At 44.2% G+C, this 576716-nt stretch overlaps 7 protein-coding genes and 1 long non-coding RNA gene across 32 annotated transcripts; 4 read left to right on the plus strand and 4 right to left on the minus strand.

Moving 5' to 3' along the window:
- Window positions 1–1292: 1292 nt before the first annotated feature.
- Window positions 1293–185658, plus strand: BAIAP2 (BAR/IMD domain containing adaptor protein 2). Of its 4 annotated transcripts, none has more exons than XM_077328236.1 (15): window positions 1293–1556; window positions 56259–56334; window positions 66372–66458; window positions 103806–103867; window positions 104395–104466; window positions 106673–106810; window positions 147842–147994; window positions 155350–155577; window positions 157701–157902; window positions 159769–159970; window positions 163074–163142; window positions 163703–163853; window positions 164957–165055; window positions 166843–166877; window positions 185174–185658. In XM_077328236.1, the coding sequence occupies exons 1-15, from the start codon at window positions 1479–1481 to the stop codon at window positions 185241–185243; spliced, it is 1722 nt and encodes a 573-aa protein (XP_077184351.1). In that variant the 5' UTR covers window positions 1293–1478; the 3' UTR covers window positions 185244–185658. The 4 variants fall into 4 exon arrangements, with proteins under 4 accessions (XP_077184351.1, XP_077184350.1, XP_077184348.1 ...); XM_077328235.1 differs by lacking the exon at window positions 164957–165055 and adding an exon at window positions 171567–171619 and having other exon boundaries at window positions 1295–1556; XM_077328233.1 differs by lacking the exon at window positions 164957–165055 and having other exon boundaries at window positions 1295–1556.
- A 4637-nt stretch (window positions 185659–190295) lies between these two features.
- AATK (apoptosis associated tyrosine kinase) lies at window positions 190296–273443 on the minus strand. Of its 10 annotated transcripts, none has more exons than XR_013229475.1 (16): window positions 272242–273275; window positions 225448–225581; window positions 223296–223439; window positions 221900–222041; window positions 217248–217327; window positions 216062–216180; window positions 212968–213055; window positions 212063–212196; window positions 209164–209248; window positions 208557–208678; window positions 207864–208013; window positions 204310–207247; window positions 203584–203746; window positions 202545–202778; window positions 197024–198511; window positions 190296–196130 (listed from the first exon to the last, which is right to left on the minus strand). XR_013229475.1 is itself a non-coding variant. In XM_077328225.1 (16 exons), the coding sequence occupies exons 2-16, from the start codon at window positions 272327–272329 to the stop codon at window positions 198483–198485; spliced, it is 4650 nt and encodes a 1549-aa protein (XP_077184340.1). In that variant the 5' UTR covers window positions 272330–273085; window positions 273426–273443; the 3' UTR covers window positions 190296–198482. The 10 variants fall into 10 exon arrangements, 8 of the variants coding, with proteins under 8 accessions (XP_077184340.1, XP_077184342.1, XP_077184341.1 ...); XR_013229476.1 differs by having other exon boundaries at window positions 190296–193996; window positions 195971–198511; XM_077328225.1 differs by adding an exon at window positions 273426–273443 and having other exon boundaries at window positions 190296–198511; window positions 272242–273085.
- A 24828-nt stretch (window positions 273444–298271) lies between these two features.
- On the plus strand, window positions 298272–323843 carry PVALEF (parvalbumin like EF-hand containing). The gene is made up of 5 exons (XM_077324355.1): window positions 298272–298297; window positions 306854–306966; window positions 309710–309845; window positions 311971–312086; window positions 323090–323843. The coding sequence occupies exons 2-5, from the start codon at window positions 306861–306863 to the stop codon at window positions 323134–323136; spliced, it is 405 nt and encodes a 134-aa protein (XP_077180470.1). The 5' UTR covers window positions 298272–298297; window positions 306854–306860; the 3' UTR covers window positions 323137–323843.
- A 17502-nt stretch (window positions 323844–341345) lies between these two features.
- CEP131 (centrosomal protein 131) lies at window positions 341346–421210 on the minus strand. 10 transcript variants are annotated; one of them, XM_077328240.1, is made up of 29 exons: window positions 421004–421208; window positions 420629–420649; window positions 412101–412301; window positions 407826–407920; window positions 407457–407574; window positions 402797–402909; window positions 401459–401572; window positions 399348–399506; window positions 396356–396473; window positions 393576–393695; window positions 393276–393444; window positions 391947–392047; window positions 391529–391711; window positions 390739–390930; window positions 390128–390265; window positions 389635–389760; window positions 369763–369879; window positions 367559–367588; window positions 362814–362916; window positions 362013–362214; window positions 360119–360226; window positions 358330–358447; window positions 352970–353170; window positions 350785–350859; window positions 350561–350703; window positions 347696–347873; window positions 344461–344657; window positions 342882–342942; window positions 341346–341696 (listed from the first exon to the last, which is right to left on the minus strand). In XM_077328240.1, the coding sequence occupies exons 3-29, from the start codon at window positions 412278–412280 to the stop codon at window positions 341622–341624; spliced, it is 3534 nt and encodes a 1177-aa protein (XP_077184355.1). In that variant the 5' UTR covers window positions 412281–412301; window positions 420629–420649; window positions 421004–421208; the 3' UTR covers window positions 341346–341621. The 10 variants fall into 10 exon arrangements, with proteins under 10 accessions (XP_077184355.1, XP_077184354.1, XP_077184357.1 ...); XM_077328239.1 differs by having other exon boundaries at window positions 420843–421208; XM_077328242.1 differs by having other exon boundaries at window positions 401459–401569; window positions 420629–421209.
- A 7289-nt stretch (window positions 421211–428499) lies between these two features.
- TEPSIN (TEPSIN adaptor related protein complex 4 accessory protein) lies at window positions 428500–446597 on the minus strand. 2 transcript variants are annotated; one of them, XM_077328250.1, is made up of 13 exons: window positions 446287–446597; window positions 444936–445008; window positions 444098–444189; window positions 443876–443969; window positions 441441–441508; window positions 441265–441343; window positions 438654–438719; window positions 436992–437195; window positions 434684–434855; window positions 433804–433917; window positions 432998–433076; window positions 432590–432724; window positions 428500–431615 (listed from the first exon to the last, which is right to left on the minus strand). In XM_077328250.1, the coding sequence occupies exons 1-13, from the start codon at window positions 446329–446331 to the stop codon at window positions 431088–431090; spliced, it is 1749 nt and encodes a 582-aa protein (XP_077184365.1). In that variant the 5' UTR covers window positions 446332–446597; the 3' UTR covers window positions 428500–431087. The 2 variants fall into 2 exon arrangements, with proteins under 2 accessions (XP_077184365.1, XP_077184367.1); XM_077328252.1 differs by lacking the exon at window positions 446287–446597 and adding an exon at window positions 446097–446278.
- Window positions 446551–485166, plus strand: NDUFAF8 (NADH:ubiquinone oxidoreductase complex assembly factor 8). Of its 2 annotated transcripts, none has more exons than XM_077328253.1 (3): window positions 446551–446778; window positions 448525–448635; window positions 484165–485166. In XM_077328253.1, exons 1-3 carry the CDS (start codon window positions 446698–446700, stop codon window positions 484258–484260), a joined length of 288 nt encoding a protein of 95 aa, XP_077184368.1. In that variant the 5' UTR covers window positions 446551–446697; the 3' UTR covers window positions 484261–485166. The 2 variants fall into 2 exon arrangements, with proteins under 2 accessions (XP_077184368.1, XP_077184369.1); XM_077328254.1 differs by lacking the exon at window positions 484165–485166 and adding an exon at window positions 450680–452404 and having other exon boundaries at window positions 446562–446778.
- Window positions 452557–542699, minus strand: SLC38A10 (solute carrier family 38 member 10). 2 transcript variants are annotated; one of them, XM_077328249.1, is made up of 16 exons: window positions 542401–542699; window positions 524818–524935; window positions 517864–517909; window positions 514660–514753; window positions 513194–513337; window positions 509481–509605; window positions 504264–504366; window positions 502510–502692; window positions 497680–497791; window positions 493186–493292; window positions 476718–476874; window positions 466638–466805; window positions 466030–466428; window positions 464782–464883; window positions 456054–456233; window positions 452557–455564 (listed from the first exon to the last, which is right to left on the minus strand). In XM_077328249.1, the coding sequence occupies exons 1-16, from the start codon at window positions 542503–542505 to the stop codon at window positions 454456–454458; spliced, it is 3252 nt and encodes a 1083-aa protein (XP_077184364.1). In that variant the 5' UTR covers window positions 542506–542699; the 3' UTR covers window positions 452557–454455. The 2 variants fall into 2 exon arrangements, with proteins under 2 accessions (XP_077184364.1, XP_077184363.1); XM_077328248.1 differs by having other exon boundaries at window positions 452557–455567; window positions 542401–542698.
- LOC143832995 (uncharacterized) lies at window positions 542684–551008 on the plus strand. Its single transcript, XR_013229477.1, has 3 exons — window positions 542684–543091; window positions 548645–548881; window positions 550724–551008. It is a non-coding gene; the product is annotated as an uncharacterized LOC143832995 (long non-coding RNA).
- The last annotated feature ends 25708 nt before the right edge of the window (window positions 551009–576716 follow it).

Below are 576716 nucleotides of genomic sequence, written 5' to 3' on the forward strand. Positions count from 1 at the left end.
TCCAAATTAGCAGCAAAATTTCTTTAATCTTGAATGCTGAAGTTGAGGCTTTCAGTTGTGTGAATGAATGTGAAACAGGCTTTTAATGTTTGTGTGGGCTCAAGTTCAGGTGTAAGTATGATGCTGAGGTTAACACAGCATATTGTTTTTTTCCCCCATGTGTCTTTTAATATTATATATACGTGTATGTTGATGAATTGGTTTTGAAGAAAATCCACATGCCCCAAAATAGTTGCAGAATTTCTGGTATTTGTATCAGAGCTTAATTTCTAAAAGAGGAGATGCCAAGGCTGAAGTTTGTGCATAAGTTATGCTTATGATTTGAATATCCCCCTCTCTCCCTCCCTCCCTCCCTCCCTCTGAAGCATGGAGAGGTAGTTTGCATTGCTCATTAATGAGGGGGAAGCTCTCTGCATAAGTGGAGAGCTACTGTCCTCTGTACTATGACTTCACATTCCCTGGGGGAGTCTAGCACTGGAAACAGTTTCCAGAACTAAGCCCTGCTGAGCTTTGATTCATGTGTAGGCTGTGGTATGGGTAAGCGATGGAGGCAAAGTGACTTTTGTGTGTGAACAATCGGTTTAATCTTGTGTTGCCTGGGTGAGAGAGCTGCTTCAAGCAAGGTATTGTGGCCTGTAAGACTGCAATGGGCTTTTGTTCTTTGTGCCTCCCTTAAGAGGGGTGTCTCATCTTTGAAAGGTATTCTGGTGTCCTGCTTTTCATGCCTGTATTATGCTTTGCGAACTTTAGGAATTCAGCATCCATAAGCTCTGCTGCATATTTGGAGGCCAAGGTTGGCTTAAGACAATGGTTGCCAGGGGCTGAAACAGTCCAGAGACTAGGCTACGGGGTAACAGTGAATGATTCAAGTGGTCATTGGGTTAAAAAGTTGCCTTTGTGTGTGTGATACCAAGCATTCACCTCTATCTTTCCCTGTTCTCTGTGAGAGGGACTTCTTGTGAGTGTGCGTGGGTGTGAGTGAGTGAGTGGGCGGCAGGAGGACACTGTTCTGCCCCTCAGTGTGAAGGCAGAATTGTTTTGTTGCTGGTGTGCGGTGGCTGGCTACGTGAGGTGAGTCTGCCACTGGACGCCTGTTGCCTCGGTGTAGGAAGAAGTGTGCGGCTCGCTGTAGCTTTGTTTGAACACTTCCACCGTGCGCCGAGCCCATTCAATAGGCGTGACTTCCGCGCCCCCCCCCCTCCCCTTTCCCTGCCCCTTCGGTGACTCCTGCCTCCTCGCCTGAGTATTCCCCGCCCTTTCCAGCCTGCGCTCTTAGAGGCGACCACCAGGGCACAGCAAAGCAGAGCAGGCGGAGTCGGGGGCGGTGGCGGCGGCGGCTGTGGGATGAGCCCGGCCCTGGCAGGCGGTATAAAAACGTCGCGCCTTTCCCCGCCGCGTTGCAACGTATTCGGATCTTTAGCTGCAGGCTTCGCTTCTGCTCCCGCACTCTCAGTCGAGTTCTGCGCTCTGCCCGGTCTATGGTGCTGCCCGGAGCTCCCGGCATCGTGATGTCGCGCTCAGAGGAGGTGCACCGGATCACTGAGAATGTCTACAAGGTGAGAGCCGATCGGGGGGGGGGGGTCGGTCGGTCGGTCGGCCGGCAGGGAATTGCGCCCGCTGCCTCTGGAGCGGCCACCGCCTTCGGGGCCGTTTCCTGCCCGTAGGAATGGTTGCTGTTGCATCGGGGTTCATCTGGCCACTGCGCCTTCTTGCGTGCTCGCCTGCCCTGTGTGCCTGCTTTCCTGAGTGGCAGTCACCTGTTGCAAGATTTCCCCGCTTGCCTCGGCTTTCTCTCAGTCTAGACTTCCACTGCTCCCCTCCGCGGACAGCCAACGTGTCGGGTTTCCATTCTCTTTGGCGTCGGTCGATCAGGGCTTTACAAAATATGTTCTTTTACCTTGGGGGAGGGGAGGGGAGGGGAGGGCGGCGGCGAGGCTTCCCAAACAACCTGCCTTGCTTCACCGACCGCGTTCTTTGGCTCCTGCTGGCTTGCCGTGTGCCCAGCGCAGAACCAGTCCTCCTTGTCCCGGGCAGGGTCCACGTCCTCTCCTTGATGATTGTTTTCCGACATGATTGTTGTATTGTGAAGTTTTGATACAGAACTGTGATTTATAGGGGTTTAAAGAGACGCTGTTTGGCAAGGGTGTGTGTGGTGTGTGTGTGTGTGTATACATTCGTGAATATATATGATATATGATATATATGGCTCTGCCTCCCAGAGGCACAAATAGAGATGTCCTTGGCTACATATGCTAGGAAGCAGTCTTTAACTCACCTTTTCAAAAACAGCTTTTAAAAAATTGGTTTGTTTCAAAAGGATCCCAGTTGGCAGGTAGATAATAGCATTTCAGCTTGTTGGTTCCTCTTATTTACTAATATATGGGTTCAATTCGTCTGAAGCAGTAAATTGATGCTGTCAGACAGATTAGGCAAGTGTAGTGTCTTAATTTTTGAACAATGTGTCTATCACTGTTGTCCCCCCTCCCATTTCTTTTTCTAAGTAAGAGAAACAAGTTGGTTCTGTTCTAAAATGGGTGTAGAGAGATGTCTTATGTAAGATTAGAGTTGACAGGTGACTTTTGTGTGTAGGAGTACCTTTTTGTGAAAAAAAGCTGAACTTTTCTTCTTGTCTTGTACAAAAAGTGAGAATTGCCCTCTTGGTTCTTAATAGACATGATCTGAGAACCAATTTTTGTTGAGGGATAAATTCAGAAATGTGCTTAAGAGGGAACAAGAAAACAAGATTTTCTCTCCCTACCATCCCCATGCAGGTGTGGTTTGTGGTTGGATCTTCATCCCGTTTCCTGGAATGGCTCTATAGTTCCACAGTATATAACTAAAAAAGATTTCCCCATTAATTCCAGACAGTGCCATCGAAGTCTCAGATTACAAACTGGATACACACACACACATATATTCTGGATGTTCACATACTAGCTAAACTGTTTCACAGCTACGTCAAATCACAGCTTTGCCATGGTATGTTTTATGGTGGTGTATGGCACATATGAGTGCTGTTCTTAATAGTGGCATATTCTACTTCTTAAACTAAGATGTAGATTTGTCAGTTCATTTACCGTCTTTGGAATTTAGGCCAATAAATATCAAGAATAACGAAGGGAATAAGAAACACTCCAGTTTAATGAGCTGTATGTTTCAAAAGGCCTTTAACTGGAAGGTGTTTTCAGACTGTGTGATAGAAAAAATGGCCTATGTTAAACTCTGCATTTATGATGGAATAATTGTGACATCTGATTCTATGGCATTTAAAAGCACTTGTTCCACTGTAAACACAGGAGCTGGCAGATCATCCTTGGGCAAACTTGTTTTCCTGAAGTCAGACTGAATTGTGATTTGTGTGTGTGTGTTTTTTTTAAACAAGGCTGGGGCACAACCATCCCCCAAAGCCTCACACCACAAGTAAATAAGTCTGTACTTATCCACCACCTGCACATATGTCGGATGCAGGAATTATAGCTTGGTACAGGAATTATAGCCTGTGTGCACAGATGGTGCTGTCTGTTTAGGAGACAAGGAGATACAAAATCCCAGCACTATCCTACCTAGGAGAACAAGTCCACCTTCTGCCCCATGAATCTGTGTCATGTGAAGCAGAGATCATTAGAATCTCCCCCTTCTCCCATCTATGACAGTTTTCTGGTACAATGTAACAACTTGCATTTTCATAGAGCAAATGTGGGTTTTTTTAGTTGAAATTTACCCGTATTGGTTCATTTTGCAGTGAATAATTTAATGTGGGTCACCTTTAGTATATTTTGAAGTACCCTTTGCCTTCAATTAGTTGATTTCTGTAGGAAACATTACTGTTGAGCCAGTAATTAATTCCGTAGCAGGGGCTTTGTTTTTGTTTTTTTGATATTGACAAATCTTTTGAAAAGGCTTCTCTGTCCACCTTTGAATTTGACAGCTAACATACAATATTCCTCTGCCGTGGGAATGTGGGTAAATGAAACAGTTGTGCTTCACTGGATTCTGTGAGAGACTATTAATAAAATCGTGCTAACTTAAGAACGCGGTACAGTCTGTCATGCATTAAACTAGAGCTGGTTGCACTATTGTCTGGGGTCAGCCGCTGTAAATGGTAGCAACATTAAGTTATCGGTGAAAAAATTATTAGGTCCTCTCTTTAATCCTGCATCAGCTTAAAGCTGCCTCTCTCAGCTTTGTGATTTTTGCATTTTCTTATTGTTTTCTTAAAAAAATGAATACCATGTTTAAAAATATTTTTGCCAAGGTCCAAAGAACCATAAAAGTTGCTTCAAGCTGCCTTGGGAGGGCAGTGGGATACTCCCCTCCTAGGCTGCATGGCTAGCTGCTTTTGAAAACGAGGAGTACTTGGTGGTATGGTAGTTGTTCAAAGGAAAAAAAGGTTCAAAGAAAAAAACTAACTGTTGCATGAGCCTAAGTAGTATCTTGGTTATGATTGCACAGGGTTTCATTTGACTGTTTTTATAGCTATAAATACATTCTTCCATAAGAAGTCTGATCAAAATACCAGAACACCATTTTGTTCTGTGGTGTGCTTTTATATCATAATCTTAGAAGAGGAGTTGGTTTTCATTACCCAAGGGTGTGTCAAGGCACCTTACAATTGTCTTCCATTCCTCTCCCCACAACAGATCCCTGTGAGGTAGCTGGGACTGAGAGAGCACTGACAGAACTGATCTTTGAGAACAGCTCTAACAGGACTGTGACTGACCCAAGGTCACCCAATCTGGCTGCATGTGGAGGGTCAAACCCGGCTGTCCAAATTAGAGGCCATTGCTCTTAACCACTATACCAAGCTGGCTCTTAAATACATTCTTTTGAAATAAATCTATTTATGGCAATTTTGACCATTTTTGACTGTTTCTTACGGTTGATCCCAGTTGTGGATATTGACCATTTTATTCACAGAAATGTGTTTATTTAGGACTATTCTAATATGAAATGGCCCTTTAAGAGGCAATGGGCTTCAGAATTCAGCACAAGGGTCCCAGAGCAAACTTGAGCTTTTCAATTAGTTCACATCCTGTGTAGAATCGATTGCTATGTTGCTGTACCAATGCTTACTTCCTCTGTGCAGGAGTCACAAAAGAACGTTCCCTGTCTCTACTGGGGTTAGTAATGCGCTCTATACTGTGGATGTTTTCTTGTATTAGAAGCTGAGAACAGCAACACAATTGCATGTCGCTGATTCCCACTTAATAAATGAATGTATTTGGCATATGAGGTCAAGAACGATGTCTTTGTCTCCTTTACCAAGGACCAGGTATTGTGTTTACTCCTAAATCAAACCTGTATAATATTAGGCTGTGACAATCCAGATGTCTTGAAGGTGGAAAAGCAAGTTCCTTCTATAATTGCAAGGGGAAAATGAGCCGGAAATAATCACAGTAGTCCTCAAAAGCTAATTATGCTGCTATCACAAATGCTAGAAATCTTCATCCTCATTCTGTGATTAAGGCTGGCAGCCAAACTAAGCCAATATTAAGTGTTCTCCAGAATAGTTCAGAGAGAGAAACAAGTCAGATTTGGGCTACTCCTCTCATACCCTGGCTATAGTGGCTGAGTTGTTGCTTATTAAACAGATGTGAGCTTATTGTCTAATACCACCAGCATTAGGTTGTGTGACTCAATGGGCAGAGTTTGGCTTGGGCCTAAGAGACAAAGTTGTAAAATCTAGCTTTATCTTAGGGAAACTGAAATGTTCTTTAGTTTGAGTTTTTAGAAAAATTTCAGGGAAAAGGTATAACATGATGGCTATTTTTTCTTATGTTTCAACTAGTAAGCAAGCCCGCTATAATCTAAATACAGCGGGCGCAAGACCAGGGAGCGCGGAGCACGGCTGCCGGGGGCTGCCTTTGTCGGAGGCCTGTCGCGGCGAGAGGTGCTTCGCCATCAGGCCGCCATCAGGCCGCCATCCGCGCGGCTCGCAGTTGCTTCCTTGTGAGGAGGCTGGGGATTGGCCCGGCTGATGGTCTGTCCGGAGGAAGGGGCCAATCAGGCCCCTTCCTCATCACAGACAAAGCCCTCCCCCCAAGGGCTTAACGAATTATTTAGTCGTGTTAAGGCGTGTTAAAGATGAGCATGCAGACAAGGGTTCCATATATTTTGAATGAATTACTGGGTAGGGAGAATAGCCGCTTGCTTGGTTTGATTCTTTGAATGCTGTTTTAATGGAAAGAAATAGTTGTGGAAGTTTGCTATCCCAGGTTATGGCTTAAGGCATTAGTGAAGCATGTGGATGTTGACATGATGCATAGCAGAAGGTGGAAAGATTAGATATATGCCTTCTGACTGTAACAAAATGGGGTCTAGGCTAATGCATTATTAAGCCCATTTTAAAAATGGGCTTTGAAAGGCTTCCCTTTGGGTAGGAAAGCCCTCTCACCGGCTCTGCAAGGCGGCAAGAGGGCTTTGCAGCCCAAAGGGAAGGAAATCCCCCCCCCACAGCCACTTTCCTTTGGCTACCAAAGCCCTCTCGCCGCGTCTCCAAGGTAGCGAGAAGGCTTTGGGGGCCGAAGAGAAGGGAATCCTCCCACTCGCCCCATGGCCGCTTCTCTTTGGCTCCCACTGGCAGTCTTCAAGCAAAGGTTGGATACACACTTTTCTTGGATGCTTTAGGCTGATCCTGTATTGAGCAGGGGGTTGGACTAGATGGCCTGTATGGCCCCTTCCAACTCTATGATTCTACGATTCTAAAGCCCTCTAGTGTCAAAGGCAAGCCACCCCGGGATAGAATGACCTGGGAGCCATGAATGCGCCCTCCTCACCAGCCAGGAAGTTTCTGGCAGTGAGGCTGGGCGTGCAGCTCAAGGAGGCAGGCGCTCCAGGGGTCGGCCCAATCTGGGCGCGTCCTGATTGGCCTGCTGGATGGGAAGTGCTGGCCGAATAGGAGGTTCCTGTCCGAGACAGCATCCGGACAGGAGGTTCCTATCCGGGACAGTACCCAGACAGCACCCGGACTAGACCGTCCAGATAGCCATTTCCATAATATATAGAGGAACTATGGTAAGGATACTGAAGATGCCACAAGACACTTAGTTATGGTTAGACTAATTTAGTTGCCTGTCTGGAATTGTTGTATGGTATATGAATACCACATTTACTTATTCCCTAGTAGTGCATGTGCCCAGTTTTTAGTAGTATACAAAAAAGGATACACAGAATCAAGCCATGGAAAAAACACTATCTGCGTCTTGCTGGCTATATACAATATACAATAATATAAAGGTGTCTTGAAGAAAACTTCATACAGTTATCAGCTTGAATAAGCTTTATTTCATTAACTTCAGCTTTGATATTCTTCAATATCTTCAATAACAAGCAGTTAGTTCAGCTTGTTTCATTAATACTTCTGACCCTACAACAAATCATAAATTTACTAAAAATACATTATGATACACTGACATAATTAGCAATAATACATTCCTAGGACACTCACCAGATATCCTTATCCATCGTTTTTCCTCTATATATTTATGGAACAGCCTAGGGGGTGGGACGTGTCCGGCTGTCGAAGTTGGAACAGGGCCAATCAGTGTGCAGCCAGCTTTGCCCTGATTGGCCCTGCCCCTGCAGCTCCTGCCCTCCGTCCCTGGACTCTAGCCTCTTTGCTCTCAGACGCCTCAGTGCCTGGAGCCAGCCCTGGGCAAAGGATCATGTTGAAGGGCCTCCTAATGAGGGCCTCTTGGCCTGCTAGGCTGGGCCTGCTGATGAGGGCCTCCTGGCCTGCTGACTGCTCGTTAAGGACAGCTAAAGAGCTGACTAGGTGACTGCTAAGGAGCTCTGGAGCTTGGTCAGCCCAGCTAACGAGCTGCCCAGCTAACGAGCTGCCCAGCCCCCACCCGCCCCACTTGATCTGGCTGTGAGCTGCCACCCAAGGCCACCTTAAGCTGCCTGGCCAGGGGAGGGAACCCTTTCAAGGCCCGTTCTTAGGAAACGGGCTTTGAAGCTAGTCTTTATATAAAGGCACTGCCCTTCGTTCAATCTTCTAATAATTAAGGTCTATCCAATGCAAAAATATATAGGAGTCATGACATTTCATGTAGTAACAATTCAGCAAGGAAAAACGGAGGCTCTGCTGAAGATAAGAAAATTACCGCTGACATCCAGATCTAACTATGAAGGTAGTTTTCTGACATGCTCCAAGTCCGTTAGAAAGCTTTAGCATCCACTTCATTATAAAAGGACTCTCCAATGCGCTTGTTAATTATTAACGCCTGTTGTTGGTTATCTTAAAGTAGTGGTTATATTTCATCTCCTCTCAAGGTGGCATAAAAAGTACTAATACAAATTTATTTCTCATGTTAGTGTTATTTACACTGTTAACCAAAATATTAAAGTATTTACATTTTCATAGAATCTTCCAGTATCCTAAATATTATCACACTAGTAAGGAAAGCCCGCTTTAAAAGCAAGCTAGAGATGCTCCCTCTGGCTGCCACAGGGGTGTGGATAGCACTTCCTGTTGATGTGCCAGGTACCCTGAGTGGCCTATCAGAGGGCTGGCCCTCTCCCTGGGGACCAATTAGTGGCCCGGCGGTGGTGTCTGACAGCATGCTGGCTTCTCTGAGTGGCCCTTGGGGGGGGCCTCCTCTCTGAGGGCCAATCAGAGGCTAGCACATTGTGAGAAGTACCCTACATGTATAAGATGTTATGCACTACTTCTATATTGCAACCCAATAAAAATAATTATAGACATAATACAAAGCCTAATAGTTACATATAGAGTTCCATTTACTGCTTTTCTTACATACATATTCTTCTTAATTATTGTAACCCTGTACCAAACACCATTACTGATTTAACATAGATACCCTAATACAAGGATACAAGCTCTCTAAGTCATTTAAACATATTAATAAATACATTAAATAAAGCAGGCTAATTCTAAGAATGAATTCAGTCCATATGGAAACCATGATTTCAAAGTAAAAAATAAATTTAGCCTCTTTTTGCAAGAGTGTCTTTTCTACTTTTAGTTGAATTAACCTATATTGTTTTACAATCTCTATTGTAATCTTCAATTGTATGTTGTTTCTCTTTAAAATGGGAAATTAATGGAGTATCTTCCCTACTTTTTTTCCTGTATTCACTCATTCTAAGTTTTACAGGTCTCATGATTGGTCCTACATAAATCAGTTGACATGGACATAATAGGATGTATACTGCACATTTAGTATTGTAATTAGAAAAATGGTGCATTTCTTTACTAAAATTAATTTCTGGTTTTTCAAACTTCTTGATGTCTAAAGAATATTTACACATGATGTAATTCCCGCATTTATAGTGCCTTCTTCATAAGGTTTCAGGTTCTTTGGGTAGGAAATCAGATGTGATCAACATCTCACTTAAACTCTTAGTTTTTTTCATCCTGACTAAAGGTTTACCTTTGCAACCTGGTATGTTGAATAATAAATACCAATGTCTATCTACAATATTCTTGATGCCAGAAGATAAAGCATTGTATTGTAGGCCATATATAATTATATGAGTCTTAATATATGTCTTTTGTTTAAGCAATTCCTTTCTAGGAATTTCTTCCACGCCTTTAGCGTGTTTACGTTTAATTAAAGCAATACTCATGCTGCTGCTTCTTTTTCAGATATGCTTAATTCCCAGTGCATAAAATGCCTTTGAAAATGTATTGATATACTCTTTACTGGTGGTCTGAATGTTTTCTTGTTGAAGGTTGTGTTATAAGTTAGTTGGGGCAAGCTAGGTGACTAAAAATGGTGCATGGCTAAGCTGAGCAAACAGGAAGAGAAATGTGGCTGCAAAAGTAAACTGGATTCACCAGCTATCCAAAATAATACAAATTAGTGTGCATGGGCCTTTACATTTGGATACTACTTGTGGCTGTTGCTGTTTGGAATGCCATGTATTAATGATATATTTGCAGCAAAATTACCAACTTCCCAGAGCTGATGAGACTTTGCCACATGGTATAACTTACAGACACAAGCTTCTAATGCTTGCTTGCCCCCTACTCAGAATTCCTTGAAGAAATTTTGGTTTGGCGATGATGGGATGGATAAATTGCTTTTTTTTTCACCTCAAGAAAACAACAACAAATGTGGACATATTTGTCTTGTCTTATAAAGAGTTGGGCAGGTAAGCATGTTTCATTACACAAACCTCCTTCCTCACAGGAGTATTCAGACATTTTGAGTTGTTTATTTAAATCTGCTGGTGTCTTAATTTTATTTGTTTATTATTTGATTTATAGACTGCCCCTCTCCACAAGTGGGCTCCGGGTGATTTAAAACACAGATTTAAACATACATAGATAAATTTAAAGTATCCTAAAAAGAATGACTTATTAGTAGGAACAATATAGCAGTACCATTTGACAATAGCTAGTCCTTGTTACAAAATGGAGAGTGGTTCTGGTTTTTTTTCGGGGGGTGAGGGGAGAAACAAGGAGAGGAGTCTGATGTATGCCTCAAGGATACATTTTATCCAGACTTCTCTTGAAGTTTACATTAAATATCTGTCTGTAATCTAGAGTTTTCAAGTAGGTTGCTACCAATATGTAGATTACATATATGTAATGTATCCATAATGTTCCATGTATCCCTCATGTTGTATGTAAACCGCCCTGAGCCATATGGAAGGGCGGTATAGAAATGAAATCAAATAAATCAAATAAACATTTACATGTTTATAATCCTTTGGGAGCAGCTGTGAAATTCCTGGGCCAGTGCTGGCGACTGGAGACAACTGGCTGAAAACAAACAGAAGTTTAATTTGGACAAGTTGGAATTGATGCTGGTTGGAAAGGTAGAATATTATAGTTTGGTGGTGATTTACCAGCCTTAAATTGGATCAGGCTTTCTTTAGAATGTCAAGCAAAGAGGTTGGGGAGTGCTTCTGGACCCAGCTTTGTTGATGGATATACAGATCAACACAATTGGTCAAATTGCCTTCTTTCAGTCACATCTCGCTTATTAGACAGCCTCTTATTTAGGCTCTACTGACCTAACTAAGCTAATTCACACTACTGTAACCTCCAGATTGAGCTATGGTTATATAGTCTATGTGAAGATGTCTCAGAAGCTTCAATTGCTACAATTGCTACAAAATGTGGCAGTAAGATTCCTGTTTTGGATCAGCCTCTTGGAGCATATCACACCAGTGTCACATCAATTGCATAGATTCAGATGGGTAGCCGTGTTGGTCTGAAGTAGCATAATAAAATCAGAGTCCAGCAGCACCTTTAAGACCAACACAGATTTATTCAAGGCGTGAGCTTTCGAAGAAGAGTGCTTGCACTCGGAAGCTCACGCCTTGAATAAATCTTTGTTGGTCTGAAAGGTGCTACTGGACTCTGATTTTAACAGTTGCATAGATTATCTTTTGGCTTCTAGGCTCCATTCAAAGCCCTTTTATAACCTGTCATGGCCTAGGGTTCTCATGTATTAAATTGTATCTTCAGTATGCTCTCTCATGCCAGCTGTACTCTTCAGAGAACTTTTCCACTGTAGCACTCTCTCAGGTTTGTCCATCTGACAAAAGTCAAGTAATGTGGTTTTTCAGTAGCAGTACTTTCAAATAGCTTACTAGAATGTAGAGGGCACCTTCGCCCTCTATACTCAGGAATGTGTTTTAAACAGTTCTATTTAACAGGAAGTTTGGTAGAAAGTTGTTCAGGAAATTTTGCTGCTGTCCCTTGTCTTTTGTGTGTATTTGCAGCCTGGTTTTGCATTGTTGGCTAACTCAAGTCTAAGGTGCTATTTAAATATTTTATTTTTACATCATTAAAAAATAAGTTATAGTAAAAACCAGCCACGTCCAAAATTCTAATCAAGACTTATCAGTGGGTGATGGCTTGCTACTCAGCCATCACTGCTATACAAGAGTTAATACTTCAGTAATGAAAAAATATGATCAAATCCATCAAAAGAGAGGCATCCTATTGGTGGCTGTAGATTACTTCCCCAGAAGGAAGGCAGAGCTTTCCAAACTGATTTACATTACAAATTCTGTCATCTTAAGATCGTTCTGTTAAGTCCCATTGAGTTCAGCATGAGTTATTTCAGAGTAAACATGTCTACACAAGACATGATCTACAATCCCCAGTGCATTAATCATAACTATGAGAAGGAGGTAACAAGCACTGCTATTTCACAAAGCAAACAAGAAAGCAAAACTATCCAGTGCATCCATGGCTAAACTGAAATCATGCTGGTTTTAAGAACAGCCCCTGTTCTGCTGATATGGAACAGTTGCATCTCGTTTTCTGTGCCTCCACATTGTCCCAGTAGGGAGACCTATAAGCTGTGGGAACAACATGGGGGAAAATATGAAAGCTCTATTTTGGACATTATGATAGCGTGAAGGAATGGTAGTGGGAGGCTCTTAATGCTTGCTGGCAGTTTCAGAGTGTTGTTTGTTCCGAAAACATGTACTTCCCTCTTATCTTTGAGCTATTTAATGTATACTAAAAATGTCAACTAAATAGAGTTATGAAAGTCTATTACATATTTTTCTGAAACTCTGTTGTACTCCAGAGCCAGTCATTCTAGCACACCTTCAACAATGGCTAAATACACCCTGTTGGGCAAATTAGTTCCTTTGCAGTTCAGTGCAAAGGTAAACAAATGCTACTAGTTTACAAACAGAATTCAAAGCATTTAGAAAACCTGTTTGGGTACAATGTCTTTTGCATTATTGATTTTACTTTGTAAGTAGGGATTTTCTTTCAAACAACAAACTTTGTTAGCATAAAATCAGATATCCACTATATTTTGGAGGGAAGCTTTTGATTAAAAGTTGGATCAATTTGCATCAGCAGCTTAACTGTAGCATTTTTCCCCATAGTGGTAAAAATTGGTTTTCATTCTGCTCAGAGTCCTAAAATTTATGATTCCGCCAACTACTACCCCAAAGCCATTTTAATGCACTGTTAATTGAACTATGAACCTATGAAATTGACAGTAAATAGCCCAAGAAAGTATATTCTCTTAAAAATGTGTTTGTAAAGAATTCACACACACACACACAAATCAGAATTTTAATACAACTTCTTTCCAGCTTGGTGTAGTGGCTAGGAGTGCGGACTTCTAATCTGGGAAGCCAGGTTTGATACCATGCTCCCTCACATGCAGCCAGCTGGGTGACTTTAGTCTTGGCACAGCACTGATAAAGCTGTTCTGATCAAGCAGTAATATTCAGGGCTCTCAGCCTCATCCACCTCACAGAGTGTCTGTTGCAGGGAGAGAAAAAGTAAGGCAACTGTAAGACATTTTGAGAGTCCTTCAGGTAGAGAAAAGAGGCATATAAGAACCAACTCTTCTTCCTAAAGAAATTCTGGAAAATGTCAGGCATGGTTTCTATTATATTCTTTTACCATCTAAAAGACATGTCAGGGTTGGGTGAAAGAGGCAGACATTAAAGTCTTCCAGTTACAAATCAGATCTTGCAGACCTGTTAGAGTAGGTGACCTGTCCAATGTGTGAAGGTACCTTTTCCACCCATTTCCCACTATAGTTTGGCCTTTATAACTTTCAGTTGCCCAAATTCAGATACATGTAAGCAGAAGAGGCAGTTAAGGATGCAGCGTATACAGGAGTTCAAGAAAAAATTCCAACAGAAGTGTTCATCTGACAAAATGGGTTCTGGCCACTTCATTATACTATAATAAATCCATTTTGTCTTTAAAGATGCCACAAGACTTTTATTTTGCCCAGTTTCCACAATGGCAGGGTACAGCAGAGCAAGCCAGGAAGTCAACCAGGATGCTGGTGAGAGAGGCAATAGGCAATAGAAGAAATCAGGAAAGGAATATGGAAACAGAGGAATATGGAAACATTCTTGGGACTTCCCAAGGATTGCAGCACGCATAGGCATTAGTTGTCAGTTGCTTAGGACTGGTTCCTTCAGTTCAACTAATTATCAGGTTGCGCGGGCGCGGCCCTGATTCCCTCTCCCCCCCCTCCCGCAGTAAGAAGCTTCCCGGGCCGCAAGCTTGCAGCCTGGGAAGTTTTTTACTGCCGGGGGGGGGGGGAGGGAGCCGCAGCCCGCGGGTTGGGGACCACTGGTCCAGGCAATGGACCTGGCTTCCAGCAGTACTCACCCCGCTCCCATCAGGAGGAACAGCTACCAACAGCCCTCCTATGATAGAGAAGAATGGCCAGACTGGGTGGTGGGTGCTTACCAGGTGAAGAGGAACAGCTGGGTTGGGCTCTGCAGGGGCAGACACACAGCTGAAGCCAGTGTCCCAGGATTCGGGCAACTCCACGGTAGAAACCGCTGCCCTGCTCTGCCCCCGGGAGGATGCCAGTCCTCGTGGCAGAGAAGTACAGATGGAGTGTCACATGAAAGGCCCAGCTGGCTCGGCAGGCAGGGTGTGGCTGTGCTTCCAGGCCATGTCAACATAGATGCTAGAGATGTGGGTGTGGGATCATTTGTGCACTTAGGTGGGGGCGGGCTTTGGAATAAGGGGGTGGTTAAAAGAGTGACAGTTCAGGAACACAGGGTCAGATGTAAGATAGAAGAGTAGGAGGGCAGATGGCCAGAGTGGAGGAGCAAGAGATGGAGAGAAAGAGGAGTACAGAAGGCATGGCAGAGCAGAGATGGAGGGCAAAGGGAGGGCCAGCATAGAGAAGATGTGCAATGGGAGAGCACAGAGAAGATTGGTGAGGGGAGTCAGCCAGAGTTGGAGGCTTCAGTTAGGTCACCTGAGTCCAGTGAAGAGGGGGAGAGCTCAAGGGACAACAGCCCATCTCTAACCCCCATCTGGGGGCTGGCAGCAGGGGCAGCTTTCTCGAACTCCAGGGCGGGACCCAGAGGAGCTCTTTAGTGGTCAGGTCAGATGTTCCTCACAATGCTTTAAACACCAGAACTGGTTCATCCTGATTCAGAACTCTGCCTCAGTATATAGATTAATATTTATTGCTCAAACGTAGTTCCTATTTACATCTCAGTCACTCCCACTGTTTGGATTAAGAACACAACATCATAGTTTCGGAAGAGTGAAGAGGAGTTTTGACCCCTCCTCCCCAAAAAATAATTGCTAGATCCATTTGGGGTAGAAGACAGGCTTTATAAATACCCTTTATTTCTGCCTGTAGTGACATATACATTTAGAAGGCTCTAAATAGTTACATAACTCTGAAGAATGATGGTATCTCTGTGTTGCAAGTATTACAGTCTGGTACAGTTATTATATAAGGCTTAATCTTAGCTTGTTGACTGAGAGCCTAAACACACAGTCCCTACCACAGCTCAGATGTACATTACTTGAAGCATCCCACCATGAAAATCAGTGCTTTAATTTTATCTGCTGCCATCACATTTGATCCAACAATACCATTGTGATAAAGATCATATGAAGAAGGCCCAAAGTAAAGTCAATATACAATTTTTATTTGAACAGAAGTAATGAACTAAACAGTATCATAATTCTTTGGTAAGAAATGAATCAGAGGGCTAGAACCCACCTTGAGGACACTAACCTGATCCCCTCACACAGTCAGTGATTAAGTACACAGATTTCTGTACCACACAGAAGAAAACCGAAGAGCAGTTCTATAATCTCCCATATTCTTGTCCCAGTTCTAGGCTTTACCCAAAGAAAATTATAGTTAGCTAGTCATAAGAAATTGCACCAGGATACACAAGTAGTTCTGATGTCTCCCATTTTGGAAGTCACATGCATGATGATGTAACCTTCCCAATTCAAGCAACATACTCTTAACTTATTATCTCTATTGGGGGCTTTTGTTTTTGCCATGGCTTGTGCTGGTAAAAATCTACTACTACTACTGTACTGGGAACAAATATGCCAGTACTTTGTTTTGCCATACACATGGGACTTATATGGGCGGGAGACGCACACAAAGAAATCTAGGGAGCAACCAACAGGTAATTTTTTTAATGTAGAGAAATCTCACAGTCCTGTACCTTGGCACTTTTTTTTACTTAAGCATCACAAGGTGAATGCAGCCATCTCCCCAAAATCATTTACTCGAAGATTTCTACTTTTGCTGGGGGGTTTTTGTCTTGCATGCTGGTATAAACAACTGATCTGGAATAAATATTCACCAGCAAGCAGATGATTAACTTAGATCCATCAAGAATACATTCCAAAACAAACAGGGAGTGTCTGCTCCAATGATGCCATGCTTAGTCATCATTAATTGTATTTGCATAGTAGTTGCTGAAATGCACACAGTTTCAGCCCAAGGCATACATGGTGATCAAAAGGCTTAATGTATCAAAGGTGGCCTAACGGAGCCTGTGAGGCAAAGGATCCCCTTTGTCAACCTGTATATCGCCATCCAGCTGTTGAGATGATAGCCTCCTACAATTCTAATTTGGCTTCACTTGAACAAGAAACTCTCTGCTTTCCCTCTGGATTTAGGATGACATTTACTATATCTTATGTGCAGCAAGTCATGATCAGGAACCCTGGCTACACTCAGCACAGGCAAGTAAAACAGCACCAAAGAAGACTAAATTTTCTTCTAGTCTCTTCATAAATGCTTGACTAGTACAACCCACCACACATTTAAAATGTCTTTTGAAATTTCCTACAAATATCCTTTGGGTACTGCCTAGCTTTTCAGAGAAAAGGGAAGAATGAAGCCTCCCTGCACAAATAAGTTTTCCACACAGAGACGGCTTGCATGGTTTCCTTGTTGCTGCAGTCTGCCAAAAGAGCTAGCAGCGCTGGGGCCTCCACATGGCAGATGTCCTTGCCCAGGCCTGTGCCAGCAGCTATTCCCCCTCCACACAACACTGGGGCTTTTTCAGTTATTAATTTAATTATCTACTGCATATTACAACTATTAGCTTGTCAGGTTCAGTGAATTCCCAGCTTTTTAAAGAAAGTAAGCCTGGCCTCATTTGTTATTGAGATATAAGGGAAAAGGCATATCTCTGCAACAAAAGGGGCTCGAGACTTTTCAAAATGAAGGCTGCAGATTCAGAAAAGCCGCTACACAGATTGTTAAGTGCCCATTGTGTATGAAGGGGAATGGCCATAACAGGGACAGAAGCAGGGAGAATGACTGTGTGGACTGGAAAAATCCAAAGTTCCGCCCTGGTTCCAGGAGTACGTCTGTAATGGGTGGTTCTTGCTGCTGTTGCTAGGGAGGCAGGACAAACTTCTTCCTCTTTCTGTCTCCCTTGCTGGAACTGCCCCTCTTCCTCCAGTTTTTCTCCTGCCTCTTAGGGATTGTAGTTGATTAACAAGCTCTGTGCCATTCAACCTGATTTTCTTCTTCTGTATTTTTAAACCTTCTTTTTTAATTCTTCTGTCTCCCTTCCCCCTTCCTCTTTGCTTATACTTATTGCTATTGGGGCAGGAAGAAAATGTCTATTTTTGGCCATCGGACTATCAGCTCACCAGCTGATCAGCTAATTATGGTGGTAGATCTAGCTATATTCCTCTCCAAGACTAATTTGGAGGCAAATACAGCATCTATGGGAGAGGTGACGGGCCTGGTGGACAGCTCTCAATCTCGCATCCAGGACAAGCACACAGCTCCAAAATAGGCTGGGAAAAGCAGCATCCTATGAAGCTGCAAATGGCATCTGATTTGCCCTGGTGGCCATTTTGAGACCACACAGGCAGTACATCTGGGTGATCCCCAAACCCGTTGTAGCTATCTGAGGCAGCTTCCATTGACTTTATCTGGCTTGGGAGAGGTGCATGGTCGCATAAGTGTAGGGCTGCTAGCTGGCATGTCTCCTGGGATGTTTATATTTATTAGACATATATTTGAGAGATGAGACAGCTGTCTTTTTTAGTGGAAGGGGGTGGGATGGCAATGCCTCAAAATATGTCATATTAACTACCTTCCCAATCTAGTCATTGTTGGGAATTCAGGTCATCATGGTCCATTTAAGCAGCTAGGAAATGGAAACGATGCTGCTGTGTACCTATTGCTATGGATTCCTCTGATAGTAATGTTGAAGAAGGTAAATTCCTAACTGATGATCAGGTAGTAGAAGAGGTACAGGTCCCTGAGCAGGCTCCTAGATTTTTTTTAAGCCTCAGGTCAAGATTTGGTACAAAAATGCATTATAGTATTAAGATCCAGCCGGAGGCAGTGGAGGTTCCTGCTGAGAAAAGGGGCAAGCCTACAGTCATTGGTAAAAAGGAATTTTCTCTTCAAGATGAGATAGTCCAGAAAGTCTTCCCAATGCCAGAGTCATTTGAAAAGAAGATAAAAGCAGAATGGATGAAGTCTGTGTCTGATAAGCAATTTTTGGCATGAGGAAAATGTATAAACTCTCTGATCATGCTGAGGATTTTTTTTTCAAACTTCTTGGTTGTTGCTCCTGTGGCAGCATTACAATCCCAGAGGTTGGTTTCTGAAGGCGGGGAAGGTAACATCAGAGATGGCATGGACAGAAGGGGTGGATTTTGCACTGAGAAAGACCCACAAGCAGTTGCTATGTCCATTAGAGTGTTCACCACAGCTTCTATTGTTTCTAGAGCTTCTATAGTATGGACTCACAAAATAGTTTGTTTACTACCTGAGAACAGTAAAAAATTGGCAGAAGGGGTCTCTAGGATGCGGTGGCTGTTTCTTATTTGGTGGATGCCACTTTAGATTCATTAATTTTCGCATTGTGTGGACTAATGTCAGCAGCAACAACCAGAAGAATCCACTGGTTGAAGGCTTGATCAGCTGACAATCACTCTAAAACAATTGTGATTTCCTATCTCTTTCAGGGGAATAGGTTATTTGGAAAGACCCTGAATATAATTTTGGTTGAGATCAGGGATAGGAAACAAGTCCTACCTACATTTGCTAGGCATAGTGAAGACTGTAGATCTCAAGGTTTTTTGTTTAGGAATCAGAATACTCTGTCCAGGTTTAGAGACGCCATGAGGGGACCTTAGGGGAGGGCAGAGCATATTCAGGGGATTGTGAATGTTCAAACTGACTTGCTCAGATTGAGCTGAAATCAGATTGGTCTCTCAACCAGTGAGTGTGGGATGATTTGTGATCATTTTGGGACACCTATAGTGGACCTTTTTGCCAGTTTGGAAAATGACCTCCTTCCCTGCTTCTTTATCAGGTATTACCATCCCACGGTGGAACAGATGCATGCACTAACGTGCACTTGGCCAGATGGCCTCTTGGATTTCTCCCTTTCCCATTCTTCCTAAGGTTATCAGAAAGGTACAATAGCAGAGAGGTAATCCTGGTGGCTCCTTTTTGGCCCAGGAGGCCTTGGTTAATGATCGTTCTGTGTCCGGTGAGGGGTTGATGTCTAACCCTGCTGGTTTCGGAGGACTTGATCCATCAGAGTCTCATTTTGCATCAGAATCTGGAGTGGCTTTGTTTGACCACATGGGGGTTGAACAGGCAACATTGTTGAGCTTAGTCCAGAAAGTCTTAGTGCCCAGTTGACTGATACTATGTTGGCTTCCAGACATCCTGCCACAACGTGGATTTACAGTTGTTCGTGGAAGGCCTTCATCAGGTGGTATAGAATGAAGAAGGTTGATCCTTTTAGTCCTAATACCAGAATTATTCTCGAGTTTCTTCAAGAGAGTTTAGAACCACCTACCTTATATAGACAAATAGTGACTTTGGTGATAGTTGTCCCCTTCTTAGAGTGGGTTCCTTCGACCAGACAAGATGTGAGTAATGTTTTGAGGGAAGCTTCAGCTATTTCCCTGCTGCAGGTGCACAGGTTTCCTACTTGGAGCCTTCACATGGTGTTATCAGCATTGTTGCAAAGCCGATTTGAGCCGATCATAGAGATTTCCCTTAGTTACCTAAGGATGAAAGTTGTGTTCTTAGTGGCCGTAACTTTGAATATTCTAAGTTTGGAATTCTAAGTTTCACTAGGCTTAGGAGATTAATTTGCTTTCATTCTGTCCTTCTCCTAAACATCTGAAGGAGGTCTTGTGGCATAAGCTCGATGTGTTTGGAACGCTTAAACCTTTTACGATTAGGATGGCCCCATTTAGGAAGATAGAGTGCTTACATACTTGTTGCAGTATCACTGCCTAAAATAGGTGAAAAGGTGGCTTTGGCAGTGATCAGTAAATGTTTGAAGCCTTGTATTATAGAGGCGTATAAGGCCATGGGCCAGATGATTCTTTCAGAATCACGGCATATTTGGTAAGTAGTGTGGTGCCTAATGCTGCCTTGCACAAGGCTGTTTCTCTGGAAGAAATTTGTCAAGTAGCCATGTGGTCCTGTCAAAATCATGTTATGTTTTTGTCATGTTATACCTGTGAGAGGTGTTCGCCTTGCTACATTTGTCATGTTATACTTGTGCCATGGTTTTATCATGCTACCTGCCACCATGTTGTACATTGTGCATATCTGCTCTGTGATTTGACTTGTCAATGGTTGTGCCTACAGCAGCACCTTTGCCTACATTCCATTGGGGCTATTCCATTGGAGCCTTTTGATCTTCAGCATCACAATCTCTGTTTTGATCTTTTGTTATTGGCTAGAGTAGGTGTGAATGTATTTGGCCCCAGACATCAAGCTTCTTGCCTTTCTACTGTGATGCACCTAAAAACTGTCATCCTTCTCAGGACTTTAAATGTCAGTAGGTGCCTTAACACAGGGACAGTCTTTGTGCCCAAACCATTTGGCGCAGAGAGGGGCTGGGGCAAAGGGTAGATAAAGAAGTTGTTTGATTAGAATCCTTAGTCTTAGCAAAGTTCCCGTGATGTCTAGTTTGTTATTCTTTCAATAAAGAGCGTTCTTTTCATAAATGAAGCCTGCTTATAGGGAGTAATTGGAGATCTTCACAGGTCCACAGTTTTTACCTTTGTTAAGCATTATAAACTGAACATTTTCAGTTCTGTGGACACATTTGGGAGATGTCTTTTACAGCATGTGGTGGACTCAGTAATTCTGTTATGTCCCATTACAGATGGACACCCGAAGCTAGGAAGAATGATTATTGAGTACTCACTGTGTAGGGTTCTTCTCCTTAGGCTCCAGGAATCCATTTTGCCCTGCCCAGGAAGTTGTCTGCAGATATCACTCTCAGTTAGTTTCAGTATTTTAAAAATTTATATGCATTCTTCTCTCTGACCATTTCTGCACTGGGAACTTTGCCGCCCTGGCTCCCATGTGGGAGCACAAACCCAGGTCCGATGAGGAGCACTGGGCCAAATGCTCCCCTGTGTAGGAGCAGGAAGAGGTGGGACAACTTGCCCCAACTCAAACTCCAGCCTGCAGCCTGGCATGAAGCCTCTGGTGTGGAAAGTCTGTCTGTCTGTCTCTCTGTACACACACACACACGTTCAAATAGATATGTGTCTTTGGAATTCTGCAGATTGCCTAAATAATGCATCCTTACTTGTTGCAAAACATTGAGTTTATTTGAAGCAAGCAAGGAAACCAAATCAATACGCTGCCAGAACTGGCCTGTAGCCATAGAACAACAGCTTTTATCCCCAAGCTTCTCAACCCCTCTCATTGGAATCCAGGATTCAGCGGGAGAACATCAAAGCCAAAACAAACACGACAGTAGGGTGGTGTGTGGCGGCGTCCGAAATGGCTGTTCCAGCCTGACACAGCTAGCTCCACAACATGGGGTGGGGGAGGGGAGGTGCAAGCACCGGTGCATAACTTGGTGCGTAACTCGGCGCATGCAGGTGCGGTGCTCTGTGCCTGCATGTGTGTGCTGACTGACGCACCAGTGCCTACGCCTTCTGTCCCCCCGCCCGCTGCGCGGCACTGGCTGCATCAGCTTGGAATGGCTGATTTGGACACCACTGTGCACAGCCCTACAGGACAGTGTGTAATTAACAGATGTTTATCAAGGACACTAGTCTGTTCTTCTCAGAACATGTGGAAGATAGATGGGGAGGGGGAATGGTGTGAAAGCAGAGGAAATAGACCAAGTAATAAAATGGATAAGTTGACTAGCATTCCTACATCTTTGCTGTTGTTGTTAGGTGTGAAGTGGTGTCCTTGGTGTCGCGACCCCATGGACAATGATCCTCCAGGCCTTCCTGTCCTCTACCATTCCCTGGAGTCCATTTAAGCTCACACCAACTGCTTCAGTGACTCCATCCACCCACCTCATTCTCTCTTGTCCCCTTCTTATTTTGCCCTCGATCGCTCCCAGCATTGACTCTTCTCCAAGAAGTCCTTCCTTCTCATGAGGTGGCCAAAGTATTTGAGTTTCACCTTCAGGATTTGGCCTTCTAAAGAGCAATCAGGGCTGATCTCCTCTAGGACTGACCGGTTTGTTCGCCTTTCAGTCCAAGACTCTTGCAAGAGTCTTCTCCAGCACCAGAGTTCAAAAGCCTCAATTCTTTGATGCTCGGCCTTCCTTATGGTCCAACTTTCACAGCCATACATTGCAACTGTGAATACCATAGCCTTGACTAAATGCACTTTTGTTGGCAGGGTGATATCTGCTTTTTAGGATGCTGTCTAGATTTGCCATAGCTTTCCTCCCCAGGAACAAGCATCTTAATTTCTTTGCTGCAGTCCCCATCTGCAGTGACCTTGGAGCCCAAGAAAATAAAATCTGTTACTACTTCCATTTCTTACCCATCTATTTGCCAGGAATTGAGAAGGCTGGATGCCATAATCTTAGTTTTCCTGATGTTGAGTTTCAAGCCAGCTTTTGCACTCTCCTCCTTCACCCGCATCAATAGACTCTTTAGTTTCTCTTCGCTTTCTGCCATTAGAGTGGTATCATGTGCATATCTGAGGTTGTTGATATTTCTCCCTGCAATCTTGATCCCAATTTGTGACTCCTCTAACCCTGCCTTTCTCATGATGTGCTCTGCATACAAGTTAAATAGGCAAAGTGACAGTATACAACCTTGCCGAACTCCTTTCTCAATTTTGAACCAATCAGTGATTCCATGTTCAGTTCTCACTGTTGCTTCTTGACCTTTATATAGGTTTCTCAAGAGACAGATAAGATGTTCTGGTATTCCCATCTCTTTAAGAACTTGCCACAATTGGTTGTGCTCCACACAATCAAAATCTTTAGCATAGTCAATGAAGCAGAAGTTGATGTTTTTTGGAACTCCCTAGCTTTCTCCATGATTCAGCGTATGTTGGCAATTTGATCTCTAGTTCCTTTGCCTCTTCAAAATCCTGCCTGTACTTCTGGAAGTTCTCGGTCCACATATTGCTGGAGCCTAGCTTGTAGGATTTTGAGCATAACTTTGCTAGCATGAGAAATGAGTGCAATGGTGCAATTTGAACATTTTTTGGGATTGGAATGTAAACTGACCTTTTCCAATCCTGTGGCCACTGTTGAGTTTGCTGGCATATTGAATGTAGCACTTTTACTGCATCGTCTTTTAAGATTTTGAATAGCACGTCCAGCTTGCCTTGATTCATGGATCTGATGTTCCAGGTTCCTATGGAAGAAAAGTCTTTACAGCATTGGGCTGTCTTTTCACCACCAGTTCTATTCACAACTGAGCATCCTTTTGGCTTTGGCCCAGTTGCTTAATTCATTCTGGTGATACTCGTACTAGCTACTGCTCATCCCCAGTAGCATATTGGACACCTTCTGACCTGAGGGGCTCATCTTCCGGCATCATATCGTTTTGCCTTTTGGAACTGTCCATAGAGTTTTCATGGCAAAGATACTGGAGTGGTTTGCCATTTCCTTTTCCAGTGGGTCACCTTTTGTCAGAGCTCTCTGTTATGACCTGTCCGTCTTGGGTGGCCCTGCATGGCATAGCTCATAGCTTCACTGAGCTACACAAGCCCCTTCGCCATGACAAGGCAGCGATCCTTGAAGGGGTCCTACATCTATAATGCTCACTAACTACTTAATATGTGGCATTCTTCCCCTCCAACATCAACTGCTTCCCGCCATGCCCACCGACCCAGGAGAAGGTTTCCCAGGGTAAACATCATGGAAGTCCTGTACCAGCCTGGGAGCTGTATCCACCCACTCATGCTCCCCCATAGGGAATTTCTTCAAGTCCCCCAGGTACTGCATTATCCCCCAGCGTAACCAGGAGGCCAAAATCATGTTGATTTCAAAGTGGGTGTGTTTGTCCACACAAATGGGAATGGGCATGCCAAGGGTTGGGTCCCAGTGATCAGGAGGTGGGGCGCATCTGAGGAGGCTGCTGTGGAAGACAGGATGCACATTTTTAGTCATTTTTAGTTATAAAGGGGAGTTGCATTTTTCTTTAGGCAATTTTAGTTCCTCATCTGTTTCTCTTATTTGATCTATTTTCCATTGATATACCTTAATTTATGCTTAGAAGTTCAGTTTGTAATGCAATGGTTCTCAACCTTCCTTGAGAACCTTTAATACAGTTCCTTATGTTGTGGTGACCCCCAACCATAAAATTATGCACATGCTCTTTCACAGAAATTAAACTGAAAGGGACCCATGTCATGAAGATCCATTGTTCATGATTGTATATAAATTATTTTTCCCCCAGTGTTTCTCAGATTAGTTCTGCCTCTTGTCCCTCTTGTTCTGCCGATTTCACTCTTTTCCACTGGTCCAGACAGATGAATGCTCTATCTCGATTTACCCTGCAAGGCTGTTGTGTGGATGGCAATCCCCCCCCCCCCCGCCGCCAGCCAAGCTTCTTGCCTTGCTGTGACCCATGTGAAAGAGTTGTTCGACCCCCAAAGGTGTCCTGACCCCCAGGTTGAGAACCCCTCATCTAGTGAATAGCTATGGAAGTTTCAAAACTAGAGGAAGAGGGGCAGTTCTGGCAAGGGAGACAGGAACAGGAAGAAGCTTGTCCTATCATACTAGCAATCGCAGTGAGAGACACCTATTACAGATGGACTCCTGGAGTCCAGGGCCTAGTCTGCACACAATAGATAATGCACTTTCAATGTGCTTTGGCAGCTGGATTTTCCTGTGCAGAACAGGAAAATCTACTTCTAAAGTGCATTGAAAGTGCATTATCTATTGTGTGCAGTCTAGGCCCAGGAAGAAGGACCCTTCACAGTTAGTACTGAGTGTTTTTTTTCTTATTCATAAAGGCAGCTGTCAAGGCTTTGCTGCAGTCTTTCCTAACATTTCACATCAAACCATGTGTCAGAAAGATTGGAGCAAATCTGGGGAAAACCCTCTGGGGGAAAGCATAAATGTACTATAGTGCTGCTCGGAAATGAGAAAAAATGTGCTACCTAACAGCATGAAAAGTAGGCGAAATAAATAATGTGTGTGTGTGTGTATCTGTTGATATATTTCTTATACATGTTTGACCAGTGAAGTCTAGGCCGGTGAATTTCATTTTGCTTGTGTGCACAGTTGCAGCTATGCAGATTTAAATGTTCACAAATCACTGAAGAGGTGATAAGAATCCTATCAGCAACACCATGAGAGCTGTTCTGTTATAAAGAAGTCCATCAGGATGAGTCATAGGAGAGGGGAAGTGGGATTACGTTGGCGGTAGGTGCCAAGCTTTCTCCATTTCCCCCTGTAATTATTCCACATGTGTAGGCAAGACGATTGTAGTGGCAGCAGTGGTGAGGAGGAGGCTGACAGTTCCTTCCACTATCTCATTAAGTGTAATCATACTGAGGGTGAGTGCTGAAATTCGTAATTCTTTAGAAGCAAGAAATTTTAAGCAGGGTAGTTTGGGAAAGGCTACCATGTGGAAGCTGAGTACTTAGGTTCATTTGCTGTATATAATGAAATGTGCTGCAGAAGGAATGACAACGATGTATTGCTTTTGATTCTTCTGAAAGGCCAATAGGAACAAGGTGGGTATTTGAGACTATCAAACCATAGGCCACCATGTTACTTTGTCATATTTGGAATATACAGAAAACTATGACAAAGGCAGGAATGAGTATCTTGCATGCTATCTCCAAAACCATTCATGAGACCTCTTAGTAATTTCTGCAGCTGATTAGTGGCACACAAGGGGTGGAAGCTGGGAGGATCAGAGTCTTGTTGTGAAGTGCTGGGTTGACCATCTTAACCCAAATACTCAGGATATGTGAGCAAAACAATAGTCACTGCTGATAATAAATTAAAAAATAAAATGGAAAGTCAGAAGATCTAGCATGCTCTTCACTTCAGCACTCCAAATTCTGCATGCTCCCAATATAAAAGTAACACGCTGATGTACTCTTAGACAATAATGGGTTCATAGGAAGAGAACCAGCCAGTGGCTTTTGAGGGTGGGAGGGACATAGAGATCATTGTTGTCATCAAGCATTCTTACAAGATTCATGGGCTTCAGAGCAGTTGGTTAACTGGGTATAGAATTCCAGTTTTAAGAGAACATCCTTCTCCTCCAGACTGAAAAGCTATTGTTGAGAATCCAGCTGGTGTTTCTGAGAGCAGAGGTCTTCAATACACAAAACTAATATTGTGCCTATGAGTTCATTAGAGAAACTACACAACAGCGCCCCCTCGCCCCCCAAAATGGATTCAACAGAACTTCTAGAAAAAGAAAACAAACCTTAATGTTGTCTTACAAACTTGGTAGAAAACCTTCCATTTGGCAAGCTGAACATTCTCTTTCCAATTCCAGTGGAAGTTAGGTTCACTCTTGTGGTTGACATACTTTCTTTCGAGCTACTTTGATCTAATGATCTTGAGCAGCAAATAAGGAGCTTTTATTTCTTTAAGGAAACTATAGTGGAGAGATACTTATTCTCTGCCAATATAATACTTGGGTCTCTATCCACCAACAGATTGGGAACTGTATTATTGTGGTTGATGGTAATTTAGTTAAAATAGGGGCAATCCACAAGTCATGACAGGAGTTATAGCGAGGGCATTCTTGTATTAGATGAGATAGGGAGTCAGCTTCTTAAAATCACACTGCTGAAGCCTATCTGAATAAGGCAGGTTTCAATCTCCCATATAAGAGTGCCAAGGAGACAGTGTTTAGCTGTGCAAGCATAAATGTTCTACAGTAGTGAGGACCTGTATGATTTCAGGCTATGAGAGTAGCACAGCTGGTATTTTACCACCTGTGCCAAGCCAAAAGACTAGGACCCTACTTAGCCTCGAAACACCTCGACATGTGACTGTCATCTCTAGACTGGATTTCTGCAACTCGCTTTACACAGGCCTCCCCTTAACCTTGACCCAGAAACTGCAGCTGGTCCAGAATGCAGCAGCCAGAATCCTCATGGGAACACCGTGGAGGTCCCACATCTAGCCCGCTCTCCAACAACTGCACTGGCTACCAGCTGAATTCCAGATCAGACTTCAGGTTTTGGTAATCACCTTTAAAGCCATACGCAGTCTGGACCCAGTGTACCTGAGGGACTGTTGCACTGCCTATACCCCCCAAAGAGCTCTGTGCTCAGCCACTTCCATATGGCTGGTGGTCCCCCCTAAAGAATCATGTCTGATCTCAACCAGGACCAAAGCCTTCTCAGTTCTGTCCCCCATCTGGTGGAACGAGCTCTCGCAGTTTTGCAGGGCCTGCAAAACAGAGCTCTTTCACCAGGCATTTGTCTGAGGTCGACCAAACCACCATCTTCTGCAGGGCCCCCCAGAAACTCCCTCATAATGAATGGAACTCGACTCAGCTAAAATTTGGGATTAGACAAAAGATATGAAGCTACCATCTTCATCCCATTTACATTAGATGAACTGGAGTTTTGATCTTCCTAATTAATATTGGTTAGCTAATTAATGCATTTACCATGTTACAGAATAGCTTTTGTTGACATCTATTCCAATTGATATAAATTGCATCAGGAGTAAGAAAACAGGAGCTTTGACATAACAAACCGAAAACAAGCATTTGAATGCCTCATCATTGGAGATAATGAAGGGGGTAGGGCAGCAAGCATTTTAAGATATGGAATGCATAGATCTTATACCACACTAATACGAACATAAGAAGAAAGCTGGCCAGTGGATGCTTCAGACACTACTTCATTCTCATTTTGTCAAGCTTTTGGCTTAGCCTCTTAATTGGTATCCTCAGGGAGCCCAAGTGTTTGCAATTTCATTTACTCACAATAATCTCTTATTACCTTTGCTTCCCTCTCTTCCCTCCATCTAAATTTGGACTGTAAGCTTCAGGAGGCCTTCTGCTCATATGGATCTGTAAAATACCATGTGTGCTGATGACACAAAACCTACTACTATGGCTACTACCACAATTATTAATAAAAAGGACTGTGATGTTCCTATCTGACAGTTTTTAGAGTGCTAAGAATTATCAGGAGAATATGCATTTTATCCCAAATATCAGTTGTAGCTAATCCACAAAAACATCATGGTTGACAGTATCAGATGCTGTTAATAGATTTAGCAGTATCCACAGTGAGGATTGCCCTTATCTAATTGTAGCCAGAAATCATTAGCCAAGGCTGCTGGTATTTTTCAGTTCCACATTGAAATCTGAAGCCAGATGAATGTGGGTTGAAGGCAGATGTTGCAACCAGAAATGCCTGTAGTTGCTCTGCTGTAACCTACTTTGATCACCTTGTCTCCAAGGGGAGTTTGGACACAGGTCAATAATTACTTGCATCCCTCTTATCCCCTAATTGCAGCTTCTTTCAGCTGTGAAGGAAGCATTCTTTGTAAGAGAACCATATTAATAAACTTCCCCAGAGGCGTTTCCACTTTCTCCCTGCATGACTTTAATAGCCATGGTGGGCAGGGATCCAGTTTGCAGTAAGTGTCCTTCATAACCTCAAGCACTGTTGACATCAGTCAGAGAGGCCAATCTAAAACGATCCATAGAGCTCTGCCAGAAGGTTGCCTCTGATGTCTCCTGCTCAAGATCTCCCTTCAAACTCACATCTAATGAGGGCATTATTGTACTCACAGCCCCTGAAACTTTTTGGGCTCCGACCATGATCCAGAAAATGACAGAATAAAGAAGGTGCTACTGAACATGTTCAGAGTGCCTTTTTATTGTGTTGAGGAAGAAAAGTCAAATGGAAAATAAGGAGCCAAATTTCTTGGTCAAATGATATTATTTCCACTAAACCGCTTGAGCCCTCTTGTATTTTGACTTTTAAAAAACAATCCCTACATACTGTGTACATTAATTTCCTTTCCAACCTGTCTCTTTAGTTTTTGGGGGGTTATTTACTATGTGGTGGCGGTAGTTTTGAATCAGTGGTATAAATGTCTGTTGCTTATTCATCAAGTGACATGTGTGTGACAGTGACAGCCCTCAGCAAGGCAGAGAATGAGTTCTGCAACACTCTGTAAACACTGGTGTCTGTTTTCTTTTATGAAGAGACCCCAGTCTTCTTGCTTTTCTTTGACAGGTGATCCTCTCTTCTGCTCAATAAGAGCTTTTGGGGAGGGGGAAACAGTTTAAGTGTCATAATCAAACAATTGTTATGCTATTTTCATTTGTCATTTGTCATTTGTCATTTGTCATTTGTCATTTGTCATTTGTCATTATCCTTTAATTTATATCCCGCCTCCCCCCGGAGGCTCGAGGCGGGTCACATAAAATCAATCCCCTAAAAACAGTAATAAGAACAATAAAACATAGTACATTAATCAACAAGGCAAGACAAGAATGGCAGCCAGATCCTGTCTTCAAGGCAGTGTTCTTGTTATGATTAATGTTTCCGTTTCCTGTCACATAATCGGACATATTTGTCACTGGAACCTTAATGCTTTTGCATTGCATAGGCAGTTCAGCCCCTGTTTCATCTTGTTTGCCAATCAGTTCTGCTCCATGGTATGCTTTAGCAATTGGGACTCTTGTACCATATCCAAAGAGCCAGTTTGGTGTAGTGGTTAGGAGTGCGGACTTCTGATCTGGAGAGCCGGGTTAGATTTTGCACTCCCCCACATGCAGCCAGTTGGGTGACCTTGGGCTCACCACAGCGCTGATGTCGAGCAGTGATATCAGGGCTCTCTCAGCTTCAACCACCTCACAGTTATGGGGAGAGGAAGGGAAGGCGATTGTAAGCCGCTTTGAGACTCCTTTGGGTAGAGAAAAGCAGCATATAAGAACCAACTCTTCTTCTTCAAAGAGAGAAGGAAAGGCAGATTATGTATTAATTTAGATATTTATATCCTCTATTTCTTCATGGCTCAAGGCAGCTTAAAAGTCATAATATAACTTTCTAAATTTCAAACCAACAAAATAATACCCCAGATAGCAACCCTCTCTCCAGCATACTTGTAGCTTATTCACCATTGAAAGCACTGGAGGACCTTGAAAATTATACATGGCAGCGGCTGCACTGGGCACTGCTGATGCCTTGCAGCAGGGTAGCATGGCCTGCTGCTTCCCACTTTTTGGTGGTTCCAGATGTCTAGTGCATTGGCTATCAAACGTCCCATTTTGTTGATTGTATTGATTTATCATATGTAATCCGCCTTGAGTCCCTGTGAGAAAGGCATGCTATAAATAACATAAATAATATAATGAGGTTTATCCACGTTCTCCACAGCATGCAGAATTTTATTAAGAATTTTATAAAGACACTTTTGAAACAGAAAGAAAAAAATATTAGAAGTAGAATGCACCGCATTATGGGCAGTAGATTGAGGACAATTAAAAGTATTTTGAAGCTCTTGGGTGGGTCTATTCAAATTAAAATTTAAAAAGAAGAAGAGTTGGTTCTTATATGCCACTTTCTTATATGGTTCTTATATGCCACTCCTGAAGGAGCCTCAAAGCAGCTTACAGTCGCCTTCCCATTCCTCTCCCCACAACAGACACCCTGTGAGGTGGGTGAGGTTGAGAGAGCCCTGATATTACTGCTCAGTCAGAACAGGTCACCTAGCTGGCTTCATGTGGGGAACTGCAGAATCGAACCTAGCATGCCAGATTAGAAGTCCACATTCCGAACCACTACACCGAACTGGCTCTCAGACAATGGTTGAGCATGTCTATTAATTATACTTACAATAAATCAAAAGGGATAATAATTGCCCATGTGCACTGAAGTTTCTTGTATAGAGAGATGTCTTTACAAGAGTCTAAATGGATTCTGTCATACTGAACGAGAAATGACCTGCACGATTTGTAGGGGGAAAGGTCATTTTTGCTAAACTGCATAATTTGAAGCAAAATTGCAGAGATGAAACCCCAGCTAAGTCAAATTGGCGTACCACTACCACATTTTGGTGGATCTGACTATTACGAATCTGGGAGTGACGTTAGATTCTATCTTTGCAACAGGAAAACCGCTCCTCGTGGAGCGGATAAAATAAAACAGTAAGGGCTCCGTCGGCGGGCCCTGTCCAGGATGAGGAAGGGTGACGGTAGGGTGTCGGAGGGCCCAGTTGGCAGGTGCGATTGTCTGGCGGCGAGGGTCCAATTGCGAGCCGCAAATTGGTCCCTTGCCGCTGGACTGATGAATTGGGAGGCGCGAAGCCCCCCTCCGAGTTCCGATGCAGCCGGCCGACTGCCGCCATTACCTCCCAGAGTTGTGAGACGGCAGGTCGCCGCCACCGCCAACACATTGCCCCCCGGCCCAGCCAGCCAGCAGCGGCCGCCGGAGGAAGCTTGGGGACTGCCAGCGGCGGCGATGCGTCCCACCACAGAGCGCTAGTTGCCCAGCTCCAGCGACGCCACCTGCAGCAGCTCATGCCTGCCGCACACGCGCCGGACGCCCTGCCTCCGCCCCCAACACGTCGCCTGCTGGCCCAGCCAGCCAGCAGCGCCCGCCGGCAGAAGCTTCGGGGCTCCCGGCAGCGGCACCGCACCTGCTGCCACTCCCGCCTGCCACGCAAGTGTCGGCCACACCGGCGCCCACGGGACATCGGCTGAACGCCCAGCCAGCCAGTGGCGGCTGAAGCTCAGGGAGCCAGCACGAGCCACCACCGACCGCAAGCCGACTGCTAAGGACACATCCCGTTGACTTCCTCCTGCCCTCAAGCTTGCCTGCCGCTCGCCCCCAAAACACCTGGTAGGCTGCGAGCCGGGGGGCCACAGGACGACGCTGGACTTCCCCAGCCAGGCCCCAGAGCCCGCCACCCTCATGGTGCGCCCCCCTAGCGCCTACTGTATTTTGATTGCAGCAGGCTTATTTTCTAGTTAGACATAAATAGGAAAACATGAAATGATAACTCAGAAACAAAGTATTACCTATAAGCACTTAGAAGTCTAATATCTACAAGGCTGACTCTCCCCATTTTCTCCTAGATAACACTTTGGTTTTTCAGATCAAGGCCTGTTTAAGGTATGAAGGCAGATGGTTCTTGTCTGTTCAGACAAGAGCTTTTCTTCAGAAGCTCCTGTATTGTTCAGTGGTCTTCCTGAGAGTGTTAGGAAGTACCTTCCACTGTAAGTTGGAGATATTAAAACACCTTCCCATATTAATAGCTATTCTTATGCATATTTTATATGATCTCTTATTATGAATTTGAGTTGTGCTGACTTTAATTTCATTTAACATTCCCTTTTAGATAATATTGTAACTCTTCTGTAGCCCATTATAGAGAAAGGCAGGTTGAAAATACTTTCTTTAGATAAGAACTGAGGGAATAGTGAGATTATGCGAGTGGAGTGAAGACAAACAAATGCATCCTTAAAGAGCAGGCATGAATCAACTTTGTAAGTGGGAAGTGCTGACATACAACCAAATAACTATCAAATCCCCTAAGCCATAAGGCAGGGCACAGATATCAGTCCTAGAGGAAACAAAAGAGCCACCAACCAATGAAGACCCCTCAGAGGAAAGTCAAGCTGCAAAAAGAATTATTAACACCTGACATGGATGGCCTGCAAAAACTGGGCAAGAATGAGGAAGAAACAACAGTGGGAAGCTGAAGGGGGCCAGGGGTACCAATAATAAGGGGATGAGGCAGAGATGGTGGTGGGAAGAGGTGGGACATGAAAAGAGATTTGGACATGCTCAACCCCCTGCTGTTATAGGAACAGGAGAAGTAAAAGGAGAGGACTCGGTTCAACTGTATCAGATGCTGCTACGCCAGAACCATGTGGCTCCGTTTGAAGAACACATAAAGAAGAAAGAAGGGGTCTCTTGGTATTTCATCGACCAAGCGGCTCAGGGGGGAAAGAAACAGTGGTTCAAAGAGAAGGGCTAGGAGTCTGCCATGGACTACCACACGGATCATAAACCTGGTGGTAGTGTTACACCTTACACTTCTTAGGTTTCAACAAATGAAAGGCATGAAAACAGGGACGGTAGACTGGACAGTGGAGAACATAATACACTGGTTAAAAAGCATGTCTGCATATGATAAAGAACGAAAACCAGTACAAGTTTGGTGCAGATGGTGGCTGTGGCTGGAGGGCTGCCAAATGCTGATCACATAAGGAGGTGCGGGATAGTATCTATAAGTTATTGCTGGGGGAAAAATTAACCGTTGGATTGTTGTTTTTGTGGTTGGTGTAACTTTAAATCTTGTAATTTATAATTTTCCAAGTTGCTAATGTTGAGTTGCGTAATTTGTTAGCTGGAGTTATTATTATTATTATTATTATTATTATTATTATTATTATTATTATTATTATTATTATTATATTTATATTTATACCCCGCCTCCCCCCGAAGGCTCGAGGCGGCTTACATAAACCCGTCCCCTAAAACCATAAAATGACAATAAAAACCAATGATTTACAATAATTGTAACAGCGATGGCGTAGCCTACTCATTTGCTCTCCGCATCCTCATCTACGGTGGGGGGTGACGCTCTCTACCACCAGTTTGTGAGGGGGGGGCTGATCTTCTTTCCGCCCGGCCTCAGTTATAAGCCTGGCGGAAGAGCTCCGTCTTACAGACCCTGCGGAATTCTGGTAATTCCCGCAGGGCCCTCAGCTCTTCCGGGAGCTCATTCCACCAGGTTGGGGCCAGGACCGAAAAGGCCCTGGCCCTAGTCGAGGCCAGGCGGGCTTCCTTGGGGCCGGGAACGACCAGTAGGTTAGCCCCCGCAGAGCGTAAAGCCCTGCGGGGGATATAGGGCAAAAGGCGGTCCCTCATATATGCTGGGCCTAGACCACGGATGGCCTTGAAGGTCAAAACCAAAACCTTGAACCTGATCCGGAAGGCGACCGGTAACCAATGCAGCTGCCTCAGAACTGGCTGGATGTGAGCCCTCCATGGTGTAGCTGTGAGGACTCTAGCAGCCGCATTTTGGACGAGTTGCAGTTTCCGGATCAAGCCCAGAGGCAGGCCGGTGTAGAGCGAGTTACAGAAATCTAGTCTAGAGGTGACCGTCGCATGGATCACTGTGGCCAGGTGTTCAGAGGACAGATAGGGCGCTAGTAGCCGAGCCTGGCGAAGATGGAAAAATGCCCGGCTAGCTACCTGTTTAACCTGTGCCTCGAGTGTTAGTGAGGCATCGATGGTCACCCCTAAATTCCTGGCCTGAGATGCGATATTAAGTTGCGTCCCGGCCAGAAAGGGTAAGCGCGCTTCCTGATCTGCCCCCTACGGCCCAACCACAGAACCTCCGTCTTGGAGGGGTTGAGTTTCAGGCGACTCTGCTCGAGCCATCCAGCTACGGCTTCCAAACATCTGGCAAATGGATCTGGGGGGGAGTCCGGGTGGCCATCCATGAGGAGAAAGAGCTGGGTGTCATCAGCGTACTGGTGGCAACCCAGCCCATAGCTCCGTACCAGTTGAGCCAGAGGGTGCATAAAGATGTTAAATAATGTAGGAGAGAGCACCGAGCCCTGTGGGACCCCACAAGGGAGCCGGTAAGGGCCCGATACTTCCTCTCCCACGGCTACCCTCTGTGTCCGGTTTTGGAGGAAGGAGCGTATCCAGCGTAATGCTGTACCCCTTATCCCCGTACCGGCAAGGCGGCTCGCTAGCAGCTCGTGATCGACCACGTCAAACGCGGCCGACAGATCTAAAAGAACTAGCACAGCAGAGCCACCTCGGTCAAGCTGGCGACGAAGGTCATCCAACAAGGAGACCAACACAGTCTCCACCCCATGACCAGGGCGGAAGCCAGACTGGTATGGATCGAGTGCCGAAGTATCTTCCAGGAACGCTAGGAGCTGGTCCGCCGCAGCCCTTTCCACCACCTTACCCAGGAACGCTAGATGCGCTACTGGGCGGTAGCTTGCAGGGTCATGTGGGTCCAGGGATGGCTTCTTGAGGAGAGGGCACACCATCGCCTCCTTCAGCACCTCAGGAAACTCCCCCAACTGGAGAGAGCAGTTAACAATATCCCTGAGCTGCTCACCTATCCGTCCATCCCTCCCCTTAAGGAGCCAAGACGGACAGGGATCAAGTTAGTTACTTGAAAGATTTGTACATAAAAGAGTTATATATATTTTGAAAAATCAGCTGTATATATGGTGTTTTGTAGAATTGAGATAATTTAATAAATATTTAAGCCCCCCCCCCAAAAAAATATTTTACCCCTTATAACCTCTATCCCATCCCTTGGGTCACTATGGTGGAGGCTAAGGTTAAAAACCTGACTCTGACACTGATGCTATGCAATCTCCAGCAACAAAGCTTCAGCGGTAGAAGGCTTGGCCTCTGGCTGGACGAGAAGAGTGGGATAACTAGAGGATTCATTTATCTCCTGCTGCCTTAGCTGCTGGTTGTAGTAACGGAAGTTTTATGGAGCTTTTATTGTGTTTTACTCTTTTAATATTATAAACTGCTGTGGTGGTATATAAATTGAAATATAAATAAATAAATAAATAAATAAATAAAAACTCTGCCAGCATACTCTGCAGAGCATAGAGTGAAGGAAGGTGAAACAGCTGCCCTCAAGGAACTAGCTCCTGCCAGTTTTTCCGCCCTCTATCAGTCATGGACTGCGGGGTGGGAAGGAGGGATGGCAATCTGAATCTGGGAGGATTTCTCCTTCAAAGCACTCCCCATGCCATCAATCCTAGAACTGATTGTGTTGGCCTCGGGTGAGGCACAACCAAGAGCTACCTGGGTACCATGCACCCAATGCACCACCAGATGCCCTGCCAGCTCTTTGGAGGTGGTGGCAACCTAGTCATTGCAGTTCCCCAGATTGTTAATCCTGGGGGATTTTAATGCTCATGCCAAGTCACCCTTCTCTGAAAATGGGCTGGAGCTAGTGCCAGCCATGGCAACACAATTTGTCTCTGGCCCTACCTATCAGGCAGGTCACACCTTGGATATCATTTCCGGTGCAGGGCTAGATGTGGAACTGATAGCAGCAAATGCCATGCGATGGTCAAGCCACTACACTCTGAAGGTCCTGTTACGACTGCCACCTCCCTCTCAGTTGGGCGCTGAGCAGATTTTAGCTTGCCTTCAAAGACTTATGTATCCCAATAGATTTCTGAATGCTTTGTGGGATCCAGTGCCTCCCAGCACTTCTCTAAATGGTTTGGTCAGTGAGTGGCATGGCCAAGTGCTGTCCACAATTAATGAGATTGGTCCCTGATATCATCTCTACCCACAGGCCCCCTGGAGCTCTGCTTTCTACATTGAGGAAATGTATGTATTTATTTTGTATACCCCGTGGACCGGATTGGGGCTGTTACAGCATAAAAACAAACATCAGTAAAAATTATCATCAAAACAACAGCTCAGACTAACTTTAGTTTTAGCAAAGAATCTCATGTACCTGTTTGTTGCATTCTTTAATTAAGAGATTTTTCAAAAGTCTGTTTATTGGGAATTCTACTGGGCACTGACATGATAAAACCACTATAAAACATGTATTGTGATAGAGAAACATAAATGACGCAGCCTATCAGTTTATTTATTGTTTGCCCTAGAAAACATGCCCCCCCCACCGACCACTTAAAATTCGGAAAATGGCACAGAGGAAGCCTTAAGCCCCTTCTGCCTATGTGCTATGTTTCTAATACAAGTTTTGCTTGGAAATTAGAAGTTCTTATATATATATAGAAGAACTTAGAACTTAGAAGTTCCAGATGTTTGACTGATAGAGCAGATGAGCAGGAGACACAAAGACTTTGTCATTTATACTTGGACTTCTAGTGACTGGTCCACAATCTCTGAGTGAGGTTTATAGCTGTTTGAACCTGTATCTCCCCAGGTGCGGTCTGAAAGTCTAACTACAACACCACTCTGTCTTCTGATATAATTGTGAATGACAGCTCAGTCGGGCTTGAAGTCATGTTGATGCAACAATGGCTGTGTCACAGTGTACGCTAGCAGAACATTAGCAGATAATACAGTAATACTTGCAAATAAAAAGAGAAGCCTTGATGACTGTGTGGAAATATTTTTCCTGTCACCTTACATTGCTGACAGGGTGACTAGAGTGGTTGAACTGAAAAGGTCTGGGAGATGTGGAGAGTAGTACTGACAAGCAAGTTCAGAGTGAAGCTGACAGAGCATGCAGTGGATCCCACTGGAAGGTCTATGAGATGGCAATGATAACAGTATATGCATGTACATAACAGTACACAGCAGGCTTAGTTGTTCTGGGTATTTGGTATCCATTGACTTTTATATGAGCCTTCGGGGAGGGCGGTATATACATCTAAATAAATAAATAAATAAATAAATAATTTCTTAAGCCCTTAAGGATTGAAAATTTGTCATGACACTTTTGTGATGCTTTTTTGGGTTGAAAAGGTCTCTCAAATTCACATGGATGCTGGCAGTGATTGAATTGAGGCACTGGTCCATTTATAGATAAATGGGTCTTTTGGTGCTATGTTATGAAGGATGCCACTTGAACTCTTGACTGTAATAGCTACTGAAATCCTGTAGCAAGTATACTGGAAAGTCCCTTATGTCTACTTTAAATCAGTTGTTGACTCAGGACATTTTTTTCACCTGTTGAAGGGATTTTTCAGCCAATACTGAAAAGAAAAATTGCTGGAGAAGAATGTTGTAACCAGTCTCTAATCCAGGCTGTAATCTGCCTTCTTTGGGCATTATGATGATAATGATGTCAATAATTAAGCAAAGCAACTCTAGGTTTTCCTGGATAACAAATCTGCTCTAGATTCCTTTTGGTCAGGTCCTGGGTTGGAGGTCACATTGAAGGCTTTAGTTGATGATCTCCAATTTTAGACAAGGTTTTTCCTTAATTTTTATTTTTATTGGATCTATCAGCAGCCTCTGATGCGGTACACAGTGCCATCTTGCTGAGGCATATGGAGGTGGAAGTATGTATCATGGATGTGCTTTGGTATCTTTTAATTTGTTACTGTTGGATGAGACTCAGAGGGTTGTTGTGGGTGACTAGTTCTCATCACTATGAAGTTATGCTGTAAGGTTCCAAAAATCAACGTTTTATCTCCCATACTTTATGTAAACTCATTGAAAGATTTGTACTTCTGGAGATGAATATCATCAATGTGCCAATAACATCCTGTTTTGTTTTACTTTGTTCAGGTGGACTGATGCTGCTGAGCTGTCCTGAGCCTGGCTGAGGTGGCTAAATTATTAAAAGTGAATAGAGCTAGTTAGAGTATGCATATTATGCCTATTCTGCAGTCAATTTGTTACTGATTAATTTTGAGGTTCAATTCAAGGGCCTGGTTATTACTTACAAAGCTCTTTATAGCCTAGGATCCATATTTGCATAAATGCTTCTGTTTAGATGCTCCACTATGACCGTTTATGCACTGGGAACTTCACTGCCCCAGCTTCCATGCAAGAACACAAATCAGGGGCGTATGAAGTACACCAGGCCAAATGCTCCCCCATGTGGGTGCAGGAAGAGGTGGGGCAACCTGCCATGACTAAATCTCCAGCCTGCAGCCCGGCATGAAACCTCCAGTGCGTAAACGGTCTATGACCGTTTTACAGATCTGAGCGAAACATTCTGAAGGTGCTACCTTGTAAATGGCTAAAACCAATAACTGTCCATACAAAAATTTTCTGTGTTGTGGCACCCACATTTTGGATTGGCCTGCCTGATAAGGTCAGGAAGGTTCCCACACATCTATTATTTCTGTAGGACGTATATAACAATTGTTGAGACCATTTTTTTTGGTAATGTGAATGATATTCTGACAATGTGTGAAAAATTTAGGCAGTTCTCTTTTGTTCTTGCATTGTTTTCTGTATTCACTTAATTTGTTGCCTGCATTTCCTAGGCAGATTACAGAAAGTTTTTAAAAATCCAGATTTGTCAGATAGCATAAGATATGCAGTAAACAGTGCGATAGGACTGGGATAACAGAACTAGGAAACAGTAGAGACAGAAAGTTTTCTAAGGTAGCGATCCCCAACCTGTGGGCTGCGGACCACATGTGGTCCTTCGACTAATTGGAGGTGGGCCCCGAAGGACGCCTTCTCTCTCCCCCCCCCGGCCCTTTACTTCATCCCCCCCAGCCCTTTACAACACACTTCATTGTTGTGGCATGCCTGTATCTTAATTTGAAGAGATGTTTAAACATTACCATAGTGATCAGAGAGTGCTAGGGCAGTGGTTGAGAGTAGAGGAGTAAACTACCCCCCCCCCCCGGGCCTCAGTAAAAGGCGTTGAGTGGTCCCCGGCGTTGAGTGGTCCCCGGTGATAAAAAGGTTGGGAACCACTGGTCTAAGGCATGTCATACCAGAGACAATGTGAAGAGTGGGTTACAAAGGTTTAAAAAAGTGCAGTAAAATCAACATGATACATACAGTGGACATTACAATCCTGTTCCCTCATAAAGGTACCCTTCTGAACTGTCCATTGTAATGCAGTTCTAATCTCTAGAATGCTCTATTTTTAACATTTCTGTTTTGTGCTTTACTTGGAATGATACACATACTGGAGTTTTCCTTACCATGAGCTGTTCCCCAAGGTGGAAACCACCAGAGAGCATACACATAAGCAGATATTTGCCAATCTTATCCCTTTTCAGGGTGACACCCTGAGAAGTCTTTGCTTGGCTAGTGGAGCACAGCAGGAGAGGTGGAGCTTAGTAGGAGAAGCAGTCTTGCAGGAATGTGTGCCCAAGGGTTTTGTGGATGATAAGTAATACCTTGAACTGAACATGATAACTGATCAGTGACCAATGGTTTGAGTTTGATTTAAGAACAAACTCATATAGTCTAGCCTCGAAGTTACTTTGCCATGGATATGTATGGCCAGATCGCCTGGGTCAAGGTAGGAAGCCATCTTCCAGGTTAAATGAAGGTGGAAGAAAAGCATTTTCATGTGAACCTGCATTAACTTGCTTCTCCTGCCGTAATGTTGTGTCCAGTATAACCCCTAGGCTCTTGACTGAGTCAGCAAATATTTATTGCTTTATTTTCTTATGCTGAAATCCACCTTGAGTCTCAGTGAGAAAGGTGGCATGTTAGCAGGGCCAGTGCTGCCATTAGGCCAACTAGGTGGCTGCCTAAGTTGCAGACCTCAGAGCGGTGCAGAACTGATCTGTGGCCAGGGCACATTTTCTGGAAAGAAAATGAATCTGACAGTTCATATTTTTGAAGATAAACACGAGAACAGTGCTATGGAACATAATCAATTGAAAAATCTTATAGAAATGTTTCTGATATACTGTGCCCACTGCCCCCTCCCACTTTCAAGAGTGCCAAAGGCACCAGCCTCTGGGGTTGGCCTCCTGGGGTTATAAGAAAACAGGGCTAATAGGCAGGCCTCAGGCAGCACCTGGAGAGAAAGCCTATTGAGCACCCCCCAAATAGGGCAGGGAAATGACTCTCTCAACAGATGATCTAGCAGCTCAAAAGCTCACCCTAAAAATGTTAACAAGGCATTTCCCGGTAGGTAAAACAAACACTACAAAAACTGTACCATAAATAGGCTAGTTGGAGTGATTATTAAACTGAAAATGATGCTTACAATTTGTTGATGTTTCCCTGTTAAGTTACAGCAGTATGGTATGGCTTTGGTTAGGCAATATGAAATTGTTAACTCTCAAAAAATCTTATGAATTATATCATCATGCTTTGAGACAATGTTGCCAGACATTGCTGCATCTCAAAATAGCCTAGGAGCCTCAAAGCTATCCTAGAAAACTTAATCAACTTGAGAGTCACAAGCCTCACTGAAACCACTCTTTTAGATATTTAGAAATAACCACTCTATTTAGAAATACTGTCCATTTAGAAATGGTAAGAGTTTGAATTGTGCTTATCTAAATGATAAACAATAGATGGTATTAACCAGCAGAAGATCAGGCAAGAAGAACAATACCTTGGAAGATTTTATTGCTTTGATCAGAGTTCTTGGCATGTTCTTGGTAGTATATGACCCATTATACACGGGGGTTTTAGCGCACATTCGGGGTGGAATGGTGGCAACTAAAATCACCGATAACGCACGGTGCTGGCTGCAGATTTGACGCACGCCGCAGAAAAAGTCGCGCTAGCGGAACATGGGAGAAACCGCAGCCTCCTTGACAACCAGGGCTCAATCAGACGCGGCGCCGAAGTCGCCACGTGCATAATTGGGGAGTTCGGGTTCAACGGCAGAGGCAAAATCGAAGCGGCTGGTGGAACGCCGCAGCAGGCGGGAGGGCACCAAAGGGAACGGGGACAGAAAGGCTTCCGGAGATCCCAAAGGGGAGTGGAAGCAGGGGAGCCTCGGAGGCAACGGGGTGCTGAGCACCAGCGGGGAAGAGGGGGCAGCATGTCCCTATGAGGGACGGCACAGAGGCCACCGCAGCGACCACCCACCAATCCCCGAACCCTCCCCCAACCACAAACGACAGCAGAGGCGAGGGGATGTGTCAAAACAGACAAACTGTATAAAATATTAAAACAGTGTACAAAACTGCAAATAGTAAGAAACAGTACAAACAAGGGAGAACAGCAAACACAATACGCGAGGGGGAAACAGTAAGAAAGGGGATGACCTAGGGGTCAGATGGAACAGGGCAGCAAACAAGGGGAGGGGCAAACCGGGAGGCAACTAAGGGGATGGGAACACGGCAGCACCCGAACCCCACCAAAGTCCAGCTTAAGGGAGGCGGTAGGTCCACGACCGCAGCTCATGTGAGCAGCGAGGAGGGTCTGGCAGCACTGGAGTTCGTCGAGGCATCCCCTGCAAGGGGGCAAGAAAGGGACCCGATGAGGGTGTCGGCAGTCCCAGCGGTCCCTAGAGGGCTATGACGGCAAGGCGCCGCAGAACGGCCAGGCAAGTGGCCTGGGTTCGCGCAGCCGCCCGTTGCCGCCATACACACCTTCCTGCTGACGCAACATCCATGTGGGCACTCCAGCCTCTGCCCACATGAGGTCCAGCAAGTCCGCATGGGGAGGAGGTGGCCCTGGAGTCTCAGCGGCAATGGCCCGGAGCGCTTCGAAAAAGGCTGCCCGCAGCCTCTCAAACTTCTCCCGGCATTGCCGGGGCGTCCGGGAGTATCCGGCGACCTCCAAATACGTGGAGGCCCCACGAAAAATGTTGTGGCAATTGACCAGCTGGCTGGTCATGAGCCGGCGTGCGTGGCCCAGGGACAGGCAGTGGAGCAAGAACAGCTCCACTACCCTGCATTGCCACCGGGCCCCGTCGCGCCGCTCCCGCCAGCTCCGCAGCATGGTCGCAAGTGACCCATTCCTACCACGCCCCGTGGCGTCCGGGCCAGACTCTCACGAGGGGCACCGGGACCGCCCCCCATGTCCCCAGAGAAGCCAGCAGCCCCCGGACCCCTCGCTTCCTCTTGGCTCCGCATCGACGCCTCGACACCCGCCGCTCCTGGTTTTGCCGCCACCGTGCCCCATCCCATGCATAACAGGTTTGCTTCGTATCTTCCCCCTCCGCGTTTTCCATGTGACCCAAAGTCGCCGTTTCGGCGGCCGTGCATAATGGGCCTATATGATGCTTTAATACAGATCTTTGATGACACAGCCTAACGAGTTTATCTAGAAATACTTCCTGGATTGAATTTTATAAGATCAATCAGTTTGTAAGTTCAAGTTCACGATGTCTCTTGTTATCTGCGACTTCCTTTTTGAAATTAAATCTTACAAGCAAGCTACAACAAAATAAGGAAGCTAATTCAAATTCTGCTACAAGCAAGTGACCAAGAATTACCTTGTGATCTACAGGTGTAATGAAGGTTTTGAAAGATGTTACTGAGATTACAAAGGAGTTAGAAATGCTACCAAACTTTGAGACGGAACAAGTTAGGGAAAAGAGCAACAGAGGTTTGAATATGAGGCCCAAGAAGAGGCAGTGTAAGATCCAAACAGAAATTCAAAGTAGGTTTCTTTTATGCTGTCTTGGGCATAGCCATGCAGTCTGTTGAAGAGCGATTCCAACAACTTCAACAACATAATTCCCTATTTGGCTTCCTATGTGATATATACCGTATCAACCAAAAAATCTACTGAAGATGTCCTTAGGGCCTGCAAGAATTTGGAAAAATCATTGATGCACAATGGCAACAAAGATATTGATGCTGAACTTACAGCAATAGCTCAAAGGCTTCCGAAGTCTATGCCATCACAAGAAATGCTTCTTTTCAGACAGCAATAAAAACTCCTGGATTGTGTGTCTAATATTTCTATTGTGCTAAGGATCCTCCTTACACTTCCAGTGTCAGTGGTAAGTGATGATTGCAGTTTCTCAAAGGTCATAAAAACATGCATATATTCAACAATACTACAAGGGGGACTAGTTGCTTTGGCACCTATTTCAAGTTCATGCCCAATATCAGCACTTGACCTAAAGGAACTGGTGACAAAATTTGCAAAGGAAAAGGCACTCGGAATGAGATTTTGATGTGCCTGAAATTAAAACATTCAAGACACTTAAATTTTAACATCACAATTCACAGGATTGTTCAAAATTATTTAATATGACTTGTATGTTAAAGCTGTTTTGAATTGGGGAGAGGAAGTCCAATACTGCTATATTACGTTTTTTCACAATAATAATTAAAAAAAAACTATTTCAAATTTTGTGCTTTTAATTTTTCCCCACAAGACATTTATTTTTGAAAATTGGTAAGCAGTTGGGGAGATACAAGTAGTTAGTATTTCCAAGGGTGCAAAAACCCTGGTACTAGCCCTGCCTATAAATAAATAAATAAATAAATAAATAAATAGGCAGGCAGGCAGGCAGGCAGGCAGGCAGCTGCAAAGGCCAGAGCTGCTGGCAAACTGGGATTTCTGACTTAAAATGTATGAGAAACCACTGTCAGTAAACCAGCAAAAAAATGTGATTAAGTTTACAAAACTAGCAAATTGGTTATAACTGGTGAGAAAGAAAAATTTAGGTGTGGAGGGTTAGCGAGAGCTTTCAGAAAGAGTGTCTGACAGTTGTGAAGAAACTCTTAACGAACTGAAGACCAGGATAATATAGAAATGGGAGTTGTATGATAGGATAAAATTATCTTAGTCTGGAGGCAACAGATAGTTCTTCAGTGCCCTGCCACCTAAGCAGCTTGGAAGAGGGTGGGATGATAAAATGGTGGGTGTGCCTTAGTCTGTTGTATATCTGTGCCTGAATTGCCCTCCGTTTCTAATGGGCCAGACTGCACAGTTACTACTTCCTCGTGGCTGTAGTTTCCACAGTTTTCAGAAGATGTCTGTGTTGCTTCTTATTTTTTGTGCATATGCTGTAACATTATGTAATAAAGTTAAAAAAATAAAGCTTGATTGGTAATGAGGGGAGGCTGTTGAGCAGGAGGACTGAGTGACGAAAAATCAGTAGGCAGGAAAGAAATGGTGGGGAGGACCTCCCAGAAAAGATTAGACACGAGTGGCAGATGGACAAGCCTCACACTTATGCTAACTGCCTCCCTCCTGGTTGAACTTGCTTCCCAAGTAAAGTGGCTCCTTCAGGCTCCACCAGGCATGGTGAGCACAAATTCCGGAACTCAAAAGTTAAGCTATAAAACAATATAAAAATTATTACAAATATTTATTTGTAATAATATTTATTTGTAATAGTGCACCAATATAATGTTAAAAACAAAGTAAAAACTATAGTGATCTAACTGCATAGATAGATAGGAGTGCATTGTATAATAATATTGACCACTGAGGGAAGACCCATGACAGTCGAAACACGACTGTCTTTTCTTCAAGACAGAGGACAAAGAATAGTGATTAGGGAGAACCAGTCGCACCATTGTCAACTTAAATGTGGAGTCCCACAGGGAGCAATATTCTCCATGACCCTATTCAACATCTTCATGTGTCCTCTTGCCCAGCTGGTCCAAAGCGATGGCTTGGGTTGTCCCCAATATGCTGATGACATCCAGCTCTATCTCTTAATGGATGGTCAGCCTGATAACTCCCTTGATTCCTTAGCCAGATGGCTGGAGGCTGTAGCAGAATAGTTTCAGCGTACCCCTTAAACTGAACCCCTAGAAGACTGAGGCCCTTTGGATAGGTAGGAAAGGGTCAGACCAGGAAGCATGTCTCCCCAGCCTGAACGGAGCTCAACTGACAACAATGAAATCAGTCAGGAATCTGGGAGTGCTCCTCGATTCTTCCCTGACAATGGAAGATCAGATCATGAGAGTAGCTCAGCTGGCTTTCTTCCATCTCTGCCAAGCTAAGCTACTAGTGCCCTATTTGACCCCAGAATACCTCTTCTCAGTGAGCAATGCAACAGTTACTTCTAGACTGGATTACTGCAACTTACTCTATGCAGGTTTTCCCTTATTCCCTGCTCCAGAAACTACAATTGGTCCAAAACACAGCTGCTCACATGTTCTCCCAAACACCATAGAGAGCCCACATCACCCCTACCCTCCAGCAGCTGCACTGGTTACCAATTGAATACCAGATCAGGTTTAAGGTGCTGGTCCTTACCTTCAAGGCCTTATAGGGTCTGGGTCCTGCATACCTCAAGGACCGTCAGATGGCTTATACCCCTTATACGGGGGCTTATACGACTCGCTCCATGTATGCTAACAATTTAGTAATTCCTGGTCCCAAAGACATGGCCTCGACTAGAGCTAGAGCTTTTTCCTCTGTGGCCCCAACCTGGTGGAATGAGCTCCTCAATAAGATCAAGACCCTAATGGAACTTGAAACAGTTCCATAGGGAGCTCTTCTATCAGGCTTTTGGATAAGACCAGCAATGAGGACCCTATCACTGACTTCATCCCCAGGAAACAAACTCTGCTGGGAAACAAACTCTGCAAAGTGTCCTCAGTCATGCAACTTTCTGACCTGCCTGGCTAACAATTTCATTTATCAAATGGTAGATTAACCCACAAGAGGTTCAGCCATACTGGACGTAATACTCACCAACAGGCAAGAGTTGGTGGATGAGGTGAAGGAGGTGGGAACCCTAGGGGGAAGTGACCATGTCCTCATAGAATTCCTTTTGAGATGGGGAGGCAAGGAAGCTTGTAGCCAGACGCGGATGTTGGATTTTCGTAGGGCAAACTTTAATAAACTCAGGGACATGATGAGTGTCATACCATGGACGAGAATGCTAGAAGGGAAGGGAGCATGTGAAGGGTGGGCACTACTCAAACAAGAGCTATTGCATGCTCTATCAATGACTATCCCAGAAAGACGAAAACACCGCAGCAGCTCTAAGAAGCCTATTTGGATGAACAGAGAACTTCAAGAGAAACTAAGAAAGAAAAGCGAAATGTTCAGGAAATGGAGAAAGGACAAAGCTCTAAAGAAGAGTACCTACAGGTTACTAGGCACTGTAGATCTATCATCAGAAAGGCCAAAGCTGAGGGTGAGCCAAGATTGGCCAGGGAAGCCCACTGTAACAAGAAAAGATTTTTCAGTTATGTGAGGAGCAAACATAAAGTAAAGGAGGCAATAGGCCCACTTTTGGGTGCGGATGAACAAACGCTAACGGAGGATGCAGAGAAAGCAGAAAGGCTCAGTGCATATTTTACATCTGTTTTTTCCTACAGGTCAAAGGGTTTAGGCACATCTAGAGATGGCAGTAGCCAAGTGTCTGGGTGGCAGGTTGACATGGACAGAGAGGTTGTTGAGAGGCATTTAGCTGCACTGGATGAGTTCAAATCCCCTTGGCTGGATGAAATGCACCCGAGAGTGCTCAAAGAACTTTCCGAAGAACTTGCACAACCCTTGTTCATCATCTTCGGGACCTCTTTAAGGACTGGAGATGTCCTGGAGGACTGGAAGAGAGCAAATGTTATTCCGATCTTCAAAAAAGGGAGGAAGGATGACCCGGGAAACTACAAACCAGTGAGTCTGACCTCTGTTGTGGGTAAGATAATGGAGCAGATATTAAATGAAGCGGTCTGCAAATATCTGGAGGACAATTTGGTGATCCAAGGAAGTCAGCATGGATTTGTCTCCAACAGGTCCTGTCAGACCAACCTGGTTTCCTTTTTTGACCAAGTAACATGTTTGCTGGATCGTGGAAATTCGGTTGATGTTGTTTACTTGGATTTTAGTAAAGCTTTTGATAAGGTTCCCCGTGATGTTCTGATGGATAAATTGAAGGACTGCAATCTGGATTTTCAGATAGTTAGGTAGATAGGGAATTGGTTAGAGAAACGCACTCAAAGAGTTGTTGTCATTGGTGTTTCATCAGACTGGAGGGAGGTGAGTAGCGGGGTACCTCAGGGCTCTGTGCTCGGTCCGGTACTTTTTAACATATTTATTAACTAGATATTAAGCCCACTGTGGGCAAAATACAGCGGGCCCTAGCATGATGGGTGGGTGGAGGGATGGGGCGAAGGAAGGGGGAAAAGGAGAGAGACAGAAAGACAGAAAGAAAGGGAGGAAGATAGAGACAGAAGAAGAGGGAGAGAAACAGGTAGCCAGAAAGAGGCAGATGGAAGAGAGGGAGGAAGGGAAAAAGGGAAAAACAAAGGGAATGCTGGGAGGAAGGGAAGGAGAAAGGGAATGCTGGGAGGAAGGGAGGAACAGAGTAAGGTAGGTGGCCTTGGGACCTTCTGCTGGGCCCAGGGGCAGTCTCGGCTGCTCCGGGGCCCGGCAGAAGGCTCGGGAAGGCGGCGGCAGGCTTTGAGGCCTACTGCTGGGCCTAGGAGCAGTCTCGGCTGCCCCAGGGCCCGGCAGAACGCTCCGGACGGGGGCGGTGGGCTCCGCGGCCTACTGCCAGGCCTAGGAGCAGTCTCGGCTGCTCCAGGGCCCGGCAGAAGGCTCGGGACGGGGGCGGTGGGCTCCGCGGCCTACTGCCAGGCCTAGGAGCAGTCTCGGCTGCTCCAGGGCCCGGCAGAAGGCTCGGGACGGGGGCGGTGGGCTCCGCGGCCTACTGCCAGGCCTAGGAGCAGCTGAGCCTGCTCCAGGGCCTGGCAGAAGGCTCGGGACTTCGGGAGTGGGCTTTGTGGCCTTCTGGCGGGCCCAAGGGCAGGTGAGCCTGCCCCAGGGCCCAGCAGAAGGCTCCCTGGGCGAGGGGAAGCCGGCCGGAGGACTTACCGCTGGGGAAGGCTTCTTCCTCTGAGCGGCAACTCCCCGGCCGGCCCAGGCAAGGCTGGGCCAACCAGCCAATGGGGAGCGGCGCTTTGCGCGGCTCCCCATTGGCTGCTTGGCCCTCGAGTGACACTCGGAGGGCCCAATCAGGAGCCGCTTCGTGGCTCCTCATTGGGCCCTCCGAGTTTTTATCCCGGACCGGGCCCGCCCTAACTCCTCCCCACTTGCCCTTACTCCTTTATTCCTCCCGCTCCTCCGGAGCAGGGGGAGGGTTAAAGATGATCTAGATGAGGGGGTGGAGGGACTACTCATCAAGTTTGCAGATGACACCAAATTGGGAGGACTGGCAAATACTCCAGAAGATAGAGACAGAGTTCAACGAGATCTGAACACAATGGAAAAATGGGCAAATGAGAACAAGATGCAATTTAATAAAGATAAGTGTAAAGTTCTGCATCTGCGTCAGAAAAATGAAAAGCATATCTACTGGATGCGGGATATGCTTCTAGGTAACATTGTGTGTGAACGATACCTTGGGGTACTTGTGGATTGTAAACTAACTATGAGCAGGCAGTGTGATGCAGCGGTAAAAAGGCAAATGCCATTTTGGGCTGTATCAACAGGGGCATCACATCAAAATCACAAGATGTCATAGTCCCATTGTATACGGCACTGGTCAGACCACATCTGGAGTACTGTGTGCAGTTCTGGAGGCCTCACTTCAAGAAGGACGTAGATAAAATTGAAAGGGTACAGAGGAGAGTGACGAGGCTGATCTGGGGCCAAGGGACCAAGCCCTATGAAGATAGGTTGAGGGACTTGGGAATGTTCAGCCTGGAGAAAAGGAGGTTGAGATGGGACATGATAGCCCTCTTTAAGTATTTGAAAAGTTGTCATTTGGAGAAGGGCAGGATGCTGTTCCCATTGGCTGCAGAGGAAAGGACACGCAGTAATGGGTTTAAACTACAAGTACAACGATATAGGCTAGATATCAGGAAAAAGTTTTTTCACAGTCATAGTAGTTCAGCGGTGGAATAGGCTGCCTAAGGAGGTGGTGAGCTCCCCCTCACTGGCAGTCTTCAAGCAAAGGTTGGATATGCACTTTTCTTGGATGCTTTAGGACAGTGGTCCCCAACCTTTTTTTCACCGGGGACCACTCAACGCCGGGGACCACTCACCGGGGACCACTCAACGCCTTTTACTGAGGCCCGGTGGGGGGGGTAGTTTACTCCTCTACTCTCAACCACTGCCCTAACGCTCTTTGATCGCTATGGTAATGTTTAAACATCCCTTCAAAATAAGATACAGACACGTCACAACAATGAAGTGTGTTGTAAAGGGCTGGGGGGGGGGATGAAGTAAAGGGCCGGGGGGGGGGGGGAGAAGGCGTCCTTCGGGGCCCTCCTTCAATTAGTCGAAGGACCACATGTGGTCTGCAGCCCACAGGTTGGGGATCGCTACTTTAGGATGCTTTGGGCTGATCCTGCGTTGAGCAGGGGGTTGGGCTAGATGCCCTGTATGGACCCTTCCAACTCTATGATTCTATGAAATGTAACATAACTCCTAATACATCCCTTTCATATGTTTTACTGTTCCTGTTAATTTGCAATATACTCGTTACCTGCAATTATCTTATTTCCATGTCTGAAATTGTTATGAATGTTCACAGTAAGGGGCAGTATACAAGCTGAATGAATGAATAAATAAAATTTGCTATATTCCAAAGCAAAGAATGTCTAGGGGCTTGTTGCTTTTCAACCCTTTTCAGGTACACTAAGAATACCAAAAATGAGAATTTTGTTGCAGGACCAGTTGAAGTGACTGGAATAGCAGCTTTCATAAACATTTGTGGTGTGTCTCTTTCCTACCTCAGTATCGTTAATAAAACAGCACTTGAATGTACTGGAGGTTGAGTTATGTTTTTTTTAATTAGTTCCTGAATGCTTGAGTCCTCATGCAAAGTTGAGATTGGTTGTGCTCAAATCCTTCTCCCTTAAACGAGTCAATTTTTTTTCAAATAGATGGTCCCAAACCAGTAGTCTGCTTATTCCTTAGGGGTATGGAGAAACATATTTTTATTCATTGTTGCTTTTCAACTCTTCTCTTTCAGCATAAAACTTTTTTTGTCCCTGTCCTGAAGACCTTGTTTTGCATTGGTTTCAATTTTTGGTAGCTGAATTAAAGCTATAACAATCTGAATGAGTTGAGTAGCAGTACCAGAGGAATTTAGAGCAGTGGAATAAAACCACAAAGCCCTTTCAACCTTTTTTTTTTTTACTGGGTTTTGTGTTGCATTTAGACCTCTCTCTCTTTTCCCAAGCAATGCATAGACAGGACATCGAAAGCAAACAACTTCTTGCTGATGCTGATGAGGCAGAAATTAAGCTAGAAAGCTGTTTGCTTTTATTAACCCGGGCTTTTACTGAGTATAAAGCTCTGCTAAAACTTCCCCTCCATCTGGATGCAGTTTGATTTGGGCCAGTGTAGCTACCTGAACCTATGTCTTGTTTGCCTTTATAACTGACCAGACCTCTATCCATTATGTATCTTATGTATGACAAATTAGTGATTTTCTGAGCTCCTTGAAGCAGCTGACCATAATCCAAAGAAATTACCTGTCAGACCAAATAAATAGAGGCAGATATCAAATTGATGACCCGCTGTAGTTGCAGAACATGCTCTATATGTCGCAGGGGTAGTCAAACTGCAGCCCTCCAAATGCCCATGGGAGGAGTAGTGAGCACCACAGAAGATAGAGTTCATTGAGATCTGAATGTGCTAGAAAAGCGGTCAAATGACAACAAGGTGGAATTCAATAAGGTGAAGTGCAGAGTTCTACATCTGAGTCACAAAAATGAGAAGCATGCATTCTGGATGGGAGCTATATTCCTGGGTAGCTGTGTGTGTAAATTGAGATCTTGGGGTACTTATGGACTGTAAGCTAAATTTGAGCAGACAGTGTGATGTGTTGATAAAGAAGGTGAATGCAATTTTGGGCAGCGTCAACAGAGGCATCACATCAAAATCTCAAAATGTCATAGTTCTCCTGTATGCCGCATTAGTCAAACACACAAGTAAATTTCAAAATGGATGTGGACAAAATTGAGAGGATGCAGAGGACAGTGATGATCAGCAAGGTTTGAGCCCCCAGTTGGATAGCTAGCCAGCAAGGAAGATCCGTCTTCACCCCTCTGTCAGTGCATCTAGGGCTGTAAATACCTGTGAAATCAGAAGTAATATCACAGGGAAATCAAGCTGGACTCTTCAGAAGTCAGATGTTCCCTATAAAGAAAGCACTATCTCAGTGATGCAGCAGTGGAATGGAAATGCAGGCTTGGGCGCATCAACAGAGCTAGAGGAGGGCAGGGAATGGTTCCTGTTGGCAGCAGAGTATAGGATCCACAGTAATGGGCTTAAACTACTTGTAGAACGATATCAGATTTCCCTTACTGACAGTCTTTAAGCAGCGGCTGGATAGATATTTATCATGGATGCTTTAGGCTGATCCTGCACTGAGGAGTGGGTTAGTCTAGACTGCCTGTATGGCCCCTTTCAACTCTATGATTCTATTACTTCTGTGACAGGAATGTTTGGCCCATGCTTTTAAAGGACTGGCTTATGTCTTCCATGCTTGTACTGTAATAGCAAGGTGGTGTGATTTCTTGAGTGGAGATGTAGCACACCTGAGCTACAGACTTTCACAGCTGGGTATACTGGATTTAAATTAGTATTTACATATTGAGTCTGTCTATTAAAGTCATATGATTTTCTTATGACCTCTTGGTACATGCGTTGTTGTCCAGGATAAACTTGTATCATTGCTTAACCAAATGTTCAAAAACTACTGTTAAAGGAAGTCTACAAAGTCAAGAAATGAACTGAAGTCATTGCCAAACCGGGAATAGAAAGGGAGCATGACGCACTTGACTGTAGTGCAATATTTAGGCTCCAAAATTGTGGCCTACTTTGATCTTTATAAAATGGCTTTGAATAAAGTAAAATTCCTGGGAAGAACTTGTTACTCATTAACCTCATGTGAATGTTGGCTGAATTAAGGAGAGCAGTAAGGAGCAGGCTTTTCTTCAAGGAATTTCTCATTTACTTTTTCTGTATTAAACAGCAATTGAATGGAACTACTCAGCTGCTCTTGTTTTCCTTTAACAAAACAATGCAGTCCTGTATTTTACCCTTTTTTTGCAATGACCTCACAAGCCATGTGATATTAGAAATATAAAATCACTGTTTTTACAGTTTATGTGGAAGAAACTATTCACATAAGGATGGAAAACCTAAGACAGTTGAGATTGTTAGCTGTTAAAATTTGTTTTGAAAAACAGCTATATAAGTATTTCTTATGCAGAGCCAATTGATAACATTTTTGTAGCTTGAGAAGAATTGCAGCATTATCTTGTTTTTCTTGTGTAGTTCCCATTGAAAACTGAAGTTATAAAATGCAGGTTCAGTACATGCCATTTGCAAGTGAAAGGATCTCTGGTAGACCAAGCAGATGGCGGTGGCCTAGAGGAAGCAGCTGACTTAATGTAAAGCAGCTTCTTTTTTAAAAGAGTTCTATGAAATCCCTGAAACAGTGTCAGAAAAATGACAAGGTATACATACAGATTCCTGCAATATTCACTCTACACTGGCCTGCCTTTGGGCTTGATCTGGAAACTGCAGCTGGTCCAAAATGCGGCTGCTAGGGTCCTCACGGCTACACCTTGGAGGGCACATATCCAGCCAGTGCTGAGGCAGCTGCATTGGCTACTGGTTATCTTCCGGATCAGGTTCAAGGTTTTGGTTTTGACCTTCAAGGCCATCCGTGGTCTGGGCCCAGTATATATGAGGGACCGCCTATCGCCCTATGCCCCCCGCAGGGCCTTACGCTCTGTGGGGGCTAACCTATTGGTAATTCCCAGTCCCAAGGAAGCTCGCCTGGTCTCGACCAGGGCCAGGGCCTTTTTGGTCCTGGTGGAATGAGCTCCCGGAAGAGCTGCGGGCCCTGCGGGAATTGTCATCATTCCACAGGGCCTGCAAGACGGAGCTCTTCTGCCAGGCTTTCGGTTGAGGCCGGGCAGCAAGAAGATCTAGCCCCCCTCACAAATGTGACGGTTGCGTCTGTCATCTGCCCCCTCCCTTTCCCTTCTTAGTGGCAGTGGAATTGGGTTAGTTATATTGAATTTTGCCGCCATCCTTGTCTTAACTCTTGTATTAATTGTATTATTATTATTATTATTATTATTATTATTATTATTATTATTATTATTATTATTAGATTTATAGCCCGCCACTCCCTGGCGGGCTATAAATCCCTTATGTTTTATTGTGCTTTTATTGTTTTAGGGGATTGGTTTTTATGTGACTCACCTCGAGCCTCCGGGGGGAGGCGAGATAAATTTAATAATAATAATAATAATAATAATAATAATAATAATAATAATAATAATAATAATAATAATAATAATAATATTTTCCTAGCAGTAAAGACCTTCGTTTACTGGAGAAATTCTAGCTCTGTGCCTTCTAGCTTTGTACCTTCTAAATGTTCTTAGGAATTCTGGGCAATTCTTGAAGATTTCTTTGAAATGCAATAATTGCTACATCTCTGATAAAGGTTATCACAGTGGTTGAAGGAGTACGGTCCCCAATCAAGCAAGCTAAATGGCTTTTGTTAAGATGTGTCTTTGAGTTGCTTTCTCTGGAAATGCCAGTATAGTTGTGATGCTATGACACATTCAAATTCTGCCTTTAGTATTTCATGTCCATCCTATCCACATTTGTCTGAGTTTGAGAAAGGGTTCTGGTGAATTATTTCCCCTTTCAAAATCCAAATCAATATAGGTATATATTAACGTGACCAGATATCCCGCCATTGGCGGGACTGTCCCAACTTTTAAGGGATTTATGCCACGTCCCGTGGCATTTTTCAAATGTCCTGCCTGCCCTGGCCTTTCCCCCTGCCCCCCATGTGCACCCGAGTGAGGCCGAGCTGGATGAGCAAAATTCGTCCTTGTGCGGAATGGCCCTCGGTTGTATTTTCAAACTGAAGGAAAAGGTATGAACGAGAAGATGTTTGTTCCAATATGAAGTAGGTCTTTTAATTATGGAAAAGTCAAGATGATAAAGCAGCTCATGGAAAGAAATTTGAAATTTTCTGGAGCAAGATGAGTCAGTATTTCTTTAGAGTTTTTCTGTTTTGCTGTGTTGACACATTCCTCTAAATATAATTCTTTTTTTCTTTTTTTAAAGAGAGGATCATGGTGGTTTTTGCCATCACTTGGTGTCTGCTCACTTAGTAGCCTGCCAGGAAAAAACTGCTGGAGTGAAGCCCTTGCTCACAACTAATCTGAGAATTTAAAAGGAAATTCCTGAGCTAACCAACATATTTAAAAGTCTGAACATCGTTACCTCAAGACACAGTGTACTATTTTGACATATTCAGATTTGATTGCATTGCCTTGAAGAAACTGGGGCCTGTTTTAAAATCAAATTCCAGAAAGGCAGGTGCTCTTCTGCCACTCTTCAGAGTTGGTAGTGGATTGAATTTGCAGAACTAAATGTCAGTGGTCAGTCTCAAAAACAAGCTGTGGGAATGAGGGATAAAAACACTTCAGGCAGAAAATGAGCTTTATTGTTTCACGGCTGGCTTCAATGGAGGTAGCAGATGCTGAATTGGCTTATTCAACAGAAGCATCCTATCTGTGTTTTTTTGCCTCTCTACCCTTGGAGCATAGAACCAGTCCTGCAGTAATGTGGAAGTCAATTGGTAAAGAAGTCATTGAGGAATATAGCAGCCTTACCCGTTTTTGCAACTTAGATGTCATTGGTTCATTAGGAGGCAAATTACTAAATTTGCTTTCTGTTGTACTTGCCACCAGATTGAGGTTCTCCTGTAGCAGTTCTTCTTTTCCCTGGGGAATCAGATGGCTCTGGAACTCTTTCTCACTGTAGGTAGATTACTAGAAGCTCAAAGTAAAACCAAGAACAACCTTTGCAATAAGATGTTCTTGCAGCCCTGTCATGACTCCCCACTCGCACTAGCTGTCTCATTTCCCTCTTCCAAATTGTTAGCTCCTTGGAAAGCCAAGGAGCCAGCTTCTGGGAATTGTGGAGAGGGCACTGGGGAGCAATCTCTTCGATGGTGGTGGATAAGCGGACTTGCCAGTCTTCCACCAAGTCGGGAGGCGTTGGGGTGATAGTGATGGCCACTATAAGACCCATTATACACGGGGGGAATAACGCACATTCGGGGTGGAATGGCAGCGACTAAAATCACTGATAACGCATGGAGCCGGCTGCAACCGGCCGCAGCTTCGGTGCATGCCGCCTAAAAAGCCGCGTTAGCGAAACGCGGAAGAAAGCGCAGCTTCTGGGTGACCGGGGCGCAACCAGAAGCGGCGCCGGGATCGCCGCGTGCATAATCGGTTACTCTGGGTTTTGCCGCCGTCACGCCCCGTCCCGTGCATAACCGGTGTGCTTCGCGTCTTCCCCCTCCACGTTTTCCATGTGACCCGAAATCGCCATTTCGGCGGCCGTGCATAATGGGCCTAAAAGAGGATGAGGGTTCCTTTTTTCCTTTTCTTTATCTTGAGCTGCTGAATGCTTTTGGAATACAAAGTCTCAGTCATCAGGGCTCATCTGGTAGGGCAGCTGGTAGGCATGACTTTATGCAAAGTTTTGGAGTTCTTTGCATGGTATTTTGTAGAAAGGGGAAAATAGGGGGAAAATGTGCTTGAGCCAGTTTTTACTGTGTCTGGTGAGTTCAGTTTGCTGTTCTTGTCAACATTGTTGTTGTACCCCATTGCCAGATGTTCTAATGTTACATGCTCTGATCTCTCTCTCTCTCTCTCTCTCTCTCTCTCTCTCACTCTCTCTGGTATTTGTGCTTCATATTGCCAATCCTGGTAGAATAAATAGTCACACAGAGTTCTATGGTGTCTAGAATTACTCATCTCCTGTAGTGATATGCTTAACTCCTGGACTGGGTTGTAAAAAGGTATCATTGTTTTGTAAAATGTCATTGGCTTTTGAGTTGTCTTTTCTGTGTGACACTGTGTTTGTGTGTGTAGGATAAGCATTCTGTTTCCAAGGCTTTATTCTGAGTGGTGGTGTGACTCAGCCTCTTACATAGTCTTATGTGGGTACACAAAGAATGCAAAACTGCTTTAGCTGTCTCTGTACAGTATCCTTAAATTGCTAATGTCTTGTTTGTTTATTTCATAGACTATCATGGAACAGTTTAATCCGAGTCTCCGGAACTTCATTTCTATGGGGAAGAACTATGAAAAAGCCCTGGCAGGTAAGCAAAATGATATTGTGCACACTGCTATGGCTGTAACATGACAACTGTGGGAACAGTAGTCCTCTGACATTTGGGGGGTGGGGGTGGGGAAGACCCACTTCTAGGTATAGTTTGTCAGCATTGTTCCGGAAGTTAGAAAACGTGTCAGGCATGCTCTTGTCTACTGAAGACAAACTATGAAGCTTTTTGAATTAAGATGTGAATATATTATCATTTATGGCATATGAGGAATGAATGGTTGTCACAGGGCTGACTGTGTGAGGAGTATGACATGAAATCTTCCTTAAAATAATGAGCCAGAAACAGGCTGCTGGTTTAATGACAACTAAATGATAGACACAATTTCTTCTTAAATAGCCTTGTGAAGGTTTTTTTCTTTCATATGTTACTATTAAAAATAGATATTAAAAATTACAGCTGCAGAACGCAGCTTTGAATCTGGTAATATATAAGAATGTTCTAAACTGGTTAATCCTTAGGATAAAGGAGTAAAATTGCTTTTCTTAAATAAACACTGCAAACCCTCTTTTAGTAAACACAAACTTAAGAGTTTAAATTGTATTTTTATAGACTGAGGCCTTGATCTAGCTTAATATAATCATGTCTAAGTTCCATTGAAACCTGTGCAACTAGTTATTTGTAATATTATTAATGGAAAATATGTTTGTTTCCATTTCAATGGAATATAGGTTGCACCAGAATGTAGTTCCATTGAATATAGTGAAATTTACTTCTCTTTCAACTCTGCATTTGCTTAATATTTAGAAACCAACATGAATAGAGCTGGGCCCTAATACTGTGATCTTGTGAATAAATAAACTATTTAAATCCCAGTTCACTATGATTTAAGTGTTCTTTCTGGGGATGGGATTGCAGTCTAACAAACTGAATTCTTGTACAAAGTTTTGTGTTGCTCTTTACAAAGGGATCAACTTTAAGAAAGTCTGTTAAAAAGGAAGTCACATTTTAGTCATTTGGACTTACAAGTTACTGCTCTTAGGATTGCCCTGAAATGCTCTTACCTTGGACACTCATGTCATAAGTAATAGCAATACAGTTAAGTTGTGGTTATTTCACACATTAACACAGCAAAAATACGATTGAGTTACAAAGGGGGCGTCAAAGCCCTGTGCTGAGTCAACCTATGAAAGTTGCTTGCTTCATCACATCTCTTGTTGTATTTACTCTCTGCAATTTAAAGCATGATTGAAAACAACAGAAACCCCTACCATGTCTTGACCCTGATCAGTACAGTAAATGTTTTACTAATTAGACTGTAATAGATCTTGTGATGCTTCTAGATCAGGTTTTCTGAATTTGCTGTATGAATTTTGTGTGTGTAATACAGCTAGGTTATGGCAATCCCAGCAAGGGGCTTTCAAGACAAGTGAGAGGCAGAGCTGGTTTGCCATTGCCTTGCTCTACAGAGTCTTCTTTGATGGTCTCAAGTACTGACCCTGCTTAGCTTCTGAGATGAGATGGGGCTATACCAGGCTACCTTCCCTCCTACTGGCAGCTTTACTTGGTTGTAAATTGAAAACATGACGTTTTAGGCTACTGTTTTGCTCTGATGAAATAAGAGGTCACTTATGGACGTTCTTGTTACGACTATAATTTGCTGTTCTTCTGCTGGTGCAAGAAGGCTGTTTTGGATCCACCAGCTTCCATGGATTTGAGCAAGGGAATAAATTTTAACGTGTTCTTCCTTTGTGCTTGCTGGCAGATGAAGCTAGATGAAGTCCTTGGGGGAAGTATTCGTCTAATATTTCTCTTTTTAGATGGCTTGAGCATTGCTTAGGAAGCTTCATAGATTGTTTCTGCCTTTCTATTGAAGCACAACTTTTGTTAACACCTGGATTTCTTCTTAAAGGTAAATCTGAGCTTACTGTACATACCAAATGCAAGTGAATCTAAAAAGGTTATGCTAAACAGTATCAAGTGAAAACTTAAACATCTACCGTCAAGGATTCTTGCCCCTTATGTGTAACATCCACATAAGGGGTGAGAATCCTTATCCCATGCCCACTCCCCGCTTACCTATCGCTTCCCTGACCTTGTCCCTGGTCCCTCCCCCTCTCAGACACACACACCAGACTCCCTTCCCCTCCACTCCCCACTTCCTTTTCCTACTTACCTTTGGGGCTCCTGTGGTGCCATGGCTGGGCCAGCTTCCACAAGCAGTGCCTCCATGGCTGGCCCGGCCGCTGCGGGTGCCACCTCTGTGGCTTGGCTGGCCTGTGCCTCTGTGTCTGCCCCGGCTTCTGTGGTTGGGGCCTGCACTGAGGGTCACTTGCTGCTGCCACCTCTGCCAGTCTTCTGAGGATGCTGCTGCTCTCTGGGGGGCAAGAGTGGCCTCAGAAGACAGGCAGCAGTGCCAGAGCAACAAACAGGCCTTATTGCTGGGCCTCGCTGCTGCAGGCCATCTACTGGCACACTCCCTGAGGGGGGACAACAGACGTCAGTTGTCATTTCTGTTCTCGGGACCAGGCCAGTAGATGTTCTGCATAAAAAACAACAACTGGTACTGGGTTGAAGCCCACTTGGAAGCAGGCAGACTGAGGCAAATAACTGAAGAGAGAACTCAGTACATGCACATACAACCGCTTCCTTTGTTGCGGCTTTCATTCCATTGAACCCTTGCAATCTCTTCCTTGGGGAGGAAGGAAAGTAATGTAATCATTCTGTAAATCTTTAAATGTATTTTAAGCACCTCAGTTTTGACAATTCTACCTTCCTAAAAGAGATCAGAAAGCTACCTGCAGAGAGAGACCATAATTTAAAATATGATAGTGTTCAAGGGGAGAAGTGGTACAGTAATACAGGTTTTAGAAGAAGAAGAGTTGGTTCTTATATGCTGCTTTTGCCTACCCGAAAGAGGCTCAAAGCGGCTTACAGTTGCCTTCCCATTCCTCTCCCCACAACAGACACCCTGTGGGGTGGTTGAGGCTGAGATAGCCCTGATATTACTGCTCGGTCAGAACAGTTTTATCAGTGCTGTGGCGAGTCCAAGGTCACCCAGCTGGCTGCATGTGGGGGAGCGCAGAATCAAACCCGGCATGCCAGATTAGAAGTCTGCACTCCTAACCATTACACCAAACTGGCTCTTACGCCATTACACCAAACTTTGCCAGTATAAAATACTTATAACCTGTTTGAGGAAGCTGGGTCATAAATTCTCAGACATGATGAATAATGAGTAAAGTCACAAAAATAAGGTATATGTTCTATAATGTATTCTATAATTATTCTTTCAATCTGAGGATCCTTTATCCAACTTAAGTATCTTTTCTTTTAAGTTGAAGAAATCCTTTTTAGGCTTCAAACAGTATCCAGTGGAATAGTAGGATACATGATAATATCTCAGATAATGTGGAAATAGCATTGGCTTATTATAGATGGAGTATAACTTAATTTAAGAACACTATGGTGACTGTTAAATAGACAGCAGATGAAAAAAGCATAGGCAAGATATGTGTGCCCCAAATCAACTCAATACTGAGGTTATAGTGTTTGTCACCAGAGAGGCCGTTTTTAAAATGTGCAGCATTCCGAGTTCTGCTTCCTCCCATGCATTGTTATGCTGCAGTCCATCAGAGTTGGACTTGACTGACAAATCTATATTAAAAAAAAAACTTTTGTGACAGTAGAGAGGACTGGGGAGTAAAACAGATTGACCCACCTTCCATTCCCCTGCTCTTGGTTGCAAAAAACAGAGGTATCACACCAGGCAGCCATCACCAGCTGTTGCCTAAGGTGACAGGAAGGGATGGCTAGATAAAGCTCTGATCCATCTCTTTCACAAACACCCCCCCCCCCAGTCTTAAGTTACCAAGCTGCAACTATACCAGGAAATCAAAAGCATTTATCAATTCTTGCTTCCCAAGGAAATTTGTGGGGGAAGCACATATGCATAGATGCAAGGAGTTAAAAGGAACAAAGAAATACAAATCCTAACTAGACTTTCCCTGGCCATTTGATCAGAGCTTCTCACACTCATCCCTGATTGTGACAGGTTTCTTGGGTGTTGAGTGGGCTAAAGTGCCACCTCGCATCTTAAGTTGAATAGCTATTTTCATGGTCAGTTTTTAATTCCGGCTGTTGGAGAAAATGGCCAGTGGGGAATTTGCCTTGGAGAAGAAGGTGGGTAAGGTTTCACACATTTGCAAAAACAATGAATGCAGACTGTGTTGGAAGGGTATTAACTCAGCATCTTGAGAAGCTTCTTCCTATACACATAGAGGTGGGAAGCTGCTTTACAAGTGTTTCTGGCTCCTTCTGATAGATTCCAAAAGGTACTTCTGTTCTTCTCCACAGGACTTTTCCTGGGGAACAGTTTGGAGCTCAATCTTGTCTTTCCATGCCATTTAAAGTCTACTAGAAGATGTTGGGAGTCATCATCCATAGATTTGGAGTGGTGCATCATACTTTAGTTCATTTTTCCCCTTGTATCAGACCTGGATGAAACTGCTGCTGTGGAGTTGTTAATGAGTTGGAATTATGGTGCATAGTTGTAGCTCAATTTTACCTTCAGTTGCCAAGGTTAGCAAGGAAAATACCTCTTTAGGATGTGTTTACATTCTCCCTGAAAGTCCAGGCTTGCAGATAGAAGTTCTTCTGGACCTCACTTTGCTTCTGGAATTTCAGATAGTGGTTACACACCAGAGGTGCCATTTACCAACTTATACTGAGCCATCAACAGCACTTACTAGTGGAACAAAAGGCTATTAATAGTGATATTGATATCTTTATTGGTATACAATAAGCTGATACAATCAAACAAAGTGAATATAAAATTAATTTATAACATTTTAGATCTGTCTCAAAATATTACCATTAAAAATCTGGCCACACACAAACTGGTCTCTGCAAATTGATCATTGAGAAGAAACTGGAGTGTAACTTCATTGTTTACCGAGGCCTCGGTACCGAGCTGTGGCGGGGGGGGGGGGGAGGGAGGGAGGTGCGGGTAAAGGTGTGCCAGTAGGCGCGCCTCCCCCCCCACGGCGATCAAAATATAAAGTGCTAGACTAGATATGACATATGCACACCAATTTCAGAAAAATATTAAACATAATCTTTGCTTATTGTTGTTGTTAGGTACGAAGTCGTGTCCAACCCATCGCGACCCCATGGACAATGATCCTCCAGGCCTTACTGTCCTCTACCATTCCCCGGAGTCCATTTACATTTGCACCTACTGCGACTCCATCCAGCCACCTCATTCTCTGTAATCCCCTTCTTCTTTTGCCCTCAATCACTCCCAGCATTAGGCTCTTCTCCAGGGAGTCCTTCCTTCTCATGAGGTGGCCAAAGTATTTGAGTTTCATCTTCAGGATCTGGCCTTCTAAGAAGCAGGCAGGGCTGATCTCCTCTAGGATTGACCAGTTTGTTCGCCTTGCAGTCCAAGGGACTCGCAAGAGTCTTCTCCAGCACCAGCAGTCCAAGAGACTCGCAAAAGTCTTCTCTAGCACCAGAGTTCAAAAGCCTCAATTCTTTGACACTCCTTATGGTGTCCTTCTTTGACACTCCAACTTTCACAGCCATACATTGCAACTGGGAATACCATAGCCTTGACTAAACGCACTTTTGTTGGCAGGGTGATGTCTCTGCTTTTTAGGATGCTGTCTAGATTTGCCATAGCTTTCGTCCCCAGGAGCAAGCGTCTTTTAATTTCTTTGCTGTAGTCCCCATCTGCAGTGACCTTGGAGCCCAGGAAAATAAATTTTGTCACTATCTCGATTTCTTCCCCATCTATTTGCCAGGAATTGAGAGGGCCGGATGCCATGATCTTTGTTTTCTTGATGTTGAGTTTCAAGCCAACTTTTGCACTCTCCTCCTTCACCCGCATCAACAGGCTCTTTAGTTCCTCTTCACTTTCTGCCATTATCATCTGCATATCTGAGGTTGTTGATATTTCTCCCTGCAGTCTTGATCCCAATTTGTGACTCCTCTAATCCCGCCTTTCTCATTATGTGCTCCGCATACAAGTTAAATAGGCAAGGCGAACTCCTTTCTCAATTTTGAACCAATCAGTGATTCCATGTTCAATTCTCACTGTTGCTTCTTGACCTGCATATAAATTTCTCAAGAGACAAATAAGATGCTCTGGTATTCCCATCTCTTTAAGAACTTGCCACAATTTGTTGTGCTCCACACAATCAAAGGCTTTAGCATAGTCAATCAAGCAGAAGCAGATGTTCTTCTGGAACTCCTTAGCTTTCTCCATGATCCAGCGTCTGTTGGCAATTTGATCTCTAGTTCCTCTGCCTCTTCGAAATCCTGCCTGTACTTCTGGAAGTTCTTGGTCCACATATTGCTGGAGCCTAGCTTGTAGGATTTAGAGCATAACTTTTCTTATAACAGTAGACAAAAAGAACAAATATTTAGCAGTGCAGGAATTGACCCACAGCATCTAAATAAGGAAAATAGAACGAAGCATGAAACACAGTCTCCTTTTTCTAAGTCTTAAACTTTCCCTTAATAGGCAGAAACTTTTCAGGTTTCCTGTTCAGACTCTGTTCATATTTTTACCTTATGTTGGTCTTCTCCTTACCTCTTACTTCTTGTTGGGTTTCCCCATTCTGCCCATGTGCTCTGATATCTCTGTTTATGTACATGTGTGCAAGCATGTCTGTGTCTTTCTCAAAGGGGAAACATTTTCCTGAATATTGTGGTCCTGTATATCCCATGGTCCCTAGTGGGAAATTGACTGGTAATTAGAAAAAGAACCCTAGAGGGGTCTTGCTGCTTCCTTTGAATACATGCTGTTTCCCCCAGGCCTCAGAAACAGGTCAGTTGTTTTCTACCTAACTCTGTCAACTGACATGCTACCTTTGTAAATTGGAAGTTACTGGAGGAAAAAAATACTTCTGTTGTCTCTAGAGTTCTACTTCTAGTTTCATCACTGAGTTCGGAGTGCAAATTCAAAATTAACTTTGCAGAGTTGTAAATTTTTACACATACATCTGGTGTAAAGAATCATGTCCCCACAGCATCTTGGATAGTTCCAGTAGTTATTGGTGACAGTTACCACTTTGTAGCTTAGATGTTAGTTCCATCTACTTCAAGTTTTGTTAGGCATGCATCTCTTACATGATGTTTCAGTGCAATCCTATGCAGAGTAATTCCAGTCTAAACTCATTGAAACCTTAACCTGCATAAGATTGTTCTGTCAGACTCTTATCTTTTGATTTGGAACCTTTATAAAGGGTCCCCCCCCAAAAAAAATCTTGCATTTTTATCAATGGCACTTTCTAGAAAATAGAACATGTAGCTTGGTGTGTTAAGTCACATCTGTGCAGCATTTTATTTTGATAAAAAGGAACCTTTTGGTTTATCTGGCTAAAGTGGTTGTGTATGTGCACAGCTGGAATGTTAGCAAACTAGCTGTAAGTATGAGCCACAATGAAAGTCAGTGATAACTGGCTATGTAGTAATGTTTACTAGCACCTTGACGAACCAGTATTATCAGAAATATGTTCATTTTTGTGGGTCTCCTCCCAAATGAATAATCCAGATTCTTTTTAGAGGTAAATGAATTACTTATAGTTGGAATAACCTAAGCAGGCATAATAGATTTCCATATATTTTGTGCATAATTTTGCTTTCAGTGCTCAACTTTTCAGGGAATTATTTTAACAAAGCCTGGCTAAAAGCAGAAGGTTCATACCTTTTCTGGATCATGAGATTTGTGGTTGACGCAGCCCACTCTTTCATGCTTTTCTGTGTTCTCCCATCTGCTACCAAAGGAGAAAGCTAAGAAATGTCAAATCCTGTGTTAGATAACAACATACTGTTGTATGCAACCTTGAAGAAGTACATAATACCTGTTGTTCTCGTTATCACTATGATGACGTTTTTCTAAAAATGTACCTTTCACCATTCATATGTCTTGGCCACATTTCCTGCAATTTTGTATATGTAATAATTTTTGAGATTAGAAGTGGTCAAAGAGAACTTTATCTGAATCTCAGGAGAATTGATTGCTTGTAGCTGTTTTGAAAACCAAAAGCCTAAGAGTGGTTAGATAGTACATGGGCCACAAGCAGGCCCTGAGTGCTGCTTTGTGGTCCACAAACTGTTCTGCAAATTCGTTCAGGATTCTACCTCATTTTCTAAAGTGAAAATGTCTGTGCCTTTCCCCCCTTAAAGGCATGGTACATACAAGGTATGAGGGGCCAGCTCTTCTTCTTAGCAGGTGCCATAGTTTTCTGAAAGCAGAGAAAACTATTATTTATCAATAGAACCTATGGTGTGGTATGTATTTTTTGCCACACAAGTAAATTTCAAAAAGGATGTGGACAAAATGGAGAGGGTGCAGGGGAGATTGATGGGGACTAATCCCTATGAGGAGAGGCTGAGGGACTTGGGAAGAGGAGGTTGAGAGAGGACATGATTGCTCTCTCTAAGTATCTGAAAGGTTGTCACTTAGAGGAGGGCAGGGAAAAGTTTTAGTTGGCAGCAGAGGATATGACCTGCAGTAATGAGTTTAAACTACATGTATCAGCTAGATATCAGGAAATAGGTTTTCACAGTCCAACTAGTTCAGTCATGGAATCGTATGCTTAAGGAAGTGGTGAGCTCCCCCTCACTGGTGGGCTTTCAGCAGCTGCCGGACAGATATTTATCATGGATGCTTTAGGCTGATTCTGCATTGAGCAGGGGGTTGGACTAGATGGCCTGTATGGCCCCTTCCAACTCTGGGTCTCTATGATTCTATGATATAGTAATACAACAGACCTTGAAACTCAGGCTCAATAGATCTTTTTTCAGTGGACCCAATCTGGCATCCCCAAATATTTCATTGCATGTTATTTTTGAAAAAGAGACATGTCGAAACCACATTTTCATAGCAACTTCCACAGTGGTGTGATTTCAAAGACTGCAGTTATTTCCCATGGCTGTCGTTGTTGGCAGTTACTGCTATACCTTTCTTTAACTCATTTCTGTAGCCTTAGATTTCTTAAGAAGTGAGCAGTGACTCACAAAAGCTCATACCCTGCCACAAATTTTGTTGGCCTTTAAAGTCCTACTGGACTCTTGCTCTTTTCTAGTTCCGTATACTTCAGCAACCTCCCTCCTGTCTCTCTCCCTCTTCTCTTTAATGATTGTTGTTCTTTTCATACACTTGCATTCTCCTTTCTCTTTTTGGAAGAGAAGATGGATTAGATAAGTAAAATGTATGCATGGAATTCCAATGTGAACTCTGCTTGCCTTATCCAGGGCCATGGATTACCATGGAAAATCTGCCTAGTCGCTCAGTTTAATTGATTTTGTTTTTGCTGCCATGCTTGCTATACTGAATATTATATAGGGTCATGATGCGAACATCAAACATAGCAAGCAAAATAGCATAAATAGGACCAACAGAATGTAAATGACATTATCAAGTGTCTACTGTTTTTCTAATTCTTGCATTACTTTTAAAATAGAAAATGTATATGACAGCTCTTCAGGAACCAGCTTAGGAGACTGCAAAGAAAAGAAAACAAAACCCAAAGTCAAGAAACCCCAATAAAATCATAACACAACTACTATAATGCAGAAGTGATCCCCCCCAAAAAGAAACCAAAGAAAACAGCTTCAGCTTTTCAACACTGACATAAGTCCCAGGATCTACCTGCAAGTTATATAACAGGGACATGTTGCTGTGTTTCTGGCACCATGTGCTGTGACTAATAAGCAATATTAAGAATCAGTGCAGTACTAGGAATAACTATGACTGTATGAACTATATTACTGAGTATCTCCAAATATGGGCTTGTCAACCTCAAGGTGGGCCTGGCAATTACTTGATTCACACCATGGGAAAAATGGATGCTCTGGAGAATGGATTCAATGGTATTATATCCTTCTTTGGTATTATATTCTTCTGAGCTCCCTCCCTTCCCCAGTCTTAGCTCTCCCAAGTTCTACTTGCAAATTTCCCAACGAACTTGGCAGCCCTACAAATAAAGGAAATATTTCTATTGTGGAACTCTCAAAGGAGCTATTAGCATGAAAATTTACATGACCAAGTGTTTTTCATTTTTTAGGTGTGACATATGCAGCAAAAGGGTACTTTGATGCTCTGGTTAAAATGGGGGAATTGGCCAGTGAAAGCCAAGGATCTAAGGAACTAGGTAAGTCATAAAACCTATTGCTGTCAATATATGGGTCAAAGTAGGAAGTTCACAGGATGCCGGGATCCCACCACAAAAAAGTTGTATTTGTACTGTAGATGGTATCTTCTTATTTGTGAGGCTGTCTAGGTTTTAAGATCACCAAGCAATTCAGTTTCCATAAAGGTCCCTTTGGGGTTTGGCCTCCTGATTTCAACCAAAGCACCTGTTGGTTTGTCTTCTGTCCTCTATGCTCTCCTTATGGTGGATTTTGATCTTTAGAAATATGTGGGGTAATGCCAGCTGGCTGCCACAAGACAGAGGAACAAATATTGAACACTTCGTACTGTGTGAAAGTCAATACTCTGCTTTTGGTTAATAGATCTATAATTTAAAAAAAAATTAACTCTAAGCTGTGCCCCTGAGTTGATTCATTGACTGACCACTTGCATGAAATACTTATAACTCTGGAATCTGTGCCTACCTACACACAGTGCATTTGTGAAGTTAATTTTGTTATTCTTAATAGATGGCCTGTTATCATCCAGGCAGTGGATTGACATTTCATATTTCCTGCTGAAAGCTTGAAAATGTTGGGGTTTAGCTCATGATACATAAACACATGTACGCCAACATCTAAATAAAATATCAAGGATGGTGACTGCCAAAAGGGGTCTGTGATGTCAAACACAGCCTCCCAATGGAAGATAAGCATTCATATAGAGAGAGTGGAATTCTAAACTTGCCTAGTATACATGTTCATTATCCCTTGCCATAGATGTGCCAGTCCTTTTCTCAATCACGATTAAAAGGTATAGCATGGAGTCTACTTCAAGTGTCTGTGGGCACTGATATTCTATGCTGACTTTTTTATTTGTTAAAACTTACAAATACCAAAATATTTGTCACAAGGTGGCTTGTAAAAGTTAAAGACAAATGCAGAAACAAAGCGATAGTCACAAAGTAACAACTTGCCGTAGTGAATTTATTAGATACAGCATAATGCCAGTCATTTCTTAGATAACACAAATACAAACTATGTAATAGAAAACATTTAAAAAATAATATTAAAATTCCTGATCCTCTGTCAGATAAAGTAGCATTTATGTGCTTCCATATGTTATTTCTGTAGTCTAATGGCCATTGAGCAAAACTTAGCTGTCTGCTTATATATTCCCTTCCCATAAGAAAAACTTGACTTTTCTTTGGTTAGGTTATTTAAGTTGATTGTTCACTGTCAATTAATTTGTTCTAGTGAACAATGTTAAATCTGGTCTAATAAAACACCCAGTTTTAATTTCATTATGTTATAGAAAGTGTATAAACTGTGCTTCCTTGGAAAATAAAAACATCAAGCACTATGGAGTGGGACGCTGCTGTGGGAGGGGAAAGAATGCTTGAGATGCTCAGCAAATGGTTTCTGAAGCTTGGCCTTGGCTAGTATTGTAATATAATTCAGAGGCAGTGTATCTGGTAGGAAAAAGAAATATAGATAGGCATTTAAACACATACATATGTGTATTAAATTTTCTTTTACTGTTTTTTTTAATTGTTTGCCACTTTGGGGAACCTAAGTTGGGTGGAAATGTGATTTCAAAATGTTTACAAGAAAAAAGTGCTGTACTCACACACTTGGGATGTTTGCTGAGAAAACAGGTAGTATGCAAGAGGGGCCCCTTGAAACTTGTGTGGGTGTGGGTGAAATCTAACCTCCCCATTGCTGAGCTGGCATGTCCAGGCTTACCCACTCATTTTGCAGCCCGCCTGTGGCAGCAGCAGAGTGTGGGAGCTGCTTCAAGCTTAGAGTGACTCCCAGTGCGTGCAGCCCCAACAGCATGACCTGGAACAGCTCCCAGTGTATGCCGCCACTTCTTTTAGAACCGGAGTGGCTTTTGGGGTGGACCACCACCATTTGCAGGTTCAGCTCCAAATCACTGCAGTAGAAGCAAAGTAAGTACGTTCTCTGCAAGTGTACAGACAATACTTTTAATGTTTTGAATAATTTGTTTTATGTTGGGGAAAATGTATACATTTCATATTTTTATGCAAACCCAGTAATATCTGTTTAGTGTTTGTACTGCCCCAGTCCGTGGATTTAGATATCCATAGGTGGGTTACACACATTACTAATAGTATATACTCTTTTTGGCAGATTTAATACACATGTGTCCATTGTAAGTGGTCCAGATCATAGGACCTGCACCATGCTAGGCTGGCAAAAATATTTGGTAATTACTGTGAGAGATGGTAATCTAATGCTCAAGAGTTGTTGACTTCAGTTGCAACATTTCTAGAAAGCTGATGTTGCTTTAAGAAGCAAATATAACTAGCATTTAATTGTGGTAGCTTGTCTCAGAGGAAATTGGATTTGTGTAGAATAATTGCTAATAGACTAGAGCCATGTAAAACTTTACATCAGTCATAAATTTGCCTCTCATCTGTTCATTCAAGACATCCAGCAATGTGTCAAAATGACCTTCTGGCTGTGGTCTACATACTTTTACTGGGTACACAAGATGTCCTGCTTTTGTACAGCTGTACAATGAAATTCTTCTGAACTTTCCATTCCTCCTGAGAGTAATGTATGAAAGCAATTGTTTTTCTTTTATACAGCTTATTTATTTACCTACTTATTTTATTTATACCTCTCCTTTCTCCCAATGCAAACTCAGTGTTGTTCTCCTTCCTTCCATTTTATTCTCACAACAACCCTGTGAGATAGATTAGGCTGAGAATATACGACTGACACAAAGTCATCTAGCACACTCCCACTGCTGCACAACACTGACTCTCCAAAGGCTAGATCAGGGATAGTCAACCTGTGGTCCTCCGGATGTTCATGGACTACAATCCCCATGAGCCCCTGCCAGCATTTGCATTTGCTGGCAGGGGCTCGTGGGAATTGTAGTCCATGAACATCCGGAGGACCACAGGTTGACTACCCCTGGGCTAGATGACAGGATAGCACTGTGAAAACACAATCCAGTAGCATGGCAGTTTTCAGACTGGTAAACAGAACAGTAGTGAGCACCCACATCCAGATTAAAAACTTAAATCGCTGCTTGAAGTTGTCATATACATGATCACATTGATTAGAATGGCTTCCAGTCATCTTGAATAGTAAAATATGGTATGTGTGGAGGGGTATAGATTGATTTCCTTGGACTTTTTATTTGGGCTAAAATATATTTATCCTTTCTCGTTGTGGAAGTACATCTGTCAGTCAGTCAGTCAGTCAGTCAGTCAGTCAGTCAGTCAGTCAGTCAGTCAGTCAGTCAGTCAGTCAGTCAGTCAGTCAGTCAGTCAGTCAGTCAACATGTGTCTTAACCCTCACAAATTCGGGGCTGTGGCTAACAAAATAAGGGTTTACAACAACCTGCAAATGGAGTAAAAATATAAAGTAAGAAGATAAAATACCCATACAGCTCCTCCGTAAAACCCACAGTCCAGTCCACTTCATTGGTCTCAGCGTGGGTGAACTGGGTGACCTGGGAGGAACAGGACAAATTCTACCCTGGAAATAAGCCCAGTAATATCTGTTATATGCAGTAGGTGCGCACTGGTCTCAACCAAAGACTTAGTGGAAGAGTTCCATTTTACAGGCCCTGGTGTCACTTTGGAGCTCATTCCACTAAGCTGGGGCCAGGGCAAAAAAGACCATGGTTGAGGCCAGGTGCGCCTCTTTGAGGCCAGGGACCACCAGCCTGGTGGCATTGGTCGAGCATAATGCTTGTTGGGGGGCATACTCAAGCGATTCCTTAGATACACTGGACCCAGACCATGGATGGCATGAAAGGTCAGTACCAACACCTTAAATATAATCCGGAATTCCACAGGAAGCCATTGTAATTGCGGAAAAATTGGTGTTATATGGGTCCTCCAATATGTCTGAGTGAGGACCTGGGCAGCTGCATTTTGCACCAGTTGTAGTTCCTGAAGAAGGTATAAGGGAAAACCCGTGTAAAGTGATACACAGTAATTCATCCTAGAGATGACAGTTGCATGGATCTTGGTAGTAGTGACCATGTGATTTTGGAATTTTAAATTGTGGGAAAGAGAAAACCTTTATGTAGTTGGACATATAGACTGGACTTCAGGAAAGCAGATTTTAACAGACTAAAAGGTATGTTGGGTAGAATCCCGTGGTCAGAAAGACTTAAAGAGATGGAAGTCCAAGAGGGCTGGGAGTTTCTTAAAAGTTAATTACTGAAGGCTACATCACAAACAATTCCCTTGAGAAGAAAAGATGGAAGGAGCCTAAGAAAGCCAAGGTGGCTCCATGAGCAGCTGTCAAATGATTTGAGGAATAAAAAATAGCCGCTTGCTTCATTGAACTTAGATCAGTGAGTATAAACAAAAAAAATATGTTCAGTATAAAGAGAATGACAGTACTAGTTATGAGATACTAAGGGTCTTGCTGTTTTATTCTTTTTTTAAAAATGTAGAATGCTGCTGATTAAAACTACTCCGGTGAGCTTGAAGTCATCCAAGGTGGTTAGTTCATACCTCTGCTCCCTGTGTTAGCTAGAGCTCTTTATGCATTATTTTTGTGTGTGTAGCCATCTAGTGAGTGACCAGTGATTGACCTTACAGTTCGGATGGCCCTATTGCTTGGGCAGAAGACCAGAGCCCTGCTCTTAGTCTAGGTAATTATTAAAAATAAATAAATAAAACAGAAAGAACAAGGAAGACTCTTGGAAGTCAAAGGGGGAACTACAGGGGCTGCTACAAAAAAGAAAACTGTTCCAATAAGAGCAAAGACCCCCCCAATGAAAGAGCTGCCTCTGGTGCCCAACTCGTTCAGGGTGTGGGGAAGGAAGATGGGAGAAGAGATCGAGGCAGTGACCAAGACAACTGAGCAGTGGTCTGACTCCTCCAATAGATATGCCACTACGGTCCCAGAGGAGACGGCAGAGCATCCCCACCACCATACAAAAGATGGGGAGAAAGGTGAAACAGACCAGTGCCACAAGGCTGCAGCTCCCCCAGCAATCCCCCCCCCCGGGAGAAGCCAAAGATGCAGCAGAAGGGGACGAATGGAATTTTGCTGCCAGGGGCAAGATGTATTTGGAGTCCCAGAATGCTAGCTGCAAGCTGATCTTGACCTTAAAGGGGATTTATCGATCCACGGATGGAGTAACATCCAGCTGGACACTGCAGGAGGGACAAAGAGTTGGAGAGCCTTCATGGTAAACATCATTCACTGGTACCCAGTCACAGATCCCTATCCCCCATATGTCAATCAAGGGGAGGTGGGTGGGGCATCCCAGAACCTTGGGAACAAGGCCCTTACTATCAAGCCTGTCCGAGCAGATCCTGGATGCCCAAGATAGCACTAAACATGCTGCCAGAAAGAATTGTGACTAGGCCATTCCCAATGCCTGGCAGAACAGACTCTGAATGGAGCCACTCAGAGTGGGACACCTGGGACTGCTGCCATGGAGGATACAGGAAGCTTGGGACCTGGAGGTGGGGAGCACAGCTGCCATACCATTGGGAATCCAGGTTTTGGGAGGAAGAAGGGATAAATCTCTTCCTCAAGTTCCAGTACTGGAGGAAATATCGAGCCTATGGGGCCAGGTCCCCCCAGGACTACAATGAGGACTAATTTATCTGGGACCCCCCCCCCCACACACACACTGCCACCCAGAAAGCACAATCTACCTGAACCTGAGCCCAACTACCAAAGTTTTGTTCAAATGAATTGATCTCTTTTATTTGGAGATCAGTTGTAAACAAAACTCCAGCCCCAACCTGTACCGTAGGAGCCCTAACCATTACCCTCATCTTAATGAACTGCTACAGCAGCATTGCTGAGATCTATTGAATGTGTAGCTGATGGAGGGAAGTACATATCTGATTTGGTATGGATGTTGCTTTTGATCCAGGATTCCTAGAAAAATATGTCCATGAAAAATTTCAGTGTCTGCTACTGGAAAATATTTCAGTGATAATACTAGAACGTACCAAGACATTACAAGCTTTCATGCATGCTCTGAAAAATTAGACTTTTGGCATATGTTGCTGTTTCAAGTAAATTCTTGTTGGTGTAATGACTGATTGTTTGGGTTTCATTGAAATCTTTATGCAGCCTTTCTAATCCATATCAAACAGCCACCCACGTTTAATTCCTTCCTTGTGTAAAAATCTCTTCCCTCAGCATCCTAAGTAAATGCTCACATACAGTATGCTTTGTGCAGTAATACAATTTTCTTACTGCAATACATTCTCAGTGCATTTAGGAAATCATCCAGACATGAAGGCTATTAAGACTGAAAAGTCTTTCTAGGCCCTTAGCTAATCAGGTATTCAAATCATCATGTTCTTGGAACTAAGTTATTGATGACACTGTAGATAGAAACCCTGTGGATTTACAGGGAATGGCACATATGCAGGGGACCATTAACTTACAGGTAAATTCGAAAACTAAAACCCTGGGGCGCACAAATGAAGGTTTACAATGTACACTAATCGACAGAGAATGGAAAACAAGCAGGAAGAACTAGAAGTCCTAATAGAGGAAGAGAATTATGATCTAACTAGGGGCAAAGCCCATTGTATTCTTAAATACAATGGGCGCTAGCATGGGTGACGGTGGGGCGGGGGGGCTCACAGGGCTGCTTGTGGGCCCCCCTGCCGCAGCGTCCCAGCCGGCTCCTCTCCCCCCATCTGCTGGCCTCAGCATGGTGACAGGAGCAGGCCCGATGCGTCCCTGCCCCCCCTCACGCCCTTCCCTGCCCCCCCCTGGCCGGGCGCGGCGCAGTGCAAGGAGCAAGCCCGACCCATCTCCGATGCATCGGGCCTGCTGTTCTCGTCACGACGTTGGCTTTTCCCCTCTCCCCGGAGGTCTCCGATGCGGCAGGCCTGCTCTTCAGGGCGCATCGAAGCCTTCCCGCCATCCCCCTCCCCGTCCATGGTCCTGGCGGCGAAGTCTCTTCCTCTGGACAACTCACTGGGCAGTCCAGGACAGGCCAAGTGGCCAATGGGGAGCCACGCTGTGCACAGCTCCCTATTGGCCACATGGCCCTGGAGTGACACTCGAACGGGCCAATCAGGAGCCGCTTAGCGGAGAGAAATAAAGAGAAATAAAGAAGGGGGGAGGTAGCAGTATATGTTAAGAATGTGTATACTTGTGAGGAAGTACCTGTATCTGAGAATGGAAGATGAGGTCTGGAAAGCCCGTTTCCCCTAAAAGGTCATTTAACAAGGACTCAAGCTTCCTCAGTAGCCTTTGATGCAACCTCAACATCAGAGAGATTTACAGAGCAGAAACAGAGCACTCATTACACAATATTCCCTTGATGTGGATTCCAGGAGAGAGGCAACTGTTGGAAAAATGTTGTTACAATCTCTATTTCATTAACCAGCCTGCAGCCACCTCTGTGGTGATTTTGCTAATGTCCCGTTCACAGAAGACAAGAAAATGAAAACATGGTTGCACTTACCTATAACTGATCTTCATTGAGCGTCTTCTGTGCAGGCGCCCATGCCTCCCTCCTTCATTGCTGTGGGCCATATACCTCATTCTCAATCTCCATGGTGACAGAAAGAAGACTGAGAGTAAAGTGCTCCCTACACCTCTTGTCACATGATCATTTCGGAATGGAGCTTGAAGCTTGGCTGTGCTGTGGGGGAGCGAAGCACTCTACTATAGATTCTAGAAGGTTGTAGAAAATTCATTGGCAGGCCTGTTCTAAAGTAGCCACATGTGGGCTTGCACAAATAACTTGATGAACATCAGTAGATATTAATTTGATTAGGGTCCCAGGTCCCCGGGAGGCACACCTGGGCCAGGGTCTTTTCAGTCCTGGCCTCTACCTGGTGGAATGAGCTCCCAGACAAGCTGCAGGCCTTGATGGGACTCTCTGAGTTCTGCAGGGGCTGCAATATGGTGGTCTTCCACCAGGCATTTGGTTGAGGCCGGGTGGGAGGACCCAGGGGTATGAGATCTGGTGTCCCCCCCCCTGAGTTTAGATGCAGCATTAGAGCTGTTGATGGCTGCCCCTGGTTGCCACCCTGGTTCTTGGCCATAAACCACTGGTCGCTATCTGGACCAATTCTGGAGAGCCGAAGTATGGGAGGAGTTTTTAATTTGAATTGTATACTGCCATTTTTATGCTAGAGTTTTGGGATGTTAATACTGGGGTGTTTTATGGGGCATATATTTTTATGTTTTTATATTAATTTTGTGAGCTGCTACGATCTAGCTTTCTGGGAGCGGCAGTCTATAAATCTAATAAACCAACCAACAAATAACTAAATAAATAAATAAAGGAAGAGGATAAACAGTCTGCGATGGATTATAAAGGTTTCTAATTTTTCCCACAGTCTGGGTCAAGATATACTGTCAAATGACATCTTGCAGTCAACAAAGGCTACATATAATGCCCTATTTTGTTTTGTAGTATATTTCTCTGCCAGATTGTGTAGTATCAGGCACTGATCTATTATATTTGTTAGTTTCCTGCATTGTTCAAGGGTTGGAGAAGATGACCATGGAGGTCCCTTTCATCTCTATGATTCTGTGATTCTGAATCCAGCTAGTTCATCTGCAGTTGTGTTTTCCCTGTCTAGCCAGTCTGAGAACTTTGAACATGGATGTTTAGCATAGAGTTTGCTTACCACGTTCAAGTGGCTAATTGGTCTATAGTTCATAGAAGAATCATAGAATCATAGAATCATAGAGTTGGAAGGGGCCATACAGGCCATCTAGTCCAACCCCCTGCTCAACGCAGGATTAGCCCTAAGCATCCTAAAGCATCCAAGAAAAGTGTGTATCCAACCTTTGCTTGAAGACTGCCAGTGAGGGGGAGCTCACCACCTCCTTAGGCAGCCTATTCCACTGCTGAACTACTCTGACTGTGAAAATGTTTTTCCTGATATCTAGCCTATATCGTTGTACTTGAAGTTTAAACCCATTACTGCGTGTCCTCTCCTCTGCAGCCAACAGAAACAGCATCCTGCCCTCCTCCAAGTGACTACCTTTCAAATACTTAAAGGCTATCATGTCCCCTCTCAACCTCCTTTTCTCCAGGCTGAACATTCCCAAGTCCCTCAACCTATCTTCATAGGGCTTGGTCCCTTGGCCCCAGATCATCCTTGTCGCTCTCCTCTGTACCCTTTCAATTTTATCTACGTCCTTCTTGAAGTGCGGCCTCCAGAACTGCACACAGTACTCCAAGTGTGGTCTGACCAGTGCCGTATACAATGGGACTATGACATCTTGTGATTTTGATGTGATGCCTCTGTTGATACAGCCCAAAATGGCATTTGCCTTTTTTACCGCTGCATCACACTGCCTGCTCATGTTTAGTTTACAATCCACAAGTACCCCAAGGTTTCGTTCACACACAGTGTTACCTAGAAGCGTATCCCCCATCCAGTAGGCATGCTTTTCATTTTTCTCACCCAGATGCAGAACTTTACACTTATCTTTATTAAATTGCATCTTGTTCTCATTTGCCCATTTTTCCATTGTGTTCAGATCTCGTTGAACTCTGTCTCTATCTTCCGGAGTATTTGCCAGTCCTCCCAATTTGGTGTCATCTGCAAACTTGATGAGTAGTCCCTCCACCCCCTCATCTAGATCATTAATAAATATGTTAAAAAGTACCGGGCCAAGCACCGAGCCCTGAGGTACCCCGCTACTCACCTCTCTTTGAAGGGTCCAATATTAGCCCTTTCTTCTTTATTGAAATAATGATAGCCAATCCCCAATCCCTTGGGATCTGTCCGGTCTGATCAATATAGGCGAAAACCATAGCAAGAACTGGAACCCACTATTCTGGGTCCTCTTTAAGCACTTCTGAAGAAATGAAATAATTCCCTGAAGCCTTTCTCCCTTTCATTTGGATAATGAATCTCTGTGGTTGTAACTGGCGGGCAAGGAGAGTAAAGTTTCCAGATTCAAGATCAAATGGGCTCCTGAGTAAATTCAATGGCATACAATATAGAAAAGTATTTTTCCCATATTGGTGGAGCAATATCACAATGTGATGTAGCTGTTGGTTGGAGGCCACCGGAAACAATTCTCCAGAAAAGTGAGGGTTTTTAAAGTCTGGCAGCCAGCTTATGTTGTTGCCTGAATGCTATTAAAGCTTCTGTCTTTTTCTTTTTAACTAATCTTTTATGCTATTGATTTAAAATCTAAAGAACTTGAGGGATCCAATTCAAATTGGATGAATTTAGAACACGCTATTGTAAAAGGAGTACCAGGGGGAAGGTCATTGGTTCGCAAGCAGCTATTCTTCCAGGGGTGCACAAGGCAGTACATTGTCCCCATGGTGACTCAGTGCTGAGCAGCAAAGCCTCAAACCTGGGAAGAGAAGCTGGGAGTCCTGACCCTCCCCGTAGGCAATTCCTTAAAAAGTCCGGTGGTGACAGCGAGTACCCCTGAGAGAGAGAAAAAAACCTCTCCAGGTGTTGAGAAAATCTTGGAGGGCAGGGTGGAACAGGGACTGCAGGCCACAGCATACCCATTCTGCTACAGTAGCAGTGCTTCTACTATGCTTCTACTATAGAGACATATCATATTCTGAGTACTTTGGGTAAAATTTGGTATCTGAAAAAATGTAGTTGAACACATGAAACTACTTTATACAGGGTCAGAACGCTGACCCATCTATCTCACAGACTTCTTGATCTCTTCTGGGTCTTAGGCAGGGACCAACAAATCAGTCTATTCTAGAAATCAGTCTTTCTGAAAGAACAGGTGCATAGGTTGAGGGTGCTGCTAAATCTAGGGCTGAAAATGTCCTTTGGGACATTTATTTTTAATGCACATTTTTATACTATCTTTGTAGCCAATTACTTCCCTTTTTTTACCAGCATCAGTTGATATGCCGACTGCATACATTATTGGAGAAACAAGACTCAGCCTGCGTAATCCATCATATCCAGCACAGTATCAGGATTAGAATAATAGAATCAAAGAGTTGGAAGGTACCTCCAGGGTCATCGATTCCAACCCCCTGCAGAATGCAGGAAATTCGCAACTACCTGCCTACCATAGTGACCCCAATTCCATGCCCAGATGATGCCCCCCCCCCGCACTGAAAAAACAACATAGTCCCTGGCCAGTCTGGCCTGGAGGAAATTTGCCTCTTGACCCCAAAGTGGCAATCAGCATTTCCCTGGGCATGCAAGAAACGGCCACAAGTGTCAAAACAATCCTTTCTGCCCACCCTCTTACAATCTGCCTAAGTTCACAGCATTTCTGTCTGATGGCTACCTAGCCTCTGCTTAAAAACTTCCAAAGAAGGAAAACCTATCACCTCCCGAGAAAGCATGTTCCACTGAGGAAGCACTCTATCAAGCACGTCTTCCAGATGTTTAACTGAAAATTCCTTTGAATTCTTTTCATCCCATTGGTTCTGGTCCCTACCCTCTGGGCCAACAGAAAACAACTCTGTTTCATCCTCTATGTTACAGCCCTTCTAGTACTTGAAGATGGCTATCATATCACCTCTTAGTTGTCTTCTCTCCAGGCTAAACAGACCAAGCTCCCTCAGCCATTCCTCATATGTCTTGGTCTTCAAACCCCTCACCATATTCTTTGCCCTCGTCTGGGTGTGCTCCAGTTTGTCTACATCCTTCTTCAATTGTGGGGCCCAAAACTGAACATAGGTTTAACCAGAGCGGTGTAAAGTGGTACCATCACCTTGTGCGATCTGGACATTATACATCTTTTGATACAGCCCAACATCCCATTTGCTTTTTTAGCTACCGAGTCACACTGCTGACTCTTGTTTAGTGTATGGTCCACTAAGACCACAAGATCCTTTTTGCAACTACTTTTGCCAAGACAGGTCTCCCCCCTCTTATAATGATGCATTTGATTTTTCCTACTGAAATTCATTTTAGCCCAGCTTTGCAATCAATCAGGATTATCCTGTATCCTGATTCTGTCTTCTGCTGTGTAGAGGCGAAACTGCTGCATATTGATCGATCCAGCAGTTTGAATTCTGCCCCCAAACAAAATAGTAGCCAGCAATGATCTCTTTACAATTGGATAGAGCATAACTGCACCTACCATTGTAACAGGAAACTTACATGAAAACTTTACTCCAGCAAGATATCTAAATCTTTTGGATAATCCAAAACATCGTAGATCATTCACCCTAGCTCATCTCAACACCCTCCCTTCAGCTCTTATTGAAGGAAGATATGCCTAAACCATCTATGCGCTACACCAGGGGTAGTCAACCTGTGGTCCTCCAGATGTTCATGGACTACAGTTCCCATGAGCCCCTGCCAGCAAATGCTGGCAGGGGCTCATGGGAATTGTAGTCCATGGACATCTGGAGGACCACGGGTTGACTACCCCTGCTCTACACTTATGCCTATGCCAGGCAGGAGCAGTAGAAACTATAGAACATGTGCTTTTACAGTGTAATTTTAATGAAGACATTTGAACTCAATATATAGCACCAATATTGGACAGACATCAAGGCAGAACAAATAACTACTATGTATGTATGTTCCTTGCTAATAGATGCAAATATATCGCTAGCGTCTAATCCAACCCCCTGCTTAATGCAGGATCATTACTATCCAGATGTCAATAAAAGGACAGGGATTTTATATAGAAATCCTGGTATACACATTGTAAGGTTTGTGTTGAATGTGTTTTGGCCATTGTTGGAAAATGATCATGTACATTGTACAATCTTAAGCCTTAGACCCTCTTATACCCTCACTGGTTCTTCCTCAGAGGTCTAATTTTGACATACATACAATGATAAAATATAAAATACATAAAGCAGCCATTAAAATAAATTAGGATAACTTATTTTTTAGGGTGACAAAATCAATGGATCTGATGGGAAATGTCCATTTATCAGTTAATAGTTAATAGTTCCCTTCTTGCAGCCTGCCAAGAAATTCTGCTGTGTACTCATGAAAATCAGTGCATGTACAAAGGCAGGTGAGGTGGTTAAAATTTGTGGTACCCTGACACGGAAGCATATCTACTTGTTTTAATCCAGTAAAGCATCTTCAGTAAAATAATTGCTTCTCTGGATAAAAAACATTGTTCTTTAAGAATCTGCATGACTCCTACTAATGGATGGGTAGTTAAAGCTCTTCTTTTTGGATGGATGGGAAAGAAACTAGTGTAGGAACATAAGGCATGGCTAAAGGAGTAAATTTATGATTTTACAAAGCCTAGTTTCTGACTCTGAGATTTAATTGGCAGGCTCTTACTAGATTTGCATTTCTGAGTAGGCCTAATGACTTGTTTAGATCTGCGATGACTGTTTTCCTGTGACACTGTCTGAATAATATAATGTTAACTGCATTTGGGGTGGGATGGGAGAGGGAGAAAGGGACAACTTTCAAATTAAACACAGCAGCGTACCATTACTTTGTTATTCAAATGCTGCAGTGAGCCCAAGTTACTAGTGGCAAATGGGCTGGATCTCAGCTACTTCAGACTGTTCATCATGCTAAATGTAATATAAAGGTAAAAACTGTTAAAGGTAATTTTGTAATCAATATGATATATATCATATGGCATAAACTCTTTTTTATGTCTTAATTTTTGTAGCCTCATTTTTTGGCACAGATATACAATAAAGATTCTTAATAGTTGGCCAAAAATGGAACTTACTGTGTATGAATCTGTTTCCCTTTCTCTCTGCACTTTTCTTCTGCTTTCCTATGTAAGTGGAGGCAGAGGTTTCTTGGTGTTTTCCTAGCTAGACTAGACATTGTTGAAAAGCAACATGTTTATAATGGGCCTGGAAGGAGGTAGGCCTTGCCATTCTTTGCCTGACGATTTACTATAAGGCAGCAAAACTCTGTGCCACAATTTATTATGCAAATTAAAACAAATCATGGATCCACTTAGAGGTTTCAGAATTAAATCATAAAAATCCCAAATTATACATATGGGGAACTAAATGCATAATACAGACAATATCAAAAATCCATATTTGGGGTGCAAAATTAAAATATGGGATTCACCTTGGAGAACTCTGCTGCAGCAGCATTTCTAATTCAGGTGATTTTTCCAACAGGAAAGCGAACAAATATAATCTCTGAGTGGTTATTATACACTAGTAGTAAAGCCTGCGGTATGCTGTAATGCAGCGGGTGCTAGGTAATGGTTTGGTGTGGGTTTAGTGCCTCACTTGGAAGATGGCAACCCTAAGGTCACTTTGTACACAGCAGTCCTGACCCAAGTCAGGTTCATGCACACCTAGGAAATGTGGAATTCCAGAACATGAACCTACACCTATCTGGTAACCTTATCTCCTCTCTACAATGTTTTCTTCAACCGAAAAGGCCAGGGGGTACTATGTGGCTGGTTGGGTTGCTGCGGAGGCAATATACTCTTTTGAGGTTCCACCTCTAAACCTCAAGGAATATTTACAGACCAGGTGGAACCTGGAGATTTCCTGGAATTACAGCTCATTTGCAGAGTGTAAAGATCAGCTCCCCAAGCAAAAACAGGTGCTTTGGAGGGTGGTCAGGGCTGTTGTACAGAAGAAACATTTAAGGCCTCCCACATAGGTTGTTGTGGAGATGAAACACTTGAGGCCTACTGCACAGGGTTGTTGTGCAGATGAAACAGGAAGTAAAAGAACCCTTGCAATAGCATCCAGTGGTGGAGAAGACGGGTGTGTGTGGGGAATCCTGAACAACATTGGTCCTGAGTGGGGGACATTCCACCAATAAAGTACGCAACACATTTTATTATATTAGATTAGATAGATGCCAAGATTTACAATCTTAAGGTAATTTCTAAGGAAAAGCTGCCTGGGGAGAAAAAAAACTTCCCAGGACTGAAAATTCCTTGATTCTTTTATTTCCAGCTTATTGCCAAAATCAACAATAGGGCAGGTATTGGATTTGAAACATTGATATTTGCCCCAGCTCTAGCAGATAAAGGCATTATCTGAAAACTGTACTCTGTTAACCAAAACCATATTAACGAATTGAGTAATAGTTACGAATATGTGGCAAGATGTATTGGCAGTGGCACATTTGTGTGTTGTAACAAACTGGAAGAAATATGAATTTCCATCTTTAATACTGTGGAAGGTTAAAACTTGGGATCTTATGGTTATGAAGATTTTTTAAATAATTAACCTTACAGATTCAGATTCTATCAACTTTTGGACATGTGGATACCTCTTATTTCTTACTTGGAGGAAATGAAATGTAAAGTCAAGAAGATCTCTAAGTATAGGTTCCTTTGTGATGATAGTTAAATCTAAATCTCATGTAATAGTTATTGCATTTTAGTTGTTTGTTTTATAATTAAATTGAATTAAAGTTTTAGGAAAATGTATGTGGAACCCTGCAGAATGAGTCTGTGAGGACAAAGCTTGAGAGACAACTTGAAATAGAGGCATGAAATAGATTATTTTTATCTACTCCTCCCCACTTCTGCTGATAGCTAGGGCAGGAAGCAAATGGTGTAAAATCTGATGATGGTGCACAATGAAGAACAAGAGAGTTTCATCATAATTTCATATGGAAAGATAATACATGGGTTGGAGGGCCAAACTACATATGACACTAGACTTCTATGAATTCTTTGTGCTATCCCATTTAACAGCTTTCCGTGTTTTAAGTCCTGATGGAGAACTGGCAGAATATAGGTAGATGTCTTCTCCCTCCCTTATTTGGAAGGCATTCTGAATTAGGAAAATAAGCCTTCCATCTGCAGCTTCACAGAGGCAGGGGCTGCAGTGGCCTTGTAGGACCATATTACATGTATGCATTCCAACAATGCACCTCCATTATCATGTATAGATTGGTTTTGATAATTTTTTTCATACATCCTCCTCCAGGAATGGGAGCTAGTATGATGTAGTGGTTCGAACATTGGTTTGGAAAAGGAAGGTCTGGGTCAAAATCTGCCTCCCCTATTAACCTTGAAGCTCATAGGGTGACTTTGGTGCAATCACACACTGTTTAACTTCTCCCACAGAGGGTTTTGTGAAGATAAAATGGAGGTGACAAAATTTTACATGTCATCCTAAATTCCTTAGGGAAATTATTGTATAGAATTCTGTAAATTTAAATGAATTGCAGTTAGGAATGCCAACTTTGGGTTATGAAATTCCTAGATATTTGGGGGTAGAGTCTGGGTATGACAGGGTTTGAAGCAGCAAAGGTCCTTAATGGAATATAATACTATAGAGTCCACCCTCCCTGTGTCTGAAAATCAGTTGTAATTCCAGGAGATTTCTATGCCCCACCAGGAGGCTGGCAACCCTGCTTGCAATATGCATATGTATGAAGCTGGCTTTCTCCCTATTTTGTGATTAGGGTGAACATTCTCTAGAAGCACTCCTGAGGAAAGTGTGAGTGACTCACTTCCTTTCCCTGTGCTTCAGGGGCATGACCAAAGAGGTATGATAATCATATCCTCTGCTAGGAGAGACAAGATTGTACATGTTCCAGGAGAATCTTGTAGAGCTTCCCTTACTGTAAACCAAAATGAAGGTACTTTTTGACAATGGTGTTGAATTAAAAGGAAAAAAGCCTGTATTTGAACAGAGCTGTAAAGAATGGGCGGTATAAAAATCCAAATAAATAAATTATTTGAACATGCAAAATAATTTGATGCTGTATTTAAGGGAAGTGCAAGTATGCTTTTTTTCCTTGAAAGAATTCAGTTTAAGTGATAAATACATAAAGTCCACTCCTAACGTAGCACTTGTTGCTGTGTAAGTGCCTGACAAAGAGAGAGTGATCTGTTGTGTATCATTCACCACATCAGCTACTCAGGTTAACAATTAATATCTGAACCACAGGTGCCCTTGATTTCCCCCTGATTCTCATAGCAGCAGCTTGCTCCACTTGGTGACCTGATTTACAGATTCCTGGAAACTGAGAGTACTCGGTCTTTGGGTTATTGCAGTGCTGTCAAACCTGTATTTGTAATGCCAGTCCTAGATCAATAAGTGTTAAAATGTAACAGATAAAGCATTTTCTTTTATGTATATAATAATGTAAGGAAAGCTTTCTTGGCCTGCTCAGTTTCTGCATGTTAAAGACACAGGAATTTGGCATAGTAGAGAGTTTGGCTGTTCATTAACTGTCCATTCCACTTATGAAAAAGAAATGTAATACGATTTCTTCTAAATCTGGAGGGGCACATTGATTTTTCAGTAGTGATACAAATGCCTAATAACACCAACAGAAACCATTAGAGAACTGTATCCAGAAGGTAATATAAAGGCTGTCTTGATATATAGAATATATTTCCTTATGCAGGAAATCTAAATGCATCTGTGACAAATACCAATAAGTGGTTAAGAGTTTGCAGAATGGGTTTTACTTCAGAGATCCTACCTTTTCTTCTTGCTGGGGTGCCTTTCCCCAGGCCATCAAGCTTGCTGGTGTGCCTTTCCCCAGGCCATCAGTCTTATTTTCTGCCTATATAAGGCAAAATACTGTTTACCTCAGCAGGTGGAATGGAAGGGGGCCAGCTGGAACATGGTGGAAAAAGTCTTGGCTGCATCCTGTTTCAGGGTTACAGAGCTGTTACAGGTGGGTTGTTGCAACATGGAAATTCAAGTTGGAAGAGAATTGGTGATATTATCATAAAACCATAGAGTTGGAAGTGACCATACAGGTCATCTGGACCAACTCCTTGCTTGATGCAGGATCAGCCTAAAGCAACCTTGATAAGTATCTGTCCAGACACTGCTTGAAGTGTGCCACTGTGGGGGAGCTCACCACCTCCCTGTCCCTTGTGGCTTATGAAGATGGGCAATGAAAAGCCTCTTTGGGAAACTGTAAATCTGTTCCTGTCCTCAGGGACATTCCCAGGTAGTAATCCCACCTTTCCTGAAGAAACCATCAGTTGATCCACGGGATCCAGTCAACTACCAGCCAGTCTCATATTTACCGTTTCTGGGTAAGGTTGTTGAGTGGGCAGCCGCGGATCCACTTCAAACATCCCTAGAGGAAGCTTTAGTCCTGGATCCGTTCCATTCCAATTTCTGGCCTGGCCGTAGGGTAGAAACAGCATTGGTCATCCTCATCATGAGCTTTTACTTTGCCAGTGTGGGAACACGGAGGTCAACCTTAGTGGCTGATCTTTATCCAAGGTTGCAGATAAAGTGCAGCTATCAGGGAGGAACAGTTGCACCATTTCCCACTCTCATTTGGGGTACTGCAGGGCACAATTCTTTCTTCAGTGCTGTTCAATATGTGCTCTCTTGCATAGTTGGGCTGGGGTTATGGGGTACAGTTCCACCAGTATGCTGATGAATCCAGATTTCTCTGTTGATGGGTGGTCAACTGGATACAGCCCCAGATTTGTTGGCCAGATGTCTGAAGGCTGTGGAGCTCCCTGAAACTCAACCCCTTGAAGACAGAAGTCCTAGGGAAGAAGGGGCAGAGAGAGGAAGCATTACTCCCCTATCTAGATGTAATGTAACTCATGGGTCCCCAACCCCCGGTCCACGGCCCGGTAGCGGGCCGCAAAGGCCATCGTACCGGGCCGCCAGCGGCCGCGCCTGCCTCCCCCCCTGCAGCGAGAGGGGGGGAAAGAGGCCGGCACGGCAGCCGGCATGCCAGCGACACTAACGCGCATGCGTGGAACTGCCGCACATGCGCATTTGCGCCCCCTGGTGGCCAAAACGCGCATTCGCGGCAACTCTGTGCATGTGTGTTGGCGCCACCTGGTGGCCAAAATGCGCACACACGTTTATGAGCAACTGCGGCAGCCGGGCCGCTGGCTCTCCCGCACCCCCGGAGGCGGTCCCCGACCAGATGAAAGTTGGGGACCACTGATGTAGCTAACAACTTTGTGCACTATCAGGAATCTGGGGATGACCTTTGATGCCTCCCATTCAATGGAGGCACAAGTCATGAATGTTCATTTCAAATACCTTTATTGGAGTAATTCAGTTGTCAACCTTATAAAATGTTAGCAAATAAGGCACCAATATTATGAACAATCCCTTTTCCAAACTAGGTTTCCATTTTTAAGATACTGCCACGAACAAGATCGCCACTTTTTCTGTAACCTTGGAGCCTTGGTCAGTTAATGTAGCTAACCAGGCATTTCAGCAACAACAAATATTAATTTCAGTCTTCAACCAGATAAAATCACACAACAGATAAATAAAATCTTGTATGTTTAAGAACTATCTCAATCAATGTAGAGCCAGCGAGGGGGCTTTGGGAGCCGAGGCAGAGAGGGGCAGAGGAGGGGAGCATTCCCTTCTCTTTGGCCTGCAAAGCCCTCTCACCGGCTCACAAAGCTGACAACAAGGCTTTGCTGCCCAAAGCAGCAAATGGGCTTTGATACTAGTAGAATCATAAAGTTGGAAGGGGCCATATAGGCTATCTAGCCCAACCCCCTGATCAATGCAGGATCAGTCTCAAGGATAAGTATCTGTCCAGCTGCTGTTTGAAGACTGTTCGCAAGGGGGAGCCCTAGGTAGTCAATTCCACCACTGAACTACTCAGACTATGAAACATTTTTCCTGATATCTAACCAATATTGTTCTCCACAAGGTTTAAACCCATTACTGCGAGTCCTATCCTCTGCTGCCAACAGGAACTACTCCCTGCCCTCCTCTAAGTGACAACCTTTCAAATACTTAAAGGCAGCAATTATGTCCCCTCTGAGCCTTCTCTTCTCCAGGCTGAACATTCCCAAGTCCCTCAGCCTTTCCTCATAGAGCTTAGTGCCCAGGCCCGGGATCATTCTTGTCCTCCTCTGCACCTTCCAATTTTTTGCATGTCCTTTTTGAAGTGAGGCCTCCAGAACTGCACACAGTACTCCCTGTTGATAAATCATTATATGCTAGGTAAGGGACCTGTCCATTTATTGTTGGAAACCTAGAATTGTCATTTATTAGACTGTCTAAATATTGTAAATGCTGGATTCCTAATAGCACAAATGGTTTGCCAACAGGATGTTTATATCTTAAGTGGGGCGGTACCAGGTGACCACCCAGGAGAATATACTTATTGGTCTGGTAGTAGGATGAGTATCATTGATTATATAGTAATGTAAAAAAAAATTCTCCGATATGTAAACTAATTTGAAGTCTCTTCATATTGCGACAGTGATCATTTACCAATTACCTTAAAATTTAGTCTTCATTGTATTTATCCACGTGTGATACGTAGTACCATTCTTGAGGTTGTAACCCATAAGAGGCCTGCTTGAAACACTAAACTGAAATCTTGTTTGGTAGAAACATAAAAGGAGTGATATGCAAAATAAGGTTAAGAGGTTTTAGTCTGCTAAGATTCTGGATTTGTGTTATGAAGGTTATGAGTTGTTGCTTAAAGAAATTCAAGATGTCCTTGAGAGTGCAACTAATTCTCAAAACAGAATACTACAATATAGGCCCAGTTATTCCAAATCATGTTTTGATACTGACTGTAGGGTCGTGATGGCACAATATGTCAGCTATAGAAGTAACCGAAATGCACAAGCATGGTTAGACTTGAAAGCAAAGCAACAATATAAATTAATAATTCTTCATAAAAAGAAGGAGGATATGTTTAAGGCCAGTGACTCTTCTTAGAAATGACTTCCAGTTTTGGAGGTTGGTGTCTGGTTGTACAAAAAGATTTCACTCTTATTCAACCATTCCTCCAGGAATATGGGAGAAACATTTTAACCTTCTTTATGCATCTATAAACATTGAAGATTCAGTTTTGGACAGTGAGGACAATATAACCAACTTCCCAATTTGGTAATCTGTCAGATGCTCAGGTTAAAAAATCTAACTGGGACTCTAAGATTGGGGAAAGCCCCAGGTCCAGATTTAGTATCATCAGATTTAATTAAGAACAATACTGATTGGTGGGTTCCAGTATTGACAGAGTTATTCACTAATGTGGATAAAACTGGTAGGATTCCAAAAGGTTGGGAAACATCTGTTGTGCCCCTATATATAAAAAAGGCAACAAGGATGACCCAGCCACTTATAGACCTATAAGCTTATTAGGCACAATAAATAAATTGTATGTGAAGCATCTGTAGTAGAAACTAAAGGACTGGTTAGATCAAAATAATTACTTAGCTGAAGAACAAGGAGGGTTCAGAGAAGGAAGCGCCATAGACCAGTGTTTAATTTTGGACCATCTAATAATGAGATATTCCTCCAGTTCCACCACATCTTTGTATACTGCTTTTGTTGACTTTAAATCAGTATTTGATTCAGCCTCAAGAATACAATTGTGGAAGAAACAAGATAAATCCTCTCCCTGGCTACAGGGGAGTTCCTGGAAGTGCAGAGGAAGGCAGTAGTTTGTCCCTTGCTAAAAAACAAACAAAACACACACACACACACAACATTGCTGACCCTGCAAGACCCATCCAGCTACCACCCAGTCTGCCATCCTGCGTTTCTGGTTAAGGCAGTTGAAAGGGCCATGGCAGACCAGCTCCTGGCATTACTTGGAGGAAACTTCAGTGCTCAATCCATACCAGTCAGGCTTCCGTCCTGGCCATGGGGTGGAGATGGTGATGGTCACCTTGTTGGATGACCTCTGACCAGCTGGATTTGGACGGGTCAGCAGTAGTCATGTTACTCAATCTGTCTGCTGCATTTTATGCTGTTGACCATGAGTTATTGACCCACCGCTTCGCTGGGGCTGGGATTCAGTGAACAGCCCTTCAATGGCTGTGTTCCTTTTTCTGGGACTGGACATACAGGGTGGCAGTGGCAGAGATGTTATTGAGCCCTTATAGACTCCAATGCAGGATACCACATGGTGCAGTACTGTCCTCCATGTTATTTAGCATCTTCATGTGCCCTCTAGGACAGCTGGTACAGAGTTACAGGCTGGGTTGTCATCAATATGCAGATGACACCCAGCTCTATCTCCTCATGGATGGCCACCTGAACTCCCTCCCGGATACATTTGCCAGATGTTTGGAAGCCATGGCTAGATGGTTAGAGCAGAGCCATCTGAAACTCAGTGCCTCCAAGACAGAGTTCCTGTGGCTGAGCAGGACAGGCACAGGACAGGAAGCATGCCTCCCTGCCTTTGCGGGGGTGCAATTTAACATCTCGCCCACAGCAAGGAATTTGATTGTGATCCTGGATGCCTCCCTTATGATGGAGGCACAGGACTCAGGGGTAGCACATACGACATTTTACCATCTTTGCCAAGCGAGGTTATTAGCGCCCTACCTGCCTCTGGACTGTCTCGCTACAGTGATCCATGCAACGGTCTAGACTGGACTTCTGTAACTCACTCTTTGCTGGCCTGCCCTTGTCCTTGACCTGGAAACTCCAGCTGGTACAGAACACAGCGGCTAGGGTCCTAGCTACATTGGTTACCAGTTCTGGCCTGGATCAAGTTCAAGGTTTTGTTTTTTACTTTTAAGGCTCAGGCCCAGTCTATCTGAGGGACAGCTTGACTGCTTATGACCCCCCACAGGGCACTTCGCTCTGCAGGTATTAATGTGTTGATGGTCCCTGGATCTTGCCATCACAGTATCTTTTAGATATGTGGTGTTTTTTAGGATGGGGTTTTATGGGGATTTTATATATAACCTATCTTGAGTCCAAGGAGGAAGGTGGGCTAGAAATCTAATAAACAAACAAACAAACAAAATCAACATAAGACAAATTACTTATCTTCCTGATTCAGGCCTTTTACAAAAAAAGATCACTAAGGGTCATATGTAACCCTCAGGGACATTTAACAGATCCCATAAGAATGGTGAATGGAGTCAAACACGGCTGCATATTAGCACCACAACTATGTAGCATCTATATTAATGACACTGTCACCCATTTAGGGAATTTGGACTTCCATCCATCAAAACTAGCTAATAGTTTGTCTTTATTATTTTATGCGAATGATATTGTCCTTTTATCAAGGACCCCTGTTGGGCTAAAATGGGCATTGTGAACCCTTATGAGTTACTGTAATGAAAACTGTCTTGAAATAAATCATCCAAGACAAAGAAACCTTTTCAAAGAAACCTAAGAAATACTTGTGGTGTCTAAATGCTACTAGTATTGAACATGTTCGGCTATATAAATATCTATGTGTCCTATTTCAAGCTTTAGGATCTATGGACTCTCATGTAGCTCATATAGCCCTGAATGCCCAAAACAAGTGCAGGTGCTATACTAAAACTCTATTGGAATAAAGGTAGTAGGAATGTCCCTACAGCACTTAAAATATATAAGGCAAATGTTATATGGGGCACCATTGAAAATTACTGCTAATACAATTTGCTTGGAGAGAATACAAACCAAATTTTTGAGAAATCTTCTGCAGCACCCCAGGATTGTTTCTAATGCTGTACTGTGTGTGGAGCCATGTTTGACCATGGTCCCAGCAGGTTTATGGTACTGGCTAAGGTTGATCTTCTTTCCCAGGGATCTATCCTATTTAATATTATTTGACTCATTTATCACTCCATGAATACAGGCCATCAACAGGAAGTTCTCTCTTTGGGTTTTGACCATATCGAGGAATTGGTAAAACTAAGAATACAGGAGATAGAAAGATAGCATGATTGGAATAGAATCAATAATCAATTGTATGACATCCCTCTTCTAAACAGATTATCTCTTATGCCTCATCTTTCTAATATAGAGAGATACAAAGATACAAAAAGCCTTTATTGGCGTAATATAGATAACTCTTATAGATAATTCTGAATTTAGAAGGGCTTTAATGCTCTCCCTTGAGCATGGGTAGAGGGAAAATTTAATAAGCCTTCACCCCAGGAACATACCTGTATATGTCAGGATGGTAACATTGAGAACACTGAACATGTGATTTTTGATTGCTGTATTACAGTCAATTATGTCAGGAACTGCTGTATTCAATCTTAAGGGCTACTTCAAGACAAGCCAAATTAAAGGATTTCCTTTTGGATATTAATAAGAATTTATCATATATTATTGCCAAACATGCAAGATTAGCAATTAAATGTAGAAGTGCCTAGCTGAGTATGTACAAGGGATAGGGTGGATCTATTGGATTTATGAAGTATTCTGGAATTTTAAATCTTATAATGTATTCTACTGTTGCGTGTTTTGTACTGGTTGCCGACCAAAATATATGTACCTGTCCGGGAGCCCAAGTTTTATATACACCAGATATGTGCAAATGTTGGTATTTGGGGGGTAACTCTGACATGTATTTCCACTGCAAGATTTTTTCTCTCTTATGTGGCTATAACTGTTATACATTTTCTTCTAAACCAAAAATTACATGAAACTGATGAACCTTTTATATTATCACACCATTCTGCTTGCCACTTAGATTTTTAAATTTACACATAAATGAAGTAGGAATTCTGTGACAGAAAAGTTGCCTCCAATCATTCTGTTGACAAAAAGTATGTTGCAGTTTTGTCTGATTTAGATTTAATATAAGATACATCCTGTCACATGGTTAATGTGCAGATAGTGAGTTGATTGAGGGGTTGATCCTGATATAGTTGTAAAGGAAGCTGGGATTAGATTGATTCTGAGGATCTTTTTAGCCATTTTAAGTATGTATGTGCTCTCTCTCTCTCTCTCTCCCCCTCCCCACACACACTCAGTGGGGAACTGCTGCTCTGACACAGCAGTCTCTTGCAGACTGCCACCAAACCTCCAGTTATGTCCTCCTGTACCTGTTAATTAGCTCTCTACTCTAAAAAGAGTCACTGCCTTTCCCTTGTGTATGTTGTCTTGGTAATTGGGCTTTAGAGATTTGCTGATACAGGTAGTTTTCCTCTTACATCTCTCTCTTTACAGAAGAAAAGATACGAATCCAAAGTCCCGTTCCTTGATGCATAGACCTTAAAACATTTAGCTGGTAAAATGTAGTCCAGGGTTTTTTTTTTTGCTTTTTATAATATACTTTTAAGTGTGCAAGGAATAATGCACATAATATAGCTTACCTTGATCGTTCTTCAAGAAAAGCGGGGAAATATTCAATCTCTTTAACAGCTGCCTTTTATTTTAGGACCTGGGCTTGTTAAACCTTTGATTGAAAGTTGCTTGGTAGAATTTGGCATAACTAAAAAACATGCAGCAGACGTTTCCCTCTCTTTCTCCCTAATTTTCAGCACAAGATCAGGCAATCATCCTGGGGATTTCTGCAATTCTACTGATGCCGGTTTTGATAAAGCATTGATAATTCGGTATGTCTCCCAAAGAAAGGTGTATTTGGATGCATAGACCCATAGCCCACAAACATGGTGCTCTTAAATTGGGGGAAGGTCATTTTCAGGGAGATACCCAGTATTGCAACCCCCTCCCAGTTCATCCCCCTCACCTCCCCTTTTGGGTCTGCTCAGTGGACTCATGCATCCCTGCCAGATGTATGGTCCAGCCTGGAAACCAATCACCAGCCCATGCAGCTTCCTTCCTTTTCTGCAGTCAAAATCTAAGGAAGGGAAGCGTGGCTATACATGGGACATGCACATGCACAGTGCTGGGAGTAGGATGGCTGGAGCTACCTCACCACTGCCCAGCCCAGCAGGCACCAGTTCTGCACTCCTGCCCAGCCCTCCGAGGCTGGAAAGGCTTTTTTTTTGGGGGGGGGGTCCTCTAACTCCCCTCAGCCCTTCCTTCCAAAAGGGGCAGTATCTGCAAAGAGTCTCTTTCTTCTGCAAGGTGCCAAGAATCCCCAAGAGGTGGACTGCACTGCCGGCTCATCTGGTAATGTTTGCAGCATGGAGCTGAATGGGACTGTAGAAAAGAGATATAATTGTGTCTACCAATTTCTGCTCCTCCTACAACAGGAGACAAGCTAATTGGGGCAGGGCATATTTGGGGGGCATTGCCCCTGTCAGCAACCCAGCCCCCCGTGGCTACAGGCCTGCTCTAGATTATATAATGCATATTAAATTGTACTTTGGGAATTGTATTTACTGTGCTGCCTGTCTTTGTCCTCTATGCGGGAGGGGCACACTTCTAATAGATGACACTTAAGTCCTGCAAATGTTTGGTTTTCAGATTAAGGCAAGCAGCTTCCTGGCAAAATTGCAGCTAGCAGCTAGTAGGGAATAGTAAATACATCCATATTCCATGTTTGTTCTCAAAATGTGAATGATCTGTTAAATCTGCTGCTTCCTTCTGTAAGTTTATAAGCCCCAGCTTCCCCCACCTTATATAAAAGATGAGAGATGGCATCATCAAATCCAAGCATGAAAATAGGTTTGTAGGCTTTAATTGCTAGCTTAAACCTCTAGTTCACTGATAAAGCCAAGTTTGGTCAGTGGAAATGTGCTAAGACCAGGTTCCATGCTTATTTTAAAACAGTGACAATTACAAAAACAACATATGATACTAAAATAATGTAACACAATAAATATACATCTATCAGTCTCTCGTAAATTCATCCAAACCTACAGTAGTACTTACTTGAATAATCATCTGTACTTAGATGTCAATTAATATTTTCCACATAAACAAATATTAGAATTCAATAAATTTCCCAACCTTTAATTTTCTTATTAATAATACAATAAATCTAATCAACTTCACCTCCCCCCCAAAAAAGTCAAGTGTCCCCAAAAGGATGCCATGGAGCCTGCAGACTCCTTTCCCAGTGCCCTCCAACTATGCTGAGAAAATGGGCAGGGCCAGCTTCTGATAGGCCAGCTTGTGATTACTGGAGATTTTTTAAAAAATTGCTTTGGGAGCAGCTGCCACTACAGCACAAGTATTAAATAATATATTCATTTGACAAGCCATCCTGTTAATCAGAGCTCCTGCCAGAAAGAGATTTCTGATCGCGCTCCCTGACATTTTGTGGTTGGGGGAGTCATTATGTGGTTTCTCTCAGAATTCCAAAAATACCCTCAGGTTGGGGACCTTTGGGCTAAAATACAGCCCAAGTTAGTTTTGAGACATTTGAATTTTGTTGTGTGTGAGGGAGATACAGAAAGTATTCTAAAATGCCTTCCCTTTCAACAGTTACTTAGTTGAACTGAATTGGATATTAGGTCAAACTTCCCTCCATATCTCTCTGCTCATCAGCACGCTAAATAAGGATGCATATGGCCAAATTCTCAGTTCAGTTAGTTGTTTGCAAAAAAATTTTTTAGGTTGTGGGGTAGATTACCGAATTTTAATTTATTTGGCACTTGATACATTTCAGTTTTTATTTCCTATGGTAGAGACAGAGCTGGATTTCATCTGTTTGGAGACTAATAGGTTCTGTTTATGGGCATCTTTGTGAATAACGTGTTTCAGTTTGGAGACAAATCCTAAACTGTCCAATTCATATCCATCAGGGGATGAATTCTCCCCTTGCATATGGGCTTTGTGTGTACAGATCAACATTATCAGTAAGGGGGTTGTTATTACCCAGCCCACTCCCCTCCATGAAATGCTTGTGAAAACTGCAGTTTAATTTTTACATAACTGCCCTTATCTCTCCAAGGAAATAAAAGTCACTGAACACTATCTACTGCTTCTTGGTTACTAAAGGACTCCCTGCAATCTCCTGTATGTTTTGTGTTCTCTCATAACAATTTTTTGTGCCATACAAGAAGAGGGGGAATGTACTCAGATCCCATGAATCCCATAAATTAGCATTGTTAGTACTATTGTACTGTCTAGTTTTCTTATATAAAACTGTAAGTCCCATTAACAATGATTGCATCTTTTATCTTTTATATACAATACATTATGAGTAGCTTGGGGTATATATGTATACCTTCAGACTTTGCATACTATGAAAAAGTGCTCTTAATAAGTTTGTAGAGTGCTGATTAAAATGTCAGCTGCATATATGCAGTGGTATGTTCCCTTTTGGAGCCTGTCCTAATTTTAAAAACTTAAATAGCACACTGGTTGATATTCTCCATGGAGATCAGGTAGGTGTAGTTTGCAAGCGATCAGACAAAAATGAAAAACTCTTGCTTCTTTATCTCTCCTTCATTTCTAAAGACCAGAACAAACTTCTTAAAATGGTTGCAGATAAAACTGAGTGGGTTTAGGATAATGTAATCCTGCTTTAAATGGCCCTGAGAGATACACATGCTTTATTTGCTTTCATGAATATCTGGTTTTGATTGTATACATCTTGAGAATTGGTCCAAAGGCTTTCTTCTGCTCATTGTGGGTTGCAAAAAACCCAGCATGGTATGGTGGTTAAAGTTTTGGATTAGGATCTGGGAATTCCCACTTGTGCCATGGAGCTTCCAATGTGATATTAGGCCAGTCACACACTCTCAGCCTAACCTCCCACACACGGTCTTGGGGAGGATAAAATAGAGGAGAATGGAAAGAATTGTACCCTAACTTTGTTACATTTTGTTTCCTTCTAATGAATAGTTAGTAGTTTTCCAGTTTTTTATTTGTGCCTATCAGTTCCACTCCCAGCATCAGTGAGCATATAAAGACATTCTTTACCTATTTAATTGTCTTTGGTCCACCCTGACCTCACTTTTGAGTGAGTAAGTATGAGAAACAGTAGTGTACGTAACAAGGAAAATAGGGAAGTAATTTCTTATGTTATATATTACAAACGTTGTGGAATAAAAAATGACCCAGAGATATTGATAACGATAAAATTATACATATTACCTTGATTATATAGATGAAAGTATCTAGAATTTCAGTGTTTCTTGCAGGTTATTGGCCACTAATCTCCAAATTCTCCAAACTACTGTCTTCACAACTCCAGGAATTTCTCAACTTGGCACTGATAACCTTGTGGACACCTTTGGAATTCTGTCAGGGGGTGGTGGGTGCAACCATAAAATGGCTGCCACATGAGGTGGAGCCAGCCATGAAATAGCTGCTGAAGGAGGTGGAGCAAATCAATGAGTGAGGTTAAGTTTAACTTTAATAGTAACTCTTCAATATTTCTAGCAGAATCTCTGCTTGGAAGGATGCCTTTCTAAATGAAAACATGATTTAAATGCCTTTCTAAATGAACACATGTTTGACCCCTGCTGTAGCAGACATATAGGGGTGGACTTCAGGAAAGCAAATTTTAACAAAGTAATGCTGGCTAGAATCCAGTGGTCAGAAAAACTTAAGGAAATGGTAGTTCAACATTATTGGGAATTTCTTAAAAGTGAAATACTGAAGGCAGAGTCACAAACAATTCCCTTGAGAAGAAAAAATGGGAGAAGCCTAAGGTGGTGCCATAAACAGCTTTCAGAATATTTGAGTAATAAAAAAGACTCATTCAGGAAATGGAAGGAGGGCCTTATAACCAAGGATGAATATAAACAAATAACTAATGCTTGTAAGAGAGGGTATTAGAAAAGCTAAAGCTCAGAGTGAGCTTAGGCTAGTGAGAAATGCTAAACACAACAAAAAGGGGTTCTTTAGTTATGTTCAAAGCAAGAAAAAGAGAAAGGACATGGTAGGACCATCGTTTTGACAAGAAAGTGAAATTGTAGCAGGTGATGATGAGCAGGCTCAAATGGCTCAAGTCCTACTTCTCCTCAGTCTTCTCTTGCAAGGAAAATGGTGCTCAATGTGACAAAATCATATCATGTGAAGAGGGATGGGAGTTGCAGCCTAGGATAACTGTAGGGGTAGTCTATAAACATCTAGTTTTGCTGGGTGCATCCTGATTGGCCTGCGAAGCGTGTCTGGCCAGAAGTGGAGTCTGGACATTCTCAGCCCACCATGGCTCTGCGCAAATGTTTTATTGTGAACTGCTGTGAGACTTCCTGGCGAACGGCGATATATAAGTTTAAATAATGAATGAATGAGAGCCTCTAAGTGTTAAGGATACTGTACATTCTCCCAGAGTTATGATAAAACCTTTTAAGGGCGTAAAGGAAAGCCAAACCCTTGCTTTGAAAAGCATCTCATTAATCCTTCTAAAAGGATTGGTAGTTTTCCGTTAAAAAAAATAAAATCAACATGGTCTGGCCCTTATTTCAATTTTGAGTATAGAAGTTATCTTTGAGTACTATCTGCTACCTTGCTGTCCTTGAGTATAATCTGTTGTCTTGTTATTTGTCATTAACTTCAGTAGTGCATATGGGAGGGAGAAAGGCTGATATATCATTGCTTGCTTCTCACTTCCTCAAGGTTAGCATGGATGGTTTGGTTTATTTTTGGATAACTGAGAATATGGTGCCTTTTATGTCAATAGATTTGTTTACAAGTATACGTGTTGAACATAGAAGAGCAGACCAGCATACAGACAGATTGTGGTTGTCTTTAAAGCATCAGCCCCTTTGCAGATGATTTGGGCATCCCTTGTAAGCCTTCTTGTTCCAGCCAGTTGCAATAGTCAGATCATGCTAAAGAGGCTTGTTTTGTATATTAGCAATGGAAATACAGACTCTTTAGAAAGTTCAAGGAAAGAATGCTCTTTTTTGAAGTAAATAGTACAACTATTAAATCTCTTCTTGGATCTTTTCTGTCTTTCTCATTAGTTTGCTGAAGTCTTTTACGCATCCTAATACTGCACTGAGGAAAACATGATTCAGCAGTCACATACACAGTTCAGTGCAATTATTTTGAGACCAGGATTTTCCATTTCCTCTTGCTGATATATGCTGAAACTATCCATTTTATAGGCATTTTAACCAATCTTTTTCCCAGACTAAAAGTGAAAATCTTCAGGAAATGGCTACAGATGAGAATTTCTGATTTTCTTTAAACTCACATGCCCAAAACGCAGTGAGCCTTAAAAAGTTCCAGATCGACTCTGAATGATCTATGCCCAAGTTGCTGCAGGGCATCCAGGCATAATACTTGATTGAAACTGTTTTCTGTCTTAGAAAAAAACTTCCTTTTAAAAGTTTGTATACTGATATGGTCAAATAGTGAGACTGGTGTTTTTGTTGCCCTTAATGGCATCACTAGACATTCACATTTAGTTTTAGGAGAAGACTGGGCCCATTAAAAAGAGCATTTCTATTAGCTCACCTAAACAACTTCCTTTCAAACTTAATTTGGGATAGATTTTTGCAGATTCCTTCTCAGGAGAGATATTATTTGCATGGGTGTAATGCCCCTGACAGGCTATACCACTTAATCTTGGAATGTCCTAAGTTTGTTCTACACTCTCCTCCTTTAGCTGAATATTTGAAGCAATTGAGGAAAAATAATAATTGATTTTCATATGCTGCTTTTCTCTCCCCGAAGGAGTCTCAAAGTGGCTCATATTTGCCTTCCCTTTCCTCTCCCCACAGCAGACAACTTGTGAGGTAGGTGAGGCTGAGAGAGCCCTGATATTACTGAACAGTCAGAACAGCTTTATCAGTGCTGTGATGAGCCCAAGGTCACCCAGCTGGCTGCATGTGGAAGAGGAGCGCGGAATAAAACCCGGCTCACCAGATTAGAAGGCTGCACTCCTAACCACTAAACTAAACTGGCTAGATAGATTGAGATCTATCTGTGTTGACAAGAAACATTGGATAAAAGCTATACTAGTGAAGCAGCAATAATTGTAAAATTGGCTACGTTTTTGTTGGAATTTGTTACTGTAATTGTTTAAAATGTTAATTTCTATGCCTTTCTATTCTTATGCCAATAAGGGACTCTGACTCTAGGAGAATACTGTTAATGGGGAGAGAAGCTGAAAATTGCACCTTCTTCCACTACTTTGGTCATCTGTGGAGAATGTGTTGATATACACTAGTGCTCTCTAGTAAGAGTACACACAGCTAGATGTGTGTAATATTTTCTAAATGGCAAAATGTTTATTAAGAGGTTAAAATATCTTCCTCCCCCTGGGATTTGTCTTTTAAATTATAACCATTTTGCAAAATAAACAGGGTCCTAAAAACTATATTGGTTCTACTCTTTTATGCTGGTATATACCAAGTTGCAATGGGTCATATGGTTTTTGAGGCGGTCTCAATATACAATTCTCACCCACCCCACCACGCATCTCAGTAACCTGAGTTGGGGATGCTTGTTCTGGGCTGTAAATATTTAATTTTTCAAAGAAACAATTAACACTCCCCCCTCCCCCTTACACACACAAACCACAGGTTAAAAATGTTTAGAGTTGTTTTATGTTAGACAGGAATATTCCTGATCACTGTTCATTTTCTGAGATTACCTTGAAACACTTTGGAGCAGGGATATACTGTCTCTTAGCTAGGTCCGTAAAAGGCCAATAATCACAGTCCTCTAATGAGTACAGACTGCCACAAGAGCTCCATACACATTTCAAGTTTTTACATAGGCTAAAGCTCTTGAGAAAAATAAAATTGGAGCCCTTCTAGCCTGTTAGATAATAGGGGAGTTGATTTGAATTCAAATCCAAGCTAAGCCATTGATTTAATGCCTCTGGATTAATTTGCTACATCTCATTCTGTGTCCAGCTATGGAATAATGATCAGTTGGTATAACTGGGCTGTAGAAAGAAGAATCTGAATAAATTATGCAGAACATGACTGTGGAAAATATAGCTTTTTAAAAACTATCTAGTCTATGTGGTTTAAGAGGCTTTAAATTTTTCCAGGCAAATATTCTGCCTTTGTTTTGAGAATTGCTTGCCAACAAAGGCAGAGTATTTCTGCATACTGAACACAAAAGGAATTACACATTGACATGTGCTCTGTTGAAGAAATCTCAGGTGAATTTGTAATATTACATAACTTCTGACTAGAAGAATTGGGAACTTCCCATTATTTAGCATCTGCAGCTCAACCAGAGCAATTTCCTGTAGGTTTTGTGACTTCAACCGTATGGTCATACCTTCCGTTTCATGCACGTAACCATATATTGTGGAAACTACATGCATGTGGCTGGCAGAGTTCAGAATGGCTTTTATTTTATTCAGGGCCATACTGAGCACCTGCAAGACTTGCATCTTCAGTGCCTAGAAACTCCTTCTGTTTCCATTATATTATGCCTTATAACAGAATACGAAAGTAACCCAGGAATTATAGGCACTGCTTTGACCAGCTTCTCATTCAAAAGGGCAATATCATTGAGCTTTATGGGCAACTTCAATAGCAGGAGGAATCAAGATTTGCAAATGTAGGGACATAGTGATTTGTGGTTTCTAAAGGATAGGAATATGATTGGGGTGTCTGCCATCTTGCAGTTGGGATATGTACACATGAAACTGCCTATGAGCTGGAGATCATTGCTTTCTTTATTAAAGCAAGAAATAACAGTGTATTGTTTCTTTTCACTTAATATTATTCTAGCTGAACATTTCAGTGATTGAATCTGAGTACGTGAATGCAAAACTCATGTTCTGCCCCTGAGTATATAACTCATCTCCATTTTATTGTGTCATATCTATTCTGAAGAGAAGAGCTAATGCTGGTGCCATAGATTGCAGAATCTAAGCGCTGGAATTTTTCAGAAGGAGGGTCAACAAGCATTTGTGAGAGATGCTTTAAATATGAAATACTCTTCCTTAATGAAATGGCTTTTCATAAAGTTTCTCTAAACCTTATAATCAGAAGAAAGTGCAGGTTAAACTGATTGCCTTGGAGATAGATCCCTATATCTCAGTATCTCAATAAAATATCTCTTACTCTCAAGTGGAGAATTCTTGGAGGGGCTGAAGGAGGCAGCGGTACAGCCATTATTAAAGAAACCGTCTCTGAACCTGCAGGAATCTGCCAACTACCACCCTGTCCTGCATCTAGTGTTTCTAGGGAAGGTGGTGGAAATGAATGAAGCTTCAGTCTTGGACCCAGCCCAAATGGGCTTCTGGCCTGGCCATGGGGTTGAAACAGCGCTGGTCGCCCTGATGGATGACCTCCACCACAAGCTGGATTGAGGTGAATTAGCGTTGCGTTTATTGCTTGAACTCACAGCAGCATTTGACACAATCACAAACTGCTAGCTTGCCACCTCATCAACGTCAGGATATGCAGGACAGCCCTTCAATGGCTGATGTCCTTTCTTTGGGGTTGTGAACAAAGGGTACTAATTGGAGAGTACCAATCTTATCACTGCCAATTCCCATGCGGGGTGCCACAGGGAGTGGTTCTCCCCCCAATTTTATTCAGTATCTTTATGTGCCTTCTTGCCCAGCTGGTGTGGAGGTTCAGACTGGAATGTCATCAGTACACCAAAGACACCTAGCTCTTCTATGCCTAGACTAATTAGCCAGATGTCTGGAAGCAATGATGGGATGGCTCAAGAAGAGCCATCTGAAGCTCAGTTCTTCAAAGAGCTAGCCCCCACCTCACCATGGCGGTGAGCTAATGGCTCATGATCTACCAAGTCGAGCACTGCTATAAGATGAGCAGTGCTGACCCACCTTGATCTAGTTGCCATTGGAGATCATCTGTCAGAGTGACCAAAGCCATCCCTTCCCCATAGCCAGGCTGGAAGCTGGACTGGAATGGGTCCAAAATTGAAACTTCATCCAGGTATGTTTGCAAATAGCCTGCTACGTCCTACCCAACCACATTCCCAAATGCAGGACGGGATGGTAGTTGGTAGGGTCTTTCGGATCCAGTGATTGTTTCTTCAACAAAGGCTGGAGCGCTGCCTCCTTAAGCCTCCCTGGGAATGTCCCTGAGGACAAAGATAGATTTATTATATCCTGAAGGGACCTCCCAACCTTCTCATTTTTAAAAGCCTCAAGAGGCAGGGGTCTAGAAGGCAAGTCGTCAGCCTCATTGAAAACCTGTCCACCTTGGTTTGTGAGAGCCCCCTGAAGCTATCAAATACCTCCCCTGAAGGTGGCTAAGGGGCCTTCACTTCCTTTTTGGTATTAAAGGTTGGTGGAAGATAATGGCAGAGGGACAAGATCTTATCCACCAGCTAGCTCGTGAAAGCCTCACAGTTAATAGCCAATTCACTATTATTTGGGTGTTCATCCTCCAGGGTGGTAAGAGACCAAATTGCACTAAACAGTTGTGCTAGCAGATGCAATGGGAAGCACACAGAATTCTCTCTTTACAGTTTTCACTGTCATCTCATAGGTTTTCATAAGATGTTCTTTCTGCTTTGTTGTGAATTTTCCTCCAAACCAGTGCTTCTTCCTAATTTCTTGTTATGAGACATATGAAGTTGTTGCTGCTGCTGATTCTGCCCCCCCCCCATTTTTCAGAGTTCCTGGTTTATGTGAGGTTCTTTGCATAGATTATTTATATGGGAGTTTAAATAAACACTTTCTACTTATATAGAGTCTCAGTTATACCTACAATATCTCTGCCTCTATAAGAGGACAGTCTTTCCTTCCTGTATTAAGTATTGGGGGGGGGAAAGGAAATTATGGCTGGTTGACAGACTAGTGAATTTGTGGTGTAGGTGAAGTTCAAACAGGGGACTTGCCAGCTGGCATGGTTCTCACTAGATGTAGTATACTGCAAATGTTGCCCATCCATTTCAGGATGGTTCTTGGAATCCCCTAGAGTAGAGAATCGGGAAGTGGAAAGTCCTTGTATCTGATGGTGTACTTTCACTGTGGCTACAGAATAACCTAATTCTTGTAATTATACATTATAGAAAAATCCTTCTACCTTTGACCAGTGCAAAAAATGTCTTTTTAAAGTTTGGGGTTTTCAATAGCAATTGATCTTATGTCACCCCCCAAAGTCTAATACATTCAGCTTCACTGCATTATCACAGTACCGAGGCATTAATTCTGCAGTGACCTATCTCTTACTGGATCACCTGGCCCTCCCCTACCAAATGGTGACCATGTCTGACCCAGATTACCTTTATTAGCTCTGACAAGAGCACAGTCAGAGCTGGAATAACTTCAACCTCTAAGGCTAGAATAATTCCACTACCCAAATTGCTTCATGTATTGTCTGTGAACAAAAGCAACACTACCTTAATGAAAAAGTGCCTGTATCCTAACTGAACATATAATATAGTGCCTGTCAAGTAAAATGTTTGAAATCCCTGTGTATCAAATGTAATAAAAATTTATCATTTTAAAAAGAAATAAAACTTTAATGTTTTTTCTGTCAAGAGATCTTCCATCTATTTATTTAGTTCTCTTGTTTTTCTACCTTTTGCTATTCTTCGTAGCTCTGTGTTTTTGTGTGAATGTGTGCATGCATACAGGGCAGGAAAATAGAGTCCCCTCTCTGTATTTCTTTGTTCTTGCTGTCTGGTCTCAGTGACTGAGAGCTCTGTGGTGTGGAAATCTGTTGTCTCTCTGCTCTTGCTTTGAAATGTAAACAAATTGTGTAGAGGCTAGCGGTGGCTTTGCCACCTGACCAATATCTAGACTGCCTGGCTCAAAGTTTCACACTCTTCCAAATGGTTCCTTCATGGAAATGGGCTTTGCCGCGCAACTTGGAGGGTGGGGTCTGGGTCTATAATGATCTTGATCCCCTTGGTAACATGTCTTTGACAGTCCCTTTGTCTGTCCTGATTATGCCTTCAATAAAGACTAACCTCAGTTTGGTCTGATGCTTGGGACTCCTGCCTGTTGGTTCTGAGGGTGAATTGAGGACTGCATTCCATGGGTCATGACAGAGATGCCATTTGCCGTTACCTGCCTCTTTGTAGTGACCCTGGAATTCTTTGGTGATCTCCCATCCAAGTACTAACCACAGTTAACCCTGCAAAGCTTCCAAGATCTGATGAGATCAGGCTAGCCTGGGCTATCCACGTGAGTTTACCCCATTAAGTCCACACAAACCTTATAAAACAATTTCTGTATCATTGGTGCACTTGGATTTTATCATGTTTTTTTTTTACTTTTCCTCCCCCGCTTCCCCCCTTTCAACTTAATACATTGCCTGAGAAGGAGAGTTTTGGTGAACTTGAAAACTTGCTTGTTTGCTAGTTTATGACTTTTTCATTTTTCATTTGCTAGTTTATGACTTTTTCATTCAGTTGAACACGATAAAAGCATTACACCTTTATTGCATTTGGGATTTTTGCCAAGCAGTAACTACGAAAGTCAGTGTGCTTTGGCTTTGGAAGGTCTGGATGACAGATGTGATCTGTTTGAAAGGAGTCCACCACAGCTGAGCAGACTGTTGGTGGGAAATATGCCTCCATCATACTATACTTGCAGTTGCAGGGTGGCAGTTGTCCATCATTTAAGAAACTGTAACTTTCAAAATGCTGCACAGGTGCATTTTGTTTTCTAAAGAACTGAGAGCACAGTGTATTCATTGTCCCCTCTCAAGGAAGTCACCTGCTTTAACTTCTCTGAATAAAACGTCCTAGGAAATTTGCTGGAAATCTGATATTGAGCTCAAAGCGTGGCATACTGGGCCTTTACTATTGTACTGATTGGTTAGGAAGAGAAGGAGTCTCAAGAAATGCATTGGAAGGATCAAGGAATGGTTTGTGTATCCTATGTCCAACATAGTGCTGTTTGAAACCACCAGATGTATGGCCTGTGCAGGCAACGTTATTCTTAAATAAGTAACTGAATAAACCCTTATTCATTAGAACTCACCAAAACTGAATTGTTTGTCCTCGACCATGACTGCGGCTTGTGTGTGTGGAAAAGGACCAATGCAAACACTCTCTAAAATTTCTCCACTAGTCTTCCTTCCACTACTTCTACCTTCAATTTCTTTCTTTCTAGGAGATGTACTTTTCCAGATGGCTGAAGTCCACAGACAGATTCAGAATCAGTTAGAAGAGATGGTAAGTGCTTTACTTTCTAGTGTATACATCTAGATGCAAAATGCACCTGTTATGAAATAGTCATCAAGGCCTCAAATAAAAGCTAAGGCCCAGGCTTAACCTACATGCCTGCACAATCATAAGTCTCATAGTGGCTTTAGGAATGTAGGTAACTTAATTGTATGAAAGATTATATAATGTTTTCTGTCTGATTGACTACTTGGTTTCATACACTGTGAGGCCTGAGAGAATTTCCCATACTTTACCCAGGTAAAGATACAGTCTTTCTGAATGATTTGTGGTTACAACTTTTGCCTAATAACTGTCCATTGCTTGTTTAATTTTCCTTGTTTTCCCTGAGGTGATTTGGCTTCTTCCTATCATTTTTACTTGTCCTTGAGCATCCTGTTTTCTGGTCCTCTACCTCATGAGGTAGAATAAACAAAGATCTCTTGGGCATCCTCTTAAATATGGGCATAAGAAGGTAGCAAGTCTTAATATAGCCAAAAGTTAACATCATGCCCTTTTCTTTCCTGTGTGATTCTTAGCTGAAGTCCTTCCATAATGAGTTATTAACACAGCTGGAGCAAAAAGTAGAACTGGACTCACGGTACCTAAGTGTAAGTAAGATATCACTTCTTGACTTGGACTGCATTTATCTGTGCATTTAATTGGAAGGTCTGCCTTCCACTGCTCTTCTTAGGCAAGGATAGGCGGGAGGTTAAATGTGCTCTTCTGGTGAATCATCAAGTGACTGGTGGTTGCTGGGATTCTTGCAAAGAATGCTGGATTAAGTAGGCCTTGATGTGATCCTGCAAGCCTGTTTTATCAGTTAAGAGGTGGCTTATCTATAACTAGCTACCCCAAATATGTGTTTTTGTTTAAGAATTTAAGAGACGATGGGAGTGCACTTAAGAAAGAGGATGTACCAACTGAAAAAAATGGTTTTGCCTGTTTAACAGAGGCTTAATGTGTGGAAATGGGCAGAGGAAGCTTTTCAGGTGGTGGTGGTTAATAACTTGATTTGTAAATAGCATCACATTAAACCTCTGTTAACAGGGCAGGACATTTTTCTCTAGGCAGCTGCAACCTTAGATGCACTCATGTTCCATAAATTTAAAATATAATACATAGGCATGGGGATTCTAATAAAACAAAAAATAGATTGTGAACGCTTGATGTTAGCTTGCCTCTGCTTTAAGGTATGTTCTATAGTTTAACATGCACCAGTACAGAATAATAGTGGGTAACGTGGCAGGAAGGGGATAGTACAGTTGACCTTAAAATCCTGACATCTTCCCATTGGCTAAGAGTGCCCTAGCTGAGCCTCCCCCCTCTGTTTCTGGCCACTTCTGAAATGGCTTTAAGGTATTATAAATCATGGAGAGTTCCCGATGTTCAGAGTATCTGGGTTTCAAAGGAACAGTGCAGACTGCTCCTGAATGAAAAATAAATGGTTCTGTTCTGTTGACCTGAACAGAGCTAGATAAAATGCTTGCTTGCTCAAAATTCCACATTTTTCCTATTCCCTTTCCCACTGTGTGGGAGTGGAAGATAGCAATATCTCCAGGTATTTTAATGGAGAAAAAATATAGGCAGATAACATTTTAAAACAGCACTATTCACCCCCTCCTTTTTTTGCGATGGAGAAAAATGAGTATCTTTTCAGAGCTGGATTTATCTATTCCAGTGTGGTGGTAGTGGTTAGAGTTGGGCACAAACCTGGTTTTGGAACCTCCAAAGCAAACTAGAAGCCCTGAGATGTACCTGCCGGTTCAGGCAGGTCCATTTTGCTTCTCCCTGCTTTGAAGTGGGTCAAGCAAGATGGACCACTAAATGCTGCCAGTCATTTAAACCTTAAAGCTCCAAAGCAAAGGGTAGCTGAACAGACAATTTAAATAGTTCTCAGCTGTTTAAACCTAATAGTTGACAGTTACACCACTACTTGGCTGCTAGGTTTAAATGGCCTGAACCCCTGAACTATACAAAAGTCCAGAAATGTTCAGGGGAAGAGCCTCTCTTGAACCCCTGTTAATTCATGACAAATTTTGACTTGTGAACTGGCTTCTGCCTACCCCTAGTAGTGATGCTTGTTTCTTTTTAAAGCATCTCCCACATTACTACCTTTTATAAATGTGTAAATAAATAAATAGTTCTGCAAGGCCTATAAGACTGGTAAGATGGCACTCCTTCACCAGGCCTATGGCTGAGGCCAGGGTGGCTTAACATCATGTGAGGCTCCCACCACTCATTTCTAACCCCCCCCTTTTTTCTTGACTGGGCATATGTTCCTGGCCAACAGCCAATCTTGCAGGCCAGGTTTGAAGATGGTTGGGATGGATGGGGGGGCTTGGGCGGGCATTTTAATTAGGATGTTTTGAAAAAATTATTATGAATGTTTTAATCTATGTTATAAACCACCCAGAACCCTCTAGCAGAGAGGGGCTGTCTATAAATGTAATAGTAATAATATTGATGATAATTCCCAGAAAAGAAAGGGGGGAAACAGTTTGCAAAGTCAAACATGACCCTAATAGACATTTAACACTATGTTAAGGTTTTAACTTTATGTCCTGCCAATAAAGCTCCCATGGTTAGCATACTGAGGACAATAGGGATGTATTTTTCTCTACTTTGCCTAGATGAAGTCAACTCTGGTCTATAAACATTCAAAACATGCTCTCTACAGCTGGTATAAAGTTAGGACCTTTTGGCTGCAGAGAGGGTGTAAGCAGTGTTCATTAGTAGAAAAGGCAACCTGTGCCGATCTCTTCAGCCTTTCCTTTATGCAGCTATTCAGCAATCCCACATCTCTTCCATATTTAGGCTGCACTGAAGAAATACCAGACTGAGCAAAGAAATAAGGGGGACTCACTAGAAAAGTGCCAGGCAGAACTAAAGAAGCTTCGGAAGAAGAGCCAAGGGAGCAAGAACCCTCAGAAGTACTCTGACAAGGAGCTGCAGGTAGGGTTTGTTTGCCTGGAAGTCTTCTGGGTTGAAGAGTCAGTTCTTGTTATCTTCACTGGGGCTGATTGCAGAGTGACTTGTGTATTACCTTTATAAGCACATATAGCTATTTTCGCGTTATGCCACACAGCTATGTCAGCTTCTTCCTGGTACCTTGACCAGCTGTGGATTGTATTGTACATGCCACTTTGAGCAACTGTTTTGTGTTTTCTACTGTGGAAAAATACAGCAATTTTGTGATAGAGGACTCTGCATTCAATAGAGTTTAAAGCTGTGATCTAGTGCAGATTTACCTGGGAATAAATTCTGCTGAACAGTTTTGCTTCCATGTAAACCTACATGGAATTGAGATGCAGTTCTGGTTGCCTGAAATAAGTAACATCTCTTCTTTGTGATACTGTAAGTTGCCTGGATATGTTTTCCTTTTGGATGATAGTAGAACAGTGTTCTAGTTCTTCTTCAGGCACATAACTAGAGCTGTAGTCAGATGCTTACAAAAAAGTTTTGATTTGTCTGAATGCTGTTTTTTTAAATTAATGAATGGATTGTGAAAACAGGGTCTCCCACCTTTTCACTGTCACTAATTTTGTATTGTTCTATATATACACATAAATTGGATCTCATTTTGCTAACAACATTCCCCAGGCCTCTTAATTTTCAATTCGGCTTCTTTTTTCCACACCCCACTTCAACAAATAAGAAATGTCTATTAGCATATGCCAGAGGCATTTTTATTAGGAAAGATAACTTATCTAGACAGTGACTTCTGATTTCAAGCATACTTGAAAACCTCAAGCTGTTTTCTAATCAGATTTTGATCATGTCCCCTGGGGACTGAGGCATGAGAGTCTCAAGGCAGATGCAGTATCTGTTGTCTGACATGAACAACCAAGTACAGTTGCATAAATCTCAGTGAAAGGAAATTTCATTCTTCAAAAACTATGCAATGTTTTGAAGAAGTAAAAGACTGCATGACGGGTGGAAGCAAATATGAACTGATGCCATGCAATAAGAAGGAGTATCAATCTAGAGCTTAACACATTCAGAACAAATGGTGGCATTCTCTGGGTTAATGGGTGTAGTTGTTTGGTTATCTCTCACCACTTGATCCCCAGGTCAGTGGCTTCTCAACCAGCATCCTACCTGTTGCAGATCTGCAAATACAGCAAGTCATAACAAGAAACTAATAATGTTCTTATAAACAGATTGTAGCCTACCGAAAGCTGTGTTATTGTGTTGGCTGCGATTTTTCCTTGTCAAATCAAAATTCCTCAATTTGATATTTGGTGCTGGGGTAAAGCTGGTGGCAGTTAATACTGTCCCATAGTTGGACCATCGTGCTCTGGAGGTCCGGACCCGAGTGCCACCCCCTCCCTGTTTGGGCGGCAGACGTATGAATCCTAATGGATTCCTGAATGCTCTATGGCAGTGGTCCCCAACCCCTGGGCCGGGGACCGGTACTGGTCCGTGGATCAGTCGGTACCGGGCCGTGGCTCCTCCTCGTCCTCCTCCCTGGTTGCTGCCTCGGAGGCTGCCCTTCCACTCTGCCGCAGGCTCACCTTTGGTGCTCTCCAATGGCCGCCATGGCTGGAGCTCTCCCTTGGCATGGCAGCTGCTGCTGGCTGCGCCCTCCCCAGCGGGCGGTGGGAGGTCAGGAGCGCTGGCAGTAAAGCAAGTGGAGCAGGGGCTCAGGCGGCGGCCTCAGTAAAATTGCCAAGCATAGACCGGTCCCCGGAGATAAAAAGGTTGGGGATCACTGCTCTATGGCAGTGGACCCCAACCTTTTTCAGGCTGGGGACCGGGGGGGGGGAGGGAGACATGGGCGTGGGTGTGCCAGCAGGCGCAAACGTACAGGTGCGGAGCCGCGCCTGCGCGTTTGCGCCTGCCTGCGTGCTGGCACCTGCGCCTCCTCCCCTTCCCACAGCACGGCGCTTGCTGTGCCGGGAGTGATCGTGAGTGCTTTTTGCATGCACGGGTTCCTTTTAAAGCAAACATGTTTGCCTTTCCAAGTGCGTGATAAGCTAACTAGGCTGCGAATGGTCAACATTGGAATGTCTCTTGATGTTTTCCAATCAGACCATTTCCATCCTTATCTTGGGTGAGAGTGCACAAGTCAAACAAAGGGAAGGCATTTCCACATCAAAAGAGGCGGGCCAACAGGAGCAGGGCTTTTCTAATTGCTCTTTGATGGGATGTCTAGAGGCTAGGCGAGAGACGGGCATTTTGTTAATTGCAAAGTGCAACAGGGACAAGTTGTGCAGGGGGAAAGGCACTCCTCCAAACCTACGTGCGCCGCTTCCTGCTCGGGTTTTCCAAGCACCCAATCACTGGGGATTATGCAGGAGCTTCTATTAAAGAGTACCCAGGAGCAAGGCGCAGAATTATCTCCCTCCCAGCCCCCCTCAGACCACAGCCGCTTGATGAGGTCAGGTTGATTATCAGTCCTCTGAGCGGCGGCTCCTTTGGCGGCCCAGGGAGCTGCTAATTGTTCTGGCCCTTGCGCCCAGATCTGACGTGTGATGTCAAAGGAGAGCAGCTGTAATTGGAGCTCTCCCAACCAGCCACAAACCAGACGTCAAACCTGTTTGCCCCTCAACACGTGTACACGTATCCAAAATGGAGTCCTGAGGTTAACATGGGCTCTGAGGAAGCGCTTTTGCGCTCGTCCACCGGTGCACAGGAAGCCCGCGCCTCCCTCCCCCCTGTGGCCCGGTACCAAAGGCTCCATGGTCTGGTACCGGTTTACAGCCCGGGGGTTGGGGAAGACTGCGCTATGGGACCCGATACCTCCTGGCAATTCATTGGCAGATCTGGTGGAGGACTGGCAAGTTTGTCTTTCTGCTGCCATTGATGAAATTGCTTCTTTCTGCCTTCACCTCAAACTGGCTCCTTATAATTCCGAGGATCTTATTGTATGCTTACGAGGGCATATGAGATGGTGATGAAGACGTTTTTAGCTGCCTCCATTGCATCCGTGAGCTCATACCCTACTCAACTGTTTAGGGTAGTTTGGTTTCTTACCACCCTTGATGGAAGATGCGGGTTCAATGCAGGCAACTACCTACTCCCTAGGTCCCTGTCCCTCCTAGCTTCTGAAATCAGGGGGCAGGACGATAGGAAGACCTCAACCTTTTCCTTACATCAGGGGAGTTCCCAGAGGGTCTTAAGGATGTGGTGGTTTGCCCACCACTGAAGAAATCATTACTTGATCCCTGGGACCCAGTCAATTACTGCCTCATTTAACACCTAGGGTTTCTGGGGGAAGTGATTGAAAGGGCCATGGTGGATTAGCTTTGGGCATACTGGGAAGATACATTGGCCTTGATCCACTACAGTCTGGCTTCTGTCCTGGCCATGGGGTGGAGATGGTGTTGATTGCCCAGACAGATGATCTCAGGCGACAGTTGAATAGAGGTGGGTCATCTCTTTTTGTGTTATCAGATCAGTTGGCAGTGTTTGACATTGTTGACCACAAGTTGTTAGTTCACTGCCCCACCAGGTCAGCGTACTGATGGCAACCCAGCCCAAAACTCCATACCAGCTGGGCCAGAGGGCGCATGAAGATGTTGAACAATGTGGGGGAGAGGACCGCACCCTGAGGGACCCCACAAGGGAGTCTAAAGGGTTGCGAGAACTCCTCCCCCCACCGCAACCCTCTGGATCCAGTTTTGGAGGAAGGAGCGTACCCATCACAAGTCTGTGCCCCTTATCCCTGTGCCGGCAAGGTGGTGGACCAATAACTCATGATCCACAGTTTCAAAGGCCACCAACAGGTCTAAGAGAACCAGCACAGCTGACCTGCCTCTATCCAGCTGGCGATGGAGGTCATCCAAAAGGGAGACCAACAGTCTCCATCCCGTGGCCAGGACGAAAGCCAGACTGGTATGGATCAAGTGCCGAAATTTCATCCAAGAACGCCAGGAGCTGGTCTGTTACAGCCCTTTCCACCACCTTGCCCAGGAGCACTAGATGTGACACTGGGAGGTCCTGCAGGGTCCTGCAGGTCCAGTGTTGATTTTTTCAGGAGAGAGCGAACCACTGTGTCCTTCAGCCGTTCAGGGAACTCCCTGGAGCTCAGGGAGAAGTTGATAATGTTCTGAGCTGTCCTCCTATCCTCTGGCTACCTCCTTTGAGGAGCCAAGAAGAACAGGGGTCAAGGGGGCAAGTGGTCGCCCTCACCAACCCCAGCAACTTGTCCACTTCGGAAGAAGAGAGCCGTCTGAAGCCATCAAACCTCACTACCAAAGGCGGCCAACAGGTCTCCAGTTCATTTACTGTATTAATTGTGGCAGGAAGGGCACGGCGGAGCAACAAGACTTTATCCGCAAAATTGACTAATATTTTGGCGTCACTCAAGGGCGGTGAGAGATCTAACTACCCTAAATAATTGGGCTGGGCGAGAGCTTGCGGACGTGATTTCCGTGCCAAAAAACTCCTGTTTCGCCACTTTCACCACCATCTCATACACCCTCATAAGCATGCAATAAGAAGTTCTTGCAGCTTTGTCACAAGTCTTCCACCACACTCGCTCCAGTCGTCTCACTTCCATTTTTTTCTCCCGGAGCACCCCCGTGTACCAGGGGGCTCATTTGAGTCGAGAGCAGAGAAGACGTTTAGGGGCAATCTCATCTATAGCGGCCATCAGGCAGGACTGATTTCAAGGGTGATGGTGGATCTTCTTCTTTCCCCACACAGGAGTTTTACTTTTTACTTTTTGAAAAAGTAAAAAAAAAATGGTCAAAAGTTAAAAGCGATGCATTTTTAAAACATTTGCTGTTCAAAAGATAAACAAACAAATAAATAAAAACTTTGCTATTGTAATTTTATGTATGTTGTTAGCCATCACGAGCTAGCTGGCTAGGAGTGGCATCATAAAAATTAAATGCATGCATGCATGCATGCATGCATGCATACATACATACATACATACATACATACATACATACATACAATGATGGAGTATGTCATATACTAGATTAACAGGTGGAATTAAGACAGTGAAATGTATAGGCCTCCCCTGCCATTGCAAGTACAGCCTCCCAGAATTTTCTTTCATTCTTAGGCCTTTCCCCCAGTCCTTTTTGTTCTTCAGTGCTGGACTAAAAGCGGTTCACATCTTTTTTGTGTATACATATTCTTTTATATTTGTGCCACCAGCTTTGTTGGTTGGTTGCATTTTTCACTTCACTAATACAGCCTGTATAAAGTTATCTTGTTAGTTTCCTCACCTGCAGCATCTCTTGGGTAAGATACAAGCCAGTACATCAAATTAAGTGTGAGACTTGCTTGCACAATAACAGTTGTGGACAAGTAAGTTCACTTTTAGTCATGAAATCTAATGGTTTCCTGGTTAGATTCATGAGAAATGACCTTGCCCCATCAGATCCTAGTTCAAACCCTCATAATTGTAGAACAACACTATACTTCTCTTCATTGCTGAATTAAGCATGGAGGACAACTCAGGTCTTTTCCACTAAACAGGGGTGCAGGTGGAGAGAAATAATCGCCAGGGGATTAGCAAGGCTATGCTGGTGTTTTAATTGCATGTAAAAGCATTGTGTTACTAATTATTTATTGGCTGTGTGATTTGAAAAGAGGTGCTAAAGGGAAATTGTTTATCTCTTAGACTTCTTACAGCTATCTGATGCAGTATTGAAAGTTAAAATAAGAACGTTTGTTTGTTTTGGTTTTTAAAAAAATATTACATGTAACTTCATGGCCCAGTAACCTCCTAAGTTTATTCTGAAGTGCTATCAGTAGAAAGGAAGTTGCATTTCCTGTTTTTGTAAAATGTCTGTGACATGCATAGTTACCTGAATGATTTTTTAAAAATTAAACTTGGCATGTATCCGAGCCTTTAAACTCCATCTGAATGGGAGTGAATCCTTACGGAAGAGACATCTTGGATGCCTTTTAAAGCAAGTTTGTTAGAGAATGCAGTAGTCCTGACTGGCAGCTGTACAGCTAATATTTTTGCGGGGTGTTATAGAGGCTTGGATGGGTTCTGTTTGTAGCACTTGTTTGAGCTAAAATGGATCAACCTTCCAGGTGTTTCAATTCCATTCGCTAAAATGTAGGAATGCCCCATGCCTAATATATAGGTTTTCTTCCTTCCAGCATTGTTTCTTTGGAGTAAATAAATAATGTTCTGAGTCTATTAATTTATTTCTCTACACTGTATCTTGATATTGGTATTGTAGCAGTGTTTGCTGCCCACTCTTTAAATGCTTGCAGTAGATTTGAAAAGTTGAGGTGCATCTAGGCAGACAGATCACTTCTAAAAGTTTTATTAGTTTTCAGGGAAAGGCAAATGAACAGATATGTAATGTTGCAAATGAAATTTTTATATAAGTGCTTTTCTTTGACTGTATTGTGACTATAGCCTGTGGCCCAGCTGTGTGATCGATGTCAGGGGTAGTCAACCTGTGGTCCTCCAGATGTCCATGGACTACATTTCCCATGAGCCCCTGCCAGCATTTGCTGGCAGGGGCTCATGGGAATTGTAGTCCATGGACATCTGGAGGACCACAGGTTGACTACCCCTGACTATGTCATCTGGCATCAACTGCAGCCCACCGTGGTTGATCTCAGGTGGCAAACAGCAAGCAGCTCATGACTGCAATTCTCTCCTGGCAACTGATTGGGTTTCTTGGATGGTAAAATGGCTCTGAAGATGACAAGGAGGAATTTCAGGAGGGGTGCCCTAGTTAAAATGTGGTACAAATGTTTTGATTTAGAAGTTTCTACAGAAACTATTGTTGGAAATAGAAAGTGTCAGTTCTGTAGTTTCTAGCTGTTGCAGGGGACCATTGCAGATATAATTCTTACTAGTTTCATTTCTATGGAAGTGAGAGTAAACTGCCAGGTCCACTGTTGGTGCAGTCTGCTATTTCCTGATCCAGCATTAGATTTAGACTACTGTGATTATAGAAATTGCACAGAAAGAGATGTTTACATGTGTTTTGCCTCCCGGTAGTATCACAGGAGCAATGTGATGAAGAAACCGACATGTGAAAATTCCCCATGCTTTAATAGAATCTGAATTTCTCATGACTACCGTTGATTTGCATCATGGCTCCTGGGCTTAGAGTGAGGAGCTAGTGAAGGACCCCAAGGGTTTTTGAGGCATATTGAAGGAGACATGGGGGGAGGGGGGATATTTGTTTGCATAGAGAATCTAGTTTCTTTTCTATAGAAATATCTTGATAGACAAGGTTAAGATTATAAGATTCTGGAGCCAGTGGGATTTTGGGGATTCTGCTTCTTTTATTTATTGTTTATTTATTTGTTAGGCTTTTTGGTTGCTATTCCTAGCACAACTCACCCATATGGTGGCTTACAACAAGATTAAAACAGTAAAATCAGCAACAATAAAAATCCCCTACTACCCACCGCAACTTTGTCACCAAAACCCTCCCCCCTTACCAAGATTCCAGAATACTGCCATGTGCCCAGAGGATATAAATCAGGAGGTAGGAGCACCAGGCACTGGAGGAGCATCAGGCACTGGCCTCAACTGACTGCTTGGTGGAAGAGCCCCCATCTTGCAGGCCCCACAGAACTCCTCTTCCAGGAGCTCATTCCACCAGGCAAGGGCCAGGACTGAAAATGCCCTGGCCCTGGATGAGGCCAGGTGAATCTCTGAAGGGCTAGGGATCACCAACCTATTTGTACCCACAGAGTGCAAGGCCCTGCAGGGGACATAGGAGTTAAACATCCTGCAGCCAACCTGCTGGGGGAAAACCTGGGAGTGCCAAATATGAGTGAAATTATAAGTCGGGCTGCTGCTGAGTTGTACCATTTGACACAGAGTAAGCTTGGACACAGCCCCTGAGCTGGGCATGCCAAATGGTGGCTCAGCCCCCCCCCCCAAACCCTGTATCAGAGTCTCCCCAAAGGGGGGAAGTGGTCATACAGGCCCATCCTCCTCAAAAGGATCCGCTCTGATGCACAAAAACTCCTAGAACCAGTCAGTGCAGTACCCTGAGGCTCCTGTCTTTGCCTTCCTTTTTTGCAAAGAACAGGAAACTTCCACCAGCCCTCTTCAGCCCATTTTTACAATCCTGGTCCTTTAGATGAGTCGTGACCATATTTACAGAGCAACAAAACATGGCTATGCTATGTAGTCTTCAAATTTCCTGGTTGCAGAAGAAGAAGAAGAAGAAGAGTTGGTTCTTATATGCCACTTTTCTCAACCTGAAGGAGGCTCAAAGCGGCTTACAGTCGCCTTCCCTTTCCTCTCCCCACAACAGACACCCTGTGAGGTGGGTGAGGCTGAGAGAGCCCTGATATCACTGCTCGGTCAGAACAGCTTTATCAGTGCTGTGGCGAGCCCAAGGTCACCCAGCTGGCTGCATGTGGGGGAGTGCAGAATCGAACCCAGCATGCCAGATTAGAAGTCCGTACTCCTAACCACTACACCAAACTGGCTCTTTGTTCTTTAGGTGTGCAATGATGTTAACAGTGGTTACTTTAAAAACAGAGTACCACTCCTGGCAGAATATTTAATGTTTGGTCCAGATGCTGTTGGCTTGTGAAATTCTTTACCCTGCCTTGTCAAAACACTGGTATAGGAACATTTCTGTGACCACATTGCTGGGATGTATGTGGGAGGCAGAATGCAGTTGCTGATGCTGGAAGCAGAAGATACTATACTCTGTGCTTGACTTCTGAAGGCTTTTTTTTCCTTTTAGAAAACATGTTATATCCTCCCTCCTACATTTTTTTTTTAGTTAAAGAAAAACAGCTGGAATAGGATCTATTACTATGAGGAAGAGACCTAGACTTGACTTTGATGGGTAAGGTTTATTTAACTGGCTGTTAAACATCCAGAACTCAGACACTCTGTAATCTCTTGTTTTCATATTTTAGAACAGCAGGAACTTCAAAAGCCTCTTTTGTGTGTAGCCATTGTTTGCTGAATTGCAGCATTTTTTTTCATTACCAAAGGTTTGGGCAGGCGGGGACAGCTCAAGGATATAGGACAGTTGGCTGTACTGGAGATAAGGCTGAATAAATATCCAAATCTCAGTCTGTACCATGCAGGTCCAGGTTGCGAGGAGTGAACGGAACAGGCTTCTCTGTTTGCTTTACTACATGGCAAATGTAAATTTTAGCAAACCAAACTGTTACATAGGAGCAGTCTTCCCACAAAATAGGTTTGGTATCCACATGGTGGGCAGGAATACCTTTGCAAAAAGTCAGAATGCATATTATGATGCAAGAGGATATAGTGGGAAATGAAATGCTTTTTAAAAATGGAACTGAGAAGCATATGAAAAGTGCCATCATGTTGTAGCTAACACACACTCAACTGCACTATTCTTTTTGTTTTGTATATTTAAAATATTTGTTTGCTATTTTTGCACCGAATTAGGGCCCTCAAGGTGGCAAGCTTTCAAGAAGACATTAAAAACAGATTTGAAATGCCATTTATGTGTAAGATTATATATAATCAGCAATTAAAAGTACAAACTAGAAGTAGGACTGATAGAAGACAGTGTTCAAGAGGAATAATAGTTGAATCTCCTTTTAGTTTGTGCAATTCCTTTGTAGATTAGCACTGCAGGTTCTGGGTGGGTAACTGAATTTAGTATTCGAACTTCACTCAGAATAGATAACTGTTCTTGGGTAACTTGACCAACTCAATATAACTTGAAATCTTGTGTGGTGATCTTGTGACTTCAGTAGCTGTATAGAAGAAGACATTTTGCATGAGACTCATCCCCTATCACTGAAGCAGGATGTTGGGATAAGTGATACTTTCTAAATTCTCCCTTTGAAAACTATTAAATACTTAGGAAAAACATAGTATTTTCCACATTAGTGGAGCAACCGCCAGTTCCTTGTCCATGTTGCTGTGGAACTAACGTAGTTACTTGGCCATACTAATTTGAGAGCTAGCTTGGTAGCAAGTATACCTGTAAATGAGTAGTATTAGTGACAAGTGTTAAAGATTAAGATGAGTATTCAAGAACTCTTTCAAGCATGGCCAGAGGCTTGTTTACAATGTGGACACTGCACAAATGCCAGTATTTACTAGTTTTTCTCAAATAATCGGACTGGCTATTAAAGAACAATCCAGTAACACCAAGATATGCGCGTGTTCTTTACTCTTAATCACTTCAGAGTTGCATGCATACAGGAGCTTCACGTTCTGCTGTAAAAGAATAAATTTGAAGAATGCTTGAAACCCCTTGTATCTGAGAAACTTAGATTCTAGGGAAAGTGTTGTTTCATTGAATGGCTTAATCTTTAGAGGTCTTCCTTATCCATAGAATGACTTCACAATGTGCTCTTTCACAGGGGCTGCCTATCAAATTACTTACCATGTATAAGTAAGGTGGATTCCTTCAGATTGGTCAGGGAAGATAATTTGTTATAGTGTAATAGCATATATGTTGGCCAAAATGGATCCCTTGAGGGGAGTTATAGGAAATTATAATCAATTTAATATATTAGCAAGAGGCTAGGTAACTGCAGGATCTATTTGCCAGTGTTTATGGAGTCCTTTTCCCAGATTGAAACCATTTTAGATAAAGCATACCATCTTAATTTTCACTGAAGGAGATTTATTGGGGAAGATATTAGGATACACACTCAAAGCACACGAGAGCAAACATACAAGTTAATAAGAAATAAAATGGAGGAAAATGGGTAGATTCAAATTAGGATTGTGTGATATTTCCCAATTCCAGAAGCATTGCAGATCACAGGGGAGACTCATGTGACAGTGGATGGTGATGTCAGGAGTCAGGAAAGAGTACAGTTGTACAGATTACTAAAGTCACCATAATGGATGTGAGAACCTTCTTTTATTGCAAAAATATATATCCAGAGGCTAAGAGCTATGTGCTAGAACTGAAACAATAGCTTGATGAAGCATACATCCATATCTCCATTCACCCTGCATGTAGACATCTGAAGCTCACATGGTTCCGCAATTTGAACATGGTCTCTGCCATTATTATTAATATAATACCCTTCGCTAACTAGATGACTGGCTGCTGGTGACACAGCCTTTTCACATCACATTTCCCTGACTATTAAGACACTGGAGTCTTTGGGATTTATAATTTTGAGAAGTTTGGTATCTATGACTCATTTTCTAACCAGAACAGGAGGTCTCCCATACCCCTGAGGCGCTGGGTGGGTGGTCATCAGTTGAGGAGGGGTCATTAGTTCACTACCAGGTTATAGTGGGTTTTTAACTTTCGAATTTTAACTTTGGAATTTGGAATAAAATTAATTAATAAGAAATTACGAGAAGTTATGAGAAATTATGAGAAATTATGAGAAAATTATTATGGTTCCGGTGCATTCCTTGCATTGTTTTGGGCCATGCTTAGATTCCTCAGTAGCTAGGGTGTTCCTCCCAAGTGCTACGGGAGCTAAGCTAAAGTCCCTGGTAAACCTGGTCAGAGGGCAAACATTTAGATCAGTTAAACCTATTCAGATACTGCATATGGTTGCCACAACAGCAGTTGTATAATAAGCCTTGTTTGCACATGCGGGCATCGCAAAATTGGTTTCTTAGAAATTTCGATTCCAGGAAACATTCAGCCTGGCATAATTTGTCAGTTCCCAGATCTATAGTCAGAGGATTACCGTGGTGGACACTGGATAAGAATTTGTTTCAAGATGCACCTTTGGGGATTTTACTCCTTGAACTAGAAATCTTCACAAATGTGTCTCCATTGGGTTGGGGTTCTTACTCTGGTGAGGGTTTAGCATAAGGATGATGGCTGCCTAATGAAAGAATGGCACATATTAATTTGTTAAGATTAAGAGCTATTAGGTGTGCTCATTTCTTTTTCAGAGCTCAGCAAAGATCACTTGGACCTCATTGCCACGGACAACACCACAGCCATATTTTATTTACAAACAAGAGGGGAACAGGATCTATACGTCTCTGCCAAGAGGCCATAGATATTTGAACCTGGGCTACAGCACAAAACACACATCTGGAAGCCATCCACATTACAGGGGTGTCCAATGTTACCTTAGACACTCTAAGCAGACATCTCCTGAGAGATCAGGAGTGGGTCCTAAGAGACAAGTATTTACAGCCTATTTTCAAACAGTGGGGTTTCCCTCAAATAGACTTGTTTGCTTCCCACACAAATGCAAAATGCCCCTTGTTTTGCTCCAGAGTGGCAGGGGACCCCACATCTATGGGAGATGCTTTTCAATTCTGGTGGTCTGGGCACCTATGTTATGCCTTCCCACCCATCGCCATTATAAGTGTCAAAGTTAATGTGTGACAACACCAGTTGCATCCTAATCACCCTGTACTGGCCTAGAAGAGTTCCCCACCCTTTGAAGATTCTTGCAGGGCTGATATTGGAGATTCCCCAAGGAATCTCCTTCACATAAGTCCATCCAGGGGTCAGCATGTTGAAGCTCGCATGGTTGATCCACCCAGGCAATGTTTAGGACAGGAGGTTTCAGGGGTTATTTCAGCCACAAGGAAGTCCTCAACTAGGAGGTCCTACCGGCTAAAATGGCAAAAATTCTTGGCATGGGCGTCAGATAGAGGTATTAACCCTATCTGCTGTGAGGTGAGGAAGTCTAAAACTTCCCTTGCCAACCACAACAAAGTAGGATAGGTCAGCCAACTGATCAGTGCTAAATTAACAGGCCAGTCCTAGGAGACAGTGCACTGACCCAAGGCTCATAAGAGGAAGTGTCAGCAACCAGTCCAATTGGTGACCCTGGAACAGCAATTGCCACTTGTTTCACAGTGTCAGTGTGCTGTTCCCTTGTACTGCATAAGCACTTCTTTTTGATATGAAGTAGGGCTAACTACTCTGGGCTGAAAAATTCCTGGAGATTTGGGGGTAGAGCCTGGGGAGCGGAGGGAGATCACCTTGGTATACAGCCACCCTCCAAAGCAGCCTTTTTCTTCAGGGGAACTGTTTTCTGGAGATCACTTGTAATTCTGTGAGAGATCCAGGTACCACTTGGCAGTTGTCAGCCCTAAAATGAAGATAGGAAAGATGCAGGTGATGGCTGTGATTTCCCTGTCATGCAGTCTGATCTGCTCTAGAAGTTAGTGCATTGCTATTTGTTTCAATGTTGGTTCAATGTTGGGACAATTTTAATGGAAAATTAGGCAGAGCCAGGCAATGCGATTAGGACTGTTGCTGCACTAGCAATATCGTTTGGATTTTAGTTTTTAAAGGGATGGCTTTTCTGTCCATTTTCACATTAAAATTAGCCCATCCAGGTGCATTTACTGATTTATTGTGCATTTTGTGAATTACCGGTTACAGCATTTTCATTAGTCAAGGCAGAGCGATTGTAGTTTTCCCTTCATTTAGGCATGCCTCATTTCTTATCATCGTCTTCCCTCCCCCTCCCTCCATTCCAAAAAACTGCTTTTTTAAAAAAAAGGAGTGAGCATGTTACAACACTATTTCGAAGTTTTAAAAGCAGTCTTGCAAAGCTGCCTTATAGCATTATAACACAGGATTTCTGCATTACGACACTTTAGGGGTAATGGAGGAAGGCAATCAAGGATGCATAATAGTGGGATTAAGAGTGCAACAGGGGGAAAACGTGTAAGCAGGTACCATTTTGCAAAAAAAACACAGGTTTTGAAAAGGGAAAAGGAGAAAAGCATCATGGGAGGCTGTCGGACTCATCATATTGTGAATTTCAGTCTGGGAAATAAGGGGAGGAAAGCCCAAATACAGAAAGGCTAGAGTCAACTCGCAGCATCTAAAAGAAATCCAAAACAAGGCTAAAAGGAGGTATGTCTCCTAATGTGGAAACAGTCTAGATTGTTAATTCTGAAGAATTTAATCTTCATCCCTTGTTTGATTAGGCATGTCTGGGTATGAGGGGATCTTAAAGCTTACTCTCAAAATGTTCAGTGTCTGGGCATTCAGGTTAGTTAGGACTGAACAGAATCTAACTTGGGGCTAAGTATCTAGGTGTCTTCCAAGAGCCATGGGAACTCTTGCCTCTTCTTCTTGAACATTTTAATGCTTAAATAGTATTTGTTCAAATAGCCCGGAGTGCTTATAAAATTTCCATAATTGAAGCCTCATTTCAGTATTCCCAGAAGGAGAAATAATTTTAGTTATAGGTCAGGGAAGTCTAATGAAGGGGAGTTAGACTTGAACCAGGCCATTTGTGTATAAGTGGCATGGGCAAGGAAATTACATAAAAAGCCCAGAGGTACTTAAAGTTAAAAAGGGGATCAGTTTTTGTTCTCATAGAACTGGAGACTGCTCATTCACTAGGGAGGATGGAGTGAGAAGTAGCCCACAGTCGCCTTCTAAAGGCTGGATTTAAGCATTTGTCAATGGCCTTGTTTCAGCTTTCAGACTTCATTCCCCGCATAAATTCTTGGTCTATGGAGACTAAAGCCTAATGCAGTTTGGACCCTCTATGTCCCTCACACAGAACTGTTTGTATTGTATTTTTAAAATCCTTTTATAGAGTCCCTGAAAAATGCCAGAAAGAAAACCAAGACAATGATTTCTTGCAGGCTTAGAACTTAATTAAATGAAATCTTGCATCACCCCATACCTGAATTACTCAGTTTCATTTCTACTTCCTAATTAGAACAAGATGCATCAAGTCCTGTGCTGCTGTACACTCACCCACTCACTCTCTCACCCACCCTGAGATGTGTGAAATTAAACAGAAAGAGGTAATAGGTATTTGAATCCAGCCAGTGCAAGTTCTGTTTATCACATGTAAATTTTATTGATTTTCTTGTGTTACCCAATGCGTAAACCACCCCGAGGTGGCATGTCCAAGATGGGTGGTATGTAAATTGCTAAATAAATAAATAAATAATTAAATAATGCCTTTCGTTAGGATCTACCAAAATGACACAGAACAGTGTACAAGCATTTGAGTGCTCCAAAACTGTTTATCAGGCTAGATGTCTTTTTAAAAAGGGAGGTAAAGAAAACAATAAGCATTGTCCTGTAAGCATCCTGTGTGAAATGCTAAGCAGTTGTCCAGGCTTAAAATGAAGTTAGTTTGCACCCTTGTCCTTTCTACAGGAAGAAACAAAAAAATGGAGCATCCCTCAGAAAATGCAAAAAACAGCTGTTGTTTAAATGTGCCTCTAATACTAGATGGGTAGATCCTTTCTGTCAAGCTCTGATTCTAGTATCAGGAATTAGTAGTGCAGCATATATTACAACTAAATGTACCACTCTACTTTTTCACTGTAGTTTTGCCTGTGGTGGATGCAAAGTAAGATACTAGAATTCTTTGCAGAGCCAGCATGGTACAGTGGTTAAAACTGGGCATATTGGGGTTTTACTGTTTTTAGAATTTTATGATGTAAACTGCCACAAGACCTATCGGGGAGCAGCGGTATAGAAATCTAAAAACAAACAAACAAACAAATAAATAAAAAGCAGAGTATTCTCATCTCAATTTGATTCCCCACTCCTCCACATGCAGCCACCTGGGTGATCTTAGGCTAGTTACAGTTTTCTAATAGCTCTCTCAGCTCCACCTACCTCACAGGGTGCCTGTTGTAAGGGAGAGATTCAAATGAGACTCACGCCTTGAATAAATCTTTGTTGGTCTTAAAGGTGCTACTGGACTCTGATTTTATTGTTGTAGGGAGAGAAAGGGAAAGGCAACTGTAACCCGCTTTGGGACTTCTTCAGCTAGTGAAAAGCAGGGTATAAAAACCAACTCTTCTTTTCAGCTCCTCTCCTAGGGCATTTAGAAGTCAAAATCTTAAATAGGTTAGCATTAGATACATGTTTTCACTAGTGTAAAGCTATATAAATTCCTTTATATGAACATTATGTGACTGTTAAGGCACCATTTTAATGTATTTGAGTTGTCATGGAACATGTATCTGAGTATGATCTAATGGGCATGATGCAGCCATTTTGCAGAAGCCAAACAGGAATAAGTTTAGTGCCTGGGGTGGTTGACCCACTCAGGAACCTGTGGATACAGAAGCCTTGAACAAGACCATTTTTTTGAACTGTTGAAGGACTGTTTTTTAGCAGACCACCATCTTGAGAGAGAGATGTGGTTGTGCTTCCCTTAAGACTCAGGAGTACAGCATGGAATGCTCCTGGAATGTTCTGAGTTAGTGAATCAGCCACATCCTTGTTTAGATGAAACTAAACTAGTTACAGTTATCCAAGCTGAGCATAATCTAGAATAAAGTCTATGAAGGGCTGCCTTTGAAAATAGTTTACACATTGGGGGGGGGGGTTCCATCAGCTATGAGCAGCAAACAAGAAATGTTGGCTGACTGCATCTTCATCCTGTTTTAGCAATGGTACAAATTAGACCCTTGCTGAGTTGCTGAATGTCAAGCAATTCTACAACCTGCTCCTTTCAGTTTGAGCTGCTGCAAGAGACAAGACTGCAGCCCATAGGTCTGTGTACCCCACCCATTGAGGCAGTAGTGCTTGGTGTAGTGGTTAAGGCCCCTAGCCAGAAATATTTTGTTAGAGGGGCAAATGTTTTGTTAAGGGGGCAATAAGAGGACCACAAGCCACCTGGGTTTGCCAGAGGAAGTAAGTAATTAGTTTATTAAGTCATTTGACCAATATTTCAGATGTTTTGCTTTACTTCTCCTCTCTTTAAGGACAGAAATGCAAGCATTCACAACTTCAGCAGCTCTTCCTAAATATGTGTCTTTGTCATGCAGTGCTCTGTTAAAGGTAAAGGTAAAGGTATCCCCTGTGCAAGCACTGGGTCATGTCTGACCCTTGGGGTGACGCCCTCTAGCGTTTTCATGGCAGACTCAATACGGGGTGGTTTGCCAGTGCCTTCCCCAGTCATTACCGTTTACCCCCCAGCAAGCAAGCTGGGTACTCATTTTACCGACCTCAGAAGGATGGAAGGCTGAGTCAACCTTGAGCCGGCTGCTGGGATCGAACTCCCAGCCTCATGGGCAAAGCTTTCAGACGGCTGCCTTACCACTCTGCGCCACAAGAGGCTCATGCAGTGCTCTGTTACCTAGCTCAAATACCGACAGTACACATCATTCATTAGGAGTGCTAAAAATGCAAACCTCAGTGCTGTGTAGACCTCACTGCTCACCAAAGGGGAACTGATCTCTTTAGCCTGGAGATGAGCTATAATTCCAGGGCATCCTCATCTTAGCCCACCTGGAGGCTGGCATTCCTAATTCTGATTCAGGAACTAGAAAAACTCCCATTTATGAAAGATACAGGGCAGCACAAGTTATATAAGCTTTTTGAGAGAGAGAGAGAGAGAGAGAGAGAGAGAGAGAGAGAGAGAGAGAGAGAGAGAGAGAGAGAGAGAGAGAGAGAGGGGTCCAGGGGTTTCGAGCGCATGCATGTGTGGATGAGAGAGGGGGAGAGAGAAAGCAACAGTGCATCCTAGTTTTTTAAGAATATCGCCTTTTCACTTCTACATCACTCACCAATGACTCCTTAGTGCTTCTAAATGCATCTTCTGTCAGTTTCCTAGGTCTAATTGAGACCACCACAGGCCCTCCCACTTTCAGGAGCCACTACTGTACTACTGTAATGTACTCCGGGGAATGGTAGAGGACAGGAAGGCCTGGAGGATCATTGTCCATGGGGTTGCGATGGGTCGGACACGACTTCGCAACTAACAACAACAACAACTACTGTACTGCTGGAAGGAGGGAAATTAGAAGTCTTCTGTGAAAAGGAGAACTTGTAAATATAAAGAAGGCAGGCAGGCTGGGAAGAGAAGCCAGGTTAGTCAGTGCTGCTGACAAGCCTTGTAAAAGTCAGATGGAGGTGATGCAGGATGGCAAATGCAAATTGCCTCCATATTCATCAGTCTCCCACCAATAGCTCCATAAAAATCAAACATTATTGGGAGAGGGTGGGCAGATGGGAGGTAGAAACTGTATCTGAAGCCTATTAGATGGGCAGCAGCTGTTGAGACAAACGAAGACTCCAGATAAGCCAAAAGGAAGGGTTTGGGGTAGATCTAAAATAGCTTTAAAAGGCTTTCTAGAGTGTGTGATAAAACATACATTTTAGAAAATAAAATTTTAAAGAAGAGCTTGAGAGGAAGAGTGGTGGCATTCTGAGGGGAAGGGAGGTCGAGGGCATGGATTACATTTCCAAAGAGTTTCCAAAAAGTACTGCAGAAGAGGGAGGTTCATGCAGCATTCCCACTTAGGATGGAATGAAAAGCCAAGGGCTGAAGTGGAGGAGGCAGGCTTTGTGTCTGAAGTGAATGCCCATTGGTCCACCTAAACGTCGATCGAAATAAAAGATCTCTGTCTTTTCCACTGATGTTTATGTTTCTCCCTCTCCTTTCCATGGCCACATCTCCAAACTGAACAGTGATTGGTTGCTCATTATGGCATCAAAGAAGAGCATGCTGTCTAGTCTCCGCCTCACAGACAATCAAACCCTGCAGATGGGAGGTGGCAGCAGGAGTGCTTGGTTTAAGTGGGATTGCTTCTGGGAGGTGGTCAGTAGGCATGGGGCCACAGGGAAGGGGCCCCCGGGTGACTGGGTGCCTATCCGTTGTGTCTCTCTTGTGATGCTTCACCTTCCCTCCCTCTCTACTCTGGGCTGCGGCAGCCATCCAGGCTGCCTCCTGGGCAGCCACCCAGCTCCCAAACCTCTCTGGAGAGGGGCCCCAGCCAAGGACGTGTGGTAGTAAAGGCTAGGTGGTTGGGATATGGGAAGAGCCCCCATCCTTCCTTCACCTCAGAATGCCACCACTCCTCCTCACTACCTCCTTTGCTTCAGAACATCACATAATGTCCATTATCACTTCTGTTGCATTTCTTGCCCTAGGGTGCGGCATATTATGTTCCATATCAAAAAGACAGGGGAAACAGGGAGGGGAGAGAAGAAGATGAAGGCGAACTCCAGCATGCTCCCCTTCATCCATCCAGAGCAGGTCTTCATACAAGCCTTGGAGCAGAGGCATTCAGAACTGCTGTGGTGATGAAGGTGGAAGGAGGGAAAGCCTTGACACAGCTGCCCATGACTGCATGTGTTTGATCCAGCTAGCCTCATGGCAGCATAGAATCATAGAATCATAGAGTTGGAAGGGGCCATACAGGCCATCTAGTCCAACCCCCTGCTCAACGCAGGATTAGCCCTAAGCATCCTAAAGCATCCAAGAAAAGTGTGTATCCAACCTTTGCTTGAAGACTTCCAGTGAGGGGGCGCTCACCACCTCCTTAGGCAGCCTATTCCACTGCTGAACTACTCTGACTGAGAAAAACTTTTTCCTGATATCTAGCCTATATCGTTGTACTTGAAGTTTAAACCCATTACTGCGTGTCCTTTCCTCTGCAGCCAGCAGAAACAGCATCCTGCCCTCCTCCAAGTGACAACCTTTCAAATACTTAAAGAGGGCTATCATGTCCCCTCTCAACCTCCTTTTCTCCAGGCTGAACATTCCCAAGTCCCTCAACCTATCTTCATAGGGCTTGGTCCCTTGGCCCCAGATCATCTTCGTCGCTCTCCTCTGTACCCTTTCAATTTTATCGATGTCCTTCTTGAAGTGAGGCCTCCAGAACTGCACACAGTACTCCAGGTGTGGTCTGACCAGTGCCGTATACAATGGGACTATGACATCTTGTGATTTTGATGTGATGCCTCTGTTGATACAGCCCAAAATGGCATTTGCCTTTTTTACCGCTGCATCACACTGCCTGCTCATGTTTAGTTTACAATCCACAAGTACCCCAAGGTCTCGTTCACACACAGTGCTACCTAGAAGCGTATCCCCCATCCAGTAGGCATGCTTTTCATTTTTCTGACCCAGATGCAGAACTTTACACTTATCTTTATTAAATTGCATCTTGTTCTCATTTGCCCATTTTTCCATTGTGTTCAGATCTCGTTGAACTCTGTCTCTATCTTCCGGAGTATTTGCCAGTCCTCCCAATTTGGTGTCATCTGCAAACTTGATGAGTAGTCCCTCCACCCCCTAGATCATTAATAAATATGTTAAAAAGTACCGGCCGAGCACCGAACCCTGAGGTACCCCGCTACTCACCTCTCTCCAGTCTGATGAAACACCATTGACAACAACTCTTTGAGTGCGGTTCTCTAACCAATTCCCTATCCACCTAACGATCTCAAAATTGCACCAAAGGAGGCCAGCATCCCCACCACCACTTGTGCTCTTTCCCTCTCTTCCCCCCTCCCTCTCCAAGATCTACTGTCACAAGCACTCTGCTTACAAGTCAATGAGGTCAGGTGTGGCACAGAAGCTTAACAAGGGCTGCCTGTTGCATTCCCAAAGGAAGCGTTTTCTAGTGCATACGTATAAAAACTTGCTTGTACTCTGCAATTCAAAACGTGTACTGGCAGACAGGCAGGCATGCTCCTTCTAGTTCCTGCCATTGCAGGTCTCTAGGTTCCACCTCCATAGGATTGTGCCTGCGCAGCATGGCTACCTTGCTTCCTAGGGTTTTGCCCAGCCGGGGTCCTGGAGGGAGGGCAATATTGATTTTAAGGAGGGCTAAGCCCCGCCTTGCCCATTTATAGGTATGGCGCTGGGCTCACCCCTGAAGAGAGGGCACTAGGGGCTTCTGGGGTTGAGACCAGCTCAGGGATAGCTAGACCACTCTCAGGACACCCTGAGGGAGCTGACAGGAGTGAGAAAGGGAGCAGCCCCCTCCGTCACCCTAAAACTGAGGCTGTTCTTGGACATGGCCTGAGAAAAGGTGAACTCTGGAGGGCACTACAGTTCCTGACTCTATCCCTGCACTGGTAGAGACTGACACTTTATCATGCAAAGCAATTGTTGTTTTGATTCTCTGAAGAAGAATAAACTCCAAAGCGGTTTTCCAGACAGGGGTGAGGTGAGTCTCTACTTACTAGCATGAAGCAAAATACCCTTCCTTTTCTCAAGTTCTCTCCAGTAGAACATGGCAGAAAGAGAGAGGCTCATGTTTAGGTTAGGCAGGTGGTTGACAGGAAGTCATCTAGGTTGCCATTGGCAACTGGCATACATCATTTGTCACATCTTGTTTCTCAAGCACTCTGTCCTTGGTGTTTAGTGCCGATTTATTCTGTCATCAGCCCATTTTGGTAACGACCTTCGGGAAACTGCCAATAGTTCTGGAGCAGGGAATATAGACTGGGAAAAACCAAGTGCTTTTCCTTTTAACAAGTGATGGTTCACTAGGAGGCAGTGTGTTTTGCACCCATATGGCATCAGAAACTCAGTTGCTTTGGGGAGAGCTTGACTGAACTTCTGCTGGTTGATCTATTGAGATGCATTAGAAGAAACAGTTTCTTTACTGAAGCAAGGAGGAAGGTATTATGTTTATTTTCACAATGGGAATTCAGACTTTCAGCTTTTAGTGCACTAAATGCCATTTTAATACATTAAACCTTGAACCCAGGTGCTTTTTAAGAATTTATTAAAATAAAGTTAAATATTCAGGAGAACACGGCCAATTTCTTAACTTCAGACGATACAAATATTGTAATGCCTACATGCTGAACTTTTCAGCACAGCAGTACTCTATAGCAAGGGTAGTCAACCTGTAGTCCTCCAGTTGTTCATAGACTACAATTCCAGCAAACGCTGGCAGGGGCTCATGGGAATTGTAGTCCATGAACATCTGGAGGACCACAGGTTGACTACCCCTGCTATAGAGTATACAGACTTGGTAAATAATAATAATTATATAATAGTTATATAATCTATGATTTCAAATGGTTGATTGTGAAATATGAACTCAGACAAATCATTTGGGAATCATTTCAGTGTCACATTACCATGTGTGCCTTCAGATCTGATGATCTAGTCATTGCGGGGCGGGGGGGGGCATTAAGACATCTTGTCAAAATGTTGTACCCTGACATGTTCTGTAACATGATTCAGCTGGCCATTATTTTTAGATGTGGTTGCAGTAATAGTAATTAGGACAAAAAAATACGCCAAAAGGCAAAGGTAAATAGAAACCTCTCAGTGAGTAAAGTCTCATTAGGCCTAGGGAAAGAAATCCACAATTATGGTGTCAAAATAACTGATCTTAGCTGATTGGTAAATTTGTATGAAAGAAAGTGATCCTCTGCCTATCAAGATTTTGGGGGGCTTTGGGTGCACTTTGAATTCTGTGCAAAAGCAAATTGGCAGCTGGTGTGCAAATATGGATTCCTAGGAAGTCATTGTGAGGTTTCATCCAACTGGTTTCAATAAGAAAACTCCATTTGCAAAAAAGTTTCTGTAATGGAAAGTACAGTGATGCTACCGGAAAGCTTTCATAAGACTAATGTTTGCCCTGCTTTAACTTCCAAGTCCCCTCTTCTCCCCCGGCCAGTCTATTTACTCATGAAGATTTCAGGATACCATCTTTCAGTTAGCTGGAGAGACACAACTGCCCTTCAAGGCCAGAGATAGGGGTGGCAGAGCAACTAACAAAATGTCCGGAAAATTTTTCACAGTCAGAGTAGTTCAGCAGTGGAATAGGCTGCCTAAGGAGGTGGTGAGCTCCCCCTCACTGGCAGTCTTCAAGCAAAGGTTGGATACACACTTTTCTTGGATGCTTTAGGATGCTTTGGGCTGATCCTGCGTTGAGCAGGGGGTTGGACTAGATGGCCTGTATGGCCCCTTCCAACTCTATGATTCTATGATTCTATAAACTAGACAGAAAAGGAGATCCCCCCATCAACTCCGTGGAGCCTCCTGGGAGGTAGGTATATAAATTCAATACAATACAATACAATACAATACAATACAATACAATACAATACAATACAATATATAAACCACTACTGCAATAATTCACACCTAAGACATCCAACGTGATCAATTACATAGATAAAGAACAGAGCAAGACAATAAAGGAGCAAATTGCAAAATTAGGTGTGGTTCTGACCTGAGGGTCCTCCCTGGCTGTCTTTTATCCCTCCCCCTCCTGCTGGACCTGCTTGTGCAGCTTCCCCACCCCTGCCTTATGTGCACTGTCCACTCCGCTGAAGAGTTCCCCAGCCACAAGCCTGGCTGCTTGTCGGGGTCAGGATGGGGCTCTTGCTGCCCAGCTGCATGCTGTGCCAGTCCAGCCTTAGCTCCCGGGGTCAAGTAAGTCTTGGGCCAATTTGTCCCACCCTGCAGTCTCCAGTGTCGGCCCAAGGAGGTGAGTCCACTTGTGGGGCTTGGGGCTTGGTGGCGAGAGAAGGACGGGCTGGGTAGGAGTCAGCCCGGATAGGTTCCATAGCAACTGGATGGAACGGGAGATTCCCTCCATCAGCTAGCTGACCCACTACTGTGATAATTCATACCTAAGGTATCTACAGTAAACAATTACATTGACAGAGCAAGGGAATAAAAGAACAAATGTAAATAAAGAACAAATGGCAAATTTAAATATGTTTTGATAGTCATATTAGTAAAGAATTGCACAAACTGAAACTTCTGAAGAATTTTTAAAGTCAGCCCTATGCAGAGTACATTACAGTACTCTTATCTGGATGTGTTTAGAGGATGGGCAACTGGAAGGACTGCCATTTAAGGAAGGTCTGCCACTGGTAAATGAAAAAAGAAAGAATGAAAGAAAGAAAGATCCCATGTACTTTATGCTGACCTTTTTGGATAAAAGATGGACTACGAGTGAGAGAAATGAGCACAATGCTGAATCTTAAGCCTCTGTGGAGTAGGGCTGGAGAAATGCCTTAACTGGAGAATAAACTCTTGGTTAAAAAAACAAAGTTTTACTGCAACAAAAGTTTAATTCTGTGGCTACTGGACTCAAACTTTGTTTGGTTGCTTCAGACCTACGTGGATATCCACCTGAATAAAAAGAAATAATGTGCCTGGATTAATTTGGCATTCAGCGCTATCCTAAGTGAAGTTAGAGCATTGACTTTGGTGGGTTAAGAAGGGTATTAGAATGATTAACTCTCTCCTTGGGTGGTGTGTGTTAATTACATTGTAAAAGGATGCTGCTTAACCTTAATTCATTAGAGATAGATAGATAGATAGATAGATAGATAGATAGATAGATAGATAGATAGATAGATAGATAGATAGATAGATAGATAGATAGATAGATAGATAGATAGATAGATAGAAAGGTAAAGGTAAAGGTAAAGGTAAAGGTAAAGGTAAAGGTAAAGGTAAAGGTAAAGGTAAAGGTAAAGGTAAAGGTATCCCCTGCGCAAGCACCAGGTCATGTCTGACCCTTGGGGTGATGCCCTCTAGCATTTTCATGGCAGACTCAATATGGGGTGGTTTGCCAGTGCCTTCCCCAGTCATTACTGTTTACCCCCCAGCAAGCTGGGAACTCATTTTACCGACCTTGGAAGGATGGAAGGCTGAGTCAACCTTGAGCCGGTTGCTGGGATTGAACTCCCAGCCTCATGGGCAGACAGCTTCAGACAGCATTTCTACTGCCTTACCACCCTGCGCCACAAGAGGCTCTTAGATAGAGAGAGAGAGAGAGAGAGAGAGAGAGAGAGAGAGATTCATAGCACTTTGCAGATAGAACAGGATGGTCTCTCTCATGTCTTTTCTACCTGTGAATTAGGAGAGACAGTGGCAAATCAGGCATTTGTACATTTGTGAAAGAGCAAGGCTCGATTCCTAGAAATGTAGATTAAAAAAAATTCACCTTTGTTCTTTCCTGGAACTTGCATTTGTTTTATATTTGCCAAGCTGTAGTCAGTGCAAATATCCATCGGTGTATGAACAAAATGCCACTTACAGAAAGAACTTGATTTGTCTCTCACTTTGTTGATAAGCCTTAGACTGCAAATTAGGAATTGCATGAAGCAATTTGAACAAAGGGAGTGGTAGGAGGAGCTCAATGGGGATGGGGGCGTTTGTAAGCAGAGAGGCCTCCTCTTAAAATATGTTGTGAAAATGGTTTGAGTAAACATAAAAAGAAAGGGGGCTGCTGCATAGATGTCTTCAGCAAAAGGAAAACATGAGAGCTGGAAGGTTTTAAGAAGCATGTTATTATGAGTAGTTAGCTCCTCACCAGCATCCCAGGCAGCATGAATGAAGCCCGTGTTTTGTTCTTTTCTGATGAGTATGGTTCATTTAGACATGGCCTCAGTGATACAATCATAGAGTTGGAAGGAACTGCCATGGCCAAGTAGTTCAACCCTCTGCAGTCCTTCTGTTAACCTTCAGTCCTTTGAGGTGCTAATGCTCAGAAACTTGGATTATCAGCACCATGTAATGGAAGTTGCAGAACAAAGATTAAGTCCAGTGGCTTAATACGAGCAAAGTTTTATTCTGGGTATATGCTTTTGTGTGCATGCTCTCTTCTTCAAATACTCTGAAAAAGAAGTCACCAAACCTCACATATGAGGTGTGGAGGGTGTGGCTAAGAAGGTCAGAATAGTTATGTCAGAATAGTTATGTATGGAGGAGGGGATGGAGGGGAGAAAGAGAAAAGCCAGCAAAAAAACCTGGAGGTTTGATAGCAACTGTTGGAGCGGGGCATTCAAACTGATTTATAATCCTTTTTTATAGACGCAATTATTGGGAAGGCTTCTCAGAACTAGTGTGTTGATGGTATGTACCACATTGTCTGTGCATTAGAATTTCAGAAATGGGAACTGGGTAAATAATTAGAGAATTGTATTGTGAAGTTAGGCTCTGAGAGTGGCTGCCCATCAGTGTGGATATTATTGGATAGATTGGGGTTCTGGTTCAATGTAGTCACTTCATATGTTTGTATGAGAGGCAAAGAACTATCAAGGTACTGAAGCTTCCACCAGGTTTCCATACAGGAAACTGACTTTAGAGGTATGAAGTTAAATAAATCAAACTTTTAAGATTCTCTGTGCAGCTTTGATGCAGCTGCTTCCCATTTAGCATCTGCAACTTTCATGGATCTGCACATTGTGCTAAGGTAAAGTTCTTAATCCATTAACCATGGTCAGAATTGGCACATGCAAGTGCCATGCCTCCTTCATCTGACAGGTGCATTCCCCCTCCTGCCTGCCTTGACTGCAGTTTAGGGATATGTTGGTGCCAAGCAAAATAACTCCAAGGTATAGTACATATTTGATAGAGAAAGAAATATGACTTATGTTAATTAGGGTTAATGCTAGTGAAGAGAGTGGGGAAGAGACTGAATGACATTTTCATTTCAGGTTCTAATAGCTTTAATTTAGGGATGGCGGGTATTGCAGCTGATTTTCCTTCAGTCCTAGAAACCTTTAAAAAAGTATTGTCTTATAGAATAGTTTGTCATTACATGACTTCAGAATGCTGCTGATACATTCTTCATATCCATTAATACAGTCAAAACTAGCATCTGATTGGCCTTATGTAGACCAGCTCCAAAGCTAAACGTATCTCTCTGTTAGTGAGTCATGTTTTAGATCCAATAACTGCCAATATTTTGATACATGACAAATAATATTTGAAAATTTGTCCCATACTAGGACTATACAGATCAAGCTTTGAATATATGGAGACTAATTTTCACATCTTTCAAATTAATACTGTAAAGGAGGAGTCCCCTGCTTTGGCACATGGGGGCTACATTAGCGTGCCCATTGCCAAAAAAGGGCCACATCATAAGCCAAAAAGTAACAAAATTATTAACCTACGTATTTAGATCAAAAGTAAACATTCAAAGGTAAATGAAGAAGTGTTAACTTTAATGCAGTCCATTTTACTGTGGAATCTTTTTATTTAGCTACACATGCTTACCTACGTGTGATATTTGTGGCTTTCTGTTAGTCAAGGCATTGATGTCCAAGTCAAAGTTTGTGACAGACACTCTTAAAATGTAATGTAAATGTTCCACTGTAAGCCTTGACCTACACTTTGATTTCACAATTTTCATCTTGGAAAAGGATTGTTCACAGATGTATGTGATGAACATTCTTGCAGCAAATTTCTTTAGGTTGATAAATATATCAAGTAGACCAGAATAGAAATCTGACAGACTATTTTCTTTGTAAATGTCTCTAAGTTGATCACTGGCTTGCAAATAAATTAGTTCCATCTGAAAAAAAACTTACTTGCATCTTCTGGTGCTACCTCAAATTAATTCTGAAACTTTCTTATTTCCTTTCCAAGCTTGTGGCAATCAGTCAATCTGTTCTGAAATTCTACCTGCAATAGGTTCAGTGTCTTGATGTGTTTCAATATTGAATTCTAAATTCCCATCCTTCTCAAATTTTAGTCCATTGCAGTATGAGAAGTTTGAAAAGTTACCTTCACTAACTTGCTTCACAAAAATGTTTACGTAGTTTTTCTTCAAAAGCTTTCAATTTAGTATACGTGTTACACACAAGCTTTCCTTTCCCCTGCAACCTTATATTCAGTGTTCATATGCTCTGTGATATCTGTTAAGAAAGCCAAATCAAAAATCCATTCAGGTCACAAAGTGTTTCTTGACCTTTTCCTTTCTTCTTAAGAAAGACATCAATTTCATGATGAAGACTGAAAAAACATTTGAGGACTTTACCTCTGCTAAACTACCTGACTTCTGCATGGTACAATACATCCCCATATTCTGGACCTATCTATGAAAAAAAAAATTGAAACTGACGATGAGCAAAGCCATGATGCCTGGATACAGCTATATGCATCATGCTTTCCCACTGAAGAATCTTACTAGACAAGGCTTGCTGATGGATGATGCAGTGAAATTGCATGGGAAGTGCATCGTTTAATTTCAATATCCCTTCATTGATTTTTGCAACTACACCAGTTTTACTTCCCTCCATATTTCTGGAACCATCAGTTGTGATGCATTTCAATTTATCCCAACTCAGACCAAGATTTTCTACTGATTTAAACACCTTCAAGAATATGTTTTCTGCAGTTGTGGTGCCTTTCAAACTCTACAGTGCACATTAGTCTTCTGTAATTCTGTAGTTGGACTATACCCACCTGATAAAAATTAGTAGTTGAGCAATATCTATAATGTCATTGCTCTTATCTAATGCGAAAGGAAACAAAATCAAAATGTTTTTCCTTGACAACCAGTGACATATGCAGCTCTTATCCTAGATCTTCAACACACTTGGTGATTATAGATGCAGATAAACTGACATAACTAATATAAGATACCTTCTCAGGGCACATTTCCTCCATTAGTTTAACCATGTACTTTTTAACAAATTCACCAGCAGAGAATGGTCTACCACTCTCAGCAATACATTTAACAACATGATAGCTGGCCCTCACAGTAGGCAGGTTCTCTTCAACATGCTTTCTAAAACTATTTTGCTGCAAAAACATTGATTTTTAAAAAGTTTATCTTGTTCACTCACACTTCTTGATATATTGAGTAGCTCTTGTGGCAGGATTCAAATGGACATTTAATATTGTACTCCTTTAATACTAGTTTCAAGATAGGCTAACTGCATTATCCTTGTTTAAAACAAAGAAGTACTCAGTAGTCCATTTGTCATTTAAGACATGGTGGTAATCTGCATGGTGATCGTTTATTTGAAACAGAACTTCCTTTTGCAGACATCATGCAGGGTTTTTAGCAGAGCAGCAGTTGCAGAGAGTTTCAATGTTATCCTTGAATAAATAAAAATCTGAGTAGTATAATTTCAGGGGCCTACCTCTTCCCTTTCCCATTAAATCCACTGAACTCTAGCTGCTATTAGCTGGGGATTTTCAATTCGACCATGGCAAAGAAGAGAAGTGACCCCTGCCCCCATATCCACTACAATTTTCAGAAGTATTGAGCTATATTACAGGCTAGGAACAATTTTTTTAATGGATTGTAAATCTGGCCTACCAGGTTGTAGAGTTGCAATCCTAAGTACATTGAATCCTGTGAAATTTATTTATTAAGAAACATAGTCCCTTGAAGTTTAAATATAAACTTGCTAATACCTTTAAATTTTAAAACATTAAAAATTGGGGGCCTCCAAAAAAAGACAAGTAGACAGAAAGAGTGAATGAGGGCAGACTTCCACTGGAATGTAGGATATGCCATTAAGGTGGTTTCAGATTATATGCAGGGTGCACATATACATCACTGCTTGCCAGCCACGGTCAATCATGAGAAGTAAAATGGCAGCCAGAGGGAGGGAAACATGGCTGGAGGATGTGAGAAGGGGGATGCCATAAGCTTCCCTGCTAAGAGAGTACTCAAGGGGCCATTCACTGGCTCCTGCAATCACAGATGTATAAGAAGGCTCCTAGCTGGAGTGAGGAAGGGAGGAGAGGCAGAAGCAAGCAAGGCCATGTCAGAGCAACCAGCTTTTGTTGTGGAAGGAAGAATGCTTTTGCTTGCAGCAGCAACCTCACCAGTAACTTTGGAAGCCACTTGCTTTGATGGAATGTTCAGTATGCAAAACACTTGGTATCCTTTGTTTGGTTTTTTTTGCAAAAATACCAGTCCTTTTACTGTCCTTTTCCTGCTTTTTTTTTTTTTTTTTTTTTGCAAAAGCAGACCTGACATCTCCTGAATCCATTCACACAGAGACTTTACCTTCCTTCTATACATACATAGCTTCAACATGGTAATTCATGGAGAGGGGGAGTTAAAAAACTGAGTGGAATGGGTGCCTGAGCTTTGCTGTCTAGCAAAGCACCTAGAATGGCCAAAATGCTATTATGGAGGATAAGAGCAAGACAGAATGAACCATGGAGACCAAACAAACGTCTTTTTTTTTTTTACAAGAAAGGATGAACAGCAGTAGATGGTGCCTCTTGAGGCAGGAAGAACAGTATGGATCTGAGAGAAAATGCCCTGAAGGTGATAGCAGCAGACAAGCAGGTTGGGGGGCCACATGGAAAGAGGTCAGGGGCTGCATGGGGTCCACAGGCCTCAGGTTGGGCACCCCTGCTATAAAGTATTTGTTTTCAGTGTTTGCTCCCCTTCTGAATTGTCTAAGTCAGGGGTAGTCAAACTGCGGCCCTCCAGATGTCCATGGACTACAATTCCCAGGAGCCCCTGCCAAGTTTCAAGTGGTATGGCTATCAACCATTTCAAACAAAATGCCCCCCCCCCATCCCTCAGCATAGAATTCTAGTCTCACATCCTTTTGAGTTAATGATAGGCTGAGAGGTTGGCAGTTTGCTAAAGAGCATCCAGTGACTTTCACAACCAAGCAACAATTTGAACTTCTGTTTTCTGTATGCAAAACCAAAACTCTACTCACTGAATCAAGTAAACAGCTCCTGACATACAGCACATTATTTATTTCTCTATTATGAAAGTGTCCCACTCCAAACCCAAAACGCCTCAGAAAGACAAACATTCATCAATGAGTTGGATTAACTCAATGACGTATACAAGACGAGGCCGTCAAGCAAGAATTTGGATTTGCTTTGAATGCTAATTTAGCTTCTTACCATTTGAGAGTTTTTTGTGTTTCCACGGCACTGCAGCACATGAAATACAGACAACCCTTCACAAGTAAGTTACATAAACAAGTTATATCATGCTGCTAAACATGTGAAGAACAAATGGCAAACTCTAAATCCAGAAAAAACCTCTTTTCTTCTTATTATTATGAAGAATAAATGTATCTGCTGAAAATAACCATGGTGAATACATGCTTTTTATAGGGCACTGCCTTTCTGTGACTCTTTATGTAAGTGCTTAAACAAATGTGTGTTTATAGTTGCTTTATACATTGTAGTTCAGGGGGTAGGGTTAAACAAGAAATTTTGCTCAGAGTGTTTTCTATAACATGCAACGACAGAGGGAAGAGTACTTGAATTCTTAACCCTCTGTGTGTGTGCGTGTGTATGTGTGCACAGCTTTATTCTTGAACTGATATAATTGCTATGATATTTTGAAGAGGCCAGTCTAAATCTGTTACTTGGACAATAACAGCAGACATCCTCCAGCAAAGCAGTGGCCAAAGCGGCCATGTTATATATCCCTATAAGTAGAGATTCTGCTTATGAACAGCTCATTGCTACTGTAGCAGAGATGGAGTCTTTCACATCACTCCATAGAATTAGTTACATGAACAGCTCCCTTCCTTTCCTCTTTTCCACCCACTGGAACACATACCGAATTGCGGAACAACAGAAACTGCTTGCATTGCAACTGGAGCTCTCAGTATAAGTAGCAGTTTCTGATAAGTGATTAGTCACCCGGTTCAGGAGATAATGGGTCTTTCCCCCTAAAATTCAGAATGTCCTCTTATCCCCAAGATCTCATAATTTCTCCCACTTTCTTCCCCTACCCCCAATCTTTTATTGTCTGAGCTGTATTAGTTCATAGATACTATAGTCATCTTGCCTGTGCAAATGAATGTGAACAAAAATTCCTTGTCCATCTTGATTGCAATTATATCTGCTTATTAGCATATCCCATTGATTTCAAAGGAACTTGGTTCCAGGTAATTTCAGCATAGAATCACAGTTGTAGAAGAAAGCACTTACATAGTTGAAGCAGGTCTTTGTTCTGAATGATTGGCCAGCTTGGACAATGAGGAATTCCTTCTGTGGCACAAGCTTTTAAGGTAATTAAAAACAGGAAAAAATTCAGTTCAACTAGTGTATAAAACCAAGAGGGAACAGTGCTACCACACATCTTGCAAGTAATGCTTTTTTCAGATGTTGAATCCAGCCCCACTGAAGTAGAATGACACATTGGACTTACTACCATCACCCCCCCCCCAAAAAAAATGAGGATTCATGGATGGATGGATGGATGGATGGACGGACGGACGGACGGACGGATGGATGGACAGATGGACGGATGGAGGGAGGGATCGATTGATTGATCGATCGATCGATTGATCGATCAATCGATCGATCAATAGCAACCAAGTGGGGGGAAAGGTGTGAGAAGGGAAGATATAGCTTCAATGAACTCCGAAAAGAAAAGATAAAGGAACCAAGGCACAAGTTGCAGCAGAACTTTGGAACTGGAGAGTTGGTTAAGGATAGCCCAGATAGAGACACACAAATCAAAGAAATTTGCATAGCCCTACCTGAGTGAGAGGTGACCTAATCCAGACAGGATGACTTCGCCCCACTGAAGAGAAGAAACCTTTAGGTAAGCCGAGTGTTTCACTCTCAAGTATATCAGATCCTAAGCCTCTCTGTAAAGCAGCATTAGGAAACGGTGCACATGGCTCTTGCCAGGGCATTCATCATTGACCAGTGCCATGACTGTCTGGGTGGAGGTTGTTATAGCAGGTGAAATCACTGATCCTAGGCTGGGTCACATTTCTTGTGAGCCATCCAACTGTCAATGACTTCTCCAGGCCCAACATCTGTGGGTGCCCCAAGGCTTGGTACTGAGTCCAGTACTTTTCAACATTTTTATCAATGATATTGACAAGAGGGTAGAGGGACCCCTCATTAAAATAGCACATAGCACTAACTTGGGAGGAGTAGTGAATATCCCAGAAGATATTCAATGAGATCTGAACACTCTGGAAAAGTGACCAAATGAGAACAAGATACAATTCAATAAGCAGAAGTGCAGAGTTTTACATCTGAGTCACACAAATGTGAAGCATGCATTCTGGATGGGAGATACACTTCTGGGTAACAGGGTATGTGAACGTGATCTTGGCACTGTAAACTATGAGCAGACAGTGTGACGCTGTGGTAAAGAAGGCAAATGCAGTCTTTGGCTCTATCAACAGAAGCAACACATCAAAATCAGAAGATGTCATAGTCCCACTATATACCACATTGATCAGACCCCACTGGAGTACTGTGTGCAGTTCTGGAGGTTTCACTTCAGTAAGGACATGATTGCTGTCTTTAAGTATTTGAAAGGTTGTCACTTAGAGGAGGGCAGGGAAGGGTTCCTGTAGCAGCAGAGACAGGGCCCACAGCAATGGGTTTTAACTACATGTAGAACAATATTGGGGGGAGGGGTGGTCAGAGTCAGCAGTGGAATAGACTGCCTAAGGAAGTGGGAGCTTCCCCACAGTTGACAGTCTTCAAGTAGTGACTGGGCAGGTACTTATCCTGGATTCTTTAGGCTGATCCGGCATTGAGCAGGGGGTTGGACTAGATAGCCTGTATGGCCCCTTCCAACTCTATGATTCTAAGGATTTCCTCTCGGAGAAATGTATTTTTTATTCTTCCCATGCTATTGAAGTTCCACTGGAATTTTAGAAAAAAATGTTTTGAAGGGTCTTCCATACTATGTAATATGAAGTGAAATGGGACACCTGATTATTCTTTTATCAAAAACCATGTGTCATATTTGTGCAGTTTCCTAAAGAAAGCAGGTTACTGTTGTCCCTCTTGGAACTTAAAGTTTTAGCATGGCTGAGGGGAGCTGTGAAGACTATGAAGCTGAAGAAACAAACTACATTTCCCAGTAGACAGTTATTATTTGGTGGTCCAGAAGGCAATTGTCAGTTTTTACTGCTATCTATGCATTCATGGTTATCTTAATTTTATATGGAATTCGAGTTTTTAAAATTTTATGTTGTTTTATGGGGTATGTTATTCTTATTGTTATAAGCCGCCTCAAGACGACTTAGGAGGGGCAGGATATAAATCAAATTAAAAATAAATATAAAGTAAAGGTAAAGGTATCCCCTGTGCAAGCACCGAGCCATGTCTGACCCTCTAGTGTTTTCATGGCAGACTCAATACGGGGTGGTTTGCCAGTGCCTTCCCCAGTCATTACCATTTTAACCCCCAGCAAGCTGGGTACTCATTTTACCGACCTCGGAAGGATGGAAGGCTGAGTCAACCTTGAGCCGGCTACTGTGATCGAACTACCAGCCTCATGATCAAAGCTTCAGACAGCATGTTGGCTGCCTTACCACCCTGCACCACAAGAGGCTCATCATATAAATACATAGCTCCAAATCAGAAATTTTAAAAAGTCCTTACATTGGGGGAAAACATATTTATAATAATATTTATTTATAATGCTTGCATTTTAATGCTTGTATTTCTTTCCTAGCCCAAGATAATTAAAAACACACAGCAAAATACCTCATCTATGTGCCTACCCACTTTCCAGGGCGGGGGGTGTTAGTTTAAACAAGGCAATAACTGTGCCCAAATTGTTGGCAGCCTTTTTTCTGGCAACGGTAATGGTACTGTGCTGTCTTCCCTTCCCTCAAACAAGGGTGGAGTATACGAGGCATAAAACAACAGGTTATGCTATAACAATATTTTGCACTCATCGGTAAATCTCAAAATGTGAAATGAACATGAGATTTGAACTGTGGGAGGGGCAGAGGCTTCCAGGATGACTGATCTTACTCTTAGCTACTGTTTCTTGCTTGGTGTCTATCAGAAATATTTAAGGCCCTTGATGTGCTGCAGGGCTGCCCCCGCCTCACTGTCCATAGGAACTACCTCAGATGCATTTCAACATCTGGAAACCTATTAGGATTTAGCACATGTTAAATATATCCTGTGTATATCAAGCTAAGAGGATCTAATAATCCTGTGTCATATTTTCTCAGTAAGGACTCCTAGAAAGGATGATTTGGCATAATGACTTTCAATACTGCTATGGAGAGAACTATTATGGCACATGGTTGACCTCTCTATTTGACAGCTCTGAGTGCTACATGATCAAATAAGAAGGCTACATGGTTATATCAAATTCTTTGATAGGTTTTCCTTCTATTTATTTTTTTTAAATCCTCCTATGTTTTACTTAGATGTACGTTCTGATTTTAGAATGCATTTTCCCTGCTGGTCCTGTGCAAGGCACATAGTGGAAAAAGGAGCACAAATTATTTGTGTTTTGGCCCTTGGGCACCATGAAGCCTGACAATGCCTTTCCATGCATGGCAAGTGTTTTTGGACATGGGTGGTACCTGGTGGGGACTTTTGCCAAATAAGGCTTCTGTTTGGCCATTGGACATTTGATTGGCTATGTAGTTTTTTAAAAAAAATGTACTTTGGCAATTGTTTTATGACTGGTTCTGCTTTCTGCAGCAGGTATTTTGTGGCAGACAGTTTGTGGGGCTCCCAGCATGCTGTGTCAGAATTCCAAAAATGCTCAAAAAGGTTGGGGATCCCTGCCCTACAAACATACCTTGCACCTGCTCCATTAAATGTGCATATAGTCAGGGTTACTTGTATAAAATGGTGAGGAAAGTGGACAGACATTGATTCTGATATGTGATATGCTATGAATGTTAACATTTAGCAACATTGAGGTTTTTTAGAAAGCCATTGGGAAAACATCAGAATTCTGATAAAAGTAAATCTGAAGGTCAGCCAAATCCCTTTAGCAAATGAACATATTTCATTCCAGTTTCTGGCTTTTCCTAGCAAAGAGTGACACTTAGCATGACAGGTTCAGAATCCTTAATAAGTGAAGAAGTTAAGTGTGTTTCAGATGTTTCCTCACATCTGTTCCTAAGTAAATGCAGATGTACTAGCAAGTACAAATTTTAAAAAATGCCAGTAGACCCCCATGCATGTAAAATATTGCAATAATTTAAAGTTAAGGGATACAATAAGACTCAGAATACAGTCAAGTACCTCTTGGTCATTGACAGGTTTGCCAGGTATAGGTGGCTGCATTGGGTATTATCTAGATAAAGTGATGGACTTTGGAATCTCATTTATTTAAATGGAAAACAGATAAATACATATTTATTTCTTCCACTGAAATAAACTTCAGATGGATCTTTTCCCTTGAGACTTAATTGTTTATTACAAGAAATTTAATAAAGAAGAAATCTATTTTTTGATAACTAGGCTTTGATGAATGCCCCTCTTAAATGATAAATTGAATAAATGAGAGTCAAATCTGCCATTTCCCCATGAGATCTCATCTCTGAACCTCTGTCCATTATTTTTCAAACTTCTTGGAGAACAGGTGAGGTGCCAGATGATTGGGGGCGGGCAAATGTTGTCCCCATCTTCAAGAAATGGAAAAAGGAGGATCCAGGTAACTATTGACCTGTCAGCTTGACATCTGTCGCTGGCAAAATTTTGGAACATATCATCAAACTGTTGGTTCTTAAGCAGCTGGAACAGAGAGCTGGGTTTCGCAAGAACAAGTCATGTCAGACCAACCTTATTTCTTTTTTCAAAAAAGTGACTACCTTGCTGGATCAGGAATGCTATGGACATAGTTTATCTGGATTTCAGTATAGCTTTTGATAAGGTTCCAGATGATAATCTTGTTGACAATCTGGTAAAATGTGGTACGGATTCTAATTCTGTCAGGTGGATCGATAACTGGTTGACTGATCGCACCCAAAGGGTACTTGTTAATGGTTCAGCATCCTCTTGGAGAAGAGTGACAAGTGGAGTTCCCCAGGGATCTGTCCTGGGGCCTGTCTTATTCAACATAAATAATTTGGATTATAATAAACTAGATGAAAAGCCCATTTATAAAAATGGGCAGAGGATGGTCATGGACCTGGGCGTCCCCTTTGGTGACCTCCCCGTCCTCGGCTAGGCCGCACTAACCTGGGGCAGCTGGCGCGGCGCATGTGGGCTGTTGGGGGACGTGCAGCTCCAGAAGCGTGTTGGCGGCGCTGGAGGGGCTCCAGGTCCTGCGTGTTGTCAGCAGTGGCTTAGGGTTGGCGGCATTAGGGCAGAGCGGCTTTTGGAGGCGGCCGGGCGGGGTTTCAATGGCGGCAGGGCAGACACATGCGCAGAAGCTTCCCGGTTTGGAAATGTGCACAGGAGCGTCGGGCCTCGTGGTAGCGGCAGATACATACAATTTGTTAACTAGCAAAGTAGCAAAATTTGCGTGTTTAGCTTTAAGAATTAGGAAAGATTGGGTCACTCATGTATAGCCATAATAGGTCCACAGAACTTCTTATGTTTTTTGGTTAGTAGATATTATCGCACATCTCTTAATCTTGTTTTTTGTTTTATATTTTAACAGCTTTACTAGTTTTATTGCTTTTATGGCTCATTTTATCCTTGTAAAATAGTCAACGGCAGTTAATGCTTCTAAATGTTGGCTTTTATGGTGGAGAAGTTTTAAGTTTTATTGTTGATGCATTTTTAACCTTTTAATGTATTACCTTCCCTTTTACAAACTGCTATTGTATAGTAGTGCATCCAAAATTTTGGTCTAAATGACCGTAAATAAAGAAAATAAATAAAGACAAACTGGAGCGCGTCCAGAGGAGGGCAACAAAGATGGTGAGGAGTTTGGAGACCAAGACGTATGAGGAAAGGTTGGGGGAGCTTGGTCTGTTTAGCCTGGAGAGGAGACGACTGAGAGGGGATCTGATAACTACTTTCAAGTATTTAAAAGGCTGCCATATAGAGGATGGAGCAGAATTGTTCTCTTTTGCCCCGGAGGGACGGACCAGATTCAGAGGGATGAAATTAAATTTCAAAATCAAAAGAAATTCTGTCTAAACATCCAGAAGAAGTTCCTGACATAGCAGTTTCTCAGTGGAACAGGCTTCCTCTGGAGGTGGTAGGTTCTCCATCATTGGAAATTTTTAAACAGAGGCTGGATAGCCATCTGACGGAGAGACTGATTCTGTGAATATTCAAGGGGGTGACAGGTTACACTGTCAGCGATAGGGTTGTGAGCGTCCCGCATGGTGCAAGGGGTTGGACTAGATGACCCAGGAGGTCCCTTCCAACTCTATGATTCTATGATTTTAGTGTAGTCTTTCTTGGGATGTGTCACCCTCTTTTTTGCCCTTGCTGCCAGACAATGATAAGGAAAGAATATCTTTGTGAGATGCCCAGCATAAATATGTATTTGTGTATATAACATTGCAATGTTGAATAATTAAGCAACTTGTTTAAGTTGAGCTTGTAACAATGCAAGGAAATAAGTAAAAGTTTTTCTTAATTTTTTTAAAACAAAGTTTTTATGTTTATTGCATGATTACCTGAAATAACTGTATTGTGAAAACAAGCTTCCTTGGAATACAAGGAAAGCAAAAATGAAACCCATTTAATAATAACTTATCATTGGGTTCTGGGAGCAGTTGAGGTCAAGATTTTGAACACTTTGAAGCAAGTCCGAGTTTACACTATGGATTATATGATTTGAAGTGTGGGGTTCCCATTCTTTTAACACTACTCCGTAGTTGTTTGCATCTGTGTGTAGAAAGTGAGGCTGATATTCCCTTAAGAAATTTTAATTGATATATTTCCATTGATTACCTATTTAAATATGCATAAGAATAACTTCCTTTGTCATACAACATGTTTCATCTTTTCTGTAATATAGGGCAATGCCTGTTCTCTAACCTTAAAAAACCCAGCCCCCACTTTACAAATAAATAATTGTGCATTAAACATAATTATATCTAGTTATGTCTTTAAGGCCTTACATGATCCAGGTCCTGCGTACCTGAAGGACTGCTTCTCCAAGGGCATTTCCGCACATTGCAAAAAATAGGGTTACGTCAGCTGAATGGCATAGTGCTAAATAATATTGTGCCTCCGTCCATTCCTCATGTCCTTCCCATCTCACTGTAGTCTGCCACCTTTTCGCGCTTCTTACCCTCCACAAGTCCTGCTGGAAATGGCAGAAGAGAGCAACACATTTTATATGTGACTCTTTTCTTCCTGTCAGTCAAGCCAGGCAACCAATCCCCTTTCTCCTTTTTTAAAGGCCCTGCGATGCCCACCAATTTTTTTAAATTAATAGTTCTCCATTGAAATGCCTATGCATATATTCATAGATGCATAATGCTTTTATAATGCCACCCCTTATGGAATCACGAGTCTTGAATCTTAAAAAAATTAATTTCATTCCTGATTTGGGGGGGGGGGGGGCTATAGAGAGGCATGCTTGGTGTGACAACTGTGGGAAAAAATATTTTTGGCTGTGCCTGCATTCTTGTACACCTATTTATTGCTTCAGGCTGTTCACTTAAAAAAAAATCCCGTCCCCAGGAGAAGGGAGAAGGAGGCAGGTGTGAGGGTGGGACACTGGAGGCGGAAGTATGCTGGTTCGCGTGTAGTGTGCTGGTTGTCCACTGGGGGAAAGTGCTTTTTGGGTTGGTGAATCCACTTTTTGGGATTCACCTACTTGCTTTAAAATGGTGGATTTAGCATGAAATTTGCTGGCCAGACACGGGAGGTTGGCAATGTCATGCGGCGTGCCCGGAATATAGCGTCTTTGGTGGGGTAAGTATCACGCTAAATTTATGGCATGCAGAAAGTCCCCAAGTATGTCCCCTGAAGAGCATTGCGCTCTGTTAGTTCCAAGTTGTTGGTGGTTCCTGGCTCCAAAGAAGTGTGTTTGGCCTCAACCAGAGCTAGGGCCTTTTGGGCCCTGGTACCAGTCTGGTAGAATAAGCTCCCAGCGGAGATCTGAGCGGAGATCAAAACTATTAAAGTCCCAGAGGGTTAACAAAATGACAGTTTTCTGCCACACATATGGTTGAGGCCCAAATGAGCAATAGAACATTGAAATGGGCCTCCTCTCCTCCTCTCCTCTCCCCTTCCCTGCCATGGGAAATTAAAAGTGGGAACGCTGCAACTGTAACCCCACTAATGAACCATTGGAGTTCTCCCTTTTACCTTGGATTGACAGCTATTTACTGGTCTTGTGTACTGTTTGTATGACTTATGTTTTTATGATTTTAATCTTTGTATGCGTTTTATGATGTTAACTGCCCCAAGCCTGCCCACAGGGAAATGTGGTCTAGAAATTTTTAAAAATGAATAAAATTAAATAAATTAGTGGTAAACACAGCTGAGTTCATAGCAGTGTCCCAGAAGAAGGGAATCTGTTCTTTCAAATACCAACTTTTCCACTGCATTTATGAGTTTGGATTCCCTGGCAAAAGTAGGCAAGGGATAGGGCTGAAAGCTCCAGGTTGGGAACTCACTGGATATGTTGGTGCCGAGTCTGGGGGATAGAATTTGTGGAGGGGGGGGGAGTTCAACAGGGATGTGATGCCATAGAGCAGGGGTAGTCAAACTGCGGCCCTCCAGATGTCCATGGGCTACAATTCCCAGGAGCCCCTGCCAGCGAACGCTGTCAGGGGCTCCTGGGAATTGTAGTCCATGGACATCTGGAGGGCCGCAGTTTGACTACCCCTGCCATAGAGTCTGCCCTCAGAGGTGCCATTTTCTCCAGGGGAACTCATCCCTGTAAGTCTGGGAGATTCCCAGGTTGTACCTGGAAGGTGGCAGCCTTATCAAGTGAAGAAAGGGAGGCACCCTTTAAGATGTTGCCTTCCAGCTATTGGAATATAATTCCTTCTCCTCCCTGCCAAAGCATGAGGGGAGAGGACAGAGAAGGAAGAGAGGTTCCCTCTGCACTCCAGAGCTAGGCAAAGCACATGTACTTTGTTTCATGTTTCACATCCCACAAGCATCTTCCAGTGGGAAGGTAACTGCCTGACAAATATTGAATGAAATTAAGATTTGAACATGGATTTCTGGTACCCAAAGACCCAAGACTAGGGATTCCTGAGATCTTATTAATGTCTATGTGGTGAACTAATGTGTAGGCATTGTGTTTGGCACTGAATATATTTTTGTAAAATGGAAGTTTGGGTTTTGCAGGGGTTTGTCAGGTAGTGATCTTCCCACAGGGGGGCTTGTGGGCTGTGGCATTTGAAACAAGGAACAAGTACCTCACTCCACTCTGGTATAGAAAGGGCACCTCTTTTCCTTCCCTTTCCCTTCACCCTCATGTTTTGGCAGGCAGAACAAGAGAGTACATTCTAACACTCAGATGGCAGCATCTTAAAGCAATATCGGTCTAAGCCCTTGTTACCTGAGAGAATATCTTTTAAAACACTTTCACCAGGTCCAAGCATTGCAGCCAGTTCATAATTCTGGGCAATCTCTGGGTGATCGGTACTAGAAAATGAGCACTATGCAGGTGCAGGCTAAGTAGGAGGGAGGCTGAGAGAATCTCTCTGCTCTTCTGCCACCCACACAACATCTGAAGCCCACGTTCTGAGTCAGGAGCTTTTGTGTGGGGGAGGTCAGATGACTAAGGATGGTTGGTAAGGGGGAGGTAAAATATATGCTCTCAGGTCTACATATGTTCTGTTGCTTAGTGCCCCCTGCTGTCTAGTCCTTAAACTATATAAAAATGGAATTGTATACATACTTTAGCAGCAGTGGGAAACTGATCACTCTGCTTCCTTTTCTTGCAAGGAATGGCATGGGCTCCAGCATTCTACAGAACTCTGCTGCATCACTAAGCCATGATATAGTTTGAGATGAAAGGCCTGGTTTCATATGCTGCAGCCTAGACTATACACTGCAGTAATCTGCGTTTTCTTTCCTTCACAGTTTATTGAAGCCATCAGTAACAAGCAAGGTGAACTGGAGAACTATGTGTCTGATGGCTACAAGACAGCACTCACAGAAGAGAGGCGGCGATTCTGTTTCCTGGTGGAGAAGCAGTGTGCTGTGGCCAAAAATGCCCTTGTGTACCATTCCAAGGTAAGCTAGCAGTGTGTTGATAAGACCAACAACTGGAATAATCTGATCGAAAAAGCAGTCAGACAGAAGACCTTTCTATATAAGTGGCCCTAAGAGATCCAGATGCAAACCTGGAAATGCTTGTGTCTTCTGTGACCTCAAAAGCCTGTTCATCATGTATGTAAGCAGGCAATTTTGTGTAGTGGTTAGGAGTGTGGACTTCTAGACCATTTACGCATTGGGAACTTCACTGTCCCAGTTCCCATGCAGGAGCACAAATTGTGGGCGGATGAGGCACACTGGGCCAAATGCTCCCCCGTGTTGGTGCAGGAAGAGGTGGGGCAACCTGCCACAACTAAAACTCCACTAATTGGAGGTGGGCTCCGAAGGATGCCTTCTCTCCCCCCCCGGCCCTTTTCTTTCCTCCTTCCCCCCGGCCCTTTACAACATACTTTGGGTGTCATTGTCTCCCATCACTCCCAGATGGGACTATCCCATTGCAGAGAAACAAGCTCAGGGTTCCCATTGATTTGTCATTGTCATGAGTTAAAATTTCCATGAAAATAAAATGTTCCTTATGTCCATTGTTGTGGCGTGTCTGTATCTTATTTTGAAGGGATGTTTAAACATTACCATAGCGATCAGAGAGCGTTAGGGCAGTGGTTGAGAGTAGAGGAGTAAACTACCCCCCCCCACCGGGCCTCAGTAAAAGGCGTTGAGTGGTCCCCGGGGAGTGGTCCCCGGCGTTGAGTGGTCCCCGGTGATAAAAAGGTTGGGGACCACTGCTCCAGTGCATAAACGGTCCTAATCCGGCAAGCTGGGTTTGATTCCATGCTCCCCCAAATGCAGCCAGCTGGGTGACCTTGGGCTCACCACGGCGCTGATAAAGCTGTTCTGACCAAGCAGTAATATCAGGGCTCTCTCAGCCTCACCCACCTCACATGGTGTCTGTTGGGGGAGAGGAAAGGGAAGGCGATTGTAAGCCGCTTTGAGACTCCTCCGGGTAGAGAAAAGTAGCATTTAAGAACCAAGTCTTCCTCTTCCTCTTCCTCCATTTTGGTAAGTTGGTAAATTTCAGGTAAAGGTGCTTTGAGGAAGAGTTGTGGCCCACGAACTGCAGCTCCTTTTAAGGCATCAGCAGGCAAAGAATGTTCAGTTCCTCTACAGCAGGGGTAGTCAACCTGTGGTCCTCCAGATGTCGATGGACTACAATTCCCATGAGCCCCTGCCAGCAAATGCTGGCAGGGGCTCATGGGAATTGTAGTCCATCGACATCTGGAGGACCACAGGTTGACTACCCCTGCTCTACAGAGAACGCGATGTATCCCAGCCTGAAGCGTCTCTTCCCATGTAGAAGAAGCCACCGCTCTTAACCACTACACCAAGCTGGCTCTCCTTGGAGTATTTTAGTTCTTGGAGTATGGAACGTTCAAGAATGAGCAAAGAGCAAGTGGTAACAGAGGAGAAGTATACATGTCAGTGACTTTCTTGCTTTGCTACACTGACCCATTTACCAGTTTACTGAGTGTTCCCAAGGAAGCCCTTGTTTTCTATTGCCATACTGTCATACATCCCTTGTTTACAGCCGATATGAATTTTGTTCCAGAAAAGGTATGAAGTATGTATTACTGGGCCCCTGCTGTAGATTGTTGTGTAATTAAAGCATGGAGGTTTCCATTACAATAGCCCTTCCAGTGTGTCTAGAACAGTGGTTATCAACTTTCCTAATGCCGTTACCCTTTAATACAGTTCCTCATGTTGTGGTGACCCACAACCATAAAATTATGCAAGTGTTCTTTCACAGAAATTAAACAGAAACTGAGCAATGGTATGAAGATCCATTGTTCATGATCGTATATAAATTGTTTCCCCCCCAAGGTTTCTCAGTTCAATTCTGCCTCTTGTCCCACCATGCCGATCTCATGGCAACAGTGGCAGCGCCCCCCTCCCCCGGCCAAGCTGCTTGACCTGCCGTGACCCCTGTGAAAAGGTTGTTCCCAGGTTGAGAACCACTGGTCTAGAAACTTAAAAAGCCATTGGATTGTGAGAGAAGTGTGGTGGTTCTTACCACTGTTTGTAGTGTAACCTGCCAGTTCTAATGCAGAAAGATATGTTATAGACAAGCCCAGAGGCAGATCCATGGTGTCTCAGCTGAGCCTGAAGGTGTGTCAATTTCCATCTAATCCATATAACCTTAGCTTTCGTGTTTAGCATAACCCCTACATTACCAATAGTATATTCAACTCCTTTTCCTGGTGTTTTTGATCCCTTGGTAGGTTTATCTGATGGTCCTTTTCAATAGCTTTATTGACAAAGAATGTCAAAGAGATCTCACTTTGCTAGTGTAATGCCCACCATCAATGCAGTCAGTAATTACACTGTTCTGACCCCGCTGATTAGAGTGATGAGGCTGTGTTTGGGATGGCATTATATATCTCTAGATCAGCACAATATAAGTATTTTGTGGCAGGAGAATGGTCTGGAATAAATAGAATGCTAGCACATTACACCCAGGGATGAGTCATACGTGTGTGTATTCATTAAGGCAACAAAAGTGCAATTGAGTGGTGGACAGGCGTGGATAATAATATTAACCATGTATCTGCCATTTTGTTATTTGGTAGCCAGGTGAGTATACTGTAAAATCAAGTCTGTGTTGCTTCAGTCTGAGCAGGTTTTTCATCTTGCAATAGTTGCCTATTATTCTGGTTCTTCAGTAGAGAAATAACCTTTTCTTCACCTGTCAGCTAACTACTGCTGGTATTGTTATAAACAAACATACCCTACACTTAATAAGCATATGCTTATGTATATGTATGAGGTGGTGTAGCCACATTTCCCTCATATATCACTCATCTTCAGTATCTATCTGGCAAAACTTTAACAGGTTTTTGGATAATAAAGGGATTAACTGAAAAGTCCCACAGTCATAAACATTTATAAGGGGGAATGTATATATGCAAAATCAATTACCAAGACATGTGAAAGAATTCTGTATGTTACAGAGGGACATAATACACATAAACAAAATCTCTTTCCTGTTTAATGTTGGGCAGGCAGAATGCATTCTAGATTTTTGAGGCTCAGGACAACTTGTGACATTATTCCAGCAAAGAGAAAGAGCTCCTATTTATTCACCTAGTTTTATTTATATACTAGAGGCAAAGCCCGTTGCACCCAGGGAAATAACAGGTGCTAGGATGCACTCATGCACTGTGGCCTTTCTTGGTGCTAGATAAATGGCAGAAGCATAAATCATGGTTTTGACATTCTCCCCCACCCACTTTCAACACAACCTTAAAATCCAGCATAGTGTAGTGGTTAAAGAGCAGAGGACTCTAATCTCAAAAGCCGGGTTTGAGTCTTCCTTCATGTGCAGCCAGCTGGGTTGCCAACCTCCAGGGGAGGCCTGGAGACCTTCAGGAATTACAACTAATCACCAGGCATTGGTTCCCCTGGAGAAAACAGCTGCATTGGAGGGCAACCAGCCTGCCTAACCCCCCCCCCCCCTGTATGGAGGCTGGGAGGGCAGGAAAGACCACTGTCAAGCCATCTGAGGAACGCTGCAGCAGCAGGCCCCCAGGCCACAGCAGACTTATCCCTCCTCCCCCTGTCACTCTCTGGACGCAGGGAAGGCAGGGAAAAGCACTACCCCAGCAGTCACTAATCCATGACTTGGTGTAGGTCTTGCGAAGAGAATGTCACACACACAACCATGCGTGTCATCTCAAAGTGCTCATCTCAAGGTCACCCTCCAAACCTTAAAGAACATTCCCAATCCAGGGGTCACCAATCACCAGGTTGGGCCTGGAGATTTCCTGGAATTGGAGTTCATCTGCAGTCTATACAGATCAGTTTCCCTGGGAGAAAGGGCTGCTTGGTGGGCAGGGGGACTCTAGCCTTTTACCCCACTAAGGTTCAGGGATGCCAGTCTCCAGGTGGCACGTGGGGAATCCCTGGAATTACAGGTCATCTCCATCTTAAAGAGACCCCTCCCCTTGGAGAAAAAGGCTGCTTTGGAGAGGGGACTCTGGATTAGATCTGGAGACAGCAGGGATGTGGAGATCTCCCAGAATTTCAACTGATATCCAAGTAACAGGAAGGGAAGGAGGGGGATGGAGAAAGAAATGAAGACGGAGAGACAGAGGAAGAGGGAAGACTTTTTTTCTTTCTTTCTTTCTTTCTTTCTTTCTTTCTTTCTTTCTTTCTTTCTTTCTTTCTTTCTTTCTTTCGAAAAGCTGAAGAAAGGAATGAAGAGAGAAAGAGACAGAGGGGGAGAGAAGAGGGAGGGGAGGGACAAAGGGAGGGAGGGGGAGGCTTCTCCTGGCCATTTCTGGGCCTTGCACAACAACCTCAATCTGGGGCGTGCCATGAGAGGCTTCTCCCATTTGTCCTGTGTCCCAGAGGGTTGGGTAACAGCTATTTCTGGGCCACTGGGCAACTGTTTCTGCCCCCCCAAGCCCACTCTCCAGAGGGCATGCAGTGGAGCATGCTGAGGCTGCCCCAGGGGGCAGCTCACTCCCCCACCCCACATGTCCTCCAAGTCGAAGGAGGTTAGGGGGGCAGTGCAACGGGGCGTGCGTTGAGGGTGACTCCTCTTCCACCCGGCAAACTTCCTAAACCGGCAGGAAGTTGGAAGCAGAGAGCAGACCCATTATTAGCCTTTCCTTGCCCAGTGCCCTCTTCTCATGGGGGCTTTGCTACCAGGATGGACCAGGGTTGTCTCCCCATTGGGGAACACTACTGGGGGGGGTATAGGGTAGGCTATGAGTCATTCTTATGCACTATATTATTGTTTAGAAATAAGCTCTTTCTTTAAGGATAAGGAACTCAGAAAAACAATTGCTTTGCATAGGGATCTATGCAGGTGGCCAATCCATACTGTGGGTGGGTGTAAGTGTAATGTGTATTCTAAGCCTGTAGAGAGAACAGCATATGAACTTCTAGTAAAAGATGCTGCTTAATCCTCTCTCTTTCTATGTGTGTATGACTGCATTTTTATTATGATCGTTTGGACAGTTGTTTGAGGAGCAGATTTTATTTTTTTGCTTTATTTGCTAGTTTTTTGCTAGCTGAGTGATGGCGATGGAGCAGTAGCAGTCTTGTTAGAGGCTGAGTGTGGTCTAACTGAGTGGTGGAAAGTGGGGCCTATTTCATAATCCTGCTGTGACCATTGTTTGTGACATTTCTAACCTGTCCTTGGGATTTCAGAGTAGTTCGTTTTTTTCTTAGACTAGATGGGATGGGCTTAAGATCTAGCAATGCTGAGCAGTAGGACGTCTTGACTTTTCTTTCTTTCTTTCTTTCTTTCTTTCTTTCTTTCTTTCTTTCTTTCTTTCTTTCTTTCTTTCTTTCTTTCTTTCTTTCTTTCTTTCTTGAGAAAAGAGCTGAAGAAAGGAATGGGCCCCAGGAGAGCATCTCTTTACTTGCCTAAACCTTACCTAAACTTTGTTGGTCTTAAAGGTGCCACTGCCTCAAACTTGGTTCTGTGGCTTCAGATCAACACGGCTACCCACCTGGAAACAGGCATCTTATCCAAGTATACCAGAATTCCAAGCATTGTGAAAGACTCCTTGTTTTCACTCTCTTAAATCTGGTCACTAAACAAATTATCTTCCTATAACCAACTCCCGTCATCATGCCCCACCCCAAATTAACCCAGGCTTGCCTGCTGAGGGTTATTCTAGGGCCTCAATACACACACACACACACACACACACACACAACCACACAGAGACACTATTGTTGCTATGGATCAGTTGGGCTCTGCAGCCTAGTAATCAACTTTGTATGTTGACAGCACCCTGCTGCTATGCAGCAGTATTCCGTGAACAAGCTATTTCTGGGGAAGTATCCCATGTGTGGTAGCGTTCTACTTCATTTTTGCTATTAACCTTTTATGTTGAACACTGAACCACTGGGAAGGCTGAAAGAACTGCTGGTAAAGCAGGGCCTGATGCTTAAACAGCGGTGTTAATTTCTGACTAGACAGAAATCTCTGCTCACCCACTTCTTTAGCAAAACATTCCTGATTTGCTCTAAATGAAAACTCCCTCCCATTTCTTGATTCCAAAGGCTTTCCAGCATAGAATTTTATTGTTTGTACCCTGTGGCACTGGCTGGAGCAAAACACCACTGGAACCATTGGGGCCTAATGTACCTCCGTCCCCAGCTGTACGGAAACATTGAGATTATGCCCCTGCTGATACTTTCGCCATTACTGCTGCTGTAGGTGAAGATCAAGCTCTACACAGCTGCTTCACTGCTTCACCTTCTAGAGCAGTGGTCCCCAACCCGCGGGCCGTGGCCTGGTGCCGGGCCGCAAAGGCCTTGGTGCCGGGCCGTGGCTCCTTCTCCCCCCCCCCCCGAAGCGAGAAGCTCGCCAAGCTGCGAGCAAATTGGCCGCCAAAGTGGCCAATTAACTCGCGGCCCGGCAAGCTTCTTGTTTCGGCAGGGGGGGGGGGAAGAGAAGCTTGCCGAGCCGCAAGCTAATCGGCTGCTTTGGCGGCCGATTTGCTGGCGGCCCGGAGGGGCCGGGAGGGGGAGCCGCAAACGCGCGTGCGCAGCAGTCCGTGCACGCGCGTTTGCACTGTAGCTGCCGTGCGTGCGTGGGCCCCCGGGCCACCTTTTATGTTGAACACTCCGGAGCAGCGGTCCATGGCAGCCAAAAGGTTGCGGACCGCTGTTCTAGAGAAAAAGCTATCTGTATATCAATGGAGTATTCTCATTTAATAATAAATGGAGAGTGTTGTGCCCTGTTGGATTTTAAAAAATTGTTTTTATATACACACATGTTGCGATATAGCACTGGAAGTCCCATGCTGACTTGACACGCCTTTGTGCATGCTTCCTTCCTACTTCTTGAGACTCAGTCCTACTAGAATTCCTCCACCCAGGCTCTGAAAGTTGCTGCTTAAATTCCATTTCTGCAGTGACTCTGAGGCAGCAGAAACCCCTAACCTGCTACCAGAATACTTCCAAGGTGCACTTGAAAAAATAATTGCTTTCTATCATCCACCCTTTATTTTATAAATGTTTCGTGTATCTTTAAACTGGTTCATCAGCTGTCAAGACCTTTTTATTGGTCTTTACCTTGTTTATAGCTCATACCAAATAAATCTCTTTCACTGTCTTAACTAGATAAATGGTGAATAAATCTTATGTGTATGTCTGTGAGTGTGGAGCTTGAAGCAAGTGACAATTTCATGGTTGACATTACTCTTAGAAACCAATAATGATTAGGAGGATCCATTGAAGGGAAAGTATGCTTTGTGGTTTGTTGGGCTTGCTACTTTTTCATGCACTTCTTGTGGGTGGAAATGTTTGTGTGGGTCCCCTTCTGCTCTGACTTTCTTCTGTTTTTTTATAAACTTCAGGGAAGAGAAATCTTAACACAGAAGCTCCCGCTGTGGCAGCAAGCTTCCTCTGATCCTAACAAAATCCCAGACCGTGCTATCCAGCTCATGCAACAGATGGCCATCGGCAGCAATGGAACCGTTATGCCCAGCCCCCTTTCAACCTCAAAGTCAAACCTCGTAATCTCTGATCCTATTCCTGGTGCCAAACCACTCCCAGTCCCTCCAGAACTGGCACCTTTTGTAGGAGTAAGTATTGTGTGAGGGGAGGTTTGTATACTTCCTCTTTCAGCATTGTGTTTTAGTCTTAGAACCATTTTTTGCTCAGTTACATGAGACAGAATAGTTATGTTTTAGATTACTGCTAGAAGGCCCAGGGCTGTTGAAAGGCAAATGCACTGCAATGTACTTATAGAACATGTGTTTTTACAAAGCAAGGTCATTAAGGCTTTTAAGGGTTTGGATCTTTTAGAAGTTGTGCTTTGTGGAGGGAGGTGTTTCGGTCTGCAGGAAAACAGGGCAAAGAATGAAGTAAGCTTAAAGTGACCAGAAATCCGGGACTGTAAGGTGGGACATGCCGCGTCGGCGGTGGGGCAGCATGCGGGCCTCCCTCTGTCCCCCTTCCCTCCCCAACTGGCCTCAGAAGGGTGGAGGCGGTGATTCAGCGGCAGCGTGACGTGGGGCAAATGCCCCAAAGGCGGGATTGTCCCACCAAAGGCTAACTTAACTTTTTGGTGATTACATCCAAGGCTGTCTTCATATGCGACAAGAATGAACCTGAAACCTGAAACCTTACAGCTTCTGTGCTCCCTCCTTTGTGATTTAGGACAGCAATTTGTTGTGTTTTCCAAACTGTAACACTGGAATAAACTGTGTTATGTTTCTTGCTTACAAATTGGGATCCTAAACCACAGTCAAATTTTGGTTTAGAAAGTTTGAGAGCAAGAAACAAACCACTGTTTGTATAAGTACCTGATTTTGGATATCATAACAAAAGTGAAGAGGCTGAAGAGTTTTTTTACCTGGAATTATTCAATCTTAGTTGAAAGCACAACAGGAGGAAGAATGTGACTTCTGGGTCATGTCACAAAAAACAGTGGTAAATTCATGACATTCTGAATGCTACCTGGTAGTCACATGAAGCTTATTTATGCCATGTTAGAACAATGGTTCATCTCGTCTCAGTATTTGTAATGATGACTGACAGTGGTTCTAAGGCTCTTGAAATTCTTTAACTGGCTATGCCAAAGACTGAACCTAGAACCTTCTTCAGGCAAAGCGTTTATTCCAGTGCTGAAGAATCCCTATTTGCATAACTGCACAACAGTTATCTGTCTGTCTACCTTCCTATTCGATTTATAGTCCGCCTTCCTCCTTGGACTCAAGACGGCTCACATAATAGTGTTCCATAAAACCCCATTAAAACCCCAAAACTATAAAACTATAAAAATCACAATCACAAGATGGTAGAAAGAAAAATCCTCTCACAACTGTTCATGAAGGAGTTCATCAAATGGAATAGCATAGCCTGAGGAGACCCATTGATCTTAACAGACGTGACCTCAACTAAAGACCTGGCAGAAGAGCTTCATTTTACAAGCCCTGTGGAACTTTGACAGCTCCATCAGGGCTCTCAGCTCTCCCAGGATCACCCCCAAATTCTTTGCCATGGGCGATATGTTAAGCTGTGTGCCAACAAAGATGGGGACATGTGCTTCTTATCCTGCCCCTTTCCTGCTCAACCACAGGACCTCTGTCTTACAGGGGTTGAGTTTCAGGCAGTTCTGCTCTGTAATTTTCCTTAAAATTTGAATAGAGTTTTGAAAGTAGAATAACATGCCTGCAAGAACCTGTGCTCCTTACGCAAACATATTTGCATTCACAACAGTATTGAGCTATTCAGTATTTTGAGTAATACTGTAAGCCGCTTTGAGCCTCCTTCGGGTAGGGAAAAGCGGCATATAAGAACCAACTCTTCTTCTTCTTCTTCTTCTAATGTAATAATAATAATCTGTATGGGTGCAGTCCAAAAACCATTTAGCTGAAAGTTAATCCTGTTTTAAACATAATGTGAATGGTCAGAGGCAGGTGGGTTATGCATAAATATGTTGTAAACAACCTTAGTTTGTGTAATCAGAAACTTGGGCACAATGAGCTGATTTGTGCCTACAGTTTTGAATGTGGCATCTTCTAATATATGTGTTTAAAAACATGGAAAATAAAGCGGTTGTAACAGGTTCTGTATTTTTTTTTGTTAAACCTTCTTTCAATATATTTCCTATTAAGATGTGATGTATATGACCAGTTAGTTTTCTATTCCTTGTGTTCTCCTGTTCTTGAACCTCACAATGTTTTTCTCTTCCTTTCTTCAGCGAATGTCTGCCCAAGAGACCATCCCAGTGATGAATGGGGTCTCTGGCTCAGAAGGAGAAGATTACAACCACTGGTCTGACAGGAAACCTCCTCAGCCCAAGTCCTTATCCCCGCCTCAGCCACAGAAGCAATTGAGCGACTCCTACTCCAACACGCTCCCTGTGCGCAAAAGTGTCATGCCGAAAAACAGCTATGCAACCAGTAAGTCTTTCTTCTGAGAAACACAGATGGGCTGTAGGGCAACCTTCCAGCTAGTTCCCATTTCTGGGAGCAAGTCAGTATGGTGATGCTGAATGAAAATGGTTGCAAAAGGGAGACAAGGTTCACGAGAGGCTAAAGAGGATAGTGCTAAAAGCTTCAAAACTATTTCTCAGCTGAATGTCCATTTGCTCCTTTATGGTGGTAGAATTTCTGGAAGCCTTGCAGATACAAAACTTGGATAAAGATGTTCGTCTGGCCCCAGCCTGGGGGAATGAGCTCCCGGAAGAGCTGAGGGCCCTGCCAGGGTTGCCAGCTTTCTGCAGGGCCTGCAAGATGGAGCTCTTCTGCCAGGCTTATGGATGAGGCCAGGGCGGGACCCAGGTGTTTTCATTAGAGGATCCCCCCTCCATGTTGGAATAGGTTGCCTAAGGAGGTGGTGAGATCCCCCTCACTGGCAGTCCTCAAGCAAAGGTTGGATACACACTTTTCTTGGATGCTTTAGGATGCTTGAGCAGGGGGTTGGACTAGATAGCCTGTATGGCCCCTTCCAACTCTATGATTCTGTGATTCTATGATTCTATGTTGATTAGATCTGGTTCTTGCTCCTACTATAAGAGAACTGATCCTTGGGCTGAACGGGCAAGGGGGGGGGTTAGGGTGCCTATAGGATTGATTCGCCATTTGTAATTGTTCTTATGGGATGTTTTATGGGTTTCATTGTATTTACTGATGTTGGAAACTGCCGCGAGACTGTTGGAGAACAGTGGTATAGAAATCTAAAAATAAATAAATAAAATAAAATAAGGTAGACCTGACCACATTTGTACAATGTGGTGCATATCTGAAGTAATCTCTGTTGCTACACTCTTGTTCTTAACACATCATGTCAGAAGCCATCAGAAAGGAGCTTTAGCCTTGACAATTTAATGCTGTTGTTTGCCATGTTTAAAGTGGACGATGAAACCTGAATTTGCTGCAGTTGCTCAGCTGCAGCAACAGGCAAGAGATCGTGGCATTGGATGAAAGTGGACAGGCTGTTTTAGGATGTTGCTTGTGCTCCATTTTTTTGTCATGTTGCACAAGCATAGCTCCACATCTGTACCTTCTTTAAAGAGGAGTGGGGTCAATGTGGATATTTTGGCAAGAGACTCACTCAGCCTTTCTCTTTCCCCCCTTTGGTGTCATCATTAAGAGGGAGATGTTAAAGGTAATGTATGACATCTTGGACACAAGGCACCACAAAGAACTTGTTTTTGCACAACATGCAAAGTTTTAATGCTGAAAAATGCTGCCTTGCACTCCAAGTCTGAAACAATCAAGGATTCTAATGGGAGAGCAGCTATTAAGCAAGGGAGATGAATATTTTCCTCAGTATCACTTGGCACACTTATGACAGATGCCATTAGCTTGTCTGAATACCATAATTTACAGTTTATGCAGCTTACACGTCACGAGAGCCTTTCTGAGAACAGCAAAATGAGCTATCATAACTTAAAGTGCATGGCATTAAATGCTCCTCCTGCATAGTGCTTTTTCTTCTACTGTGCCTTGTGTATTAACTGTGAACCATACATGGGTGTGTTAACCTTTGTGATACTGGATCGTTACACTGAACTCATTTGTTAGAGGGCTGAATTCATTAAGGTTTAAAAACCCCTACTTTTGAGTTTTATTTCTACATTCTTCACAACTTCTGTGTTTGCTCAAAGAATTTTCAGAAAATGGTTTTATCGTTGAGAAGATAGATATTTGTAGTAAATCTTTGAATGCTTACTCGTACAAAAGATTCTGATCAGCTTGTAAAATCCTGTCCAGAACGGGAGTGACTTGGTCTGATTTATTTTTCCTGTTGTTTCTCCATTTCAGCTGAAAACAAGACTCTGCCACGTTCTAGCTCCATGGCAGCAGGGCTGGAGAAGAATGGCAGGACAAGAGTACGAGCCATTTTCTCTCATGCCGCTGGGGATAACACCACTCTTCTGAGCTTCAAGGAGGGAGACCTCATTACGTTGCTAGTGCCAGAGGCCAGGGATGGGTGGCATTACGGAGAGAGTGAGAAGACAAAACTGTAAGCTTTTTTTGAGGGGGGGGGGGTGAGGTTGTGGGAGTTTTGTAACCAAGAAAATAGCAAGCTCTTGGGATTTGCCTTTCAATTCTTTTCCCTGCAGGGCTTGCTGGGAGGCCCACAGAAAGGATTCTAGGATTGTGGGCATGCCCAGAAGAGCACATGTGCATCATAAGTGAGGGACAATACAGGAGGAGGCTACATAAGAAACAGTTGGCTCTCCGCCACCTGCTTTTGCCCTAGCTCCCTCTGGAACTGGAGACTGTAGGATTATGCTATTCCTGTTGTAAGCAGAGAAAAATTCAAAATGGAGAGAATTCTGACTCAGAGCACAGGGGAATTTATTATGTCCTGCCGTTTGTGCTTGAAATGCTTAGTTTTCTCTTGATTGAGGCCTCTACCACTTTGAAATTTTTGGAATCTTTTTGGTGTCCATTGTTTTACTACCAAGACAGTTTAGTGAGCCAAGGAGAATGTATAGTAAATAGAAAAGGCCAAATTATTGTCCATAGATTTAAATTTGAGGTGAAATGGAGGAGGATTTGTAGGGTTTGTGATATGACTCTCCCAAATAATGAGGCTTCCTGCTTCCACTGTACCCTTCTTTGTGGTGGTTCTCCATCCAAGTGGTGTGCTGTTTTGATCCCCAATGCCACCGAGAAGACAAGCATGATGTAGTGGTTATGAGTGTCACCTTCTAATCTGGCCACCCGGGTTTGATTCCCTGCTCCTCCACATGCAGCTCATCATGGCCTGATAGAGTTATTCTGACCAGGGAGTAATAACCAGGCTCTCTAGCCTCACCTGCCTCATAGGGTATCTGTTGCAGTGAAAGGGAAGGCGATTGTAAGTCACTTTGACACTCCTTTCAGTAGAGAAAAGCGGCATATAAAAACCATTTCTTATTATTCTTTTCTTCTGATGTTGTGCTCTTAGGCTAGTGTCATACAGTGCATAAAGCAAGGAAACACTGTCTGGTTGCCTAGACATCATAAGGATGCTTTTCTAGCTTGTTTTGTGGAGCTGCCTGGATGCAGCACAGGAAGTGAGAAATACCCCCAAGTTACCATGGAAATATAGGGGCATGCTTCCTTGCCACTTCACAGTGAATGAACTTTGTCCTGCTTTGATACCTCCTACTGACCCAGCATCAGAAATAAAAAGAGGTCAGAGGCTGCAAACAAGGCTGGAGAATAAGAGAGTATGTTTCAGCTCAGCCCTAATAGTAAGTTCAGGCCCAGCAACAGAACTGCCATAATTGTTCTCATGCTGAGAGAGTAAGAATTCTTTCCAAAGTGAGAGCACTAAGAGAAACTGTGGAAAGTGTTGTCACTTAACCCCTGCAGTTTCCGTGGCATAACCTGGAACAAAAGTTGCCTCTGGGTTAGAAACAGTTTGATTTTGCACAATATGCTTGTTAAGGAATAGAGGCAAGCTGGTTGCTTGGCAACAACGGTGTAGGTAACTTCCTCTGTAATCCCCGTCTATTTATGAACTGTCTCTGATAATAAAAATCTTGATGTTTAAAAGTCATAAATCTGGACCTATAAGCCTTTCCCCCATCTGCCAGAAATGTACTGCTCTTTCCTTGCAGGCTGGGAGGAATTTGATCTTTGAGTAAAATGTCTTGTGGCTGGCTTCACTGACCAGTTGCCAAGGAAATAGATATGATTAGCAAAGGTAGGGCAGAAGTGAAAAAGTGAGCCGTGACTCATAAAAGCTCATGCCCTGCCACAAATGTTGTTAGCCTTTAAGGTGAAACTGGACTCCTGCTCTTTTCCTTTGCTAGAACAGTTACAGATTACAGTAATTTGCATGTAAATATTGCAGCTATTGTGGAGTGAGGTAAAAGGCTTAAATGGTCCCATTGACTGCAGCATCTTTTTATACATATTACATGAGACTTTGTATGTGTGTAGGACAAAAGTTATTGTGATGTGTAAGACCTTTTCAATTTATCACGCTGAAATAGAGTGAACATTTGCCTCAGCTTTAGCAAGCAATTAAGAGCAATATTGAAGGATTGAGGAGCAAGCAGAATAATGCTGCCTGCTGTTAATGCTGCAGCAAATTTTTAAAAATTCAAAGAAAGAAAAATAATTCAAGCCTACAGATCTTTTTGCCACAAGATAGTATGGAGACCCATTTTATTTATATGATGACTGTTTTTGTAGGAGGGGGGAGTTCTTCAAGGCTCAGGGGGTGAATTCACCATTGTGTAAATGGAGTTCACTATATTAACATGTTTGTTTTGCTCCCAGGACTTGGACATTGACACACCTCTGACATAGATCCAGGGGAAGGCTGTAGGAGTTTTACAGTGTCTGGTTGCCTGCATATGCCATGGAATCCTTTGTGCTTCCATTGCAAAGGAGAGCTGGAAGTAGAGGAGACTTCCTAGGCCTTGTGGCTAAAGAAAGTGTGTTTACAAGTAGGTGGTAGGTCTGTGGGGGAAGGAAGGCAGCATGATATAGCTTGAGCTCATCAGATCTCTGAAGCTAAGCAGAGCCAGTACTTGGATGGGAGACCACCAAGGAAGACTGTGCAGATGAAGGCAATGGCAAACCACCTCTGCTTCTCACTTGCCATGAAAGTCTGTGGCAATTCAAGAACATAGCTTCAGGACTTCCAAATGGATGAATAAGTAGGGCATTAGAAGAACTACATAGGACAATACTGCTAGAAAAAGATGCAGGCAACAGGAAAAGAGGAAGGCCCAATATGAGATGGATTGACTCAATGGAGCAAGCCAACACCTTCAGTGCAAAATATGAGCAAGGCTGGTAATGATGGAACATTTTCAAGGTCACGAATGCATAGGATCAACAGAAGTGACTTGACGGCACATCAGACATGCTTGCTAGGAAACTGGTTCATTGTATGATCTTAGAACTTAAACCTGTACCATCCTCTGTTTTCCAAAATTCCATGAAATTCAAAATGAATATATACAGAATTACTTCAGTTTGAGGCACTCAAGCCTGGAATTTTGTCCCAGTGGTTCAATAGATGGCCTGCTGCTTTAATTGTAACACTTCTCAAATGGTGGTCTCCATTGTGACCGAGGTACATGCAGTCTTCTTTCCCTTTTTGCTCTGCATTATAGGAGAGGCTGGTTTCCATTCTCCTATACTCGTGTGCTGGACAGCGATGGGAGTGAGAGGCTACACATGAGGTAAGAAGGTGCTGTTGCCTGCTAGCTCTATATAAACCCATGTCCTGTTGAAGACACTTCTCTTTATAAAGGCACACCTACCTTTGCAAAGGCAGAACTCATGTCTGTCTCCTAGTACATTGTTAGTCTACTTGTTTGTCAGTAACACGCTGTACCCGATCCAGGTCAGGCAGACAAGCATTGCAAGCTTTGCTGTGAAAATATGTGATGATTTTTAAAGGAACAACCCAGGAGTAAATAACCTTTTCATAGAATGTTTGTTAATAACTGAAAGACATTGGCCAGGAACTGTTAAACCTTTGGAAGAAAAATTAGTTCCTTGTTAAGATTTTAGACTGTATCCCTAAATGGAATTTTAGAGTAGTGGAGAGGACAATGATTTCCCGGCTAAAGTCAAAAATGAACTTTCTGCATGGCCAATAACTGCCATTAATTTAAAAAGGGCGTGTCATAGTGCAGTCATTTCATTTGGGTAGCCTTGCCATTGAACGTGCAGTCAGGCTGCTTAATTTGTGGCGAAGTATATAGCAGATATTAATCATGGGTATTTCTTCTTGCAGCCAAGGGAAAAGTAGCAGCACAGGTAACCTACTGGACAAAGATGACATCCCCCCTCCTGACTATAGCATGTCCTCCCGAGCTTTCCAGACACAGAATGCCAGCACTTTCAAACAGAGGCCATATAGCGTTGCAGTGCCTGCCTTCTCCCAGGTGAGGAATTTCATTGGGTGGGCCAGGATATATAATCCACTATGAAGGCAACCCCATTTAACCCCATTTAACTGCCTGAAGCTGAGCTAGAAGTGATGAATGTGAGGCAGAAATTCCACAGCTACCTAGAGCAGGATGAATTTAAATTTATTATAGGACAGATAGCAGAGACTCGGAAGACAGAGGTTCTGTTGTATACCTTTGTGAGTGGTGTTATTTTTTTGCTTTTAAAGAGCTGGAATCCTTTGCTGCTTAGGCAGAGGTTATTTAAGTCCAAGTAGAGTCGAGCCTGGGGTGTTAAGGATTCCATAGGAGCATGGCCATTTTTAACCAACAGCTCTGATTGGCTGAGACAGAGCAAAGAGCTGGAACTGATTCTTCCTTCTGGACTTCTTTCTGGCTGAATCTCAGGGTAGAGAAAAGGTCAACTGAATAACTGTGTGCAAAAAAATGGGAAGGCGGTTGGCAGAACAAGTTCCACTTTACCCTGCAATAGCTAGGCTCCATTGCTTGGCTTGGTGGCACTTGTCATATTGGTTGTGTTTTTGTTTCTTCCCCTTCCCCATTCCCTACCTCCACAACCTCTGTGGAATAGAATAACTTTGAGCCGAGTGAAAAAATTCAGCTCAAACTCCTATTTGTATTGGAGTGCAAATGTTTTGTATTTGCAAAATAGTGAAAAAGTTTTGTCTTTGAGGAATGTTAACTAGCTTGTAAGGAACAGCATTTCTGAGCCCTACTTTTGACATTGATTTTGGAGTGCACTTGGATATTAGTACTGTAATCCAGTGCAGCAATTTCTGTTTTATGAAGTGGAATGCTAGAACAGAGGTGGTAGTAAAAATGTACACTCTTTAAAAGTAACAGCTACTTTTTGTACCTCCTGTTGTGGCAAGTTTAAATTCTCATGCACATACCTCATCTGTAGAAAATAAAGTTTCCCTTGCAAACTGTAGGTTGCTGTCTGGGGCGGGAAGGGAGGACATTTTGTTGAAAGAAGTCCTGGTTTCAGTACTGCTAAATGTGGTCTGTTTCTGACATAGTTCTGTTTGCAAACAGGTGGGGCTTACTTGCCAACAGGTGCTTATGTTCATTATTTATAGGACTACCTTATGCCCTACGGCTGTGCATTTAATGAATATTCCAGTGGCCTCTGCCAACTGCTACCTGCCTCCTACCAGCCTTACCCTAGGTCAACAGCTGTAAGTTCCAAAGAACACAATGTTCCAATTGGGACTTCTGAGAACTGTTTTCTGCCTAAAGCATCTTTTTGCCTTACCTAGCATGGTATCCTGATGCATCTTGCTCTTCCTCCTTTCAAAGGCAGTGAGTTGAATGGTGCCTTTCAAAACATTAAAATGGAAGGAGAGAAATGAATAACAATTAATGGAAAAAATGTAAACAATTGGCAAATTTTATAATGGATGAGGCACAAAGAATGGCAGTAAAACATCAGTCTAAACCCAACTGTTAACATTGGCTGTTCTGTAATTGTCTCAGATCAGCAATGGGCTGCTTACAGGTCAAGTAAGTTTATTTTTCCCCTCTAATGTTCAAACACCCTAGGTGGGAACTCCCTAGATGGCCACTATCTCTAGATTCGTCCTGACCCAAACCCAGACAAAATTGTTATTTTGAGAGAGTGGGTGGAATGGGGGAAGCGGAAGCCTCACCCCAATAAATTGGGAGGCAGTGGCTAATTCTAAGGCAAAAAGGAAGTACCTTTGGCTATTGAAGCCTGAATATTGTAAAAATTGTCAGATTAAGGGTGATTTTTCCAGCCCCAAAGTATGTATTACCATTACAAATGGGTAAAATTTGGCTGTCAAAGGGCTAAAGCCTGCTGAGACTGCTACAAACAGATGTTACTGAATAATAGCAGTCCTGTTTTTCACCTGGGATGCTGGCTGTACAAGATTTTGTTAAATGAATGAGGCAATATGGTTCAAGCTTGCCCTGGATCTCATGGCCTTTTGAACTGGAAACCGTTTCCTCTAATTGTAGATACAAGAAGGCTAGTTATGATTGCTCAGGGGTTGGGAAAGGTCTTCATTTTTCCTTTTCAAACAAGCTCAGTGCTAATTTGACTGATGGAGGCCCCAGAATTTGAGATACACCTTGTTTAGGCTTGTTGCCTAAGTGGGGCAACACCAGCAAGAATGAGGGCCAGTTCACAGACATAGCACTTTAGGAAATAAGGTGTGAGCCTTTGTTGCTGGTTTATTGAAGCAAGTTGAGTAAAAAGTAATTCTCACTAAGGTTCAAAGGGGAGGAGAAATAGAATAGAAATAGAAATATCCTCTTGGAATTAACCAAGCTTGCAATTTCTTTACATGTATACTTGAGGATTTTAAAATATCCTTTATCCCAGTGTTAGACCTGTGACTTGGCTTGATTCTACTGCCTTCCCCGCAGCTGCTGCCCCCATCCCATCCAGGAAAAATAAGCACTTCCAGTTTTTCTTTTCTGTGTGCATCCAAGCAGACTGCCATTTTTTTCTGTGCAGTGCTTACTCCTGTTTCATCCTTTCCACCAGTGCCTTAGCAGGTATTTTACAGGAGGACTGATAATGCCTTAAAGGAAGATGGACTGAAAATCCTATGCCTGTTTCCACCAGAAATAGAATGCTGCCAACCTGCTTTCTTGCACAAGTTGTTAGTGTTGCATCCTGTGTTGGCCAAGTTATGACTCTTGCACTACCTAGTTACAAGAACCTCTTCTGTCTGAATGGGGAGTTCAACGTGGAAACTCAACGTTTATCCTCTGCTCCTGCATCTTTGTAGTCCAAAGTAATCATCTGATGAAAATCATCAACTTTTCACTGATGCCTGCTTAGTTTCCATAGCTAAGCCATTTTGAAAGATTAAGAAATTTGATTTCAAGCCTGGAAGTGATTCTTCTGCAGTTTCTGTTAGTCTTCTGCTACCCATTGAATAAAATGTGGCATTTTCTAGTTATTAACTTCCTGGCTGTCTTTTCTAATCCACAGGGCCTGGATGACTACGGGGCAAGATCCTCAAGCAGGTAAGAGCTTGTACTTCAAGCCAACACAGTAGGTGTCCATGAGGGAAGCTGCAGTATCTCTGGTTAGAAGATTGCATATAAATACTTGGCATGCAAGCATAAGTCTTTGTGTGCACTGGAACATGTAATTTCCAGGATTACAGAATCCTTAGCCTTCTATTGCATGACTTTGTTGAGTTTTGGTCTAGAAGACTCATTTTAGAAACCTTCGCAAAAAGAGAATCCACTGGAAGTGGAGACACATTCTTCTTAATAAGTGGTTTCCAAGCTGCATTCCACAGAACCCTATGTTTCCTCGTGAGCATATAGGTTCCTCAATGAAAAGACTTCTTGGAGCCCACCAAAGGGAGTTGAGTGTGTTAGGGGTCATACCCTAGAGCAGTGGTCCCCAATCCCCAGTCCGGGGACCGGTACCGGTCCGTGAATAAGTCGGTACCGGGCTGCAGCTCCTCCTCATCCTCCTCCCCGGCTGCTGCCTCGGGGGCTGCCCTGCCACTCTGCCGCTGGCTCACCTTTGGTGCTCTTCAGTGGCCGCCATGGCTCGGGCTCCCCCTCGGTGTGGCACTGCACAGAAGCTGCTGGCAGGGTGTCGGGTGCTGGCGGGAAAGCAAGTGGAGCAGGGGCTCAGGCGGCGGCAGTGACGTCCCTTGGCAAAAGAACCCCCCCCCCCGGGCCTCAGTAAAATTGTCATGCGTTGACCGGTCCCCGATTGGGGACCACTGCCCTAGAGCATTCCCCAGACTGTTCTTATAATGCATTCTTATTTAATGGCATCTATACAGGCTAGATGAGTCGCTGCTGAAAGGGCTCCTTGAAAGTAGGAAATGTATAATAGAAAAACACCTGCAAAAACTATAAGATGTACATGAAGCCCAATACAAAATGTGGCTGCTTGTTAAGGAAGATAGGAGAAGATTAACTATTCTTCTGGGAAACCTGAAAACTGGGGAAGTGGGGTGGATGGATCTCCATAGTTGGAGATCAAAAGTTGGTTGTAGCTTATTTCTATGCTATGCTGTAGTCATGGAGAGGGCTTTCGTTATGATACTTAATCTCCAGCCCTATTGAACTTCTAGTGGATTGAATAGCACCCTAGTTTTCATGCAAGGAATCAGAGAAAGCCTTCACAATTAGGTAAGGATCTTATTTCTGTCTTTCAGCGCATGCAGGCATTTCCATCATTATGGGGTATGGTTATCATACATTCCCAATCTAAAACCCCCTAGATTGATATCCCAGCATGCCTTAGAGAGGCCTAAAGTGCTTGCTTAACATGAGCTAAATGCCATGAGTCTTCTCCCTGCCCATTCCACAGCACAGCGAGCACTCTAATTAAGGGGAGATTGCAGGGAGGGAGCACTGAGCATTGCGAAGCTTGGAGCAATGCTGAGAACCAGCCCAGTCTCTTCCTCTCCCCTTCCGTTTTTCCACGTTCTGAAAACCAAAGGGATACTGCAGTGCACTCAAGATGTGTTTCTGTTGTTGTCCCAGTTGATTTCTTTTTCTTTTCTTGCTCTCCTTTTGTGGTGAAGGGCAGTCTGGCAGTATTCTGTGCTTTTTTTCTATTCCACAGCGGCAGTGGCACTTTGGTATCTACAGTGTGAGAGGAGGAGCCTTGACTAGAAATGGCAGCTGCTGCTTGGAAGACTTTTCTGCTTCTCTGTCCCCTCCGTTTCTTTTCCGCTTCCTCCTCCTGCACAATCCATGTGTGCACGCACACACGCACACCCCGCTCTTCCTTTTCTTCCTCTGTCGCTCCTCCTCCTGGAATTCTGAGTCTTGTGACCATCAAGGAGCCTGTTGGTGCCGCTACCCCCATTCCCTAATGTGGCTGACATCCTTTTCCGAGCAGAAAAATGTCAAAACAGGGTTTGCTGGTTTTCACAGCAGCAGCCGCCACCTGGATGCAGTTTACATTTAAAGTACATTAGATGGAAATTCTGCATCTTTCTTTCTCTCTCTCTCTCTCTCTCTCTCTCTCTCTCTCTCTCTCTCTCTCTCTCTCTCTCTTTCTCTCTTTGTACTGCATAAATGGTTCTTTTTTTAAAAAAGAAAAAAGAAAGAAAGAAAATGCACTATCTTTTTCCAGAGGCTTTAATGTGAGCTGCATGTCGATAGGGAAACAAATTGAGGGGTTTTTTTGTTTTCTTTTTTTCTCTCTCTTTTTTAATATCCAGAAAACAAATATGCATGGCCTATGGTGTATGTACTGTTATTCCAATGATCCTTTTTTGATCTTGACCATGATGCCCATTTTGTCCAATGGGAAGGTGCATATTGATGCCAGAGAGGCTGGTCACCCTCCGTGGTTCTTCATTGGTTGCTGTAAGAAAAATGGGTGGTTCTTGAATGCCTGGGCATGGAGAGAGGTGACTGATTATTTGGGAGGACTGGACTGATGCAGCTAGTTAAGCTGAGCACCAGCCCAGAATCCATTTTTTAGAAAATGTTTTGTTTTATATATACATATAATATAATATATATATTATATATATATTTTATAGGACGGTATTGTTACCTCTTGGTTAGTGCTCTGGGGTACTGGAGTCAGGGGTTGCTCAAAGGGAGGGGGAAAGAACATTCTGTGCAGTCATGCAGCTTGTCAAATCATCCCAAGACTTGTCTTTCTCTAAAATCTGAAGGCTTTTCCACATCACTACTGTTGGATAGAAATGGATGTCAAAACGACTTGTGCTTGGGGATAGGTGGGATGGTTTTGAGAAAAACTGAAGTCTCTTCATTTCCTAAAATGCTGTCAATCTTCTTTGTGTGTCTTGGTTAACTTCAGAGACAAACACGGTAGGATTGGAATTAATGGCTACTGGTATTGCTTCTTCAATCTCTGAATTCTGGGAAGTCAGTCACGTGGCCCCTCTTAAAGACTTAACTCTTTCAGCTGAAAATCCACAGTGCAAAGTTGTATACCCTGCTGTCTTTTTTTAACCCCCATGTGATTTTTTAAAAAAAGAAGAAAAACCAAAATAGAATCACATTTGATCTGTGTAGGAGGCTTCTGGGAATATAATCTTGACTACTGGTATATATGAAAGAGCCATCCATATGCATAGCAAAGGTATTATTTGTTTTATATAATAGCCCTGGGGCATATGTAATTACCAACAACAAAAAATCCTCCTTGCATTTTGTTATGACTTTGCTCAAAAGACTTTGACATCCAGGGTATTCTGTAGTCAAACAATGAATGTAGAAGACAATGCAAAACAGAAGTACACAAAACTTGTATGAAGACTCTAAAAGTGCTGGGGGGGGGACTTTTTTTTAAATAAAAAGAAAAAAGAAAAAGCACAAAAATAAATAAAACTGAAGAGAAATGTGCCCTGTACTAAGTTGTTTGAATAAAAGTTTTGATTTCCTCCACTGAGTTGAGTTTAGTGAATTTTCTTCCATTTTATTGCCTTCACTACCGATAAGTCACCATACTGTGTGTGTTTGCCAGATATTGCTAATTCATTTATAAGGCTGAAGAACCTCGTTCTCTTTCAACTAGCTTTCAGTAGATTTCTGTTTCTTTTTTGAGTGTGCCAAAGATCTTCACAGCTTTTTTCAGAAATCACCTGACATTCCTGAGAGGACAGTTCTTTTTTCCATTATACAGATAGGCAGTTGAGGGCAAGAGGACAATTTGCCCAAGGTCATACAGGGCATCCATGAATCAACTAACTGATTTCTGCTGGACTTAGGGGAAGGTGTCCAGAAGTCACATTGTTCATCTGACAGAATAGTAAACTGAGTATTTGGTGGGAAACCACTAAGGGAAAGTTTAAGACCAGACTAATATTGCCTAATAGAGTCAGGTTCAACTGAACCATTATAGTTTGCTTATCCAGTTCTCCTAGGTATTGGTAGATTCACTGGGGGTGCTTAGAACTTCACCATGTGGCATCTATATATATGCGGGTAGCCAGCAGTGTGGTCTTGTTTCTGGCTAGCTGCTATGCAATGGCGGAGCTCAGAAATGTGGGGTATTGAGAGTGCAGTATGGTCAGCTGTACCTTTCTGTGGAATTACTGAGTTCATAAAAGTCAGACTTTTTTATGTGGCTGCCTTCTTGAAACATTGTTTGCTGACTTCCAGTTGGAGCAGCCTAGTTTTTCTCTCCCCCCTCCAGCTATGTTACCTATGTGATGATCAGAATTATCATGCAATATCCTAGTTGCCTGAAGCTTTTGTCATGCGGGGGCTTGTGCAATTATCACCGTGTGATAGATCTTTATTATAGCTTGTCACTTCAGACACCTGACCTCTATTTGCAAATGCCTCTGAGATTGTCATCTTCCTAAGATCCTTTTTGAAGAAGCTTTCTGAATTTTAAACAGGACAAGTGGTGAATGTGGCTGAGAAACACATACAGCAGGAAGTTGTGTTCTTCTTAGTCCGTCCCTAGCAATTCACAAAGGGTGAGAAGTCACATGTAACCTTTGCTACAATAACTCCTACCTTTGTCATTAAATGGCAATTGGTTGTAAATGCATTTTCCCCAGACCCCTAGCATCTAGGCCATAACAGGGTCATGCAGCCTCTCCATCGAATATCAAAGATCTTGGGACGTCACCGGCTTCTGTTCTCAGTAACTGCACCCCTTTGCCATCCTTTCCTTTTGTTACTTAAGGAGTATGAATGCATGCCAATTATTGGTCTACAAACATCCTTTCTATTTTTCCATTACAGCGCTGATGTTGAAGTGGCCAGGTTTTGAGATGTATCCCTGACTGTGTGTAGTTGTAAGTTAATCACTTCTTTTTTCATGTGCCAACTCCTTTCCCCTTGCCCCTCACCTCACTCCTAAGAGTGCTCTGGACTGACTCGTTAAATACTGGTGAATCTGGAACCATAATACGGGGGTGGAGGCTGTCATTGACTGTGGAAAAAGGGTTGCTGTTGAACAGCTATGGACATGCTGTTGGTAAATTCTCCTGTCTGCAGGTGATTGGTCAGTTCAGAGCTTGACTCATTTGCTTGCACTTCCAGTCACAGTTAGGAATTTCTTTATCTACCTCTCGCTGGTGGAACCGGATTCCTTTCCCTCCGCTGACCTTTGAAATAGTCCATGTCTGCAGCCCTTACTCCTGGCGCAATGCCTCTACCCTATCTCTACACTTGGTCCCTTTTTTGCTGCCTCACTGCTGGGGTGAAGTGTGGATGAAGTTTCTTTTGGGTGCTTCTAAGCCTGAACAGCTGGGAGTCTCTGGCTTCAGGCTGGTGGTGGACATTTTTGCTCTCTAATTATGATGTTTTCACTAGATCGATTGGATAACTGTCCAGACTGGTTTTCTTTCTACTTTAAATTACAAGTTTTCTTTTGTTCTTGTTGTTTTGTTGTTTTCAGTACCTGAACACATGTAAACCCATCCAATGTGTATGTTCATAAACCAAATTTCAGCACTGGGAACAGCTTTGTGTGCTGGATGGTAATGAGCACATGGGCTTGCATGTAGATTTGGCATATTTTGGTATGCACATAAAATTCCCATGCACATAAGGATACCACAGGTTAGGCTGGTTAAATAATTAGTGTGCCCTGCTGCACATCTGAAATAATGAACAGTTATGGGCAGCAATCACAGAAAAAACACATCTATTACAGGTATGGTGAAAATGCTTTTCCACTACAATTTTTTAAACAGAAGAGCTGCATTTAAAAGGCTTTCTTTGCACCCTGCAAAATGTATTAGTCCTGTGCTCTCAAAAGTGTTTTGATGCCCCAGTTGATTAACATATTGATCTGGATTTAGATGGCCAAGTATCTGCTTCTATTGCTCAAAGCAGAACAGCCAAGAGAATGCCAAATGAGAGCAGGTGAGGTCATAGCGCATGTTCTAGCCCCAATCCTCCTCCTCTCCTCCACCCCCAAGGAGTACGGACTGTCTGGGGCTTGGCACGCTCCCTGTTCACCCTTGCCTTCCCCACTTCCCATTACAAAACTATTCCTTGATGAGTCACGGTGAGAACAATTTTCGATACTTCCTCTCCTCCTCTGTTAGTTCCTTTCAGCTTCAAGAATCTGTTTTAGCATCCCCTGGGAGAAAAATGATCTGAGCTTCTGCATTAATTAAGCAGGGAATATTAATCGCCTGTGCTTTTAAAAATAGGACAATTAATCTTGCTGCTGTGAACTGAGCAGCCCTTTTCAGTAAGCAGAGCTGGTGATGGCAGCAAAGAAGCACTTGTGTCCAAAAGAGGGGCAAAACTCTCTCCCTATGTGCACAGTGGAGCCAGCTTCCTCCTCTCTCCCCCTTTCTGCGTAAACTTGTAACTGCCTTATACTACGTGATACCAGAATCTGAAATGAATGTGAGCTGCATCAGCTTGAGGTCTGCATGCATTTATTATAGTTTTTCCAGACCCCCCAGTGGTGGCCCTACCCCCCTCCCTAATCACTGATCAGCTGGCCAGCAGAGGCACATAGCAGTAAAAAGAGGAAGGCCTAAGCCATGTTGCCAGCCTCACATTAGAAGTTACATCATAGCAGTCTGTTATTTGGGCAAAAACTCTATGGTAGAAACCGGCTTTACTATCGTTTTTGCCAAGTACCAGAGCGTTGCCCAGAAGTCATTGGCATGATGATGTCACTTTCTATATAATCCCAGTGAAGTAGCCTGGTCCTTTCTCTTTCTCCTGGTAAGTCCCCATATTAACTTGGGTTCAGGGCCCAAATTTTTGTGAGTTTTTATGAATTTTAAAGGAACACTTTACTAAAAATACAAATGTGCACTTTTCACATCTGATATGGCTCAAATCTCATATCAAGAGATGCAGTGGGATTCAGAAATCCACTTGTTTGGTTATATTTTCCTGCTCTGGAATCCCCCTTGTAGGAAATGCATAGTCTGATATGCTCTTTTAGCTTCCAGGGCTTCCTGTCCTCTGAGCCCTGTTTGGAAAATGCAAGCTTGTATGAGAAAGAAGTGCCAAGCCAAGTGCTATGAACAGAGAAAAAAAATTGCTGTATTTATACCAAGACCCAGTACCAGCAAAAATAAAAATAGTATCTAAAAAAATTCTCCAAGTATCACTTTCAGGGAAGGCCATCTATTGTTATTGTTGTTTTCAGTCCACAATATGGGACCATTCATAGGTAAGTCCTAACTCTCCTCATTCATCTGGGCAACCATTATGTCAAGTGAGTAATTAATTGTTCTGATTTTAGGAATCAATGATTTTGCTGTGACCATTCTGTGAGCCGTTGACTGAGCATGACCTCAGATCCAATACTCTTTATTAATTGGCTCCTTTCTCCTTGATTTTTACATAGAATGTAACAGTTGCCAAACAACCCAGATCCGAATTCATTGAATTACCTGCCTGACCTTCTCTGCACTCAATAAAATTTAAGACATGTTTCCAAAGTTGGGGTAGCAACCAAGTATTTTTTTAAGCCATATCTAGTTCTTGACATGAGACAGGTCACTTAAAGGAGGTATAGTTTGCTCAGATCTTGTGGGTGCTTCTTTAAATGCCAACCAATTCTCCAGATTTTCCTATTTTCTGAAATCCCTGCCACACAAGAGGAACTGTACTATAACCCCTCCTCAGCCACACATGTGGTATTGCATGCTGGCATCCCAGTGAGGTAACCTCCTAGCATTCATGGATAGAATGCATCCCACCAGTTATACACACACATGATTATGTTTCCCTTCAGAAAGGGACACAGCCTTATTTAAATGAGACCGTGTTCAAGGGGAGCTTGAGAGCTCAATCTGTAATGTTGTAGTTGTTTCTAATAAAAGGTTTCACATTCATGTTGTGTCAGGTTATGCTTCGAGTCAAATGCTTGGAGGACCACTGGGATCATTATCTTGTCTTGTTAGATGCAAAATGTAACTGCATCATTTTTGCAGAACTACCTGTTTATCAGGTAGCTGTCTGTCAAAACCATTGCAGATTTTCCCTACCATCTGAACAGACGTCTTATTCCTAATTATCATTGCATCCTAGGACAATATGGTATATAAAACAAAATCAAGATATTCCCAAGATTACTCTCCCACTTACAAGATTACTCTCCCACTGACCTTAACCTTTTTTGTATTCTCAGCGAGAAAATGGATGATGGTCTTCTCATGGGATCTTTTCAGAAAAGCAGCATTTCAATTGTTTTCTCCAACATGGAAGTGGCAGGGATTGAAAAAGTGATTGTTAGTTTGACATCCAAAGGACATCATGGTTTCCATTACTCAATACTGAACACTGATTTCCTTTGAGGTTCAAGTTAACAATCACTTTTTCATTCAAGAGAAAGAGGAGGCTGCCTGCCTTTGTTGATGATTGGGCTTATGGTGCTCTTATAATTAAAAGGTAAAGGTATCCCCTCTGCAAGCACCGGGTCATATCTGATCCTTGGGAAAGGAATGATTTATACCTCCTACAAGAATGCCATCTATAGGATATTGGTTAGATCTGAATGATCTGATTCTTAAAGGTAAAGGTAAAGGTATCCCCTGTGCAAGCACCGAGTCATGTCTGACCCTTGGGGTGACGCCCTCTAGCGTTCTCATGGCAGACTCAATACGGGGTGGTTTGCCAGTGCCTTCCCCAGTCATTACCGTTTACCCCCAGCAAGCTGGGTACTCATTTTACCGACCTCGGAAGGATGGAAGGCTGAGTCAACCTTGAGCCGGCTGCTGGGATCGAACTCCCAACCTCATGGGCAAAGCTTTCAGATGGCTGCCTTACCACTCTGCGCCACAAGAGGCTCTTGTGCTCTTATATTTACTGTGCTACTATGGTCAGCCTGTGTGCTCTGACATCCTCTACCTTTGAAGAGAATGTGTGTACCGGGGCTGTATTTATTAGATGTGTGTTCTGTACAGTGGTTCTTTAGGGAAACTGAGTTACACACAAATATAAGCTGCCTCTCTCGGACAGTTATAACAGCCAAAGTGTTGGGGAAGAGGTGTTTTTAGAGGATTGCGTTTATAGCAGGGATAGTCAAACTGCAGCCCTCCAGATGTCCATGGGCTACAATTGTAGTCCATGGAATTGTAGTCCATGGACATCTGGAGGGCCGCAGTTTGACTACCCCTGCTTTAGAGCATATTTTTACATCGGTGATCTGATGTAGACATAGATGGTTCAAAGGTTCCTAAGAATTTTAAGGACAAGAGTAGCTCCCTTTTCAGAAAAGAATTGTTTTGGAATTGTACTAGGTACCAGTCTGTATGTTACTTTATTAACCTCATACACTTGGGGATAATGCAGTGTTCTCCAGTGTAGGACCAAATTAGTGCCTCATGTTCTTTCAGCATGGCAAATAAATACATTAATTGTACCCTGAGCCAGTCCAGCATTTTGCCCTCCACATTTGATTTTGTGATGTTGAAATAGTATTCCATAATGTATAGTCACTACTGCCACGTGACTTTCCGCATCATGTGAGACAATTTGTTCTCCTGCATCTAAACATGGAAGGCAATAGGACAAAATGAAAGCATGTAGCAAGCCCTCAAGACAAAGCAGGCAATAAACTCAAGTAAATATTAATTCATGCCACTATCCCCAAGAAAAATCAGGCATAGCATAGAGCAGTTTAGACATTTCTTAAGAGTGGGGAAATGTGTAATGAGGACTTCCATGTGCTGCTTTTAGGCCTGGGCCACAACTTTCAAAAGTGCTCTCTTTTCCAGAACTGTAAGAATCAGATTATGAGCCTCTTGTGGCGCAGAGTGGTAAGGCAGCCGTCTGACAGCTTTGCCCATGAGGCTGGGAGTTCAATACCAGCAGCCGGCTCAAGGTTGACTCAGCCTTCCATCCTTCCGAGGTCGGTAAAATGAGTACCCAGTTTGCTGGGGGGTAAACGGTAATGACTGGGGAAGGCACTGGCAAACCACCCCGTATTGAGTCTGCCAAGAAAACGCTAGAGGGCGTCACCCCAAGGGTCAGACATGACTCGGTGCTTGCACAGGGGATACCTTTACCTTTACCTTTAAGAATCAGATCATTCAGATCTAACCAATATCCTATAGATGGCATTCTTGTAGGAGGTATAAATCATTCCTTTCCTTGTACCATATTCCACCTGATTGTACATTGACGACATCTGGAACAGTGAACCTTCATCTTTGTGGCTTCTGTGCAGACACACATGGGGATTGTGTAGTCGCAGGCCTGCCACAGAAAAGATTTCCAAGCTTTGTAATAGACTAGGAGGACCCCTCTACCTTCTGGTATCCTCCTGCCCAAATGATCACATGTCCAGGAGGAGGGGTGCTACTCCCTCAGTTCTCTTTTTGCCAGTGCAGAGAAAGGATCTCCAGTGTTGTTCTGTTTGTTTTCCCACACCCCATTCTGGAGGCTGAGAATACTTTCTATCAAAAATCATCAATACTCATGTTAGTGAAGAAGAAACTACATTTAAAGAGGAAACGTTCTGTTTTTTCCTCAGGATTAAGTCAACTAACAGGCCATTCTCTGTGCCTAAACTGACTAGGGGTTCACCCAACAGAGCTGCCTGCTCTTAGTGTCATCAGTTTTCCCCTTGAGGGCATGTATGGATAGGGCAGAAGAGCTCTTGAAGGCCTTGGTTGTATGCCTGCCTGAATAAAGGCACATTCCCCCTCTGTGCTGGGGGTTGTGTAGTGGTTAGGAGAATGGACTTCTAATCTCACGTGCTGGGTTTATTCCCCACTTCTTCACATGCAGCCAGCTGGGTGACCTTGGGCTCGCCACAGCACTGATAAAGCCGTTCTGACCGAGCAGTAATATCAGGGCTCTCTCAGCCTCACCCACCTCACAGGGTGTCTGTTATGAGGAGAGGAAAGGGAAGGGGATTGTAGCCACTTTGAGACTCTTTCGGGTAGAGAAAAGCGGCATATAAGAACCAACTTCTTCTTCTTCTTCTTCTTCTTCTTCTTCTTCTTCTTCTTCTTCTTCTTCTTCTTCTTCCTGATTGAGAGAATCCTTCTCCCTCTCTGCCTTCATTCAGAACTGGCCACAAACTTGATGGAGGGTCTTTTTAAAGGGCCTAACTGAAGAAACCTTTTTGATAAGAGTATTTAGCACTTGACTTGACTTGTTTGGACCCATTCTGCCTCTGTAGTTTCAGTGAATGGCTGAAGTTATCTGTTGAGAAATTTAGGACTACTTAAGCTTAAGGCCTGCTATGCTTTTTTTACCACTCACTCTACTAGGACTGCTGTGATTCCAAGGTCAGAACTAGTTTTCTGCTGCTCAGTGCTCCAGGCCAGCTTGCTACTGCCTAGTTTTAAAGGCTGACACACTGACACAGCAACCATGGTCCTCCACCTTGCTGCAGGCTCTCAGACCTGATAGTGAAACCTAAGGAGGTTCTTAGCACAGGTTTGTTTCAAGCACAGGTAGGGTCTCCTGTTGCCATCTCCAGGAGGACCTCGGAAGTGAATAGCAAGTATGTTTTAGAGGCAAGCCTAAGTAGTTCACCTCTTCTAAGGGTTCCCAGATAGGCTTTGGATCCATCAGTGCTGCTGGGACCCCTGAGCTGCCCCTTTTCCCCCATTAACAACGATAACCCTGCAGGAGCCACTTTTATGTGACACTGTTTCTGGTACTGTGTGTAGAATAGTGTTGGACTCGATCTGGAAAACCCAGGTTCAGAAGCCATCTTCTCTGGACACTTGCTGATGTGCAGACTGTAATTACTAACTGATATTATGGTCTCTACTACAAGCCCCTACAAATCTGCTGGATTCCATTGGTCATCTCTGTTGTTCTTCATGGCCTACAGATTACATCACATTTGAACTCTAATTTTACTGTTCATTGTATAAGTGCTGTAAACTTAACTTGATGAGAAATAGAGTTCCCCTACCACACTCTCCCCTTAAGTTGTGAAACTGCAGGTCAATATGGCCTTTTTACTATCCCCATGCAAGGAATTAGTGTTTTGTTTTTAAGGCCACAGAGAGGCTACAAAAGAACAGGTTGCTCTCAATTCCTTGAGTTGCTATTTCTTTCCCTCCTTCGCATCCTGTGATGTCTAAAGGTTGCTCGCATGTTTTTTTTCCTGTGTAAGATGCCAGGTCCCCATTGCTGCCATCTCCTTCTGAAAGAGTTTCTGGTAATCAAAGCCTCTTTCCCACTCTTGGTTCTCCTCCAGGGAGATTTACTCTACAAGAGATGAGACATTTACTGGACTGCTTTTCTTGTACTCAAGTCTTCCTACACTACTTTTGCATATATGTGTCACATGGTTGGCTCAGACTCGAGATCTTCCCCAACTCATCTCTAAAGGGGGCTGCCTGTCTCCCATAACTGCTTTACTCAGGCTGGTGGTACATGTGGTACAAGAAAAACTGCAAATTCAAATGATTCTTATGTATTAAAGTGCAAACCTGAAGAGGCCTATGATTAGGCCCAGATTATATGGCTTATAAGGAGCCTCTTGTGGCACAGGGTGGTGAGGCAGCAGACATGCAGTCTGAAGCTCTGCCCATGAGGCTGGGAGTTCAATACCAGCAGCCGGCTCAAGGTTGACTCAGCCTTCCATCCTTCCAAGGTTGGTAAAATGAGTACCCAGCTTGCTGCTGGGGGGTAAACGGTAATGACTGGGGAAGGCACTGGCAAACCACCCCGTATTGAGTCTGCCATGAAAACGCTAGAGGGCGTCACCCCAAGGGTCAGACATGACCTGGTGCTTGCACAGGGGATACCTTTACCTTTTTATATGGCTTATAGTGCAAATTTTTGTCTGGCTATTTCGTTGATTGATCTCTCAACATCTCCTGTAGACAGGTCCTCTTCCATTCCTGTTGAAGGCTTCCAGTAGTATTCTTCCAGTATTCCCCTTCACTGGGGACTATGCCTTGGCTGTTTTACAAAGTACACAGCACTTAAGAGGGCCCATGGGAGGCTACTATCTCCCCCACTCCAGCTTTTTTGATGGATGGTTATTATTCCTTTCCTGGGGAACTTGACTGAGTTTCCTTTTCTTAGTCTTTAATCAATCCTTATTTTACCAAGATTGTCACCTCTTTTTGGGCTTCCACCGCTTTGTTTTCTGATATCTCTACATATCTATGTCAGGCATCATGTCAGGATTTACTACTTTTAGTGTATATTTTCCATTTCAGAGGGTGCCCAGATGTGTTTTCCTCTTTCTTCCTGAAACAGGCATAACATGTACCTTTCCAGTGGTCTCAGCACTGGTTTTATTTCAAAGGGCTTCCTTTGACTGTGAACTTCTGTAACTGATTGTCATCTTATAGGTCTCCTCCCTATACTGTGTGCAGTTCCTGCTGTAGGCCTGTGTATTCCATTGACTCTTGATGTTCTGCAAAATCAATTGGTCACACCACTAATTTTGCCTAGAACACTAGGCACACATTTTAGTGCAGATACATATGCCACATAATACAGGAATACATTGAAATTATGCCTTAGCTTACTAATGGAAATTAGTTCCCTGATACTCTGATTGGAAGTCTGCATTAATTCACCTCCCCACAATGGGATATTCCTTTGTGCCTCCTTTTCTGACAGTGGCCTCTATCACTGTGGAACATCATATATCCATCACCAACACGGTATGTTTTTATGCCCCCTTCCCCCCAGCTATATGGCTGCCCAGATTTTTCTGCAGGCTGTACAAGGCCCAATTATGGCACATCATGTCCAGCACACCATTCTCCCTTGCCTCATCACTAAGACACACATCCTACTAACAACTCAGTACTGTGATTATGTCCTTTCCTGCATTGTGACAGTATCCTCACACTATTCTAAAGGACAAGAATTGTATCTGTAATACTGGATCTTGGATTGCTAAGTGGAGAGGTTTCTCTACTAAAGCTGTAACAGAGTTATAAGAACCTTGCTTCTTATGCTGTTGATTATATTTTGTCCATTGGTTAGATCAATAACTAACCTTTTTCGTCTTCCTTGTTTGAATTTTAGAAATGTTACAATATGGAGGTATAACTACTTATTTTATTTTGGCACTTCTTTGGTGCTCATTTAGTATGCAGTACTTACTCTCAGTCTCTTTTTTTTTTAGTCAGTATGCAGTACTTCCAACTTTGGTATGGGGACTTTGGTAGTGCTAACCTAGGCCCTCTCCATTCATGAAGTTTCACAAGCTGATGCCCTGGTCTGGATCCCCTACCACTCTCATTCCTCATGTCACATATGGCCAATGTCCTCACACACCCATCCTTGTAGATTGGTGAAAGCTGTTACACTGTGTTCTGAGTGCAAAGCTGTCCAGTGCTACTTCATATATCATGGCTTTCTTTGAAAGAATGCTATTTTTCTTTCTTTGCCATGTTCCAGCATATATTTTATTTATAGAGAGCATGCTGCTGTATTATAAGACAGTTGTGGTTAACAGTCAATTGTGACATTCATCCACTGTCTTGAAGGTGGTCCTCCTTGGTCTCTTCCTTTGAAAGATTTATACCTGCTCCCTTCACATAGTGAAATTGCTAATCTCCCCATGTGGGGCTGCACTGAAGCCACGAAGATGAAAACAAGGTAGTACTTATCTGTAACTTTTGCTCATTGAGTGGTCTTCTGTGCAGACACACATCCCTCCCTCCTGTCCCACTGTGAACTCTCTGGAACCTTAATTTCTGGAGTCTCCAGTAGCGGCATGGAGAGAACTGAGGGAATAGAAGCCCTCCTCCTGGTCATGTGGTCATTTGGGCAGGAAGACACAAAAAGGAAGAGGGGTACTCCTAGAAAGCTTGGAAATCTTTTCCACACCAGGCTTGCAACTGCACAGTCCCCATGTGTGTCTGCACAGAAGACCACTCAATAAAGAACAGGTAAGTGCAACCTTGTTTTCTGCAAGATTCCCAAATGTTCTGTAACACTTGTACAAGTGTGTTTCTGTAAGTGTGTGTCTATGTTATACATTTCCCACATTTTGTATAACATGCATGTGGAAATTAAAACAGGCTTTCTGTTATAGAGAAAAGACTGTGGGGATTAAAATATATTCTTCTTGGCATAAACCCAAAAGATCTGGCCAAACTTCATGCACAATTTGCTGCTGCTGAGCCAAACTCAGTACATTGTTGCCTGTCGATGAGCAGCAGATGCAACACCCCCTCAGATCTCTCTGTGCCAAGACAGATCAGAAATGCATTTAGCTATTGGTTGGAAATGCCTCCTCCACATCCACTCTATATAACCTTAGTCAGGCTCTAGATTTGGCTCTGCTGGAGCAGCCTGCACCTGAAAATGCAGTAGGCCCACAAAAACTATTTGTGAACAAGTGCTTGGGAGAGAAGCAGTTTGCCCTGGAGAGAAGCAAGATGTTCTGGAGGAAGCAGAATGCAAATATCAATAAAATGTGTTTTTTTCCCGGGGTGGGGGTATAACAATAGCTCAATCTGAAAATAGCTCTAGTGGCTTGGGAGACCTGTAAAGTGAACATATAGCCCTAAGATAGCTTCCTCCTCCACAGCAAGCATGCCAAGGAAGCTTACTCCTAGAGAAGATGAGTCCTGGCAAAAGAGGTTTTTTGTTGGTTTTTGTGGGATTATGCCCATGAGGTCATGTAGAGACTGTGTATTTAAGTATGTTCTCATTTCTGGGATATGTCTTTGTTTACAGATTGATTGTGTTACTGGAAGATTCTCTCATGCTTTGTCCCAAAAGCCTTTGTTTTACACTTCTCCTTTGTAACAGTGGCTCACCGAGAACAATAGGTTTAAAAATATTTATTTTTGAAAACTTTACATCACCCTTGATAGCATTCTTGATAGCACTAGATGAAAGTTTCATAGTGAGTCTAGACTCACTTGGTTTCTGGTCTAGACTCACTTGGTTTCTGAGGTCCACCAGCCCTTTGAATATTTTACTGCCTTCCAACTTAATGTTGGAGCACGTTACCGTTGCCATGAGAATGCTGCTAAAGCGTCATTGGTGATTATTGCTACTGAGCTGTATGGATATTGACCTTGTAGAGTGTTAAACTCCATGGACTGGTGTTCATCACCTCTCTTGGCACAGTGGTGGGGTTTGATTCTTCTTGCTGTAAGTACGTGGAGGCTCACTGGCAGAGTGCAAATTGAAGTGTCTTGTTTAAAGGTGGTGTGTTCTGCAGCAGAGGACTGCTGCACTTCCCAGCACTCAGAGAGATGTACATGTGGAATGAGGTGTAGGATCCATGTTCCCAAGGCAAGAGTGGTGGCTGTGTTGGACTCCTCATAATAAAGTGCTGTACAACACTTGGAGTGTAACTGGATACAACAGGAGAGATCTGAGATTAGGATCTCACAAGGTTATATGTTTTTTAAAAACCCAAACTAATTAGTAGCCCCTAGTGAAACTTGTCACTTCAGAGGAGCAATTTAAATGATTGAAAACATGCAGGAAGCATTAAGTATCCCAGCCAGGATTGACCCCGCATGAGGAATTTGCTCCCAGGACAGCCTCTCATTGCTCTTGGGTTTTAGTGCTGCTTCCACATGATTATTGCAGCAACCTGGTGCTCTCAAGTGGCTGGCATGAGTTTTCCCAAGATTTCCTCTGCAATGAAGGAAATTGCCAAAAACTGATTTGTCACGTCTTGTTGTGCTGCACATCAGGGAGCAACCAGGGGCAGGTCTGTGTGGAGGGAGAAATGCGCAGCAGTCTCGGCAGTGTTTGGCTCACCTTTGCACCCGCCCTCCCATCTCCATTTCCCGATTGTGATTTAAAAAAAAAATGATGTGGTCCACGTTGCTGCAGAATTGCAAAGCTACATGCCATATGTTAAAATAAAATGTTCTCACTGTGCATGGTAATTTTGGGATTTGACAGCCAAAACACATTCCTATTTGTGTTTTCGGGCAGTGGGGTAGGAAGAGGGAAAGGGTGTCTGTGTGAGGAAGCGCCATCTCCTGATCAACTAGACATCCATGCTCTTTGTTTTAAAACCTGTGAACAAAATCACTCATCAGGGTCCAGTTACCATGGCCAGCCTACCACAAATCTACCCAAACATAAATAGAGACCATTAAACCAAGAATCCCAAAAAGTGGAGGGAATGTTTTATTGTTGTGGTGTGATCCCACGGCAATGCAGAAGTGTTATTTTAAAAACATGTTTGGGTGTTGTAGTGTTTTTCCATAGCAATGTGGAAATGCACTTTTTAAAGAAAAAAATAAGTTTTCGGGCTTGGGGGAGAACGAAGTTTGAGTCGCCGAAACAATCGCTGTGATGGCATTGGTGGCTTGCGGTGATTGACAAGCCAAGGAGTGGGGGAGAAGTTCAGGTTGTTTTTCCTTTCCACCTTGTCAAGAAGCAAAAAGCCATGATGAGGTGGCGGGATAACGCAGGACGGGTTTCCCACCAGGAAGCTTGCAATCTCGTGGCTTACAAGCACGTTTTTGCAAGCAGGAGGCAGCGTGAGTTTTACATCTCCATGCGGAATTGGTCTCTGACTTCAGAACAGCCTCCTGATGTACTTACTAGCTTAGGAAAAACTTTAAGAGTGCCTAATAATAGAGTTAGTTTCAAAAGACAGCCGTGTTGAGCTCCAGTACACCAGTTAAATTCCAATCCAGTAGTACTTAAAAGACCAAAAAGAGCTTCAGGGTGTAAGCTTGCAAGAATCAAAGTTATTTTTGTCAGACACAAATCTCCACTAGGGTTGGGCCTACCCGAAGCAGCCGTTCGCTCCCGATGCACCCGGCGCCGCACTGCAGGGGGGAGGGGAGGCGCAGGTGTTTGCACACCGGCAGGCGCACACAAGCAGGCATGGAGCTCCCCACCCCCGCGGCATGGCTGCGTTGGGAGCAAACGGCAGCTTCGGACGCCAAAGCACCCAACCCTAATCTCCACTTCTGTTCGACTGTGTCTGCCGATAGGAGCTTTGACTCTTGCAAGTTTACACCTTGAAACTCTTGTTGATCTCTAAGGTGCTCCTGGACTCAAATATAACAATCATGGATTGTGTTGAATCGGATTTTGACCCTCAGTGACATTTTTCTTTCTTTGCACATACTAAAAATGATTGTTTTGGGTGTTGCTCTCCCTCTGAGGAAACCTGTCGCTTTCCATCTGTCCTTATTCTGAAGTGCTCCACACATTTAAGAGCAAAAATGGAAAGAATCATAAAGGCAAGCGCTAAAACATTTAAGACCCAGACCACTTAGGACCACATTGCCTCTCCATATAAAACCATATTTGTGCATGTCTAGTAAAAATTGGTGTATGTTCTTCTCATTGTAATGGGAGTTACGTTCCTCATGAATGTTGTTGGTGCTTCCTTATCCTTGTTCCCACCATTGTCCTGTTGTCCCTGTTCATTGAGGGTCACTCAGTCCCTAAAGCTCATCTCCCTAAAGTTGTGCCTTGCTTTTTCTCTGCAGGAATCCTTTTGCCAACGTTCACCTCAAACCTACGGTGACAAATGACCGTTCAGCTCCCCACATCAGTTGATTCCAGGAACATTGGGCGACGGCGGGTACCTCGCACCTTTTAACCTCCATTTCACCTGTGTTGCATTTCTGTGGTGTCCTTATGCCATTTACATGTCTGTCTTCATACAACTTTATTTTTGTAGCTAGGCTGAATTGTGATGCCCTCTGCTTGAAAAACATTTTTTTATTGGCCTTTAGAACAGAAGAATGACAGAGATCTCAATGAATTATGTAAAGTCTCCATTCTGAATGGAGAAATAGAACTGTGAACCAAGCCTTATATTCTCCCTTTTCCCTGTTATGGACCATAATTCTTTTAAGGGCAGTGAAACTGACCAGTGTGCAGTAATTTATATTCTACTTAGCACATCTCCTGGCCATCCTGTATAAGCACCATCAAAATGTGTGGATTTGAATAAACTGGACCTAGTGATTCCTGTGGTTGTAAAAAGATCCTGTTTATGCTGCCCACTGCCATGAGACAGAACAGTCCAGCAATACACAATCATGCATGAAATACATGACTCCTGCCATGCACAACTCTCCAGCTCTATCACCACCCTATACAGACTCTATACGCCTGTTTTCAACTAATCTGCCTGCTGTATCTCCTGTGGCTTACGCTGGACAACATAGTGTCATAAAACCAGAGATCAAAAATGATTTCAACTTCCTTGCATTTTTAATACTCATGAACAGAGTGCTCAGTGCTGCAGAACTTAGGGGGTCCCCATAGAGTTCTCAAGGCAAGAGATGCTCCAATGTGGTTTGCTATTGCCCGCCTCTGTGTAGAGACCCTTGGACTTTTTTGGTGGTCTCTCATCCAAATACTAACCAGAGCCAATCCTACAATCCTACTTTCAAAACCTGACAAGCTCTAGCTAGCTATCACCATCTAGGTCAGGGCAGAGAAGTATTTACATACTGTGCTATCAGTGCATGCAGATCAATGTATCAGATCTTGTCAGTTCTCAGTAGCAGCAATCACCAAAACAGGATGGAAGCAAACTACTCCTGGCCATTGTGAAGTTGGAAGTGCTCTCTTGACCCTCATTAGGTCATTCTTCTGACTTTACATGCATAGGCTTAGGCTGCCGTTAGAGCCAGCTTTCTGTCTTGTGCCTACTACTTTCTTCCTTTAGGAGTTTTTTCCCCATTGACTAATATTACCACTGAGGCAGAGTTTCACAGGATTTCTCAGTCAAGGCTTTACATTTGGAGAACTGTCAACAAGCCATGTTAGCAAAGGAGGACAGGTTCTAATAGGGGCCCCCTCCACACACACACACAAACACACACACACACATGATTTTTACTACAAGGAAATGATTTGGGTCTCTTTCCTAGTGTCCAGCTTTATCCAGCATCAGTGGTGGTGTATTCCGTCATGACTACTGCTTTCAGGACATCAATCCTGGATCAAAGAGATTGTGTGGTTATTTCTTTCAAATAATGTCTGGGAGATTTGTGCTCTAGCCTGGACAAAGAATAGGACATAGCATTGAAAGGACTGCCAAACAGTTTAAAAACAACAGCACACCAGTTCTAGAAATATAACTTAGTATGATAAATGAATGGTGTTAAAATGTTCTTCATAATCAGCAAAAACAATCATAGTCAACCCATCTGGAGCCAATTCCATGACATGGGAAAATGTCCTGTGATATCCTACAACTGCTGCTGCAAGAAGACATGGATGTATTGCAAGTAACTGCTTGTGGTATCAGATTTATTATATTCCAGCCCCCGCCCAGCAGCCAGAACAGCTGGAGATAGAAGAGACAGATGTTGCATCTTAGAGGAAAGAAAAAGAGGACATAAATGATTAAAACCTACAATTTGTGCTCAGATTGCAGAGTAGCAGCGAGGGTGAGGGCACAAGCATTTTCCTTAAAAATGCCGGTTCAGGAGCAATTCATGCCTCCATGTGTAGGATTTCCACTGTGGAACAGGCTGGAGGGCTTAAGTGTGTCATTTTGCAACAGCAGTGGCTCCTAAAAGTTGTAGCTCCTAAGAGTTAGTGTTTGAGACTTTTAAATTATTTTTTTTTAAGCATTAAAAATCCCATTATGGCAACCACTTCATACCTCACTTGAAGTAGGCTGTTTTTTCAAAATACACTTACCCTTTATAGAGGCCATAGCTGCTTTCTGCTTTACTGCTGCAGACTAGCCTAATAGAATTTGTGAGTTCTAGACTTGTCAGTTGCCAGATTTGGGTGGGCAGCTTCAAAGGAGATAGGCACGCCCACCTGCCCTTGCATCTTGACCAGCAGGAAAAAGGAATGAGCCAGAAAAGTGCCACTCTCACTTCTGTGTAAAAGCCTAGGCGTGATGCCCCCATGGAGGGAAATACTCTGGATTTTCCCCATTCTTTACAGTAATAGCTTCTTTTTCTGAATTTCTAGTGACTTTGTCACATTTTTAAAATAAAACATTTCTCTTAATTCCGATTGCAAAAAATTCAATGGGTTTCTTTTCCTTCGTTCTCTTTATTTTCTACAAGAAAAAAAATGGAAAAAAAGGAATACCTAGTTTAGGATTTGGTCAAATCTGAATGGTGTAAATACGCCTTCACCTTTTCGGATTCAGCCAAAGTCAAAAAGTTTTGGGGTGTTTTATGCAAATGTTGATCGGCACTCCCTCCCAAAAAGCCAATGATGGGCCTAGAGGGTAGGAAGTGGAGGGGCCCCAGGTGAGCATGGACACAGCTATGCCTCCCAACCATATTCTGCATGATCATGTAACTTCTGGGATTTCTTGAAGCCTGAAGAACATTTCAGGGGTTTCTCAATGGTAAAAAAGTTGGGAAAGGCTGTTCTATGGTCTACCTTTGAAGTGGCCATATCTTCCAGCGAAACTTATCTCCGTAGTCTGGAGATGAGTTGCAATTATAGAGTCCTACGTTAGAAATGCTGAAGAAACGGACATACCAGCTGCTGCTCTGCAATTCTTATTTTTATTTCTAATAGAAGACTACTTACAACTACAGGACATTTGATCTGCTCCTATCCTAAGAGCTAAACATTTCTAAGCATTAAAGTCCAGATGCTTTGGTCACTGAAGCAAATATTATCTCTGAGCTAGTCACCTTGTGAAAAGGAGTGACCTGTTAGGCTGTCCCTTGTTCCTTGCTGGTTGACTAATGAGTTTTAGTTGAGAAACAGTTTAAGGGTCAAATTATAAGGAACCTACCCTGACATTGGTTTGAATGGCAGCCCATTGATGGCCTTGGCACCCAAAGAGTTAATAACTTGCCTGCCAGCAAACCACCAAGGGGCTCATAGAAAGCCACAAATCTGCTGACTAGCAAACAGAGTTGCAATTATAGGAGAATTCCAGGCCCCACATTGAGGCTGACCATACCACCTGGTGCCTTCTTGCCAAGCAGAGCAAGCCCTAAAAATTCTAAACAACACAAGCACCTTTTCAAGCAACTGCAATACATGGGGAAGTGGGGTGTCAGATGCATAGTAAGCAACAATTTGTTTCTGCTGTTGGTGTCATTTGGCCTGCAAGTTTGATTGCTCTGTTTTATATAATACCTAAAGTGTAGTTTCTGTCCTCTCCCCAGTCTTTCCTCTGGTTCTGTATATAATGTAAGAGGTGGGCACAACCTTGCCTTCAGAATAAGAGCACAAGCATAGTAGTTAAGGGTCTGAGTCCATCTCACCCATGAACTCAGTCTCAGCCCTCTGCCCCATCCACTCTATGGAGATTATAGTGATTGTACACATTGCTGAAGCATTTTGGATGCTCAGTAGTACCATGAACTGAAACTTCTTGGTAATTAAGGGGTTACAGAGTCACTGCATATAGTGCAGGATACAACTGCTGGGCTTTCCTATGGGAAGAGCACCTGTACATACTTGAAAAGGATTTTGTTCTTGCAGCTGGCTAGAGATCAGGAAAATAATGTGTCACAGTCAGCGTAGTTCAGCAGAGGAATTGGCTGCCTAAGGAGCTCCCTCTCACTGGCAGTCTTTAAGCAGCGGCTGGACAGATACCTATCACAAATGTTTTAGGCTGCAATGAGCAGAGGGTTGGACTAAATGGTCTCTATGCACCCTTCCGATTTGGTGATTCAGGATGGCCAGCCTCAACTAGATAACCAATATTCCCTATTTTACTTTCCCCACTGTCATCCACAAAAGTCACGTGGAATCCTATTTTAATATGTTTACCAAAAGGTAACCTTATTGAAGCTATCGCCGTATCCACATTCAGTTACAAAGTTCCTGTGCTTTTAACAAGATGAAGAAACCCAGCAAGCATGCCTCTTTGGTGTAGTGGTTAGGAGTGCGGACTTCTAATCTGGCATGCCGGGTTCGATTCTGCACTCCCCCACATGCAGCCAGCTGGGTGACCTTGGGCTCGCTACGGCACTGATAAAACTGTTCTGACCGAGCAGTGATATCAGCGCTCTCTCAGCCTCACCTACCCCACAGGGTGTCTGTTGTGGGGAGAGGAATGGGAAGGCGACTGTAAGCCGCTTTGAGCCTCCTTCAGGTAGGGAAAAGCGGCATATAAGAACCAACTCTTCTTCTTCTTCTTCTTTCTGCTTCCCTGAATTTGCTTCTTGTTACTCAGCTGCCAGAGCCTCTTGTGGCGCAGAGTGGTAAGGCAACAGACATGCAGTCTGAAGCACTGCTCATGAGGCTGGGAGTTCGATCCCAGCAGCCGGCTCAAGGTCGACTCAGCCTTCCATCCTTCCGAGGTCGGTAAAATGAGTACCCAGCTTGCTGGGGGGTAAATGGTAATGACTAGGGAAGGCACTGGCAAACCACCCCATATTGAGTCTGCCATGAAAACGCTGGAGGGCATCACCCCAAGGGCCAGACATGACTCGGTGCTTGCACAGGGGATACCTTTACCTTTACTCAGCTGCCAAAGGCACAGAAGGTTTTGTCAAGAACGAAATTGGTCACCTCACATCCAAGCCACCTATCACAAAGCAAGTTCATCCATCCACTACTTCTACGCCATCTTGCTTCACTAACACAGTCCATGTTGTCAAGACAGGATGCTGGCTATGAGACACAAATGTATGAGGAGAGCAGGCAAGGGTGATGTTATTTTAAAAACTTTTTATTGTTGTTATTATTACTGGACCAATGGTATTTGACACACATGCTGGGAGTGATATGGAAATCAGCACTGATAAAAAAATACAGCAATTATGACCCGTATCAATAAAATATACACAATAAATAGCCTCTCTCTCTTTCTTTCTCAAAAAAAAAATTAAAATGCAGCTTTAGCTCTCCTCATGCAGCTGCTAGGGGGCTGAAAGCATTTTGTTGCTATAGACCATATACCTATAGAAAATTCTCCCTTCTAACACAGTTCAGTAGGAATGCAACTAGTTGTCAGATACTGCTGAAAATAGCTAGCAGGCTGAAGGTTGCTGTTGTTGTCATCCTCTATTGGAATTCTCCCTGCTTTGAAGTGACCAGCTGAAGCTACCCTATATGCCTGCTGTGCTCCCCCCCCCCTCCAAACTTCCTTTTTAAACAGAAGGGAGGCCAACATTCACCACTTCATGTTAATGCTACTACCATGCAGACTCCCAGCTAGGCCGCAGTTATGCCTGACGGTGCTACTGCACAGATGTGGGCAGCAGAACTTGGGATCTGGGACCCATGCAAATGGTATAGCCTGTTGCAGTTCCTCAGCAGGATCAGCCAATGATGTTCAACAGTGGCTGCTTCCACACAGGGGTTTCTCCCATTAAACGACTGCTGGGGGGGATGGGGGCTTGAGCATCCACACAACATTGTGCTCTTTCTGGATTTCCCCTGTTCCCAAACTTCGCAATGCTCTTTGAATGCATTGTAAGGAATGGTGCACAGTTTTCTGTTTAGCCTGGAGAGAAGACAACTAAGAGGGGATATGATAGCCATCTTCACACACTTGAAAGGCTGCCATATAGAAGATGCAGCAGAGTTGTTTTCTGTTGTTCCAGGGGGTCAGACCAAAACCAATGGGATGAAATTAATTCAAAAAAACTTTTGGCTAAACATCCAGAAGTTCCTGACAGTGGTTCCACAATAGAACAGGCTTCCTCGGGAGGTGGTGGGTTCTCCTTTGGAAGTTTTAAAGCAAAGGCTAGATAGCCATTGGACAGAAATACTGATTCGGTGAACTTAGGCAGATTATGAGTAGGTGGGCAGAAGAGATTGTTTTGATACTTGGTTCTTGTGGCCCTTTCTTACATGGCTAGGGAAATGCCAATCTCCACTTTGGAATTGGAAGGTGAATTTCTTATAGGCCAGAGTGACCAGGGATTCTGGTTTTGGGGTGGGGCATCATCTGGGCATGGAACTGGGGTCACTGTGCTTGGGCAGGTAGTTGTGAATTTCATGCATTCTGCAGGGGGTAGGATTAGATGACCCTGGAGGTACCTTTCAACTCTATCATTCTTTGATAAAGATCCTACCTATATGATATTTTCCTCACCATTTTCTTGCTGGCATTAAATTGCTATAGCTCAAAAATGCTATATTGCCACATCTATTTCTGCTTTGAATTTTGATTCTTCTGAATTCATTTAAAAAAAAATTAAAACCAGAAAGTCTCCAGCCCTTTTAATTACAGAAGAAAGGTGCAAGCAGCTTTCCCAACTGCCTGGAAAGGAATAAGGAGGGGATGCTGCAAGATGGTTGAAGGAATAATAATTGTATCACTATTGTGCTGTAGCATTATAGCAATCTATTGTCATTTGTCTATTCCAAATATTAATAGAACTGTCACAGTGCTATTGTGCATATGAACAGCAAAGAGCCAATGCAGAATCAAGGTGGAACACACAGCGAAAGGGAAAAGTCCTTAAAAGACATGGGAAAATATACAGAAAATGCCCCCACGTGAATGCTGTGTCAACAATGTTTATGCTTCTACTAGGGGCAAAGCTAGTTGCATTCAGGAATACAACAGATGCTAGATTGGGAGGTGGAGTGGAAGAACTCTGCAGATGGCCTCCCACCCCCCAGGAACTGGAAAGGCTGCAGGCAGCAGGGAACTCACCAGCAAGGGCAGCTCTCACAGGGATCTGCAGCCTCCAAGCCTCAGAGGGAAGTGGAAGGAGGAGGGGGTGGTCAGGGGTAGGGGATGGAAGGCGATTGGCTGACTGCTGGACAGATAGGCAGGCCAGTTGGAGGAGGAGGCATTCGGGTGGGACAGCAGCCCTGAGTGGGTGTTAAGCGCTTAAGCCATAAGACCAGCTCCTCCTCCAAGGCCTTACAAGAAATATATAGTGGAACAGATACCTGCAGCAGCCATAGAAATAACACAGATAATTGTTTGTGTGAGAAGCATCCAGGAAAAAGCCTACCTGATACTTGGTGTCTCAAACTCTTATTTGACCTACTATAAATCTACTCATGGCTTCTTATATGCTTCCCTACAATAAGTGATAACAGAGCTCTGTCACATGCAGTCTACATTTCCTCATCTACTTGTAGATAAAGTGAGAGAATTCCCTGAGGGAATATCATTTTCCCAATGCCCACAACTAATTTTTGCTGTAGGTAATGGATCAGGCTTAGCCTTCCCACCCAAATCAACCTTCTGCAAAGCTCAACAAATTGTCTTACACCTACCCTCTTTCTTTTGAGCTTTTAACATGTAGTTGGCTGCAACAGGAAACTTTCCTCCCAAAACAATAAGACAGGCAAATATTTGCCTTCTTGATCTGTGGGTTTACAAGCACATAGGCTTGGGCAGCTTTCCTACAACCACCATCTACCCTGAGGAACATACATTTCTCACATGGGAACAGTCAAGCTGGCCACCCACTGTATTCAAATGACTCCAAGATCCAATGGCTTCCATGTCCTTATGGCACTCCTTGCTGTGCTCGCCTCTTTTCCAGGCAAGTACACACCCCGAATAAAACAGACATGTAAATTCTGTGCCTGGAAAAGCTGGATTGTGTGACCTGTAATGGTAAATGTTCATAGCATGGGGCCAAAGGCTGCATAATCATGGAAATTAAACCTGAATCTGTTTAAATTTTATTTTGGGGCTGCTAAAACCAGTGGGACCTTATAGTCCATCCTCTGGCAGTCCCTGTGCTTGTCCTTATAACACTGCTCAATACTGTTCAGTGGGACAAGAAGAATAAAGCATAAGTCAGCAGGCTTTGTATCAATTAGTGTTTGCAGTTCCTGAAATTTACATAGAAAGCCTTGCTTGGCTCCAAATGATTGAGCTAGGGCTGGGCCACGAAGATTCCATTTTACAGACTGGGAAACTGAGGGTAAGACACAGCAGCGACATGGGGGTAGCACCATATGACGAAGCCAAACCCGAAACACCTAATTCTGAGCAACCTTCCTCCTTAAACAGATACAAGTAGTCAAAGTCTCATGCATTCTATGACAAGATGGATTCTGCCATCTGTGTGATATAATCTAAACCAATTTGCATGCTTTCCTGTACTTGTAGTATTTATTATCAGCTGAACAAAATGGATGAGGAAAGTCTTATTACAGGGCAATGATGTCCTACTTGTAGTGATGAGAAATCTTTGCTAAGAATTCATAATTGAGATTTCACCAGGTACTGTACACCTTTCAAAGTTTTCTTCACAACTGTAAGGCTCAGCTAGGCTTTGAAATGAAAACACAGCTTCTTAGAAAGCTGGACTAATTTGTGGTTCCTTTGCAGTGCAGCATAACTGCAGAATATTCAGAGCCCTGGCAGTCCTCCCTGGGGGTGGCACAGACCAGTTCATCAGTGCAGATGTACCATTAGGTATACCTGGTGCTTCCTGGAAATACAAAAGACATCCTGCATTTAGTAACACCCCTCTTGGTCTTGAAGCATGAAACATGAGTAAGAGGGACTTTTGTGAAGGTCACAAAGATTGGTAGGAGAGCTGTTCAAGGGCCGATTATTCCTGATGCTGAGAGCACAGGGCACAACAGTACCCCAGCCCTACTGCAAGACCTCACAGGCCGGCCACTGCAACTGCTTGATTTCGTGAGGCTGCAGAAATAGTGGTACACTTAGTCCTAGGCAGTGACAGACAGACAAAGATGCTAACACCACTTAGCCCTCTGGACTAGCTGATACTACAAAAAAAGCAAATCCTTTAGCTTGTACCTGTGCAGGTCCATCAGCTCTACAGATTTCCTGAGCCACTTGGCAACTGAGTTGAAACCAAGGATAGAGACTGTGGAACAAGCAGGGGACCTCTTTCTGTACTATGGCTAGATTAGGCACAATTTAGGCCACTGTGAGCCCAATTATCTCCATGCCCTCTGGCTTTATGGGTTTTCCGGGGAGCATTTGGGTGGGTGTCGCAAGTGTTGCGTGACAAAAAGTCTAAGCAGCCACCCATGTTTCTGTATGTAGTCTCCACATGACTATAAGCTGATATTTAATTGTCTGATTCTACACTGATTAAGAACATGACAATGGTGCTTATGTATTTCCACAAACCAAAGGACAAAAGGGATGTTATGGCAGGGGTCCCCAGCCTTTTTGAGTCTGTGGGCACCTTTGGGATTCCAACACAAGGTTGGGGGCACAGTTACAAAATGGCTGCTGCAGCTTCAGTCACAGAATGAAGATCCTTGTGCTGTCATGGCAACTGCTGCCCAAGCAACATGTTTAAAAATTGGCACAGCCAGTCAGAAGCCTTATTGGGCAGAAGACCTATTTGGCCCTGGCCACTTTCTAAAACACTTGGCGGGAATAAAACATGGGATGGGCAAAGACCATGATGTCTGTGGACACCCCCCCCCCTTCCTGGTTTTATGGCATTGGAAATGATTCCGTATGAACTGGGAGATATGATTAAGGTTCATATTCTTTTCCTACTGGGGAGAGAGTGGCTATTGCTCAGCCCTTCATTGGTGGAAGAAGTCTTTTCCCCTATGCTGGAGGTTCCTGTTTTGGCTAGCAACAGCTGAACACAAGAGACAGCCTTGTTTGCAGGCACTGGCTACACATAGCTGCTGTACGGAATCCACTGACTGATGTCTCCTGGCAAAATGCAGACAGTTGCAAGAGCAGCCTTCTTACACTGTCTCCCCTATAAAATCAGAGTCCAGTCGCACCTTTAAGACCAACAAGAGTGCTTGCACTCGAAAGCTCACGCCTTAAATAAACCTTTGTTGGTCTTAAAGGTGCGACTGGACTCTGATTTTATTGTGCTACTTCAGACCAACACGGCTACCCATTTGAAACTGTCCCCCCCAGGAGAGGCCCAGAGGCAGACACAGGCTGGGTGGGAAAACTCTATATGAAATGCAGCCTGCTGGGGCATCAGCTGCAGCAGCCAGATGAACCTTGGCAGGAAAGAACTCAAGGCCTGACATTTCACTGGGGCCACATATCTTGCCTGGGTTCAGGAACATCTGGTGGGATGGCTAAGTGTGATTTGTTAAATGTGTTTGTTTATGCCTCACTATCCCCCCCCCCCCAGTGGAGACCCAAAGTGGCTTACATTGTTCTCCTCTACTCCATTTTATCCTCACAACAATCCTGTGATGTAGATAAGATGACCAAAGCAAGTTTTCATGGAAGAGTGCAGATTCAAGCTTGGCCATCTCAGATCCTAGTCTAGTTCTTCTGCTTCTAAGCACTACACCATGGTGGCCGCACAAAGGCTGCCAACTGTTTCCTGGCTGCTCCTCTCAGACTCAAAATTCCTGCCTGGGAATGCCACTGCCTCTGAAAACTCCAATCCAGAACACACTTCCAGCAGTAACAAGGAAAGGGAACAAAATGTGGTTACCTTGGGCAGGCTGGGGGAGAAAGGTAACGGCAACGCTGCCTGCTTTCCAAACCTTGGGCAACTGCGTATGTGACTTCAGGGAGGTGCAGTGCTCTCCATCTGTGTTTGGCGGCCATGGCAGCAGCAAACAGGTCCCTTCAAGTCTGATGCATTTGCTGGGCTGGGAAGGGAGAGGAAGCTGCCATCACAATCACCTGTGGGCAAAGGCTGAATAACATGCCACGCCCAGCAGTGATGTTTTCAGAGCCCTCACCAAGGTTGTAGCAAATATTATTTCCCACTGAGGAATGTCACGCAAATGACAGTGTCCCGACTACAGAAAAAGAGGAATGAGAAAAGCCTACAGTGAGCCCTGGGAGCTCTGGCCATCTGCCAGGTACCCAGGCTGCATACGCCATTCAAAATAAACAGGAGGATCCTCAATATACTTATTCAGAAGTAAGCCCCATAGAATTCAGTGGGTCTAAAAGAATCAGCAGGGTGGGCAAGGAGAGGGAAGTTAGGATGCCGTCACCTCCTCCTTACCAAGGACCATCCAATATAATGATTGGTGGAGGCCATATGTCAACTGAAGTGCATTAAGATCTGTGTAGTCATGACCCAAAGAAGAGGGGATGTATCCATCTCAATGCCATGCCTGCCTTCCACAGCTGACTCAGATCTCAGCAAAGTGCGGGAGAGCAGCCACAGACGTATACAAAACTAACAGGAACTTACTTTCCTGCCGCCCAAGCAAATATTGTCTGGGTCTTCTCCACCCACACGCTACAGCAGTCATCGGTGGATTGTGCATCTGCATGCAGCCTTTCCAATTTCCAACATCCATGGTTTGGTCTATAGCCCCAAAAGGCCACAATTCCTAGAGTGCAACCGTCTCATCCTCTTCCTTCTCCCAGTCCAAATTGCACAATTACCCTATGCTTTAAACTTCTCATATTGAACGGAAAAAATAAACCCATCTCCCCCTTCCTCAGCTTCTCCCATTATCCTTCCCCAGGGCCTAGATAAAAGTCAACTTCTAATACATCTCTTTGGCAACAATAACAAACCCACCGCTCTGTTACAGCAGGTGACACAGCAAGCGGACCATCGGTTTCATGGGTGGCAGTCTGACCTGCTTTCTGCTGTACGTCTTGCCTGGAGGCTCTTCCTGAATGCAAATGACTGAAAGGGGTGTGGAGAGAAGCAGGAGACTCTCCTTGCACTGCACAGCTTGACTGTCTGGCATAATTCTGCTCTGCACGAAGCAACTTTGTGGTGTCTAGAAAGGCTTTAACCCACGTAATACTGTGGCAAAGAGAACATGAAGATTGTGGCAAGTGGGGTGGGAGATCAGGAGAAAGGAGCAGTCCATACATGAATCCCACCACCACACGGCCCTCCCACTGGTAATGCATTCAGACATCCTACTTCTTGCCCCTCCTCTCCATTTCCTGCCTAGGCCATCTCCAAACAAACAAGCCAAAAACGCCCCAGGCTTCAAAAATGTCACTTCCCAAGAGGATAAGAGAGAGAAGCAATGTGCCTAAGACCATTAAGGCAGAGCTCCTGTGCCTTTTGGGGGTCAGGCAGATCTTGGCCATCCCCAAGGTTGGAGGTATTCACTGCAGTTGGATAATCGGGCCAAGACGATCTCTGACTAAAGGTCACTGCAATACAGGGAACAGCTTTGAAACCAAACACCCCAAAATGCTCAAGATGTACAAACAGCAGCAAGTTGACAGTAGCAAGAATGTTTATGTGGGGAGGAGAATCCATTGTAAAAAGGGGAAGTGGCTGCTGAGCCTGGGTGTGCCCCTCCTGTAAATAAAAAAACACAAATCCATGGCTAGCTGTCCCAAATGTCCCTTGCATTTGACCTCCCACTCTTTCCTTGCCTTTCCCTTTCTTCCTGCACAGCCAAGCCTGGCAGTTCCAGCTGATTGCCTGTTAAAGCATGTTAAATGAGGGGCACAGAAGGTGTACACAAGTACCAGTGCCTTGTTGAAGCATGTCTGAATGGCACAGGGTGCATGGCAACGTGCACTCCCTAGACCCAGCATAGGACTTGGAAAGGGCATGTGTCAAGCTTAGAGAACAGGCAGAAATTGGTGTCTCAAGGCAGTGGCCCAACTTGGGAAGCCAATATGGGTCAAGAGGGGTGAGCCGGAGAAAAGAGTGTCAGAACGGCTTGGGTGGAGGTGCAGCGATGTTAACGAGGTCACAGCTCTACCCTTTAAATGCTATAGGTTCTATATGTCTATCTGTACACATACATACGCACACACACTCACACATTCGCACACTCATGCACTTATCTCAAGCTGCCTCACTGACAACTCCAGCCCTGGCAGCCCAACGTTGAGATTTGTCCGATAAAATGTGCCTCTTAAAAAAAACAGAGCAAGGCCCCACGGAGTTCTTCTGCTCCACCCAGATTCTGGGTCACAATCGTTACTCCTTTGCCCCGATGCAGAAAGAGATGGCACAGGGGTCAGGATGGAAAGTCCAAAGAGAGAACAGGTGGCCAAGCTCACTCTCTGCCGCCGTCTTCACTGCTTCCTGGGGAAGGGAACAGGACAAGTTAGCAACAGAAACACCACGACCCAGAGGCCGCATAGATACCAGAATCACACACCTCTACCCATCAAATTGCAACATTCAAAGCCCTGAAAATAAGAGCACAAATCTGCCCACCCGTCTAACTCTGCCAATTTTGTAATTAATGTTGTCAGCAAGACATAATTAAGGACAATCACAATCAGACAAATTATGCTTTAGACTGACTGCGTTTTAAAAAGAGGCTCATAGCCCTACGAACTCGCTTTGAACTCTCCTTTGAAAGAATATCTGATTGTAGCACATCCGTGACTTTACACCCACTGGTTTGCCGCTCCACGGCTGCCATTTCACCCTTCCACATGTTGGAGAGCGAAGCACATGGCAGCTGATGGCCTGAGGTGGGCTACTTCTCTCTTAATAATTCCAGTGGGGTAGCTATGCTGGTCTTTTTCAGGCATAAAATTGAACAAAGGTCCAGGTGCACTTTAAAGATGACATTTTGTTAATCTTTAAAATGTCACTGGATTTCCATTTTAGTCACTCAGCTACTGTGGATGTTTTCATTCACAATAGAAGCTGGAGGGAATGTGGGTGAGAAAGCATTAAAAGGAAGGGATAGGGTTTGGCAACCAAGGAGAACTTCCTCTTTGTAAAGCCAACACATAGGGCGAAAGAGAAATCAAAGCAGCATGCATTTATATCTCTTTTAACAATACAGCACTAACAAGGGCTGCAGGTATAGATTACTGAACCAACTAAGGTATATATCCCAAATGATGAAATAATAAGTTATCATATTGATAATAACTTACAAGGACACCAAACCTCTGAATTAGTATTTATGAAAGTGTGCCTTAGGACTTCCAACAGTTTCATCCATTTTTTGCCTATCATTAACTGCGCCTTAGGGATTTGGTACACTGGGCTAATGGTGGGAAAGGGTGGCCAGGACTGTTGGCAGGGGATGCAGGGCATTTTCTGGGAGCAGGGAGGAGCGCAGAAATGTGCTGACATCATGTTGGTAGATTAGGGAGCAAATGTTCCAAGTTGGCAGCACCTTTTTGCAAAAAATCTGCCCACTCTTCTGCTCCAGTTTCTTCCCTTCTCACCAGATTCTTTCAGCAGTACAGCTGGCATGACATCATTATATTGTTTTCCCAAAGGAGCATGCTCCATGTGCCAGAGAATGCTGGGAAAGGTAGTCTTGGCTCTCAGAGTGCCTTTTGCCTAGTCCCACCCTTCCTTTCCTCATTGAGCAGCATCAGGGCAATGCTACATCAGTTTTTTTCCCTCCGGCTTTTGGTCTGTTTTTTTTTGGGGGGGGGGCCCAGTCCCCCAGCTGGGGACTGGCAGCCCTAGTGGGAATATATGGCTCAGTTCACATAAAGCTTTCTTTTGTCCAGTCACTTAGGCCTAGGGGTGCCATGAATTTTGCAGGAAACCTGTTCAGCAGTTGAAATGATACTGTTCAACACTCACAATCAGACTGTGAGTTGATGAGCTGGAAAACTGGGCTAAAATGAATTTCAGTAGTGAAAAATGTAAAGATCTCCATTTAGGTAGGGAAAAAATTCATCTTTATAGGATGGGGAAGACTTGTCTTGGCAGTAGGATGTGTAAAAAGGATCTAGGGTAGTGGTTCTCAACTTGGGGGTTAGGACTCCATTGGGGGTCGAACAACTCTTTCACAGGGGTTGCGGCAGGGCAAGCAGCTTGGCTGGGGTGGGGGTGGGGTGCCATCCACACAACAGCCTTGTGGGGTAGATCGAGATACAGCATTCGTCTGTCTGGAACAGCAGAAAAGAGCGAGATTGACATGGTGGGTCAAGAGGCAGAACTGAACTGAAAAACTCCAGAAAAAACCCAATTTATATACAATCATGAACAATGGATCTTCTCGCCATTGGTCAGTTTCGGTTTAATTTCTGTGAAAGAACACTTGTAAAAATTTATGGTTGAGGGTCACCACAACATGAGGAACTGTATTAAAGGGTCATGGCATTAGGAAGGTTGAGAACCAGTAATCTAGGGGTCTTAGTAGACCATACACTGAATATGAGTACTTGAAGAGCTGTTGCATGGTGGAGCAGAGTTGTTTTTTGTTGCCCAGAGGGTAGGACTAGAACGAATGGGATGAAATTAATGCATAAGAATTTTCAGCTTAAGCATACGGAAGTAGTTCCTGACAGAGCAGTTCTTCAGTGGAACAAGCTTCCTTGGGAGGTGGTGGGTTCTTCTTCCTTGGAAGTTTTTAAGCAGAGGCTAGATAGCCACCTCATAAAAATGCTGTTTCTGTGAATTTAGGCAGATTGTGAGTTGGTGGACAGAAGGGATTGTGTCCATGCTTGGCTCTTGTGGCCCTTTCCCGCATGTCCAGGAAAATGCTCGTTGCCACTTTAGGTCGGAAAGTTAATTTCCTCCAGGCCAGAGTGGACTCTGGTTTTGGAGTGGGGGGCATCATCTGGACATGGAATTGGGGTTACTGTGGTAGGCAGATATTTGTGAATTTCATGCATTCTGCAGGATGTTAGACTAGATGATCCCGGAGGTCCCTCCCAACGCAACTATCAGAAATATGTTCCAATTACATAAAGCAATTCTAACAGCTACCCAACAAGTTTTCAACTGCCTGTTGGTGAGAAGGTCATTCACAGCTGATTGGAGGATCAGGCAAATCTTGATGTACTAATAAACCTCAGAACAACAGCTACACTGTGAAGTTTCTCATCCCTCCCCTCCTACCTGAATACAAAAAGGTGAGGAGAAAAAGCTCATTTCTTTCCTTTTCCCCACAGCCAGAATCCAACTTCCACCTGATGAGTTGGGAGTCTGTTCCAGATACCGCCTCCCCCCCCCCAAAAAAAAAGTAACAAAACACCTTAGCTGGATACAGAACAAATTTTCTCAGCAGAAGAGCAGAAAGCATCTCCCAGCTGATCTCTTATCAACTGGCTGCAAGTAGCCTCTTCCTTTGAATAGATATGAGGAGGTTGCAAACAGCTGATCCATCAACTGACTGACTGATCATCACTGAAACAGGAATTCCCAGGTATCAAAGTACCCCTTCACAGAAGTTAATTAAGATAGTACTACTTCCTTCTCTGCTAATTCCATGCTTTTTAAGGGGTGAAGACCCCCAGATGTCATCCCCTTCCCTCTAGGATCAATGGGGTACATTTATGTGGCCATATTCCAGAGTTTTTCAAGGCTCACCTCCCTACAGCACAAGCTACCTCCCTCTCTGATGTGGGTGAGAAACACCTTGGAAGAGGGACAATCCTCTTCTTTAATAACCATGCCAATAAGAAACTATGGATTAGGGCTATAGTAACCTTTCTACAGAAAAACACATATTTCTGTTTTTTCCTGTTCTTTAAGTGCAAATATTACAAAAACTATTTAAAAATACATTTGGTAACTGAAATAATTTCACATGAGCATAGCTTCCACAATGTGAACTATGCTTGCCAGTCTCCAGTTGGGGCAGGAGATCCACCCACCCACCCACCCACTCTTCCCATTGCCCACTGGTGTTCCTCCAAGTGGCTGTGAGAGAAAACCAAAACAACATTTTATTAAAATAAAATAAAATCCTTAAAACAAAATAATGGAAATGTTGTGTGTATCTTTTTTGTCACTTTTTGTCTAGGAATTGCCAGAAGCTCTATGGTAAAACCATACAGTTTCCAGAAATTCCTAGACCTACCTTATGTCATGTGCAGCTTTTCACTGTGACCTAATGGTGTATGCATCATGGTCCCACTATGTTCCCTCCCCAGCTGTCCATTGGTTGCCCTTCTATTGTGACTAAGTATCACAATGAACGGAACTAAAGTGCACCTCCGCAGGGATTAGACCCACCCTGCCTTGCCCTCCCCATCTAACACTTCAGCAGTCCTTTTTATTTCCCAATTTTGATCATATGACATCCACTCCACAAGAATTGCCCCACTGCTCAAAGCCTGAACTTTTCTGGAGACATCAAGGTTCCTTGCTCCTCATGAGGGACCTTTCCTTTTTGAATGCATCTTACCTCCTACAGACTTGACATCTGAGTCAGTGACATGTGAGATGGAGAACCGGGACACTGGGGCAGGTGAGACAGTGAAGCGTGAAAACTGAATGGGCAGCACCTGCTTCTGAGCGGGCCCTAGGGTGGGTGGCAGTCTGGGGAGGGCTGGCTCAGACACTGCTGATGTTAACGTCTGCATGAGAGACGATTTCACTGGCATGAGGGGGAAGTCATCGTCCCATTCAAAACCACCACCTGGAGTTGAAAACAGACACAAAGGAGGAGTCATGAATCTTGCCCCAAACTGGGCCTTCCTGTCTGCTAAATTCTGCATCCAAAAAGACCCTGATGTAGCTCCACCTTCTATCCCCCTCTAGTGGTCGAAAGGTACAATGATATAGGCTAGATATCAGGAAAGAAATTTTCACAGTCAGAGTAGTTCAGCAGTGGAATAGGCTGCCTAAGGAGGTGGTGAGCTCCCCCTCACTGGCAGTCTTCAAGCAAAGGCTGGATACACACTTTTCTTGGATGCTTTAGGATGCTTCGGGCTAATCCTGCGTTGAGCAGGGGGTTGGACTAGATGGCCTGTATGGCCCCTTCCAACTCTATGATTCTATGAAATAGAGCATGTTAACAGAGCTGCTCCCTGAGGTCAAATTTATCTCTGAAAGTTTTGCTGCAGGGGGGAATAAAATAAATGCTTTCCATTCCCAATGAACATAGCAGGGGAAAGCTCCCACCCAGAACCACTGAGGCAGACAGTAAACCCATCATGAGACCAATGCAGGTAAAGGCAGGCAATGGTGACAAAGAGATCTCCACTACAAGGAATGATCACCCACCCCTGAAGTCAAGGTCACAGCCAAAAAGAGCTCAGAAGAATGCATTCTTAGGTCACCTGGCTCACACAGAGAGTGTATAAAAAGTACTGCACAATCCTGAGGAACAACGCAAGGTAACTTGAGCTCAAAAATTCTGTTTGCAAAGTTGCAGGGAAACTTAATGTGGCACCCGCCCCTCATAGCTTTAGCTGACCTTCCATTCCCCACCCTCGTCCTACCCTTATTCTCTTCAGAGGTGCTCCCTTCTGAGGAACTGCTTGGGGTATCTGTCCTTCCTGCGGGGATTGCATGACTGTTGCTTTCTTTCTGCACAGGCTGGTCCAGACCTGGCTCTGGGACCCCTGGGAAAGGCTGGTCTGCAAGTTCCTTGGTGGGACTTTCCTGTACACAAGAGACACAAAGAATAATTGTTTACGGGACCGTCTGCTACAACTCAGGCTACCCAGATGAAGCAGCTCACTCTTTTATCTGCCAGGTCCTGTTCTGCTCTCAGGACTTCTCTTCTAGCCTCACTTTTGCAGGCTCCTGGGTCACTTCCATGCCAAGTTGAAATATTAGGGTTGGACTTAAAGAAATGGCAGGAGTGCAGTTTAACATTAGATTAAGTCTACTATTTCTATGGGTTGATAGCATGATTGCATCCTGCTAAAAAGTACTTGCAGTGATTAGCACCGATATGCTCAGGTGTACTAGAATTACATGCCAGTAGAGGGCACTCATGTTTACAAGTTTAGGAATTTTTAAGCCCAGGATCCTTTCAGCTGTGGGGGTGGCCTAGTGCCCCATAGAAAAGGGTGGTGAAGGAATGTCCAGTGACTCCTTCAGAATCTTACTCTGAGGCAGTATTCAGATAATTTAAACAAATGCAAAAGGCACCATCTCTGTTCCTTGGCACCTCTTCAGGCTCCTTTCTCCCTCCCAGCTCCCAACCCAAGCCAAGTCACCTGGTCAAAGAGGTAGACAGTGACATCGTCATAAAAGGAAACAGCTTTCTTCTTGCGTTCAAGGTCATCACAGAAGGATTCCATCAGCAGGTTGGGCATCTTGAGCAGACTGCGCAAATTGCGTGCACTGTGGCTCTCAGCCACCACAATGGGCACCGCAGGTGATTCCTCTTCACTTTCTTCGCTCTGCTCTTGGATGTTGTAGCAGCGCAGTTCCTCGTCAGACTCATCGCTGTCCTCCGTGTCATCTTCCTCTTCCTCAGGATCGGTGGTGATGGATGACTTCTGGGAAGACACCACTGACAAGTCCAGGGGGGGACTGAAGAGCGCAGGATCGCTGAATAACTCCTCACTCTCTCCAGTCCTCTGCAGTTCCTCAGGATGCTCCAGACCTCTCAACCCACTCTCCAGCCCTGCATTCCTTGCCCCCACATCTCCCTCAACTACCAGGATGGGCAGCTCTGAACTCATGACCACAGGTGACAAGACAAAAGATCTGGTGGGTGCCAGCTGTAGGGGCACAGCAACAGTTCCTTCACTCTCATCCCTGGCTGAGTTTGACTCCAGCACCACAGCAGTAACTCCATTTACCAGCAACTCCTGTGGTGCCCTTGGAGTACCTTCTCTTACGACCTGTCCCTCAGCCTCTGGAAAGGTACGCACCAGACTGTCCCCACAGGGAGCAGATGGCTCAGCACAGGGAGGCACAGACTCACCTTCAGGGCCATTTGGGCTAGGAACCTTACCCTGCCCTTCAAGGCCCACGTGGGAGGTCTCTGGCTCATGCCCCTCGGAACCATCACTGTCCCCTTCCCCTTCCCCCTCCTCCCGAGTTCCCCCTTCAGTATCATAGTCAGAGAAGTAGGCCGAGTCACGGTAAGGGTTCTTCTTGTCTAAGACGTGCAACTCCGCACTGAAAGAACTTGACAGGCTTAGTTCTTTGGTCAAGTCCCCCCTGTCTTCTTGCATCTTTCCTAGCTGGGCAAAGTTTTCAAGGTCTCGCACCTCGTGAGGCTCCCTGAGGACAAATTCAGGAGACTCATAGTTCTCTGTATCATACCCACTGTCCAGGGCCTTTGGCTGGCTTGATGACACATAGGCTGTGGGGCTGAACGCCTCACAGGAGCTGGTGGTGGAGGGAATGTCCAATGACTCCAGAGAGTCAGGGGTCTCCCCCTGCTTCTGCAGGGACTTGAAGGTGGGCAGTATATCCTGCCGTTCAACAGAATCAACTGAGAAGTCAGCAAAAACTCCAGACGTAAGCTCAGTTGTATCCTCATCGCTGGCCTCATCCATATCAGGGAAGCTAGCGCTCGACACCGTCTTGTCTGGTGTCTGGTCCTGTTCACTGCTGACGGTCTTGCAGTTTTCTAGGTTGATCTCCTGAAACAACCTAGGTGGGTATTTAGCTGAAGCCTCTTCCACAGGGACAGGATCTTCCCCAGCAACTGGTGTCTCACCTATCAATTCAGCTGGTGTGGTTGCATCCCCAATGTTTATACTGACAGCTGGTTCTGGCACAGATAACGATGTCTCTGAATCCGGTTCCTCCACCAGTGGCACAGCGGCCTGGGGATACCCTTCCTCACACTCAGTCCTGGGATCTGTGGAGTCCTCTATCCTGACCTCGATACCAGCGACGTCAGTGGATTCCTTCTCCTCTGGTGGCAACTCAGCATCTAGACACGGGGAGCCTGCAGGAGACGATGTCACATGCTCCCCACCCAAGAGTGCTGCTCGCAAATCCTTGAGCCCCAGAGTGGGCTCTTCCCGAGGCACTGTGCACAGCGGTTCTGCCATGAGCCCCTGGAAGGTGATCATGTGCCGGTAGCACCAGCTGTCATTGGCAGGTGGCTCGCACGGGGATAGTGAGCGGCAGCTGTTATTGTTGGCTGAGGTGTTGGAAGTCCAATGCTTGCTGGAGGAAGGGGATTCATCAATCTCACCCCCTTCACTCCTGGGGCTGCCACAAGAGTTCTCCTCATCCAGACCCAAAGTGACACCATCTGGCGTGGCCTCCTTGTATCTGTAGGTCATTGACGGCGACACACCCAGAGGGTCGGTGAAGACACTCTTCTGCAAAACTGGAACAGGCCACTCAGAGCCGCTGGGCTCTTTCAGCAGGTAGTCCTCAGCACTTTCCCTTGGGGAGGCCTCATAGTATGGGGCTTCCTTGTCCCCTTGTGCTCCATAGGAGTAATATTCAGGGGGTTCCCAGTGACTGTCAGCATGTGCGGGGTGGCCCAGAAGAGGTTCCATGGTGAGTGAGACAGTAGGACTATTGCTTGTTTCATAGTGGCCCTCCTTGGCTTGCCAGCTTCGGGATGGGCAGCCATACTCAGGGCTGTAGGAGCACATGGTGTAATCCAGATCCGTCCCACTGCCCTCTGAGGCCACCTCTTCAATGCGGATGTAGTACTCGCTGTTAAGTGAGGGGCTGTGGGCACTCAGCACAGGAACCACTCCTGGCGTGTGCAGACCAGGGCAGCCCTGAACCTTGCACTCGTAGCAGGAGGGTGAGACGCCCAGGCTGAGGTGCCCGCCCCCTCCGCTGCTGCTGCTGGCTGAATAGTAGAGCTCATGATAGCGGGCCTGTCCGTGAGGGCTCAAGGCTGAGGCTGGAAGGTGTTCAGCTTTGCCTTGGTCCCACTTGTACTCAAAGTTGAGGCCGTGGCTTGTTTCCATGACAGTCAGGACATCATCACCGTCATTGGAAAAATGTTCCAGGAGCGGGAAAGAGGAAAGCTCAACACCCATGTGGCTGGAGCCAGAGCTGGAGCCTCCACCACCCCCTGGTTTCATGGAGTTCCAGCGCCTTTCAAACTCCTCCTCAACTTCCGAAGCCCCCTTGGCACATAGGTAGGAGAGCAGCAGGTGAACCTCCTCAGCAGTGGGGCGCTGCTCTGGCTGCAACCAGCAGAACTGCATCACCTCATACCTGAAAGCAGGGAAGAGAGAGTACAGTCTCCATCTTGGCTCTCACAGTAGCGCCCATCATGCAACCACACAGGGGGCATTCCCAACCTCAAGTCTCACTACTCACTACCCAGGGACTCAGTTTCACTTTGCAGATGTGTCTCCTCTCCTAGCAGCACAGCTCCTCCTTTACTCTTCAGCCTCACACAACACTCCTCTAGGCAGTTAAGAACTGCAGCTAGAATGTTATATATCGTCACATGCACAGTGGAAGCAGAGCAGCATGCATACTGCACCTTGAGCCCTACAGTGACCTCCCACACGAAGACACAATTTATACCAGATGGAGCACCAGGAATCAGCCAGATGCTGACCAACAAGTGAGTCCATGAGAAGAGCCTGGTTTGTGCATTCACTCTAGCTAAGCCTCTATTCTGGTCTTTCATAGAATCTGACCCTTCAGTCCTCCTGACCTTTCCTAACAAAGGATCCAAGGGTGCCACTTGTCCACCCTCTAGGGCTGACATGACCCCTTAGAATTATCTGCACACCCAACCAGTCCCACCTGCCGAAGCTAGCCTTTACCATGCCTGTCGCAGTGAGCCTAACCCCATCCCTTGTAAGACTATTCCACTCACCAGCGGTCAGAGAGTGATAGTGGAAGCTTTGGCTTGGGAAGTTTAAGCTGTTGCTCCTTGATGGCGTAAGTGAGCACCTGCCGGTCCGAATAGTGGCAATAGGGCTGGCCTCCCAGTTCAAAGAGCTCCCAGATGGTCACACCCAATGACCTGCCCAAAAAAAGAAAGTCAAAACGCAAAGAGATGTGCAGCACAACATGGACAGAGAGAGCCATGTCAGGACTAGGGTAGCAACATTCAAAAGGAACAAACTCAGCAGGTACCATCCTTGGCCTTCTCATGCTGGAGAAGGTCTCTTCCAGGCCATAGGCTGGAAGAAAGATGCCCCTTTCTCTGGTCCTATAAACTTGCCACGTTCTCCCAGATAGTGTTTTGAGTAACGAAGATTACTCAAGCCTGAGATGGCCTCCTGGCCCCTGGGCCTAGAGAATAAAGCCTAGACAACTGGAACCATAAACAATCCCTTAGTGATGACAGGTTCCATTCCTGTTCACTTGGCTCAGAGAAGGCCAGTTACCTGGTTCTAGACCATCTTAGCAGTGCCAATATCTCATCTTCTGAGAACTTGGTCTATGGATCAGGCTGTGTAGAGTTTTGATACAGTTTCCTCCTCTCTCATGTAGGCATCAGCATGATACTCTGCCGCTATTCTATCCCCAGCTTTCTCATCACACCAACCCCTGATTTTCTCACCAGATATTGCTGGTCTTGGTCTGGTCAACAATAAGCAAGTTGCCATGAACCTCATCGATGAGTTCAGGAGCCACCCAGCGCAACGGCACCCACAGCTGGTCAGCCGTCACAAAGTAGTCATCCTGCCAGGCATGCAGAGACAAAGCCAGAACACGTCAAACTGGAACCAAGAGGTACTGCAAACTGGTCAGAGCAAGAGCAAGCACTACCCTCACCTACATGCCTACTCTGAATCCTAAGCCCTACCAATAATTACAGGGGCACAGAAAAGCTGTTCCTGATGGAATATATGGCCGGTTTCATTACGGCCACTTCCTGCTTGCTCTTGCTCCTCTCCCTTTCACCTCCCCTACCCAGCCATTGGCAGACAGCATTATTGTGGAGGATAATGTCAAAGCCTTTATCCTCCTTAGTCTTGCCTAAGCGCCTCTAGATATAACACTTCTGCTTCCCCCCACATATATTCCTACTCTCCTCTTTGACATCGGCATTTCCCCAAACCCAAAGGCAGCTGTTCCCTCCCAGGCAGCACTTCAAGACCTGTACTAGAAACCCAGCCACCCCTGTGAGTCCCTTTGCCTAGCGCCCTACCCCAATGCAGACTTACTTTGTACTTGCAGTGAGAAAGACCATAGTCACCAATTTTGACAGTCAGGTCAGCTGTGAGTAAACAATTTCGCAGTGCCAGGTCACTAAACAAAAGAAACACCCAGCTGAGATTATACACCAGAAAATGTTAAGGGCTAGTCAGGCCAGGGGAATTCATGCACTGTAACTAAGACTAGCACAGAACCAAGGAGTGAGGAAGAGCTGATCAGATTTGGGTAGAATCCCAAAGCTGATGCCCTCCCTCAATGAGGTCTGTTCTGCATGCCGAACTCCAGCATGAAGATCCCACTAGCCATTAAGATGGAGGGAGCTTGGACGTTACCCTTTAGCCATTCCCCAGCCTGAGTTCATTAGAGCTGTGGCATCCTGCCACACCTCCTTCCCCTGAGGTTCTACTGAAGTTTCCACAACAGAGAAGCAAGCACAAATGAGAAGCAAGGAGCCGGCCAGGAAACTGAGGAAGAGTTCACCTCCATTTATGGCAGGCTTGTTTTCCTGGTTCCTGACACGTTGCTTCAATACATTGATTGCTATAAGTCTGCCTTTTTCCTCCTCTGTTTGACAGTGGAATCAAGAATCAAGAACACCATCATATTTGTACATAATGGGAATTTTTTAAAAATGCAGTGTAAAAAAACACATGCATGCTATAATATCTGGTTGTAGAATGCAGGCCTTTTCAAACTCCTAGCTCCTTCCTGTAAGACTTCCATCTTTCCCAGCAGCTATGCAATCTCACCTATCCTCCTTATCCAAATCCTCACTGTTCGCTTGTGTGTTTTCCTTTCCTTCTCCCTCCTCTCTATGACCCCTGGCCTAGCAGTATACCTGGAATTTCAATCAGGATGCCAGATGTATTTTTGCTTAAGTGAACCTATCTGGATTTCACTCGTAAATAATGTGGGGCTTTGGGGCACACAGTATACGCAGTGTACACTACGACACTGTTCCTGCTGCTGCTGTGTTTCGTGTTTATGGGATGCCCATTTGAAGATCACAATCACCTAAGTTAGAATGATAAATTTTGCAAAGTATAAGGCCCCAACTATACCTACTTAATGTAGATGAAATGTAGGATTCACTGTTTTCTGCTTCTTTAGGGGAGGTATGGGGAGCTGTTGTCTAATTTATCCACCCTGACTGCAACAGGTATATCTCCTCCTTCTGCTGGATTGCTCACTGGGCCATTCATCCAGGGCCAATATGTGTTCACATGCAAGCTCCCAGGGAATAACAGTGTTTGAATTGTTTGAAGGTTCCGAAACAAGGGTTATAAACACATCAGATCAGATATCTAGTGTAGAGATTTCGGAGTGAAAGTATGGCCAGCAGCTACTGGCCTAGAGGATTTTGCCTTTTATGCCTGCTGTCCAAACTGTTATAAAAAGGCATAAAGTTACTGTCCACGATTTTTAGCCAAAAAATAGAAAAGTGAATGTGCTCTCCAAAACATCTGCTGGAAATGATTCACCTACAAATTGAATTACTCCCCTTATTCCCAGAGCGTAGTCATCAGTTACTGAGCTGAAAATAATAAAGATAATAATTCCTTTAGTAGCAGTCACAAGTTTCTGTCTCCAGGAGCAAACATCAGTCAGTAAACCAGCAGCAGAGCACCCCTGATTGATTTCAAGGATCAGTTCAAACATATCAAACAGAAAGAGGCATGATCACTTTTAGCAAACCCGTGGTTAAATGGTCTCACAAACATTAGGCCAAAATTAACATTCTGCATGATAGGAAGCTTTCTTGAAGGTACTTCAAATATTTTGTACATACATACCTATATCTCCCAGGATGCGCCTCTGGTGAGTACCTATTTAAATAGCCCTCCCTTTTTAAAATAGCCCACTCAAAGTACCAGGTGTCACTGAGAAACAGGACCAGGTGGAAACACCATCTCTGTCCCTGGGGTTCCTGGAGAAGACCTCCTATCAGCCACTGCAGGGGAAGCAGGAGCATGCACAAGGGACAGTGGGATATGGAGGTATCTCATGATATTATAGATATCAAGAAAAAGAAGAAGAATACTAGAATTTCCATAGGGCACTTGGTGTTCAGAACACAGAGACCAGTCAGTATTATTGGATGCTAACTAGAGAACTCATGTTAAAGGTGGGAATTGAACTAGGGATTTCTTAATTTCTCAGCCAGTGTGCTACACAAAATTCAGTGTCCTGTGTGGCCTTCCTCTCCTCGCCTTCCTGGAGTATGCAGCTTCACCAGATGACAGAGCTCACCCTCTTCAACAAAATCACTGATGCTGGAGTCTCTGAGGGCTACTCACTCAGCACCAGGATATTGTTGGGGAAGAGGAGCAATTGGTAAAGAAGAAGCAGAAGCTGCAGAAATATCCAGAGCCTGCTGGTTTCTTGCTGTAAGCCACATCCCATGGGTCCAATGCAGGACAAAAGAACAAAGAAGCAGAGCCAGTCAGACACATAGTACACTGTGTATGAGGCACTCTCTGCACAAGATCTCAGGGCCCAGCCCTTTGCTCTCTCACAGCCCACAGGTCCCACCTGAGAATCCAAAATCTTCTCTTGCCATTTTGTTCCAGAAGAATACTATGAAGACATGCCAGAATATTGCTTATTCTGCATTTGGTGGCTTTTATAACATACGCGTGCTCCCATGGTGTTCTCTTGGGCAGGTCTCTGCAGATTTCCAGAAAGGCAGACAACTTCAAAACACATTCAACCAAGGATCTGATTGGCTGCTCAACTGCCTTTTAGGGGCAAGACCCTGCATACCTCCTACCCCTTTGCTGGCTCAGCACTTGATTCCTGGCCATTTCAAGCATGGGAGCTGAGCCTCTCACTAGTGTTTCTTTTAAGCACACATGCACACACACGCACACACACACACACACACAGAAAGCAATCAGGAGGTCTCACCTGTGTACATAGTTGTTGCGGTGAAGGTGCAGCAGGCCACAGGACACCTCGCAGGCCATGCGTTGCAATGTCAGGGGGTCAGGTGCCAGTGCCTCGACCGCACGGCAGCTCCGCAAGTAGCCCTTCAGGTCACCCTGTCAGGGTGGCAGCAGCAGCGTTACCCATGGCAACCACTGCCTCTGGACCTCTCTTGTGAGGTCTCAATGGATGGGTTGGAGAAGAACAAGAGAGAAAAAGCATCTCTGCAATGCAGTCAAAGGGGATGATGCCAAGACCCCAAGAAAGCCCAGGTTGAGAGGAAAGGAAAGGTCATGTACAATAAAGCATCACAGCAACACAGAGATGAAATGTTGCTGAATGTGGATGTGCAGAACCCACATGAACACATGTATCTGCCTTTTGGTCAATCAGACCACTGGCCTATCAATTTCAGTGTTGCCACCTCTGACTGGTAATGGTTCTCCAGGGGGGTCTCAGGATGACGTCTTTCACGTCACCTGCAGCTTGGTGTTTTTTTTTGGGGGGGGGGGGGTTATTAACTGGAGATGACCATTACTGAACCTGAGACCTTCTGCAAAGGAGTCAAAGGAGATAGTCTACCACTAAGTCATGGATCTTCCCTGTCATCACTTAGTCCAATCCTCCCTTAGGTAAAGCAGAAACATTCCCCCACCATTCCCCCGCAGGTCAGCCACAGGACAGATGCGCTGCAAAATAGCAGTACAACAGCTTTGGCTTCAGGTGGTCCACCTAATATGATACAGTCCCCAAAGGCTGGGCACTGAACCAGCAACAAACAAAAAACTGTTGATACTACTTTGACTCTAAACCCAGCGGGGCTGAGACATGACCCAGGGAGGTATGGAAAAAGGAAGCAGTGAGATTTCCCTCTACTAGTGACTCACCAATGGACAGAACTCCATCACCAGCAGGTAGGGTGTGACCTCTGCACACTGGGCCAGGCACTGCAGGAGATTGGTATGCTGGAGTGCCCTGTGCAGCAGGGGAGAGAGAGAAATGGGATTGGAGGGGAAAGCGCAAAGGAGCAAGTCCAGAGTCTGGATAAGGAAAGGCTGCGGAATGCTGACAGAGGGTTTCAAGATACAATGGAGATCATGGACATGGCACAGCAGAGGAAACCAAACCTCTGATACCAACAAGATACTCTCTGAGCAAAGAGCAGTAGGAAAAACAAGGCTTGGGGGAGCCAGGATAGCATTGGGTTAGGCCTATAGATAATGCTCTAACTGGGTTTACATTTCTGTATCTGCAGTTTTCCTTCCTTCCCCTTTTCTAACAATAGATTCTAACACTAGGCTCCCATGACACAGCCCTGCATGGACAATTAATAAATAGGTCCTATGCTGTGCCAGCCATCCCAACATGTCCACAAACAATTGCGAGTTGTTTGTGCATGAGTCACAGTCATTCATTGCTTTCCAGCACCACCCGTCCCCTTCTACACCTTCATTAATGCCCCTTAGGTCAGAACTGCAGCTCTCCTGCCACTGAAGCACATACTCTAAAACAGCCTGTCTGTTACAACAGGGGTCGTCAGCCCGTGGTACTCCAGATGTTCATGGACTACAATTCCCATGAGCCCCTGTCAGCATTCGCTGGCAGGGGCTCATGGGGATTGTAGTCCATGGACATCTGGAGGACCACAGGTTGACTATCCCTGTGTTACAAATTAAGACACCTCAAGTCTGCTTAAAGCACTTCCATGCATGCAACGTTGTCATGGATACGTGACCAGAGAAGTTGTTCTGGATTATTTAATGCTGGGCAAAATAATGGGCATCAAGGAGCAGAAGAAGTACTTTCACATTCCTAGGAAATGGAAACAAGGTTTTAGGCGCCAGCCCTTCACATTGACTTCTGGCATCCCCATTGAGTTTAAGCCAAGTAATTAAGCAGAGGTGATTTGCTATTGCCTTCTTCATCGAAGGGCCATTTCGCACGGGGATCTTTGTTGCAAATTGGTCACTGAATGAAAAATCGCCATTTAAAATAGTGGAATTCGTCGTTTTGCATACCTGGCTTTGTAGTGGAATCAGTTGCGTTTTTTAGCGTTTCCCACAAGCTTCCGGTCTCCGCAGAAATCGCTAGAAAGGAAGCGCTATTGCCAAGCTCGTCCCGCCCCTGGCCGTCAAGCAGCCAATGGGCAGCCGTTAGCATGCTCCCAAACAGCCCCTTTCCCTTTAAGAAAGGTTTTTAAAAAAAAAAAACACACCCATTGTAACGAATCTGAGTAGATTCGTTGCAATGGAGAGACCCATCCAGCTGCCTGGGGTGTTTGAGCTGTCGTTTGTTTGATCGTTAACACGCTGGCTCCGTTTGATTGTTTGATCGTTAACACGCTGGCTCCGAGTGAAAAAAAAAAATCCCCCCCCTCTCACGGCCCGATTTTCGGCTGAATGGAATGTGTGAAACTGAAGGTCACTTAGTGACTGAAGGGGAGGGACTGAAGCCGGGGAAGCCTCTGTTTGAGCTGTCATTTGATCGTGGCCATGCTGCCTCCGAGTGGGAAAAAAAAATCCCCCCTCCCCCCCCCCCCACGGGCGCGATTTTCAGCCGAAACAGTGTGAAAAATAAAGGGAAAATACATCAGCAAACGGGCTTCTGCGGGCTTCTTGTGCTTAGTGACTAAACTGCTCTGAGGAGGGACTGCAGCCTGGGAAGCCTCACTGGCTAAACGGAGGCTCGCCGGTGAGTTGATCTCCACTCGCTCGGGGGAAAAAAAATGGCGATCGCTTCGCCGGAAGTTTGGAGGACAGGCTCAGGAGGAGGGACTTTGAAGAACCCACAACAATGGTAACGCACAGGTCTTTATCGCTATTGTTGCAGATTGGTTGCAGGAGTGTATCGCTATCCGGAGGGTGAATCCACTTTTCTGGATTCCCCTGAAAGCGCCACAACGAAGCGCTTTTTGCTGATTGGTTTCAGGATTGTTGCAGATTGTCTACGACGTCGTGGGTTATGGCAAATTAGTAGCGTTTCCAATTAGCAACCATTGTGCTATTTTGAAGCCGTGCGAAATGGCCCTAAGTCTTCCTTGGTGATCTCCCATCCAAGAACAGAATCTACTTAACTTCTGAGATCTGATGAGACTGGGCTATATTATACCATTCCACGTCCTGATAAAAACATATTATACGTTCCTAAATACTAAGCAAAAACATTTCACCAACTGGAACTCACAAATTTTCTCCTGCCCTCCTACTCTTTATCCCTTCCACTTCTTTGGCCATGTCAGTCCTTATTTAAAGTGTCAGCCCCAGCACTTTGGTCAAGGGACCTTCTCCGCAACTCCCTGTGGTTCACGTGTCATGTTGTCAATGTAGAAATCCTCTGTCTTCCATTAGAATGAGACCTGCTGTGACGTACTGAACAGTTCTGTATTTAGTTGCACTGTTCTGTATTTAGTTTCCAGCATATTATGTCTTTCAATTCTGGTTTGGGAATACAACCTTTGGTGACTGCAGCTAGCAATTTGCTCCAGGCCTAGTTGTCTACAAGTAACTGTCGCTCCTTGTTGCTCTTTGGGTCTCCAGTAAAGTAGGTTAAGGCCTCATATTTGTGTGTGTTGCCAATATTTTTAGCACCTGTCCTTTGTGTGTCGCCTGTGATTAGGACAGTTATGAGCTACCATGGTCCCCAGACAAGAATGCTCACTGAGTCCCCTTTCATAATATCCATCCCCAAGCCAACATCTCAGGGGAACAAATCACACAAGCTGCACAGCTCCATGGCTCCTCCAAGACTCCGTCCCCCTTCGAGCAACCCTGCTTGTGAACTATCTAGTTTGGTAAATAAGCATGATTCAAGGGTGAAGAGCAAACTTGACACAGTAGCTATGTCCATATTATTGGGTTTTGCCATTGATGGATACTTTGGGCATTGGAATCCTCATGCAGAGAGGGCCAGAGAATATTATTGAAGGTACAGACCCAAGGAATCCTCCTGCATTCCCTGCTACAGAACAGCCCAAGAACCTACCTATATGGCTGGGCCTCTTCCAGGAACTGCATCTGATCTTGTACACTGGCACTGGCCTTTAGCTCCTTAACTACCACCTGAGTGCTGCTGAGCCCTGCATTCACCTCACCGAGGAACACCTAAAAAGCAAGAGAGAAAAGTACAGCTGAACAGGCTAGGACAATTCTCACCGTTGCTCAGATGGGAACTGAGAAGGCCAAACTTACAAGATGGCTGCCGGGGCAAACATAATGAATGCTGCAAAGTTAAAATGCTAGCTTAGTCACCACTGGGCTTGTGCATCAGAAACCCAGCCCCACCCACTGCTCTTCAGCAAAACAAGAAGCTCATTACTTTCCTTGTTTCAGTTTTTTCCACTTTGTGTTTATTCCTTTTCAGTGCAAGAGTGTCATTCATTTGTTAGCTGATTGTGGACAAAAGTGTCCCAGGATAAAGTATAGGCTGGTTGTAAAACTTGGGCCCTTGTTTGCTTCATGCCTGCTCCTGGGCTGAATCTATACTGCAACAGAATAGATTTGATGCATTTACTCATTCTTTTATCTAAGTTAAAGCTTATGCCTGTCTAGCTGATACCATAAGCTCTTGAGGGAGTTTGCATAAAATTACAAACTATAGCATGGAAGCCATCTGGCCCTTCCTCCATTAGCAATTTTACCTCCCTGACTTCACTTATATTTCAGACATTCCACAGCAAGTTCTCAAACAGGCTTTTTTTGTTAAGAGAAAGGGAGGGTGAGAAGGAAGGAGGGGCACTGGGAATCATGCAAATGGTAAGCAATAGAAATAAATATATTTCCGTAAAGGACTGACCACTTGTTGACTTTGTGGGCATCGGAAATCCATGCTCTGTCTCAGATCTCCCATTTCCCTTACCTGTGCCTTTCTTGCCTTGGCAATTCCCTCTAACACACTTTGTACACTAGTGACTCATTTCAGCCATTTCCACTACATCCCTTAGTTCCATGCCCCACAACAATGCCAAAGCAAAGACCTGCAAATACTACTTTATAAGGGAAAACACATTTTCCCTGCTCCCTTTGCTGCACTGGCCAAAGTGCTCAAGGTAAAAATGCACAAGAACCAAACTACCCATTTCTCCCTTTACCTTCTAACTTAACTCCACACAGCCCTTGTCACCCACTGTGTAAATCAGTGATGGGGAGGGCTGCCCAGGGCAGGAGCTTACCTTACCAAACCATCCATGGCCAATCTCCTTGAGGTACAGCAGGCTGTGGCGTCCGAGGTCAGTGGATTTGAGGAGCTGAACTGTAAAGGAGCACAGAGAACGTCCTGAGCTTCAGCATGTCCTCTCTCTCACAAGCTCGTTGTTCTGCTAATTTGACCCCAGCGGGCTGACTCTTTCTATCTTTCCACGAAAGATGGGGGTCTGGGGCAGAAGGCAGTCTAGATAATTAGGCACAGGGAAGCCCACAGCAAGAAGCAGCCATCCCAGACCCTGGGGCCAAATTAAAGGGCCTTGATGCATTTTTACTCCCCTGAGAGAGCAGCGCTAGGGCTGGAAGTAAGAGGCTCCAAGCATGCACGCATGTATGCACAAGGAGCAGTCTGCCAGAGCCAGTCCAAGCCCCCGGACAATGGAATGCGGCTATGCAGTGCCCACCCCACTGGGCAGTCCCAGCTCCCAGCAAGCAGGCAGTGCCATCCGTCTCCCCCTCAGTGCCAGACGCCACTGTGCCCATCACTCCAGGCCGCAAAAGACCTATTGTTGAGCCCACGACTGGTAGCTGCAGCTGGACACTGAACCCATTCTTTAGGCTTCCATTTAGATCACACAGAGCTGCACAGTGCAAAATCATGTGGGCAGAGCAGAGGGGACCTTCAGCCTGGCTAGCTGGCCTGACTCCCCTTCCATCCTCCCCTGGATGGAAAGCAAACCCTGGATTCCTCAGCCACTTCACATGGGAAGGAATGCGGTGTCTGTGGGAGCTGGGACCAAAGAGCCTTTGTTTCTGGGCTGGGGTGGTGGAGAGAGGAATTGCTCCAGTCAGGAGAAGAGAGAAACTGGAGCTGAAATGAGAAGGTCAGATCCCTTTCTGGGAATCCCAAGGCACCATACCTTTCTCAAGATCTTGCCTTGCCTATTAATGGAGAGCCCAGGATGCTTAGGCTGGAAAGCCTGTTTTCCAGGTATTCTGCCCTAAGAATTGCTGCCTGAAAAACCTACCACATCCTCTAAATGGGAATGCCTGCCCTGCTGGCCCCACAAGATGGCACTGTAAAGACATAGACTGAGCCCCCCCCCCCCCCCCCAAAATCTGAAATGGCAGAACAATCCAGAAGATACTAGTTGGAGGGGGATTTAAAGCACAGCAGCATAATGCAATTGGGAAACACAAAACTCCCATGATGTGAGTCTCTAGCATGTCCCAGAAAGAATGTCGGCTTGCCACCAGTCCTCCACTGTGGACCTTCGATCAGTCTTGCATCAAACTTTTCAATGCCGAATTTGTGATATCTTTCTGAATCCTTGGGAGAGGAATAGGACTTGGAGGTGGAGAGGGCAAGATACACAAGGCGGATCGGTCATATGCATGGCAGGGGCCATTGTAATGCATATTGCAAAGAAGAGCACCTTTAACGTACTGCAGAGACTCGGTATAACAGGATCTGCCACATGAAAATGAAAATCACCAGTGAACATGGCTGGTGTAATTTGGTTCAAAAGCAAAATGTTTGGCGCTGCAAGGAAGTTGCCAGAAAAGCTGCCCACTCCTCAGATGCAGCTGCTGCCATTGGCAACCGAGCAGCCCTCGCAGGACAGATGTGGGCGAAGACTGAAACAAGGATTTGATCCTCCCATATATGGTCTCTAGCAAGCAGCTGCAAGGCCAAGTATGTTGTGGGCAGCCTGGTTGCTTCACAGGCATCAGAGTGGGAGGGGAGGGGAGAATGGGGGTCTTTGAACTGGAAATAAAAGGTTGTTGATTACGAAGGATGGAAGGGCTGTCTGCTTGTATATGAAGTGATGTGAAGCTTGGATTTCATGATGTGTATGTATGCACATGTGTGAGTTTGCATGCACAGGGTAGCCCAGTTGTGATCTCTGGATTAATACCCTGGATCTGACCTTTTGCGCAAGGGTAGATGTGGATCTTCTTGTGGTTAATACCATATCATGGTCAGTTTTAACAACTGTTGTAATCAATTTATTGTATCATTTTATCTTATGTAGCCTATGCTACTCTGTGTCCTTCTCCCCCAATGCAAGAAACACAATCAATGTCACCCAGTTTCATTCACACACACACAGAGTTAAGTTAAAATGAGAGTACTTACCTCTCTGGATTCCAGTTACTACCCCATGCAATGTATGTATGTATGTATGTATGTATGTATGTATGTATGTATGTATGTATGTATGTATGTATGTATGTATGTATGTATGTATGTATGTATGTATGAGCCTCTTGTGGCGCAGAGTGGTAAGGCAGCTGTCTGAAAGCTTTGCCCATTGAGGCTGGGAGTTCGATCCCAGCAGCCGGCTCAAGGTTGACTCAGCCTTCCATCCTTCCGAGGTCGGTAAAATGAGTACCCAGCTTGCTGGGGGGTAAATGGTAATGACTGGGGAAGGCACTGGCAAACCACCCCGTATTGAGTCTGCCATGAAAACGCTGGAGGGCGTCACCCCAAGGGTCAGACATGACTCGGTGCTTGCACAGGGGATACCTTTACCTTTACCTTTATGTATGTATGTATGTATGTATGTATGTTTACATACATACATACATACATACACACATACACATACACATATACAAACTCCCACACAGTAGGAGAGACCTTTGGGGTGTCACGAAACCCTGATTGAGAAAGCCTGCTCTACACTCACCAAATCATCCTTACCATAAGTAGCTCTTTATAATTGGGAAACAGCCATGTAGGCGGCCCTCTCCGGGTTGCAAAGGGCCATGCGGTGGGCCTTGTCCAGGCGGTGTCTGGGTGGTGTCCGGGTCAGCGGGCCAATCCGGACGCACCCAACAAAGCTGGGCGCTTCCAGATTGGGCCGGCCCCTGGAGCGCCCACCTGCAGTGCCCACTCCTCCTTGCTGAAGCCTTCCCCACCGGCCGCTGTGCCACCCGCCAGTCATGCCAACGAAGGACCCCTCCAGGAAGACCGCCTGCCACTGGCTGCCGCCCATGCATGCAGTGCCTTGCCACTGGGCCCACCAAGCCTCCCCCAAATGGCCATCTAGGCCACCATCGACCCCAGCCAGTCGCTCCCTGATCTGCCCAGCCGCCTCTCCGGGCGCATGCCGCCCCTCAGAACCATCCGCCTATCTTGGCCGCGACCTGGTCGCTTCCCCGGCTGCCGGCTGCCGGCCTGCCTCCCTGTGGCCCGCCCACCACTGAGAACTACCCCAGCCAGCCACTCGCTGGGCCACCTGCCCACCTGCCTGCCTGTGTTTTCACCGCTGCCCGCTGTCAAGAATCACCTGCCCATTCTCCTGCCCTGCTGGTCACCCCACCCCTCGCCACCCACCTCCACGCAAGCGGTCGACTCACCACTATGTTGGCTGGGCGGCTCTCACTGGCGGCTGGCCAGCCATGTGAGGCTCGCACCGTTGCCAGGCCACCTACAACCACCCTTGGTGGAGCCCCACCGGCCCCGCCACTGACCTACTGCCTGGCCGCATGGCAGCCCAACCTCCCGGATCCAGGTACACTGCAAGAGCCCATTGCATTCCTGAATGAAATGGACTTTCCTCCTAGCGTTGGAAGGTACCTCTAGGGTCATCTAGTCCAACCCTCTGCAGAAAGTAGGAAATTCACAACTACCTGCCCATACACAGTGACCCCAATTCCATGCCCTCCCCCCCAAAAAAAAGAACCCAGAATCCCTGGCCAGTATGGCCTGGAAGAAATTTGTTTCCCAATCTCAAAGTGGTGATTGGCATTTCTCTAGGCATGCAAGAAAGGGCTACAAGACCCAAGCACTGACACAATCCCTTCTGCCCACGTTCTCACAATCTGCCTAAATTCACAGAATCAGCATTTCTGTCAGATGGCTATCTAGCCTCTGCTTAATAACTTCCAAAGAAGGAGAACCCACCACCTCCCGAGGAAGCCTGTTCTACTGAGGAGCCGCTCTAACTATCAAGAATTTCTTCTTGATGTTTAGCCAAAAGTTCTTTTGAATTATTTTCAACCCATTGGTTCTTGTCCGACCCTCTAGGGCCACTGAGGGTCCATTCTGCTCCATTCTTTATGCAACAGCCTTTCAAGTACTTGGCTATCATATCACCTCTTAGTTCATCTGGCCCAGAGGACTTTGTTTAATTTAAAGAAACTAAGTGTTTATAGACTACCCCTACAGTGATCCTAGGCTGCAACTCCCATCCCTTATCACATGATATTATTTTCCATGTTGAGCATGATTTCCCCCATAAGAGAAGACTGAGGAGAAGCAGGAATTGAGTAATTCAGCCCTCTTCTTCATCACCTGTTACAATTTCACTTTTCTGCCCCTACTCTTTTTCTTACTTTGAACATAACTAAAGAACCCTTTTTTGTTGTGTTTAGCATTTCTTGCAAGCCTAAGCTCATACGGAGCTTTAGCTTTTCTAACACTCTCCCTACAAGCATTGGTTATTTCTTTACAATTGTCCTTGGTTATAAGGCCCTCCTTCCATTTCTTAAATGAGTCTTTTTTATTACAACCTTTCAGTGCATAACCATTGGTAAGTGGAAAATTTGAATTCCTGCCTATCATTGTGAGCATGGCGCTTTAACACTGATTCCAGTTTTGTTCAGAGGTGCGCTGTTGCTGGAGCAGATTGTGAAAGTCATGTAAATAAACACAGAGGCTTCACAGACTCACCTGAGCGTCCAGGCTGCCTGGACATGGGCAAGGAGACTTCAGTGAGAGGCAGAATGTAAACTTCGGGACCATTCTGTGTGGCAGGTGAACCCTGGGCAGAGAATTCACTGGCATAGTCTTCTCCTTCAGCATTCTCAAATTCCTGTGGGCAAAGACGGAAGGGAGGGAAAGAGCCCACCATATGGTAGGGAGATATTTTAATCAGACACGTAGAAAGAAGCAGAGCAGAAACATCATACTCGTGCTCATATTGTCACAGTGACTAAAATAATGCTTATGAACTTCTTGAAAGACTCTGGAGACTTATTATCTCACACAGAGATGAGGGAGCACAGACACATGCACATTCCCCAATATATGTATATGTACAGTGAGGGGGTGAGAACACCCTTTCTTTCCTGTGTGTGTAAAGTGAAACAATGTGAACAAACAAGGGGGAGGGGGGCAGGCACAAACTCTCTCCATAAACATGGGGACACCGTGCATGCATAATTAAACAGGAATGTGCAAGGGGAAAATACAGGTATATCCAGATTCCTTCCATGCACAGATACCATCAATACCTAACCTGCATTGGTTTGATACCATTTTAACACTCGTGGATCCCCTCAAAGTATCTTGGGAACTGTGGTTTTGTGAGCAGCTGTCGCTTCTTTGTTACATATCCCTCCCCACCTCAAACTACACTTCCCAGGATTCCCTAAGAAGAGAGAATTACTGTTAAACTAATAGTGATGGCAGGCACCTACACAAAGAAGGGCATCTATGAACTGGGCCACACATACCAACAGTACAGTAATCCATACAATTTGTTCAGATACCAGCACAGCTACTGAAACTGAAGGGGGGGGGGCAGAGACAGCTGTGCACTCACTCACACTCTTCCTCTTTTTTCTTTCAACACACAATGGTGTGGGGACTCAGGCTGAAGGCCTATAGGAAACAGCTCCTAGGAATCTACAATATCTAAGGATAGCCAGTTTGCAATCTCTTTTGAAATCAAAAGTGCTCTCCATGAAACTGGCTGGAGAGAAGCTTTGAAAAACCGGACACAAGTAAAACTGAGGAAGCATCACCTGCCCAGATTTTCTGCAGTCTCTCAGAAAGGGCCCATGCCTCTGTCCAGGGCAGGTAATGGCCAAAGCTCCTGCCTTCAGTCCCGTCCCCCCCTCCCCCCAGGTTTCACCTCCACATGGGACTGCTGGCCTGCCTGCCGCAGGGTGCCTGAATGCAGAGCAATAGCCCATTTGCTCCTCCTGGTCGCTGGATTCCACATTCCCTTTTGTACCGCTGAATTGTGGCACCGTATGGCCAGCAGGCAGCTAGTCTGCTCTCTCCACCCTGCCCCCAGTAAGAGAAATAGTCATAAATAGAGTTGAGGGAGAAGCAGCCTCACCTTGGTCAGGGGGCAGGGGGAGGGCTGCCCAGGGTTCCCCAGTTCTACATTACAGGCTGTTTTTGGCACTGTGCTGGCCCCCGTGCAGGGCAGACACCTCAAAACCATCCTCAGCCTCTTCTCTCGGGGTTCGCTTCTCCAGCTCTAGGCAAGAGTGCCCAGAGAAAGAGTGTTAATAATTCCACCCACCCGGAAGTGCTCTGCTCCCCAGCTCATGCCCACCAAGTTAGACCCCCAGCAACCACCTCCCCCCACCAGTCTTCTAAAGCAAAGCCATCTCCTCCACCCCCATTTAAGCCCTGCAAAAGTCAGCCAGAGGCCGGACAGCGCATTGTGTTACCTGGGTGAGTTTTTTCCCACCGAAGGCTGCTCCAGCAATCAGGTAAGAGAGGGTAAGCATCACCTTTGTGCAGCCGGCACCATGGTGCCCCTGCGCTGCTGCCGCTGTGCCGCTATCATGAGGAAAACGGCTGGCTGCTCTATATAGGCCACGTAGGAGGGCTGAAGTGCTTCATTGTTCCCACAGCAAAACCTTGCTGGAGCTCCGATCGGTTAGCCCACAGAACTGTCCATAGCTCCAATTCCAGCACCCCACTTCCACCACGGCCTGGGCATCAAGAGCCCCCACAAGAATCCCAGCAACAAGGGTACACATTTCTCCAGCACATTCTGTGCCTGTGACATCACCTTACTACCCACTCCCTCATGGCCATTTCAGGGCAGACTGTAACTGAGCCAAGCACGGACAATCCCAGCTGGCTTAAAAGACCCCCTCACCACCAAACCACCATCTTAGCAACGGGGATAGAGTGGATGTTGGCCCACAGCTGTTATCTGGCAGGTCCTGTCCTCGGCATGTCCTTCAGAGTGAGGTGAAATAAATAAATAAATAACCAACCCTTCCTACTGAGCCAACACGTAATTCAATGCTCACAGCACCCTCTAGGACCATGCAGCCAGCCCAGCTCTGGAGGCCTCACCTGTGCCTCACAGCATGAGCACCCCAAGGCAAGACTGGCCTGCAAATTGTAGCTCCCAGTAGTTCTGCTTAGCATTTTGGGCCTTTAAAACCTGCTTTGTGAAAACTAAGAACATTTATGCAGAAATAGATGTGGTTAGTCTTTAAGGTCCTTCAAACTACTGTTGTATTCTGTTGCTATGGATTAACAAGGCTGGCTCCCCAATGAAAATTAAAATCTACTCTTTTTCTGCAGAAGTGAGCCCTGGAGTCTGAAGCAACTCTGGCTTAGTGTTCCAAATCTCTAATCTCCAGACTACAGAGATGTGCTTCCCCGAAGAACAGCAGCTTTGTAGGGTGATCTGTATGGCATTATACCTCAGGGAGGTCCCATCTTTCCCAACCCCCACCCTGCCTAGGCTCCACCCCCAAACCTCCAGGAATTTACCAAGCCAAAGTTGGCAAGCCTACCTCTGGGTCTAGACATGATATCCCAGAAAATAATTCTCGGTCTCCCCCTCACACCAGCAGGCCTCCTGACAGCTCCTCCTCACCCACCTTGATTCTTCCTCTAGGCCAGGGGTAGTCACACTGCGGCCCTCCAGATGTCTATGGACTACAATTCCCCTGAGCCCCTGACACCATTCCATGGACATCTGGAGGGCCGCAGTTTGACTACCCCTACTCTAGGCTGTGGGGGGGGGATGGGGGTGCTCAGCAGTAATTCCTCCATTCCACTCTTCCCACACATTGCCAGATAAGTGTCTCCGCCTGTGCTCTGGGAGTTCGTTTCTCAGCCTTGCTGAGCTGCTAAGCCTGGCCACATCTCACCCTCAGCCCACGGGATTCCTTGCTGGATACCTCCTCCTCCTCCTGGGCTCCTGTGCCAGTTGCTTGTCCTTTTCACGTTTATCCCTCATCCTCTGCTTTCCCCCTTATGCTTTGGCATTCTGGCCAGAGGTGCTTCCTCAAAACCTGTGCCTTGCAAAAGGACAATATTTCTCCACGTTTTTACTTGTCCTTCTTTCCAAGGTGCTCAAGGGTTCTGCTCGTAGATCTTCCTGCTCCTTTTTCATTCTCACACCAACCCTATGGTGTAACAGGCTTCAAGGTCACCTTGCAAGCTTCGTGGTGGAGCAGAGATTTTGAAATCACAGAAATCCCTGGGAGTCATGAGCCTCCACTAGGGCTTACCTTGAAGCCAATGCCCCCCTTCTTGCAGCACAGACAGGCCAACATGAGGAAGATGAAGGTGAAGAGCCCAGAGAAGGAAACGGCCACAACCACCAGAGAAGAGGACCAGGAAAGCTCACTCAGGGGAGTGCCATCTGTAGGTAGACACAAGGAAGCCGCAAGGAGTACTAATTAGAGAGGAAACGCAGAGGAAGATAGAGGACAAAGAAGTAAAAATTGAAAGGGGAACATCATAGTTAAAACAGAAGTTCTTATTCCAATGCACCTTCTCCTCTCAAACTTTAATACTTCAAAAACTTCTCAGAGAAAACAATGGATCTTTGAGGTGTCTTTTCTCCTGGTCACCTTCCTTCCAGCTCTAGGAAGGGATACCTAGCCTCCTAAAATCATTCTTCCCTCCACAGACCCATACCCACATCTAGGCCTCTTAAGGTTAGAATACTGGAGCATTTGTCCTGATTACAGCTGGGAATATGAGACGCTCCGCTGCAGAGCCACTATGAAGAATAATCACACGATCCAGAGGATCTATGTTTTTCTGGGATTAAAACACTAATCTTGACTTCAAATCGCAAGGTAGACATTAATAAATTGTTGTTACAATGGGAGAGTTTTTAAAATTTTTATTTTGGATACTCTGGGACTCAATGGCTTGAAAACTGCTTGGGATCTCTGTATTTGTAATGCAGTCCATTTAAACACCAAATTGCGATTGTACCTGCCGTTTAGTGCTGCTGTTACATGTTAAATTGTATAGCGGATAGATGGGGACTTTGCCTTTGAGCAGTGAAGGAATCCTACTGGAAACTGTGAGCCTTTGGGACAATGTATATGGTAAGTTCTGTAACCTGTGACCATTAACAAAGCCGGTAAGGGATGCTGGGAGGAGCTGGGACTCACCACCAATAAGATTGCTCCCCAACTCTCCCCTCACCCCCAAAAGGCCCGTTGAGGTCTTGGCTGGCCTGCCCGGGGCAGGGAGGGTGGCCTAGGGCCCGCTGTATTCAGGGATACAATGGGCTTTTCTGCTAATTTTATACAAATTTTGGTAATTTTTAAATTATTATGATCTTGGAATATAACTATTGATATTACTATTAGATCCTATTTATTCATTCTGCTGATGTTTTATCTCATAGAGATAATTGAAGAATACTTTAATTGACTTTTCATTTACATAGTAGGTGGAATTTCCAGGACCATTCTGCACAACTTAAATGTAGCCGAAGTCTTACCCTTTGTAAACGCTATTCGTTTAACATTCCGCATGATTTTGTAAACAAACCGCAACCCCCGTCAAACTCCAGCAACAATTGGAATTTTATAGCGCTTAGGGGGAAATCCAGAAAAGTGAGAAATAAACCGCTACATTTCTGAGCACAAGCCGCAACACGTCAGCAAAAGACATGTGCGTTCTCAAAATAGTGGTAGAAAGAATGTCCCTCCCTAGCTCTTGCCCCTGAGCTTCTGGAGACGTGATCACCATTTTTTCCACCTTAAACCGGCGAAAGCAATGAAAGAGCAAGGCTTCTTTGGCTGAAGTCCCTCCACAGAAATGCTTAACAGTAAAACAAAGCTCCCTTCTGCAATTGTCTTTAAAGTTTCTGAGCACAATACAGCCCAAGGTCACCCAGCTAGTTTCACATCTTTATGCACCCTCTTGCACAGCTTGCTCAAGAGTTTGGACTGGGTTGTCATCAAATTGCTGACGACACCCAGCTCTACCTTCTGATGAGCAATCACCCGGACTGGCCACCAGAGTCATTTGATAGTTGCTTGGAAGCAGTGACAAAGTAAATCAAGCAGAGTCACCTGAAACTCAACCCTTCAAAGAGAGAGGTCATCTGGCTGGACAGAAAAGGGTCAAGCAAGGAAGAGCACCCACTCTGCCTGGACGGTGTTCAGCTTACTGCTGTCCATGAAGCCAAGAATCTGGGTGCGATCCTTGATACCTTTTGATGGAGGCGCAGATCATGAGTGTAGCACAGCTGCCGTTCTTCCACTTTCAACAAGCCAAGCTACTAGCACCCAACCTAACCCCTAGCCATAGTGATCTATGCAACAGCCACCTCTAGGCTTGATTCTGTCACTCATTCTATGCGGGCCTACCATTATCCTTGACCTAGAAATTAAACTTGATCCAGGATTCAACTGGTAACCAGTGCAGCTACTGGAATATGGGCCAAATGTGAACCCTCCATGGTGTTCTTATGAGAACCCTGCTGCTGTATTCTGGACCAGTTGTAGCTCCCTAATCAGGGATAAGGGTAGGCCCACATAGAGCAACTTGCAGAAAATTTGTTTGTTTATAATTACATTTATATGCCACCGCACATGAACCTGCTGTCTCTCAGTGGTTAACATCAATAAAAAGACAAGTAAAAAAATAAAACAGATCTTCCATACCCACTGAACCCTACCCCAGCCTCCCCCTCTTCCTTCCTCCTATCTGTCAAGTCCCTGGGGTGATGTTCAGGAGGAAATTCAGAGGGAAAACTTCAGAGGGGGCCATCCCAGCCACAACCAAAGGCCTGGTGGAAGAGCTCCATCTTGCAGGCCCTGCAGAACTGACCCAGTTCCAGCAGAGCCCTCAGTTCTTCCAGGAGCTCATTCCACCAGGCAGCAGCCAGGGCCAAAAAATCTCTGGTTCTAGTTGAGGCCAGGTTGACTTCCTGGGGCCAGGGATCACTAACCTTTCAGGCCCACAGAGCAAAATGCTCTGCAGGGGGGCATAAGTAGAAAGTGGTCCCTCAGGTATACTGGTCCCAGACCATGTATGGCTTTATAAGTGAAAACCAAGATCTTGAACCTGATCTGGTATACAACTGGCAACCAATTTGGTGTAGTGGTTAGGAGTGCCAGTTTGGTGTAGTGGTTAGGAGTGCAGACTTCTTATCTGGCATGCCAGGTTCAATTCTGCGCTCCCCCACATGCAGCCAGCTGGGTGACCTTGGGCTTGCCATGGCACTGATAAAACTGTTCTGACCAAGCAGTCCTTTCAGAGCTCTCTCAGCCTCACCCACCTCACAGGGTGTCTGTTGTGGGGAGAGGAAAGGGAAGGCGACTGTAAGCCGCTTTGAGCCTCCTTCCGGTAGAGAAAAGCGGCATATAAAATCAACTTCTTCTTCTTCTTCTTCTTCTTCTTCTTCAATGCAGCTGCCTCAGCACTAGCTGGATGTGGACCCTCCGTGAGGTCTGTGTTAGGACCCTAGCATCCATATTTTGTACCAGTTGCAATTTCTGGGTCAAGGTCAAGCGTAGGCCCACATAGAGCAAGTTACAGAAATCCAGCCTGGAGATGACCATCACGTTCTGAGAGGCACCCCTGTCAGCAGGTCCCAAACATGGGTGTGAGATTAGTGAGTCCCATCCCACTCTTCCTAGTGTCCCTGAAGGGTAGTATAGAGTGAGAATAAAGGAGTATTTTACCACTACCCCCCTGGGACAGTTTGAGTACTGGTGATGCTCAGCATCATGCCCAGTGCTAATCAACAAGGTGCTACATGACCTATTCTAAAAGGGGGTCTTGGTTTATCTTCAAGACATCTTGATTTATTTGGAGACCATGGCTGAGCACATTTGCCTGGTCAGGGAAGTACTCAAGTGACTGTGCAATAACCACCTCTATACTAAGTTGTCCAAGTATGAATTCCACAAGATGTGCTTGGGCTTTCCGGGTTACTGAGTGTCCCCATAGGGCTTAGGCATGAACCCTGCTAATGTGTGGGATGTGCTGGGTTGGGATGTGCTGCCCTATACTTGCAGGAGCTGCAAAGATCCTTGGTGTTGGCAAATACCTAAGGTAATACCCAAGTGAATTTCGCCCAATTCACCCTCCCATTGATAGACCTGTTAAAAACTAAGGGGGTGTGGCAGGGGCTGAGCACCCTGGTGCTTGCTTGCAGTGGTCAGCAGAGTGCCCTTGAGCACGCAGGGATGCAACGGGTGCCAGAGGACCCCCACCAGGCCTGCCGCCACCCCAACCAGCGCCCACACTGCTCCACCTGCTGTTAGCCATCACGAGCTAGGCTCCCTCTGTCTTGGCAGAAGGGACGGCTGGCAGGGCTTTCTGCCAGGGAGGCAAAGAGCCCCACCATAGGCACCAGGCCAGGCCTGCTCGTTGTGCCCATGTGCACAACTGCCATGGGGCCATGTCCTCCAGTGGCGGAGGTTGGGCATGTAGCGCTCCGTGCAGGCGAGGCACAGAAGAAGCAGCAGCCTGGTCCCGGCCATAGCTTCTGTCAGTGGTGGCAGCGCTCCTGACATAGGGCTGCCACCTCCATGGCTGTCGCCTCGGCAGTGCAGCCTCTACACAGGGGGCTGGGCAGGTGGGCACTAGATCTGTCACTCTCAGTGGCCAACGTGTGTGTGGGCGTGAGGGCAGCCAAGCCACACACAGCTGGTTGGTGAGGGGCCAGCCCAATCCAGAGTAGCCCATATTCCAGGCCCAGACCGCCCCAGATAGGCTCCACCGTGGCGCCTGTTTCTCTTTTATTTATAGAGCCAATCGTTAAGATTTTTAGGATTTATCCGTTTTATCGATATTGTAATCCATCCTCAGTCTTTTTGAGAAAGGGCAGAATAAAAATCAAAACATACATACACACACACAATGTTGGTATGCCTCCTAAGAGCCAGTGATTTATGAGAATGCAAGAGCAAATGTTTCCCCTGTAAGTGGTATATGGACCGCCACATAAAATACATTCTTTAATGGTGGAGGTGAAGCAAATATCTGCAATTCTGACCAAATTAAATGTATAAGAAGGAAAATGACCTATTATTTGTACACTACTCAGACTCAGTTCAAGGATTTTCAGGGCCTGTATCATCAGGGCCAGTTGTTAGATGTTGTTGTAAGGTTCCATCAAGTCATTTCTGATTCATGGTGACTTTGTCAATAAAGGCCTGCCATCCCACCCTGTCTACAGTTTTTCTTTATGTATTTATAAGAGCAATCCACTTATGCCTTTAAGACCAACACCTCCACCCACACTAACTTGGCTGTGGGCACCATTGAATGTACAGGCAAACTTGCTTAGGATCATACTGCATCATTCAACACAGAACAAGCTAAGCCAAAGAAACACTCTGTTCAGTGGCACCTTTAAGACCAACATAATTTTATGCAAAGTAGAAGCTTTTGTGTACATGCACACTTCATCAGTTACAGGGGGAAAAACAATTCACTTTGAAATATGCCATCAAAGGGCATTTCTCTCAAAGCTAAATAACTAAAGCCCTTTTCAGCACAAGAGAGTACTTTGAAATGAAGCTACACCCTTCCATTCTTTGGCCAATTCAGATAGAAACAATGGAACAAAAACACCCATGAAGGAAATCCTCCAACACAAATAGTGATCTTCCAAACAGTTGCCGGCAGGGAGGGGGCATTTGTCCTGCCTCCCAACCCCCAGCACTTAGCATACCACTTTCGTTCAGTCCCTGAACCCTAGATGGGATGTAGCCATTACATATTGCTGGAATAGAGAGCAGAGCACTGAGGGAAGCAAGAAGAGACAGCAGCACCGATAGGAAGATGCATGCATCTGGACAGCTTGCTTCCCAAGCTTGCTTCCTCCTTCGAGCAGGGAGGAAAGCATTTGGCCTGTGGGTGACCAACTTGGGGCTCTTGTTATTGTCATAAATGTGTGCATGGTGTGCAGTCTTCAAGCAGGCAGGAGCTGGGGGAGGTGAACAACGTACATTGGAAGAAGAAGTGGGTGCCTGTCTGAAATCTCCTGTACACAGCAGCAAGGAAGCCAAGCATCTCTGCCCCCCACCTACCACATCCGGTCAGAAGCTGAAGGTAGTAAGGTTGTTTTGTCACCAATCAGCCACCATAGAAATTAGTTTGTGGAGGACTGCAGTCCAGCTTATTTTTTATCTTCCTCACCCCTAGCATGAGAGTAAATGGCCAGGGGAGAGGCGCCCTTTGGCACCCCTGAAAGTGCAGGGCCCATAGCACACGCTACATGTGCTACATTGTTAAACTGACTAGGACTCTATTTCAGGAGAAGTTTCAGAGGACAACTGTGCCAGCCTCCAGTAGAACATCTGAATTGAGTCCAGTAGCCCATTAGAGACCAACAAGATCGGGTTATCTGACTAAGGGAACTTCTTCCTGTAGCTGTTATTTCTTCTCTTACAGATAAATGTTTCACTGGTCTTTGAGGTTTTTACTGCATTGCTGACTTGGGGGTGTGAACCAAATAAGCAATATAAATAGCTGATAAATCATCTCTAGACATAGCTCTATATACATACTGCTACCACCACCGTTGCCACCATGGGGATAGCACCACCGGCTGGGCTTCTAAATGGAGGAACATAATTTCTTCTTCTTGTGCTAATGAGTACGGGTGTGATATTTGTCATGAACTCAAATTTTCCCAAGTTGGCATGCAATTTGGGTGAGGGGAGTGTGCAAATGCTGCCCAGCCCAGGGAAACTACCAGCACTCTCATTAATGATGATTGAGGAGGAGAGAGCATTTTACTTTGCCTCCACCTTATCTAGCAGGAATTGATCTTTTTGAGCTTTCCACAAGAAGATAAAGCAAATCAAGAAGATTCTACTGCTCATGTTCATCATCAGAAGGACAGAGAGCACCAGACTGTGCAATTACACAAATAACATAATTGCTACAGTGCAAATTCTCCAGAACTTTCTGTCACTAGTTAATATCAACATCGGTTATGATTTCAGTACTCTTCAACAATAAAGTTCATGTATTAAATGACAGAATGAAACCAGTTGGCAACAATTAAAGAACAACTGTAGAAGGAAATATGTTCACAAGCTTTGAATCAAGCCGTATTTCACAGGTGCTACGTACATTCAAAAATGGCTGGTAGGAATTCAAACCACTGGCTTATTTTCAAATAGCATCACTAAATGCAGAGAAAAGTAATTACTAAAGCATCAACTGTCATATCAGCATTCTAGCAGCTCTACAGTAATTTTAATAAATTCAAAGGGATTTAGATGAAATTCCTGCAATATAAACAGCCTGAGGAAGAACCTAGGAGCAAGTTCCCATCTTCTTCACTAAGAAATCTCCCACCTAGTTCAAAGCACAAAATAGCACCAAATTTAGGGTAAGGCCATAATGTGTGCATGTTTGTGCCTACTGATCCTTTTTCTTGCTAAAGAAAACTAAGCTAAACTGAGAAGAGACATGGACCCTTCCCGGCCCATCATTCTGGGCCATTCCGCACAGATTCATTGTAACAGGAGTGTGGCAAATTGTAATCGCTACTAAAATGCAGTTATGCACAATGTCATAGACAATCTGCCACACTCCTGAAACCGATCCACAAAAAGCGCTTCGTTGTAGCCCTTCCAGGGAAATCCCAAAAAGTGGATTAAACCTCTGGAAAGTGCTACACTCTTGCAACCAATCTGCAACACTAGCGGAAAAGTTCTGTGCGTTACCATTGTTGCGGTTTCAGCAAAGTCCCTCCCCCTGGCTCTCTCCTCTGATCTTCCGGCGAAGCGATCGCCTTTTTTTTTTCTCGGAGCGAGCGGAGAGCAACGAACTGGTGAGCCTTCATTCACCCAGCGAGGCTTCCCCAGCTGCAGTCCCTCTGTTTTAAGTCACCAAGCACCACACAGCCCCATTTGCTGGTTCTCTTTATTTTCGGCCGAAAATCGCGCCCGTGCACGGGGGGGGGTTCACTCGGGGGAGCGTGGCAACTATGAAACGGCAGCTCACACGCCACCTGCTAGCTAGATGGGTCTCTCAGTTGCAACGAACCAACGCAGATTCGTTGCAATGTGTATGTGTGTGTTTTTTTAACCTGCCTTAAAGGGAAAGGGGCTTTTGGGGAGCATGATAATGGCCACCCATTGGCTGCTCGTTTGATTGACGGCCAGGGGAGGGACAAAGCTCGGCAAATATCACTTCCTGGATAGCGATTTTTGCCGAGACCGGAAACCTGTGGGAAACAATAGAAACACAACTGGATTCCACTACAAAGGTAGGTATGCATAACGACGAATTCTACTATTTAAAATGCCGTTTTTTCGCTCCGAAACCAATTTGTAACATTGATCCTGGTGCGGAATGGGCCTCTGTCTCCACCAAACAGTAGTTAGTCTACTTTTGGTCCTTGAGAAGAAGAACAGCTTCTTGTGTAATAGGATGGTTTTTTGTACCCCACTTTTTACTACTCAAATCAGCTTATAATCACCTACCATTCCTCTCCCCGCCAAAGACATCATGTGAGGAAGGTAGGGCTGAGAGAGATCCCTGAGAGAACTGTGACTAGCCCAAAGTCGCCCCAATTTAGAGGAGGCAACCACTACACCAAGTTGGTAGATCATTTTCAAAGCACTTGGGTTAAGTTGCATGAGCTGCAACCTGGTTGCACTTGGACAAATAAATGTTAAGATTTTAACACCAGGTTAGAATCATAGAATCATAGAATCATAGAGTTGGAATAGGCCATACAGGCCATCTAGTCCAACCCCCTTCTCAACGCAGGATCAGCCCTAAGCATCCTAAAGCATCCAAGAAAAGTGTGTATCCAACCTTTGCTTGAAGACTGCCAGTGAGGGGGAGCTCACCACCTCCTTAGGCAGCCTATTCCACTGCTGAACTACTCTGACTGTGAAATTTTTTCCCTGATATCTAGCCTATATCGTTGTACTTGTAGTTTAAACCCATTACTGCGTGTCCTTTCCTCTGCAGCCAATGGGAACAGCATCCTGCCCTCCTCCAAGTGACAACCTTTCAAATACTTAAAGAGGGCTATCATGTCCCCTCTCAACCTCCTTTTCTCCAGGCTGAACATTCCCAAGTCCCTCAACCTATCTTCATAGGGCTTGGTCCCTTGGCCCCAGATCATCCTCGTCGCTCTCCTCTGTACCTTTTCAATTTTATCTACATCCATCTTGAAGTGTGGCCTCCAGAACTGCACACAGTACTCCAGGTGTGGTCTGACCAGTGCCGTATACAATGGGACTATGACATCTTGTGATTTTGATGTGATGCCCCTGTTGATACAGCCCAAAATGGCATTTGCCTTTTTTACTGCTGCATCACACTGCCTGCTCATGTTTTATAATCCACAAGTACCCCAAGGTCTCGTTCAGATACAGTGTTACCTAGAAGCGTATCCCCCATCCAGTAGGCATGCTTTTCATTTTTCTGACCCAGATGCAGAACTTTTCACTTATCTTTATTAAATTGCATCTTGTTCTCATTTGCCCATTTTTCCATTGTGTTCAGATCTCGTTGAACTCTGTCTCTATCTTCTGGAGTATTTGCCAGTCCTCCCAATTTGGTGTCATCTGCAAACCTGATGAGTAGTCCCTCCACCCCCTCATCTAGATCATTAATAAATATGTTAAAAAGTACCGGGCCGAGCACCGAGCCCTGAGGTACCCCGCTACTCACCTCCCTCCAGTCTGATGAAACACCATTGACAACAACTCTTTGAGTGTGGTTCTCTAACCAATTCCCTATCCACCTAACTATCTGAAAATCCAGATTGCAGTCCTTCAATTTATCCATCAGAACATCATGGGAAACCTTATCAAAAGCTTTACTAAAATCCAAGTAAACGACATCAACCGAATTTCCACGATCCAGCCAACCTGTCACTTGGTCAAAAAAGGAAACTAGGTTGGTCTGACAGGACCTGTTGGAGACAAATCCATGCTGACTTCCTTGGATCACCAAATTGTCCTCCAGATGTTTGCAGATCGCTGCCTTTAATATCTGCTCCATTATCTTACCCACAACAGAGGTCAGAGTCATTGGTCTATAGTTTCCCGGGTCATCCTTCCTCCCTTTTTTGAAGATCGGAATAACGTTTGCTCTCTTCCAGTCCTCCGGGACATCGCCAGTGTTATAAATTTGGGTTTGTTTTTTGCCAAGCCAGACCTGGCTTAGCCACTTTACACTATGAACTGGTACATGATTCCAGAAGGAATTTGTTAGGCACATACCTAGCATTGCTTTCAACAAATAGGGAGACTCAATTTAGTAGGGGAAAGAAACCATGAAAGCAAAGTGCTATTCAGCAGTTAATAAGAGATTGCTTTATTCACCCACCAGCATACATACTATGAGGGCGGTGCACCCTGGCAGACATACACTAAAGCAATTGTGGTCCCTCCAAAATTTTGGAGACTTTGACCAATCTTAGATTTGCCAAGAAAGTTTTGTTTCATTTCTTTTACATTACAATAGGAAGCTATCGTATCCAAATAAGAGATTTTTAAAAAGATTGGCTTGATGCAAATTATAAATCAGAGGGCCATTCCGCACGACTTAAATGTAACAGAAATCCTACCTTTGGTAAGCGCTAAAAATTCAATGTTCCGCATGACGTTACACACAATCTGCAACACTTCTGCAAGACTCCCGCAAAAAGCGCTTCATTGTAGCACTTTCCGAGAAATCAGGAAAAGTGGATTCCCCCTGAAAAAAAACGCTACCCTTCTGTGCACAAGCTGCAACAAACCAGCGAAAGACATGTGCATTCTCAATGTAGCAGTAGAAAGAAAGTCCTTCCCCCGCTCTCGCCCCCAAACTTCCGGGGAAGCGATCACCATTTTTTTACCCTTAGACCTGCAAAAGCAACAAACGAGTGAGGCTTCACTGGCTAAAGCTCCTCCACAGAAGTGATTTAAAGTAAAACAAACCTCTCTAAGTTCCCAAGCACAATACAGCCCCCTGTTCGGCACTGCCTGTAATTTCGGCCACAAATCGCGCCCGTGGGGGGGGGGGTCTATTTGAGGAGAGTGTAAACGATTAATCACCAGCTCCTACGCCAGCAAAAAGGTCTTTCTGATGTAATGATTGAATGCATATTCGTTGCAATGGGTGTGTTTGGTTTTTAAAAATACAGTTCTTAAAGGGAAAGGGGCTTTTCGGGAGCATGAACACAACAGCCCATTGGCTGTTCCTTTTGATTGATGGCCAGGGGTGGGAAGAAGCGCAGAAAAAAATCACTTCCTTTGTTGTGATTCCAGCGAGACTGGAAACCTGTGGGGAATGAATGAAATGCTACTGGGACTTATATATTCCATTAAAAATAAAGGTATGTGGAATGACGAAGTTCCACTATTTAATATAGCGTTTCTTCATTCTGTGAACAATTGACAACATTGGTCCTTGTGCGGAATGGCCCAGATTGTCAGTATATGCAACAAGTTATTTCAGAATAATGACTCCCTTTAGCTAATCAGCTGCTTATGATCTAACATCTACAAGGCTTAAAGCAGTGGTTCCAACCCTGTGGCTCACAGAGGGACACATTCATAATTCCCATCAAGCAAAAGAGCCACATTTACTTACATAACAGACAAAGGGTGCAGCTTACCCATTTCAACTAGTTACAGCTGTTTCTCTCAATGTGCAAACCAATAGCAAAACTACCAGATAAGAGCCCTTCCAATTTTCCTGAAATGTGTGAAATGCCATACTTGGAAATGGTGCTCAGAAGAACCACAGGTGACATTTTGAAGAGTCATATGTGGCTCCCAAACTACAATTAATGACCTATAGGATAAAAATGCTACATGCATCAAGTTGTACAGTGGACCCTGCATGTACAAAGCTATGGGACAAGCTGTGGTATAACGTAATTCACAGGCATGCCATTCCTTGCCATTATTTTTTTCCTCAGCCTTGATTTTACATACTTTATTTCCACGTACGCACAAACACATAAATAAATCTTCACTGTACAATAGCACTCTTGTGCTTTGTTTGATGGATTCCAAAGCTCTGGCATCCCATTCCCCGTGACTCAAGTACCAAACTGCTCCCTTATTGAATATGTTCCTGCAATGCAACAATACTGACAATGTTCACAAAACAGAACAGTAGAAGAAGCAAGCACCAACTGATGGATGGACTTCATTTAAATACAGCATAATGCCAGATACTATAAAATAACACCAACCAATACAGGCTAAAAGCATACTAGTGCTGGAGCTATACATTATTGATACAATTTATTAAGATATAACATAAGAACATTTTAAAGCAAAACTAGTTCTAAATCTATATTTAGATGCCACACAGGATAGGTCTCTGAAGTTGATGGTTTCATTTATTTGCTTCCACAAATAGCTATCTACTTGGCTGTTGTGCAAGCAAGCACCGAAGGAACTAAAGAATTATATAACATGTCTAAAATAAGGAAACAATTCAGTGGCAACTCATCCTTTCCCCTAAAACCAGATGGTTAGGAGAAGTCTCAAGAGGACTTAATGTAATGACACATAAAAGAAATTCACGAGCCTCAATGGCAGATGCACACTGATCAGCACCATGTTGTTATAATCTACATGGCTAGAAGGTAAGAACACCCACATGAGACTCCCTTTGCCTACTATGGAGGGAAGATGACTGTGAGTACACAGCTTCTGAAGGTGGGACTGGGAGAGTGGGAAACTATGGGGTCAGGAAGTTCTTCCTCATGTGTGTCCCTTTCTTTGAAATTTAGTCCTGTCCTCCTCTGACACATTAGCTCCATTTACATCCGAACATACTACTTGCATAAAGAAGAAGAGAAGGTTCTTATGTGCCATTTTTTTCTACAAGGAGAAGTCTCAAAGTGGCTTACAATCGCCTTCCCTTTCCTCCCCCCACAACAGGCACCCTGTGAGGGAGGTGAGGCTGAGAGAGCCCTGATATCACTGCTCGGTCAGAACAGCTTTATCAGTGCTGTGGAGATCCCATGGTCACCCAGCTGGTTGCATGTGGAGGAGGAGAAGGGGATCAAACCTGGCTCACCAGATTAGAAGTCTGCAGTCCTAACCACTATACCAAGCTGGCTAACCATACTCCTAACCAATACATCAAACATATCTCTACACACCTATTAATTTTGCTAGGCTGTCCAGGTCAATTTTAAAACAAAATCGGTATTTCTCTTCACTGCATTTTCTTTTTACCTTTGACAGTGTCACTTTTAGACATAATTATTACAAAATATAGGAAGTAGTCCAGATTGTACAATTCAAAGTATATTTTTTAAAAATCCTAAACTTAGAATAATGGTGATAATAACAAAAGGAATATACATTGCATTTTGAATTCTACCCCAAGTTAATCCTAGTCATTTTTGTGAGTGTCTAGTGAAATAAAAAATAATCCATACAGAATATAAAACAGGTTTAAATCAGGGGCAAAATGTTTAAATGATAATCTGGATGATGGCATCTCCTCTCCCCCAGGGCCTCCTCCACACCTCCTCTCAGCATCCTCCTACCCCCACAGCGCAGAGGCCGGCACTCCCCCTCAAACTCCCGCCCACCGGCTGGCCGCCCTCCTGGCAACAGGCACAGGCCCAGCCAACCCACGCAGGAAGCTCAGAGGTGAGCACGAGTGAGGCCAAAGCTGTTCCCTCCCCCCAAACCCCCAGCCACCAGTGCCCAAGTAGGATGCTCAGAGGCAGGTGTGGGTGAGGCAGGAGCTGTGCCCCACCAATTCCTGTCCGCTGCTACAGCCAACTGAGCAGGATGCTCAGAGGTTGGCAGGGGCAAGGCAGGGGCTGTGCCCCCCAACTCCTGGGCGCTGGTGCAGCCACCTGAGTGGGATGCTTGGAGGTGGGTGTTGGTGAGACCGGGGCTGTTCCCCCCCCCAACTTCAAGCTGCTAGTGCAGCCACCCAAATGGGACACTTGGTGGAGGGTGGCCAGAGATGAAGAAGAAGAGTTGGTTCTTATATGCCGCTTTTCCCTACCCGAAGGAGGCTTACAGTCGCCTTCCCATTCCTCTCCCCACAACAGACACCCTGTGGGGTGGGTGAGGCTGAGAGAGCCCTGATATCACTGCCCGGTCAGAACAGTTTTATCAGTGCCGTGGTGAGCCCAAGGTCACCCAGCTGGCTGCATGTGGGGGAGCGCAGAATCAAACCTGGCATGCCAGATTAGAAGTCTGCACTCCTAACCACTACACCATACTGGCTCTCCGCCTGAATTCCCTGAAGATGTTCCCTCCGCCTGAATTCCCAGCCGCCAGCACAGCCACCCAGCTGGATGCTCGGAGGCGGGCATGAATGAGGCGTAGGCTGTGCCCCCACAACTCCTGGCCACTCGTGTAGCCACTCAAGCAGGATGCTCGGAGGTTGCGTGAGCAGGGCTGGGATTGTTCCACCCCCCGACTCCCAGACATTGGCATAGCCACCCAAGTTGGAGGTTTAGAGTTAGGTGGGGCTGTTTTCCCCCAACTCCCAACCAGCCTCCATTGCCGCACAAGCATGAGTCTTGGAGGCAGACCAGGCCACGGGAGGGTGGGCGGGTGGCCAGCAGTGAGGCCTGATGTTGTGGGTCACCCTCCCTCCCAGGCCCTCCTCCCTGCCTCCCCTGGGTAGCCAGGGCCCCCCATGGCACCAAGTCCGGGGATCACTTCCCCTTCCTCCCAACTCCCACCCACTGGCCACCCAACTTTACGCCCCCCCACATGGCAGTGAGGCCAGGGCTGGTTCCCCCTTCCTCCCAGCCCCAGTCACTGGCTTGGCAGCAGCCCTCCCCTCGACCACAGTCCCAGAACCCCCTCCCTCCCAGCTCACATTCTCTGGCTTACCTTTCACCATCAGACCAGTAGAGTGGGCTGGCATTTCTTCCAAATGGAAGAAGTTGGAGGGGTTGTAGTCAGGAGTGAGACCACAGCCTACTTGACTGGCCATTCATTGGACACATGGCCAATCAGGTATGTGATGAGTACCAACTCCTCCCACCACCCCAGTCCCATTATATTTATATATTAGATAAAAGGTAAAGGTAAAGGTATCCCCTGTGCAAGCACCGAGTCATGTCTGACCCTTGGGGTGACGCCCTCCAGCGTTTTCATGGCAGACTCAATACGGGGTGGTTTGCCAGTGCCTTCCCCAGTCATGACCGTTTACCCCCCAGCAAGCTGGGTACTCATTTTACCGACCTCGGAAGGATGGAAGGCTGAGTCAACCTTGAGCCGGCTGCTGGGATTGAACTCCCAGCCTTATGGGCAAAGCTTTCAGACGGCTGCCTTACCACTCTGCGCCACAAGAGGCTCTTATATATTAGATAGATGATTCTAAATATCTAGAAGTGTAAAAATCCCAATATAGCAATAATAATAATAATCACTCTTGGCAAGCCAGCTCATGGCGGGTTACAAAATAAAACAATACAATCCCCTAAAGCCGCTATGTTCCCTTAAAACCAACAATTAAAATAACTACCAACAACTGATGGCAACCAATCCACGCACCTTGCTGGGAAATCAGGGAGAGGGTGACCACCACCGATAGCATGGTGGAATACTTCTCCTTTGGGGAGGCCCATAGATCTTCTCTTTGCCCTAGCCTCAACTGTAAGCCTGGCGGAAGAGCTTCATTTTCAGGGCCCTGTGGAAAGCCAGAAGCTCCCGCAGGGCCCACAGCTCCTTCAGGAGCTCATTCCACTAGGTAGGGGCCAGGACCAAAAAGGCCTTAGCCCTAGTTGAGGCCAGGCGAGCCTCCCTGGGGCCAGGAATGTCCAATAAGTTGGAACCTGCTGAGCGCAAGGCCCTGCAGGGAGCATAGGGTGACAGGCGGTCTCGCACGCAGTTCCAGACCGCATAAGGCCTTAAAGGTTAATATCAAAACCTTGAACCTGATCCGGGCCGCAACCGACAACCAATGCAGCTGTCTAAGCAAGCATGCAGATACAAAAGATATACAAAATTTGCTATGAACAAATGCCTTGGATTTTTCTGTTGCATAACCAGGCTTTCTTCAAAGGGAAAAGCACATACAATAAGGTAATTAATGTCACAGAACAAGGGTTGCCCATTGTCCAAAGAGAGAGAGAGAGACAGCTTGGTGTAGTGGTTAAGAGTGGTGGCTTCTAATTTGGCAAGTTGAGTGTGATTCCCTGCTCCTCCTCCACATGCAGCCAGCTGAGTGACCTTGGGCTCGTCACAGCACTGGTAGAGCTGTTCTGACCAAGCAGTCTTAGCCACACCTACCTCACAGGTTGTTTGTTGTGGGGAGAGGAAAGGGAAGGCAATTTTGAGACTTGTGGTAGAGAAAGGTGGCATGTAAAAAACAATTATTATTATTATTATTCATTTCAGCATCTTTGCTTCAAATACAAACAGAAATAAATACTAGAAATTGAATGTTGAGTAAACATTTGCAAACTGAGAGTTTAAATGGCTGCAAAATCGCAGAATTAAGTAATATTAGCTACTTCTCTACAGCAGGTGTAATTTGTAATCCAGTACACAGTTGCACTGGTACATTGCCTCCTTCCTCTCCAGTAAGGCTCCATTAGTGAGAATTGTGGATTCATCTCAGTCAGCCAAAAAGCATCCATTTGCTTCAATGGCTCTTCTGGGCCAATCCAACAGCACTCTAGCTTATTAGATGAATGTTGTATCATATGATAAGATCTGCCAAAATGAGATCATTTTGTCTGAAGGACCCCCCAACTATCTTGCCTTATTTTTAAATAAGGTTTTTTGCGGCCACTCTACAAGACAAAAAATTCTATAGGTTTAAGACATGAGATGAAAATGGAAAGAAATACAGACTATATCCCTATGATACTTTCCAAGCAACAGGGATTAAAACACAATAATACCCTTCACATGGTAAGAAAGGAAGTGAGCAGAAACTTTCATTCCTGAAATATTTGATGTATAAATAGTTTTATGGAATATTCCATGCTAAGTAATACAGTCCGAGGGGATGAGACCCATTCCATGGTCCTTTGAGTATAACAGAATTATGACTGTGCATAGACAAAATCAGCACCACGGACAAGGGCCAATTGTGAATTTGGACAGACTGAGGCAGTCCTCATTCACACATTATTGCCCATATATTGGCTTGGATCAGTTGCAGCGTTTCTGTGAATGGATTTCCACTTGTGGAGTGTGACTTTCTTGCTCCTCCTGTGACTATCGTCCAAATGGTACAAGAGAGTTCCAAAAGCAGTATTTTAGAAGGAATTAAAGGCTGCAAGAAAGCCATGCAATCCCAAATTCTTCCATCCTGCTTCTTCCCACAACTAGCAAAATCAGAATAAATTGTGCACAATGGTAAACACTGTGTGTTCAAACATGTAAAATAAAAGAATGCATTCTTACTGTGAATAGATTAGGTAGGTTGAAAAATGCAGCTTTTCTCAGGACAGAATATTGATTTTCTGTCTCTTAAAACAAACAAACAAACAAACAAAAACAGAGCGTATTTCCAGGTTTGAACATCTTAAAATGTCTAACAGTAAGAGAAACACTTTACTGGGAATTTTTCATATATGTGTTTGAGGCAGAATTCTTTACTTCTGTGAAGTGGAGAGGCTTAGCGAATGTTTTGAATTGTTCCCCACCACATAGTTCAATGCTTTTCACTCAGATCAGGCAAAGAAAGATAGCTGCTTGCAAAAACAGCAGTAGAAAGTATTCAGCTTTCATCTATGTAGAGATGAAATAATCTTTCATCTTTTTACCAAGCGTTCAGTAGTGAACAATGTGATAATGAAGTAAGCACGAACCTTTTGTAAGAGAAGCAGCCAAGCTGAGTCAATTAAAACACTTTGCATTTCAAATTTCAAAAATTGTCTCTTATTTTAAAGCTGCATTTCATAACATCTAATAGTAATGGTCCATTTCCTTGTCTCAGATACACTCCAGAAACTCTCATAACCAAGTAGACATTTAAAGATCTGAGAGGGATATGGAAATACTGTAGGGGAATATGTTTCCCAGACCGCACTTTTCCATTTTTTCTCCTAAGGCATACTGCATATGCATGTAAGTATAGTGGAGAGATAAAACACTCTAATGCAAGATGTATTAATGCCAGATGTACCTAGAAGATGCTGCCATCTTGGTAGAAGGAGCATACAGGTCTCTTCTTTGCTTATGGATTACTGCTTGCCTTCCTCTAGTGACCTTTAGAATTAAAACATATGTACTTCGGTGGTAATCAGTTTGCATCTCTCTTTCCTATTGAACATATTTGCAATTTCACTTGTAGAAAGCTACGTTTGCATTTTATAAATATGCCAAATGTTACAATTTATATCCTAACTAGTACATTTTTCAATTTATGCAGTTAAAGCAGTGAAATCAGTTCCAATAAAACAAGACTTGAATGTATTTCAATTTTCCCCAGATTTCTATCTCACTCTGTGAAAAACCAAACAAAACGACACAGTGACCCCCTCCCCATTTTCCATGGCTTGAGTATTTCCAAAAATTCTGCTTCTCAGTCACCAAGTTAAGGACAAAGACAGGTAAGTACACTTTTTCAAAACGGCAGTAGAAAGTTAAGTATTCAGATAAGGCCTAAATTTTACTTGTAAAATCAAGCTGAATCTGATTATCCTGAATCACCCTTCATTGGTTCATTGTTTTTCTGTGCACCTGCTAGACTGCAGGGGTAGTCAAACTGCGGCCCTCCAGATGTCCATGGACTACAATTCCCATGAGCCCCTGCCAGCGAACATGGACTCGCACCGCACCCCGCTATTGGCAGGACTATGTCCTGAGTGACTATCAAAGGGGGAAGAGGTGTTGTGTAATGTGGATCTGCCAAGGACCGAGCTTGAGGTCTGAGGCAGGATCCCAGCAGTCACATAGCTGACCAATGTGCAGCAAGGATCCCAACTGCTGGATCCAATCGGTTTAAATCAATTAGATACGACCTAGCTAGATGTGCCCTGTCTGGAAGATTTATTGTCTGCCGTGTACATTTATGGTGGGGTTTCTCTGGAGGGCGGGGGGGGGGGGTCTCAGACTTGTTGCCTGCTACAACTTGTATTCATACTGAAATCACAATAAAGAACTGTTCATTTGCCCAGTAGTCCTGGTGTTTCTTCCATGAGCCCATAGATATTACAGGCAACAACTTTAGTATTCTTGAATGAAATATGCAACTTTAGTGAATAGAAATTGTTTGCAAACAGACCCATGAAATCACATAAAAACCCTGTGGAACATCACTATTCCAGCACCCAGCATCTGAAGCCACTGTCAATCAGTATACAACATGAAAACATGTCAAGGAAAGAACTCGGATTTCAGATAGGCTGATATTATTCATGAAGTAGTCATACACATCAAATGGAAAGGAGATGAAGCAATACTGAAATGACTAGGCAAAAGGGTAGGTGCTGGTACAGAATCTTTATAAAAAACACTGCTAGATTAGGGAAGTATCCAGAATCCTGTTGCCAAAAGTGTTTGATGACTTCACTGTGACCTTCAGAAAGAGCTATGGGAGTCAACGAGTAAGGCATGAAAGCAAAAGCTCTCCCCTGTTCATTGTTCTGCACCAATTGATATTCAGAGGCACAGTGCCTCTGAATGCCGTATTTCCATTAGTTATAGCTAGTAGCTATCAATAGATCTATCCCCCATGGACTTGCCTTTCTAAACCTATCTCAGCCATGTGGCTTTAAGTTAATTCTGTACTGTGTGAAGTTGTGCATGTCTCTCTGGTGTCTACTGCCCATAAATTTCACAGGGTAATTGAGAGTTCTAATATTATTAGAGATTCTTTGTACGCCATATAATGTTATATTGTTCCCCTTGTTATCTTCTCTCTCTCTCTCTCTCTCTCTCTCTCTCTCTGTGTTTGTGTGTGTATGCATGCATATATATATATACACACACACACACACATATATACATATACATATACATATACATATACATATACATATACATATACATATACATATACATATACATATACATATACATATACATATACATATATATACACAAACATATATATACATACATACATACATACATACATACATACATACATATATATATATATATATATATATATATATATATACACACACACATATATACATACACACACACACACACACATATATATAGCCATCTGGAGAGGCTGATTCTGTGAAGGCAAAGGGGTGGCAGGTTACTGTAGATGAGCGATTGGGATGTGAGTGTCCTGCATATTGCAGGGGATTGGACTAAATGACCTATGAGATCCCTTCCAACTTTATGATTATATATTTATGGTATATCTTTAATCTGCTCCTGTGGAGCGGATTAAGTAAAGCAGTAAGGGCAAGTTGGGAGGAGTTAGGGCGGGCTCTGTCCAGGATAAAATCTCGGAGGGGCGAATTCACCCTATTCGAGTGTCAATCCTGGTCTAAGGAGGCAATGGGGAGGTGCGCAAAGCGCGCCTCCCCATTGCCTCCTTGGCCGTCAGAGACTGCGTGTCAATGCAGGGAAAGGAGCAGAGAGTGGCCGCGCTGCACCACAAGGCCGGACGCCTACTGCCTCGCCCGCACGCTGGGCTGGCACCCTGCACTGGCTACCACACCTCCTCACACCACAGACGACCGCTGCCACTCCCACCGAAACACCGCAAGGTGAGTCTCACCGCGACGTTGCCCCACTCCCAAGCCGCCAGACCTAAGCCCCGCTGAGCATGCCCGAATCCAGACCTCACTGAAACTCGACGTCCCCCCGGCCCGCCCATGTTTCAGGGATTTCTCAATTGTAATAAAGTTGAGTACCACAGGTACTCACTGAGTCTGGTAAAAACAATCTACACCCACCAATTAACACACTCCAAACTTTATGTATATGAAGTTTGCAGGGTATGGGATTGTCCAATTGTGTGCATTACTTCACACCTTCTTACACTGAATTGCATTTACTATTTTCTTACCCATGTACCCTATATGGTATGGTCCTTTTAAAACTTTCTACAGTTTACTTTGATTTCCATCATCATAAACAGTTTTCTGTCCTCTGCAATTGGCGGCACTGCTCATCCCTAATTCTAGACCATTTATGAATTTTAAATTGCACTAGATTAGAAGTAGGCACTCCTAACCACTACATCAAGCTGGCTCTCTCTTCTAACTACTACACTAAGCTAGGACAGTCTAAGGGCCTTTTTCTTCCTGGCTGTCTGAAAGAAGAGCCCTTTTTGTAATTTGGTAATACATTGAGTACTTAAACCAATTTTAGTAAACAAGATGCACATTTTTATTATGAGATCAACCAATTCCTATTTGAGTTCATTATCGTCTCTTGGATATTTCTAGCCCAGCCCTGATGACTTGTTAAGTGGCAATATCTCCATCAGTCCTAAAATTTCACACTGGCAACTCTGTTTGACTTAGATCTTCAGAGGCTCTGCGCCAAAATGCTGGAGCAGCAGTAGATATCTGTCCAATATTTCAACAGTAAAGACAAACGGTATTGGTGGACATTCTCCAGTATTTACTTCTGCATACTTTTAAAATTTATAGGTACATTTTCTTCATTTCCCTTTCTTTTCATATTTCATTCAGTCCTTGCCTCCTCTGCTTCAGATTATTGAGGGCTATATTAGTGACATAATACACACCACAAATTTTCTTGAAGCAGGAGGTGCTTCAATATAGTGACATATAGTAGCTAAAGGGAGGAACATTAATAAGTTTGGTTCTTAAATACTTTGGTACCTGCTTCACTAAATCAACAACAGGAGAACCACCACCCACCCTTAGAAAATACTATTACCAAGATACATGCAAAAATTAGCAAGAGACAGATGGCTTCCTTGCTCCCACCCAAGGCTTTCCCCTAAACCCAACAGCTATACCAGATGTACACCAGTCAATCTTTGTATTCAGGCAAACTGTTATACAAATCAAAACTCATTAATTGGTTTGACACTGGCGTGCCTTGATCTTTTATGCCATGGTGGATTCATATTCAGCATAAGAGATTTGAATTCATAATGTTCCTCTACTTTCCAGATTAATATATCAAAATAGTAAAATCCTCAGCATCCGCTCATAACTAAAAGTGGTGACTGCATAACTCGGAGATCCAAAATCAGGTTGTCATTTCCAATCCACAGGTTCTGGCCGTTATCAGTTCCCTCTCAAAAATGAACACAGACATATAAGTATCTTAATCCCCACAAAGGCAAAGAGCCAAAATATTTGTGCAGCTCCCAGAACAGTAATTTTACACCTCACAGGGCAGCCTCTCTGCTGGCATGAATACTGCCAGGAAAGGAGATCGGATCTTTCATTTACTTACACTCACTGACAGCCGGGACTCTATTTGGGTTTGGTTTTTTTACTTCCTCTCCTGAGCTGCCCAGTCAATGTTTTACTTCAGTTTTTAATCAATTACTTATCAGAGTGCAGAAGAAAATATAATAAACACAACCAACTTAACAAATTAAGAATAACCATAAAATAAACAAGAACAACAAGTTGAATATGCATTGTGAGAGTAAGACTATTGGTCAACTTGGGTCTCTGTGGTCTGATCAAACTGGCAGTAGGTTTCAAGAGAGTCAGGCAGAGAAATCTTCTAACAGAGAGGACAAAGAAGGAACCTGAGATCTCTGTAAGCAAAGCAGGCATTCTACCATTAGGTTATGGTCTATTCTTTTCTCTAACTCAGCTCTTTCTGCTTAAATAGGACAGCATCTTATGAGTGTTTCTACCATAGAGACATAAAATATACTAGATAGAGCAAGAATTAATAATTAGATCCCTCCCTGATCTCATGTGACTGATCGTACCAACCTTGGGCCTGTTAGATGGTTATATGCTGATTTATTGTTGTTATTATTGTTACTATTAATTTATTATGACCACTGAGTTCGATGTATAGTTCTGTTACATTCTATGTGAAATACCCTGAGCCTTACGGGAGGGAGGTATACAAATAATAAATAAATAAACTACTGGTGGGCTGGAAAACACTGCTCTTGAGGAAATGTTTGGTGACTGACTGGCATGAAAGAGGACTGCCCTTGTCTAGAGACAGAACTGGGATCGGAGGGAAGACATATAGTAGGCTGGCCAGCCAGCCACGTAGAGAAGAACTCATCCATTGATTCCATTTGTGGATAGTCATAATAGAAAAATAAGTGGGTGGTCTTCATGCGGAGGAGAGAGCCAAAAGGGTTACACAGAACTGACTAAACCAATGTGTCACTTCTTTGAACATGACCAGGACAGGAACCACTCCCTTTGGTCCAAGTGAATCCAGCTGAGATAATTGGCTTGGATACTGGAGATACCTCTGATATACTCTGCACAGAAAGATGCTAGGTGTATTTCTGACCACATCATTATAAAGGCTGCTTTCTGTTGAAGCTTCCATGTGCCTCCCTGGCAATTGACATGAAAGTCCTGAGACATTTTCAGGAAGAATTTTAGCACCAGGAAATCACATTTTGTTCCAGGAAATTGATGTTCATGGTCTCTTCCGAGACTGATCACGTTCCTTGGATATGGCCAAGAAAACAGGCTTGTGGCGATTAGTAATCTGTGGTGATTAGTAAATCTATCTCTGGACAGGTCTTGTGCCTTTGATCAGATGTGAAGAGACAATTCACCAATGAATTTCACTGACTCTCAGTTTCAAGTAGCACTTGAGGACAATTGACATCTAGAGAGGATGCTGATCGTCTACTTTTGTAATTCCTTTCTTTAAGGATGGGGCAATTGTAAGGGTTTACTCCAAACCAGGGGAGGGAAGATTTACCCAAATCCCCTTTGTGGGTTCCCAGAATGGTGAGAGCTTGACAGATTGCACAGAGACTGAGTGTTTATAAAAAGAAGTTTTTTTATAAAAGGTATTTCCAAGGCCACAATAATATCATTGGAGGCAATAAAAGCAACAGAGTGTGACATAGTACAAAGGAATAACAAATCCCCATCTGATCCAATCTGCCCCTAGAGCCGGCAGATTGGCAACAATCTCTATTTCTAGCAAAGCATCTCACCCAAGGTGCCTGGATCAGCAGTCCATCCAATGTAGAGTCCTCATAACTGGAAACTGAGGCCTCAAATGGCAAAGTTCTGGGACAACTATAGCCAGAGATTACTTTGATGTGATAGTAGAGGGAAATTAACCAGATATCATTTGATGAGACCCAGCTGTGCCAGATCACACAGGTGTGAATGTTTTGCTAGTTTCTTCACAGATATCAAAGGAAGAGGCTCTCCTTAAAGATGCAAAACAGAGATTTATGTTTGTTCAAGAGCCATGCTGAGTTACCAAAGATGAAAGAAAGGCTTCCTGTCCTCACAGCAGTATACAATTGTAACAACAAGATTTGTTAAAGAGGACGGGCACTTTGAAATGGAACTTTACAGCTTCAGTAATTGTAGAAGTAAGAACATCATATATTTATGCAAATGCCTTTGTTCTAAATGGTATGCTGGAAAAACAAATAATCAGATCCGTGTCAGAATTCTTGAGCACAAATCAAGAATCAGAAATAAAATCATTGAAGCTCCAAAGACAAGACATTTTATACATGCTGGACACAGTGAAGAAGATCTCCATTTTTGGTCCTTTAAATGAGGATGCTGTTCCACCATCAGAATTTAGAACAAATTCTACTGAGAGAAGAGAACTATTTAATTCATAGGTTACAGAAGCTGGCTCCGGGAGTAATGAATTCCAATTTAGAATTGGGATGTTCTATGGGATAGCACATGTCAGGATTTCTTAAGGTTGTAAGACACTTCAGAATCAGTTCATGTAACTTTGTACCCTTTTAGTTAAAAATCAATGCACTAGCCTGTTGAACTGATGACCCTCAACTTTGCAAGCCTGTATGCTGCACTTTAGAGATTGTGGTGGCATAGGCAAGCATGTATATTTTTGTATAGTTTATAATGCATGTTGTTACAAATACTTATATTCAAGAAATGTTAAGATGTATGTTATAATTTCAGATAACATTTGGAGCCATTTGAGATTTTACTCAATAAAGAGCTCTGTTTTACATTTGGAAATAGTAAGTATAGGGGAAGGTGATTAGTGTTTTATTAAGCTGTATAACAAGCAGCTCCAATAGGGCCCAGGTCTCCTCCGGAAGCTCATTCCACCAAGTAGGGGGCAGGACTGAAAATGTCCTGGCCTTGGTTGAGGCCAAACATACTTCCTTTGGACCAGGGACAACCAACTAATTGGAATTTGCAGAGCGGAGTGCACTTTGGGGGACATAGGAAGAGAAGAAGACTGTGGATAGCCTTAAAGGTAAGTATCAACATCTTAAATCTGACACAGAATTCAGTCAGAAGCCACTGCGGCTACCAAAGCACAGGCCAAATGTGGGCCCTCCAAGGTGTTCTTGTGAGGTCCCAGGATGTTGCATTCTGGACCAAATGCAATGTTGGGATCGTGGAAGGCCCATGTAGAGTAAGTTACCAAAGTATACTCTAGAGGTGAACGTTGCATGGATCACGGTCAAGTAGAGCGCTAGTAGTTTGGCTTGATGGAGATGGAAAGTGCCAACCATGCTACTCTCATGATCTGCACCTCCACTGTAAGGGAGGTGTCAAAGATTACACCCATGTTCTTGGCTGAATGTTCAGGTATAAGATGTACCTCATCCAGGCCAGGTAGCCACTCTTCCTCATATGGACCTTTCTACCTACCCTCTGTCTTTGAATGGCTGAGTTTCAGGCAACTCTGCTTAATCCATTCTGCCGCTTCTTCCAGACATCTGGTGAATGACTCCGGGAGCCATCCATCAGGGGGTAGAACCGGGTGTCATCAGCATACTCATTGTCCTCTCACAAGATGGGCAAGAGGAAGCATAAAGATGTTAAATAAGGTTAGGGAGAGGATTGCGCTCTGCGGAACCTGACAGGGGAGCTGGCAGTGGTGCAATACATTCTCCCCAAATGCAGCCCTCTGTCCATGACCATGAAAAAAGGAGGTCAGCCACTGTAAATTCCTGCACTGGCAAGGTAGTGAGCCAAAAGTTCATGATCAACTATGTCAAACGATGCTGTGAGATCAAGCATCACAAGCAGCGCTGACCCACCATAATCCAGATGTCATCTGAGATCATCCATCAGGGCAACCAGCACTGTCTCCACCCCATGGCTAGACCAGAAGCCAGACTAGAATGGATCCAAAACTGAAGCTTCCTCTACTTGTGCTAATAAGTGATCTACGGCTTCCCTTTCAACAACCTCCCCAAGGAATGCCAAATACGAAACGGTAGTTGGCTGAGTTGCTCAGATAAAATTTGGTTTATTCAGCAAGGGACAAACCACTGGCTCCTTAAACCCTCCTGGGAACTCTCTCATAGAGAAGGTTGATTATCTCCCAAAGAGGGCCTTCTATCCTCTCACTGGTCCTTTTAAGAGGACATATGGTTGACCTTAGAGATCCTAGCAAATTCAGTCAATGTGAACTGCCTGAAGCCATCAAATACTGCCTCCAAAGGCAGCCAACAGGCCTCTAGTTCCCTTTCTGTTTCAATAGTTGAGAGGAGGTCATGACAGAGAATTGAGATTTTTTTCCGCAATAAAGCTCACAAATGCCTCACAGCTGATATCCAACTGGCTAATATTTTGGTGCTCTCCTTCGATGGCTGTAAGAGATCAAACTACCCTAAACACTTGTGCCAGGCATAAGCTAGCAGATGCAATGGATTCCGTAAAATCTTCACATTTTGTAGTCTTCAACACCATGTCATAGACACTCATAAGCACCCTATAAAATGTTCTCAAAACTTCACTGCAAATCTTCCTCCAAATTTGCTCTAGTCATCTGTTCCAATTTCTTCTAATGCAGCTCCTCTGAATACCAGGGGACCCACCTGAGATTGGGATGGAAAAAATGTTGGGATATGATCTCATCAATGGTGGCCAACATCTGGCTATTCCAGTCACTGACCAGCTCATCTAGTGAGTCTCCATAAGGTACTAGGTCCCACAGAGCATTCTGATCCATAAGTCTCTGTGGATGGGTCAAAATATGCCCATCACCCATGTGAAGAGGAACCAGCATACAGAGAAAGGCATTCAGAGTACAGTGGTCTGACCATGGCACAGCAATAATGCCACCAGATCTGCCAGTAGCCCTACAGTGAATATTAAGTCCAGGGTATTCCGGCTGAAGCTCACTTACTTTGGACACATCATGAAATCAACCTCGCTAGAAAAATCATTAATGCTCGGCATGGTCAGCACCAAAAAGAAATGTGGTCGCCAAAGGATCCGCTGGCTCGACATGACCAAAACCGATACAGGGATGACCATGAACCAACTAAAAGAAGTAGTCAGAGACAGGGGCACATGGCGGAGACTTTCCTACAGAATCGCTGAGGGTCGGACACAACTGAACGGATGACATCATCATCATCGTAGCCTGTCTGGCTTAACTGCATCCATCTTTTCCTGTTTTGTTCTCAACAAGTAACCATGTAAAACAGGATATTATTAATTCTATTTTTAAAGAACAACGAAGAAGAATCATAACCCACCCTGGCTCAGCAGCAACTATACATAAATGGTGTATTACTTACAAAGGATATAAAATAAATTAAAATCCCAAAAATATCAGTAACAAAAAATTAGCAAAATGGGAAGGCACACATGCCCTACTGATCACTGAAGGGGTAATCACTGGACAGCAGCAGAGGAACTTTGCAAGACACTTAATGCTTTACTGACCGAATTCAACATGCAACAGCCATTGGGATATGGGTGCTGAAGTGTTGGACTAGGATCTTAGAAACAGTTACACATGAATTGCAGGCTCTTCACTTCCAGATGGTTGGCAAAGTAGTCCCGTCCCCCCCAAGTGTCTGACACTCCCCAGATTCAAATTCTCGGTCTGCTATAGAAGTCTTATGGGTGACCTTGGGACAGCCACACACTGTTGGCATAACTTACCTCATAGCAATATATATCTGAGGAAGAACGGATCCATCAAAGCATTCATTTACCAAATATTGTATCACATTCCATGTAACACTCAAATGTTTTAAAAACCTCCAAAAGCAATGCTTTGGGGAGATTTTACTAACGACCCTTCCTGTGAGAAATGGATTTTCATTTTCCCCAGTCTGCTTGCTGATCTCTGAAAAAGGCTGCAGAAAGTTTTGCTGCAAAGTGCTCTACTTAACATGCAGAAATGGCAAATATACTTCCCCAATTTAGTGTATAAATAAAAGACAAGATGAAAGCAATACTGATATCAGTAAGCAGGACTGCACAGCATTTTGTTCTGCTTTGCTAACTTTGCCAGACAGGAGACTGTGCTGGAAAGAAACAACAAAGAAAGCAAATGAACCCTAGTCTATACGCTGTTCCAATTGCTTTTATCATTCCACTTTGATCTACAGGGCAGAAACTTTTGGTAGAGGTTGACCACAGTGCTTTGCTGACATAACTCTGGGGAAAAGATTTAAATAATAAACTTTCCATCCTCAACTGCCTGCCAGGCGAGGCAATGGCCCTTGCCTGTCATTGCCCCCCACTCTGTTTAATAGTAGAAAAATATGTTAAGAATAAAATAGGATGACATCTTTTATTAGGATCAGCTGAAGCATCCCCAAGCAAGCTTTCAGTGTTAAGAGTTTTAGGACACTCAAAAGCTTGTTTGCCCCCTAGTGGTCGCTTGTAGCTGATTATTATAAGTGCTACACTTGTGCTGGGTTTTTTAATTCCTTATGATGAACCAACGTGGCCAACAGCTCAAGATATAAACCAAGAAGACATCTCATCACTGTGAGAATCCAGCCAATTGCTCCCCAAAGATGGCCCCTCCAAACCAAACACCCCTCCCTTCAACCCAAAATTGCCTTGTCAAGATAGCACTTGTGAAACTTCCAGACCAGCCTGGGAGCTTACACATGGTCAGCATCAAGCCATTCCCCCTTCCTTTCCAGAAACTCCTTCCAGTCTACTAGGTGCTGAAGCTTTCCCCTATGAGTTCGAGGGTCCAGGATCTTGGCCAATTTGTAGTGCACAAGCTCAATGACAAACAAAAGAATCAGGTCATCAGGCTTCTTGCATCGACCTTATGGCTTCATGGCAAATGTGCTTTGCTTTTAATGCAGAGGACAGAAGCAGAATTCTTCAAAGCCTACCACTTCTGGACTTGGCCCTGCACCTGGTGATTGGAACCAACTTCTTTTCCTAAACAAGCATAAGGGTAAAATGCACCCCATGCTGCATACTTCAATGAATATTTGTCTGATAACTGTATCCCAAGGGGCTTTAGAATACAAAAATTTCCTATATTATTTACAGAAAACAACACCTTTAAGGAGAAATCGGCCTTTAGTTTAAGCAAATGCTCCACAGATTTAATGCTTTTGATCGTAGAACAATCAGCTTCTGAAATTAAACTTATGGAAGAGGATAGTAGCAAAATGAAGGAATCCCTAAGAAATGAATCCTTGCAGGAGAGCTTTAAGAAAACACTTGTGGAGACAAAAATTGAACTTAAGAAGAGTTTAAGAATAGAAAATGTAAAAAGGACCTTTGTGGCTATCAGTTGGATAATGTATATCCTTGACTTAAAGCCAAGAAACCGCAAGTTAAGGCTAAATTTGTCAGCTAGGACCCTAACACTTTCTTGAGTACTGAGGAATCTTTTATGAATTTCAACACCACAAATATTGTCTATTGCATTGTATGTCCATGTAAGTTTCTATACATTGGCATTTCTACTTGGCCACAAAACGTGGGATTACTAAAACACATCTCGAGGATCAGAAATCAAATACTGGATGCCCCCCTTTAATGAGAAAACATCATTCTGTTGAAGAATTACAATTTTGTGGACTAGAACATCTGTCACAATCTGGCTTTTCAAAAACAAACATTATAAAAATACTTTTATGCTGAAAGGCAGAATTGACCTTTGATACCTAAGGGTATCTCATGAGAAGGAAGGACTCCCCTGAGAAGAGCCTAATGCTGGGAGCGAATGAGGGCAAAAGAAGAAGGGGATGGTCCTGAATATATGTTGTTGAGTGTGGCCCCGGACAATCCTCCTCGTAAAGCAGGTGTTTTTTTTTTCCATGCGACAACTGCAGCATGGATGGTGCTTGCAAAAAGATGGAGACAAGAAGATATACCAAAAATAACAGACTGGATTGAAAAGTTGGGAGAATTGACCAAAATGGTAAAGCTTACTAATCTAGTTAATGGAAGACCAGTAACAGAATTTGAAGAACATTGCGGGTATTTCTCACAATATTTAGCTAAATAGATATATATGTATTAATTAAATATGCATTAATATTTAGCCAGATATGTATATATGCATTAACAAATATATTAGTAGGGTGAACTGACTTGTTATTGAACTACAATCTTTTGTTTTTGCTTTTTTCTGTTATTTTCTTTCTAAAACAAAATAAAGGCTGGCGTTATCCAGCATTTAAAAAAAAATAAGAAGAAGAGGGGGATGACAGAGAATGAGGTGGCTGGATGGAGTCACTGAAGCAGTCAGTGCAAACTTAAATGGAATGGTAGAGGACAGGAAGGCCTGGAGGATCATTGTCCATGGGGTCGCGATGGGTCAGACACGACTTCGCACCTAACAAGAACAACAACCTAAGGGTTTAAATAACTGTTTGGAGTTAGCCAAGTAGGCTTCTTGGATCCCTTGCCGTGTTTCCATGTTGCTGGAACAGTCATGGTTTGAGCATTTAATAGCTCTTGTTTAAAGAGAATCCTCCCATCACTTACTCTTTACTCTTCAAGCATTCTGGTTCATGAGATGACTCACATCATATCTCTGAGTTTATTAAAGTCTGTCCTACAAAAGTCTAACATACATGTCTGACAATGAACTTCCTTGGCACACCATCTTAAAAGGAGGACATTATCACTCCACCCCAGGACCTCCACCTCCTTCCCCCATCCACCAGCTCTTGCCTTTCCACCAACTCTTTCTCCTCTCCTCCATTTTATTCTCCCAACAATCCTGTAAAACAAGCTAGACTGAGACTATGTGATTGGTCCAAGGTCACCCAGCAGGCTTCCATGGCAGAATGGGAATTTGAACCGGGGACATCCAGATCCTTGCCTGACTACCCACTATAGAAGCACTATTTTGTCATCAGTCAAAACAGTGAATGGGCCACTGCATGCCACAGTCATGATACAGATCTGGTACTGCTCATAGGGAAATTGAGAAGAATCTGCAACTCAGGTGTGACAGCTAGCCAGGCTGATGCATCTGGTTATTGCTGGGCTTCTAATGGGAAACACTGCCTGCTGACATCATCCTTGGCCTCCTTTCTCCTCAGCTTTCCCCTACCTGCCCCACTCCAACCTCAGTCTGCAAACCTCTACCATCATCTTTACCATCACTGCTCACCTCTAAAATGGCTACTATGGAGGGTGGAATCTGAGGCATTGTACTGTTTTGAGGCCCCCAACTCCAAACTGCAAGAAATATTTCCATCCCAGTGATCGCCAACCTCCAGGTGGGGCCTGGAGAGCTCCTGGAATAACAGCTCATCTCCAGCCTATAAAGATCAGCTCTCCAAGCAGAAATGGCTGCTTTGGAGGGTGGACAGGGTTCTTGTGCAGAAGAAACATTTAAGGCCTCCCACACAGGTTGTTGCGGAGATGAAACACTCAAGGCCTACTGCATAGTGTTGTTGTGCAGATGAAACAGGAGGCAAAGTACCACCCACAACAGCATACAGTCTCATCTGCACAACAACTCTGTATGGTGAGCTTCAAATTTCAGAGAGTGGTGTTGAAGATACACACATCTTGACTCCAGCAGCAAAACCAGCCACAGCAGTACTGTAAGTGAGAAAGGGCTTTTCTGTGGCCTCCCTATCAGCCAGCTGTTGGGTAGAAGGGGAAATCATGGCCCCTCAAAAGGAATGCCCATGCACGCCCACAGACATCCCTGCATTGCTCTCGGAAATGCTTCCCATGCTTCAGTAAGTGGCTATTAGAGGTTTCCTTCACAGCAGGCCTGAAGGAAGACGGGGTGCAGAATCCTGAACAAGAGCAGCAATTGGCCCTGAAGGGGTGGGAGGGATTCCATCAATCTGAGGCTTCAGAACCTTCAGCATATTGTCAGAATTATGCAACACATTTTATTAAATTAGATGATGATTCTCTTACTCCATGGCAAGACCTGAAAGTCAAGAGCCTTTCCCTACAAACATAACTGCCAATGAAATGCAAAGTGCAAACAATCCTTTCTTCACTCCAGGACCCAGGGCTTTTTCAGCTCATTGCATCTCAAATAGCCAGGGAAAGGCAAGATTGCATGACTCATAATTTGTACTCTGAACAGTTCCAGAGATCTAAGCCTTTTCAAACCTTACATATTAATTTTTCTTAATTTGCTTTGACAGGAATTTGTATTGTCATCATCCAAAATTAATCATCCATGTCAGGCAGAGGAGGGCAGGTGGGAGAAGAGCAAAAGATCACCAAGTGTACGGACAAGAAGATAGCTCAAAAAAAAGGGAAAAAAAGAAAAGAAAAAAGCAGCCTTTTTTTCCCATCAATCTCCACTTTAATCTTTAAGCCTGTGAATAGTCTAGAGGCATCAGCCTTTTGTTGCTGCAGTGCAGGGCTTGTAAAGCATATCATTCCTAGCTCTGCAGCAAGAATCTGCTTAGAAGCAAAGAGATTCGCCCCTTAACGTACTGCTAGCTACACTATGGCTGTCCCTGCAATACACAGTTGAAGGATGATTCCGGAAGACATTTTTTAATGTGCACACTCACCCATCCTTCCTAATTTTCTTTCTTCTTTTACAAAAATGCAATTGCAAAACCCATCACAAACATTCACCATTTCATTAGCTTTCAAAAAGAGACTTTTTATATTTCCAGTGCAGCTCTATTTCCAGTTGCCCCAATGACACAAAGAAGCTTTTAGAACACAACAGGACTCACTATGTCCTTAGCACACCTTTGGAAATCAGCCCTGTATTTTGGCAGCTGAGCAGACTTCAAATCTTTCATTAAGTCACAAAAGACTTCTAGAGAAGAATTGCATAGGACAACCTGCCCTACTAAAGCAGAAAGGTAGCATTGTTGATGGGATGGGGCAGCAGGGTTGGCCTCTTTTATCTCAGTGCTAACTACATCTTCTCCTCCTCTCTGGTAATATTATCAAAGAGCTGGTCTATGTATACAGCTAGGGATGGCCAACTAATCTACAAACACCTGGTCTAGTTTGTGCTAAGAAATAAAGGTGGTCTTAGTGATTCTAGGGTCCTGGGCCCTAGATAGGGGAATCATAGCCACCCCTAGTATCCTCCCCAATGGGGTCAAACAGGAGGCATTTCTCACCTTGTGCAAGAGGAACTGCTGGTTTTTCTTCTTTCTCCCCTCTGCCATGGAATACAGCCATGGGTGATCTGCCTCTCCAGGCAGGGGACTGGAATAGCTGCCCCTGTTGCCCCCTGGTTAAGATCACTAAATGGCCAAGCATTCCCCTACAGCTTTTCCAACTCTTATGTCTGATCAATCACATTCTTTGCAGCATTCATTGCAGGACTTTAGTTAGTAAGCATACACCCAGTGCTGAAATATATAAGAACATTGAGACTGTATATATTCTCAGTTGTGCAGAAGACAGCTTCTTGCTAATAAGATCTGAAAGAACAAGAAATATTCAGTTGTGCAGCAGGATGTGTGGCTGCTTAGAACTGATTAGCCAAGTGAAATCTACTGTCAGACTATGGTCATATTTTTTGTAGAAATGTTCCTATATGAGTGTTTTGTCAAGACAGGATAAAGAAAAGTACCCAAATCAGCCTTGATTCAGGCACAAATCGGTTGAATTCAACCCCGAATTTATATCTCCCCCCCCCCTAGTTTCAATGGCCGAATCAAGCTTACCTGAATTGCTGGATCACAATTTGGCACAATTTGTCAATTCAGACAAGTGGCAGCGATTTAAATTTTAAAGGGAAACAAGAGAAAGGGAAACTTTCATTTCCTGCTCTTGTTTTCCCACCTTTCCTGCACTCTCCTGGGGTGCCACCCCTAGTATGTTGGGTGGGAGACATCTTCTCCAGACCAATGGCTAAATTCCCTGGTGGGAGCCAATCATTGCAATACATTTTTGCAAAGGCATTGATTGCAGTGAGGTTATGATGGGACCCAGAAGTAAGGGTAAAAGGAAACCCAGGAAAAGAGGAGAAAAAAAGGAAGAAAATAATAATAATAAATACAAGTACTGTTTGTATCCATGCAGAGCCTGGCTCATAAAGGGTAATGCCAGGCAAAGTCAGTGTATTGGACTGACAGGCTAATAAGAGGCAGGGCAAGAGTGGGGTGGGGGGAAAGAGAGGGAAAGGCTAATCAGATTTGGGGCAGTCTGAAAGGAGGTCCGAGTGAGAGACACTCAAGCATGAGAGCTTGAGGGAAAATATTTTCAAGAATCAGATTGTTGTGAAAAATTATAGGGAAGCATCAAATATATTAACAAAGTGCTTCCGCTGTCAGTCTTCTCTCCCTTCTCTGTGACCCTCTTGCCCCTCGCCCATCTGTCTTCTCTCTCTTACCTGTCAATCCCTTGTCATTCCTCTCTCTGTCTTCTTTCCTTCCCAGTCACCTTCTCCTCCTCCTTCTGTCCTCACTCCCTTCTCCCCTCTCGCCCTTCAGCTCTCTGTCTCTCCTTCCCACCATCACTATCCCCACCCCAAGCAGCCCCACTGCAACCTTGCCAGGCCTTGGCATGGCTGCCCAGGTCAGCGAGGAGGGAGGAAGAAAGCCCCCCACCAATGCAACCCCCCGCCCCATGTAGCCCTGCTGCGGCCTTACCAGGCTATGGTGGGGCTGCCTGGGGCGGGGGGTGGGCTAGCACCCATCGTGTTGTTCCTACAACATGCTTTTCTGCTAGTATATAAGCAAAGCTTTATCCAGGTTTAGAATTCTGTGTTTGAGATAAGTAGATGTGGTGATGGTAGAATAGCATTCACCTAGACCAAAAAATGGAGTTTCAGTACTAGTTTGGACTATTTAGTCATTACGAGGAATCTCAGTGTTCTCTGCCCTTCTTTACCTGTCCTTAGTTAAGAACGCAAGCAGAACTAGACTAGCCCCATACCTTCAATGGGTTCTTCAGTAACACAGAACAACAACTCCTCCGGAAAACAGATCAGATAGAAAGTCCAGACTATTTGATGTGAATTAAGATAAACTTGGCCCTTCTTGTAAATAAAGAGCACACAAACCATATTGTGCTTTTCAACAGTGTACCTTGCAGCAGTTTAACAGCAGTTTTTTAAAAAAAATATGGTAAGCAGAATGCACACTGCTTTCAAGAGTAACAACACAAGAGGAGCTAGGCCCAAAAGGGAATCAGAAATGAGAAACAATTTTGCTGCTGATTGCACGGTTTAAATTCTCCCCTGGAACTTCTAGAAAGATGTTGTAAATAAATATTTCCTTGTTTAAACACAGAGGTGTCTCATATTGTGTCTGCCGTTGTCACAACAAACTGTACAGAAATCATACTGAATAACCTGTTCAATACTCAGTGCTGTTTGCCTTTGTCCATATGAAGAAAGCATCCATCACTACAAAACAAGGGATTATGGCCTAAACGCATTAGCTTGGGAGTGAGTGCCACTGAAATCAATCGGGACTTAAATATACACAGAGTCAGTTAAAAGCATAGTGCCTTTTTACTTTAAAAAAATCCAAAATAGTACCAGTATTTCTATAAGGTTGTACTGATTTCCATCAATTCCCCCTTGAGAAAATAGTGCAGCCTTTCCTAAAGGGGCTGGTACTTAGTCCTGATGATAAAAACCACTGTAAAAAAAACAAACAAACCAAAACCCTGATAAACTATGTTAGGAGGTTATTATTTTATTTTTATCATATCCTTCAGCTGAGGATGTCAGGGCAGCATGCACAGCCAACCCCCTTTCCCTTGTTATGCTTACAATATCTATATACATAAAATCATAACTGTACACCTTGACAAAATGTTGGAGTTTCCAAAGCCTTCTATTGGTGGAATCTTCCCCCCCCCCCCAGGGCCAATTGCTGGTCTTGCTCAGGATTCCATCCCTTCTCCCCCTCCCTTCAGCCTGCTGTGAAGGAGCCTCTAACAGCCCCTGACTAAGGGGAGGGACATGTTTCCTTCCGAGAGCAACGCATTGGAGTCTGCATACATTTGTATGCTTTCCTTTTGAGGGGAGGAAAGCTCCATCTCATAAGCCTTAAGTATAATTCCAGGAGACCTACAGGCTACACCTGGAGGTTGGCTACCCCTGGGTTGGAAATATTCCCTGAAGTTTGGAGATGGGGCTTCAAAACAGCTTCAGAATCCATCCTCCAAAGCACCAATTTTTGCTTGCAGTGCTGATCTTTATAGACTAGAGATGAGCAACAATAGTAGAGACAATGGTAGAGGCTTGCAGGATGAGGTTGGGGTGAAGTGACACAGGTGTGACCCACCTGGACTGTTGGCTTTGTCCACAGACAACTGAAGTTGGGGTGGAGTGGTGCAGGTATGTGTTGTCATCATACAGTGCATTCTCTGGGAAACTAAATTAATGTTGTCAAATCTTTGTTCTTTTATTGAAACACAGAAAACACATCCATCAAAACTGTCACCCAGCATGCTACTGATGAGCAGATATTTGAGCCCAAATCTCTACAAATCTAGTTAAATTTTCAAATCACTAGTCTGCTTTTGCTCTTCTGCCAGGATTTTGGTTAAGGCCAGGAGGACTGGAAGAACTTGCCCCTCCTCCGAGTGCCGTACTGGAACAACAACCTGGAGACATGGCAGCTTGTGGGGGAGGGTAGCATGATGGGGCTGGAGCAGTGAAGACTGGTGTGTGGGAGGGGGAGGTCTGGGAGTTGGTTTCATTATATTTTATTGTTTTTATTTATATTGTGAGCTGCCACCAGCTGGTAGTCCCGGGAGCGGCGGCTAAGAAATTGAATGAATGAATGAATGAATGAATTAATGAATGAATGAATGAATGAATGAATGAAATAGAGAGCCAGCCACCCCCAGTTCCATCATATTCATATCCTCTAAATAGGTACTTTCACAATTTTGTGTGAACAGAGTGAGATGCTGTAACGACTCTCAAATATCTTAATATTTCATTTTAATGTTTGACATCTTGCAGACCATAAATTGGGTAAGAAGGTAGTATAGAAATGTTTTAAGTAAATAAAAATATAATTGAAAAAATTGATTGTGTGAACCCATTCCCTGTTTCCAGTTCCCTAGAGCAGTGGTCCTCAACCTGTTTCAGGTTGCAGACCGGTGTGGGGGGAGGGAGATCCGGGCACCTTGCATGCGCGGCAGCCCATGCACAAACACGTCTTGGTGGCAGGTCATGCGTGAAAGTGCCGCACATGCATGTTTGTGGCCCCACCAGGCGAAAACGCGCATGCACGGACCTGCCACCAAGGTGCATTTGCACCGGCGGCTGCACTTCCCTCTCCCCCCCTCTTGCAGAAAGAAGCTTGCCGGGTGGGCCGCAAGCAAATTGGCAGCTTTGGCGGCCACTTTGCTTGCGGCCTGGGAAGTTTCTCACTGCGGGGGGGGAGGGGGCGGGGGGAGGGAGCCACGGCCTGGTGCCAAGGCCGGTGGTTGGGGACCACTGCCCTAGAGCATGTAGAAACAAAACAAGCATTGCTGACTTACCTATTTGATAAAAAATCTACCTGAATTGCTATGCTTCATCTGTTTGATACTCTTAGCCTGTCTGGTGTAGTTCAGTTGCTTCAAAGATAAGGTGACCAGATTGTCCCACTTTTGGAGGGACATCTGGGGGTACCTGGCCAATTGTATTTATGTTGAAATTAATATATATATATATTACAATATTATTTTGCATTCTATGCATTCTATGCAACTTTTTGTTGCTCCATATAGACCAATTTTTAATCAAGAACCCCCCCAGTCAATGGTGTCCTGCTTTACCAATGTTAAAATCTGGTCACCGTATTCAAAGACTGAGTCTGTGATCTTTTGGGAGGCCAACTGACTCAGTGTTTAAAATGCAAATTTTGAATGGGGGAGACCTGGTTCCAAATCCCACCCAGGTAATTTACTATTAAACTCACTAGGTAAATTTGGGCTAATCATTTGTTAACAGATTAATCTACTTCACAGGACTTCTTGTGAGAAAAAACAACACAGGGTCATTCCATCCCTGTGTTCCTTGCAGAAAGTGTGGGATACACACAGCTGAAGAAATATTCAAATCACTATACTCTCTACCAACCCCTAAATATGGTATGATTGGGATGGGGGTGGTGGGGATACAATGACAAAAAAGAAAACTGCTCATAGCAGTTGCTAATAGCAACAATATTTTCCCACTGTAAGAACATTTGTCCTCTCAGGAGGGTAAAGCTTCCCAACTCCTCTGGGTTCCCATAGAATAGGGAGAATTGGAATGAATTCACACTGAGGTCAAGTCAGCCACATTACAAAGCAAAAGTTATGCCTAGGGTCTGGTCCCCAACCTTTTTATCACCGGGGACCACTCAATGCCTTTTATTGAGGCCCGGTGGGGGGTGGGGTAGTTTACTCCTCTACTCTCAACCACTGCCCTAACGCTCTCTGGTCGCTATGGTAATGTTTAAACATCCCTTCAAAATAAGATACAGACACGCCACAACAATGAACATAAGGAACATTTTATTTTCATGGAAATTTTAACTCATGACAATGAGAAATCAATGGGAACCCTGAGCTTGTTTCTCTGCAACGAGATAGTCCCATCTGGGAGTGATGGGCGACAATGACACCCGAAGTGTGTTGTAAAGGGCCGGGGGGGGGGGGGATGAAGTAAAGGGCCGGGGGGGGGGAGAAGGCATCCTTCGCGGCCCACCTCCAATTAGTCAAAGGACCACATGTGGTCCAAAGCCCACAGGTTGGGGATCGCTAGTCTAAAGGACTGGGCAGATATAGTCTAACAGCTCATTGATGTGACTGAAAGGACAATTAGGATGACCATTTGCTATGATGGATCACAGGTGCTAAGAGCATCCTGCCAAAACTGTCAAGAAAGTTTTGCAGCACTTATAGCACTCTCTTTTAAAAATATAGCAAAATCAATCAATCAATCCTCTTGCTAGCCTGATCTCAGAAAGAAATTATTTCCAATTCCAGCAATGGCAGTTGTTCAGATGCTAAGCAAGAGCAAAACCTCCCTGTGGAAAATGTAAGTCCACCTTACCCAATGCACTGATACCAAAGGGCCCAGTGTACCTATGGGATCACCTCTCTGCCTACACCCCTCTGCTACTACCAACTGCCTAGTGATCCCTGGCCCCAAGGAAGCCCACTTGACCTCAACCAGGGCCAGAGCTTTCTCCATCCTGGCTCCCACCTGGTGGAATGAGCTCCTGGAGGAGATCAGAGCTCCACAGAGCTTAAACAGTTAAAGGTAAAGGTATCCCCTGTGCAAGCACTGGGTCATGTCTGACCCTTGGGGTGACGCCCTCTAGCGTTTTCATGGCAGACTCAATACGGGGTGGTTTGCCAATGCCTTCCCCAGTCATTACCGTTTACCCCCCCAGCAAGCTGGGTACTCATTTTACCGACCTCAGAAGGATGGAAGGCTGAGTCAACCTTGAGCTGGCTGCTGGGATTGAACTCCCAGCCTCATGGGCAGAGCTTTCAAACTGCATGTGTGCTGCCTTACCACTCTGCGCCACAAGAGGCTCTTTAAACAGTTATGCAAGGCCTATAAAATGGAGCTCTTCCCCCAGGCATTTGGTTGAGGTCACCACTAATCCCAGATCATATATGAATAAATGAAATAATAGTGGTTCCGATTCTCGTGGGACCGCACTGCTCACTTTATTCCATTGAGAGAAATGTCCATTTCTTCCAGCTACCTGCTTTCTGTTAGTTCAGCAATTTGTGATCTGTCAGTGGGCCCAGTCATTTATCTCATGACTGGTGAGGTTACTCAGTAGTCTGGTGAGGTTCCTACACAGAAACCACTTTAGAAGTCCATGCACGTAATATCTACCAGTTCCCCCTTATGCACATGCTTGTCAGCTTCTCATGGAACTCCAAAATGTTGGTGAGCAGGACTTCCTTTTTGCTGGGAAGATAAGGAATGAACGTAGTATGTCAAAGTCTGATTTCAGAGGCACATTTAATACCAAAAAAAAAACCTGTTTATACTCCTGGTATGAGTTTTGGGATTATGCACACTTCTTTGGGTACTTGCATATGCACAAAAGCTTATACCAGGAACAAAACATCATCCTTAAAGGTGTCCCTGGCCTCAAACATTGTTCTGCTGCATCATATCTACATGGTGACCTACCTGAATCCATGGTATGTCAACTTAGTCTGCTGTAGTACATTTGATCAGCAATAGGTATGTGCAAGGAGAGGGTTATTTGGACCAAATTGGTTCATCCAAATTACCCACGGTATAGTATTGATTTGTCTGAATCGATTTGGCACCATTGAAAGCAATGGCACAATTCAAAATAATGGGGATTTTCCCCTTTCTTATTTATTTGTTTGTTTGTTTATTTAATTTATATTCTGCCTAACTCCTTGGACTCAAGGCAGATTACAAAGAATAAAAGTTCCTATAAAAACTACCCTAAACCAGCAAAGCTAAGATGGCAAAATCCCTCCTCTCGTTTCCAGGCTCTGTGGGAGGTGGGAGTTTGAGGTAGAGGCACAAAACATGCAGCATAGCTGCAGGAGATTCTCCTCAACAGAATCCCTAAGTTTCAAAATAATTGGACTAAGGAGTTCAGTCCTAGAGGCACCTAAAGTGGATGCCCCATCCAACTTCCATTATTTTCTATAGTGAACAGACCAGATTTTCTGACCTTACATTTCCATCATTGGAAATAATGGTCAAATGGGGTGTCTTTGGGTGCCCCTAGGATTGGACTCCTGGTCCAATCCTTTTGAAAGTTGGGGGTTCTTTTGAGGAAAGGCTACTGCAGCTATGCTGCAAGTTTGGTGCCTCTACCTCACCCCACCAAGGGGAAAAAACCAGAAATGGCAACTTTTATGACAGTCTTTGAAGAATAAATTACAAAAATGGTACACATTAAAACCCAGCAACAAAACCATTCTTCACCCTAAAATTGCTCAGCACAGCACAACCAAGCCAAACCTGCCCACCCACGGCAGCAGCAGAAGTGGACAGACACATTGGCCTAGCATGGCCAAACAGCTCTGCCACATACATCAGCAGCACATAAACACAATCCCAGGGAAGGGTGTGGACATTAATAAGGAAAGCAGAGAAGAACTACAACACTGTATGGGGCCCACCAGTGCCCATGCCCATCCAGGCCAGCAGCAGCAGAACAAACACATACCATTTGCCCCAGGCAGACCTCAGAAAGCGGGGGAGAGGGGAGTTTCCACCTTGATCCTCGTCTCTTACCAGGATCTACGCGCACACCAGCCCTCACTGCCCCAGTGGATGAACTCATGCAACGGTCACTTCCAGACTGGATTTCTGTAATGTGCGCCATGTGGGCCTTTCCTTGATGCTGATCTGGAAACTCCAACTGATTCAGAATGCAATCGCATGACTCCTCACTTGTACACCATGGAGGAGACCCATCTGGCCTGTCCTGAGGAAGCTGCACTGGCTCCCCATTGAATTCTGAATCCACTTCAAGGTACTATTGTTAACCTTTAAAGCCATACACTGTCAGGGCCTATAGTACTTAAAGGACCGCTTAGGATATTAGGATTGTCCAACACAAATAAACTGGTGTTCACTGGCTGAAAAGAAGTTCATCTGGCCTCAACCAGGGCCAGGGCCTTTTCAGTCCTGAGCCTGACTTGGTGGAATGAGCTCCTGGAAGAACTAAGGGCCCTGACAGATCTGGATCAATTTTTCAGGGCCTGTAAGATGGACCTCTTCCACCAGGGAATTGGTTGTGGCTGATGAACAGCTAGATGACTCTGATTAAACATCGTTAGAGCTCCCTCTATATGCCCCACCCCTTCCTGAAAATCAAAAATTCTTAAATGAAACAGTTTGGCTATACAGCTGATATGACTGGTATAACTGTTTTTAAGACGGTTTTAACGTTTTAATATTATATTTAAAATTATATTTATTATGTATATCTTATAAACAATGCTGGAAGTTGCCCTGAGCCCGCAGGCTGGGAGCGGTGGACGATAAACAAACAAACAAACAAACATGTTGTTATCAGCCAAATTTCACAATTAACATTGATTCTTTCTGCATGGCTGGTATATGATGATGACCCCACCACCATCCTGGGTGTGGGGGAATAGAAATTGAAATATAAATAAATAAATAAATAAATAAATAAATAAATAAATAAATAAATAAATAAATAAATAAATAAATAAATAAATAAATAAATAAATAAATAAATAAATAAATCACCCCTATGCTGAGGCTGTGCTCTTGGGGTTCCATGTAGGTTTTCTGGAGGGTATGTGCTGACTCAGATTCAAATTTGCTGTGGATTTTTTGGGGGAGGAACATTTTTGTCACACATTCCCAGTCAATCAAACTGGTTAATGACCCTGCTGCTTCTCGCTACACTCTTTTCAAGAATGGGAAGAGTAGGGGGGGTTTTGGCCCAGCAACCCATCACAAACTAAGAGGGAATAGAGTCACAGAAAGTTTGTGCTTACCTCATGCCTTGTCAAAGTTCAGTGGTGATCAGCTGCTCAACTTAATAAGGGTCTAAGAGCAAGCGATGTGTGCAGACATTGTTGCCCGCATGAGAAAATGCCCACTCACTCTCAATGCTCATTAGGGGGCAAAACAGGAAGGCCTGGGCCATGTAAGAGAGGTCCAGCTACACTAAATTCTGTAAGTCTTGGGGTCACCAAAGTAAGCCCTCACCACCACAGACGCAGCTTCCTCTGTTCCACTCCTAGAAGACCACACTGCAGCCAGCTTGGATTGATTGCTGGTAGATTCCTCAGGGCAGAGGTTGGCTGCTGGGGCAGGTGGGGGAGCAGCAGTGGATGAGCTGCTTTCTCCTCCATCCATCCTGGCTTCCAATCTTGCTCTCATGGACATCTGCTGCATCACTCACCGGATGTGTGCGATAAAGCCCTTTATGCAGGGGTCACATGCTCACCACCATGTATGAATGCTGCTTGCAGATTTCCCCCAAGCTGTCATTGAGACCTCTTTGGGGCCTTCACACAAGACCACTGAAAGCAAGCCAGAATATCCCAGGTCTGGGTCCAGAAAGGGGGCCATGTTATCATGGGCTTTGTAGACTATGGGGATGACCAGACTCAGACTCGCCATGTCACAGTAGTTCAGCAGTGGAATAGGCTGCTTGAGAAGGTAGTGAGCTCCCCCTCACTGGTGGCCTTTAAGCAGCAGCTGGACAGATACTTATCATGGATGCTTTAGGTTGTCCAGGTTGGACTAGATAGCTTCTATGGTACTCTTAGGATTCTATGATTCTAGAAGTGGATATGGGTGACTAAATGCAAAAAATGAGAGGATTCATTAGGATCTGTGCTTCCAAACCACATTTTTTGCCATGGCACTCACTCTAAATTCTCATTAGAGGGCATATGGGAGCCACATAGGAAAGCAGTATAAAAATCTAACAAACAAACAAATAAATAATTTCTGTGGTGCTCTCCATAGTTACTGAAAATGATACGTGATTATACAGTAAATGCAGGGTGACCAAATGCAAATATCCTTAGGATCTATGAAGATTCATGGTTTTAGTGTTTTTTTGCACTGCGGTGGCACCATGGAGTGGTGGATTGATGATTTTCTGGGTATCATCTGGGGCCATGAATATTACATGCAATTGTATAGAGTTTTGCATGACCCATGTTTCAAAATCACAGTATTGCATGTGATGATGCCAAGAAGCAATAGATTCATGATTTCTGAGTTTCTCTTTGTTGGTATGGAGATGATCAGTGACTGAGTCTGTGCTGAACCAACACAAAAATCCTTAGGATCTATGCTTTGAAACCATGGATTTCTACCATAGCAACACCATAAAGTAGTGGATCCATGATTCTTGCATTAAAACCTGTGGCCAGGGACATGATATGTAGAGTTTTGGGTGACCCAACACACAAATCTGAGAATCCATGAGGATAGTTTGTTTGTAACCAAATTTTAGCACCATGAAAAAGCCATGGGATGCGGATTTGGAGATTTCTGTGGTGCAAAATGCTCCCATGGCCATATGTGTTTAATTATTTGAGGGTGACTACAAGTAATATTCCAATCAATGGGGATCTGTGCTTCGGAATCACATTTTTGTGCTGAGGTGACAGCATGAACCATCAGATATTTGTGTGTTTTTTTTATTATCGGTGGTTATTGACATGATACATGATTTGTTGGTAATTCTGAGGTGACCCAGTAAAAGGTAAAGGTAAAGGTATCCCCTGTGCAAGCACCGAGTCATGTCTGACCCTTGGGGTGACGCCCTCTAGCGTTTTCATGGCAGACTCAATACGGGGTGGTTTGCCAGTGCCTTCCCCAGTCATGACCGTTTACCCCCCAGCAAGCTGGGTACTCATTTTACCGACCTCGGAAGGATGGAAGGCTGAGTCAACCTTGAGCCGGCTGCTGGGATTGAACTCCCAGCCTTATGGGCAAAGCTTTCAGACAGCTGCCTTACCACTCTGCGCCACAAGAGGCTCTGGTGACCCAGTACAAACATACTAAGAAACCATGAGGATCTGTGCTTTGGAACAATGTTTTTGAACACTGCAGGCACCACAAAGCAATGGATCCATAAGTTTGTAGGTCAATCTGTGTTGATCAATATGGTTTTGCTAATTCACATGACAGTGAGTTTGGGCACCATGAATTTTGTGGATCCATGATTCTTGTGGCAAAATCTGTAGCTGTAGAGTGTAGGGTCACCTGTTGAAAACCCCTGATCCATAGGACCTGTTCCTCAAAATCACGTGTTTGTTCCATAGTGTCACTCTGAAGGTGCAGATACATGATTTTTGTGGTGCAAGCTATGGCCACGGGCAGGGTATGTGATTTGATGGTGAATTTGGGGTGACCCCCAAACCCCCTGAGGATACATCAGGATCCATGCTTTGGAACCATGTTTTTCCTCCATGGTATTGACATGAAGATGTGGATCTGTAATTTTTTTTGGTTCAGGGGGTGGCCATGGTTATGATAGGTGATTTGATGTGGATGTTTGGGTGACTCAATGCAAAAACCTTAAGGATCCATCAGAATCCATGCTTCAGAACCATGTTTTTGCTCTGTGGTATCACTACAAAATCGTGGATCTGTGGTTTTTGTGGTGCAAGCTGTGGCCACGGGCATTTTATGTACTGGTGGAGTCATGTTTTCCTCCATGGTGTTGCCACGAAGGCATGGATCCGTGTTTTTGTGGTATATGCTGAGAATATTGATACGGTATGTGATCTCATCTTGAATTTGTGGTGATCTAGGCAAAAATCATGAGGATCCATGTATTTAAAATATTTATTTGCACCATTGTGGCCCCAGAACACAGTGGATGCATGATTGTTGTAGTGCTCTTATAGTTTAAGACATGGTCTACAGTGTGAAGAAGGTTTTATTTTGTTTCAGTGTGAAAATCATGAATTAATTATGATCCATGCCTCAGAGTCACATTTTTGTGCTGTTGCAGTGCCCAAGTGTTGGATCCATTTTTAATGGTCCCGTTCATAGCCCTGGCTTCCACATGTTATTTAATACCAGATTTATCAGAGTTTGGTTTTTTAAAGTGTCCATGTGGATCTATGCAGATCCAATTTTTTACTTTCTTCTTTCCCTATTTCTCCAGCATATTTCTCATCATATAAATGTCTCTAGATAAAATTCAGCCCAGAGCTGAGACCAGCACATCACTTCAGGTCCACAAGATGCAACTGCAGAGGAATCTAGAAAATCATGCCACGATTTCTTTTAAAATAATGCAGAGCATGACTGTTTGTTTTCACATGACAATTCCAGCAGAGAAGTGGCGTGACATTTGGAGATATTAAGGACAAATTCATGTTTCATTTTTTCACCAGCATACAGGTAAGGAATGCACAACCCCATGGAAAGAGATGAGGCGGCAGTTTCATGCACAACATCCCCGCAGGAACTCAAAGTGATTTCAGCCATAAAGCACTAGCCAGTAAGGCAATGACCATAAAAGCCACTTCAGGACCAAACTGGACTATCAACAAGAGAATTCATTTCTACCTTTCAGAATGTCTGACTGATAAAAGCAGTGAAACCTCTCAAGTTCTTCTGGGATATGATTCTACCCAGCAAAGACAACATGCTGTCCCTCTGCTAATCAAGGACTAGTAATTACCCGTTCAAAAGGTTTATCAATCATCCCCTAGCCAAGGGAGGTTAATTCAGACTAAGCCCATGGGCAGAAAAGGCCCAGTGCAGGGCAAACTGTTACCCACAGCGCTACCTTGGTTGGATTTCATCCAAAGCATACATTTCCAGGATGCAGAGTAAAGGCCCAGAAGGGTCATCACAAACCTTATGCAACTGCTTCTTTTGGCAAATTCTAGGCAATGGATCATACCTTAACATACAAACACACAGAGAGAGGGGCCACTATTAAACAGTGATTCCTGGGAGTATGGTTCAAAGACAGGGCTCTGAGGAACTGTTTCAAGATTTCCAGGAACTCTTTCCACATACCCCCAAATTTCCACAAAGGGTGGTGAGAAGGGAAAGGCAAAAGAGCTGTAACATGGTGGTGTAACTTTGCAGGAAGAATCTATTCTTCTGGATTCTTTCTTAGAACACAAATCCAGTGGTTTAGAGAGAACGAAGGGTTTGTTTGTGTTAGTGCACTACCAAACAGTCCAACACAAGGGATCTGGTACAACATAGGGTTAAACAATGCAAAAGCGTGGGGGGGATTAGGTGCCTGAAAGGGGAAAGAATAACATGCTCCAAAATCAAACTCTTTCTGGAGCTGCAATGGGGGGGGGGGGAAACAGGAGGGGAGGGAGTCAAAGCCAGAGAAGAAGGGAAAGGAATTTTTTCCCCACTGGGGAAAAGAAAGGAATCATTAGCCGGCTGTTTTTGCCCCAAAGCTACAGAAATAAATCAACTTACCGGGGTCGAAGTGCGAGCTGAAGGCAAAGCTGGGGTTGAAAAAAGAAGCCGACATGACAATAGCCAAGAGATTTGCCACCATTCCCATGGCAAAGCAGAACAGAGGGGTGCTGATGGGGGGTGAAGGGAAGAGAGAAAAGGAATCAAAAATAAATGGCAGAGATGGCAGGCACTGGGCAGGTGAGACGGTGGTAAAAGGGGGCTTTCAAAGCTCTCACAACTCCACAACTTGTACTGGTGCCACATTAAAAACCACCATCTCTCCTCTTGATAGCGCAGCCGGGGAATTCAGTACTGCAGCTCCTCCTCTTCCTCCATGTTATTATTCCAATGCGTCTCCTTCAGGTATTTTTTTAGCAGATTAGATCCTCCATGGGGAGATTGTGGGGGGGGGGGGTCAAGTTGCAATTGTCAGAGTTGTCAGAGCGGTAACATAAGAGAGCTGCTCCACCTCGTTGTTTTCAAAAACCGCAAATACCCTGGCACACGGGGCTCCAAATGCAAAATTAAAAAACACAGCACTCTAACACAAAAATGGAAAAGAAGCTGCCTGCAAAATCACACTGCACCTGACGCGGTGCAGCGTCTGCCTAGATGCAGTCTCGTGAGTGTTTAGCCAAAGAAAAATCATAGTCATCATCATCATCATCATCATATAATAATAATAACAATAATAATAATGTTCAGACACTCACCGCCCCCCCTCCCCGGCAGCCACACGGGGAGGGAAAGCTTTGCACCAAAACAAATGCCGCTGGGGAGGGGGGCGTTCTCGGCAGCAAGAATACCAGGGCAGGAGAGGAAGCTGCAGAGCTGCGGCACGGTTCAAGAGCCTCTGCCGGTCCTAGAGGGAGCGCAAAAGAAGGAGCTGTTCCAGTGCTGACCCTGGGAGAAACTGCAACGCCATCTTGCTCCAGCTCTGCCCTCCCCCCAACGCTGCAGCAAGCGGCAAGGAGCGAACGGGCGGCGGGGGAGGGGGGAGAAGGGGGGGGGAGGACCCGGGCAGTGCTCGCTGAGGTGGCTCGGACTGACGCGCGCCAGGATGAAGAAGGGGCGTCGCTGCACGTGCAGCCGAGGGTGACCCGGGGGAGCTCACGCGCGCACACGCCAACCGCCCTCCACCCTGGAAAGGTTGCGGGGGCGCCATCCACGCGGGAGGGGATCCACGCCGGGGTCTAACTCACTCGTGTCAGGCGAATGGGGTTCCCGCAGTGTTCTCCCCTGCCTGCACAATGAACACCTCCTCACTCTCTCACACTCACACATCCTTGTCTAGCTTTCAGGCAAGTTCACACACTGGCTAGAAATGTCAGGGCTTTGCTTTGGCCAAGTCTGAATGCTGAAGTGAACGGTGGGTTGCAGTGAACAGCTTCTCTCAGGAGTGCAGTCTCACACCTGTATTCTCCATACGTGTGTCTTTTCGCATAGACCAATTCTCTGTCTCCCAGACAAACACAGGTGTGCACAACATCTATATTCCCCCTTGTTCACATGAACCGGTGGTGCATACCCCGACATAGCTGTGGCCGCCACTTTATTGTTCTGATGCACTGTGTGAAAGAAGCCGGGGAAATTTAGCGCGTTTAACACACCATATGTATATGGAGGAGCCACAGCTGCCATGCATGTAAAGGTGACTAAGTCATTAAGAGTATGTCCAAGGTAAATGCCCTTAATCCATAATGCCCTCAGTAGTACTTTCTCCAGCTAGTATTCCTTGAGTGAGAGGAGTTTGCAGACAGGCATGTGTGATAATTGCACATTTGTGCATATCATAGCTAGTGCAGGAGCTCAGGAGCTACACTACCTTATGCATTTGAGCAAAATGTGCCTGTGTGTAAAGTGCCATCAAGTTGTTTCCAATTTATGGTGACCCTATGAATTAAAGACTTCCAAAACATCCTGTTGCTAACAGACTTGCTCAGGTCTTACAAACTGAGGTCTCTCTTCCTTGATTAACTCCATCTCATGTTGGATCATGCTCTTTTCCTGCTGTTTTCTTTTCCTAGCATTATTGTCTTTTCTAGTGACTCTCGTCTTTTCATAATGTTACTCATTTTAGCTTCTAGAGAGAGTTCATGCTTTATTTTATCTAAAACTCACTTATTTATCTTTTAGTAACTCTATGATTACTACGCAAACCAAGAAGCCATTTGTATTCTTTCCCTCTTCCTGTTGAGCTTGTATGCTGAGATCATTATGAGAGAGATTGAACTCAAAGGATCAAACACTGGAATTAAGATTGGAGGAAGGAATAGAAATAATCTTTGGTATGCTGATGACACTGCCCTCCTGTCAGAAACTAAGGAAGACCCAGAACAGCTGATTACAAAGTTCAATTAAGTAAGTAAGAAATTTGGCCTTTTCATAAATACTAAAGAGATTAAAAAAATAATGACCACTGCAAAAAACAGACATGTCACAATAACAGTTCATTTTTCTTGGATCACAGATTGATGTGAGTAGCGATTGCACATGGAAATTAAACGTCCAGTTGCTCTGGGTTGCTCAGCAATTATGAGCTTAAACCGAACATGCAAATGCAAGGACATAAACCTGACTATCAAATGTAGATTAGTTAAATCTATCAGATTTCCAATAGCCACTCGTGGCTATGAAATTTTGATGATAAAAAAAATCAGACAAGAGAAGAATTGATTCCTTTGAACCTTGGTGTTGGAGAAGGCTTCTGTGGGTTCCATGGACAGCAAAATCATGAACAAAGAAATACTACAGCGCATAAAGGCTGATATATCACTGGCAGGCAAAATCATGAAACTCCAGCTTACTCACTTTGGCCATATCATGTGATCCAACACAACGGAGCAAGCGATTACCGTATTTGCCGGCGTATAAGACGACTGGGCGTATAAGATGACCCCCCAACATTTCCACTCAAAATATAGAGTTTGTTACATTACATTACAATACTATGCACCACTATGGGCAGCTATGTTTATCCCAACTGAAGTGCACCCGGCGTATAGGACGACCCCCCCACTTGGAGGCATGTTTTTCAGGGGGAAAAAGTAGTCTTATACGCCAGCAAATACTGTATGCTAGGATTGGTCAGCGGAAAAAGGAAACCAGGTTGACAAGGAGCATGGTGGTCGGATGTGATCGGAATGGACAGCCGCCAGAACACTGCACGGCTGAGGGAGACGGTGTGGGATCAGGGATCGTGGCAACAGCTGTGCCGTGGGATCGCCAAGAGTTGGAAATGACTGAATGGCTGACAACAACAAACAACAACTCCATGGTATCTGTAAAACTCTCCTCCACTATCAAGCGGCACTCTCCCAGCAGCCAGCAATTCAAGAACTAAAAAGGAAATAGTTTTAAAACAAACCCACTAGAAAACAACAAAAGCAAAGAAAAAAAAAGGCCCAAGCCTAAAGGCCTTGCCTCAGAGGGCCCCCCACCTCACCCCCACTCAGCAACACCCACCTGCTGAATCCAAACAACAGCAGTTTAAAAAGAAAAAAGGAATGTTTTTTTTAAAGACCAGTGAGTCAAACCAGTAGAAATCTTCTCTAGCAAAGATCAGAAGGACCAGTCCATACCGACAGGTCCATCAGCATCTCTCCAGCAAACCAAGGAGCAGAGTCAGGCAGGCTCAGAGCAGCAGCAAGCAAAAAGCTACAAGTCTCCAGAAAAGCAAGGGAGGATCAGCCAGACCCTTGCTATTATGCTCTCTGACCATGCACAGAAGATTTCAAAAAAGAGCCAGCTTCTATGATTGGCCAAAGAGCTGTTTCCCCCCAAACCTCTTTTTATATATGCCCCCATCAATTTCACTGCAGAATGCAGACCTCTGGAGCAGCCAGCAGCATGGCTTCCTCTTCTTCACCATCTCACTGTCTGGACTGTTGGGCCCAGGATCCAGGAGGGGACAGTTCTGCCACCCGGCTGCAAAGTGGTTCTACTCAATGTACAGGGAATGGATGTGGGTGATACAGCAGTATACATCACCATCACGATTCAGAGTAGCCTAAGGGAGTGGTTGGGAGGCAGCAATATCATCCAGGATTACATGGTCATGGACACCAGCAGCAACATACTAGCAGCAGTGAGGGTTGTGCACTTCAAGGGCATTGTCTGCCTAGAGCACACTGTGCACCTGGTGGTGAAGCTCTAGGATGGGAAACACTGTGACATCCACCTGGGATGCTGTCACCCTTGAGCTGTGGTCCCTTCTGGAGATCTGCCATGGCCTGGCTGCTCACTTATCACATGGCATGAAGTCTGCCCATCTGCTGGCAAGGGGCAGGGGAAGGGGATGAGCCTAAACCACAAATCATCCAGGACATGCCCACTCCCTGAAACTTTATGTATGCCATGACAGCATATTTGGTGGAGCAGAAGAGGATGATGCAGGATATCATCTCCTTCATGGCTATCCTGCACAGGGAAGAGAAACTCAGCAATAGCTCCAATTACTGGCTGACCTATTCCCAAATGGTGTTGTGTCTTGAAGCCCTTCCAGGACACCACCAATGCGTTCTTCATGCACACAGCCAGCCTGGGGCAAGTCATAACCTTTATTTGAGAGCTGGACCAGGCACTGGCTCTGCACTGTAGCTGGGTCCTGAGGGGGTGGCTTGGTAGACAGGTGGGCATTTCCACCAGTCTGCATTCTCTGCAAAGAATGGAGTACAAGCCAGCCTATAATTGCAACCCATGTATCAAAGGCAGCATTGCTTTCTATAACATAGAGTTCATGGAGTGGAAATGTGAATTCTGCAGGGAAGTGCAGGTGCCATGTGAGAAGTGAGCAGCCAGGCAATGGCCTCCAAGAGCCCGACCAGGCAGAAATCCCACTACTGGTTGTCAGTTTTGAGGTGTGAGGTCAGCAGCAGTGGCTGGCAGGCAGGCAAGATGTGCCATGGCAGAGGGTTCAGCAGAGATAATGGTGAGGGAGTATCTCACAGAGTCCCCTGAGCCCACCTTGGCTGAACTCCTTGAATACTGGCCATGCAAGGCCATCATCCAAACCAACCTCTCTTGCATGGCCATGAATCTCCTCTCCTGCCCTTTCACCTGAGTTAGCAGGTGGGAGACTTTCTCAGCTTCTACTGCTCCCCACTGGAACCAGCCAGGGTGGACAAGTTGGCCTTCTTGAAAGTTAAATTCCCCTTGCAGAGCCACTCCACTTTGGACTCACTGGAGTAAGATCCTGTCCTCTCTTTATGTCCCCTCCCCCATTCCTCCTGCTCTCTGTGTGATCCATTATGATGCCCATGGGTTGCACCCTTGGTATTTGGGTAGGAAGATGACCACCTATGTCAGGTGGGATTGAGCTTCCCCCATGGCCAACCCAAACAACATCTACTTCATAGCACAACACCTATCTCATGGAACAACATCCACCTTAGTGATGCCATTTTGGGCTGTATCAACAGGGGTATCACATCAAAATCACAAGATGTCAGAGTCCCATTGCATATGGCAATGGTCAGACCACACCTGGAGTACTGTGTGCAGTTCTGGAGGCCTCACTTCAAGAAGGACGTAGATAAAATTGAAAGGGTACAGAGGAGAGTGACAAGGATGATCGGGGGCCAAGGGACCAAGCTCTATGAAGATAGGTTGAGGGACTTGAGAATGTTCAGCCTGGAGAAACGGAGGTTGAGAGGGGACATGATAGCCCTCTTTAAGTATTTGAAAGGTTGTCACTTGGAGGAGGGCAGGATGCTGTTTCTGTTGGCTGCAGAGGAGAGGACACGCAGTAATGGGTTTAAACTACAAGTACAGATATCAGGGGGGGAAATTTCACAGTCAGAGTAGTTCAGCAGTGGAATAGGCTGCCTAAGGAGGTGGTGAGCTCCCCCTCACTGGCAGTCTTCAAGCAAAGGTTGGATACACATTTTTCTTGGATGCTTTAGGATGCTTTGGGCTGATCCTGCGTTGAGCAGGGGGTTGGACTAGATGGCCTGTATGGCCCCTTCTAACTGTATGATTCTATGATTGTCCGTCTCTAAAAATATCTGCCTATGCAAGCAAGCCCCTGTTTGACTAAAATAAGGTTGCCTTGGTTCTTTATTCCTCATCTGTAGTCCTCCCATGCCCTGGATCCACAGGAATCCAACTTTACTGGCCTGTAAAATTATGAGAATTAATCTCATTACGAGAAATGATTACCTTTTCACTTATGCAAATAGGGTTCCTTGTGTTAGGTTCTTTGTTGATCTATTGCTCTGGATTTTGACACCATTTGTCTTTCCTTAATCTTGTTACCATGCTCAGCCCAATGCTCAGACAACCACACTGAAGAACCTTCTAGCTCCCATACAGGCCTCCTTCTGATCCAATATGTGCCTTTTAAAAGGCTTGGTAAGAGGACATTAGCTTAAAACAATATTTTTTGTAAAAAAAATAATTCTTTGTAATAAGAAGTGTTAAACAAGCTATCAGGTTTCTAGCAGGGATGCTTGACTCATGTTCAGCTCACAGGCAGTACTCATTGGAGCCTAACGTTCAACATATCCAAACAGCTCAGATGTGCAAGCATAGCAGAGCAAACACAATTAGGTACTGATTTGATACAGCTATCTCTTTCTGCCTTTTTGAGGCTTTTGAACTCTGGTGCTGGAGAAGACTCCCTTAGACTGCAAGGTGAACAAACCGGTCAGTCCTAGAGGAGATCAGCCCTGACTGCTCCTTAGAAGGCCAGATCCTGAAGATGAAGCTCAAATACTTTGGCCACCTCATGAGAAGGAAGGACTCCCTGGAGAAGAGCCCAATACTGGAAGCGATTGAGGGCAAAAGAAGAAGGGGACGACAGAGAATGAGGCGGCTGGATGGAGTCACTGAAGCAGTCGGTGCAAACTTAAATGGACTCCGGGGAATGGTAGAGGACAGGAAGGCCTGGAGGATCATTGTCCATGGGGTCACGATGCGTCGGACACGACTTCGCACCTAACAACAACAAATCTCTTTCTACCACCAGGTCTTTTGTCATTGCCACCTATAATTATTAAAAGACATATTGTTAAAAAAAAATTAAATCATTTTTACATGAGACCATCATCAGGAGCCTGGGTGTGATCCTGAATTCCACTCTTTCAATGGAAGTCCAGGTCACAAATGCTGCCTGCCAGGCTTTATACCATCTCTGCCAGGTGCGGCAGCTACTACCTTATTTATCAGCACCCAACCTGGCCACTGTGATCCATGCAACAGTCAACTCCAGATTAGACTACTGCAACTCACTGTATGCAGGGCTACTCTTATATCTGACTTGAAAACTTCAACTGGTCCAAAATGCAGCGGCCAGGATCCTTATGGGCACCAGGTGGAGAACTCATATTTGAGGTCTCCCAGCTGCATTGACTCCAAATTGAAGACCAATTCAAGTTCAAGATTCTGGTTTTAAAGGCATACACAGTCTGGGGTTTTCATACAAGCAGGACTGCATTCTCCATTATGTGCTCAATTATGATTGATCACTCAGAACTTGGTCAAGATCCCCTCAGTCCCAGAGAAAAAAAGTTGGCCTAAACCAGAGCCAGGGACTTTTCAGCCCTGGCATCAGCCTGATGGAACACTCTTCCAAGCAAGATCAGGGCCCTGCAGGCCTTAAAACAGTTCCACAGGGCCTGTGAAATAGAGTTTTTGTAATGAACCAAATGAACCAAATATGGAAGAGTAAGGATATCAGCCTTAATACAAAGTGCCAGCTAGTCAACACCATTGTCTTCCCCATAACAACCTATGGATGTGAAAGCTGGACCCTGAAGAAGGAAGACAGGAGAAGAATAGATGTTTTCGAATTATGGTGCTGGAGATGAATGCTGTGAATACCATGGACAGCCAAAGTTACCAACAAGATAGTTTTAGACACAAGATATTTTGGACACATCACGCAATCAAAGTTGCTAGAAAAATCATTAATGCTTGGCATGGTCAGTGGCAAAAGGAAACGTGGTCACCAAAGGATCTGCTGGCTCGACACAATCAAAGCCAATACAGGGATGACCATGAACCAACTAGAAGAAGCAGTCATTGACAGAAGGGCATGGCGAAAACTTTCCTATAGAATTGCTGAGGGTCGGATACGACTGAACGGATAAAATCATTATCACATCATGTGTGTGTGTTACTTAATGCATTTCTATTCCTGCAGTTCCTCATGGGAGCTGTGGTTTCTCCTACATTCACCCAAAAAATTAAAGCTCCCACTCCCCTCCATTGTGAATGAGAATTTTTAACAATGGAAGGTACCCTTTCAGAGCTTTTGCACAGCAGCAAGCATCCAGAAATTGTTATCAAGAATTTGTATCAAGAATAGGTCTTTTTTTCTCACAGTCCATGTTAATATTTAAAGCTGGATTTGCATACACTATTAATTTTGTCAGAAGAACCAAGTTTACAAAGAACATAGTGCTGCAGATGTCATCTTGCCATAAATAGATCTTGTGTCGGGAGAGAAGGAAGGGGGGCAGGGAACTAAAGGTCTCCTTGTGAATAAGTGTTCTCTCAGAAGCTGCCTCTGATATTTTAAAGCTTGTTCTTTCCTTCCTGCATTGTATATAGACAACTCCCACTTGTAAAACCTAATTGTGGAACTCTTCATGTATGGTTATAGAGGTAGTTATTCTAAGTAGGAGCAGAAATGCTTGGAACACAATCTGTTTCAAATCATATTCCTTTTAAGCAGCAGGAAGACAGTAACCTCTTCAAAGTTCCTTCCCAGCTCAACAACAGCACTTCGGGCTAAACTTTAAAGGACAGATTTGAACTTCGCTATCCTTAAGTGATGCACCCAGCAGATTTGGTGGATTTATTTTTTGTACATGTACATTTGCTATCACCCCACTCCTCCATCCCCCTTGCTTCCTGCGGCTGAAATATTGCTCCCCAGCCTGCTCAGACATCAGACTGAAGAATCTAACTCTCCAATCAGTGGACCTGGTTGCAGATTCAAGAAAATGTGGGGTGTGCACGCATGTGCATGTGTCCGTTCACACGTTCCTGCATTCGCGCACGCGTTCATGCATGTGTGCATGTGTGCTGCATATATGTTTGCGTGGGAGGGAGGGAAGGGAAGAGGGTTGGGAAACCAATAGGTTAGGGGAAACATTATTGCTTACATTGATGTTTAGTTTGCTGGCTATTTTAGAAGTTTGTTGTTACACCATATCTCTCTCTCTCTTTTTTTTCCCCCCTGTCAATCATAGATGCTTAGAACCCAGCTGTAAATATTGATGAGATTGATTTTTTGATTAATGTCCTGCAGAGTTTGAGAATTTGTGATCAGCTGAATTATAGACATCTTATTTTAAGACATATTATTATGAGAAGTCTCCCAAAACTAACAAAAGCTTGTCTGAGTAGACAAACTGCTGAAGAAGAAATAAGCAAAAAGAAATGCCATCCAAGTCCAACAAGAAGAGCGGAGATGACGACCAAAGTACAAGAAGTAGAGAAAGACATAGATGAAATACAAGGTTGGAAATTGTCAGCAGATACAGATTGGAAGTTCAAGGAAGAAACAGGGCTATTAATCACTGTGGGGTACCAGGGACATTTGGTAAAAAGAACCTGGAACAAGAATTTAAAGTGTTGGTTCAAGACTATTTACAAAAGAAAAAGAAAATTGGCATTCAGAAAATATACAGTTAACTCCAAGGCAGCAGTGCACAAGAATCAGCCAAGAGATATTTTGGTGTATTTGGACAGTAAGAAAGTGAAAGATTTAATATTCACCAAAAAAAAATGGACAGAGCCATTTAAAAGACTGGGTCCCTCCCGGTATAGGCCCCCATAGGCCGGATATCACTAGAAGATCACCCCTGGGTGTGGGTATGACAATGGCTGCTATTATAGGGTGTAGATGGGTGGGTGGGGGGAGGTTCATAGAGTGGTTTTTGTCACCAGTATGGTTTTATGGTTTTGTATGTATTTTATGTGGGTTTAAAATTCTATTATAAATCCGGCAGGGTCCGGGAGTGGCAGTTAATAAATATAAAGATACATAAATGCATACATACTCAAAATTTTGATTCAGCGACAATAAGATATTTTTGGAGAATTCCATTTGTCTTGAAAGTAATTCTGCTCAAGCCCCATCACTGGCAGACCAACTCTTGAAACAAGACCCCAAACCACCACCCCCCAAAAAAGGACCAGGAGCCACAAAACAGAAGAATGGATAAGCTTAAAATACTCAGTGAATATAAATGGTTTGAATTCATCTGCAAAAAGATCCAAGGTGTTCACCCAATTTAAGAATATTGATGCTGATATTGCTTGTCTTCAAGAAACACATGTGAAAAAAGGATATGAATATTTACTTTAAAATAAAAAAATGGGAGAGTTTTACGCTGCCTCACCTAAGATGAAGCAGCAAAGAGTTGTCACCTACGTTAAAAGCATTAAATTAAGACTATAAAAGCTACACCAAGATCCAGGTGTTCACTTTTTTTTTTAAAATTAGGGTTGGCAGATGACAAAAGCTGGATGATAGCTAACCTTTATGCATTGAACAATGGTAAGGAAAAGTTCTTTGAAGAATTCTTCCAATCCCTAGTGGAATTTACTGATGATGAAGTTTTGATAATTGGAGACTTCAATGCTGTTCTTGATCCTTTGACTGACAAGTCAAAAAAGATGAAAGGTGCTGGGATGTCAAAAACTATTCTTCAATATTTAGAACAGATGTCACTAGTGGATGCTTGGAAAGACATAAATCTAAAAGAAGATATGCTTATTTTTCAGGTTGGCACAAAACATACTATGCTGGATCTCCACAAATCTACTGCCTACTATGGGTGGTGTGAAAATTCTCCCCAAGATGTTTGCAGATCAATCTCCTTTGGAACTAACACTACAATATTCAAGGTGCAGTCAGAGGAGATGGAAAACAAATGATTTTATTTTAGACAGCTGAAAAATTGCAAAAGAGTATCAGGAGGATCTGAAATGTTTTGTTTTGTTTTTTGGCTAAATAATCACACATTTTCCAGAGCACAGTTTGGGAAACAAGCAAAGCTTTGCCAGGGGAAGATAAGCTAAAACATGACTCTGAAAAGTGAAAGAAAAGAGAAGATGGGAAATATTTTGGCAAAGAGCACAAGATCAGCATTAAAAAAATCCTACAAAGGCATTATCAAGGAGGATTAATACTCTGATAATGGAAAGAGATATATTAGAAACTGAGGAAACGCTGAAGAAGCTTAATATAATAAAACAAAAAAAATGAGCATGCTAATGAATCTGAAAGGTGGCTGGTTTATAGATTAAGGCAGGGGTGGCCAAACTGTGGCTCTCCAGATGCCTATGAAGTACAATTCCCGTGAGCTGGCAGGGACTCATGGGAATTGTAGTCCATGGACATCTGGAGAGCCACAGTTTGGCCACCCCTGGATTAAGGAAAGAAGCAGATCAGAAAACCATAATAGCAATGAAGATTAACAACATAGAATATACCAAATGAGAAAGACATTCAGCGCTGCTTCATCAATTTCTATAAAGAACTCTATAAGGCCTCAACTTAGATGAGACAGTTACTCAGAAATTCTGATTAAATTTAACTTTTGAAAAATTTACTCAGGAACATTAGGAAATTTTGAATAAGAAAATAGCTGTACAAGGAGTGAATGATGCTATGATAACATTTAAGAGGAGGAAGGCACCTGGTCCTGATGGCTTAACGGTGGAATTTTAGAGTAAGATGGTTCAAAGAGTTACAATTCTACTCCTACAGGTGATTAATGAAATTAATGAGCAGCCTGGTGGAGTTCTTCCAAAATTCTGGGAACAAGCATATTTAATGCTGACTCATAAAGAACAGATACCCTAACACCACAATTATGCAAGCTAATTACACTGCTGAATGTGAACTATAAAATATTTGCAAAGATTATGGTGGAGAGGCTGAAAAACTATATCTAAAGTTATCCACGGAGACCAAACTGGTTTTATGCCAAAGAGATTTATGAAAGATGATGTCTGATTTATACTGAATGCATTGGAACTTGCAAAAATACTTGCAGACGGAAAATAGTATTTTTTTTAGATGCTGAGAAGGCTTTCAACAATATTTCCTGGTGTGTTCACAAAAACATGTTGCAAGTGATGGAGTGTGAAGACGATTTTTTAAAATGAGTTCAGCAGATTTATTGTAAGCAGGAAACTGAAGTTTTGATAAACAATATGACAAGATAGAAATTGGCAAAGGAAGAAGAAGAAGAAGAAGAAGAAGAAGAAGAAGAAGAGTTGGTTCTTATATGCCACTTTTCCCTACCTGAAGGAGGCTCAAAGTGGCTTACAATCGCCTTCCCTTTCCTCTCCCCACAACAGACACCCTGTGATGTGGGTAAGGCTGAGAGAGGCCTGATATCACTGCCCGGTCAGAACAGTTTTATCAGTGCTGTGTCAAGCCCAAGGTCACCCAGCTGGTTGCATGTGGGGGAGTGCAGAATCGAACCTGGAATGCCAGATTAGAAGTCCGCACTCCTAACCACTACACCAAACTGGCTCTCGACAAGGGTGCCCACTTTTACTTTGATTACTCAGTCTAATTTTAGAAGCACTGGCGGTCAAAATAAGAAAGTATAACAATCTGGCCAGAATTAAACTGGATGGTGAAAACGAGTACAAAATCTGACGTTATGCAGATGATGTAATTCTTACGCTAGCAAAACCTGGAACATGTATACCGAAGCTGATGAGCTGTATAGATGAATTTGGGCAAGTAGCCAATTAGAAAAAGACCAAAACCTTTGTTGAAGGAGCAGTTCCTCTGGAAGTCACTACATTAGCTCGCTTGACTGGCTGCAAACTGAATCCAGGGAAGGTAAAGTACTTGAGAGTTAATATAGACAAAGATCTGAAACTCTTGTATCGAAATAACTACAGAATTGTTTGGCAGAAGATTTTGAAGGATCTTCAAATATGAAATTTTTCCAGGTCTGCCAAGGTATCCCCTGTGCAAGCACCGGGTCATGTCTGACCCTTGGGGTGACGCCCTCTAGCGTTTTCATGGCAGACTCAATACGGGGTGGTTTGCCAGTGCCTTCCCCAGTCATTACCGTTTACCCCCCAGCAAGCTGGGTACTCATTTTACCGACCTCGGAAGGATGGAAGGCTGAGTCAACCTTGAGCCGGTTGCTGGGATTGAACTCCCAGCCTCATGGGCAAAGCTTTCAGACGGCTGCCTTACCACTCTGCGCCACAAGAGGCCCTCTGCCAAGGTAGCAATAATTTAAATCAATGTGCTAAACAGAAGTTTTTGTTCTAATTGCTCCCAACTGAAATAAAGGATAATGACTTAAAAGAATGGCAGACAGTTGAATAAATTTATCTGGAACTACAAGAGATCCAGGATTGGATTTAAAATTTCCAGCATGATTGAAGAAGGGGGGAGCTTCAATGTCCCTGATATTAAACTGTATTAACATGCAGCAGGACTTGTGTGGATCTCTGATTGGATGACAGAGCCACAGGGGAGACTTCTAAAGCCATGGGACAGGATTTCAAAACCTACCTGGGACAAGTGAAAGGAGCGCTGAGAAGCAGCCTCTTAAAGATTTGGACAAAATATAGGGCCAGGATCAGCCCTAACATCTTACCCTAAAATCTCCAACAGAAGTTTACTTTGAAGTAACATTATGAAAGACAATAGACTTCTAAAATATCAAGATTTGGTGGACACATTCAGATTGGCAAGAACTATAGCAAGAGGGCAAAAAAAGAGAGATTGGTTTAGCCATATGCAACTAGTCTCAAGGATAGCAAAACAAAATCAGAGTCCAGTGGCACCTTTAAGACCAACAAAGATTTATTCAAGATGTGAACTTTCGAGTGCAAGCAGTCTTCCTCAGACTATGACCTACCATCATAACAGTGGGAATATAATGTTAATTCAGTTACAATAGTAAACTGTGACACAACATCCAAAAACAGCCATATGGTCTTTGCTAAAACAGCTAATGTCCCCTCAAATTCAGTTATAGTTCACAAAAACATAGGAGACAAAAAACTTTGTCAGTGACTGACAGCTTTCACTTTACCATTTGTTGCTGGCCCCATTTGTCTCCACCCATATTTGAGACCCTGTTTTGGATTACAAATTACAATTTATCATCCTTTGGTGGTCTTCTTTGATTTCCTTGGAATTATTTTTTATTTTTTATTTAAGTATATATTTATAGCCTGCCCCTCTTGACCCAGTTATCTTGGGGTGGCTTACATCTATATGAACAATAAAACAATAAAACATATAAATACATTTAAAACATGTAGACTTCCATCCCAGGCTTCCCTGAGCCTATCCCAAGAATATTATGAATGAGTGAGGATTTGAACCCGATCTACTTTGTTGTTAGGTGCGAAGTCGTGTCCGACCCATTGCAACCCCATGGACAATGATCCTCCAGGCCTTCCTGTCATCTACCATTCCCCGGAGTCCATTTAAGTTTGCACCGACTACTTCAGTGACTCCATCCAGCCACCTCATTCTCTGTCGTCCCCTTCTTCTTTTGCCCTCAATTGCTGCCAGCATTAGGCTCTTCTCCATGGAGTCCTTCCTTCTCATGAGGTAGCCAAAGTATTTGAGTTTCATCTTCAGGATCTGGCCTTCTAAGGAGCAGTCCGGGCTGATCTCCTCTAGGACTGACCAGTTTGTTCGCCTTGCAGTCCAAGGGACTCGCAAGAGTCTTCTCCAGCACCAGAGTTCAAAAGCCTCAATTCTTTGACACTCGGCCTTCCTTATGGTCCAACTTTCACAGCCATACATTGCAACTGGGAATACCATAGCCTTGACTAGATGCACTTTTGTTGGCAGGGTGATGTCTCTGCTTTTTAGGATGCTGTCTAGATTTGCCATAGCTTTCCTCCCCAGGAGCAAGCGTCTTTTAATTTCTTTGCTGCAGTCCCCATCCGCAGTGATCTTGGAGCCCAGGAAAATAAGATCTGTCACTATCTCCATTTCTTCCCCATCTATTTGCCTGTAATTGAGAGGGGCGGTTGCCATGATCTTCGTTTTCTTGATGTTGAGTTTCAAGCCAACTTTTGCACTCTCCTCCTTCACCCGCATCAACAGGCTCTTTAGTTCCTCTTCACTTTCTGCCATTATCATCTGCATATCTGAGGTTGTTGATATTTCTCCCTGCAGTCTTGATCCCAATTTGTGACTCCTCTAATCCCGCCTTTCTTATGATGTGCTCTGCATACAAGTTAAATAGGCAAGACGAACTCCTTTCTCAATTTTGAACCAATCAGTGATTCCATGTTCAGTTCTCATTGTTGCTTCTTGACCTGCATATAAGTTTCTCAAGAGACAAATAAGATGCTCTGGTATTCCCATCTCTTTAAGAACTTGCCACAATTTGTTGTGCTCCACACAATCAAAGGCTTTAGCATAGTCAATGAAGCAGAAGTAGATGTTCTTCTGGAACTCCCTAGCTTTCTCCATGATCCAGCGTATGTTGGCAATTTGATCTCTAGTTCCTCTGCCTCTTCGAAATCCTGCCTGTACTTCTGGAAGTTCTCGGTCCACATATTGCTGGAGCCTAGCTTGTAGGATTTTGAGCATAACTTTGCTAGCATGAGAAATGAGTGCAATGGTGTGGTAGTTTGAACATTCTTTGGCATTGCCCTTCTTTGGGATTGGAATGTAAACTGACCTTTTCCAATCCTGTGGCCATTGTTGAGTTTTCCAAATTTGCTGGCATATTGAGTGTAGCACTTTTACTGCATCGTCCTTTAAGATTTTGAATAGTTCAACTGGAATGCTGTCACCACCATTAGCTTTATTGTTGCTCAGACTTCCTAAGGCCCATTTGACTTCACATTCCAGGATGTCTGGCTCCAGGTCAGTAACTGCCCCATTGTGGTCATCAGGGATGTTAAGCTTGCTCTTGTATAGATCTTCTGTATAATTTTGCCACCTTTGTTTAATCTCTTCTGCTTCTGTGAGGTCCCTACCATTTTGGTCCCTTATCATACCCATCTTTGCATGAAACGTTCTCTTCATATCTCCAATTTTCTTGAAAAGATCTCTGGTCCTCCCCATTCTATTGTTTTCTTCTATTTGTTTGCACTGTTCATTTAAGAAGGCATTCTTATCTCTTCTAGCTTTTCTCTGGAATTCTGCATTCAATTGGGTGTATCTTTCTCTTTCTCCCTTGCCTTTCACTTCCCTTCTCTCCTTAGCTATTTGTAAAGCTTCCTCAGACAGCCATTTTGATTTCTTGCATTTCTTTTTCTTTGGGATGGTTTTAGTTGCTACCTCTTGTACAATGTTGCGAACCTCCGTCCATAGTTCTTCAGGCACTCTGTCTATCAGATCTAATTCCTTAAATCTATTTGTCACCTCTACTGTATATTCGTTGGGGATATGATTTAGTTCGTACCTGAGTGGCCTAGTGCTTTTCCCTACTTTCTTCAATGTAAGCCTAAATTTTGCAACAAGAAGCTGATGATCTGAACCACAATCAGCTCCTGGTCTTGTTTTTATTGACTGTATAGAACTTCTCCATCTTTGGCTGCAGAGCACATAGTCAATCTGATTTCTGTGTTGACCGTCTGGTGATGTCCATGTGTAGAGTCGTCTCTTGGGTTGTTGGAAAAGAGTGTTTGCTATGACCATTGTGTTCTCTTGACAAAATTCTAACAGCCTGTGGCCTGCTTCATTTTGTACTCCAAGGCCAAACTTGCCTCGGTTATCTTTTGGCTTCCTACTTTAGCATTCCAATCCCCCATGACGATAAGCACATCATTTTTTGGCGTTGCTTCTAGAAGGTGTTGTAGGGCTTCATAGAACTGATCAACTTCATCCTCTTCAGCAGCAGTGGTCGAGGCATAGACCTGGATCACTGTTATGTTGAATGGTTTGCCTTGAATTCGAACTGAGATCATTCTGTCATTTTGGGGATTGTATCCCAAGACTGCTTTTCCTACTCTCTTATTGATTATGAAGGCTACTCCATTTCTTCTGCGAGATTCTTGTCCACAGTAGTATACCTGATGGTCATCTGAATTAAATTCACCCATTCCTGTCCATTTTAGTTCACTGATTCCTAAAATGTCGATGTTCAGTCTTGTCATTTCTTGTTTAACCACGTCCAGCTTGCCTTGATTCATGGATCTGACGTTCCAGGTTCCTATGGAATAAAAATCTTTAGAGCATCGGACTGTCTTTTCGCCACCAGTTACTTCCACAACTGAGCGTCCTTTCGGCTTTGGCCCAGCCGCTTCATTCATTCTGGCACTACTCGTACTAGCCGTCTGCTCATCCCCAGTAGCATATTGGACACCTTCCAACCTGAGGGGCTCATCTTCCGGCGTCATATCGTTTTGCCTTTTGGAACTGTCCATAGAGTTTTCATGGCAAAGATACTGGAGTGGTTTGCCATTTCCTTCTCCAGAGGATCACCAGTGGAGCTCTCAGCTATGACCTGTCCGTCTTGGGTGGCCCTGCACGGCATAGCTCATAGCTTCACTGAACTACGCAAGTCCCCTTGCCACAGCAAGGCAGCGATTCTTGAAGGGGGGATGTGGCAGCAGGCAATGACAAACTATCTCCCAGTGTCCCTTGCTGCCAGACAATCCTCAGATCTCTTGGCTACACTACACACATGCTGTATGATAAATAATAGTAATGTATCAGATTCTAATAATCTTTTTCATCAATTTATTAAGTCATAGAATCATAGAATCATAGAGTTGGAAGGGGCCAAACAGGCCATCTAGTCCAACCCCCTGCTCAATGCAGGATCAGCCCTAAGCATCCTAAAGCATCCAAGAAAAGTGTGTATCCAACCTTTGCTTGCAGACTACATATTGAGTGTAGCACTTTTACTGCATCGTCTTTTAAGACTGTGCAGACTATACCCTGGTCAATATTGGATGGATAAGTGGGAGGGTAACAGGGACGGGTACCAGTGCAAGACCCTGGGGTTGTGTTCTTTGGTCTGAGACATACACAACAGGGGCTCATGGTCTATCACCAGCATGAAGGGCTTATTTGTGAGGTAGTATTGTAAGGCCCCCACTGCCCATTTCATGGCAAAGGCCTCCTTCTTCATGCTTCAGTACTTCTTTCCCACTGGCTGCAGTATGTTGTATTCCTGCTCACCATCATTGTGGGCTAGGACAGCCTCCAACCCTGGATCTAAGGGATCTTTAGGGACAAGGAATGGTTTATTGAAATAGGGATTTGTAGAACTGGACTTTCAGAGAGGAGGGCCAAGCAAACACAACCTGGGGAACAATGTAAGAGGAAGATAAGGAAGAAACTGCAAGACAGAAGGCACAGTGCCAGGTTGGCAGCACAGCACAAGATCCACATCAATGAGGAGGAGCATTTGCAGGAACAGGACTGAGGCAACTCACTGGTTGTATGGAAGCAATATGTTTGTTAGTGCCTGACTTTGCAGTGTGTATTGTGGATTGATTCCCTTATCTCTGACCCTGGCCTATTCTCTAGAACTCTGCTATTGGATTTCATTTTCAAAATGAAGCTGTGAGTGTGGTCTAACTGGTATCTGGAATTTGGAGTGATATTTTAACTTCTGTCTGCCTGATGTATGTCTCCAATCAGGATATATATTTAAAGAAAGAGTTCTGTAAGAGTAGTAAAGACAGATTACTTTAATGCTAATAAAGGTATTCTGATTCTGATTCTGAAGACAAATTAATGAGATTGTGGTTTTTATGTAGGAATTTCTTGAATCCTCCAAACTCCATGCTTACATCCCCATTTGAAGCTTACCATGATGAGAATACAAGAAATAAAAAAGTTTTTTTTTAACCTAAGGTTAAAGCTTGGGGCAAGAGATGAAGGAATGAATATTCAATCATTTCTATATTATCAATTAGTTTAAAGATTAAAGACAATAATTAATATGGAAGGCCAAAAATATACTACAATGGATATGTTATTAATTCAGTTTGAAATATATGATCTATCATACATATGAAATGTATTATTAAATCAATGCAGAACTTTTAGAGAGCAAATATCTATGCACCAATGGAAACAGCTTGATAAATCAAGCTCACAGCCAGTCAACTGTTAAGAGAAAATTGTTTTGAAATATTCTTCAGATGGTACATTACTCCGAAGAACAATAAGAAAGATAAAAACTTCAAAGGAAAATGTTGGAAATGTCAAGAAATAGATGGAACTTTTTATCATATATAAAGAACTAGATTCAAAGCCCATTCCTAAGAATGGACCTTTAAAGGGTCTCCTCCCCTGGCCCCTGGCCCCTGGCCAGGCAACTTAAGGTGGCATTGGGCCGCAGCTCGCAGCTGGATCAAGTGGGTGGGCGGTGGCTGGCTAGCTCGTTAGCAGGCCCAAGACAAAGCTCATTAGCAGGCAGTCAGCAGGCCAGGAGGCCCTTGTTAGCAGGCCCGGACTAGCAGATTGGGAGGCCCTTGTTAGCAGGCCTGGCATAGCAGGCCAAGAGGCTCTCGTTAGCAGGCCCTTCACCATGACTCTTTGCCTAGGGCCCTCTCCCCTTACCTGCTGCTGGCTCCAGGCACTGAGGTGCATCTGAGAGCAAAGAGGCTAGAGTCCAGGGATGGAGGGCAGGAGCTATTCCAACTTGGACATCCAGACATGTTCCACCCACCAGGCTGTTTCACAAATATATAGAGGAACTATGGATAAGGATAACAACAACAACAATAACAACTTTATTTTTACACCTTACCCTTCCTGGTTGGCTCAAGGCGGGTAACAACAGATATGTAGATGCAATAAAGTTACATTGATAACTATTGATGACAATTTTTTAAAACCAAATTATTAATTAAATTAGATTATATTATTAACTTATTAAAAGGTAAAGGTATCCCCTGTGCAAGCACCGAGTCATGTCTGACCCTTGGGGTGATGCCCTCTAGTGTTTTCATGGCAGACTCAATACGGGGTGGTTTGCCAGTGCCTTCCCCAGTCATTACTGTTTACCCCCCAGTAAGCTGGGTGCTCATTTTACTGACCTTGGGAGGATGGAAGGCTGAGTCAACCTTGAGCCGGCTGCTGGGATCGAACTCCCAGCCTCATAGGCAGACAGCTTCAGACAGCATGACTGCTGCCTTACCACTCTGCACCACAAAAGGCTCTTATATTAACTTATTAAACCTCCTCTATTATGGAATTTAATTTTTGTTGGGTAATTGGTTTGAGTATAGTGCATTATTGGTTTTTGTGAGGAGGGAGGCCAACATTTCTTGGTGTTAATTTCCTAGTTTCAACCATCGGCCTGGCAGAACAGGTGTCTGGCAGGCCCTCCTGAACTGCTGAAGGTCCCAAAGAGCCCTGATCTTCCATCTAGAAAGGCAATATAACCACAAAGATCAAATGCTGTGGGAAAGTAGTGCTCCTTCAGGACATTTTGATAACATATGTTCAACCAGTTCTAATTAAACTTGTTTCTCAGGTCTGCAAGTTCACCCTGTCTATTTTAAAATAATAGTTCATTTCTCTTTGTTCAGGTTTGGTTTCCTTGTGATGATAATTAGTGTTGGCAATTACAAGGCTGCAATGTGCCGCTTTCCATGTTAGACTTTTAGGTAAACTCATTTTAAGTGAAAACCTAAAAATATAGAATATATATATTCTTTATGAAGTGAAACCATAGGGAACCACAGCTGATATACCTCCCTTCATTTTTGAAGCAAACTTGAGTTTTCCTAAAAGTGACATGTAAAATGGCCTAAATTTGAACATACTATAACACTTGAATCATGATTAGCTTGAACTTAGTAGCTCTGTGTGTTTTTTTTCCAGGAGAAGTGATTCTACAATTGTGTCTCACAACGTATTGAAATATAATATAATGTCGGGTCATCCACTGGAATGATCTCCAGGCTATAGGAAGAGAGGTCCAGTCTCTGTAGATGATTTGTAAACCAGTATAAGGGCCAGGGACCTGACTCCCAGGATTGTTTATCCTTCATATTACTACTGAATCACATATTCATCTTCATAGCACTACCAGACAGCAATCTGGCCCTTCCAGAATTGCTGCTAGACAGCCCGCTAAGGATTTTGATCTGGTAACAGCAGAAAATACTATGGAGATTATTTTTAAAATCAAGGTGCCTCCTGGTGCTGAAGAATGGAATCACTCAAGAGGAACCAGGGAATCCAGCTGTTAACAGCATGCTAAACAGAGCAACCTACCAGCTGTGAACAGCTGAGTGCATCTCTTAATCTCGTCTTGCAACTGCAAGATAGTGACATCGATAAAAAATGAGACGTGTTGTGTTTGTGGATCTGCCAAGGACCAAGTTTGAGGTCTGAGGCAGGATCCAAGCAGACATATAAATGACCAATGAGCCACTAGATCCCTTCTGCTGGATCCAATCAGTTTAAACCTCGATCTAGCCTCAGTCTAACCAATTGCATGCACTGGTGGGCAAATCCATTATCTGCTGTGTGTATAAATGTTGGATTTTCGGGGAGAGAGGGTTGATCGCTACCTACTTGTACTCATGCCGTGATCTCAATGAAAAGAGCTGCCTCAACACCCAGCTTCCTCCAAACTCTTGAATCTAACACTGGCAAGGAAGGTGGGATTGCGGTGCTGGTACAGAACCCTGCTGAAATTCACTGGTGCAGGGCCCTGCTGCCAAGGAGGGACAGTCCGCAAGTCATCCACTCCACTGAACATGCTGCCTGGTGAGCAGATTCAGATTCAGCAACCATGCCTGAGGTAGCACTTCAGTCCTCAGCCTGGAGAGATAGCCAGCTGCCATGCCTTCCTACTAATGTGTCCAGCAAGAATGCGAGACCATCGCTGCCTTCATCACTGCACGCTGCAACATGGCTCATGGCCGCCAATTCACAAATCTTGAAGAAATGCTTCATGACTGCCTGGTCTTCAGGCTGTGGGACAAGCACACCCAGTGCCACCATTTCACCAAGAGAAGGCCTGACCTTCAAGGACACGCTGAAGGAAGCTGCTGCTGCTGCGACTGCCACTCACAGCACTCCCACCATCCGTAGCAACACCAGGTCATCACTGTCTATAATGTCTAGTGATAGATTCAAGTGGGTAGCCATGTTGGTCTGAAGCTCACACGAATACATCTTTGTTGGTCTTAAAGGTGCCATTGGACTCAAATTTTGTTATGATCTCTAGTGCAATTCTCAGATCCCATTGCCCTGATGGGGGGGGGGGGTCTCCACTGCATCCCCTGAGCTACAATGTCAAGGACTTTCAGGGTGCCCTCATTCTCATACAGGGCATGGGTGATTTTCATGTGCACTTTAAGAATTTTTTGTATACAGCTGCTGATTGTGGTTGAGGGGGACTGTACTAATGGCCTAGATTGGATAGAGCCACTTGGAATCAACATAAGCGGCGTCCATCGGTTCCCTTAGGGTTGCATTGGGGGAGGACATGTTATGCCCATATGTAGAATACCACAGGGCATGATTCTCTCCCCCATATTATTCAACATCTTTATGTGCCTTCTGGCCCCAGCTATAGGTTGGGTTGTCACCAAAATGCGGATAACACCCTGCTCTTCCTCCTGATAAATGACTGGTCTGATTCCCCTCTGCTGACATTTGCCAGATGCTTGGAAGCAGTGACATTTCAGCTCAAGCAGAGTCACCTGAAACTCAACCCTTTCAAGATGGAGGTCCTGTGGGTTTACTTTCAAATCGAAATTCTTTATTGTCTCGAATGAATCTGTCTCTTAATTGAGCAAAAAGCCACCAGTCTTTTAATTTACCTTCCTTGCGTAATTGATCTAATGATTTTAGTTTAAATTCAATCTTTCCATCTTCTATCTATTCATTTTTTTGACATAGAATGGAAGCAATGGAAAATTTATATTGAAAAAAATTCAAAACAAAGATATGATTATAAAATATAGAGCCATCCTTAATATTTATAGAGTATTTGAGATATTTGTTATTGTAATACACAAAAGTTTAGATACAGGCAAAAAAGGTTAAGAATTTTTTTTCTTTTTGGAAGTCTTTCTTAAATGACATTATACTTATTTTTCTTTTCTTTTTTTCTGTTACTATTTCTCTTATATGTATTTGCTGTTCTGTAATTTTTATGTAACTTTTTCTGTATTAATAAAACTTAATTAAAAAAAAAAGATGGAGGTCCTGTGGCTGGGTCGGAAATGACCAGGTGAGGCAGTGCTTCTCCCCTGCATGGACAGGGTGCAATTAGAGATCTTATTCTCAGCTAGGACTTTGGGGATCATCTTTGATGGCACTTTATCTATGGAGGTGCAGATCACTAGAGTAGCCCAATCAGTGTTTTTTCCATCTGTGCCAAGCGAGGCTACTAGCACCCTATCTGGCCCCAGAACACCTAGCTACAGTCACCTCCAGGTTGGACTTCTGTAACTTGCTCCATGCTGGCCTGCCCTTCATTTTGACTTGGAAGCTCCAGCTGGTACAGATGGCAGCTGCTAGGGTCCTAACAGGAACATCTTGGAGGGCCCTCATCCAGCCAGTCCTGAGGAAGCTGCACTGGTCACCAGTTGTGTTCCAATTCAAGTTAAAGGTTTTGGTATTGACTTTTAAGGACTTACATTGCCTGGGCGTAGCTGGTGGAATGAGCTCCAGGATGAGCTGAGGGCTGGAGCTAACACAGTTCTGCAGAGCCTGCACGATGAAGCTCTTCTACCAGTCATTTGGTCGGGGCTAAAGTTTGGAAGATCGCTGGGTCCTCCCCTCTTCTTCTCTCCCTCTTGGACAATTCCATCCGTCTTTGTGTCTTCTCACTTGCAACACAAAATCTCTCATTTGCTAGAGAAACATCTTTTTGGCAGTTGCTGTTGTCTTATTAAATTTTACCATCGTTCACTGTGTGTGTGTATGGGGGGGGGTTAAATCAGGGATCTTACTGTTTTCGATTATTGTATTTTACTATGATCGTAAGCTGCTGAGAGCCAGCCCGGCTGAGAGTGGCGGCCAATAAATTTCAACATAAATAAAATATAAATAAATAACAACCAAGAACACCTCTGTTCATACAACATTTTGGGTTGTCATAGCAGCCCAAAATAGCATCAAGTATTATGACAACACTGACCACAAGGAGGAGGAGCAGAACGCATGAAGGGAGAGAAATGGAGCTGGAGCCAGCAAGAAAGGGCAAGGAAACTATCACAAGGGGGGGGGGGAGGAAAGCAGAGATGGAGGCAGGAATATTATTTCCCCTGCTTCATGAATCCTCTCATTTAGGAATTACATAAACAAATGTAAATTTTTAATTTCAGTGGGGTTTTTTTTGGCAATTTCAGTCACATTAGATCTTGAGTTTAATCAATTTGCCCAGCTTACATATTTTATATTTTATAAGTAAATAAAACAAATATTTCTTACATTTCTTCTTACTCATTGTACCACTGCTAGTTATACCACTATTTATAATGATACCACCACCACAACAAAGCCTATAACTAGATTCTGCAAGTAATGACAAGAAACTGAAGGGCTCTGCTCAGTCAGAGATAGTAAGGAAGAAAGATACCTATTGTGGAAGGTAAAGGGATAGATAGGTGTATAGATTACCTTTAATGGCATAAAAAGGTGAAAGGAAATTACAATTATTTGGGGATGCAAGAAAAAAATCTCTCTTCTCAGTAGTAAGGTGGGGACATATAAGCTGTGTATAGGTGACCTCAGACTGGAGAGCTGGCATGGGATAATGGAGAAGTGACAGTTTGGAATAGGATACTGTAGAACCGCTGTCTATAGGTCTCTCTCAAAATCTCATAGGGGTCCACTTTGGCCATGTCATAGTCTTTGGTGTCCTCTTTTCCAGGGTGCAAAGGGTCACCTGCACCTCTCGGGTAAGATAAGGCCCTAACAAGAAAACCCATTAGTCCTTGGGCCACTCGGTGGCTTCAGCTGTCCACTCGAATAACTTGAGGTAGGTGTCCATGTTGTCCTTGGTTTTGAGCTTTATCAGGGGAGTCAAATTCCACCCTCTAGGCCAGCTGGTGTCATGGGCTTGATGGTATGTCCCTCTGCTGCTGTGTCAGCTCCCTGTCCAGCTGAGCCTAGTGGTCAGCCAACCTAGCCCATGTTGGGCTGTGGAGTTTTCTTTTCTTTTCCCCTAGTAGGATGGCCCCTTCAACCAGGGTGGAGTCCACCTTGGTAAGATGCCAGAGAGTTGGGTGGACAAGATTTCTGTGGCCCATCCAACCTCTGGGTGTGGGTAGGCAGGGTAGCGGTTATCCTAGCAGGGCTTGAGAGCCCTGAGTGAGTGGTGTTGGGCTCCCCCTTGGCTTTGGGCTGAGGGGGGTAATCTCCAGTCTCCAAGACTGGAGACCAAGGAGGACTGCCAGGGCTGGGATATCCAGACATACATATACCCAAAAGTACCACTACCTTGCTTTTGTGTGACATAGCTTAGTTGCCATAATGGGGCAGATTACATTAAGTTGGCAGGGCAGGAGTTCATGAGGAATTTCAGAAGAGGGGATAAACAATCTGGAAATCCCACCCTTCAGTTTCCCCTCCAGGCTTTGTTAAGTTCCCAGAAGATTATGTGGGTTGGCTTTCTCCATCTCCTGTGTAATTGACACTCGGCTGCTCTCAACATTCTGTTTTTTCTAGAGTTTATGGAGTACTCAACACCCCCCCCCCTTTTGGAGGGTCCTTTTAGATCAATTTATAAGATCATATTTTTCTCCATGTTTGGGAATTGCTCCAAGCATGAAGAGACCACAAATTTCTGAAGAACTGGTTGTAAAATACAAGATATCCACCAAAGCCATAGCAGTATTTACCTTATTCTACCTGTTCTGCTGCACAGTGATAAACTTGTTTGTTTGTATGGTTGTATGTAGACTGGGGAGCATATTCATCCTGACCTGCATGATATCTGATGCTGAGTGTCCACTTGCCAGTGACAATTGATAATACCACAACCCATGAAGATTATTCATTAACGCCTTGAAAGGGCCCTAGAGAATTGAAGGATGCATCTCTGACAGGTGCTTCTCTCCATAAATAGCAAAGCTGAGCAAAGGGACCTGTCCCTATAAAAAGCCTGGGACATGGTTTAGACTTTCAAAAGGGACCTGCCAAGACTCAGGCTGAGAAAGTCTACATCAGGTAAATATTTGGTATGGATATATTCAGTGGCTGGACAAGCTCTTTTGTTACTATAGTTGCCACAAGGAGCATAGTTAAAGAACAAATAGCAGGAGGGTCGTATTTGGAAGGTCAGTACTATCAATACAAGGGGAAATGACTGAAATTGGGGTTGGGAGAGTAACCTTTTGAGCTCTGCATGGGAGAAAGGGCTGAAGGGTAAGGACGCCAATTAAGGGGTACCAGCTTAATCACAGTGATGTCCTGTTGACTGAAAAAGCTTTTGGCAGCTAGAGAAGTACACAATGCTTATGGCTTCATTGTGCTACACATAAAATCCAAATACATAGGCAGGTCTATATAAGTCAGCCCACTACGGAGTTAACCGTCCTAAGTATTTCAGGCATCAGAAAGGTGTTGTACTTGCTGTGACATTACTATGGGAAGGGGCATCAAGAAGGAAACAGTAGCATGTATTCGTGTTTCTGGTGCTTCAGTAAAGAGCAGAAAAAGGAAATGACTGAATGGGGTTTGTTATCTTTTAAATTATAAACATGTGTTTATGACTCCAGGTCATAAACTTGCTTTGCTCTAGCCCGCTGTTATTCCTGCTTCTCAAAAGCTTGCACATAGTTTTGCATCATCTTGGTTGATTCTAACAAAAGGTATGACATGACTTGTTTTCGGTTTTGCCTTTGCATTGTTAATGTCAACAGTTAGCTAACTGCAACCTTTTAGCTAAGACATCAGATCAGTCGATACTGCCGGGGGCTTAGGATTTATTTTTATAAAGAGAAAGAAATTGCTTCTGAAGGCAAGTAGGATCACAATCATGCGATAGATGATAGATGGGTAGATAGATATAGCGAGAATGTGTTGATGTCCTTCAGAAACAATTCCTGAAATAAAAGAATAATTTTTTTTAAAGAACTGTAAAATGTTGATGTTAGTTAAATGGTTTGATGAAGAAGCTTCCAAAGTAACACAAGGCAACACGAATCCAAAGGGTGGGCCCAGCAGCCACAAGGATCCAGCAAGCCCCTTAGTCCAGTTTAGGCAGGAAGGTTTTGTTGTCCTACCATGACAAACAAGCATAGCTCAAGCCTATAAACCTCTGAATGGGTAGGAAAATAAATGAAGAGCACAGGATGGCCCTTAGCAGGGATGAGGAAGTACAGCAGATACTGAGGGAACAACCTCATATGGTCATTACAAACAACATGAAACAACCAATACCAGGTGATGAGATTTTGGTCAGCATACTGGAAAGGGAAGGATACAACAAAATTATCTCCAGGGCAGATACTTCATCGATTTTCTCCTCTGAGAACTCAAACGTCAAGGGGGAAAGAATCATATTCTCCTTTCCCAAATGTTGGCCGCATTCAGTCTGAAAAAAACCCGGTCCGTTGGGAAAACTAAGTTATTTAGGTTGAGTGTAATACTAGAACTGGCTCACATCACAAGACATTGCCTTGTGAATCTAAGAGTCCCTGAGAGGAAAGAACTGAGGGATCAAGGATTATATGGGAGGGGTAGTTTTCGTCAGAGTACCAGCCAAGAAATAAACAACCTCCTTGCTTACAGGAATGGCGGGTCTCCAGAAATACTTACTTGGACTAAAAGTTAGGGAGTACTAAGATTCGGCTAAAGGGGGCCTTTACCCCTTCCCCCTTTCCCAGTGAAGCAGGAAAGGAGAGGATTTGAATGAGGTGTGCGGTCCACACAGTTGTCTGCTAAGCTGACACTCCAAAACACATAGCCAGTAGCCACAGGAAAGTGCAATAACGTGGGGTTTGCTTTTAGTTGCTAAGACTTTGTTGCCTCCCTCTGTTCCTTGCTCGTTCAATGTCTGGAGTGTGTTCATTCCAGGAAAGGTTAGTTAGAACTGAACTGCTGAAGGGTGATGAAGTGCCAGCTATATTGATGGCTGTTCATTATCCTGCCATTTTCTGATTATAGCACTGTTTTGAAGCATGACGTCAGTGGATTAGGCAGGTCTTAAGAGGATTTGGGCAACCTTTGGCCTTAGCAGGTTTCCCACAGATGCCCACCTTCAGTAAAAAAAAAAAAAAAGTCACTATTAAACCAAACCACCACTGTCATGGACACTTCGCAGCATAAGGACATCGCCCTGGCTTTGAAGGAGCTTGGTTTCCAAGATCACTGAGGATGACTCTGTGTTCCCCCCTTTTGAGATAACAAGAGACTTGCTGCTACAGTAAAACATAGTTCTTTCTGTCCTAGCAGCATTAGGACACGCAGACCATTTCCGCAGTTCGGTGTTGTCTAGTTTGTTTTTTTCAACAAGTTGGGTGCTAAATTTAGAATCTATAATTGCGCCTGGCATTCTGCATCTGTGGTTTTCTTCTGTCACAGCTCAGGACTGAATGCGCTGTATATGTTTTGCATTTCCTTCTGAAGTGTGGGCAGTTCCACCCCTCATCAAATCCACCATTTAAAAAAAAAATGTAGCTTGCGCATGTGCAATAACGCAATCATGTGGTAACTATGAGGTAAGGGAACAAATAATAGGTGATTACGCAGTCCACTTATACGTTATGAAGAAACAAAGTTCCATGTGCTGTTTGAACCGCCCTGAGTCTCAGGGGAGAGCGTTATACAAATATAATAAAATAAATAAAATAATAAAATGTCAGTCACCCAAATGTTAGTTGCAGACACTTTCAGGCTGAAGTGCAATTTTGTATTCTACTTGCTTTTTGTTCCCTTCCTGCATGAGCCCAGACTTATCACGACCCCCTTCATCCCCTAGATTCCCGTGACACTCAAATCACACAAGCAAAGGTATATGTTTCTTGTGGCAATGTGCACACTATCACCATGCATGTGTGAACACAAAGCATGTTGGTTACCAATACACAACAGTTTATCAGCATGAAAGTGAACGCTAGGGTGACATGAAATAAACTAAAAAAAATCAACATTAGTCTAACAAAATTTCAAATCCAGGCTCAGCAATACAGCAATGTTCTGTGAACCAATTACCCATTTCACAGTACTATTTACCTAGGAAAAAGGAAAACTACAACTTCAGTTACATCTCTTAAACTGCATAGAGTTCTGGTGACAAGGAGTGTGACGAAAAACTAACGTGCCCGGTTGCGCCTTAAATTTTGAAAGTATGTTTAGATACTGGAGGGAGAACCAGGGGGAGGAAATGTGGAGTCCTAGTTCTCGGCTGCCTTACAATCCTCTTGAAAGAAAATTTTCTCCTGCAATCAATAGAGGAGAAAGATCAGGCAGAAAACAAAACCACACACAATAGCATTCTAAAGTGTTACATAAAAGCAGATCCAATTGTTATTCCAAATTTGCATTGTAACATGAATGTGTTCAAATTTTTTAAAAATATGGTAGGGAGAAGGAGTTGGGTGGGAGGAGAGGTGGGTAGTAGGCAGAGTTAATACATATGACACTACTAGAGGTGGGAATGGAAGAGCAAGACAGATTCAAATTTCAAGGACAGCCATGAATTGCCTTCCACGGGGGGGGGGGAAGGGATCACATATTTTGAAGATTCATAAATCATGGGGCAAGAAGGGGTTGCATTCAGATCTATTTCATAAGAGCCAGGTTTTTGTGTAGAAGTTTTCCTATTCCCAGGATCTTTAAGACCACTGAAATGAGATTTTCCTCTCCTGTGGAAAAGGTCCTACTGTTATCACTTAGCCTGTGAAGAAGCACCTGCATGCCTTAGAACCTGAAAGATTATGAAAAATAAGGCCAGCTGACTAACTTGCTAACTCCAGATTCTTACCCATTCATTTCCCCCTAAACACAAGATTACATTGGAAAGTCAAGGAAATTGGTACTGCAAAGGTTATACATCTGGATGACCAGCAAATGTCGGCCTGCTTCAAAGGCTGACTTTTACTATAGGATGTGGCAGAATTCCATTTGTTTAGAAAGCTCTTGAACGTGTGTGCTTGAAAAGTAATCTCTGGGTCCCTGCAGCCAGGAAAAGAAAATGTCAGCACAGGCTTGCAAGTTGATAAAGAATTGTGATTGATTATAAAAGAGCTAGTTTGGCATAAAAAAAAGGGAGCATCTTCAGCGTTGGCTTACTTTTTCTCTGTATTCAACAGAGTTCAATTGAGACCTAGCATTAGCATGCGTATATAGTATCTAAGTGCTTTCCAACAAAAACCATTTAGTGTTTTTCCTGACACTTATAGCTTTGTTTATCTGATGTACTTTGATGTAAAACTGATTGACAGTGATTTAAGGTAGCTTGAGAACTGTGACAATTTTGCTTGGTCCCTGGAGATCCTGCCAGTAGAAAGGCAATCTACACTTTTACTAATGAGCAGGGCTTATGGGGCATAAAATCTGTTTACAGTGCTTTCATAAGAGATACATCAAACCAAAGTATATCATACATGATGAAATAGTAGCATTTTGAAAGTCTGAAAAGTATCTCACTCAGTATGTCTAATGCAAGAGGAGTCACACCTAGTACAATTTTTGTCAAATGCAAATGTGGTGTTCGCATATATCATTCTGAATAAATAATGATACATGTATACAATATATCATTCAAGCTAACCTGACACATTTTAAGAACTTAACTGTTGCAATTAAAAATGTGCAATGCTTTATATTTTGTACTTACATACATGCAATCAGTGCAAAACACCACATTTGCATTTGATAAAAAATGTACTAGGAGCAAAAAAGCATTGCTTGTCAGGTCACAGTCTAAGCCCAAATGTTCTTTGCAAAATGGTAAACAAGCTGAAAAACTGGGTTATTAGTTGCTTTTTGGAGGATGCAGTGCAAGAGGTGCCTTGATGCAGTTTCCTAGGGCCAGGAACCCAGATACTAAGGGAGAAGAGACCTGAAGGATATCTGCTCCTAATAGTAAGCAGTCTTTGCTGTAGCTAGGCCATAAGCTGCATTGATAACAAAGGGGCTTTCTGTAATTATTACTGCTTGGATTCCAGATCCTGCAACTCAGCTGGGTGCTGGCCTTGCCTTTCAACATCGCTTTCTACTCTCAAATCTTGCCATTCTTGTTAAATGAAGTGCACAATGTACAAGTTGGGAAGTGAGGCTGACTCACCCAAGAGTTAAGCTCAGCTGGCAGACACTTGGCTGCCAGTGATGAGGGCAAGAGCCAAAGAGAATGGATCTGGGTGACTTGATTGGCAGGATGAGCAGCTAGCTCAGTGCAACAGGATTTACTGGAATTTGAAATCTGCCTGTGGTTTTAGCAGGCAATCAAAAGCTTCCTTCCTTGTATTAAATAGAAGATAATCTCAGGAAATGATGTAGTACTGAATTCAGCAGTAGGGGCCTGAGTATCTCCTATATCAGGGGTAGTCAAACTGCAGCCCTCCAGATGTCCATGAACTACAATTCTCATGAGCCCCTGCCAGCATTTGCTTATGGGAATTGTAGTCCATGGACATCTGGAGAGCCGCAGTTTGACTATCCCTGTCCTATATGCACCTCTACTCAGGTCAATCCCTCATGTTCTTGTAAGGAAGCCTATTGACTTGCCATAGGAATGCAGAAACAGCTCTGAAAGCTGCTCTAACTACAGCTTAATCTAACACACAAAAATGAAGATAATATATTACAATTATTATTTTTATTATTTATTATTATTATTGGATTTATATAACCCCCTCCCAAGTGATTCAGGGTGATGAACAACATAAAGCATATACAACAGATAATACATATGGTGATGACACCACAATACTTTCACACACCATAGGCTTACAACAATACTCATCTGCCTTTTACCAATACTGGTGAGACAATAATTTGGCAAATAACTCTGGCAAAGCAAAAGCTTTGTTTTTTTCTAAGAAATGGCATTCAATGACTTGGTCCATTGGAGATGCCATAATTGAACAAGTCAAAACATTTAAATATTTAGATGTTCCTTTTCATTATAACCTCATCTAGCATTCTCATTGCCTTAGCTACTGCTGCTGTTCATTGGAAGTTCTGTTTGCCACTGTCTCTGAACGTATTTGTACTTAGAGAGCAGGAACACCAAGAAGTCTTCCTAATCTTGGGGAAGAGAAAAACTGTGCATAGTTAAACGTATAGGAAAGCAAATCTTAACAAACACTGAAGTAATGCTGGGTAGAATCCCATGGTCAGAAACCCTTGAGATGGGAGTCAAAGAGGGATGGGAGTTTCTTAAAAGTGAAATATACTGAAGACCCAATCACAAACAATTCTTTTGAGATGGAAAAACAGGAGGAGCCTACATAAGCCAGGGTAGCTCCATAAACAGCTTTCAAAAGATGTAAGTAATAAAAATGCACTCATTTAGAAAATGAGGGCCTTATAACCACAAATTAATATAAACAAATAACCAATTCTTGTAGAGAGAGTGTTAGAAAATCTAAAGCTCAGTATAAGTTTAGTCTAGCAAGAAATGCTCAACACAACAAAAATGGTTATTTATGTTCAAAGTAAGAAAAAGAGTAAGGCCATGGTAGGACCTCACATTTCTCAGTCTTCTCTTGTGAGGTAAATGGTGCTTTACATGGCAATATGGCCAATAAACTAAACTAAATCATATCACATGATGAGGGATGGGAGTTGCAGCCTAGGATCACTGTAGGATTAGCCCATCAATACCTAGTTTATTTAAATGAACCTCTGGCCACATGAATTGCATCTAAGGGTTCTAAAAGAACTTGCTGATTGGATTTCTGAAGTACAAGTCATGTCAGACTAACCTTATCTCTTTTTTGCAAAACTTACTACCTTGATGGATCAGGGGAATGCTGTGGACATAGTCTATCTCGTATTCAGCAAAGCTTTTGATAAGGTTCCATGTGATATTCTTGTCATCAAGTTGGTAAAATGCAATATGGATCCTATTACTGTTAGGTGGATCAATAACCGGTTGACAGATCGTACCCAAAGGGTTCTTGTTAATGATTCGTCATCCTTTTGGAGAGGAGTGACAAGTGGAGTGCTTCAGAGATCTGTCCTGGGTCTTGTGTTGTTCAACATAAAGGATTTTGATGAAAGAACAGAGGGGATGCTTATTAAATTTGCAGATGGTACTAAACTGGGAGAAGTAGCAAACACAGCAGAAGACAGAATCAAGATACAGGATGATCTTGACAGTCTGGAAGACTGGGCTAAAATGAATAAGATGAATTTCAGTAGTGATAAATGTAAAGTTCTACATTTACATAGGAAAAATCAAATGCACCATTATAGGGTGGGAGAGACATATCTTGAAAGTAGTAGTGTGCAAAGAATCTAGGGGTCTTAGTAGACCATACACTGAACATGAGTCAGCAATGTGACTCAGTAGCAAAAAAGGTAAATGGGATTTTGGGCTATATCAAAAGAAGTATAGTGCTCAGTTTGCACAAGGTGATGGTACCACTTCATTCTGCTTTGATTAGACCTCACTTAGAATACTGTGTTCATTTTGGGGCACCACAGTTGAAGAAGGATATAGACAAACTGGAACATGTCCAGAGGAAGGTAACAAAAATGGTGAGGGGTTTGGGGACCCAAGTTCTATGAGGAGAGGTTGAGAGAACTTGATCTGTTTAGCCTGGAGAGAAGATAACTAAGAGGTGATATGACAGTCAAGTACTTCAAGTACTTGAAAGGATGTCGTATAGAGCGGGGGTCCTCAACCCCTGGTCTACGGACCGGTACTGGGCTGCGAAAGCCATAGTACCAGGCCGCCAGCAGCGGCGCCAGCCTCCCCCCCCGCAGCGAGAGGGGGGGAAGAGGCGGGCGCAGCCGCTGGCACGCCAGCAACACAAACGCGCACGTGCGGAGCTGCCACGCATGCATGTTTGTGCCCCTGCTGGCGAAAACACGCATGCGCAGCAACTCTGCGTATGCACGTTAGCGCCATCTAGTGGCGAAAACGTGCATGTGCGGCAACTGTGCATGCACATTTACGCGCAGCTGTGGTGGCCGGGCCGTGGCCTCTCCCCCACCCCCGGAGGCGGTCCCTGACCAGAAGGTTGGGGATCGCTAGTATAGAGGATGGAGCAGAGTTGTTTTCTGCTGCCCCAGAGGGTTGGACCAGAACCAATGGATTGAATTAATTCAAAATAACTTTTGGCTAAAAATCTGGAAGAAGTTCCTGAAAGAGCAGTTCCTCAGTGGAACAGGCTTCCTCAGGAGGTGGTGGGTTCTCCTTCTTTGGAGGTTTTTAAGCAGAGGCTAGATAGCCATCTGAGAGAAATGCTGATTCTGTTAACTTAGGCAGATTGTGAGTGGATGGGCAGAAGGGATTATGTCAGGGCTTGGCTCTTGTGGTATTTCTTGCATGCCCAGGGAAATGCTGATTGTCACTTTGGGATCAGGAAATGAATTTCTTCCAGGTCAGACTAGTCTGGGATCCAGGGTTCTTTTTTTTTGGGGGGGGGAGCATCTGGGCATAGAATTGGGGTCACTGTGCAAGGGAATTGGACTAGATGATCCTGGAGGTCCCTTCCAACTTTATGACTCTGATTTTATAAAAGGGATTGTTTGAGTCAGACCAGGACTGTTCATGTATGTGATATAACTACAATTCCCAACATTCACTTTCACTTTCCACTGCAGTGGCAGCATGGAGGACGATTTTGCTTGCCAAGTCAAGAAGATGGCCTTGGCCATGGGAGCATCCCTGACAGACAAGGATCTTGACCTGCTGCCTTCAGATATGAGGCATCATGGTAAGGGAAGAAGGGAACTGAATAATATAAGAACTAGTAATCAAGCCCGCTGTAATCAAAATACAGCGGGCGCCGGCCAGGGAGCCCCCACCAGCCGTGCGTCAGGCTGCCAGCAAGGGAGCAACTTAGGGCTAAGGGGAGCAAATTAGGGCTAAACTAAATATGCTGCTCATATTCTGTTACTGGAACACCAATCAGGCCTTTAAAAGCATTGATGGGTAGCCAATCTGGAAAGGGGTTATCCCTCTCATGGTGTTTGCATACTGGAAATCCCCTCCTTCCTCTGTGACTTTCTGGTAGAATGGGTCCTATACGGCAGTGGTCCCCAACCCCCGGTCCAGGGACCGGTACCAGTCCATGGATCAGTCGGCACCGGGCCGTGGTTCCTCCTCGTCTTCCTCCCTGGCTGCTGCCTCGGGGGCTGTCCTGACACTCTGCCGCCAGCTCACCTTTTGTGCTCTCCAGTGGCCGCCATGGCTGGGGCTCCCCCTCAGTGTGACACTGCGCAGCTGCTGCTGGCAGCACCCCCCAGTGGGCGGCGGGAAGTCAGGAGCGCCGGCAGGAAAGCAAGTGGAGCAGGGGCTCAGGCAGCAGCGATGTCCCTCGGCAAAAGACCCCTACCCCAGGCCTCAGTAAAATTGTCAAGTGTTGACTGGTCCCCGGTGATAAAAAGGTTGGGGACCACTGCCATACGGTACTGCTTTTTTCCCAACTGGGGCTCAAACCAGCCCAAGGAGCCTATTTCTGATCAGGGAAACCATACATGAGAAAAAGTTAACTACCATCTCCTCACAGTCATAATCTAGATAGCATGCCATGTATGTTTGGTTACTTGGTCCTTAGATGTTTCCTCAAATGATCATAAAACAAACATCGGATCTCCTCAAAAGCTACTAAGAAAATACTTTGCCTGAACTTGTTCAGGAGGGGAAGTTGGCTGAGGCAACACTGAATACAGCCTGGAGAAAAGGAGGTTGAGAGGGGACATGATAGCCCTCTTTAAGTATTTGAAAGGTTGTCACTTGGAGGAGGGCAGGATGCTGTTTCTGTTGGCTGCAGAGGAGAGGACACACAGTAATGGGGTTTAAACTACAAGTACAACGATATAGGCTAGATATCAGGAAAAAAATTTTCACAGTCAGAGTAGTTCAGCAGTGGAATAGGCTGCCTAAGGAGGTGGTGAGCTTCCCCTCACTGGCAATCTTCAAGCAAAGGTTGGATACACACTTTTCTTGGATGCTTTAGGATGCTTTGGGCTGATCCTGTGTTGAGCAGGGGGTTGGACTAGATGGCCTGTATGGCCCCTTCCAACTCTATGATTCTATGATTCTATGAATACAGAAGATTTCTATTGTATCTGATGGCTCCTGAGTGGGTGAAGCTTGTCTCCAGAAATTCACCTTCATTGACAAGGAGGACAGTTCTGCATCCATAGAGAGAGACAACTGCAGCTGAAAAATCACATTCAGCAGATGTGTATGGAATTAGGCACTCCAAGTAAACCTGTGCCTTTTCACAAGTGGTTTAGAAGCTAGTCACCTTCCCTTGACAATGTATGCACCTGTAAAATCACTCCCTATTTATAGATGGTAAGGATTTCAATGCCCTTTTAAATACAACAAACCTCCTTCCCTAATATGCCCTATGGCCCCAAAACAATAAAAAATTACCACATATTTGTTTGCAACTTTCCCAGCACATATGAACAGAGGAAAAAATATGCCATATGATTGTAAGGTAAAGGTATCCCCTGTGCAAGCACCAAGTCATGTCTGACCCTTGGGGTGACGTCCTCTAGCATTTTCATGGCAGACTCAATACGGGGTGGTTTGCCAGTGCCTTCCCCAGTCATTACCGTTTACCCCCCAGCAAGCTGGGCACTCATTTTACCGACCTCGGAAGGATGGAAGGCTGAGTCAACCTTGAGCTGGCTGCTGGGATCGAACTCCCAACCTCATGGGCAGACAGCTTCAGACAGTAACTCTGTGCCACAAGAGGCTCATGCCATATGATTGTAGGGCAAGAAATATGTTTGGTGGGAAATTAACAGCCCATTGCCTCAAGTGAACTAAAATAATATGTAAAAGGAAGAATTAAGGTGAAATGGGGAAATTCAGAACATTCATGAACAGGGGCCGTTTCACACATTACATAATTTAGGAAAAGATTCAAGATATTGAAAGTGCCCATCAACACACTACATATAAATGACTGTAATGCAGCCTCAAAGACCTATTTTTCTAAAGAAAAGCACTTTTGTAGGGACATATTGTGAATAGAAAATTAGCGGGTGGGAAAATATTTTTGCCTTATCAGCCATTTTTGTGCCTCAAATCGCCCCACTCTGAGCGGTTTTCCTCACATGAGAAAATCTTTGCTTACTATTAAAATAGGGACATTCTGAAGTGATTTAATGCAAAAGAACAACCAGGGGGAAACAGGTTAAAATCTCATTTAACTTTCCTAGAAATACCTTTCCCCTCAATATTGAATATATTCTTGTGTAATTTTTAAATTTTCCTCAGAAAATGTAATATGCGAATATTGTAACTGTGTTTGTGAATGCCCTGTTTGTACATTCGGTAGCAAATCCAGGTTCACCTTGTGTGAAGTGGCCCTTATAGGTAATTTTCATATGGAAAATCAAAACTTACCCACTGGTCTTCTATAACAACCAACAGCCAAAATCCACTTCACTTTAATAGTGTCGCTTTTCAAATAAAGGCCACATTCTCTGTTGCAGCTTCATTCAACTATGCCAAATTCTTCGACTATATGCAGAAGTATTTGACGTCGGATGAGCGGGAAGTGCACTTGAAAAAGGCTTTCCAGGTGCTTGACAAGGACGGCAGTGGCTTCATTGAATGGAATGAAATCAAGTAAGATAACTTTGCCCTAAGTCACTCACTGAGACACTCAGAAGGTGGTAATTGTCAGCTTTCCGCAGGGCCTGTAAAACGGAGCTCTTCCACCAGGTCTATGGTTGAGGCTGGGACATCAGGGACATCGCTCCCCCCCCCCAGGAGTTGGAGTGTACGCTACTCCCCTATCCTTTCCTCTTCACCTCTTTGATAATTGGGGGAGGGATGGGATTTTTAGCCGTCATGTTAGTAGATTGATGTTTTAATGGTTGTTGTTGTGACCCGCCTCAAGCCTGTCGGGAAAGGCGGGAAATAAATCTAAATAATAATAATAATAATAATAATAATAATAATAATAATAATAATAATAATAATAATCAAGGGCATATGTACTGGTGTTCTTCTTGTGGTTTGGGATAGGTCTTCATGTGGCAGCAAATCCAAACTGAAAATGATCTATCTGGGATGAGAATAACTTGCTTGATGTCTTGAGCTATTGAACCAGAAATGCAGTTGTAGGTCAGTATTGACAGTGTGTAGAGGTAGAGCTGGGCAATTAACAATCCCTTTATACCAACTACATGTGCATTTTAATTCTTTCTAGTGGTTCATCCTAGAGGCATTCATAGGAACCAGTGCTTTTTAGTAGTCACTTCCTGACATTTTTTTAAATATCATCCCATCCTCACTAATCTATCCCACCATAACTTTGACCCCTGTAGTTACCACATCCTCCCTTGCTCTGGTATACACTCCATAGACATTGATATATGCCCCATAGAAACCCAAGGTAATATACCTTTCATACAGGGAAGAATTCCTTTGAGCCAATATAGCTTGTTACACATAGTTACATCTTGCACCTGTTCGGGATAGAAGGGGTATGTAGCTCTATCTGACAGTTCTTGAGGGGGAACTTCCAGCCAATTCCTGAGCCTCTTCAGAGACAATTTGCTGTGGAATCCCTTTCTCCAAGGGAGGGCTTCAGCCTCCTACAGACTTGCACCCGGTTTCTCTTCTGCCCTTTCGTTCACACTTAAAATCTAAGGTGTTTGCTCCCAAAAGCCCAGTTAAGTTAGGGCCTGGTAATCTTGAGAGAGAGAGAGAGAGAGATCTGCTTTGGGCCTGTATTAAAAATGTAGAAGGAGCCCTGGTCTTTGTTGCACCAGGTCATCTCACTCCAGGACCACACCCTGGGATGCCTACTCAGCTGTTGCCCTATTAAAAGGTATTTTTAAAAAAAAAATCACAACTCTTTGGAAAAGATTCTCTTAAGACATTTCCATCTTAAATGCTATAATAAAGTGGTAAGGTAAAGGTATCCCCTGTGCAAGCACCAAGTCATGTCTGACCCTTGGGGTGACGCCCTCTAGCGTTTTCATGGCAGACTCAATACGGGGTGGTTTGCCAGTGCCTTCCCCAGTCATTACCATTTACCCCCCAGCAAGCTGGGTACTCATTTTACCAACCTCAGAAGGATGGAAGGCTGAGTCAACCTTGAGCCGGCTGCTGGGATTGAGCTCCCAGCCTCATGGGCAGAGCTTTCAGACTGCATGTCTGCTGCCTTAACACTCTGCGCCACAAGAGGCTCTTAATAAAGTGGTAAAACCCATTAAAAACCCCAAAGAGTGACCAAACACCAGATCCCCTAAAATATTTTTAAAAGCACGGAGTAAAAAAGAACAAATTCGAGTGCCTCTCATTCTTAGTCATTAATTTGGGGTTGCCAACTGTGGGTCAGGAAATTCCTGGAAATGTTGGGAATGGAGACTGGGGGGGGATTTCAGAGGGGTGCAATGCCACAGAGTCCACCTTCCAAGGCAGCCATTTTCTCCAGGGAATCTGATCTCTGTTGTCTGGAGATGAGTTGTAATTTCTGGAGCTCTCCAGACACCTTCTGGAAGTTGGTAGTCCTGGTCATTAATCTTCCCCCCTTTGCTTCTGCAGCCCACTATCTTCTGGGGAGAAGAAAAAGGATACCCCCAGAGAGCAACACTTACTGAGGTGGGGAAGGAGCCTTCATCCTCCCACCTGAGCAGAACAGCCTGTTGGAATAAGCCTTAGCCTGCCTTGGCTCTCCTGTGGGCAGAAGAGTCACACAATCCCCTTCTGTCTGATTCATTTTTGCTTATTCTGCCCATAGGTACATCTTATCCACAGTGCCCAGCAACATGCCCGTGGTGCCCTTATCAGATGAAGAGGCTGAAGCCATCATCCAAGCAGCTGATACAGATGGAGATGGGCGGATTGATTTCCAAGGTGGGCAGTGAATGTACCATAAGGACTGTTCATCTGACTATTACTTTAGTCTCTCTGAAACAGAGAACATGCTTAGGGCCAAACTATAGGTGACACTGAATTCTGAGTTTGTATTTCCAGGCATTTTACTTGATGTTTTAAAAGCAATCGTGAGCCTGTGTGAGAGAGATGGGTGGTTATGAATTTCAGCTCTAGGGCAGAGGAAGATCAGCACTTTCTCTACATGCCATTTCCCTGGGCTGCCATGACCTCTGGTGTGTGTGTGGTGAGACAGACACCATAGGGGTACCATTTTCCCCCCTAGTGGGATTTAAAGAAGCTAGAGAGAACAAGTCCAGTTGGAAAACTGCAGAAGTGAAAGGCGCCTCCACCACCCCCACACACCACCCCCCCCACACACACACATACACTTTATGGTGCTCCTGCCCTAATCCATGTCTTCCCCAGCTCTTTATTAGAGCTAGATCACACCTGTGGAACTTAAAACACTACATTGCAAAATAATATGTAGGTTGGCCCTGAAATATAGCCAGTTAGCATAGAGGTGGCACCAATCCCCATATCAACTGTTTCAGAGAAGATAAGAAGAGATATTGGATCAGACCAATAGTCCATCTAGTCCAGCACCCTGTCTCACACGGTGACCAACCAGTTCCTCTGGACAGCCAACAACAGGGCATGGAGGTAGAGGCCTTCCCTTGAGGGTGCCTCCTCATTCTGGGATTAGTGCCTCTAAATATGGAGGTTCCCCTCAGTCACTACGGGTACTAGTTATTGATAGATTTATCCTTCGTGAAACTATGTGATCTCCTTGAAAGCAAGCTTGATATAGTGGTTAACAGTGGTGAACTCCAACCCGGAGAATTGGGTTTGATTCCCACTCTTCCACATGCAACTAGTTGGGTGACAGTGGACCAGTTACAGTTCTCTCAGCTTCCTCAGCCCCACCTGCCTCACAGGGTGTCCGTCATGGGGACAGGAAGTGTAAGACTCCTTTGGGTAGTAAAAAGTGGGGTACAAAAAACAGCTCTCTTTTAAAGCTGTTTATTCCTGTGACCATCATTACATCATCTGGCAGCAAATCCCACACTTTAATAACTCTCAGTGTAAAGTAGTATTTCCTTTTGTCTGTCCTGAACCTACCACCCATCAGCTTCACTGAATGCCCTTGAGTTCTAGTACTTTGGCAGAGGGAGAAAAAATGTACTTTGTTCATTCTTATGTATAATTTTGTAAATTATGTCTCCCCCCCCCTTAGTTGCCTCTTTTCTAAACTGAGAAGTCTTGGACTTTTCAAACTTTCCTCATACGGAAAGTGCTCCAACCCCTTAATCATCTTGGTTACTCTCCTATGAATGCTCTTCTATGTCCTTTTTGAGATATGGTGACTAGAACTGCACACAGTATGCCACCTTTAAGGCCACACGTGGTCTGGGCCCAGTGTACCTGAGGGATCACCTCTGCCTACACCCCTCAAAGAGCCTTGCGCTCTACCACCTCCTGGTGGTTCCTGGCTCCTGGTGGTTCCTGGCTCCAAGGAAGCCCCCTTGACCTCAATCAGAGCCAGAGTTTTCTCCATCCTGGCCCCCACCTGGTGGAATGAGGAGATCAGGGCCCTGATGGAACTTGAACACTTCCGCAGGGCTTGCAAAAGGGAGCTCTTCCACCAGGCATTTGGTTGAGATCAATCTGAACCACCGCTTCCCATTGGCCCCCAAGCCTCCCTCTGTTGACAATCAATAGAAATCCACCCAACCTCAGTATGATTAATCTTCCCTAGTTCTATACCATTCCACATATTGTTTACTGTTATCACTACATTATTGTTACTGTTATGTTATCACCACATTACAAACTGAATTATCTGCATCATTCTTTTTTCATGTAAACCGTCCTGAGACTTCAGGGAGGTCGGTATATAAATAAATAAAATAAATAAATAAATGAGGCAGCACCATAGCTCTATACAGTAAATTATAATATTAGTCATATGATTCTTAATCCTTCTCCTAAAAATCCCTAACATTGTGTGATGCTGATGTCAGTCATGTCCAACTCTTGGTGATCCTATGGCTCAGCAGTCTCCATGTCTTTTGATCTTGCACTGCTTCTTTTAGTTGCATCATGCTATGTCCAGTGTCTATTTTGATTGTGTCTAACCATTGTGTTCTTTAACAAGATTTGAGTCCAATAGCACCTTTAATACCAATAAAGATTTATTCAATCTTTGTGAGCTTTCATGTGCATGCACACTTCCTCAGACATGAAAACTCACACCCTGAATAAATCTTTGTTGGTCTTAAAGGTGCTTATTGGACTCAAATTTTGTTTTGCTACTTCAGACCAACATGGCTACCCACTTGATCATCGTGTTCTTTGTCTGCCTGGTTTCCTTTTATCACTGATCAATCCTAGCATAATTGAGCCGGAGTTTTTTTTTTTTTTTTTTTTTTTGCCTTCTAGAGATAGATCAGGTTTTATGTTTTCTAGTAGTTCCTCATTTGGGCCTTTTGCTATCCATGGAATCTGCAGAAGCCTTCTCCAGCACCAGAATTCAGTTCTCCTCTTGTCTAATTTTTTCATTATCCAACTTTCATAGAGATGATTGGCTACTGGAAATATGCTAGATCTAACTAATATACACTTGGTAATCTTGGTTCAAACTTATCATTGCTGAGCGACACAGCAACTTGACATTTTATTTCCATACTGCAGTCACCATTCTTATCAAATGGTGATCCAAGAAAACTGAATTCTTGAATGCATTCAATCTCTTTGTCATCAATTGTAATTGTGACATGTCTGTTTTTGCACTTATTTTTGACTTTTTAGTGTTTAAGAAGAGGCCAAACTTCTGGCTTTCTTCTCTGATTTTTGTAATCTGCAGCTCTAAGGGCATTTCCGCACCCTTTAAATGTAGTGAAATGCTTACCTTATGTAGTTGTTATATTCCGTCCCCTCCATATGGGGTCACCAACATCCAGCATTTAGGCAGTAACCAGCTGGCTACATCTTTCATTTTAAAGCGTTAGTTGAGGAATTGCATAAAGTAGCCTATTTAGTGTGAGCTACAGGAGAACAGCTAGCAGGCAACCAGCAGAGGGAAGGTATGGAGGCTCAAACGTGCTAAAGGCACGTGTCTCATCCCGCCCTCGCACCCGCCTCCCTCTCCCTTGTTCCTGGGGCCTGGGAACAAGTCTCTCCCCTACAGTCTCCTCAGCCATCAATCCAGCCTGCTCTGCGATTTCACCAACCGCTGTGAATTGAGCTTGCCTAAGTAAACAGCACTGAGCTGCTAATCACACAGTCTGAAACAAAGCAGCACTTCACTTGGATCAGGCCAAGATCAGTCCTTCTCTGGCTTTCCCGAGCAGCAGCAGAGCTGGTCCTTCAGCTTGAGTCATTCTCTCACACACACACACACCACCCCCATCTTCTCCCGCTCACTCTCAGTCTTTCCGCCGGGAGACTTTGATAGCTGCAACTGATTAAAGGCTGCATTTGTTAGCCAGTTTCTTCCTTCTTTTGCTTTGCTTTGTTTTCTCCGGAGACAAGAGGTGGGGGGGGGGGCTTTCCCCTGCCCATGTTGTGATTTTTTTCAGAAACTGTTAGATGCAACACAGTCCTGTTATCCCCCCCCCCCCCCCCGGTTCTTGGGAAGCGCAAATGATGGGACTTTAGTATTATTATATGTTCTTTGTCTGCCTGTTTGCAACTTTCACATATTTGTTTGCAACTTTCCCAGCACATATGAGCAGAGGAAAAAATATGCCATATGATTGTAAGGTAAAGGTAAAGGTATCCCCTGTGCAAGCACTGGGTCACGTCTGACTCTTGGGGTGACGCCCTCTAGCGTTTTCTTGGCAGACTCAATATGGGGTGGTTTATCAGTGCCTTCCCCAGTCATTACCGTTTACCCCCCAGCAAACTGGGTACTCATTTCACCGACCTCGGAAGGATGGAAGGTTAAGTCAACCTTGAGCCGGCTGCTGGGATCGAACTCCCAGCCTCATGGGCAGAGCTTCAGAGAGCATGTCGCTGCCTTACCACTCTGCGCCACAAGAGGCTCCAGTTCTTCTTTAGTTTCTAACTAAAGTCATCAGCATGCTGAAGATTATTTAAATTATTTCTTCCAATCTTAACTCCAATATTTGATTTTTCGTGTTCAATCTTTGAGAGTGAATTTCCTTTCTGCACGTGTATAGTTCTTCTGTGTATTTCCACCACATGTTCTTAATGATCTGCTGGTCAGTCAGTTCCTTCCCTTGTTTGCCATTGATGATACTTTTGCGAGCAGCAAATGGCATTTGGAAACTTTTGACTTGTGTGAACACATTTCTTATGTGTCCCTTTTTTGTAATCATCTTCTAACTGCTTGCATTTCTGGTTAAAGTAAGTTTCACTGTCTATTCTTGCTGCCATTTGAAAACCTGTGTTTAATTTTCTTGCTTCCTCCCTTTTGCCCGAAGTTTTTGCTGTTTTTCTACATTCGGCTATTCTTATATTTTCATCTGAGAGCCATTTTGATCTTTTCTCTGGCTTCTTGTATGGTATGTGTTTGACAGCTGTTTCAACTATAGTCAAATGAATTTCCTGCCACAGTTCATCAGGCATTTTTTCTGCTGTGTCCAATAGTTGAAATCAATTTTTCACCCCCACTGCATATGTGATTGGAATTTTATTTATATCAAAATTTCTTAGACTAGCTGTCTTCTTGATGTTGCAGAGTTTTGTTTTGATTTTAGCCAACAACACTTCATGATCTGATCTGCAATCGGCACTTGGTTATGTTTTGACAGCAAGGACCAAGCTGGACTATCGTCAACAGCATAAGTTATAGTCAGTCAGGTTTTTATACAGTTGATTTTGTGATATCCAAGTGTAAAGATGACAAATGCTCCTTGAACTAAGTGTCCACAATGCAAAACAGATTTTTGTAACCAAATGGTACCCCACGATCGCCTGCATCATTCTTCTCTCCAAGTCTGAAGTTGCCAGTAATGCTTAACAAAAGGTTTGCCTTTTTCACTGCTACAGTACATCCTTAATTGAGCTACCCAGTATGACCCTCAGATTATTTTTCCTTCTTAGCCTCAGCAAGTTCAGAGTAGATCCCATTAGTCTATACTTGAAGCTGGGAATTTTTTGTCCCAGTATACATCACCATGCCAACATTGAAGTTGATTTGCCATATTGTTGCCCTCTCGCCCAGTCAGTGGAGGTCCTCTCGGAGCTCTTCACAGCCTTGATTATCAACATTAGTATTTTTGAGTCATCTGCAAACTTAGCCATTATACTTCTCACCCCTAGTTCCAGACCATTTAAGAATAAATTCAGAAACAGAATCATGCAGGTCTGGAAGAAAACAGAGGACCATCCAGTCCAGCCTCCCACTTTTTCAGGGACTTAAAAACACACAATCTCCTCTTAAAAACTTCCAATGAAGGTGATTCCACTACCCTCTGAGGCAGCATCTTGCATCTACAAATAGCATTTTCTAATATTTAAGTGGAACCTTCTTTCTCATAATTTGAGCCCATTGCTCCTAGTCCTTGTCTCTAGAGCTGTAGTAAACAAGTTGGCTCCATCTTCAGCATGTCTACTTTTTATATAATCAAACACAGGATCTCCCCTTTCCCTCCTCTTCTTCAAGCTACATATACACAACTCTCTCAGCCTCTCCTTCTAAGGCATGGATTCCAACCCCTCAACCATCCTAGTCACCCTTCTCTGATCACATTCCAATTTGTCCAATTTCTTGAACTGAGGCACCCAGAACTGGACACAATATGTCAATGAGGTCTAACCAGTGGGGAATATAATGGTATTATAACTTCCCTTGCTCTAAATAAGGTTTCTTGAATGGACGAGACTTAATTTTTTATACATGTTTTTAAAATTGTTAAACATTTATCTGGTGATATGGCCATGCATGGTCATGTTGTCCTGCCCTCCCCAGTGACCAATGATGGGCCTGGAAGGGCAGGGGCCCCGACTGGGAGTGTATACAGCTATGAAACCCAACCATAATCTGCACGATCACACCACTTCTAGGGGTTCTCGAAGCCTGAAGAATGTTTCAAGGGGTTTCTTAATGGTAAAAAAGTTGAGAAAGGCTGCTCTAGATTCTATGCTCCTAACAATGCAGCCTTATATCCCATTAGCCTTCTTAGCTGCTGTATCACACTGTTGACTCACATTCTATGGTGTATCAGAACACCTAAATATCATTCACATGCACTACTATCAAGCCAGGTATCCCCCATCTTATATATATGCATCATATTTTTGTTACCGAAATGTAATACTTTACACTTCTCCCTATTAAAATTTATTTTGTTGTCTATGGCCCAATCTATCTAGATGACCTTTCCTCTGGGGTATTAGCCACCCCTCCCAATTTAGTGTCATGTGCAAATTTGATCAATGTACCCTCTAAATCATTAATGAAAATGTTAAACAATATTAGCCCCAGCAGAGAAGCCAGCAGTACACCACTGGTCACCTCCTCTCCCTCTAAGACGAAGATGAACCATTGATGTGTACCCTTTGAGTTCTATCAGCCAGACAATTACAAATCCATTTAATGCGACCTTCTCCATTCCTAATGTTTCTAACTTTCTCACAAGATATACTATATCCACCACATTTCTTTATCTACTAAACTAGTCACTCTATGAAAAAAAGAAATGAGATTAGTCTGGCAGGACACATTCCTGAGGAATCCATATTGGCTTTGATTAAGCACCACATTATCCTCTAATCCTCTAAGTGCAGCCTCTTGTGGCGCAGAGTGGTAAAGCAGCTGACATGCCGTCTGAACCTCTGCCCGTGAGACTGGGAGTTCAATCCCAGCAGCCGACTCAAAGTTGACTCAGCCTTCCATCCTTCTGAGGTTGGTAAAATGAGTACCCAGCTTGCTGGGGGGTAAACGGTAATGACTGGGGAAGGCACTGGCAAACCACCCCGTATTGAGTCTACCATGAAAACCCTAGAGGGCGTCACCCCAAGGGTCAGACATGACTTGGTGCTTGCACAGGGGATACCTTTACCTTCATCCTGTAAGTATTTATACACTGCCTATTTAATTATCTTCTCCCAAACCTTTCTTGGTACCAATGTTAAACTGACTGGGCAGTAGTTGTTGGGCACTTCCCGCCCTCCTTTCTAAAAAAATTAGGATCATATTTGCTCTCCAGGACTTCTCAAAGGTAATTGCTAAAGGTTCTGAGATTTCCCCTGCTAATTCTTTCAACACTTTTGAATGTAATTCATCAGGCCCTGGAGATTTAATTTTATTTAGAAGCCAAATATTTCTGTACAACATCTTTATATAAGTTCTATAATTCAGCCCTTTCCCAATATTCTCTACTTCATTTCCCCCTAGTTGAATATCTTTTTCATTATGAGAAAACACTGAAACAAAAAAGTTATTAAACACTTCTGCCTGGTCACCATCTCCTCTTATATAACACCGTCATCTCCACACAAAAACCTACCAACTATTTTTCCTTTTGCTACAGATAAAGCAAATTAACTCTTATTATTTTTAACTCCTCTAGCAAGAATGGGCTCATTCTGGGCCTTAGCTTTTTAAACCTTCTTCCTATTTTTCTTGGCTATTTTTTTAAAATGCTTTTAAAAATTTCCATTTCATGAACATGTCCCTTTTAAATCTTATCTCATTTAGGAGTTCTGTAGCCATTCATCTTGGGGAAGGCACTGGCAAACCACCCCGTATTGAGTCTGCCATGAAAACGCTAGAGGGCGTCACCCCAAGGGTCAGACATGACTCGGTGCTTGCACAAGGGATACCTTTACCTTTTAGCCATTCATCTTGTCTTCTTTTAACATTTTCCATTCCTCTGCTACATTGGAATTGTTTGAAATTGTTCCTTCAGTATCTAATTTTTAAGAAATTCCTGCCCATCATTCGTTCTCCTGTCTTTTAGTATACCTACCCATGAAATCACCCCAGTACTTCCCTTACTTTATTAAAATCAGCAGTCTTAAAGTCTAAAATATGTGTCTGACTATTCTTCTTCTTAACTCAGAATCCCAAAGTTCAAGAGGACATAATAATTCCAAACTAGATAACCCACCTCCTTCACCTTATAAACCAAATCTTATTTATTTCTTAAAATTAGACCTAATACAGCTGAACCCCTTATAGTGTCTTCTATCGTTTGAACAATAAAATTGTCTGCAAGGGAGATAAGGAATTTATTAGACCTAGCAGTCTTTGCAGAGTTCAACCTCCAGCAAATATTAGGATAATTAAAATCCCTCTATCTACTAGATCCTTAATATTTGAAAGTTTAATCATTTATTTAAAAAAAAAACATCATCCAAATCTTCAAATTGACATGTTGGTCTATAATAGACCCTACCAAGACTTCTGTACTATTTTTCCCAACTTTAACTTTCACCTAAATGAATCATAGAATCATAGAGCTGGAATGAGTCACACAGGCTATCTAGTCTAATATCCTTCTCCGTGCGTTGGCTGCTTCGGGCTGGAACGGCCGCTTCAGCAGCCAAAGCATACAACCCTACTTTCCACATTGAAAACATCTCCCCTTTATTCCTTTGTCATCCAAAGGCCCTGCTGCTTCTCTGCTGGTTTCCTTCTCTGGATATATTTTTTAAAACATTTATTGTTTGTTTCCATGCTTTTAGCACCCACTTTTCAAAATCTCTTTTTGCATGCTTAACTATTGACTTACATTTATTTTGCCAGAATCTGGTATACCTCCAATTAATAGGGACAAACTTTCCCCTTTTAAAAGGAAGCCTCTTTACTTTTTATACCTTTTTATACCTTATTTATATTTATTTATTAATAGTTGGATTTATATACCGCCGTTCGCCAAAAGGTCTCACGGTGATTCACAATAAAATATAAAATTAAAGTAAAATCACATAAAGCTCCATAAATACCCCATTATTACAATAAAAAGATGGCATTCTATTCTATAACTCTCCCCATTTTCCCCGCTTGTTCAGAGAGAGGCTGGACATTAATTCTGTAAGAGAGAGTGGAGAGAAAAACTGGCTGATGGATTAGGGGTCTTGGATGGAACCCGGGCTCTGCCCTGGCCTCAACCAAAGGCCTGGCAGAAGAGCTCTGTCTTACAGGCCCTGCGGAAAAATGGTAGTTCCAACAGGGCCCTTATTTCCTCCGGGAGCTCATTCCACCAGGTTGGGGCCAGGACCGAAAAGGCCCTGGCCCTGGTTGAGGCCAGGCGAACGTCTGGGGGCCCAGGACCGTCAGTAGATTCAAACCCACAGAGCGGAGAGCCTGTGGGGGGCATAAACAACCAAACGGTCCCACAGGTAAGTAGGACCCGAGCCGCATATGGCCTTAAAGGTTAATACCAACACCTTAAACTTGACCCGGAAACAGATTGGTAACCAATGGAGGTGATGGAGTACCGGCTGAATATGGGCCCTCCAAGGTGTCCTAGTGAGGACCCTAGCTGCCGCATTTTGTACCAGCTGTAACTTCCGGATCAGAGTCAAGGGTAGACCCGCATAGAGCGAGTTACAGTAGTTTAGTCTGGAAGTGATTGTTGCATGGATCACAGTGGCTAGGTGTTCCGAGGACAGGTAGGGCACTAGTAGCTGGGCCTGGCAAAGATGAAAAAAAGCCGTTGGGGCTACTTTTGTGACTTGAGCCTCCATAGACAGGGAGGCATCAAAAGTCACTCCCAAGTTCCTGACCACTGATGTAGATGTCAATTGTACACCATTCAGGCATGGGAGGCGTGCTTCCTGGTCCTGCCCTCTTCTGCCCAGCCACAGGACCTCCGTCTTGGAGAGGATGAGTTTCAGGAGACTCTGCCTGAGCCATCCAGCCACTGCTTCCAAACAACTGCCGAATGTATCTGGGGAGGGGGGGGGAGGCCGGCCGGCCGTCCATTAGGAGATAGAGCTGGGTGTCATCTGCATATTGGTGGCACCCTAGTCCATAACCCCAAACCAACTGGGCCAGAGGGTGCTTGACTCACATTATTACCTACACAGGCCTGCTTTTATTATTATTGTTGTTGTTATTATTATTATTAATTTCAATTTGTTCCCCGCCACTCCCAATGGCTCATGGCAGGTTACAGTGTCTTAAAATCCCATTAAAACTCCCATTAAAAGTCTTAAAACCATCACAACATGGCGGAGCAAAAATCTCCTTCCTATCCCCATTACTAAAAGGGGTGGTGGAGGAGAAGGAAGTCATTGATGTTAAGCCCGGGGGGGGGGAGCAGTCGATGTACCGCACTGACCCCAGCAGTTCTGGGCAGCGGTTCTGGGCAGCAATTTGTAACCAATGCAGCTGCCTCAGTACAGGCTGGATATGGGCCCTCCAAGGTGTGCCAGTGAGGACCCTAGCAGCTGCGTTTTGCACCAACTGAAGTTTCCGGATCAAGGATAAGGGTAGGCCCGCATAGAGCGAGTTACAGAAATCTATTCTGGGGGTGACTTGGCAATGCCTTTTAAACTTTTCTAACCTTTGTGGGGGGGGGGCTTCAGTTAACAAGTAATCTAGTCCCCAACAGAGACTTACACACTTATAGACTGAATTCTATGCTACTATAATTTAAAATATAACAGGTAGCCTAGTCCCCTTAACAGAGACTTATGCACTAATTCTTTACTACATCAATCTTCCAGCAACACAAGTATGTAGTCCAAGAATCATTCACAGGAGGAATGTATAATCTATCATAGAACTGAGACCCCCTGGAGCACTAATACCTAGAAATATCTTCATGATTGAATTTGTGTGGTTTCACAACGTTCAAAGTAAAGAACCTCAAGCCATCTGCTATATGTTTCTGTTGAGTGAAGTATAATATTGGTGGAATTTCTTCCTTAGGATGTCAACTTTTTTGATCTGTGCTCACCAGTTCTAATCTTTATTGAGCATGCTGTTGTTCAGAAACCTTAAACAGACCCTTTTGGAACCAAACCCACCTACTCTGGATGATTTCTGTTTTCCATTGCAGAATTTTCTGACCTCGTCACAAAGGAGAAGATTCCAAAGAAAAAATAGAAGACGAGCAGATGAGCCTCTTCCAATTTTCCCTACTCAGAGTGTTTGTGCAGGGTGGGGTACAGGAGCTTGCCTATCTGTTCTTTTTGTAAGAGCACTTCCCTATTACTTTGCAGGACTGGAGGAAGGGAATCTGCTGTCAGAGTCAGGGTTTCCCCCCTGAGGACATGAAGATTTCAGATGGAGTCAGTTCTGCTCTCTCTGAGCTCTCTCCTCACCAGGGAGTCCATTATGAAATTCCTAATACCCCTTGAAATATTTCCATGAGATGTGTGCGCGTGTGTGTGTATCTCACAGGCTTATTATCTGACCCAATATACACTTCAGCAGTAGAAGACTCCACAGGGTAAAATCCCATGCTTCAAATCCTTGGGAAAATAGTTACCAAAGGTTCAGGCTCCCACTGGCTTTGTGGCAATGCACTACTCACCCCTTGCCCATCAGCTGCAGCTTTCCCTCCCTTTAAGGTCAGTCTGTCTATTGTCATTGACTCCTGCCTTTGCCATAGGTGAGTCTGTTTGTCTGAATGCATGATATCCAATAGTTACATCCCTGCATTAGGCAGGACAAGTGATGTGCTCCTAGCAGGGTGTTTTCTTTCTTAACCCCATTGCCATCCTTCTAGAAGAGAGCAATAAAAGCCTAATAGATTGGCTACTTTTGTCACAGTCTGGGGGAAAGCCAATAAAGCCATTCTCCTGTGTTAACTCATTGGCTGCTGTGTCCTTTATCTGATCCTCTCTTTTGCATACTAGAAATGGGAGGGGGGAGCACGAGATGTGTGAAATTCCGCAGAGTAGGTCCCTTTAGTATGTCAAAGGGGCTATTTATTTTATTTCATTTCGGCTTCTATAAATAAAAGGCTTGTAGCGGTTTAGAACTAAATATAAACACCATAAAACAATGTTAAAGGTGAATGGAAGTAGGTGGGACAAGGAAAACTGACAGTAAATTTCACATAAAGAAAAGGCTAACTCAAAATCAACCCTCAGTAAAAAAAAAATGTGTTGGTACCAGCCGACAGCTGATAGCCCCTGGAAAAAGATTCAGAGTCGGTGTGCCTTTTCATCTAGATAGGAGCTGAGGGGAGTCCGAGCAGAGATTCCGCATCTGGGAATTGAGCGCGCTTCAGACTCCCCCTCCCCTTCCTCCTTTATTGTTACAGTCTTAATCCCCCTGTATTCTGTGCGTATGTTTATCTATACTACAAGGTTATACATTAACATACATTAAGCCTACCGCATACATTCAGCCTACATGGCATTCCCCTTTTCTATATGGAGTTGTTTTTCAGTCTTCTGGACTTTAGGACCCATAGCTCTGTTCCTGTCAACGTGGCCGTATTTTTCCATACTCTGCACATCCTCCTTCGGTCACTCAGCGGTCAAAATGGCTCCGCTTTGGTTCAGTACGCTGAATGATTCCCACATGCCCACTTTTCTTTTAATTGACAGGCAATCATATCTCTAGTGGGCACCACCTGATATACAGGCGCTGTGAAGTTGTATCTGGAAACGGCTTTGGCCGATTTGTTTGCATGAAACGAATCAGTGCACTGTGTCATCAAAGACGGAATACATTGTAAGCAACAGCATCCTGTTATAAATACACAAATCACACATATTATTCCCACTACCACTTGTCGCAGCCAGATTCTACTACTACAATAGGGATAATGTTTTAAATTTTCAAAACGTTTTTGTGATGCATTGTATCCTCTCATATGTTTGTTATATATAACATTATTTACCCCACAACAAAAACATAATCCTTTAGTATACATGGTCACACGCATCCATCTAATTCGAAAACCTGTTTCTATATAATTTCGAGCTTGTTCAGGGGGCCAAAATACAGTAGGTTTACTTCCCATTTCATTAAGGGATCCCATCACCAACTGTGGCGAGGCCAATAAGCCAGGGACAAAATCTGCCTTTCTCCCCCGATAAAGGGGGTTCATACAGCAAGATAGAATCATTACCGTGTTGCTCGAACATATATTAAGCATGACGTACAAAGAGATTACAATCAACAAAAAGAAGCATGTAGCAGAACAGAAAAATACAAAAGCTCATTTTCCTGGTTTCCATGATCGAACACAGCGGCTTGGCACCCACAACGGAGTGCCTTCTACGGTGACTGCAGCATATCCCTGACCCCACATTATCAGTGGGACAGATCCTTTCCACTCCGGGTCGGGGAGGCGTCGGTAGGCCACCAGTGGTCGAGCCAGAGGTTCCTCTGCACGAAAATGCCACTCCGCAGGAGTATGCAGCCTGCGATTGACAGGCCCGCAGCATAGCATGAATATCAGTCCCTGGTAGGTCGACAATGGGATGGAGGGCTACCTGACAATCGTCGTTGGCATTCTGAAAAGCCAGCTGGCGGACTACCACCTCCTGAGCTTCGGGGCTTGTGACTTGTTGCTGAATGGCGGTCATGAGATGATCTATAAATTCAGCGTAAGGCTCTGTTGGACCCTGGTGGACCGCTCCCCATTTCTGCAATCTCCCGGTAGGGTCGGGGGTGCAAATAAAGGCGGCTCGCGCGGCGGCCACAAAGGCCTCTTGAATCGGGCGGTGCAAAGCAACCTGCGTTGTTATTGCTGCCTGGGTGCTTCGCCCCAATAAGCCGTCTAGCATGATGGCCTCATCCACCCGAGCACTTCCAGGGGGCAATTGGGCATTATATTGCTGGACGAGCGCAGGAGCCCATTCATTGTTAAAAATTACCAGAGCTGAGGGAGGGAGGAGAGTGCGCGCCAGCAACTTAAGGTCTTCGGGAATGAGGTGAAGAGAAAAAACATTGTCCATTAATCCTTGAGCATAGGGAGAACTAAGGCCATATGTGGACACAGCCGTCTTCAGTTCCTTCATGAGCTGGAACTTGAAGGGCGCATGGGTAGGAGGACCAAAGGGCGGAACAAAAATTGGAAAAGCAGTGGGCTCCGTAGACCAAGAGGTCGCTGCCAAGATAGCCGATTTTCGGGATGGTGGCGGCTGGCCTTGGGCAGGAGGGGGTGCAGGCGGCAGCGGAGCCTGGGAAGCAGGCAGAGCAGATGGTGGCGGCAAAGGTGCGGCAAGCTGCAGGAGGGCTGGTGCCGGGAGAGCGAGAGCAGGAACAGGCGGGCTCTGAGGCACAAGCGTGGTCAGGCTGATGTTAGGCGGCGTTAAAGTGCCGTAGGCCACACGAACCTTGCACCACACGTTCAAAACCGGCAGAGGAACATGCGGATTTCCATGGAGGTTGGTCCCAACCTTGTCCCAGGGCCCTATTTCCCGTGTGCCGTCTTCGGGAAACCAAGGACAATACGTGTCTATCGCCAAAATGAGGGACGTCAAATCTTCCTCAGGGACCTCCAGCCTGTCCCATTTAAGAATATACTGAAGGTCTTCCAAAAAGCGCTTCTGCGGACTGGAAAGGGAGCTGCCCATAGTGGAGAGAAAAAAGCACTAAGCAGCGGAAGGCAAACACTGGGGAACGACTCACCGGGATCCGAAGATGCGTGGTGCCTGAAACCCTTGCTGGGCGAGGTGAGCGTTGAAATATCCGAAGACGTGTCGCAAAGAGCCTCACACGGGGCACCACTTGTCGGTACCAGCCGACAGCTGATAGCCCCTGGAAAAAGATTCAGAGTCGGTGTGCCTTTTCATCTAGGTAGGAGCTGAGGGGAGTCCGAGCAGAGATTCCCCGTCTTGGAATTGAGCGCGCTTCAGACTCCCCCCTCCCCTTCCTCCTTTATTGTTACAGTCTTAATCCCCCTGTACTCTGTGCGTATGCTTATCTATACTACAAGGTTATACATTAGCATACATTAAGCCTACCACATACATTCAGCCTACATGGCATTCCCCTTTCCTATATGGAATTGTTTTTCAGTCTTCTGGACTTTAGGACCCGTAGCTCTGTTCCTGTCAACGTGGCAGTATTTTTCCATACTCTGCACATCCTCCTTCGGTCACTCAGCGGTCAAAATGGCTCCGCTTTGGTTCAGTACGCTGAATGATTCCCACAAAAATGGAGTAAAAGTGATTTCAAAAGAACCAGAAAAAGACCAGAGGGAAACAAACAAACAAAAATGAAATGACATCTAAGACCACCAATATGTGTGCAGAAATTGGTTAATAAGTCCTATGTAATATGGCGCTAGAAGTGAAAGAAAAATGCTGAAAATCCAACTGTGCATTGGAATCTTCTAATGAGAAGAACATGCAAGCAAACAAAGAAATGGGTTAGGCATAGTGCAACTGCAGCTCCATCCTTTCTGAAAAGTGGCCACCTCTTCTATCAATTTCTGTTGCAGGGATCTCAGCAGAAGGGCCTCTTGTCTTATTCTGAGATACTTCCTTTCACTCCAGAATTCTCCAGCATCAAAGGACACAACTGTGCCATGGATGTCCTTTACAACACACTCCACAGCTTTACCATCTGCTTTACTTTGGAAATTCTAGTCTACCAGTCACCAGGATACTATGTAAGGTGGTAAAGTGGTGGAGTCAGGTAGCTGAGAACACTCAAACAATGCGTTCCACTCATTTCCTTAAAAGAAAATCAACCACCAATCTTCTGTAGTGAAGGGGTTTTTAGATGTGCCCTTTCCCTCAGGGTCCAAGTGACCTTTGCTATCAGACCAGCCAGCCTTTCTTGAAAAAGTGTTATTGTGGATTTTTTGTCTACAGAGGGTCACTTATAGCCAGATGCTCACCTCAAGTGTGATCTCAGCAACTAACATCTCATCAATTAACATCCTTGGGCCCAGGGAAATGTAAATGCTTGTGGGTCAGCCATGATAATCCAGCATCCAAACAGAGAATGTGTGTGTGGACAGCTGTGGTTCTCCCCATTGTTAACAAAGAGAGGCTGTTTTTTGCCTCCTCAAAGTTAGCAGACCTTATTATAGCTGCAGTGGTGTAATGGCTTTTCAGAGCAGTACTGGGCACTCCCAGATGGACCATTCCAACAAATGTAGAGCAACTGCAGCATGGCATGAGCAAAATCAGAGATTGGAACCTGTACCATCACGGGTTCAGAAGAATTCAGAGTGGTTTAGTTTTGCAGAGAACAGGTACATTGTAGGAACCTAGGTATGAAGATACTTATCATGGATGCTTTAGGCTGATCCTGCATTGAGCAGGGGGTTGGACTAGATGGCCCATACGGTCCCTTCCAACTCTATGATCCAGTGATTCTATAAGAGAGAGTGTCAGTGTACATACAGTGTCTCTCCTCTCCTCTGCTGACACATACTGCCAACCCTGCAGGCCAGATAGAGGATGGTAGGGGAAAGGTGAGTTTATTAGTTGCTGATAAGTAACTGTTAATTTTATTATTTTTATGCTGATTTAATTGTGTTAGTGATTATTTTATCCTATTGTTGTGAACCACCCCAAGGCCGTTTGCAGAGAATGGTGGCATTCAAACTGAATAAATAATAATAAATAATACAGGCTTCCTTAGGAAATTGTAACACAGCCATAAAAAAACATTTTCTGCAGAGGAAAATGTGAACAAGCAAATAAGGGCTTGAAGATCTCACCCTGCACAGAAAAACTGATACTTTTTTGCCACTGGAGCTAAGAGAATATCGCCATCTGGTGGTAGCTATGCCAGAGTACCCAGCTTGCTGGGGGGTAAACGGTCATGACTGGGGAAGGCACTGGCAAACCACCCCGTATTGAGTCTGCCATGAAAACGCTAGAGGGCGTCACCCCAAGGGTCAGATATGACCCGGTGCTTGCACAGGGGATACCTTTACCTTTACCTTTATGCCATAGTAGAATTTATATTTGAGAGCCTAGGGACAAATTTGCACGGTTGTGCAAGATTGTTGCAGGAGGGGCTTTTTCAGAGGATGGTTTCTGTGAATGCTTGCTCTCATCCCCCCTCCTGCTTCCAAGCCTATCTGAAACGTTTTTCTAGGGTACAGTGGCTGCATGACCTCAACCCAGGCCTGAGTATGCAAAATGCCTACAGTCACGATGATCACTTCAGATTACAGCCTCCACATTACACAGAAAAACATGACCACGCTAGTGGGTTTTGAATAAAAGTTGGTCATGACAGATTCTTCACTCTGCTATCTTAAAGTAGGTCCTATGAATTCCGAGACTTGAGGGGTCCATTTTCTCTCTCTCCAGTGGACACATCCCTTTTAGAGAACTACTCTGGGCAAAGATGGCCTGTCTCCCTGGATTTGTCAAAAATAATAATGATCATACCAAAGCTCTTGTTTTCAGGCATCTATCCTCTCAAATATATATCCTATGTTGCCATGGAAATTCTCTTCCATCAAGCTAATTGAAAAACAGCAAACATCTCATTAAAACTGCAACTTTGAATCACACATCTGAATGCGGAAGATAGAAGAATCATTATAATTGATGGGCAATTTAATTTCACTGGCATTTCAATCAGAATTTGAATTTCCAGCAACTGATTGGGAACCACACTAGAAAACACTTCAAAGCCCAGGCCGCCTCAGCTTGCCGCTCTGTCTCCAGCTTCATCACAACTGTAGGGCCGAAGGCTGTTACCCTGGAGGGGGGGGGGCACTGGCCTAGAAATTAGCAAAGATCAAGTACAGGAGACAAAAGACGAAAAAAATCCCCAGAAGATTAGCCAAAGCGGGCAGGGGGAGAGGCTCCTAGGATCCTTGCACAAAGTGGCATTCTTACATAAGCAGTGTGTGTCCTAGCAGCCGTTGACTGTTCTGTGGATTCCTAGGCTCTCACAACAAATTGAAAGCACCACAAGCCAGAGTGCTGACCTGCCTATACAAGAATCAGTAACCCCAGATCAAAAACCATCGATATGGGCAAGGCTTCAACATTTACCAGGGACAGTTAGAACAAGTGGCAGACTGTAATTTCAAAACCTTTCACAACAGTGTTATATGGACAGATCACGGCATGTGTCATTCCATAACTATCCACTGACACAAACAGTCCGATTGCCTTGCCTGCAGAAAAATGACATTTTCATTAGCTGTGGATTTTGCATTGACAGCTGGCAGCAACAGATAGACCTCAAAGGCAAACTTTCTGAGCTTCCACATAACCTACTTGGTAGAGATGCATGAACATATATGAATGTAGACCTATTTGTTCCAAGCCATAGACTGAGTGAATGTGAGCCTCCCTAGAAGTGCCTTGCTATATCCTGAAACTTGGAGCTCATTTAGAAGAAAGAAAATTTTGATAGCTGCCCCAAATTGCATCACTACCAAAATATATTTGCTGACAATTGTATAATGTTAGAAGACACAATGATGCATGTCTGTATGAATGAAAGATGTACACAGTATGAGAAAGAAGCTAGGACCCTCCATCCAAACAAGAGGAGCAACTCTTATCCCACTGAGGCCTGCATAATCTATGAGCTTACTTACCAAGCAGCATGTATCTTACAGTAACCTCACAGTATTTGGGTTTGATATTTTTAAAAAGTTTTCCAAGCTCTGAATAATTAGCACCAATGACAGCCCTGAAGATAATTTTTTGTGGCATGTGCAAGGAGGCTGGAAAAGTTACCCTACACCAGAAGCAGTCATCAGAGGGGTACGGGTGGGAAAACAAAGTGAGGCTCCCCTCTAAGATAACTCATGATGACCTCTTCTGGGAACAACGTGGACTACTAGGTGGCAGAATCAACACTACCACTTTAGACTGAAATAAAGAGAGAACATTTTTCAACTGTTCATAATAATTCCCATAAATTATCTCAGAGATGTGTTAATTGTTTTTCAGGGAGTTTTTAATGTGAGGAATGTTCAAGATGTGACCTCTCCCTCCAAAGTGACAAGCCCATTCTACTTCCTCAGAATTCCACCATCTCAATCAATTGCATGTGTTCACTTAAATTCAGGACCAGCCTTGACAAGACATCATTCCTGAGTTTGCCCCGGGGAGGTAGCTCCATTTTGTAGAATGAATTTTCCCTGGAGAACTCCTGTTAACAGTGTCACAAAGACCCCAGTTCTGCTCAGGACTGCCATGCCATGGGGAAAGAAGGGCTCTCGCTTTTCTCCCATGCTGTTTTCCCAAACTAAAATAATGCTAAATAATCCACACCCAAGGGGGACTTGGGAAACACCATCTTGTTTAGTTTGGCCCTTACTTACTGCCATTTCTTGCATCTTGGGGCTAGTGAACAGATAAGCCAGATGTGCTCAAAGCATTTCATCCAGTCACTCTAGAATCACATCCCAATCTCCCCAGTAATCAGCTTCACTTTACTTGATAAATAATAATATCATACGTTAGAGCTTCTTTATAGAAGATGGCTTGCATTTTAGTGGGAGAGACGGGAAAGAACTGAAGGAGTACTACTGATTCTCACTGTTGGAAAGCATCCTCCCACCCCATTGCCCTTTGCAAGGGTATTGCACAAGAAACAATCAGCTCCTTTCTCTCATGCTGTACAAGTTTTACTCCGTCCCCTCCCGATTATTTTGGGAACAGCAACATTATGTGGCCAGTTTGCATACAGAACCTTAAACCAGAAATCCCTCCTCCACCCTCCTACTCCTCATCTGAAACAAAAGGGCTCTTTCTGGTGATATTTTCCCACACTGGATTTCACATGATTAAATACTTAAAACCTTGGTGCTCATAAAGAATTAGATCTGCAGTTGGCACCATCCCTGGCACTGCCATGCTCTACCCTGGACTGATAGAGTATGTGGTGGTGGTGGGGGTACATTGCTCCAAAGCATCCCAAGCTTATTGAGGGAAAGCATGCCCACAGACACACACACTCCCTCAACAGGAATTTAGTATGCTCCATGTTTCCTTAGCGTAACTGCACTATGTAGTGGTATACACCAATGGTACATCGGCCCACACAGCCCAATCCTATGCAGAAGGAAATCTCACTGGGCTCCATCAGTTATTCTTCCAGAAAAGCATGCAGAGAATGAATATCAGAATATCAGCCTTATTCTGAGAAACACTTCGAACCATTCATCAGGTCCTTTCCACTCAAAGGTAAGAAGGGCTGGAAAAAAAATCATTCCTTTACTTTAGTGATTTGCAACATTAAGTAGTGGCCAAAAGGATGCTAATAGGAACCTTCATTTGTTCTTTGATCTTGGTGATACACTTCATAACGCAGAACTAATTCATCCCCAAATTAAAGCCAGTGGTAGGCAGAACTGGCAAAGACAAGGGAGAAGGGGGAAATACAGTAGCAGCTTTATCAACTAGCCCTGACAGAGAAGCATTGGGTAGCTTGGCTGTTCATTTCTACTAATTCTGTAATTTAAGCTTTACTTGGACCATGCAAAAAAATGCAACAAGTGTTGGAGGTATCATAGCAAACTGAAGTATCATAGGATCATCAGTACATAACTTCAATTCAAGCTTTCTTAGTATGGTCCATAGTAAACACTTCCACATCGGCAACCAGAAGCACTAAACAAATAAACACCTTGGTTACACTTTTAACTGAGGGCAAAAAACACATTGATCTTGCTTGCAACAAGGACAGTTAACTGGAGTACCTGCCACTGGCTGGAAGATAGTGCTATACGCCTTACTTTTGTCACAAGGAGCTGCACGAGTGGCTTTGGATATTACTAGGGGACATGAGGCTAGGTATATCTGAATGCATATGTGCTGGACGGATAGAGTCAGATGAACATGTGTTTCTGTTCTGCCCCATTTATGACACTATCAGACGCACCTTTATCCAGCCAATTCTGAACACTTACCTGAGATCTTCCACAAAGGAGAAAATCAAGGTACTGCTTCAAGACGCAGATAAGCAAACAACTCTCTGCACAGCTAAATTTTGCACCGCCGCCATGAAATTGCGTACTCGGTATATGGATCAAAAAATTATTTATGATCCAATCCTATAAGTACAAAGCCATTTTTTTTTAACTGGTAACTTAAAGTATGTTTTAAATACTGACTATGATGTCAGACTTTTAACATTTTTATAGTATTGGCAGTTTTCCTGCTTTTTGGATTGTCTTGGTTTTAACTGCATGTATTTGGGTTTTGGTCTGAATGACCGTGAATAAATATTGATTGATTGATATGCTGGACGGAAGAGATAGAAAGTGAGAACAGCATTTGGAAATGAGGGAGAGGGCCAGCCTGTTACATCTGGATGTATAATGCAAATGTGAATTTCCTTATTAAAAAGGATCTTAGAGTCAGACCACTGGTAGGTATATATATAAAAAAACTTTATAATGTGGCTAAGGTTGGTTTGGTTTTAGTAAAATACCCAGAGTGAACCACTGCATTTTCTTGATTGCTACAAGCAAATATAGTTGTTTTTCCTCAAATTAGCTATTTTGGATTTTTAATTTAATCTAAACTACAATTAATCTTGACATAATATATTACAGAAATCATGTAAGTGAAGTGTTTTGGATAACTGAAATACACAATATTATTATTAATGAAGACCAGGAGGAGGTTAATTATCCAGAAAACTACCCCCTAGGGAAACAAAGATGCAAAGTCACAGAGCATTTTGAAAGTATGCAGTTATTAGTTACCTTTATGCATGAGGCTCAGATCCAGACTCACAGCACTTGGAGGTTTAAAAAATCTTTACTGGGAAAGATTATCTGCAAACATATATTATATTCACCTGCTTCAATTTCCTTACTGAAGCAGAGTACAAAAGCTTAAAGTAGTTACAAAAGCAGCATACTATAAGCCTCTTGTGACTAGGCTGCAAGCAGACTACATGGCACACATCAGCAGATGGAGAGAACTAAGCCTGAGGCTGCTCTTTGCTTGCCTCAGCAAAAGGACTCATTGATCTGCTCTTCCTGAAGAAAAAGGAAGTGGGCAAGAGCCCACCTTAAACAAAGGAATCCCCAGAGCACACCTGTTCATGGGTGCAGTTCCCAGAACTGACCACCTGGCACCACTAGTGAGCACACAGGTGCAGCTTATCTGCTTAATCAGTTTAAGGACAGTCCATCAAGGCTGACTTCACCAAATTACTTGCTGATTGCAGTTCTCTCTTTGCCATCTTTCTGTGCATCAGGTATCGTTGATAAGCTGTTCATGTCATCAAAAATGGAAGAGATAAAATGGAAAGCACCTTAAAGCAGGGTTTCTCAACCTTTTTACTGTTGAGAGGGCCAAGTGCTATGAGGAAAGACGTGGGAATGTTCAGCCTGGAGGTGAGGAAATTGGGAGAGGACATGATTGCTCTTTAAGTATTTGAAATGGAGGTGGTCAAGGAGTGGTTCCTGTTGGCAGCAGAGGATAGGACCCGCAGTAATGGCTTTAAACTTCATTTAGAACAATACCAGCTAGATATCAGGGGGGAATTTTTCATACAGTAGTTCAACAGTGGAATTACCTAAGGAGGTGGTGAGCTCTCCCGCACTGGTGGTCTTCAGGCAGCAACCGGAGAAATACTTATGAATGCTTGAAGCTGATCCTGCATTGAGCAGGGGGTTGAACTAGATGGCCTATATTGGCCCATCCAGCTCTATGATTCTAAATAACAGAAAAAATAAACTTTTTAATTCCCATGACAAATGTACCTCAGCTGTTGATGAATCATCTTAGTATGATTCTTTGAATCAGATTATAGATTGTTGCAAATCTATCTCCAAGTAACCTTGTTTCAACCAGTAGAAGGAAAGGAAGAAAACAGAATTGCACTTAACTGTAAGTGCTGTTCATCGAGTAGTATTCTGTGCTGGCACACATGGGACTGCGTTTCCGCAGATCTGCCACGGAAAGCAGCAAGTGAACTTTAAAAAGATGAAATCAGCTCCCGAGTGCTCCCCTTCCTTTCATAGGGGGTCATTTTCCCATCCAAAATCATGTGGGGGGAGGGGTCGAGCACTCTCCCCTCAGTTCTTGTGAGTAAAATAATGCAACATGCCCACAGTGGGGATAGGAGGGAGGGTTATGTACCTGCACAGAAGAAATGTACCTGCACAGAAGAAACTGCTTGATGAACAGCAGTTACAGGTAAGTGCAACTCTGTTTTCATCAGTTTTCATCTGCAGCTTCTGTGCCGTCCCACATAGGAGACTAGCAAGATCACTCACTGTGAAGGAGGGTGTGGGCACTTAGCGAAAAATGGACTGCAGTCCTGCCTTTCCCACAGCTGTGTCCTTCCTAGTATCGTTGCCCATAGAATAGTGATGTACAAACGTAGATGGGTTAGGCCAAGTAGCTGTACCACACATCTTTCACAGGTAAGCTGACAAAGCCATTGACAAAGCCTGAACCCTAGAAGAATGAGTGGAGACAGGTAGTGGATAGTCAACTTTAGAGTAGGTATGTTGTTGTTGTTGTTATGTGCGAAGTCGTGTCCGACCCATCGCGACCCCATGGACAATGATCCTCCAGGCCTTCCTGTCTTCTACCATTCCCCGGAGTCCATTTAAGTTTGTACCTACTGCTTCAGTGACTCCATCCAGCCACCTCATTCTCTGTCGTCCCCTTCTTCTTTTGCCCTCGATCGCTCCCAGCATTAGGCTCTTCTCCAGGGAGTCCTTCCTTCTCATTAGGTGGCCCAAAGTATTTGAGTTTCATCTTCAGGATCTGGCCTTCTAAAGAGCAGTCAGGGTTGATCTCCTCTAGGACTGACCGGTTTGTTCGCCTTGCAGTCCAAGGGACTCGCAAGAGTCTTCTCCAGCACCAGAGTTCAAAAGCCTCAATTCTTTGACGCTCGGCCTTCCTTATGGTCCAACTTTCGCAGCCATACATTGCAACTGGGAAGACCACAGCCTTGACTAAACGTACTTTTGTTGGCAGGGTGATGTCTCTGCTTTTTAGGATGCTGTCTAGATTTGCCATAGCTTTCCTCCCCAGGAGCAAGCGTCTTTTAATTTCTTTGCTGCAGTCCCCATCTGCAGTGATCTTGGAGCCCAGGAAAATAAAATCTGTCACTATCTTCATTTCTTCCCCATCTATTTGCCAGGAATTGAGAGGGCCGGATGCCATGATCTTTGTTTTCTTGATGTTGAGTTTCAAGCCAACTTTTGCACTCTCCTCCTTCACCCGCATCAACAGGCTCTTTAGTTCCTCTTCACTTTCTGCCATTAGAGTGGTATCATCTGCGTATCTGAGGTTGTTGATATTTCTCCCTGCAATCTTGATCCCAATTTGTGACTCCTCTAATCCCGCATTTCTCATGATGTGCTCTGCATACAAGTTAAATAGGCAAGGCGACAGTATACAGCCTTGCCGAACTCCTTTCTCAATTTTGAACCAGTCAGTGATCCCATGTTCAGTTCTCACTGTTGCTTCTTGACCTGCATATAAATTTCTCAAGAGACAAATAAGATGCTCTGGTATTCCCATCTCTTTAAGAACTTGCCACAATTTGTTGTGCTCCACACAATCAAAGGCTTTAGCATAGTCAATGAAGCAGAAGTAGATGTTCGTCTGGAACTCCCTAGTTTTCTCCATGATCCAGCGTATGTTGGCAATTTGATCTCTAGTTCCTCTGCCTCTTCGAAATCCTGCCTGTACTTCTGGAAGTTCTCAGTCCACATATTGCTGGAGCCTAGCTTGTAGGATTTTGAGCATAACTTTGCTAGCATGAGAAATTAGTGCAATGGTGTGGTAGTTTGAACATTCTTTGGCATTGCCCTTCTTTGGGATTGGAATGTAAACTGACCTTTTCCAATCCTGTGGCCATTGTTGAGTTTTCCAAATTTGCTGGCATATTGAGTGTAGCACTTTTACTGCATCATCCTTTAAGATTTTGAATAGTTCAACTGGAATGCTGTCACCACCACTAGCTTTATTATTGCTCAGACTTCCTAAGGCCCATTTGACTTCACATTCCAGGATGTCTGGCTCCAGGTCAGTAACTACCCCACTGTGGTCATCAGGGATGTTAAGCTCGCTCTTGTATAGTTGTTCTGTATAATTTTGTCACCTTTGTTTAATCTCTTCTGCTTCTGTGAGGTCCCTACCATTTTGGTCCCTTATCATACCCAACTTTGTATGAAACGTTCTCTTCATATCTCCAATTTTCTTGAAAAGATCTCTGGTCCTCCCCATTCTATTGTTTTCTTCTATTTGTTTGCACTGTTCATTTAAGAAGGCATTCTTATCTCTTCTAGCTTTTCTCTGGAATTCTGCATTCAGTTGGGTGTATCTTTCTCTTTCTCCCTTGCCTTTCACTTCCCTTCTCTCCTTAGCTATTTGTAAAGCTTCCTCAGACAGCCATTTTGATTTCTTGCATTTCTTTTTCTTTGGGATGGTTTTAGTTGCTACCTCTTGTACAATGTTGCGAACCTCCGTCCATAGTTCTTCAGGCACTCTGTCTATCAGATCTAATTCCTTAAATCTATTTGTCACCTCTACTGTGTATTCGTTGGGGATATGATTTAGTTCATACCTGAGTGGCCTAGTGCTTTTCCCTACTTTCTTCAATTTAAGCCTAAATTTTGCAACAAGAAGCTCATGATCTGAACCACAATCAGCTCCTGGTCTTGTTTTTATTGACTGGATAGAACTTTTCCATCTTTGGCTGCAGAGAGAGTAGGTATAGGATAACTTAATAGCATGTACTATCCAGTGTGAAATTGTCTGCACAGAGGCACCTTTTCCATGATTTGGGCCTTTGAAGCAGATCATCAGGGTGTTTAGTATTCACCCTGTCAAAATAAAATAAAACAGTTCTATGAATAGCCAGTGTGTGTACGGTTTTTTTGGATTGGGAAAAAAGTAGGTAAGGAAATATTTTGTCCCAGATGAAACCTCAACACAACCTTAGGGAGAAAGTCAATATTTGGACAGAGAACCAGACTATCATGGTGAACCTGTAAGAAAGGGGGATCACATAGCAGAACAGCAAGTTCACGCACTCTCCTAGCTGAGCTAACCAACACCAGAGAAGCAGTCTTGTACAACACTAATGAAAGATCCAAGGAGGTTAAAGGTCTTCGGTTGAGGCCGGGGCCAGGAAGATCTCGTGGCCACTCCCCACATGCCAACCTTTAACATCTGGTCCACCCTTATAATGATGAGTTTTAATGAAGGGTTTTATTGGGGATTTTATTATCTTACTGTGACCAACCACGAGCCATTTGGAATATGAATTCCAAAATAAATAAATGTGGGAACTGCACAGAAACCATGAAGATGAATGACTGGTTCAACTATGAATACCAGACACTTGTGAGAAAAGTGAGAGAGTATCATAAGGAACTAAGAGTGGAGAGATCTTAATATGCCCTAAATAGATTCAGGATTATGAGAGTTCGAAACAACTGATAGCAAAAAACCAAAACAAAACCAGGCAAATTTAGTTTAAAAAGTGGAAAGCTTTGATATCCGCTACCCAAGAGGGAAATAGTAGACACTTCTGGCATATTGTGACTATAACAGCCTCAAGGAGGTATCCCATATTCCTTTCTGTATCTTCCCAGATGTTTTGAGGGAAATATATGGGAAATATAAAGAGGAATTGGCGGTCTTCCTATTTATATATTAGCTATCATGCTGCAAGGGAGGTACTGAGGATGGCTTGTCCCGTGTACCCTTTTGTAGCCTGCAGTATCACTGGCAGCACAGGCAGAGCTTCAGAGGCCTGAGCAATGGTGTCTAGTTAAAAAACGCTGGATCTAGAACTGCTGCTGGTTGTTCCATTTCCAATCCCACTGCATCAGCCAGTTTTGTGACCGGTTTGGTATACATTTTTAAGTCCTCTGATGGAGAGGAAGGCTTCTGTTCAGAAACCAGTGATATACTGGAGGGATCAGAAGCTTTATCATATGATTCAGAATCTGAATACAAATCTTGCTCTCCATCTGAAGATGATAATATTGAAACAGAAGCTTGATGATAATATTCCCAGTTCCAAGCATGGTGATTATAAAAGGGAGTAATATCTTCCATCTATGATTCTATGTCTCTATAAGATCTTCCATGTATGTCTCTGTAAGAACTGGCCTCGTCAAAGCCATGAGAATGCAGGTGTCAGACTGCAGAATCAACTGGAGAGTACTCCCAATACTGGGAAAAGGTGCAACTGCTGCCTTGCTGCATGTCTTGGTATTGATCACTTCTCTGATACTGGGAGCTTTCTCTCACCCTGAGGCTGATGTTTGGCATTCCTTTCTGCAGGCACAGCTACTGATGTCTCTTCAGTCTGCCCGTCTGAAAGGGATGCTGCTGGCGATCTTAGCACCTTCACTGGCAACTGACTGCTCCCTTCCCAATCTTTTTGAAAGACTTCTAGAACTGGTGTGACAACCTCAGTGCCCTGTATCAGCACTGATTTTTGAAGTGCCACTGGAGTGTCGGTAGGTGCAGATGACTATGTTCTGATTTCTGTCTCTTAGTCTTTTTATTATGATCAGAGGCAGCCGGTAATCTCACCCAAGCTCTCCAGTGCTGCAAATTCCCGTATTCTCCCTCTTCTGGCTGCCGCTGTCCTCTTCCTAGTCTGTCCTTTCCGTCTTTTCCTTGGGTTTCTTCTTCCTTCTTATGTCCAAGACAAGGATTTTAAAATTGTGTTCTGAGCCCAATCCTGGTGCTGGCTCTAGTGTTTCTTAAGCACTTCCTACCTCTCAATGGTGTTTAACTACTTTAGCGACTACTTCCTGTACTAATTCCTAGCCAGGAAGTCTCACACGACAGCGCAAGAGGTTTCTCCCATAACAGAGTCTTTAGTCTTTTACCATGATTGCACCCAGGTTGCACCCAGGATTTTTCCCTTGTAGGAAGAACAATTCTTAAATGTTGTGAGCTGCTCCATACACATGCAGCTGACATTTAAATATATTTTTCTTTCATAGCATTTACCTCACTGGCAGTCTTCGAGTAGAGGCTGGACAGATACTTATCTAGCGGGTTGGACTAGATGGCCTGTATGGCCCCTGCCAACTCTATGATTATATGATTCTATGCATAGTTTGAGAAGAGCCTCTTGTGGCGCAGGGTGGTAAGGGAGCCAACATGCTGTCTGAAGCTCTAACCATGAGGCTGGGAGTTCTATCCCAGCATCCGGCTCAAGGTTGACTCAGCCTTCCATCCTTCCGAGGTCGGTGGTAAAATGAGTACCCAGCTTGCTGGGGGGGGGGGGACGGTAATGACTGGGGAAGGCACTGGCAAGGCCACCCTGTATTGAGTCTGCCATGAAAATGCTAGAGGGTGTCACCCCAAGGGGTGACTCGATGCTTGCACAGGGGATACCTTTACCTTTACCTTTTATGCATAGTTTGAAGAAACTGAGAATGAGAAATTGCTGCTGCTACAGTTAAGGAAGAACTGAAAAATAAGCATGGCCTTGCCCACCCTGGGCCTGTGCAGTGAGCAGCCATTGTGAGAGGAGAAGCTTGTGCTCAAAGTTTTAAAGCTTTCATAGGTTCTGGGGCTCTGCACATGCACACTTAAGATCCTGTATGTGTGATTGACAGAGAAACATTATAGACAAGGGAAAAAACAATTTGAAGTTTGCTTCCAAAAAAAGATAAAGGTAAAAGTGGTCTCAAAACAACTGGGGGGAGGGTAGGTGCAACAGGAAAACACACACAGAAACAAAAACTAAATCCCTATCAAATCTGGGAACAAAGTGAAATAATGTGGAACAATCCCCCCCCCCCAAAAAAAACCTTCCAGAAAATTCTATACCATCTTAACTTTTCTGATCAATGTCACATTCTTTACCTCTGTATTTAAAGAACACACTTCAGTTGTAAAAGGTAAATGATTTCCTGCATTGTCCTGGAGAAGCTAACTGGAAGATTAAGAACACAGTGATGCAGCAGCATTCAGCAGCCTAAAATGGAATCTTCTTCACTTTCTGAGTTAGTTCTTTCAGTCAGCAGAATAGAATTGAAAGAGATCACAAAGATGTCAATCTGATGTGAGGATACAGTTCCTTCTAACCAACTTCTCTGCTCCCCCTGAGTATGACCAAACAACTCTTTCAATAGGAATATGTGGGTGGCTGGGGGGGGGGGGGGCAAGCTAAAATCACAGGGGGAAACTGCTGCTGATTCCAATCAGCCAAAATCACGAGTTCGCTTCTTCCCCAGTAAAAATGGGTATTGTGATCAATGTTGTGGGGATTTCTCAGATGTCAATGCTCATCCCAAATATAACAGAATCCAAGATCACAGGCAACCAGTTCCCAGCAAATGAAGTATTAAGTTGGTGAAGCAAAATCAGTGAGGAACTAATACGCATCTTCTGAGTGGGAGAAACTATCTTCCCTAGATTGGCCCTGAGAGAGAAAAATAAAACCCTGCTACACAGTCATCTTAAAAATCAGTTGGACTTTACTTTGAAAATACATCAATTAGATCTGGCATACTACCCAGGCTTCTTGTACAAAGACGTCAGATTTGAGGCACAAGGAAAGGAACGTGTAAAAAACAAAACAAAACAATATCCCCTCCCCATCTACATACAGGTTAGTGTTCATTTTATCTTAAACTCTTGTGGACCACAACAAAAAATTCTGCTTTGCTGCATATGACCACTTGGCTCTGTCCTTTCAGTTCTACGGTGGTTCTGGGAGACCTGTGGCTGTTACTTGGTTGCTAGCAGTTGCTTACGCTGTTGTTCCAAGAGGGCCTCTAGGTGGTCTGCCCTCTTCATGGCTGCCTGCAAAGACAAGAGAACCCAATTTACACAGAGTATCTCAGGGAGGGCAGTGTGGTCAGCTAGTAGAAGACAGCTGGGGACACATGATCTGACATCTTTTAAGGATAGGGGTTATCAGGAGAAGGCACAAAATGACTAAAGATAATATAATGGAAATAAACTTTTATTTCATAATATTTGCAAAATCTCAACACATGCATACAGGACAACAATCACTGTGACTAATCAAAATTACTCTGATTTTGGAAAACTGTTGTATAGGGAAGATAAATGGCTTGATTTTTCGCTAATTATTTCTGACTTTAGTAGGAAAACACAGATCAACAACCAATTATTGTAAATTCAACCGAAGTAAAAAAGTGCAATCGAGTAGTATTCTGTGCTGGCACACATGGAACTGCGTGCAATGGCAGTATAATGTGGGAAAACAGTTAGTTCAGAAGGTATTATATTCTTGTATGCAGAGTAAGGAAGAACACATTTTAATGCAACCCAGTCAGGATTTGACATACTAAAAACAATCTATGGTGCATAGGAAGCAAAGTAATACATATTTGTAATGGAATTGTCCTAAAATCCAGCAGTTCCAGAAATATGTTATTAAAATATAAGTTATTAATCACCAAGAAATAGGAGATTCATTCACTGATTACTTCTCAAACTCATCATAAATTACTAGGAACATTGTAAATGATTACAAAGATGAGGGAAGTGAAATCCAGAAAGTGTGATAAACAAATCATGGGTAACTGAAAGCTGAGCATTAAGATGGTCAATGAATCTAAGGGAAAAAGGAGCAAAAAGTGTTTTAAAATAACTGAGCATAGTTTTGTTAAATATTGGAACAATAAGACAAGTCCAATGTTTGTTATAAAAGTTACCTTTACAGCGACTTTGTGCAAGCATAAGTATATTTATACTTCTAAAGGAACAGTTCAATAAAAATTCTCTTTCAAAGCTCCAGTGATTTTTAGCCTGTAGGAGTACTCTGGCCCTATAATGGGTGGTTCAGAGATGTCTTTAAATTACACACTTGACTTGGTCTGATTTGTTCTCCATTACAGCCTTGCAATGGGTAGCTTTCTTGGATTCCATGCATTAAAATCGTTATTATTTTCTGGGTTTTTTCCTCTACATTGAAGATGATAAAGGACAAAAGGGCTTGCAACCCGAAGAGAAGCTTACCTCATACTGCTTTCGCAGGCTGTTCACAGTCTCCTCCTTCTTCACAATTGCTGTCTTAACTCTACAGAGAGAGAACCAGGGACTTAAAGCGTACAGGTACCTTGCTAGAAAGGGAGCTTCTGCTTCTACAAGGGCAATGTTAGTCTCCTCTGCACGCACACACACCCTGCAAGATCCTTCTATTCCATTTTTATGTCACTCACCTTCTAAGCACATGAAAGTCTCTTCTTCCATTTTATCCTAAAGCAACTTTAAAAGGAGATTAGGCTGAGAGTGGATTACTAAACCCAAAGTCACTCAATGAGCTTCATGGCATAATGGGGGTCTTGAACCTAGATCTTCCTAGTCCTAGTTCAGCATTCTAAGAAGAAGAAGAAGAGTTGGTTCTTATATGCTGCTTTTCTCTACCCGAAGGAGGCTCAAAGCGGCTTACAGTCACTTCCCCATTTTTCTCCCCACAACAGACCCCCTGTGAGATGGGTGAGGCTGAGAAAGCCCTGATATCACTGCTCGGTCAGAACAGTTTTATCAGTGCCGTGGCGAGCCCAAGGTCACCCAGCTGGTTGCATGTGGGGGAGTGCAGAATCGAACCTGCCATACCAGATTAGAAGTCCGCATTCCTAACCACTCCACCAAACTGGCTCAGTATACAATAAGACTCCTACTTACATTTTACTAGCTTCTCATCCTCTTTAGTACTCAATCAATATAAAAACAGATTATTAAGATCCATGGTAAAAAACCAAGACAACGTAAGGTTTATTCCTGCTCACATTACCACTAGGCCACTGACAGCAACTTGAGATTCCTACAGCTGCCACCATCTGCAGGTCCAAAAGTTGCTGCTTTATATTCAAAAGGAAAAAAGGTAGTGCAGTGGCACAGAAACATTAATCCTGTGAAAGACAGCAGTTGCAAATAGCCACCTGCCCTTCAACAGAATACTGACATGCATTTCAAGCAAACTGCCATGGATCTTAAGGTCCTATGAACTAGTCCTTACTTAATGGCATAAGACAAAAGCAAAAACAGAAGCACTTTCTGTAATTGTACTCAATTGCTATGTAAAACATCTATTCCACTTTTTGCAATTAAAAAAATGTAAAAACTATTCAATAATGCAAACTGGGAGAGGGAGAAAAGAGAGGGGCCAAGGCAGTGCTTATGCCTCTTAAAGCAGGGACTAACTAATAAACAGCCAACCATTCTCAAAGCAATATACATGTTTATATCTAGTGTAGAATTCGGTGCTGAGAATTTGTTTTCAAAAGCATACCCAGCTGTAGCATGTCACAATAGGATCAGTTGGAGTACCAGACTGCTTGTTGTGGCCCTATAAAGTCAAACACCTGGCATGTTTGCACAGGGACATAGTTACCAATTAGCAAATGCCAAAAGTCATGCTTTGCAAATTCAGCAGATATTGCTGGGCTAAGAAAACACAGTACAATGCTATGTTCTCTGCAGTCTTGGGCAGGGAGAGGCAAAACCACGAAAATGAGAAAAGCCAATCCATGGCTCTAGCATCCTTCTTTATCAGATCTGAACACTCTCACAGAAGGTGCAAACAAACTCTCACCTTTTATGCACCTCTTCTAGCTCTTCTTCTTTTTCCCGTGTCACTCTATCCAGTTCTAAGCGTTGGCGAGCACGAAGCTCAGCTATCTCTCCTTTGAGCCGCTTGTTCTCCTCTTCTGTGTCCACAAGCCGGTCAGCAAACTCCTGCCGGATAACCTCAGAGAGGCTGCTGCGTTCCTGAGCAAGCTGGTCCCTCACCTGTTAAGAGTAAGCATAAATACTGAAGTTGAGAGAAGGCAACTCATATTATGTCACCCCCTCCTTCCTGGCCATTTTCATCTTTAAAGGTATCCCTGTGCAAGCACTGGGTCATGTCTGACCCTTGGGGTGACGCCCTCCAGCGTTTTCATGGCAGACTCAATACGGGGTGGTTTGCCAGTGCCTTCCTCAGTCATTACCGTTTACCCCCCAACAAGCTGGGTATTAAATTTTACCGACCCTAGAAGGCTGAGTCAACCTTGAGCTGGCTGCTGGGACTGAACTCCCAGCCTCATGGGCAAAGCTTTCAGACTGCATATTTGCTGCATTACCACTCTGCGCCACAAGAGGCTCCGTATTTTTATCTTTACGTTCATTTAATTCCAGAGGAAGTTCCTACATTCAGTATTTTACACCTACTGTATGCAGCAGTCCTAAGCTTTATCCAGAGACAAGAACTACACCCAGCTTGGTGTAGTGGTTAGGAGCGCTGACTTCTAATCTGGCGACCAGCTGGGTGACCTTGGGCTCATCACAACGCTGACCAAGCAGTAATATCTGGGCTCTCTCAGCCTCACCCACCTCACAGGGTGTCTATCGTGGGGAGAGGAAAGGGAAGGGGATTGTAAGCCACTTTGAGACTCCTTTGGGTAGAGAAAAGCAGCATATAAGAACCAACTCTTCTTCCTCTTTGTGGGCAGGGGGAGCTGGAGTAATTAGAAAACAGGGTGTCACTTACCTGTAGCTGCTGTTCATTGACTGGTCTTCTGTGCAGGCACACCTGGGACTGCGTCTTTGCAGCCCAGCAACAGAGAGGATTTGCAAACTATAAAAGTCATTATTTAGCTTCCAAGAGTGCTCCCCCCCCTCCCATCAGAGAAACTTTCCTGCCCAAAAGTGACTTGATCAGGGAGGGGTGTGCTCTCTTCCCTCAGTTCTCCATCTGTTGTTATGCAAACAGAATGTACACACAGGTCAAAGGCCTCCAATCTAAGATGAAAGTCTACAGCAGGAACAGAGGAAGGGATGTGTGTCTGCACAGAAGATCATTCGATGAACAGCAGTTACAGGTAAGTGCAACACTGTTTTCATCTTCGTGGCTTCTGTGCAGCCCCCATATGGGAGAACAGCAAGATCACTTACCAACCTTCAGCAGAATGTTGACTGGACAACAGACTTCCTCACAATCGCTACTTGCGAAGAGTCGACATCCACAGAGTAGTATAGTAATGTCGAATAACAGTGGATGGCATCAACCACATTGCAGCAGAGTAAATGTCCAACAAGGAGAGGCCAGAGGAGAAACCCACCAAAGCAGCCTGACCCCTGGTGGAATGAGCTGTTATGTGGAAAGGGCACTCTGTGTGCTAGAGAGTAAGCATGTGTAATGGCTCATGGGAATTGTAGTCCATGGACATCTGGAGGGCTGCAGTTTGACTACCCCTGGTCTAAGCACTACACTGTCCCTATGGGTCTGTAAAAACGGGGCATCCACAGACAAGGCTGCCAACTCCCCCACCCTTCAGGCTGACATAATGGGACACCAGAAAGGCCATCTTAAAAGATGGAAGGGACAGATCACACAAAGCCATGGGTTCAAATTGTTTATGTTTTAAACACAACTGGATGAGGAAAAACCTGTAGCTTTCTGGGTCATCTCTCTCCCTTTTTTGAAGACTGGGATAACATTTGGTCTCCTCCACCCTTCTGGCGCATCTCCATGCCTCCAAGAGGTCCGAAAGATGATGGAGATGGATTCCACAAGCTCACCAGAAAATTCTTTAAGCACTCTTGGGTACACACCATCCAGTCCAGGGGATCTGAACTCATCCTGTGCAGTCAAGGTCTCTCGACATCCTCTCTGTCCATGTCAGCCTGCCTCCCAGACACGATACCTTGCCTACTACCATCCCTAGATGTGTCCATATTCTTCTGGGAAGACACTGAGGCAAAACAGATACGGAGCCTTTCTGTCCTCCGTCACTTTCTCCAGCTTCACCCAACAGCGGGCTTATTGCCTCGTTTCTCTTATGTTTGTTCCTGACATATCTGTCAGGATATTTTTTTGTTATAGTGGGCTTCCCTGGTCAGTCTCAACTCACTCCCAGCTTTGGCCTTTCTGATGGCTGATCTGCAATGCCTTCTGTTCTCTTTAATATTATTATTTGTTTTATTTTATTTTATTTTCTTACAGAAAGACTATTCACCTCAGAAGGTAATAACAGCTTACTGTTAGGTCCTCTTTCCACACTGGCAGAAAAACAACTGAGGGAAGAGTGACGCCCCTCCCTGATCACGTGACTTTGGGGCGGGATAGTTTCTCTATGAGGGGAGGGGGGAGCACCATTGGGAGCTAAATAATGACTTTTATACCTTGCAAATCCTCACTGTGGCTGGCCTGCAAAGATGCCCACATGGGACTAGGTTGGACTGCACAGAAGCCATGAAGATCAACGTATCTTTGTTATACGTTCTCTTTACGAGGCACCTCACTCTCAGATAATATTCCCTCTACTTAGAGATGTAACTCGCAACACCAGCCAAGAAAAAATTAGATTTCTCCTGTGGGAAGGAAATGCTACTATATGCAAGCAGATAGCTAAATTTTGTGCAATGGCCATTAGATTACGCCAGCTATTTGTGGAAGCAAATAAATGAAATCACCAACCATAGCGACTTACCTTGTGTTCCATTTAATATAGAAAAGGAATTCTAGTTTTGTTTTAAAATGCTCTTATACTATACGTTATAGATAACATATTAATAATACATATTTTAATAACGTATAGCTTTTGCATGAATATGCTTTTTAGCCTGTTATTTGTTGAGCGCGGCAGTATCAAAGTTAAATAAATAAACAAACAAAATGTTAATACAATCGAGCTCATTCCTTCTGCACCACTGAACTACACAAGGCCAGGCTTCTCTCCTCCCTTATTCTCCCAAATGCCTTGGAGAGAAACCCAGCAGCAGAAGAACTCACCCGAGCAGGAATAAGCGCTGGGCAGCCACTGCTCCCTTCCCTGCAATACACTCACCTTGCGGATATCCTCGGCCTCCTGCTCCTTTTGCCGCAACAGACTCTGCAGATGGACAATCTCGCCTTCTGCCTCTGACAACCGCCCTTTAAACTCACTACAGCGCTCCTGGAGCTTGCGTTCTGATAGCTCCAGCTCCTGCAGTTCTGCTTCATACTTGTCTCGCACTCTCTTAATTCTGAAGAGAGAAAGGCAGAACCTAATTGTCAGGAGTTTTTTTTTTAATTCCATTTTATGACTAGCAAGATTTCAGTCCAGTAGTACCTTAAAGACTAAGATTTCCAGGGTATAAGCTTTCGAGAGTCAAAACTCCCTTTGTCAGACAAAGAGCTTATACCCTGGAAATGTTATTGGTCTTCAAGCTACTACTGGACTTGAATCTTACTCTTGTATTGCAGACCAACACTGTCACCTATCTGAAACCAGTTTATGCATGTGACAACTTAAGGAAGATACAGCAAGCTGCACAGTCTCAAAAATGCAACTAGTGCCGCTCATTTGTGGCTGGGCTCAAATCCATGCCTGGGATCATAGGACACACAATGTCTTTAATGTTGAGTATAGAATGAGGCATGAGAGGGAAAGGCTTTGCCTTTGACAGAATCCACAACACAACCAGCATCCCCACCCAACCTACAGACCTCTTTCCCTCCTCATTCCTGCCAGACAAGACTGCAGCCACATTTGCCTTGCTGCCCTCTGGTTACTTGTAGTGAATGTGTTTGGCAATTTGTTCAAGCAGATAATGCCCTATGCCTGACAGAACAGGTCTGTTTTGTAGGGCCTAAGTAGCTCTGGTAGTTCTATCAGGGTCTGGGTTTCCACTGGCAGAGTATTCCACCAGGCAGGGCCAAAAAGGCCCTGGATGAGGCCAGACATATTTCTTTGGGGCCAGGGACCACCAACATATTAGCCTTCAGATATCTTAGTGTTCTGGGGGCATAATGGGAAAGGTGGCCCCTCAGATATGCAGGCAATCTTTCTCAACTTTTTTGCAGTTGAGAAACCCCTGAAACACTCCTCAGGCTTCGAGAAACCATCATTGGCCGTTTGTGGGGGGGGGGGGGGGAGATCAACATGACCATATGTGACCCGATAAATGTTTAAATATATAAGTCTTATATAATAGGTCAACATTAAGACAAGCAAGAAAAAAAAGTATCTTGTCTTCAGTCTTCAATATCTTTAATAATAATCATCAAACACAGCCAAGACTTGTATCCTAGTTAATAACTAGTTTCATTGTTAGGACTTCCTCAGTTGTATAACAAGAGGTATCAATTAATATATTATTCTTTGACAACAATAATATTTAAAAACAGTTACAAGGCAAATATACTTACTGTGCAACCAATAAATTCAAGCACAGCTTAAAGTTTCTTGGTTAACAGAAGAGGCAAGTGACAAGGCAACAGTATCCTACTACTTAGGATACTAGTCCTGGTTGTGTTTGATGATTGTTATTTAACAAGACACCATGGACTAGCTTTCAATAAAACTTTGTTGATCTTAAAGGTGCCACTGGACTGATAGTGTGCTTATTTGGGAGACTTGGGCAAGACTATAACATATCCCAGTTCAAGTAAATGCTTGAGGCCATGAGTAAGTTAGAAGTCAAAGGAGGACCTCTGTGCGCTTGAAGCTGAGGACAAAAAGCCACCTGTGATGAAGGAACATAGGTAACCATCTTGAATTTACAGATAGGATTGCCTATCTAATCAGTTGGTCATTAAAAAAAAAGCAGGAAGGAAAATGGAGAAGCATACTGGCAGTTCAATCTTAAGGAGAATTATATACTTTTAAGCCTATTTATGTTAATTTAGAAGAGTAACTCTGATTAGCACTGCAAAAATCACCTTAAAGAGCTATGGAGAAAACTCTAGCTTAGCAGAAGCTGCTGCTAACTCAGGCTTAGGGTTTTGGTTCTTATCTTCAAGGCTATACACATCAGGGGTAGTCAAACTGCGGCCCTCCAGATGTCCATGGACTACAATTCCCAGGAGCCCCTGCCAGCGTTTGCTGGCAGGGGCTCCTGGGAATTGTAGTCCATGGACATCTGGGGGGCCGCAGTTTGACTACCCCTGTTATACATGGTCTGGGGCCCAGTGTACCTAAGAGACTGTCTCTCTGCCTATACCCCCAAAAGAGCATTATACTCTGCCACCAACAACTGGCTGGTGATCCCTGGCCCCAAAGAAGAATGTCAGTCCTCAACAAGGGCCAGAACTTTTTCTGTCCTGGCCCCCACCTGGTGGAATGACCTCCCTGAAGAGATCAGGGCCTTGCCTGAATTCCCACAATTCCGCAGGGCCTGCAAAAGGGAGCTCTCCACCAGGCATTTCCCTGTGACTGAACAACCCAGCGACACCTACAGGTCCCCCGTTCAGACACCTCCTCCATGGCCTACACCAGTCTGACCTCTCTGGGTTTTTTATCTAAGTTGTCGTTCTTGTTATATTATTGTTGATCAAAATCAATGATAATTAATTTAAACCACTGTTGGATTACTGTTGATGTTATTTCTGACTATGTTATATGCTTAGGTTGTTCCATGTACTACCCTACAACGTTATATGTAAATTGCCCTGAGCCATATGGGAGGGCAGTATAAAAATCAAATAAATAAATAAATAAATAAATAGAGCCAAGAATGTCTCCTAGGTAGTCTCACTGGTGACTAAATGAACAGATATCTTTGCCTACAGCTAACTACTTCTTACTAGATGTAATGCAACCCTGGGAATAGGTTTACCACACAACTGCATGCCATAAGGAGAAACAGGTTATAAAAGGACTGAACAACTATGCAGGAAGCACCTGGGGAGCTTTCCAGCTACCCTTGGCCTTGACATAACAGTATCTTACCGGTTCTCTGTGGCTCTTTCACACTCCTCCTTGGCAGATGACATGTCAGCTTCTAGCCGCTGGATAACTAATTCAATCTCTTTGTCCCTCTCTTTCCGGACTTCCTCCCTCATCTCTCGCTCACGAGTATGCAACCAGGCCTCCTGGAGACAATATTGAGAGACCTTATAAGTACCATCCAAGCAACCAGAAGTCTGGCTGAAAAGTAATAGCTGTATAACTACCTCCTTCTTCAGGTAATTGGCTTCCCAGGCCTGCTTCTCTATCTCTAGCCGCACCTTCAAGGCTTGGACCTCTGCCTTGATGAAAGAAAAAATAACACAGTGAGTGAGGGAGGAATGAGAGATGGAAACTAGCCCCAGTGTCTCCATCCAACCCACGATATATTAAACCTGCTAGAGTCTTTATATTAAAATCTTCCATCAGAAAAAACAGATTAGTGTGATTACCAAACTGATGCAAAAAAAGGGACAGTTTCCTTCCTAACAAGAGGATAAGACTACAATAGGCCATATTCATTTCCTCCATTGCAACATCCATAGATCTAAGCCAAAACTGCACTGGCCATTGGCAACTGAGGCCCACAACAGTAAAAGTCAGGCTGAAGAGACAGAAAATATCTTTTCCCAGAGTTGAAAGTGATATGAGAGGCCTCCTCGTTTTTTTTAGGCACTGCAAAAATTAGTTTGACCAGAAATTATAGTGGAACAAAGAAATTAGTATAGAGTGCTTCTATCATAAAATTCAAGGGGACATGCACACCATCTAGTCCAACCGCCTGCTCAATGCAGGATCAGCCTAAAGCATCTGTCCAACTGTTGCAGAAATACTGCCAGTGAGGGGAAGCTCACCACCTCCCTAGGCAGTATATTCTACTGCTGAACTACTTGACTGTGAACATTGTTCTCATGCTATCATTCTAAGTGTAGTTTAAGCCCATTACTGCGGGTTCTACCCTCTGCTGCCAACAGGAACCGCTCCCTGACCTCCTCTGTGACAATCTTTCAAATACTTAAACAGAGCAATTAGGTCCCCTCTCCTCCCCCTCTTCTCCAGGCTGAACATTCACAAGTCCTACAGTCTTTCCTCATAGGGCTTAGTTCCCAGACCCCAAATCATTCTTGTTCTCTCCTCTGAACTCTCTCAATTTTGTCCGTGTCCTTTTTGAAGTGAGACCCCCAGAACTGCATACAGTACTCCAGGTGGGGTCTGATCAATGCAGTATACAGTGGGACTATGACATCTTGTGATACAACCCAAGACTGCACTTGCCTTCTTTACCACCACATCACACTGCCTGCTCATATTTCGCTTACAGCCCACAAGTACCCAAAGATCTCATTCACACCCTCATCCAGTATGCACGCTTCTCATTTTTGTGACCCTGAAGGCAGAACTCTGCACTTCTCCTTATTGAATTGCATCTTGCTCTCATTTGTCCCCTTTTCCAGCATGATGATTTTGTTCAGATCTTCTAGGGCAGTGGTCCCCAACTTTTTTGGGCTGGGGACCGGGCGGGGGGGGGGGGGAGAGGGAGGCCGATCACTCCCGGGTCCCGGCGCAGTGAGCGCCTCGCCGCGGGGTGGGAGGGAGGCATGGGCACGCTGGTGGGCGCAAATGCACAGGTGCGGCAGCTCACTGCGCCAGGGCCCGGGAGCCATTGGCTGCCAAAGCGGCCGATTGCTCCCAGTGCAGCGAGCACCGCGGGGGGGGGGCCTGCCGGCGCCTCCCTCCCCCCCTGCCGTGGCCCGGTACCATGGGCTCCACAGCCCGGGGGGGGGGAGACTGTTCTAGGGTGTTCACTCCTCCTCCCAATTTGGTGTCATCTGCTGATATAATGAGCAGTCCCCCTACCCCAGTCTCAGCCCACTCCCAGCTTTGGCCTCCCTGATGACTGACCTACACTGCCTAGAAACCGGCAGATACTGTTCTTTAGAGCAGGGGTAGTCAACCTGTGGTCCTCCAGATGTCCATGGACTACAATTCCCATGATGCCCTGCTGGAGTTTGCTGGCAGGGGATCATGGGAATTGTAGTCCATGGACATCTGGAGGACCACAGGTTGACTACCCCTGCTTTAGAGGTCTTGCCTTCCCTCCCATATTTTGGGCACTGGTATATAGGCACCAGAAGCCTCTTACTCTTGGTTCTATTTGACCCATCCTTCCCAGGCGGACCACCGGTATTTGCTCTCCTACATTAGAATCTCTCCATTGGACATCTCCTTCCCCTTATGGCTTCAATTTAAAGCTCTCCTGATTAATCTCCACAGGATCCTGCCAAACATATTCTTCCCCAGTTTGGATAAATGAAGCTCATCCTGTGCTAGGCCTTCTTCTAGAAAGCCTATCCCATGGTCCCAGAATCAAAATCCCATCTGCTGGCACCACCAACACAGCCAGCTGTTTACCTCCATTATCTTCAGCTCTCGACTCATTCCTCTTCCCCTGACAGGCAGGACTGAAGAAAAAAACATTTGTGCCTCCATTCGTTTCAGCTGACTCTCAAGATCTTCATCATCAGCCTTAATATGTGCAATTGCGTTGATGGCCACATCGTTCATTGAGTGGTCTTCTGTACAGTCACGCATAGGAACTCTGTTGTTGCAAGCCTGCCATGGAGAAGGAACTAGCAAGCTTATAACTTCTAGAAAGCTCCCAGGAATGCTCACCCCTCCCCTCACAGGGTGAGACTTTCCTGCTCAAAAGTCATGTGATGTGAAGGGTTAGCAATTTCCCCTCAGTCCTCTGTCTTTGCTGCTAAGTGGCTACTTAACAATCAACAGTGGCCCACAGTGGGGAATGAGGGATGGTTGTGTGACTGCACAGAAGACCACTTGACGAACAGCTGTTACAAGTTAAGTGCAACCCTGTTTTCATCTTCATGGCTTCTATGCAATCCCACTCACTGTAGGAGGTGGGTGTGGGCTTATGAGTGGAGAATTGTTTGAAGTACTGCTTTACCTACTGCTGTCTCCCTTGCAGAATCTATATTGAGGGAGTAGTGGCTCAGAAACATGCCTGGTGTGGACCAAGTTGCGGTTTTGCAGATATCTTGCAGAGGAAGTCCAGCCACAAAAGCAGTGGAAGATGTGTGCCCTCGTGGAATGAGCAGTCAAGTCTAGTGGACTGTCCAGCTTTGCTGCATTGTATGCATGTTTGATTGCTAGCACAATTCAACTAGAAATCATCTGGGATGAGGCTTTGAGACCTTTGAGACCAGAAACAGACAAAGAGGGATTTGTCCTTCCCGAATTCCTTAACCATCTTTAAACTGCCTGCGGCGCCACGGACTAAATAAATGGTTAAGGGGTTCTAGGGCGGGATGTGTCCATGATGAGGAAGGGTCCGGATTGGACCCTTCCTTAGGACAGACAATCGGAGGGACCAATCGGCAGGCACGCAGCGCCTACCGATTGGTCCCTCCGATTCCCAGCCCCAGCAACTGCGAGCCGCGCACAGCGCGGCTCGCAGTTGCTCCCTTTGCCGCTGGCCTGACGCGTCAGAGGCGCAAAGCGCCTCCGACACGTCAGCCCGGCCGCAAGGTAGCCCCCAGCAGCCACGCGGGCTCCCTGACCGGTGGCCTGACACGGCAAGAGGCACAAAGCGCCTCTCGCTGCGTCAGGCCGCCGCCCAAGGGAACCCCTGGCAGTCGCGCAGAGCGCGGCTGCCGGGGGCTCCCTGCCCGCCAAATTACCGCCGCCCAGGAGAGGCCCCGCCGCCCGACGGACCCCCCACCAATCGGTAAGTGCCTAGCGCCCACTGTATTACTCATACAGTGGGCTTGATTACTAGTAAAATAGATAAAATAGGATGGCCCTCCTGACATCCAGTGTGTGTAGTTGTTTTTCAAATTGGCATTCTGGGCTTGGAAAAAAAACTGGTAGTACCAATGTCTGTCCTAAATGAAACCTAGATACAACCTTAGGAAGGAAGTCCATGATTGACCTGAGAGGTACTTTTTCTTTGCAAAAGGGGGTGGTGGTGGTTCGGCAGCCAGGAAAGAGTTTATTGCCCCTAAAAATGCAGTCTTGTATGAAAGAAATGACAAGTTTGTTTGCACTAGCGGGTATGTCATACTGTGCCAAAAGAGAATTGAGAAACATAAGTTTGTTTTTATCAATTTTCAACAACAGTGAAACAGAATATGGAAAGTGAATGCCCTTGCAGGTTGAGGGTTATGCAAATATTTCAATAAGGCAAGGTGAATTTGGCTCATTACCAATGGCAACCCCACTTCCGCCCTAACAAGAGCTTACCTTGGGGAAGTGCTAGAATTTTCTGCAAAAAGGTATTTTGAATAGTCTCCAGTCTTCTATTTGGTTATTATTCCATTCCCAGATATATCAATTGGAGGATCACTTTACTCTTGAAAATTATCATTGCTGGTTCAATTAAATAGCCCCTTTGATATAATAAAACTTGTAGGATTGCCCCAGTTGTTTTTAGGATGTAGTTCTAATTATATCTAGGTGTATTTCCAGCTTAATGTATCTTTGAATATTAAACCCAAATATTTGAATAACTTGGTTTGTTCAATATTATTTCCCAGGATACTCCACCAGAATCTCCTAGCTCTCCTCCCAAAAACCACAACCTTTATTTTATCATAACTGATGCTCAGAGTCTCATCATCTCAAATCTCAATCTGTTCAACATTCTCCTCAACCCTGCATGTGTCAAAAGAACCATATTGTCTGCACAAAGTAAAATAGGTATTTTTTGAGATTCTAATGAAGGAGCCACAAATTCAGAGCCTGTTAGTCTTGAAACAATATCACTGTGATAAATATTTAAAAGAAGGGATGGAAGAACACAACCCTGCTTAATTCCCCCATAGATGGAAATAGCCTCTGTTAACAACATGTTAGTTTCAACTCTGACTTTGGCAACGATTTCAGTGTGGAATTCCTTCCATGAAAAAAGAAGACGTTTTTCAATATTAATGCCCTCCAATTTAGCCTACAACCAGTTTCTATCAACTGATCAAATGCAGCAGCTAAATCCACAAAAACTGCATAAAGAGCTTTGGTATATCCCTTACTATTTTGATTAGCCAAGTAGGCTAAAGTTATACAATGACTGATGGTATTCAGTCCCTTCCTGAATCCAGCCTGCAAATGCGAAATGTGAGTGGATGATTCCCATTCCTCCAACTTATTTAACAAATATCAACTATATATTTTAGCCACTGTATTCAACTGATGGATGAGTCAATAATTCCAGGGATTAGTCTTTCCTTTTTTATAAATAGGGACAATAATGCTCACTTCCCATGCAGCCAGGATTTCCCCAGTGTTGTTAATATGAGTGAATAGCCAAAATAGGAGCCCACCAATAAGGAAAGCCATAAGGAAGGCCGAGCGTCAAAGAATTGAGGCTTTTGAACTCTGGTGCTGGAGAAGACTCTTGCGAGTCCCTTGGACTGCAAGGCGAACAAACCGGTCAGTCCTAGAGGAGATCAGCCCTGACTGCTCTTTAGAAGGCCAGATCCTGAAGATGAAACTCAAATACTTTGGCCACCTCATGAGAAGGAAGGACTCCCTGGAGAAGAGCCTAATGCTGGGAGCGATCGAGGGCAAAAGAAGAAGGGGACGACAGAGAATGAGGTGGCTGGATGGAGTCCCTGAAGCAGTAGGTGCAAACTTAAATGGACTCCGGGGAATGGTAGAGGACAAGAAGGCCTAGAGGATCATTGTCCATGGGGTCGCGATGGGTCGGACACGACTTCGCACATAACAACAACAATCAGGAAAGGCTTTAAACATTTCTGGAGATATTAAATTTTCCTCTGGTGATCTGCCATTTGGTAAAGAGGAGATTAAATTTTTTATCTCAGAAGCAGATACTGGTGGTCTTTGAGCACTCATTGGTTGAGAGAGAGAAGTGGGCATAACCAAGGAGTTTGACGTGCTACCAAAAATTTGAGAGAAATGAGATATCCAATCTTTGTCTGGAATATGAGCTTCTGGGAAATATAGCTGTTCCTAGGCTATTTTAAATTATTTCCCAGAATTTCATTTCCCTCTTTTCAGAAACCATGCCAAGTTCTTGCCATAAGATTTTTGAATAGTTTCTTGTATTTAAGTAATTTTTATATGTATTTCTAAGTATAGTTAATTATTTAAGAGAAGTACCTTCCTTCTGAAGGCATATCTGATGGGCATATTTAATCAAATACCTCCTGGCCCTGATGGGTACATTGGGTGGCGGAATAAGGTTGGACTCTATCAAAATGGCAATACTGACAGGACCCCTGCTGCCTAAAACAGGATCTGCCCCAATGTCTCAGATGGTTTCAGCAGCGATAGGGATTGCTTGCAATGGCCAGATTCAGGTGCAGTCAGGCAGGGGGATGGGCAAGTCACTTTAGGTTGCTTTGACTGCTTCTTTTTCTCGCTCTGACATCCTTTCTCCACAATTGCAAAGAAAAGACTGGGGGAGAATGCTAACTCCTCTCACATCACGTGACTTTTGAGGGGGAAAGTCTCACTCTGGGAGAGGGCAGGTGAATATTCTTGGGAGCTTTGTAGAAGTTTAAAGCTTGCTAGGTTCCTTCTCCAAGGCAGGCCTGTGTCAACGTTGTTCCCATGTGGGACTGCACAGAAGCCACAAAGGTGAATCATAGGTTCTATCACTTTCGACATCCTGTCCACAATATCTTTGATTTTGTCCCTGGTAAGCAACACACCTCTCAAACCAGGGCATCAGGCCTAGCCACATGCCTTTCCATGCCCCGCACAGAGAGTCATTGATGACCAAAATTTTCTGTTTCCTTCAAATGCCATTTCCACCTGCCTCCATGCCCTTTTCACTCCCTTTGAATTTGTTTAGGTTCTTCCTCTGCCCCTAATGCTGCTTCCATTTCCTCTGCAAGGGCCTGAAATCCGTTCATGAGCTTCAATGGCTCTGAGTGCCATCTCACTCGATGATGTTGGACTCATGTTGTGGTAGTAAAGGGAGGCTTCATAGGGAAGTCAATACCCTCATTCTCCTTTGGACTGTTCTCTTCCTTCATATGCAGGTTTGCACTGCTCCTGTCAATGACATTCTCTCCCTGCTTGATTTAACGCAGTGTTATAATCCTCTCCTCCAGGCCCCTAATCTTCTCCTCTAAGAGCCCTATCAATTTACACTTATGACAAGTGTAGTCCATCTTGTCTTCAGGGAGGAAAACAAACATGGCACACTCCCTGCAGGTGTCTGGATGTGGGCTATCCATGTTGTCCAAAAACAGATTTCTTGTCTCTAGACTCTTTATCTTCAGGGTAAAGTAGTTAGGATGATCCCCAGACAAATCCACAGGCAAAGAGCCGGCAAGGGGGGCCTTTAAGCTCACAGGGTCACAGCCCAGCACACTGCACCTCTTAAAAACTACTTTATTTAGTCTCAGTTTTGCAAGCCTATGATAACCATACAAAATGGTGTAGTGCCCAGTTCACTCACTGCCAAATTGATCATAACTTAAGCTGAACTGATTATGGGGATAAAAGGATTTTCTGATGGCTTACATTATGCAAAAATCAGCAGCTTTGGATGAACTGACCCAATCCAACAGGGTATATGCATGAGACAGTAGAAATCTGTGTTACACAGTCTTTCTGCATAACAAGGAAGTTTTTGAGGTCTTTTGGTTAGCAAAAATTGCAGGGGCATTTAAAACCACAGAGCTCCAGTGTCAGAAACCAGAGTGATTAAATTATGCAACACATACACATGCACAACCTTTAAAAGCCAGCAGATACCTCTGGGGTTCTAGGATAACACAGACCTGATGGCGTTGCTCCTGCTCCTCTCTCCCCTTCTCATATTCCTCCTTCAATGCTTTGGTGATGACAGAGCTGTTTTCTTCCAGCTGCTGTCGCAATTCCTCCAGCTCAGCTCTCTGTCTGTGGAGTGGAGATCAGAACTGTGATATCAACAGATATCTGGTTGACAAGATAATCCTGAGACAGATCAGACCTCACCCCTCTGAAGAAAAGGGGAATCAATGTTTCAGTCTGTTCCTAGACAATCTATTAGCATATGGAACTTACACAGGATTAAAAGTAGGGGATGAGTAGAAAATACTGCAGCCCAAAACACATTTGCTAATATCTGCAAGAAATATGCAAAAGTAGAACCCATGTGTCCTCCAGTTTGGCTATGGTTCCCACTGTAACTAGAACAAATTGCTCCTCTCTCAGCTGGTACATTAACCACCAAGTAGGAGATGGTGTTTACTAAACCAGAATGTACTAGGCAGAAGATCTACCTATATGAAATTACTGGAAGATGTCACCTAGAGATAAAAAGTCATGTCAGTATGTTGACACAAAACTCTACTTTGCCATTTCAGAGGAGAGAGGTATGATAGTGGATGAACAGGTAACTGAGAGATGAGAAATGGGCTAAATTATGGTCAATAAACTTAACTCAGTCCAGACAAAGACTATTTGTTGATAACATAGCCAGCTAGGGAACAAGGAGTCAGCCTATTCTAGATGAGGCTATCATAAAGGAGCAGCTTGCAGATGCTATTGGACATTCACCTGCGGATAGACATTCAGGCATCATCTGTGGCACATGCCCCTTTTCACCTGTTTTTGTTGGTGCACCAGTGGTGACACTTCACTCAAAATCAAGCTCTCAGTTATCCTACTTTAAACTCCAACTAGGTTACTCTAATGCACTCTCTGTGTAGGGCTGCCTCTGAAGACAGTCTGGAAACACCAGATCATTGAACAGTAACCAGCAAAGCTGCGGTATATTATGGAGGAACATATCTTGCCAGTGCTGGAAAAAAATACACTGGCTGTCAATTCATTTCTAGATACAAAGCACTGGTTCTTCTTTTTGAGATTCTTAGCCTGGAATCTGGGTATTTTAAAAAGCAGTCGGATTCTACATGAACCTACCTAGCAATAGAGATCTTCACAGAACCTGTTTTTAGTCAGCTTCTATTTGTTTTCTTACAATGTTTGTATTTAAATGGGGGGAGGTTCTATTTTATTCATTTCATTGTTTGGTTTTACAGAAATAAGATTGCTTTTATGTTATTCTGGTTGAAGAAGTAAGGGCTGTTGTGCCATTCTGACCCCAAGGAAACACTAACACCAAGAGGAGTGGGTTGTCCTTCTGGATATGTTATACAGTCCCTTCCTCCCTTGACCATCACAGGAGCTGAGTTTGAACTACCACCTGTGCTTCAGTCCAACCCCAAACAGCACCAGACTTCCCCGAGTGCCCAGTAAAGCCAGAGCCCTCGCTGGGTACAGGGACTCCTCTCTGCTCCTCAAATCTCAGTCAGTAGGTGCGAGGCCAGCCAATAGTTCTTGCTGGGGTGGCCCACCATGCAATGGCTTTTTATTAATTTTATGCTGTTGATGTTATGTTACTAGTTCCATTTTTCATAGTTCTATGATTTGTTGTAAGCAAACCATCTTAAACAGGATAAAGATTGTTCATAATATTCTCATATCTGATAATATCTCATCCGTTTTGTACATTGAACTGCAACATGCGAGCAAATCCTCTAACCATGTCCCACCAAATTTCAAACCCAGCAGGTCTTCCCTTACCTGGCTGCCTGCTGGCTAAGCCTCTCTTTTTCCTCGGCCACTTCACTGTAGAGTCGGCGCCGCTGATGCTGCAACGCTTGTTCCTCCTGCTCCAGCTGTTTCTCATACCTGTGTAGAAGGACTCTTTCAGAGGGAGCCTTATCAAAATCTATAGCAATCATTCTCAAACAGGGTTACTAATAACGCCAGAATTACTCCAGTTGGCTATCCCCTTCTCCTGATCAAAGACCTCCTCGGTCACTTTGGGAAGGGGTGGATATTTACAAAGTTGGATCTGAGGAAGATGTATTATCACATCCATGTACTGAAGGGGGATGAGCGGCTGACCACTTTTAACTCCCCTGGGACAGTTCAACTATTTGGTCGTACCATTTGGCCTAAGCAGTACTTCCAGGGTGTTTATGAACTTAATGAATGTGGTGTTACATGACTTATTGTTGATGAAGTTCCTGGTTTAGTTGAATGATATCTTAATATATTTGGAAACCATGGATGACTATGTTAAGCTACTGTGGGCGGTTTTGCAGAACCTAAAGAAAAACTCCTTGTACGCCAAACTCCCTGGAGGGGGAGAGGGAATGGGTTGATGCTGACTATGTGTGGGTTCCCAGGAGTTCCACAATGTTATCCCGACATGCCTGCTCCGAGAGAGGGGAACAGCTATTTTGTAGGGGCCAGATGTCAAAACCATGTATCCAAGATTTGCCATTTGTTTTTTGATCTGCATTTCATTCTGTATAATTAATTGCTTTAGTGTGAATGTAGCTGGTTTAAGGTAGTATAGTTTGCCCCAGGAATATAAAGTTGTTAGATTGTGTGGGAATGTGTTCCTGGGGCCAGAGGTACTAGTTGTTTCTTCCTGGTCTGGCTATGACAGATGGCAGCTGAAGTGTTTTCACATCCAAACTGGATGTACGGGAGGAGCTGGGAGATGAGGTTAAGAAGAGGCAATGGTCTAAGTGTTTTTAGTCTTAGCAAAGGTTTAGAGATGCTAGCATTGTTGTATCCTCAATAAAGAGATTTTCTTCATCAAAGTCCACTTATTGGGAGCAATTGACTAAATCCTCACAAAAGGCTCATCTAGGGGAAAGTAATGAAGTCAATAGCTTCCCCTTTGAGAGAAAATGCAAAGGAGGTAACAAAAGATTATTAACTCAACCCCTATCAATGGAGCTTACCACAAAAGGAAGACATTAGACCTCATCCAGGAAAGTTATGGGAAGACATGAAGTCTCACAGCAAAGGCCATGCTGCTGCCTTGAGTGAAGACTTAGGAGAAACACCAGAAGACAAGAGCAACTCTGTGTGCTATTTTCCAGAAAATGCCCACCCACATCCTGCTCTGTTCATTTACTGCCTCCCCACTCCACTGAACTCTCCACAGATCCCTGTGCTAGCCTTTCAAAGGAAACCATCATAATATTGATTCTAGAAGGATTTTTTTTACTGTTTCCTGTGTGTATATTTCCCTGGCCACTGATGGGAATACAGGTCAATGGACCTGATGAGGGAAGGGGAAAGTGGGTTCCCGCACAGTCCATGCCTACCCCCCGCTGCCACGGACAGGCTAGCCCAGCTCTGCTACGCCTTCCATGAGCCTTTTCGCCATGGTGGTCAGAGCTGCAGAGTGTCCGCCTTCTCCCCTTGTTAGTGATCGTTGCATTCCTGCATACAACGGGCTTTACTTCTAGTACAATATAAAACAACCTGCTTTCTGTCATCACCCTGGTTTCTGTGCCTCACACTTTTCCTATCCTATTCCACTGCCATTCTGCTTGCCTCCACACTGGATTGCCTTGCCAGATCCTCCCTCCCTATACCACTGCAATTATCCTTTTCCATATTCCCCATTCCTTCCTGGTAATCTGCCATCCATGTCCCTGACCCTTCATACCGTTGCCTTGCCAGTTCTCTCTCTCGTTGCCCCTGCTCTTCCTTTTGATGCTCCAGCATCTCCTTCAGCTCCTCAGCTTGGCGTACATACCGCTGGGCTGCCCGTTCATCTGCCTGTAATAGCTCTGCCTCATGCAGTGCTTTCAGCTTTTTGATCTCTTGCTTATGCTTAGCAATAAGTTTCTGAATCTCTGGTTCCAGACCTGGGGGGGGGGGGATGAGGATGACAATAAGGAGATACAGGGTATGCAAGTGTGATTAAGCCACGACCAGACAGCCCTCTCCCTTCACACTTCCCCCATACTATCTTGTTCCACTATTTGTCAAAACAGCTGGCCTTTGTACCAAGTTTTCACAGATATATAGTACCTGATTTGGTGAATGAAAGGAACTTACGGACTGTAGATATGGATATAAGAGTTCTTGCATATCTAACTTAGTCTTCCCTTGGATATGAGCTTATCTCCAAACAAAACATCATCATCAATACTTCGATGGAAAGGGAACATTCAGGAACAGTCTGACATATAATCTCAAGAGCATAAAGCAAAGGCACAATGCCCAAAAGGGAAGACCATCAGAAAACCCCTGCTGATTCTCCTCACTATAAACAGTCGCCTTTGCACCAGACAATTCAGGGTTAGACTCTTCCCATTTCCCTTTCTACAGGTCAGACATAATATTCCCTCAGGAGGAATTATGGCTGCAACAGACCAACACACAGTGATTTCCTTTGTTGTACTAACTCCCCATAGAAAAGGCACCTGTTGGTGGATGTAATAGTAAATATGCCTCAGCATACCTTTGACAGTAATCTCTTTGATTTTCTTTGTTTTCTCATCAATCCATTTCTCACGGCGGATCTTCTCTGTAGCACTCATGAGCTCCTTCAGCTTTTTTATTTCCTATGTGGGAAAGACAGTGGAAAGACACAGATCAGATACAATCTTCATTAGATAACCACAATGTGATATAACGAAGCTGCCTGCACAATCATGAACAGTGCCTTCCACAGATGGAGAAAAAAATTGGTACACTACTTTTAACAGTAACTTTTATTGCTTATCTGGTTAGGTTTCTATCAAACTTGTCTTGCAAAGAGGATGTTCAAAGAACTATGATTATCAGAAATGTATACGCCAAGAGAATCAGTTAATAAGCTCTTAGTACAACTGTATTTAAGGGAAGCGGTATGAATGTGAGAGAAGTAAATATACCAAACTTGAATTGTAATGAAGAATAATTCAATTTTTTTTATTAATAAAGAATTCAGAATGAGATGCAAGATTCTGCAAGGATATGTTGCAAAGTTACTGCCCCTTGAGGCCCACTAGGATCAAAACACCCACATATCCCAAACCTTAAAGTCTTTGGAAGCATCAAGAAGTATGTCAAGTTCTGCCAGATGTTATTCATTCTTTGCACTTTAATACCCCAGATGTCTGTCTGAAACCAGCTTCATACGTTGTGCTTCTGTGTGCATGAGACAAAGTCCATTTTTTCTTTGCTCAAGCAGCATTTATTTTGTCCAGCTGCAGAAAAAAAATATTTGAGGGACTGCCCCATAGGTGACTGTGACTTTGGCTGGTGATCAAAGGAAACTCATTGACATTTCTACAGCATGCATAGACTTTAGCCAGTGAAATGTAAGACTTTTAAAATCCCACTAGTTTAACTGAAAAATTAAGCATGTGCTTGAATATCTCCACTGAATCTGCAGGCCTTAAAAAATGCTTACTACTAATTATGTAACGATTTATTGTCACAACCATAGTGACTTGGGCTGAAGATAGGGCAATAGTATTTAAGACTTGAAAGACGTTTTACTTAATATGGTGCACACATGTTTACACATGCTTGCTCACAGACACAGTTAAACTTACATTGGGAACACAACAAGACTACCCTGTTTAATAGGTACAAAAACGTTGAGTGTGTACAGCAGGAGCAGCTATTCCTCCTTCATACCACCATCAAGGTTCTGAAAACAAGTACAATCCCAGACTTCCCTGAGCCTATCACAAGAATATTATGAATGAGTGAGGATTTGAACCCAATCTACTTTGTTGTTAGGTGCGAAGTCGTGTCCGACCCATCGCGACCCCATGGACAATGATCCTCCAGGCCTTCCTGTCCTCTACCATTCCACGGAGTCCATTTCAGTTTGCACCTACTGCTTCAGGGACTCCATCCAGCCACCTCATTCTCTGTCGTCCCCTTCTTCTTTTGCTCTCGATCGCTCCCAGCATTAGGCTCTTCTCCAGGGAGTCCTTCCTTCTCATGAGGTGGCCAAAGTATTTGAGTTTCATCTTCAGGATCTGGCCTTCTAAAGAGCAGTCAGGGCTGATCTCCTCTAGAACTGACCGGTTTGTTCGCCTTGCAGTCCAAGGGACTCGCAAGAGTCTTCTCCAGCACCAGAGTTCAAAAGCCTCAATTCTTTGACGCTCGGCCTTCCTTATGGTCCAACTTTCGCAGCCATACATTGCAACTGGGAAGACCACAGCCTTGACTAAACGTACTTTTGTTGGCAGGGTGATGTCTCTGCTTTTTAGGATGCTGTCTAGATTTGCCATAGCTTTCCTCCCCAGGAGCAAGCGTCTTTTAATTTCTTTGCTGCAGTCCCCATCTGCAGTGATCTTGGAGCCCAGGAAAATAAAATCTGTCACTTTCTCCATTTCTTCCCCATCTATTTGCCAGGAATTGAGAGGGCCGGATGCCATGATCTTTGTTTTCTTGATGTTGAGTTTCAAGCCAACTTTTGCACTCTCCCCCTTCACCCACATCAACAGGCTCTTTAGTTCCTCTTCACTTTCTGCCATTAGAGTGGTATCATCTGCATATCTAAGGTTGTTGATATTTCTCCCTGCAATCTTGATCCCAATTTGTGACTCCTCTAATCCCGCCTTTCTCATGATGTGCTCCGCATACAAGTTAAATAGGCAAGGCGACAGTATACAGCCTCGCCGAACTCCTTTCTCAATTTTGAACCAATCAGTGATTCCATGCACGGTTCTCACTGTTGCTTCTTGACCTGCATATAGATTTCTCAAGAGACAAATTAGATGCTCTGGTATTCCCATCTCTTTAAGAACTTGCCACAATTTGTTGTGCTCCACACAATCAAAGGCTTTAGCATAGTCAATGAAGCAGAAGTAGATGGAACTCCCTAGCTTTCTCCATGATCCAGCGTATGTTGGCAATTTGATCTCTAGTTCCTCTGCCTCTTCGAAATCCTGCCTGTACTTCTGGAAGTTCTCGGTCCACATATTGCTGGATCCTAGCTTGTAGGATCTTGAGCATAACTTGCATCAGCTAGCATGAGAAATGAGTGCAATGGCGTGGTAGTTTGAACATTCTTTGGCATTGCCCTTCTTTGGGATTGGAATGTAAACTGACCTTTTCCAATCCTGTGGCCATTGTTGAGTTTTCCAAATTTGCTGGCATATTGAGTGCAGCACTTTTACTACATCGTCCTTTAAGATTTTGAATAGTTCAACTGGAATGCTGTCACCACCACTAGCTTTATTGTTGCTCAGACTTCCTAAGGCCCATTTGACTTCACATTCCAGGATGTCTGGCTCCAGGTCAGTAACTACCCCATTGTGGTTATCAGGGATGTTAAGCTCACTCTTGTATAGATCTTCTGTATAATTTTGCCACCTTTGTTTAATCTCTTCTGCTTCTGTGAGGTCCCTACCATTTTGGTCCCTTATCATACCCATCTTTGCATGAAACGTTCTCTTCATATCTCCAATTTTCTTGAAAAGATCTCTGGTCCTCCCCATTCTATTGTTTTCTTCTATTTGTTTGCACTGTTCATTTAAGAAGGCATTCTTATCTCTTCTAGCTTTTCTCTGGAATTCTGCATTCAATTGGGTGTATCTTTCTCTTTCTCCCTTGCCTTTCACTTCCCTTCTCTCCTTAGCTATTTGTAAAGCTTTCTCAGACAGCCATCTTGATTTCTTGCATTTCTTTTTCTTTGGGATGGTTTTAGTTGCTACCTCTTGTACAATGTCGCGAACCTCCGTCCATAGTTCTTCAGGCACTCTATCAGATCTAATTCCTTAAATCTATTTGTCACCTCTACTGTATATTTGTCGGGGATATGATTTAGTTCATACCTGAGTGGCCTAGTGCATTTCCCTACTTTCTTCAATTTAAGCCTAAATTCAATCAGCTCCTGGTCTTGTTTTTATTGACTGAATAGAACTTCTCCATTTTTGGCTGCAGAGCACATAGTCAATCTGATTTCTGTGTTGACTGTCTGGTGATGTCCATGTGTAGAGTCGTCTCTTGGGTTGTTGGGAAAGAGTGTTTGCTATGACCATTGTATTCTCTTGACAAAATTCTACCAGCCTGTGCCCTGCTTCATTTTGTACTCCAAGGCCAAACTTGCCTGTTATCCCAGTTATATTTTGGCTTCCTACTTTAGCATTCCAATCCCCCATGATGATAAGCACATCATTTTTTGGCGTTGCTTCTAGGTGTTGTAGGGCTTCATAGAACTGGTCAACTTCATCCTCTTCAGCAGCAGTGGTTGGGGCATAGACCTGGATCACTGTGATGTTGACTGGTTTACCTTGGATTCGAACTGAGATCATTCTGTCATTTTGGGGATTGTAACCCAAGAATGCTTTTTCTACTCTTATCGATTATGAAGGCTACTCCATTTCTTCTGCAAGATTCTTGTCCATAGTAGTATACCTGATGGTCATCTGAATTAAGTTCACCCATTCCTGTCCATTTTAGTTCACTGATTCCTAAAATGTCGATGTTCAGTCTTGTCATTTCTTGTTTAACCACATCCAGCTTGCCTTGATTCATGGATCTGATGTTCCAGGTTCCTATGGAATAAAAATCTTTACAGCATCGGACTGTCTTTTCGCCACCAGTTACTTCCACAACTGAGCGTCCTTTCGGCTTTGGCCCAGTCGCTTCATTCATTCTGGTACTACTCGTATTAGCCGTCTGCTCATCCCCAATAGCATATTGGACACTTTCCGACGTGAGGGGCTCATCTTCCGGTGTCATATCGTTTTGCCTTTTGGAACTGTCCATAGAGCTTTCATGTCAAAGATACTGGAGTGGTTTGCCATTTCCTTCTCCAGTGGATCACCTTTTGTCAGAGCTCTCAGCTATGACCTGTCTGTCTTGCGTGGCCCTGCACGGCATAGCTCATAGCTTCACTGAACTATGCAAGCCATCTTGCCACGACAAGGCAGCGATCCTTGAAGGGGGACCCGATCTACTATATTAGTACAAAAGACATATGTGAAGGTATGCCAACCTCAAATGGGTGACTGGTTTGCTTTGTAAGAGTTCCACCAAAAGGCAGTTCAGCACCCTCTACCCCACACTGAGAAGGAAACATTACTGGCTGAAGCAGCTTCTGCAGCAGGTGCCCCTTCCAACCCTGCCTAGATCCCTGAAAATTGGATAAACTGGGCACTGCTCCTACAAGTCAAGAATTGTTGTGCCTATACAATCAGCCATGCAGATAGAAGGGATGGAGGCTGAAGTCCAAGAACATACACAGAAAAGGTTTACCTCGCAGAGGGGGCCCAGAGTGCGCCAGACCTAGAGAGAAAGAGGGAGAGATGAGAGACAGAGGGAAACAGAAAGGTGTGTTGGAAAGCTGGCTCAACAAAGTAGCTGGAGCAGAAAGCAGGGGTTTTTGTGGTACATGGATAAAGCCTTGAAGGCATCCTACATGAGAAAGTGGTAAGGGGTAGAACTGCTGAGCTACAGTATCTGTTCCAAGAGTTTTCAAAAATAAGGCCAATCCAAGCATCAGTAAGTTCTCACTTATGTTGAGAAGGGATATTCCATGCAGCAAGACCAAGTAAGGAAGCTTCTCAGGCATGGGCAGCTTTGCTAATACAAAACAATAAGCAGAAGGACCCTTTTTCTTCAGTGTTCCGCCATGAGTAACTCAACCGCAATGACAGTCATAACTACCTTGCAACTCTGCTGGCCTTACAGAAAGACGAAAGCATGGAATCCATTCATCCCTTTCTCCAGTACTACAGCACACCTTCCACCAATTGCTACAGACTTTTGCAAGTGCTAGTATAGGTTAATAAGCCAAGACAGAAGGCAGACTGGCCAGTAGTTAGCCCCAGTGCCTTGGGGGAAAGTGTACCACCTACCTTTTACAAACACATAAAGAAAGCCAACATGGTGGATCTCTGGTCAGTTTCTATGACCACTCAACTGTTTTCTGTCAAGAATATTCCAAAGGAATGAATAATAGAGGTCTGCAGGTCTAGTCAAGAACAAACTCACTGGCTTTTAAATAACACATCCTCCCACTTAAATGTATACTTTTATTCTCACTTTTATTGTCAGTGTAATGCACTTTCAATAGACATGTAGACACAAACTCATTTTATTCAGGGTACTAGGGGCCATGCCCGTTGCATTAAGGAATACAACAAGAACTCTGCAGACAGCCTCCCCTCCCCATAGGACCTGGAAAGGCTGCAGGCAGCTGTTACAAAACTCACCGGCAGGGGCAGCTCTCACATGGCAGGGATCTGCAGATGCTGAGCCACAAAGGGAAGTGGAAGGAGAAGGAGGTGGTCAGGGTTGGGGGATGGATGGCAATTAGCTGGCCGCTGAACAGACAGGCAAGCTGGTTGGAGAAGGAGGCACTCCGGGGCAGGACAGACCCCCTGAGTGGGTGTTAAGCACTGAGTGGCACTTAAGCCATGAAACACACTCTTCCTCCAAGGTCTTACTGGAAATATATTATGTGGAACAGATAAGGCACAAAGTCTAACTTGCAATAACCCTAGCCAATGTACTATAACTAAATGCTTTCCAATTTCATTCAATCTAAGTAGTTGACTAAAGAAAGGGAAAAGGTAGACAAGCCCAGAGACCAGGCAATTTTGTCTTTTCAGTCAAGTATTTTGGTAGTAACTGACAGATCCACTGTGACCAATTTCTGAAGCCAGCATTGTGTTAGTGTTCTCAGTATAGAAATGGGATCTGGGAGAGCCAGGTTCAAATCCCCACTCTGCCAAGGAAGTTCATTAGGCAATCTCATGCTATTTATATTCTCTGCCCAACACAGGGCTGTTGTGACAAAACTGATGAGAAAATACTGGCTATCCATTGGGGAGAAATTTGGATATAAATACTTGTAATAAATAAAAATACCAGCAAAACACATTTTGTCACAGATGGTTTGCTACAGATTTCTGAGGAGCAAATTAAGTTATACTTACAAATCTCCAGTTGTAGCTCTCTGCTTTATACCTATATCTCACTTTAGCTAAAAGATCCCTACCCCCACACAAGGATGCAGAAGCCACTCTCTTTACTAAAGGATAAGAATGGGGCTCCAAATGCATCATCCTACAGCATAATTAAGTTGACTGAGTACAAAGCATCCAAATAGCAGGAAAATGCATCGATAGGTATAGCAGGGATTTTCCACTCAGGCCATTTTTCCCCACCAAAGTAAAACATACAAAGAAACTTAGTGCCTCTATATGGGACACTTTTAATGGAAAACATCATTTATACATTTCAACACTTAGCAGTCCACCCTTCCAATTTCATTCTGCAGTTTCACAATATAACTGGACTGATCAGGGTGGAGCTCTCTGGAAAAGACGCAGAAATGGTTTCCTGCTTCCCCCATTTTCTCTCCAAACTGAACCCTAATCAAACTAGCGACAAAGACAAAACATCTGGATAAACACCGGTGATGGAGGAGTAATCCTCTTATTCGTTTTCCTCACCAGTTCATGCTGCTCCTGCATCTGGGCAATCTTCTTGGTATATTTCTGATCCACTTGCTTCAGTTCAGTCACAACAGCTTCACATTTCTCACTCAGAACCTTCTTATCATCAATCAGCTACAGGGATGATATAGAGATTAAGTCAGAGCATACCTAATTACTGAGTTCAGTAGAACAGCAGTAGTCAACCTCCAGATGTTCATGGACTACAATTTCCATGAGCCCATGCCAGCAAACGTTGACTACCCCTGCAGTATAACACTTCACTAGTCACCAGAGAATAAACACTCTCAGGTAGCCATCTAATCCAGGGAGTGAATGGGAGCAGAGACATCTACCTCACCATTATTTCTTTCTTATTCTGCTCCTCTGAACTATCTGTCAGGCCCAGCTGGTAACAACAAGGAAGAAGAATTCAAATCAGAGAGAAGAAGGGCATGCCACATAAAGGAGGATGTCCTGCTACAGGTTACCTGAGTTCTCATGGCCTGAACAACATCTTTAAAACAAAAAGAGAGAATGTTTTCTAATCTAGAATCTATTCATGATAAGTATCATTAATATCATGGATGCTTTAGGCTTGCATTGAGCAGGAGGTTGGGCTGGGTGGCCTGTATGACCTCTTCCAACTTTATGATTCTATGACTCTGTGAAAATGGATGTATTACCTACGCTGAATTTCCTGTTTTGAATGCTCACAATTGAAGACAAAGACAAAGACTTGCAAGAATGTCAGAGGCAACTGAACACATTTATTTGGAATTATAAAAGACCCCGGATAGGCTTTAAGGTTTTGCAAGTTGGCAGAAGGAGAGGAGGTCTCAATGTTCCTGATCTTAAACTATACCACCATGCTGCAGGGCTTGTGTGGACCTCATATTGGATCAGAAACCCAACTGAAAGATTTATACCATTGGAGAAATCTGGGCTTGACTTTGGGCTCCATAATTTACTTTGGCCCAGCAGCAAAATGACTGTCATGTTTTGAGCACTAGCATCTTGCAGATTTGGAAGAAACATAAAGTTAGGATCGATCCCAAGGTTTCACCTCTTCCTCGTAGAAGCATTCGCCAATAAGACACTACAAAAAAAGAATGTAACCTCTTAAATACTTGGTAGACAATACTGGTTTGATAAAAGAAACTGGAGGTATTTTGCACGGAGCCAAATAAAACAGTTTTTAAAACAACCGGTTTAGACCGCTGTATTATACTACAATCATTGTTCTGCATTGAATATAGTCTGTTGAAAAACTACGCTGCAATGCTTTCTGCATGGAACGATTCATAGACCTGCCCCCAACTCCACTCTATTAGAAACTCAGTGACATGCTTTGTTCTCTAATAGAGACACTAATCTGCATAACCAAGGAGCTTCTCTGCATGACTATTGGCCGACTGACTCGTTAAAGTTATGAATATTTACATAATCTGTAATAAAGTTATAGTGCTGCTTCTATTAAACATGTGATTAAAAACACACCTCTGACAAAGTGTTTTGATTGGGTTTGACCGAAAATCTCCAGTCATGTTTCTATCTGTAGAAAAAGCAGTCATTCATTATATATAGATTTGTTTATTAATATTAAACTGTTTATATTGCCCTTCCCCGTGGGCTCTTATCTAATAAGAATGCTCCTGACTTCTGAGCCTTTCATTGTAAAGTGAAAAAATATATGAGCTTTTGGGGAAGGCGGTATATAAATATAATATGAGCCGTAAGGGAGTGGCGGGCAATAAATCGAAAGATAATAATAATAATAATAATAATAATAATAATAATAATAATAATAATAATAATAATAATAATAAATATAATAAATGGAGTGAAGAGCTTCTTGCTGCCTATTCTCTAACTCAATATTTTTTTTCATCAAGTAAGTTTAGTTACCTAGAAAAGCCATGAACGTATGGACCTGAGTGATCAGAACTAGCTATTTATACAGTCCAATCCCTTGCAGACTACACTAAATGCATTAGATTGGAATCCAGCCAGTTCATCACCTCCACCTGCCAGAGTAGGCCTGCTGATCATAGACCCAGTCTTATAACCAGGCATATCCCATGATCCCCACAACCTGGGTTGATTCTGCACTTACTTTGTTTTTTCCATTGTGGATCCTGCTGATTTCAGATCGATTTGAACTCAGGTCTTCCTCTCCCCCCCCCATTGAAAGTGTTCTGCACTCGATTGTAGAAGTTCAAAACGGGGGTGGGTGGGGGAGAGAGAGAGAGAGAGAGAGAGAGAGAGAGAGAAATGCAGCAGGAGTCTCCTTTTCTTGAATGGTATAGGATTGGAGGGATTCATTAAAACTGAGCCTGGGTAAAAAGCCCCGTGTAGAATACACCCTGGTGTCTTGTGTGGGCAAAGGGATTACCACTCTTATCCTGCAGAAAAGCTGGTTGCATCTACTGGGTAACTCTGCTTAAGAATCTACCAGTAATAATTCCACTGTAATATTTTTAAGTGCCCTAACCTCCATAGCCCAGGTTACTGGATTTTGTCAGATTTTGTGAAGCTTACAGTTCAGAATCTGAGCTGATGTAGAGATCACCATGGGCAATGAACAGACTTCCTTGAAGCTGAGGATGAAGACTGTGGGCAGACGTGTCTCTACAACATCAAAGTCACAGGTAAAATAGGATGAACACCAGATCTAATGCTTCAGTATACTCATAGTACCCTTGTCTCTACAACATCAAATAACTATATTGAATCTATTGATTAAATGGACCTACTCACCCCAAAATCTATGCTTTTAGGTAGATACAGAGAAAGGACTTGAAGATGACAATGACAGAAACTATATACCTTCCGTGACATGCTGATTTTTTTTATAAAATACATTCATTAATGGTTTATACCCTACCAAAATTGCCAAAACTGGTATTGACATCCTCTCAGTTGCTGGAGATGTTAAAAAGCATGTGGGTATTTTTATCCATATTCAATGGGTTTGGTCAAAATGTTTTGGTAAGAAATACTTGAGATTCTAACAGAAATTATTCATTGTGAGATCGCATGCAATCCAGTTACCGTTCTGTTAGGCCATCTTAATATGTTAGAAACATTAAGGAGCATATAAGGAATTTGCTGCAAACTTAAATGGACTGTAAACTTAAATGGACTCCGGGGAATGGTAGAGGACAGGAAGGCCTGGAGGATCATTGTCCATGGGGTCACGATGGGTCGGACACGACTTCGCACATAACAATAACAAAGGAATTTGCTAATAGCAGCTACAATTTGAGTAGCAGAATATTCCAAGAAGAAGGTACTACTAATTATGAATTACTACTAATTATATGGATACGTTATCTTTTTATTCTTCTAGATCAACATTAAAATCCATATATTTGTAAGGAAGAGATACATTTTGGGCAATAGGGATAAGTTGTACATTGTATGACTATTATAGTTAGAACAACATTAGTATTGTACTATTATGACAGTAAATTTAAAACATTTCAAAAGAAGTGTCATCTGAGCAGAGAATTGGGATCAGTGTGGGGGCCACGGTAGTTATGTTTCCTGCACTGTGCAGGGGATTGGACGAGGTGACCCTGGAGATCCCATTCAGCACCATGATTCTATGATTCTGTAACCTGTAGCCAATACCCAGCTGCTTTCAGTGCCTCAAGCCTATCAGTCCTTGCCTTTCAAGCAAAGCCTTCATCATTGCCATAGGGATGGTTAGGTTATAATGCTGATTATCCTGCTAAATGATGTCACAACCATCTTCAGACATGCATAAAGCTTGCCCACAGTGGTTGCTGTGCAGTCTGCAAAGACCTGCTCGGTGGCATCCACCTTGCTGATATGGCTTTTGCTAATCTCTTCCTTTGCATATTACTGGCGCCTCTTATGGGGCTAGCTATTGCGTCCCCTTGGAAACGCTCCATTCCAGACGCTCAGACCAATGTTCTTGAGCCCAAAGGCTCCATGGAAGACATCTCGACAGGTGACTCTGAACCCTCCTTGAATGAGCTCTCACCTCAGGGGACTTCTGTTTCTCCCCCTTCGGGCTTCTTGCGACGTCAAGATGACACCATTCAGGGTGAGGGTGAAATCTTTGAAAAGGAACTGAACAAGAAGTTGACTGAGCTCATCCCAAACACACCAGTGAGGAGACTCATCTCTCTCATAATCCGCATCCTGAAAATAAATTGCACGTCACCCACACTCCAGGTGGCTTGTGCGAAACTCATCGCTGAAACAGACCTCCTCATTAAAGTCTTTAGTGAGCACGTCAAAGAAACATCCTCCCTAGGGAGTATTTGGCCCTCCTTGGATGCAGCTGATACAACCACAGCAAGCACCCCAAAACTGGAGAAGCCTTCAGGCAGGCTGGCGAATGAGGGGATTCCAGCATATGGATATGGAAACAAGCTGCTCTGGGCTATTACAGTGACCACCATCATTCTGATCATCGTTGCTGTTATCTGCCTAATTCAGGCCTTGTTTCTGCATTCTGCAGCCAAGGAGAAGAGCTTTCCAGGGAAAGAAAAGAAGCCGCTGCCAGATGAAGAGATTCCCAGAACACCCTCTTCATTGAGGGATAAGCCTCTTTGGTTCAGAGATATATCTATTATAATCTGGATGAACTAGAGATTAACACACTGGACAAACTGCATGACGAAGAATTCTTTGAGGAAGTGGATGTGACCAGTTGGAGCATGGAAACAACATCATTACGAGAGCCCAGAGTTGAAAAAATACAATCTGAACCCATGTTGGAACAATGGATTCCCCCTGTTACTCCACCTTCATTACCAGGAGAACTCACTCCTCCTTCTCCTGTTGGTGCTCCTCCTCCACCACCACCACCATCACCTACTCCTGAACCAACACCACCTTCTCCTGATCCACCACCACCTGTTCCTGAACCAACACCACCTGATCTTGAACCACCACCACCACCACCTGCTCCTGAACCACCTCAACCAACACCTTGTACTCCTGATAAGTCCATTGAAAAAAATATTGCAGAAACAACAGAGGCCACCAGTCCAAAAGCAGCATCTTCAGCAACAGATGAAGACATAGAGAGCTCTGCTGAGAAATCGGAAAACCCCATTTCAACAGAAGTTATGAGTGAAGAACCAGAAATTAGAGAGGGGAATGATGAAGGTGAAGGTGAAGAAGATGAAGAAGAGAGTGACTGATCTCGCTCATGAATATTTACATAATCTGTAATAAAGTTATAGTGTTGCTTCTATTAAACATGTGATTAAAAACACACCTCTGACAAAGTGTTTTGATTGGGTTTGACCGAAAATCTCGTCATGTTTCCTTCTGTAGAAAGAGCAGTCATTCATTATTTATAGATTTGTTTATTAATATTAAACTGTTTATATTGCCCTTCCCAGTGGGCTCTTATCTAATAAGAATGCTCCTGACTTCTGAGCCTTTCATTAAGGCTTATATCCACTCCTGGATACTGTGTGGGAAAGGTAGGGTCACCACGAATTATTCATGCTTGTTGCAGAGGGGAAATATAAAGCGCCGAAAATCAAAAAGCAAATCGAATTCAGTGTAGAATTCATTTGAACTGGGACTCGGTAAAATGCCCCTGGTGTCTTGGGTGGGCAAAAGGATTACCACTCTTATCCAGCAGAAAAACTGGTTGGATCGACTAGGTAACACTGCTTAAGAATCTACCATTAATAATTTCACTGTAATATTTTTAAGTGCCCTAACCTCCATAGCCCAGGTTACTGGATTTTGTCAGATTTTGTGAAGCTTACAATTTAAGGATGAGAATATGAAAAGATCATGGTCAATGGGTAGGAGGAACAGGAACAAAGGATATGAAAAACACCCAAGTAAAACCATCAGTTATCAAGACTTCTTAAAATTCCCAGAGTGGTTTGGTGAATCTGAGCACATGTAGAGATCACCATGGGCAATGAACAGACTTCCTTGAAGCTGAGGATGAAGACTGTGGGCAGACGTTAAGAATGTTTTTTGTTTGTTTGTGACATCCGAGGGAAGAGACATGAAAGAATGAGGTGACAATGAGGTAGAACCCTGAGGTGGTGGAATGGACTGTGCCACTTCAAACTGCAAATGGAGGGCTCCAGGTTTGAATGTTTCTTTGCTGTGAGACCTCCGTGCAAATAGAAAATTTGGCCCACAAGGAGAACGGTTCTGTGGCTGGGCTGTTTTTCTGAATGCAAGGAGTTTTTAAGATAAGGGAAAGAGCTGCAATACATACATGGTGCTCCTGAATATTCACCTGCAGTTTGAAATAGTACAGTCTAATATACCATCTCGGTATTCTTCTGCTTCATTCTCCTGCATGTTTTCACTTACATACTTCATTACCTATCATGTAGGGGTGAAGGTGAAGCTGAAGGTGAAGAAAAGAGTGACTGATTTCTCTTAAGTTATGAACCTTTACATAATCTGGAATAAAGTTTTAGTGTTGCTTCCATTAAACACATGATTAAAAACACACCTCCGACATAAATTGTCCCCACAACAGACAACCTGTGGGGTAGGTGAGGCTGAGAGAGCCCTGATATTACTGAAGAAGAGGAGTTTGTTCTTATATGCCACTTTTATCTCCACGAAGGAGTCTCCTAGTGGCTTGTAATCACCTTCCATTTCCTCTTCCAACAACAGGCACCCTGTGGGGTAGGTGGGGCTGAGAAAGCCCTGATATTACTGCTTGGGGAGCGCAGAATCGAACCCGGCTCGTCAGATTAGATGTACGCGCTCCTAACCACTACACCAAACTGTTGGACCTGGGGCTGGGGGTTCACACTCCAACAAGTTCATAGAGACATCCCACTCTTGTTAGGGATAGATATAAACATAAAGGACCACATTAAGCCAAAATAGAATGATACTCAAGAAGCCTTGACAGAGGCACAGGATAAATGCAAGTCTCAGTGGAAAATGAACTAATCAGTATGTATATTAGTCTTACTCATGATGGATATGGTCATTTTTAATTCATTTAAGACTTGGCTGGACAATTAAACGACGTTATACCTGAGCTTTCAGTAGGCTTGCCAGGTGTGGGTTGGGTGGTGTTACGCATGGCAGGATCCCTGCCTTATGCCTTGGCACACTGTCTTCTATAACCAATGGCACCCCACAATAGTCTAGGCTTAAGCTAAAGCCATGACACTGCTAGGGTCAGCCAAGCCAGGCCAGACTCCATCTTAGAATCTTGCTCTCTGCCTTAGGTTTGGAATGACAGCCTTTGCCTGACCCAGAGGTGCCTCTGGACTCAAGCTTGCATCAGCTCACCCCCCCCCCCCATTGTATTTCTAAGTGAGTGGACTGGCTTCTTCCTGTTTGCCTAAGGGCTCCTAGGAAAATCCTTTGTCTTGCAACATTTTTCACACTTGGCCCCTCTGCCAGGGGATATTTCCTCCCCACACCCTGCCAGCTAGACCTGATGGCTCTCTTCCTCAGAGCCATTAATACCTTTATCCAAATCCATTTACGGCCATCACCCCCCCCCCCCACTTGGCCAGGTATTGTCCTAATCTCTGGGGACCCTGGAAACTTCCAGCACATGTTTACCTGAGCCTTGTCACATAGCCCCCTTCCCAAAATCCTATAAAAACTGTGGCTTCACACAGCCACTCTGAGTGTCTTCCAACCCGGGACCTCCCACGCTGGTTCGTGCTTCTTCCTCTGACCCACCACTCCTCGGACAGGTAACTATCAAGCCTTCCACTCTTCCTCCCCCTTCTCTATATGACTGCTTGTATGTGTGTTAGCTATTTGTGTGTACTTTTGTTATTTTCCTTTCAATAAAATCTTATATTAATATTTTACCTTTAAATCTGTGTTTGCCTTGAGTTCCCACGGGCGTAATAAACCCTCGTATACAAAGGTAACGATCCGATAATGCTAAGTTACCCCCCTCTCGCAGCATTTGAGCTAATATTCCCCACAAGCTCAAAGATACGTGTTTTAGGACACGTGTCCAAGCAATTTGGGTAACAGTGGTACCTGGAGACTTTGGTGGTGGAGATGGATGTGGGTGGGATTTAGGGTGGGGAAGGACCTAAGTAGAGGATAATGCTATGGAATCCACCTTCTATAGCAGCCGTGTCATCCAGGAGCACCGATCTCTGTTAACTGGATATGAGCTGTAAAACCGGGGGATTTCTAGATCCAACCAGGGGACTGGCATCCCTAGCAGCCTATCCCATTAACTCCTCCAGAAGTCACAGGTAAAATAGGATGAACACCAGATCTAATGCTTCAGTATACTCATAGTACCCTTTTGCCTCTACAACATTAAATAACTATATTGAATCTATCGATTAAATGGACATACTCACCCAAAAATCTATGCTTTTAGTAGACACAGAGAAAGGACTTGGAGATGACAATGACAGAAACTATTTATCTACCATGACATGCTGATCTTTTTAAAAATACCTTCATTAAATATCAGTAAGATGATGTAAGAATGGTTTATACCCTACCAAAAACACCAAAAATGGTATTGACATCGTCTTTCAGTTGCCGGAGAGATCAAAAAGCAAGTTGGTATTTTTATCCATATTCGATGGGTTTGGTCAAAATGTTTTGGTAAGAAATACTTCAGATTCTAACAAAAATTATTAATTCTGAGATCGCATGTAATCCAGTTACAGTTCTGTTAGGCTATCTTAATATGATACGTTATCTTTTTATTCTTCTAGATCAACATTAAAATCCATAAATTTGTAAGGAATATATATATTTTGGGCAATAGGGATATGCTGTACATTGTATGACTATTATACTTAGAACAACATTAGTATTGTACTATTATGACAGTATATTTAAAACATTTCAAAAGATGTGTCATCTGGGCATGGAATTGGGATCACTGTGGGGGCCACGGTAGTTATGTTTCCTGCACTGTGCAGGGGATGGGACAAGGTGACCCTGGAGACGCCATTCAGCACCATGATTCTATGATTCTGTAACCTGTAGCCAATACCCAGCTGCTTTCAGTGCCTCAAGCCTATCAGTCCTTGCCTTTCAAGCAAAGCCTTCATCATTGCCATAGGGATGGTTAGGCGATAATGACGAGTATCCTGTAGAAAGAGCAGTGATTCATTATTTATAGATTTGTTCATTGATATTAAACTGTTTACATTGCCCTTCCCCGTGGGCTCTTATCTAATAAGAATGCTCCTGACTTCTGAGCCTTTCATTGTGAAGTGAAAAGCCATGAACGTATGGAACTGAGTGATCAGAACTAGCTATTTATACAGTCCAATCCCTTGCAGACTACCCTAAATGCATTGTATTGGAATCCAGCCAGTTCATCGCCTCCACCTGCCAGAGTAGGCCTGCTGATCATAGACCCAGTCTTATGTCAAGGCAGGTCCCATGATCCCCACAACCTGGGCTGATTCTGCACTTACTTTGTTTTTTTCCATTGTGGATCCTGCTGATTTCAGATCGATTTGAACTCGGGTCTTCCTCCCCCCCCCCCCATTGAAACAGAAAGCGTTCTGCACTCGGTTGTATAAGCTCAAAACGGGGCGGGGGGAGAGAGAGAGAGAGAGAGAGAGAGAGAGAGAGAAATGCAGCAGGAGTCTCTTTTTCTTGAATGGTATATGCTTGGAGTGCAAACTTAAATGGACTCCAGGGAATGGTAGAGGACAGGAAGGCCTGGAGGATCATTGTCCATGGGGTCGCGATGGGTCGGACACGACTTCGCACATAACAACAACATATGCTTGGAGACAGCAAAGGAGGGGGGGAATCAAAAGGCTAATCTCTGCTGAGAGAACTCTTCCCATTAACTCCTCCAGAAGTCACAGGTAAAATAGGATGAACACCAGATCTAATGCTTCAGTATACTCATAGTACCCTTTTGCCTCTACAACATTAAATAACTATATTGAATCTATCGATTAAATGGACATACTCACCCAAAAATCTATGCTTTTAGTAGATACAGAGAAAGGACTTGGAGATGACAATGACAGAAACTATTTATCTACCATGACATGCTGATCTTTTTAAAAATACCTTCATTAAATATCAGTAAGATGATGTAAGAATGGTTTATACCCTACCAAAAACACCAAAAATGGTATTGACATCGTCTTTCAGTTGCCGGAGAGATCAAAAAGCAAGTTGGTATTTTTATCCATATTCGATGGGTTTGGTCAAAATGTTTTGGTAAGAAATACTTCAGATTCTAACAAAAATTATTAATTCTGAGATCGCATGTAATCCAGTTACAGTTCTGTTAGGCTATCTTAATATGATACGTTATCTTTTTATTCTTCTAGATCAACATTAAAATCCATAAATTTGTAAGGAATATATATATTTTGGGCAATAGGGATATGCTGTACATTGTATGACTATTATACTTAGAACAACATTAGTATTGTACTATTATGACAGTATATTTAAAACATTTCAAAAGATGTGTCATCTGGGCATGGAATTGGGATCACTGTGGGGGCCACGGTAGTTATGTTTCCTGCACTGTGCAGGGGATGGGACAAGGTGACCCTGGAGACGCCATTCAGCACCATGATTCTATGATTCTGTAACCTGTAGCCAATACCCAGCTGCTTTCAGTGCCTCAAGCCTATCAGTCCTTGCCTTTCAAGCAAAGCCTTCATCATTGCCATAGGGATGGTTAGGCGATAATGACGAGTATCCTGTAGAAAGAGCAGTGATTCATTATTTATAGATTTGTTCATTGATATTAAACTGTTTACATTGCCCTTCCCCGTGGGCTCTTATCTAATAAGAATGCTCCTGACTTCTGAGCCTTTCATTGTGAAGTGAAAAGCCATGAACGTATGGAACTGAGTGATCAGAACTAGCTATTTATACAGTCCAATCCCTTGCAGACTACCCTAAATGCATTGTATTGGAATCCAGCCAGTTCATCGCCTCCACCTGCCAGAGTAGGCCTGCTGATCATAGACCCAGTCTTATGTCAAGGCAGGTCCCATGATCCCCACAACCTGGGCTGATTCTGCACTTACTTTGTTTTTTTCCATTGTGGATCCTGCTGATTTCAGATCGATTTGAACTCGGGTCTTCCTCCCCCCCCCCCATTGAAACAGAAAGCGTTCTGCACTCGGTTGTATAAGCTCAAAACGGGGCGGGGGGAGAGAGAGAGAGAGAGAGAGAGAGAGAGAGAGAAATGCAGCAGGAGTCTCTTTTTCTTGAATGGTATATGCTTGGAGTGCAAACTTAAATGGACTCCAGGGAATGGTAGAGGACAGGAAGGCCTGGAGGATCATTGTCCATGGGGTCGCGATGGGTCGGACACGACTTCGCACATAACAACAACATATGCTTGGAGACAGCAAAGGAGGGGGGGAATCAAAAGGCTAATCTCTGCTGAGAGAACTCTTCCCATTAACTCCTCCAGAAGTCACAGGTAAAATAGGATGAACACCAGATCTAATGCTTCAGTATACTCATAGTACCCTTTTGCCTCTACAACATTAAATAACTATATTGAATCTATCGATTAAATGGACATACTCACCCAAAAATCTATGCTTTTAGTAGATACAGAGAAAGGACTTGGAGATGACAATGACAGAAACTATTTATCTACCATGACATGCTGATCTTTTTAAAAATACCTTCATTAAATATCAGTAAGATGATGTAAGAATGGTTTATACCCTACCAAAAACACCAAAAATGGTATTGACATCGTCTTTCAGTTGCCGGAGAGATCAAAAAGCAAGTTGGTATTTTTATCCATATTCGATGGGTTTGGTCAAAATGTTTTGGTAAGAAATACTTCAGATTCTAACAAAAATTATTAATTCTGAGATCGCATGTAATCCAGTTACAGTTCTGTTAGGCTATCTTAATATGATACGTTATCTTTTTATTCTTCTAGATCAACATTAAAATCCATAAATTTGTAAGGAATATATATATTTTGGGCAATAGGGATATGCTGTACATTGTATGACTATTATACTTAGAACAACATTAGTATTGTACTATTATGACAGTATATTTAAAACATTTCAAAAGATGTGTCATCTGGGCATGGAATTGGGATCACTGTGGGGGCCACGGTAGTTATGTTTCCTGCACTGTGCAGGGGATGGGACAAGGTGACCCTGGAGACGCCATTCAGCACCATGATTCTATGATTCTGTAACCTGTAGCCAATACCCAGCTGCTTTCAGTGCCTCAAGCCTATCAGTCCTTGCCTTTCAAGCAAAGCCTTCATCATTGCCATAGGGATGGTTAGGCGATAATGACGAGTATCCTGTAGAAAGAGCAGTGATTCATTATTTATAGATTTGTTCATTGATATTAAACTGTTTACATTGCCCTTCCCCGTGGGCTCTTATCTAATAAGAATGCTCCTGACTTCTGAGCCTTTCATTGTGAAGTGAAAAGCCATGAACGTATGGAACTGAGTGATCAGAACTAGCTATTTATACAGTCCAATCCCTTGCAGACTACCCTAAATGCATTGTATTGGAATCCAGCCAGTTCATCGCCTCCACCTGCCAGAGTAGGCCTGCTGATCATAGACCCAGTCTTATGTCAAGGCAGGTCCCATGATCCCCACAACCTGGGCTGATTCTGCACTTACTTTGTTTTTTTCCATTGTGGATCCTGCTGATTTCAGATCGATTTGAACTCGGGTCTTCCTCCCCCCCCCCCCATTGAAACAGAAAGCGTTCTGCACTCGGTTGTATAAGCTCAAAACGGGGCGGGGGGAGAGAGAGAGAGAGAGAGAGAGAGAGAGAGAGAGAGAGAAATGCAGCAGGAGTCTCTTTTTCTTGAATGGTATATGCTTGGAGTGCAAACTTAAATGGACTCCAGGGAATGGTAGAGGACAGGAAGGCCTGGAGGATCATTGTCCATGGGGTCGCGATGGGTCGGACACGACTTCGCACATAACAACAACATATGCTTGGAGACAGCAAAGGAGGGGGGGAATCAAAAGGCTAATCTCTGCTGAGAGAACTCTTCCTATTAACTCTTCCAGAAGTCACAGGTAAAATAGGATGAACACCAGATCTAATGCTTCAGTATACTCATAGTACCCTTTTGTCTCTACAACATCGAATAACTATATTGAATCTATTGATTAAATGGACCTACTCACCCCCAAATCTATGCTTTTAGGTAGATACAGAGAAAGGACTTGGAGATGACAATGACAGAAACTATATACCTACCGTGACATGCTGATTTTTTTAATAAAATACATTCATTAATGGTTTATACCCTACCAAAATTGCCAAAACTGGTATTGACATCCTCTCAGTTGCTGGAGATGTTAAAAAGCATGTGGGTATTTTTATCCATATTCAATGGGTTTGGTCAAAATGTTTTGGTAAGAAATACTTGAGATTCTAACAGAAATTATTCATTGTGAGATCGCATGCAATCCAATTAGCGTTCTGTTAGGCTATCTTAATATGTTAGAAACAATAAGGAGCATATAAGGAATTTGCTAATAGCAGCTACAATTTGAGTAGCAGAATATTCCAAGAAGAAGGTACTACTAATTATGAATTACTACTAATTATATGGATACGTTATCTTTTTATTCTTCTAGATCAACATTAAAATCCATATATTTGTAAGGAAGAGATACATTTTGGGCAATAGGGATATGCTGTACATTGTATGACTATTATACTTAGAACAACATTAGTATTGTACTATTATGACAGTAAATTTAAAACATTTCAAAAGAAGTGTCATCTGAGCAGAGAATTGGGATCAGTGTGGGGGCCACGGTAGTTATGTTTCCTGCACTGTGCAGGGGATTGGACGAGGTGACCCTGGAGACCCCATTCAGCACCATGATTCTATGATTCTGTAACCTGTAGCCAATACCCAGCTGCTTTCAGTGCCTCAAGCCTATCAGTCCTTGCCTTTCAAGCAAAGCCTTCATCATTGCCATAGGGATGGTTAGGTTATAATGCTGATTATCCTGCTAAATGATGTCACAACCATCTTCAGACATGCATAAAGCTTGCCCACAGTGGTTGCTGTGCAGTCTGCAAAGACCTGCTCGGTGGCATCCACCTTGCTGATATGGCTTATGCTAACCTATTCCTTTGCATGTTACTGGTGCCTCTTATGGGGCTAGCTCTTCCGTCCCCTTGGAAACGCTCCATCCCAGACGCTCAGACCAATGTCCGTGGGCCCAACGGCTCCATGGAAGACATCTCGACAGGTGACTCTGAACCCTCCTTGAATGAGCTCTCACCTCAGGGGACTTCTGTTTCTCCCCCTTCGGGCTTCTTGCGACGTCAAGATGACACCATTCAGGGTGAGGGTGAAATCTTTGAAAAGGAGCTGAACAAGAAGTTGACTGAGCGCATCCCAAACACACCAGTGAGGAGACTCATCTCTCACATAATCTGCATCCTGAAAATAAATTGCACATCACCCACACTCCAGGTGGCTTGTGCGAAACTCATCGCTGAAACAGACCTCCTCATGAAAGTCTTTAGTGAGCACGTCAAAGAAACATCCTACCTAGGGAGTATTTGGCCCTCCTTGGATGCAGCTGATACAACCACAGCAAGCACCCCAAAACTGGAGAAGCCTTCAGGCAGGCTGGCGAATGAGGGGATTCCAGCATATGGATATGGAAACAAGCTGCTCTGGGCTATTACAGTCACCACCATCATTCTGAACATCGTTGCTGTTATCTGCCTAATTCAGGCCTTGTCTCTGCGTTAAGCAGCCAAGGAGAAGAGCTTTCCGGGCAAAGAAAAGAAACCCCTGCCGGATGAAGAGATTCCCAGAACACCCTCTCCATTGAGGGATAAGCCTCTTTGGTTCAGAGATATTTATTATAATCTGGATGAACTAGAGGATAACACACTGGACAAACTGCATGACGATGAATCCTTCGAGGAAGTGGATGTGACCAGTTGGAGCATGGAAACAACACCATTACGAGAGCCCAGAGTTGAAAAAATACAATCTGGACCCATGCTGGAACAATGGATTCCCCCTGTTACTCCACCTCAATCACCAGGAGAACTCACTCCTCCTCCTCCTGTTGCTGCTCCTCCTCCTCCACCACCACCATCACCTGCTCCTGAACCACCACCAGCACCTCCACCAAGACCTTCTACTCCTTCTGACAAGTCCATTGACATGAATAAAAGATTTCAGAAACAGAAGCCACCAGTCCAAAAGCAGTATGTTCAGCAACAGATGAAGACATAGAGAGCTCTGCTGAGAAATCGGAGATACCCCCTTCAACAGACGTTACGAGTGAAGAACTAGAAAGTGGAGAGAGGGATGGTGAAGGTGAAGAAGATGAAGAAGAGAGTGATCTCGCTCAAGTTATGAATATTTACATAATCTGTAATAAAGTTATAGCGTTGCTTCTATTAAACATGTGATTAAAAACACACCTCCGACATAAAGTGTTTTGATTGGGTTTGACCGAAAATCTACAGTCATGTTTCCTTCAATCTGTAGAAAGAGCAGTGATTCATTATTTATAGATTTGTTCATTGATATTAAACTGTTTACATTGCCCTTCCCCGTGGGCTCTTATCTAATAAGAATGCTCCTGACTTCTGAGCCTTTCATTGTGAAGTGAAAAGCCATGAACGTATGGAACTGAGTGATCAGAACTAGCTATTTATACAGTCCAATCCCTTGCAGACTACCCTAAATGCATTGTATTGGAATCCAGTCAGTTCATCGCCTCCACCTGCCAGAGTAGGCCTGCTGATCATAGACCCAGTCTTATGTCAAGACAGGTCCCATGATCCCCACAACCTGGGCTGATTCTGCACTTACTTTGTTTTTTTCCATTGTGGATCCTGCTGATTTCAGATGGGTTTGAACTCGGGTCTTCCTCCCCCCCCCCCATTGAAACAGAAAGTGTTCTGCACTCGGTTGTATAAGCTCAAAACGGGGGGGGGGGGGAGAGAGAGAGAGAGAGAGAAATGCAGCAGGAGTCTCTTTTTCTTTAATGGTATATGATTGGAGACAGCAAAGAGTGGGGGGAACCAAAAGGCTAATCTCTGCCTTGAGAAGTTAGGGCTTTTGGAGTGCAGTCATTTTAATGGAAGCCTTGTAACCGGGATCCAGGAAGGCTTTGACCTGAGACTGGGTAAAAAGCCCCGTGTAGAATACACCCTGGTGTCTTGGGTGGGCAAAGGGATTACCACTCTTATCCAGCAGAAAAGCTGGTTGTATCTACTGGGTAACTCTGCTTAAGTATCTACCATTAATAATTCCACTGTAATATTTTTAAGTGCCCTAACCTCCATAGCCCAGGTTACTGGATTTTGTCAGATTTTGCAAAGCTTACAATTTAAGGATGAGAATATGAAAAGATCATGGTCAATGGGTAGGAGGAACAGGAACAAAGGATATGAAAAACACCCAAGTAATACCATCAATTATCAAGACTTCTTAAAATTCACAGAGTGGTTTGGTGAATCTGAGCACATGTAGCGATCACCATGGGCAATGAACGGACTTCCTTGAAGCTGAGTGTGAAGACTGTGGGCAGACGTTAAGAATGTTTTTTGTTTGTTTGTGACATCCGTGGGAGGAGACATGAAAGAATGAGGTGACAATGAGGTAGAATGCTGAGGTGGTGGAATGGACTGTGCCACTTCAAACTGCAAATGGTGGGTTCCAGGTTTGAATGTTTCTTTGCTGTGAGACATCCGTGCAAATAGGAAATTTGGCCCACAAGGAGAACGGTTCTGTGGCTGGGCTGTTTTTCTGAATGCAAGGAGTTTTTAAGGTAAGGGAAAGAGCTGCAATACATACATGGTGCTCCTGAATCTTCCCCTGCAGTTTGAAATAGTACAGTCCAATATACCATCTCGGTATTCTTCTGCTTCATCCTCCTGCATGTTTTCACTTACATACTTCATTACCTATCATGTAGGGGTGAAGTTGAAGGTGAAGAAAAGAGTGACTGATTTCTCTCAAGTTATGAACCTTTACATAATCTGGAATAAAGTTTTAGTGTTGCTTTCCATTAAACATGTGATTCAAAACACACCTTCAACATAAATTGTCCCCACAACACACACCCTGTGGGGTAGGTGAGGCTGAGAGAGCCCTGATATTACTGAAGAAGAGGAGTTTGTTCTTATATGCCACTTTTATCTCCACGAAGGAGTCTCCTAGTGGCTTGTAATCACCTTCCGTTTCCTCTTCCAACAACAGGCACCCTGTGGGGTAGGTGGGGCTGAGAAAGCCCTGATATTACTGCTTGGGGAGCGCAGAATCGAACCCGGCTCGTCAGATTAGATGTCCGCGCTCCTAACCACTACACCAAGCGGTTGGACGTGGGGCTGGGGGTTCACACTCCAACAAGTTCATAGAGACATCCCACTCTTGTTAGGGATAGATATAAACATAAAGGACCACATTAAGCCAAAATAGAATGATACTCAAGAAGCCTTGACAGAGGCACAGGATAAATGCAAGTATCAATGGAAAATGAACAAATAGGTATGTATATTAGTCATACACATGATGGATATGGTCATTTTTAATTCATTTAAGACTTGGCTGGACAATTAAACGATGTTATACATGAGCTTTCAGTAGGCTTGCCAGGTGTGGGTTGGGTGGTACCTGGAGACTTTGGTGGTGGAGATGGATGTGGGTGGGATTTAGGGTGGGGAAGGACCTAAGTGGAGCATAATGCTGTGGAATCCACCTTCTAAAGCAGCTGTGTCATCCAGGAGCACCGATCTGTTAACTGGAAATGAGGTGTAAAACCAGGGGATTTCCAGGTCCGACCAGGGGACTGGCATCCCTAGCAGTCTATCCTATTAACTCTTCCAGAAGTCATAGGTCAAATATAATGAACACCAGATCTAATGTTTCAATATACCGTATATACTTGTGTATAAGCCGAGTTTTTCAACACAGTATTTACACTGAAAAAGTCCTCGGCTTATACGCGGGTATATACGGTAATTGAACTAACAGCCTGCTCCCAGCCAGCCTATCCTTACATTGCTTCTGCAAACCTCCTGCCAGCTGAAGCTTGCTTGTTCTGACTGCTTGTAGGACAGCAACGGTTTGACTGCGGGACTTTGATCTTTTTCCTTTGTATTCCCGTCTTCCAAACTATTCTTTTGGTTTCTGTAGGTGGGGTGAGGTGGGTATGGGGGGTGCTTTAGGATTTACTGTTTCTTCTAATGTTTATTTCTTTTTTCTGAGGGGCAGCATTGTTTGCCTTTTTTTCTTGGGGTTGTGTTTCTTTTAAAAGTTGATTTTTATAGTCAATAAGTTTGCCCAGATTTTGTGGTAAAATTAGGTGCCTCGGCTTATATGCAGGTCGGCTTATATGTGAGTATATACAGTAAATATCAGGTTAGCATTCAATGCACATCTAACCTGGAAAACACAATGCAAGGGTATGATGGCATCAGCAGCTGGCTCTAGTGCAGCAATACAGTATTACAGAAACGGGGACAGTATCCTCCTTCAACAATTTCAGATTTAGAATCATAAAGATGGAAGGGGACATCCAGGCCATCTAGTCCAACCCCCTGCTCAATTCAGTAGCTGTCCAGACACTGCTTAAAGACCACCAGGGGGAGGTCACCACCTCCTTAGGCAGACAATTCCACTGCTGAATTACTGTGACTGAATTTCTCCCCCTAATATCTAGTAGATACCATTCCACACGTAGTTTAAAGCCATTACTGTGGGTCCTCTCCTCTGCTGACAACAGGAACTCTTCCCTGCCCTTGTCCAAGTGACATCCCTCACCTTGGCCGAGAGTGGTGACTAATAAATTGAAGAAATAAAATAAAATACTTATCATCCAAGACTGCATTTCCCTTCTTTACCGCCACACCACACAGTCTGCTCAAATTTAGCTTACAGCCACAAGTACCCCAAGATCATGTTCTCACACACTGCTACCCAGAGACACACAGAAGGATCTCCCACACATCATTCAAATGTCAATATGGTTAAATTCCAGTATTCAGGGCGGTAAGAGCAAACATCAGGAGGGGGCACCGGGGGAATGTTACAAACTGACTCCAAACAAGTACTTATTGGATAAACGCGAAGTTCCTAAATCTTGAGTTAAGAAGTAGTTTCAGGCAGGAGAGAATCGAAGTAAAAGATGAAAGGAAAACAAGATGTTGAGCAGTGTTATCTTGGCCCGTCCCGCAGGTGATCTCTCACTGAAGACCTGGGGTTTTTCCAGCCTCAGCGGGTCAAATTTGGCCCCCAGTGCCTTTTCAGAGCTGCCAGGGAGGCTGTGGAGATACCTGCGCCCCCCCATATCCCGCAGACTGCAGACTGGCAGTCTGCCTTCACCTGAACTGGAGACAGCTATACAGCCATCTGTCCACAATGCCATCTTTCCAGGAGCACCCCCTAAAAATAAAGATTTTTGAACATAAAGTCTGACATTGTTCTGAATCTATGATTGGTCTAAAATGTAGTCTAGCTACTGATGTTAAGGGTTTAAGTATGTTCCCATTCCCGGGCAAGTTATCTCAAATGGCCACAGCAAGGGATTTCAAAGGCAAGACAGAGGAGATGTCATCCTGGAAATCGTCAGCCCTAAAGCTTTTAACATAATCTAACATTACACTTTCCTCCCAAACTTACATATGTAAAATCTGTTGAGTCCACTCCTGCCCAACCATTCAACATAATCAGACCCTTGATTTTCTACCAATGTCATCAGGTTTACACCAGCTTTGTCAATGATCTGATCTTTAGATCACTGATTGGGGGGAGAAAATGCAGCATCTATTGATACCTGCCCAATCTTTCTCCAAAATAAAGTAGTATCATCAGGACCTATTCTCTCATTTAAATCACTAGCCACCATCAAGAACCAAGAAGGCAATCCATGATTACACCATCTGCAAAAAGTATTAAACTTCACCCAGTTACCTGATCAATGAAGGCCAAGTGACGCTGGACAGCTGCCTCATACTGTTCCCGCTGCAGTGCTAGTTGGCGACTCAGTTCCTTTTCTGTTTCTTTGACATGACGTACAGTCAGCTCCCGCTGCTGAGCCTGCCAGGGCAGGAAGCAATAATCAGGTCATATTAATGACAGCTAAAAGCCTGTCTGTTTAGAGTCAGTCAAATTAAACCCCAAAAGAAGTGAGGGAGTACAGTAAAATGCCCAAATACATGCTGAGCTATAGGCCCATGCCGATGAGCTATAGGCTCATGACTCAAGCTGGTCTCGCAAACTGAAGAGCAAAAAGCATGGACTGCCAAAGCAGGGAGGGTTCTAACTCCTTGGCTGCATAGGATTTAAACCCAGGTACCTACTCTTGTAATATAGCTAAAACATGTGTTCTACCACACCTTATTATACAGTTTCCCTCTTCTCTAGCACATACACACTGCCCAAGAATTAGGCTGTAATCACCCACCAGTGCTGTCTGTAGTAATGTGATGGCTCTCTTTTTCTCTTCTACTTCTAGCTTCAGACGCATAATGGAGCTGGTGACTTCCGTGGCAACAGCTGAGGCCTGCTCTAGGTGAGCCAGCTCTTCTTCTGACAATAGACCCTAGTAGATGGCACAACCAGAACGGAACAGCATTAGAAACAAACAACAGTTCCCTCCTTCAGCAAACTTTTCTGGGGATTGAAATCTTAGGCTTCTGGGATCATAAGTCTTGGTGCCAGTTCCTCCAATAGGCTAATAAATCAGTATCCAAGGTCTTGCCTCTAGTATGGAACATCTTCTAAAAAGATTCAACCCACATGTTACTAGTTGCAAGCTCTTTCTTTCTAGGGCATATTTAGTTATCGCAGGCTCCCCACCCCCCACCCCCCACACACCTTGAAAAAACAAGGTCAGCCATTTAAACAATAAGGTAACAAAGGAGCCAGTTACAGCCCTTTTCTAGATGCAAACTTCAGAGTTTTCAAAACCAATCCTCTTTTTTGCTCTACTCAAGTGGAGTTATTCCCAGGCCAATGCATTCCCCACAAGCTGACCATCACTAATGTTACTGAAAGTCAACCCAAAAGACTCACCTCACGCTGTGAAGCGGAGGCAGCAGATCTGGGCCGCTCCTGTTCAGATTTCTCCATTTCATCCAAGAAGCTAATGATGCTCTGAAGTTTGGCCTCTGATAGCAACGTTCCTTCCTCAGGGACTCCTGGAGAACAGTTCAGTTTCCCAAGTTTCTCTAGGTTGTCAGCCGTAAGAGAATTTGAATCTGCTTCCTGCATTGGAGGAAAAAACACTGGGTATCAGACTTGCAAAGCAAAGGCAATGCAGATCAGAAAGACTTTTCACAGACAGGCTGTGACTAAAAGGTTGTATGACCAGGTTCCCCCAAAAGAACCATCCCCGAGCTCACTGTGAATCAGATACTGAAGTGAGTTTGGCGAAGGAAAGGAACTCCTGGATAGTGAAAGGACTCTTTTTTTTCTACTTTGTTTTCCTTTAAAATGAGTAAGCAAACCATCACAGCAGAAGTGAACTCACAATTCACAGCAAGCCTGCTTTAACCAGAAAGCAACACAACACAGTCAAGCAAGGGCAATGGGGTGCAGCTCTCATTCTCTAGGACAGGGGTAGTCAACCTGTGGTCTTCCAGATGTCCAGCAAACGCTGGCAGGGGCTCATAGGAATTGTAGTCCATGGACATCTGGAGGACCACAGGTTGACTACCCCTGCTCTAGGATTCCCTACCAATGCAAAGAAAAAGAACCCCAAACACAACTGCTGATTCAGGCTCATCAGTTCACGAAAAGTCAGAGAAAACAGATAAAGGCAGCACCATCTTTTACCCTGCCTTATCCCACTTATTTTAGTTACCCCATCAATCCAAGCGTATTTATCCTCCTTGCAGGACTTTGGTTGTGGCAATAACTCTGGCTCCTCCTCCAACAGCTTTAGGGTGTCCAGTAACTCAGTAAGGGTCACTTTGGACTGTGCTCTGCTTGCTGCAGTGATCACTGCCTCCAGGTCTTCACTGGCCATTTTTCCAGAGCTGACATCCTAGGCAAGAGAGGGAATCCATGCAGGGTGATATTGCACAAAGCATGCTAAAATGGGCAAAATCACTAATGGTTTATTCAGATGGAGGGGACAGAGTAAGCTTGGCAAGGGAATTATTTCCCACCCAAACATTTCCTCACAAAATGGCTGGGAATTGTGCAAACTAGGAAGTTAGATGGTAAAATGGAAAAAAATAGAGAAGCTTTTAGAAGAATGAGAAGACAAAAGGCAGCACCTGTGACTGCTCTTCAGGTACTTTGTTCTGTCCTGGGAGAGAGAGACATGCCATGGTAGTGTTTCCTTCTGCATCTGTAGCTGCCAAGTTGAAGTTAGCATCTGTAAATAACAAAAAATTACAATTGCGACAGCAGGCATACCAGACTTGTGAAAATTTCAGGGCTTAGAGTTTTATAGATGTGCAAAGAAGCATTTCTGAAGCAATAAAGATGTTGAGTATTAGGATGGGAGCCTTCTCTATCAACATGCACAAAGGCAGTAAACTTTAATTGCTACAGTTCACTAGGATCTGCAGCTATACAACAAGGGAAAAAATGGGCATGCATCACATTGGACTCTTCTTTAAATTCCTCTTATCAAGTAGTTGAGTATACAAACGTAGCACAATGGAATAGAGAAAGCTGTCCATTATAGGAACATTTAAAATTTGATCAGTGCAGCAATAACACACATTTCGGATGTGATGTTTACAGTAGATTGGATCCAGGTTAAGATTATACATCTTCCTTTCCCCTAAAGAACCATCCACCACTAGCTCACTGTGAATCAGATACTGAAGTGAGTTTGGTGAGGGAAAGGAACTCCTGAAAGCAGTCCTTTCTCAGTTCAGCTAAGTTTATTTCCAGAGTTGTGGGACCTGCATGGAGTAATAACCACATGAATCAGGGATCTACTGTGAAGAGAAGGAAGGGAGATAAACTGTTTATTTCAGTTCAGTGACTCTGGGAATAAACCTTTTTGGGGGAAAGGGTAGGTATGTAACCATCAGTGCCTTCTGCTTACAGGCTCCTGGATCCAACCTGGTGGATTCTGTTTTTCAAAACCACCCAGATATAAGGTCCTACCCTCACCCCCAGCAATCCAGAGCGTTGGCAATTGGCTGCCTGCATCTTCTCCTATAACACTGCTAGTTTGCTTGTATAATCTGGATTTCTCTTATAATATTATTTGTCCTGTATATATCTCTAGCACAGTACCATGTACTTGTTTTTCATCTCTGGATTTTGGCACTCCAAAACTTTTATGATCTAGTGGCAATTGTTAATAATTACTGGGAATTCAATATAATGACATCATCTCTAAGGTCCATATTAGTACATAGGATTTGGACCACGCCACCGTGGTGATCACCAAAGCCCAAGACAGCCAACGCCACAAGTGCAGAGCTGTGCCTGCATGCAGCCACCAGTTGGCATGCCGATGCAATTCCTCCCCTCTGTGCCGCTGTTTGCCTCCGGCTTTAGTGATCACCAAGACAGGCGAACCGCGCTGAAGCGTTCACCCCTAATCTGGAGCTCTACTTTCCCAATCTGCCAGTACTTCCCACCTGTGTTATTGGCTTTGATTACACTACTGGCAGGGCTGCTATTCTTCACGGAGCCAGCCTTTCCGGGCTTTCTTCTTCCTGCTTTCTTACTTTCTTTCATAATCACCAACTCCTCCTCAACTAAGCGTTGAGTATCCAAGAGTTTTTGGGCCCGTTTTTGCTGCAGTTCCTAGAAAAAATAATTGGATATGAAAACTGTCATCATTCATTTGTTTCTCTAACATGAACTGCCTAACTTAGTTCAATACAACAGTCCAATAACACCCACCCAAGAGTACAAAGGTCATACTGAGCCTATACCTGGATGGCTGCTTTCCTGGCCAAACGTGCCTTCTCTGCTCGAATTGTCCTTCTCTCCTCCTCTCGCCTTTGCTGCAGATCTGAGAGGCTGCCCTCCTCTGTGAGATGCTGTTGCCTTTCCTTAAGTGATACACAACAGAAGAGATTAGTCCAAATTAACAGCATTCTATTTAGTGCAGGATAAAACTGGATCTCTGCCAAGCCTCCTTGATCAAATCCTTTAGTTAACTGAAAGGGAGATTTTAACTTGTAAGGGTATTTTAAAAGTCCTGTTAATCAATTATACCCTGTTTTCTATTGTCAAGAAACACGTACGATGAGTTAAAATCAGTGAACTAAAAATACAGGTACACACAGCAGCTACCACTCCCAGTATATCAGGTTATTTCAGATGATATTCCTCTGATCCATCTTTAACCCTCCCCCCCCACCCGCTCTGGAGGAGCGAGAGGAATAAAGGAGTAAGGGCAAGAGTTAGGGCGGGCCCTGTCCGGGATAAAAACTCAGAGGGCCCAATAAGGAGCCGCGAAGCGGCTCCTGATTGGGCCCTCCGAGTGTCACTCGAGGGCCAAGCAGCCAATGGGGAGCCGCGCAAAGCGTGGCTCCCCATTGGCTGGTTGGCCCAGCCTCGCCGGGGCCGGCCAGGGAGTTGCCGCTCAGAGGAAGAAGCCTTCCCCAGCGGTAAGTCCTCCGGCCGGCTTCCCCTCGCCCAGGGAGCCTTCTGCCGGGCCCTGGGGCAGGCTCGCCTGCCCTTGGGCCCACCAGAAGGCCACAAAGCCCACTCCCGAAGTCCCGAGCCTTCTGCCAGGCACTGGAGCAGCCGAGCCTGCTCCTAGGCCTGGCAGTAGGCCGCGGAGCCCACCACCCCCGTCCCGAGCCTTCTGCCAGGCCCTGGAGCAGCCGAGCCTGCTCCTAGGCCTGGCAGTAGGCTGCGGAGCCAACCGCCCCTGTCCCGAGCCTTCTGCCAGGCCCTGGAGCAGCCGAGCCTGCCCCTGGGCCCAGCAGAAGGTCCCAAGCCCACCTACCTTACTCTGTTCCTCCCTTCCTGCCAGCATTCCCTTTATCCTTCCCTTCCTCCCAGCATTCCCTTTGTTTTCCCCTTTTTCCCTTCCTCCCTCTCTTCCATCTGCCTCTTTCTGGCTACCTGTTTCTCTCCCTCTTCTTCTGTCTCTATCTTCCTCCCTTTCTTTCTGTCTTTCTGTCTCTCTCCTTTTCCCCCTTCCTTCGCCCCATCCCTCCACCCACCCATCATGCTAGGGCCCGCTGTATTTTGCCCACAGCAGGCTTAATATCTAGTTTAGATATAATGCAATTAACACACTGCAGCAGTTCTGCATAAACTGTTGACTAGAGTTGCCCTCATGAGATTATTTCCTGCTTTGAACAAAAAAACCCTGTAAAGTTTGGATTATTTTAGAACAGTAGACACAAGATTCAACTCTGCATAAAGGAACACAAGTAAATCTCTATGAATTAGAGTGGTTTTTTTTTTTTTTTAAGACAAGCTCCTCTCTTACGAAGTTGTAAAGAAAACCCTCTACATCTAGTGAAATTGTAGAAATCAGAGTGGGGCTGACCAGATCCATGCAAGTTTAGCCAGAATGATGCAGGCATTGAGGTTCTGCACATTTGTTCTTCCCTCCCTTCTTTCTATCACTCCTTCACATCTTTCCTTGTATTGTACCTTCAACCAATATTCATATTCTTTACTTCTCATCAAACAATTACAGTGTCTTTGAAATTTCCTCAGGAAACAGAATGGGAGAAAATATAGGCAAATATGCACACATCTGTAAATCTGCATCATTAATTTAGGTTTCCTTTGCAAAGTATTTGGATGGAGGACATCCAATACAAAAATACACTGCCCTGGATAATCCACAGTCAACATGCCCTTTTGTTGTCTGGAAATGGTTGGTGCATTAAAAAGTTATTCTTTTTTAAGAACAAATATCACGGACAGGCTTGGCATTATTATTTCACAGGCAGGCCACCAGATAGGTCAAAATGATCTGGCTACTGGGAATAATCTGAAAAACTTGTGTCTGGCTCATTCAGCCTCTTAAAATTTAGCAATATGTATTTCACTGCAGCCTTCAGAGCCAGTTTGGTGTAGTGGTTACAAGTGCGGACTTCTAATCTGGCATGCCGGGTTCAATTCTGCGCTCCCCCACATGCAATCCAGCTGGGTGACCTTGGGCTCGCCACGGCACTGATAAAACTGTTCTGACCAAGCAGTGATATCAGGGCTCTCTCAGCCTCACCCACCCCACAGGGTGTCTGTTGTGGGGAGAGGAATGGGCTGTAAGCCACTTTGAGCCTCCTTCGGGTAGGGAAAAGCGGCATATAAGAACCAACTCTTCTTCTTCTTCAGCAGGTTGCTGTATAAGCTACAAATTCAGACCATCAACATTCTGGAATGTTAAGATGAATATGTCCTTCTTGGAGAGAAAACACTGTTTGCCCTATTTTCCACTGGATAGGAGTACAGAGGATACTTCATTAAAATGCAGGTGTGATTAGGGTCTGCCGTTTGTACTGCTGTGTATAGCTTACTATAAGGAGGATGCTGTTAAGTAATTTTTGCACTGCTCAATGAGTCAGTAAATACTTATGCTATGTTTCAGTTCTTTCTGATTGATTAGATTTCTACAATCCTAACGCACTGTTTATTGAATGACCCATTTTGTTGATTTGTATTGATTCACTATGTGTACTCTGCCTTCAGTCCCTGTGAGAAAGGTGGACTACAATTAAATAAATAAATATGCAAAGCAGACCTCTTTTTTGGAAGTTAGTAAGTGCTCAAGCTGGGCCATGCCTTCTTTGTGCCTCTGCAAGTGTTTTCGGTACCAGCGCTGGATGGTGACGGCAGCCAAATTGACCTGGTTAATGAACCTGAAAGGGTAAGAAGAGGTTCCAGCAATAACAAAACAGCTCCTGCCATACAGAGGTGCTGCTCTCAAAGAACAGTCCTTGTCCACCAAATTCCTATGTCTGGGAAGAGTCGTTTCTTCTGGACTTCAACAAACATAGAATACAACATCCAAACAATTTAGCCATTTCATTTTGAACAAGCATGGAAGAGACCCAGGACCTAAGCTGGTGTTAATCAGTGTTAATTTAAAGGAATTATCATTATTACAAAATGTTATTCTGCTTTTCTGCCCTCAAAAGGGTTACCAAAGCAGCTAGAAAATTAAAACATACATAATAAAAACACATTTTAAAACCACTCAAACACATAATTAAAGCAGAGCTAAAACACATATACAACTAAAACATGATTCGGGAAGGAGGGATCAACTGAGATAATGTCAAATGAAACAAAGTCTTCACCCACTAGCAGAAGATGGCAACAGGAAAAGACAAATCCCCTGGGGGTGGAAGAGGGAGTTCCAGAGTTTTGGTGCCATGGCTGAGAAAGACCTTTCTTAGGTTGCCACTTGCCTAATCTCAGAAGATGGGGGTACCTAAAGCAGGGCCTCCAAAGCAGTCTGTAGTGGTCAAGCAGAGTCATAAGGGTATAGGGTCCCAAACCATCAGCACTGAATTCTTCCTGGAAACAAATTGGAAACTAGTGTAGATGTATCAAGACTGGAGTGACATGATCTGTACGACACACTCCAGTCAACATCCTAGTGGCAGGATTCTGTGCCAACTGAAATTTCCAAATGCTTCTTAAAGCATGGTCCTATGTTAAGCACATGTCAATTATCTAATTTAGATAGATGTAAACAGGGCATGCACAGTGGACAGATTTCCCCCCCCAGGAAACACCACTGTGAACCAATGAAACCTGATAAGAGACACTCATGGCCACAGCTGCTTCCTGCTTATCCAGCAGTAGGACTGGGTCCAAGAATACACCCCAGAGTATAGACCTATTCCGTCAAGGGGAGTGCATCCCCATCGGGAATGGGAGGCCTCTTAAATCCCAGGTCAGACCTGCTGCTAAACAACAGTACTTAACAAAATTCTGTGAAAGATCTGATCACTTAATTGGGGGAAAAAAACAGATGAATCAGCATCGCTTTCTTAAGAACAAATCATGTCAGACTAACCTTATCTTTTTTTTTGAGGAAGTTACTACATTACTGGATCAGGGGAATGCTATGGATATAGTTTGTCAATTTCAGTGAAGCTTTTGATAAGTTTCCACATGATATTCTTGTTGGCAAGTTGGCAAAATTGTGGTATGGATCCTATTACTGTTGGGTGGATCAATAATTGATTGATAGATCATACCCAAAGAGTGCTTGTTAATGGTTTGTCATCCTCTTGGAGAGGAGTGATGAGTGGAATGCCTCAGGGATCTGTCCTGGATCTGTTGTTCAACATATTCACCTATATTTTGGATGAAGGAATAGAAGGGGTACTTATTATATTGCAGATTATACTAAACTGGGTGGGGTAGCAAACACAGCAGAAGACAGAATCAGGATACAGAATGATCTTGACAGGCTGGAAAACTGGGCTAAAATGAATAAAATGAATTTCAGTAGTGAAAAATGTAAAGTTCTGCATCTAGGTAGGAAAAATCAAATGCATCATTATAGGATGGGGGAAACCTGTCTTGGCAGTAGTATGTGCAAAAAGGATCTAAGGATCTTTGTAGATCATACACTGAACATGAGTCAGCAGTGTGACTCAGTGGCTAAAAAGGCAAATGGGATTTTGGCCTGTATCAAAAGAAGTATAGTGTCCAGATCACATTAGGTGATAGTACCGCTGTACTCTGCTCTGATTAGATCTCACTTAAAATACTGTGTTCAGTTTTGGGTACCACAATTGAAGGATGGAGACAAACTGGAGGGCGTTCATAGGGTGGCAACGAAAATGTTGAGGGGTTTGGAGACCAAGACTTATGAGGAAAGGTTGGGAGACCTGAATCTGTTTAGCCTGAAAAGAATATGACTAAGAGGTGATAGTATTTTTCAAGTATGAGAAGGGCTATTACTTAGAGTGTGTAGTAGAGTTGTTAAAAAAAACAATTTTATTTATTTCACAGAGAGGGTAAGGGAGTGAAGGAATTGTTATAAAATACAGGGGAAGAGGGAGTGGTTTTCTGTAGCCCCAGAGGGTAGGACCAGAAGCAAAGGGATGAAATTAATCCAAAAGAAGTTTCAGCTAGACATCCAAAAGAAGTTCCTGACAGAGCAGTTCCTCAGTGGAACAGGCTTCCTCAATAGCTAGTGGGTCTTCCTTCCTTGAGAGTTTTTAAGGACGGGCTAGATGGCCATATGATAGAAATGTTGATTCTGCTAATTTAGGCACATTGTAAGTGGCTGGGCAGAAGAGATTGTGTCCATGATTGGCTCTTGGGGCCCTTTCTTGCATGCCCAGGTAAATGCCAATCACCACTTTGGGTCCCAAGGTGAATTTCTTCCAGGCCAGAGATTCTCGGGTTTTTTTGGAGGGGGGGCATCATATAAGCACGGAACTGGGGTCACTGTGGGTGGGCAGGTAGCTGTAAATTTCCTGCAATCTGCAGAGGGTTGGATGATCCTGGAGGTCCCTTCCAACTCTATGATTCTATGAATTTTCAGATGTATTCCAAGAAATGTGCACGCACATGAAAGCTGATATTCGGAATGAAACTCTGCTGGTCTTAAAGGTGTCCCTGGACCCAAACTTTGTTCAGATGCATATCAGAAATTTCCAATAAGCAATGCACAGCATCTCCCTTTCTGAGCTACTGTGTGACTTCCTCATATTCTGCCACCCTTTCCTCCAGTTCTCTTCCCTTACCAGTCAATCTTTCATGCTTACCTCTCAGCTTCCTCTTCTGACACTTCCTGCCTCCTGAGGGGGATGCTGCTGATGGTGTTATTGTTCCGAGCCAGGATGTTACTACTAGAAAAATTCTTCTGGGACTTCATATAGCTGCTGCTCTCTGTTTCTTCATTGGAAGTGGCTTTGATAATGTTGCTAAGGAAGGAAGACAAGTTCTAGTCAGAAGCCTCATAATGAAACTCCAGTAAGCATGGTGACATGAAGGAAATCATGATGAAATGATCTATCAGTTTTCCCACGTACAAAACAACACACTGGTAGGAAAAACTGTTCTTTGCCTATTTTCACAACACATCTACCCCTTGAAGGATTCTTGCCTGGGCAAGGGCTGACAGCATGCTAGAACGACAAAGAAAACCTGAACATTTAGCATATGGAAAAGGAAGCTACCTGGCAGTGGGAATTTGGGCAGCAAGGCTATACTCCCAATTCAGGTCAAATTGGAAGGAGAGAAGGAAGATCCCGATACCTACTCAGTTAAAACAAGGAAATCAGGTAGAAGGATTTCCTCAGACTTGCGTGTGAGAAAGTGCTTCAGATTCCTCAGTTATTGGGTTATTGGTACTTCTAGGAAGGGTGAAAGTGGAGGTACTACCAAGAGTGGCCACCTTCTAAAAGCCAGGAGTGGGGGCAATACTGGCTCAGGAAGCTTACTCTTTCATCAGAGCACTCTCCATGCCGTCAATTCCAAGTGTTGAATGTGTAGGCCTCAGATGGGACTCAGTTGAGGGCTTAGCTCCAATGTCCATGTAGACCTGCTATCCTCTGGCAATGGCCCGGACCTAGCGTTGTCTATGGCAATACTAGGGTTCTTGCAATTTGTCACCAGTCACACTCATTAGGCAGACCACAACCTGGATTTAATCTTCAGTGTGGGGTTGCTGGTGGATCTGGTGGCGATTAATGCCGTGCCATGATCAGACCACTATGCTCTGAGGGCCCATCTCCATATGCCACCTCATACTTGTGTGGGTGGTTGAATAAAACCAAAAAGATCTGACAATCATGGGGTGGATCACTGAGCTTCATTTTATAAACACTTAGTAGCAGTGTATATATTTAGCTTAAATATGAGCAGACGGTGTGATGTGGCAGTAAAGTGGAACCAACTGCTTTAAGAGGTGGTAAGCTCTCCCTCACTGACAGTCTTCAAGCAGCGGCTGGACAGACACTTATCCTGGATGCTTTAGGCTGGTCCTGCCTTGAACAGGGGCTTAGACTAGATTAGCGGTCCCCAACCTTCTTGTAGTCGGGGACCGCCTCCGAGAGTGGGAGAGAGCCGGCAGCCCGGCCACAGCAGCTGCACGTAAATGCGCACGCGCAGTTGCTGCACATGCACGTTTTCGCCACTAGGTGGCAATAAAGCTCATGTGCAGAACAGCTGCACATGCGCATTTTCGCCAGCAGGGGGCGCAAACACGCGTGCGCGGCGGCTCCACGTGTGCGCGTTTGCGTCGCTGGCGTGCCAGCGGCCATGCCTGCCTCTTCCCCCTCTTGCTGCGGGGGGGGGGGGAGGCAGGCGTGGCCGCTGGCAGCCCGGTACCATGGCCTTAGCGGCCCGGTACCGGGCCGCGGACCGGGGTTAAAGACCCCTGGACTAGATGACCCGCATGACTCCTTCCAACTCTACAATTATATAATTAAGAAACCACACTATAAGGCTAGGTTTGTCTGTGAGGTAGTAACATTTTATTTTGGAGGAAAAAATTTACCTCAGAGTGGAGGAGTGTGTAGGGGTCCATCATAACACCTGAAAGCAGATGTACATGTAGGGGATACAGATTCCCCAGGTCTCCACAAATAAAAGGACATAGAACACCAATGCCACATGTAGCCTGACCCCTAGAAAAACATTTTTCTGTCTTTGTGGGACTTGTCATTCAAGACTTGTAGGTGGTCATTCAGGACACTGAAGATGAACACTTTATCCACACCTAGGTATACCCTCTTTCTTCAAATCCTCTCTGGCCCCTGCACTTGCCTGTATTGGAAATGTAAGGGAAGCTGCTATAATTAGGCCTTCTAGCTGCTCCCTAGTTATGGGACTCATTGAAAGGAAAGCCTTACAGATATATTCAAGGACTTACTTCAGGGAAGTTGTGGCCTGATTGGAGCTCTTGGGTGCAGGGGTCTTGTCTGCAGTAGAGTAGTTGTTATGCACCATGGTGGTGACACAGTTGCCCATGGCACCTTTGTTACTCCTCAGAAGAAAAAGACAACATTAGCTTACTTTTCCCCCTTAAATATACTTTGTCCAATATTGCATCCAAGCAATGAACACTCAATGTCTTATCAACTGGAACACACCTTCATTCAAAGCTTAGGTAGAGCTTAGCTCTGGAACACATGACCTAACAGATTCTCCTGCCTCTTCATCCTCTTGAGACCCTGATGACAAAGAATTCGAAATAGACAAGCTAAGTTGTCTCCCAAAGATTCTCACTACCCTTTAAAAGTTACAAAGTAAACAACAGAGATGCAGATACACTGGCTTGGATCCTAGATCTTCTTTAAACTAGTGATCCTCTTCATCCATAGCAAGGGCTGTCCTTTGCTGCAGAGAGCACTTTCCTCTGGCCCTAGACACTTCCACTCATTCAAAGCCAATATTTTTCAAGGAGCTGGAAAGTAGCTATTATAAGAGGAATATTTTCCACGGCACAGGACCACCCTGGCAATGGAGTATGAGTGGAAAACAGATAAACGAGCCAAGGCCCGCTTTCCTGCCTTGCTTTTTCCCCTAGTACTTTCATCTACTCTTCTGCTTCCCAAGCAGCAATATCTCACTCCCCGCAGCAGGTGAAAATAAAAGCAGAAGATATAGCAGCTGCATTCTCTCAGTGATATGGTGCCTATAAAGGGCCACTAAGCTTTAACAACTGCAGTGTGGAACAAAAGAACCATGAGTGGGGGGGGGGGTTTAACCTACAGAAGAACTTTTTGCATGCATACAGAGATCTGCTACGTGCTGGATTAAAGTTCTGCTCTATAATCTTCTGATTTCCTGGGTCAGAACTTTGCCCAGAAAGGCAAGATGTGTGCTGTGCACATTCATCTCTCCTGGTCACTAAATTTCAACTCAGATTTGTTTGCTCCTTCTGTCTAGATGCAAGAGGCAAAGTTAGGAACCCACATGTGTGATACTGAGTAGTAAATACTAACAGGGAATGCTGGGATACAACTCCATTGCAAAAAGGTAGTGCACTTCTCCCACAGAGAAAATTAAGCTAAAGTAATCTGTTTTGGATCAACTCTACTATAGATGTCAATTTGAAGCTTGCATTAAGAAGCCCTTTCCATAAATACTACCGTATCTTCAGCTATACCAGCCAATGCGCTAGCAGCGCATCATCAGTCAAACTTAAGGGCTTTTAAAAATGTGAAATATCAGAAGCTAAGCTTGGTTGCTAATAAACCTTTCTCACCTATTATTGGCAGTGAAGTTGGCTGCAAGTGGTACATAAATTTCTTTCTTCCTCATGCCTGCAGGGGTCTCCCTGGTGCTGGACGGGACAGGAAAGGTTCTCGGCTGTTCATCCTGCATAATGTAACCAGAAATAAGCCATTGAATACAATACATCCAGATATTTTAATGTGTTCTTATATGAACACATAACCCACATCTCTTTCATGATTTTCACCAGACGTATGGTAATGCACATTGATCCCATATGGCAGAGGTAGTCAACCTGTGGTCCTCCAGATGCTCATGGACTACAATTCCCATGAGCCCCTGCCAGCAAACGCTGGCAGGGGCTCATGGGAGTTGTAGTCCATGAACATCTGGAGGACCACAGGTTGACTACCCCTGCCATATAATATGCCAATGCCTGTTGGAGACAAACACCTTCCAAAGGTAATGGCAATGTAATATGTACACTGTATTTGCTTGGGTAGCACTAGGAGAATTCTGTATGCATGCTGCCCACAAACTAAACAGGGACCAACTTAACCACTGTGTCAACTGTTACTAGTATAAACATCTCATGGGAAGAGAGCAGTGTCAGTATATATTGCACAGTGCAAGAATAATAGTTGGATAACATTTCCCTTCATTCCACTCTTCTATACTCCAGTGCTTCAGACTTAGCTATGCTGCAATGGGAATTGCTGCTTAGAAGCAGCCTAGGGGCCTTTCCAGATGACAAAAGAGCAGAGTTTAGTGGAAAATATCGCATCCTGATGATATAAATGAGGGATGATAGTAACTGGCTCACTATTTAAAGCAGAAAGATGTAAATTCCTGTGCTGTTGAAGAGTTCACAGCAGTTGCCCATAACACTCATAAAGCCACATTTCTATTCACTCCTGTAAAAGGACAGCTGTCAGAGGGTAGTATGTTTTCCAGTGACAAAATATTGCTATTTAAATGCTGTGAGAGAATAAATTTATCCACATCTGCTATTAACGGGGTTGGGGTGGGGGTTGGGGTTCTGGATCCATTGCAAATAGAGCTGCAAAATGTAAAAATAAATAAATGGGACCATAATACAGGTTTCATCTGCTCATCATTCTCAATTTTGTTATGAGTCAGTCACCCTTCCTCTGAAATTATTATTCTATTAACAATTCTAAAAATGTATTTCAAGTTTATGTACATTTCTGACAGCATTCATGAGTCTAAGCAGCCAAGGCTAGTGAATGCTATTAGATCATGCTCAGAATTAGATGAAACTGTTCAGATTGTTGAAACTGAGTTTAAATTTCTGCAATGGTAAATGGGAATGTGATTTACTGAACAATACCCAGATTCACATAAGCACCAAGTTATCAGGTAAATAGGACCCATCATTCTTTGACAAATAAGTATCTGCAACCAACCAACCATGGTCAAGATGTCATGACGCATGACAAGACACAAAATAAAAGGCACTGTACTGTTGCCTGAGAAATGTTCTGCCTTTCACTATAATTCCAAAATTTACTTTTAGCACCCACATGTTTTTAAAATGCTCACAGCTTAAAATATTTAAAAACCCACAAAACTTGAAAACAATGTAATGAAATTACAAAAAAAACTTATACGGAGTAGAGTGAGCATACTACAATTCCATCCTCCAAAGCTTGTGGACAAACCCATTTCTATCTTGCTTTATGGATGCGGATGAGGCAGTTTTGTTCTCTAGAACTCCAATTGGGCTTAAAAGAGCTTTATACTCTTTCACAATGCAGCAAGGAAAATCGTCTGGAAATAAACTATGCCAAAAGTAATGGCATTTGCTGGTTTATTGATCTTATCCTTATGGAGCAGGTTTGAGGCTATAAATATCTGGGTGTTATATTTCAGTCCTCTGGAATAATGAAAGGTCACACAGCCTATGTTGCTTTGAATGGCCAGAAAAGTGCCGGGGCCACCCAAAAATTCTTTTGGTCTAAAGATGGATGCAATTTAGAAGCTGCCATTAAACTATTTTCCATGAAATCTCTGCCTCAGTTATTATATGGAGCTTGTGTGTTTATACTAATTTGATTTCACTTGAAAGTACTCAAAAGTTCTTAAGATCTTTTAAGTTTTAATAGCTGTTTCTAATACTGTGATTTGCCTTGAAGTGGGCTTGGTCTTGGTAGATGCAAGAATGTGGATTATGGCCTTTTATTATTGGTTAAAATTGATTTATTTTCCAAGTGGCAATACCCACATTATGCTGCAGGACAAATTTTTGCCACCATGGAATAGGAGGACAAAGGATAAATCATAATAGTCCAATTTTCCAAACAGTTTTTTCAGTCATAGGACTTCCTAGGCTAAATTTGTCCTAAAGCAAAGAATATTAGAAGTAGAAAAATACTGGACAGGGTGCTAACTGCAATGAGGCCAACGACATGCCCCCTAGACCTCTGCCCCTCATGGCTAATCTAAAGAACAGATAGGAGGATAGGGACCCCCACCCCCTCCAGAAAATAATTAATCTCTCCCTCTCAAATGGAAAATTCCTGGAGGGGTTGAAGGAAGCAGTGGTATGGCCACTACTAAAGAACCCATCCCTGGACTCATGAGAACCCACCAACTACTGGCCTGTCTTGCATTTGGTGTTTTCTAGGGAAGGTAGTAGAAAGAGCCATTGCAGACCAGCTAACTGCATTACTGAATGTAGCTTCGATCCTGGACCCAAGACCAGTCAGGCTTCTGGCCTGGCCATGGGATTGAGACAGCACCGGTTGCCCTAATGGACAACCTCTGCTGCTAGCTGGAGAGAGGTGGGTCAGCACTATTCATATTGCCTGACCTCATGGAAGCATTCAATACAGTGGATAAGCTACTAGCTCGCTGCAACGCCAATACCAGGATACTTCAATGGCTGATCTCCTTTCTTCTGGGCCATCCACAGAGGACAGCTATTGGAGAGAATCAGTTCCATCGCTGTCAACTCCTATGCGGAAAGCCACATCAAGCAGTTCTCTCCCCAATCCTGTTCAATATCTTTATGCACCCTCTAGCCCAGCTGGTATGGAGGTTTGCACTGGGATGTCATCAATAGGCCAGTGACACCCAGCTCTTCCTCCTGATGGATAGATGGCTATCCTAACTCTCCCCCTGGTTCATTAGTCAGATGTCTGGAAGCAGTGACAAGCTGGCTCAAGCAGAGCTGTCTGGAAACTCAATCCCTCAAAGACAGAGGTCCTGTAGTTCAGGAGAAAGGTGCCACCAAAGCTGCACTGCCTGGATGGACTGCGACTATCTGTTCCACACTTAGATAGGAACCTCGGCATGACCTTTGATGCCTCCCTCTCTATGGAGGAACAGGCCACAAGAGTAACATGACTGGCTTTCTTCCTCCTGCGTCAAGCTAAACTACTAGTGCCCTACCTGGCCCCAGAACACCTAGCCACAGCGATCTACATGACTGTCACCTCTAGAATAGATTTGTGTAACTGTACTGTTTTCTGTACTGTTATGTTCAAAGTGTTACAAATTCAAACTATTCTTGTGTTCTTGTGCTCTGTATTTTATATACTATGAGCTGCAAACCATAGCTTTGCGAGCTACAAACGTTTATTGTAAACCCTGAGCCATAAGGGAGGGCAGTATAGAAATGTAACAAACAAAGCAAACAGAATTAGGAACCTTCTATTTGATCAAAGTACTCTTAACAGAATAACGCTGAAATCATATATATTAAATGTTTAGGGAATTTTATGTACAGGAGAATTTTTACTCTTTTAAGGTACAATTAGCTGCACTCTCCTGTTCTTGAGGCCAAATTCACTGCATTTATTTTTCTAAAATTTATTTCTGATTGTATTTGTTCAGCCACTCCTGGCCTATCAAATTAGAAAAGAGTTTAGGGGGCACAGGGTTGCACCTAATTTAATTAATCTTAAACATCTAGCAATACATTGTATTTTGTATTAATTTTAATGTTGTAATCCAGATGTTATTGTATGACTGAATTCTTAAATATTGTGGCTTTTTGGATCTGGTCAATGACCATAACAAACTGAACAATGATGGACATCAGGATAAAAGATGCTATTAAATCTGTTCCACACAAAACAATTTAACATAGGGCAGAAAATGAGAACCACCAAGATAACAGTGTTATAAAAACAACTGACCACAGGCAGCTAATAAAACTCTCTAATCATTAAACAATATTACAAGGTAAGTAAATGCCTGAGGGAGAAAAAGAGTTTAATCTAGCACCTAAAACATAACTGGCTAGATGTCTGAGAAACCACTGTGACAAGGGCATTCCACAGCTTAAGACCCACAACTAAAAAGGCCTACCTCTGATTGCCACCCAACTTACTTCAAAAGATGGAGGCCAACAAAACAAGGTTAGATGACAATCCTAACTGGCAGGCCGGCTGAAAATTCTATATATCTACATGAGCTGTCTTACAGTCAATCAGGCCATTAGTCCAGCTTGCTCAATAGTATTCACTGTGCTAATGGATCTCCAGGTCTCTGGCAGGCAAAGTCTTTCCCAATACCTTCTGCCTGAGATTCTCTTAACTTTCAGGGAACAAGCTTGTGCTCCCCAAATATATTCATGTTGTTGTCCTCCTTACAAACAGAAGGACTAAATGTTAGTACTGATACTAAGAGGTCCTTCTACTATGCCCTTCCTGATATGCCCTTACCAGAATATTCCATGTGGTCTTCTTTTCTGGGGAAGCTTTGCTTAGACTTGCCAATTTCTTTCTTCCACCTGAGCTGCTATCAAATAATGTCAGAAAGTCTCCATGCTGTTCTGCACTGCTGCGGAACAAAAAAGAATTAACTAGGACTCAGAGAGGACTATATTTCATGGACAGTTTCCAGAAAGTATTAGTTCAACTACAGTGCAAGACACCATCCAAACACTAAGCCCCCAGAGCAGGGAATAAAGCTTCAAGGATATTTCCAATAAGGGCTCTCAAACAGCAGCATGAACAGAATTTGCTCTATACAATTCTATGCATTAATGCACGTTGTCTGACTTTTCAGAAAATGATTTATTTAGGACTCACTTGAAGGTACCATTCACTTGCTGATTAACTTGAGTTGTGCTGTTGGATCTTCGTAAATTGTTCATAGCCCTGGAGGTGCCAAACCCTGCATCTTCCTAGTAGACAAAGAAGAGAACATGCCAACAGTATTTCCGGATAAAGGTTAGCAATTGGGACAAAAAGCTCATTTTCACCTGGACACTAAGAGCAGCCATAAAATGATGATGGTTATGATGCTTGGGCAGGAACCCCCTCAGGTTCCGGTCTCCCTTCCCTGCCCTCAACAGAAGTAGCCACACCTCTCTCCTTCTCCACGCCACTATCCAGGGCATTCTGCTCCACTCACGGGCTGTTACAAGGCCCCTGGAACACCAGAGTTCTGCCATGCCCCATAGCTGCAACGGGTTGGAACGTGAATCCTTTGCTGCAGGGTTTGCAGCTGGTCTTTTCCCTGCATCCTTGCCTCACTGGCCAGATGTCTCTGTTGGGCTTGGAGCCCAACTAGGGAGGGTTTCCTCTACTGCTGAGTCCGGCGTGGACTCATGGTGAGTGCTCCGCGTTTTCCTGCAGCTCACCTCCATGCTGTATCCCTTTTGAGGCTGGGCTGGAATTATCAGGCAAGCTTGGAGGTAAACTAGTTAAAGTAGGTACCTTCTCCATTTCCTCCCTAGAAACAATTATTTCCTTCATGAATTTCATGTGTGTAAACTGGGAGTCCCATAATATCCTATTGTTTCTCTTTCCAAATAACTGTAATATGCCATAACAGCTTTCTGCTCTAACATTGAGAATAGAATGACCAAATCCTTGCAATTTAACAATGTTTGAGTCCAGCGGCACCATTAAGATTGACAACGTTTTATTCTAGGTACTAGGGACCAAGCCCGTTGCATTCAGGAATACAACAGGCACTAGATTGGGGGGATGGGGTGGAAGAACTCTGCAGACGGCCTCCTGCTCCCCCCAGGACCTGGAAAGGCTGCAGGTGAACTCACCAGCAGGGGCAGCTCTCACCCAGCAGGGATTTGCAGCCTCTGAGACTTAGAGGGAAGTGGAAGGAGGAGGGGGTGGTCAGGAGTCGGGGACGGAAGGTGACTGGCTGGCCGCTGGATAGACAGGCAAGCTGGTTGGAGGAGGAGGCACTCAGGGGCGGCACAGCTGCCTTGAGTAGGTGTCAAGTGCTGAGTGGCACTTAAGCCATGAGACACACTCCTCCTCCAAGCCATTACCAGAAATATATTATGTGGAACAGATAAGCTTTTGTATGCATGCACACTCCCTTGGATACATTAAAACAAAAGTAACCAACCATAACATCCCGTTAGAGGGTGATCACTAATTAGAGTCAAGACACATAAATAACTGAGCAATAAATACAGTTAAGACTGGATTCTGCAATTGGCAGGATATATGAATATCATTAAACAGCATAATAAAGGAGTTTATTAACTGATGAGAACTGAATGACCTTAAAATGTATAGTGAGATAAGTAACCAGCCTCTCTAGTAAGACCATTGTCCTGGCTCCATTGTCCTGAGTGTTATAAGTTATTATAAATCAGCAATCTCCCATTCTAGTCTAAAGTTCCTTTGCAATAAAACAGCTACTTTGAGAAGCCCTCACTGAATGTCCTGGAAGGCTGAAGTGTTCTTCTACAGGTTTCTCAGCTTTGAGATTCTTGCTGTCAGATTTGTGTCCATTTATCTTTTGACACTGGGTCTGAACTACATGCCCTATGGAGAACTGAAGGGCACTGTTGGCATTTAAAGGCATATGTAATGTTAGAAGATGAGCAAGTGAATGAGCCTGATATGATGTAGTTGTTGTTAGGGTCAGTGATTATGTTGTCTGGGTATTGGTGGCAGCAAAGTTGGCATGTGGGTTTACTGCAAGCTCTGGTACCAGTAAAGGTAAAGGTATCCCCTGTGCAAGCATCAGGTCATGTCTGACCCTTGGGGTGACGCCCTCTAGCGTTTTCATGGCAGACTCAATACGGGGTGGTTTGCCAGTGCCTTCCCCAGTCATTACCATCTACCCCCCAGCAAGCTGGGTACTCATTTTACCGACCTCGGAAGGATGGAAGGCTGAGTCAACCTTGAGCCGGCTGCTGGGATCGAACTCCCAACCTCATGGGCAGACAGTTTCAGACAGCATGTTGCTGCCTTACCACTCTGCACTACAAGAGGATCATAGCCTGGTACCAGTATCCATGTTCAAATTAGATGTCGTATTATTGTGGGTAAGTTATTTAAGACTGGGGGGCTGTCTGTGGACAAGAAAATATTTTTCCCCCGTACCAGTGAAAGAGAACTGTCATTAGTCCAGTAGAGGTCGTAAGTTACTGATGATGCACTGAACTCTTTTGAGCTGAGAGCTGTATGTGACCACTAGTGGTGTTCTGCTATTGACTCTTTTGGGCCTGTCTCTGGGTACAATGAGCCTCTTGTGGCGCAGAGTGGTAAGGCAGCCGTCTGAAAGCTTTGCCCATGAGGCTGGGAGTTCAATCCCAGCAGCCGGCTCAAGGTTGACTCAGCCTTCCATCCTTCCGAGGTCGGTAAAATGAGTACCCAGTGGTGACCTCAACCAAATGCCTGGGGGAAGAGCTCCATTTTATAGGCCTTGCATAACTGTTTAAAGAGCCTCTTGTGGCGTAGAGTGGTAAGGCAGCGCACATGCAGTCTGAAAGCTCTGCCCATGAGGCTGGGAGTTCAATCCCAGCAGCCGGCTCAAGGTTGACTCAGCCTTCCATCCTTCTGAGGTCGGTAAAATGAGTACCCAGCTTGCTGGGGGGGTAAACGGTAATGACTGGGGAAGGCATTGGCAAACCACCCCGTATTGAGTCTGCCATGAAAACGCTGGAGGGCGTCACCCCAAGGGTCAGACATGACTCGGTGCTTGCACAGGGGATACCTTTACCTTTACCTGGGTACCATCCTGGCTTTGTTAATCTGTTCCTTGACTTCATTAGGTGGATAACTTAGTTCCAAAAAGATTTGCTGTAGATTCCTCAGGTGAGAATCTGTTTGTAAGATTAGAACAGATGTAGTTGTAGCATAGTGCCGGGCTGTATACATTGGATTCTTTGGCATGTTTAGGATATTAACTGGAAGCATGTAGATATGTTCGTTGGTCAGTTAGTTTCTGGTATAAGGTCATGTCTATCCATTGAGTATTTCTTGCATAGACTGGTTCATTGTCAGGTTGATAGCGGAGTGAAAGTTGTTGAATGCATACTGGAATTCGGCTATGGCTTCTTTGTTATGTGTCCAGGCAATAAAGATATCATTAGCGTATCACAGGTATATAAGGTATGTGTGAGTAGGTAGGAGTTTAGGAAGCACTCTAAGTCAACCATGAAGATGTTAGCCTAACCGTGGAGTCACGCAGGTGCCCATGGCTGTGCCACTGATCTGTAGGAAACAAGATGTCACCAAATTTGAAATGGCTATGAGTAAGAACAAAATGGCACATTTTGATGGCAAAGTCAGTTGTGGTGTTGTCAGAATCCCATTCCTTATGGCTTGTAATCCATCTTTGCGTGGGCTGATGGTATACAACGATTTCATACCCACATAATCATGTTCCATAATCATGTTACTTATGCAGCTTTACTCAAATTGGCTCTTCCTGGCAACATCCTCCACACCCTCTGCCTATATGTAATGTTGGTGACTTCTATTTCAATGTATCTAAAGAAGTCCATATGCACATGAAAGCTTATACCCAGAACAAAACTTTATTGGTCTTAAAGCTGCTACTGGACTCAAACTTTGTTCTGCTGCTTCAGACCAACATGACTACCCACCTAAACAAATCCACATAAAACCTTCTACGGAGGACTGCAGTAGTTATGTAGATTTTTCAAGTTAAAAATTTTTGCATCACTACTCCTGAGCAGGACTCTATTCAAAACAGTGATAGAGCATGGTCAACCCAGAGCAACAAGTTAAAGGCTATTCTTAAATCAAAAATATTTAGAAGAAGAGTTGGTTCTTATATGCCACTTTTCTCTACCCAAAGGAGGCTCAAAGCGGCTTACAGTTGCCTTCCCTTTCCTCTCTCCACAACAGACACCCTGTGAGGTGGGTGAGGCTGAGAGAGCCCTGATATCACGGCTCAGTCAAAACAGTTTTATCAGTGCTGTGGCCAGCCCAAGGTCACCCAGCTGGCTGCATGTGGGGGAGTGCAGAATCGAACCCGGCTCGCCAGATTAGAAATCCGCACTCCCAACTGCTACACCAGAAGAAGCCACATAAAATATACAGGAAAAGAAGCGTTCCACCACTGATACTCACTAGGATATTCCTCTTTGGCTTGTTTTCTGTAATGGCGGAAATGGAGCGAGCAATGTGCTTGCCTGGAGAGGCACTGCTTGGACGCTGAAGCACTTGCATAGGTAGACCAATAAGGCTAAGATCAACTCCACTGGAACTTGTACACTGGAAGGAGGAACTGCTGCCACGGCTACTCTTCATGATGAGCTGGAAGACAGGAAGCTGTGGAAACACAGGTGACAGAAACAGTGAATAGGTCTGTAAGTCAGGGATTCCCAACCAGGGCTTCAGGGACAACCAGGGGTCTTCAGATGGGGTCCAAGGCATTTCCTCTATCTTAATGGACTCAGCCACAAGCTAGGGAACTGACTACTTTGCTCCCCCTTCTTTCTCCTAAGTGAGTAGTCTTGTGGTTTCTGTGCCAGGGAGGGGGTGGAGCAGGCATACCTATTCCCACCTTAACCCATGTCCTATCTCTCCCCATCAGTCCTCCTCAAAACTGTTAATATAGGTGGTGATGTCACTTCCAGTTACATGCAACATATGGGGGCATGGTAGGAAGGCGTGGCCAGCTAATATCGTTCCTGGGGCTCCTAGAAACATGAAAAATTATTCCAGGGACTCCTCTATGGTCAAAATGTTGAAAAAGGCTGCTGTAAGCTGTTTTAGTGTATTGTATGTTCCCAAATATATTACTCTGAAAAACTCTAACATAGTTGCGGGGTCTCCATTAGATTTGCAGGGATTCTAGCTTCCTTGTGGTTGAAAAAAAATCAAACAAAGAGAGGAAGAAAGGAGGACATTGAAGTCAAGAAGAAGGACACTGAGGCCCAAGAAAATTCTATTTTTCATCTTATATCTAATTCTTCACCAGGCACCTGTGTGGACTAATAGACATGGAGAATAGGGACAGGTACAGACCAGACTAATTGTTCTACAAACCTGTGTTACCACCTCAGGTTTGCACAAAAATGTAAAAACAAAAAGCACTTGCACAGACAATGTACTCTTCACTTGATCAGGAAAGGGAGGATTCTTTCCAATTACTTGCAATGTTGTTGTTAGGTGCGAAGTCGTGTCCAACCCATCATGACCCCATGGACAATGATCCTCCATGCCTTCCTGTCCTCTACCATTCCCCTGAGTTACTTGCAATAAACAATGGTAAATTATCAGGTTAAGTTAGGCATGCCTATGCATAAAAGAGATGGTAACATTGGTTAGCCTCAACCAGAGCCAAGTCATTCTGTTTTGGCCCCCCACCTAGTGGAATGAGTTCCCAAAGGAAATCTGGGTCCTGTTGGAGTTAGCACAATTCCACAGGGCCTGCAAAATGGTGCTCTTCTGCCAAGCATTTGGTTGAGGTCAATGAATTGACATCTACTGGGCCCCCAGCTCTATGTTTGGAAGTTCTCCTAATATAATTTAGTTGATTTTTTCTGGCAATTTGAGTTTCTCTTCTTAAAAAAGGAGAATGATATGAGCATAGGGAAGCCTTCTTTTTTGAAAAACGATGACAAACTTTGGCCACTGGAACTCTAAAAACATGCTTTTGAGTTGTACCAACCATTAATTCAGTTTTAATTGGAGGATTCCTGCAACAAAAACAAAGTTTGGCAGATTGGCCATTCAAATTTTCACTTTCTTCCCATTTGGGGTTGCAAGTCATAGTAAAGAAAAGGTCACACTTGCTGTAATTCCTGACTATAGCCATTACATTTTGATAATTTTGGATCACATTTTGTGAACTATCATGAAATGATGATAAAGTTTTCCAGGAAGCAAAGCTTCATCAACCTAAGCATTTCATATTTGGTCCATTAGACCTTAAGGCTTATAGAATTGGAAGGGCACATACCAGCCTTTCAATCCCTGCTCTATGCAGGATCAGCCTACACTGAAATCAGTGTCGTAATACAAGCCCTATTTTTTATCTGGGACTGCCATATTCAAAATTTAATCTAGCCTACCTAGACTCGATTGACAGTTCTTAAATATAAAAGGTAAAGGTATCCCCTGTGCAAGCACTGAGTCATGTCTGACCCTTGGGGTGACGCCCTCTAGCGTTTTCTTGGCAGACTCAATACAGGGTGGTTTGCCCAGCCTTCCCCAGTCATTAAGAGCCTTTATATTGGCTTGTTTAAACTTTATTCCCATGGCAGAACTGCACGGATGCTATGAAAGGGTCCCAAGTGGCTGAAAGATGTTGTAGTTCTGATACAGAATCACTCCATTGTTTATTGGACTGTCCAACATTTTGGGAATTCAGAATAACGCTTCTCTCTCCCTTTTTAAATAATTTGGTTTGTCTCCCATCCTACGGAAAATTGCAAATCCTTCTGCAGGATTATCACAGCTGTTGCAAAAAAAAAATCTCTCATGTAATTAAATTTAATGGATAGCCATATTTGCTAACAATGAGGGCAGGCAGTATCTGTTTTGGTATATAGAAACTCTGGGGACTGTGCTAACTACAGTATTAGCTTTGGTACGTTTACTGATATTTAGTATTGCTATTGTGTTTGTTGGTGTCGAAATTCAGTTAATGGCAACTTCATTAGATCTTGTAGCATTGATCCTTTGATCATTTCTGTGATCTTTAATGATGGCCATGGATACATTATAAGAAACAGCATTATTCATTTGAGCATCTTGAATACTCTCTTGCTCAAGTTCATAAAGTATTTTACATGATCCTGCAGATGTATAATTATGTCATGAATACACTTAAGGTTGAAATAGTTCTTTCTTGTACCCACTATTTTCTCACAGTTGCATTCTTTGGGCAGCAGCCTCATCAGGATCAATTTATAATTGAGCATATTTGCACTGCTCACCATTATCATGATGCAATGCTCCTGTATGATGATATATTGACCCATTTATTTCAACTGAAGTCACATTCACTGGCCTGTAGTTTCCTAGGTCATCTCTCCTCCCTGTTTTGGAGATGGCATTCACTCTCCTCCAGTCTTCTGGCACCTCTCCAGTCCTCCAAGAGGTCCTACACATGATGGCCAAGGGTTCTGCAAACTCTCCATAAAGTTCTTTGAATACTCTTGGGTGCATACCATCCAGTCCAGGGGATCTATACTCATCCAATGCAGCCAGGTGCCTCTCGACAACCTCTCTATCCAGGTCAACCTGCCACCAAGATACTAAATCCATCTTTGGTCTCTACTGATGTCCCAAACCCAGATCCAATAGACGTTTGTGACATACAACCACATTCTACACAATAAGCCCAAATGCAGTAGATACATTTGGGGGAGAAAAAAAATGCCATTTGCAAGTGATTTGCTTTAGTAATATAAATGCTGTGAGACGGCAGTTCTTTTATAACAGAAGCATCTGCTAGCTGAATGTCATCTGGATTATGTGCAACAATTTTGTAACAGCTGTTGTTACCATATATGATATAGGGAAACATGCCTATGTGAATGTGCCCTACTTTTCAACTTTCACACTTAGGATAACCTGAAATTAAGGAAGCCACCTTCTTTCTGCCTGCTCTCATTACTCCGTCAAAGGAACTATGACATTCTGTCCTTTCTTTAAAAAATGGACCCAGTCTTGGCTGTGGTATATGTAAATAAAAATACCTACTAACAAAGTTACAAAACACCTTTACTAATTTGAAAGGACTACTCAATATCTAGGCATGGCAAAATCAGAGACGTAGGGAAATAATTAGCAAGCTCAAGCAGCCATGGTAATACTGATCGTACAGCAAAATACCCAATATTAAAACCCAATATTAAAATGTACCCAATGTTAAAATGTCCACCTTAAGATGCAAATATTCTACAAAGGCATGAATACACTCTGTAATGTGTTTCATTCACAAAGGGTAAGGCAAGAGGTCAAAGAGGGAAGATAGAGTGTGAAGCTGTTGACAGCAAACTGAGTTCTAATCCAAAGTGGGGTGATGCAATCAGACAGCAAACAATCAAAAAGGTACATCCAAACAAAGAAAAGCAGATGAGGCGTCCGGAGTACCATGTTGCTTTCAGGAAAGAGGTAGTCCTGGGCTGATCAACCACCCTTTGTCAGGATTCCAGTTCCATCTGGGGACAGAAGCAGGCTCCAGTTATAGAAACAGGGGCCGGAGTTTAAAACAAAAGATTCTTTACAGGCTTGGAGAGCAGAGAAGAGGCCAGGTGAGTCAAAAGACTGGCTGAAGGGGCAGCTCTGGGTCTCGGGAATATTTCCAAATAAGGAAACGGGAGAAAGCTCTAGAAGTGTGCTGAAGGCAGTCTTCGTTACATCACTGCATTGAAGTTTAGGCAGAAAAGTCCAACAATCCTAATTAGATCTTTGTAGGAAATGCTGATGCAGACTTGGATGTTGAATACTAGGACTTCAGACTCCTGGGGTTAGACCTATTTTAATTCTATACAGACACAGTATGAGTCTATTCATACTTCCTCTAACTTTACCCAAATTTTTAATCTTCTCATACTGAACAGGTTTTACAGGAATATTCCCTTTATCTCTTGCAGGACAGTAGAAATTAGACAGTAATGGATCACATTACACCGTTCTCCAACTTTTTCCATTTGATTACGGAATGCCAGTAATGCCCACATAACAAAAGGATATAGATAATTCAGATGTACACAAAACCATTCAACTAAATTATGCAGTTCAGCTACAATGCCATCTTACCCTCCAATAATCTCCAAGCAGGTTCCATTGTTCTGCGATGATAAATGAATTATCTGAAGACAATATATGTCCAACTCCAATAGACTATCCTTGTTTAGTTTCTCAGTACACAACAGTTACACATCCACTCCCCTATGAGTGATGACAAATAACTTGGCCAAGAAAAGAAACAAGCAACTCTCCATGGAAACGACAAACGCTCACCTCAGCAACTAGGAAGCACGCAGCTACTTAATCAAATAAACGTACTACACACCTATAGACACTTCCCCAGTAAAGACAGAACAAAAACTGAATGACAGACAGGTCTTTTTTATTTATTTTACTTATTTATTTATTTATCATACTTATAAGTTATACTTATTTATCATACTTTTAAGGTCACATAACAAAAAAGTTGAACAAAAAGCTACATAGCTATTTCTTCTCAAAGATGAAGCACACATAAGACCACCTCGTTTATACTTAATGAACATTTATGCTGTTATAATCCCCATCAGCAGGTCCCAAGCATCTGTGGGATACACTTACCAGGGTTCAGCATGCCTAGAGCCAGTTTGGTGTAGTGGTTAGGAGTGCGGACTTCTAATCTGGCATGCCGGGTTCGATTCTGCACTCCCCCACATGCAACCAGCTGGGTGACCTTGGGCTCGCCACGGCACTGATAAAACTGTTCTGACCGGGCAGTGATATCAGCGCTCTCTCAGCCCCACCCACCTCACAGGGTGTCTGTTGTGGGGAGAGGAATGGGAAGGCGACTGTAAGCCGCTTTGAGCCTCCTTCGGGTAGAGAAAAGCGGCATATAAGAATCAACTCTTCTTCTTCTTCTATTACTGTTTATGTCATTCCAAAGTAAAACGCATGTTTCATGATTCATGAGCTTGTATGTATATGTGGAATGAGATAGTATATGGGGGTCATCTTATAACACCTTTCCAGGTCCGTAGAAATTTACAAGGGCCCTATTCCCTATCTTGTTAGCACCTCCCTTGCTGAGTTTTAAAGCTGGGCTTTCTGACATGGGCCATAACATCTCCTAGACCAGTGGTCCCCAACCTTTTTATCACCAGGGACCACTCAACGCTTGACAATTTTACTGAGGCCCACTGCCCTAATGCTCTCTGACTCTGGTCGCTATGGTAATGTTTAAACATCCCTTCAAAATAAGATACAGACACACCACAACAATGAACATAAGGAACATTTTATTTTCATGGAAATTTTAACTCATGACAATGACAAATCAATGGGAACCCTGAGCTTGTTTCTCTGCAACGAGATAGTCCCATGTGCTACTGCCAGATCATGGATGAAGTAAAGGGCTGGGGTAGGGTGGGGGGAGAAGGCGTCCTTTGCGGCCCACCTCCAGTTAGTCGACGGACCACATGTGGTCCGTGGCCCACGGGTTGGGGATCGCTATCCTAGACCATTTCCACAGTCACTAAGAACTTTCAGGAGCACACATAAAGCTCTGCAGAATTTCATAAAATAAAATCTTGCAATTCAGGCGCAACCCCAAATGTGTTCACTGTTTGCTGCACGTTTTATGAATCCCAAGATAGCAAAATTTCCCTCCTCCCCTGGGAGAGAATTCAAAGTAACCTAAAGTGGAAGCTCAAAAGTCGCATTGGCTTCCTCTGCTGTTCCCTACCTCAAAATGATAATGACATTAAACTAATGCTGTGTCTGTTCACCCTCATCCACTCCCTGCTGTATTTTAAAAAGAAATTGAGCACAATCGCGTTACAACGCACTTCCAAAATAGCACAAGCCCAACACACAAGACATCTCCCCCTCCAGCAAGATTAAATGTTCAAAAGAACACTTTGTAAATTTCATGTAGGGAAGCCTTATTTAATTTCATGCAGGAAGGTTAGGAACATTGTTAATTTCATCCAGCAACCTCTGCAACTTTCTCCAGGTACAAAAAAAGAGCTGTCTGTGTTACAATGCAGAAGTGTCCTAATGTAATAACTGAGGATTCAAAAAAATAGCATGCACTATATCTGAGGGCCAGGCAATTCACAGCACAGAATGCTTACCTGGAGTGCACACTTAAAACAAAGGTCCAAGCAGACACCATTTTCCCCAAGCTGTCTTTGAATCTCTATTGCTCCCGAGAAGGGGGGGGGGGTGAGCCGCACAGCATACAGAAAGGAGGAATGCTTGGGCACCTTTCTAGGGGAGGGGGAAGGAAGGATGGCAATGAGCAAGACTCCAGAACAAGTGGGGGATTAAAGGGGGCAATTTCCTGTTTTGACTGTTACATTATTGCGCATGCTCCAATTTTTTCTTTAAGGGAAAGGAGGAATCCAGGAACGCAGACTCTTCCAACGGAAGTGAAAAATCCAAGCTGCAAGCAGACTCCTCGACGTTGCCAGAGAATACCACAAATGTAGAATGTCAGGCACAAAATCAGAGTTGGCATCCAGAAGTCAACGCGGCGAGAAGTCAACCGCAGAAATGACCCTAGAAAGAAGCTACCTTTTTGACATACAATTTTTCAAACTAAACAAGGAAATGGCGTGAAGGCATGGACACACAGTGGGCACTCAGACATAATACATGGCCATGGAAAACCTTACCTAAACACATTAATCAGCTCTGAAGATCTGGGGAAAGTATACCAGCAAAATTAGCTTCTCAAATTTCTCAGTATATAGACTGTTCAAAAATTTGCAGACACTTAACTAATTTGTTCACTGCACACAATTTACATAGCTGCAGATCCTTTTTCTATTCCGTATTAGTTTCTATCTCTGAGCATCTTTACCTAAAGTTAGAACACCATTGTGGTAAGCACTAGCCTGCTACTGAATTACAATGACTACTAATTGAGTTTCAAAGGAGTTTTTCTCAGTCAACTTTGATTTTAGGTACCACACTGACCTTATAGCAACTACTGTGATCGCATTTTAGTGATTTCACACATTTATGCATCACACTTATAGAGATACCTTCCTAATCCAGGAATAAAATCATTGTGATATACCAGTGAATATGTTTTACACTAGCTGAAGAAGAAATGGAAAAAGAGAGGTGAAAACACCTAGAGGACTCAGAAAAATGATAGGGCCATATCACCTGTGTAGATGATACTCTAACAGTGCAGCTACCCTTTAATACAGTTCCTCATGTTGTGGTAATCCTCAACCATAAAATTATGCAAGTGTTCTCTCACAGAAATTAAACCGAAACTGACCAATAGCATGAAGATCCATTGTTTATAAATTGTTTTTTCCCCCGGGGTTTCTCAGTTCAGTTCTGCCTGTTGTCCTGATCTCACTCTTTTCTACTGCTCCAGACAGACAAACGCTCTCTCGATCTACCCCGCAAGGCTGTTGTGTGGATGCCATCATCCCTCCCAAGCTGCTTGCCCTGCCACGACCCCTGTGAAAGGGTTGTGTGACCCTCCAGGTTAATAACCACTGCTCTAACAGGAAAAAGTTGTTTTCCCTTCAACTCTGCATACATGAACTTATGAATCAGCCTTATACTGGTCAATCAAAGTGAGTATAGTTATCTACAACTGGCAACCACTCCCCACCATCTCTGGTTGAGGTCTTTCATATCACCTATAACATACTGGAGATGCTGGGGGTTGGACCTGGCTCTACCAGTGAGCCATGGCTCTCCCTCAACACACATACATATATTATTAATACATAAGTTGAAAAAAGCTGCCCCTTATGAGCATTCACATATTTCATTATATGGGAATATTTTAAAGAGTCTCACATTTTTAGCAGCGCGCCATACATTCAAGAACTACAAAAAAATTTTCATTACACTAATTGCAGGAGTGCAATATATAATATTATAACAACGCCAAACCAGTGCATATAAGATACTAAGCAGGTCAAAATGGGAACAATGCTTACCTTTTTCGGATTCCTGCAGCACTGGAAACGTGCAGAGAGAACAAGAGTTGTATATTTCTGCAAAATTATCTGTCTTGAAAATGAACCAGCATCTAAAGACCCTCCAGCCAGTGTTTGTCTAGCAGTTATAATCAGCAGCTTGAACCCCCCCCCCCCAATCACCAATCTTCTGTGGCTTTTACAAGTCGTGCACTGGCATGCAGTGTTAACTTACACAAAGACTCAGGGAATACAACCACACCAGAATGCAAAAGCCTGAGAACGGTGGTCAAAGGCGAGAAAGCCTAGTGAGTCTATCATCTATAGATCTGAGTGTAGTCGCTCTCTCAGACGATGATAGGACTCTTTCCCCTTGAGCAGCGGCTGAGGCCTAACCTGGGAGGGAGGGACGCCTTTCCGCGCACCCCAAGCTCACGCCAAAACGGGCCTCCAGCGCCACTGCGCCCCACTTTCCTAGCCCCAGCTTTTCAATTAGGGTCCTGGCCCTGTGCTGAGGGTCATTCTTCTCTTTACCTCAGGCCCCCACCCCTCCCTCCTCGGGCAAAAGCATGATGGGAAATTCCCGCCCACAATCCCCCCCCCTCCTGCTGCAGAGTCTGCGTCTCCTGACCGGGGGGGGGCGGGGGAGAGACGCGCAGCCAGCGACTAGCAACCAGCCGCCGCCGCCACAACCACACGGAGGCAACGGAGCCCAGTGGGAGGTGCCTTCCCGCCCTCTTATTGGCTGCAGTTTAGAGAGATCGGCTTCCTAGCGGCTAATTTCACGGCCTTCCTGGCGCTAGAGAAAGACGCTGGCAAAGCCGGGCGCGGAAAGGAGAGCGCCGTGTCCCCGAAGGCAGCGGTGGTTATGATAAGAATAACAACACCATATATATAAACGGGATAGTTTGCGTAATCCATCCGTCTTCTCCAGGCAGGGTTTGGACCGTTTGCTCACTTAGCGGCAGCCTTAAACTTTTACGCTGCAGTTGGCGCGTAAAAAGGGGTGCTCTCGTCTTCACCCGTATTGCCTCGCTGCGTTTTAATGCTCGCCAGCATTTAATTGTTTGCGCCTGTTAGTTACGGCGCAACTGGAAGAGCAAAGTCCAATTAAAGGGAAAAGATCTAGGTGGGGAAAAAGATCTAGGTGCTCCACTAACGAGCAGAACATGGTGAGATGCATTCAAGTGGTCTGAAGCAGCACAGTAAAACAAAAGCAGAGTCCAGTGGCACCTTTAAGACCAACAAAGATTTATACAAAGCGGATTCACTGCTCTGTTGCTTCAAGTATTCATCTCTAAGATGGCAACACTGTCTCGACTGAGCCACCTCAGAGTGTAGGCATGGGCTCACAACACTGAACATTCTCACCCCCACCAGAATCCCTGCTCAAAGTAAATTTATTGGTCTAGGTTCCTGGCCTTTGTTTCAATGAACTCATCTCCAGTGCCCACTACCCTGTTCAATAAACCATTAGCAATCAATTGCACATATATTCAAAACCCTATTAAAACTTTAGTTTATTCAACAACATTGATGATCTAAAGCAGGGGTAGTCAAACTGCGGCCCTCCAGATGTCCATGGACCACAATTCCCAGAAGCCCCTGCCAGCGAATGCTGGCAGGGGCTTCTGGGAATTGTAGTCCATGGACATCTGGAGGGCCGCAGTTTGACTACCCCTGAAGATTCCAGCTTTTCAAAGTCAGGCATTTAACTAGATTCTTAAGATACCACCTTTAGCAACTAGTTCACTATTCTGTAAATTCTTAATGTGATGGATGGGCCTGATGAAGTGATGGATTTAATGTCACTCAGCAAGAGACTTAAATCAGCATGTTCAGCAATTTGGAAACAATTCATTTACTTGGAAATAGTTTAAATGAGACATCCGGCTGGTACTCCCAAGAACTCTGCTGGCTCCCAGTAGAATTCTGGATTAAGTTTAAGTTTTTGGTAATCACCTTTAAGGCCATATGTCATCTGGCCCCAGTGTGTCTGAGAGACCGCCTCCCTGCCTATACCCCCAGAAGAGCTCTACGCTCCGCCACTTCCAACTGGCTGCGGATCCCTGGCCCTAAAGAGGCACATCGGACCTCAACAAGGGCCAGGGCCTTTTCAGTCCTGGCCCCCACCTGGTGGAATGAGCTCCCCAAAGAGATCAGGGCCCTGCCGGAACTTCCACAATTCCGCAGGGACTGCAAAAAGGAGCTCTTCCACCAGGCATTTGCTTGATGCTGACTGATCAATAACATCTACAGGATTCCCCCCCCCCACCTCAGACTGAGAGGTCAAACCTACGAGGGGTGTGTCAAAAGTTATTGTTGTCGAAATACTGTTCTAGTTCTAGTTGGTATGTTATTGTTGTTATATTATTATATTGTTATATTGATACTGATACTGTTCCATGTAAATGTTCTGAAATGTTTTCTGTAAACTGCCCAGAGCCGTAGGGAAGGGCAGTATAAAAATCTAAATAAATAAAAATAAATAAAACCATGTTCCATCAAATATGATGTTGGAAATGCTTCCTGGGTAGCAATCAGAAATTTCCTTCTGTAACTCAAAACTCTTAGTACAATTTCTTAAACTTTGGCTTCAGATCAATATTATTTTGTAGATCTCTTAGTTCTTCTTCCATTACCTCAGCTTCCTCAGTTTCTGAAAATGGATTTAGCATACAATCTGGAAATTTCCATCAAAAGGAAATCCTCAAATTGCTCTAACATGCAACATATCCAAATAGTCACAAAACCTTTCAGATCATCATCTTGTATCCTACCTTTTTCTTCTAGTTCAGACAGGCTCAGAAATTGGTATAGCTTGTCATGGCATATATTGCATTTGAATAGTTCAATGCATTTGAATTGCATTGAATAGTTGAATAGTTCAATGCATTTGAATTGCATTGAACCAATGACAGATTTGACCATAATATTGACCTACTTTGTAATTGCAAATTCAGTTTGCAAATAATTCTAATAAATAAGCAATGTTGTGCCTGGTCCCTTTGAATTCATCATTAAGCAAAGCATGTGCATCTTTAAAAAAAATAACTCCACAGTGCCCAAAGGGCTGTTAAAAGCATCTCATACAGTTGCCTTTTTGATAGTTAACAAGCTTCATTATGAAGCAGCAAACATTCAAAATTTTCAGCATTCTCAACACAGAATACTCGATTATCGAGAGCATCAGCTTTAATTTTATTCACTGCAATAATGACAGTGAATTATGACTTGTCCAGGCCATCAAAGAGTTTTTTTGCAACCAGATGTTGGCGATAAATGACACATTGCATGGTAAAGACCTTTTGCACTGCTTTTCATGTAAACACCTACAATAGCGATAAGTCATGTATGGTGCTCCATCAATTGCACAAATATATTAGTAAGGAAAATCCCGTGTCTTTGAAGAACTGCTCAACAACATGAAATAGACTTCCTTTTAGTATTTGTCCTTAGTTGCCTTGCAAGTAACAACTCTTGAGCCATTGTTTATAAACCACATATATAAACCCAGCAGCAAAGATTCATTGCCTGGCAAAGTTGATTCCTCCAGGTGTAATGCAAATGCTCCATATGCCGCACAATGCACCTTCCACATTTTCAGCTATTTCATTTATGTGACTTAGCACTGGAATTGTTGCTGAGACAAATCATCTTATCATATGGTGACATGCAAAACAGTACTCAGAACTTCACTAACTGCTAGTAGGATGGGTTCTCCTCCAATAGTATATGTCGTTTCCAGGCCTAACCATCCACAATAAAGTGCTGCATGATGCACACAAACCATCAGTGTTTTGTCACGAGGCATTGCAAAACACGCTTGACAGTGTTGGCTGCTTTGATAATTTGTCACAAAATTATTATTATTATTATTTATTTGATTTATATCCCTCCCCTCCCCAGAGGCTCGAGGTGGTCACAACACAATATACAATATAACTTAAAATCCCCAAATACAATACCCCTTAAAACTAAGCCCTATTAACCACAGTTCAAGATGTAATGCAACGCAAAAATAATAAAAATCCCTAATTTTACCCAACTGGGGGGTTGACATGGGAACGGTTGTAATTGGGGAAAATGTTAAGCTCTTGTCTGCCTTGTCAGGATGTGTATTTTCAAATGTTATAGCAGTCTGGGGAACCTCATTAGAAAAAACCTGTTCACATATTAGGCAAATTGGCAGCTGCAGGTTTGTTGGTGCTGGCATAAATCCACCCTTCAGATATCCCAACTATATGTTGTACAGTGCTTCTTGATTTTTCTACTTCTGCCATTTCTATTTGGAAATGAATCTATCGATTACATTTTAATGAAATAATGTCAAAATGTGTATATGTGCCTATGCATAATTAGCATCATGAAAGCTTGCGGAAAGTGCATCCACGAGTTCTTTCCCGGCCCAATTGTTTAGGGTAGATCAGTCTCTTACCGCCCTCAAGGAAGGGTGCCAAAATATTAGGAAATTGGATCTTGGCTGTGAGGCATTATTGAGCTACTTTGCAGATAAAGTCTTGATGCTCCGCCTCGAACTTCCAGCTATGCTTGATACAGTAAATGAACTGGAGGACTGTTGGCCGCCTTTGGAGGTGATGTTTGAAGTTTGAATTACCCGAAGTGGACAGGTTGCTAGGGAAGGTGAGGGCTACCACTTGTCCCCTTGATCCCTGTCCATCTTGGCTCCTCCTTGGATAGAAGAACAGCTCCGGGATATTGTGAACGGCTCCCTTCAATCGGGGGAGTTTCCAGAGATGCTTAAGGGGGCTGTGGTTTGTCTTCTCCTGAAAAAACCATCCCTGGACCCACATGACCTGGCCAGTTACCACCCAGTCTTGCATCTGGCGTTTCTGGGAAAGGTAGTTGAAAGGGCCGCAGCAGACCAGCTCCTGGCATTGCTGGAGGAAACTTCAGCACTCAATCCATACCAGTCTGGCTTCTTTCCTGGCCACAGGGTGGAGACAGTGTTGGTCACCCTGATGGACGATCTCCATCGCCAGTGGATCGGGGCGGCTCAGCTGTGCTAGTTCTATTAGATCTGTCAACCATGTTTGACGTGGTTGACCACGAACTGCTAGCTAGCCGCCTCGCCGGGACGGGGATACGGGGCACAGCCTTGTGCTGGATACGCTCCTTTCTCCTAAACCGAACCCAGAGGGTGATGGTGGGGGAAGAGTTATCGAGTCCTGTTCGGCTCCCATGTGGGGTCCCACAGGAGTCAGTTCCCCCACCAGTTTCAACATCTTTATGTGCCCTCTGGCCCAGCTGGTATGGAGTTATGGGTTGGGTTGTCATCTGTATGCGGATGACACCCAACTATATCTCCTGTTGGACGGCTGCCCGGACTCCCCCCCCCCCCCGAAACCATTCACCAGATGTTTGGAAGCCGTGGCTGGATGGCTTGAGCAGAATCACCTGAAACTCAACCCCTCCTGTGGTTGGGGGGGTAGGGGGGCAGGACTGGAAGCATGTCTACATACCTTGGCAGGGATGTAACTGGTTACCGTGTCCCAGGCCAGGAACCTGGGTGTGACCTTGGATGCCTCACTGACATTGGAGGCCCAGGTCAAGAAGGTAGCCAGCCAGGCATTCTTCCATCTTCACCAGGCTAGGCTACTACCACCCTACCTGTCCTCGGAACATCTGGCCACTGATCCATGTGACAGTCACCTCCAGAATAGATTTCTGTAACTCGCTCTATGCGGGCCTGCCCCTAGGCTTGATCTGGAAGTTACAGCTGGTGCAAAATGCAGCTGCAAAGGTCCTCATTGGGACACCTTGGAGGACCCATATCCAGTTTGTGCTGAGGCAGCTGCATTGGCTACCGGTTGCTGCCTGGATCTGGTTTAAGGTGCTGGTTCTCATCTTCAAGGCCCTTTGTGGTCTGGGATCCACATACCTGAGGGACTGCCTTTTGTCCTATGACCCCAGCAGGGCCTTGTGCTCTGCGGGGACAAATCTGTTGGTCATTCCTGACCCCAGGGAAGCACAGCTAGCCTCAACCTGGGCCAGGGCCTTTTCGGTACTGGCCCCTACCTGGCGGAATGAGCTCCCGGGAGAGCTGCAGGCTCTGTGGGAGCTTTCAGTGTTCCACAGGGCCTGCAAGATGGAGCTCTTCCACCAGGTGTATGGCTGAGGCCAGCGCGTGAAGGAAGATCTGGACCTCCCCTCCCTTCCCTCTTTTTGGGACCATTAATGAGTGGATTAAATGGAGAGATCAGCCCCTTCGTCCACCCTGAGGTCTTAATAGTATTAGTGTGGATTTTTGCCGCCAAATGATTGGATGTTTGTTTTAGTTTTTAATAGTCGATTATAAATTGTATGTGTTTTTTAATGTAAGGAGGTTTTATTGTAAGCCACCACGAGCTCTTCCGGGAGCGGCAGGATATAAATATAATTAATAAATAAATAAATAAATAAATCACAACTTAAAAGTAAGCAATCTTTAATGCTAAAATCAAGACAAATTTGGAGAACATGCTTTTCATGAAGATATAAAATTTATACAGCTGTTGTCTGCTAAAGAAATGTGTGAATTGCTTTGCAATAAACCAATTATTAGATGGGAGATTTTTTGAAGATGTTCACAACGTCCTTTTAAAAATATATTTCTTAAAAAAAATAAAGAAAAAAAAGAATAAGAGAAAGAAAGAAAAAGAAAAATCCAGCAACCAAGCAATATTTTTTAAAAAGAGAAAGAGCTGTGTTTTTACCCCGCTTTTTATTACTCAGAAGAATCTCAAAGTGGCTTACAATCACCTACCCTTCCTCTCCCCACAACAGAAACTCTTTGACATAGGTGAAGTTGAGAGAGCTCTGAGAACTGTAACTGGTCCAAGGTCCTCCAGCTGGCTGTATGTGGAAGAGTGCAGAATCAAACCCAGTTCTCCAGATTAGCAGCCACTGCTCTTAACCACTACACCAAGCTGGGTGAATATGTTATCAGAGAGCCACTTTCTGGCAGGAAACTAATTTGTTACATAGCAAGCATGACTAATACAGAGCAAGCAGGCCTTAATACTGTAGACACCCATAGGGTGACACTGACATTATAAGCAGCCATGTCAAGGATCTCCCTGCCCTACTGTCCCTCCCACTTTAAACTGCCTGAGAGTGAATGACATGAGCATATATAAATACAATAATAAATAAATGAATAGAATGAATCTTACCTACTTATAACGGAATGCTTATGACCTCTGAACTGGATTTGTAAAACCAACAGTCTGTTTGGAACATACTAGATTCTGTTGGATGTCCTCTAGGTCTGATATTTTGTTCCATACCAGCATTTTCCAACCTGTTCATAATGCTTTAGTAATCCACTAAACCACCTCACATTCATGCTAAAGAGTTCCAGTTTAAGCGTTTTTGCCTAGTAAACCAGTTTTTCTACATCCAGGCTCCAAAATACTACACCTTGAATACATATAGTACTGCATACATGCCACCTCCTATAGCATGTATAACCTTTAATCCGCTCCGCAGGATTAAAACAGTAAGGGCTGGTGGGGAGGAGTTAGGGCGAGCCCTGTCCGGGATAAAAACTCTGATAAAAACGCGAAAGGGCTCCTGATTCACTCCTCAGAGTGACAATCCGGGGCCAAGTGGCCAATTGGGAGGTGCCAAAGCGCGCCTCCCTATTGGCTACTTGGCCAATCTCCCAGACGCCGCGCTGCCAACTCTACAGTCCTCCCGAGCGGCCATCCTTGCCGGATGGCCGCCGAGGAGGAACCTTGCCCCACACCACTGGGCTTCGGGAAAAATACTTTCCCTCTGCCCAGCAACTGCCCTCCGAAGCCTATGGGACTCCCCGCGACCCCACCCCCCTCCCGCAACCGCCCCGCCCACCCCCTTCCCACCCCCACCACCCCAACACAACTTCCCAGTCGCCGACTCCCCACCTGTCCCCGCCCTACGCCGCGAACGCCGCAGCCACGGCCACATGCCCGATGGCCTGCCGCCATTACGCCAAACAAAGACCCTCCGAGCCACTCCGCCACCACGGCCGCGGCCGCACCACCGCCGGCGGCGCCACAGCTGGCCCACTGCCGCCAGTGCCGCGGCTGCGCTGCTGCCACCAGCTCCGTCGCCGCTGTGGCTGTGCCGCGTGAGCAACACGCCTGCCATGCTGACACCAGCGCTGCAGCTGGCCCGCCACCGCAGCGCGCTGCACGTGGTCGCCTGCTTCACGGCTGGCCGCAACCTACCGTCCTCGCAGCTCCCAGCCACTCAGGAGCCGCGCAACAACCACACAGGTATGACCACTTCTCTCCATCCCAGGCCGGCCCCACAGAAGCCTTCCGCGGTCCGGGGGGATCCAAGGCTTCTCCGGCCCCACGGACGCCGCGCCCCGCCTCGCTGACCCGCCCCATGCCATCCCTGGCTACAATGGAGCCCTTCGGACTCTGGGGGGGGGGAAACTATCTAGCGCCCATTTTATTTCGTTATAAAATGGGCTTTAAATCTAGGATATGGATATTTGGTGCAACTCTACATTGAGTCAAACCACTGATCCATCTAGCCTAGTGTTGCCCCTTCTGGATAGCAACAACTTCAGGGTGTCAAACAGACCAACTACTTAACTGGAGTTACCTGGAATTGAACTGGGATCTTCTACAAACAAAGTATGTCTACTACGGACACATGGTCTCTAGCCAATATATGCTGGGCATACACATATATACCTTTACATACAATCCACACAATCATACCACCCAGAAATCAGATGTTGGGCACAATGCATGTCATATATTATACATGGTAAGGTATTTATATGGTACTTTCAGGCTACAGTTATGGCCTTGAGCATGTAGAACCGGACCTATGACAAGCACTGAGTGCAACACTCAAAGCTAAAATCAACCCACTGCTGTAAAGTGAAAATTATAGCATTTTTGATTGTTTAATAACAGGGTTTACCCATTCCTTTTTTATATTAATGCACTTCTCTGCCAACTTGAACAAACTAATAATGTGTGCTAGTAAGCTCCAGCAAGTCTATAGCTTACAAGTGTGGAGGGGACATGATTGAATGGTAAAGCCTCTGCTTTGCATGCAGAATCCCTGGGATGTCTGTGAAAAGGACCTGGTAGTAGCTGATATGAATCCCGAGACCCTGGAGTGCTGCTGCCCATCAGAAAAGACAATATGCACCAACGCTATGATGCAGTATGAAGTAGGTTTGTGTATATGCTCAGTTTTCTGATGGTTTGTATGTCAAATGCTCACCTTCGTATGGATCTTGACAACAGCTTTTGTACAACCTGCCCATTTGGTCTGCGTCCAAGAATGGAGGGAAGGCTTTTACTAGCATTAGCTCTATTGCAAGCTTTGGTATCTGACAACTCAAAAAGCCACCTGTTTACATGGTACAGTGGGATTTCGAACAGCTAACCTGACATAAACTCAAGATAAGAGCCAAAAGTACAAAATGGGGTATATGGTGTATTGCAGTGGTACAAAAGAAGAAAACCCACTGTGTAACAACAAAACTAAGTAAGGGTTTATATGATGTGAAAACGGTTTATGCAAATACTTTAACAGCACAAACCCAACATTCCAGTACTCCAAAAGTGTGTAACTATAGGAATGCCACTGGAAATTCCAAATCCGAATGAAAAACCCATAAATCCAGCCTTTAGCTTGTGACTGCTTCCTCAGTGGACCCCAACCAAAAACCTTACTGCACAAGTGCCAAGAGGCCTCCAGATAACATTCATGTCCTAATGAGCATCTTCATGGTTTTATTGCAGAGTAACAACTCCTAAAATATGGGAAGGATTGCTACATACTTTTGGAGCACTACAATGTTGTGTTTATGCTTTTAAATTATTGGATAAACTTTTTTCCACATCGTATAATAAACCCAAGGATGTCAGAAGCTGCCCACTAGGACAAGTTCCCTCTGTTTAGCTTTCCTTCACAGACTGCCTCCAACAACATGAATGCACATCAGGATGTTGAATGTTTTTTTAGACCTTCCCATTTTGTACCATGAAAATCTCAGAGCACAACAAGAGAGGAAAGTATAGGACTATTTGAAAGGGATAAGTAAGTGGGAGGGGTCAAAACAGAGTGTGAATAATGCAGCCTGTTTTTTTAAAAAATCAGCTACCATTTGAAAGCAAAATGGAAAAGAGGATATTTCTATCACTTCTGCAGGAGCCTTGTTGTCTCCTTGATGTAATATGAGGTTGTCACAGAATTTTAGTTTAACACAAAAACACAGACATTTCTAAGATTTACATGAAAAGAAAACGTGGATTCAGTTCTCCTCTTTTACACTTGCAGGTGACCCAACAAAAATAGAGGTGTAATGGAAATATCACTCCCCCTTTTCCAGGAATGAGCAGCAACATAAACAAAAGGACAGCAGGTTGCAAGCGCTGCCTGGCTACAGGCTTATGCATCACCTGTAGGAAGCAAAAAACAAGGTATGCCAGCTGCCCCATAGCTGAATCAGAAACAAGAAGCACTACACATTGAGAAAGGGGAATGCAGATGGCTCTTGGCCATCCTCACTGTCTCTAGTGTTCCTAGTGCAAGATGCTGTCTGGGAAGCTGGAGAAATACATTCTGGCTCGGCAACATCAGCCAGCATCATGTTTGAGGGTGCTACCAGCTCCATGCCAGCAAACAATGAAACTGTACCATCTGGATCTCCCCTTGGGGGCCTGTCCTCTTGGGGTTTAGGGCTTGGAAGTCTGCATTCTGTCAGCTTTTGGTGCAGGGTAGGTGGCAAGTCATCTAGCTGGTTCCAGGACCCTGATTTTGGCATCAGTCCTTCGGAAAGGTGCGTAATACTTGTAAGGGAATTAGGTGCTTCAGGGGGTAGTGGTGCCAGGCTTGTAGGCTTAAGGACAGTTTCTCCAGCAAAAACCATTGTATCAGCCAGCAGATCATCAGAATGCTTGTCTGGGGTCCTGGAAGGGACAAAGACGGCTGGGGGAGAGCTCTTGAAAGTGGGATGGCTCCTGCACAGTGCTTCAAAGTGACGCAGGATCTGTTGCAAGGGGACAGAGAGAAGAGGTGAAGAATGCCAGATGTGAGAACTGTAGTGGCATCAAAGAAACAAAGACTCCTCCTCCCACTGCAGTATAGATCCTACCCAATGAGGAGACCACCAGATGCCATGAAAACACCATCTTCACCCCCCTCACTGCACTCATTTTCATTCCTTTCATTGCCTGCCTAGTTTGCATTTAAAGATTTTTTTCATTCATGCACCCTGCTCTTCCATGGAAAGCCAAGAGTGACACTAAATGTCTCCCACTGAGGTTCTGATCAGGTATGCTGTTCAGATGGGTTTCAGCAATGCTGCATCATCATCATGCTTTTTTCAATAACTGCTGTCATTGTTTGTGCAATGTCCTGGTCCTCAGGTGGTCTGTAGGTGTTGCACAAGCCACTGGGATCATCTCTGTTAAAGTGAACACATAATGCTGCATAATCTTAGGTGCAGTCTCCGTTAAATTTTGTATGCCTGAGCTGTGCACTTGACCCACATGCAATCCAACCAGTCTAGTTATGTGAGCCTATAGAAGAAAACCTGTATCAGATGCAGAGATAAGAGTAAGCCAAAACAAAGCAAAATATGATGTGTAGGATCAGGCAATGCTCCCACTTCAATAGGGAAATACGTAGCTGGTCCTCTGACCTGGATGGCCAAGGCCTTCCCTATGTCATCAGATCTCAGATGCTAAGCAGGGTCAACCATGGTTAGGACTTGGATGGGAGACAACCAAGGAAGTCCAGGGTTGTTACCCAGAACCAGGCAGTGGCAAACCACCTTGCCCTGAAAACTCTACTGGTTCACCATATGTCAGCGGCAACTGGATGGCACTTTCTACCACAGGCTTAGTATGATAGTGAAGAGGTGACAGCAAATCCCATATCACAACCAAGGACAGGGGTCTGAGGGGTTGCCTCTTAAAGATGCAGAAACTGAAGAGTAGAAACGACAGAATCAGGAATTACCTTTGTTGCTTTGTTGGCTACAGGACCGGGGCACTCTTGACTGAGATCCTGTAAGTGCTGCTGGGTAATAGCAAATATCTGATCATGGGAGAACAGGTCAGAACACATGAGGGAATAGATGGCACACATTGCCCTCTGTGGGAGAAAAATGCAAGATTAGGAAGGCAAAAGTTTTATGCGCTGGGCCCCGTTTAGGGCAGTTGGAGGAGAAGGGTAGAAATTTCAGGCCCCCATAGTTAACTGGAAGCCACCAACCCTCAACTGCCTTCAATCCATGCCCAGCCTGGTATGGTGAGAAAGGAATGCCAGTGTTAGTCACCAGCCCTAAAGGAGAGAGACCCAAGCCTGCTTTTTGTATAATGAGCCTATCAGTGGCATGTTTCATGGGAGACTCAAGGATTCCCTCACCATGCGGATGCACTCACTGGGGTCCTTCAGGGTTTGGTTGAGCATAGCCAAGACCACCTCACAGTTCAGTCGGCCACACCTGTAAAGAAGGACAGGACCCTAAAGATGAGACTGATTTTTTCCTGCTTTCCCAATGCCCATAGAAGCAATGGGGACAGTGTATGCCTCTCAGCTCATAATACAATCAACAGACAAACAGGACTCTGTATAAGTAGAGAGCAACTCCATCAGCCAGCACCTGGGGACCTCTTCTTTGAAGGTTCATAACTTGAATCTCCGAAATCCAATCTGTACATAACTTGGAGGGCATGTTGAGGAGCATCAGGAGTAAATTCATGGCTAGTTTGATGGCTCTAGTTTTCATAGGATATACACTCCTGAACTTGTATCTGTCAATTCCCCAGAAAGCAGTTTCCTGAGGCATCTTCTTTGGGGGGCTGCAACTCACACTCCATAAATCCAAATACTCATCAGTCTTGGAGAGCAGATAGAGGAGTCAGTTGGTTTGGTGACTCTAGCACACCAGAGGGCCATTCCACCATGTCATGAACCTCATGAGTGGAACTATTTTATTTGGTGCCTAAAAAATCATGATGGTGGCTCATGAACTCGGCATGCCACAAACCGAACTGCATTTTTCAGGTTCGAGCCTATCCCTACATTCTGCAACAAGCTCTTTGGAAGAAGGGTGGGATAAAAAATGAATATATAGATTAAGCCAGACTGGGGAATCTGTACAGGCCCTCAAGTAATGCAGAGCAGACAGAAAGGTGGGGTACCCTGGGACAAGGATCTAGTGCTCTTACTCCTTGAGGAAGTACTGGGTCTCCTCACGAGTCAGGAAGACTTTGGAGCCCTGAGTAAGGCTGCTGACAAGGCTTACTTCCTGCAGGCAATCACCAAGGTTTTCTGTTTCCATTCTGCAAGAAATGGGGACAAACAAACTTATAAGCAAACTTATAAGACTCTGCTCCCTTCTTCCCGGCCACCCCTTTATATTTTCTCATATGGAAGCATCCAGCACATGCATACCTCATGGGTACACTGGGATAGGATCTTTCCACACAGTGCAGTGAAGACATATACCCAATCATATATTACAGAGCTGTGCATATTTCAAGTGTGCACTGTACAAGCATGGCATTTGGTGCTGGAGATGGGACTCAGCATCTTCCCCACCACCCACCTGCTCAGACTGATTAGAAAAGCTATGAGTAGTAATGCTACCGATCAGCCAAAAGATGGAGAGTGAGGTGGTCACTGAACAGTACCTACTGCAAGCAGGTTTCAGAGCCAAGCAACATTCCTTGACTTTCCATGTGATTAGCAAAAGCAGTATGATAGAAAAAGTGATGCAGACACTACACACCTACACACACTGCGTGTGTGTGTGTGTGTGTGTCTTGTGTGTGAAGAACAAGAACATCTACAGTACTCTCCACTTAAGGCTGCAGTCCCATGCATTTCTTATTTGGGAATAAGTCCCATTGAATTCAGGGGGACTTCCTTCAAGTAAACTTGGATAGGCTCAAGCTGCAAGGCAGAGTCCAAATGAATATTCTCCACACAAAAACCATTTGGCTCTGAAATGCAAAGGCAGCCATAGACAGTTTTGTCTTACAACTGGCCCTGGGGAGGGAGAAGGTCTGCCCAGCCCCATCTTCTTGCTCTCCCTGCCCCAGTCACCTTTCAGCAGCATTCCCAGGATCCAAGGCATATGAGTGATTGTCACTGCTTGACTTGCTGCAGGAATCGGACATCCTGTTCTGCTCATTATTTTCCTGCAAGGAATTCTGGGAGCTCTGTCCGCTGTCGAACTCCTCCCATCCTCCTCCTGCTTGCCCTGGTTGATGGTTCACTGTGGGAGAATTCCAGGAATGTAAACGTGGAAAAGCCAAAAACCCATCACACAACAGGGCAAGAAATATCAGGTTCCAGGAAAGCATCTGACTACCACCGTTGCCACATCCCTTAAAGCCCTACATGGGTTGGAAGCAGGATATTTGAGGGACTGCCTATTCCCATATGAACTTGCTTGAAGGGACTGCCAACTGGCTTGCGGAATCCCCCAAGGGCCAATCCTCTCTCCAACCCTATTTAACATCTTTATGCGCCCTCTTGCCCAGCTGGTGCAGAAGTTTGAGCTGGGTTGTCACCAATATGCCGATGACACCCAGCTCTTCCTCCTGATGGACTCTCCGCTCCGCTCTGACTCTCCCCCAGAATCATTAGACAGCTGCCTGGAAGCAGTGATGGGGTGGCTCAAGCAGAGTCGTCTGAAGCTCAACCCTTCAAAGACGGAGGTCCTGTGGCTGGGCAGGAAAAGTCCAAGTGAGGAAGCGCGCCTACCCAATCTGGATGGAGTGCAGCTAAGAGTGGCCCACTCTGCCAGGAACCTGGGAGTGATACTTGATGACTCCCTCTTAATGGAGGCTCAGATCACAACGGTAGCACCCCTGGCATTTTACCACCTTCGCCAAGCCAAACTACTACCGCCCTACTTGGAACACCTTGCCGCAGTGATCCACACGACGGTCACCTCTAGGCTGGACATCTGTAACTCGCTCTACGCTGGCCTGCCATTATCCTTGATCCGGGAACTGCAACTGGTCCAGAACGCGGCTGCCAGGGTCCTCACAGCAAAACCTCGGAGGTCCCACATCCAGCCTATCCTCCAGCCGCTGTGCTGGCTCCCGACTGAATTCTGGATCAGGCTTAAGGTGTTGGTTATCACCTTTAAGGCCATACACGGTCTGGGCCCAGTATACCTGAGGGACCGCCTCTCCACCTACACTCCTCATAGAGTCTTGCGCTCTACTACATCCAACCTCCTGGTGGTCCCTGGCTCCAACCAGGGCTAGAGCTTTCTCCATTCTGGCCCCCACCTGGTGGAACAAGCTCTCAGAGATCAGGGCCCTGACAGAACCTAAGCAGTTCCACAGAGCCTGCAAAAGGGAGCTCCTCCGCCAGGCATTTGGTTGAGGTCGACCCAAACCACCACTTCCAGTTGGCTCCCAAGCTCCCCCCCCCCACGACCAACACTAATTGGTTGAGCCCTCGGGGAGGGCGGTATATAAATATAATAAATTAAAAATATATAATTATAATAAATAAATACATATAAATAAATAATTACACTAATCAGAAACAGCCATCTTTTTGCCATCATAATCTGAAATAAGGGGGATATGACACAGGGCCTTCTCTGTAGTGGCCCCCGTATTATGGAGTATCTTCTGCTACACAGATATTCAACAGACACCAAATATGTTAAGTTTCTGGCACCAACTAAATGCTTGCTCAAACTGTCAATTACTTTAAATGTAATTTTAATATGGCATTATTGTTTTAAATTGACTGTAAGGTGCCTTAATCACCTCTGATTGGGACTGCTTGAAGAAGTTCCTATAAATAAATCAAAAAGCCTAAAATTCACAACCAGACATTCCTCATCCTCACATGTATCCCCCTGCTGACAGACGTGTCTTTAAGACACCCACCAACCACAGTTGAACTAGAGAAGCTTTAACCCCAGAAGCAGCAATGCTTACTTCTCCCATATAGCAGCCAGCAGTGAGCCATGAGCTGGCTGCTTCTCCTCATCTAAACAGAGAGAAACAGACCTATCCAGATCGGTATCCCCATACCTATGTGAGCCTGTGGCCAGTACTATATTATTACAAGGTTTAAATTCTCAATACTTATAAAATTGATAAAAATGCTGAAGTCTCAGAGGACTTGTCACTGATGAAAGAATCTCACTGAAAATGGATATTACCTGGATTCCGTTTTGACAGAAGTCCTACAGAATAAAGAGATAAGAAAAAGTACAAAAAAGGACACTTTTTTTTTCTTTTATGAATATATTTCTTGTATTGCCAGTGGATAGTCTGTTTCTCTCTGTTTGGTTTAATTATTAGACCATCCTTCTTATACTCTTGTATGATGTTTCTCCTCATCTTGCTGTAAGTTCTGATCAGAGAATATTCCCTACCTCGCACGTGCTGGGCTACGGCAGGAGGCAGCTTTACTGGTACCACACAGTCTTTGCTGGGAGAGGGCGCTATCACTGGCTCGTATGCATCTTCCTTCAGCTCCCGACCCTGGGGGCTGGCCAGCTCATGACCAGGCAGCATGGCACTAGCAACCACCTCAGCCGCCTTCTGGATGGTAGCCAGCAGCACTTTGCTTGTGGATGCTGCAAGAGAAACAGAGGTAGGCTGTTTACCCCAGTTCTGAGTATGGCACTCTATCTGTATAGGGACACAGGAAAGTAGTCCCAAGTTCCCTGGGATGTGATAATGCCACAGTTAATCAGCACAGAAAGGAGCAGGTCCGCAGGCTGGGGAACTCAGAACAAAGTCACTGCATGGATTTTCTCACTGTGGAGGATCAGAAGGCATTAGGCAAGGCTGTCTCAGATACCAGGATACATTTGGCTGCTGAAGTCCCTAGTTTCAAAAGCAGGACCACCATGGGGCCCAACGGTGTACTGATGGTATGGCAACGGGGACTTACTCCCTGAGTGCCATACTTGCTTAGGGCACACTGGGCCCTGTCAAGCCCCCATGGGTGGTGGGCCCGCACCCTGGGACATCCACCTCCGTGGGTGGATGATGGCTCAATCATGCAAGTGCTGGCTGTGGGCAGGCTGGTCCCCAACACTGCAGACTCAAGGTTGGGCACAGTGGCTGCTCATATTGGTAGGACAGCCACCCAATGCAAACCCTCACAGCCTTCCCTCTGGTGCGGGGTCTTCCCTTGATGCCAGGTCTGAGCAGTCTGCCCTAAAAAAAATTCTGAGACAAGCGGTAAATATTATGAAAAAGTTATCAGTATTTTCGTAAAACATTGTAAGCTGTTTCAATGTGAATTAATGTACCACTTCATGATGTATTGCACTGTTACGTAGCTGTTTCCCAGTCTCCCCAGAAGAAACACCCGCGAAAGGTCAGGCCCAACTACCATCGGGGGTTTCAAGGCTATCCTACGGAAGGGCTCTGTTATCTTCATGGTCTTTGGCTGAGTTTACAAGAACTCGTTTGGAAAAGCTAAAACGTTTTTGTGTTACTAGTGCACTGAGCAGATATTTTGGTTGTATTTTATTATGCCACTTGTTTGTAATAATTAATTGTGAATAAAGCAGACATTTACTGTATCCTTTGTGCCTATACATTAGGTTAATCTCTTTCACTCTGTCTTCCCCTGTTCAGCCTGGATAACATTCTTGTTTGCGTTTGCCTGGTGGCTTGGTTTTGTGGTTGCCATCTTCCAGGGGAATCCTGGAGTCCTCCTGGAATTACAACTAATCTTCAGACTACCAACCTCTGTTCCCCTGGAGAGGTAGCTCTGGGAGGTGGACTCTGGGGCACCACATCCCTGCTAAGCTCCCTCCCTTCCATAAACTCTGCCTTCCCTGGACATTGTCCCCCAATCTCCATGAATTTCCCAAGCTAGAGGTGGCAACATTACTTGGTTGTGATGTGAAACTCTTAAAAGCATTAGAGCAGAAACTAAGTACCTGATGAATAGCAAGGCAGGTTTGAAACAGGTTGGGTGCCAGAAAGCTGGCATGTAGGGAGAACCATGTCCTTACCCAGGGCTATCCAGCTGAAACCTAAGTGATATCACTCAGACCCAGGTACCCAGTACTTACTGGAGCTGGTTCTTTCAAAACCAAAGCCTTGGAGGCAGCTGTGGTGGCTGGGCCTGGAGCCCATTCCTAGAAAGACAGACAGAGGGAGATTGTTATTGACCAGTATGGTGCTGTTCAGGACAGTTTGCCTGCATCTATGAACACACTTTCTGCTCTGGGTTGATAAGGAATACGCTTCTTTGCAAGATCTTTAGCGGAACAACTTGAGAGAAATGTACGTCTTGAGGCAGAAAGATTTTTGATCCCCTCTGCAGTGTTTAGAAAGCGCTGAGGCTGAAATTAGATGAGATTCATCACAATCCAACCCTGGTTTGTGCCCAATCTACTAAAGCATTGGGGGGGGGGTCTGCTATTGGGAAACTTAAAGCACAGCAGGAGGAGGGGCAACTAACCCCTTCTATAACATGCGCACTTCCTTCTGAGAGCTGTTCATCTCCAAGTGAAGAACTTATTGTCCCATGACAGGAAACACAGGCAGTGGAAGAAATCAAGCTCACCTCCCCCATTCCAAGCTTCCAATTTCTGATCCCTTTTCAGTCCAATCTGATGCATGGCTCTGACCGTTTCCACGTGGGTTATTTCAGCCCTACATTCAGTGCTGTCAGGAAGTAGTTTTCTTTCATGCTTCACTATAATCTTGTGCTGTGTTTGTGCACTTCCCAATATTCTCCAGCTTTCCCCTGAGCTGCCAAATGTATTTTGCCCCAAAGTTTTGGAAAGATTGCAGAGAAGCCTCAATGGCTGCCACTTGGGTGGGGAAACTGTGGCCTCTGTTTCCCTGACAGCAGCCGTTTCCTCCCACCACTACTTCTTTTTACTAGAGCAATTCAATATCATTATATGGAACAGGTTCTCTGAATTCCCAGCTGTCTTTCCTTTTTTTAAAGGCCTCTAGCTTCTTTTGTTGCAAAGACACATGGGGAAAGGCATATCATTGCAATGAAAGGGCTTAGTGACTTTAAAAAAATGAAATCTGGGAATTCAGAGAACACGATACACGTGTTGTTATAACTGCCTGTTGAAATAACAATATTTAGATACCCATTAAAACCACAACAACCTGGAAAAAACCCTGGTGGTGTGGGATACAGAATGGTTGCAGATGGGGGAACTGGGCAGGGAAACTATGGGGGAATCTGTCATGTGGAAGCCCCATTGCTGCTGGCTGCCATGTGGAAAACAGCTCTGCTCAAGTCTGGCCTGGTTCTTCTGACAACTGTTTATCTCTGATCTTCCACCTGGTGGGGAAATTCTGACAATGCAGCAGTTCTGCATTCTCTCGCCAACACAAAGCGACATGCTGGTTTCTAACGTAAAGACTACACATGCTAGCTGGGTAGCCAAGTGGCTCTGTTAAAAAGAGAGAGGTTTATGTATCTCCCTCCCCTTCCATACCCAGAACTCAGGGCAAGAAAACCTCCCATGCTAAACTTCAAGAGGGAAGTGGGGGGATATCTACACAGGAACTGTCCATTCCAGCTTTTGCACTCATCTGATAGGCAGTTGCCTAGACTTCTTCAAGAGTTGCATGCAAATAGATGTCACCACTTTCCCAGCTCCCTCAAATGCTTGAACGAAACATGTGCTGCAATTTATACTACTATTTAGTTGTTTCTGTATGAAAACATGAACAATACTATTTATATTACTATTTATGTTTATGCATGAGAAAATCTTTATTCCAACTTTTCTCAACATTCATAGTGAATAAAGAAGCTTACATAGTCAGCCCCAGGCTAACAGATAAAAACATCCAGACCGATATTACAGCCTCATCCAGACGGTAGCAGAAAGGCCTAACATGCTCCATAGGTACAATTTAATCAAAGAGCTTTCTAAAGACGATAGCCTTGTGCTCTCTGTGAAACAGAGCTGAGTAGAGGCCCCTATGGAAGATTGTTCAAGAAAGAATTGGGGCTCCTACTGATAAGGTTACTGGGTTGTGATTAACAGAGTGAAACCCTTCTATACCCAGTGACTTCAGTGAACTCTTTAGGATTACACAGTAAATAAATAGATTTAAAAGAGGGCTCCAGCAGAAGGGGGATCTGAGATAGCCTGGCATTACACACAACCTCTTTGTCTTCCTAGAATCATGGAAGAGATCTCAAGGGTCATCTAGTCCAGCCTTCTGCTCAGTGCAAGAACTTACAAGCACCTGTTCACCTACAGTGACCCCAATTTCATGCCCAAGTGATCCCTCCACCAAAAATCTCCCGAATCCAGCCTGGCCTGCAGGAAATCCACCCACAATCCCACAGTGGTGATCAGCAATTCTCTGGGTATGCAAGAAAGGGCCACAAGGGACAAACACTGAGCAGGAATTGTTGGACAGAATGCCCTTTTCAAGGTAAGCAGTATCCTCCATGCTACTCTAAGCAACATAAGGGAATCGGGGTGTACTTTTTCTGTTCAGCACAAGGGAAACATAGAGAAAAATGGTAACAACTGAGTAGGCCATGTAAAGAGAGAAGTTAGTGTTATCTTGATCATGTTAGCATGGAAGTTACTGTTACTTGAAAAACGCTCAAGTGCATCTGAGATTTCCACTTCTCAAATGGGGCCTGCTTCGAGAATGAACCCCTGTTCTCCTCAGCAGTTAGTAGTTTACCAGTTGAAGGCAGCTCTTTTGGTGGCTGAGCAGCAAGCTGAGACAACAAGGCATCTGAAAATAGAGCACTTGCCAAGTCCTACAGGGGAAAGAAAAAAATGGCAAAATGGTAAACTCCTCTGGGTTGAGTTTGGGGAGTCTGTCCAAATCCCAGAGGACTGGGACTTGTCACTCACCTCTGCAGTCATCCGCACCTTCTGATACAAACTGTTGCCATGGAGAGGATCAGGAGGCCCTGAGTACGCTGTAAAGCAGAGAGGGGTTGAATGTACAGCAAGTTAAGAGATGATGCCTTGTTGTAGTAGTAGGAAGTAGGAAGTAGTAGGAAGAAGAAGGGAGGCGTCTCAAAAGTAGTAAGGACTCCAATAGCAGAAGCCAACCATATACATTTGCAGCTGCACAAAACAGCCCAAATATCACTTTACAATGTCAACAGTTCTAATATTAGCAGGAACAATAAATGTAACCACAGTATGTTTTTCAATATATGCAATTCAGGAATTTGCTTTTAACAAGAATGTGAAAATAAGAGCTTAAGAGAAAACTGACTCCTTTTGAGACAATCATTGTTTCCAATGCTAAATCTTCTTTATTCTGTACATTTGTATTTACATGCAGTTCTAGAAAAGAGTACATGAAAAAATTGAATCAGGCATTAGGCTATAAGGTATACGAACATGTATGAAAGTTTCTTAGGTCTGCTGCTCTGTCTAAGGGAAAACGCTGTACAGTTGACATACCAGTAAAATGGTACAACCTGACGGACGACCTCCGTCGCCAGTTGGACCGAGGCAGGTCGGCACTGCTGATATTACTAGACCTCTCAGCAGCGTTCGACACAGTCGATCATGAGCTTCTAGCTTGCGACCTCATAGATGCCAGAATACGAGGGACAACCTTCCAGTGGCTGATTTCCTTCCTCCAGGATCGTGGACAGAGGGTTGCAATAGGAGAGAAAACATCAGACCGCCTGCAACTTACTTGCGGAGTTCCACAAGGAGATGTCCTGTCTCCTATCCTATTCAACATCTTTATGCACCCTCTCGCACAACTGGTACGGAAGTTTGGGCTGGATTGTCATCAATATGCCAATGACACCCAGCTCTTCCTCCTGATGGACTCTCCGCTCTGACTCTCCCCCAGAATCATTAGCCAGCTGCCTGGAAGCGGTGATGGGGTGGCTCAAGCAGAGTCATCTGAAGCTCAACCTTCAAAGACAGAAGTCCTGTGGCTGGGCAGGAAAGATCCAAGTGAGGAAGTGTGCCTACCCAATCAGGGTGGAGTGCAGCTAAAACTGGCCCACTCTGCCAGGAACCTGGGAGTGATACTTGATGCCTCCATCTCAATGGAGGCTCAGATAACAACGGTAGCATGGCTGGCATTTTACCACCTTCGCCAAGCCAAACTACTACCGCCCTACTTTGCTGCAGTGATCCACACGACAGTCACCTCTAGGCTGGACTTCTGTAACTCGCTCTACGCTGGCCTGCCCTTATCTTCCTCCTGATGGATGGCTGCCCTGACTCTCCCCCAGAATCATTAGCCAGCTGCCTGGAAGCGGTGATGGGGTGGCTGAAGCAGAGTCGGCTGAAGCTCAGTCCTTCAAAGACGGAGGTCCTGTGGCTAGGTAGGAAGGGCCCATTTGAGGAAGCGCGCCTGCCCGCCCTGGATGGTGTACGTAATCAACAGCGAATGAAGAGCCCCTGATCCCCCCCTCCCCGAACTCCACCAGAGCGCTCTGGACCTGTTGTGCCATTGCACTGTTGCATTGTTGTACTGTTATATTGTTATACTGTTATATTACACTGTTATATTGTTACAACCACTGTTATTAATATTATTGTATGATTATTAATGAAGATTGTTTCATGTATGGTTCATAAGTTCAATGTAAACCGCCCTGAGCCTCTGGGGAGGGCGGTATATAAATATAAATAAATAAAATAAAATAAATAAATAAAATCTCACTCCTGCAAGGTTAGCTAAAATATACAAGGGTCCTAGTACTTGATGCTGGTACTGTGGTGGACCTCATGCCAACTTCTTCCACATGTGGTAGAAAAGTATTAAGTCAGTTATCAGTGAATGCTGGTTGTAATGTTAGCATATAATTGAAATTTTATCTGAATTATTTTTATTATAAATGTTGCAATCACCATCTAGAAAAATCTTTTAGAGTGATATAATTATCTATTAGACAGATGATAGCTAAAATGTGGAAAACATAGAAAATACCATCAAGAAAACCCCTTTTGGACAAGGCCAAGGAATATTAATGTTCTGGTACAGCTTACTGTCCCTGTAGGGGGTCAGAATATGGGTTATATGGCTGGGTGTGGGTAATATGGTCCAAACGCATACAGAACAAACTTTGCAATTGTCAGACGATATGTTACTTTGTTAATGTAAAATATGTAATGGTAGGTAGCTCATGAGAGACATAACTGCAATCTTTAATGTTAAGACATTTACTTGTTCTTTAATATGCCTCAGTCTTGTAACAATTTGTTTTAAATTATTTTTAATAAAGGTTATTACCAGAAAGCATGATAAGAATACAACCAGATTGTTCTTGTTCTTCAGTGTGGACACCCCACCATTTCTGACATACCTGTGACTTCTTGGATGAAAGAAGAATTCCGCTTGAGTTGCAGAAGAAAGTGTGAAGAGCCATGGGTACACATGTGCAGCAAGATCTTAAGTACCTGAGAATGCCAGAGGAACATAGTGGTGACTACCATTGTAGGGCTGAAAGTCCACTAACAAGGGCTCATCTGGTCTCAAGACTCATCATGGACCAGTCCATATTCACAGCCACTAAACAATCATTTACCTTCAACTTGACATGGCATGAATTATTCTGAAGGCGGTTGAGGAGATACTCCAGAAGACAGTGGCTGCTTCCTGCTGAATCATGAGAGATCTCTGAAAATGCGTCATGTTCAACAGCTAGCAGATAATGGATTGATAGCTAGGCACCCAAACAATCATGTTAGTCCCTAGTTCTACTGCTGTTATTCACCTTTCAGTTTCCCCATCTCTTGCTCACATTAGCAGAAGAAGAGATTTCCTTTAATGCAATCTAGTCTGCAGCAGTGTAGCAAGCATTGTCATAAAAGAACTGTCCATACAAATCGCTTTTCAAGGTTGTTTTTTCAGTAGCATACATCTGGAAAAATTCAGATCCTTGCATTATTTTCAGCTATATGGAAGGCCTATTCCAGGCTCCTAAATAGTTTTATAAACACTATTTTCCTTTATGTTTCAGTTTTTTTTCACTGAAGTCACCTGACAAACAAAAAACAGACAAAGAAACAAGGCTATTTATGTTTGGCCCTGATCTAGATAGCCCAGGCTAGCCCGATCTTGGAATATAGTTTTCCTCTCAGATCTTGGTCCTGGTCAGTATTTGGGAGAGAGACCACCAAGGATGTTCAGGGTCCAAAGAGGAAAAGCAGTGGCAAATTACCTCTGAAGATTCCTTGCTCTAAAACCTTAAAGGGTTGCCATATGCCAGCTGTGATTTGAAAGCAAAACCCAACAATTATGCTTGTGTTAGATCCATTTGTCAGGCCTCTATTCTTAATTACTATCCACTGCTCTTGCTAAGAAACCTGACATCACAGCCAGAAATACTCTCTTCAGTTCCCAAAGGAACTTCCAAAGGATACTGGCGATTTCTTCAAACAAGTATCCTGGACATGGGATTTCATCATCTGAGGTGCTTTTGATCAGAGTGGGTAGCTGGGAGGAAAAGAAACAAATGCAAAGCATGTACATGGGACATTTTTAGAAGATAGCAATTGCTCTTTCTGTTCTAGCACTCTGCCCCTGAAACACAGACATCTGAGAGAGCAGCTGAGGAAGCATTGTTCTCTTCCCAACAAAATTCCAGTTGGCTTCATTCACAGGTTAGAGGCTGCATCTCTGATACCCAAAAGAAAGGTAAAGAAACATGATCTGTTCCTTAGGATCTGATTGTGAACAAATCCAATTTTGCCTTACATTCTCAAGTAAAAATGAACACCTTGCAGATGGTTCTCAAGTAGCCCTGATCGACACATACACCTGAGCCATATGGAAGGGTGGTATAGAAATCAAATAAATCAATAAATTCGCTGTTAACTGTCTAGATGCTGATGTAAATCAGAATCACCTCTGGTCATTATTATAATAATAAATCTTTACTATTTCTTGCTCTTCCAGGTAGCTCAGGGCAGGCTACAATATCTGAGAGGGAAGCAAGTAAACCTTTTCCTGCAAGCAACAACTATGAAGCTCTACATTACAGTGCAGAATTTTACTCTCCTTGTTGAGCTTAAGGGTTGCAGTTCTATGGTGCAGCTCAGGGTCAGCCCAAACAGCCTTTGCCACTATTTGCCATAGCAATGAAAAGCAGCGCTTATTAAAAAGACCCATCTACAGTTATTAATTATGGCAGTTAATGGAGTTTCACCTTAAGAGGCAACATGTCATTGGACACTACATGCTGGGAGCAACATCTCCACCCCCATGAAGTCACATCTAACCAATGAATTTTTCAATGCCATGGTCAGAAAATTACCCTTATCTAGTGATAAAGGCAAGATCTCATTTGCATTGTTGCCATGATACTGTGGAACGGATTCTAAAGATTTCTGGGCTTTGTCTCCACGTTATAAGACATGGTGCTAGTTACGAGTCTTCACTTCCCCACATGCATGATTTCCCTTGACAATCTCTCTGGTATGCTTATTTATCTCCACAAAAAAGGGGAAGTAAAATGACACCCACAGTGCAATTCTAAGCACGTTTATTGAGAAATAAGCCTCAAGGAATTTTATGGTTCTTACTCCTTAGTATGTATGCTTAAGATTTCGTTGGAAGCATTTCAGGAGCAATGAGCTGTCAAAAGAAGCGACGCGTTCTATGACTGCCACCAAGCCGGGCAGAGCAGAGAGCCTCCAGTAGAGGATGGCAACGCGCCACTATGACCTCCCCGTCCCCAATAGATCCTAAATAATCGCGTTATCCTCGCTGTACCCGACTCAAGAAGCTCAGCCGATCCCTCAAAGGTACTGCCGCCATGATCACCTCGGAGCGCAAGTGCACCAATAAAGAGCTTCATAATCCCGCCTTCCCGAGGACCAATTGTCCAATCGAACGACAGCTTGTATGAGAAAAGCCAATCATTTTTTCTTACAGCAGGAAATAGCTGTCATAAACTGAAGCCCTACACGGAGGGCGGAAAGAAGGGTAAGCGGTTTCCTGCTTTTTAGCCAATCCGAGGATTCTATGTACATAGGCTCCAATCAGGGCAACAATGGGCTGGTTTTATCGGAAAGCCAGGTGGTTTGATGGTCTATCAAGGAGCCTTGCTGGACCAATGCGACGGTCCGGTTGCCCGACTATGGCCGCGTCCAGGTTGTAGACTTCACGCGCGTTTGAATAGCCATGCCCAGCCAAAAGGTCTGGAGTCGCGTTCGGGAGAGGTTGAGACGCTTCCCCGCGTTACTGGCGAGTTGTGAGGAGCAGGTACGGGGGCCGGGAAGGACGGTTTGTCCTGCGTCGTCATGGCGACCATATTTTTTCTCTTGCCTGACCGCTCTTCCCATCCTATCCTTGGGAAAATGTTTCTTGGTATTTGTACAGCATGTCTTCAGGGATTGCCGTCGCCCGCATTATTATATTATAAACCTGCAAAGTAGGGATAGAGGGCGGAGGACAGCGGCCGCTTCTTGAACGCTTGTTGACGCCAGTCAGTGTCCTGGAGTGCTGAGTGAACTTCCCGGGAGGGCGCGCGTGTATTTTGGCAGCTCAGTGACTTTGGGAGAGGGCCAGGGAAAATCCCGATCCATGTGCTGGCAGGGGCTCATGGGAATTGTAGTGCATAGCCATCTGCAGAATCGCAGCTTGGCCACCCACAGCAATTTTTATGGATGTATGTACACACCACAGAGGCCTTTATTCTGTAGGAAATCAGGCACCGGTCCTTGCGTGCACTTGTGCACCCAGAGCCTGTTCCTTTGCCTAACATTTGAACTAACATCCCATTTCATGCACAGACAAAATTCTTAAAGAACAAAGCACCAATTAGTTCCAAACCCTTTTCCTAATTACCCTGGTGTCATGAGACATTTAGGGTGCAGGGACACCCACAATCACTGAGGACTAGGAGCACTACGTCCTTGCTGAAGGTGGAAGGGACATTTCCTCCCTGGAACTTTGCAGGTGCCCAGTGTTCCCTCATGGCTCATACTAGTTTGAGATTTATTGCATTATCCATTCCTCTTAAATAAAACACTAAGGCCACTGAGGCTGGACCTGCCCGGGATCGGGGCCAACACTGATTGGCCTCTCGCCCAGACTGACAGAAATTCCAGCCAGTCAAGTGAGGTCAATCGCGCCTGCCGATACCCACTCACTTCGCTGGCTGGAGCGGAGCAGAGCACATGCGCCAACAAAGGTCAGCACGGGGCGAATCCACATGGACGAGGGGAGGAGGGCCCGGCCAACGCACCCCAAGCCCCAAGGAGGGCGGCCCGCCGCCTCAAGGATGCGGCAGGTGCGCTCCACAGCACCTGGTAACGGCGGGGAGAAATCCACGGGGGGGGGAGGGTGAGGGCCTGGCCAAAGCTTCCCAGGCCCCACCCGCCACCTTGAGGAGGAGGCGGGTGCGCTCCGTGGGGCCTGGGAACGGTGGGAAACCCATGGGGGGGAGGAACGGGGGCACGGGAGACGCTTCCGCCCCCCCCGCACACACCCACTCCGTCCCTGGGACGCTGGGTGTGCTCGGCGCACCCGGGGGAGAGCCCTTCAAAGCCTATCTTTAAGGACGGGCTTTGAATCTAGTACTATTCCATGTATTGTTCTTATGTTATTATGTAAACCGCCCTGAGCCCCCGGGGAGGACGGTATATGAATATAATAAATAAATACTATATAATGTAACAGTACAGCTTGCTTTGAGTCCAGTAGCACCTTAAGAGACTAACAAGATTTTGGGGGTATAAGCTTTAGGGTCAAAGCTCCCTTTGTCAGATACCAGATGTTGTAACAGTGATCAGCATACATTTCCAGGGAGAAAGTAAGACAACATAGTGCCATGTTTAAGGATTAGTCGAGCAACACTCCCCTTTCACTTGAGAGACAAATAATCACAATCTCAGTCTTCAGTGTATGCGGGAAAGGAGTTGTCCCTAATACTTTAAAATCAGCAAGTTTGCTACACATCCACAGCCAAGTATTTTCCCAGTTTCTGATTAGCACTAATTTTTGCAGGCTTCAGTCTATGGCAAGTGTGTTGCCTCCAAGACAACAGGTCATGGAGATCTGAAGAAGGATGTGTGCGCCAAGGAATTTCAGATGTTGATGGAGTGCTTCACAAAAACAGTGAGTCACATCTTTTTAAAATCAGAATGAAGTCTATTTCTTCAGTTAGTAGGCCACTCAAGCTCTTTGGGTTGGCAGCTATTAAACTGGTGCCTTCTAGATCAACCTTTCTCAACTTTTTTACCAGAGACCCCCCTGAAACATTCTTCAGGCTTTGAGAAACCCCAGAAGTTGTATGATCATGCAAAATGTGGTTGGTAAACATAATTTTGTACACACCTTCCCAGGGCCCCTCCACTTCCCACTCCTTCCAGGCCCATCATTGGCTGTTGGGGGGGGGGTCAACATGACCATATACAGTCATATCACCCGATAAATGTCTAACAAATTAAAATATATATATATAAATTAATTAACTCCCACCCATTCAGGAAACCCAGGCTGTCATGAAAACCTAGAGTTTCACAAAACCCTGCTCCCAATGGCCTTTTTATATTCATTTGATCTGCAGCAATTAACAGGTGATGTTATTTAATATCATGTCAAAAGAAATTCCAGCTGCTCATTTTCACTCATGAAATACTTATTGAGAACAGGACATTTTGCCCTGTCCCGCAGATAATGTAAATACACCCGTGTTTAAGATTCTGTGCTAGCATAACATTAGCACTGTTCCAGTGCAGCTTTTTCACTACAGGCGCCATGACCAGGTGGCACTGAGATGTTGAAGAGGTATCAGCCTTACATCCAGAATTAATTGGCAGTTATCTATGGACAGTGCTAGATTCTTCCATGAAGTTTAAATTTCAGAGGGGAAGCTCTGTTCATCTGTTGCAGCAAAACCAAAAACCAGACTAATAAAACAGTAGTTTTGTGGATTAAAGCAGACACCATCAGAATCAGAGCCCATTTTTAATGTGGAAACATCTCTAGGCATGGCCCAGGGATGGAATTGCAGTGGAAGTCTACAGATGTGATGTTGTATTCCCCCTGCCCCCCTCCTCCAGCTACAGAACGAAAGATGATGCAATGGCCAGGGAAGGAGGGTGCAGCAGTTCACTGTTTGTCACTCCTCCTTCCCTTTCTCTCCCCCCCCCCCCAACTCCAGTGTCGCCTTTCACTCTTCTACCTGGCTTTCAGCATTGGGAAGAAGTGAGTCGCAGCGGCCAGGGAGTGCATGATCGTTAGTCTCTTCCCTTGCCCCCCTGGCTCTGCTACCATTGCTTCCCCCTCGGTCAGGAGAGCATGCAGAGGAGTGGCCAACGCCTCTGTGGGCCCCTATGCAGCCAGGTGGGCAGTTTTTCCTGCGTCTTGGGAGGGGGTGGGGCACAGAAGACAGAGAAAAGCCCAGCCAGCGCAGGCTTTGAATGCTCCTCTGCGTGCGCTCCAGACTGGGGGGTGGGGAGACGGACCACGTTGGTGGAGTGGGGAAGGGAGAAGGAAAGGAGACAAAATGGCTACATGCTCATTCCATGGCTGCATAGCCTTTCCATGCCCCCCTCTTTTTCTGTCTGTTCATCTTCTTCTTTCTCTGCCTTCCTTCGTCTTGTTTCCCTTCTCCCTCCTTCACTTTTGTTTCGTTTGCTTTATTTCCTTCCATTTTCCCTTCTTCCTTTTTTTCATTTTTCTTTCCTTCCTCCTTGCTTTATTCCTTCGTTGTTCCTTTCCTTCTTCCCACTGGTGCCTGGAGATCAGTAGTGATTTCTGAAGACCTCCAGTCCCGCACCTGGACGTTGGCAACCCAGCTGCTCAAAGACACAGACACTCCACCATGATATTTCCACATAGAGTATGTGAGAATCAGATATTGCATAACTTTTGTTTGACTGAGGACCGAGCTAAAAAGGAGTTTGTGGTTTTATAACTACATTTTAAAATTAATATTATGCACAGACTCCTGTTAGGGGAATTCTAGGAGTCTTGCCTTAAACTGAGCAGCAGTACAGAGCTAAAGTTTACAAGAGAAATGATTGGCTATTACAACATGACTTCAGCCAAGGGTTAAATTCAGCATATATAAATCTAAATAGATACTTATGCAGTACTCAGTCCGTGATGTGAATCCTAAAAGCAGTGACTCATCAGAACTGTTCTTCCTTTATAGGCAAAGAACAGTGTAAAGTAAAGCTCTGTAGTGGACACACCAGCTGCACACCTGGATTTATAGTTGCTTTCAGCAGAGAAGGACAAAGTGCTCAATTCATCTTGTGTTGCGTTGAGAAGAAACACCTAGAAGTGAACAGCTTTCAATATACAAAGAACCATGGGCTTTCAAATAATGTATTTCATCAAGCTGTGTTTAGAACTAAATTTCTGAAGCTAAAACTTATGTTGATTGGTTTTGATTTAGGCCCCTTGTGACAAATTGTTGTCTTGGTGGACAGAAATACAGTTTATGCTCCAGAGTTCCCTTGCACACAAACTGGGACTAAAGGCTTCCATAGGAAACCTGACATCAAACTGCATGCTGGCATCTGGGAAAAGTGGAATTTTTTTCTTCCCTAGAATTGAAGTTTGGAACCCTGGTTTGTGGAAGAAAACAAGCTTCAGTTTGCACTAGTAGCGACTTTTGGATATCATTGTGAACTGGAATATTAATGGGTTCCCAGGTAGGAAGCCATTACTGGCATTCTGTGAGGGATAGGAACAAGTAAACAGTAGAACAAGTTGCAATTGTGTCCCTTGTCCCAGTACAGGCTTATTGTGATGCCTGGACATAGACCTGTTGTGAAGCAAAGTTCATAGCAAAGCTAAAGGACTATAGAGCTATATTGAGGATTCCAGGACTATGATCTCTCAAACATAGATTTTCTATTTAGAATTTTAAACAAATCTTCAGTCTTCTGTATCAAGAACCAGAATTGTGACACATTAATCCAGCCTTTTACATTATTCAGATTATGAAAATATTTGTAAAGAAAAGATCATAGCCAAGGGAGCCTGTTTGCCAAAGAACAGATTTAGTAAACACAAAGCTGCTTCCTCTTTTCCTTAGTGTAGGGGTCTAACTAAACTAGCTTTTAGTGTCAGTTTTGCTCTCATTCTCTTCCCATTTTACAAAGAACTAAATGCAAAGTAGGGCAGTACTTAGCTGGTGTAAGATTTTGCTGCTTCTAGTTCCTGCAGATTTGGGGCACAGAGGAAAGGAGCACAGGTTGTCAGGACTCCCTGGAAGGCCTGGTTAATTTGTGTAAGAATACCAATTCAGTTGTGGCATGTTTAAAAAAAATACAACCCTCATATTGAGGAATCCATGACTCTGTACCTCTAATTTCCCTTCTGAACATAGATTTCCTAATTGAATCTTTGGGGGGGGGGGAATCTAATCAGTGAAAGTGCCTAAGGAGAAAACAGCTTTATAGGCCAAGGTTAAAGCACAGCTTGGGAATCTGCCCAATAAAACTGCAGAGACTACTGCAGTGTTGTGGTTCCTGCTGACCTAAGACAGCCACTGCTTCATCATCTCAGTCATAAAAAACACAGCATTGCCTAGGCCCTCAGGGGAGTTGAAGGAGATGGCTCAAATCTGGAGTGAAGTACCAGCCAGATAAGTACTTTAAGTGGAAGCTGCTTCACAGAATGCTAGATCTGACCTTTTCATGTGGCTGGATGGCAGGAAAAATATTAAGCTGTCATTCTGTGGTATGTGTATAAAGTCATCTTAAAGTGTGCTAGACTGTTTCAACTAATTGTCTCACCAAATGATTTACATTCTGTGTGATTACATTCTGTGCTTCACTAGCAGATCTCACAGGGGTCAAGTAATCTTCCCAGGACTGTTTAGTCATTTCATAAAACTAAACTTAGGAGAATAAATCTCTACTGGCTATATGAATGGAAGCTGTTTTTTTTTAAGGCCACTATATATACGAAAGGAAGATAAGATCTCTTAAAGATGCATATTACATGCAGGTCCCCAGTTTATTCCATTTCATTTAGTGTAAACTGAAACTATTCCAGCAAAAAAGAAGGCTCCAGGGAAACAATGCTTGGATTTATTTTATTTGTTTGTGCAGCCTGGTTATACACCCAGCCATTTGTCATTGTAAAACAGGGTAAGCTGGAACTGGATCTATGGCAGAAGAGGAGGAATTCCAACTAAAGTTCCCTGTCCCCCTTTTTCCACTTCCCTCCCCTTAGTTGCTTGGAAACAGTTTGTTTAGAATTCAGTTGCTCTACAGAGGAATGTCAGAATTATCTTTGGTCCTTTTAGTTGCAGGCACAGCACACAGTCATACTATTCTTGGTTGGAAAAATCCTAACAGGCCAACACTTGGCTGACACCTTCATAGCTACTGCGTATCTCAACTTCTCTTGTTTTTACCACATCCAAAACCAAAACCCAACTCTAAATCTCTAAAACAGAAATTACATTTATACATAATTCCTTTTGCTTTAGAAAAGCTGAGGCAACAGTCATCCTGACTCTGCTTCACAGTGCCTGAAGCAGCTTCACTCAATGAGACTTCTGAAGATTAAGGCTATAATATCATGTTTATGACAAGGCAAACAACCTTCAGAGCAACTGAATGGAACCAACCATGTTTCTCTATCTTCTTTAATGGAGATATACTAAACACACTTTGCAGGCAAAGATGGCATCCATTTGTCAGGATCAGCAGTGCAAGAACCTGGAAGGCCATTACCTTAGAGGCAATGTCCTTACTAGCACTTCCTGGACCCATGGTTGTTCCAGAAAAACAGACCACTATGAGATAAGAGGCCAGTATACCAATACACTTGTTTGAAACAAAAGGCTCCCATCTTGCCAAGTTTTTATCATATCTGCAATTTGGAGAATCACAGCCAGATTAAATGGGCAGATACCCTTGGCTGCTGGGTATATTCAAGAGTTTTAAAAGTCAGTGTTCTATCTGTTAAGGGCAAACACCATAATTCTTCCTGCACATCTGAAACAGTCCAATTCTGCTCAACTAGAGATGCTAAGATCAAGAATCCATATTATCAAATTTCACACAAATGACTGAAGAACTAGAAGGACAGGTACAGAAGCTTTAAATCACAATGCATACATTCACACACACAACAGTGGAAAGAGGTAGATGCAAATTTATCAATCTTCTAGGAACCCCTTCTCTTTCTGTTTCCTCCCACAGCTAGTGACCATTTCAAACACAGTATGAAATCCCATAATGCACTTCGGATAGAGATTTTTAAAAACAAACCTTTGATCTGATAACTGAGAAAGGTGACCTCTTTAATGCTAATCAATTAATTAACTGGAAAAAGCACTTGAACAGCAAAGTATAATAAATTTGCTTAAATATGAATTTAACATGAATGGGCTGCAAATTCCTAACAATTTACTCAGGACCAATGGATTGTCTTCCCATTCTGAACGCTTCTTTCACTTCCCAATATTATTTCCAAATGCAGATCAACTCATATCCTAAATGGGTGAACTAGGAATAGAAGGATCTGAAATTAATTTAAGTGACAAATCCACAAAGTTTCCAACAAGCACAAATTGCCAACAAGATCTAAACACATAAACAGATAAAGCATATGGGTTAAAGGCAACTGAGCAAGCATCAAATTCAAATGCTTCTTTGGAAAAGTGACAAGCACAAAGTATGCTTTAAAACTGAGTGGGAGGGTCCTCCTGGTTTCTACTGGTTTCCCACCAGCACACTGGAGAACCTAGGTGTTACAGTACTGGAATATGAACCTGGCTGGCAACAACAGAATTCCCTTCCCTGCAGAGGTCAATGTTTGTTCAGTCACTGGAGCCTGGTTCAGGCAGACTCAATTGATTCAGACTGCCAGCAGCTGCATACTCAATTGCACTTAGCTCAGTAAGAGACATCCTGAAACAGCCATCAGCCTCCTACACCTGGTCAACAGTATGAAATCCTGATCTCACACCTTTTCTTCTGCCACTGGCATCTGTTTTATTTGTCGACTGTGAAGTGCTTGCTGGGCACCTTCCGCTGCCTGATTTAGTCGCGTCTCCAGTGCATTGCATAAGTCTTTGACTTTCACATCTGGGAGGGGGTTATGTCCAATTATTACCCTCCCTGCCTCGTCTTCCTCTTCCTCTAGGTCTCGTCTCCTGCGGCGCAAGTCCAGATCTTCCTTCAGCTTCAGGTCTCGGTTAGGTTTCACATTTTCACGTTCCCTTGCAGCAGCAATCAGCTCTGTCTTCAAGAGTGGATCACCGTCAGACTCATGCAGCTTCCCAGGGTTCTTGGGCTCACTTTCAGCACCAAGCTGAAATTCATTGGCATGACTTGTCTGTGGAATATGAACTCCAGCTGCTGCCCTGTCTTTGCTACCACCTCCATGGCCCTGCAGTCCATCAACCTGGCTCAAAGAGAAGGTCTGCTTCTCCCCAGCTTTGTCAGCATTAACAGCTCCTGGGACCTCCTGAATGTTTTCAGCAACTTTTGACTTGAATGCAGAATCTGCTTGCTTTTCTTGATTCTGGATCTCCTCCTTATTAACTCTGGCCAATGGTTCTCCCTCAGGGAATCTCTGAGCAATCTTCCCAGCTACTGCACGGACTTTGGCTTCACCGAGCATCTCTTTTTGGCTTGCAGCCCTTCCCCCAATTTCATCTATTTTCTGCGCATTCTTCATTTTCTCCTGGGCATCTTGGGCCAAGTGAGTTTCATGGCCTTTCTGCTTCTCTAGATGTTCTCTATCAGCCTCTGCTATTTGTGAATCACTTCTGGCTGGCTCTACTAATTTCTCTTCTGAATTTTTCCCTGCTTGGTGCTGTGCAACAGGCTCACCATCATTTAGAGATGCTGGATTTTTAGGTGGAGGTCTAGTTAATTTATGTATATACTTCAGCTCTGCTTCTGGACCTGCAGCCAGCTGTCTTTGCTGCCCATCTGAGTCCAGGGGTTGGTTATTGACCTCGTGCAAAGGGTGATTCAGTCCCTCATTCTTTGCTGTATCCTCAATTTTACTTGCAAGGCCTTCCTTGTTCTTGGAAAGAGGTAGGCCAGGTTCCTGGTGAGTTTCTACTGTGAAGGGAAAAACAGATTTCTAGTTGAACACTTTAGCAACTGAAGAATTCAATACCCTCTTTGACAGTCACACCATCGTCCCCCTTTCACTCATGTGGTAACAATCTGACTCTTTGGGTTATTAATGTTGAAGCCATCAACAAAGCATAAACGTAGTCAGAAGGCACTCTTTTTTAAAGATTCTTGCACCTTTAAGCAACTGATTAGTGGCTGATGGATCTCCAAGACCTAGTATTACTTTCAGGTCAATTCATGTTCCAATGTGGGCTCTAGTAACACCTGAGCTGGAATATTCTTACCATGACCTCAGGTTGGCCTGCTGTTCTGGTGTCCGGAAAGAACACATGCCACTCAGTGGGAAGGAAAGCCTCTGAGGCACGTCTTGGTAATGAATCTGGCCTCAGTAATCATCCCACCAGTGCTCCCCCCTGCTTGTTGACTACTTAAAGGTCTTGTGTCATGTTATTGGTTTGTTGTTTTTACCTGGCTTTGGCTTTTCCTCTCCTCCCTCTTCTTGCCTCTGCTGGTGGATCTCCTTGTGCTGCTCCTCGATCACTGCCAGCAGCTTGGCTTGCTGGTCCAAGAGCTGCTTCTGCTGAACCTGCTGTTCCTTGATGACTTGCAGCAGGACTGCATGGTCGAGGAGCTTCTCTTTGCCCACTTCTAGAGAAAAAGAGATAGCTGAGAGGTGATGTCGGGAACCCGCTTGCTAACTGAAAAAACAGGGTGCCCCTTGAAGAAAACGTCACGCCAGGCCGGGTGGACGATACAACAGGAACAAGCTTTATTTCAGCAACGTGGAGTCCGCTGGTATGGAGTAAGAGCTTCCACCGAACTCCAGGTGGAAGCTCTCTTTTATACAAAACCCACCTCCTTTGGCTGTATTGCCCCACCCAGTACTTCCGGAGGGAACATGCTGATACAATCATGACTCATGCACATATGCGAGGTTTTCCGGGGTTCCCGATGGCCCATTTTCCTGGAACAAAGGGCCATCTCCGGGTCCTTGTCAAAAGGTGGAGGGGGACATTGAGGTTCTTTAGCGGCCATTGCCACCTCAACGATCGGGTGGGGCGCCCAGCTGCCGGCTTGCCTGTGATCACCATGCCCTACCTCCGTGATCGCGGGCGCCTCTGATGGCGGGGTTCGGTCTGGTTCCCAAGCCACCAAGGATCGAACCACGACATTCTGCCCCCCCAAAGGTCCATTCTCCAACCCCCCGGGACGGCCAGGATACCGCTTGTGGAAACGTTCAGTGAGTCGGGGCGCAAGGACGTCCGCTGCCCAGACCCATTCCCGGTCCCCCAAAGCGAAGTCCTTCCATTCCACGAGGTACTGCAACTTCCCCCTGTGGAGTCTAGAGTCCAGGATATCCGCCACCTCGTGGTGCTCCCCCCCCGGCAGGACCTCGGGCGCTGGCGGGGAAAACACGGGGTGCCAAACGTCACCGTCCGGAGTTTTTTTTAGAAGGCTCACGTGAAAAACGGGATGGATGTGCCGGAGGTTCTTGGGGAGCTTGAGCTTGACCGAAACTTCGTTGATCGGGGCCAAGACCTCGAAAGGCCCCAAAAACCGAGGGCCTAGCTTCTTGCTGGGCAAATTCAACCGGAGGTTCCGGGTGGAAAGGTAAACTCGATCCCCCGGTCGGATCTCCTCAGCTGGTCGTCTCTTCCGGTCGGCGTCCTCTTTCTGCGCTGCCTTGACTTTGTGGAGCTGCTCCTGCAGCGACTTCCAGCAGCTCCCGGCACGCTTCCCCCACTTGCGAAGGTCGGCCGATTCCCGGGCGGGGACCTCTCCAAGCTCCGGGAAGTGTCTCAGGTCTGTCCCGTAGACGACGGCAAAAGGCGACATCTCCGTGCTGCTGTGGTCTGCGTTGTTGTACGCGAACTCGGCCAGGGGGAGCAGGGGCACCCAGGTGTCTTGATGATAGGAACCGAAACACCGCAAGTACTGCTCCAGTACTTGATTAACCCGCTCGGTCTGCCCGTCCGTCTGGGGGTGGTAAGCGGAGCTCAGCCCTTGCTCGATGTCTAACAGGCGCAGGAAAGCTTGCCAAAACCGGGACACGAATTGTGAGCCCCGATCGGAAATCACCTTGTCCGGCAGCCCGTGCAGTCGGAACACGTGATCCAGGAACATCCGAGCCAACTGTGAAGCACTGGGGACACTGGCGCAAGGAATGAAGTGGGCCTGTTTGGAAAATAGATCTACCACCACCCAGATCACCGTTTTCCCCTTGCTGGGAGGCAAGTCTGTTATAAAGTCCATGGAGATCACTGACCACGGCCGGGTCGGGACCTCGAGCGGGTGCAGCAGCCCTTTCGGCTTGCCAACCCCCGGCTTGCAGGTCAGGCAGACAGGACAACCACTGACGTAAGCTTTTGTGTCCCGCCGCAGACTGGGCCACCAAAACCGCCGCCGGGCCAACTTCCAGGATTTTACGAAACCGAAGTGCCCGGCGGTCTTAGCATCGTGGCAGAGGCTGAGGGCTTCCCGTCGTAGCCCTTCCGGGACGTAGACAGCCTCCCCCCTCCGCCAGAGACCGGAGTCCAAAATCAAAGAGTCCCGGAGCTCAGCCAGCTCCTCGTCTGTCCCGTAGGCTGCCACTAGGCGGTCTCGGAGCGGGGCGGTCGCCGGGTCGGGCTCCCATTCCCCCCGGGCCCGACGCCTAGTGACGACCCCCCGTCCCAGCTGCTCCTCACCGAACACAGACCTGGTGCAGGGAGCGTACCCCTCCCCATGATGCGGCAGCCGGGAGAGGGCGTCCGCGAGGAAATTCTCTTTGCCGGGGATGTGACCCAGCTTGAAATTGTACCGCGAAAAGAACTCCGCCCACCTCATCTGCTTGGCGTTCAGGGATCGCGGTTGCCGGAGCGCCTCCAGATTCTTGTGATCTGTCCAGACCTCGAACGGCTCCTCTGTTTCCTCCAGCCAATGCCGCCATTCGGTGAGGGCGAACTTAATCGCAAACGCCTCCTTCTCCCAGGTAGACCAGTTCCGCTCCGTTTCGGCGAATTTTCGTGAGAGGTAGGCCGCCGGCCTCAGCTGTCCCGCCTGGTCTCGCTGCAGGAGAACCGCCCCGGCTGCTGCGTCGCTGGCGTCGACTTGTACCACCATCGGCTGGGTTGGGTCGACGTGCAGTAGCGTGGGCTCAGACGCGAAAGCTTGCTTGAGGGCCAGGAACGCTGCCTCCGATTTCTCATTCCAGCCGAGCGCTGCGCTGGGCCGCGTGGCGCGAGGACCTCTCCCCTTGGTACCTAGCAAGTCCGTGAGGGGAGCCACTACGGAGGAGTATCTGGGGATGAAGCCTCTAAAAAAATTAGCAAACCCCAGGAAGCTTTGTAGCTGTTTCCGGGTGCGGGGCCTTTCCCAGTCCAGCACCGCCTGCACCTTCTCGGGGTCCATAGCTATGCCCTGGGCTCAGATGCGGTAGCCCAAATAGTCCAGGGAGGGACGGTGGAATTCGCACTTAGCCAGCTTCACGTATAGGTGGTTTGCCAGCAGGCGCTTTAACACCTCCCTCACCAGGGTCACGTGCTCTTGGGGATCTTGGCTGTAGATCAGGACGTCATCCAAATAAACAACCACCCCCTGAAACAGAAGGTCCTGCAACACCTCATTAATTAGACTCATGAAAACCCCAGGTGCCCCGCTTAAACCGAACGGCATCACTTTAAATTCGAATTGTCCCAATTGACAGTTAAACGCCGTTTTCCACTCATCCCCCTCCCGGATGCGTACCCGGTAGTACGCCTCCCTTAGGTCCAGCTTAGTGAACAGAGTCCCTTTGCCCAGCCGGGCCAGCAAATCCGGGATCAGCGGGAGGGGGTAAGCGTTCCCCGCTGCGATGGCGTTGAGGCCCCGGTAGTCCTGGCACAGCCGTCGGGACCCATCCTTTTTCCGGACGAACAAGACTGGAGCTCCCATGGGACTGGAAGCGGGCCGGATGAAACCTCGGGCCAGATTTTTTTCCAAAAACTCCCGGAGGTCCTTGAGCTCACCCTCACTCATTTTGTAGATGCGCCCTTTGGGCAGTACCGCCCCCTCTGGGATGTTGATAGCGCAGTCCGTGCGGCGGTGTGGGGGTAGCTCGTCCGCTTCCCGCTCGCTGAAAACGGCTGCGAGGTCTCGGTACTCTGGCGGGACCTCGGGCTCTGGTTTCTCCTGCTGCGCCGCCGCCGCTCCCCTGGGACGCGCCGCCGTCCTCTTGTGGCTGGAATTCTCGCGGGGGACCCGATGCCGTGCACCCACCGTCAAGTCGAACTTCAGGGTCCCCGCCCGCCAGTCCACCACGGGGTTGTGTTCCTTCAGCCAATCCAGGCCCAACACCGCCCGATATCCCGCTACGGGGACCTGGATCAGCCACCGCAGCTCTTGGTGGTCCCCTATGTGGATGGCGATAGGACCCACCTCCTCCCCGAAAGGTCCCCCCTGAATCGGGCTGCCGTCCATCTGGACGAAAACCAGGGGAACCTTCCGAATGCGCTTCGGTAGCCCCAAAGCCCGGGCTATCTGGGGGTGGACCATGCTGTGGTCGCATCCAGAGTCCAAAAGAGCCTCCCCCACCCAACTTAGTCCGTTCTCCGGGTTCCGGAGCTCTAAAATTACCACGTTCGGAGGTCGCGCCTCATGCTGTAGGGGTTTTCCCTCGCACCGCGGGACCTGCTGCCCGGCGCCGTCTACAGCAGGTCCTGGCCGTTTCCCGTCGCCTGGACGCTTCCCGGTTCGTTGCGGAGGTCCTCCGCCCGGCGTGCCTGCTGGGGGCGTGTCGCACCTCCCCCCTGGGAGAGCCCGCGGTCCTCCCCCCCTTGCCGTTGGCACGCTGCTGCGAAATGTCCTGACCCCCCGCATTTCAGGCACAGTCCTTCCCGGCGTCTCCTTTCCCGCTCGGGGTTCGGGGGTCGTTTGGGGCGAGAGTTGTCGGGGCCCGGTCTTGGCGCCTCGGCTGACCCGCCTTTGGCCTCCCGGGGGGGTGCGGCGGCCCAACCCAGGCTGGCTTCCAGCTTGGCGACCACGAAACACCACCCCTCCAGTGTAGACAGATCTTCTTCCGTCCCCTTGATCACGGCCCATTCCCTGAGCTTCGGGTTAAGGCCCTCCCGGAAGTACTCGATTTGGGTCTCCTCGTTCCAGGAGAACACCTTGCCTGCTTCCCTCCGGAAAATGTCTATATAGTCCATAACCCCCCTAGTACCCTGTCGAAGTCCCTTGATCCGACTCTTTGCCTTGTCCTCAGCCTGGGGGTCCTGGAATCGTCGGCGGAGCGCGACCACGAAGTCCTGCAGGTCCTGAGTTGCCGGGTCGCCGCGCTCGGCCAACCCCAGGTACCACTGACCCGCCTTGCCCTGGAGACACGAGGCCACCCCCCAGACCAAGTCCTCGGAGTCCTCATACCGGTCTCCATATCTCCGGGCATGCGTCAGCGCGTGGAGGAGGAACTGCGGGAGGTCGTCCGGCGTCCCGTCGAAACGCGCCTTAAGCTCTGGGGGGGAACGTTTTGGAGAGTAGTCCGACCCCCTCCGGATCCGGGATTCTCGGCGTCCGCCGTCTCGTCCTGCTCCGCTCCACCGGCTACCAACTTGCCCAACGACGCCGTGCCGCTCCCTGCCTTGCACGTCGCTCCTGCGTTGGTCCGGCTCTCGCCGCCCCGTCGGCTCACCTGCTCCCCCGAGATCCTCTGCTGTCTCGCCTCTCCGCTGGCCGTCTCGCCTACTCGGGACTGAAAACTGCTCCGGGTCGGGGTCCGGGGCCCGCTCACCAGTGCCGGGCTCGTCCTCGTCGCTGGAGGCGTCCTCACTCGACGCGACCCCCTCCGCCGTTGTATTACCAGTCCCTCCGGGCCCGGCCCGAGCTTGCTCACGGGCTTCAGCTGCCTGCAAGCGCCTGGCCAAGTCCGCCATGGCCCGCCGCAGGTCCTCTAGGGATTCCTCAGGTCTTACCGGGCGAAGCGCCTGCCTCAGCTGGGTGTCCCAGGTTGGGGCCAACCCCCCAGACCTCGGCGCGCTCCCCGCCGTGCTTGGGAACCCCATGGCCCGGCGCCTTCCCTTGGCCGCCGCTGCCGAGGGTCTCGGGGTCCCGGACAGCTGCTCCTGGCCCCCCGATTTTCGGAGGAAATCTCCCGGGGACATTAAACCCATGTTCCCGGGGTTCGTGGGGGTCGAGACCGCCTCGTTGCTTGAAAACGCCATCTCTGGATCCGTCCCGATAAGCGCTCGGATGCGATGCCGACCCTGGAGTTCGGGGGGAAGCTCTTACGATGTCGGGAACCCGCTTGCTAACTGAAAAAACAGGGTGCCCCTTGAAGAAAACGTCACGCCAGGCCGGGTGGACGATACAACAGGAACAAGCTTTATTTCAGCAACGTGGAGTCCGCTGGTATGGAGTAAGAGCTTCCACCGAACTCCAGGTGGAAGCTCTCTTTTATACAAAACCCACCTCCTTTGGCTGTATTGCCCCACCCAGTACTTCCGGAGGGAACATGCTGATACAATCATGACTCATGCACATATGCGAGGTTTTCCGGGGTTCCCGATGGCCCATTTTCCTGGAACAAAGGGCCATCTCCGGGTCCTTGTCAAAAGGTGGAGGGGGACATTGAGGTTCTTTAGCGGCCATTGCCACCTCAACGATCGGGTGGGGCGCCCAGCTGCCGGCTTGCCTGTGATCACCATGCCCTACCTCCGTGATCGCGGGCGCCTCTGATGGCGGGGTTCGGTCTGGTTCCCAAGCCACCAAGGATCGAACCACGACAGGTGAGAAGGAACTGTACCACTATGCTCCTACTGTGCATTTCCAAAGATGGATTCTAGAAATCCTGGGCACATGCTCTGGTCCCCACAATATTTCAACCTTCACTGCTCTAAACCTGAGGTAACAGTTCATGCTGGCACTTATGTCTTGCCTAAGGCCACAAGAAGCCTGTTTTACCAAGCATGTCCTGGAAAGTCCTTGCTGTAATACTTCCGGCTTTGTCATCCTATGCTGCTTTCCCTGTACCTTTTGAGTTGGAAGGAGCAGAAGGCCAAGGAAAAGAATCCACATACTCTGGCATCTAAAAGGAGATCAACTTTTTAACTTGATGGACCTGTCTTCAAGGGGAGGGATTTTTCAATCACATGGAGCTTAAGCAGCCTGAAGACTGTCAAGCAGTGAATGGAATCGAAAAAGATTCTAGGATGAATAGTAAGTCGACATAATTATGCAAAGACTGAAATATGCAAGGAGTTATTTTGTTTGCCACATGACAAGACTACAGCAGCTCTAAGAAGAAGAGTTGGTTCTTAATGCCACTTTTCTCTACCCGGAGGAGTCTCAAAACGGCTTACAGTCGCCTTCCCTTTCCTCTCCCTACAACAGACATTCGGTGAAGTAGGTGAGGCTGAGGGAGCCCTGATATTACTGCTCAGTCAGAACAGCTTTATCAGCGCCGTGGCAAGCCCAAGGTCACCCAGCTGGCTGCCTGTGGAGGAGGAGTGGGGAATCAAACCCGGCTCACCAGATTAGACTTTTGCACTCCTAACCACTATACCAAGCTGGCAGTTAACCTGCAGATTGCAGAACTTGCACTTGCCAGATGCAGCTTTGCATTTTGGGCAAGGCAGAATCCCTCTCTACCAGGTAGGAGGAAGAAATACAATTAAAGATAACTGTGGCACTGTTTTTGATCTCTAAACTCATCTTCAGCTCAAACTTAACCGGGGGGGGGGGGGCTGTAGAATGAGTTAGCCTGCCTCCTCTCTTTGGACAAGTTCCATTTAGTGGGTCTGCTGTCTTCTTTCTCCAGTTTTGCAGTTAGAATCTGCATCTCAGGATCCTCCTCTTTTCCATCCTCTCTGCTAAGGCATACACAGTAGCTGTGCCTTGGGCTGCAAGATGGCAACTTAGCTGCAAAGCATTAAGAGGGAAGTCTGAGTAATCATGGCACCTCCTGTAATCTACAAGCACCTCCTTCCCAGCAGCCTGAGATTGAGCTGTGTATTAGCCTGTATCTTACCTAGGCTGAGTTTGCATATCTTGTTCCCCTGCCCATTGATCAGCAGCACTTCCATTTCTACTTGGCAGAAAGAACTGAGAAAGCAATTTCCTAACAGGGAGTGGTCCCATGTTCCTGGTTGTTAATCTGTTACTCAAACGGATATCTTGGAGAACTTGCATTTCCCTTCTTTACCTCCACATTACACCGTCTGCTCATATTTAGCTTACAGTCCACAAATACCTCAAGGTCTTGTTTACACACACTGTGACCCAGAAGTATATCTCCCATCCAGTATGCAGGCTTCTCATTTTTGTGACCCAGATGTAGAACTCTGCACTTCTCTTTATTGAATTGCATCTTGTTCTCATTTGCCCACTTCTCCAAGTGTGTTCAGTTCTCGTTGAACTCTATCTTCTGGGGTGTTCACTACTTGTCCCAATTTGGTGTCATCTGCAGATTTAATTAGTCCCTCCACCCTCTCATCCAGATAATTGATAAAAATGTTGAAAAGTACCAGACCCAGTACCAAGCTCTGTGGCACTCCGCTGCTCACCTCCCTCCAATCTGATGAAATACCATTGACATCCACTCTTGGGATGTGGTTTTCTAACCATTTCCCTATCCTAACCATCTGAAATTCCAGTCTGCAGTCCTCCAGTTTACCCATCAGAACATCATGGGGAATTCTGTCAAAAGCCTTACTAAAATCCAGGTAAACAACATCAACTGAGTTTCCACAATCTAATAAACCCATCCCTCAGTCAAAGAAGGAAACCACCTTGGTCTGGTAAGATCCGTTGGAGACAAATCCATGTTTACTTCTCTGGATCACCAAGTTCTTCAGATTTTTACAGATCACCCCCTTTAATATCTACCCTATTATCTTCCCCAAGACAGTCAGACTCATTGTCCTGAAGTTTTTCAGGTCATCTCGCCTCCCTTTTCTGAATTAAAAGGTCCTTATGGGATCTGACACCTTCCCATGGAAGTCCTATTACTTTCACAACTGTTTTACAGTTGTGATGGGACTGCAGTGCCCAGCTGTCGAGAGCCTCAAATTTCAGGCTCCAAAACACCAGGGCAAGATGACCTCACCTTGCAGCACAAAAGCCTTGATTCAGTTGTTCCTTCTAGCACAGAATGCTGGCATTTTGAGGTAGGCAAATGCAAGCTCATGGGAACGTCTGGTGTTTTTGCCATCTTTTTACCTACTGTATGAACTACCAGCTAGCTTACCCTCTAGCTTGCTGTCTGCATTCTCCTCTATGTTCCGGATCTCCCTCTGCTCAGCTTGGGCAGGTTCTGGCTGCTCTGGTGGCAGTGGCTTTTCCTTTTCACCTGCAAATGAGGGACAGATAAGTGTCACTGGATGAGTCAAGAAAAGTGAAAGATGTTCTCTGCTGTTCCCTGTCTTGCCTCAACTCAGTATGCAGTTCCTGTCCAACCTGATATGTGCAGGAGTAGTCATAAAATATTTAGCAACATTACAGCCTGCTGAGAACAAACCAGGATTCATGGCTCAAACTGATTAAAATGCAAGCCCATTCCCTACAGAACTTCTGCACTGGGTAATTAGCAATGTGACACTTGTCAAGCACTTCCAAACACTGGATCTTGTGAATCACAAGGTGCAGCAGCAAGACGCATTACCTGACACTAGCTAACAACTGTGCAGCAGATATCACAGGATCTGTCATTGCGAGGAGATTCACTGTCTTGCTCCCCCCATAAGAAGCTGTGAAATTACTAGAGTTGCCAACTCTGGGTTGGAAAATACTTGGGAGATTTGGGGGTAAAACCTGAGACGGAAGGGGTTTGGGGAAGGGCAGGACCTCAGTGGGTTATAATGCCAGAGAGCGTACCCTCCAAAGCAGCCATTTTTCTCCAAGGACTGATCTTGTCCCCTGGAGATCAACTCTAAGTCCAGATCCCTAGGCCCCACCTGGTGGTTAATCCTAGCAAACTGCTAGTTTGGGCTGCAGGCGAAAACAAGAGGGGCCCCAAGAATTGTTCACTTGAAGATGCTCAGTCCCCTTTTATAAAAACATCTATCTTACAACTGGCATTGTTACAGAAACAATGTCTGTTTTCTTCACCTGGGATGTAGAAACTGTGATACTGCATTATGAAAGAAGACTTGATTTTTATTTAATCAAAGGGACGGGATAGTAAGAAGCAGGGCAATAATCCCATGCACAAGAGGGACTGAAGTTGGAAGATCAGAGGCCAAGTAACCAGAAGGAGCTGGCTGCTCATTGGGGAATGACTTTTAAGACTCTCCTAGCTGCAGAAACCTGGTTGTGCCTTTAGTAGCTCAGGATGGGTGTGGCTCAAGAATTAAAATGCGCTTGTAGCCAGCGATATGGCAAGATTTCCATGCCCTGAGCCAAATACTGCAAGTCTTTGTATTTTAGCATGGAATCACAAAATCTCCAAGGAATAAACTGATGTCTCCAGGAACAAAAGGGCAGTGGAAAAACCTACCAGGTTCATCTTCCTTCTCAACAGATTTCACTCCTTCCTTGGCACTGTCCTTCACACCCACAGCCTTGTCTCTCCTGTTGTGATTGTCCAGTTCCAAGTCTTTGTAAGGGGGCCGCTCATCTTTACGGGCAGCCACCTCTGGCACAGGCTTGGGATCTTTCATGGGATGGTCCTTCAACTTTTCCTGGGCACTGTCTTCCTTTGCTTGGTCCAGAACTGGCTTAGGCTGTGCCTGCTCCTTCTCCAGCACAGGTCTCCCCTCCACCAGGACATCCTGGTTGGCTGGTGCCTGCTTCTCTTCTTCAGGTTCTTCATGGTCCTGACCCTCATCTACCACCACCTCATCATGTGGCACTGGTGGCTCATGGCGGTGGGCTTCTCCTACAGGGAGTGCAATGCCTACAGGGAGAGAAAGAAGACCGTGAGCCCAGAAGAAAACAAAATACAATGAGCAAAAAAATGTGAATTCTTAATATGGGCCATGCAATTTGTTTTATCTGGCTGTAGACTAAATTAAAAACAAACTGGAAACAGAAGACACACAGAATTGGCTCAGGCTACCAGTGTGTTCTCCACCTTCAAAACTCCCAATCGTAACTCAACGCTACCTTGATCAGGCCGATCCAGCTGCACCTCCTCTTTTACTTTCTCCTTCTCGACTCTCTTGGGAACATCAATTGGAACCTTGATCTGTGGCTGTTCCATTTCTTCTTTATCATTCTCTTCTTTGGGCTTGTCACGGTTATCACCTACTCCTTCAACTGCTTGGTTCTGGTCTGAAAAGCACAGAGACCATCCACATATCATATAGCAGAACTATGCCTTGATTTCCAACCTTCCCATTTAAAAAATGAAATTCAGCTACCTATGTGATTGGCACTGTCATCCTAGGGATGAAATCCTTTACCCACACATCTTGCCCAATGTAAAATCACACTTCCCTAGGCTGCTAGGGGGCAAACAGCAGCCTGAAGGACAGACAAACAAGGTGCAAGGAAAGGGTTAAAAGCAGCCTCCTGTCCAGCACCTCTTTTCCTTGCAGTTGCATTTGATTTGAGCAAAAGAGAAAACATCAGGGAAATCTGATCACAGATATCCCTCTTTGATGGTGCCCCCTACAACATTGATCCTGCAGCTTTGGAGACATATGGCCAATAGATGGCAGCATTGCTCTTGCTCCTTTGCATTCCGTGGCAATGGTGGGACTCACACATGCAAGGCCAAAGGAATGCATTCACCTGGCAAGGTTAACAACCAAGAGTGAACATATTAAGGGGTTGGCTGACAAGACTGAAAGAAAAGGACAGAGGCTGAAACAGCAGGTGAGAGCATCTAGAAAATGCAATGAGGGAAAGGACCAGAAGAGTCCGGAAGGCCATGGCAGAGAAGCAGCAGATTAGGGCCTTCTCATTTCCATCTTCTTCTGCAGAAGCAACAACGTATCTTGAAGAAACCTGGGAAGACTACATGGATGAACAAAGGGGGACAAGATTCAGGCTTTTCTAGTGAATGACATCCTACTTTCGAGCAAGTGGGAGAGCATTATCGCCTGTTCCCTATTTTGACCACTCTGCCAGCTAAACACTTGGGTGCCCTATAGGCAGGGAAAGAGGTGGAGCACAGCCATCTTACTAGCAGCTGCTCTTGCTAAGCCAATGCTTCACTATATCCTCGGTGTTGTCCCATGAAAGCAGATGATATTTTTACAAAGAAGCTGCCAGGAAAGAGCAAATAGATGAGAACTTGTTTCCAACATTATGGGAGCCTCTATTATGGAAGAGCCTGAAGGAAGTTTCTTTGCAAGAGAAACAGAGCAGTTCAAACTGTTCCTTCACTTCAGGAAGCTGAAATCACACCAGGTATTTCCTGCACAGTTAAGTCTGAAATAGTCACTTTCACACTTACATGAACACCTCTCTCCACCTTGTCCCATTCTCACTCTTCTCTTCCTGAGAATCAACTCTGCCTACAATGACACTCCCTCAAAGGGGGAGGTGACCTCTGGTAGGCAGAAGGTGCTTGGAGTGGCATGGAGAAAGTAGGAAATATATCTGCAGAGATGCAGTATGTACTGACTTTATACAGCTTTTGGGATAACGGAGAAGCTAGTCAAACACAAGAGGAAATTAGGCAATGTGGTGTTGTAATTAGGGTGTTGGGACTAGGAAAAGCTCGACCCAAGTTCAAATTCCCCCGCAGCTATGTAACTCAATGGTGACTTGCATCAGTCACTCTCTCTCAATCCATCCTACGTTGTTGTATGGAGAAAACAGAGGGGGGAAAGGATAGTTCTGAGTGACACGAAGAGTAGGATAAAATAGTGTAAAGAGATAGACACTTGTAAGGGAGAATCTGGTTCCTCCTCCCCCATCCCTAAGGAAATGAACAGAGATGCGTTTGTGGATGCATGCATATATTCAGACACTTGACTAAGTGAGCAGATTTCTGTGGAGTAAATTCTATGAGAAGAAAGCTGAATTCTACCACAGGCATAAACCACATGAAACAAACTTTTAATGATATTAAGCAATGTCTACACCACCTTTCAACTTCAAAAAGCTTCAAGGCAGCTAGCAAAACAAGATAAACCTGTTAAAAAACAAACAAACCAAAAACTATAAAACAGAATGTAAACAAAAATGATCAAAAACTAACAAAGGAACAAAGTAAGCAATATGAAAGCAACTCAACCCTCAAATGCTTGGGGGAATAAAAATGTCTTAACTTGGTGTCTGAAAGCTAACAGATAAGGCACAATCCTAATATCTGTGGGAAGGGAACTTCTATAGAAAAGGTCCTTGCCCAAGTCAACACCGGTTTAACCTCAGAAACGGGGCAGAAGCACCTGGTAATGGGCTTCTAAAGATCTTGTCAAAAAGTAGATATGTTCATATGGGAACAAGCTGTTCTTTGGTATCCTGGTCCAAAGTATTTGGAGCTTGAAAAGTTGTGGCAGAGAATCAGAAGTTTACTTGGGAACAGCTTTTAGTTCTAGCACAGTGAGATTCAACCAGACAGTGTCTGTATATAGTTTCTGTTCAAGAGGTGCCTCAGGAAATGTGCCAGCCTACACCTGGCTACAATTCAAGGCCTCTGCTAAAACATTGTAGGTCAAGGGGTGAAGTAATAACATCAGCCTCTTCCCCCACTCCCCCCACAAGGTGTCAGATGCTGCAGGTCATACCTCTTGCATGCTCTGTTGTGTTAAGGCAGAAACTGAGCTCACATTTCCCATGGAACTGCAGAAAGAGGACCTTCTAAGGCTCTTCTAAAGCATTCTGCTTTCTACAACCTGAAAGCCCAGAATATATTATGCAAATAAAGGCCAAATGGGTGCATTTCCATACTTTCTCCTGGTCTTCTGCCTATTCCACATAAAACTGGCAAAAAGACAAGAATGTCTGGACTGCAACAGAAGTGACTGGCAAGAGGACAAGCATGGGAAGTCATAGGGAAGAAGCAGAAGCCATGCAGAGGACAGGAGCCCCATCCCATCTCAGAAACCCACAGCCCAGTAAGCCTCAAGGGATGAGGACCACTTTGCTCAGGGCACTTTTCTTACTACAGAGGCCACCATGTGTGAAAACAACAGGCCATCTTTTTATTACAAGTACACCTGCTTAGTGCGAGCTTAAATAGACTCCAGGGAATGGTAGAGGACAGGAAGGCCTGGAGGATCATTGTCCATGGGGTCGCGATGGGTCGGACACAACTTCACAACTAACAACAACAACACCTGCTTAGAAGCTACTCCAAACTGCTGCTATGCACATCTACACAGCATGTCATTTGCTGCTTGCCCCCCCGCCCATACTCATCTTAGAAAAACATCATGTAGGAAGCAGTGCATGCCAACAACTGTCCAAGCTTTCTTTCATCATCATAATATTTACAAACAATAGCAGATTGGAGCAAATATCAAGCTATCCCAACTGCCTAGTGTGCTGGCACCCATGCCGACTGCCAAGACCTTCTCTGCTCTTTCTGCCCGCCAAATCCAGATTAGGACTAGCGCTGGAGATGCTGACGCTGCAGCTGCAAAGCCAAAGGTTTAGATATAAGCTTGCTCATTACATTCCAGGCTGATAAACACAACTGTGGCATTAATAAATTAACACTATGGAGACTCCCATCTTATCAGAAGGGAATAGAAAGAAACACAAAATGTGTACTATCTTTACTATTTTTCATGACCTGGCTGCAGTTTAGTCAGGGAACCGATACAAATAGACCTGTTGGCTGTCCAACATTCCAGAGGAAGGAAAAAGACCGAAGGTCTGTGGGAGACTGTCAGATTCCTGGAAGACGGTCCCCCACAGAAAGGACTGACTCAAGGTTGGCCAGCAAGCTGCAAATTTATATTACACGCACGCACACACACACACACACACACACAGTACAAAACAAAAGGAGAGGAAGATTTTTTTTAAATCTCCACTCTGTAATAAGACAAAGTTGCCTCTAAACCATCATTTTCTCAGCAGGAAGCAAAATTAAGTTCATCATCAGGGCGTGAATTAATGGCCTCTCATGCTGCTTGGAAATCTATAAGGGGCTGTATGCGGTTTGCAGAGAACCATTTTGCCCAGGATGTATAATAATCGCTGAAACTGTAGAGTCACCCTTGTGGTCCCTTTGGATAATGTTACAGTAATGCTGTGCCTCTTAATGTTTTATGAGGGGTGCTGGGCTTAACAGGAAAAGGCGAAGAGGCAGTAAAAGCTTCTTGGCTTACAAAAACAACAAGGGAAAAAAAATCTCGGGTTGAGAAGGCAAGGGGGGGGAACCCAACACGGGGAGGAAGCCCAAGCACTGATGCCTCAACAATGGTGCACACAGAGCCAACCCAAGCTAATCAGACTCCCCTGCCTGCATTACGACTTGGGTGAGGAAGGGACATTTCTCACGGGCTTCTGAAGCATCCACTTTTGTTTTTAATGGTTCAGTCTCTCTGGGCCGTAATAAAATCTCATCATTAGCAACCCTAAAAGCTTTTCCTACCCTCTCTTCCAAGAATCAGACTAGGAGAGTAGCCATGTACCCAGAAAGGCACGGCTTTGCACTGACTCTTGCCCACCACACTTGCTGCATTACAGCCAGCTCTTATTCAGAAGGAGACACGCAGTTATGTGTCCCGCTTTGGGGCCTGTACAACTGCAGAATGCATGTGGACAGCAACACCAAATCAACATCTCCCTGAGTGACAAAAGCAGACCTGTTACGCTTCATCAGTGTGTCTGAAGACAACAAAAAGAAAGGCCTCTTCAAACCAGGACAAGCTGCTTTAAACAGAACACCCCATAGCCAAAGCTTTGCATGTGTGAGCACAAACATGAGTCTGCCAATAGTTAGCAAACCCCCACCCAACCTATACTATTTAAATTTCAGCAGTTCCAACATGGAACAATGACAGCATGAGCTGTTAACTACTGAGAAGCAGCCAAAACAAAGTGATAAAGATATTGGCACAATGAGGGGGGAGGGGGTAAGGAATGCAAGGAAAAGACTGCACAACATCAGATGCCTGCCAAAGTCCGTCACCTGAAAGTGGAATAGGATGCATTCAATAACAGAGAAATTATTTAGCGATACTACAGGGCACATCCACTGATATAGGAAGGGTTGGGTCTCTCTGAGAGGATCCAGCAGGTTGATGCTGCTTCACCAAGGGTTTTCCCAGCACCAACCCCAAGCCTAATATGGTGGCACAGGCATCTGACATGCGAACAAGAGCCAGGAGTGAGGGGGAAAACATTCATAGTGGAGCACTTTTCGAGATTCTGACCCCTGGCACACCAGGAAGGTCATCACGTAATGCTGCTTAACCGGCCCAGATCCTTGATGGCTTGTGGGCCACATCCCAAATGCAAACCACATTATGCAGATCACACAAAAAGAGGATTGCAGATGCATGCGCTGGCTCAGCCAGAATACGGAGAAGGACTTTCCCAAGATCTGCCGACTGTAACCATGCTAGTTTTTTACAAGGTTACTGAATGGCATCAGGGAAACTAGTTCGCTGCTTTCTCTTGATACCCAGACTATAAAAACGCACCAAGAAAACTGACAGCAGGGCAATAGCTCCTTTTTCTGTGTCGCAGGAGCTATTAAAAGATTGCTCTCCCAAAGCACTAGGGAGTGCTCCAGTGAGCCAAGCTGTTCCTGCAGCTATCCGAAGCCAAGGGAGGAACAGCACATCATCCACGTTCCATACGCAGCCTGGGATTCTCTTCTAAAGAATAACTCACAAGCAGGTGGGGGAGGGAGGAGCAGGCAGGTGTATCCAAAATGCCTGACCTGGGTGTGACCTCAAGCACATGTTGCATTCCCCTATTACTCCCTCCAAATCCCCTCTGGCCAGTAAACAATGCAGATGCCAGGACTGCAGGCTCTCACTGGTAACTGCAGATGGTGGCCATGAATTAGCCAGGCCAGCAAGCACCATGCACAAGACATCAAGTTGCAGCCATATCTCACCATATGTAAAAACAGTGAATCATAATGGAGGGATTCAAAACGGCACTGCTCTGCATCCAGTTTTTTGCTTGCTTAAATGACTCCGGAACTGCTTGGGACAGAAAGAATGTGAATCAGGCCTTGGATATTGGCACAGAGAGGTGGGAGGAGAAGGGGGGGGGGGGACCCGAGCAATGATGTTCAAGTAAGGAGCTGAAAAAATATTACAAAATCTTAATCCACCCAGGGAGACCCTCTGGGGGATGGGAAGGCATCTTTCAAAAGCAGAGAGAAATTGCCTAATTAGATTTTCTTTTTTTTAAAAAAAAACTGATAATTGCCTTCATGTGCTTTCAAAGCCAGCTTAGCAACCTTTTAACATCCATATGCACTGTGTGTAATAGCAGAGCCTTTCTGAAAGGGGTTTTATACCTTCCCAAAGAGCAGCTGACAGTAAACCCTCAGCAATACAGATGGGGGCGTAATGGGCACTTGGGTGTCATTAGTGAAAACACTATTCAAAGTTCACTGGTCAATACGTGTTCACATAAAAGGGCAGCGTTCTAATATTCATAATCCCTGGACCCATGAGGCAGGGTTTTTAATGAAAGTCTGTACAGTTCTGGGCTCTGCAACATCAAAGAAGCCAATAAAAAAAAAAACCTCCTAGTGTACGCTGATAGGCAAGAGGCATACGGCAAACCAGCATGGGGAAAGGCACAGCGTAGTTGCAGGGATTTCCTCAACAAGCCAATCCTTCAATTAAAGGGGGTGGAGATGGCCAGGAGGGGGAGCGGGGCTCAAGATCAGGAAAATGCTAAAAACAAACTGCACACTGCCTGACAAGAAAAGCCATGTGTTTCTGCAAGAGGCTCGTGCAAGAAATGAGAAACAGATGTGGGCTGAAGTAGGGTGTGCTGGTGAAAGCCCAGCAACCCTGAAGTCCATGCATGCTTTGAATGACAGGATGCAGCTGCTGGGGGAAAGCCAGCCCCTCCTGCAAAATAAGCCTAAAGCGGGTAAAGTGCGTCAATCAAGGCTGCATGATTCCTTGGCAGTCCCTCACATGAGGTATGGAGAATGGAGGCCCTGGAAACAAGGGATCTGTGACCAACTGTGGTTCCATGACACTCCCATCATCCCTTGGGATTCTGGTTTACTGTTGTTTTTCCTTCAGAAACAATTCTTCCTACTGTTGCCTCCCATATGCAAATGAGAGTGTTTTGATAAGTGAGGCTTCAGCTAGCCAGCTTCAGTCTGCAATAGCCATGGGTACCCTCCACACATAGCGATTCCTGAGAAGACTGGGGTCCTTTCGATTAAAGTAGGAGCTGGCGACCATCATCCATGCGTGTGCCTCTTCAGACTCAGACTATTGCAATATGGTTTACTTGTGCCTGCCCTTGAAAGCTATCTACAAGATTCTGCTGATGCAGAGTGCAGTGACTCACCTCTTAAGAACAAGCAGCAACATCACATCACATGTTGCTGTGCTGTCTGCACTGGCTCCCTGTTCTCTTCTGGACATGCTGCAAGGTGTTAGTTCTAATCCACAGAGCCTGAAGATTTATGATGGCCAAGATCAACGAAGGACGTTCTCTGAGCAACACTGTTCCTGCACCAGACTCAGTCAACAAGGGCATGGACATTCTTGGCGGCTGTAGCTCAGTTGCAACATTCCATCACACTATAAGTGTGCTGAAATTTCCAATCCGAGCCTTTTGGAGGAAGATGCAATACTCGCTGCTGAATTAGGAAAGAGTGGGGGAATGTCATGCAAACAAACTTATTCTGTTTTGCTGAATAAGATTTTGGGATCCCCATTCCAAGCCTCTATGAAAAGGAAGAACAGTTGTTTTTTTATACCCTACTTTCCTCTACCCGAAGGAATCTCAAAGTGGCTTACAATCGCCTTCCCTCTCCTCACAACAGACACCCTGTGATATAGGTGAGGCTGAGAGAGTTCTGAGAGAAACTGGTTTGTAAGAACAGCTCTAACAGGACTGTGACTAGCTCAAGGTCACCCAACTGGCTACATGTGGAGGAGCGAGAAATCAAACCCAGATCTCCAGATTAGAAGCTGCCACTCTTAACCACTACACTAACATTCACTCATGGCATAAATAGCATGGGAGAAACTCAAATTAAGGGATGAAAATGTTGCAGAGCCTCAGAACTGGAAGATCTATCCTAACAGCCTACACTGTAGATAAAAACTGGAAGGAAAGCTGGCAGATTTTGCTGCTCATATGCATGACGGTGCACATGAGGGAAAGGGATTAAATGGCTGCCCCCACCCCCCAACGAAGGGTGTGATTTGTCTTCCTCCAAGGCAGCTATTTTGCATAATCCAAGAATGGACACCCTTTCAACCCTCAGGGCTGCATCATAAATATACCTTGAACTGGAAGGCTACAGCTAATTTTTATATTTCAGCTGCATATAACTAACAATTTGCACATCAATTCATGAGCCTGGAAAATATTTAGGTACAGTTAGTGCACATGCTATCTCTAGACCACCATAACCTTATGCTGAATTGGGTATCTTAAAACCTAACACTCTTGGATCCACCCCTTTGAATTTTTAGGTAAAACTTATAGAAATCCCAAAAATGAGAAAAGGGAAGTCTTCTGGCATATTTTCTAAATGTATTGCTGCTAAATGTGAAGGCAAGCAACTTAGAACCTTACACGAAACATCTTGAAATGCAACTTAAACACAGCCAACAACTGGCAAAAGCCAAGCATGTGCAAGACTGAATCCCAGTCTCAATGTGCTATAGTGAGTGTTCTTCCCAGCTTTTCCCCTCAAAAAGCAAAATACAGAGCAAAGGAAAGACAGCAGACTCCAAGAATTCTGTGGCAATTTTTTAAAAGTAATTTAGACCAGGGGTAGTCAACCTGTGGTCCTCCAGATGTTCATGGACTACAACTCCCATGAGCCCCTGCCAGCAATTGCTGCCAGGGGCTCGTGGGAATTGTAGTCCATGCACATCTGGAGGACCACAGGTTGACTACCCCTGATTTAGACACATAAACCAGAGAACACCTTGGATGTTCTAAAATGATATACGATTCCCAACTCATCTGAATTAACTAAACCTATGAAGTTGCCTTTCTTCTAGTTAGACCACTGATCCATCTAGTATGGTATTTTCTCCTCTTTCTCCATGGTCTTGGGCAGAAAAAGGTCTTTTGCCAACAAACAAAAATCCCTTAACTGATGCCAAAGACTGAGCCTGGGCTCTTCTGCACACAAATGCCCACCACTGAACCATGGACCCTCCCCAATTAAATTCTGACCAAGCATCCCAGAAGGCCTTATACAGCCATTCCAACTGCACCCCTTGACCCTGCATGTTCTGGGCGTGGGAAGGGCGTTTGGAGCTCGGAAGCCACAGACAGCAAGAGATGTGTAAAAGGCCAGTGGCTGCATTGGCAACCCAAGGGTGAATATTACTGGCTTATTTTCTAGCAACTCAGAAATGCTCCGAGCCACAGCAAGGCCACAACTGGCAGCTGCAAGGGATTACAGACCTTCCTTTACCTGCTTCCTTTTTTAGTCTCCACACGTATATTTCAAGGCTCTCTTTTCAAGGTAGAAAAGGGGTGGGAGAGATCAACACGCATGAACAGGACAGGGCTTGAGCAGAGGGCCAACTGAAGGTCAGCAGACACCTGTCTGCAGCGGCCTTGGAGGTGGGGCTGCAGCTGCAGCAAGGCCAGCCAGGTCACAGTTCTATCCACAGCCTTAGCAAACAAATAATAAATAATGCAAAGCAGTCAACAGAGCTGAGGCATAATCGCAGGCTTTTGTCAGGGTTAAAACAAGCTCCAAATTTATACCCCAGCTACATAAAAAGGGAAGTGGGAGGGGGAAGCAGGCTCCCATAAATTTACATACCTTTATGAACATGATGAATGGATCACTATTTGATGAAAAAGGACCGTGCAGTTCCTAACTTATTCACCAGAGGGTAGTATAAGCTGCTGTCACTCTATCTGGCAAATCTCTGCCCCCCCCCCAAAAAAGGGCGCATAAATGCTGGTGCCCCATTTCAAAGACAATCCCCATGCAAAAATGAGAGGATAGCTTTCAAACTTTGTGGAAAGATGCCCCCTCTTTTTGATTTGTGGATTGGTGTGGATTTTACTGAAACAGCACAAGAATACTTGAAGATATTCAGTTCAGTCCTTCTGGAGAGGGCAGGCCAGGATCACAATACATACCTGAGATTCTGACAGAATCTGGAGCCAGTATGTTCTTTATCCCTTCTGGCAGCTTGCCTGTTTCCACAGCTTCAATTTTTGCTGGGGTATCTTCCACTGCTGATAAGGTAGTGTAGGTACTAATGACCAGAACGCCCAAACCGATCCATAATATGATCTGGTGCAAAGAATTTATTAGATCCCTTAATGCAAAGTGCAAAGAAAGAAAGAAAAAATAGAAAGAGAAAGACATACAATAAAACTGCCTCCCCCCCTCAAAAAAAATCCTAGACGCCTGCAGCCAAAGTTCTAGCTAGATATTTCAGACCAATATTCTTTATCTGTAGCACTGCTGGCCATGAGCCTGTTAAATCACACAGTTTCGCCTCCCTGTCCTCTAACTTCTCCCCTTAACTTTACTCTTTTGGACCAATTCTTCTCCTAACCTTCCTTCTGTAGCATCCTTGCCATGTTCTCAGGGCCTGGTCTCTTCCTTCTACCCCTTTTTCACCAAAGACCATCTGTCTTTCCTGTTCCTCTGTCAGCGAAAAGCACAGCCAACAGTAGCAACAGGTCTTTCTTTCCGCTGTATAGACCAGCCTTTCTCAACTTTTTTACCATTGAGAAACCCATGAAACATTCTTCAGATTTCAAGAAACCCCAGAAGTGGGACGATGGTGCAGAATATGGCTGGGAAGCATAGCTATGCACATGCCCACCCAGGGCCCCTCAACTTAATTAACTCCTACCATTCCAGGGCCATCGAGAAACCCCAGGGTTTGACGAAACCCTGGTTGAGAAAGCCTAGCGTAGTTCCCAGTGAAGTTGAGAAACAAAACCATTCATGGGCTTTCCTCCACAAGTACAAACTCCCTCATGCATTGCAGAATTGATTACACCTCATTTAAATCATGCCTTGTCTTATGTTCCCTAAAGAGAAAATTAAGTGAGCTTACATGTGTCAGTGGGGCTTAAAAATAACTCTAGCTGCCTTGATTCAAAATGAATTCCACATACCTGACTTTCTGCTATTGTACTTTAACAGATAAATCTCCAATGTATCAGATGTTTAAAAAAACAAATAAACCAATATCGAGTTTACAAGTGACAGCAAACACTGGGCAACTCCTTTCTTTGTTAACAATTGGTTTCTCTCCAATTCTATAAAGAAATAAGGATGTTTTGCTTACTAAGATTACTAAATCAGATATGAAGGCTCAGGAAACCTGGGATCTACTGTCTGAGCTGTTATCTATGGTGCCCAACCAGGGATTCCCAACCAGGGCTCCCTGGAGCTCCTGGGTTATGAGACAGCTCTCCAGGGACTCCCCAGCCTTTCTCCTATATCCTGCCTTAATGAACTCAGCAACACTTCCAGCCTGGTACCAGGGCTCTTCCAAGTCTGAAAAGTACCTCAGGGGCTACTCCATGGTCAAAAGGTTGAAACAGGCTGGGCCCAACAAACAGTTGCATGCAGATCTATAGAAACTTTCCATCAGGGTTTAGCTGGGCCTCTGTATAATAAGCCTCTTCCCATATACGATTTCTAGCTAAACCCTGCAATTTGATGTAGCCTCCTGCCACAGTAAACCAGGAAACAAATATGTTCACTGACATTCATGTGTGTTTGTGTGTGTGTGTGTGTGTGTGTGTGTGTGTGTATGGGGGGCAGTAACTTGTGAAGCCCTCCTTACACCTGAGGACATGTAGCAGTTGCTGAACAAGAGTGGTGTGGATGTAATGGCTATGGGAATACATGATCCCATCAGCTAATCTGGAAGCTTAAATGTGCATGGACCTGGCTGCACCCCATCTAGGCAGCTTACACAGGATGTGATGTCAGATGCAATCTTGGAGCCCACTTAGACCCACAAAAAGCTTCCCAGTATCATCAGGTAGTGGGAAAGTGTGAAGGCAAGGGAACAGTGTGCAATAGTGACTCGTAAACACAGCAACAGGCTGGAGGTTTCACAACGAACAGGAACAAGACTTCTCCAGGCACTGCACTGCACTGCACTACAATGTGTCCTTCCTGGCACAATATATTGGCTCTCCAATGCCCCACTATTAATCTCTTCCTCACCACAATAATTTCTGTCCCATAATTCTGCAAAAAGAATGGGAAAGAAGACTAAAATGTAAACAAGAAAGTTACTTTGCATGACTGACTGCAGAATTTGTTCACAGAATTTGGAGGGTTTCTTCTTTATAAACGTTGCAGAAATATAGAGTTCCTGGTCATTATAGAACAAGCTTCATTGCTTCCTCTGAAGACATACATATCGCACTTTGATTTAAGATACCTGTGCAAGTTTCAGTAATTTACATGTTACAGGGTGTGGGTGATCAGCTGAGCAAATACACAATAACAGAAACAATCTGGGCACCAGGCACATTTGCCTCGCTCAAGCAGCCAGAGCTGCCAACCTCCAAATGAAAAAAGGTACTGGCAGAGAGACGAGTAAATGGACTGTTGGCTGACAGTGAAGGAGATTTAATTAAACTCTGATGTATTATTTTTACCTAGTTAATCACTGTAATTGTCACTGCAAGGGCTTTATACAGAACCAGGTCTGCATGTCAATGATGTTACAAATGCAGGTGCTGCAAGAACCTTGGTGCAAACCAGGTCAGGATGGCTGGCCAAAATGTGGCAAAGAAGTCAACATGGAAGCAGAAAGGGCATAAATAAAACCTCCGTTTTGTCCTTTCCCTCTTCAAAGGGAGATTAGATCAAGTGGAATAACTGTGTATCAGAACAGACTTAAAAGTAGTGTCTGGGGGGGAGGGGAGAGAGAGAACCGTTACCACTAGGAGATGTGAAGATATAGGCACCAATCCATGAAAAATGGCAGTGACTATCTTGCCACTAACCGGGGGGGGGGGGGGGGGGAGATATCTGAAATATATTTTACTGGTAGAACTCCACTCTGCAAGCCACCTATCACCACGGTCATAGAAAACCTTGGTCTTTCAAGTGCTCAAATGCTCTTCAGAGGGAGAATAGCCACATCTTCCATTTCTTGTCCACATCCCAACATGACATACCTTTGCTTACAGATGTATCAACTCTTGAAAAGAGCAAGTCTACCACAGGTAACATATACTGTAATCTGTGAAAGATGCTTTGACTCTTGAACATTTAGACCCTAATATGTGCTACTTGATTCGAATCTAGGTGTTCTACTGAAGACCAATATGGCTACCATCTGAGATTATGAATTAATGGGGTAGAAGGGAACAGGGTGAGCAGCAAGAACAACCCAGTATGAAGACACTCAACAATCAGTTATAGACATTTCACAGAATTAATTTCAAGCAGCAGCTTCTCACAGATTTGACCAGGGAAGAAATCTGGAAGGCATCCGATCTGAACAGTCTGCAATTTAAAAAGTGTGGAAAGAGATTATTTATGTTGAAACTGGAGAATTAGTGCAAAGAGGGGAATGATTGAGAGATCCTGAAAGACACTTCGGCTACTTTGAAGAACCACACATGAAGATTAAAAGATCCAAATGCACACTAATGTTAACCAAGATGGCAGCTCTTTGAACACATTTGGAAGCCTTGACAGATAAAACCCAAATCCTTGGTCAAGTCACAGAGGAATAGGGCAGGAAATGGTTTATAACCCCCACCAAGAACAGGACTCCTATGTGTGGATTTTCAGGAAGAGCTCGACCTTACAGATTTACAATTTTTGCCTTCAGCTTTTTTGGGTAGTCCAAGACTTTTAATCTCTTGCACTTGAGCAAGAATGAAAATAGAACAGATTATATTGGTCACCAAAGATTATAGAACAGATAAAGCATACAGGATTCATGGTTGTCATTCTGGGCCACTTTAGTCACACAATTCTCATATTTTTTAAACACCATGAAAACCAATATACTCGTGATGAATACTGTGGAAATATAGACAAAACAAAGATTCATGCAGCAGAAAGAGAACTGCAAGAAGAGTGTTCGCCTGCCCTCATCATGTGACCCTTTGGACAGGAAGAGGGTACAATGCATGTGGGGTGGAGACGCCTAGGCTCTAACAGAAAGATTTTTCTGAAGCTTGTTAACTCTCTTTTGGCTGGCCTGCGATTGCGCAGTCCCCATGTTATTGCACAGAAGCAACAACAATGAACAAATGGATTCCTGAGGCAGTAAAATAAATTTGAAAAAGATGTGCCTTAAAAAGAAGAAATAAAGGAGCAAAACGTGTTTAGAGGTACATCTACATATACGTGCACATTTTAAAAATTATTTTTGATTGGAATTACAGCCTAAGAAAACAGAGACCAGTCATTAGCATGGAATGAAACTTCCCACTTTAAAGAAACGGAATCTTTTTATGGTTGGTTTGTCAAAACAATTCTCCAGAAAGCAAGATCCATAACACAGCTCACATTTATGAGATCACCATCTTGCATAGAATCAGCCGAAGAAGGCATGCTCACTGCTTCAAAGCCTTGCTAGCGACACCAACGCTCTCTAGCACCACACTTAGTAGCACTACGTCTCTGACACTGGGATTTACACAAAAAACTCTGTATGGCTATTGGCAACAATCCATCATACAAAACACTTTCTCTAAATGAAGCTATACTTGCTATCCAATAAAAATTCAGAATGCACAACACAAGTCTCATTTTGAATTTTACAAGGACATCGACAAAGGGAGTGCAAATATGGCAGGGAGAACATCCACCCATCAATTTTCAAGTCCTTCACAATGCTCCTTGAGTTGGATTACAGGAAGTCAGATCCTGAGTTTGAATCTTCACTTGGAATTCTTTCAGTTAAGGGCTTCCCCACATTCTTACTTTACTGGCTGATAAACTCTTGTTTCTTTGGAGGAGGGGTGTCTTTTCCCCATGTGTTTTGCTCCTTCTAGTGGTCAATTCAATAGCACACAGATTTATTTCCAATGTATCTCCCTGAAGACTTAGGCTGCTGGAAATAAAGAACTGTGATATTGAACTGACCACTAGAGAGAGCAAAATACATGTGGAACAGAAATACCCTTGCCCAAGAAACAGGAACTTAGCAATCAGTAAAATGTGAATGTGAAAAAGCCCCAAGTCCCATCTCTGTCACTCAATCAGGCTAGGAGGGATAACTGCCTCCAGTTATGAACATGTCATAAACAAAGAAAAACAAATTAAAAAAAATAAAATGTTCTGAAAAAGGTAAAAATGCAACTGGATGCTGGTGAAGTTTTCTGCTGGTAACTAAAACTGAAATTAAAATTGGGCACTTGGGGTTCATACTTCATGAGATTGATAAACTAGAGCAGCCAGTCTCAACCTTTTTTTGGCCACCCGTTACAGAGATCTTTTCAGATTCCAGGGGCCCCTGTGCTATGAGTGAGGCTAGAAAAGGCCTCAACATGCCTTGTCATTCATCATTCATATATATACATAAAGCCCATTTTATCTCTAAATAAAATGGGCGCTAGGGCCCCCGTCACCAGGGAAGCCTTCGCAGGGCGAAGGCTTCCCGGGGGGTGGGACAGCGCAGCCAGTGGGTCGCGACCTGGGGGGTTCTGGCAGTGCCCGGTGTCGTTCTCCTGGCCCCGGGAGCAGCCTCGTCATGGCGAGGCTGGTCCCAGAGGCAGGAGAAGGGCTGTGGCTGGGCACCCACCCACCCTGAAGCCTCGCGAAGCCTTCTCTCCGCCCCGGAAGCAGGCTCACCACAGCGAGCCTGCTCCCTAGGGCGAGAGAAAGCTGGTGGACGCTCCCCCACCCACCCGGAAGGCTTCTGAAGCCTTCTCTGGGCCCCAGGATGTCCCCCTACCCGCCCGGCAGGCTGCCCACCCACCCACCCGGCAGGCTTTTGAAGCCTTCTATGGGGCCGGGAGCAGGCTCGCCACAGCCAGGCCAGGCCAGGCCTTGGATGGACACTCAAGGCCCTCCGATTGGGCCCTCCAAGTTTTTATCCCGGACAGGCCCGCCCTAACTCCTCCCCAGCTGGCCTTACCCTTTTATTTAATCCACTCCGCAGGAGCGGTTAAAGATAAAGATGAATGAATGACAAACCTCTAGAACATTCAACCAAGAGAAGCATTCTTTTTTTTTCTTGAAGTCTTTTCTTGATTTTTTAAAAATTCTTGAATTCAAGCACACACAAAACGATGGCTTACATGATTCCTTTCTCCTTCCCTTGATGAAGGTTGAACTTTCAAGCAATTAATGACATCAGATGGGATTAAAATGGTATTTCATTGGTTCAGTTACCAATAAATCCTTTGGGTTCCCCTTCTCACATTTTTCTGTCTGTTCCCCCTTCAAATGTGAGAAGGGCCCACCAGGAGGCGATCTGGCCCCCACTGAGAATGGCTGCACTAGAGAAATCAAGTTAAGTCTCCCTGTATACAGGAGTCTGCCAATTTTCCCTACCTAGAAGTACATTATAACTCCTACAAAAAAGGCAAGTACAAGCACCAATGGCTAGCATCCAAAGAATAGTCACTGTCCTGTGGGTGTGGACTGTGTAAATGCAACAGGGGCTTCACGTGCTGTTCTTGCTGATGAGAAAAGTGACTGTTCTTTTAAAAAGAAGCTTCTTTCTTCAGCACGGGCTTCAGCAAAACAGACGCAAAGTTCTGGTGGCACATGCAGTTCTGTCCTACAAGTGCCTGTCCTGTCCTCTGTGGAAAATTAACATTATTTGGCTTCTCTGGTATTTCAATCTCATTGAGCACAAAACCGTCACACCCAAGCCAATAAAGCCCAGGTGCCTGGCTTCAGTTCCCAACACAGTTACAAACTGAAAAACGCGGCACCCAATCTGTCAACTTTTCAGAATTTTTTTTTACAATAATGTCTCCAGTGCTCCCCTGGCCTTTGGCCAGCAATGGAAGATCTGGCTGCTTATTTTAGGCCTTCACTTCAGCAGCTCATACGGAGATGAGTATCATCTCCACCGCCAGCAACTGGCTACTGGTCCCTGGCCCAAAAGAAGTTCGCCTGGCCTCAACCAGGGCCAGAGCATTCTCTGTCCTGACCCCCACCTGGTAGAACGAGCTCCCAGAGGAAATCAGGGCCCTGACGGGACTAAAACAGTTCTGCAGGGCCTGCAAAAGGGAGCTCTTCCACCAGGCATTTGGCTGCGGCCAGGCCAACCAACCAACATCTGCAGGGCCCCCCCCCCCGAAACCCACTAAGACTCCTGGATCTGTTCGAGTTACCATTGCTTATGTTATGATATACCGTTATGTTATACGGTCACCCGGTTTATCAATTAATAATATTAATGTTATTATATGTATGGTTTCATGTATAGTTTCAGTTATATGTAAACCGCTCTGAGCCTTCGGGGAGGGCGGTATATACATATGAATGAATGAATGAATGAATGAATGAATGAATGAATAAATAAATAAATAAATAAAATTTGTCTCCCTTCCCAATATCCCTTTCCTTTGCTTGCTCCTTGTTCTAGTGAACTCTGAACCATTTCCTCCTTTTCTTTTACAGGACCATGCTTTGCTTCCCTATCTTTGCCTTGCTCAGAATGTCCTCTCTGGTATGTACCTCTGCAAGACTGGAGCAGTTCTCCCAGTGGCAATCTGAACAATGCAGCCAACAGCAATCAGAGATCTTCCTGACTACCCAAGACCTCTCCTCCTTGACAGCAAGGCAGCTGAGTCAACCATTACCGGAGGCTTCATCACCGATATGAAGCTTCTTACAAGACAGATTCCATGAGAACACTGGCTATTTTTAAATGGTATTTTGGAATCTCATATTTGTTATCCCCTCAGGAAGTTTGATTTATTAATTCCTAGCGCCCTTCCCCTCAAAACAAAAAACAAAACAAAACAAAAAACCCAAACAAAGCTTTTCCAAAATGGTCAACCTCTTTTAAAGCCTTCTTCCCATTTGCAGGTGGGTAACCATTAAATATAATGGAAATGACACAGTATCTGTAGACAATGAGCAGCAGTGACCTCAATGGAATGGGGAAAAATGTTTTTTCTTGAGTTTCCCGTAATGCCAGCAAAGTAATTAACAAGATGGTGGTGAGAGCACTTAAATCAAATAAAAATAAGGGAACTTTGTCTGCTTCTGCGTCACCCATGGGGAAAACTGTCACAGAATGGCAATGAATGCAAAAGTAGACACTTAGGTAGGCTGAGGTGTGCAATGTGAGGTCAGAAGCATTCCCAGACAGAGCACATCAAAGGACACAGGTAAGGATGGGAGGAAATCACAGGAGCCTTATGAATAGCCTGACAGCAGTGAGTGATAGAACAACTGGGGAAGAAAATGAGAAGAAATTACTTCCAGGGTCAGAACAACATTTCAGTCCAAAGGAACCTTTAAAACCACCAAAGTTTTATTCAAGACATGAGCTTCTGTGTACTTGCACACTTCCTTAAACATGCACATGAAAGTTCATACCTTGAGTAAAACTTGGTTAGTCTTAAAGGTGCCTTTGGACACACATTTTGTTCTCCTACTTCAGACCAACACGGCTACTCACCTGATTCCAGGATCAGAGACAGGGAAAACCCCAAAGAAACCAAGAAGTCCAAAAAAAAAAAAAGCTTCATCCCATGAGGATACCTTGGTGATCACAGATTAGATCATAATGAAACAGAACTCTGGAAGTTTTAAAACATATTTGCTTGGTATCTAGAGCACAAGGTCTCTCTTCCTCCTAGGAGAGCCTCCAAAGAGCCTCAGGATTGGAAACAGTTGCCCTCATCCCTTCCTGCCCTTGTTTTGATAGCTATTCTTGCACGACCCCCTTCCCAGCATCATCAGCCTATTTACTCCCAACCTCCTCAATCCAAGAAACAAAATCTACTCAGGAAATTCACTCTACACATACAAAGCAAGCGTGTGCAAAGCTCTCTGAGTGCAGACTTTGTCCTTGGAAACATGAAAGCAGCTGGTAATTTTTTTTTTAAGAGACCAGCTTTCCTGTAACAGTCACACTGGGTATTTTTTAAAAGGTAGCAGCAGGCAGCTGCTTTGGCATATTTCTCAGTATCAATCACCTAGCTTCAGAGGCCTTCTGCCTGCATGAGTAATCCCGCAAGGAAGTAAAATATCATTCTATGGACACAATTCATCCCACTAGGGGGGCATTTTACACAGTAGATCCCACAGAAGATTCCTGTGGACAGAAGGAGGCAAGTGATTTTACCAGCTGCACACCTCCAACTCCACCACCACCTGATCTCCAGAAGCAGTCATTTGAGGGGGGGGGGGGAGGGAGGCACTGGGGCTGCAGCAGAACAGGAGAGGTGAGAAAGTCATGTTTTTGAAGAGGGAAATCCCCTCCATCTCCAGACATTTCTGGTAGAGCCAGCCAATAACTCCTTTTCTTCCTTTTATTATTATGTTCCTTTAGTTTTTGTGGCAGTCACCCTCACAGGATATGATTAAGGCCACACGTTTCAAAGGACAACTCAAATCCACATATAAGTCCATCTGCTATGATGCTTTAACATGTTCAGAGATAGCGAAGTTCTGGATACTAAATGCTGGGGACACACAATGACAGTGTGCTATTTCATGTCCTGCACATGGACTATACAGCTGGCAGTTGCTGGAAAGAAGATGCTGGACTTGATGGATCCTTGCGTCTCATCTATGACAGATCGCATCCTTGTGGTAGATTGTTATTACATATCGTCTAAGTGTTGAGGTGTAAAAACCTGGGACGAAATAGATGGCCTGTATGGCCCCTTCCAACTCTATGATTCTATGAAATGGAAAAGTTGAGGGTGCAGAATCCATTTTTCCCCAAAGGAGAACTGAAGAAAAAACCTCCCATGAACTTTTGCTTTTAGAATACGTGAAACGCTTTCAATACAAGGTGGCATATAGCTCTTAAATCCAATATGTGCTCTGCATAATCTTTATGAGGGGAGCATGCAAGTCTTTCATTGCTTTCCAACTGCTGCATACCTTCTGTTGTCCTTTTAACTAGACTTGTGGTTGACCTTTTCACCACTGACATACAAATACCCACAGATTGGGTAGCACGTCACTTAGTGCCCTTCCTTGCAGAAGGGATTAAAAAGATCAGAAGGAAGCAGGGCACAAACTGCACCAAGGCATCAGGAGAAAGCTCTGAAAGTTCCACTGAAAACTGAGCTTGCTCTAACTCAGATGGCAAAAATCAAGGTACATCAGTTAAGATGGCACCAGCTTTCAATTTTCTCTTTAAGTATTGGATATATTTGCAATTGTGTTTATTAAAACCAGACATTTATAACTTTCTAATTCCATATATATGTCAAACGATGCATTTTATGTTGCTAAAGCAGTAATATTAGTTTAGGTTTGATAGGATAGTCAGATTGCGTGTATTTTCATTTTCCACAGAATTTCCATTTTTTCGTGAAAAAAAGTTTTTCTGTGGCTTCATAATTTTACAGCTCTGTCTAAGAACCATGCTAAGTTATACTGAACCAGATGTAACACTCTCCCAGTAGTTATTTGAGAGGAGATACTTTACAAAAATGAGTAAGAGGGGAGAGGCTTAACCCTTTCCTGCCAGTATCTCCTAATCCAACCATGGATCAGGGCCCATGTTTTCTCCACAAACATCAGGCTAACATTATATGCAACGGCACTATTTGCAGCCTGGTTCTTTGATAAGTCTAAAAACAGAATGGTGCCAGTTGTTAATCTTTCAAGCAGTGCATCTATGAATATAAATCTCCATTCCCCCTCCCACGCAAATCAGAGGTGATTCCGCATTTGTTGCAAACTGATTCACTCCAAAATCATCAAGGGAGTGGGTATTTTTAAAAAGTGGAATTTAAATTGATTTAATAGTTAATGGACATCACAGACATGAGGGAAAGAAAAAAGAAAAGAATCGTCCAAAGGGAAAAAGCAGTTTTGTTCCCACAGTAACTTTGAATCAATACTTTTTGGACTCTAAAACTTAGCATAATCTGCCACATATTCCATGCTGTTATCCCAAGAGACAATGCCTTTCAGAAGAATAAGATTAAAAGTCACACACTGTAAGCTTCTAACCAAGAGAGGTAGAATCAGGTTGACTTCTATACCCGACAGCCTTGCTACTGTCTCAGCAGCAGGGTTTTTTGTTGTGTGTGGGGGGGGGGCTTTCTGAGGCTGCCGCCACTCCACCCCAGTCACCACCACTCTGCCCTTCTCACTTGTCCATTCCCTGCCTGCCCCACTCTACAACCCCCCCCCCACAGAAACTGAAGCAGCCAAGTGTTGCTCAGGAACCTTTAAAGATTGGCTGGAAAGGTGTGTTGTTTTTTAAATGCTTGGGGAACCTAGCAAGAAGGGAAGCCAGCTGTTCTGAGGTTAGTGGTGAGATGTAGCAGGGTCAAGGCAAGGTTGTTGCTCACCCCATCTGCCACCTGAGACCACTGCCTTTCACCAGTTCTGTAGGCTACCTATTCATTTAACAGCCAGGTACAAAAGATCATTAACACGGCCTTGTCACCTCGTCTTCTCTTGTCTGTCAAACACAGGGCAGCACCATGACTTTTCCTCTGCTTAGAGAGGCCTTTTCCTAGAGCAAGGCTAGAACTCCCGTCAGAAATGGAATCCTTTTGTTTACAGCTTTCACATCTGTCCCCATATTGCCCCATAGGCCAAGAATGGATATGGGCCTAAAACAGGAACCACAGCAAAAAGAGACAGTTCTCCAGTTCAGTTGTGCTTCTGCAAGTCGGGCTTGGAGTTCCTATACTTTCCCTAGTCGCTCATTCACTCAATCATCTTTGTAACAATCCAGGCTGTTTAACTGAGCTACCCCCACTACTTAATCCAAGCTGCCGTTCTTGAGCTCTGGCTCACTGCCAGCTGTTGACTGACCAGCTGTCTGTAATAATTAACAACTCCAGTTGGCAGAATTAGACACCCTTTTGCCAGCCAACAAAAACATCTGGGGATGCATTTCCACCTCCCCCTTGGGAATGGGTTCGATAGGGAGAGAAGTAGGGAGAAGTACATTTTCCACTCACATCCTCCGGATTCCACCTTGAACTACGGCGCTTCTACTGTCCTCTGGCTCCTATTTCCCCCATAGCCCCTGAGACAGGCAACTAGATTAATCTTCGTAATGGCAGGTGCAAGTTAAAGAAGCACCTGCTTGACTCTGGAGTGATTCATTTAAGCATATTAAGAAGCTTGTTGGGATAGGTTTAACAAGAAGTTGACTAGGTAAACTAACTTGATGGCAAGCTGTGAAGACCCACATGGAAGGTGCAAAGGCAGCAATGCACTACTGATGGCGGGGCACGTGGTGCGGAACATAATTGCATAGCTGGAATTGTTGCTCAGAGACCTCTGGTCTACTCAGTGCCATGCACACTGGAGCTGTAAGAGCTGAGGGAGGAAAAGAACCAAGCAGCATGAGGACCCTGATGGTGGCTTGCAGAGATTTCATTGTCACTAGCACAGAATGCCAGTGTGCTATGCCCAAGAGCTCTTGGAACAAGTTCAGAGAGTATACCTGGTTGACACAGGAGCCTAGTCCTCTGAGAACCAGCCTGAAAAGCATAGGCATCTTAACTGAAGAGATATATACCAGCTTCAGTCACAAGCATGTAGAAAAGGACTGTGGGCAAAAGGAGGGAGAAGTGAAATAAAGTCAAGTCTGTCAACGATAAACAAGCAAAAGGTAGGCCAGAGGTCTATATGATGCAGGAAAGTGCAGAGCTCTGCAGTGTCTAAAAGAATAGACTTTCTTCACACACCATGCAGCTCTCAGTCTTGTCAAAAAAAGTTGGGAAAATATACACAACTCTGGGGCAGAAAAGGTCTGCAATTCCTCACCACAGTGGCAGTACAGAGAGGCAGGGGGAGTCTCACAGCACCAAGGTGGAATAGTGTCACAATGCTATCCCAACCATCATGGGGGTGAAAAAAAGTCCTGTTCTGCTCCATGGCAAAGCACTGTGGAGCCAAACAGGGCATTTTGTGTCCCTGCTGGGACACCATAGGAGCAGGAGGAGCCAGGCCTCGAAGGTCTGTCTCTTCCCTGTATATACTGGCCCGGTCTGGCACAGCCATCAATTGTGCCCGCGTTAAAAAAGGAAATGCTGAAAAATCAGCGTTCCCCTAATGCGGGGCATTGGAAAACCTGAAGCAAGCCAGGGCCGGGAGGGTGCTGGGCCAGCAGTGCTGTCATGCATAAGCGGACATATGCTCTGCTGTCATGTAGGCGCCCAGCCTTCCCCGCCCCCCCCCCCCCCAATGCATAATCAGACAATGGGCATTTTCTTTTACTATCTCTCCTCCTGGCCTGCCAGGGTTAGACCATCAGTAAGTCCCAGTTTTTTACTTGAAGTAGCTGATACTGACTCAGGGCCAGATCATGACCAACCAGAGTGCAATTTTCTTTGCTGAAGGGAAGGATTTTGCTCAACTAGCATTAAAACAAAACACTTATTGACAAACTAGCAAGAAAGCCCATTGCAACCAGGAATGCAATGGGCGCTAGGACCCAGGGGACACCAGGAGGTGCTTTTTTTTTCTGCTGCGTGGAGCTGTGAAAGGCTCCTACAGGGTTTTTTTTTTTTCTGCTGCTTGGAGCTGGGAAAGGCTCCTACAGGGTTTTGTTTTCTGCTGCTTGGATCTGCGAAAGGCTCCTACAGGGTTTTTTTTTCTGCTGCTTGGAGCTGTGAAAGGCTCCTGCAGGGTTTTTTTTTTCTGCTAGCTCTCGGCTTGGAGCTCCTACAGGGGTTTTTTTTCCTGCTGCTTGGAGCTGGGAAAGGCTCCTTCAGGGTTTTGTTTTCTGCTGCTTGGATCTGCGAAAGGCTCCTACAGGGTTTTTTTTTCTGCTGCTTGGATCTGCGAAAGGCTCCTACAGGGTTTTTTTTTCTGCTGCTTGGAGCTGTGAAAGGCTCCTGCAGGGTTTTTTTTTTCTGCTAGCTCTCGTGGGCGTGCCGGCTTGGAGCTCCTACAGGGGTTTTTTTTCCTGCTGCTTGGAGCTGGGAAAGGCTCCTTCAGGGTTTTGTTTTCTGCTGCTTGGATCTGCGAAAGGCTCCTACAGGGTTTTTTTTTCTGCTGCTTGGATCTGTGAAAGGCTCCTGCAGGGTTTTTTTTTTTCTGCTAGCTCTCGTGGGCGTGCCGGCTTGGAGCTCCTACAGGGGTTTTTTTTCCTGCTGCTTGGAGCTGGGAAAGGCTCCTTCAGGGTTTTGTTTTCTGCTGCTTGGATCTGCGAAAGGCTCCTACAGGGTTTTTTTTTTCTGCTAGCTCTCGTGGGCATGCCGGCTTGGAGCTCCTACAGGGGTTTTTTTTCCTGCTGCTTGGAGCTGGGAAAGGCTCCTTCAGGGTTTTGTTTTCTGCTGCTTGGATCTGTGAAAGGCTCCTGCAGGGTTTTTTTTTTCTGCTAGCTCTCGTGGGCATGCCGGCTTGGAGCTCCTACAGGGGTTTTTTTTCCTGCTGCTTGGAGCTGGGAAAGGCTCCTTCAGGGTTTTGTTTTCTGCTGCTTGGATCTGCGAAAGGCTCCTACAGGGTTTTTTTTTTTCTGCTGCTTGGATCTGCGAAAGGCTCCTACAGGGTTTTTTTTTCTGCTGCTTGGAGCTGTGAAAGGCTCCTGCAGGGTTTTTTTTTTCTGCTAGCTCTCGTGGGCGTGCCGGCTTGGAGCTCCTACAGGGGTTTTTTTTTCTGCTGCTTGGAGCTGCGAAAGGCTCCTACAGGGTTAATTTTTTTCTGCTGCCTCTCGTCGGCGCGGCGGCTTGGAGCTCCTACAGGGGTTTTTTTTTCTGCTGCCTCTCGTCGCGCTAGCGGCGAAAGGCTCCTCCGGGGGTGTTTCTTTTTTTTCTGCAGCTTCTCGGCGGCTGGAGTCTTGTGTTGTGTTTGCGGCGGGGGCTTCCTTGGGGCCGGCCTGACGCGGTGAGAGACGCTTCGCGCCTCTCACCACGTCAGGCCGGGAGCAACTGCGAGCCGCGCTGAGCGCGGCTCGCAGTTGCTGGGGCTGGGAATTGGAGGGACCAATCGGCAGGCGCTTCGCGCCTGCCGTTTGGTCCCTCCGGTTGTCTGTCATGAGGAAGGGTCCAATCCGGACCCTTCCTCATCCCGGACACATCCCGCCCCAGAACCCCTTACTGTTTTATTTAGTCCGTGGCGCCCGCGGCGCCACGGGCGGTGTACAGATATGCTTCTTTTCAACTCAGTCTTCTTGCTTGACAGCACAGAGTTTTGAATTAGAACTAATATCTTGGCTTAATGGATTGTATTGCTAAGCTGTTCATTGCCTACAGACTACATCCAGCCTGACACACTTTGTTTATTCCTTCTCTTGTTAGCTGGACAGCATAGATTAATTTACTAGGTGGGGAGTGAAAGACTATGTCAGAAAGAGACAAAGATGCCAGTGAGTTTTGAATGTTGCATCCCTTTGCAGATCCCTGTTTCTTGGTCCTTTGCAACATCATGTCACCCAAACAAGTCCTTGGATCATCCATGCTTCGAAGGTGCATAAATGGATAGCAACTTGCACATCTCCACACGTAGCAGTGGTGAAGATATACCAAGGCTGCTTTCTGGACATGATACTATTTCGATAGTGCAGGAAACATATAGAAATTGAGGATCCTGCATCATAATGTCCAAAGCTAAACAAACTTACAATACGGATGTATGTGAAAGCATAAAAGGCTTAGGGCATGTGGTCAGTCTCAGTGACTTCAGACTCCTTCTAACCCTGTGAACTCTATGACACATCATGACTCAGAGTAACCACTTTACACCAGTAACACTGAAGCAACCACAATATTTCCATGCTAATTAAAAACTCATGTTTGCAGACCCTCAAAAGTGCCCTGCCTCCAGCAACCCTTTTTCTCTTTGAGTAATCATGGCATGAATGCGAACCACAGTTGGCTCAAGTATGGGCTAAATAGGATATCAAAAGGATACCCCCTTTATTTCAGCAATGTTTTTTTTTTAATCATGTGAGGAAAAATGAAATCAAAAGACTGAAATCAGCTTTGGTGGAGTGAAGCAACAAATGCTGAATGAAAAAACAACAGAGCTTTAAACAAATTCACTTTTTGCAAATAAAAATCTATTCCTGTAGTATACGTGTTCTTCTTCATAACTGTTATTATGGGCTAGAACCCAAAAGCCAAGGGTCAGCAGGAGGACCCACAAAGGCAAGGAGGTCTATTTGTTTTAGTCAAACCTCACAGGTCAAAACAGGCAGTTTCTTCAGCTGTCTGTACTTTCTGTACTGGGAAAGCTCAAACATACGGGTCTGGAGACAGTGACTTAGTGCACTGCCGTGGCTGTTAAGAGATAAAAATGTAGGTGTTCCAAGATCATTCATGCTAAATCACACCCACACATGTATATACATATATACATATACACACGTAAGCACATGCATCTCTAAGGCTGCATATTTTGGTCAGAACCCCAGACTGCAACAACTCCCTTCCATGTGAAAACAGGAGGGTTAACTGGGTTTCTTGGCTACGGGGACAATAACAAAGTTCCCAGGCTCTATTGCTGGAAACAGGGCTTAATTAAATCAGCACTGACCTGTGAGCAAAGGGCATTCTTGTGGAGTTTCTTGTAAATAAGAGCTGGGCAGATAAAACAGATCAGGCTTCCCATCGTTGCACCTGTCAGGCCCAAAATGGTCTCCACTAGTAAAGAAGAGCAAGAACAACCAACAATAGTAAGCAACAGTCCAGAGTAAAGACAGAGATTGTAATGTGAGGTAACATTAGTTCATAGTAGCTCTAAGAATACTAGCTCAGGGTCACTTTACTTGGATTCAAGAATTATTAACAACCAGGATTGTGAAGAAGGTGCTTTTTCTGCCGTTTCATCAAAACACTTTTGCAGACTGTAATTTGCTTTAGTGGCTGTGACACCACAAGCACAGTATCACTATTACACATGATCTAACTTAAAGGGATAAACACTCACCCGTAATTTCATACACTCACTAATATTTAGTAGAACACACCTTCATCCTTAAGAATGTATGGAAAGGGTGTGTAGTGGTTAGGAGTGGCGGCTCCTAGCACTGATAAAGAAACTGATCTCTGTCCAGAGCATTACAGGACACAAAATAGTTCTACCGCTTTCATCCAAGTAAAACTGCCAGCAAGGGACAAGATCAGCCTAGGCCAGCTGTAAATAAATTCTGTGAAACTGATCCCCGTTCCCTATCTTTCCCTTCAATGTCATGGCCTGTGTGTAGGGCCTGTCTCTCTTTATGGGTGAAAGTTGCTTTGGGAGACAACTGGCAGAAAAGTATGATTTAAATATAGCACATAAACTGAAACCAAACTAAACCACTATAATTTCAAAGCAAGATGGCCTAGATATTGACAACAGTGAGGAGCAAGAATCCAACAGGAGTGTGTTGAAACCAAAACATAGGGTGGGTCACCCAAAATAGTGATGTGTATATAATGAACAGCTGTTCACAGATATGATAATTCCAAGACCATGCAATATATGTACGCATACAATCCCTCAAATGCAAAGCTTTAAAAAACAGCATAGACATACACACACACACTTAAGCTTACTCTAACACATGCTGCACCCAGTCATCCACTCAAGAGGTGGTAACTAGCAGCATGCTGTTTATCCCAATCCATATGCTGTAAGGCATGTTCTGAAGCAGTTAAAAATAACGCTAACAAAATCCATAACTACCACTGTTGGATGGCATTTTGAACAAAGAAAAGAAATAGCCACACTACACAAATGGCTTGGACCCTGCTTCAAAATCGATTTCTTCTCCATATTATGACACATCACTTCTAGTAACAATGCCATATGAAGTGAAAGATATACCATGGAGATAACATGTACTGTTTTTACTTGCTAAACGAGGATTATCCAAAGAATATTTAAGGGGTTTTCATCCTGTAGTTGCTTATCACGGACTACATAGTACTACTTAGTTATATAAGCATCTTATAACTTAACCTATAGCTCATCTGATTTATTTTATCTATTTTTATTATTTATTTATTACATTTTATACCGCCCTCCCTTGCAGCTCAGGACAGTTCACAAAGAACATGAGACACAACACAAACTCATAAAACTCAGTAACTGCATTAACATCAGCAATACTGAACATTTACCATTCACTTCTTAAACCATTTAACATATGGACCATAACCCAGCAGATGAGTCAGACTGAAATTGCTCCACAGTGTGTCCACTGTGATAGGAGAGGGTTCTGGAGGGCCCAATAGATGCTGGCTCACTGGCCCCAACCAAAAGCTTGGCGGAAGAGCTCCATTTTGCAGGCCCTATGGAACTGCTAGCTCCAGCAGGGTCTGGATCTCCTTCCACCAGGTGGGGGTCAGGACAAAGAATGACCTGTCACTGGTTGAGGCCAGACATACTTCCTTGGGAGCAGGGATCACCAGCCAGTTGGTGTTGGCTGAACATAGTGCTCTAAGGAGCATAGGCAAAGAGGCGGTCCCTCAGGTACGCTGGACCCAGACCACATATGGCCTTAAAGGTAATTACCAAGACCTTAAACTTGATCTGGGATTCAACTGGCACCCAGTGCAGCTGTTTGGGCATGAGTTGGTGCTCCAACATGTAGGTCCTCCAAGATATTCTCAAGAGTATATTGGCCACCACATTCTATACCAGTTCTAGCTTCCAGAGCAGAGATAAGGATAGGCCTGCATACAGTGAGTTGCAGAAATCCAGTCTAGAAGTGACCGTCACATGGATCACTGTGGCTAAGTGTTCCAGGGCTAAGTAGGGCACTAGTAGCTTAGCTTGGCATGCTACTCTTGTGACCTGTGCCTCTAAAGAGAGGGAGACGTCTAGGATCACACCAGGTTCCTGGCAAAGTGAGCTACTGACAGTTGTACCCCATCCAGGCTGGGCAATTGTGCTTCCTCGTTAGGATCCTTTCTACCCAGCCACAGGACTGCAGTCTTTGAAGGGCTAAGCTTCAGGCAACTCTGCTTGAGCCATCCTGTCACTGCTTTAGGACATCTGCCTAAGGACTCTGGGGTGAATTTGGGCAGCCATCCATCAGGAGGAAGAGTCATCTACATATTGGTAACACCCATGTGCCAACCTCCATACTAGCTAGGGAAGAAGGCACATAAAGATGTTGGATACAACTGGAAGACTGCCCCTTGTGGCACCCCACATGTGAGTTGGCACTGGCTTGATGTCTCTTTCCAATTGCTAACCTCTGTCTGTGACCCTGGAGGAAGGAGATCAGCCACTGGTGGGCTGTCCCCTGCAGCTTGGCATCAGCGAGGTGGCGAGCTAAGAGCTCATGGTTGACTGTGTCAAACCCTGCTGTGAGGTCCAGTTGCATGAGCAGCGCTGACTCGCCCTGATCCAGCTGGTGACAGAGGTCATCTGTAAGGATAACCAACGCTGTTTCCACCCCATGGTGAGGCCGGAAACCCAACTGGGATGGATCTAAGACTGAAGCTTTGTCCAGGAATGTTAATATTTTGTCCACAGCAGCCCTTTCCATTACTTTCCCCAGGAACACTAAATGTGAAACAGGGCAGTAGTTGGTGGGATCCTGTGGACCCAAGGATGGTTTCTTCAGCAGTGGACTTACCCTGATGACCTAATGTTCATAGAATATAGAAAGGCACTAGGGCTCAGATGGATATTTTACAATTGGCAGTAGTGAAGGGCTGCTGCAATAAGATCCCATTTGATGATTGAGTGTGCTCCTGTGGCTACAAATCCATTGAAAATTTGGCTCATGTTGCATTTCAATGTCCAAGATTTGTAACTGTCTGGGAAAGTACCTCAGAAATATTTTACAACATTTACCAGGAGGTCAGAGCAAAATAAATTGTGTTACTGGTAGATAAGGACTGATGGATCACAAGGCAAATGAAAAAGTTTTCAATGTCAGTTACCAAGATACAAGTTAAGATTATTTAAGTAACTTATATTTACTTATTATAAATAAACTTATTTAATAATATCTTTTTGGTAGGATTTATTATATCTATGATTGTATGGATTCAATAGATTTAGATTTATTGGCAGGATTATATTTGTATTATTGTTTCATTAATAACTTTATGTGATAATTTGCATTGACATTGTAATTCAGTATTAATATTATTGTGTTTTCCTTCTTTCTGTATTTTGTTGGTTGCTATGGCCATGATGAAACAAAGTTCTCTCTCTCACACACACACACACTCACACTCACCCATGATCCTTCCATCCAAACATCAAGCAAAGATATTGAAGCAAAGATACTGAGAGAAACTCCTTGACTATTTCAGAATCTCATAGCTCCTATCCCCTAGAGAGTAGCCCATGCTCAAGAACCTTTAAGAAGAGCTTTGGGTGGCATTTCAGTGGCTAATATCCAACTAACATGACATGGACATTTCTAAGCTGTTCAACTCCTGCAAGCTGGAATCCTTTTTTCAGCAGGCCCATGGGCTAATCCTCAGTTTAGGGAGAAGGGCAGCCTCATCAGCCTCATCTGACCTTAAAGGTCAGATATAACTGCAAAGGCATCACTTGGCCCTGTCTCCTTGACTTTCCATTGGATGGCCTAATAAAAGACTATCTAACCCTGGACCGTTGAAATGCCCTTTTCTCAGGGGTAGGCCCACAGTGGCTGGGGGCCTCCCCTCTTCTGCCCTGCCCTTCTCTAAGGCTTTAAGAGGTGCTCTACCAGCCTGTGCAAGCCAGGGAGACCCAAACTGCTACCAGTCTCCTCTTTTGTTCTGTTTCTGGGACAGGCTGTTGCCTGAGCCCTATCTCCTCTGAAGAGTATGCCAGGTCCTTCCAGGCCCCAAGGCTGCTACTGGCACTTTCCAAGGTGTGGCCCCAACTTTGCTCCTTTGTCTACAGCCCCCTAGCTGGAATGCCCGATTCCCTTCTGAAGCAGATGAATACAGGCATGCTTCAAAATAGAAAATATAATTATATTGTGTATATTTAAATTCTGGTGCGTTTTTGCCTAAATACATGGAAACCAATCATATGGCCCTTAAGATTAGAAAAAATGCCTTACTAAATAAAGACCAAAGTTCTACTTACCATTTGGGATCATGATACCACCAAGCATGGTTCCAAAAACAACAGCAAGTGTCAGGGCTTTAAATCGCAGAGGTGGCATATAACCTCCAGCAGCAAATGTCCCGTCTTTTTGCTATTTGAAAAGAAAAGGCTAATAAACCAAACAATTCTTCAAATGTATACTTTTTTTTTTAGTTAAGGAAGTACAGAAAGATGATTCTCCACCCTACCCCCATCTGGAGGCAGCTGTCAATTAGTCACGCTCCTGGAACCTTTTCATGGCAGTCTCCTATAAGCAGGTGATGAACTGGAAACCATATACAGTGAAAGTATAGCTTTATACCTGCTACTTTCTAAATTAATCATGGCTTAAGGATTCTGCCCCTAAAATCACGCCGTTTTTGTGAGAGCAACATCACTTGTCAGCATAAGATGTGAACTACTAAATGACGCATTTTCTGTCCTTTCACGGTACACCCCTACCAAAGGTCTTACGACCGCTTCAAAATGCCTTTCAAACAAGCTGCAATTAAGTTCAAAAGTCCAGGGTAAAACAGTACGATTTACACTCCTGAACATTTCCACCATATAGAGTATCTGCAGGTACAAACCACTATGTTTTTTAAAAAAATAATAATACATTTTTAAATAATTTTAAATTATCTGAATATTTTATTAATCATTTTGTTACCCTGCCTGGGACTTTCCTTTGTGGCTGGACCTAATTTATTCTGCCTTTGGCCACTCTAAAAGAAGGTTTTCCTCTCAGGATAGAATCACAGCAGACCACTTGCTTGATTTCGGTTGTGCGTGTGTGTAAACTTTGTTGGCAGTTTTCTGGTGCATACACTAGTTACACAGTATCACCATTGTTACAGTTCCTTTGTTTCCCTAGGCCTAATAGTGTCTTTGCCTATATTGCATATTTATTTATTTTCAAAGTTTTAGCCCAATGTTTTCCAAGGGCGAGTTGCAAGTAAAAATACAAGCCAACCTTTCATAAAACCTGCAGTCGGTGCAGATGATTCTTTTAGATCTCACAACAGCGTTCATCTCTGTAGATCACAGGCTACTCACTCAATGCCTAGCCAACATGGGGATAGGGGACATAGCCCTTAAATGGCTGCAGTCCTTTCTCCAATATACTGATGACCCCCAGCTGTATCTATTAATGGATGGCCATCCATCTACACCCAAGTGCATTAGCCAGCTGCCTGAAGGCAGTGGCAGACTGACTTAAGCTGAGTCAGCTGAACTTGAATCCAACTAAGATGGAGGTCCCTTGGCTGGGTCAGTATGCCTCAGGTGAGGCGCTACAATTCCCAGCTCTTGACAGGGTCCAGCTTACATCTTTGACCACTGTCAGAAGCCTTGGTGTGATCTTGGACTCCTCATTATTGATGTCCTGGTGGAGTACTCTCCTGAGTGAGATCAGGGCCCTGCAGGACTTAAAAGAGTTCCACAGAGCCTGCAAGACAGAGCTGTCCCTATAATTGAGGCTCACAGAACACCATCAACTACCTGCCTCCCAACACAGACAACATCTGCATGCCACCTGGCTGTAAGACCATAGAACTTTTGTTTCCCCCTCTCTCCTATCAGAAAGAAGGCAGTGAGCTCCAGGAGTTTTAATACAAACTGGTTTCTAAAGTTTTAATTTTTGCTTTTGCACCAGCATATTTTGAGCCACACTCAGCCCTCAAGGAAGGTTGGCATAAAAATTTGTAAATAAGTAAATAAATAATCTAAGCATTAAATTTGTTATGAAAATATAACATTATAAAATCCATTAAAATACTTAATAATGTATCTTCTATGACATAATTTGGCCAGTTCTGCACCCTTTCTGAAGAGCGAGGAGGGAGTAGTATATAATGGAATTCAGGTCAGAAATCAGGCAGGGAACTCAGCTGAAATCAGAAGTACACCAAGCCTCAACCATAGGCCTCGTGGAACATTTTACAGCCCCTGTGGAACTGCTTGAGGTCCTGCTGGGCCCTGGTCTCAACAGGTAGTGTTCCACCAGGCTAGGAGTGCCTCTCCCATTAGATCCTGCAAAGAATACTGGGATCTAGTGATCAGAATTCACTCAAGATCTCCAGCACAGTCCCAAAGAAATCAAACTGGCCTTGACCAGGACCTTTTGGGTTGAGGCCAGTTTAATTTCTTTGAAGCCAAGCTGAGGACCTTGAGCAAATTCTGATCCCTGGATCTAAGTGCTCAATCCAGCCTGATGCTTTGGATCAGTTGCATGAGGGGATGCATGTAAATGTTGAATAACATTGGAGAGAGAATAGCTCCTTGTGGAACCTCACGTCAGGGAGGATCTCTCCCCTAGCGTGGTATCATAAAACGAACAAACAAAAACCTAGCTTCTGCACCATGAACATGCCCCCATGTACAAGTCCAGCAGAAGTGATATCTATAGAGGACTGGGAAGCTCCACAGTCTACGAGGACATGGGCCAGAAGTCACTGGTTTGGGGATAAGTACAACTTTCCCTGGATTAGCAAGTGCCAGATTCTAATGCGAGATTCGTCTCCATGGTCAGTGAGTCCCCCAAGCAGTCAGGCCTGCACTGACGGGGTCAGATATTTCCATCCAGCAAATGAGACTTCTTTTTCTCCAGACATTGACCGACATAGTGACCGCAGCCACCACAATATAGGCAGAGGATCATGGTCCGATGTCTGTCCTTCTCTTCTCTACTTAGATGTGGCTGTGTTACTCCCAGCTATGTGGGCTCAGCAAAGTCTTCAAACCAGAAACCCAGGAGGGATCTTATAAGGGAAGCCGGGACTGGCCGTCATTCCCTCGACTGGCCCCTCCCACTTGACTGGGTATATCTTTCTTCCTTGAGCCTCCTATTGATCTGAAGACATAATTGAGCCAATGTCAAGATCTTGTTTGCCTATTTTCATAATCTTTCCATGTAGTGCTTCCTTGACCACTTTGTATGATCCTGCCATGTAATGCTTGACCTGTTTTATGATTTTGACCTGTTCTATGCTTTTGCCAAGTGATGTTTCTTTTGATCTGTTTTTAAGTTGTTATAATGGAGTGGTGGTTTCCAACAGCTCTTTCTCTTGTTATATTGCTTGCAAATGTTTTATCATTTTAAGAAGGGCAGTATTTCGCGTGGTGAGAGGCCTCAGCTGGATATAATGCATAGTCAACCCTCCAAACCAGTCAATTTCTCCTGCAGGACAGATCTCTGTTGTCTGGAATTCAGCTGCAATACTGGAGTATCTTTAGGTTCCAACTCAAGATTGGCAACCCTAAGGTGACTTTGATACCACTCAACTTGCATGACTCCACTAGGGCTGGCTGCTTGCTGCTGTTCAACAGTAGCCAGTGTGGTATAGCAGTTCAGAGTTTCAAGGTGGTATAGCAGTTCAGAGATAAGAGAGCCAGAATGGTGTAGTGGTTAGAAACGACAGCTTCTAATCTGGCAAGCTGTGTTTCATTCTGCACTCTCCCACATGCAACCAGCTGGGTGACCTTGGGCTTGATACAGCATTGATAAAGCTGTTCTGACCAAGCAGTAATATCAGGGCTCTCAGCCTCACCTACCTCGTAGGGTGTTTGTTGTGGCAAGAGGAAAGGGAAGGGGGTTGTAAGCTGCTTTGAGATTCCTTCGGGTAAAGAAAAGCGGCATATAAAAACCAATTCGTCTTCTTCTGAGTTGAGTTTGGGAGACTCAAAGTTTAAGTCCCTATCTTGCTGTGGAAGCTCACTGGGTGATTTTCAACCACACAGTTTCAGCCTAATCTTACAACAACCAACAGGTGAAGACCCATCAGCTGTAATGCAAGCTAATTTATCTTACAGGGCTGTTGTGCGGATAAAAAGGAGAATAATATAAGCTGCTTTGGTCTGCACTGTGAAGAAAGGTACAATATAAATAAATAATAAATATAGCTGAGAATGGTAGGCAGATAAAAGCTAGGCGTCATCAGCATATTGGTGACACCAGCCTGAAACTCCATATCAACTGGGTAAGGAGATGCATGTAGATGTTACATAAGGGAGAGAACAGCTCTGAGGCACCCCACATATCAAGGTAGGTCACTGGGAGGCTCTCTCCCCTAGCATCACCCTCTGTCCTTGACCTTAGAGAAAGGATTGCAGCTATTTAAAGGCCACACTTTAAATGCTCAAGACAGAGTGGCAGATAAAAGTAGATTGGCTGTTAAGTGAAAAGACTGTCCATTCTAGGTTAGGGAATTTAAAGAAATTTGGTGGGTAGAGCATGGGGATGGTAGGGTTTGAGGAAGGGAGAGACCTCAGAAGGCTATAAAGCCACAGACTCCACCCTCCAAAGCATCCACTTCTGCCAGGTAACTAAGGTTGCCAGTCTCCAAGTGGGGGCTGGAGATCACCTGGAGTTACAACTGCTCTACAGAAGACAGGGTTCAGTTGGCTGTTTTGGAGGGTAGACTCTATGGCATTAGACTGCTGAAGTAGTTTTCCTCTCCAAAACTCACCCTGCCAAGGCTCCACTTCCAAATTTCCAGGAATTGTCCAACTTGGAGCCGATTACTGTTGTTGGCTTAGTTCTCCGGGATCAGAAGGGAAACAAAGGTTAAATGCAGTACAAACATATGTTCATCTGAATGTGACATGTGTATGAATCTAAAAACTTAATAACCTGGATGGGGCATTCAGGCAAATGGTTATTTTAAGCTTTAAGTAGTGTGTTTTTAAGGTCTATTTTTATGTCTATCTTTATGATGGTCTGTGTTGGATTTTAATCTATATATTCTCACGTTTTGTCATTTTTATTTTGTAAGCTGTGTTAGGCAGAGTCTGGGATTGGTGTCATAACAAATACCAAACACAAAAGCTTACCTGCTGTTCAAAAAGAAGGGTATTTAATGCCTGCCGGCATGGAAGAATCATCATTGGAAATCCAACTGCTACAGACATCATGAACCCCACACGTATCATCTCTGTCACTGGATTGGATGGGAAGTTCATGAGTACATTCCCAGCAATTTCTTCAGTGTGGCTCACGTAGCCAAAGAACCCCACCTGTTCCAAGTAGTGTACAGGAATTACTTACAGCGCTTGCATACATCCATTCATTCAACAGAAAGGGTAGAAGCCAGGGTATCCCTTGGGCCTGCCTTCAAGACAATGGAGAAACTATCTTTTCCTCCACTCATCATCCTTAATTTATCACATTCCTCTTATTTCCCACCCCCCCAACACTTCTAAAACTGATTATAATGAATCCTTTATACTCTGCTCGTAAGGCAACCATCTGGAATTCCACATAACTGTTGCTGCATTTCCCCATGTGTTTCCAAATTCCAATGTATCCTTACTGAGATTAGATGACCAAAGCAGCATGCGTATTTTAAAGAGCAGATGCACAATGGACTTATGATTGAGCAAAACAAATGCTCCAGTGTGATAGAAAGAAGTGGGATGACATCAAGCCCCTTCCACAACACTTGGCTAAAACCAACAGGCAAAATTGTAGAGTTGCTTTGTGTAAGGAGAAATTTTTGCAGTAAATTTGAATTTGTTCTCCAGCTTCCTACGTGGCAAAATGGGAACTTTTCCCTATAAAAGTCAAGACACATTTTTATCTCCATGGGTAAAAGGAAACTGAACAGTTAGTGTGTTGTCTGGCATGATCTCAGACTGCCTGGAATGCAACTACAACTGGCGAGATAATAAGTGAGCCTAAAAACATCTCCCTTAAATAAAATAGTCCCTACAATCTACTCTCAAAAAGGAACTCTTTTCAGTTTGTTCTCTACATTTCAATTTATTCTGCTTAGACCATTTCTGCACTGGGAACTACACCGCCCCAGCTCCCATGCGGGAGTACAAATCCGAGGCGGACAAGGTGCACTGGGCCAAATGATCCCCCATGCGGGAGCAGGAGGTGGCGGGGCAACCTGCCCCAGCTCAAACTCCAGTCTGAAGATTGGTGCGAAGCCTCTGGTGTGGAAATGGTCTTAGTGATGTTTTCATAAAATATGGGATCTTTTAGGTCTTCCTAGTTGCAACAGGCTTACAAGAAATATTTCAGCCCACACCACAAAAGTCTGCATGGATTAAAACTAATGTTCCTTGCCCCCCACCTTCAAGCAGTTAATGATGTTTATTAACAGACTGAGACCACTCAGGAGAGAACTTATTACAGCACAAAGATGTTGTCACTTAGAAGACCTAACAAGATGCTAACACATTCTCAGCTACATTTCAGATCAGTGCCTGGGAGCTGCACTTCACAAGTTTTGCCCCGTGTCTCTCCAGAGCCTTGTATTCACTGCCAATTTCATCAGCAGCAAAAGATACATCAGGATATGGAGAGGGCTTGCAGGCTGTGTCTCTATTTAGCCAATTGCTCAGATGAAGTACAGGGGGAAATTAAAGCTCCCATAACCCTCTTCTTATTCTAACCCTTCTGAATGGAATTTATTCTTTTGGTTTCTATGCCTGTCTTTCCAAGGAATGTACACTGCATAGGTCTGAAAGTGTTATCACCATAGCTGTTGCTCTACAGCTCCAAAACTTACCCAAAAAGTATCTATTTGGGGGAAGGAGGGAATGACCAAGTCAAGGAAGGACTCAAGAAGGGATCTCACCATAATGTAAAAAGTGGTGACCACATTTAGCGATGAGGCAAATATGGAACTCATGATATTAACAGATGGTTCATCCAGGCTATCGTAGGTTGGCAAGACCTGGCTGCAGAAAAGCAGGGAAACATTAACTCATGTCAGAAAATTCTTGTCAACAAAAGAGAGGCCCATTTGCTATGGGCTAGCAAAAGGTAATGGCAGTCATCTTCCCCGTATCGAGCTCAGACACTCAATGGCGGTTTATGTTGTTAATGCAAATTCAAGTGTAGCACAAATATCATTGCTCTCCCTCTCCCCATCACTGCCACGCGTGCAATGTAAATATTGCATTTTTAAAAATGTTGCAACATGAATGTCCATTTGTTTGCCTGAAACACCAGTGGCAGACCTCCAGAGAGCACACTGGAGATTATTGTTCTTGGAGCACCACAAGTTGATAATTAAAGCAATGTCATGTTTACAGAATAACAGGTGGGAAGAGAGCTAAAGCATCATGTTGCCGTAGAGAAAAGTTAAACAACCAATTCTAAACACTGTGCCTGTCATATTTCAGCGTGTGTGCTTAAGTCCAAGCTTACAGAAAACTCAGAGAGCCAATTACACAGGGCCTGGGTGCACTTCTCCTAACATCAGATAGATATATTATTACAGCAACCAGAAGCTGCCTGGACCTAATTTGACCAGTCCTCCCAAAGAAACACACAAAGAGATACTTTTGAGGGAGTAGAGAGGAAAGTGCAAAGCAAGGAGGACCATCCCAGTGCTACTGGGCAGAAAGCCAACTTGAAGCACATCCAAAAGAAGGTAAGCAATAGAAGGTAAACAAGAAGGGGAGTGGGGGGGGGGGATTCAGCTACTGAAGATCATGATCATGTTAGTTGACAAAGGGCATTTGTGCAGCATAGTGGGGGTTAGCCATCTATGGAGACCACAGCTGGCATGCTTTCTCAGACTCACTGAAGATTTCAACTTCATCCCATACTTGTTTATTTAAAATATTCCTAACGCTTGCGAGGACCTAAAGTGGGCAAACAGATTAAAATCAAACCGTTTAAAACTGTCACCAAAACGTTTGTAAACAACAGCCATAAGAGACTTCTACCTCTTAAAAACTCAGTAGACTAAAGAAGCCCTCAAGAGACCCCCCAAGGATCATTTTGAAAGTTCTGTTTTATGGCCCTTGTGAAATGGCAGTAGAGCTGGAGCCTCCCTACTTCCTTCCACAGGGCAGGAGCAACTGAAGAGAAGCTTGCAGGCAGACAGACATGGAATGCAGGCTCAAATGTAAATGCTGGAATTCAGAAATGACCACTATGGACATATGCTTGTATGCATCTCACAAAAAACAGTCTGATGAGATAGTGGTCCCCAACCACCAGGCCGCGGCGAAGGCCCTGGCACTGGGTCGCGGCTCCCTCTCCCCGCCCCCAGCGGCCCGGCAAGCTTCTTACTGTGGGGGGGGGGGAGGGAAGCAGGGCCGTGCACGCACACATGCACCATACGCGTCTGAAAACGTGGAAGTGCCACGCATGTGCGTTTTCAGCCGCGCATACATGGCCTGTGCGGCCAGGCAATTGCCCCCCCTGCTGCCGTCGGTCTGCAGCCTGTAAAAGTTTGCGGACCACTGATTTAGGGCATAAATCTACCCTTAGATAGGTTCCCATACCATGATATGAGAAACCTTCCATAGGAAAAGGGTCCTTAGCCTTTTTATTCTCAACTAGGGGCAAAGCCCGTTGTCTCCAAGAATACAACGGGCGCTAGAGCTTGGCAGTGGGAAGAGGAAGGGGAGGAGTTGTCCAGTCTGTAAGGGCATGGGGTTGAATGTGTGTGTTGTGTGGGAGGTTGTGGTGGCATGGTGGCAAATGAGGGCATGGGTGTGGAGATATGGGTGTCAAGAACCTGTGGTGTGGAATGTTGGTTTTTATCTCCCACTTTTCACTACCCAACTGAGTCTCAAAGCAGCTTACAATCGCCTTCCTTTCCTCTCTTCATAACAGACGCCCTGTGAGGTAAGTGGGGTTGAAAGAGCCCTAACAGAACTGCTCTTTGAGAACAGCTCTAATAGGCCTGTGACTAGCTCAAGGTCACCCAGCTGGCTTCATCTGGAGGAGCAAAGAATCCAACCCAGCTCTCCAGATTAGCCGCTGCTGCTCTTAATCACTACATCAAGCTGGCTCTCCATATATTTGGCCATCTGTAAAAAAAAAAAGGGGGGGTTGCTATTGCCACTATGCACTGCTCTGTGAGCATTCCAAGGACATCTGGCCAACTGGAAAAAGAATATCAACCCTTATTACATGCCTGGCTAAATGGACTTCAGGTCTGATACACCAACCCAATTCTTATATCCTAAAGAGAAGGGAACCAGGAGGCAGCAGGATCGTATTCCTTAGCACCTCTACTCCACATAAACAGGCCCTGAGTCAAATTGACTTTCCATCCATAGATGTATGAAGTCCCCATGCCAGGCCTGCCAGTCAAGATTCCAATACACACACAACATGTGCACAGGTATTATTTTTAAACTCAAGTGCCCATGCTGAAGGCCAAGACAAGATTAGGCCGTGCAGGGCACAGAAGTCTTTGTTTGACAAACATTTTGCATGCTACAGGCTGAGGGCTCTTCACTTCACTTGCAATCACATAAACGCAGCTCCTCGGGGTAGACTGAAGATAGATCTTTAGAACACATGCCCTTTGCAGTTATCTCTCTATTCCCAAGATGAGCAGAAACAGAGAAAGAGTGAAAACAAGCAGCTTCAGTGCTTGCTATAGAGCTTCTTGTTGATGAACAGAGAGGTTTTTCTTTTAACAGATTTTCATCATCACATGGGGCCTTCCCTACCAGTTCTCCTCCTACATCCTCCCTTTTAAGGGGAATCAGCAAGCAATGACTCAGCATAGGATATTTATTGTTCGTTTTAGTAATTTTTACTGTATTTTACTGTATTTATGTGTTTTATTAGTTCGGTCTACGATGTTGCATGCCACTCCAAGATGATGGGTTCAAAGGGGGCAGCCTATAAATCTAAATAATAAACAAATAAAAACCTGCCGCTTTGTACAGAAAACAGAGAGAGTCTGCAGTATTATTCTTAAGAGTCATCAGGTACAGAAGGAAATACCACCTAGAGAAAGCACCAAATCCTGCAAATCAGAGAGCTCTCAGGGTTACGATATTGCATTACAGTTAGATCAGCAAGAGTCTCATTTAATCTATTGCAGTCTGGCCACGTGGCTACAAACAGGGCTGCATCTCTCATATTCCAGAAGTCAAAGAAAGCAAAACAGGCCCTTAAAAATACCAACAGCCATAGCGGCACACAGAGTGACTTTTATTGCCAACAATGTTACAGCAACAGTCATAGTGCCAGGTCAGCAGGCTCACACAAGTTTCTCCTATGACACTCTTCAAAACACATTCCCCCTCAAAGGCTGTATCATCCTCATCCACATGATGCATTAACTTTTGAGAAGGGGAAACAATCCATAGGTAACCACGGAAGGCTGGAGCAGAGCTAATAGTCAACTTCTAGGCTTCCTGGCTCCTAGCCCCATGCAGGATGCTAGACCATATTGCATGCTGGGAAGCAAAGGTGTTTCCTCTTTGATTTTGGCAAAGGTGATAAGCCTCAACATGAGAAAGCATCAACTTCACAAGCAAAGTGCACTTGTATATTCAAGGTCAGGCAGAACTCATTGTATAGTATTTTTTTCACTTGCAGTGGAAAGGAATTCAGGTCTTACATTTGCCATAATTTTTGTCTAAGGCGATTGAGAGGTCACAGCTTGTCCACTCCAAGATTCGTTCACATATGACATCGTATGGGCCAAGAAATGTGTGTTATTCTTGCTCTTAGGGGGAAATTATAGGTTTTGAGTTTTTAGGTTTAGCTTGCCACAGATGGCATAGTGATCTATATTTAGACAGATATGTGAACATACTAAACCAGAACATATAATTTTCCTGTGATTCCCACTCCCAACAAATGAAGATTGGTTACTGAATGGCTACCACAAGAAAAAAAGGCAATTTTGGATTTTAAAAAAGCCTGCTGTAGTAACTAGGTACAGCTCTAAAAGAAAGAATCTACCCTTCTGTTACCAATTTTAATGGAGACACTTCAAACTGAGCAAGCCATGTTTTAGCTGGGAGACACAATACGCGGGAGACAAGAGCCCAGCTGTGGCAACCTCACATGAAACAACCGTCCACCTCAGGTCCACCACTGAATACATGCCTCTGTTTTCAGAAGGGGTTCCTTTTCAGACCAGTCATGAATCACAGGCTGATGAAACCAGCATGATGGACAGTGGGTCTGCCTAGTAGTGCAACCGCTTCCTGCCACAATTACAAATCCTGCATCTAAACAACATGTATGTTTTGCAATAATCTTCCTGCACCACCATAAAAAACCACCCAAAATAAATTGTGCTTATATGCAGCACTTCTTCTTATGATTGATTCTTACTGACAGATTTGGAGTGGGATGGGATTGAGATATATAGAGGAAAGAATAGGATGGCAGAAGGAAGGAAGGCCATAAAATGACAGGCAAGAGGAAAAGAAAAAAACTTCCCTAGGGAAGAATAGATGGCTAGGCTTATGGTACAGAAATTCCATTAACAACTGAGACTACTGAGGCCCCAGTACCTTCAGATGTCAGTAACTAATGTTGCCACCATAAAACCCAGAGTTTTAAAAACTTGTTTTGAAAAAAAAGTAAGAAAGCTTTTCTTTGAGAAATGCATAAACAGAATATAACCCAGGAAGGCAACTGGTATCCTATAATGTTGCTGTGCTTCATGAAGATGCTCATGTAAACACTTTCTGGCAAGCTTTGGTAGCCTACTGTGGTATAATTATGTCTGTTTAAGTTCTTGTTACCTAAAGAACTGAGGTCAATACCATCCTTAGCGACAGACACTAAAGCCAATGGAAAATTACACTTGGGATGTATTTGCTTCCTACGAACAAGACGCTTCCTAAGTACAATGACTCCAAAGTGAAATATAACTCCCTCTCCCAGCTAGGTAACAAAAGGGTCACAACCCAGTCAGATGCTGTACCTCAGTGGGCTGTAAAATATTTTGATTAAAATAAAGACGAAAGAACCAGATGGTATCTATCCCACACAGGGCACCCTGACCCTTTGCCCTTAAAAAAACCTTGTTCCACCCCACAATCTCTACGTAGATAGAGTTGCTTGTACTTACGACTGACAGGCAAAAGACATGCCAAAGATAGGAATGCAGCGAAAAATGCCCTCCCAGCGTGTGTAACTGACCCGCTGCAGCCACTGCCCACCAAACAGGCCATGTCTGAAAGAACTGACTACAATCTGCAGCCAAAGAAAAGAAAAGAGAGGTTACTAGTTAGACAACAGAAATGCCAAAAAAAAAAATCCTAAACACCAAAACATAGTCTGGCAGAGCCAGGTTACAACAGCTTTACTATGGCTGTGAATATGATCAAGGGTGCAGCAATTCCACCAGGGAAACTATGAAGCTCTGAACGGCTTCAATAAGACTGCAGTGCGCCATGTCCCTTCAGACTTCCTCCCCACACAAGGAGAATGGAAAAGCAAGTGCCCATGAGATCTACACATAGTGCAGCAAACCACATCAGGAGGATGTGAAGGGATGATACATACCATCCACTGAGTTTGTTAAGTGGATGATTTGTATGTCACTCAAATTTCTTCATTTGACATCCTATACTTACCCATACCCAGTACAAACTATTTGTCCTTACTTTTAAACCTCTAATCTCACTCCATTCTATTTTAGCTCCTTTTCCCTGCTATACTTCCCTATGCTCCTCAAACTCAGCTCTGGAAAGCTCTTGCCTTCTAAAATAGTCCCACCCTAGCTGCCTCTTATGTGTAGAACTCCATCCCTGAAGATGTATGGGGTGCCATCTTTCTCTTCTTTCATACGCTTCCTCAAAACCCAGGGGCTTTCCGCACTCCTTCAAAATCGCACAATGGTTGCCAATTGAAAACGCTACAGTTTTGCCATTATGCACAACGTCGTTGACAATCTGCCACACACCTGAAACCGATCCGCAAAAAGCGCTTCGTTGTAGCGCTTTCAGGGAAATCCCCAAAAGTGGATTCCCCCCCCCCGGAAAGCGCTACACTCCTGCAACCAATCTGCAACACTAGCGGAAAAGTTCAGTGTGTTACCATTGTTGCAGTTTCTGCAAAGTCCCTCCCCCTGGTTCTCTCCTCTGATATTCCGGCGAAGCGATCGCCATTTTTTTTTCTCCTAGCGAGCAGAGATCAACGCACTGGCGAGCCTCCGTTTAGAGGCTTCCCCGGCTTCAGTCCCTCCCCAGAGCTGTTTAGTCACTAAGCACAAACAACAGAGAAGCCCGTTTGCTGATGTATTTTCCCTTTATTTTTCACACTGTTTTCGGCCGAAAATCGCGCCCGTGAGGGGGGGGATTTTTTTTTTCACTCGGGGGGAGCGTGGCAACGATGAAACGGCAGCTCAAACACACCTGCCAGCTGGATGGGTCTCTCCATTGCAACGAATCAACGCATATTCGTTGCAACGGGTGTGTGTGTGTTTTTTTTAAACCTTTCTTAAAGGGAAAGGGGCTGTTTGGGAGCATGCTAACGGCCGCCTATTGGCTGCTTGACGGCCAGGGGCGGGACGAGCTTGGCAATAGCGCTTCCTTTCTAGCGATTTTTGCCGAGACCGGAAGCCTGTGGGAAACGATAGAAACGCAACTGGATTCCACTACAAAGGCAGGTATGCATAACGACGAATTCCACTATTTAAAATGGCGATTTTTCGTTCAGCAAACAATTTGCTACAAGGATCCCGGTGCGGAAAGCCCCCAAATGTTCTTCTTAAGACTTTTGACAGGCTTGAGGCCTCAGAGAATTTGTACAGTGGCACTGCTGTTGTACTAGGCTTACTCCAAGCTAGTATCACTCTCATTACTAGTGTAATTCACTCCCTTCCTGACTGAAGCAGCAGTCTAGTAGGGTTTCCACATTCCTGTCCTGAGCGAACCTTCCCCACAAAAAAAACAACAGTCGGGGTACTCCAAGTCCTTCTTTTTCACAAGTTAAGTGGATAAAATTGGTATCTAAGTAGCACCACATGGGATTCTGGCCTTTATAAAAACATGTATAATGTCCAGATCATGCAAGGTAATAGTTCCACTTTCGTCTCCTCGGGTTAGGCCTCACTTTGACTATTGAGTTAAGTGTTGGGAACTACAACTGAAAAAGGATGTAGACAAACTGGAGCACACCCAGAGGAGGGCAACTAAAATGGTGAGGGTTTAGAGGCCAAGATGTATGAGGAAAGGTTGGGAGGACTTGGTCTGTTTAGCCTGGAGGGAAAACTAAGAGGTGATACGATAGCCATCTTCAAGTACTTGAAAGGCTGTCATATAGAGGATGGGGCAGAATTGTTTTCTGTTGACCTGGAGGGTTGAACCAGAACTAATGGGTTGAAATTAATTCAAAATCATTTCCGGCTAAACATCTGGAAGCAATTCCTCAGTGGAACAGGCTTCCTTGGGAGTGGTAGGTTCTCCTTCATTGGAAGTTTTTAAGCAGAGGCTAGATAGCATCTGACAGAAATGCTGATTCTATGAACTTAAGTAGATTGTGAGTGGGTGGGCAGAAGGAACTATGTCGGTGCTTTGCTCTTGGGGCCCTTTCTTGCATGCCCAGGGAAATGCCAATTGCCACTTTGGGGCCAAGAGGTGACTTTCTTCCAGGCCATACTGGCCAGGGATTCTGTTTTTTGGGGGGAGAGGGGCATCATCTGGACATGGAATTGAGATCAGACTTATGTCAACAAAATACAAACGTGCTTTTGAACAATAGGTTTTTCCTTAAATCTTGCAAAGGGGAGAGAAATTGGGTGCCCAATTAAGTATGGATGAAATTTTAAAAGAAAAATGTGCCTTTCCACTTTTTTCTTTTAAAATTTCATCCAAGTTATAGCATAGAACTCTTTACTTTCTTTTTTCCCTTCTAATCCTTGTACAGTATCTAACTGCAAATAACTCAAGGTATAAGTAATTGTACTTGCTCTTATCTCAGCCTCCCCAATCTCAGTTGTGCTCCTTTTGAGACTGTTGGCTCTTTGAGGGCAAGGACCTATCTAGTTTTTGTTTATTAAACTTAGGAAAGTGTTGTGTGCCCAGACAAAACAGAAGAGATCATGAACATTTACATTTGTCTGCATGATCCTTTCCAGCTTTGGCATAGGGCACCTAGCCTGGCCCATTCCATTCTACAAGGGCCTTCCCTGCTGCTTCTAGACCACTGCATTTTTTAATCAACCAGATGGAGACATTTATAAGGCAAATAGTGGGAGAGACAGGCTCACTTAACGTGACAAATGAAATTAGACAGAGCCTAAGACACAAGGCTGGGTTCTGGAGATCCTGATAAACTGGCTATGGGTCTGAGGGAGACCAGGCAAACCTTGACAGACATTTGACTGAATGCTCTGGGAGGGAACAAGAGGGAAGCAATCCAGGAAGTCTTGTGACAATTTGGGTGGCCCAAGAGTCCAGAGTATACTGTGGTATATAAATACACTGAATTATTGGAAGCTGGGGATGTGGCAGTCTCCCAGTAGTATTAAGTCACACAGCAATATTAAGTTGTGTGTGGGAGACACATTCTAGCGTCTGTGGCCACTTAGGATAGTAAGTTACTGGTAGTGAACCGCATAGTGCCAGTAACATTAAATAGAGTCTTTTCAAAGTGAAACCGGGAGCCTACAAGCTGCTGCCAACAGGCAGACCTGGCATCCATTTAAGTGTCCTCGGAGAGCCCACCCACTAGGAAAAGCTTGGACACCAGAGAACTGAATTTGCACTGAGGTTTTCTTTAGATGAATTAACCACTAACCGCTGAAGCAATGAAAGCCTTCCAGTCATTAATACTGACCACAAACATAAACACAGTGTAAAAGATCAGAGCCATGGCACTGAAGGACTGTATGGAAGCCATCATGTTCCTCTGGAGGCTCAGCGGAAGCACAATGCAGAGGGAGACAATAATCAGCAGGACTATCCGGAAGATGCCGTTCACCTGAAAATTGAATGCCAGGAAAAAGAGTTACTCTGTACAAACTTAGAAAAAGCCTCAGGGAATGTAGAGGGAAACAGTGAGCTTATCCCCCCCCCCCCCCGCTCCCCCTCCCTTCATGACACAGAGTTTAAAAGGTCATCTTGCCTTCCGATGAAAGCAAATTAAAAGAGAGGTTTAGGAATATAAGCCAAGTTGCTTTCAGCAGACCCTTCTGTGATTAGCTCAGATTGTCACTGGGTGCCACTGTTGCTCTGCGAAGCTTTTACAAATCCCGTTTTAAAGCAGAAGCTTGTTGGCTCTTTTAAATGGTAATCCAAACGGAACCTATTTGAATATCTTTTATGCACTTCCAACAAATAAAACTAACCTTGCTGCAGAAAGGAAAATGAAGGAAGAGATGGAAGCCTTGGAAATTCTGACCCAGAAAATTAACCAGCAGCTTTCCCCCTGGTATTTATTATAGTGGGAGACTTGGAAATGCCTAGAAATATTTAATACCTAATTTGGCTTTGGTTATGACACATCTTTTTAACTTCTCAGCTCCTTAAGCAGAGCTTAACTACATCAGGCTGGAACAGATAAAAACCATGCCAAAACTCTAGTGAATGTCCTTTTAGCTTTCCTGGCCTGCCCCTCTCCCTATAGATTGTTCTCTGGTCCACTTCTCCACCGGGAATTAAGCTATTCCTGCACTGAACAGACAAGCAGCAGATATGGTATCAGCACTGCACTTTCTTAAACTGGTGTGCTGGGTTATTCACCCACTAGCTGTGTATTCCTTTTTGGAGTTTTGAAATTAACAGACAAACTAATAGATGCAAAGATTTACACTACAGCTGTTAAGCAATGCTTAGTACTCCAGCTCTGTAAAAGTCTTCCCTCAGAACTTCAATTATACAACTTGAACATCTCTGGCTTTCAGTTTTCCATCAACAGAAGGAAAATAATAGGCTGATTTTTATCTTGTCCAGCCTCACATCACCATCAGATAAACACGTTCTAAACATATTAAGAAGGCTCTCAGGAGACTGTGCTTGGGTGTTGGAAGAGGTGTGATGGGGTATACAAAGGTATGGTTGCCAAGTAAACAGAAAGACACAGACATAGGACACAGTATGCATTTGGAATTGACCCTTGGCCATGAAGATGGACATATATCTGGGACAAGGTTATCTATTTGCCTTGAGTCAGCCTATTCCAGAGCAAAGCATTCCATTTCTTCAGTGCTAAACGTTCAGAATCATAATGTGTCTTGTATACAAAACAACAACAGGAAAGGTAAAATGTTCTGATGAGGATAAGGTCAACAGAAGCAAGCTTACCTCAACTCCAAACAACCGGGCAAAAAAGTTTGATCCCAAGTCACCAATGACAACATAGAAAGCAATGCAGGTTCCAAGCATCAGTCCAATCATACTGCAAAAGTGCACAAAGAGGGAGGTCATTCCAGAGCAAAGAGTTCCCTTGGAACGCAGCCCTTATTACTACCCAGATATGTGATAACTGCTGCATTCAGGTGGGATCTGTACTCTGTAACATGTTGAACTGAGGAATCTCCTCTTTCAGATGCCCTAGGCAGCTTTCCAAATAATTTCTCATCACCTTACCAATAGGGCACTTTCAGAAGCAGCACTGGTTATGTATATTGGGTGCTGAAAATCAAATTTATCACTGCTAGGGAGACTGCGGCAGAGATTATGGCATCATATTTTTGTATGCATCAAATCACTGCCAGCAGTCAGTATGATACAAACAGACTCACCTGTGAATACTGAATAGTCCCAACATTACATATTATCCCACAGAACTGTAGAGAGACCACATACAGTCACAGAGAATAGATCACACAGCAGGACACAGTATCTGTTGCTACAGTTCCTCCCTCAGCTTTTCTAAGTCTGGAAACGAATGCTCTGGATTAGCTTTACATGGCAGCTGAAGCTCAAACTTTTCAATCTGTGTGCAACATTTTGGCCACACCAAAAAGAATGAAGGATCTGTACATCAGAACTGGAAACGATAGTGGTTCTTTAACTCTTCAACTAATACACTTATTCTGAGCAAGTATCTTAAAATGATTTTGGATTTTTTTCCCCTTTAAAAAAGTGTATATATATATATATATATATCAGTTGTACAATTGCTTTCAGGTCATGAAATTGTTTTATTAAATAGTTTCAAACCATCATAAGTTTGAGACTAGAGAAAGGGCCATGGGGGTATTTGCTTTACGAGGCTCTAATAAAAGGGACGTGAAGCACCATGCAGCAAGGAGAGTTTAAAGCCTTCAAGTGCAAGCATGTTAATTTAACTGCTTTCCCAAAGCCAAAGATGGAAGCTCTTCGTTGGGAATGTGCTTTAAAAGAGGCTATTATTCACTTATACATTTCTGGGGGGGGGGGGTAGAAACTAATAAGTGACTCTCACATTACCCAAGGGTATTCCATCAAAGGGAAGGGAGAGAGGGGAAACAACGAAAACTAACTTATTTAGTGGATGGGGGAGGGGGGGCTCCCTCCTCCCCTGCGGAAGGTGAACCACATTTTAATTAACAGATTACCCTGGGAACACAAATACCCTTCCCTTTCATGGCAACATAGACCACTTCCCAGTCTTGTTTCTGATCATATAACATCCCAGCTGCATTTATAGCAATTGCTTACATGGAAAAGTAATGGCAAGGAATCACTGAGAATATTTTAAGTCATCTCTCTCAAAGCAGTTTAGCAGCTAGAACAAGGAAGAAAGCCAGGATCACACAACTGGCCAAGGATCACAGTTTCAGTCAGAAAGAAATACTACATTTAGAGGAATTATAGGCCTTCAAACAACAAGAGCATCAGGCCTTTATCTCAAAGATGTTACTGTTAGCAATTTGCTAATGTTGTCCAGTGCCATCTTTGCTCTATAGAGAAGGAAGCAATCACTGATGGGATAAAAAGCAGCTACTGAATTATGCACAACTCTATCCACAGACTGAAGCAAGAAAGCTGAATTGTTCTTGCCTGTGTGAAAAACCAGATTGTATGTGGCTTGCTTAAAATTTTGTAATGGAATGGGCAGCAGGGGAGGGAATAAAACCTGATTACACAAATGTACCCAAGTGGACCCCCAGCACCTCCAACGTGATAGTACTGGGGCAGTGCATGGAGCCATTTGCCACAACCATCTTAATTTCTTTTTTTTTTGGGGGGGGGGGAAGCTAGAAGTGAAATATTAAAGGATGCTGCTAATTGCATAGGGTCCTGCCACAATAATATGGGGAAATAGAACGATCACCTGCAAGTCTAGAAAGTTCAGCATCATTACTAACTCCAAATTTCTTTTTGCACTTAGAAGTATTGCTGTGTTCTGTCCAAAGTTGTTGTTGTTATATCCTGCCCTTTCCTGGTCGCTCAGGGTAGGTAACTTCAAATCAAAACATTCCACAAAACAAAATTTATATCTATCTTCTATACTTATATTTCTCAATGTTAATTTCCTGGCCTCAATTGTAGGCCTGGCAGAACAGTTCCATTTTATAGGCCTTCCAGAATGTTTTAAAGTCTGAAAGGCCTTGATCCTCATTTGGTAGGGTGTTCCACAAGTCCAGTCTCACCTCTTTGGGGCAGGGACCCTGATAAAATTTGGTTCACTTGAGTTTAATGCTCTTTGGGGGATATAATGGAAAAGGCAGTTCTATAGATACAAGACTGTTTAGGGCTTTGAAATTTAAGAATTAGAACCTGGAATCTGATTTGGTCTCCAATCTGGAACCGGTAAAGCTGGTATAATGTGTGCTCTCCATTGGACCAACTGAAGATTCTGGAGCAGCTTCAAGGACAGTCTTGTCTAGAGTGAGTCACAGAAGTCTAGCTTGAAGGTGACTGTTGCATAGATCATGGTGGCTGGGTTGAGTTCAGACAGGTAAGCAGCCAGAATCCAGGCAGCCAGAATCCAGGCTCTTGACAGTGGTTGAAAGTGTTTATTGGACCCTGTCAAGAGCTAGGAGTTGCACTGCTTCCTTCTCAGTATGCCAATCCAGCCAAAGGACCTCCATCTTAGTTGGATTTAATTTCAGCCAACTCCGCTTGAGCCAGTTCACCACAGCCTCCAGATATCTGGTCAAGGAATCTGGGAGTATAGATGGCACAACCATTCTTCTGCTTAAATAAGCAGTGCAGTCAGAATCAGAAGCACACAGAGCTAGAAGAGAATACAAAGGGCCATCCAGTCCAATCCAGTAGACCTTCTCAGGGGAAGTCAATCCTACAGGTCTTCAGACCCGCTGAGCACTCATAGTTGGAGAGTAAAGGGTTCGGTACCTTCAATTTTGTAGCACAGGGACCTGAGTGCCATCATGCTCACCTTACAGATTGGAACAAGATGGGTAATATGGCAAGGTTCCCCAAGACACTGGCTGTGACTAAACAGAAACACAAAAGCAGACAGACCTCCACATCTTAAGGGTTCATATCTAAATAACATGTATTTAAAACTACAAGCAAATACGAAAGACTAGAATCTCAAAAAAAAGAAAAGTTTACCTGGTTTCAACCAGCATTTTCCCAGCTTTTCCATAGGCATGGAAGGCTAGTAAGAAGGAAGAGGGAGAGTCATGCACACATCACCACAATTATTCAAACATATGTTCAAGTATGAAACATTTAGAAATGAACAACAGTCACTAGAGGCAATTCAGAAGGCAGGACTCTGCCAGTTTTGTATTTCAAACTTGGTTTTCTCTCCCACTGCTGCCAAACCCCACTTTATTTTTTTTCCCTCTTGACATACCATTCACAAATCAGAAGCCACATTAAAACAAATTTGGGCAAAACATTCAAAGCAAGTTTCCCCCCTCCCACTAAAAGGCCAACAGCGCTAAGTAGGAGTAACACATGGCTACAATTAGAAGAAGAAAGTCAGTGTAGAAAAGCAAATATGCAAGCATAGGAGATTGTGTGGCAAAAAAGTTCCTTTAGAGCAAAATTTCAGTCAAGTTCCCATTTTTATTTCTTCCTTCCCTTTATAACTGAACCACTTTGGGTTGCTGATGGGAGGACTGAGACGGTGCCCAGAATGTTCAGTCACCCTGAGCATATCCATGATTCACAAGCCACACCAAAGGGATCTGACTAAGATTTCTCTTTCATTTCATACCCTGGTCACTGCTTGCAGCACAAAGTAATCGGCATCCTTGAAATCACTGCTTTTCTGAAAAGCTCAGCTTGTATTTTCAAAAGGCGTGTTAACATGGGGATAAGAGGAAAATTACCACCTCCACTTCTGAGACTGAACCTTTTTTAACTGGGCCTGTTACTAATGCCACATTCATGTGAAATGTTTACTGAGGCCAACTGGCTTTCAACCCTCAGTTTGCATAATGTTCATATTCTCTTGGTGAAATCCAAGTGCTAAAAACAGAACAGTCACCCTAGTGCAGGAATGTAACAAAACGAGAGAGGACCGTGTAAAGGGTACGTCCTTTCCCAAAGCAAGAGCCAAGGTTGATTTTTTTTTAAACCCCGATATTAAAACTGGAAATCTACTTTGAAGAAGGTAATTATAATAGTGGTAATAATTTGTGGGACTAGCCACGAAGATATCTTCTGTTAACTCAGTGGGGTTCAATGTTTAAAAATAAAGAGTATGGGAACAATGAGATCCTGACAAGAAAGCATGCCTGACCTCAAAGTCTACAGAGGTAGGCCATAAGGTCATCTTCGACTTTGATGCTCAGTGTGGATGAGCCTTGAAGAACTAGAAGCACTGAGTCTAGCCAGCAGAAATTTGAGTACATTATTCTCTCAGAGCCAATTCATATGTTATCTGAGGTAGGTGATATGGGTAACAATTGCTCATATGAGAAATGTGACCAGTACCACAACAAAGGATGTAGTTGAAGATGATTGACAGGGCTAATGCCATGAAACAGGATTTCTGGTTTCTTGTATGCCCCTTTTAATGGAAGTACCTCCTCCAGTATTACGCTACTACTTGTTAATAATTAGTTGTACATTTCGGTTAGCTATCTCAGTACCCCACTGGCTAGGAGGAGGAAGAGGAAGAATAAGTTCTTATATGCTGCATTTCTCTGACAGAAGGAGTCTCAAAGCAGCTTACATTTGCCTTCCCTTTCCTCTCTCCACAACATACATTTCTCCTATGTGGTTCCTAACTAATTAGTGCTCAAAGTAAGGTAAGTGCCTGAAAACAGAAAGAAAATTCTGTATGAAAGTAAGAAAACCTGTTTGGTGATAGGTAATTATTAGTAACCATTTAAGATGGTCCTTTGGTATATAATGTTCTTTACAGACCTCATTTCACTCATCCTCACAATGACTCATTAGAAAAAGATCATTACTCTCATCTTACAAATGAGACCTCTGAGACAGTGACTTGCCAAAGGCCATTTAATAAGCCTGTTGCAAAGCTGATGTTTAGTCAACTCAGGTCTTCCAAATTCAAGACCAATATTACATCTACTAAATCAAATGAACTTGCTAATGATTTTTTAAAGAACAATATTGGCAGAAGAGGATAGGACCCACAGTAATGGGTTTAAACTATGTGTAGAATGGTACTGGCTAGATATCTAGGGGGGGGGGAAATTTCACAGTCAGAGTAGGTCAGCAGTGGAATCAGCTGCCTAAGGAGGTGGTGAGCTCTCCCTCACTGGCAGTCTTCAAGCAGCAGCTTGACAGATACTTCTTCTGAGACTTGCTAGCTGAAAATAGCTGGAGGAAGGCTGTTGCAAGCCAGGGGATACAGATATTCAAGCAGGATAGGACCATGTCCAGTGCCACAGAGTCTACCCCCTTAAGCAGTCATTTCTCCAGGGAAACTGATCTCTGTAGTCTAGAGATGAACTGTAATTCCAGGGGACCCCCAGGTCCCACCTGGAGGCTGGCATCCCTAGCCAAGAGCCACAATACCTGGATCCAGTACAAGGACTATGCACAGCCTGCACAAGAATTCCTTTCTTCCCAGGTTTCCCCTTGCCCTCGCAGCCATATCTGACCCTGGGAGAATATATTCTCAGGTCTTGCTAGGATTGTCAACCTCCTGGTGGTGCCTGGAAATCTCCTAGTTACAGGTGATCTCCAAATCACACAGATCATTTCCCTTGAGGAGAATTGCTGCTTTGCATGGTGAGCTTTATGGCAGCTGAGATGAATGCTTCCTTGTTTTGCTCAGGCACACACAAAAATGAAGCTAACTTTTTATTTAACAAGCATTTAATTGTGTTAGTGATGCCATGCACACTGTAAATATGAGATTTCTAGGGGCGTGGCAGGGAGGTGTGGCCAGTTGGCATCACTTCCAGGGTTACGCAAAGCTTGAAGACTATTTCAGGGATTATTCCACAGTCAAAAGGTTGAGAAAGGCTGCCCTAGATCAGTGCAGTCCAGATCTAAGCAGAATTACAGCCTTATGAGCACACTTAAGTCAATGAGCACACTTAAGTCAATGTAATTCTGTTTATAACTCAGGTTGCCAACTTGGTTAGGAAATTCCTGGAGATTTAGAGATGGAACATGGGGATTGTGGGGTTTGGGGGGGGGAAGGTGATCAAAGGGAATGTGATACCATACAGTCCACCCTCCAGGGTCAACAGGTCAGCTGTAATTATGGGAGAACTCCAGCCCACATATGGACATCAGCAACCCTATTTAGGACAACATTGCAATTAACTTAATACATTTAAAGAGAAGGCTGCCTATCCAAAAGTATTAATCTAACTTCATAAATTTGCTATGGATAGGTTCCAGGATAGCAATATTTCAGCTTTCTAAGATGTTATACCAACTGGTGGACAACAAACTCTTCATAGCGAGCAGATAACAAAGTAAACTTGCCTGCCTGACCTGTATCACTTCAGAAAGCAGCTATGGAATAATCTGGGGAATTACATAAAGGAACACTCCTCTATAAAAAGCATGTCCATACACATAGAAACTAGCACAAAGAGAAGGCTATGCTATATCCTTCTTGGTTAATTTTCTGCCTGCATAGATTTTTAATTTATGCACGAATATTCAATCTTATAAGCAATGATGAAGGCTATATTTGCTATTCTTTTCTAAAGACACACCAGCATTTTGACATGGCTCAAAACCATTGGTGGGAAACACCCTATGTTGCTCTCCCTGTGCGACCTGCCTTTGCAGGGCTACCTGCAGGAGACTGTGTCCCACTGCCCAAGGCTGGCATCATGGCCCAGCTGTCCGTGCAGCTGTGGCCTGGAGGCCAGCCTTGTGGTCCAGCTGCCCCCTGCAGCAATGGCCTAGAAGAGGCTGGCCTTGTGGCCCAGCTGCCCTGTGGAACCCCTGCTGCCTGAGAGAGGCCAGCTCCATCCTCACTGTTCCAGCCGGGCCATGGGGAGGTGCGCCAGAGACAGGCTGCAGACACCTAGATTGAATTCAGGCATTGCTGTGACTACTACAATGCCCCCTGGAGCCGCTGCCCTCCAGCAGGTCTTTACCGATAGGCCAGGGCTCCTGGGGCACCTGTTGAAAGGGTGGATGATCCCTTCAACTCAGGGTGGTTTAAGTCCCCCCTCCCAAACAGTCATTTCCTCCAGGGAAGCTGCCCATGTCCTCCCCAATGACAGTGCCCCCACTTTCTAGCACCTGTTTTTACAATGGGCTTTGATACTAGTTAGAAATAATATCAGAAGGGATCCCAAGCCAAGATGGCTTTCAGACAATATCTTGACTTAATAACAGTAAAGTATTCACCCATTATCTTGTACAATAAAGGAAGATATTCACAGTTTTCTTGTATTACCAAATGGTTTCTTTCAACTACCTGTGCAATCCGTGCTTCAAATAATCCACTTTCTTGTAAACTATTTGGTGGCCAAGAAACTAGTAAAGATGACTGATGGAACAAATATTTGGCTTCATGTATTTAAATTTGAATCTGTTTATCCCAAAGGCATGAGGCAGGTAACAACATACATCCATATTCGAATTTCTTTATTGGTATTTTGTAATTTTTATTTATCATACTTTTATTTATCATACATAATATAAGGGAAACCATGCTTAGTATTTCAGGCAAGATATAAATGTTATATGCATTTCACACAAACATCCCTTATATGCTTCAGAACAGTAAGTTTATCCATTACTTTTACAATCAAGTTTTAAAACAGATTAAAACATAAAGGAATTCCCCGAGTGCCAATTTCCCAAGCTTACACAAACATAAACTGACTTCTTTACCTCAAAAGTAGGTATCTACCTACTTTGGTATATCTCTGGGAAAGTTGGCATCTGACTAAGGAATAACTGCTACTCTCACTAAATGACTGTATCTTTGGATCTGGTAAACAAATGGCACTGTTAAATGAATACCCACTTCCTATTTGATAGTATAAAGGGAAGGAGACGGTCTGTGGAGGCTCTCATGATGCATATATTCCTCTGCAAATGGTTTCATATTAATAAGGGTGAATAGTGCTAGATATATCTTTAGGTCACCTGTTCAAGGGTCTTCTTATAACAGATATAAAAAGAACATAAACTCACAGGCGAGGCAAGTGAGAATACATTGTGATTATCTCAATGTGGGGGAACACTGAGTTTGTTTCAAATCATCAGCTCAAAGCCCACCAAAACGTACAACCATAGTGCATGTGTATTTTAAAGACGGTACTTATTTTCTGGGAGAGAAGTGCTATTGAATTGCTGCACTACATGCACATCAAGTGTTCTCCTCCTTTATATTCAGAGGTGTTTATTCCTATTGTTTTACTACCCCTTTGGCTCTTGCAGCAAGTGCTTTGAATGTTCTTCCGGAAGACACTGCTTAGATTAAGTTAATTTGTAAAACGTTCCCGCACCCTTCAAAGCTGCCAATGCTTCCCACAGAATCAGTTTTCTTTTGCCAGTATCTCTTGCAGCTGGACCAGTGTGGAAGAAAGCGAGCGACAAAGGCTGCTGTGTATAGCTGCTCAACCTTGATGCATTAGGATGACTGACGTAGTGCTGCCTTCACTGGGGGCGAGGATGCCTTTCCCAGGCACTCTCCTCACCCGGTCTGATGGCATCTCTCCCAGACCAAAGGCAGGCAGAAAGGGAAGCCATTTCTTTCTGCACCAATGTTAGTGGGCCAGATAGTTTGGAAGCCTTTATTGGTTTTTCTGGGTATCTAAGCTGCTTAGTTTTGGAAAGGGAAGGGGACCTCTTCTTACTGGGAGACACTCCAAACTGAATGGGACTCTATGTATTCAGGCAAAGGAGTATACAAAGGCTTATTATAACACCAAAAGGGAAATCAAGGACTATGGGCATCTGGTGATGTGCATAAAGAGCTACATTTGACTCTCTCCCCCCACCCTAACCCACAGGAAGACAGGTTATAGGCATATCTTTTGTTAGCTTTTTCGATAGCAAACGTTTAACCTTTACAGGAGTTTTCATACAGTTGTTGTTGCCAAAAGGCATATTTTGCGATGACTGTAAAATGAAAGAGCCTCAGGCAACAAATAAACAGAGGGTATCCATTTGACAGTAGCCAATAAGGAGGCTGTACATTTCTCTAAATCCTTTGCAAGCAGAGAGACCCACCAGTTCCTCACTGACTCCCCAAGAGGCAACTCAGGAAATATAAGACAGGGTATGATAGTGGAAGGACAGAAAACAGCATGTTCTGCCATGTGAATCTTTTACCTCTGCTGCTCCAAGGGATAAACCCCACTGCTTGCAACAGGCAAGATGAAAATGCACACAGCAGAGCTGCAACAACACTTTAAGAGAAATCCCAGAGAAGGGCTATTCCACCCAGTTCATTACTTGTTTTCTAGCAGGAGGAAGAGCAGGCCAATCAGGAGGCCTCCATTCTCCACTCTTCAGCCCTGTCCATGCATCTCCTCCCCCACCCAAATCCTTGGGAATCAGAGAAGGTCAAAAATAGATGGCAATCTTGGCGCCAAAGCACAGCAGACAAACTATGAGGAAGAGGGATGCTGGGCTCTGCCAAAAAAATCACATGAATCTTGCAGATGTTTCAGTTTTCTCAGCCACTTTAAATCTTGTGCATTGTTTTCACTAATCTCCCCCCACCCTTGCACTGCCACAAGCACACAATCTAAGGAGCCCAAACTCCATGCCAAGGTCTCTACTGGCAGAACCCAATGTCCCCAGCAGTATGCAGGGTGAAAAAAATGAGTGGGTTTTGGGCAAAGACCGATCACTTATAGCAGATACCCACTATGCCAGCTCTCTAAGAGCTTATGTTTGGACCACTCTTCCTGCTCCAGGCATTCAAAGCTGTTCCAATCCTTCACCAAAGAGATAAATCTTTGTGCTACAGGACTGCAGTCTCATGAAAGAGGAGAGGAACAAGTAGACTGAGGGAAAAGCCAATTTATCTCTCTAAAATAATGTGTACAACTCAGCCACATCAGTACAAGAACTGTAGACTCATACAAGGGGAGGAAAAGCAAGGCACAAAACTACCCTCCACTACCTCCCACAATTGACCGTTCTCACCTAGCCCAGGATAGGTCCTGCGTTTGCTTTGATTGGCTGATTTCACCAGGAACATACAGGACTGATGAGTCATCCAGGAGCAGAAAATAAGCAGCAGGGCTCCCAAAAAGATGCCACACTAGAAAAGTCGGAAGGAGAGGAAAAATATAAGAACTCGATGAATAATAAGCATTCTGCCCCCGCAACACAGAGAGAGAGAGCTCTTATTTCATGCATTCTTATTGCTGTCCCATAGCACCTAGAGGCTGCCTGGGACATTTGCAGCCACACACAAACCTGGTAAGGGAGATCCCCTGCCTCTGAACAGCAGTCAGGCAAAACATGACATACGAGTTCAATTTTATTCTCACACACACACATACACATGCGGAGAGAGGAAGGGGGGGAGTTTATGGCTGAGACATAGGGCAGTCACCTGTTTACTAAACGGCTCAGTTGCAGTACCTCTTTGCTTGGAAAAGGAAGCCAGAGCAGTTTATGGAAGGGAACAAGCCTTCATATCCTGCTGCTGTGACATTTTTCTGGGCATATTCCAGAACAGTGATCTGTCTCTAGTTCCTAACAGGTTCATGTTAAACAAGTTAGCATGCTGTTGATCCAGGAGTGAACTCCTCTGCAAAGTGTTACTGGCTGTTCTATCCACTTAGAGCACAAACATAAATTACCCTGTTAGCTACCTGTCCTGAAAGCATTGTGCTGGCTCACTCTCTGGATGTATTTGTAGAGGAAGCGGAAGGAGTTTAAGGGAAGGAGGGGGAGAGGACATGAATGGTTGATCATTTATGAAAACAATGCATGACTCTGGGCAGGAACAAGTGGTGCTAAATTTTAATCACAGCTGCTATTTGTTCTGTTTTAGTCAAAAGAGTTGTAGCTCTGGAGCTCCTGGCAACTGCATTCATAACAAACCAATGGCCTGCTCCGAGGAGCCTTAAAATCCAAATAGCTGTAAAGGACTTCTTCCTCAAGGGAAGGCTTATTGACATCAACTGGCAGCTGTGGGCTGGAACAACTAAGAAAGGCTCCAGAGCTCTCCAAATGCTCTTCAACAAAACTATCACAGGATACTTTTTCACACAAAATGAAGACAGTCATGATCATTTCCAGAGTTTGATGCAAGGAGCTGAAAACAGGATAGGTAAGCTCTTATCTCACAGGATTTGCTGGTACAAAGGCTGCAAACAACCTTGCTGGAAAACAGTATTAATGGTGCCAGTACTGTCTTCTGTCAGGGTATTCATGCAACTGAGCACCACCGAATCTATTAGCAGCATCTGTCAGCAAGCACTACCATGCATGGGAAAGCATCTGTGACCAGATGTTCATGCACATAACAACATATCATTGGTAGTAACATTTTTTTACAACCAAGAACACTTAATTACCACCAGCAGCCCTAACTCCTGATAAGTCCAGCAGGGTGTGTGAGGGGAGGGGGGTGTCAACTATTACTATGCCCATAAGCATCCCAAGACCAACATCTATTTTTTCTTTAACACGGAGGGGACATTTCGCTATGTAGCCCGAATTAAAGGAAAATGCCACAAAGTCTTGCTTGCAGCAGCCATATCTATTGATATCATGGCTTCCCTCTCTCCCATTTTATCTTCCCAATAATCGTGTCGGGTAGATTACACTTAGAGAGACTGATTGGTCCAAGGTCGCCTACTAAACTGTACAGCAGTGGTCCCCAATCCCCAGTCTGGGGACCAGGACTGGGACGGGTCCGTGGATCAGTTGGTACCGGGCTGCAGCTCCTCCTCATCCTTCTCCCCGGCCGCTGCTTCAGGGGCTGTCCTGCCACTCTGCCGACGACTCACCTTTGGTGCTCTCCAGCGGCCTCCATGGCTACAGCTCCCCCCAGGCATGGCACTGCCTCTCAGCGGGCAGCAGGAAGTCAGGGGCGCCAGCAGGAAAGCAAGTGGAGCAGGGGCTCAGGCGGCGGCGATGTCCCTCGGCAAAAGACTACCCCCCCCCCAAGCCTCAGTAAAATTGTCAAGCATTGACTGGTCCCCGGTGATACAAAGGTTGGGGACCACTGCTGTACAGGGAATGTGTACTTGAAGCTCCTTAATCCTTGTCCAGCAATCTAGACACTATATCTTGGACGAGGATCTCACAATACATCAGGAGCAAAGAATTCATGATCCCCAAAGGAAACAGTGGTATGCAGAGCAGTTCTAGTATGCATTATTCCCTACCCAAATAGGAACATTGGCACTTACCATGAGGGTTCCTTCTGCTCTAAAGAAGGGCAGGCACCAGCTTGGTGTAGTGGCTTCTAATCTGGAGAGCCGGGTTTGATTCCCCACTCCTCCACATGCAGCCAGTTAGGAGACCTTGAGCTAGTCATAGTCCTGTTAGAGCTGTTCTCACAGAGCAGTTTCTCTCAGGGCTCTTTCAGCCACACTTACCTCACAGAGTGTCTTATTTTGAGGAGAGGAAGGGAAGGCTGATCTAAAACTCCTTCGGGTAGTGAAAAGCAGGGTATAAGAACCAACTCCTCTTCTTCTGACATTGGTGGATCCTATCTGTCCATCAAGGAGGCAGGACTAAAATTCTTCTAGGTTCCCTCCTGGGGGAAGTCATCTAATTTCCTCAATTTGATAACTCCTATACTAAAATACTAACTGCAATCCTAAGAACAGTTTCCTGGAAGAAAACCCCACTGAATAGACCTGGATGGGATTCTGAGTGGACCTATTTAGGATCCAATATTTTAGGAAACAGAAAAATAAGAAGGCATTACATGGAGAGTACAGCTTATTATTTCCCTATTCACATCAGGGTGGGTCAAGATGCCCACCCTTCCTCAGAGCAGAAGGAATCCTCACACTAAGTGCCAAAGATCCATTCTTGCTCTGGTGGGAAGCGCAGCTTGAGATGGGACATCCAAAAGCAGTTGTGTCCCATGTCATGTGGGAAAACCAGTCCCCCTGCACCAGCAGTTATAGTTCACTTTCTATGTAAGGCTTTTTATCCTCGTGATATGGATTAACTATACATATCTGATTTGTGTGTTGTGTCCTTAAGGCTCTAGTATGTGATACTTTTCCTTGGGGTGGAATGGTTTTGGACAGAATAAGGCAATGATGTTTCCTGGAAACAGTGGAAGCAAGTATTGACCTTTGGACTGAATGTTGAATCCATTCAAAGAATCATCTGCCCTTGTGAAAAACACAAGAGACTTTTCTTGGTAGATAAAGCTTCTGATTCTGAGGCCCTTCTGGCTGGTCACAGCTGTCAGAAACAGGATCTTCATTTTCAACCATTTTAGGGTAACTTCTTTCAGAGGTTCAAATGGAGACTGAGTATGCGCTGACAGGATTACACATATTTGCCAAGAAGCAAATCTATGGACAACTGGAGGGTTGCCATGGGTTACTCCTTAGAGAAACTTGATATGTGAGAATGTCTAGATACAGAGCATCCATCGACCTCCAGGACCATTGTAGTCAGAGCTGCTACTTGTCTGTGTAGCATATTTTAGTCGACACCATTTGCAAGAACTCCAGAATGTAGTGTAACAGGGGAGAATGGGTCTAATTGCTTCCATTTGCACCACCTCGCACACACCTTCCATGAAGAATCATACATTCTTGATGTTGAAACTTAGCATTATGGTTGCAATCTTTACATAATAGCTGGGGCTTTAGTATCTTTTGCTTTCAATTTCCATGCAGTCAGATGTAGTCATGCTGGTTCTGGGTGCCACAGTGGCCCTTGCTGAAGTTTCCCTTCCAGACCATCTGGAATCTGCCAACAATTTTCCATTGATCACTAATGCTGAAAACCAGGGTCTGAAAGGCCCACTGAAATCTGTGCAGATCAGGTATGGTTGGGTACCGCAGGGGGGGGACGGGACGACACATCAGCACGTCGGTGTGGTGCTGGCTGCCATAGGCGCAAACGGCCGCTTCGGGCGCCAAAGCACCCAACCCTAAATTCAGGATTACTTTTTTGTGTTTGTCTTAGTTTCCTCAGCATCTTTGGTATTTGAGCAACAGGTGCAAATTCTTATACGTCTGGTGGCCAGGTGGACATTAGAATATCTGATTGCTCTGTTCCCTCTATTTGAAACCAAAAGAACATTGGCACAGAGTAATTAAGGTCTGAGCCAAAGATGTTCCCAACTGGGTTGCAGAAGCATTTCATAATCTATAGGACGATCTCCATCTTAATAGATCAGTCATTGTTGCTCACCTGTATCTATAGCCAGTCAACTAACATATTTTGCTGGCCAAAATGTTCCAATACAGACCCAAGGTTTCATTCTGAACAGCACATGTCCCGTACCATCTCTGTGTGCAGGCTCTAAGACTTGGACCAGCCTGCTTGCTTTCAACAAGATATTGTCTGTTCTTATTAAGAAACTATTGTTCCTGATCATTTCCCAGAACCTGACTGGAGCCAGTCTGATTGCTCTGATATCAGTATGGTTGATCCTCATCTTCTTTACGCTGTTTCACTTTTCTTCTGCAGGTCTTCCCTCAAAGGTTACCCCCCACCCCAGCCTGTCAGACAGACATGTGTAAATACCTCAATTATGATGGCCTTTTTAAATTCCTTGCCCTTGGCAAAACTGAATCATGAAGTCCCCCATGTGAGGCCCAGTCAAAGAGGGCAGGTAAGAACTAAGGATCTGAAGCTGAAAATATCTCAGGAACCACTGAAGCCAGAATCTCACCCAAAGAAATGAGTGCAGGCAAGCCTTGCAGACTTGCCAGAATCATTAGTGATGATGACCTGGAATTTATCAGCTGTCTTGCCATACCTGACATTTTCTGGATCTTCTCTAGCAGGCACAGACTATTTACAGAGAAATCTAATGTGATTCCCAGGTGTTCTATCCGCTAAGCTGAAATTAGATTGCTCCAGGCACCATTGATAAGGAATCCAAGGCAGGTTAGGCATTGAGCAGTGAACAGATTGTCTGTGTGTGCTTTTATTAAGTTTGGAGATCTGATCCATAGGTAATCCAAGACCAGATTAACATGGATTCCCTAATGACAGGGAAGAGCTAGGTTTGGAGATCTGATCAGTAGGTAATCCAGGAGCATTTGAACATGGATTCCCTAATGATAGAGAAGAGCTACCAAGGTCAATATTATTTTTGAGAACACCCATGCAGCCAGAATTAGCCCAAAAGGTAGGACTTTGAATTGCTAGCATATCTTGTTGTGGGCAAATCTCAGAAAAATGTGATGAGATAAAAGAAAGGGAATGAGGAGCTATGCAACAGTGAGGGCTATGGAAGCCATAAAATCTTGTGGGCTATGATAGATCTTAGGGTCTCTATCCAGAAGTGCATGTGGACCATGAGTATGTTAAGAACTTTAAATCTAGAATTGCTGAATCAAGAACCTGTTCTGTGGCCTCAATGTTTACTAGGTGATAAATGGCTTCCATAGTCAGCAGGTTTTCTCCCTGTGTTTGGATTTTGAGCATAGGAAAACTTGTCTGGTAAAGGTAAAGGTAAAGGTATCCCCTGTGCAAGCACCGAGTCATGTCTGACCCTTGGGGTGACGCCCTCTAGCGTTTTCTTGGCAGACTCAATACGGGGTGGTTTGCCAGTGCCTTCCCCAGTCATCACCGTTTACCCCCCAGCAAGCTGGGTACTCATTTTACCGACCTCGGAAGGATGGAAGGCTGAGTCAACCTCGAGCCGGCTGCTGGGATTGAACTCCCAACCTCATGGGCAGACAGATTCAGACAGCATATCGCTGCCTTACCACTCTGCGCCACAAGAGGCTCTTAACTTGTCTGGTAGGACATTACAATTCTATTGTGCACACAATTTTTATTATGTCCATTACCCATTGGTCCATGTTGGACCAACTCGAAGGGGGAGGAAGTAAGCTAATCTTCCTCCTACTTGGGTATCTGGTGCCATGCTCTTTTATCAGAATCATAGAATCATAGAGTTGGAAGGGGCCATACAGGCCATCTAGTCCAACCCCCTGCTCAACGCAGGATCAGCCCAAAGCATCCTAAAGCATCCAAGAAAAGTGTGTATCCAACCTTTGCTTGAAGACTGCCAGTGAGGGGGAGCTCACCACCTCCTTAGGCAGCCTATTCCACTGCTGAACTACTGTGAAAAAGTTTTTCCTCATATCTAGCCTATATCGTTGTACTTGTAGTTTAAACCCATTACTGCGTGTCCTTTCCTGCCCTCCTCCAAATGACAACCTTTCAAATACTTAAAGAGGGCTAATATGTCCCCTCTCAACCTCCTTTTCTCCAGACTGAACATTCCCAAGTTCCTCAACCTATCTTCATAGGGCTTGGTCCCTTGGCCCTACATCATCCTCGTCACTCTCCTCTGTACCCTTTCAATTTTATCTACGTCCTTCTTGAAGTGAGGCCTCCAGAACTGCACACAGTACTCCAGGTGTGGTCTGACCAGTGCCGTATACAATGGGACTATGACATCTTGTGATTTTGATGTGATGCCCCTGTTGATACAGCCCAAAATGGCATTTGCCTTTTTTACCACTGCATCACACTGCCTGCTCATGTTTAGTTTACAATCCACAAGTACCTCAAGGTCTCGTTCACACACAGTGTTACCTAGAAGCGTATCCCCCATCCAGTAGGCATGCTTTTCATTTTTCTGACCCAGATGCAGAACTTTACACTTATCTTTATTAAATTGCATCTTGTTCCCATTTGCCCATTTTGCCATTGTGTTCAGATCTCGTTGAACTCTGTCTCTATTTTCCGGAGTATTTGCCAGTCCTCCCAATTTGGTGTCACCTGTAAACTTGATGAGTAGTCCCTCCACCCCCTCATCTAGATCATTAATAAATATGTTAAAAAGTACTGGACCGAGCCCTGAGCCCTGAGGTACCCCACTACTCACCTCCCTCCAGTTTGATGAAACACCATTGACAACAACTCTTTGAGTGTGTTTCTCTTACCAATTCCCTATCCACCTAACTATCTGAAAATCCAGATTGCAGTCCTTCAATTTATCCATCAGAACATCATGGGGAATCTTATCTAAAGCTTTACTAAAATCCAAGTAAACGACATCAACCGAATTTCCACAATCCAGCAAACCTGTTACTTGGTCAAAAAAGGAAACCAGGTTGGTCTGACAGGACCTGTTGGAGACAAATCCATGCTGACTTCCTTGGATCACCAAATTGTCCTCCAGATGTTTGCAGATCACTCCCTTTAATATCTGCTCCATTATCTTCCCCACAACAGAGGTCAGACTCACTGGTCCGTATTTTCCCGGGTCATCCTTCTTCCCTTTTTTGAAGATCGGAATAACGTTTGCTCTCTTCCAGTCCTCCGGGACATCCCCAGTCCTTAAAGAGGTCCCAAAAGTGATGGACAAGGGTTGTGTAAGCTCTCCGGAAAGTTCTTTGAGCACTCTCGGGTGCATTTGATCCGGCCCAGGGGATTTGAACTCATCCAGTGCAGCTAAATGCCTCTTGACAACCTCTCTGTCCATGTCAACCTGCCACCCAGACACTATCCTTTGGCTACTGCCATCTCTAGATGTGCCTAAACACTTTGACCTGTGGGAAAAAACAGGTGTAAAATAGGCGCCGAACCTTTCTGCTTTCTCTGCATCCTCCATTAGAGTTTGTCGATCCGCACCCAACAGTGGGCCTATTGCCTCCTTTACTTTATGTTTGCTCTTCACACAACTGAAAAATCTTTTCTTGTTACAGTGGGCTTCCCTGGCCAATCTTAGCTCACTCTCAGCTTTGGCCTTTCTGATGATTGATCTACAGTGCCTAGTAACCTGTAGGTACTCTTCTTTAGAGCTCTGTCCTTCCCTCCATTTCCTGAACATCTCCCTTTTCTTTCTTAGTTTCTCTTGAAGTTCTCTGTTCATCCAAATAGGCTTCTTAGAGCTCCTGCAGTGTTTTCGTCTTTCTGGGATTGTCATTGATTGAGCATGCAATAGCTCTTGTTTGAGTAGTGTCCACCCTTCACATGCTCCCTTCCAGCATTCTCGTCCATGGTATGACAATCATGTTAAAGTTTGCCCATTTATTAAAGTTTGCCCTATGAAAATCCAACATCTGCATCTGGCTACAAGCTTCTTTGCCCCCCCCCCAATCTCAAAAGGAATTCTATGAGGACATGGTCACTTCCCCCTAAGGTCCCCACCTCCTTCACCTCATCCACCAACTCTTGCCTGTTGGTCAGTATTAAGTCCAGTATGGCTGAACCTCTTGTGGGTTCATCTACCATTTGATAAATGAAATTGTCAGCCAGGCAGGTCAGAAAGTGGCATGACTGAGGACGCTTTGCAGAGCTTTTTTCCTTTCCTGGAATTAAAGGGCTGAGAGTTTTTTAAAATATATAGAAATATCCTTGACTATTCTCCTGTCTGTTCAAGATGGGGTGTATCTGGTAAGCAGAGAGTATGCTTACTTTGAAAGTAATGTGAAGGGTTCTACCTTCTGTCCTCTTTCCTGTATGCTCTAGGCATAGCTTCCTTCTAATCCAGGCTGCCTTCTAAGAGTTTATTTCCCTGAAACAGAAAGGACAGTAATATCTGCTGGAATGGTAATTCAGCTTGCTATGCTCTGAGCCACAAGCTTCTACAGGCCACTACTGTCACTGCCATAGCACTGGAGGAGGAGCATAGTGTGTCCAGAGTTGTATCAGCCATAAATGTGACTGTTTAAGGAGTTGAGTGGCACCTTTCCTGGTCTTTTTGTTCTCTACCATAGTTAGCTGAACTAGCTTCCTAGGCCAAACAATGGAAGCCCCCACAAACAGAGATGATGTGACTGATAACCTAATTGCAAGGGCTGAGGCTTCATGGGATTTTCTGTGTGTATGAACCGATTTACAGTCCATCTGATCACACAGGGATCCACCCATCTTTAGTAACCATGCCCCCTGAGAGAAGAGCTACAATAGGAACTGTAAGAGATCTATAGTGTGGTTAGACAATGAATAACACTTTTTTGGTGCACCGTACGGGAAGGCGGTATAGAAATCAAATAAATAAACAAACCAGCCCCAAGTTCTGAGTTTACCCAGTCCTCTTTTATTTGGTTCTTAAATAATTATGGAAACCACAGTACATTTTCCCCATACTAGGCAATTGGGGGGGGGGTCGCTGTTTCCTTTGGATTAGGCTGCAGAATTGGTCTCTTCTTCCTAAGCTTCTGGGGACTCTGGGAATTCAGTGTCTTGGCTAATAGCTCCTTGTAGTCCTCTTGGTTAGAGACATTTGGGTTGCTCTAGCACTATTATCGCCTGCTCACGCATTTCCCCTTCTTTCCTTATTGGAAGAACTGTTTGACTCCCCTGAATCCCAGTAGGAGGGGACTGAGTCACCTTGAGAAGTGTGAAGTTTGTGTAGTGCTATTATTGTTTTTTGTGCTGACTTGGGCAGCCAGGACTGAACACTGCCTCCTGTCTCAGGAACCCTTGTATTTCCTCACCTAAATAATCCATAGGAAAGGGGGTTGGGGGAGAAACAATATATTTTCCATCTCCTTCATGGGGAAAATGCCACCACCAGCTTTTTCAGGGACCAGACTTCCTCCAACATTGTATGGCAAAGCCAGCTTGTGACCTCTAGGAGGCATCCAGAAAATGGGGACTAGGGTGGAAGGCATCTCTATCTTGCTCTATGGTGTTTCTCCGTCTCCCTGACAGCTCTGCTGCAGTCATGAGTCAAGCATCCACCATCCTTATTGGCACGGAGGACCTTCTCACCTGAATTGGCTGCTGATGTTGAGGCACCCTCCAAGGAATGGTTGAATCGTGCACCACTCATGCAATGCTGCTTCTGCTTGTCTGCTCTTAAGATATTCTTCGGCAGGCCTGTGCCAGTGAGTAGTCCTCTCCTCTCATTTTTGAGTGGACAAGGGAGCCTCCATGAAAATGAAGCTGTCTGAGGCTTTGTAGAAGTCCCCTGTGTTATCTATATCAAAACCATGATTCATGGTTTTGCCATATAGCCTGGTACCTGCTATTCACATGTCTTGGTCTGTTATCTATGCATGAATCTTATATAGCCCTTTGATCTGTAGCCTAGTCACCTCAGGTCAGGTCCTGGTTATTATCTGGGGTAGGTATGAATATAAGAAACCTGGAGTCTAGGCTCCCTACTCACACTGTGCTAAATTTGGGAGCTGCTATCTCTCCCCAGGGACCTTGAGTGCCAACAGAGATGCCAGAAGACAGTTCATTTTGTCAACAAGGGATCCTTGGGCATAAACCTTTGGGCATCAGGGTGGAGGTGAGGGCAAAGTGTAGATAAGGACCTTGTTAGTTAGGCTCTTTGGTTTTAGCAAGTACTCCATGATATTAAGTTCATTTTCCTTTCAATAAAGAGATTTTCTTCAAATGAAGTCAGCTTATCAGGAGTAATCGACAGACTCTCATAATCTATTGCCTGAGCCATTCTACCTTCAGGGCAGGGTGGGGGGAGAGTAAGCCAAAGAAGGAATTGAAGTATAAAGAAATGAGAAGTAGTAGGTATTAAAAAGAGGAGTGTTAGATACCTTCTGCTGAGCTGTAGGAACACTGCTGAGCAGCTCCTACAAAAACCTGCTCTCCTTAATAAAACAGGAAATAAACTGAGGAAAGTAGGGAACTCTGCACAGGAGACAGAAAGCCTGGAAGAATTTTAGTTCTGCCTCCTTGATGGACAGATGTAAATCACCCATGTCAATATAACCACATCCTCAGAGCAAGAAGTTATAATTCCTTGATGCCATTACACTATAATGTGTTTATTACAAATTCACTGTTGCTTGATATATTATTTCAGCAATTTCCATTTCTTAGGCTCATTATGGCTCCACATTGTATACGTTTCCATTCTTGCCTTAACATTTATTTGCATTTTGCTTATTAATTTTAAAATATGTCAGTGGGGAAGGGAGGTGGGATATAAATGGAGTTTATTACTGTTCATATTCTGAACAGAAGTCATGAATTCAGCTGAACCATAAGATCGCCAAGAGTCAGGCATGACTGAATGGATAATATCATCATCATTATTCTGGAAAAAGAACATACCCCAATGTAGGTATTTTATCTTAAAACCTATCACGGACTACAAGATGTTTATTTTATTTATTATATGTTATTTATATACTGCCCTCCCATGCAAGCTCAGGATGGTTTACACTGAAATTTTCATAATACAATAACAGCCTAATTTGAGTATATAACATTTTTAAAATGAGGTTATGTCAGGGGTCAAAACAATTTAAAGTTCAACACTGGACATTCGAGTTTTACTGCCCTGTGGGTTCAGTTCTTTTTCAGTGGGTGAAGTAATGGCGGGAGCGGCCTCTGGGTTCTGGTTGGTTCACTTGCCTTGACCAAAGGCCTAGTAGAAGAGCTCCATTTTGTAGGCTCTGCAGAACTGTTTTAGTTCTGGCAGGGCCTTGATGTAGTCTGGGAGCTTATTCCGCCAGGCAGGGGCCAGGGCAGAGAAAACTCTGGCTCTGGTCAAGGGCCGACAAGCCTCCCTGGGGTCCAGGATCACCAGCTTGTTGATGTTAGTGGAGCTCTTGGAGGAGGGGGGTGTAGGTAGAGAGGTGGTTTCTCAGGTACTCAGGGCCCAGAGTGCATATGGTCTTGAAGGTGATTACCAGAACCTTAAGCTTGATCTGGTAGCTGGCTGGATGTGGGCCCTCCAAGTGTTCTTGTAAGAACCCTGACCACTGCATTCTGTACCAGCTGAAGTTTCTGGATCTGGGATAATGGTAGGTAGGCCCACATAGAGCAGGTTGCAGAAATCCAGACTAGAGGTAACTGTCACTTGGATCACTGTGGCTAAGTGTTCTGTGACCAAGTATGGCTCTGGTAGCTTATTCTAACGCAGATGGAAGAACACCAGCTGAGCTACTCTTGTGACCTGTTCTTCCATGGAGAGGGAGGTGTCAAAGATCGCACCTAGGTTCCTGGGTGAGTGTGCAATTTATATTTGCACCACATCCAGGTAGGGAGTCGTGCTTCCTTGCCTGTACCTTTCCAACCAAACCAAAGGACCTCTGTCTTTGAAGGATTTCATTTCAGACAGCTCTACTTGAGCCAGCTCATCACTGCTTCCATACATCTGGCTAATGGGTCTGGGGGTGAGTCAGAGTAGCCATTCATCATGAGGAAAAGCTGGATGTCATCAGCGTGTTAATGACATCCTGGTCCAAACCTCCGTATCAGTTGGGCAAGAGGCCACAAAAAGGTATAGGATTGGGGAGAGAACTGCTCCTTGCAGTATCCCACATGAGTGTTGCCAGCAATGTGACTGGTTTTCTCCAATTGCTACCTTCTGTCCACGACCCCAGAGAAAAGCCACTGAAGGGCTCTCCCAAGTATCCCAGCATCAGCAAGGCAGTGAGCTAGTAGCTTGTGATCTATTGTGTTGAACACTGCCGAGAAGTTCAGTAGTATTAGCAGTGCTGACCTGCCTTAATCCAGCTGGCAGTAGAGGTCGTCCATGAGGGTGACCAGTATTGTCTCAAACCCACGGCCAGGCTGGAAGTCCAACTGGACTAGATCAAGGACCGAAGCTTCCTCCAGGAATGCTGGAATACAGACAGTTGGAGTGTGACAGCACTTTACACCACCTTCCCCAGAAAGGGAATGTGCCAGGTGCAAGACGGGGCAATGGTTGTCTGGCCCCTGTGGGTCCAGAGATAATTTCTTTAGCAGAAGCTGTACCACTGCCTCCTTCAGCCCCTCTGGGAATATTCCAGTTTACATACTCCAGTAGGTGAATCAGTCCCAAAGAAATGCTGACAAATTTTACCCTAAAAATCGCCATTTTCTTCTGTCCAACAATTAATTTTATTTTTAAATTTGAATTTGTTAAATTTATATGCTGCCGTTCCTGGTCAGCCAACTTGCCGTGGCTCACAACAGTAATACTTCATAACGATAAAATTCAACATTAACAATAAAATTAAAAACTATCTCCACCCTCCACAACCCACACTCAATCTACCTCCTATCTGCCATACATCCAGGGAAGATGGTGGTGGAGGAGGGACTATAGATCATTTCTCAGACTGGCCTTCCAGGTTAATGTATGCCTTGAAATACTGCAGAACGTATTTGACTGGGGGCCAAGCCCGTTGCATTCAGGAATACAACAGGCGTTAGATTAGGGGGGTGGAATGGAAGAACTCTGCAGACAGTCTCCCCTTCCTCCCCAGGACCCGGAAAGGCTGGAGACAGTTGTTAAGAAACTCACCAGCAGAGGCAGCTCTCACATGGCAAGGAGCTGCAGCCTCCAAGCCTCAGAGGGAAGTGGAAGGAGGAGGGGGTGATCAGGGGTGGGGGATGGAAGGCGATTGGCTGGCCGCTGGACAGACAGGCAAGCTGGTTGGAGGAGGAGGCACTCAGGGGTGGGATAGCCACCCTGAGTGGGTATTAAGTGCTGAGTGGCACTTAAGCCATGAGACATGCTCCTCTTCCAAGGCCTTACCAGAAATATTAAATGGAACAGATATTCAGACAAACAGGAGAGACTTAATAAGAATGAAAATGTCAAGCACTCAAGTTGGCAAGCCATTCAAATGACTTGTCAGTTGATATTGTCTGATCATAGAATATGTTTATTATTTGACCACAGTCAAATATTCCATCAAGGATATCTTGATGTAGGTTCTACCTACATGTGAAAAATATAACTGCATCACAGTGCCATCTGTCAGAGAACCTACTTAAATGACTCAAGTGTTTTGCTTTGCTACATGCTAATACCATCTGTAGGGGGAAAGACTGAACATTTAACAAACAGCTCAACAGCTTTATTGGCTGGAACCTCCTGATACAACAATTTTAATTGGATGGAATCTTCTGCCAAAATTTCAAGTATTCCTTAAAGTTATACTGGGCTATCTTTCAGTGAGCACTGCAGCTGAGTAAATACGGTATATAAGTTGAAGACTGATAATAACAAAAAATGTCTTTCTCAAAAGTAAGTTCTATCAGAAGTCATGCTGCGGTAATTCTGCTGTTCTCAATGTGTCACAGTCTATAAATCATTGTTAAAACAATTTATCTACAAGGATTTTGAATCCATTAGTAAGCCAGCAACAGATCAGGGTAGACAACTGCAGCAGCAAAGACTCAGTTTGAATCCTGTGGGTTCTTGCAAGAATTCAGAGAATCCCAGTTTTCATTAGGAAAACTGCAATGTTCTAGCTGCTCATAGCAGCAGATATTACCTTGAATATTTGACAAAAGTTTCCAATATTGTCCATTATTAGGCAAATTATTTACCACTGTTCTACAGCTGACCCTTTATATTACTGCACATACAAATCAAATTATTTGGGGTAAAAGTAAGCTGCAAGTTAGAAGAACATTAATAAAAACAGGAAGGTGTTATGGGTAGACAGCAGAAGATAAGCCAATGATAAAATGTTGAAAGAAAGCAAACATCACTAAGGTCAGTCTGCTTCAAAGGCCAACCACTGCAAGCTCTTGGCTGATGGATCACCGCAAAGCTGGCAAAAGAAGGTAGAAACAACAGAACATGCTTCAGCAAAGGCTATCCAGCTTCTAAATAAAAGATATGGGACTAACACTTAAACCCTAAGCTGCATTTCTAGGATTCCTTTAGTTTAGCAAGATGCTTTGCAATTCAGTTAATGCTTGCAAGAAAAAGAAGAGTTGGTTCTTATATGCAAGGTGAAGTGTACATCATTAGAACACAAAAAGGCTGATGTAAAAATTGAACAGCACGTAACAAATGTGGCTTTATAACAAAATTGTCAATTTAGAAAACTGCTTCTTATGGCCACTTATTTCTCACAGGGATTTCAGAGTTCCACAGAGTATATTTATACGTGTTTTGGTACCACTAATGAAAACATGAGCACACATGTATACTCACATCATACCCTATAGTATGGGGCCTATACCATAAGAAAGCATTATATGTTTAATTTTGTAGAGACCCCAAGAAGGGCAAGCAGTGGAGCAAGATGGTTCATATCTGCTAATTTTTAAAGGTATGATGTAGTTCTAGGCGATAAATTGCACACCTGTTCCCATGTTCCCCTTCTATTAGGTTCTGCCCTCTGGAACCTTCTACATATCCAGGGGTGGGGGGCAAAAGATAAGAAACAAGGATTATCACATCTCTCACAGAAATATAAGATGACATTAACTGAGAGGTAGCAAAGAACATTTTTTGCTGCTTTCCAATAGAGGAGCCTTCTCATCATAATTCCTGCAGATTGCTTAATCATGTGACAGCTTCTGTGCCGATCAAACAGGTTTGATTGGACTGTAGCATAAAGTCCAACATCTAAGCCGGTGGTCCCCAACCACCGGGCTGCGGCCCGATGTCGGGCCGCGAAGGCCCTGGCACCAGACCGCGGCTCCCTCTCCCCACCCCCCCGTAAGAAACTTCCCAGGCCGCAAGCAAATCAGCTGCAAAAGTGGCCCGGCAAGCTTCTTTTTGTGGGAGGGTGGGGAGAGGGAATCAGGGCCACAGAAGTGCAATGCGCACGCGCATTTGCGCCATGCACAGCTGCAAATATGCATGCGCTGCACTCCCACGCATGCGAGCTTGCGGCCGCGCATGTGTGACCCGGCCGCCCATGCACACATGAGCAGGCATGCGCAGCCGGGCAATCGCCCTCCCCGTCGCCACCAATTCGCAACCTGAAGAAGGTTGCAGACCACTGATCTAAGCTACAAACTACAATAAATGGTTACCTCTGAGGTATTATTACTTTTTTAACCTGCATTTCTCCAGGGAGCTCAGGGCAACTTTGATGGTCCATCTCTTCCAAGCCATTCTAGTCTACACAATGCTGGTTGTGAATATCTGGACAATCAAGATTAGAACATATGCAAAAATTGAGAAATTAGAAGACCAGACTTTGGGGCTGACAAAGCAACACTTTTTCTGACTATAATACGCTTGATGACATCATTGCTGTAAGGCAAACATTTTGAAGTGAACCATATAGCTAACCAGAACGCAGCGGCTAGAATCCTCACAGCCACACCATGGATAGGGTTGGGCACTTCAGCGGCCTAAGCAGCCAGCACCACATTGCGGGTGGGAGGCACGGGTGTCAACGCACCAACTGGCACATTGACACCCATGCCTCCCCCACGATGTGGCGCTGGCTACTTCGGGCACGAGTGGCCACTTTGGATCCCAAAGTGCCCAACCCTAACCAGCTGCACTGATTAACAGTTGAATTCTGGATCAGACTTAAGATTTTGGTAATTACCTTCAAGGCCATACGCAGTTTGGGCCCAGTATACCTGAGGGATCACCTCTCTGCCTACGCCCCTCGAAGAGCTCTGCACTCCACCACCTCCAACCAACTGGTGATTCCTGGCCCCAAGGAAGTCTGCTTATCCTCAACCTTCTCTGTTCTGGCCTCCACCTGGTGGAACAAGCTTCCAGAGATCAGGGTCCTAATGGAACTAAAACAGTTCTGTAGAGACTGCAAAAGGGAGCTCCTCCACCAGGCATCTGGTTGATATCGACCGAAGCTAAACAGCATCTACTGGGCCACTGAACCACCCTCCCTTGAACCTATAACAACTGAACTGACCAGCCACATGGTCTGTTAGACTGTTACAATGTCTTTCTTTCTCTCTTTCTCTCTTTATACTGTTGCCTTTCATTTGCTATAATCACTGAGTTTTATTTATTTTCTTATTTACATTTCATGTAAACCGCCCTGAGCATTAGGGGAGGGCAGTATATAAATGTAATAAATAAATAAGGCAAAACAATAAATTCAGAAATCAAGACAAAAAGATCAAGCTACAACTCTTGGTCATAGAAATCACCAAAACACTCCTAAATTAAGGGTAAAACCAAGGTCATGCCATAAAAATTAAGCCTATATCTTGTATAACATGCTCTGAAAAGCAATAATCATTAATGCTTGTAGCAGAATACTTGCCTAAGCTTGAATGGGTCTAAAACTGGCTTGTCTTAAAAACATGTCCTTCAAAGTAAAAGAGAATGAGGGAGTACAATATTAGAGTAAATATTAGTGGGTTTTTTTCAAAGCTTTGGATTCAATTAGTAGAAATACAATATATCAGCATTTTTTAAAAACCCAAATAAATAGCTGAACCTAGGACCTGCAAGCAAAGCATGCGTTTACGCTACGGAAATAAAAGAAGCATAACCAATAAAGGGCTGGCATGATAACATGAATCAACTGGCATTGGAAATGTGGTAGAAAGGGCTAAGTACTCCTCAAAGATAAAACTTTGAGAGGCAGCAACTCCTTTGTCGAGCAGTCAACAAAGCTGCCACCCCAGTAAAAACTAATCTCTGTCTCCTGATCGCAGCACACCTGTAGGATTCTCTCCTTGCTATCCAACTGAACTTCTGAAGCTACCATCGTAAAAGTCAGACATATTTATAAAAAGTACAGCATTCCAAGCCTGGGTGAATTTATCAAATTACCCTATGGAACTTCTGCCTTATAGAGATTCCTACCCAGACACCGGTGGGGGGACAGGACAACCCTTCCCCCCTCACACACACACACACACACACACAGTGTAACAAATCTGAATAGCGCCAACCAGTCGCCGAGAGGAAGGGGGCACTTGAAAAGGCCTCGCTCGCAAAACTAGACGAACCTGTCGAAAGCAGAACGGCATCGTCAGCACGCTGACCCCGACGATGCTGTTCACGATATTCATGATGAGGCCCCAGTTGGACCCCGAAGTCGAGGAGGAAGCCATGGCCGGGGGGGACGGGGCCTATTCGCGGGCAGTCAGGGGGTGGGCACCGTAGGGAGGGGAGCTGCCGGAGGGGGGGCCGTTATGACGGGCAAACTCCCTTCCAGGCCGGCTCGAACGACACACGTCGCTCACCGTTCTTACTTCCCCTGGTTTGTTGGCGCTTCCGGGATGCGAAACCACAGAGCACACGTGGCCTAGAGCGACACGAAGACGACGAAGCTCTGAACGAACCCGGAGGAAAGGAGCGAGCGCGGTAACCATGGAAACCCGAAGGACGCCCGGCTGCCAGGACGTGGCAACGTCACCGCCGTCGGTTATTTCGGTGGCGTCGCGGCTTTTTTACCCAGAAATCTGTTACTGCGCTGTGGCGCCCTAATTCATCTAGCGGCAGGATGTCTTTGTAGCGGCAGGAATGGACTGTCGGAGATTCTCGTCAAGGAAGGGAGCCTCTGAGCGCGCGCAATATGCCTTCGCTGTGCTCCTGGAGTCCACAGGCGACACCTCCCCCGCCACACAGATCTAGGGAGAGGACGCAGGAACCGCGCAACTTGGAAGAGAGCCTGAGCACGAGCTCCTGCCTTTCTCCGTATGTAGGAAATGAGCTCTCTCAACGCCCATAGGATACAACGGGAGCCAAGGCATATCAGCTGGCTTCTATTTCAGCTGTTAGGGTGTGATGGCTGCAAGCCACTTGAAAGGAGAGGGTTCAATGGCTCACAGCCATTTAGACGGAACAGCCGACAGGTGAACCTGTACCCAGTGCAGTGGCCAACCTGACAGAAGTCCGGTAAATGTTCAGGGAAGGCACCTACTCCAAACATTGGTTCAGGGGCTATGAACTGAGCCGAGTTTGTTCTGAATTTTGGCTCATCAACTAATTCATGCCCATTGGCTCTTTTTTAGAAGGTGTATATCCAAATAGATAGGATGCATGATCACTATGTGAACTGAGCTAGTGAATGAGGCTAGTGTGACTTTCCCATCAACCAGTTGGGATGAAATTAGAAAGATTGTACCTCTTACCCCATGTCCCACATTTCTGAGGTAGGAAAAGAGGCCCCTATTTAATAAGCAATAAAATTGACCCTTGCTGAGTAGGCATAAGGAGGTATTAGGCAATCCAAGAAACTAGGCATCACATCAGAATAGCTCTGAATAAAAATTAGCAACCAGTAAAAATACCACTGGGCAGGTACCAGCACAAAATGAATAGAATCAGATTAGAGGATGGAGCCAACACCCAACCCTTCTGACCACTGTGTGGCATTGGTGTGTGACCTTGATCTTACTTTTCTTAAAAAGTAAAAAGATCCTACTTTTCTTAAAAAGGCCAAATGTTATGTAGTTCTGTGATTGTTTTAACAAAGGCTACTTGGGGAAAAAATTAAAAGGAGCTGTGCTTCCTGGTGTGTTGTGTTCTCTGTTTATTAAGCACTTATTCTTGAGAGAAGGTGGCAGACATTGCCTAGTATTCAAGAGAGGGGGAAGGGAATATTTGCCTCTATCATTTTCCCTAATCTGTAGCATCACCCTGTGAATCACAGACTGATTATGCCCATTTCTTCAAATTTCAAACTTCTTTTCAATTGATCTTTGATCCAATCTATTATCCAAGTTAAAACTGCTGCACGATAATAAATGTTAGGAAGGCCTAACCCTCCTTGTCATCCTGTAATACTTTAAATGCAATTCATGGTCTTTTATTTTACCAGACAAACTTATTAATATGACTTTTCTACTTGGTTGAAACCTTTTCAAATCCACTGGTAATTTTATAATCCACATTCAAAAGCAAAATTGATCCATATGATTGTGGAGTTGCTAGATATGCATCATCTTTGTGTATCAGTGACAAAAAGACTTGACTCCAAGACTCAGGGTAATCAGTCATAGTCTGATCAGCAATTTCGTACATTATTTGTTGAGATGGAATTGTAGCTAAGTGAATCATCTTTTTATAATATTCTGATAATAGCCCATCCAGGCCTCATGCTTTATTTCTGTTCATTGATATTATAGCACCATGTGTTATAATCTGTTGATTTAAAAATTTTGAATGCACCTCTGAAAACTTCTGAAGTCAAATATTTGCTAAATATTCTTGAACTGTATATTCTCTTAAAGATGGGGTTTTGATATTCTAAGTCCTTGATTCTCATCATTGTGATTGTCTTTTTTCAGATTCCTTTCTTAGTCTGTGAGCTAATCATCTTCCAGGTTTGTTTGCAAATTCAGAATTGTTTTGCTTCAGAAAGCTAATTTCCTCCCTCATATCCTCTGTTTCCAATAAATCACTTTCTAGGCGTAACTCTCTAATTTTCTTTAAAAGTGCTCTTGTGGGAGTTAGCTGATGTTGTCTTTCTAAATTTTGCAGTTATGATGTTATATTTTACATTTTTTCTCTTGCTTTCCTTTTCAGAAAGGCATTGTAACTCATTAATCTACCACTCATAAATCCTTTACTGACTTCCCAAATAGTAATTTTATTATCATCAGGGGTAATATTAATCTGAAAAAATTCTTTGAGTTCCTTTTTGGCAACATTTTAGAATTTGTGGATTCTCCAAGATACTTTAATTTATTTTCCATCTTCTGCTGCCCGATCTCTGTTGGAAGAGAATTAATTCCAAGGGTGAATGATCTGCAAATGTATTTGGTAAGATCTCTATTGAGTTAGTCCAAGGGAGCATGCCTTTTGTAATCCAACACTGAACTGTCCGTGAGTATGACTGATGTCGGGCTGAAAAACAAGTATATTGAGATTTGGTTTTATTTATTTCTCTCCGCACATCAATGAAAGACAGTTGAATCAAATATTCCAATGAGATTTTTGGCAATTTTGTTCCCACTTTCTTTTAGATTTATCCATCAGGGGATCTGGAACTGCACTGAAATCTCCTATAATCACTGTATCCCTTGCTTAGAGTAAATCTGTAAAAAATCTTTGTCTTTAAAAATCTTTAAAAAAATGCAAACAGGACTTTCCAGTAATATCTGATTTCTTTCTGTATCAGTATTTGATATAGGAAATGAAAATCACTAATTTTATGTAACAAAACAGCAGGCAGGCAGATCTTTGAAAATATTTGCTTCTTATCCTTGAAACTGAAGGGCTGCCTCAATATTTTTACACAAAATGGAGTCTCTGATTTTCTTATTGTCAAATATCTCTTGATTGTTTCATCCTAACAGCCACCTTAGTTCACTCTGAAGATCTTTTCAATTCCAATTTCTTCCTCTCATTGTAAATATTTTTATTGATTTCTTAAATTCTTGCTCCATGACCTTCTTTCCAAAATTGTCAAGCACCCTGGAAAATCTGAGGTTGTGGTCCCTTCTTTGAACCTGTCAGTTCCACTGTTCTCACTATTGTCAAGCCTCTTGTCAGTAGTATCCTGCCTTTCTTGTACTTTTTAAACTTCTTGAATTTTTCTTTGAGTTGAGCTTATATCTGAACAATTTATTTAACTTTAGCATCACACTTTTCTTCAGATCTGCAATACTGGCCAACAATTTCTTCTTGCATTCTAAAATTTATTTTATTTCTTGGTCAAATCATCTTTTGTACTGCAGAGTTCTTTATTTAGCTTACTGATACCGTGTAAAATTGCCACTTTTTCATTGTCTTCTTCTTCTCCCCCTCTTTTTTATTTCTTAGTTTAGGTGGTATTTCTTGTTTGTGCTTCCTTAAATGTCCAAGACCTTTTGAAATAGCATGTTTTAAAGTTGGACATTAATTCCTTACCTTTAAAAAAATAGTAGTATAAATGGTGTTCAATAGTCAGAATTCATTCAAGACTATATACCAAATGCTACTAGATATGTGAAAATCGTATATAAAATCAAGTCTAAAAATTCTTAACAACCAAAAGCTTCAAATTCATTAATTTGCCCTTCAAAAGCTTTGCAGGAAATACACAAATTACTGTTCAAACAACCAATCAGTTCAGAAACCTCAGTTTCAAAGGATTAATTATTCTTTAAATATTAGAGAAGAAGAACAAGAATTGGCTTTATATGTAGCTTTTCTCTTCCAGGAGTCTCAACGCAGCTTACAAATGCCTTCTCTTTCTCTCCCCACAACAGGCACCCTGTGATGTGGGTGGAGCTGAGAGAGCCCTGATGTTACTGCTGTAAGAACAGTACTATCAGGGCTGTGATGAGCCCAAGGTCACCCAGCTGGCTGCATGTGGAGGAGTGTGGAATCAAACCTGGCTCACCAGATTAGAATCTGCCACTCTTAATCACTACACCAAGAGTATAAAAGCTATTAAAAAAACAAGGAGAGAGGAAGTGAGAATTAAAACCTTTCAACACCTTGGATTCAATTGTTTAGGGTTTATATTGTATGCTTAATGGTTCCTAAGTGCAATTCTTATCTGTCCCTGTCTGATAGTTGAGAGTGCCATCCTCAACGAGTTCTTTTAAACTGTTCTATGCTGATTTAATCCAGACGCCTGTCTTGTTCCATTGAAAATACCAAGGATGATGATGTAATCCGTTCAGTCGGGTCCGACCCTTGGCGATTCTGTAGGAAAGTCTCCGCCATGCGCCCCTGTCTCTGACTGCTTATTTAGGTGGTTCGTGGTCATCCCTGTATCGGCTTTGATTGTGTCAAGCCAGCGGATCCTTTGGTGACAATGTTTCCTTTTACTGCTGACCGTACTGAGCATAAATGATTTTTCTAGCAAGTTTTTCTAGTGTCCTAGTGTTCTACTGTTGGTCAATTGTTGTTTCTGATCCCAATGGCTTAGAAGCACCTGATTCCCCCAATTTGTAATCCAAACATCTGGCAAAAGTTTAAAAGGCACCCCAATCTTGCACTACCTGATCCCCTGTCCCACATTCAAATTTTCTATGGCAACTACTGCACTAGCAATCCCACTCTATGCGTACTTCTGATTCTCATTCAAAAGTCTGGTGGAAGTCTTGTGATTGAACAATATCAAGTATTGAGCAATATCTTCAAATCTCCAAGAAAGAAAACAATCCACTTCCCAAAGAGGATTATACATCTGTCAAGTCACTCAAACTCCCTGACTTCAAACTACCACGGCTCACTTCATAGACAAGCTGTGAGTTCAGATAAATGGTGCTTTATTCACAGAATCAGAGAATCAGAGAGTTGGAAGGGGCCATACAGGCCATCTAGTCCAACTCCCTGCTCAATGCAGGATCAGCCCAAAGCATCCTAAAGAATCATAGGGTGGTGTGCTTCACCAAGTCTCGTTCTTCACAAAAGTAGCTTACCCCTCCAAAAATGCTTGCATCTGGAGCGCCTTTCTACATCTGAGATGATGTAAAAATAATATAAAAGAAATAAAAGAGATGAAAAAGAACCAAAATGTGAGAGATCGCACGTGGGCATTGCCTTGGTCTGAACACTTGGGGGACCTTGAAGGCAGGGATGCTGTCCTGCCTTCATGGATCAGTATTCTGGCCTCTGATGCCCCCGAGGGAGCTGTCAGAGTAAGTATGAGGGAATCTTTTATGATTCCCCCTCTCCTGCTGGTTACTGATCACACACCCAGTTCAGAGGAAGCCTTTTAGCTGTCCTAATAGTCCGCCATCTTGCCCCACCTCCCTTTGGATTTAAATTTTGATGAGCACTTTCATATTTTCAACTTGGAGGGTAGGTTTTCTTTTGGAAGATAAGTTAGCAAGACACCAGGAAGTTTTCAAGGAAGAGTTAGGTGCTATGAAGCGTTTGATGGCAAGAATATATGTGAGGCCAAACTGTACACCATATTATTTTAAGCCCTGGTCTGTTCCTTTTGCAATGAGACCAAAAGTTTAAATGGAATTCAAAAGATTATTAAAAGTTGGTATTATTGAAACTGTAAAGTTTTCAGAATGGGTAGCTCCAATTCTGCCCATATTAAAACCAGATGGCTCTTTGCACAAATGTGGGGATTACAAATTATCAACAGGGTGGCATAGTTGGAAAAATACCCTACCCCCCCAAATAGAAGATCCTTTTGCAATATTGGTCAGAGGTCAACTGTTTACCAAATTAGACATAGATCATGTTTATCAACATCCTTGTGCTGGATGAAGTATCGAAAGACTATTACAGTAAATATGCAGAAAGGTCTATTCAAGTATAATCATTTACCTTTTGGCATTTCTTCTGCCCCAGCAATCTTTCAGAAGACCATGGAAGAATTACTTCAAGGAATTCCTCATGTAGTAGCTTTTTTGGGTGACATATTAGTCACTGGAACCACAACACATGAACATTTACAAAATTTTGCTGAAGTTTTAAACAAAATGAAGGTGGTAGTGCTGCACCTTAAGAAAAGCAAGTGCTCTTTTTTTGCAACCAGAGGTGATCTACTTAGGAGCGATTCCTCAGTGGAAAAGGCTTCCTTGGGAGGTAGGAGGTTCTCTTTCTTTGGATGTTTTTAAGCAGAGGCTAGATAATCATCTGATAGAAATGCAGATTTTATTAACTTAGGCAGATTGTGAGTGGGTGGGCAGGAAGGGATGTGCCAGAGTTTGTCTCTTGTGGCCCTTCCTTGCATATCCAGGGAACAGCTGATCACTACGGTGGGTTGGTAGGTGAATTTCCTCTAGACCAGGCTGTTTTTGGAGATTTTTGTTGGGGGATTATTTGGTATGAAATTGGCATCTCTGTAGGTAGACAGATAGTTGTGAGTTCCTGCATTGTGCAGGGGGTTGGACTAAAAGACCCTGGAGATCCCTTCCAACTCTATGAGTTACCAGAGTAGTGCAGCTGGCATTTTACCACCTTTGCCAAGCTAAAGTACCTGCCCCTGGAGCACCTAGCCACAGTGATCCATGTGACAGTCACCTCCAGGTTGGATTACTATACCTCGCTCCATGTGGGCCTGCCCTTTCTTTGATCCAGAGACTGCAACTGATCCAAAATATAGTAGTGAGTGTACTCACTAGAATGTCATGGAGACCCCATATCCAGCCTGTCCTCAGGCTCCCAGTTGAATTCTGGATCAAGTTCAAGGCCTTCCACGGCCTGGGCCCCAGATACCTGAGGGACTGCCTAACTGACTATACCCCCTGTAGAGCTTTGCGCTCTGCCAGTTCAAATATTCCTGGCCCCCAAGATGTCTCAACCAGGGCCAGGGCCTTTTTTGGTCCTGGCCCCAACCTGATGGAATGAGCTTCCAGAGGAATTGCGGGCCCTTCAGGAATTTTTGCAGTTCCAAAGAGCCTGCAAAATGGAGCTCTTCCACCAAGCATTTTGTTGGGTCTAATTAACTACAGAACAGATCAAGCTGCCCCCCTCCTATAAGAGGCAATAAGATTATATAAGCTTAACCAGTTCCGCAGGGCCTGCGAAAAGGAGCTCTTCCGCCAGGCATTTGGTTGAGACCAGACGTAATCAACAGCGACTGAAAGGCCCCTGCCCCCCTTGCCCCCCCCCTCAGAATTCCACCAACATGCTCTGGACCTGTTTGTATTGTTGCACTGTTGTATGTCTATATTGTTTATACTGTTACATTGTTATATGGTTACAACCATTAGTTATTATTGTAAAGTTATTCACATGTTTATAGATTGTTTTATGTATTGTTGTTTGTTCTTATGTTAACCGCCCTGAGCTCCCAGGGAGAGCAGTATATAAATATAATAAATTTAAAAAGTAAATAAATTACTTCCACTGGAATGAACGCAATATCCACAAGTAAGCCGAGACCAGTAGTTACAGAATTCTAAGCAGATAACCTCCTTTCTAGAGAACAGGTCAAAGAGGGTTGCTGTGGGGGAGGAGTTATCCGACTCCTTTGCACTCTCGTGTGGGGTGCCACAGGGAGCGGTGCTCTCCCCTACGTTATTTACCATCTATATCTGTCCTCTGGCCCAGCTGGTACAGAGTTATGGGCTTGGGTGTCATCAGTACGTTGATGATACCCAGCTCTGTCTCTCAATGGATGGCCGACCGGATCTCCCCCCAGAAAGATTCACCAGGTGTTTGGAAGCAGTGGCTGGATGGATCAGGAGGAGCATCCTAAAACTTAACCTCTCCAAGACAGAGGTCCTTTGGCTAGGCCGAAGGGAGTAGGATTCTGTAGAGGGAAGCAGGAGGCTGATTCTGTGAAGGCAAAGGGGTGGCAGGTTGCAGTGGATGAGCGATTGGGATGTGAGTGTCCTGCATAGTGCAGGGGGTTAGACTAGATGACCCATGAAGTCCTTATTCTATGATTGAGAACCAACTCTTCTTCTTGTATCTGGCCAGGGCACTCCATGCAGCAGCGCTGCCAGCAACAGCAGCTGCAACTTCATCGCTATTGCACCGCTCTGCCCACCCAGGGGAAGAGGCTGACCCACTCCCAGTGCAACAGCTGAGGAAGGAGAGGCTGGGGGAGAGGTGGAGGAGGAAAAGTGCCCAGGGAACTGGGGCAGAAACGGAAGATATTTTCACATAAATCTTACATGAAAATCCAATTCTCAAAAAAAAAGAAACATTTTTCTAACATTGTACAAAGCTCAGGGTTTACTTGGGCATTTATGTCTAGTCTGTACTTACCCAACAGCTATTACTATTGTTATGCTGATATGGCACACATGTGATTGCACTCCATGATCTGGTTAATGGCACATTTAGCTAATTTTACAATGACAATATTTCTAGGTCACATTAACTTTTCATTTATACCCATTTTGATGCACATGTCAGAGCTTCATGTGAAGAAAAGCAGAACTATTTTTTCATTGTACATTTGATGCATGATACACAGGAGAAGGAAGAAGCGATTTGCTCTCTGGCATCACATACATACCTGATCCACCAGTCTCTTGTAGGTACAGGGATGCAGTGCAGCCACAGAGTTCCACCACCGAAAGGAACTTCAATAGATAACGCTGCTCCAGATATGCTGAACCTCTCCTTCCGCTGAAGTGAACCGGGGAGCCTGAGTGTTCAGGAGGTTTATATGAGGAGTCATACTGGATGGGGAGAGCAGCAAATTAAAACTTGATTGTCACTAATAGCCATATGCAACCCCCAGAAATTTGTGTAATATATTTTGTTGTTATGTGCGAAGTCGTGTCCGACCCATCGCAACCCCATGGACAATGATCCTCCAGGCCTTCCTGTCCTCTACCATTCCCTGGAGTCCTTTTAAGTTTGCACCTACTGCTTCAGTGACTCCATCCATCCACCTCATTCTCTGTCGTCCCCTTCTTCTTTTGCCCTCGATCACTCCCAGCATTAGGCTCTTCTCCAGGGAGTCCTTCCTTCTCATGAGGTGGCCAAAGTATTTGAGTTTCATCTTCAGGATCTGGCCTTCTAAAGAGCAGTCAGGGCTGATCTCCTCTAGGACTGACCGGTTTGTTCGCCTTGCAGTCCAAGGGACTCGCAAGAGTCTTCTCCAGCACCAGAGTTCAAAAGCCTCAATTCTTTGACGCTCGGCCTTCCTTATGGTCCAACTTTCGCAGCCATACATTGCAACTGGGAATACCATAGCCTTGACTAAACACACTTTTGTTGGTAGGGTGATGTCTCTGCTTTTTAGGATGCTGTCTAGATTTGCCATAGCTTTCCTCCCTAGGAGCAAGCGTCTTTTAATTTCTTTGCTGCAGTCCCCATCTGCAGTGATCTTGGAGCCGAGGAAAATAAAATCTGTCACTATCTCCATTTCTTCCCCATCTATTTGCCAGGAATTGAGAGGGCCGGCTGCCATGATCTTTGTTTTCTTGATGTTGAGTTTCAAGCCAACTTTGGCACTCTCCTCCTTCACCCGCATCAACAGGCTCTTTAGTTCCTCTTCACTTTCTGCCATTAGAGTGGTATCACCTGCATATATGAGGTTGTTGATATTTCTCCCTGCAATCTTGATCCCAATTGGTGACTCCTCTAATCCCGCCTTTCTCGTGATGTGCTCCGCATACAAGTTAAATAGGCAAGGCGACAGTATACAGCCTTGCCGAACTCCTTTCTCAATTTTGAACCAATCCATGATTCCATGTTCAGTTCTCACTGTTGCTTCTTGACCTGCATATAAATTTCTCAAGAGACAAATAAGATGCTCTGGTATTCCCATCTCTTTAAGAACTTGCCACAATTTGTTGTGCTCCACACAATCAAAGGCTTTAGCATAGTCAATGAAGCAGAAGTAGATGTTCTTCTGGAACTCCCTAGCTTTTTCCATGATCCAGCGTATGTTGGCAATTTGATCTCTAGTTCCTCTACCTCTTCGAAATCCTGCCTGTACTTCTGGAAGTTCTCGGTCCACATATTGCTGGAGCCTAGCTTGTAGGATTTTGAGCATAACTTTGCTAGCATGAGAAATGAGTGCAATGGTGCGGTAGTTTGAACATTCTTTGGCATTGCCCTTCTTTGGGATTGGAATGTAAACTGACCTTTTCCAATCCTGTGGCCATTGCTGAGTTTTCCAAATTTGCTGGCATATTGAGTGTAGCACTTTTACTGCATCGTCCTTTAAGATTTTGAATAGTTCTACTGGAATGCTGTCACCACCACTAGCTTTATTGTTGCTCAGACTTCCTAAGGCCCATTTGACTTCACATTCCAGGATGTCTGGCTCCAGGTCAGTAACTACCCCACTGTGGTCATCAGGGATGTTAAGCTCGCTCTTGTATAGTTCTTCTGTATAATTTTGCCACCTTTGCTTAATCTCTTCTGCTTCTGTGAGGTCCCTACCATTTTGGTCCCTTATCATACCCATCTTTGCATGAAACGTTCTCTTCATATCTCCAGTTTTCTTGAAAAGATCTCTGGTCCTCCCCATTCTATTGTTTTCTTCTATTTGTTTGCACTGTTCATTTAAGAAGGCATTCTTATCTCTTCTAGCTTTTCTCTGGAATTCTGCATTCAATTGGGTGTATCTTTCTCTTTCTCCCTTGCCTTTCACTTCCCTTCTCTCCTTAGCTATTTGTAAAGCTTCCTCAGACAGCCATTTTGATTTCTTGCATTTCTTTTTCTTTGGGATGGTTTTAGTTGCTACCTCTTGTACAATGTCGCGAACCTCCGTCCATAGTTCTTCAGGCACTCTGTCTATCAGATCTAATTCCTTAAATCTATTTGTCACCTCTACTGTATATTCGTCGGGGATATGATTTAGTTCGTACCTGAGTGGCCTAGTGCTTTTCCCTACTTTCTTCAATTTAAGCCTAAATTTTGCAACAAGAAGCTCATGATCTGAACCACAATCAGCTCCTGGTCTTGTTTTTATTGCCTGTATAGAACTTTTCCATCTTTGGCTGCAGAGTACATAGTCAATCTGATTTCTGTGTTGACCGTCTGGTGATGTCCATGTGTAGAGTCGTCTCTTGGGTTGTTGGAAAAGAGTGTTTGCTATGACCATTGTATTCTCTTGACAAAATTCTACCAGCCTGTGCCCTGCTTCATTTTGTACTCCAAAGCCAAACTTTCCTGTTATCCCAGTTATCTTTTGGCTTCCTACTTTAGCATTCCAGTCCCCCATGATGATAAGCACATCATTTTTTGGCGTTGCTTCTATAAGGTGTTGTAGGGCTTCATAGAACTGATCAACTTCATCCTCTTCAGCAGCAGTGGTTGGGGCATAGACCTGGATCACTGTGATGTTGAATGGTTTGCCTTGGATTCGAACTGAGATCATTCTGTCATTTTGGGGATTGTATCCCAAGACTGCTTTTCCTACTCTCTTATTGATTATGAAGGCTACTCCATTTCTTCTGCGAGATTCTTGTCCACAGTAGTATACCTGATGGTCATCTGAATTAAATTCACCCATTCCTGTCCATTTTAGTTCACTGATTCCTAAAATGTCGATGTTCAGTCTTCTCATTTCTTGTTTAACCACGTCCAGCTTGCCTTGATTCATGGATCTGACGTTCCAGGTTCCTATGGAATAAAAATCTTTACAGCATCGGACTGTCTTTTCGCCACCAGTTACTTCCACAACTGAGCGTCCTTTCGGCTTTGGCCCAGCCGCTTCATTCATTCTGGCGCTACTCGTACTAGCCGTCTGCTCATCCCCAGTAGCATATTGGACACCTTCCGACCTGAGGGGCTCATCTTCCGGCGTCATATCGTTATGCCTATTGGAACTGTCCATAGAGTTTTCATGGCAAAGATACTGGAGTGGTTTGCCATTGCCTTCTCCAGTGGATCACCTTTTGTCAGAGCTCTCAGCTATGACCTGTCCGTCTTGGGTGGCCCTGCACGGCATAGCTCATAGCTTCACTGAGCTACGCAAGCCCCCTTGCCACAACAAGGCAGCGATCCTTGAAGGGGGGTGTAATATATATACACATATAATTAAAACGGTAATGACTGGAGAAGGCACTGGCAAACCACCCCGTATTGAGTCTGCCATGAAAACGCTAGAGGGCGTCACCCCAAGGGTCAGACATGACCCGGTGCTTGCACAGGGGATACCTTTACCTTTAATTAAAATGTAAAATATTCTGCTTCCCCCTTCTTTTGCATCATCCTTTTGCTGTGATCAAGGAACCCTACCCTGACTTCCTTCTGTTTTTTCACTTTATCTGTTTCCGGCACATACCAACATCTGTTTGAAGGTGCCTCTTGTTCTCCACATCAACAAGGTTTGTGTTCCAGTCAAGGAGTGACATTGAATGAGATTTTTATTAACTGGCTAGAATTTTCAAAAGTGAAATGGGACAGAATATAGAGAAGGGAGTTTGACAACTGTGGACTAGTCTTTTGCCTGCCTTCCTGCCCAAGCCTCCCTCTCTTTTCCCAACTCTCCTATTTATGTAACCCTCAAAGTCATAAAAATGACAACACATCCAATAGAAAGGGATGGATCTAATTTACCGCCAGCAGCCCCTATAAAACCACAGATGGGCTGTAGCCTGGGTTTTCTCAATTAGATTATATGCTAAAATGAAATTCCATGAATCCTGGCCCAGGGCTAATGGTTAGGATTAAACTAATATGATAATCACATGGCAGGTCTGGAGAGCTACCATGTCATGAAGAATTTTAAAAATTCATATATTTGCATTGTTTGGTAAAATTTGGCCTGGATAATGTTGTGAATCAAGGCCTTGTACAGATTTGGTCCATCAGGCCTGTATACTTGATTTTTTAAAAAACAAAACAAAAAGCAACATTTTGCATGTAAATTTTGTACACCATGGAAATGCACATGTATTTGCATAGACCACCTCATTTATTCTGCTTCTGCTACCAGAGGGAGGGGCAAGGAGCCATGCAGGAGACTGATCCTCCCCAGAAACCCTACTAAACTTAGGAAATTCACCAGATATTACCACCAGACTTCCACATCTGTTTCTAACACTCATAGGATCAGAACCTACAATCTGTCTGTGGTACTCAGGCTGCGCCAATTGATCACTGATCTTCCTGACTTTCCAACAGCTGTTTCTGATCCCAGGAAAGTTTATTCCAAATGACATGGGACATGCATGAATTGCACAAGACTTCTATGCAGGTTGGGGGGCTTGCAGTGGGAAAGGGAAAATAGTGAAATCACTGCATCTATATTCTTGCTTCAGTGGAGATCCACTGACAGAAGAGGAAAAGGGAACACATTTGCCCCCTCCCTACCACAGCCTCCTGACTTGTTGTGCAAAGTGTGGAGGGAGTGCTTGCCTGGGAGTGACTGCTGATTCAGCCCTCTGCTGGGTGGTCTTTTGCACTATAAAAGGCTCCTGCTTGCTAGTGGCTGAAGCATAGATAGCTGGGCCAGGAGAAGGAGCCAAATAGTGAGTTGCTAGAGTGGTAAGTGCTGATTCTTTCTGTTCTTACAGTGTGGGAGGGTATGTCTGTGAGGGTATATAACTTGCAGGAAAGTTGAGACTGTTTCAATAAGTGTTGCTTTTGTCTCTTCATTAACTGGGTGGTAAGTGACTGCAGCTGATTGCATTAGATAGTTGAATGTTGTGCAAATAGAAGATGGAGTGTTTGCTTGGGGCTGACTGCTGACTCAGCCCTCTGTGGGTGGGCCATTGCACTATAAAAGCCTTTGGTGAGAGCTAATTGACTCTAGACCTGTCGCTCTTTGGGAGAGGGTCAAGCTGGAAATTCCTGTAAATATTCAGGGGAGTGCAGGAAGATACATACTACTTCCGCAATGGACCAAAGCTGCATGGCTGGTGATGGAGCCGAAGCAGTGACATGCATTCTCTGTGGCGTGTTTGTGTTCTTACCTAATGGTAACTGCAATTACACTTGTAGCAAGGGTATGTTGGTGGCTCCATTAGAGGAGAAGATACAGAGACTAGAGGCACACCTGTACAAACTGCATCCTATAAAGGAGGAGGAAGAGTTCTTGGACAGAACTCATGAAGCACTCTTTGGAGGGTTTGGGGGGAACGAGGGAAAGGAATCTCACCAAATAGAGGAGCACCCAGCACAGAAGGACAACACTGCTACAAATAGGTGTAGAAAAATAAGGATATCTCAGGGGCTTTCCGCACCGGGATCCATGTAGCAAATTGTTTGCTGAATGAAAAATCGCCATTTAAAATAGTGGAATTCGTCGTTATGCATACCTGCCTTTGTAGTGGAATCCAGTTGCGTTTCTATCGTTTCCCACAGGCTTCCGGTCTCGGCAAAAATCGCTAGCCAGGAAGCGCTATTGCCAAGCTCGTCCCGCCCCTGGCCATCAAGCAGCCAATGGGCGGCCGTTAGCATGCTCCCAAACAGCCCCTTTCCCTTTAAGAAAGGTTTAAAAAAAAACACACACACACACCCGTTGCAACGAATACGCATTGATTCGTTGCAACGGAGAGACCCATCCAGCTAGCAGGTGGTGTTTGAGCTGCCGTTTCATCGTTGCCACGCTCCCCCCGAGTGAAAAAAAAAAAATCCCCCCCCTCACGGGCGCGATTTTCGGCCGAAAACAGTGTGAAAAATAAAGGGAAAATAAATCAGCAAACGGGCTTCTCTGTTGCTTGTGCTTAGTGACTGTAAACAGAGGGACTGCAGATGGGGAAGCCTCACTGGCTAAACAGAGGCTCGCCGGTGCGTTGATCTCCGCTCGCTTGGAGAAAAAAAAATGGCGATCGCTTCACCGGAAGATCAGAGGAGAGAGCCAGGGGAAGGGACTTTGTAGAAACCAACAACAATGGTAACGCACAGAACTTTCCCGCTAGTGTTGCAGATTGGTTGCAGGAGTGTAGCGCTTTCCGGAGGGTGAATCCACTTTTTGGGATTTCCCTGAAAGCGCTACAAAGAAGCGCTTTTTGCGGATCGGTTTCAGATGTGTGGCAGATTGTCAACAACGTTGTGCATAACGGCAAAACTGTAGTGATTTCAATTAGTAACCATTGTGCTATTTTGGACTAATGCGGAAAGCCCCTCAGTAATAGATTCCAGAATCTGCCTGTAGATATTGATTCAGGACTACAGGAGCAAGGACAATTCTCCAAGTCCCTCCAAAGGTGAAAAATAATTGCTTGGGCTTCTGCGGATGAGAGGACTAGCTCTTCTGCTCCCCAATGTAGGAAGAGGTGGGTGCTGGTAATTGGAGATTTCATAAGGGTGGAGGCCAAAGTATGTTGAGCAGACTTGTCTATCTGGTGCACACATCAAGGATTTCACGGAAAGGCTGGAAAGGCTCATAAATCCCATGAATCATTATCCTTTCCTCCTCGTTCATATGGGAACAAATCATACAACCCGGTGCAACATAGAGCATATTAAAAGAGATTCTGTGGCTCTGGGGGGAAAAGGTGAAGGACCTGGGAGCACAGGTTGTTTCTTCATCAGTTCTCCCGGTTAATAGCCATGGCTTAGGAAAGCAAAGGAAAATAAAGCAAATAAATTACTGGCTATGTCATTGGTGTCATCATGAAAGGTTTGGATTTTTGGAACATGGCTTACGGTATTCAAAATCTTAAAAGATGATGCAGTAAAAGTGCTACACTCAATATGCCAGAAAATTTGGAAAACTCAACAATGGCCACAGGATTGGAAAAGATCAGTTTACATTCCAATCCCAAAGAAGGGCAACACAAAAGAATGTTCAAACAACCACACCATTGCACTCATGTCTCATGCTAGCAAAGTTATACTCAAAATCCTAAAAGCTAGGCTCCAGCAATATGTGGACCGAGAACTTCCAGAAGTACAGGCAGGATTTCAAAGAGGAAGAGGAACTAGAGATCAAATTGCCAACATACGCTGGATCATGGAGAAAGCTAGGGAGTTCCAGAAAAACATCTACTTCTGCTTCATTGACTATGCTAAAGCCTTTGATTGTGTGGAGCACAACAAATTGTGGCAAGTTCTTAAAGAGATGGGAATACCCAGAGCATCTTATCTGTCTCTTGAGAAATCTATATGCAGGTCAAGAAGCAACAGTGAGAACCGGGCATGGAATCACTGATTGGTTCAAAATTGAGAAAGGAGTTCGGCAAGGCTGTATACTGTCACCTTGCCTATTTAACTTGTATGCTGAGCAAATTATGAGAAAGGCATGGTTAGCTGAGGCACAAATTGGGATCAAGATTGCAGGGAGAAATTTCAACAACCTCAGATATGCAGATGATACCACTCTAATGGCAGAAAGTGAAGAGGAACTAAAGAACCTGTTGATGCAGGTGAAGGAGGAGAGTGCAAAAGTTGGCTTGAAACTCAACATCAAGAAAACGAAGATCATGGCATCCGGCCCTCTGAATTCCTGGCAAATAGATGGGGAAGAAATGGAGGTAGTGACAGATTATATTTTCCTGGGCTCCAAGATCACTGCAGATGGGGACTGCAGCAAAGAAATTAAAAGACGCTTGCTCCTAGAGAGGAAAGCTATGGCAAATCTAGACAGCATCCTAAAAAGCAGATACATCACCCTGCCAACAAAAGTGTGTTTAGTCAAGGCTATGGTATTCCCAGTTGCAATGTATGGCTGTGAAAGTTGGACCATAAGGAAGGCCGAGCGTCAAAGAATTGAGGCTTTTGATCTCTGGTGCTGTAGAAGACTCTTGCGAGTCCCTTGGACTGCAAGGCGAACAAACCGGTCAGTCCTACAGGAGATCAGCCCTGCCTGCTCTTTAGAAGGCCAGATCCTGAAGATGAAACTCAAATACTTTGGCCACCTCATGAGAAGGAAGGACTCCCTGGAGAAGAGCCTAATGCTGGGAGCGATCGAGGGCAAAAGAAGAAGGGGACGACAGAGAATGAAGTGGCTGGATGGAGTCACTGAAGCAGCTGGTACAAGCTTAAATGGACTCCGGGGAATGGTAGAGGACAGGAAGGCCTAGAGGATCATTGTGCATACGGTTGCGATGGGTCGGACACGACTTCGCACCTAACAACAACAACAAATCGTTATGAGACTCTTCTCTCAGGGAATGGTTTGTACCTCATAAGGGTAGGAAAAAAATGTATTTGCAAAGAGTTTTGCAGACCTGGTGAGGAGGGCTTTAAACTAAATCCAATGTGGGAGCAAGATATAAATTCAAAACCTTGTTTGATGACAGTAACTTTAGATGGGAACCCTACAGGTTTACAGGTAACGGCAAATATGCAGGGAACTATTAATTCATAGGTAAATTCAAAAACTAAAACCCCGGGACACACAAATGAAGGATTACAATGTCTCTACACTAATGCATAGTGTATGGAAAACAATCAGGAAGAACTAGAAGTCCTAATAAGGAAGGGAACTCTGACCTGATAGGCATTATAGAAACTTGGTGGAATATTAGGATAGAGAGGTACAACATTTAAAAGGGACAGGGCAAGAAAGGGGAGAAGGACCAGTATATGTTAAGAATGTGTATACTTGTGAGGAAATTCATGTATCTGAGCATGGAAGTTCAGTTGAGAGTGTTTAGGTAAAAATAAGTCAGAAATACTAGTGGTATTATTGTGAATCTGTTACCACCAGGCCAGGCAGAGGACTTGGATGAGAGGCAGGACACAGTGGTCATGGTTGATTTCCATTTCCCAGATATCTGTTGGAAGACCAACTCTGCTAAAAATAAAAAGTCCAATAATTTCTTGACTCGTCTTGCTGACAACTTCATTTCCCAGAAGCTGGAATGGGCAACTAGGGGGTCCGCAGTTTTAGACTTGATAGCAGTAGAGAGGAACTGGTTGATGAGTAGTGGGCACAATTGGTGGTAGTGACCATGTGATTTTGGAATTTGCAATCTTGGGGAAGAGAAAAACTGTACATAGTCAGGCATATAGGACTTCAGGAAAGCAAATTTTAACAAAGTTATGCTGGGTAGAATCCAATGGTCAGAAAAAATGTAAGGAGATAGGAATTCAAGAGGGATGGGAGTTTCTTAAAAGTGAAATTCTGAAGGCATAATCACAAACAATTCCCATGAGAAGGAAAAATGGAAGGAGCCTACAGAAGCCAGGGTGGCTCCATAAACGTCTTTCAAAAGATTTGAGTAATGAAAAAGCACTCATCATTATAGGATGAGGGAAACCTGCCTTGCCAGTAGTATGTGTGAAAAAGATCTAGGGGTCTTAGTAGACCATACACTGAACATGAGTCAGCAGTGTAACTTGGTGGCTAAAAATGCAAATGGGATCTTGAGCTGTATAAAAAGAAGTATAGTGTCCACTTTATTCTGCTCTAGTTAGACCGTACTGTGTACTGTGTTTTGTTTTGGGCATCACAACTGAAGAAGGATGTAGACAAAGTGGAGGGCAATGAAAATGGTGTGAGGTTTGGAGACCAAGACGTATAAGGAAAGATTGAGGGAGCTTGGTCTGTTTAACCTGGGGAGAAGATGACTAAGAGTGATATGATAGCCATCTTCAAGGGCCATTCCGCACAAGGACCAATGTTGCTAAATGTTTGCAGTATGCAGAAACGATATATTTAATAGTGGAATTTCGTCATTCTGCACACTTTCAATTCTAGTGGAATATTGAAGTCCCAGTAGTGGTCTATTCATTCCCCACAGGTTTCCGGAATTGCAACAAAGGAGGCGATATTTTTCCGCGCTTCTTCCCGCCCCTGGCAGTCAGTCAAGCAGAACAGCCAATGAACTGTTGTGTTCGTGCTCTCGAAAAGCCCCTTTCCCTTTAAAAACTGGTTTTTAAAAACCCAAAAACACCAGTAGTAACGAATATTTGTTCATTCAATGTCTCAGAAAGACCTTTTTCGCTGGCATAGGAGCTGGCGCTTAATTGTTTAAGTAACCCCACCCCCATGGGTGCAATTTCTGGCCGAAATTATGGGCAGTGTCGAACAGGGGACTGTATTGTGCTCGGAAACTTTAAAGACAATTGCAGAAGGGAGCTTTGTTTTACTGTTAAGCACTTCTGTGGAGGGACTTCAGCCGAAGAAGCCTCACCTATTCGTTGCTTTCGCCGGTTTAAGGGTGAAAAATGGCAATCGCATCTCCGGAAGCTCGGGGGCAAGAGCTAGGGAGGGACATTCTTTCTACCACTATTTTGAGAATGCACATGTCTTTTGCTGATGTGTTGCGGCTTGTGCTCAGAAGTGTAGTGGTTTTTTCAGGGGGAATCCACTTTTCTGGATTTCCCCCTAAGCGCTATAAAATTCTGAGGGCCATTTCGCACGGCTTCAAAGTAGCAGAATGGTTGCTATTTGGAAACGCTACTAATTTGCCATAACCCACGACGTCGTAGACAATCTGCAACAATCCTGAAACCAATCAGCAAAAAGCGCTTCGTTGTGGCGCTTTCAGGGGAATCCAGAAAAGTGGATTCACCCTCCGGATAGCGATACACTCCTGCAACCAATCTGCAACAGTAGCGCTAAAGACCTGTGCGTTACCATTGTTGCTGGTTCTTCAAAGTCCCTCCCCCTGGCTCTCTCCTCCAAACTTCCGGCGAAGCGATCGCCATTTTTTTTTCTCCGAGCGAGCGGGGATAAACGCACCGGCGAGCCTCTTTCTGTTTAGAGGCTTCCCTAGCTTCAGTCCTTCACCTTTAGTCACTAAGCACAAACCACTGAAAAGCCCGTTTGCTGAAATAAAGTCCCTTTATTTTTTACAAATAAATTCAGCCGAAAATCGGGACCGTGAGAGGGGGGGGGGATTTTTTTTTTTATCACTCGAGGCAGCGTGCAAACGATCATACAATCAAACGACAGCTCACATTAGGCAGCTGGATGGGTCTCTCCGTAGCAACGAATCTACCTAGATTCGTTGCTATGGGTCGTTTTATTTTTTAAAAAACCTTTCTTAAAGGGAAAGGGGCTGTTTGGGAGCATGCTAACGGCTGCCCATTGGCTGCTTGACGGCCAGGGGCGGGACGAGCTTGGCAATAGCGCTTCCTTTCTAGCGATTTCTGCCGAGACCGGAAGCCTGTGGGAAACGCTAAAAAACGCAACTGATTCCACTACAAAGGCAGGTATGCATAACGACGAATTCCACTATTTTAAATGGCGATTTTTCATTCCGCAAACAATTTGCAACAAAGATCCCTTTGCGAAAAGGCCCTGATTGTTACTGGCGTTTGGTGGGAGTTTTGCGGTTTGTTTACGACTTCATGCGGAACGTTAATAGCATTTACAAAAGGTGAGACTTCGGCTACATTTAAGTTGTGCGGAATGGCCCCAAGTATTGAAGGGCTGTCACATAGAGCAGTGGTCCCCAACCTTTTTATCACTGGGGACCGGTCAACGCTTGAAAATTTTACTGAGGCCCGGGGGGGGTAGTCTTTTACTGAGGGACATCGCGCCACTGCCTGAGCCCCTGCTCCATTTGCTTTCCCGCTGGCGCCCCTGACTTCTCGCAGGAGGTGAATTTCCTTCAGGCCAGACCAGGGATTCTATTTTTGGGGGCGGGGGTGCATCATCTGGGCATGGAGTTGGGGTCACTGTGGATGAGCAGGTAGTTGTGACTTGCCTGCATTCTTTTACCTTTCCTCACACACAGTCTTTGCAACATCTTGAGGGAAGAATATAGGGAAGAATATAGGAATGTTATTAAATCAACAGATGACTCATAGTATGATCATAAGCAAATTACTTTCCTGTAGGGATGAGAGAGATTCCGACTTACACACAGATATCTGAAGGTAAGGAAAGTCAGCATATTTTATAAGCGTTCGCACATAACATGTATCACTTTTGGCCTTCAGGCCTGTACTACAGAACATAAGCTTCTTGCATGTAAGCATCTGCATACAAGCGTCTATTCTTTGTGCTCTCTACTTGCATTGCGATAACAGCTTGCTCAGCAGTTCATTTTAGCAGTTCAGTAGGCCTGCGCCACACTTTCCCCTGAATAGCTGATCATATGTCATATTATAGATACCTAATTTGTTTTACTAGTTTTATGCATGCCTTCTTATGGTAACCACTGCACATATAAACTGGAGATGGGAGGCAATAATTGACTTGAACACTTCAACTTCATTTTTAATTTAGCACATAGTTAATTTCCATGTTATTTTTTAGTCTGGTAAATAGTCCGTTTCTTCAAAGCCACCTGATTGTGACTTTGACTGATGGTGACTAATTACACCTTTCCCAAGTGTATTCTTTCTGAGTCTGAATCTGGTCTCAGTGTAGATCAAGAAATCTATACCATAAGGTCAGGAACAGAAAGCAAGGGTCCCTAGACTCACTTGGATTCCTGTTTGTGGTCCCCTGGGATCAGGGAGTGATGTGGGTGGCCTGGCTATTTGTGGCCAGCACTACAGCTGTGTAGCATTTCCTGGATCTCTGCAATAGCATTGGCCCACTGCATCATCTTCACACTCCCAGCCTGGCCAATCAAGCATGCGTGGTCCATCCTAGCTGAGTTAAAAAGAATCACTGGACTCAGTTGGCCTCAGGGCTTTCCCCACCCACCCCTCCATGATTTCGGGCAGTTATGCATGTATTTTGCATTCTGTCACAACTGCATTCTGGTAGTATCAGCATGAGACAACATCCATTTTCAGGAGACATACAGTTTGCCTGCCAGTTTCCCCCATCTTTGAGGATCCCTTTAAAGCAGTGGTCCCCAACCCCTGGGCCGTGGCCCGGTGCCGGGCCGTGAAGGCCTCGGCGCCAGGCTGCGGCTCCTTCTTCCTGCCCCCCCCTGCAGTGAGAAGCTCGCCAAGCCGCGAGCAAATCGGCCGCTGAAGCGGCCCAGCAAGCTTCTTGCTTTGGGAGGGGGGCGAAGAGAAGCTTGCCGGGCCGCAAGCTAATTGGCCACGTTAGCGGCCGATTTCCTTGCGGCCTGGAGGGGCGGGGAGAGGAAGCCGCGGCCGCTGGAATGCTGGCAGCGCAAACGCGCATGTGTGGACTAGCCGTGCATGCGCGTTTGCATCCAGTGGGGGTGCAAACGCGCACGCACAGCAAGTCTGCCAGACGCAAACGCGCACGCGCGGCAAGTCCGCACATGTGCGATGTGCGTTTGCGCCGGGGCTTCCACGTGTGCGTGGGGCCCCGGGTCGCCCTCTCCTCACACCCCGGCACAGCGGTTCACGGCCTGCGAAAGGTTGCAGACTGCTGCTTTAAAGGATTTTGGGATGAGGGCTTCCAGGGACAAGCCCTGGTCAGGGGCTGTCAGAGTATGTACACTCTCAAGTTGCAGAGGAACCATGTAGTGGCTTGTAACGATGTGGAATAACGTATCCTATTATCTCACAGTATCCCCTACTAAGTGGGCAAGGTGTGGTCTGTTCACTGGCCAGAAGGAAGGTTGACCAATGTCAAGATCCATTGTCCATATACTGCACCTAGGTGTAACTAATAAAAGTTGTGGCCATTCTCTAGCGAGATGCCTGTTGTTTCATGCATGTGCTGTGGTTTTGCCTAGCCATCTCCCTGCTCTTTTGAAACACAAAATGAGATGGTTCTAAGAATCTGTAAGAATGACCAAGTGAGAAGAGAAATTTGAGGGGTAAGAGATAATTTAAAAGGTTTTAAATGCTAATATGTCAATTACCTCAAGTGATCTTGGTACCCATTTTGGATTGTCTTGTGATTGTCTAAATAATCCACGATTTCTGCTGCAGTTTCCTTTTCAAACTTGACTTAAACTGGGGGCAAGATATGGACAGGCAAGAAAGACAAGGAATCATAGAATAGAATCATAGAATCATAGAGTTGGAAGGGGCCATACAGACTCCCTGCTCAATGCAGGGTCATCCTAAAGCATCCAGGATAAGTTTCTGTCCAGTCACTGCTTGAAGACTGACAGTGAGGGTGAGCTCACCATCTCCTTAGGCAGCCGATTCCACTGCTGAGATACTCTGATTGTGAAAATGTTTTCCTGGTATCTACGTTCTACACGTAGTTTAAACCCATTACTGCAGGTCCTGACCTCTGCTGCCAACAGGGCTCTTCCTGGCACCCTTTCCTGGGCAAATCTACTCTGTACTTTTGCTGAATTTGCCCTGAAATAGAATATCTGTACACACATTTTGCAAAACTTCATATTCATTATTTTTGTTATTACCTCCATTTCCTTTTATTTATTGGTGTCCACATACACATATGATTTTAGCTAATAACACTGGTCAGTATTGTCTACTGTCTGTGACTAGCAGTGGCTCTCCAGGGACCCAGGTAGAGATGCCAGGGATCTGTACAGTTCTGTATAGAAAACAGATGCTCTACCATGAAGCCATGACCCCTCCCCTTCTCCTTGTTTACTGGGAGAGTCAGCTTAGCGTAGTGACTAAGAGTGGTGGTTTCCAATCTGGAGAGCTGGTTTTGATTCCCCACTCCTCCACATACAGCCAGCTGGATGACCTTGGACCAGTACTGTTAGAACTGTTCTCACAGAGCAGTTTTGTCAGAGCTGTCTCAGCCCTATGTACCTCACAGTGTGTCTGTTGTGGGGAGAGGAAGGGAAGGAGATTGTAAGCTGCTTGGAGACTCCTTTGGGTAGTGAAACATGGGGTCTAAAAACCAACGCTGCTACCAGTGCAACCTTGTTAAGCAAGGGGTTGGTACTGGCCGGGAATCTCCCCTATTCACATTGTAGATACTCATTTTAATGCATCTAAAGCCAAGCACAGTGTGAATTTATTTCCTAGGGCTTGGGTGCATTGAAAGGAGCAACTGATGTGCTGAGGAAACAGAGGCCGCTTGGAGCAATAATGCTTATGTTGGTTGACTCAATATTATTCCCCTTCCTTTGGATTCTTGGTTCTTTTCTACTTTATGCTGAAAGCACTGAAACAGTCACTCTGCCACATTTGCCCTTTAGGAACTAGAGACAGTAGTGGGGAGAGAGGAGCCTTCTTACCCTTTTCTCTGCCAACAGAAATACAGAACAATTCTTTATAGTCTGCCAATTTGGACTTATGATGTTGGATGCTACTGTAAAACAACTCATAAATGATAATGTGTTTCACCTGGGCCTTGTTTGGGAATTATCCCTCCCCACACCCCACCAGCCACCTGCCTACAGATCAAATCCACATGGACAAGCCTCTCCAGGATCCACTGAGCTTTTTGAAAGGCCTCGTACTTGCTGCTTTAACTGTGGTTCTCATACAGAAGCAAATAGACAGCAACAGAATCTACAGCAGCAGTTTTGGTTTTGCTGACAAGGATGCTACACTTTCCAGGGCTACAGAAAACTGGCTTCTTTTCATTGCTTGATCCTCCTGACCATGAGTAAAATCCAGATGAACGCTTTGTGCGCGCACTCTCTCTCTCTCCCCCCTCCACACACACACACACTGTCATGCTGTGTCAGATTAGCTCTGCATGAGCCAACGGTACACTCCCACTGGAACAAACTCCATGCCGCTTGTATAATTTGCAGCAATTGCACTGACTAACCACAAGAATTTGTTCTACAAAGGTCTGCAAGGAGGTGGGCCATTTCTGCTTAATTCCCTCCAGGTGCCACTTTCATCTCAAGATCAGCAGGTCCCTGGATTCCTTCCTACAGTCATGTGTGGGCATGCATATATATCCTCTCAGATAGTTGCACTGGATAAGAGAAAGTCACCCTTGGCACATCCTAGATATTTAAGTAGTTTGCTTCTCCCTAAATGTCTTACTCCCTTCATCCCAATAAACTTCTCAATGGCTGGTGTAAATGAGGGTGTAAAGAGTTGTTATTTTTAACCCTAATGGTTGGGCGATACAAAACACCACAGTTTTAGATGTCAAAAATGATAATCATTTGTGTGAACAATAAATTAAATGTTTGTCATGCCTTGTCAACATTCACAGATTATCTTGTTAGAATCTAAGCAGGTCACAAGATAACATTTTTCACTTGTGGTACTTGCTGTTTTATTTTCAGTCATTCTTCGCAGTAATTTCTCACTCTAAATTTGCCTTTTTTACTTCCACAGATGACATTCGACTTTCATGTGGTCTGCTACCCTACACTTTCCCACAGCATCACTCCTTAATTTTTAATTTCTTGTTCCTTCATCCTATTTCCATTGCCTTCCCTTCTATATTAGGCTGTGATCTACATTCATCACACATAGTATTCATCACTAGAACCTGCAATTTCTGTGCATTACACCAGAGGTTTATGGGGTTATGACAAATAATAGATCTCTGCTTGATGATCTAAATAACCAAGTCACCTGTGGATGGTGCATGTCGTATGACTACTTCAGTATTTGGGATTTCAGAGCCTGGGCTAACTATTAATGTTCCCACCCCTCTATATAATAAGATGGTCTTCAACCAATGTCAGTCCTTTAATCCTACCAAGCTGTGATACCATTGTTCCTTCTAAGAGATATATTTCTTTGTTAACTGCTTGAGCAGGGGAGCAGTGGTTCTTGATAACTGCTTTTCATGTGATCATTTTCTGATCATGTGACCAAAGGGGGCACCAAGCCTTGTTGCTCCCAAAGTGCCATCCTAAGCAGCAACATATGAATATTTGCAATAAATACATGTAACATATTGCTGGCATTTCCCAAGCAGGGTGAATTATATACTTCACAGGTATCCAGAAACTCTGGACCTCTCAGGTTTCCAGGCACAGATGTTTACCAATGCATGTATGCCATTGAAGCTGATGCAGTAAACAAGTGTAGCAGAGATGTTCATGCAGTAATGCTTGTTGCTCAGTGCTTATATATGCTTTTAATAATCAGCCAGCTCTGGTGGGATTCTAACTCCAGCTCGGGAAATTCCTGGGGAAGATGTAGCTTGGGCAGGATGTAATACCACAGAGTCTACCCTGGAAAGTCTAGGGCAGTCCCAAAGTGGCCAATGATGGGCCTGGAAGGGATGGGGAGGGGCCCTGGTGGGCATGTACATGTCAGGAACCAGGCAGAAGGCACATAAGTAAAGTCTCTTGAACAAGTAATTCCCTGAGACCACTATTGTAGTGAAATCCAAAAGGAAGCTTTATTCAACAGACTAATACAGAAAGGCATCAACAGGAAAAGTTCGATGAACAAATTCTTTGACAGAGACAAAGGATCAATGGTCCCCATAGGGGTTATTATACCTGGGGTTGACTAAAGGAGGGGGGATGAGGGATTCATAAAGGCGGGAAAATATAATAGTTCTCAAGAGAGCCATCTGCTTACTACTTTGATCTAAGGAGTTACAAATGTTGAGGCTTCCCAGCTCTTAGCAAGCAATAAGGGGTTCTGGTGGTGGGGCATTTTGGAATGCAAGAAGGAGGGAAGGAGCCAACAGGCAATTTATGGGTTTATGGTCAACAGCCCGGGAGGCACCAGGAGAACATGGGTGAAACACAGGTCAGGAACCGGGGTTCCTGGCAGTACACAGCTATGCTTCCCAAAGAAAAGTTGCATGCATTTTTACAACAAACTCAAGGCTAACTTTCCTGCTTGTTGTAAAATTAGTCCGATTATCTAGAGCCATTCCGCATCTGGAAATATAGTGAGATACTTACCTTTTGCAGATGCCAAATTTTTGGTATTTTAAACGACATCGTCAGCATCCAGTATCTCAGCAGCTACATTTTAAAACACTAGCTGGGGAATCCACAAAATTGAATCTCCCCAGATATGTATCGCAAGCAGGAGGAGAGCAACCAGCAACCACAAGTGAAATAAAAGTGCATAACCAAAGTAGCAAAAGTAGCAAGATCTCTGTCTTCAGTGCCTGCCCTTGGCCCTGCCTCCCTCTCCCTTCTTCTGAGAACTGCCTGGAGCAACGAATACTCATTGCTTCATACAATAAGAGAAAAAAATTTCCCCCCCACCAGTTGATGCTCAAAGTATGCATCTTAGACCCCCCCCCAAAAAAAAACCCTTTAAAAAGTTACTTTTCATATGCTTCAAGGCTTGGGGCTAGCATTAAAATAAGCACTATGCATCTATGAGTAGATACATAGACATACCAACAGAAAAGTTTCATATTTAAAAAAAAACCCAAAAAATCCCTGCATCGCAGTCCCTTTGAAACATGGGAAAAGGTGATTACTTTAAGCCTGAAGAATATTTCCAGTGTTTCTCAATGGTAAAAAAGTTGAGAAAGGATGACCTAGACCAGTGGTCCCCAACCCCCAGTCCGGGGACCGGGACCGGTCCGCAGATCAGTCGGTACCAGACCGTGGATCCTCCTTGTCCTCCTCCCCAGCTGCTGCCTCGGGGGCTGCCCTGCCACTCTGCCACTAGCTCACCTTTGGTGCTCTCTAGCAGCTGCCATGGCTGGGGCTCCCCCTCGCCGTGGCACTGAAATGAAATAGGAAAATAGGCATCCTTCAAATCAATAACGATAAACCAACAATTAACTTTTAATAGTTGTAAAATCTAAGGAATAGATATCATATGGAATTTAGAAACATGCAGAAAAATATTTAACTTTCTGAGGTCTAAAATGGATCTAACTTCCCCAGGAACACTGAGAAAAGAAGCCCTCTGATATCTAAGACCCCATAACTTCTTCTACGACACCCTTATCTATTAAAGGGGCCAAATCCTGGACCAAGTGCTGTATAGTCTCTTGAACAAAGACCAATCTCCTCTTGTTTTGTGGGACTGAAGAATATAGAAACCTATAAAGAAGAAACACTGTCATTCTCTTCCGTATCCATGCATCAAAGTATACCAGGATCCAGTGTTCTGTCATTGATTACTTCCATGTGAAAGTGGTATGTGAAAAACACCCTCGGCAGTTCCTACCCTCTCCACAAGCACTTGTGAAGAGTTTCTTAACAAAGAGAAAACCTTCCTGAGAACTTTGCAGACCCCAGGTAGGAATTGGTCCCATATTTGAATTGGAAATCATGTCCACATCCCAAGGTTTCAGCCACAAAATCCTCCTAACCATGACAATTTTGATTTCAAATCTGGATGAAAACTGTATAGCATTCTGACATGCATCCTCAGCAAACCTACAGGCTCTCTTTATTTTTAGACAGGTTTTTTTTTTAAGAACCAGGGGGTCTAGTTCAGGATCTGATGGCAGGCTGTCAGCCCAAATAATGGGTACCCTGGCCAGATTAGATGGGACCACATCCCTATTGGATGAACAGCAAGGTGGCTTCATGCAACTTTATTGTTCCTGTCCAAAGTATCTTAGTGAATATACTCCCCCACCCTCTAACAATGCTGCCCCTGGGTGTAGCACCGCTATAGGGACCTCTCCTGAAGGCACCTTTTAGGTCTTCTCTTAACTCATCCTGGAGCCTGTAAGGCCTATTAGTAACTGAATGCAAGGATGCTCCCTCATCTGGGACAGTCCACTCAGCTTTTACATCTTCTCAAAATTTCCTGGTGGTGGGTAGATGCTTTGCAGAGATCTCCTCCATCTCAGCCTCAACATTTGCAGAGATCTACCCTCCTTCCTAATACCAGGACAAGTATGTGTCTGTGTGTGTGTGTGTGGGTGTGTGGAATTCCCTTACCAGAGGATTTCTTCCCCTTCACAAAGCCCATAAACAATTTGCTTTCTCTTTCTCTTGGCTAGACAATGCCCTGTTGCTGAAGAGCCAGAAGAGCCTGAAGCAGGAGGCGGGGGAAGGAACTCATTCTAGTCATTTCTAAAGAATCCCTCTATTGCAATGATTAACCAGCTGATCTGCATTTCTGGTAACTCCCTCAATTTTAGTGAAACCCACTGTGGCTTATTAGCCATTCGACTGGAGCAGGAGAAAGCCATTGCTGCATACCCCAGATTGTCCAGGGTGGCACTATATAGGCAGGAATGGTTGGCCCGCCAAATATTTCATTCCTGCCCTTGGGCCGGAGGCGCCAAAGGGGCCTGGATTGTAAAGGGGCCCTGGTGACATGGTCTCCGCTCATGTTCTGGTGCTGAGCTGGAAATTACTGGAGCTCCTGGGTTGGTTGCATTGCTGTGTTCCATTCCATTTTCCCCCTGGTTTTTGTGTATGGCTCCTTCCACACAAAAAGAAAAAGAAAAACACCATGCCACTCTGGTTTTGGGAGCAGGTTTGTGGTTTTCACAGCAGTTTCATCTCCTCCCTGCTCTTACTGAGTAGTGGTAAGGGACACCTGTGGCAGTGATTACTTCCACCTCCCCCCACCCCTGCTCCTTCTGAGCTGGGGTAAAGGACACTTGCTGTTCTAGGGGCTGGGGATGTATCCAACTCAGTCATTGCCTCCCCAGGTATCCCCCTGTCATGGGCCAGCCTGCCATATTCACCTGCTGTGGTGATTCATTCAGCCTCCCCCCCCCTGCTCCTACTGAACTAAGGGATACCTGTTGTTGTAGGATCTGGGGACTTGTGTGTCATGGCCATTGTTTACCCAGGATGATGAAGAAAACAGCTTAGGGGAAGCAGAGAAGAAGAGCTCTGCCTGTCTCCAGGTCTACCCCCACATCTTTTGACATGCGTCCCTGCACTACCCCCCATCCTGCTGCCAGTAGCTGCTGTTTCAAAGTGGTTGTCGGGGAGTGGATCATCTGCTGTTGAAGCCACTCAGATCTCCATCCCAATAGGGAAGGAACAGCTAAGATGAAGAAAAACTGTGTGGTCACAGTTTTTGTTGTTCTCCTTCTTGTGGGCCAGTCTGCCACACTTGTTGGAGCCTGTCAAATTAAAAAAAACTACAACCTGAGGTTGGGGGGAACCCACCCTGAGGTCCTGGCTGGTGAACAGGCAGTTAGTAAATTCTCTGGGAGGCCCAAAACTGCCTCACCATGGAGTTGTAACTTGCTCTTTTCAATGCACCAGGAGCTTCTTGTATCGAGTAGTGCTAGACTCCCACAGCATACCTCTCTTTTCAGTATTTTCCATCCAAGGCACTCTCTCCTCACCCTGGCTGAATCCTGGATGGTAAGAGCACGTGCCATTACTACAATTGCGGGAAGACCAGTGAAGGGACCATAGCCTTGCTCCCTTTATGGTCTCTCAATTGCATGGGCATACTTCCTTCAGCCCAGGCAAGCCCTCCCATAGGCCCAGTACATAGACAGGGGGTGAGGCTTATCCAAGATCTCTTCTGGAGGTTCAGGGCCAGAGACACTCCTTCAGTTTCTTCTCTTCTAGCCACATCCATAGGTTATTTATTGTTTCCTCAGCCACTAACAGACTATTACAGGCAAGTTGAGGAGCTGCGCTCTGAAGGTCCTGCTGGAGCTGCAGGGTTATTGAGACTGGAAGGGACAGCCCAACTCTTATCCAGGAGAGACATAATAATTTGCATAGCCCTGCTTGGAGCAAGTGGAGGTGTGACCTAACCAGTTTTTGAGACCTTCCCCCACTGAAGGAAAAGCAGGCTTTTCCTACAGTTGCTGTATACAATGTCCTCTAGGCCCTCTAACATTGGAAAAACAATAATCTCAGGTGTTTCTGAATAAAGCCAACTCCAGATCTCGTCCTTTGGTTTGTGTTCAGAAACGACTAGGCCACATGAACCCTCTGTTCCCCAAACATGCAGAAATCCTCCATATGGCTCTTCTACCCTGTCATCAGGGTTTGGATCCAACGTTGCATAAGATCCATTGTATTCAATCACCGTTTCCTCTCTGACATCAGGAAGAGAACACGGCCTGCATAAAGTGGTTGTTGATGGGAGATACGATGACACCTGATGAGGGCAATCATACAGACTTGCATCCCTAGGACTTGCAAAGTTGTCTCCCCAATCCTCCAAATAACCTGGTTTAGGGATGTGAACCACATAGGTGGTTAATGCTGAGCCTACAAAATCATGGCCATTTGTTCCAGATCAAGCTCAGGTAGAATCTGACCCTGAGGTATGCTGGCATCTTCCTCTCCATTGGAGACAGACATAGGTGGAAATTTCAGACCCAGAAGAGGCAGGGCCAAGATGGCAGAGTAAGAAGACTGCCTGGGTTCTATAGGTTGGGGGGGGGTGCATGCGCAAACCCTGCCATCTCCTTAGTAAAGCTGCTGGGAGTCTTCAGTTTGAATCAGCAGAACTCTCAAAGCCCTACATGTTAACAAGGTAACTTGAATGCTGGGCCCAGACTCTGCCCCCTGCACAGCTTTCCTTTCTTTTCAAGCTCTTTCACTCTACAGTTCTCTCACCCACCTTTGCTGAATTGACTTAAGAACGCTAATAAACACTAACTTGAAGATGAATTAGAGAATGTCCATCTGATCGCAGTACTCCAGCAAGACACTTTTCGATCTTTGCCTCCACGACGCGGTAATGGGTACAGGACAAAATTAAAACCATGCTAGAGTTTGCCTGCTAGATTCTCTTCTGATTTTTGCCCAGGGACTCTGAGAAATTGCCAGGGCCATAATACCAGCATTATCTCCAAAAACTTAACTTTGTTTACTTTTTCAGAGTTCAATCCCTTTTGATAGTGGCTTCTTACAAGGCTCCTCTCTTGGGACCAGAAACAGGAAACATAGCACCATAGACTGCCAGAAGCAAAAGCAGATCCTGACCATTGAGACTGCCTCTCGTCTGGCTAGAGAGGTAGAAAGTGCTGAGAATCGGCTTGAGCCGGCGCTTCTACACTTAGGCACCAGAAATTGGCTCTGGACGCAATTGTTAAAGTATTTTGCAGACTTTGTGCTGGGTGCTAAGAATGCTTTGACAATGTTAAAGACGACTAGAAGCAGAAGAGAATTCAGGACTTAAAGAAAGTAGACCCCACCCTTTCAATAGAATTATAAGGTTTTGCTAACTCTATTCTCAAAACTTCTCATTTGCAACCCCATCTCTGAATTCAAGCATACAGTTCCTTGTACTAAGACCTAATTCTGTATTTGAATATAACCCGACTAATTTTATGCTGTTATTATAGAACACTAGATTAATCTTCTATTTTATTCTGTTGTAAAACAATTTCTATCATATTTTACTCTAATATCAATGAATTACTGGGGTGGTAATTTGATCTTTTAATCTGTTTTTTATTAGAAGAAGAAGAGTTGGTTCTTATATGCCGCTTTTCTCTACCCGAAGGAGGCTCAAAGCGGCTTACAGACGCCTTCCCTTACCTCTCCCCACAACAGATACCCTGTGAGGTGGGTGAGGCTGAGAGAGCCCTGATACCACTGCTCGGTCAGAAGAGCTTTATCAGTGCCGTGGCAAGCCCAAGGTCACCCAGATGGCTACATGTGGGGGAGTGCAGAATCAAACCAGGCTCGCCAGATCAGAAGTCCGCACTCCTAACTACTAAACCAAACTGGCTTATCACATTAAATGAAATTTAATAAACCTAGATAATAGATTTATGAATTTTAACCTTTGATCAAGTCCATATTGTATTAATATATAGCTATTGTTAAATAGTATAAGTGTCTGTGTTTATTTTCAGTTGATACTTTTAAATGCTGAATCTGTTTGTATTATACTGTCTTTCATGGACTGTTTACGCACTAGAGGTTTCATGCCAGGCTGCAGGCTGGAGTTTTAGTCGTGGCAGGTTGCCCCACCTCTTCCTGAACCCACACAGGGGAGTATTTGGCCTGGTGCACTTCAACCGCCCCTGATTTGTGCTCCTTCATGGGAACTGGAGCAGCAAAGTTCCTAATGCATAAATGGTCATGTACAGTATAACCTCACTTCCTGCATGTCTTATATAAATTCAAGTTATTTTTAAAAATCACCTTTAAAAAGTGTTGCAGAATTGGTGGCCCATTTGCAAATAAATAGAGATATGGCTGCTGTGAGAGGGAAAAAGAAGCCACTAGGTCAAGCAGTGAAGAAGACATTGAAGGCACAGTCCAGGAACAAATCAAGCAAGTTTAAAAGCGTATTGGAATGCTTAAAACAGAATTCCATGAAACCAAAGCTGCCTTACAAAATGATTTACAGAGGAAACTTACAGAAGTAAATAAGGAGGTAGGTGATGTCAAAAAACAGGTTTTAGATTCTAAAATAAGAATTGTCATCTAAAATAGCTGGCTTTCAAAAGAGCGTTGACGCAAACACACAATACATTGAAGACTTTCAGGTTAAAATCCAAAAATCTAAAAGAGATGTAAGAGATCTTCAAGACTGGCAAAACACAGCTGAAGAAACACTAGGATTCCTTGAAGTTCAAGGAAGAGTGCAAGATCTTTGTATTAGATGTGCCCCCTTAGGAATTTGGTAAAGCTAATCTGAAGCAAGAATTTAAATATGCTATTCAAGATTATTTACAAGATGAAGAAATCCAAATTGAAAAAAAAATAGAATCAGTTAAAGAGTGGCAGCCTAGAAGAACATTCTTAGAGATATATTTGTAAGTTTTGACAGCAAATCTATAAGAGACTCCCAAAAAAATCAATCCGAACTCTTCAAGGCCAAAACGTGGCCGTCTTTCAAGATATTCCTGCAGAATTTCTCTGGAAAAGAGCAGATTTCTCTTTGCACTAACTTCTGTCTAAGAAATACTGTTGGACAATACCCTTTGCTCTGGAGGTAGTGTTAGCAGAAGGCAGGAAGACAATACAAGCAATCCAAGAAGCCCAAAAACTAGCAGATCAACTCACAGTTCAAGATCCTGAAAAAGCAAGCCTGAATCCATTAAATCACGAATGGGCCACAAAAAGGAAAAACAACTGGATCCTTCAAAATAACATGATGGATAAGTTAAAGGTCTTCTCTTTCAATGTCAGCAGTTTGAATGCCCCCACTAAATGATCTAAATGTTTTAATCAGCTAAGAAAGATTGCAGAAATGCATATCAAAAAAGACCATGAATATTTCCTTGATAGCAAAAGACTCAGAAGAGTTTTTAAAGCCTCTGCTAAAGAAAAAGAGACATTGCCATCTATATCACCAATCCTAATATGGCTGTAAAATCCCCTTTCCAAGACTCTAAAGGCTGGTTCATCATTTTGAAATTGACATTTCTGGACAGGAAAAATTGGACTCTAATTTATACACACCCAATAATGGGAAAGAATAATTTCTCAAAAAAAATTCAACACTATGCAAACTTAATAGACAATGAAGCAATGGCTAGTGCTGATTTGAATGCTGTTCCAGATCCTCTAATGGAGCAATCAAAGAAAATAAG

The sequence above is a fragment of the Paroedura picta genome, chromosome 3 (genome assembly GCF_049243985.1).
Source record: "Paroedura picta isolate Pp20150507F chromosome 3, Ppicta_v3.0, whole genome shotgun sequence".
Classification (NCBI taxonomy): Eukaryota; Metazoa; Chordata; class Lepidosauria; order Squamata; family Gekkonidae; genus Paroedura; species Paroedura picta.

Excerpts from the sequence above, each read along its gene's own strand:
- BAIAP2 (XM_077328236.1), top strand. The coding sequence starts at position 1,479 with ATGGTGCTGCCCGGAGCTCCCGGCATCGTGATGTCGCGCTCAGAGGAG. Across the intron at positions 159,971-163,073 it reads GAGAGTGAGAAGACAAAACT|GAGAGGCTGGTTTCCATTCT; the intron begins GTAAGCTTTTTT and ends TCTGCATTATAG. Across the intron at positions 163,854-164,956 it reads CAGTGCCTGCCTTCTCCCAG|GACTACCTTATGCCCTACGG; the intron begins GTGAGGAATTTC and ends CATTATTTATAG.
- AATK (XM_077328225.1), bottom strand. The coding sequence starts at position 272,329 with ATGGGAATGGTGGCAAATCTCTTGGCTATTGTCATGTCGGCTTCTTTT. Across the intron at positions 213,056-216,061 it reads GAAGAGGCCCAGCCATATAG|GGCACTCCAGCATACCAATC; the intron begins GTAGGTTCTTGG and ends CCTGCTGCACAG. Across the intron at positions 212,197-212,967 it reads TGATGGAGTTCTGTCCATTG|GGTGACCTGAAGGGCTACTT; the intron begins GTGAGTCACTAG and ends CCACCCTGACAG.
- PVALEF (XM_077324355.1), top strand. The coding sequence starts at position 306,861 with ATGGAGGACGATTTTGCTTGCCAAGTCAAGAAGATGGCCTTGGCCATG. Across the intron at positions 306,967-309,709 it reads TTCAGATATGAGGCATCATG|CTTCATTCAACTATGCCAAA; the intron begins GTAAGGGAAGAA and ends TCTCTGTTGCAG. Across the intron at positions 312,087-323,089 it reads TGGGCGGATTGATTTCCAAG|AATTTTCTGACCTCGTCACA; the intron begins GTGGGCAGTGAA and ends TTTCCATTGCAG.
- CEP131 (XM_077328240.1), bottom strand. The coding sequence starts at position 412,280 with ATGAAGAGTAGCCGTGGCAGCAGTTCCTCCTTCCAGTGTACAAGTTCC. Across the intron at positions 391,712-391,946 it reads TACCTGAAGAGCAGTCACAG|GATGTCAGCTCTGGAAAAAT; the intron begins GTGCTGCCTTTT and ends TCTCTTGCCTAG. Across the intron at positions 358,448-360,118 it reads CTTAGCCAGCAGGCAGCCAG|ACAGAGAGCTGAGCTGGAGG; the intron begins GTAAGGGAAGAC and ends TCCACTCCACAG.
- TEPSIN (XM_077328250.1), bottom strand. The coding sequence starts at position 446,331 with ATGGCGGCAGTACCTTTGAGGGATCGGCTGAGCTTCTTGAGTCGG. Across the intron at positions 445,009-446,286 it reads GGCTGAGCTTCTTGAGTCGG|CTACCCACTCTGATCAAAAG; the intron begins GTACAGCGAGGA and ends TTTTCCTCCCAG. Across the intron at positions 432,725-432,997 it reads CCAGTGAGTGCATCCGCATG|AGGGCAATGTGTGCCATCTA; the intron begins GTGAGGGAATCC and ends TTTCTCCCACAG.
- NDUFAF8 (XM_077328253.1), top strand. The coding sequence starts at position 446,698 with ATGCCCAGCCAAAAGGTCTGGAGTCGCGTTCGGGAGAGGTTGAGACGC. Across the intron at positions 446,779-448,524 it reads TGGCGAGTTGTGAGGAGCAG|GCTTCAGTCTATGGCAAGTG; the intron begins GTACGGGGGCCG and ends TAATTTTTGCAG. Across the intron at positions 448,636-484,164 it reads TGGAGTGCTTCACAAAAACA|GACCATGCTTTGCTTCCCTA; the intron begins GTGAGTCACATC and ends TTTCTTTTACAG.
- SLC38A10 (XM_077328248.1), bottom strand. The coding sequence starts at position 542,505 with ATGGCTTCCTCCTCGACTTCGGGGTCCAACTGGGGCCTCATCATGAAT. Across the intron at positions 513,338-514,659 it reads CCCGGTTGTTTGGAGTTGAG|GTGAACGGCATCTTCCGGAT; the intron begins GTAAGCTTGCTT and ends TTCAATTTTCAG. Across the intron at positions 497,792-502,509 it reads CCCTTCTTTTTGAACAGCAG|CAAAAAGACGGGACATTTGC; the intron begins GTAAGCTTTTGT and ends CTTTTCAAATAG.